The 520000-nt window shown below is 47.6% G+C and overlaps 21 protein-coding genes and 2 pseudogenes across 48 annotated transcripts in view; 10 read left to right on the top strand and 13 right to left on the bottom strand.

Annotated features, from left to right (window-relative positions):
• Positions 1-7680, top strand: part of DNAJA3 (DnaJ heat shock protein family (Hsp40) member A3) — a 19334-nt gene extending 11654 nt beyond the window's left edge. Inside the window, 4 exon segments of the mRNA XM_080942430.1 lie at positions 638-766; positions 1835-1950; positions 2961-3058; positions 7076-7680. Of these exon segments, the coding sequence (XP_080798556.1) occupies positions 638-766; positions 1835-1950; positions 2961-3058; positions 7076-7098 (366 nt within the window). The 3' untranslated portion in view covers positions 7099-7680.
• Positions 7681-11578: 3898 nt separating this feature from the next.
• Positions 11579-19299, bottom strand: NMRAL1 (NmrA like redox sensor 1; the record flags this gene model as incomplete). Its single annotated transcript, XM_080942434.1, has 5 exons — positions 19191-19299; positions 15898-16136; positions 14052-14301; positions 13303-13493; positions 11579-11758 (listed from the first exon to the last, which is right to left on the bottom strand). The coding sequence occupies exons 1-5, from the start codon at positions 19228-19230 to the stop codon at positions 11579-11581; spliced, it is 900 nt and encodes a 299-aa protein (XP_080798560.1). The 5' UTR covers positions 19231-19299.
• Positions 19300-25154: 5855 nt separating this feature from the next.
• Positions 25155-58623, top strand: HMOX2 (heme oxygenase 2). Its single transcript, XM_080942433.1, has 6 exons — positions 25155-25244; positions 54520-54641; positions 55580-55697; positions 56382-56873; positions 57565-57691; positions 57781-58623. The coding sequence occupies exons 2-6, from the start codon at positions 54556-54558 to the stop codon at positions 57906-57908; spliced, it is 951 nt and encodes a 316-aa protein (XP_080798559.1). The 5' UTR covers positions 25155-25244; positions 54520-54555; the 3' UTR covers positions 57909-58623.
• LOC308440379 (cyclin-dependent kinases regulatory subunit 1-like) lies at positions 32884-33130 on the bottom strand (annotated as a pseudogene). The gene has a single exon. The product of its transcript is annotated as a cyclin-dependent kinases regulatory subunit 1-like (transcript).
• Positions 58624-58735: 112 nt separating the features above from the next.
• Positions 58736-81240, bottom strand: CDIP1 (cell death inducing p53 target 1). 3 transcript variants are annotated; one of them, XM_080942448.1, is made up of 6 exons: positions 80097-81240; positions 62483-62549; positions 61885-61992; positions 61483-61638; positions 60621-60894; positions 58736-60525 (listed from the first exon to the last, which is right to left on the bottom strand). In XM_080942448.1, the coding sequence occupies exons 3-6, from the start codon at positions 61967-61969 to the stop codon at positions 60414-60416; spliced, it is 627 nt and encodes a 208-aa protein (XP_080798574.1). In that variant the 5' UTR covers positions 61970-61992; positions 62483-62549; positions 80097-81240; the 3' UTR covers positions 58736-60413. The 3 variants fall into 3 exon arrangements, with proteins under 3 accessions (XP_080798574.1, XP_080798572.1, XP_080798573.1); XM_080942446.1 differs by lacking the exon at positions 80097-81240 and adding an exon at positions 79779-79950; XM_080942447.1 differs by lacking the exon at positions 80097-81240 and adding an exon at positions 79337-79543.
• A 19834-nt stretch (positions 81241-101074) lies between these two features.
• Positions 101075-132805, top strand: LOC308440308 (uncharacterized protein C16orf96 homolog; the record flags this gene model as incomplete). Its single annotated transcript, XM_080942322.1, has 17 exons — positions 101075-101494; positions 115160-115264; positions 116633-116713; positions 116892-116978; positions 117076-117330; positions 117562-118492; positions 119039-119124; positions 119429-119539; positions 121352-121426; positions 122185-122349; positions 124769-124887; positions 125889-125951; positions 128090-128182; positions 129213-129384; positions 129567-129660; positions 131851-131931; positions 132630-132805. 17 exons carry the CDS (start codon positions 101075-101077, stop codon positions 132803-132805), a joined length of 3114 nt encoding a protein of 1037 aa, XP_080798448.1.
• A 5771-nt stretch (positions 132806-138576) lies between these two features.
• On the bottom strand, positions 138577-143765 carry UBALD1 (UBA like domain containing 1). Its single transcript, XM_080942449.1, has 3 exons — positions 143089-143765; positions 140143-140202; positions 138577-139657 (listed from the first exon to the last, which is right to left on the bottom strand). The coding sequence occupies exons 1-3, from the start codon at positions 143206-143208 to the stop codon at positions 139307-139309; spliced, it is 531 nt and encodes a 176-aa protein (XP_080798575.1). The 5' UTR covers positions 143209-143765; the 3' UTR covers positions 138577-139306.
• A 5088-nt stretch (positions 143766-148853) lies between these two features.
• On the top strand, positions 148854-192488 carry MGRN1 (mahogunin ring finger 1). Of its 8 annotated transcripts, none has more exons than XM_080942422.1 (18): positions 148854-149078; positions 163602-163723; positions 167233-167321; positions 167819-167965; positions 170190-170307; positions 172664-172730; positions 172977-173026; positions 174579-174626; positions 176261-176329; positions 177954-178113; positions 179788-179897; positions 181506-181571; positions 182911-183137; positions 185409-185532; positions 185855-185897; positions 186934-187032; positions 188869-188913; positions 191161-192488. In XM_080942422.1, exons 1-17 carry the CDS (start codon positions 148991-148993, stop codon positions 188907-188909), a joined length of 1668 nt encoding a protein of 555 aa, XP_080798548.1. In that variant the 5' UTR covers positions 148854-148990; the 3' UTR covers positions 188910-188913; positions 191161-192488. The 8 variants fall into 8 exon arrangements, with proteins under 8 accessions (XP_080798548.1, XP_080798549.1, XP_080798544.1 ...); XM_080942423.1 differs by having other exon boundaries at positions 163605-163723; XM_080942418.1 differs by lacking the exon at positions 188869-188913.
• A 138-nt stretch (positions 192489-192626) lies between these two features.
• NUDT16L1 (nudix hydrolase 16 like 1) lies at positions 192627-195131 on the top strand. 2 transcript variants are annotated; one of them, XM_080942444.1, is made up of 3 exons: positions 192627-193406; positions 193488-193748; positions 194311-195131. In XM_080942444.1, the coding sequence occupies exons 1-3, from the start codon at positions 193218-193220 to the stop codon at positions 194530-194532; spliced, it is 672 nt and encodes a 223-aa protein (XP_080798570.1). In that variant the 5' UTR covers positions 192627-193217; the 3' UTR covers positions 194533-195131. The 2 variants fall into 2 exon arrangements, with proteins under 2 accessions (XP_080798570.1, XP_080798571.1); XM_080942445.1 differs by lacking the exon at positions 193488-193748.
• Positions 195132-195630: 499 nt separating this feature from the next.
• Positions 195631-215037, bottom strand: ANKS3 (ankyrin repeat and sterile alpha motif domain containing 3). Of its 5 annotated transcripts, XM_080942413.1 has the most exons (17): positions 214960-215037; positions 211597-211768; positions 209236-209434; positions 208928-209049; positions 207340-207421; positions 205326-205461; positions 202799-202954; positions 201449-201586; positions 200907-201016; positions 200525-200692; positions 199540-199664; positions 197567-197708; positions 197094-197266; positions 196716-196801; positions 196253-196336; positions 195941-196029; positions 195631-195838 (listed from the first exon to the last, which is right to left on the bottom strand). In XM_080942413.1, the coding sequence occupies exons 2-16, from the start codon at positions 211764-211766 to the stop codon at positions 195953-195955; spliced, it is 1968 nt and encodes a 655-aa protein (XP_080798539.1). In that variant the 5' UTR covers positions 211767-211768; positions 214960-215037; the 3' UTR covers positions 195631-195838; positions 195941-195952. The 5 variants fall into 5 exon arrangements, with proteins under 5 accessions (XP_080798539.1, XP_080798540.1, XP_080798541.1 ...); XM_080942414.1 differs by lacking the exon at positions 195941-196029; XM_080942415.1 differs by lacking the exons at positions 195941-196029; positions 196253-196336.
• Positions 215038-216634: 1597 nt separating this feature from the next.
• DNAAF8 (dynein axonemal assembly factor 8) lies at positions 216635-228252 on the top strand (the record flags this gene model as incomplete). The annotated part of the gene is made up of 8 exons (XM_080942442.1): positions 216635-216758; positions 217774-217920; positions 219357-219839; positions 222728-222845; positions 224732-224861; positions 226545-226673; positions 226917-227000; positions 228012-228252. Exons 1-8 carry the CDS (start codon positions 216651-216653, stop codon positions 228250-228252), a joined length of 1440 nt encoding a protein of 479 aa, XP_080798568.1. The 5' UTR covers positions 216635-216650.
• An 11276-nt stretch (positions 228253-239528) lies between these two features.
• On the bottom strand, positions 239529-248037 carry SEPTIN12 (septin 12; the record flags this gene model as incomplete). Its single annotated transcript, XM_080942443.1, has 7 exons — positions 239529-239675; positions 242999-243094; positions 243183-243300; positions 243436-243573; positions 245102-245183; positions 245252-245377; positions 247878-248037. 7 exons carry the CDS (start codon positions 248035-248037, stop codon positions 239529-239531), a joined length of 867 nt encoding a protein of 288 aa, XP_080798569.1.
• A 7640-nt stretch (positions 248038-255677) lies between these two features.
• On the top strand, positions 255678-256831 carry SMIM22 (small integral membrane protein 22). Of its 2 annotated transcripts, none has more exons than XM_080942454.1 (4): positions 255678-255715; positions 256013-256145; positions 256230-256327; positions 256499-256831. In XM_080942454.1, exons 2-4 carry the CDS (start codon positions 256022-256024, stop codon positions 256538-256540), a joined length of 264 nt encoding a protein of 87 aa, XP_080798580.1. In that variant the 5' UTR covers positions 255678-255715; positions 256013-256021; the 3' UTR covers positions 256541-256831. The 2 variants fall into 2 exon arrangements, with proteins under 2 accessions (XP_080798580.1, XP_080798581.1); XM_080942455.1 differs by having other exon boundaries at positions 256230-256312.
• Positions 256832-256907: 76 nt separating this feature from the next.
• Positions 256908-261436, bottom strand: ROGDI (rogdi atypical leucine zipper). The gene is made up of 11 exons (XM_080942435.1): positions 261353-261436; positions 261194-261265; positions 260353-260435; positions 260180-260234; positions 259590-259670; positions 258838-258933; positions 258478-258576; positions 258072-258185; positions 257925-257974; positions 257700-257826; positions 256908-257443 (listed from the first exon to the last, which is right to left on the bottom strand). Exons 1-11 carry the CDS (start codon positions 261395-261397, stop codon positions 257402-257404), a joined length of 864 nt encoding a protein of 287 aa, XP_080798561.1. The 5' UTR covers positions 261398-261436; the 3' UTR covers positions 256908-257401.
• A 378-nt stretch (positions 261437-261814) lies between these two features.
• GLYR1 (glyoxylate reductase 1 homolog) lies at positions 261815-293736 on the bottom strand. Of its 2 annotated transcripts, none has more exons than XM_080942427.1 (16): positions 293661-293736; positions 292689-292725; positions 291696-291775; positions 284043-284181; positions 283375-283614; positions 279526-279612; positions 278242-278298; positions 277564-277614; positions 277400-277473; positions 274449-274548; positions 268421-268531; positions 267391-267492; positions 266550-266712; positions 266104-266283; positions 265708-265832; positions 261815-263543 (listed from the first exon to the last, which is right to left on the bottom strand). In XM_080942427.1, the coding sequence occupies exons 1-16, from the start codon at positions 293696-293698 to the stop codon at positions 263469-263471; spliced, it is 1659 nt and encodes a 552-aa protein (XP_080798553.1). In that variant the 5' UTR covers positions 293699-293736; the 3' UTR covers positions 261815-263468. The 2 variants fall into 2 exon arrangements, with proteins under 2 accessions (XP_080798553.1, XP_080798554.1); XM_080942428.1 differs by having other exon boundaries at positions 268421-268513; positions 293661-293712.
• A 173-nt stretch (positions 293737-293909) lies between these two features.
• Positions 293910-329448, top strand: UBN1 (ubinuclein 1). Of its 2 annotated transcripts, XM_080942407.1 has the most exons (18): positions 293910-294641; positions 298299-298586; positions 305280-305366; positions 305852-305947; positions 306262-306396; positions 307471-307574; positions 308238-308676; positions 314560-314630; positions 315881-316010; positions 316136-316254; positions 316615-316743; positions 316928-317074; positions 317883-317933; positions 318031-318073; positions 320349-321572; positions 324586-324829; positions 325062-325151; positions 327282-329448. In XM_080942407.1, the coding sequence occupies exons 2-18, from the start codon at positions 298338-298340 to the stop codon at positions 327329-327331; spliced, it is 3408 nt and encodes a 1135-aa protein (XP_080798533.1). In that variant the 5' UTR covers positions 293910-294641; positions 298299-298337; the 3' UTR covers positions 327332-329448. The 2 variants fall into 2 exon arrangements, with proteins under 2 accessions (XP_080798533.1, XP_080798534.1); XM_080942408.1 differs by lacking the exon at positions 325062-325151.
• A 176-nt stretch (positions 329449-329624) lies between these two features.
• Positions 329625-376667, bottom strand: PPL (periplakin). Its single transcript, XM_080942206.1, has 22 exons — positions 376536-376667; positions 356266-356365; positions 350326-350480; positions 349185-349305; positions 348615-348734; positions 348484-348525; positions 347420-347581; positions 347228-347335; positions 347007-347102; positions 344593-344715; positions 344301-344447; positions 343194-343345; positions 342005-342102; positions 341664-341821; positions 339990-340168; positions 339761-339899; positions 338899-339092; positions 337051-337201; positions 335671-335754; positions 334919-335035; positions 334436-334528; positions 329625-333126 (listed from the first exon to the last, which is right to left on the bottom strand). Exons 1-22 carry the CDS (start codon positions 376595-376597, stop codon positions 330463-330465), a joined length of 5265 nt encoding a protein of 1754 aa, XP_080798332.1. The 5' UTR covers positions 376598-376667; the 3' UTR covers positions 329625-330462.
• A 13766-nt stretch (positions 376668-390433) lies between these two features.
• Positions 390434-427760, top strand: SEC14L5 (SEC14 like lipid binding 5). Of its 3 annotated transcripts, none has more exons than XM_080942169.1 (16): positions 390434-390577; positions 391141-391244; positions 406290-406439; positions 407093-407224; positions 407843-407971; positions 408578-408770; positions 410800-410912; positions 412018-412207; positions 415111-415199; positions 415290-415360; positions 415737-415908; positions 417943-418077; positions 419576-419710; positions 420030-420257; positions 422421-422599; positions 424012-427760. In XM_080942169.1, the coding sequence occupies exons 2-16, from the start codon at positions 391182-391184 to the stop codon at positions 424124-424126; spliced, it is 2094 nt and encodes a 697-aa protein (XP_080798295.1). In that variant the 5' UTR covers positions 390434-390577; positions 391141-391181; the 3' UTR covers positions 424127-427760. The 3 variants fall into 3 exon arrangements, with proteins under 3 accessions (XP_080798295.1, XP_080798296.1, XP_080798297.1); XM_080942170.1 differs by having other exon boundaries at positions 422463-422599; XM_080942171.1 differs by lacking the exon at positions 417943-418077.
• A 6188-nt stretch (positions 427761-433948) lies between these two features.
• On the bottom strand, positions 433949-442551 carry NAGPA (N-acetylglucosamine-1-phosphodiester alpha-N-acetylglucosaminidase). The gene is made up of 10 exons (XM_080942131.1): positions 442449-442551; positions 441893-442351; positions 439924-440063; positions 438508-438616; positions 438174-438302; positions 437213-437418; positions 437058-437105; positions 436229-436330; positions 436069-436132; positions 433949-434625 (listed from the first exon to the last, which is right to left on the bottom strand). The coding sequence occupies exons 1-10, from the start codon at positions 442532-442534 to the stop codon at positions 434415-434417; spliced, it is 1554 nt and encodes a 517-aa protein (XP_080798257.1). The 5' UTR covers positions 442535-442551; the 3' UTR covers positions 433949-434414.
• Positions 442552-451692: 9141 nt separating this feature from the next.
• LOC308440134 (UPF0764 protein C16orf89 homolog) lies at positions 451693-463183 on the bottom strand (the record flags this gene model as incomplete). Of its 4 annotated transcripts, XM_080942091.1 has the most annotated exons (8): positions 451693-452479; positions 452830-452910; positions 454704-454808; positions 456007-456142; positions 456736-456853; positions 457773-457923; positions 461251-461400; positions 462991-463183. In XM_080942091.1, the coding sequence occupies 8 exons, from the start codon at positions 463181-463183 to the stop codon at positions 452292-452294; spliced, it is 1122 nt and encodes a 373-aa protein (XP_080798217.1). In that variant the 3' UTR covers positions 451693-452291. The 4 variants fall into 4 exon arrangements, with proteins under 4 accessions (XP_080798217.1, XP_080798218.1, XP_080798219.1 ...); XM_080942092.1 differs by lacking the exon at positions 461251-461400; XM_080942093.1 differs by lacking the exon at positions 454704-454808.
• Positions 463184-466534: 3351 nt separating this feature from the next.
• Positions 466535-467796, bottom strand: LOC308440309 (heterogeneous nuclear ribonucleoprotein A3-like; annotated as a pseudogene). Its single transcript has 2 exons — positions 467065-467796; positions 466535-466915 (listed from the first exon to the last, which is right to left on the bottom strand). The product of its transcript is annotated as a heterogeneous nuclear ribonucleoprotein A3-like (transcript).
• Positions 467797-469836: 2040 nt separating this feature from the next.
• ALG1 (ALG1 chitobiosyldiphosphodolichol beta-mannosyltransferase) lies at positions 469837-479952 on the top strand (the record flags this gene model as incomplete). 2 transcript variants are annotated; one of them, XM_080942549.1, is made up of 13 exons in its annotated part: positions 469837-470044; positions 471177-471254; positions 471383-471486; positions 472496-472644; positions 474618-474707; positions 475000-475110; positions 475784-475905; positions 476028-476066; positions 476303-476362; positions 477128-477238; positions 478343-478457; positions 479054-479129; positions 479806-479952. In XM_080942549.1, 13 exons carry the CDS (start codon positions 469837-469839, stop codon positions 479935-479937), a joined length of 1395 nt encoding a protein of 464 aa, XP_080798675.1. In that variant the 3' UTR covers positions 479938-479952. The 2 variants fall into 2 exon arrangements, 1 of the variants encoding a protein (XP_080798675.1); XR_013975659.1 differs by lacking the exon at positions 479806-479952 and having other exon boundaries at positions 478343-478556; positions 479054-479118.
• A 486-nt stretch (positions 479953-480438) lies between these two features.
• On the bottom strand, positions 480439-489689 carry EEF2KMT (eukaryotic elongation factor 2 lysine methyltransferase). 3 transcript variants are annotated; one of them, XM_080942552.1, is made up of 8 exons: positions 489588-489689; positions 486874-486936; positions 484812-484892; positions 483924-484025; positions 483500-483633; positions 483153-483418; positions 482007-482153; positions 480439-480574 (listed from the first exon to the last, which is right to left on the bottom strand). In XM_080942552.1, the coding sequence occupies exons 1-8, from the start codon at positions 489681-489683 to the stop codon at positions 480456-480458; spliced, it is 1008 nt and encodes a 335-aa protein (XP_080798678.1). In that variant the 5' UTR covers positions 489684-489689; the 3' UTR covers positions 480439-480455. The 3 variants fall into 3 exon arrangements, with proteins under 3 accessions (XP_080798678.1, XP_080798677.1, XP_080798679.1); XM_080942551.1 differs by having other exon boundaries at positions 483924-484040; XM_080942553.1 differs by lacking the exon at positions 484812-484892.
• Between the last annotated feature and the right edge of the window lie 30311 nt (positions 489690-520000).

Consider the following 520000-nt stretch of genomic DNA (forward strand, 5'->3'; position numbering starts at 1 on the left):
TCAGAGGTTCACCTACACGCACATGCACACGCACACACACACACACACACACACACACACTGCAGTGAGCTCAGAGGTTCACCTACACACACACACACACACACACACACACACACTGCAGTGAGCTCAGAGGTTCACCTACACACACACACACACTGCAGTGAGCTCAGAGGTTCACCTACACGAGCACACACACACACACACACACACACACACACACTGCAGTGAGCTCAGAGGTTCACCTACACACACACACACACACACACACACACACACACACACACGCACAGCAGTTCACTTCCATGCTCAGTTTTTACATGAGTGTTGTGGATGCTCATTCTTGTGTGGCAGGCACTTCCATATCTCCCGTAAATCACTTATATCTTTGTAGATTTGGGGAAAACATTTAGAAGCCAAATTGCATTCTTTCTTTTGTACTTGAAAATAGTAACAGGGGCAGAAATCCAGACATTGTTCTGCTGTGCGGTGTGTGTGTGGATTGTGTCCTCCAGGGCCTTGGGGTGCTGTCTTGCTGTGCTACTTGAATACAAAGGGGTTAAAGTGTGTCCGGTCTGACAAGTCACATGCCTCAGGCAGCACTTCCACCTTGCTTACACTTGTTTTTGTCTGGCATTAGGTGCAGAAAAGCCCTGTGTTCCGGAGAGATGGTGCAGACATCCACTCCGACCTCTTTATTTCAATAGCTCAAGCTATTCTTGGGGGCACAGCCAAAGCCCAGGGCCTGTATGAGACAATCAATGTGACGGTAAGAGGGCATGGGGACAGCTGTCTCTGCTACCCTGTGGCTTGATGATCTTTTTCCTCCCTCCCTCCCTCCCTCCCTTCCCTTTTCTTTCTTTCTTTTTATTTTTTTTGAGACTGATGGTTATTATGTCCCTCAGTTGATCCTGAACTTGTAACCCAGTTGCCTCAGCTTCCCTGCGTTAGGGTTGCATGCATGTGCTACTGCGCCCAATTTTTTAAAAATGGGAAATAGCTGAGGTGGTCTAAACCTGAGTGTCCAGCCTGTCAGGAACTCGGAGAGTAGAGGTGGCACTGGAGCCTGTGACACTAGGAGCTTCAGACTGCTCCTTGAGGGGGTCTGTGCCTCCTCTTTAGCTGGTCAGGGTCCCACAGCCCTGTAACAGGTGCTTTGTTCATGTTCCCGCCCAGGGATGTCTAGGAGAGCAGGTGCTCTGGGGACTACGTCTTACTCTGTTGACCACATCTAGTTTTGGGAGTTGGTGTGTGTTTGTTTTTTTGTTCTGGGTTTTTTTGTCATTTTTGAGACAGGGTTTTTTTCTGTGTAGACCAGGCTGGACTAGAACTCAAAGATTGGTCTGCCTCTGCCTCCTGAGTGCTAAGATTAACAGTGTGAGCTTCTGGCAACCCTCTCTAGTTTTAATTAGAGCTGTAGTGGACAGCTTCCCGTACCCACTCTTACACCCCTGTGTTTGTCTCAGAGCTTTCTCCAGCCTCTGGGTGTAAAGACTTTGGGCGTCCCTTAGGCTATAGCAGTGGTCACTGGGGGCGTGTGGACCCACCTCCACCTGAGATCACCTGGAATCTCTGCTTCTCCAGGGCCTTTGCATCGGGCCTTGAGAGTAATGGAGAAGCTTAGTCCCTCACCTACTCTCAACGTTGTGCTCCTGAGTCCTTTGCTTCCCCTCTCACATCTGTTTCCAGGGCACAGAACAAACTTCGTGGCTACTTTGTTCTGCACACCTGGTGGAAGTTTTTTCGAAGACACCTCTCAGGATTATTCTGTATATTCAGATGTTTTATTTTCAGATAGTGGGGAGCAGGGAACATCAACACTTTTCTTTCTCAACAGATTCCTGCTGGAATTCAGACAGACCAGAAAATTCGCTTGTCTGGGAAAGGAATCCCCCGGATTAATAGCTATGGCTATGGTGACCACTACATTCACATCAAGATCAGAGTTCCAAAGTAAGTGTTCACTAAGACTGTGACCAAAACCGTTCCAGCAAACAGGTATCTTTTGAGCCTTTCGATGCCAGGCCAGTACCCAGCGGTTGAGCTGCCCTTTGAACTCTTGGCTTGGGCAGTTTTTTCTTCCTTGGAATCAGTTTTGTCTGACCTAATTCCCATCTGAGCATTGGATCTAGTAGGTTGGCCTCATTGAGTTGTGGAAATATAAAATGAATGACACAGGAGATGCTGAACTCCTCGTGTTCTGGGCAGAATGCTGTGGTACCCAGCTTGTGTTGTGCCCTGCTCCTCCTCTCAGAAGCCAGTTTCAACTCTTGTCCCTTTTGTGAGATTAGTTTCTCACCTGTTGCCTCATAAACATACCATATGCACCCCAACCCTGTAAGAAACTGGCTTAGCAGTAATGACAATTTAAACAACTCAGAGTTTCAGAGAGAAGCTAACAGGGCCAATATTAGCACAAGACACCCCAAGACTAGGGTCTTAGCATAAAGGACATTTATTTGCCCCAGAGAGACAGAAGGCAGGGAATAAAAGGCAAAGGAGATAGAGGACTAGAGAGGGGGGAAGGGAACAAGGGTAAGGATCGTGGATAGAGGCAGACATGACCATAGGCAAATGGCTTTCTATAAAGATAAAAGGGGAACCCCTGTATTAGGATGAGGTGTTTAATTTTGACTGAGCATTTTAATTAGGGAGCCAAAAGGGGAGTTTTGATAGCTGAACCTTGGTGATTAGTGTCAGGAGGAGGAAGTGGCCTAATAAGGGAATAGACCTTGGTGGCTAGCTTAGGAGGAATGTGACCTAACGGTTTTGCAAGGAAGAGAGAATCGGGGAAGGGCAAGGCCTGCCAGAGCCACATTTGCAATGCGTAGGCTGGCTAGAGCCCCTTCTGAAACTCCCTCATCACTGGCTCAGTGTCTGCGTGGTTCAGACACTTATGGTCATTATATGCTTTCACAAGCTGCCTGGAGGAAGCTTGGCCTCTGACTGTTGTTGGTCCACAGGAGGCTAAGCAGTAGGCAGCAGAACCTGATCCTGAGCTATGCCGAGGATGAGACTGATGTAGAGGGGACGGTGAACGGAGTCACCCACACAAGCACTGGTAAGAGGCTGCGAGTGACATGGCACTTTGAGGGACTTCTGAGTCTCTGAACTTGAGTTTTCATAGGCCCCCAAAGTCACTGGAAGAGGGGACTCATGGGTATGTAGCCATATCCCAGCGATGCTTCCCCCTTTCACTGCATGCATGTGAAAGCACAAGATCACTTGCTGCCCAGCAGCTCTGTCTCTCAGAGCTATTTCCTGAGTTCTAGCCTTGGTTCTGCCACTTGCCCTGTGATTTTGGGCAATTCCCTACAAGAATTCTTTGTAACAATTTAAGGGGGAGATGAGTTAGCCTTCCTGACTCCAGTCACTTTACTAGTATTCCGAAGGAAACAACGGTAACAACAGTGTGAAAATTCCATCTCCCACTTGAGTAAACAGACTTGTTACCTAGGCTCAGATGTCATGCTCTGTGACACGCGGACACAAGTGGTTGATGCCTGGACTGGAACTTTCCTGTACCCCTGAGGCTGTATCTCAGGTGAGGCTTCTGTTGATAGGGACAGGTCAGGACAGGTCAGGATAGGACAGAACAGGCTGTGCCCAGCTGCATGTGTTTCTACCTCATTGCATCATTTTGTTTGTGTGGGATGGAGTTCTCAGATCTGGGGTGGCCTTAGATTAGTGTATTGTGATTCGTGACCAGTATTCAGAGCTAGGGCAACTTTTCCAGCTGAGTGGAGGGAGGACTTGGAGTTCCTGGAAGGAAGAGACAGTAGTGGAAGTGGAAATCCCAGCAGCCTTTCCTGGAAGTTTTGTTGAGCTCCTGTTAAGAACAAGAGCCCTGTCTATTGCTTGACCAAACACCAAGTGACTTTTATTTTAATGTTGGTATGCGTGATACATATACTTTTCTCTTTGTTTTTCTTCACTCATGCTTGTTTGTTTGAGATGGACTTGGGTAGCCTGTAACTTGAGATCCAACTGCTTCTGAGAGCTGGGATAAGGCCGTCCCACCATACCAGTTCTTTTGTTCTCTTTCAATCTAAATAGGAAGTGGCAAGTTATTCCTTAGAACTCCTATTGTGAGCCGATCACTTCTTCATGACAGGTCCTCAAGGTCTCCTAATAGGGGAGATTTGTCCTGTACACAACAGTTTCCTCTTCTACCAGGGACCTCGCGTTCTGCAGGACTGGGCTCAGGTGGGGACAGGAGCATTTTACCATCTTAGACTGTCTATACTATTAACCTGTATTGTCATTGTTTTCAAAATTGTATTTTTTTGGGGGACTTTTGACTCCCAAATTTGATTTTGTAAAACAACTCAGTTACTAAAGTGCTAGCCTAGAATCCCCAAGGTCTCAAAAACAAAAACCAATGGGCTTTTTGAAAATCTTGCAAAGATGGGTTGTGGAGAGGGTCATGAGGCCCTCACCTTTCCTCCCTCCAGCACCTCCTGCTAGCTGTATGTAATTCTGCTCCAGAGCCTGTGTTCTCTGGAAGGTTAACAGAAAGGGGACTCCATAATGCAGTCTCCATTAGGTTGTCATCCATGCACAGGACTTTTCTGCAGTGAGACTATTTGGGTGTCACCAATGTTCTTGTGAGTAACCCCTCATCAATAAACACATTGGTTTCCTCAAACTAGACATAGTTGGAACTGCTTTCCTCTGCTGTTGGCTCCCTATCTGGGATGAGTAGACGTTGTTCACTTCCATCTCCCTGGGAAAGTTCATAGAGTACATAGATTCAGGATAAACAGCAGGACCACAGCTCACTGAGTGGGCGTGCTCATGGAGCTGAGGTGTGTGCCCTTAGAAAAGAAATGTTCCAAGCAAAATGCTGAGCAAGATCAGTGCTATCAGGAGCTGCAGAAGTGGCTCAGGGAAATTGCTGCTCTTGCAGAGGACTTGGGCTTGATTTCCAGCACCCACTTGGAGGCGTAGAACCCTTTCTAACTCCAGTTCCAGGGAATTCAGTGACATTATGGTCTCTCCATGGGTACCAGGCAAGCACATGGTACACATATATGCATGCAGACAAAATAGTTACACACATGAAAGATAATAATCGTTAAGAAAAAAGAAACTGTAGCTGGGCGGTGGTGGTGCACACTTTAAATCCCAGCTCTTAGGAGGCAGAGGCTGGTGGATGTGTGAGTCTAAGGCTAGCCTGGTCTACAGTGCTAGTTCCTGGATAGCCAAGGCTACACAAGAAACAAAAAACAAACAAAAAAACCCAAACAAAGAGAATGAAAAATGAATGCTTTTTAAAAATCCGGGTGATCAACAAAGCTTCTGGGAACACACCCAAGCTCTAGGCTTCACGCAGAGTCCAGAGCTAGGCCCTTGCTCAACACTCTGCCTTGAAGTCCACAGGCCTCAACTGGCTCAGCTCTAAGCATTTCTTTCTGTAATATGTGAAGGTTTAAGTAACGTAAAGGACTCTTAACACGTCTATAAACCATGGGCTCCCTATCCCTCCCGAGTCTTCTAAGATAGAATACGCTTCATTTCGTTAGTAAATGATAACAATGTGTTGACACTGTAAGTCACCACTGGTGGCTCTACTAATCCATTCCAGGTACCATGCCACACTTGGCTTTACCACTTGATCTCACCGAATTGCATAGAGGCCCAATGTATTTTGGGTATTTTTTTTCGAGACAGGGTCTTCTGTAGCCTGAAATTCACTATGTAGTGGAGGATAACCTTAAAGTGTTGATTCTCCTACTTCTCTCGGAAGACGCCTGTGTACAGTACACCTCAGTGGCATTGTGAGCGACAAGATGAGGCACACAGCCAAGGACCCTGTGTGAGAGCAGCTCACTGTAGGTTATCTCGGACATGTGTGAAATGAGGCAGTGGGTTTAGAAATTGGATCTTTTTTTGAGGTTCATTGCTTATGTTGTAGCCAATAGTCTGGTGGTTAAGAGTTCGGGCTGGGGTTAAGCTAGGTTCTACCTCTTTCTAGTGGCTCTGGGACTCTAGGTGGAGCTGTGATGTGAACTTGTGGAGTACGCTAAGATGAGCTACAGCATAGGCTTGTGGCTTAGCCAGGAGGACTCTGGGATTTAGTGTTGCTGTTGTCATTGTTCAGATGACAGAGAGTCCCTCTCCTTCCCTTTTTTCTTGTTTGCCTTCTATGGGTTTGTGACTCCAAGAAGAGTTGTGATGTCCTGAGGCTCTGAGTGTCACATTTTCTTCACCCAAGGTACCCTGTGCCAGCCTGAGAGTGGCTCCAATGTTTCTGGAGTGGCCCTTGGCTGCTCTTTGAGCGCCAGCCCTTGGGCAGCTAGGTGGGTAGGTGGGGCTGGCATTGCTGCATGGAGATGAGTGTTCTTGACCTCAGTTCTTTCTGTTGTTTGTGCCCAGGTGGCAGAACCATGGATAGCTCCGCAGGAAGCCAGGATAGGCGAGAGGCTGGGGAGGACAATGAGGGATTCCTTTCCAAACTTAAGAAAATATTTACTTCCTGATACCCCTAATGAGGTAGGAAAACATGTCAGCTTTCTTCCTTGTTAACCTCTGAACTAATCTCTCTTTTGGTCATTTTAACCAACATCCGATCCTACCTTACCCTATCCCAGGAGTTGGGAGAGATGCCAACCAAAGATGTAGGGCATCCTTTCAGTCCTTGGGGCAGAGCATGTGGTACTTAGCCAGCACAGGGTTGAGCAGGCTACAGTGGCCAGCCTCTTTATTTGAATTTAATTTGGATTCATTCCTAGAGAGGTTAGATTTGGGGCTGCCACACAGCCCTCATTGTCATTTCTCAAGGGCTCTGTCCCTCTGTGGTAGGACCATCTTGCCCACAGTTCAGAGTTTGTGGCGGAGCCAAGCCTAGAACTCAGATCTCTTCCACCTCCCACCTGCTTTTCAGCAGACTGTTCTGCCCAGGCAACATGAGTGATGTGTGTTTTCTGTGCCTGCAGACATAGTGTTGTTTATACTCACCTTAGGTCCTGGGGCTCTTGACCCTCAAAGCACAGCTATTCTCCAGGGATTAACAGAGCCTCTTTTACAGGGATGTGTTCTGAAACGTGAAATGTAACTGTTTGTCTCCTTGCCTCAGGAAAACGGTCTACTGGAAACTAGACGGAGCAGCAGCCCCTCTCTGGCCAGGGCGTCCGATATGGGAGGATCCCAGAACAGCAGCACTGGGCCCCTGCTTACAGATCCCTCTGAACCGCCTAGCAACAGCAAACATGTGACAACACTTCTCTGCATAAAAGGTTATGGTGTCCTAGGCAGTGACGTGTGGCCTCAGGCTGGACACCGAGACAGGCAGAACTAGCCTGTCCACTGGTAGGTGACTCAATTCTTCTGGTTCAGGCAGGGAAAACACTTGGACTCTTCTTGCACTAAAAATAATCTGGAATCGCATGTAGTAGAGAGCTGAAAGAATTAAAGACCCATGCTTACAGCTTAAATGAAGCTTTAAGCTGCACAGTGTTGTGAAGTGATTAATTTCCCTCATGGAAGTTCTGGAATATGTCCGTCCTGCCAGAGGTCTTCTCTAGGACCAGGGCAGCACATCCCAGCAGCGCCATCTTCCTGTACAGAGTGAGGTGTCTGTCACTCCCCTTGGAGCTTTTTCTTTTTTCTTTTTTTTTTTTTTTTTTTTGCACCAAGCAGCTAAAGAGTGCGATCTGGGGCCCTGGGAGTACACTTGTGGGACACCTAGCAAAAGCAAGTTTCACTTCACTTCAGGTGGCAGCTTACCTGACAGTGCACCTAGAGTATTCTAGTCTGGTGTGTGTAGGTGTTTCCTGCCCTGTTGGACCAAAGTTACCATGGTCATGTGGGACAGCCTTCAGCCTCTGGAGACCCAGAGCCTCGCCAGCCAGGGTTTGGTTCTCCATTTCCACTGCTGACGTTTGATTTCCAGTGTATTTAAATTACTCAGTGGTAAGGTCCATAGTCTTTTCCTGTGTAAATGTTAAATGACAGTATCATCAGTGAGGCCCCCACAGTGCACAGAGCAGCTTCATTTCCAGCCTCTGCTGGTAGCACACTGCAGTTTCTGTGTTACAAGTTCTCTGGAGCTAGTGTAAGACAGGCTAATGAAGAACACTTTCTCTGTAGTCTCTTTCTATTCATTTATAGTTTACTAGTAAAGCATTTATTAGTGTCTGATTTAAGAATGTAAAGTGATTCTGTATCAATGTAAATAAGATGATCTACTACAAAAGATATTTAAAACCAAAATTGTGGTCATTTCTTCTTTGAGAGTTCAAATTAGCTTCTGTAGGCTGCGGGGGCAACAGGAGAGTCAACTGGCAGCATCGGCCAGTGCAGACCCCTACTCTCATTTCCAGAGCAGGCTCTTTCCCTGAGACAGTGAGCGTTCCTGTGTGAACTTGAACCCAGCTGGTCAGCCAGCCCTGCGGAGACGTGAACAGTGCTCCCCCTTGTTGATTGGTCTGTTTCCTCTCATGGTTTTTCAGTCTTTGTTTTGCTATGTTCCCAGGCTGTCCCTTCACCCCCTCCCCCTTACCCAAGTACTAGGAACAGAGACATAACCCTCTATGTCTCTAAACATATTCTTTGTAAGTTTTTATAAAGGTAGTAGCTGGAAATGAACCCAAGATCTCAGGCATACTGGGCACTGAGCTGTGTTCCCTCAGCTGCATTTCTTATATTACATTTAAAAGACAATATGTATAGGTGTTTTGTCTACACACGTCTGTGCACCATTTGCATGTTGTGCCCATAGAGACCAGAGGAGTTGTCTGGAACTGAACCTGTGAAGGTTTGTGAGCTGCCATGTGGGTGTTAGCGACCACGCCAAGTCCTCTGCAAGAGCAGCAAATGTAACTGCCGAGTCATCTCACCAGTAACAGTTTTGAGCTGGGAGGTTTTAGTGTACACCATTAATCCCAGCACTTGAGAGGCGAGACAGGCAGACCTCTGTAAGTTCAAGGCCAGTCTGTTGTAGAGTATCTTTCTGGACAGCTAGGGATACACAGAGAAACCCTATCTTGAAAAACAAAACAAAGAAACCCCCAAAATTGGACCTGGTAGAATGGCTCGGTGGGTAGCAGTGTTTCCGAACAAGCCTGGTGAGCTAGGACCCAAATGTGGGAGGAGTGACCCAATTCTTGCGGGTTTATTTTTGCCTATTGTTATCTGGGTATGGTGGTGCATGCCTTTAATCCTAGTACTTGAAGGCAGGATAAGGCAGCTCTGTGAGCTTGAGGCTAACTAGGTCTACATAGCAATTTCAGACTAGCCAGGGCTATATACCAAAACTCCACCTTAACCAGGTTTTAACTGGCCCAGGTTAATGACTTGAGAGGAGCAGAGAGGTATAGCAGGGTTCGGTGGGCTGGGCGGGAGAGTGGGGGAGAGCCATGAGCAACAAACATTCTGTTACCTCAAATACTTGCCAACATTTCTTTTCAATAAAATGTATTTCTGTCTGCAGAATGGACCAGGCAGTACACTAGACACTAGGTTACAACAGCAGTGGGGTTAGATACTCTGCTCGGGAAGACATAAGTCTCAGAAGCTGGGAGGAGGCTTGGGAAGGGAAGGTAGGTGTTGACTAGGACATATGTATTACCACGCTGAGGCCTTTCAGTCAGGTGGATGGAGGGTGGCCAGGCGGATCTAGAGAAGGAAGGCTCACCTCCAGATCTAGTTTGTGTTCATTTCTACACGTAGCTCCTGAGGTATTTGTTCTCAGATTTCTTTGTGGCATCTGAGCTGGAATTGGGGTACAAGGTACTTAAATGATCGAGCAGCCAGGGTGGTGGTGCATGCCTTTCTTTAATCCTAGCCTTCGGACAGCAGGGCTACATGTGTTGGTATCAGGAACAGCTTTCACCTCCAGCAGTGATGTCACCTGTAGGTGACAGGGACCTGCACGTCTGTTGTCATGGCAATGACCATTTAGTTCAGCTCCCACCTTCATGTAGGAGCAATTATGTCAGTTTAAACGAAAGGCAGACCCTCCTGCTCCCCTCCCCTTTTTTCTACCCCCCCCCCACCCCCACCCCAACCGTATTGGCCTGGTGTGCTCTGTCCAAGAGAAATCCACGTGCTGGTGAGGAGTTGGCCGCTGGTGGGCGTCCACTCTGGACCTTGATTTTGGCAGGTTTTTTCCAGGTTTAGGTGATGCTGGCATTGAGACAACCTGTTGTCTTCCTGACCCAGTGGGTTCAGAAGTCCTCACTTGAGTCCCAGCACTGTGGAGCAGAGGCAGGCAGATCTCTTAAGTTCAAGGCCATCCTGGTCTACAGAGCAAGTTCCAGGGCAGCCATGGCTACACTGTGAAAAAGGAAAAGAAAAAGTTTTCTCAAGGCAGACAGCACAGTCAAAAGTCCACGGTAGATGGACCTGATGGGAACACCGTTCCTTTTCCTGCTGAAGGAGTGTCTGGAATGGACAGCAAAATGATTGTGTGGGGGTGGTTAGAAAAACCCAGGCACAGGTGGAAATTCCGTTTGTTCTTTCTGAATGAGTGTGTTGTATGTTTGTGTACATGTGTGCAGGTGGACATGTATGGCCACAAATTGATGTTGGAATTCTTTCTCTATTTACTCTTCACCTCATTTTTTGAGACCGATCTCAGAACCTGCAGCTCACGGGTTCAGGCGAGACTAGCTGGCCAGTGAACTCCAGAGAGCCTCCTGTTTTCACTTGTTCATCTCTGGGCTTACATGTTCACATCTGCCTTTTTAAAGTGCACCAGGGATCTGAACTCACAGCCTTGCGCTCGCCCAGTAAGCACTTCACTTAGTCATCTCTCTCACCCCATTCTTGTTCAGAGTTCTGGTGAAGAAAGGGAAAAGGACATGAATCCTGGTCTCTTAACATTATTAGTTGTAGTATGAATATTTTAATAAATCCCTTTCCATCTTTGACCATTTGTGTTCCTGAAAGACACACACAGTTTTTCTTGACCGAACTGAGCAGCCCTCTGGGCTACATTCTCTTGTCCCTTTTACATGGTGGCTCTGATTCTCCCTCCTCCACGCCCTCCTAAGGCATGGCTCTTCTCTCCTTGCTAGCTTTAAACCCGCCTCTCTCTTCTCCCCATCTATTGGCTGCTGGCATCATTATTTACCACCAGTCAGTATTAACTGGAGGCAGGCTCCCAGAAGCTCCTTGCTGACTCCATATCTTGGAGGCCAGCATTTAGCATTAGAATACAGCATTAGGCCAACCTACTACAGTTAGTCTTCTGGCTTCAATTCGAAATGAATGCTCAGGTGGCCTCAGTGCCTTTGGCTCCACCCACCTGCCTGGGAGTATTGAGGGGTGTCAAAGGCACTGCTGCTGGTCACTGCCTGATTCCCTGTGCATACACACTGCTCAGGGTTGAGGTGGAGTAAGTACTTCATTACTTTAAACACACCAAATAAACCTGTGTCTCCCACTCGGGTCCCACACTCTCAGGGCCCATTCCCATGCAGCTACCACTTCAGCTCACTTCCCACAGACGGAGGCCTTTTCTTTTGGGAAACCATTTGTGAGAACAATAGTTTTATTTGGGGATAAAAAAAACAAACACAGAACTGTACACAAGAAAAGTGTTACGATTGTTGTTTCTCACGTGAGTGCTTCAAGATCACAGCTGTGCAAAGTCCCCTTTGTGCTGCTGAAGCCACTGGTCCAGTGTCTGGGCTTTGGGGTTGAGTCGCAGGGTCAGATCAATGTTCCGGTCAGGTTTCAGGGCATAGAAACGGAACATGTTGGCCAAGTCTTGAGCCCCCTGGAAACCAAGCTTCTCATAATCCTCGGGAGTTGTCTGGAAACAGAGAATCCACCATGTCTGTTTCCTCTGCAGCCTTGGTGATGGCCAGGTAAGATTGACTTCCTCCAGAGTCCCAGAAAGCCAGGGTGGGCTAGGTATCACTCAACGCTGTTAGCCCTGAAGCCATTAACTCAGGTTCTCACTGTAAGGCTACACGACCACTTCCAACTAGAAACCCACAAGCACGAAACTGGAGCTCCTTCCTCACTGCTGCCTGACACCCGTCAGTTGAAAGGCCTCTCTCAAGGTTGTGAGATGAAAGACATCGTCCCTTTCAGAGCAGAAACCAACGGCAAGCCAAAGCTATTCCCATTTTTCTCCCAAACCATCTGAACTCTTGTGCTGAGCTTAGCCCCACTTCTTTTTAAGGCTACAAGGCCACCACTTAGTGCACTTTATCCAGTCATTTGCCCCCCACCCCAGATGGCTATCCTGGAACTTACTCTGTAGACCAGATCTAATCTGTGGGTAGCTTAGATGTCTTGACTCAATTTCCCAGAATGATTTTAATGAACAGGCTTTAGATTTATAACAACAAGGAGAAACATTAGAATACAATGTACCCTGGACAGGAATGGTGAGGGTCAGCAGAAAGGGGACAGGAGGTACAGTAAGGGCCAGACTTGTCCTTCTCATTGTTCCTTCAATACCCATCCTGCAGAGGGACCTGGCAGACCCTGTGATCTCAGCCTTCCTTTACTTGACTCCTGCTGATCCTTCCTGAAAACTCAGTCCCCTTGGTCAAAACTAAGCCAGAACTTTCATCCTGACATGTAAGTGCCCAGAAACAGTAGGCATTAGTTGTCCATGTGCTTAGATTTAAACCTTGCTCTGAAGGGTAGGAAGCTCTGGATGAGTGAGTGTTTCTCAGCCCACCTAATGTGCATCTTTAATTCATGTTATGGTGACCCCCCCCCCCCCGCAACTACTATAAAATACTTTTCCTTGCTACTTCATAACAGTAACTTTGTGGTTATGAATTGTAATGTATATATCTGATATGTAGGATATCTATAGCAACTCCTATAAAAATGTCTTTCCACCCTTCCCCAAGAGGTCAGGGGCCGCAGGGTTAACAATCATTGCTTTAGATAGTCCTTTCACAGAAGACCCCTTTGGGGGGCCAGTGAGATGGTTCAGTAAAAGCACCTACTGCCAAGTCTCATGACCAAGGTTTGGTCCCCAGGACCCAGCAGAGAGATGGCTGCCATTAGCTGTCCTCTGCAGAAATAATGAGGCACATACATGTATACACAAACATTTGCACATAAGATAATTGGGGGAAAAAAACAAGCCAGGAGTAATGGCATACATCTTTAATTCAGAACTCAGGAGACAGAGGCAGGTAGATAGGTCTCTGTGAGTTCAAGGCCAGCCTGGTCTATATAGTGAGCTCCAGGACATGCAGTGTTACATAGTAAGATCCTGTCTAGAAAATAAAAACCCAAGGACCAAACCAAACCAAAAAAGCCTTTGGGGAGTTCAGGGGCATCCTGCAAGGGCGGAGGCATCACAGCTCTGGGGAGGGATAAACCTACCTTGGCATGATGTACAGTCTTGCCGGTGTGCTTGCTGAGCAAAGCGGCATATTCCTCTGCGGTGTGCCTGCAGGTACTGAGCCCGATGTTCTGTCCTACGTACTCTTCTGGCTTCTTCATCAAGCTGAGCACTACAGGGCCCAGGTCGCTCACAGCCATTCCATCCATGGGGACATCACCCATGGGCAAGTCTGTGAGAACAGAGAGGGTTTCCCAGCAGCTAGTTCCCTGGGCATCCACACATATCAGTGTTGGTTTCTGCTGTGCCAGTGGCCTGTCATTCCCTGGGTGGGCAGGACTCCTGAACTCTGTGCCAACTCCTGCACCCTCGGAGAAGGTGATATTCAGAGAGGGCAGTGGCCAGAAGCCACCAGCCCTTCCAGCTTTGGCCTCTAGTATGTCCTGCTCTATCTAATCCACCGACCAACTAGCAGGACACAAGCTGGATGAGGTTCCTTTCCAGCTGGGCATCCAGTTCATTTACAAACTGGCCAGCGAGCATCATCCCCATCCATTGCTTCCCCTTCTGAGAACAGTAATAACCCTGGCTGGTTTTCTCATTACTCCAAGGGACCAGTGTTAAACCATTTCACAGAATGTGAGATTAAGGCCTAACTAGATGACATGCCTAGTCTCAAGCCTAATGTTAGGGAGCCCTTAGAGTCAGTGATCTGATAACAATCCCACCCTAGACTACAGCTGAAACTACATGTGCTGAGAACTGCTTCACTGTGGGGTCAGGCACTCACCCAGCAAGAAGCTCTTCCCATCCGCAGCTTTCTGGGGCAGGAAATAGGAAAGGAGATTCTCGAAATAGCAAGGTAGCCGCACACTGGTCATGGGAACACCGATGTCTCTGAAGTATTCCTCCACCTCCCCTTTGCCATCAAAGTGTCCTGCGGCCAGCCTCCCAGCTGTCAGCTTCCTGATGTTCTCCAGGCCACTGTACACTACATAGTGGAGGCCCAAGCGTTTGGCTAGATCAGCTAGAAGCTTGCCCTAGTAAGCAGAAAAGGAAAGACCACAAGGGTAAGAGGAAGGGCATGAGTCCCGGGTCCTCCTTCTCTACCCCAAGGAAGCCCTCTGCTCTGGAATAACGCTTGTGTACAACACTACACTAAACTTGCAAACTCTAGGGTCACCTTTAAGCTCATGGGTTTTCTTCAACTATAGTTCAGTTGAAGTCAGCCTAAAGGTGAAGCCAGGATGATCAGGAGTTCAAGGCTAACCTCAGCTACATGAGACCACGTCTTAAAAAAAATGGAAAGATTTAAGACCAAGCAGGTCTGCCTTGGGAAGGGCACAGAAGCCTTTTTGATGTGCATATCATACCTTTGTGACCATGGAGCTCAGCTGACACCACTGGAGAGCTCAGAGCCATCTTTGGAGAAGACAGCTTTATGGTTGAACACATGGGCCACTCAGGTTCATCTGGGCTGAGATGAAGGAACTTCTGTGTGACCCAGGACAAGTGGTCTAACCATTGTGAGTCTGCTGCTTAATAAACAATGATCTATGCCATTGAAGTTGGGGGTATATCAATCACCACAGCCCCTCAAAAGATCTGTCCATACCTGACCCCTGCAAAATTGTAAATGTGACTTGATTTGGGGACAGGGTCTTTATAGGTAGCATTAAGAGTTGAGATCTGATCATCCTAGATTAATCACATGACTCCTAAATAAGGGTTCTGAGAGGAGTGAGCCAAGGGTCTGTAGTGGAGGCTCATCAGTTAGAAGGCCTGGCTATTCTTCCAGACGACCCAGATCCATTCTTCAGCACCCACACAGCAGCCCACAACAGTTCCAGGGGATCCGATGCCCTTTTCCGGCCTCCGTGGATGCTGTACGGAAGAGTCACACAGACACAAGTGCAGGCAACACACCTGTGGTGGTTTGAATGAGAACGGCCCCCATAGGCTCATATAATTGAATACTTGGTCCCACTGGTGGGACTGTTTGAGAAGAATTAGGAGTTGAAGTTGAATTATCATGATCATCTTCATGATACCAGGTGTGGTGGCATATGCCTATAATCCTAGCATTCAAGATCACAAGTTCTAGGCCCACTTGGGCTATATTGCATGACACAGCTTTACCCCTCCCTACCAGAATAAAACACAAGCAGCCATGAGAATATGGAAACCGACATTGGTGCGACACAGCCATATGCTTAGTCACAACTAGAGCCACAGAAGCTAGAAACACCAAAGAACCGTTCCTCCCCGAGCTCTAGAAAGGACCGTCATCTTGCCAGTACCTTAACTCGGATCTCCAGCCTTTCAAACTGTGAGAGGATTTCTGTGGTTTTGAACTACCTAGAGTATCTTCATCATGGCCCCAAGGAGCTTACAAGGGTTTCCCAGGATAAAGGAGACAAATCTGTTTCAACCAGGTCTTTGTCCCAAGTGCTGTGGTTTATCCCTGCAAGGGTTCATGAGCTAGGTAGAAGGTGTGTCCTCCATCAAAGTTTGCAGAACAGGAAGAAGGAAAAGAGCAGGGCCTGCAGTGCTCCGCCCTTCCCGGCAAATGAGAGCTGCCTTCTGGACCAACTGGGGTCCAGAGGCCTTGTCTAAAACTAAGCCAAGCCTGGTACCTGCCGCACTTCTCGGTCCTGGCTGCACGTCTCCCAGTAGTTGGTCACAATGAAGGTGGCATGAGCCCCAGTCAGGGCCAGCTCCATGCTAGCTGCATCATCCTGGTCTCCTCGCACTACCTCAGCACCCTGCAGCTCCAGCTCTCTGGCTGCTCTCTGCGCAGGGTTCCTCGTTACCACTCGAACCCTGAATGTCCCATCTTCCAGCAATGTACGTGCCACCGAGCCACCTTGAGCACCTGTGAAGAGTCAAAACATCTCTCAGCCTCCAGAGTCAGAGTCTAGAGGGATTAATTACTCCACCAAAGCAAACCTGCCCAAGAAACACGGTGTCTCCTCAAACCGTCTTTTAGGTTTTCTATATCTTGGGGGAGGTTGGTTGGTTTTGCTTTAAGACAGAAGCTCCCTGTGTGCCCTGGCTAATCTGAAACTCAGTGTAGCCCAGGCTGGCCCTGAACTCACTAGATGTTCTGTTTAGAAACTTTGAACTCTTTTTCCTTTGGACTTATTCTCTAGAACATTGGAAATACAGGGATACACCACACCACAACATGCCTTTTACATTTTTTTTTCTTGGAAAGATTTCTTCCTATTTTATGTGTATAAGTGTTTGCCTATATGTATGTATATGTAACATATGTATGCCTGGTGTCTGTGGAAGCCAGAGGAGGGCATAGATTCCATCACAGATGGTTGTGAGCCACCATGTGGTTGCTAGGAATTGAATTTGGGACCTCTGGAAGAGCAGCCAGTGCTCCTAACCACTGAGCCATCGCTCCAGCCCCTGGCTTACAGCTCTTAAAACTAGAGTCAGAGTCTACTCATATAAATAAAAATTAAAAAATAAATCTGTTTTTTAAATGTATTAATTCAAAGGCTAATGGTATGTAAGGAATAAAATGTATAATAAATGCTTTTAATACAATCACTAAATTGTTGAGGCATTTTTATATAGTTCTGTCAGCTTGTGTCCCCACCTGCAAAGAAGCCTCATCTCCATTAAGAGTCATTCTCTAAGGGACCTAGCACTTGAGGAGCAGAGGCAGGTGGTTCTCTGTGAGTTTGAGGCCAGCCTGGTCTACAGAGCCAGTTCCTAGAATTGAGGGCTACATAGGAAAACCCTGTTTCAAAAGAAAGAAAGAAAGAGAGAGAGAGAGAGAGAAAGAAAGAGAAAGAAAATGAAAAAATAATAGTGTTAGGTAAAACTTAAAAATTCTAAAGGACAAAGGTACACATGTGCTAGAAATGTAGATCAGAGCTGATGAGATGGCTCAGCAGGCAAGAGTGCTTGCAGCCAAGTGTAACCACCTGGATCTTCACGTGTGCAGTCAGAGTGCAAATACGTTAAAATAAAAATTAATCTTGAACTGACAGAGCTCATCACCAAAGGCCACAGATGTGATTCCATTTGCGTGAAAGTCAACAGGGTAAATTAATGGCTAACAGGTTAATGGAAGGGAAACTGGCGAATGATCTTGTTTTTGTTTCTTGCTCATTTGAGGCAGGGATTCTCTGTGTATCCCTGGCTGTGCCTGGAACTCACAGATATCTACCTGCCTCTGCCTCCTGAGTGCTGGGATTGAAGGCGTGTGTCACCACTACCCAGCAGTTTTATTATGTATCAGTGATTTGCTAGCATACATCTCCCCGTGTGTGCCATGCCTGAGGAGGCCAGAAGGTGTTGGATCCCCTGGAATTGGAATTACAGATAGTTGTAGGCAACCAGGTGGGGTTGTAGGGAAGCAAACCCAGGTTCTCTACAAGAGTAACAGGTCTCCTTCCGAGCCAGCTCTCCAGCATTTTCTAACCAGGCAGTGGCCAGCATGTCTGCCGTGTCAGCTACTCCAGAGGCTGATGGGGGAGGGCAGTTTGGACCTCAGGAGTTTAAAGCCAGCCTGCTTGGATGACACAATCCAGGAAAGGAAAATTGAGCCAGGCATGGGGACCCAAGCCTCTAATCCCAGCACTCAGGAAGCAGAAGTAGGTGGATCTCTGCATGCTCAAAGCCAGTTTGGGCCACATGGTGAGTTCTGGACTAGCCAGAGCCACAGAGTCAGACTGCGCCTCAAAACACCAAAAGCAGAAGCAAAACTGCTGTTTTCTACAACTGTACTATGGGGGTTGGGTTGGGCACTGGTCAGTGGGAGAGTGCCTGAAATGTGAGGCCTTGGGTTCCATCTCCAGCACCATACACATTTAAAGCCCCAGCAGTGAACCACAGCCAACTTGAGAAATCAAGGTCAGAAGCTGCAGGCTATGAACCATGGGGTGGCTGTGGGTAAAGGCCCAAGCTTAACACTCGAGTGAGTGCCATCTCTGAAAGGAGAGAACCAATTTTTTTTCACACTTTCACTTCTACAAGTGCTCAGTGGTAATGTGCACACCCAAAACATAAATAAAATTTAATAACACATTGTAATAAGTCCCAGGCTATCTGGGCTACCCTAATGAGGTTCTGCCCTGAATAATAATAATATTATAATAATATATCCTTCTCAAAATAAAAATAAATAATGTGGCTGGAAAGATGGCTTTGCAGTTCAGGCTGCTCTTAGAGGACCAAGGTTTGTTCCCTGTACTCATCCGTCGGCTGACTATCATAACTCTAATTCCAGGGGTTCCAATATGCTCTTCTAGCCTGCTCAGGCACCGCACATACGTGCTGCATAGTCATACATGCTCGCAAAACACCCACACACAAAACAAGGAATAACCTCACTACCGCCTCAGTTCAGAAGTTCAGCATGTAATTCAGAGGTACAGCCCTTGCCCCAGTATTCAGGAAACCCTAGGTGTAATCATCAGCCCCTGGAAAAGTAAACAAAGCGAAAACCCTTATCTTTTGGAAAGGAAATTTGGTAGAGTAGGTGCGGAGGTGGGTGGGAGCAAAGTCACACAGCTGATTGAAAACGTGGCCTATGTTTACTTTTTTTTCTGGTACGAAATCAAGGAAACGGAGTCATCTAGGGGAGGAGAGGGAGAAAATCTAATTTCGGTATTCTGTGCAAAACGATGGACACACATGCGTGTACACACATATGGAAGTCTGTGGACCATCTGGCCTTGAACTTTCAGAAAGCTTCCTGCCTTTGCTTTCAGAGTTCTCGGATCAAAGGTGTGCGACTCCACGCTTGACATATAGATTTAGTTGAGAATATATATGTATATAACCAATCTGCTCTTAGGTTTTGCCAAACCCAGCCACCCACGTGTGAGAACCACAGCCGTTCTTCCTACAAACAAGAGTCTGGAGGCCTCTGCTCTGCAGACCTTCCCAGGCCTGGCTAGCTCACCTGTGGCTCCAAAAACCACCACCAGTTTCTTATCAGCCATGGGGTCCAGAGCCCAAAAAGCTTGATCCCAAGAGGTCTGGGGTGGCAGAATTGGCGAGGAGCAGGATCTCCACCGCGAGATGTCCAGTCCCTGAACGCGTTCTGAGATCCTGTTTGGCAATACCCAGTGCCAAGTCCCCACCCAGATCACAACTCCGGTGACAAAAGCTAGGACAAGGGTCCGAGAATGGGATTTGGCGGGATCACAGGCCTACAGCAGAGTCCACTAAAAAGGGGGGGGGTGCAGTTTTGTACCACTCGCCATCTCCTACTGAAGCCTCCTCTACCCTAACAGAGCCCCTTCTAGCCGCGCCGTGGGTGTGGCCAGACACTTGCCAGGTTTCCACAGGGGCGACTGCGGTTCAGGTCCTGACCCTGCTCTTGCTCACGAAACCTGTTCTCCCCCGCTCCCGGTGGCCCGATGGTTCCTCCCTTCACGTTCCGGCTGCTTCTGAGTTTAAGCGCAGCGGTGAGCGCACAGGCCTAAGAGTGCAAGTCTGTTTTTTTTTTTTTTTTTGTCCAAGTGCACGTGGCATGTGTCTGGTGTGAGGGCGGGAGGTGCGGTTTCTGCTAGACTGAATACCTGTCCCCGCCTTCCGAGTGCTGGGATTAGAGGTATAAATTACCATGCTTGGCTGATCATATCCACATTATGTAAGACATTGACCTATACTTATAACTATAACATGCTTTTGGTATTATTATTATTATTAGCATCATCATTATTGATGTTTCACAGTGTAGTCACCTGGCCTGGAAGTTGATATGTATGTAGACCAGTGGTGGTACCACACCTGGCTTGATTACTATTCTAATAGACACATCTCTCTTCATTATCACATACTGGCTGTCACTTAATGGTTCTTAACCCTCTGAAGGTATCTGTATGTCTAATTTTGTAGGAACTGTTTTTGTTTGGTTTGAGACAGGGCTTGTTTGTGTATCCCTGGCTGACCTGGAACTCACTCTGTAGAACCAGGCTAGCCTCAAACAGAGATCCACCTGCCTCTGCCTCCCAAGTGCTGGGATTAAAGGCATGAGCCTGCTCTTTTTTAAGACAACTGAGATTTATGTCCAACTCATACTTGGATGTGCCTTATCAGTTCTCTGAAAAAAAAAAAAAAGAAAGAAAAAGAGGTCCTGAGTTAAATTCCCAGCAACCACATGGTGGCTCACAACCATCTGCAATGGGATCCGATGCCCTCTTCTGATGTGTCTGAGGACAGCTACAATGTACTCATATAGAATAAATAAATATATTAAAAAATAAATATTTTACCGTATTTCTAACTTTGTGAATATGTGTGTGCGTATGTGCATGTGACTACAGGTGTCTGTGGAGGTCAGAAGAGGGTGTTTGATCCCCTGAACAAGAGTTACATTTGGCTTATTCCATAATAATTTTATTAGGTTGATTACAGGAGCTTGGGTTAAGGGGCGAGGTCATGTATAGGAATGTGGGCATCTATTTATGAATTTGTCTTGTGTGTATCTCTTATGATCTTATGCTTCTGTGTTCATGAGGGAAACAAAGTATCCACATCTTTCTTACTGGGCTACTGGGCAGATGTTGAGCAACTGTAAACATTTGTTAAAAATCATAACTCAATGTTAATGGTAAGGTCTTCAGGCTCCTATTGTAAACACTCCTTCAGTTTCATTTTTTTGCAGATAAGCGGAACCTCTGGGGAATTGGGGCACTCTAATTCCCTAATTAGCTACTGTTGGACTTTGTCTTGCTGCCCTAAGTAAAAGAACTGTCAGTCAAACAGCCAGCGGGACTGTATTACGCCAGCTTCAGCCACTTGGACTAAACGAATGATTGTAAAGATTGCTTTAGCTGCTGAAGGTACAAGTTCGGTAAAGGCTGTTTGAAAAATCTGTCATACCAACTTATTGCTTATCAAGAGTTCAGTGAGCTCTAAACAGCCCTGCTGTTGGGATTCTGTAAACCCCACCCCTCAATTACCTGGCAGTAGCCAGGTATGCTCCGCCCCAGTGACCTGACACTATAAAAGGGGCTGCTTGCCCCCTCCTCTCTCTCTCTCTTGCCTCTCTTAGGCCTCCTGGCTCTCTTGCAGCCTCCCTCTCTACCCCTCCTCTTCCCCTTCCCTTCCCCCTCCCTCATGGCCGGCCTATACTCCACTATTTCTCTCCCTCCCTCCCTCCCTCTCTCTCTCTCTCTCTCTCTCTCTCTCTCTCTCTCTCTCTGCCTCTACCACCCTCTTAACTCTCCCATGACCTGAATAAACTCTATTCTGTACTATACCATCGTGTGGCTGGTCCCTCAGGGGTGGTTTTTTGGTTTTGTATTCTGTTCTTCCCTCTTTTCAGTTGAGTTGAGTGGCCGAGTTGAGCCGTAGGAAGCAGCAGCGACAGCAGCTAAGCTTGTGGGCTGTTGGAGAACCTGCTCTTAAGGTCACTGTCCACCATATCCGTCTAGCTGTCTGAGCTCCATGCAAAATGGAGGACTTCCTTTCTCAGAGGGGCTTCCCTTTTTCTGCCTAACCTTACTTGGAGAGTGTCTCTGGGCACAGATGCCTGACTTTATCTGGGGCATAACTCTGAGCAGAGCTCTCTGCAAACTCCAGATGTTTCAGTGCACATGTTCTGCTCTAGCTTCCCACCTGAATGGTTATTAGTACTGTGTTATGACTAATCAGCCATTCCTGCCCATATAATTAGGTACTGTGTTTAGGACCAATCAGCCCGTTCCGCCCATACCCCTAAGAGCCCTTATATACCCTACTCTTGGAGCAATAAAATAGAACTGTCTCCGGAAGTCCTTCTGTCATCCTCAGATGTCTGCTCTTGCTCCCTCTGCCCTCCTGGGCTGGTGGCCAACAACCCTTGAGGAGAAGAGAAACCCACAGTGGGTGACTCAAGAGGCAGCCGAGTGGTTGGTAGGTCCACAGGTAAATGAGTCGAGGCAGCCAACTATTTGACATCAGAAAAAGAAGCTGAACAGCTGGAGAACAGCCATCATAGGCAGGACAGTGGATGCAGAGACAAGAAAGAGCTGAGGCAGAAGGAAACCAGAGAAGGAAGACTGCAAGTCCCTAAACACAGAACTGCCAAGTCTTCAGGGTCTGAGACTCAGCCAACACCATAATCAACCTTGCCTCTTAGCACTGATTTCCATCTTTCTGCTAGGCCCCAAGGAAAAGTGCTCCTCTTTTAGTATAAGTGGACATTGTCATATGGTCGTCTCGAGGTCACTGAGACTCGTGAAATCCAAAGGCCCAGTACAAACTGTTTGAGTCAACCTTAGATGATGCTGTGCCTTCAGGAACCCATGATCATAGGTGAGTAGGGTGTTCCAGATGTCTGGTACTGTCATAAGGGCAGCCATTTGGCTGATAGTCCTTTGCCTCAAGGCAGCTAGACAGCAAGAGTCTAAGGCAGCAGCCAAATGGGGAGTCACACTGAACCACTCTGAACATCTTTGCTTACTTTCAGAACCACAAGCATCAGGAGTACTTGCCTTTAGCTAAGTGTCAGTGTTAAATCAAATGATTTTTAACAAATGTTGGCTTCATCAGAGCCCAACACCTGTCTAATACCCCATGAATAGATGGGTCTCTTTAATCTGTATTGCTTCCAACTGGCGGCCATCAAGTGCCCTACCTTCTTCAAAAGCCCTACTGAGCTGGGCAGTGGTCCATGTCTTTAATCCCAGCAGTTGGCAGAGGCAGGTGGATCTTTAAGGCCACCCTGGTCTACAGACTGAGTTTCAGGACAGCCATAGCTACATATTGAGACCCTGTCTGGAAAAACAAAACAAAGCAAAGCTGTGGGTACTGAAGGACCTTAAATTCATGATAACAGGGTACCCATTGGTGCCAGGACAGATCCAGCAATGAATAAACTCGGGGGAAAAAAGAGGTGGTGCCCTGGTTTTTGCAAACTTTCACCATGAAAAGCTCTGATAATCCACCACATCGGTAGAGCTCTTGTCTAGCACGCTGGAGATCCTGGATTTAATCCCTAGGAGTGCATCCTATCCCTGAAATAATAATAAATAAAGGACAGAAAAGAAGGCTCTGAGGAGAGCTTGCTTACACCACTCTCTCACAACCCTGTCCCAATAAAATCAACACCCTGGTCCTGCTCAGGGAGAAACTGCCTTCCTAATTTGGTCGTCAATTAGATTATCTAGGCTGCTTCCCAGAACATCTTAGTTATTTGTGAATAGTATTGAGTAGGGAAAGATCCTACGAATTTGGTTAACACTTCTAGTGTGGAAAATTTCCTAGCTTGTGAGTACATTGTACACCTGAATAATAGAGAGGTAGAAAGAAACATCTGTGGGGCTGGGGAGAGATAACTCTGCAAACGTGCGGGGCTTTTCTATGCCCTCCTTGCTATAAATAATGACACGAAGACCTTTATATTTATTGTAAAGGTGAGGCACTAAGCTGGTCAGATTCTGAGCTGTTCTAACCAAGTATGCTGGCTTATTTCCCAGCCATGTGGCCCTTTCCTGCCATCTCAGGCTCACTCTGGCTCCTTCATTCCTGTCCTGATTCAACTCCCTCATTCCCCCCTGAGACGCTCTCCCTCTCTCTGGGCTCAGAGGTTCTGCCTTATCTTCTCCTGCCCAGCCACAGGCTGTTCAGCTCTTTATTTAACCAATCAGGAGGTGATAGAGAATAACGTTTTACAAAATACGGAGTCACACCAAAATCCAGACTACAACTGGATCTCTGGGTACAGGAATCAGACTAAGAAACACAGTGCATAAAAACATTCCCAACATAACTCAGTGAGAGAGTTCGTTCAAAATCTAAAATTCCATCTCTAGCACAAAACCAAACTAAAACTTTAATAGTTTAAAAAAAAAAGCAAGTAAATTTCTCCAAAATTTTATGATGATTGGCAAGCAGTGTTTTATCAAACTCCATCTCCCCCAAATCGTTACTATGAAAATCTACAAACATACAGAAAGGCTTAAGAACTGTATAGTAACCACCCATATGTGTCAGCTGATGTGGCCAATGTGAAGCAGCCCCATATTCCACACCTGGGATTAATACAAAAACATATTTACAGGCTGGAGAGATGGTTCAGGGGTTAAGAGCACTGGCTGCTCTTCCAGAGGTCCTGAGTTCAATTCCCAGCACCCAGATAGTTGGCAGATGACAACCTTCTATAAGGGGATTTAATGCCTTGAGGTTGGAGTTACGGGGCCGTTGCTAGACAACCAATGTGGGTGCTGGGAATGGAATTGGCTCCTCATCAATAGCATTATTTACTTTGAACTACATCTCTAGTCCCCACAAACAAGGCCCACAAAGGAGACAGATTCGGGACTATTGGCAGAGGTTGACAGAGACCTGGAGTCAAGATGAGCGTTTGCACTGGAACTGCCTAGGGTTGGCTCGCATATTAAGTACCAAGTGGTCAAGGAGCTCGTGTGTTCAGTACCAAATGGTCAACTTGGCTCCTACATACATGCGCAGATTTATGAGGATTAAGCAAAAAAAAAAAAAAAAAAAAAAAAAAGATGAGGTTCTTCGTTCTTGCTTGCTTCCTTCCTTCCTTTCTCTCTCTTTTGCAGTGTTAAGAATCTAATAATTCTTTCCCGACAAGTTACATTCTCAATCCTGTTGTGTTTTTGTTTGAGCATTGATAAATGCTCTCACACCGTATCCCAGGCTGCTCTTGAATTCTCCTGCCTCAGCTACACCCCTGTCCCCGGCCAAGTGCTAGGATTCCAGGCTCTCTGGATTGAGCCCCCTCTCTGAATCAACAAGCAGTTGGCTTTTGCTGACTCCGCTTCCTTCCTTCCTCTCCGGGTTTATAGTACCACTGCCGAAGCTGTCTTGGAAAGCAGTGTCAGCAGAGCCAAGAGCCTCCCGCTGGCTGCCGCTCGTCTGAGGGCGTGGCCTGATGGCCCCGCCCCTCGCTGCGTGCGCACGTCCTGCCGTCCTCGCGCTCGCCCGCTCGGCTGCGACGGTGCAGAGGGAGCCGCTGAAGCTGAGCTCGGCTGACCGACCTGCGGAGCGGCTGAGGGTGAGTGGCCCGCTCCGTCCCCAGGCCTCCCCTCCCGGGTCCTTCCCTGACGGAGGCCTTCTAAGAATGCTCTGCTTCGTTGTCCCTCCGCGACTCTCCCCCAACCTGAGGGGACATCGGGCGGGGGGTGGCCGGAAGCGGACTGAGGCGGGCGAGCGGGAGACTTGGGGTCGGAGAGGGGACATTGAGCGGGCCTTGAGCGTCAGGTGAGCCCGAAACCGCGGGCAGAGTGCTCTAGAAGGCGCTTGAGCTCCATCCTCAAGAGTCCTCTGGTGTTCTCGTGGGGCACAGCCCCTCCCAGCGTCACGAATGCTCTTGAGGAGGTGACTCCGGGGTCGAAGTTAGTGCAGCAGCCCAGTCTACCTGAGGTGCCGGACGAGCCTGGAGCGTGGCGACCTTCTGGGTCCGGCCTTCAGAGGTACCCCTCCGTGGCAAGATCCCTTAGAATCCCTTTCGGGACCTGTGGTGCAGAGTGCAAGACTGGAGTGCAGCCCGTAGATGTAGCTGGTTGGTCTGGACTAGGAGGTCACTTGTCACCGCCAAAGCACAGGGCTCCAGGTGACTTAATTGCCCTGTAAAAACTTCCAGGACCGCCTTGCACCACTGTTGGCACAAGGGCTGCCTGTGCCATGCCATTTAAATTGGTACTGAAGGACCAGTTGTCGTGGCCTGTGGCTCTTCATCCTTACTGTGTTCCATTGCTGGCTCCATAAACTCAACAAGACGGAGTGTTAAACACCGAAAGTCATCAACACCATATAATGTCCAGTTGAGGGAGAGCGCTTGCTCTTCAATCCTTTCTAAATCCTTGAGTGTTTTACCACCTATAAAATGAGATTTATCGAGAGACCCGTGAAGTAAATCCACTGACATCCCACAGGCAAGATAACGGCGCGGATGATAGTTCTGCTTGGACAGCCTGTGATTTTTTTTCAGAAGTGGATTCGAGATTAGAAATGGTTATGTTGTTTAAATGATCATACTGGCCTTAAACAGTCCAGTCATGTAGAAGGTGGTGTGCTTTCCTGTTTCTGGTACGGTGCTAATGTTTATAATAGTTATGATAGGCATCATATAATACATAACAATTGTTATTAATAAAGTTTTTTTGGTGGTGGAGTTTGAACATGATGAGCATTTTACTAGTGAACCCTCAACACTACCCAGTGTTTTCTGTTTCTACATAGCAAGGAAATCTTGCTATGTAGTCTGCACTGACTGACTCCTCCCTCAGTCTCCCGACTGCTAGGATTATGAGCTTGCACCATAGTGCCCAGCCTAAGTCTTTTCTTTTTCCTCTTTGAGTCAGGATCTTTCGAAATTACTTAGTCCTGTCTATTGACAGGCCTCAACTCACAGAGATCCTGCTGCCTCTGCCTCCTCAGTGTTGGGATTAAGGCCTATACATCATGCTGGGAGGTAACTTGTATGTTTTGGTTACAGCAGTTTATCAATGTTTTTAATTTCTTTGAAAAGTACAAAGTAATTTATTCAGCTCCCCCACCCCTACCCCCAGAAATATCACAAGACATAATCTGTTTGCTAGGAGTTCCCAGCACAGTAGGATATTTATAAATTCACTTGATAAAATTGGTAAACATTTTTCTGATAAAGTGCCTCAGCCAGAAGGCTGATTAGGGCTGTGGATCCTTGAGCCTTGGAAAGTCACGCTCACAGAATGACCTGATCCTACTGGGGACTGGAAGAGGAAGTCCTGTGAATCCTCTGGTTTGACTTGAGTTCCTTTTTTTTTCTTTGCTTAGGGCAGTTAGTTGAGATGCTGAGTCACTAGAGATGGGAATATGGGAGTCACTAGAAACTTGCTCTATGACTGATAAAGCTGCTGAGCTGTAGAGGTCAGATTTAATTGTCTTTAACTTAGTTGTGTTGAAATTTGCAGACTCAAATAGTTGGGCCTACCTTGATTTTTAGAAATGTCCTTAAGTAGCTGACCCTAGAGGACAGCTGCACTTTGCATCAGGATTGCACCAAAAACTGGAATATCACCCTTCCAGAAGGCAGATCCTTTAGAAACCGGAATTGCATATTTCAGAGTAAAATTTCTAATTCAGCTTGTCACTCCTTGGAGAAACAAATCAAATTTGTTTCTCCAAAACAAATCAAAGTTAAACGTATTCCGTTTTTTGAGGCTTGGAGAGGAACCAGTGGGATTTTTGAAGCTGGTACAAGACATGGTAATCTGCTGCGGTAATTCCATCATTTGGAATTGTTCAAGGACATCCGTGGCTACTTATGGGCATTGGTGTTTTTCCTGTGTTTGTGTCTGTGTGAGAGTGTCTGATACCCTGGAACTGCAGTTTTAGACAGTTAAGAGCTTCCATGTGGATGTTGGGAATTGAAACTCTGGAAGAGCAGTCAGTGCTCTTAACCACTGAGCCATCTCTCCAGTCCATTTTCAGACTTTTTGTAGCATCTGAGCTGGAGTTGGGATGCAAGATAATCTACTTGAAAATTCAGGAGCAGCCAGATAGACAGTGGTGGCACATGCCTTTAATTCCATCACTTGGGGGCAGAGGCATCTGAGTTCAAGGTTAGCCTGGTGTACAGAAAGAGTTCCAGGACATCTAAGGCTGCACATAAGAACCTTCTCTTGAAACAATAACAACAAAATTATGTGTGCATGATGTTATGTATGCTCACTGGGGAGGTCAGCACGCCTAAGGATCTCCTTGTGGAAGTTCTCCTTCCACAGTGAGTCCTGGGCATCAAGCCCACATGGTTAAGTTTGCAGTTACCTGAGGATCCATCTTGCTGCCCAAGACAGACTTTAGTTGGTTGTTTTGTTTGTTTAAATTTTAAAAATTGAGATTGATGTTGAGGTCAGAAGACACCATGCAGGAGTTGGATCTCTCTCTATAACCATTTGGGTCCCAGAGATCAAACTCAGGTTGTCATGTTTGGTGGCAAATGCCTCCAACCGGCCTTGTTCTGCTTTCTTTTGAGGCAAGGCTTTGACTTTGTAACCTGGGGTGGACTTGAACTGGAGATTCTTCTGCTTCAGCTCTTTGAGTGCTGGCATTGCAAGTGTTTGCCGTTATACACAGTTCAAAATTTTATTCTTAAAACATATTTTAGATTATTTTTACTTATGAGTGTTTTGCCTGCGTGTTGTGTACCAAGTACCTGAAGGTCCCTTGGATCTAGAATTACGAATGGCTGTAAGCTGGCTTACTGAGCCTGAACCTGGGTCTTCTTCAGAAGCAGCACGTGTTCTTAATCGGAGCTGTCTCTCCATCTGCTATTCTTTTTAAAGACGTCTCACCTGGCTGTCCTGAAACTCTCTATGTAAGCCAGGCTGCCTCAAAATCCGAGAACTGCCTGCCTCTGCCCTCAAGTACTGGGATTAAAAAGCATGTAATACTAGCGCCCAGCTAGAACTTGAGTCTTGATTAGTCCTCTGGAATAAAGCCCAGGCTGAGCAGAGAAGGGAACTGGAAGATATACATGTTAATGGGCTACATGGCCAAAATAACTGCAGAAGGGGACAACAGGGTAACTCAGGTACTGTGAGCTGTGTTCTCAGTTTGTGTGCAAGAGGCCAACCAAGCAGATGTTCTCCTTTCTGCCTGGGGGAAAATTAAGTTTTGTCACAGGGATGGCTTTTGTTTCTTTCCCAGGAGTATTATGAACCTAATTATTGACATAGTTCTCGGTAACTTTAAAGGACTGTAGGGAAGAATAGCATAATGAGACTACTGTCTCCTCCCTAGCTTGCCTGAATACTCCTAGCTTTTGCTTTTTTTTTCCTGAGATTTTCTTAGTTTTAGGAGACACTGGTTGTACTGTAGTTTGTATTCACTCCCACATTTACCTGAGAGTCCCAACGGTGTCTTCCTTCCTTCCTTCCTTCCTTTTTTTTGGGGGGGGCAGGTACTCACTTTGTATTCATGTTGACCCTCCTGATCATTTTGTATGTGGGGGTTACAGGCATGTGTCCAGTTCATGGCTTATTAGTACTTTTTAATCTATTAAAAGTACTATATTGTTTTTTAAACCACGCGATGTTAGTTAATCTAATTGTCTGACTTGTCTCTAAAGTAGTTATAACTATTTTTCTGCCAAACATGATGACCCATAATCTAAGCACACAGAGGCCTGAAGGAATTGATGGGCAGTGTATTTAAAACCAGAGCTGTTTTGTCAAACCTAGAATCTCCATGGCACTGCTCTGTGCCGTGCAGCTAGCATATGTGAGTGTCGCACCCTGTTGTGTTATATTTTTACTTTTTCTGTCACCCTTATTTGAAATCGAAAACAACTCCTTAGCCCTCTTTGCTTTTTTTTAAAAAAAAAATTATGTGCATTAGTGTCTTCTGTGTGTGTGTGTGTGTGTGTGTGTGTGTGAGAGAGAGAGAGAGAGAGAGAGAGAGAGAGAGGGAGCTCTGGAACTAGAGTTGCTGATAGTTGTGAGCTGCCATGTGGGTGTGGGACCATCAGCTGGTACTCTTAACCACTGAGCCATTTCTCCAGTCCTCCACCCCTCCATTTTCTAGCTGTAGAGCATATTTGCTGATAGCATGTAGCAGCACTTGCTCAAATAGCATAATCCCCCTTAGATCCTTGATTTGCTGGTTTGTGCAGTAAGACTGCTGTGTATTGCAAGCTGTCACTATAGGCCCTTTAAAACAAATTTAAATTTTTTTAATTAATTAATTTCTTCTAGTTGTACATGGACTGGAGGTGGTCTTTGGCCCCCAGAATGCACGTAGAAAGCTGGTGAAGGGTGGAGACATGGCTCAGAAGAGAACTTGCTTCTCATGGAGAGGACTGGGATTATGTTCTCAGCATGGATGGTTCACTATTCCTTGTAGCTCAAATTCCACAGATACAGTGCCTTTTTTTTTTGGCCTTCACAGATATCTGCATGCTTGTACACATAGACACAGACACACAGACACACATATCTTAGAAAGAAAGAAAGAAAGTGATCAAGTTCATGTAGCAGCACACATCTGTATTCCAGTGCTGAAGAGGTGGATACAGGCAGATTGCTGGAGTTTTCTGGCCAGCTAGTCTGACCAAATCTGTGAAATTCAGGCTGTGTGAGAGATCCTGTCTTCTTTTTTAAGGTAAAGATGCAATTGAGGAAGACAGATGAAATCAACCTTTGGCTTCCACAGACACTTACACATATGCTTACATACATACACTTACACACATATACTTACATTCATACACTTACACACATATACTTACACACAGACACTTACAGACACTCACATGCAAGCACACGCCGACAATTACATAAACGATGTGGGTGAACAAGTAGATGGATGAGATGCATAGCATGTAGATGTTGGCTTTGAGTATCTTTCTGAAATTTTAATTTATTCTTTCTAGTAGCCAATCTGCCCTGGCTCTTTGAGTTTTTCTGTATACATGATTGGTTATATCATTAACCATTGTCATAGTACTTCAACTTTTGCTTCTTCCCTTTCCAGAAGAGGTCTGGGATTAGAACTGAAAATGTCTGCTTTAATAGTGGTATTTTCACTAGAAAGTTCTGAAACTATCCAAGAGCACAGGCAGAGACACTGCATTAGAATAACAGACTCTTTTCCCATCTGGGAAACCCAAAGGAATTTAGGAGCTCTTTGACGAACTGTGGTTGAAAACCAAGTATCAGGGTGGGTTTTTGTTTTGTTTTTGAAGCAAGGTTTCTATGTACAGCTACCTCGAACTCACAGAGATCCACCTGCCTCTGCCCCCCAAGTGTTGAGATCAACCACTATGTCCAGCCAGAAGTAAGGAGTCTTATCATGTCATTCTCTGTAAGGACTACGGGAGCTATGTATCTCTTAAAAATCTCAGTATCACACCAGCATATGCTTCCAAATTTTAAAGGAGTTGACATGTTAAGTGCGTATGCCTAGTGGTATGAGGCTAGCGGAGCAGAAATGTGAGCCCATTTAGGAGGTGTGTATTCAATCTCTAAGCTGTGCTAAGTAAAGTTGTACTAAAGACAGCAAATCCTGGCATTATTCTTACTAGGACCTGTCACTCATCTTAGGAAAACCATAACAGTACAATTGCTGTAAGATTTATTATTATCCTTCCGATGCTCAGTGGTTTAAGGAGTTAGGAAAGTTAAAGAGCTGAGAAACCGAAAACTTGGAGAACTAGAACCAAACCCACAGTAGGTGAGGTAAAAGGAAGGAGGAGGAGAAAGCGGTGGACAAGCACCCGAGCTGTAGGGCAAGTCTCATGCTTGCAGACAGAGTGTCACTCATAAACTCCTTAACCTGAAATTTTAGATCTATAGGTTAACTTTATGGAGAACTTACGCTTGCTTACAGGTGGAACAGGAAACTTCTTTTTCTGTATAAAATAATCGATTTGACCTGGAGCCTTTCTGATTCTCAGCACATTAAAAAATGACAAAGGATAATTTTTGGCAAACGGCCTTCCTTCTCATATTCAGTAATGGATAACTGTTTCTGCCTGTTCGTCAAGCACTCGACCAACTGAACCACACCCAGACTCAGACTTTGTCTTTGCTTTTCAGCATGTGACGGACATTGGTTTTTTTTTTTTCTCGATGATACCTAGGGCCTCCAAGTAGTGTTTTGAACTATGAATACACATAGTATATGAATTTGTTGTGTACTTGTATTGACTTTACCTTGTAGTGGTTAGCTCCTTTCTTGAAAGAACAAATGAGAAAAGACGCTGCTGCAAAGTGCAGACTCTCAGGACAGCTGAGAAGACACAAAAATTCCTTTTCTTAAACTGATCTACACAGGGGTTTCTGGTGGAGACTGAGAAGCATTTGTTGCCATGATTGTAAAATTGCTCCTTCTTCCAGAGGTCCTGAGTTCAATTCCTATCAACCACATGGTGGCTCACAACCATCTGTAATGGAATCCAGTGCCCTCTTCTGGTGTGTCTGAAGACAGCAACAGTGTACTCATATAAGTAAAATGAATAAATCTTAGAAAGAAAGAAAGAAAGAAAGAAAGAAAGAAAGAAAGAAAGAAAGAAAGAAAGAAAGAAAAGCTCTTGCAGAGGACTCAGGTTCAATCCTCAGTACCCACATGGTGGTTCACAACCATTTATAACTCTAGTTCCAGAGGATCTAACACCCTCTTCTGACCTCTGAGGTCACCAGGCATATATATATAGTGCATATAATCACTAAGAGTTGAAACATACATATATTATGTTGTAACAAAAATTAATCTTAAATTTTATATCAACATACAAAGTTTTTTTAAGGTTATAAAAAGAAAACTTCCTTTAATCAAGGCTTATAACATGGAAGAGATTTGTCAGATAAAATGGAAAGTTTCCAGTACATTGAAACATACATCCATAAGTCATCATAAATACAATACCCAGTAGTAAAAACCACAACAGCAAATTCACACCATCCACATGCTTCTCACAGATGGCAGATATGGCCTGCTGGATATTGAGCACACTACAACTTTGAGGTCACATTCATCTGACGGGTGTGGCATTGGTGGCTCAACTCCAGAAACAAAGCAGGTACCAGCACATTCAAACAGTGTATCCTTTACATGTCAAAGTGAGAAACAAGAAAGCAACATGGTCATGCTATCAGAAAGATGGTAGGGAGTAAGGACAGTTGTGTAAAGCTCAAGGCAGTTTGCTGGCTTCATTTCTTTGGCTTCTTGGGCAGTGGCTGCTGGAACAGTAAGATTTGAGGTTCTGGTTCATGGATCATATAGTGGACCCATCCCTGACTCTGCTGAATGCCGAGATTTTCCGTTCAGACTCAGATATCAAATGGGTTTTAGGGAGCTTGACTATGTCCTTGGGTAACATGACGTACTTGGATGAAGTCCCTAAGCTAACTCCTCCCTGTTGTATTTGTCTGAATAGTAGATTTGTTTGTGAGACATGACTGCTCTGGCTGAGGGCCCTGAGCCACGCGCTGCTGGCCTCCAGACAGCTTCCAGCAGTCCATATACAAAGATTTTAACCAATTAAAACCTTAAATTTGTACTAATATACAAAATTCTTTACCAGTGTAACAAAAGATAACCTTGGTACTGCATCAAAATATAAAGATCTCTATCTGTGTTAGATTATGGCTATAAAATATTTTTGGTTTAAGAGTAGATTTAGTAATCTATCCCTATTTGTCTAATTTCTATATTTTCCTTTTTCTTCTCAACCCCTCTTCCCTTACTCTGGTGGTTTGAATATGGTTGGCCCAGGGAGTGGCACTGTTTGGAGGTGTGGCCTTGTTGGAGGAAGTGTGTTACTGTGAGTGGGCTTTGAGAGCTTCCCTCTTACTGCCTGAGGATACCAGTTTTCTCTTGTTTCCAGCCTTCGGAACAAAATATAGAACTCTCAGCTCCTATGCTATGCCTGCCTGGGCACTGCCATGCTCCCACCTTGATGATAACAAACTGAACCTATGAACCTGTGAGCCAGCCCCAGTTAAATGTTCTTTGTCAGAGTTGCCTAGGTCATTATGTGTGTTCACAGTAGTAAAACCCTAAGACACTTACTTACCTAAGAAAAAATAGAGAAGAGGAAAGGAAAGATAGAAATCTCTGATTCTAAGCTTCCTATTTTGTTTTCTCCTTGTCAATTACCATATTATTATTTACAGTCATCCCCTAAATGACAACATATCTATAACTCATAAAATGACCAAAACCATCCACCTAACTTAAGGGACTGGGACTATGACCTTCTTTATTTATTTATTTATTTTTTTATAATATTTATTTATTTATTTGTGTATTTATTTAATGTATACACTGTTGCTATCCCCAGAAACACCAGAAGAGGGCATTGAATCCCACTACAGATGGTTGTGAGCCACCATGTGGTTGCTGGGAGTTGAACTCAGGACCTCTGGAAGAGCAGTCAGTGCTCTTAGCCGCTGAGCCATCTCTCCAGCCCCTATGACCTTCTTATAATTGCTTCCTGCTGAATGGGGTGAAGAATTCCTGTTTAGGTTCCCAAAAGGAAACTGGAAAAATGGTTAAGTCAAAAGAAAGCTAGCTAGCATCATTTGTTGTCTAGTCTTTATACGCTGAGAAAGTTCAGAGCTTAACTGAAGTCCCTTCTAGAACATTCTGAAAGGCTGGATGAACCAAGGTCATCAGCAATCCTTTGTGAAGATGTTCTAGAAGCAAGTCTCTAGAAACATCATCAGTTTGAGGCAGGATCAATCAGGGAGCTGAAACAGTGGTTTCAGCATCTTAGCAACACTGAGTGAATCCTGTCAGGGCTGCCCTCTTTGGTCTTCCATTCTGTAATCTATAAATCTTACAAACAATATACATTTCTATAAAACATCTGTATGGAACGTGCAGGGTGCACAAATCAGTTAAGAATGATTTTCTGCTCTTTGAACAAATGAAAGACAACGTTTTTTGTTTGTTTGTTTGTTTTTAAGAGGCTAGTTTGATTATATAATCAAACTTCAGTATAAATCTCCATGCTGTCTGAAAGGATGACACAATGAATACTGAAGACTGTAACCAATAAGATCCATTGGTTGTGTATAGCTGAAGTTCTGGATAGAGACATTTTTATGCCTCAGCCACTTTCAGGGCTGTTCCCATGTAGAGGGATCAGCAAATCATGTTACCTATCCTGTTTGGTCTTGATTTGTTTTTTCTTCCTGTCTGCTGCCAAGACCCCTATCAAATCTGATTCTTATTTTGGAAGGAGTCCAAAGCCTTTCTTCTTCCCTGTTAACACAAACTTAGAGCCTGTCTCCTTTGTCTGGCAGAATGAAGTCATTCAGAGTATAGATAGATCCAACTTAGCAGACCCTTTTCTATCTTGGCCTGCTTTATTCTGACCTCTGTCAAAGAGGATTTGTAATATCATCACAACTAGAGGATTTATAACCACCGTAATTTAAAACAGTTGTTTTATTGAGAAAGCTTTTCTCTGTGTAACTTGTGCTGACTTGGATTTGCTCTGTAGATTAGGCTGACCTAGAAACTCACAAAGAACCTGTGTTCCTGCCTTTGTCTTCTAAGTATTGAGATCAGAGGCCTGGATTTATTTATTATCTATGTATCCTTATCAACTCCTATTTCTTTCTCCCTTCTTTGGAGATTAATATCTATGTGAATAAATACACCTATATTCTCTTTTCTCTTTATATAAATTCAAGATTGATGTGTATTTTTTAAATTATAAAGGATATTTATACTTACACTTAAACAAAAACCTACATACTATCTTTAATGAAAATGTGTCATTCTGAATTTTAGATTGTCGTTTGCAATTAGCTGAACCTATTAGTATAGAGTCTGTCTTCGTTAGGGTTTTATTGCTGTGAACAGACACCATGACTAAGGCAAGTCTTATAAATGACATTTAATTGAGGCTGGCTTATGGGTTCAGAGGTTCAGTCCATTATCATCAAGACAAGAGCCTGGCAGCATCCAGGCAGGCATGGTGCAGGAGCTGAGAGTTCTACATCTCCATCCAAAGGAAGCTAGGAACGGACTAAGCATCCTCAGGCAGCTAGGAGGAGTGTCTCCAAGCTCACCCCAGAGTGACACACTTCCTCCAACAAGGCCACACCTTCTAATAGTGCCACTCCCTAGGCCAAGCATATGCAAATCATCACAGTCTCACTCTGACTTTATTGTGCAGACCAGAAAAAAAAGCCTTTTATTGGACTAAAAAGGGGAATTGTAGAGAGAACATCTTGTGTATTGTTTGATACATCACCTGTTCATTGAAAAGATTATGGTCTATGACTTAGGCAAGAAATAGAAGGTGGGATATCAAAGGAGAAAGAATTATAGCAGAGAAGGAGGCAGGAGATTGGCTGGGAAGATGTGAGGAGACGGGGATGCATGCTACCTGAGCACAGGTAACCAGCCTTATGGCAGAATGTGGGATAGAAAACATGCTATTTTAAGTTATATCTACTTGGAGAATAGCCTAGCTATATTGCCAAGGTATATATACATAGATAGATTTTGAGTCTGAGTCTTATTTCTGGAAGCATGGGGCTGGGAGGAAGAACCAGGAACAAACTTCAATTTGCCTCTATCTTTGCCTGTTTTGTTTTTTTGTTTTTTTTTTTAAACTCCCCTGGAACCTTTTTTTTTTTTTTTTTTTTTTTTTAAATTATTTATGTAGTGGTACACACGCCTTTAACCCCAGCACTTGGGAAGCCATCTCTTTGAGTTCAAGGCTAGCATGTTTTATACACTGAGTTCCAGGACAGTGAGACCCTGTCTTTCTTTTTTCTTTTTCTGTATATGCCTGTATGTTATATATGTGTGAGTATGTTTTCCTGTGTTTGTATGACTATGTGGAGGCCAGAGGTCAACTTCAGGTAGCTTCTTTTATTTAATTTTTAAACATTTTAAATTGTTTTAGTTATTTACATTGAAAATGTTGCCCCCTCCCAGTCTCCCTGCACAGAGTTTGAAGCAACCCTCGGCTACAGGCTACATATGGTGGTGGAGGGGTGTGTGTGTGTGAGGGGTGGAGGGGAGTTGGGGGGGGGTTGGGCCAGCTCATGTATGCTCTTTGTTTAGTGGCTTAGTCTCTGGGAGTTCCCAGAGCTCCATGTTGGTTGAAACTGTTGGTCTTCCTATGTTGACATCCTTTTCTGCTCCTTCAATCCTTCCCCTAACTCTCCCACAGGGGTCCCAACCTCAGTCCAATGGTTGGCTGTAAGTATCTGCATCTGTCTCAGCCAACTGCTGGTAGAGCCTCTAAGAGGACAGCCATGACAGTCTTCTGTCTGCAAGCACAACATAGTATCAGTAGTAGTGTCAGGGTTTGGTGCTTGCCCATGGGATGGATCCCAAGTTGGGTCAGCCATTCCTTCAGTCACTACTTCATTTTGTCCCTGCATTTATTTTAGATGGGAACAATTCTGGGTCAAAATTTTTGAAGGTGGGTTGGTGTCCCTGTCTAACTACTGGAGGTGGTCGCCTCAGGCTCCATCTCCTCACTGTTGGGTATTTCGGCTGAGGTTACCCCCAGTGAGTCCTGGGAGCCTCTCACATCCCAGGTCTGGGAATTTCTAGAGGTTTCCCGCACTCCCAACTCCCACCCCAGCAGCCACCTGCTTCCATTCATTTTCCTGCCTCTCCTGCTTTCCCCTCATATCTGATTCTGCTCCTCTTTCCCTCTCCCTCCCTTCAGGTAGCCTCCTTAGGTTACTTTCCACTTTCATTTTGAGACAGGCAGGGCCTCACTAAACCCAGGGCTTGCAGTTTGGACTAGATTGTTTTGTCACTGAGTCTAGAATCTTCCTACCGTTACATCTCTCCTCCCCCAGCACTAGGGTTGCAGGTGTATGTCACCACACCCAAGTTTTTATGTGTGTTCTGGGAAATTGTAAGTCTTCATGCTTGCACAGCAAGAACTTTACCCACTGAACCATCTCTCTTAACTCTGCTAGGCAAGCATTCTACTATTGGATTGTATTCTCAGCCATTTTTTATATTTATTTATCTTTAAAAGGTGAGGTGGAGGTTTAACTTGCTGGCAGAATGCTTGTCTGTTATGTCTTGAGGCTCTTGGTTTGGTCCCTAGTACTGCTGAAAAAGAAAAAGACAAACAAACAAAAACCAAAAAATACAGAGGTCACTCTGGGTTCTCAGACTTACCAAGACCTTACAGAATTCAAAGGTTGAAGGTTGCACTGTACTCTTTGGAAAGTGAGGGAGCCTATTTATAAACAATGTAACTCAGTATTTTTCCTTTAGATAGTGAACAGAAAGCACCACATGCTTGACGCTCCCTTAAGGCCAATCTTACCCCTTCTAGAAGTTTCTGCTATAAAAATACTACTTAAAAAGTATTATTAAAAAAAACCCAAAATTTTGAAAATGCTTATTTTCATAGGATGTGGTAGTATATACCTATATACTCATAATCTCAGTTGGGTGGCTGAAGAGGGAAATTAGCATGTTCTAGGACGGTCTGGATTACATAGTAATATTCTGTCATAAACCACCAGGCTACTCCCTGGCTTGGTATTTTCTTTATTTCTGTAATTAGATTTTATTTATTTGTATGAATGTCTGTGTATACATATGTGATATCTGTGCAGATGTTCACAGAGGCCAGAGGAGTGTTAGATTTACCAGAGCTGGAGTTATAGGCAGGCCTTACTTGAGTGCTAGGAAACTCCTGAAGAGCAACAAGTGCTCTTAACTGCTGAGCCACATCTCTCCAGTCCCCCAGGATTCATCTTGTTATTCATGCATTGTCCTCTCTTTGAGCATGCCTCTGTTTCTCTTTCCTTTTTTTGAAAAATGTTTCATTAGTTTTTAGAGACAGGGTTCTAAATGTGAACAACAGAGATCTGCCAGCTTCTGCCTCCTGAGTGCAGGGATTAAAGGGATGTATCACCACACCCTGCTTAAGGATACCTCAGTCCTGGAATCATTTATTCATCCAAAAAATTCTTGATTCTGTTTATGCATCATAAAATAATGATGCAGGAGAAACTTGAGTAGTAAAATTGATGTTATAAAGAATTTACTAATAAACTTGCTTATGAGCCAGGAGCATGTTTTTAATCTCAGCCTGATCTACACAGTGAGTTCCAGGACGGTTAGGATTGTTACATAGAGAGACCCTATCTAAAAAACAAAAACAATTGTTTATGAAATCTTAAATTAATTACTTCCAGGCTTATTAGAAACAGTTAGAAAATTGTGTTCCATAATTGAAGGTTTCTGACTTAAAACCAGCCATTAGGCCCATCCTCATTTCAAAGAACATGGCCCCCTAGTTGAGAGGGCCAGCTCAGGGTCTCAGCCATGATCGAGTCCTGATCTGCCCTGAGTTTCTCAAGCTTTTATTAGGAAAAGTATAATTTGGCCAAGTGGGCAAGATAGACCTGGTAGTGATTCCAAAAAGAACAGTACTGGTTTAGTTAGGTTTCCTTTCTTCATCCCTCCCTCCCTCCTTCCCTCCCTCCTTTCCTTCCAGTGGTGTACTTAAGAAATAAATCTGGGGCCTGGTGAGATGGCTTAGCAGTTAAGAGCACTGACTGCTCTTCCAGAGGTCCTGAGTTCAATTCCCAGCAACTACATGATGGCTCACAACCATCTGTAATGGGATCTGATGCCCTCTTCTGGTGTGTCTGAAGACAGCTACAGCATACTCCTATATATAAAATAAATAAATAATTCTTTAAAAAAAAGAAATCTGGGAGCTAGAGAAATGTCTTGGTTAAGACATATTACAAGAGATGTCTTGGTGATAATTAAAAAAAATATATAACTGGCAATATCAAGATACAATTCTGGTGATATCTTTGCTGTGCAAATATCTGTCCCAAGTAGTCAAACTTGCCTTCCTGTTTTAAATTTGTTTAAATTGTTTCCGTTTAATTTGTTTAAATTGTTCAAAGTGTAACGTGGGGCTGAGATTGAAAGAGATTTAAGGATAACAATGTATGTGGAGTGTATAAGCCTTCTCTTTGGGTTCTTGCTGTTACAGGGTTTTCTCTGTGCATTCCGGGCTGTCCTGGAATTTTCTCTATAGACCAGGCTGGTCTCACACTCACAGAGGTCCCAAGTGCTGGCATTGGTAGTTATGTACCACCACCACTTGGCTGTATTCCTCCATTTTTTGTTTGATGTTCCTGAGATAGGGTCTTACTATGTGGCCCTGTCTGGCCTAGAACACACTATGTAAACCAGGCTGGCACCAAACATTTGTGACAATTCTCTTGCTTCAGCTTTCTGACTGCTGTGATTACACCTGTGCACTACCACATCCAGCATGCTATTGTGAGACAGAATCTCTCCAGCTGGCCTCAGCGTGTCTTTATGTTTCAGCATTCTGAGTTTTGGGATTACAGGTGTATGTATGTAATCATCCTGTGCAGTTTGATAGTTTTAGATTCCTTTAATTTCTCATAACTACCTTGCAGAATTGTTAATACAGAGAGTAGAAATGTGGAGAAATTAAATTAAGTAGATGTTTCTGTCTTATGTTGTCACATAAGCTTGTATATGACAGACGAGGGTTTGCTCATGATTGTGAGCATTGAAAGTTTGCACTTTAACTACAGCCACATCCATGTGATGCCTCTTGTCCTGTGTAGCCAGCAGGCTTCTCTGTTGACTGATTTTAGTTAGCTTTTATTGAGTGCTTGTTGTTGAGGCTCTAGAGCTCATCACTCAGGCCTCTTGTGGGTTGTGATAGCACACGTGGTGGACTGCTGTGCAGGAAGATGTCTGGGGATATATCTGCTGTTAGGTTTGTTGAACTCATTTTCTAGAAACTGAGATGGAGAGATTTCCTCTTCAGGTCACAGGATAATGTATGATACAAATACTGAAATGTGTATCTAAATTAATAGTCATATACTACATTCATGTAAATGGCAGTTGGTTGGAAAGACTGTGTTCTGGGAATCTACTAGTTAGGAAAATAACACAACTCAGAAATTTTTGGCGTAGATCAAGTAAATGCATGGCAACTGTCTGTTTCTTCCTCTCAATCCTAGGACGTATCATTGAGGAGCTGAAGAGTCTAGGAATTTTTTCTAGAAATCTACTGTAAAGTTCTGCTAAGTAATCACTGTGTCCCTATTTTTTGCCTTTTAAATATAATTATGGGGTATATTACAAGAAATTTTTTGCTAACAGTGAATACTTATGAATTTATTTTAAATTGATTGAGGATATATAGATAATTTGATAGGATGCTTGTCTTATATACATAAGGTTCTGATTTTAATCCTCAGCAAAGATAAAGTTTGATTGGATTAAATTACATTTCTGTTTATTGACACCCCCTACCCCCCAATACACAGGGTTTCTCTGTGTAGCCCTGGCTGTCCTGGAACTCACTCTGTAGTCCAGGATGACCTCAACCTCAGATTTACCTACTTCTGCTTCCCAGGTGCTGGGATTAAAGGCTCACACCACCACTGCCCAGCATTTTATTTTTAATCATATGTATATATATATGTGTGTGTATACATGTGTGTGGTGCCTGCAGAAGCCAGAAAAGAGCATCAAATTCCCAGGAGCTAGAGTTACTGATAGTTGTGAATCACCCAACACAGTGTTTGAATTCAGGTTCTCATCAAGAACAATATGTGCTCTTAATTGCTGAACCATCTCTCCAGTCTCAGAGGCTTTTAATCATAGAAAAAACTTGATGAGTTTATACTCTGTTCCTCTGGGGCATAGTTGTCTATATGTAAATTAACCCTTATTTGATGAGAGAACACAGTTGAAGACCCCCACTCCTAGAGACTCTGGCCCACAGAGGCTGTTCTAAGAAATTCAACCATTTTATTCTTTATCCGTCAGCTCTACTACCATAGGTAGAAAGCTGTATAAAACACAACCAGCCATTGGAGTTCCTTGATCTTGTTTAGGAATGTCACTGTTAAGAAGTCTTGGAATACCCCCATACTCTGTAGGCCCCTAGGAAGCATGTACTAGTGCCTTGCAGAAACTAGATGAAATATAGAAGGTACCAGTTGATGGAAGTCTTATCCTGTGGAGTTGCTGAACTTACAGAACCTTTCCCTCACCCCTCTTATCCTATCATTTCCAAACAACATACATTTTCTTAAAATTTTTTAAAATTAGATTTATTTTTTTCTTTTTCAGTTTGTGTGTTTTGCATGTATATATATATGTATGTGTACCATTTACATTCCTGGCCCCCACAGGGGTTCAGAATAGGGCACTGGGTACTCTGGAACTGGAGTTAAAAATGGTTGTGAGCCACCATGTGTACACTGAGAAATGAACCCAGGTCCTCTAGGAGAGCAAGCGCTCTTAACCACTCTCCAGCCTCATCTGTATACATTTTCAGAAGCAGATAGGACTGCTTAGATTTTTAACTTATCACTACAGTTGACACAGAGATGGGTTCCCTCCATCCCTCCCTCAAACTCACAGAGCTCTGCCTGCCTGTCTCCCAACTTCTGGGATTTAAAGCTTTCACTACCACCTAGTGTACACACTGAGATCCCTGGAGCTCACTGAGAGTTCTTACTCAGAATCACCACTCCTGGCTGATTCTTGTAACTAGACCTTCTGTTTCTCTCAATTGCTATGGCAACTAGTGCTGTAGAGATACGGAGACCCTATTGTGACCTCTTTAGTGTAGGAATGCCTTTAGAGCCTCTGATTTTATTATTCACCAAGGCCTGATAGGTCTGGCTGTTTCTCTCCAGGCACAGAGTGTTGGGGTGTGCCACCTCCCCCTTTGGGACCACCTTGGGTTGCCCTCTTAACAAAGTTTGCCTTACCAAGGAGCAGTCATCTTGGGTTGTATCCTTTGAATGAGCCAAGGTAGGTATTTGAGAGACAGGAAGTAGCACCTCTCCATTTTGTGTGTGTGTGTGTGTGTGTGTGTAGGCTGGCCGGTCAGTGAGCTTCAGGGATCTGCCTTTCTCCTCACCCTCAGAACTGAGGCTATAGATGTGCCACTGTTTCTATGAGGGTCATGCAAATCCGAACGCAGGTCCTTGTTGCTTTTACCCACTAAGCTGTGTCCTCAGCTCCCAGCTTTTAAAATCAAAGCTTAAGTACTTATATCTCAGAAATCATAGGGTCATGTTTTTCATCCAGAAACAGACTATAGTTTATTACCTTCCTGTAGGAATAAATGCAGTGTATGTAGTGCAGGCACCTGTACCTCCGATTCTGTGTAGCCTGGAGTGTGTGGTAATACCACACTGTCACATGTGTGAACCAGTGAAAACTCGTTGGGGACACAGTAAGAATCTGTTGCATTCTGAATGACTCAGGTTTAGTTCCAACTTGACTGTTTACAGTGTTTCATGTAGCCAAAGCTGGCCTCACATTTATTGTTTGGCCAAGAATGATCTTGATGTTTTGGTCTTCCTGCCTCTACCTCCTTAGTGCTAGGATTACAGGGCTGCACCAACATGCTCAGTTGATGCAGTGCTGGGGATTTAACCCAGGGCTTTGTCCGTGCTAGACACACACTACAACTGAGCTGTAGACCCAGCCAAATTTTAGTTTCCCTCTCCTTCTCCTTCTCCCCCTCCCCTCCCCCTTCTCATCCCCCACCCCCACCCCGTGAGTTGCCAGGTGGGTCCTGGGAATTGAACTTGGGTCATCTGGAAGGGCATCCAGTGTTCTTACCCTGTTAGTGAGTTTCTTTATAATCAGTGGAACACTGCCCAACACTGATGGAGTACCCAGATATGTCATGTTTATGGCTATGGTCCTCTGTGTTTGACCCTACAGGAGAATAGTTTCTAAGGCTTTTTAGTGTTACTAGAAAGGAAAATATCTGGGTGCTGGGTTTGCATTTTGGAGCCATCTTAATTGTTGACTCTTTTTCTTCAACCTGAAATGTGATTCTTACAGGGACCACTATCAGCTCAGGACCACATTCTCAGCACAGAGATTTATTTGTCCTAGAGGGACAAGAGGGCAAGGAATAAGAGACAAAGACGGGAGATAGAGGATAAGGGAGATGGGGAAGGGATATTTGTCTAGGGGAACAAAAGCCTGCCTCTGGATAGAGAGGACACAGATGTAGCCCATAGGCAAACGGTATTAGGACGAAATGTTTAATTTTAACTGGGCATGTTAATTAAGTGAGCCAAAGGGGAGTTTTGATTGCTGGACTTCAATATTTTGATAGCTGGAACTTGGTAGTCAGCCTCAGGAGGAGGAAGTGGCCAAATGTGGGAGTAGACCTTGGTTGCTAGCTAATTTAGCAAGGCAGAGGGAATGAAGGAGAAGGTCAAGGCCTGCCAGAGCCATGTTTGCCACACTCCAGTGGGCTATAGTTCAATTCTTACTTTCTAAAAAATGTATACATGTATTACAGTGTATTTTGATCCTATACTTTGCAGTTCTTGTTTTTATAGAAGCTGTAGCTACTGATGATAGCCCTTGTGCCCGAGTGAAAGAAAATTAGTGACAACTTATGTACATGATGGTCTTAAGCTTGTTCAAAAGTATCAGAGCTTTTCCTTTTCTCTGCTTTTACTCCACCCCTGCACCCCATGGTTTCTTTTTGTAGATTGACCACACTTCCCTACACTGTGTGTGTGTGTGTGTGTGTGTGTGTGTGTGTGTGTGTTGTGTTGTGTTGTGTTAGAATTCAGTCAAAGCTCTATCTGCACCTTTCATTTTTTTTCTTAGGATACTAGAGTTGTTGCTTCCTTGGTGTGGAGATTTACCTCATACAATGTTAGATGGTAGCCAGGGAGCAGGAAGAGTATGCTGTTGATTTCATTTATTGTAGGAATGCCTTCCCTCCTGGTCTGGGACTATGAGAAGTAAGCTTGTGTCTCACATGTGCTGGGCAAATAGGAAAGCTGTTTAACCAGTGAAAGAAAGAAAAAAAAGAAATAAGGGAAGAAATGGAAACATGATTGGTCCTGAGTTTCAGCACCAAATGATTGAGGGGGAACAAAAGGAAAAAGGAAAGGAATATGAGTGCTCTTAGTATGGCGGAAGGGAAAGTTTATTATAGACCTGTGGGAGAGTGTAGTTAGAGGCAGGGACACCTGGGAGATCCACAGTGGACCTGACCTGACTGAGCGGGGCCATGTGAGAAAGGGGGAGGAGAAGATAGAGGGGAACCAGGTGCAGCAGCTAGGAGACCAAAAGTATCAAAAGCATGAGTCTGTAACCAGAGTGGTTGGTTTATATAGGGGAGAGGAGCCCAGTCCCCTGAGCTGGAGAGTTCAGGGTAGGCCAGCCAGGAGGACCCTGTAGCAAGATGGAGCAAAGGGATTGTTGAGAGGACCTGGGGGCAAGGTCTGCTTTGATGTATTAAATAGATGCCTCACTCTTTTGTTGCAGGTTTGAAACCTAGCAACCAGAACTCTTGATTTACTTGAGCAGTCAGCTCCAGGTCCTTCCCCGTGTGTGTTTACCATTGCATCCCTGGAGTTTTGACTGCTCCTGCAGTTGTATTTGGACATGCTAGAGATGAGGGTACCCATCTTCCTCAACTAAAAAAATGTTTCTGGAATAAGCTTTAGACATCCTGAGTTGATGTCACTTACTGAGGTTTATAAAGGGCTGCTGCTTTTAGATCAAGTTTTTGTTACTGTTTTTTGAGATTAGGTTTTACTATGTAGCTTAGGCTGGCCTTAGAACTGCCTCACTCCCCCTTCCTGTAGTTTTCAGATGACAAGGATGCACCACTACACCCTGATTTTTCTCCCCAGTGCTGGGGTAGAATATAGGACCTCAAGAATACTAGAAAATGTTCTGCCAAGGACTAACCTAGCCTGTGCATTTAGCTTTCTTGCTTCTTAGCCATATTTGCAAAGGTGTGCCTCATAAATTAGACTGAAGTTTTTGTCACTGCATCTTTACTTTTCCAGGTCTTGTTCTTTATCAAGAAGTTAATAGTCACCTGTTCAGTGAACTGTGAGATTGGATTTAAACAAATCAAACGAAGAAAGTGAAATTTATGTTAAAAGAGTGAAACTTTTTATTTTATATTAGATTTAGTACTAGATTTTCTGGAGGATGACAGTGCCAGAGTTCAGAGACCTTGAGCCATTTATTATAGAAACTCAGAAACTGTTTACCGAGATAATGTGGTCTCCATAGGGTGTTGAGAGGCCCCTGTTATCAAATGTCTTGTTGGGTTAGAACTGATTTAGCTGTCGTTCCCAGCATCCAACACAGCTAACAACTGAGCTGTACCAGCCTAGAGAATGCCATTGAGCATGGGTGTTCTTTCCTGCCTTGGTCACATGTTTGATGGTGAAAAGAACAAGGCATTAATTACCATTTCCTTACACCCCACAGGAGGGCTGAGTTATCTGGTGTGACATGTCCAGAATCATGAATTAGCTGTATTTCTCATACTTTCTTCCTCACTGTTTCAGTTGTCTAGTTGCTGTCTTAGTTTTTGTGTTGTTTGGGAAAGGGTCTCATGTATCCCAGGCTGGCCTTGAGCTCTTATGTTTCCAAAGGTTACCTTGAACTTCTGATTCTCCTACTGTGGCCAGGTTACCAAACCGAGTTGGGGTGAAACCCAGGGCTTTCCCAGTTGTTAATTCTTATCAACACTTTCTCAATAAGAGATCAGCATTTGAGGCAGCATTCCATTTATTCTATGTAAGGTATCTCATTTTAGTCCTCAGAGCATATTCGAGAAGGTAAAGCAGTGTTTCTTGGCCTGTTTTATGGGTGAGGAAACTCAGCTTTCAGGAAATTATGACTCACACAGTGCCAAAGAGCTACTGAATATGAATACTTAATCTCTCAGACCTAAATATTTTTATTCCTATGGACCAGGCCCTTTATGCAGGGTCAAGCTGCACCTTTCACTCTTGAAGATAAGCTGGGTTTCTAGATATCTTTAGCCATAAGTAGGAGTCCAGAGGTAGCTGCAGCATACTGGCAGGTCCACATAGCTTGTCCCTCCAAAGCCAGGTGGAGTGGCAGATAACCTTGAAAACAGCTCCCATCTTATCTGTGCATTCTGCAAAACTGGCCCCTTAGCATTTAGTTAACTCTTTGGCGTTTGTTTTTTGTTTCTTTGCTTTATGGGGGTTGTTTTTGTTTTGTGTTGGTGTGAGGGGGTGTTGTTGTTTCCTGAGAGGTTTTTTTGTTGCGGTAAAGTATTAAAAAGTAAGAACCCTTTGTCCCACCCTAGGGCTGGCTCCTGTGGGGCCGTATGGCACTGCGGGGATCTCTGTCTCAGAGACTCCAGGCCATTTCTATGAACTTAGGCGAGGCTTCCTCCATCCGCCCATGCTGCTTCTGTCCCAGGTGGATATGACTGCCCTGACATGTTGTTCTCACACAATTGTCCATGGCATGTTGTTGCCAGGCCTTACACACACATACACACCCCAACTCTGTGGCAGGTTTTATGTGTTCCACCAGTACACCTTTTGAACTCAAGTCAGCACATCAAAGAACACACCAAAACACTCTGATCCAATTGGTAAAATATAATTTGCCCACCTAGATAAATCAAATGATCTTGTACAATTCAATCCCTTATAAAACATTCCTAACAACCTTATTTATGAAGAGATGCACCAAGAGAAACATAAACACCTCCATCTCCTCCAGCAATCTTCTCCTCCCTTCCCCTCTTCCGTTTTCTAGCCTTCTCCCTGCCTACCTGTCCACTGTCCAATTATGTATCACCTTAACATCAACCCACTGTTTTCTCTTTGTAACTCTGACTGTCCTGGAACTAACTCCTTCTGTAGATCCGGCTGGTCTTAGATCCACCCACCTGCCTCTGCCTCCTGAGTGCTGGGATTAAGACATGTGCCACTACTGCCTGGCTTAGTTAATTTTTTAAAAAATTACTAGGGGAGGAAATTGGTGTGCTTTGTGTAGGTGAATGTACGCTTGTTTGGGAATTGGTTCACTCACCATTGTGCGTTCTAAGAATTGAACTTAGATTTTCAGGCTCATGATCAAAGCAATTTTACCATTTATGTACAATTCTTACAAATTTTACTCTTCACCATCCCTCTTAGCTGTTTTGTATTGTTTTCAAATAGAGTCTTGCTATATAGCTCCAACTGGCTTTGGCGTATCCGGCAATCCTCCTGTTTCCAATGCCCAAGTGCTGTGATGACAGGCATACACAAATGCTAGATTTTAAATGATGCTAAAGAGACCAAGTTATTCTCCATGCAGCCTTCAGGAACTGGGTTCATTACATTGATTATTTCCTGGTTGTTCTGGAATGGTCTGAAAAGCTCACCTAGGTATGCCTAATACTATTTCCTAAGGTTGATAGTATATCATTCCATAATATATGCATGTTTAAAAACATCACATTGTGTACAATAAGTATATATAATTATGTGTCAACTGAAACTTTGAAAGTAAAGAAAACAAAGAACCAGATCTGATGTTAAAAATCAAATCTTATACTGGCCAAATTAGTCATGGCACCCAAGTACACACCCAACACATAATTTTCATTTAGTTTGTATTTCCAGTGCATTCTGTGTGCACATTGTAACAGTTTTAATGCAGATTGAAGGCTCTGTGGTGTGCCGATAAACTGAGTCTGAGGGAAATCTTCATCTGCAGGCTGGAAAATTCTTGTTTAACTGGGGGTGTTCACATATAGGACAAGATAGTGGCAGTTCTCTATAAGAGTGGAATCTTAAACTGTAGACAGCCTTAAACTGTAGGAAGCAGGCAGGGACTCACAGTGATGAAGTCTGAGACAGAGCAGGAATCCATTCAGAGGGAATGTGATCAAGTCTTGGTAAGGAATGCTTAGAGCAGCCACGTAGCCTCCCTTCCCATATCGAGAACAGTGACTCACCGTGGACATAAACTCACTGTTGCTGAGTCACTATTCAGTGAGTCAGGTTTACAGCATTGCCCCATTCCAGGGAGCAGGTCACCCTGCCATTCCTTTTCTGTTGTCTGAGCTCAGCAACCTGCTCCTTTCCTTCAGTATCGAAGGAATACAAGAAGTCTTTATTATTCTTTAGGTCAGCAGATGGGAAATGAACCATGATATGGCCTTAGGTTACATTCCTGCCTGGCAGCAGTACTCTGAATTTCCTGGCCTTGTGAAATTTTTAGAGCTAGTCTCCATGAAGGAGAGTTTCTTTAAATAACACGTTATTTCAGAAAGTCATGGTGCCTTTGCGGTGATTTACCAGGAGCAGCATTGAGGTGGATATTCTAGATCTGCTGGGTGGCTCTGTAGGAACCTCTTCCTGGAAGTCTCTGTGATAGGAACTTGCTGCTTCACTCAAGCCAGGTATCAGCATGCAAACAGCAGCTGACTGGGAAAACTGCTGTTAGTGTGAGAATATGGTGTAGCAGGCAGTTTTTTTAAAGGGGGGAGGGTGCTCAGAAGTGACCTTTCTGGAACTGTGTTAGCAGAAGGGCCAATTTGTTGTTGACTAGTTCAGGACATAACTAGTTTGCTTATACCATCCAATTCCTATCTCTGGTTTCCTTTTTACCCTTTGCTTCCTTGCATGTGACTCCTTCCCTTTTTTCTTTTTAATAGGATCATGCTACATAAAAGAAGCAGCCAGCTGGCTAAATTGTCAAGCCATGACTAAAGAGTTTTCCAGATTTCCTATCAGTATTAATGTATTTATATACTGAGTAATTCTTGCCGGGCAAGAACTGTACCCCTGAGCCATACCCCAGCCCCATAGTGTGCTGTTACATAGTTGTAGTTAGTGGTTTGCCTTTTTTATGTGTCTGCATGATCACAGCTTAATCATCTTGTCACAGATGTGCTAACGTTCTAGTGTTTACTGTCCTTTGAGTAGTTTAGTGTCCTTGGATGTTAGGCTGTGTGATTTATTTTCTTACTTTATAGTATGACTGTATATTATTATTGTACAGATTGCATTGAGCAACTTTAAAAGAGTGCATCTTAAAGTGAACAGGTCAGCAGAAGGTTTGGAAATGTAGCTTTTCAGAGACTGAAGACAGTTGATTCTACTGGGGCAAGGTAGCCTCTTAGTGGTCACTCACTTGAGGAATGGTGATTAGGTGACAAGAATGGACACGGGTTGTCTTCCTTAGCCTATGTTGGTTAAAACTGATACAGAGCCTTCCCAGGAAGGGAGCTTTCAGACACCATAAGGACTCATTATTCTTCAAAGGGAAATAAGTAAACTGTATTTGGAGTTTAGACAACTTAAAATGATAGACAGCAGGTTATTAGTATTGTTTTAAAAATACGTATTGTAAACTAGATGTGGTGATACATGCCTGTGATCCAGAAGGCTGAAGTGAGTTTGGAGGATTGAGATTGAAAATAATCTGGGCATAGTGGTGCTCACCTTGAAAGCAGAAGCAAGTCTGTCTCTGAGAGAAAGAGAGAGGGAAAGGGAGAGGGGGGGAAGAGAGGGAGAGGGAAAGGGAAAGGGAGGAGAGAGAACATACTGTTGGTATATTTAATTCCTTTCCTCCACTCCTACTCTTTTATAGGCCTTGAACTTTATTTAGCCAAGGGTAATCTCGAACTCCTGTCTCTACTTCCAAAGGTGCCATTATTCCTCCTCCTTCCTTCCTTCTTACCTAACTACCTACCTGGTTTAGAGAGTGTTTTTTGTTTTGTTTAGCATCAACAAATATTTATAGAAAACTCAGTGTTCATGTCCTGGAGCTAAAAAGTTGAAAAGACAGCTGTAGCCCTTTCTTAGAGCCAGACTTCAGTATTTGTCCAGCTGTAAAGACTGAAGCAGGGCTTGGTAAGATTGAGAAGGATGGTTAGTGAGGATGGCTCTGGGTAGGAGCTGGCACACACAAATTAAGTGCTCAGAATATGAAAATGATAAATGGAAACCAATAAAAACCAACTGTTCTTTTTCCTTTTGTATTTTTAAAAGATGGAAAAGATCTTGTTGCTCAAGAAGACTACACTTGGCCTGGAGAGATGGCTCAGTGGTTAAGAGCACTGGCTGCTCTTCCAGAGGTCCTGAGTTCAATTCCCAGCAACCACATGGTGGCTCACAACCATCTGTAATGGAATCTGATGCCCTCTTCTGGTGTGTCTGAAGACAGCTACAGTGTACTTATATATAAAGTAAATAAATCTTAAAAACAAAAATGAAAGAAGGAAAGAAAGAAAGAAAACTATACTCCAGGGATGAGCATTTAGACAAAACAGTGATTATAGTCACTGCTATTCATTGTAATAACTGGGGTGCAAGTGTCATTTGCAGAAATATTGAAGTAGTATTTTACTGTTTTATCTACCTCACTGCATGGTAACCTCTGACTGTGCTTGTCCCTGGCATTGCTGTGCTGTACTTTAACAAGCAGTGAGTCTGCAATTCTAAGATGCTCAGCTCTGTCTTCACATCATGCTGCAACTTAGAAGCTCTGGGACACTTTACTGCACTGTCTACCCTTCTTCTTTTTTTTTTTTTAAAGGAGAAAATGTTTATTTTGGTTTACTCTACCCTTCTCTTTTTTTTTTTTTTTTTTTTTAAAGGAGAAAATGTTTATTTCTGGCCAGGATGAAATCCATCTTGGCCAGAAATCCAGGGGCAGTAACTTGAACTAGCTGGTTACATAATAGTGCAAAACAGGAAGAAGAATCATGAATACAGACCCTTAGCACATTGTCTCCATTGATTTAATCGAGGATGCCCAACCAGTGAATGGTGCCGCTCCCAGAGGGTATTTGTACCTCAGTTAACCTGTCAAGACAATCCCCACTACCCTTCTCTTTTATGAGTAGCCAAGGGCTCAAATATTGGTACTGTCTTTGCCTTGTTGCTATCTGTCACTGAGAGACCAGAAGCATTTCTTGTCTGTTAGGGTCCCTAGAGGTGTGAGGCATAGCCTCCCTCAACTTTCACTGTCCCCCCAATCCTATCTCCTTTCCTGTCTGCCCCCTGCATTTGTTCTTTTTGTTTATTTTTGTGGTCTTAATGAGAGGCCAAACCTACTCCATCTTGGAACCAGTCTCCATCTTAAAAGGAAAAAAGAGAGAGAGAGCGAGAGAGAGCCTGAGAACTTGACCTGCAGCAGAACCCACGCTGCACCCAAGCACCAGGAAGGACCTTTGTTCATATCCCAGGGTTACTTCCGTGCTATCAGGGTTGGGTTGGAGGAGAGCCCAAGTCTCAGCTTGTAATAAAGAGACCCTAATGTGATTGTATTGGAAATGGCCACTTGGTGGTCTTTTGGGGTTCACAAACACTTCTGGCATAACCTTAGTAGGTAGCCATGATGGGCTGGAACTCAAATTATAGACTTGGCCTTAGAGAGCTCGCCTTGAAGTTTCATGATCCTTTTGCTTCTGTAAATCCACATTACTTCTTTGCAAATCCTTAGAAGGCCCATGTAGGAGTCGCCCTACAGTTGACAAAGCTTGCCTCAACCTCATGAGGATGGCACAGCAGCCTGTACCACTATCTCTATCATGTTGTTTCTTTAATATGCGGCACCGCATTCCCAACTCTGAACCCTTACGTTGTTGAGGGCTTTCCTGGGAGCCTCTCCACATTCCATTTTTGATGGCTGTCTGCCTTCACATTCTGATGGACAATTCTGTGTACCATAGTTCTGAATGTTTGCAGTCAAGCGAATGTTGTTTTGTACTTTGCGATTTTTAAATTTCATTCTTATATTTCATTAAGCCTCAATCAGAATTTAAGAAGAAGACCCAGCTTGTTGGCACATGTCTAATCCAGTACTCAGGAGGCTAAGGAATTAGGATTATCACAAATTTAGTTTGGGCTAAAGATCTACTTAAAAAAGACTTAGGAGGTACAGGATGTGTTTAAAAAAACTGAAGGCACTGGAGAGATGGCTCAGCAGTTAAGAATACTTAGTGTTCTTATATCTTATAAAGAGGACTGGGGTTCAGTTCTCAACACCCACACAGTGGCTCGCAACCACCTGTAACTCCAGTCCCATGGGATTCTCAGTACCCTCTTCTGACTTCTCTGGGCACCAGGTGTGCACATGACACACATAAAGACGTGCAGGTAAAACATCTATATATATATATATATATATATATATATATTAGGTTAAAAAAATCTGCCTAATTTTTTTTTAATTGACCTAATTTTTTTTAATTGAGGACTGCTGAGTGAACCACACATGTGCCCTAAAAACCCAAAAGATGGCAGATAGATCCCTAGAAGAAGTGATATGTACTAATATGATCCTGCAGGGGGAGATGTGTTTTGTAATATGTTTTGTAATATATATTTTGTTTTCTTTTTCCCCCTTTTTCTCCCCCCCCCCCCCCCTTTTGAGACCAGGTTTCTTTGTATAGTCTTTACTGTCCTGGAACTTGCTCTGTAGACCAGGCTTGCCTCAAAATCAGATCCATCTGCTTCTGCCTCCCAAGTGCTGGGATTAAAAGCAGGTGCCATCACTGCCTGGCTTCTAAGGGAATTTTCTACAGTGCTAGACATCTGAACCAAAGGTCTCACACATGTTGGCAAGCACTTTACCCTGAGCTGCATACGCTCACTTCCACTCTATGAGTTGTTCTTACACCTAATTGACCCCTTGTGGAAATGTTCAGTAAATAAGTGTTGATTGGGGTAGACATAGTTTCTTTTTCTTGGCCCAGTTTGGCCACATGTGGCTCCAGAGTTGGGATTTTTGTCTTTATGAGTGACTTTCTTAGTCAGTGCTGTTGTGCCGAACTGCTCATCTAGAAAGTTCCAAAAGTGGGCACCCCATTTATGTAACACTAGAGTCAAAGTCTCCAAGGATGGAGGATGATGTTATCCTGTTAGAAGATTGTCCTTCCCTTGCTGATAACAGCTCAGCCTTGAAGTAGCATGGGAATTAATCAGCTAGCTTATTATCCATGCACCCAGCAGAGCACAGACAAGGCTGGGGACAGTTTGCTAGGAGACTTACTTGAAGTTATCTCAGGTTTGTTGAGTTGTTCTGTTCTACAGTGGAGCTGTTAGACACAGCCTGGCCTAACCAAATTCTTGTCAATACTTCGTTCTCTTTCCTTTCGCCTGGCAGTTCATACAGGCAGAACTGTGTGGTAAAAATGGAAGCTTTGCATTGCTTACTAAGAGCTCCTGAAGCTTTTATCTCTCTCTCTCTCTCTCTTTAAAATGTAGCTTTCTTTTATGTCTTTGGAGCTTTATATTTATGTATAATTTCAAACATGCAGAAAAAAGGTAAGCCTAGTACAAGGAACTTTTGTATCCCCTTTAGCCAGACTGTCAACACTTTTGCCTTCTTGCTTCACATCTACTGCACTGACTGGTTTTGTGTCAACGTGACAGAGCTGGAGTTATCACAGAGAAAGGAGCCTCAGTGGAGGAAATGCCTCCATGAGATCCAGCTGTAAGGCATTTTCTCAACTAGTGATCAAGGGGGGAGGGCCCAGCCTATTGTGGGTGGTGCCTTTCCTGGGCTGGTAGACCTGGGTTCTATAAGAAAGCAGGCTGAGCAAGCCAGGGGAAGCAAGCCAGTAAGTGACATCCCTCCATGGCCTCTGCATCAGCTCCTGCTTCCTGACCTTCTTGAGTTCCAGTCCTGACTTCCTTTGGTGATGAACAGCATGTGGAAGTGTAAGCTGAATAAACCCTTTCCTCTCCAACTTGCTTCTCGGTCAAGATGTTTGTGCAGGAATAGAAACCCTGACTGAGACACACCTACATACATCATAAGTGCTGACAGTGGTTGCCGACTGCATCCCATTTACTTCTGAATGCCAGTGTGTATTGCCTAAGAATAAGCAAAGCATTTAACCTACTCTCCTTCTCAGATCTCTCCATATTCTGAAATCCTCCCAGTAATGGCAGAGCTTTGAGGTGCAGTGTGTTTCCTGTTATGCTGGATTAAATCAGAAAAGGTTACTCAGTCATCAATTCCTTGTGTTTCTACAGGACCAGAGTAAGGGCAGCACAAACTACTCAGCGACAATGTCTTCAGAGGTGGAGACCTCGGAGGGGGTAGATGAGTCAGAGAAGAAGAACTCTATGGCACCAGAAAAAGAAAACCATACCAAGTGAGTGACAGCAACTGGCTGCTTAGCGGGAGGCCTCCCACCTGTCAGCGTGTCTAATTCAGTCTGTGGATGGTACTAGGGAATGGTCATCAGCACTGAGCTGTATAGATGTTTGGTTCCTGGGCCCTGCTGCACAAAGATCCTTAGCTTCTCGTTAGAGTCCTGTCATTGGCTAAGTTTTTCTTATGTATTACTATATTTGCTAATAAACCAGTTTTTAGGATGTGGGTGATGCAAAATAATCTAAAAAAAATAAAATACTGCAGAGAGTAGACCACAAGAAAACCAAATTTTTCTCATTCTGTGTGGATACAGGAGCTCTTCTTCGGTTCCATTTTCCTTATGATGATACTTTTCTTCCTTATCGTTACTTATGTAGCTTTATCCTGTGTAATTCTGCTAATTATAAAATTGGGAGGCAGACACAGATGGATCTCTGAGTTCAAGGCCATCCTGGTCTATAGAGTGAGTTCCAGGACAGCCTGAGCAACATAGAAACCCTATTTCAAAGACCAAGAAAAGAAAGAAAAGAAAAAAACCAACCAAGAACTTGGTCTCTGTCTCTGAACTACCAATCTCATCTTCCCACACCTAGACCCATCCACATAACATCCGAAGAAGGCGGCAGCTCTTCGTGGGATAGATTAAGTTTTGATTCTTCAGCTGCTAGGTGGCTACAGAAGCAAAGCATCATTCATTTGGGTGCTTACTAACAGATACAGTCCAGGCACTTTTGAGGAGACCATAGTAAACTTGATGTCCACTGAGTGTTTGTGTCAGATTGACACACCTTGCCCTGTGCTCACTGACAAGGCTCAGTGACTCATGCTTGACTGCAATAGTGTCTCTATCTTGGGCCTAAACTGTCTTTTTGCCTTTTAGTCCTTTCTGGAGAACTGGAAAGGGCTACTGCCTCACACAAAATTTATCCCCCACAGAATGGCAGACCTTTCTGAGCTACTGAAGGAAGGGACCAAGGAAGCACATGACCGGGCAGAAAATACCCAGTTTGTCAAAGACTTCTTGAAAGGAAACATTAAGAAGGAACTATTTAAGGTTTGTGCCCCCCAGTCAGATGGGGTTGCGTTCTAATCCTTAATAAGGGGTGGGAGGTGGGGTGGCTTTAGTCAGCTGAGGAAATTGCCCTGCAACCACTCTAAGGAAGAAACGGCTGGGTGTTTTCTACTTTTTGAGACAGTCTGGCTACATAGTCCATATAGGCCCTAACCTTGGATCTTCCATCCTTACCTTCCTGGGTACTGGGGATGAAAGGTACGTGCTAGCATGCCCAGCCATACATTTTTTTTCCTGGTATTAAGTCATGGCTATCCTAGCCTAAATGGAGTAACAAAGATATATTTTCAAGTATTCACTAGAAGCTTCCTAGGTATATTAAGTAGTTAAATATATTTTTAAAAAGGGTCAAAGTTAGGTCTTTGGAAACTGAACAAGTGGTTTTTGTCTTGAGCCACTCTTAAAAGGTGGTGGTGGTGGGCAGGGGAGACTGGAGAGACGGCTCAGCAGTTAAGAGCACTGGCTGCTCTTCCAGAGGTCCTGAGTTCAGTTCCCAGCACCCACATGGTGGCTCATGACCATCTGTAATGGGATTCAGTGCTCTCTTCTGGTGTACAGATAAGCACTATATATAATAATCTTTAGAACAAAGTAAAAACACGCTAGGTTCTAGAGCTGCTGGCTTGGCTCATAGCTCTCTCCCACAATTTCCCATCACACTCACAGCTGGCCACCACTGCACTTTACTTCACATACTCAGCCCTTGAGGAGGAAATGGATCGCAACAAGGACCACCCAGCCTTCGCCCCCCTATATTTTCCCACGGAGCTACACCGGAAGGAAGCACTGATCAAGGACATGGAGTATTTCTTTGGTGAAAACTGGGAGGAGCAGGTGAAGTGCTCCGAGGCTGCTCAGAAGTATGTGGACCGGATTCACTATATAGGGCAGAATGAGCCAGAGCTGCTGGTGGCCCATGCTTATACTCGTTACATGGGGGACCTTTCAGGAGGCCAGGTGCTGAAGAAGGTGGCCCAGCGGGCACTAAAACTCCCCAGCACTGGGGAAGGGACCCAGTTCTACCTGTTTGAGCATGTGGACAATGCCCAGCAATTCAAGCAGTTCTACCGAGCCAGGATGAATGCCTTGGACCTGAATTTGAAGACCAAAGAGAGGATTGTGGAGGAGGCCAACAAAGCCTTTGAATATAATATGCAGGTATTACTGGGCACTCACCATGGAACCTGATCCATTCGGTTATAGCCGTAGACGCATGAGTTTGATCCTTTTAGCAGTGGGGTCAAAGCCAGAGATTTCTTGAGAGGCTATTGGTATTGTGACAAATGAGCTCCTACATGCCCCTGAAAAGGGGAGGGAACCAGTTCGACATCAGGGAGCATGGAATGGTATATGGCTCCCAGGAGGCCTGGCAGAGGCCCATGACACTAGTGCTGGAAAAGGCAAAGCCACAGCATTTGAAAGGTTTGAAAGACTTGTTTCCCTCTATCTCACCATAGGATGTTAGAATCAAGGAGTAGTTTCCTTGTTTTGTAGCAAATATTGATATTAAAAGATACCGCTTAGTACGGAGCCAGATTCATTGGGAAGTAGAATAAGTAGGTTTTACAAGTCTCATGTAGGGCTGATCTTACAGAAGCCATTTCTGTCCCTAGTACCTCAGTGTTGGGAGAGAATAGCTGTGGGCACTCGAGTAGAGTTGTTGGCAGCAGTCACCTGAGCTCCCACTAAGGGCAGGATAGTGTTCACTTTTCTGGCTTGATGTTCAGCTGGTTTGCAGTCCTGATCAGGTGTATGTGGGCTCTAATTCTCCATGGATGATCTATAGGGTGTACATTCTGAGTCTTCCTAGTTTAGGGATGGCCCCTGATGATTTATTTTTGTTCCTCAGATATTCAGTGAACTGGACCAGGCAGGCTCCATGCTAGCAAGAGAAGTCCTGGAGGATGGTCTCCCAATGCATGATGGGAAGGGAGATGTACGTAAATGCCCTTTTTATGCTGCTCAGCCAGACAAAGGTAGGTTGTAGGTCCTGAACTAACATTTCTGGGACAAGTATATCATTGCCTTCCACTGATGCCACTGTCTTCTGTTGTGCTGCATGCAGGTACCCTGGGAGGCAGCAACTGCCCCTTCCGGACAGCCGTGGCTGTGCTGAGGAAGCCTAGCCTGCAGCTTATTCTAGCTGCCAGTGTGGCCTTGGTAGCTGGACTCTTGGCCTGGTACTACATGTGAAGGACCTGTCATGTTTGCTTCCTATACCAAGTGACCTGTTCCATTCCCATCTCCACCTCTGCCTAAAACTACACCTCAGGTGACTTTTTTAATGCTGGGTTTGAGAAAACAAGCAACCAATAAAAGCCAGACACTAGAGCCTCTCTGCCTAACAGCATCTTCTCTGCCAGCCAGGTGCACAGCAGACAAAGGCTGTCTGTCACACTATTAACAGCCAATGCTCTACTGCAGGTCAGTCCTGGACTTCTGATCTAGCAGTGCTCCAGGACTTTTGCCATTTAGGAGGCCTGGGTACACTGTCTTCTTAGCAGTACTTGGAATAGTCATTGCCATGCTGGGCGTGAGCTGCCCACACCCAGGCCATGTGGGAAAGGGTCATGCCAGCTGATAATGGCTCAGTTTTCTAGGCCTTTGACAGTCTTTGGGAGTGGAAACTGCATTCCTGCCTCCAAAGCCTAGAGAGCTTATTCTGTATAACCAGGATCTCCCTAAGAAGTCTACTAGCCCGTCCTGTCTCTACTGACTGGCATACCTGCCACAGCACTCTAAAAACAAACGCCACACACTCCCCTCCTTCCTGAGATAGGATAGCGTTCCTCAAAAATAGTGCTATGTTGTATACAAATGGACATCCTCTTTGATGACACTCCTTTCCAGTTTCCTAGTACCTTCTATTTCCATGTATTTATGCTGAACACCATAAAAAATCCTTAATATCTGCTTGGACCTGTGATTTTTTTTTTTCCTTCTAACTAAAATTCTTTGAGGTTTCTTATCTCAAAAGCACATACTTACATTTAAACAATTCATGGTCTATAATAGAAATGTGAAGTTAAATATTTTTATTAGTAGGAATCTATTCCTATAAAAGTCCTTGTGTGAAAAAATGGTAGAACAGCAGGGGAACTCAAAAAGACTTGAGCCCACCACCTTCACACTTCAGAAGATTGATTTTTACCAAGAACTGAGTGCCGAGACTTCGGAGTGTCATCTTCAGACTATAACATCTTAGTCCAGTAGTGTTGTCTTGTTTAAGGAGAAAAGAGCAATAGCTATCGGTTAGGAGGTCACTCAGCTAGGACAGGGCTCCAGTTCTCAGGTTCTGCAGCCTGGACATCTAATTATGCACACGGTAGAAACCAGTACCCTGGCCCAGAACAGCTGGGCTCCCCCAGGACCGGTCTATATAGAATTCTGGTTTGGTGTAATTGGGTTCTTTAAATGTGTTGTTTCCCAGGCCCAGGCTCCTGCCACTAGACTACCTGTCGTCCCACCCTGTCTTTCAGAAAAGAAGGAAGCCAGGCAAGACAGCAGAGGCCCAGGGCAGGGAAGTGAAAGGGCCAATTTAATGAAACTACAAACTGGGACCAGGCCACAGTTCACAGTGATAGGAGGCCATGCAGTGTGTGAGACCAGGAGAGGGACAGCAGCAGGATCACAGCGTCCATATGGGCATATCCACAGACTATTCAAGAGATGGACAGGTTTGGGTTTACACCCTGGGCACGACTCATGTCCCTAGGATACTCCCACCACTTGTGACTTCTTCCTGGTTCCCAGTTCCACAGCTGTTCCTAGTGAGAAGCTCCAATATGGAAGCAAGTCAACTATGGCAAAAAAGGCTGGCACTTATTCCAGAGACCAATGAACTTACAAGGAGGTGCTTCTGATCCGCCATGGCGACAAGCCACTAGGCACACGTTGCACCTACACACAGCACAGACACACAAGTAGACAACAGGCTCATGGGTTTTCATTCCTTCCAGCCCCAGAAAATATAGGGGTTCACAGAGATGTGGCCAGAAAGGAGATCTGCACACTGACTCAGGAAGCTAGGTGAGAACAGGGGCAAGTTCTTGGTCACCAGAGCTTACATAGCCCAGCATCCTCTTTGCATTAGACCAGGCAGCTCTTGGATGTATCCATACCTGAGAGTTCTGAGGTCCATGGTTAGCAGTCATTATTTCTTTCCCTATCTTGGTACCCCAGACAACAAGCCCCACTTAAACCCAGGCCTTAAGACCCTGTTTTGCTTGGGTCCACTTAACTTTAGATGACACCCTGACTTCATTCCAGGTCAGGAACTGTGTTTCCAGGCACAACCCTCACTGTAGGCCCTAGTCTGGGGACCTCTTGATGCCTCTGGGCGCTTTTTGGTCCCAGGAAGAGTAAGGACCAGCCTGGACCTATACTTATACAGAAAAGGAGAAATGAGGACCCCAGTAAGAGAGCCTCTCTAGCTTGTCTTCTGAATTGCAAATGTCCAAGCAACACACAAGATCAATGCCACCCCATGCCACCCACTGGCCCTTGGCCTTAAATCCAACAGAATTTTTGCTGGAAGAGTCGGATGCTCAGGGAAGGGCAAGGTGAGGACAGGATTTCCAGGGTGCAGTGGCAAAACTTCCAACCCTAAGTGGGGGTTGGGGGATAGTGACCACTGAGCATGGGGAGCAAAGCACATGGGGCCAGACTCATAGGTGGGGAAGTCCAAGTCTGGCTCCGTTAGCACAAGCGCTTGTATGTGCAGATGTAGGCTTTGCAGCTGGGACATGTGTGCGTCACATCCTTGAAGTCATTGATGAGGCAGGGGATCAAGCAGCAGCCCAGGTCACACCTGAATTGAAGACAGAGACAGGCTGAGGCCTGAGCAGGCTCAGGCAGCAAGTAGAGCCCCAGCAGCACCACCACCTACCAGTGCCCCACACCTACCCCATGAAGCAGCAGAAGAATCCCAGCACAAAGTTCATCAGGCCTATCTCGTAGGAGATCTTGGTGGTGATAGCCTGCTGGCAGTGAGGACACACTGTCTGCACTGGTGCACCTTCAAAGATCTCTCCCTGCAGTACTGTCACCGTGGTGGCTGCCCCTGATGGGACCAATACTGTGGCCGTGTGGCCCCCAGGGCCAGGGTAGGCCCCTGGTGGGTAGGGTCCTGGTGGATAATAGCCCATAGGTGGGTGAGGGCCTGGAGGAGGGTAGAAGCCTGGAACAACACACAGAGAGGTCACTGGCTGGCTGGGAACACAGAGCATATGATCCCAACACTCAAAGCACAATTTACAGCTTCTCACTGTCTTCCCCAAGAGGGCCAGTGTGTCAACAAGAAAAGGCCTTATTGCTGAGGCCTTGGCTCAAGGTGCCATTTATAATGACCCATTTGATCCCTACCACATCAGAGTCCAAGATAGACGTGGCAGAGAGCTAGAAGCATAGCTCAATTCCACTTCCTTGCCCCAGGCTGTTCTGCCTGCAAGGAAAATATTGTTCCTCTCATGCATACAAAGCTTCTTTTGCAAGTCAATGTTTGAAGCACTAAAGACCAACCAAACTCCAGATACTGCAGGAACCACACACTTTGGGCCTGAGTGTAGGGCCAGTGAGCTGGTAAACAAAGGTCCAGGCCTCCACTGGGGACTTATTCCTTAAAAGGGAAAAGCTCCCACCTACCATGTTCTTAGAATAAACCACTAGAACTTTTCCTTGGTAGATGGCAAGTTCCTCCTAGCCACCATTTTCATTTTATATGGAAAGATTGATGACTTTCCATAGTGAATTTGGGGTCTCAACTCACCTGCAGGCATGTAGGTGCCATCTGCATTCATGTGGGGGGGCACAAAGCCAGGCTGGGGCACTGGATGGCCAGGCGGCTCATAGGGTGGGGGAGCAATGTCAGCAGAGGGCAGTGGCATGCCTGGTGGTGGCTGCATCACAGCTGGAGATGTGCGGCCTGGATAGAAATGGACAGAAAGAAGATGGCTCAGCTGATCTCTACACACAAGCAGGACACAGGGTGACTCTGAAGCAGGATTTGAAAAGCCTCAACTATACTTGGAATTGAGAGCTGTGACAGGGACCCCAGAAGGCAGAGATCAAGAAAGACCCTTACACAAGAGCCAATGACAGGGTACTGGTCCAGCAGTCCCGTTTGTGGACCTTACCCAGACCTCTACCAGTGACAATTTAACATCCTTACCTGGGGTAGGTGGGGCTCCACTTTTTTCCTCCAGTAGTGGGGCTGTAGGACCTCCTGGATAAGGAGGGGGTGGTTCATTTGACATTTTTGCTGCTGATACTCCTAGATCTGGAGGAGAAACAAATTTAGCTCTTTGCTTCCATGCAAGGCCATGTGACAATCTTCAGAACCCATCAACCTGAGCACACAAGTATTTTCTCTGGCTCCTCAGGGATTTCCTGGCTCAAACTCAGAGCTGTTCCACCCTTTCGTTTCCTCAAAAGTATGAGGATCAGGGTTGGTGGCTAGATCCAGCAGTACCCTTGGGAGTATCAGCAACCACTGAGCTCCCTCTGACACTTGGGATATTCTACCTCTGCCAAGGACAACCCACCAGAGCTACCATCCTTTATCCTGCTCATGGTCACCCACATTTCTTTGGAAGCTGGAGGGTAAGGACAGAACTCTGACAAGGCCCAGCAATCCTGCCTGGGAACCTAACCCCAGCTACCCTACCCAAGTTAGCCTGGCACCCAAGAGTCTCCCAACTCTTAACACGGAAGGGCAGACTTCTACCACAGACTGCTCCAACATGGATTGGAAAGGGGTGATTTCTTACCTCAGATTTCTGGTGCACACAGAACAGAAGCAGGTGAGACTAATTCAGCTGAAACAGATCTAGGAAGCTATTTCAGGGAAAGAGAAAGCAACACCTTTAACCCCGGGCTTCTGGGCAAGCTATTTCCCCATGCCTACTCACAGCTTAACCACTTCACTCCCCTCCCCCAGTGGCACAGCTGCTGGGTCCTCTGTGCCCACCATTCTCCACCCACAGACCCCATTCCCATGCTTGACAGTATGAGGACTCAGCTGTGGGCTGGTGTCTGGCACTGGCTTCTCTCCTGTTTTGCTTGGAAAGTATGAAAAGGAAAGAGTCAGTCGAGGGAAACAATTCGTTTTATTCCTTTCATCAAATGTCCGAAGTGCCTGCTGTAAGGTGTTGGTGGAGAGACAGATACACTCAGGTCTGGCCTTCACTCTATTTAACAGAAGACTAGTCACTGGGGACTGCCTTTTGTTAACTGAAAAGTAGTAACAAATAAGAAAACTCCAGTACTATGGTATGTTCAGTAAAAATGACATTTCTAGCAAAGCCTAGAGCCCTTACAGTAAGTCCAAACAAAGAAGTACCAAGCCACTTTGATTTTTTCCCCCCTTTGAAATAGAATCCCACTGTATAGTCCAGTCTGGCCTCCCACTCTTTATCCTCCTGCCTAGCTAAGATTATAGGCACACACCAGGACAACTTGCTTCCTAAGTTTAACAAATTGGGCAGGGGCAGAGGGATCAGATCCAAGCTTTGGGGTCAATTTTGTGATGATTTAAATAGGAATGGCCCCATAGATTCGTGTTTGAATGTCCGTAAAGGGTAGAATCATAGGTGAGGCAGCCTTGCTAGAGAAGTGTCACTGTGGAGGCAGGCTTTGAGATCCCACATGTGCTCAAGCCATATCCAGTGGTACAGTCCAGTTTCCTGCTGCTTTTGGATCAAGGTGTAGAACTTCCAGCTTCTTCTCCAGCACCATATCTGTCTGCATATAGTCATGGTTTCTGCCATAACAATAATGGGCTAAACCTCTGAAACTGTAAGCCAGCCCCAATGAAATGTTTTCCTTTGTAAGAGCTGTGGTCATGGCGTCTCTTCACAGCAGTAAGATCCTAACTATGACAAATTGATCAATATGGCCTAACACCCTCATGCCCTTCTGCTGGAAGTTATTACTTGGCCTGCACCCAACTGCAGCTTCAGACCAGCTTTCCTTATGCAGGCCCACTACTTCAGATTATAGGACTAGTACTATAAAAAGCTACCCCCACATTTCACAGCCCCAACCTACAGACAATGCCTGAGTCTGAAATGCCATGAGCATTTCATTTGGCTGCTCTGGTTACTGCTTGTTCCAAGTGACAGTCATAGAATGGAAACTTGCTGGGTGCCCCCGCTGAACAACCCTGCCTGGCTTCCCTCACTCTGTATGAAGCTCTACCAGGGACTGGCACACTCTACCTTTGCTTGGCCACACCCACCCACCAGACTGAGCTATTTCTCTGAGGAACTCCAGATGGGGGTTTTCACAGGAACAAGGATGGAGCTGACATTCTGAGATGTCTACCAAAACTCAGGGAACACTACAGAGCTATGAATTCAAGCAAAACTGCTTTATTCCCCAACCCTTAACCCAGACCATGTAGAATATGACTCAGCTCCAAGGGGGCACAAACAACAAAAACCCCCCACAATCTTGTAACATGGGGTCAGCAAAGCACCAGAACTCCATTTCCTTTCCTGCTTCCTCAGAGAAGAAAAGAGCTTCCTTGTAGCCAGTAAACAGAATGGACAGCAAAGAGATCTGGCCTCCAGTCCAGGGCCGGAGCATGTCAGAGTCCTTACCTTCCTGTATGAGAAACCTCCTTCCCCAGGCCTAGTCAGAACCCAATCTCTAGTACATCTGGGGGGTGTGGGGCGTGTGTGTGTGGGGGGGTCCTGCGGAGGGGCATTCTGCAGTTATATCATGGTGATAGATATAATGCTCTAGTAACATATTAAAAGCACCAAATGTAATTAACAGTGGGAAATCATTCCTACAAATAAACTGCTAGGCAGTTCACTGTAGTATAAACGCCACAGATTATAGAAACACTTAAGGGATCCTGTTGTATATACAACCCAAGCTTCACAAACACTATGTAGCACGTGGCTGCACTCTGAAAAGAACAGGATTCCACAGCAGGACCCTGCCTGAAGGCAGTGTTGCCTTGTTTGATGGCTCATCTTGTCAGCCTGGCACCTGGGAAACAAGACCCTCAACTGAAGAACTGCCTCTAACTGATGTGGGCGTGGCCGAAATAACCTTGGGCAGTAATAACCCCCATTTAGCAGCAGACCAGTGGGTAGTGCTTTTTGATTTTGTTTGTTTTTAAGGTTTCCCCTTCAACTCCTGTCCTGGCTTCCCTCGGTGTAAACTAAAATAAACTCTGTCCTCTCCAAGTTGCTTTTAATTATGGTGTTTTATCACTAAAACAAATTGCTGTTGTGGTCAAAACAAACAAAACCAAAACCCACTTGAGATGGAAAGTGAGAAAGAAATGGGGTCTGGACTCTTGGTTTGCCAGGTTCAGTGACTTTCTTCTGTGTCTCTTCCCAGCAAAGCTTCAAGTACGACCTCAGGGGCCTGAGAACTGCCTCGGGCTTTCTGCTTGGCTCTCAGCTTCCTGTGCAGTGCAGTAGATCCTAAGCCCAGGCAGAGCCCAGCAGCAGTCTGCTGATACAGGGCACCTTGAGCGGGTGACAGCAGAGTGTGTGGCTCCTGGCCAGCACAGCTGTGGCTTCTGGAGGCAAGCTTAACTCCCTGTTTGAAGCCGTCTTACATACTGCAGCAGAGGCAACCATAGTCTTTGTTTCCCAGAGTGCCAGTGAGAAGGCTCTACCAAGTTCAGGAGAGGAAAGCAGCATTTTGAATCTTGAGACCTACTGGGGCAGTCGGCCTGGTCAGCTCTGGGCACAAGTTCCCACGGGACTGAAGACAAGAACTGAGGGGACGAGGCCAAAGGTGACAGAGAGGACAAGGCTCAGAGGGACTTGCTGACATGACTTTTTCCAGGTCTACAAGACCAATGGTTCTCCAAACATTTGTTCTGTGGATTTCTTTACACCAGATTATCGAGGACTTCAAACAGATTATCTCTCAATATGGTATTAAAAAATATCTCTTAAGTACTTGATAAGGAATTTTTAAAAAGTAGTTTGGCCATGCAGTAGTGGTGCAAGCCTTTAATCCCAGCACTCAGTAGGCAGAGGCAGAAGATCTCTGTGAGTTGAAGGACATCCTGGTCTACAGAGCTAGTTCCAGGACAGCCAGGGCTACACAAAACCCTGTCTCCAAAAGAAAAAATAAATAAAACAAAAAAAAAAACAAAACATATTTAAAAATTAGGGGTGTAGCTCAGGGAGAGCAATTTCCTTACAGATGCAAGGTCCTAGGGTTCAATCACCACCACTAAAAATAAATAAATAAATAAATATTGAGTTCACAATGGCAGATTTCCAAAATCCAATTAATACTTACCAATAGAACAAAATTTAACAGTGGTGACTCAGCATTTGGGAGGTTGTGGCAGAAGACTGCTATAAACTTGAAGTAAACTGAGCTACAGAGTAAGACAAGGCCTCAAAAACAATCCAAACCACAGGTCAAAGAGATGGCTCAGCAGTTAGGAGCCCTAGTTAAGTTCTCAGCATCCACATAGTAGCTCACAACCCTCCAGTTCTAGAGAATCCAACCTAGGTCATCCACAGGCCCCATGCACATATGTAATAAACCCTGCCCAACTCTCATACACATTTCTTTTTTAAATCTAAACCGGTGGTCCATGAAGATGGATCAGTAAGTGAAAGTATGTGTTATGTGAGTCTAGGATCCTAGGATTCATCCTTGGAACCCATAAAAAGTGAAGAACCGACTCAGAGCTATCTGTTTACCTCCATTCAAGTACTGTGGTGCACACAAACCCTCACACAGAAGATAAATACAAAGAAGTTACTAGCAGCAACACACCAAGAAACAAAAATTGTTCCCCTGTAATATGGAATTACTTTGTATTCAACACTATCTCTGAATGCCTAGTCACCAGTTTGTTTGTACTGGTAATTCTTTGGGGGAGGTGCAGAGCACAGAAGAGGGAACTGAGGACCTTAAATGCTTTACATGCACTTTGCCACTAACACCTCCAGCAACAGCATTCCAAACAAAAGGTGTGCTTGTGTCTCTGTTTGCTAATGGGTGGTTTTGGAGCCCAGAAGAAAGTGTCAGTCTTTTGAGCTGTGGTTATAAGCATTCGTGAGCCACCTGATGGGTGCTGGGATCTGAACTATGGTCTTGATGACTGCAGCAAGTGCTCTTAACTGCTGAGCTATGTCTCCAGCCCTCTGACAGTTGTTTTTCTGGGCATGAGCAGGGAAAACAACTAGTGTGAACTGTAACTTGAATAACTACAACTGTGTACATGCTTTACTCCCAGACTGCCATCAGCCTTGATGTGGCTATCAATCTTGAGGTTTTCTTGCAGGCCTTACATATTTTACCATACAGTGTTCAAACGCTATGTACACACACACTAAGAATTAATAAAGTTGTGCTTGCTTTGGCAGCACATATACTAAAATTCAATAGAACCCCACTGCACAGGATGACTGGTAAATGCAAAAGACTTCAGCTGTTTTTTTTTTTTTTTTTTTTTTTTTTTTTTTTTTTTTTTTTAAGTTGTGTTTAGTTTAATAACCTTTTTTTGTGTAACGGTTTTTATGAATACTCATAGAAAGTTTTTTCACCATACTCATTTTGGTAAGCTCTTGTAGCTATGAACTTTTAAAAACTTTATTGTTTGTGTTCATATGCCATGGCATGTGGATAGAGGTCCAAGGACAACTCTCTAGAGTCAGCTGTCTCAATCCACCTTTCTGTGAGCTCTGGAGGAGAACTCAGTCATCAGGTTTGCATGTTAAGCATCTTTACCCACAGAGCCATCTTACTGGCTAGCCATTAACTTTTGACTAATAAAAACATATCTTTAGCTAGGTGCTGCTGGTGGTGAATAGCTTTGATCCTGGGGGTGGGGGGGTGGGGAGAGAAGAAGGTGGTTCTCTGAGTTCGAGGTCAGCCCAGTCTAAAGAAAATGTTCTAGGACAGCCAGAGATAGACAGAGAAGCTGTCGTCTTGAAAAACCAAAACCAATCAAACAAGCAAAAAAAAAAAAAAAAAAAAATCAAATCTAATTTTAAACATAAAAGAGAATAAAGTTAATTTTTACTACCTTTATGTGTGTGCTGCTTTGTGTAGTGGGAAAGACTGGTGTAGGTCGGTGCCCCTGCCTTGATCCACCTCAGCTCCAGTGCGTTCCTTCAGCCTGATTCTGAGGCATCCCTGCAAATACCAGTACGATGCGAAGTCGAGGTCTTTGCTCCACTATAAGTTAGACTGACTTCCTGCCCTCAGGCTGCAAAAGACACCACTGTACTGGAGAGACCCCACTAGACTGAACGCAGGGTCAATTCTCCACTGCCAAAGAGACCTAGAGTCTTAGGTTTCCCCAGGGAAATCGGAGTCTGTTGTTGTTCTGCCTGAACTGCACCCCAGGGAGGCACCTGCTGCTGTGCAAGCTTTTCAAATTAAACAAGCAGTTGTGACAAGGACTCCTGCAGCAACCTTACTAAATCCAGCTCCTACACAGAGCCTTAGTTAATTCATTTGCCTTCCTCTCAGAATGGGAGGAAGGTTACCAGAGGGTAGATAAATGTCCTCTGCTGGACGGCAGGGGTTGGCCCACAAGAACATTGACTAAAAAGAACCTGTTACATGAGCCCCAGGTGGTGGTGTACACGTAGGCAGAGGCAGGTGGATCTCTGAGTTCCAGGTCAGCCCAGACTGTAGAGCAAGTTCCTAAACAGCTGGGGCTCTGCAGAGAAACCCTGTAAACTGTGTCTCTCTTTCTCAAAAAAAACAAAAACAAAAACAAAAACAAAAAACACATGCCTCTATCCTGGAGTTAGTTATCTGATCCCTGATCATGGTGCCTGTGGTCACCTGCAATGACCTCAGAGACATTCAGATAGTTAGACCCTAGTCTGAAAGCTCACCCCTGTGACATCCATTTCCAAAATAGCACAGGTCATCGCCTTTGTGAGAAATCCTCTAGATCTCTCCTGTTGGACTGCCCTCTTAAGACATGTGCTCTTATTGCTTAGAGCTCCCCAAGTCAGCAACACCCCTGGGAAGGCATTCTACCCTGGATCCAGTGGCATGGAAGTGGGGTGCATAACTGCAGAGCTGCATTCCCAGGATCATTTCACTACCACTGCCACTTCAGAGAACTGCCGCCCCATCCACCGTGGCCACTGGCAGGACATTCTGCCTTCACCCATAGCCTCCCATTTGTTGAGCAGGGCAGGAGACCATGCAATGTGATGGGTCATTACAACCAGTGGGCACTACCACCCTTAGTGTATCATTGGATCAGACTGGCCCTGGGTAACATCGCATAGCTGTCCTATACTGATTTCCCAAATACCCTCACAGTATGTTTTAACATAGGCTTATGTGGTGGCCATCTGAAGGAAGGCCATGTGGGGTGAGATCCAGATGGCTGGTACTGCTCTTGGAACAAACAACTAGCCACCAGGGTTAGTATCACAGCTGAGTCAGCACACACTCCAACAACTACTCAGTGGTTCCATTAAAAACAAAACCAGAAGAATCAGTGTTTTGGGGTCTAGACCCAGCCCTGTTCAAAGCCCAGAAGGCAACAGGAAGAAAGAGGAAACAGTGACAAAGTGGCTGTGCTGGCTGCATAGGACAGCAGCCTAGAGGCTTGCAGGAGGAACCAGCTAGAGGGACAACTGCTAAGCTTCAAACCTCAGATCTCAAGATACAGCAGGTCAGGGAAGACTGGCTCAGACCTTCTGAGCCCCAGGCTTCTGAAATCTCAGTGGCAGATCATTTGCTTAGCATTTGTTAAAGTTTGCATATGCTTGGCCAGGGAGTAGCACTATTTGGAGGTGTAGCATGGTTGAAGCAGGTATGTCCCTGTGGGTGTGGGCTTTAAGACTTAGCTGCCTGGAAACCAGTATTCTGTTAGCAGTCTTCAGATGAAGATGTAGAACTCTCAGCTCTGCCTGCACCATGTCTGTCTGGATGCCTCCACGTTTTTGCCTTGATGATAATGGACTAAACATCTGAACCTGTAAATCAGCCCCAATTAAATGTTGTCCTTATAAGAGTTGCCTTGGTCATGGTATCTGCTCACAGCAGTAAAACCCTAAGACAGCATGCATGAAGCAATAGGTTCAATTTCTTGTAATGAAAAGTAAAAACTCAGGAAACCAGGAGCTACATCGTAAGATCCTGTCTTCTGGTACTCTAGCATCAGGATAATGGTTGAAACCCTATCCTTAGTCTCTGACTTGTTTTGGAAAATGATGTTCTTATGAGGCAGAACTAAACTCCACATACTGGGTAGAACAGGCTTTATGCAGGTAACAAGTAGTGGTTATTTCAGACGATGCTTTTAATTGAACTACTAATACAAAGAAACATCCACTCCTAATGAAATCAAGGCTATGGTATGTCACATTGAAAATAGTAGTGACAGATTGTAAAGTATGACAGCCTCATGGAGTAGGTGGCTCAGACAGCTCCCTGTACCCAAAGCCATCCTTCCTGTGTTTTTCCTTCTGTTATGAAATCAGTGGATTAACTAATTCACTCCAGCCCTAATTGCAGTTCCCATGACTATCTGACTAAGCTCTGGTCAATGCTGGCCTTAGTGCCTGGCCATGGAGGCACTGACAGAAGCTCAGTCTAGACCACAGACCCTTTTTTCCTTCCTGCTGCTGCTGAGCTATAGGACATGGTTACAGTAATGTGGCAACCATGGAGAAATGTACCACACATGAAGGATGGCCACGGAGACTCCAAACACCTCTAACTGTTCCACTGGTAGAAATAAACCTGCTTTAGTCAATGATTGGTAAACAACTTCCAATTATTAGAAAAGAACTAGCATTAAGGCGGTAGGAGAGGTGGCTCACCATTAAGAACACTGACTGCTCTTCCAGAGGTCCTGAGTTCAATTCCCAGCAACCACATGGTGGCTCACAACCATCTGTAATGGGTTCTGATGCCCTCTTCTGGCGTGTCTGAGGACAGCTACAGTGTACTCATATAAGTAAAATAAGTGAATCTTAAAAAAACAAAAAACATCTAGCATTAAAAACTAGTGTTACTTGGGCCTAAAAGCATACATCTGTCTAGGAAATGAACTATCTATTAACTTTCCAATTAAATGGAAACACTTCTATTAACTTTCCAATTAAATGGCTTTCTCCAGGTGACAAATTAGGGTAAATGTTTTTGTTGTTTAAAAACAGACCCTAGCCATCTCTCCTGACTATGGAAGAATCGTTTGTGCTGGATGCAAACTTTCCAGTATGGCTGCTTTTTAAGGTTACTATGCACCAAGCTCTGTAAATAAGCCTAATAAATTCAGTAGTTACCCAGAATAAACTTTGGTAGAATCTCACCATAGCTTGTTGTTGGGACCACATGAGTGGGTAGACATTATTTATTTATGTCTCCCCAAGAAAAGGAATTTTATCAACAGAAGCTATTGTGGGACTCTACACTGAAATCCTCTCAAAAAAATTAAGGGCACCAAAAAAAGGGAAGGGGTGTCGTTCAGTGCAGAATACTTGTCTAATATGAGCGGGGTCCTTCCTGGGTTCAATCTCCAGCAGTATATACAAAGTGGGGGGGACAGAGACAGAGAGAGACAGAGACAGACAGACAGATAGAAAGAGGCCCTGGACTGAGGCCACACAATCCCAGCCCTCCCTTCAGTGTGGACACATGACTGCAGAGGCTGCTGTATGGAATACTGATGGAGCACTTACCACGCTGACACAGATGCCCACCATGGGGACAGAAAGGAAAGGTTCAAAGTGAATTCAGGGCCACCAATGTCTCAGGCCCACACCACCTTCCTCTCCACCAAGCTCCACTAAGTCAAATCAAAATAAGACCAGGCCAAGATGAGGACAATAACTGTGCACTGACATGCTAATGATTTGTCACCAGTGCTCTCAGCAAACTCCTTTCACTTCCTGTGACATCAAAGAAAAGGCCACGAGGGAGCCAGTTAATTCTACTTTTCTGGAGGAAAGTTGTGCTTCTAGGTGTATTCCACTTTGAGGGCAGCAATTCCCACAGGCAAAGGTATCTGTGTGCACTGTCTTGATGTTCAGCCAAAAGGATGGCTAACTCCAAAGCAGCTACAGAGTAACTACATGCAAACCTGAAAGGACACCTGCTCTTAGCAAATATGGAAAACAGTACAGACTAGGATCTGAATACAAACAGTAAAGAACAGAGAGACCCTCCTTCAGCGGTGTTCTCTGGATAGGGAGATCTTGAGAGGTTTGTCTGTATAAACTACAAATGCAGAAGCCTTTTACTTATGTATAGATTCTAGTTTTTCTATGAGCACAAGCTCCTTCTTCCAAATGCTCAAAACTGTTAAATATTATTATTTTTCAAACCAGAAAGGTAGCTCAGACTATGAGTGAGTTCTGGTGAAAAGGGCTTCTAAGAACTCTCCCTCTCAGATGTCATAAGCATCTTTTACTGCATTTTCCTGGGTTTTGTAGAGTAACTCCCACCTCTCTTCTGGATCACAGCCCAGGGCTTTTGGCAAACTGTCAAGTTGGCTAGGTCTTGCATGGAGAGCCAGCAAATCACTTGATGGAGGAGGGCAGGCAAGCATATCCCCAAGGGACACATGATACTCTACGGTGATGAGGTTACTGGGCCTGAGGCAGGTGATGGTTGGTCCTGTGCCCTTGCCCTGCTCTCTGAGCTGTTTCTGTGCTCAGGAGCTTGCTTCTATCTATTCTGCTGCTGGCACAGAACCCGATGGAAGTCCACAGAAGAGGAAATGAAGAGCAAAGAATGGAGAAGGAGCTACAGCTGCAGGCACAAGTAGAGATAAACAAGTCGTCAGCACCTGTTCCAAGTCAGGCCATGGTGACTGAAAGGTAATTTTAGAAACACCACAAGCTTAAAGACCCATCTCTTAAGCCACCAAAATGGAACCTTAGGGGGGAAAAGTCCTGACATCTGCCTGCAGTGAACCGACACAAAATAAGCCTCTGGATTATTTTAACCAGGTTCTAAGTGAGATTAAAACTGTTATTCTGACCAAGGAGAACACACAAGACCCCGGTGTGCCGTCAAACCACGTATTCACAACTAACCATGTAGTCATAGCCACCAGGTGCAAGTTTCTTGCTTTTAAGATTTCTATGTTTTATGTGTATGTACTTGTGTGTCAGTTCATGCCATATGTGTTCTGGTGCTTGCAGAGGCCAGAGGTGGGCATCACATCTCCTGAAAGGAATTACAGTTAGCTTCGGTCCACCAGGAACTAAACAACTCTGGGCTCCCTTCTTTCCCATAGCCCAGTAAGTGCTCACTCTCCAACCATTCTCTCACAAGAATGAGGTGACATCATCTTTCAGATACTGATCGCTCATGCAAGAGATCATTTCCTCTACATTTCCTCTACTATTCGAGAGAAAGTTCTGCTTGGGGGAAGATAAGCTGCAGAGATGTGTCACTGCTAATACTGGATACTTTTAGAAGTCACAGCGATTGCTAAAAGAAAATACCACAGAACAGCAGACCTGAGTCAGACCTCAACAACTCTTTAAGTTGCTGTCAACTGCCTTTTCAACTGTTTTTTAAAAAACAGAACCTTGTATGTTAGCATACACTTTTAAGAATGATATTAAATTCTGTATGTTCAGGGACAGCTTGGTCTACTTTTTCATACCAGCCAGACTACACAGTAAGACACAAGGTGTGACACAAAAACCTGAGAGAAATGTGCCTAGTCCAGGGTCACAGTGGGATCTTATCAACAGCCTGCCCTGTGGACCCTGGCACAGATGTCCGCAAAGGTGACCAGGGAACAAAACACGGAATCACAGTGCAATAGGAGTGGAAGGCAACAGCATTTCACATGCATTCTGTAACTCGGCAGAAGCTGAGCTCAATTCCTAGTGCTTGAAGTAGACATGGGATCCTGGAAATTTTTACTCACATCAGTTGTCACGATAGCTCTGGATTTGGGAAATGGGAATGTGGTCACATCTGGAATTGTCACCGGCATGTGTACATTTCTCTCTGACGCAGATATCTCCACCTTTCTGGCTAGAAAAGCATCAGAGGTAACTGACTCTGAAGTCTCAGCTAACATTCATTCAGGTGCCAAGCAGGAGCCACGTGAACTCCTGGAGACTACAGCAGAGCTCAGAGGCAGCAGGGCGGGGAGTGGGCTCAGTGATGGAGCTTTTCTGGCTGCTGGGGCAGAGCAGGACCCAGCCGTCCTGACAAACTCCTAACACACCCGCCCCAGCCCTCTAGCTCCCTTGTCACTCTCTCCAAAGTGGTCAAAGTACACAGTTGCCCAGTATGATGGTCCAAGTGTAAGTATCTGGAAGGTAGAGGCAGGAGGATCACAGCTAGTCTCAACTACATAGAATGTCTGAGGATGTCCTCCTGGGCTGTATAAGACCCTGTCTCAAAAACAATGACTCGACACCAAACATGGGTGGGGTCTTATTCCCCCAACGAAGTGTTTCACCAGTGAAATTACATCCTCTGCCCTTAAGTTTACCTGGATTTCACCACGCCACGAACCAAAAGGGTGAAGTCTCGCTGCCTAGCTGTTTTTCTTATGAAAGCAGGGCTGGAAAGAAAATAGGACACAAAACGAAAAGTCTCCTTGGGCTGCAGTCTCTCCACATTTCTCAGAGCTCACAGGCCATTCAAGGACTTTAAAGGGCAGTATGACTTCATGAACTCTTTGCTCTACTAGCTGACTTCAGAACTAATCCAATGACTGTACACCTGAGGATTCAACTCCATTCCAAACTGTATTTCGAGAGAGAAGAATGTGTACACCCCATGGGTTTGTGCCTTCAGCACTGATAAGCTCAACAGGAAACCTGTTTTTATTTAAGGGCAGTACCTGATTTTATTCAGCCAAAAAACACTGTCTGCTAGGTGTCAGACACGTTCCTAAGCAACTGGGTAGGAAACATTTCCCAACAGACCGGGGAGAGGGAACTATAAAGAGAGACACAGTGACAGAGGAATAAGGATTAGGGAAGGAGAGAGACCTACAGAGCTTAATTCAACACAGCAAAGGCTTCACTGAACATAGAATATTTCAGCACAGGCAAAGGTGAACTACATATTGTGGGAAGAAGGTCCAGGCAAAAAGTTATATGCAAAGGTCCCCAGAGCAGACTGGAGAAAGGGGATCCTAGGAGGCATCCCACACCGAGGGCTGGGAGGCAGTCAGGACACAGCTGGGGTAATTAGGAAATGGGAGAGGGTTAGGTTGTCCCAGTCTCCCTTTGCACTGTGTGCTGTGTCATCATCAAATAGGTGACTGTCAGAGGGGAGAACCTACAGTATTTGGGTACCTCTGGCAGTGCTGGGTACAGTTCCTTTTTGGCCAGGTTGAAGCCACAGAGAAACAGGTCATAGTGTAGGTAATCTGGAGGCCAAACAGGTAAGCCATGCATATACGGAATCGGAGCTTGCCTACACCAAGGGCCAAAACTAAGGCTGGAACCTTAAGGGACACAGGACGCCTGGGAAATCTGAGAGCTCAGAAGTGATCATTTGAGTTCTTCCCTGAACAGGGCAGGGTTCTTCAGGTCTGAACATGGGCCAGTTCTATCAGTGAAACCAACATTAGCCAAGCTTTCTTTTCTAAGTGACTCCTTAATCAGACAATTCACTGCACCTGAGAGTAATCACTCAGTTCACAGTCCCAATACTCACATAACTATAGTCCCACCTGGGGACCTGGAGTAGAATTTACAGAACAGGTAAAGCCAGCAGGAGGCTCACAAACCTCTCCTGGTGGTCTAACGTCAGCTGCCTTTTTTTTTTTTTTTTTTTTTTAATGTGTATGGGATTTTGCTTGCAGGTATGTCTGTGCACTGCATCCGTTCAGTGCCTGAAGAGGCAAGAAGAGGTGTAGGATGCCATGGAACTGGAGTTACCATAGGTGCTGGAAAAGCAGCCAGTGCTTTTAACTATAGAGCCCTTTCTCCAACTCTGACAATTTAAAATTTTCTTTTAAACCTTGACCAGTACTTCTAATTCTGTGGTTAACAAAACAAAACACAAACAAAACCTAACTCATCTGATGGCCAAGGTTTGAGAGAAAAGGTAGGTTCAGCCCTATGTCCCAAACTTCATGTCCCAAACTTCCTTCAGTCTACCCCAGCCCCACCCACTGCACCTTGCATGTCTCTGGACCATTTATCTATACATACCTGCTGAATAGATGAGTCCATGAGATTTGGAATTTACCTCCCTGGATGCCCTATGCTACTCCTAACCCAAATGGCCATTACCCTCAGCTCCAGAGGCAGAGCACGGCAACACCTGAGGTAGATGTCACTGTCTTCTTTCTGAAGGTTATTTATGGCCAATATTCAAAACAAAAAAGAATGCCACTCCTTGAATTGCAGTCAGCGCCAAGGAGGGATAACCACAGTGAGGCCAGGAGAGCTCCCACTTCTGCGGGCTTCCTTCCCTTTAACCCCTGCTACTTTAGGGTGTGAGGCCTGCTTTGTTCTTATTTAGAAACTCTTGCTACTTTTTCTGCTTGAAGGGCTATACCTAGGTTACCTCCTAGAGCAGTGGTTCCCAACCTTCTTAATGCTGTGACCTTCTCACGTAGTGCCTCATGTGTGGTGACCCCCCCAAACCATTAAATTATTTTCATTGCTACTTTATAACTAATATTTTCATTGCTACTGTTATAAATCAAAATGTAAATATCTGTGTTTTCCAATGGTCATCCATGATCCCTGTGAAAGGATCGTTTGATACCCAGAGGGTTGCAACCCATAGAATCAGAACCATTATCTTAGGCAGATGCAGATGTCAAGTGAGAATTAGCCAAGAAGCAACAATAAATACACAAAGGACACTGTGTCCTTTGCCATTCCCCCAACTCTTAGCATCTCTGAACCATAACAACTACTCACCAAGCAGTATAGACTCTTCTCAAATACCACCCAACAACCCTGCCACCTTACTACCTACGTCCACTGTGTTTCCTCTACATCCCAGGCACAGCACACAGTGGATCTGAGTTTAGACTAAATTAACATTTATTGATTATGTGGCTTCTCAGGCACATTCAGGAGTTGAACTGGACACCTTGTAGTTAAGAGCCGACAAGCAGCTGACAGTGGCGTCGGTGCTTGTCTTCAGTAGCAGCACTCAGGAGGCAGAGGCAGGTGGGTCTCGGAGTTGGAGGCCAGCTTGGTCCATAGAGCAAGTTCCAGGACAGCCGGGGATACACAGAGAATCTCAAAAAACTTGGGAGGAGAAGGAGGAAGAAGAGGAAGGGGAAGAGGAAGAAAGGAAGGAAGGGAGGGAGGAAGAGAGAGAGAGAGAGAGAGAGAGAGAGAGAGAGAGAGAGAGAGAGAGAGAGAACTGACAAGCTAGACCACCCAGTGGACAGACCTGTAAGGGATTCTCAGCACACACACATTAGGAGCATGGTGACAAGAAATATTTTCTGGGCTGGAGAGATAGAGCACTGACTGCTCTTCCAGAGGTCCTGAGTTCAATTTCCAGCAACCACATGGTGGCTCAATACCATCTGTAATGAGATCTGATGCCCTCTTCGGCTGTGTCTAAAGACAGCTACCGTGTACTCATATAAATAAATAAATCTTAAAAAAAAATTATTTTCTATAAATAAAATGCACTACAACTGCTTTCAAGGGGAGAATAACTGTTTTTGGAAACCAACACCCCCCCCCCCCCGCCCATCTTCTGGGTTCAAGCAACCAATCCTCCCACCTCACCGGTCAAAGGTCAGAGTAGCTGAGAATGCAAGGATGCACTGCCAGGCTGGTTTTTAAAGACCTCTTTGTGTTAGGTAGTTTCATGTTCTTTCTTTTGTCAGTCATGAAGGAACTGGAATCTTTTTGGCACTTAGAGCAGACACAGGTCTTCATCTGGTCTGGGTGCTGCTCTCTGCATAAATGTAGCACAAGAGCTTTTGGGAAGGGAAATGGCTTGTCACAAAGCTCCAGAGTTACAAAGAGGAACCTTCAGTGTAGTCTGCCATTTCCAAATCTAGGAATACTTGTCCCAGGATCCTATTATCACTTGAGTTGTCTGATGACTCAAGAGGCAGCAGGTAGGCCCAAGGGGCCAAAGGCTCAGAACTGTGTGGTGGCAGTTCTGGGAGGGGGAGGAGCTGTAAGGCAGGCATAAAGCTGTGACCTCTGCAGTGGGATGCCACACTGCAGTCTCTCCTACAAGACACAGTGCCTCACAGAAATGGGTCCTTTTCTATGTTGTTCAGTCTACTTCCAAGTTCTCGTAGGACAAGAAACCTCCCATCCACACTTCCATCTCCCACCAGGAAAAACCAAGAACTCTGGAGAACTCCACACATGCTGACTTCTCACTAGAACATCTTTCACTTACAAGACAGACAGACACCTTAACATAAATGACAAAACTTTTACTGCCTCATCTCCCAAAGTGCACGCTCTTTACTTTTTCCCCCCCTCTGAGTAGAGTTTCTGAAAGCAGAGAATTTCACAGAGCCTGTCTCTTCTTCTCCCTTTCGAATGAAGAAAGTGTGTGTGACAGTCTGGTGTTCACAGCCACAGAGCCAAGTACAGAGAGGCCTGTGGGACTCAAAGCTGTAACTGTGAGGTCACCAACTGTGCACTTCAGCCCTGTTCTAAGGCTTAGAAAACATTCTCGGCACCAGCAGGTTCAAACTGGGCAAGCTTGGGACATACAAAAGAGCCAAGAGAACAAGGCCAAGGGCTGAACAAGCAGACAACTCACTTTAATTATTGCCAGCATAATCTGCTGGGACAACCAGGCCTCTGGGACACATTCCATTTTCTCTCTCTCAAAACAGTTTTGTTCCCTGAAATATTCTTTACACATTCCCTCTTTCTTCTGGTCAGCTAACTTAATTAAGTCTTCTCAACATCCATGTAAAGGTCTTTCCTGGTTCTCAAAACACATCCTACAGAAACCCTCCAAAACCCTTTGGATCTTCAGGGTTAGGAGGCGGACTGACTTTCAAATAGCCAAGGGTTAAAAAAAAAAAAAAAAAAAAAAATCAATGAGCAACAAGATTTCTAGGTCTAGTTAATAATATGCAAGCTTTACTAGGAATGGAAATATACTGTTATCTGCAGTGTACTTTGGCATGCGTGAGAATAAAAGACCGATGGACAGGCACACCGTAAAGGGCGATTTACACGTACATTCTAGGCGGTAGGACATGGCTGTACACGGTGAAATTCAACGGTTTTTGTATACTTTGAATTCTTCCTAATTAAATGTCAGGGTAGAGGAGGTCCTCGAGACAGTAAATGACTGAAAATATCTTTCTTATTATGAGTAGAGAGCAAGAAGAGCAGACTCTTCTTGGCTCGCCTCTTTCTTCCCACCCAACTCTGGTCAGCAGCGACGAGAAGCTAAGCACCAGACCGAGCAGGCCTATTTGCCAAGACCATGCCCAGTTTTTTACACTACAAAACTGATGTAAAAACTACCGAATGCCCTCTCCCCAGAGGCCCTGATCCCTACTCCTTACACAGGCGCTCAGTGCCAGGTGTGCAAGAGAATTTCTGAAGAGCTTGCTAAATGCAGATTTCCGGGCCTTACCCCATAAATAATCAGACCCTGGGGGGATGGGGAAAGTCCAGGTTCTTTCTGATGCAGAGGATCCTACCCTGTTTACTCCATCTTCCTTGACACCTGTTGAGAGGCCCCTGGAGACCCACCTCCTCCAAGGTCCTGGATGGCTTGGGGCTTCGCCAGCCCATCACCTTCCTAACGTCCTGCCGGAGCGCCAAGTAGAGCCTGCAAACCGGCGGGGGAAGGAGGGCGAGACGGCCTCCTTCAAGACAGCCAAGGTCACCCGTGGGTCTCTAAGGCTTGCCTCAGGGATCCTCCGGGACCTACCGCCGTTCCTCTACCCTCTATACCCCGAGGAGAAATGGCACACACAGCCTTCCCTTACAGAAATGTATTGAGGCGTGATAATCACCCGAGTGGGCTGGCCCTTCTGTGGCTGATATCCTGTCTGCAGGCCCCGTGGCTCGGGGCCCTGAAATGCTATCCCTCTCAGCCCCGCAGCTGCAGCCACATCGAAATCAACTGCCCTGATTCTGCGTAGCGTTTCAGAGGGAATGGACTCCACCGCGCCAACCCAGCTCCGTTTACCTCGGAATCCAGGAGCCTGAGGCCAGAGGGACAGAAATCGGCAAGGATCCGGCCGGTGCTCCGAGGAGCCCCTCTACCAGAGGGCTCGCAGCACACACCGCCCCCGCACGGAGAGGACCCTGGAATTTGTAGTCCTTCGGCGTACCCGCAGCATTCCCTGAGGCAGGGGCCTACAGCTCCCGGCACCCACCGCGAGGGGGTGAAGGCGGAGCTCCGCGGCTGGGTCACGCGGGCCGAAGGTTTCGACGCCCAGCTCCCGCCTCGGAGTGTGTGAGGGGTCCCACCGGAAGCCGCCTGGAAGCCTCAGAGGTGACTCACCATAGGTTCGGCCGCTCACCGGCCGAGCGCTGCTGCTGGAACAGCTGCCTCAGCCCCTAGCTGTCTAGAGGAAACGGGAAGGCTTTGGAGAAAGGCCCAAGCTCCTGGCCTCGCGGCTTAGGGCGGGGCTTCGCGCCTCACGTAACGAGCTTGGGTGACGTCAGTGGAGGCCCGTTGCGGGTGTGAGACGAGCAAGTGGTGTACCCCAGACTTTTCAGCTTGGGGAAAGGCTGGAGGGGAGGAGCACGGCGGTGCTTGCGCTCCCTCAGGCCAGCGAGGCGTGCTGAGCACGGGTTACCACCGTTGCCCTAGGCTGCCCGGGCATGCATGGAGCTGGGACCCACACCAGCTCTTCCTGCGTTCACACAGCTTCCACTCTGACAACCGACGTACAGATAAGCGACAAAATGCCCGGTAAAGCAACAAGAGCGCCCAACAGAATTATAGTGTTTGCCTCTGGGCAGTGAGGATAGGAAAGGCGATGGTGGAGTAAAGAAAGAGACTGGTGTAGATGAACTGAAAGGCACTTCGGCCAGCAAGGTGAAGAAGACTTTTGAAAGACAGGCTAGATCCAAGTCACCAAGGTCATCAATGAAGTTTGGATTTATTACACGTGGAAACGGAAGCTCTCTCTGTTTTGTATTTGTGTGTGTGTTGGGCACTCGTGGAGGTCAAAGGGCAACTTTCAGGAGTCAGGTCTTCCAGCTTGTAGGTTTTTGGCTCTCAAACTCAGGTCTTCGGGGTTGACAGACAAACACCTATAAGCCAAATCATGGACCCTTCTTTTGTATGTTTAGACGGGGTCTCCCTCTGAACCCAGGAGGGCCTTACATTCAGACCCATGACCACTCTCCTACCTCAGCCTGCCAAGTGCTGGGATTACAAGAAGGGAGACATGACATTTTTGAGGAGTTTTAAGGATTAGAATTACAATTGAGTTTCATTGGCCACAGGTTTTTGCATTGGAAATTGGACCTGGTCAGTATTTCTTTTCCAAAATCAATACTTGTATTTTGTCATTTATTCATGGACATATGGATCCTGTGCATTGTTAGCTGAGATGAATTAAGAGCAACCTATTACAAAATGTTTTGTTGCATGCATAGTGTTAGTGGTTTTGTGGTTTAAAAGGGTCCTAAGGGTAGAGTTGAAGTGCCATCCAGTGTTCTAAGTAAAACTAGATTTGATGTCCTTTGTGTGAACTATACCCATTAGTGATTAACTTGGAATCACCAGTAATCATCAGTGTCACATTAAAAAAGGAAATAAAAGCACTTCCCCCTTTGAGTCCTTTAATTGAAAACACGCTTTGTTTGTTTTTTCATGTTCGAGTGGTCTATCTGCATGTAGACCTGTGTGCCATAAGAAGGCATTAGATCCCATTACAGATGATTGTGAGGCACCATGTGGTTTCTGGGAATTGAACTCAGGACCTCTGGGAGAGTAGTCAGTGCTCTTAACCGCTGAGCCATCTCTCCAGCCCCATAAGTTCAGGTTTTAATTCTGCACTTCATGCTTCTTATGTTTTCCGTCCTTTGTTGTCTGAATCTGTGGCTGCTCAAAGGCTGTCTTATGAAAGTTTGTTTGTGTGTGTGTGTGTGTGTGTTTCTGTGTCTGTGTCTGCTGTATAAGCTGTGTTTGTCTGTACCTAACAAAGGGTACTTCGTCTTTATTGAATAGCACAGAAGACATCACATGAGGTAAAGTTACAGAAAACTTAGTTTTACAAGGAGTCAAGTCTCTGGTTCCTACTGATCCCAACCAACCCATATAACAAACACCATTGTTCATCAACCAGTATTTTGGATGCTTTCAAACTTTGTTGGAGGTTTTAAGAAATTTCTTTCAACCTCTATATTTGCTGCTTTCAGCAAATGATACATTATCTGGGTAGGAGGCATGGAAGTATGCATAATCTAAGATCATAGCTATGAATTAGGTTGTAATGTTGATGATTTGGGAAACCCAAGGCAAGTTAAGGAATATTACATTGTCTTCTTAAAGACAGTTTAAACAATCAGTGTGAGCTCACAGTAGGATAGCAGTCTTAAGTGCTAAGTTTTTAATTAAGGTATTAACTTTGGCTATGAGGTCCAGCAAAAGTTCCAAACTCTGGAGTATAAGAGATATTTTCAGATTATTGCATTGCCACAGTGCCTGAGAAAATGTATCAGATGAGTTTTGTGTAGGCTTGGCTTTTAGTTAAATTAAGCAGAACTAGAATATATGTTAAATGAAGTGTCTTTAAACATATACCCCCACACACACACCAAAAAAAAAAAAAAATACAACAAAACAAGATTGTATACACCCCACACACACACATCAAAAAACCACAACAAAACAAGGTTGTGTACTGATTAGTAGACAGAAAAAAAAAAAAAAGATATTGTAGCCAGAGGCTACAAATACTACTAATTATTTGTAGTAAAATGATAGAATATAGCTACCTCAAATCCTGACTATTTATGATTTGACTGATACTTCATGGGCTTATTCTGACTAATGTGTAAAGACTGATTCAGACTAAGACTAGCATTTAGGAAGATGCAATGCATGCACATAAGCAATTTAAAATTTTCTAGTAACCATGTTTTACTAACTCTAGCATTACAGGGAATAGAAGATAGTATGGCAGTTTAAGAACATATAGTGCTCTTATAGAGGAACCAAGTTCAATTCTAAGTCCAGGTGGCCTACAATTAACTGCTTGTAACTCCAGCTCCAGGAGATCAACACCTCTGGCCTCCACAGGTCCCTGTACTCACATGCACGTTCCCTGCATACAACTAAAAATAATAAAAATAGCAGCTTAATGAGATGGGTTACTGGGTAAAAGTACTTGCTCCCAGTCCTGACAGGCTGAGTTCAATCCTCAGGACCCTCATGGTGTAGAGAGAGAAATGACTACCCACTTGTTGTCTGGCCTCTACATAGCTCTATGCTATGTCACTCCTGCCTCCGCACACAGTAAATAAATAATTTAAAACTTTAAAAGATACCTTTTTTTTTTCTTCAATTTGCCAAGCATTAAAAAGCTGGGTGTAGCTGGGCAGTGGTGGTACACTCAGGAGGCAGAGGCAGCCAAGTCTTTGAGTTCAGGGTTAACCTGGTTTACAGAGAGAGTTCCAGGACAGCCAGGGCTACACAGAGAAACTCTGTCTTGGGACCAAAAAAAAACAAAAAACAAAAACAAAAAAAACCTGGTGCTTCAGCTGGGCCTGGTGGCAAAAGCCTTTCATTCCAGTACTCTAGAGGCAGAGGCAGGTGGATTTCTGGGTTCAAGGCCAGCCTAGTCTACAGAGGGAGTAAGACAGCCTAGACTACATAGCCATACTGGGTCCCCAGAAAACTAGGTCTAGGAATGGATCTCAGTATCCCTAGTATTATACACACACATTTTAATAAGAAGAATTAGGAGCATAAAAAGATAAATTTAATAGTATGCTATTATATATATACATATATAGTTAAATTATTGTTGCAATACTTAATCAACAATATCAATGAAACATTTACTTTTTTTCTTCATGGTGTCACTGAAATCTACACTATTTTATTCTTACAACATATCTAAATTTAGATCTGCTACATTTCCAGAGCTACCACACGTGGTTTGCGGCTGCTCTGTTGGATAGCACTGATCTCGACCGCTTATTCATTTACTCATTCAACCAAGCAAGGTCTGGTGGCCCAGGAAATACACAAAATGGAGTAAGGCCAAGCTCCGTTCTCAAAGTACACACTGTCCAGCTGGGAAGCCCGTGTGCTCACATACACACCCCATCAACTGAAGTAGAAACTTAAGCGTTCTTTAGAAAGTCAGATGGTGTTTGGCTGGGGCAAACACATAAAGGAATGTTTTGCTAAAATAGAAACAGGAGAGAGGATATTCTGTTAAAGCAAGCACAGGAACAGGCATGTGATAAAAGATCTTTCTAACAACACACATGTATTGGTCTGCCTTACATTGCATAGCTGAGCTACATTTGTTGCCATAAACACCATAGCGAGAAACACACCCAAAAACCTTTGGTGGTGTGCCTCAGTTTGTTGCTGCTTTCAAGGACTCAGACTGATTAGATGCACATGCTGAGGCTAGACCTGTGCTGAGGCAAGACACTGAGGCAAGGCACGTGGAGGACACGTGATATTTAGAAGGTATAAATCCAACTCCATGAAATGATGGAGACAGAGCGCTGTGGGTCTCGAGTCTTCGATGATCTTCACTTCCGTGAGTAAGGCAAAGCTGAAAACTTCTCCTGGTGTTCTGTTGGTCCCTCCTGCTGACTCAAGCCCAGGCTGAAGTGGAAACTTAAGGGTTCTTTGGGAAGTCTGTTGGGTGGTGTTTTGCTGGTGCAAACTCGTGAAAGAACGTTTAGCTGAGGCAGACGGGGGAGAGGATGTTCTGCTAAAGCAAGCACATGAAAGGATCATGCTTTGCGAGTGGATCGAGCTGCCACTGTCTGCTAACCTGTGAACTGAACTGCTGATTTCCAGACAACACAAAGGGGAGCTGTTCCAAGGAGTCTTTCTAAACAGGTTCATTCCCCTGCCTGCCCCCTGTATCCTTTCTTTCCCACTACCTCTGGTGTATGGTGGGTTACAAGGAAGGTTAAAGCGTTTAAGACCCATCATTAAAAATAAGAATAGGGCTGGAGAGATGGCTTAGTGGTTAAGAGCACTGACTGTTCTTCCAGAGGTGGCTCACAAGCATCTGTAATGAGATCTGATGTCCTCTTCTGGTGTGTCAGAAGACAGCTACAGTGTACTTATAATAAACAAATAAATAAGTAAATCTTTTTTAAAAAATTTAAAAAATTAAAGTTATAATCAACAAAAGTGCTGTGAGAGTTTAGGAGTACAAGACAAGGAAGCCTTTAGAAAGGAGGTGAGCAGCAAGCACTGGATGTGTGGTTTCTTTCTTTGGTTTGTTGTTTGTTTTTGAGAAAAGGTTTCTCCATTCAGCTCTGACTGTTCTAGAACTAGCTGTGTAGACCAGGCTGGCCTCAAACTCACAGAGACCTACCTGCCTCCACTCAGATTAAGACGTGGGCTGCCATGCCCTGGATAAGTGGAACTGTGACCCAAGAAAATCCCTGGGGATGGAAGGGACCAAGAGGGAGAGCAGATTGATTATGTTGTGAGGCATTTGCCTCCGAAGTATAAAAAGAAGTAAACTGTTGCCAGGGACGGAGACTTTCACCAGCCAAATTTCAGAAAGAAATGGAAGCTGCCGCAAGTTCACAGACCCTGCATCCTCTAAGTCCCCTTCATGGTGCTCATGAGTTTTCCCCCACTCCTTATTCATACTCCTGTTAGTAACCCCAGAAAAACTCACGGGGCCCTGGAGAGAACGACTGTGGTTAAGAGTACTTGTTCCTTGTAGAGGTTTTCTCTATTGTAATGCTAAGTGCGGGCCCCAAAACCTGGGACTGCGTGTAGCCCCTATGACCCTGCCCCAAGTTATTTCTGACTGGTAAATAAAGATGCCAGCAGCTAATGGCTGGGCAGAAGGGACATTGGGTTTCCTGGGCTTGGGGTCAGAGAAGGAGAAGCCACTGTGGGTTAGCTGAGCCATAAAAACGTGGCCCTAAGGGCTGGCCAATTGGAGTTAAGAGGAGCCCCGATGAAACATAGTAAACAGTAAGTAATAATTTGGGTTTATCAATCAGAAAGTAGATTCTAATAGCATGGAGGCTAAGTATCTGCCCAGCTCTTGTGCTGATTAAAGCTTATAAAATTCTAAGCACGTGTGGGTGCATGTGTGCGTGCATGCATGTGTGTGTGTGTGTGTGTGTGTGTGTGTTTAATCTGAGAACTCAATGATCAAGACAGGATAGAAGGCAGGGTTAGGATTAAACCATTTCTACAAGAGTTCCTCTCGAAGAGGGCCCAGGTTCAATTTTCAGCACCTACACAGAGGCCCAAAACCATGTTACTCAGTTCCAGAGGATCCTATACCTCTTCTGACTTATGGTATTTTATATATATGGGCAAAACATTTATATGCCTAAAAGAAAATTAATAAATCTGAAAAAGAAAACAACAAAAACCATCATTGGCTCAAAAAATTGGACATGGGTATAGTTTTTAGTCTGTCATGGGCTCACTTTCACAAAAAAATTATCACACAACAAGGCCAAAGGGTATTAAAAGGGGCCCATGCAGTAGAGGCCACATAAAGCAGTTTCTATACAGTTGCCTATGAAAATTTCCTAAGCTTCTGGAGTCTGGTGTGGACTAAAGATTAAAAAACAAAGCCAGATAAATCTGCAACACACTTGCAATTGCATGATTAAAAAGGTGGATGGAAGAATTATAAACTAGGCTGGGTTACAATGTAGTAAGGCAAAGTGGGGTTCAAGTTTGTGGTGGTTTGAATAAGTTTGGTCCAGGGAATGACACTATTTGTAGGTCTGGACTTGTTGGAGTAGGTTTGACCTTCATTGATTAAGATGTAGACATTCAGCTCCTCCAGCCCCACATCTGCCTGGACGCTGCCATGTTCCTGCCTTGATGATAATGAATTGAACCTCTAAACCTGTAAGCCAGCCCCACTTAAATGTTTTTCTTTATAAGAGTTGTCTTGGTCATGGTATCTGTTCACAGCAGTAAAACCCTAAGCCGAGCTCTTAGATCATTAGACCATCATGTTGCCTTGTTCACATAACACTAACTTCTCAGGGCTGTGGTAAGCATGGACTGGTTTAATTGGGCTAATAATTTAGGTGCACAATACAGGGTCAACACTTTATACAGCATTAGCTGTTACTTCTTAGATAATGAGGGTAGTTTTCTCAGTAACAAAATGGACTTACGTCCTACATGCTGTCAATAAGAATGATAGACTATCTGGAAGGTGGTGGTGCACGTCTTTAATCCCAGTACATGGGAGGCAAAGGCAGGTGAATCTTCAAGTTAGAGACCAGACTAATTTATAGAATGAGTTCCATGATAGCCAGGGCTATACAGAGAAACCCTGAAAACACACGCGCGCGCGCACGCGCGCGCGCACACACACACACACACACACACACACACACACTCAGAGAGAGAGAGAGAGAGAAAGAGAGAGAGAGAATAAATAAGACTTTTGAAGTGCCTGTGCAAATGAAAAGGCAGATGCACACTCACTAGACAGGGGCAGAGCCATTTCTATGAGTTGGTCATATATGCACAGCACATTCTAGGCCAGCTAGCATTACCCAGTGAGATTCTGACTCCAACAAACAAAAAGATTAATCATAAACTCAAGAGCTCTGCACTTTCACTCATGGGAATATTCCACAAGACTATGAGGAAAGAAATTCATAAAAGCCATGTGCACAGCATCCACAGAATGAAAGTTCCCATATAACAAGTCAACCCACAGACTGTTTAACCAAAACATGGTCGGTCTTCCCCTATCAGTTAACCTCCATCCTCAGTGTCTGACTTGAACCCTCATCCTCCAAGCTGATCTTAGGTCACCCTGCCTGCCTTAAGCAAGAATCTTACTAGGTTTACCCTAGAGTTAACCCTGCCCTCTCTAGAATGTTCCATCAATTACCTGCCACCACCACCATCAACAACTGCCCCCCCACACTAGATATAAATCCCTGCTTTTCCTTGTTGTAATCAGAACTGAACCTATTTCAATGTTCCTGAATAAAGTCTGTTTCATAAGCAACTGTTGCTAGCTGTATTTTCTTTGACACAACATGAGTGATAAATGTTTAACCAAAACATTTGCTAGCTACACTATGGATTATTATTTGTTCGTAAAAATAAATGAAATCTGAAGCCTGATCTAGGCTACAACATAGACAAAGTTCGAATAGGCTATGCATAGTGAAAGAAATCTTTTACATAAAATGTCCATGTTATGGCTCACAGCCCACGTGGTCTGTTTGGCTGGTTGTTTTCAAATTAGCTTTAATAGTTGTGCATGATAGTGTACCCCTTTAATCTTAGTTCTCGGGAGGCAGAGGCAGGTGGATCTCTGTGAATTTGATATCAGTTTAGTCCGTGGGCTCCAGAACAGCCAGGGCTACACAGATAAACCCCATCTCAAAGAACAAACTAAAACACCAAAAAATGATTTGTTTTTATGTGTATGGTGAAGTGGAAACTTCTATGGGCTTTTTTTTAAAAGTTAGTTAGGTCAAATGATGTTTTTGCTGTGAAAGGATGTTTTGCTAAAGCAGACATTGAACGTCTGTTTTCCTGAGGCAGACGTGTGAAAGAACCCACGATGTAGGAGTAGAACTATGACCCCACAGACAGTGGATGAGCACTGAGCACTGGTTTGGTTTGCTCCGCCTCTCTTTTCTTCACTAACGGCACAGATGTATTGGTTTGCCTTACATGGTGTTGTTGAGCTCAGCTTGTGGTAATGCAGCCACTGAGGAAAAACTTGTCCAAGAACTGTTCGTGTGGTCCTTGTAGTTTCTTCAGGACTGAACTCCAACAGCCTGGTGTCTACTTGCTGAAAGGACTGGACTGTAGCTGCTGGTTCGTGCCTGGTGTCTGCCTGCCTAGAGGACTGATCTGCAGCTGCCGAGTCATATTTGGTGTCTGCTAAGGGACTGACTGTACTGCTGCCAAAGGAGATCAAGCTTTTCCCCAGAGAACTATTGCTGAGCAGGTCTGCTTCTCCCATATCCTAATAACCTTTTCTCTTCCACTGCCTCTGCTGGGTGGTAGGCTAGAGGACAGACTGAGCCCTTATTCAAAGTAGGTTGCAAGAAATGTATGGCCACAGAATGGTGGTTTTGCCTGCAGGTACATTTGCACCACATGCAATGCAGTGGATGGAAGTTAGTGATTGGATCCTCTGGAGCTGGAGTGACAGAAACCTGTTAGCCACCACGTGGGTTCTGGGAACCAAACCCATATCCTCTGCAAGAGCAGTGGCCATGTTGTTTTGGAGGAGCACTGTGGAAAGATGTTGGAACTTTAATCTAGAAAGAGAACTCCGAGGGCTGAGGGCTATACAGATGAGGGACACATGTCAAGTTTCAATGGGAGGCAAATACTCTATTGGGCCATTTGATACTTTGAATTAAGAGCCTGTGGTTTTAATTAGGGATGAAGAAGAGTCAGGGATAACTAGCAAGAGGCCAGCACCACTGAAGTGAACCCTCTGCTTTCCTGGGGCAAATGATGCTGGTCAGCTGGAACTGAGCATTCAGCAGTGGATAAGAAGAAACCATCATCACTGAGGTGAAATCTGGGATGTTTCCTCGGGGTCAGTACACAGAAGCTGTGTTCCACAGGCCGCTTAGGCTAAACTCGTGCTGGCCGACAAACTTGGCCTTCTCTTAAGTGTCTCTCAGGTAGTACTTGATTTTAAGGGCATAAAGGGGTCCAGAAGAACAGCTGAGGTTTGGTGCTGTGAGAGGCCCAGGGATGCCACTGGTGAAGCAACTGAAGCCCCAGAACTGAAGGGGTCATGGAGAGAAGTTGAGGCTGCCACTGTGAGAGAGCCCAGGAGAGGCTGCTGGTGAAAGTGCACCCCAGTTGCAGCAGGAGACCCCAGCATTTTGGAGATGTCGGTACTATGAGGTGACTGCCAAGGACAGCAGCCTAAGCCTATGAGACAAGCAAGCTATGTACAGCAGGGGAGGAGCCAGAGAAGTGACCCAAGCCCTTGGGAGGAGCCCAGAAGATTGTGAGTAAAGCCTAGACTTTGAACACTGAGCTGTTTATTACACTGTTGGGGTTGTTTTTGCTTTGTTCAGACTTGTACTGTGCCCTGGGTTCTTCCCTGTTTGGAATAAAAAAGTATTTATTTTGATTTTATATGAGTCCACAGTCAAGAGACTTTGAACTTTGTAAAGAGATTTCAAAGACTGGAATTTTAGAAAGTCTTAAGATTTTAAGAGACTGGACATTTTAAAGAGACCGAAATATCTTATTTCAAATGTAAATATTTAAATTTATTTAAGTAAATGTTTTAAAGTGTTTGAGGCTGGGCAGTGGTGGTATATTCCTTTAATCCTAGCTCTCAAGAGACAGAGGCAGGCAAATCTGTTAGAAGCTAGTCTAGTCTACAGAGCTCCTGTACTGCCAGAACTATACAGAGAGACCCTTGATTCTTAGGAAGACACAGCAAGTCCAAGCACAGACAGTAAGATAGCTGAGCAGGACCCTATCCTAGAATTACCATTCTGACCATGCCTGGACCTAAATTTTCTCTGTCCTAGGCTGACCTTGAACCCAAGAATCTGCCTGCCTTTGTATCTGCCTGCTTTTGTATCTTTCTGACAGGCTGGCTCACGGTGTAGCTGCGCCTGTTGCTTTAGATCTGTGAGTCATTTGAGTCCTACTTATACCCTATCTAAACATGAGTGTCCTCTCATGCCTCAGCAGAGCATCACGTGACTCTGCATCACATGACACAACCAGAAATTTCCACTTCGTATCTCCTTTTCTGCTTAAGAATTGTCTTTTCCTCTAACATCAACAATCTACAGACAATAAAAATAATTGTAAGAACCACAAAACTAAAACGACATATTTTAAATAAATAGCTATGTACAAAACTGTAACAAAACAACCTTAAATTTCTATTAATATACAATAATTCAAACAAAACAACCTTAAAACTTTTTTTTGATAACCCAGTATCTCCCAGTTGCTGTTTTAGTTTTTTCACCAACATTAAGAAAATTTAGAGTCAAGCTGGAGAGATAGCTCAGTGGTTAAGAGCACTGACTGCTCTTCCAGAGGTCCTGAGTTCAATTCCCAGCAACCACATGGTGGCTCACAACCATCTGTAATGGGATCCAATGCCCTCTTCCGGTGTGTCTGAAGAAAGTGACAGTGTACTCACATACATAAAATAAATAAATCTTTTTTTAAAAAAGAAAAAAAAATTAGAGTTAACAAGGCATTATTTAGTTTGTCCCTGGGAGTTTTCATTCTCCCTTTTCGCTTAATTTGCATCTCTTTTGAGGTATGATTGGCTCTTTCTGTAACTGCTTGTCCTGTGGGACTGTGTGGTATGTCAGTAATGTGCGATTGGATACGTATGAAGGAGCATTGTCAGTTTTAATTGGTGCTGGTATCTACACAATTACCATTATTTCCAGTAAATGTATAATTATGCAATCAGCCTTTCAGAACTTGAAGCAGTTGCTCATTGAAATCCTGGTGTGTATCAATGGTGTGGTGTATATGCCTTTGTTTTCCAAATTTTGAAAAATGGAAAACATCCATCAGCCAGATGTCATTTGTTTTGGTACCCCTAGGGCACTACCAGGAGGTAACAGAGTCTGGTTATGTAGAGAATACACAGGACATTTTTTTTTTTTTTAATTATCTCTTTGGTTTGTTGCTAAGTGATGGAGATTTTTATCTTTAAACCTTTCCCATTAACATGATGTTTTGCATGAAATGTTGAGGCTTCTAACATACTTACTATTAGTAATTGGTCAATTTCATCATTTCCTTGAGCTAATGGACCAGACAAATCTGTATGAGATCGGATGTGAGTAATGGATAATGGATAACTTTCTACTTCTGCTGACCTGTTGTAATTGTATAAAATAGCAAAGTTAATTCTGAGTTGTCAGGTACAAATTCAGCAGCCTCAATGTGCAAAACAACTCCTTCGGCATATAAAGAATCACTAATTATATTAAGAGGTTCAGGATAATCTAATAATATCATAAGGATCGCATACAATTCTGATTTTTGAACCGATGTATATCAACTTTTGAGCACCTGCTTATTTTATCTGACTATGACCTGCCCTCCCCGTCTTGTTTGCACCAGTATAGAATGTTGGTGCCTCTGGGATCAGTGTTCTCCTTACTATATGTGGAAGAATCCAATTAGTTCTTTTAATAAGCTGTATACATTTGCTTTTCAGATATTTGTTACTAATTTCTCCCAAGTAATTACAAGCTCTTCGTCAATCCTCATTAACCACCCACAATGACATAATCTCAGTGTTTGTAAGAGCCACTACAATTTCAACCAGATCTGTTCCTGATAATGGAATATTATTCTGCTTTAATAATTCTCAGAAATGTTTTCGATGTATCCGTTTTTTACTTTGTTGCACAATGTGCCCTCCTCCGTGACCTTTGCACCATCTCCTGCCTCCAGACTCCTCCTCTGAGTTCCTGCCCTGATTAGCAGTGATGTGGAAGTGTGATTGACATAAACCTTTTCTCCCCACGTTGGTTTTGGTCATAGTGTTTCACTATAACAGCAGCACCCTGACTACGATAAGCCAGAACTATTAGACGCTGAACCGTGGCTCCAGTCCCCAGAGGACATATGTTAGGGGTTGGTTATCAGCCGAGGGCACTGTTAGGAGGCCATAAAAACTCTAGTAGGCAAGGCCTAGTGAGGAATTAGGTTGTTTGAGGGTGTCCTGGAAGGATGTGTCTTGTTCCTGTCCCCCTTGTTGGTCTCGGTTCCTGGCTACCATGAGGTGAGCCACTTTCTTCTGCTATTCCCTCCACACCATGATGTTCTGCCCTGCCCACAAGCCCACAGTAAGGAAGCTGTGACCATGGACTGAAATGTCGGCAGCTGATCCACAGTAAACATTTTCTCCTAGCTTACCAATTCGATTAGACCAGCACACTACAGTAATTATATGTGTGTGTATGTGTGTGTGAGTGTGTATGTGTGAGTGTGTGTGAATGTGTGTGTGAGAGTGTGTGTGAGTGTGTTTGTGTGAGTGTGTGAATGTGTGTGTGTTTGAGTGTGTGTAAGTGTGTGTGTGAGTGTGTGTATGTATGTGAGTGTGTGTGGATATGTGTGTGAGAGTGTGTCTGAGTGTGTGTGTGTGTGACTGTGTGAATGTGTGTGTGAGAGTGTGTGTGTGAGTATGTATGTGTTTGAGTGTGTGTGAATGTATGTGTGTGTGAGTGTGTTTGTGTGAGTGTGTGTGAGTATGTGTTAATGTGAGTGTGTGGAAGTGTATGTGTGAGTGTGTGTGTATGTATGGTAATCATAATATATATTACTATGCATTATATATAACATATTATCATATGATAATATTATTATATACTATATATTATCATTTAAAAAAAATTTTTTTTTAGTTTATATGAGTACACTATAGTTGTCTTCAGACACACCAGAAGAGGGCCTCAGATCCCATTACAGATGGCTGTGAGCCACCATGTGGTTGCTGGGAACTGAACTCAGGGCCTTTGGACAAGCAGTCAGTGTTCTTAAATGCTGAGTCATCTCTCCAGCCCCCATAATATATTCTGAGTCAGGGTTTCTCTGTGTACCCCTGACTGTCCTGGAGCTCACACTATAGTCCAGGCTGGCCTCAAACTCAGAGATCCACTTGCCTGTGCCATCACACTGGGTCCTATTCTGTCTCTTACCTCTTACCTCTCTGGTGCTACCACACCCAGCTACTAACTATTTTTCCCCAAGGATTTTTATCACAGCAACAGAAATGCAAATAAAATAATTCAGAAAAGGCAAAATTACAGACTGAATGATTCGTGGTTTTCTCAGATTAGACAACTTCAAAGGAGATGGGGGAGGGGTATTACATGCTAGCAGATGTACGTTTTCCATGTAGTCCAGGCTGGCCTGGAACATCTCATTTTACCCTGGGTTGTCTCTAATGTGCCATTGTTGTGACATGCAGAAATGACAGGCACAAGATAAGGCAAGGCCTGTGATTGGACAATATGTGTGTGTGTGTGTGTGTGTGTGTGTGTGTGTGTGTGAATAGAGTTTTGGAAAGAGGTGAGAAGAGGAGAAAAAGGCAAGATGGAGGAGGATGAAGATGACCCATTTCCACTTCGCTCTGAATAGCCACAGGTAGTTATGAATATCTTAGAAGGGATGGATTTGTATAGGACGATTTGTCTTGTCTAGGTGGAATTGGGTCTGAGTTTATTGTATGGAAGTTTTGTGGCGTGTACATGTACTGAGATAAATTACTGAGATAAATCTGATTGTTAAATTACAAGTTTTCAGAGTTTTTATTTTGTCACACTGGTGGGAGTTGTGACGGTGACCACAGGGGACGGCGGCAGGGGATGTGAGCAGAGTTTGTGGCAGAGAGTCACAAGAGGGTGGCCACTACTGAGGTGAATATGCCCACTGATGCCATATGGCTCGATGATGCCGGTAATAGCAAGGGTTGGTGGATTTTTAAAAAATTATTTACCGCTACATGCAGAGGCCTATGTTGACTAAAGGGTGTTTCCAATGCAGCTGTATTCCTGGAGCAGATGGAACAGTCAGGAGGTACTTTCCCCTCCTGCATTCTCTGCTTTCTCTTGCCACCCAAGAATGAGTTTATACATCCTTGGCTTGAAAACCTCCAACAAAATCGTGTGGTGGTTTTGAGAAACACAACTAATATCACGGGACACTCTGCGCTGGGTGCCAAGCCAAGGACTTTGCAAATACACCTGCGTTCATTTCAGCAGAGAGTCTAGAAATGTTTACCTCTATCTCTCTAGCATACTTGGAGAAGGGACAGTTGGTGACCGGGGCGTGGTGGGGTAAAGAATATGTCCAGGACCAGGGCACTGCAGCATCCGAGTCTTAGGATTCTAGTCCGAGACAGACCCCACTAGTGCAGGGCTACATGTGAACAAACACACACACTAGAGGAGGTGTTGGACTCAGGCCAGTTCTTTGCAAAAATCTGTTTACGTCCTTTACAGGTCAGAAGGGTCTCCTGGGTTGAACCAGCAACTGTGGAACCCACTGTAACATCAGTCATTTTGTGCTTATAAGTACCCAGATGTTTTCTTTGTTTTTGTGTTGCCAATAATCCAACTGAGGGCCTTGCATGTGTTAGACAAACACCTTGCCACTGAACTTTACTTCGCTAGCTAGTCATTAGTGTTTTGAGAAATTCTGAACACATAGCTCAGGCTGATCTTGAATATACTTTGAATGAATCTATCCTCTAACTTGCAACATTTCTGTCTCTGATGTTCAAGTCCTGAGATCCTAAGTGGGTGATACTGTCCTCAGCTATTCTAAGACCTTTGCTATAGAACAGGGCTTCCATCAAAAACATACAGTGTCTTAGTTACGGATTTGCTGCTGTGAACAGACACCATGACCAAGGCAAGTCTTAGAAAGGACAACATGTAATTGGGGCTGGCTCACAGGTTCAGAGGTTCAGTTCATTATCATCAAGGTGGGAGTATGACATCGTGCAGACAGACATGGTACAGGCAGAGGTGAGAGCTCTAGATCTTCATCTGAAGGTGGCTAGTGGAAGACTGACTTCCAGACAGCTAGCACTAGGGTATTAAAGCCCACACCCACAGTGCCATACCTACTCCAACAAGGCATATACTCCCTGGCCCAAGCATACAAAACCATCACACATACACCTTGTAAATATCCCAGACTGACTCCACAAATTTCTTCTCCAGAATCTCTACTGTGCAGCCCTGGCTGTCCTGGAACTCACTATATAGATCATGCTGGCCTCGAACTCAGAGAGATGCACCTGCTTCTACCTCCCAGTACTGGTGTTAAGGAAGTGTCCCATCACACACAGCTCATGTCTGTATGTTTTATAGCCATTGGCCATTGACTCAAGCAGTATGAACTTGACTAAATATGGCTTCTTCTGCCTGTTCTTATAGCTGTGAAAGTTGCCCATTGTTGTGGCACAGTTATGAACCTCCCCTCTCTGCTGTGTCCGTCGGGTAACTATGCCACAGGTTTTCTGTTTTAAAATTGTTTTATTTGGGCTGGAGAGATGGCTCAGTGGTAAAGAGCGCTGACTGCTCTTCCAGAGGTCCTGAGTTTAATTCCCAGCAACCACATGGTGGCTCACAACCATCTGATGCCCTCTTCTGGTGTCTGAAGACAGCTACAGTGTACTCATACATAAAAAAATAAATAAGTTTAAAATAGTTTATTATGTTACTGAACGGGCAGGGGCACATGTGGAGGTCAGAGGATAACTTATAAAACTCTGCTCTCTCCCTCTACCGTGTGAATCCAGAGACTGAACCCCAGTTGCCAGGCTTGGCAGTGGGCAATTAATTACCCCTTGAGTTATTTGACCGGCCCAGTTTATTTGTTTTGCTCTCCTGGGTATTTGTGGGGATTTTTGACTCTGGTGTCTATGGTGTCACAGATGCCTTTCTACATTATATGTGAATATTCCTGGTGGGCATCCGTCTAAGGGTGCTGAGAAAAGTAAACCGCCTTCAGGTTGGACAACATGTTTATAATCACTATACAGAGAGGAGGAGAATTCATTTCCAAGAAACAATGAGTGAAAGCTAGTTAAAACCCCACCCCCTTTCTTTTCAGACGAGACTACGTGCATCCTAGGCTAGCCTCCTATTTGCTGTGTGACAAGGATACCCTTGAACCCCTGACCCTCTCAAGCATCTCAGTGAAGATCGATCACGGTGCTTTGTGTTTCTCAGGTTCTCCTGTTACTTCAGCAGAAGCTGATCATGTCTCTGGCATTTGCCCCTCCTCGAGATTCCTTCTGTCCAGTTGCCTTGTCCGACTCTGATTCAATCAATGGATTTTGCTGTATCTTACTGGGTTTTATTTTGCTATGTTTGTGTGTTATCTCTTAGAAGCCTGTTCTTTTCTAACGAGAGACAGAAAGAGGACATGGAGCTGGGGGAGGAGAGGGAAGGGAAACTGTAATCAGAATATACTGTTTGAGAAAAGAGTATTTTCAAAAGAACAGTATTCAGGAAGGGCTTTGGGTTGGTTTTGGCTCACATTGGAGGGTGCAGCCCATGATGGTGGGAAGTTGGAACCCTCTTGAGAGAGCTTGTACAGGTAAAAGAAGAAACAAAAGCCGGAAGGAAGAAGCAAGCTTTAAGGGGAATGGGGACAAATTTAAGAAGGCAGCGTTTGGTGCTAAGCCCCCTCTGTAAACCGCTGGGACAGGTGGAAACTGGAGCTAGGCGGTTATATGTTAGTCCTTTGACCGCATTTTGAGATAAGTAAAACCCAGACAGAGGGGTTGAATGTCAGTATGTGAAAGAGATTTTGGGAAAACTCAGAATGGTGACTAGGACAATGGTGGAGGGCCATTGCTGCCTCAAGGCTTCTTGGGCCGTGGTTAGGAGGCGTGCCCTTGGTTTCTAGGGAATGGGGAGGTGAATTTGGCTACTTTGAAAAATCTATTTTAAAATATGAGAAGGATTACGGGGTGGCTGCACAGCCTTGGAACCTGAGCATGCTGCCATTTTTGTTTTCAGTTTAACTGCTTTCATACTACATTTAGGAAGAAGGAAACATCCAGCGCGCAGGGATGTGCGCAGGCTCAGGCAGCTGCGTGGGCCTCAAGCGCGATCCGCCCCTAACTGCAGCCTTTGTCGGCTTGCTTAGCGGCCAGGATGGGGGTTGGCAAGCGCACATAGGGGACAGCCGCTCCAGTAGCTGCAGCGCCCTCGGCAGGGCGAGAAGGCGCACACTGAATAGTCAGATGAAGGGGAAATGCTGTCTTTTATTCGTATGCCTGACTGTAAGCCGGCCAAGGGAGAAACCTACTGGGCACATGCTTTTTCATTCAGTAGCTTGGTGACATTCCTCCACACCTATTTATACTAATGAGTCCTTCTGTTTGGGGGTGTGGGGAGACTACTGCTCTAACCATCGGGAGTCCCAGTTATCTGTGTTTAACTATTCAGGGTGCTACAGCCCTGCAATTTTGACAGGATAACTGGGAATTGACTGGGATCTGTCTATCTCCTGGGCGGCTCCAGCTGCGATCTCATGGGTCTGGTCAATTACGTGGGCACATCTTGGAAAGGCAAGAAGTTTGTGATCAGATCGTTTCTTCTGCCGATATTGTGAGAAGGCTCCTTAAGCTGTCAAGTTTCAAGGCTCCAGTTCCTTAAACCTGTTAAAACTCATTTTGTTTGATGGGCATAGCAGCTGCTATGATCCACCTCAGCCTTGTGGTCTGGTGTTAAGCATCCAACTAACCCCTGGATGAAGCATGAAGACCCATCCTGAACAACTGAGAGATAAGAAAGGGGGAGATGTGGAGAGAAGTTCCGAGTAAGTGCTGTGAATACAGACACAGCCATACCAAGACTTAGAGGGAAATGACAAAGCCTTAATCCCAACAATGAGGCTCAGAGAAATGCTAAAGCTTTCTCTTCTGGTCCATGTGTGCAGAAAATAGACATGATAGCTTTCTCTCCCAGGGCATTTGTGGCCAAAGACTGCCCCCTATCCTCATTCACTTTTCTGTTCAGATCTCTATAACACACACCCTGAGCTTCCAGAGCTGAGGCCCCTCCATCTGAGAGCCCAGACCTTTTGACTGCAGCATTTCCATGTCTGTGTCTGTCTTTTTTCTTTTCTTTTCTTTTCTTTTTTTTTTAATTATTCCTTGGCTGCCTCTGTTTCAAATCCATCCCTGGGGCTGTGTAAGGTCGTAGCACACCAACACTCTTAAAAATTAAGATATCACAGGGGCTAGAGAGATGTTCAGAAGTCAAGCGCACCAACTGCTCTTCTAGTTCAAATCCCAGCAACCACATGGTGGCTCACAACCATCTGTAGTGGGATCTGATGCCCTCTTCTGGTGTGTCTGAAGACAGCTACAGCTACATACTCACGTATGTAAAATAAATCTTAAAAAAAATAAAGCCATCACCAGACACAGAAATGGTTCAGATACTGAGAATGAGAGAGAGAGAGAGAGAGAGAGAGAGAGAGAGAGAGTGAGAGTTATGATGCCTGTGTAGCCACCAGCTTGGCTCTGAATGACCAAGCTGTGTTTGTATGACCCCAGGCATAACCTATCCCACTACATTACAATCTCCTTTGTCCAGTTGGAGAATGTGCCCTTCAATATCTACTGTAACACATGGTGTAGGCCGTAGAAATAGTCCTAAGTAAATAAGCTCAGTTCTCTCCTCCAGGATCACCTATAGCTGCAAAATTTGGGGTAGGTTCTCATTGCATCAAGGCAGAACGCAGCCTGTGAATTTTTGGCCGTCCTTCATAATGCAAGATGGCCAAAAATCCAATACTGATGACACTGGATGTGTATGACTGACAGAGCTCATTAGTCACATATACTCGTAGACCATGCGAGGACATACAGATGTACTTGGTTGCGAAGGGAACCAGCAGGCATGTGGGAAGCAGGCTTTGTGGTGACTAGGGCATAATGTACTTTCAGCTTCCCACGGAAAGATGGGGTGGGTGGGCTGTTTACATATTTCCCAAGAGCTGGTAGGAAGAGAACAGTAGATACGAGGTAGGCAAGTTCGAGCATAGCTGGTCTGACTGATGGAGGAAGGAGCCAAACAGAAGCCTTTCCCATTGAGTGAGCCATTTCTGTCAAGAGACGTCAAGGGCCCTGTGTAACTCAAATATAAAGGAAGCACTTAAAGTTTTACATCTCACAGTGTAGTGGGGTCCTGAAAGGTATTCATTAAAGGGATGGTGAGATTGGGAAACTGTTCAGTGGGCAAAAGTGCTCACCGTACAAGACGTGGATCTGAGTTCGGATCCCGGCATTCATGTAGAGGGGCTCCAGTGTGCAGAGTTTGTCATGGGGCTTCAGTCTTCATAACCACAAAAGACAATGCTCATAAGCTCCTCACAAGCCTCCCTTCCTTCCTTTTTTGTTTTTCAAAATAGAGTTTTTCTGTGTAGCCTGGCCTCTCCTGGAACTCACTCTGTAGACCAGACATGTTGGCATATGTTTATCTCCAGGCCCAGGGGGCAGAGACAGGCAGACTCCAAGGGCTTTGCTGGCCAGCCAGATTGCCAAGATCAGTAACCAGAATGTAAGTCAACTCCTGGACACACACGCCAAAAATTAAAATAAAATAAAATAAAAATAAAGAGAAAGGACAAATTGTTCATTTGTGTCCAGGATTTGGGCACTCTTCCCCTGCTTCTGGACTTCAAGATTTATACCTACGCTTTCCTATCCAGTTTCTCGGGAGACCTTTGACCTTGGACTTAGTCTAAGGAACCATGGGCTTCCTTAGTTATGAAGTCTTTGGGACTTGGCCCAAGTCACACTGCCAGCATCCAAGGGTCTCCAGTTTGCAGACAGTTTGTCATGGGACTTCAGTCTCCATAATCGCAAAACACAAACAGAACAAACCAAAAATGCTCATAAACTTCTTAGAAGGATATACGAAGGATATACCCTAACCCTAACCCTTAGAAGGATATACAAAGCCCACAGGTTTTTCTCTCCCTTCCTTTCCTTCCTTTGTTTTGTTTTTGTTTTTTTCGAAACAGTTTTTTTCTGTGTAGCCCTGGCTGTCCTGGAAGTCACTCTGTAAACCAGGCTGGCCTCAAACTCAGAGATCTGCCTGCCTCTGCCTCCTGAGTGCTGGGATTAAAGGTGTGCGCTACACCACTCCCCACCCCCGGAAAGCAATAAAGCCCAACACTCAAGGGGCTTTATCACCTGGGTTTCTGGGACATCCAACACTTGAAGCCTAGAACATACCTTGCCTTCTCCCTCTTCAGGAGTAATTGCCTGGGTGGCTGGGGGGAGGGGCAGGAGTACAGGTACTCTTGTCCATATCCAGAAACCAACTTAGTTCTTTAGGCTCTTTTCTCATCCTCTTTTCTTAAAACCGTGAACTTCCTGACTCTAAGAAAACCGTATCCTGTCCTGAGTCCAGAGACTTCCAGGAAGTGAGTTTTCTTTCCCTCACCTCTCTGTGTTACTTAGAGGCCTTATGTAATCAGAGGGCTTGAGTGAAAGGCTACCCTTCACTTCTGAAGCGTTTGTCAAAGATTAATTGACCACCTCCTCTGAGCAAGCTTACCTATGAACACCTACCCCACCCTGGGTTCTCGGAACCATGTTCTTTGGCATCCTAGCAACCAGAAGCCCTGGTCTGAGCTCTCATAAGGACAGAGGCCATTCCTTGCTGACCACTGTGACCTGCCACCCCAAGCCTCTCAGGACCTGTTGGTGTATCAGTTCAGATAATTGAAAGCCGGTACTGGTCCCCAAGGACACTCAGAAGCCCTGCCACATCAGCCCATCCCCTGGCAGGATGAGCTTCTCCATCACGTTCACTGAGCTGGTCAATCTGGCGATACCACAGTGTGGGGTAGTGAACTTCAAGGCCTTGCACCTAGTGCTCCAGGGCATCCTGGAGCACATCCAAATCTCAGAGCTCAAGAAAGTCCTGTCAGGGGAAGAGGACTTCCTTCAAACGTCACAGGTGATGTCTATGCCCAGGGAAGGAGATGCTCAGCCCATCATCAACCCAATGAAGAGGCTTGACAACATCTTCGATCGTGTGGTAGACCGCATTGAGAAGCTAGAGACCAAACTGGCTGAGATACAGGATATACCCTCGACTTCACAGCTGATAGAGAATAGCTATGGGAACAAGCGGCCTGCTGAGGATTTATTGAATAATATCAAGATACAGAAGAGGCTTGAGGGCAATGAGAAAGCCACAGAAAAGGTAACACCTCCCCCCCTTCTGGAGAAGCACTCTAGACCCCACCTCTCCTCCTAGGCACCATGTCTTCTCTTCTCCCTTGTGACGGGATATATCTGCTTATGGAGAGTAGGTGAGGCTTTGTCAGACAGAATTCAGGTTCCTTAATTGTATAATGAGGAAAGAAGCCAGATTCAACAGACAACATAATTTAAGATCCTGTTGTTGCAAAATACCCTGACTAGGCAAATATTCATATCCAGAAGGCAAACTGGAAGTTTCCAGCTGTCTTACTCAGGGTTTTTATTCCTGCACAAACATCATGACCAAAGAAGCAAGTTGTTCATCACCAGAGGAAGTCAGGACTGGCACTCAAGAAGGTCAGGAAGCAGGAGCTGATGCAGAGACCATGGAGGGATGTTACTTACTGGCTTGCTTCCCCTGGCTTGCTCAGCCTGCTTTTTTTTATAGAACCTGGGTCTACCAGCCCAGGGATGGCTCCACCCACAATGGGCTGGACCAGGGATGGCTCCACCCACAATGGGCTGGGTCAGGGATGGCTCCACCCACAATGGGCTGGGCCTTTCCCCCTTGATCACTAGTTGAGAAAATGCCTTACAGCTGGATCTCATGGAGGCATTTCCTCAACTGAGGCTCCTTTCTCTGTGATAACTCCAGCTTGTGTCACGTTGACACAAAACCAACCAGTGCACCAGCAAACAAGAGCAGGGGCCCAGGGCATGGATATGGGGCTTCTTTCTTTCTTTCTTTCTTTCTTTCTTTAAAGATTTATTTATTATATATAAGTACACTGTCGCTGTCTTCAGACACACCAGAAGAGGGCATCAGATCTCATTACAGATGGTTGTGAGCCACCATGTGGTTGCTGGGATTTGAACTCAGGACCTCTGGAAGAGTGGTTGGTGCTCTTAACCACTGAGCCATCTCTCCAGCCCAGGGGCTTCTTTCTGGAGTGAAGAAGATGTTTGAAACTCCATCAAAGGGATGGATATAGATGTTGAACTTCTATGGTGTGAGTACTACTGAATTATTTATTTATATTGTATTTATTTATATTGACTATTTTGGACTGGAGAGATGGTAAAGTGTTTGCTATAGAAACGTGATTATGAATTCAGATTCCCTTTTGTCCCAGAACTTAGAAGGTAGAGGCAGGTGTGTGCCACCACTGCCCAGCCTCATGCAGATGTTTAAATGGCTATTTTGGCTGAGGAAGCAACTCAGTAGAATGCTTGCCTACAAGTGTGAAGCCCTGGGTTGAATACTTAGCCCCAAATAAAAGCAGAAATGTTGCGCATGCTTGCAAGCCTAATGTTGGGAGATAGATGCTGGAGGGTCGGAAGTTCAAGGGAAATTCCACACCAACCTAGGTACATAGGACCCCTGGTCAAATGATAATAACAAAAAATGTCATGTAACTCTTCAATTTAAAAAAAAATGAGGTTGCATGATTGTGGAGTGCATCTTTAATCCCAGTACTTGGGAGGCAGAGGCAGGTGAATCTCTGTGAGTTCAAGTCCAGCCTGGTTTACAGAGTGAGTTTCAGTACAACCATGGCTTCACACAGAGAAACCTTATCTTAAAAATCAATCAATATGAGGGAGACTCTATAGTCACCATGACAATAGGAGCTTCAACTTGGCAAGAGACATGGATAAAATGAATGAATACAAACCCCAAAGAAGTAGCCATGTGATTATTATCCCCAGTCTGTAGGTGAGGAGTATCTATAGTTGACACTCAGAAAAGCTCTACAATTTGCTGGAGGCTCCACAGCCAGTAATACTGAAGCCAGGAACTGAGTCTAGTGCTTGACTCAAATCCCTACCTTGGAATGTCATACCCCAATCCTTCCTACTCTAGGATGTAGTTATATCGATGTGACCAGTTCGGAAGGAATAAGAAAAGAAAACCATGGGCTGGAGAGATAAATCAGCAGTTAAGAACACGTGTTGCTCCAGTCTTTGGAGGTGGACACTTTTAATCCCAGCATTCAGGAAACAGATGGACCTATCTCTGAGTTTGAAGCCAAGCTGGTCTACAGAGAGATTTGCAAGACAGCCAGGATACACAGATAAGCCCTGTCTCAAAAAAGAAAAAAAAAGAAAAAAGAAAAAAGAAAAGAAAGAAAAAGAAAGGAAGAAAGAAATAAAAGATCAAAAATAAAACAAAAGAAAAAACCATTTGCTGTTTTTACAGAGGACCTGGGTTCAAATCCCAGTTCCCAGGTTCATAACCATCCGGGATCTCTGTTCTGATGCTCTCGTCTAACCTTCAAGGACACCAGGCATAAATATGGTGTGCACACAAACATGCAGGAAAAAACCTGTACGCATAAAATAAAATTTAAAAAATCTTTAAAGTTTTTAAATGAAAAGGAAGAGAAATAAAGCCTTTAAGACGGCCCCGAAGGCAAAGGCGGTTGCTTGCTGGCGAGCCTGACAACCCGAGCTGAACTCCTGGAACCCACATGGTGGAGAGAGAGAACTGACTCCACAGGCTATCCTCTGATTTCCATGAATTCCCTGAATCTGCACGTACATGCACACGCAGAGCATGATAATGATGAGTATAATTAATTAAAGGGGGGTTATCCAGACATATTTTCCAACACTTGGGAAGACGAGGCAATGGATGCTCAGATTCAAGGCGAGCCTGAACCGTCTCTGCCCTAGCAAGCATAGGGCCCTAGGCTGCTTCATCTCCAGTGAAGAAGGATTATTAACCGGAGAGCTGGACTCTCACCCACTGCTTCAAGGAATAGAGGAAGGCGCAACTCCTCTGGAACGCAGCTCATAGGTCTCGAAAGGTGAAAGAGTCACCACGTGGCTGTGACAGCAGCGCCACTCTGGGGTATGAAATCAAAAGAACTGAAAACAGATTCAACCAAATGCCCGCACGCTGGCGTGCCTAAGAGAAGCCACCCAAATGTCTCTGAGCTGAGGGCACTTCTGCGCTGGCCCCACATCAGTTTTGAGCCACGGGCCTTGAGCAGTTCGCCTTCCACCAGCGTCCCACTAGTCTGTGAGATGGAGATCAGAGTCATACCTCCTTCTTTAGCTTCTTCTGTGTAGAGGAAGGGTCCTTGACACCCAGCTAGGACTAAGTAAATCCTAGGCCTTGCGGGGTGGAGGGGGCGGGGAGATATAGTTTGGACTAAGAAGAAAAATGACATTTTGAGAGCCAGGAGCAAGGCTGCAGGTCCAGAGTGAAGCACTAGGGTCAGGAATTCTTCTCTTCCACTCTCCACAAGTCTACGTATGAGCCCTGATGGTTAGAAGAGCCCTAGACTGGAGAGAAGTAGAGAATTATCACCAGCTGAGCCATACGAAGGGCTCTTCTCACCCCCCAATGTGTGGCAGAGTCATTAGAGTTACACCAGTCACTCAACAAGCCTCAGAGGAGGGTCTAAACCGGTCACCAGCCACAGAGAGGCTGCTGGGACTGACCCAGGGGCCTGCAGGTGTTGTGACTTTCCTGGGCTGTATGCCTGTCCCGTTTCCTTCCTCCCTTCCCCTTTGCTCTCTACCCAGACATACAGTGCACCGTGTACCATGTGAGCAACACACTGCCCCAGTTAGCACCTGTAAGCTCTGTAGTAAGTCTACAGGGCGGGAGCTTATTACTCCGTTTTCAGATGCTGAAGTGGAGGTACAGGTTAACTGAGCCAGATGAGGTCATCACGCTGGGAGACAGAAAAGCCATCAAAGCCTAGCAGGGTGGGCAGGTGGAATAATCCCAGCCCTCTCTGCTAGTAGGAAAGAGTGGGGCTTGATGACTATCAATGGATGTTTCCTTATCCCAGGACTGTAGTTGGAATTCACCTGAACTGGGGCCAGAGACAGCTCAGCTGGTGGAATGCCGGCCCAGCGTGCATGAAGTCCTGGGTTCTACCCCAGCAACACATAAGCCAGGCATGGAGGCAGCATCCCAGTCTGTGAGTGATACAGAAAGGTACATTCAAGGTGTCCTGCCTGTGGCTTCTCTCATCATCACTCAGGGATTTAACCTGAGCAGGAAAACAGAGTTACAATCTCAGTGAGTCCTGAGGCCCTGGCCCCCGTGGGAACAGAGGTTCTGAGGTTGTGGAGTCCTGGTGGGCGCAGGAACCCTATCTGGTCAACACAGTCAGGTCTGACACCAGGCAAAAGAGCCAAGCAACACAAGAAGGAGTGTCTGTCATTCTGCTGAGGGAAAGAGGCTGGAAGGAACACACACTCTGGGAGTCCATTTATGTAAAGCATCCAGAAGAGGCAAATCTGAAGAGCTGGAGAAGGGATAAGTGGTTTCTAGGAAGAAATGGCATGAGGAATGACTGCTAATGAAGACAGATTTTTTTTTTCAGGTAAATAAAATGTCTTGAAATCATGGGTTCAGGAGCAGAACAGAGCAGGTATGCCCGGGCCAGCATCAGCCTTGTTAGGCTTCAAGACAACACTGCTGGAGACAAGGCTGCTCCTGATGGCTTAGGGCCTTATGGCAGGATAGATGGATCAGATGTTGGAAGTGGTCGCCACAGCCTGCCTCCAGGGTCTTTGGCCTTGAGAAAAGAACTCTCACGTGCCCTGAGAAGTTGAGGGAGATCCCCTGCTCTGCTCAGGAGAGGCCTTGTGGACAGGAGCAGACCTGGCACTGTAGTCCTTAGAGGACGGTCTTACTGATAAGGAATGTTCCGGCCACTTGGAGCATGCTCCAAGTGAGCCACTGGATGAAGTTGCCATGGTACCTGGTGTAAGAACAATAGGAGCTGCTTAGGTAAGTGCCTGCCTGAGCTGGACAGTGACGATGGCAGGCCAGATGTCACAGAGATGCTGGGATCGCCTCCGCTGTGCCCTTCCACGACCTTTCTCTGGGATGCTTGGGATATTGTATCCGAATACCCTCCTTAAAGGGCACAAGAAAAGACTGTTGTTCTCAGTACCCACTCCAGAGAAGGCAGGGGTGCCTAGAAAACCAACAGAAACACAGAAGCCTCCTGCCCCCTCCTTCCCCCAAGGTAGGCCCAAGGCCCATACACACTGGCCCCACAACAACTCCTTATTAGCAGGGTCAGGTTTCTCTGTCCCAATACTCGTGACATAGAGGAAGGCTCACTCTCTGTGGCTTGGCACTGTCCTGTGCATTGGACGGTGCCACGTAACACCCATAGACGCTGGACATGCCTCCTTCTTTTTTTTTTTTTTTTTTTTTTTTTTTCTTTTTTTGGCAGTCTGAAGCCTTTATTCAGTGGGTCTCCGTGTCTAAATGAAGGTGTTGGGCCTCTGGGTGGTGAAGCAACACGCGGTGGGGCGATGGGAATTTAATCTTGGCGTCGTGGAACTGCTTGACAGCGGGCCGGCGGCACTTGCCAGCTGCAATCTCTTCCACCTTCAAGATCTGGATGGAGTGTGCGCGGGCACGGTGACGGGCACCCATGTCCCGGTAGTACTGCGTGACTGTGCCAGTGGTGGTCAGGTCCCGGTACTCTCGGTACATGTTGTGCGTGCCACTGCGGGAGTCATAGCGCAGCCAGATGCCAAAGTTCTTCACACGCAGGGGCGACTTCTCGAACACCTGCCCACAGTACACAATCTCCCCGGATGACTTCTTCATCTTCTTTAGCTGCGACACAAAGTACCAGAAGCGGGACTTGGCCACCACATAGTTAGGTGCAAAGATCCGCATTCGGTACAGTGGCCGTGTGTGGCATTTTGGGGTGGGCAAGCAGCGCCCCATCACCTTGTACTCCCGAAGCGTGCCCGACGCCTTCATGGCACTGCGTGCTCATTCACGGCCACTCACAAAAGCGACATGCCTCCTTCTTACAGCCACTGAAACACCTGTTTTCAAACACTGCCAGGCGCCCATCAACCCAGGGGAGGATGCTGGATTAGGAAACCTGGCTTGGGCTGGGGATGGGTGGGAGACACACACCTCTTACCCCGGGACGGGGGGGGGGGGCAGAAGAAGGATTACCTTAACTTCATGGTCAGGTTGGTCTGTATATCAGGTCAGCTGTACCTAGATAGCCAGACCCCTGTCCTAGGAAGAGAGAGAGGATGGGAAGGAGAGAGGAAGGGAAAGGGAGGGAGGGAAGGAGAGAGAGAGAGAGAGAGAGAAAGGAAAAAGAAAGAAGAAAACTGCCAGGTGGTGGGTGGCACACACTTTTAAAGATGGGCAGATCTCTGTGAGTTCAAGTCCAGCCTGGTCTACAAAGCAAGTTCCAGGACAGCCAAAGCTACACAGAGAAACCTTGGGTGGGAGGAGAAGGAGAAGGAGGAGGAGAAAGAAAAGAGGCAAATTAAGCTTCTACAAGGGTCTGCCACCTTTTTCAGACTGTAACCCGGTCTGTCACCCCCAGCAGTTCCCACACCAGCTCCCTCTAGCAGGTTTCTCCCAAAGGGCAGGCCCCTTTGAGCCCCCAGATCCCTCATCCCCCTGGAAAGCTGCCTTTGTTGGACCCTGTTTTTCTCAAAGAATGACTCTGGCACCCAACTTCGAAGGAGAAAAGAATGACATTAGCCCTTTGCTTTTAAGGTTGTTCCAAACTCCCTCCCTCCCCTTCTCTCCCACAACCAAAGTGTGACTGTTGTCCATTGTAAACATTACAGTGACTTCACCATCAGTTTGGATTTGGGGGTTGTACGATGTTGCTTAAAAGGTGCTGGCTGCAGAGACTCGGGGTTGAAGCTGTTGTCGGGAGAGCAATGAGCGCTTTGGACTGGGTTGTTGCCCTTCCCAGAGCGTTCTGAGGCACTCCTGCTGTTCCCAGCCTCCTTGCCCATCTGTCACTGCTCTGGATGTGGCATGTCAACCTAGGTGGCTGATTGCTTTGGGGTCCTGTAGTATACCCCTTAAGGCCTGAGAACTCTCTAGAGGGAGCGGTCACAAGCAAGGTCACGCCTGACTTCTAGTGCCTAAGCCAGGCCGGTTAGCTTCTGGGTTTGAGTCCCCTGTAAACTCAGCTCCATCCAAGTCTGGTCTGTGGACTCAGTACCTGGCCAGAGGGAAAACTTTCCCATAAGGCCCTAGTAGCCGAACTTGTCCAGACTTGTGGCAGACTGCTGGTTGATCCTGTTAGGGTCCAAGAATCGCTAAAAAATGATAACCCAGACTCAAATAGTATGCAAAAGCAAAGAACGTTTGTTCAGCTGAATTTCCTGCATGCAGGGGTCTCCCTCTCCCCATTTGGGAATGGAGAGAGACCTCTGGTAGACGCGTAGGCCCAGTTTGTATTGTTAGGGGAATTCCTGGGTTGGTTAGCTCTATCTCTAGGGGTCTCTCTGATTCTATGATTAGTTAGGTTCTCAGACTTCCCAGTAGGTTGCTTACTCATTCTAGCTATTTTTACTTGAGGCCAGATGACAAGGCGTCCTTGGATTGGCTTGCCCGAGGCTGTGGTTGGCTCACCACAGGTTCCCGGATCCTGATTCTCATTTCTAGGAAACAGAAACTTAGTCTCCCAAACTGTCAGTTCATAGGCTGTCATGGAGTCAGCCTGGCTCTGGCTAACCTGGTCCTCTGAGTCACAGGGCATAGAGAGGCATGAGAGGCAGCAGGCGGGGTTGCTGGCCTTGGGAAACCTGCCAATGCAGTGACATAGAACAGACCCTCAGACTGGAATGGACCCCGGCTTCTATTTTGAGCCTTCACTCATTGGGCAGCCCAAAGATTCTGCCTTCTCTTCTGTCGTTTGTGTTGGAGGGGTTGTTGGTTACTTTTTAGGCAGGGCCTCATACAGCCGAGGCTGGCTTCAGACTTGCTCTACAGCAGAGAATGACCTTGGCCTCCCGATCGTCCTGCCTGAGATTTCAGGTGTGGCCCTACCAGTGTGGCACTTAGCCATGTTTGTCGGGAAAGGTTATTCCTGCCTGAGGAGTTTGGGCCTCGAGTGGCTCTGAAGGAGACAGGAGAGAGGAAGCAGAAATAGACTTTTGGGTCTGCATATAGCACATAGTCTGCATATAGTCTGAAGAATAGTTTCTAATCACACGTATATGGGGCCTTAAAAACCCATCTCGACCTGGCAATGGTGGCACACACGTTTAATCCCAGGACTCAGGGGGCAGAGGCAGGTTTGTCTATGTGAGTTCAAGTCCAACCTGATGTATAGAGTGAGTTTTAGGGCAGCAGATCTACAAAGGGAGGCCCTGTCATCACCATCATCACCACCACCACCATCATCATCACCACCACCACCATCATCATCACCACCACCACCATCATCACCATCACCACCACCACCACCATCATCATCACCACCACCATCACCATAATCACCACCACCACCATCATCATTACCATCACCATCATCATCACCACCACCATCATCATCCCCACCATCACCATCATCACCACCACCACCATCATCATCACCACCACCACCATCATCACCATCACCACCACCATCATCACCACCACCACCATCACCATCATCATCATCACCATCATCACCATCACCACCATCACCATCATTCACCATCACCACCACCACCACCTTCACCACCATCACCACCATCACCACCATCATCATCACCAATGTTGTTGTCATCATCATTGTCATCGTCATCATGGTATTTTACTACTTTGTTAAAATATCCTACATAAGCAGAAAGTCCATGTATTGGAAATGTATTGAGGAATGGAGAGATGGCTCAGCGGTTAGAGCACTGACTGCTCTTCCTGAGTTTAATTCCCAGCAACCACATGGTGGCTCACATCCATCTGTAATGGAATCTGATGTCCTCTTCTGGTGTGTCTGAAGACAGTGACAGTGTACTCACATAAAAAAAATCAATAAATCTTTTTAAAAGTGTGTAGAACTCAGTTATGGCCAGGGATGGGGGTGGATAAGACATTTACCAGAGCCTTGTTGTTTTGTTGCTCAGTGATACTGTGTCCCTATGCCTACGCTACGTTTGATTTCTCAGCTAATGGACACTTGTGTCCTTGTCATTTGGGGCTCTTATGGCTAGTGCTGTTATGAACATGGATGCACAAGTTTCTGTGGGCCCTTTAAGAAGATTTAGCCAAGGTGTGGTGGTGCACACCTTTATTCTGAATACTCCGAGGCAGAGGCAGGCCTCCATGTGTCTGAGACCAGCCTGGTCTATATACCGAGTTTCAGGACAGCCTGGGTCACAAACCTCTAAAAACCTTACTTTTCTTTTTGTTTATAATTACGTTGTATGTCTGTGTAGGAGTGTGTGCACTGTGCATTTCCTTTTGGAGGCCAGAAGAGGGTGCTAGAGCCGCTGGTGCTTGAGTTACATGGGTGCTGGGAATTGAGTAACTCTGGTCCTTTAAAAAGTACAAAGTACCCCTAACTGTTGAGCCATCTCTCTAGCACACACCCCACTTCCACCTTTTTTTTTTTTTTTTTTTTTTTTTTTGGACCAGATCTTAACCTGGCCTCAAGGCTCCTAGGCTCAAGTGATCCTTGTACCTCAGTTTCCCAAGTAGCTGGGACTACAGACGCTAGCACCATACCAGACAACTTCTATATGGGACTATCTAATTATCCAGGCACCATTTGTTAAAACCAACGATTCTTTCTCTCACTGGATCATCTTGGTGCTTTGGTTAAAATTCAGTCAAGGGCTCAACCATTAAGAGCACTGGCTGCTACCCCAGAGGAGCCAGGTATAGCAGACACAGGGTGACCGCGGCCATGTGTACCTCCAGGCCCTGGGAACCCGATTTTCTCTTCTGGCCTCTGCGGGGGCATCACGTGCACATGGGGAACACAGACATAAATGCAGATAAAAGACTCTTACACCTAAAATAAATAAAATGTTACAAATTAGTAAAATGTGAACCTGTCCATCTGTCTCCAGGATGTCATCTTTATTCTGCTGATCTGTCTGTCTGTCTTCAGGACAGCACCCCCTGTCTTTTCTTTTGCTATATCAGAGGCAGAAGCCAGGGCTTAGTGCACACTGGACTAAGGCTCTGACCCTCACCTCCAGTCCCAGCTCCGCCACACTGTGCTGATGGCTTTTGTCTTACCATCAAGATGACTCCTGATCTTTGACATCCGAGAGTTCAGGTCTCCTATGTTGCTCTTTAAAATGACTTGGCTGTTCTGGAGCAGTGAGGCCCCGTGAGAGCTGCAAGGTTATCAGCTTTCGTGAACTTACCCAATGGGGATTGGAGTAGATTAGAATAGGTTGGTAGGCAAGTTTGGAGAGTGTGGCTATCTTAACAGTACAGCCTGGGGCTTGGGGATTAAGAGCACTGAGGACCAGGGACCATTTCCAGCACCCATGAAGTAGCTTACAACTATATAACTCCAGACCCTGGGGACCAAAATGTAAGGTACCAGGAAGTCACGTGATCACAGATAAACCTGCAGGCAAAACACACATATGTATAAAAATAGGTTAAAATGCAAACATTTTTACTGCATATGCATTGTGTACATGTATGAAAGTGTTAAAGGATAAATAAAGTTCTTTTAAGACAGAAACACGGGGAGAGGTCATTTTCTAATTATTTAGAGAAATCTTTTTTGACCTAACTAACCAGGGCACGGATGGAACCCAAGTGTCTGGTGAAAGGAAACGCATCGGCTCAGGACCTTCAAGACCAAGTTCTCAGCTCAGAGGAGATTCTTTTGTTCCAGAGGGACAATGAATAAAGCAGGGAATAAGAGATAGAGACAGGAGATAGAGGGTGAGGGAGAAGGGAACAAGGGAGAGGGAAAGGGAGGGGTTTTTGTCCTGGAAGACAAAACACTGACTCCAGATAGAGAGGAAACAGATATGACCCACAGTCAAATAGATGGTGGTTTATAAGGGGGTAAGTGAAAACCCTGTGTTAAGATGAAGTGATTAATTTTAATTTTAACTGGGCATGTTAATTAGGGCAGCTAAAAGGGGACTTTTTAAAAAATAATTATTTATTTTATGTTATAAATACACTGTAGCTGTCTTCAGACACATCAGAAAAGGGCATCAGATCCCATTTCAGATGGTTGTGAGTCACCCTGTGGTTGCTGGGATTTGAACTGAGGACCTCTGGAAGAGCAGCCAGTGCTCTTAACCACTGAGCCATCTCTCCAGCTCCTAAAGGGGGCTTTTGATTGCTGGACTTCAATACTTTGATAGTTGGACCTTGGCAGACAGGCTCAGGATGAGGAAGTGTCCAAAGGGAATAGACCTTGGTGGGGAGCTTTAGGAATGGAAGCAGAGGGAACCAGGCAAGGCGGAGGAAGCAGGGGAGAAGGGCAAGGCCTGCCAGAGTCGGGCTTGCCGGGCTGGGCTACCCAGAGGCTCTCATTTAGGCCAAGGAGCTGCTCTTGTTTTGTTGTTCTGTTCGAGGCTAGCCCTGAACTAGCTATAGCATCAGATAACCTTGGACTTTCAGTGTGAGTGTCTCTGCTCCTCAGGTGCGGAGGTGAGGTTGCAGGTGTGTCCCCTGTTCAGGTTTCCGGGCCTGCACTTGTTTTATGGAGTTTACCCCTCAGAACTGTCGCCTTCATGACCGATGTGAAGGGAGAGCATTTTCTTCACTTTGGGAGGCCTGGGAATACAACTGCTCTTTGCAAAATGATATTGTACCTTGTCTACACACCTGCTGAGTTAAATGATTAGTTCTAATCACTGATTTCTCAGTGCTTTCTTTTTCAATTTTTTAGATTCATTTTATCTTTTCTGCGTATGAGTATTTTTGCCTGCATGCATGCATGTGTACCACTTGTGTGCTGTCAGAAGAGAGCACCAGATCCCATTACAGATGGTTGTGAGCCACCATGTGGTTGCTGGGATTTGAACTGAGGACCTCTGGAAGAGCAGCCAGTGCCCTTAACCACTGAGCCATCTCTCCAGCCCCGATCAGATTTTTGTTTTAAACTGGTATTATATTTAGTGACCTTTAGATAAAGAATTGATTGAACCACCGAGGTTAATCCAACTTGAGCATGACACAACAGTTCTCATGCGTTGCTTGGTTTAGTTTAGTGACAATTTCGTTGGGGATTGTTTGTTTGTTGAGACAGGGACCCTTCATGTCCCCCCACATCACCGTGACTGGCAGCTTTGAGATAGTCTTGTGTAGCCCAGGCTGGCCTCAAACTTGTTATATAACTGAGGATAACCTTAGACTCCTGTTCCTTTTGCCTCTACCACCTGAGTTTACGGGTTATGGTCAGGGACCATCACTACCAGCTGTTCTAGGGTCTTAAGATGGAGAATTAAGCATTGATTGAGATATTTGTTGAGTGACTGGTCGCTGGTAGCTATAATAATGCCTCTGTGTATATACTGCTCCTGCATCCCATAAGCGCTGAGACACCGTTTTTGTTTTGTATCGGTGCAGCCCCTCCAGATTTCTTTAGGCCATTGCTCTCAGAGACTCTTTTTCTTTTATTTTCAACTTCTTTATGACTTTGAGTTGGAAATGTGTCTCATGCCTGGAATTTTAGCATTGCTGATGCTGAGGCAAAGGAGTTTCAGGCCAGCCTGGGATGCATAACAGATAAATAAACGTGTCTCAAATCAATAGAAATAGCTACGGTGCTTGCTCTTGGGCAGATGAGACGCCCCAGTTGGTAATGTGTTTGTCATACAAGCACAAGGATCTAAGTTCTACCCCCACCAACCATGTTAAAAGCCATGCATGTGGTTTCTGCCTGGAATCCCAGTGCTGGAGTTGCAGAACCCAGAGGAAACGTGGGACTGGTGGCCATTCGCCCCCCCACTAATCAATGATCTACAGATCCCACTGAAAGGCCCTGGTTCAAAAAACTGAGGTGGATGGTGACTGAGAACAACAGCCAGGGTGACCTCTGGGACACACGCACAGAGATACACCGACACACACGCACATGCACACTCATACTCACTGAAAGTGCCTTTTACGTAGCATGTAGCTGGAGTTTTGTTTTTGTTTTCTGAGACAGAGTTCTGTGTCACCCTGGCTGTCCTGGAACTTGCTCTGTAGACCAGGCTGGCCTCGAACATCTGCCTGCCACTGCCTCCCACGTGCTGGGATTAAAGGCCTGCGCTCACAGGCTTGGCATAACTCTATCTCATTGTTACCCATTCTCCTGCTCTTCGTCTTTTCCAGGAAGTTCCATCCTTAAAATGTGTATAAATTATAACGTATATAAATCATGCATTTGCTCTTAGTATAATTGTAGAGAAGTACTGGCTTGTGCCATTTTGTTATGTGTGAAACGGTTCGTCACACTTCGGGGTATTTACACACAGGACCATCTTCCACTCCCCCGCTCACTTTATAGCTGAAGAATCAAAACCTAGAAAGTCACAGAAAGTCACCAGTCTCTGTGAGCTGAGCTATGACCCCAGCATTGCAGACATGAGCTTCTGCCCCGGAGGTTACCTGCAGCCCCTTCGACTTCCCCTCTCACCAGCCAGAGCCAGTCTCTGCACGTAATCAGAGGGATCTTTGAAAAATATGAATCCCCGGGACGTGGGCAGCAGAGGCAGGAGAAATCCGTCAGTGTAGACTGCATAGTAAGTTCCCGGCCAGCCTGGGCTACTCAGTGACACTCTGCCTCGAAAAGCCAGTCAATCCGTAATTTTAAGTTTCCTGGCCTCTGGGTACATTTGCCTCAGGACTTTCAAGAACCAAGAAGATCCCTTAGGTGGCTGTCACCAAAAGCTTCTGACGTGACATTCTTTCTGCACCGAATTTCATGGCTTCCTCTCTTTTCTCCCCGTTCAGTTTACAAGGACTCTGCAGGATCTGCTCAGTGACGTGCACATACTCAAGAACACTGTGGAGACTGTTCAGAAGGATGTGGACACCATTAAGTTTGTATTTGAAAAGGTAGTCATCCCGCCCCCTTTTACTCCACCAGAAAGGGAGGAGAACAGTTTAAGCCACGCTAGCCGTTTGCCCTGTCCCTCTGAACGTTCTGTGACCCCGCTACACAGTCCTCCCTCTGTAAAAAGCATCAGGTGTCAGTAACAGAAACCTACTTCATCCTGACTTAGGCAAAATAATAGGAACTATTGTTTTACTTTCTAAAGTGCTTAAAATGTGTGTGTGTGTGTGTGTGTGTGGTGTGTGTGTGTTTTAATGTTTTGTGTATGAGCGTTTTGCCCACCTGATTGTTTGTGTGCCTTGTGTGTGTGTGTGTGTGTGTGTGTGTGTGTGTGTGTGTGGTGCATACAGAGGCCAGAAGGTGTCAGATCCCCTAGAACTGGACTTAGAGATGTTTGGGCGCCGTTGTGTAGATGTTAGGAGGTTCAGGGTTGCCAAGTGTGGGGCAACTGCAGAATTCAGGCTCACCAGCTTTCCTTTCACTGGAAGCACTACCCGCTCTAAAAGGCAGGCTAAACCTAGCCCAGGGGGACTCTACTCCACGTCATCAGCCTGAACACGTCCCAGCCTACCGTGGAGAGATGCAGAATCCCTCAAGCAAGAGGCAGCAGCCTCCAGACCACAGCGGGGTGAAGTCGAGCTGGAGCCAGGTCTTCACCTGCAAGTCAAAGTGTTGCTGTTAGACCATTTGCCTCAAAGAGAGTGAATTAATGTAACATTTGAGCCTTGGGCTGTTCTGGGACTAGGTCAGGACCACTAAAGGCTACAAAGGACACCTTGGGGGAAGTATGTCTGAGAAATAGTTCCTTCTGCGCGCATGTCTTGCAGATTCATTGTCCTCAGTGTTTACCTGCTCTGTAACGGGGCAGACTGGCTTAGATCTGATTCTCCAGCCCCACATCACAGCAAGCTTCGCCACTCCTGGTTGTCTGCAACACGGGATCAGTCTGAGGTTTTCAGATGTGCTCCCCAAGCACGTCACCAACTCAGTCACATCTCCTCCGGAAGAGTCTTTTCCCCCCACAACAGAACATTTTTATTGTTTCTCTGCCAACTTCATGTCACGTGCCCCACGCATGCGTTTCCGGGCCCTTCCATGCCTGCTCTGCTACCCTTGTGGCCTTGCCCCGCTTGAAGATTCTTAATGATCTACCCATTCAGCATCCTGAAGAGGTCAAAGATTGTTAAATACTTTGTAGCCACATATTTCCCAGACTCCCCCCCCCCTTTTTTAAAAAAACTATGGAACCCCTTTTCCTTCCTGGGAAATTCCATCCTTCAGTTCCGAACTCAGTTAGCTACTATGGTGAGAAGCAGCCAGACTGGGACCAGAACCTGTACCCCAGCCTCAGATTCAGTTTCCTTGGACAGGTAAACCCACAAAAAATGGAACTTATCGGCGAGGACTTGAAGATACAGAGCCGGAAGTTGAGTGCCCTGCAGCGGGAAGTGGTAAGATCTTTGGATTCCGGTCGCTTGCCTTGTGCACTAGGGGCTACAATAAGTCTGGAGAGCAGCACGTTCTAGAACGGGCTCCAGTGAGCAGGTGTGGCAGCCACACACACACAATCCCATCTCCTAACCCTGCCCTCTCCCGGCACCCACCCCCTCTCTTCATCACACTACACAGGTTACCCTCCAGAACAAGGTTCGTTCTGTCCCCCAGCCTGAGGAGTTGGTGCTCTGGAGTGGCCTCCATGAGGCTATGTTCAGTCCAGTGAGTGGAAAAGGGAAGACTGGGTTAAGGGGTGGGGGTGGGGGGGATGATAGCAGACCAACCAGCTCAGCTCCTCCCCCCTCCCCCCTCCCTGCAGGAACAGCATAAACTGGAAGTGGAGCAGTCCAGCGTGTGGCAGAGCATGACTTCCTTTCCAGAGTCTTCCTTGGAGCAGCAGCCCGAGGTTGCTGGTCACGTTCACATCCCCACCCAAAGCGCCACCCCTGTCCACGCCATGGTGCACTTTGAAACCACAGAAGTCCTCAGGGATGAAGCACTCACTCGGACTCATGAGATTGCTGACTCCGCTGGGATAGAGCAGGCTCAAGCCTCTGTGTCTCCGATACACAGTGTGAGACAGGCTGCCCCTGTCCCTGTCCCTGCCCCTAGATTTGTGCCTGGACTTGGTTTCATGCCTGGATCTGGTTTCATGCCTGAATCTGGTTTTATGACTGGAGCTAGAATGTTTCCCCCAGGTGCTTGGGCCTTACCACCAAGTGGCTGGGCTAGGGGTAACATTTGGCCTACGTGGGATATGAGTGCCTACCAGCCTGACCCAGGTTCATTTCCCCCTATGGGCCAGATGCCCGGGGCTCATTTCCCAGGCATGGAACCTGGAATGCCCTGGACTCAACCACTGCCACCAGAGACCCAGCGGCTTCCAGATCTTGAAGAAAAAAAGGATGAATATGAGGATGACCACCCGGAAGGTGTTCGGGAAGGGGCACCTATGGATGAGGCTCCCCAGGAAGAGTCCTCGGTGTATGAGGCTCCTGAGGAAGAGGAGATTCCTGAGGAAGAGACGCCCCAGGAAAAAGCTACTAGGGAGGTTTCCAAAGGAAAGGCCCCCAAGCACAGAGACTCCAAGAAGAGGGCTTTCCATCACAAAGTCCCTAAGGATGTGGCCCCCCAAGAAACAGTCACCCAAGAGGAGGCTCCTGAAGTCAAAGCCCTGAAAAAGGTGGTATACAAAGACAGACCCCGGAAGGACAAGGGTCGTAAGGGCCCTCCGTCCACCTTAAAGAAGCTGAGGTCTGCTATTGCCGTAGCTGCAGCAGCTGCCGCCGCCTACGCAGCTGCTGCCAACACAGCTGCCCAGGTAGCCAAAGATGCTGTCAAGGCGGTCCAGGATGTTCCTGCAAACCAACTGGCTGCCAGAGCCGCCCATATTGTATCATCGGGGCTTTTGGGGACTTCTGCAGAGCTCCTGGGTACAGGATTTGGCCGTGTGGCCGCCACCACCACCTCCGCTGCCGAAGTCAACATGTCCTTCAGTGAGGATGAGTTGGAAGAGTTTTTGGAAGAATTTGCAGCACCCTATAACCCCTTCACACACAAACCACTCCTGTCCCAGGCCATGATAAATGCTATGCAGGCTACAACTCCTGAAGAAAAGAAAAGGGCTGTGCAGTACTCCATGAGCCACATTGCCCAGATGCCTAGCAGACATGACTCCCTGAAAGAAGAGTTTGCCAATCTGTCAACCAACTTAAATCAGCGCTTAAATTACCTAGGTAGGGCTGGCCAACCTGGGGAGGGCAGCAGAGGCTCTGGTCCTCGTGAGCCTGCCTCCTTAGGCTTCCTCGACAAACTCTGCTTTCAAACATTAGACACTCATTCATTTGGTGGTTTAAGTACTAGTCTCTCTCTCTCTCTCTCTCTCTCTCTCTCTCTCTCTCTCTCACTCTCTCTCTCCCTCTCCTCCCTTCCTCTTTTCCCTTCCCTCCCTCCCTCCCTATCCCTCCCCCAAACAGTGTTTCTCTGGTAGCCCTGGCTGTCCTAGAACTCACTCTGTAGACCAGGATAGCCTTAAAGTCAGAAATCTGCCTGCTTTTTCCTCTGAGTGCTGGGACTAAAAGCATGTGCAACCATGTTTGGTTCACAAAAGAACGTCTCTTATGAGTTTCTTAAATACTGTAATAGGAAACCTATCCTACTCTTCAAGGGCTCCCAGACTTAACATGTCTTCCTTTAGGACATGGCACAACCATGGGCGTTCTCTCCAGTCAGGTTCCTCCATCCATCCTTTTTAACATCTTTTCCCTCTGTTTTCCTTCCAGCGAACATGGGAAGCTCTGGCATGCTTGGTAACACAGTAAATGTGCTGGAGGAAAAGATTGTTAGCCTCCAGAAGGCCAAGCTTCAGGTCAGTGTCCTGATCACAGAAGGGCTTTTGAGAAGACGGTGGCTCAGCTTGAGCTAGGATCCAGCCTCCTGACCGTCACCCTCCCAGTAAAGCTCTGAAGAAGTGCATGGGGTGGCACAGCAGCTGCACCCATGCAGAGTTAATCTGGGGGCTCTGTTGTCTCTGTCATTAAGTATTTCATGTACTGTCAGATGACAGACTGGTTGGTGTACACAAGGTGGCATCTCTTCTTGGTCTCAGGACCCTTCGGCTTGTAGCTATATTGGAAACAGAAGCCTTGGCTGTCACTTTCTCTCCCGTTTAGGAAGAAGAGGTGGAGAGAGTTTGGGGCCACCAGATAGACATGATGAAGAGTCAGTACATGCTGCTGGACAGGGCTGTGGAAAGGCTCCAGATTCGCATGGATGACTTGAAGGTGCGGAGGTCTGAAGACCAGGAGGGGCACAGGAGAATTCCTCCTTAGGACTATGAGACCATCCCCTAAGGGTCCACAGAATACAAGGGAACTAGACAACATTTTATTCTATAATTTATTCTAAGCATAAATTATACTTCAATTGAAAATAATCTCCAGGGGCTGGAGAGAGTTAAGACCACGCTGGCTTTTGCAGAGCACCTGGGTTTCATTCCCAGCATCCACATGGCCCCTTGAAACCATAAGTCCAAAGCTGGGTGGTGGTGGCACAGGCCTTTAATCCCAGCACTCAGGAGGCAGAGGCAGGTGAATCTGTGTGAGTCTGAGGGCAGGCTGGTCTATAGATGGAGTTCCAGGACAGCTGGAGCTACACAAAGAAACCCTATCCAAATACAACACAAAACAAAAAGCAAAAACCACACAAACACCTGTAACTCCAGGTGGTTCAGTGCCCTCTTCTGGATCCCAGGAGCGACATGCGTGTCCGAGGTATCTATATATCCATGCAGGTAAAACATTTATATACAGAAATCTTTTTTTTAAAAGAATCAACCATACATAGAGGGCCTGGACAGTGTCCATTCTTGAGAGTCTTTGTGTCACCAACCTGAGGGTGGGACAGATTTAAGGCTTAGTGACCTTTGCCAAAGGGATCAATGAGTGAATAAAGGGCTTTCTTGCACAAACAGATATGCCCATAACATTCTCCCTGAACCAGTTCTTCCTCCTCAAGGTTGAGACTAGAACCCAGGGCCTCATGCATGCCAGGCGAGCAGAGTAGCGTTGGCCCAGAGAAAGCAACTAAAGGAGAGTTCAAACTGGGGACCTCCAACCCCCGCCCCTCGCACCTCCCTCTGTTGTTGATGACCTCAGAAAACCATCTGGGGACAAGATGGCTGTGGTAATGACTTGGCATTAGTTACAGTTGAGCTTAACTTCAAATAACGTAAGAATCCCCAAGTAACCGACTTACGGTATAAACGCATTTATCTTTCACATTAAAACACTCAAGCGATTGGTCTAGAGCTGGTAGGGTGCTTGTCGGTGTTGCAGACACGAGCTCCATTTTCTAGTTCTTTGTGAATACCGTCCACAATGTCCCCTCTTGGGGCATCGTGGCTGGTCTTGTTCTGATGATTTACTCTTATGTTCAAGCCTGTGGCAAAGAGGACAAGGGATGGACTGTGGGTGAGGGCGGTAAGTACTTGCCTAGTATCCACAGAGCCCTGAGCTCCATCTGTAGCACGACTTGGATACAGGGAGTGTGGGCGAAGAAGGCTAGCCATACCCACTGACCTCTAGTTACACCCCAGTGGGAATAAATGCAAAGCAAGCTCTAGACCGCAGTCCTGATCTGAGTAGCTAAGTTGGAAGTTTCCCCTATGGGTGAGGGAGACCAGAGGTGAAGAGAGAAGAAGCCAGTGTGTGGCCTGAGAGAAAAGGTGACTCTAGGCTCTGGGGACAAGGGAGGCTCTTCCCAAGCAAGTAAGCTGCTGCTCCTGTCATGGGGGAAATAGGTGAGTAGGGGACAGGCTGGCACTAAAAGAGGATTTCATTAAATTATGTGACAGGAAGTGAGGGCTTTTAGCAGAGCACATTGGGACCCCGTTGTAGATCAGATGAGCTCCTTTTGCATTGACGCCATCTTCAAAGATTAGCTCACCCCTGCTCCTGTTCTTGCTGCCTATGAGCATGCGCCCTCTAACAATCCCACCCACTTCTTGTCCACATGGTAATGTTGAAGGCACAAAGTAGACGCTATCCTCAAGGTCACGACAACGGTCACGACAAAGAACCATGTTCTGTTCTTAGATCCTCAAGGCAGAAATCGAGAGGCTCGATCTGGTGAAGGCGGATAAGAAAGTGATGGACACGGAACTGAACGAGGTGAACAAGACCTCGCCCCGGCCCCGCCCCCGATTTCCTCTCCCTGAGCCTCTGATTGGCCAGCCAGGGGGACACAGCAAGAGCATTGGCTCTAACTTTATTAATTCGGGAAACTGCACTCCTCTCAAAAGTTGCCCATCCACTCTTTTCCATCACTGGAGGTGGGTGACACTATTCTTTCAAAAACCAGGCATCAGGTCAGCTGTGGTGGCACTTGCCACTCGGGAGGCAGAGGCAGGTAGATTCTGTGCGTTTAAGGCCAGCCTAGTCTACAAAGTGAGTTCCAGGCGGCCAGGGCTACGTAACAAGACACCATCTCAAAAAAGCAAAACAAGATTTTAAAAAAGAATCAGGCATTAGTCTGGGGATGTAGCTCAAGTGGTCCAGTGCCTTCCTAGCATGCATGAAGTCCTGGGTTTGATCCCCAGAACCATATACACTGTGCATAGTGACAGGTACCCATAATTCTACCACAGAAAGCAGAAGAATCAGAAATTCAAGGTCATCCTGGACTATGGGCTACAAGGCCAACCTGGTATACATGAGACTCTGTCTTTAAAAAAAAATGAAAACATAAAAATAAAAACCACATGTGAACTTTCCTGTTTGGCTCAGCTCCCACAGCTGTGTTTGAGCCAGTGTAGACACCAACACTGAACTTAAGCCAAAGCTACACATTCATGACTTTCAACTAGAGAAACTGGCCACAGGGACAAGAGGTCTCACCTCCCGGTCTTGCTGCCCTGGACTCTCCCTAGAAAGCCGACAAGGACACCCTGGCAAGCAAGGCAAACCGGGTGGACCTGGAGACGGTAGCGATGGAGCTGAATGAGATGTTCCACAGCATGCTCTTGAAGATCACAAACTACGAGTCTGACTGGAAGAAGGCTCTGAAACATATCAGGAAGGACCTGAACACGAAGGTGAGCCTGCATCAGTTAGCACTTGCTGCGTAACAAAATGTCCCAGAGCTTGGCGGCCTCGAAGAGCAAATACTGATAGTTTTGAAGAGAAGGGATTTGGAGGCACCTTACCTGGCTGGTTCGGGGACCCGTGACTCACAAGGTCAGATGAACATTCCCGGCTGTATCATATGAATGAGCGGCACAAAAACACTTTCAAGACTGTATCCTCATGTGACTGTTGGAAATATGTTTCAGTTTCTCATCTAATGCTCTTTCTTAGGGCCAATTAAGGGTCCTTATAATATGGCAGCCAACTTTCCCTGACACACACACACACACACACACACACACACACACACACACACACACGCACGCACACGCACACACATGCACATGCACACATCCATGACCCAAGACAGTAAGAAAAATGTGCAATGTCTTTTGCCACACAGCTATGGAAGTCCCTCCCGTTATTCTGCTTTGGCCTGTGGTTATACAAGCTGATCCTATTCAATGCTGAGAGAGGCTGACTCCAGTGTATGAGTCCCAGCCACACCTGAAGCCATGGGGGCTCACTTCCAGAATGCTTGGGGTGGTGCAAGAAAACCTGTAGGTTGGGGTTGAAGGAGACTTTCCCCAGAAATGCCTGCTGTTTGTTCATCTGTCACTCAGTAACTACCTTGGGTGTGCCTCAGGAACGTAGACCGGGAGTCCCAACCCCCGTGCTCTTTGCTGGGTAAGCAGTGAGCCAAACAGATGGGGACACTGTCTTTGTGGAGACGTGTTCACCAAAGAACCTGAATGAATGTACCAGCCATAACTCCATGGCATGCACAAAACAGCCGACCGTGTTTCTCTTGCTGAAGTGGAACTGGTTCTAAAGCTAGACTGGCCATGTGACCCAAGCAGTTGTCCTCAGGATGTGGGTGGAGTGGGGCACACCTGTAATCCCAGCACTCGGTAGAATCACAAGTTCAAGTCCAGTCTGGGCTACAGAGTCTGGAGGTTAGCCAAGGTAATATAGATCTTGCCTTAAGAGGAAAAAGAAATGGGGTCCAGAATAGACAAATCCTGAAGACAGAATGTAGGCGACTTGATTGCCAGGGGCTGAGGATTTGGGAAGAAGTAGGGGTGACTGGCAATGGGGTGTCTTTGGAGAACAATGCTAGCTATGGAGGTATAAGGCTGATTTCAGCCCTTCTGATGCTAAGGCAGGAAGATTGTGGGTTCCAGGCCAGACTCAGCTACACAATGAAGCAGCGCCTCTAAAGAAATAATACCGTACTCCCAGCTGGCCCCACCCTCAACTGCCTTGCTGTGGCAGGGGCATGGGAGTGCTGGCCTGGCCTCTTGCAAGGGGCATTGGGTGAGCTAGCCCGGGTAGAGCTAGAGAGCTTGCCCTGGGGGTGTGGGTGCAGGAGAGCAGGTACGCTGACAGGGTCAGGTTGAACCCCCTCAACATTTGCCCCATCTACAAACTGTAGAGCATGTGAAGGGGCTGGCCCTACAGATTCACAGCTGCAGGATCTCCATGACACAGGACAAGCGCAGACTATCCCAGAGGAGCCCCATGTGGATTCAGTATTAATAGTGTAGCAGAAGCCAGAGGCCTTGAAACAGACCAGTGAGTCACTGCAATAAACATTTCCAAGAAAGACGTGTGGACAAAAGGGTATCTATCCTGTGGGACACACTGCAGCTCCCACAATGAGATTTTTTTTTTCGGGGAGGGGGTTGGTTTCGTTTCTTGTTTATTAATTTGTAAATTTTCTTTTGGGGGAGGGGGATCGCAGGGGTGGAGGGCAGATATGAAGGCACGGGGAGATGAACGGGACTGAGCACATGATGTGAAATCCATTTAAAAACTCAACAAAAAGCTCTTTTAAAAAAGAGAAATGATAAATTTGCCAGACGTGGTGGTGCATGCCTTTAATCCCTTTAATCTTTTAATGTCTTTAATCCCACTTGAGAGAGAGAGAGGCAAATGGGTCTGTGAAAAACAGCCAGTGCTCTCCAGAGAGCGACCCCTGTCTCCACAGCAGTGTAGTAGTTACATTTGACTGTGATGTGTGCATACTTTGTGAGTATTTTAAAGGAACTGTCTGCTTTACATGCAAACCTTCCATAAATATTTGCCACACGGGAGAAAGTCGGCATGGGGTTCACTGGAGAAATAGTTTTCCAGCCTCCAGCCCTGCAGTTGAGCAGAACAGTAGGTTTGGAGGCAGGAACTGGTGCTATTTCTTGCAATAGCCAAAGGAATCTCACCTTACAACTCCCGTGTGTCAAGACACCTGCAAAGCCATGAGCTTATGGTTTCCGCGACCCCCCACGCCCGCCCGAGTCCCTTGATGTCTTTATCTTATTCTTTATGTGACTCTGCAGGTGGTTCCGGTGAGGTGACTGACTGAACTTCTTTCTTCCCTGTGATTGGCAGCTAGTCCAGAGCGATCTGAACAGCCTGAAGAAGGATGTAGAAGAGGTCTGGAAGATAGTCCGGAAGCTTCTGATAGAAGGCCTCCGATTCGACCCCGACAGCGCTGCAGGCTTTAAGAAGTGGGTTCACTGGGGCTGATGCCTCTGCCAATAGAGGAGAGCCTAGAATTCCAGACCTCAGCCATGGGGGGGGGGGCAGGAAGGGAAACCAGGACAAGCCTACACAAATTGTCAGACCTATCTGGACACTGAATCGGGCCCAGTAATTCCTGTCCCCCGGCAAACAGGTTTGCCATCAGGTTCATACACCTCCCCCCTTCAAGGGCGTCTTTTTACTGATGTGATGTGCCAGCCATGAGCCTTCAATGGGTGGGAAACCACAGCACTTTGTGTAAGGAAAAGATGACGGGGCACCAATGAAAGGAAAAGTCACTGAAAGGAAAAGTCACAGGGCACCAATGTTGTGAAAAGATGACGATCCGAGTCACGGCACCAATGTTAGGGGAAGGATGAAGAGAGTGGGGGGCATATGGCCCATGGGGGTGCGGCGAGGCCTGAGGGCAAGGGAGATGCCTCAGAGGGGCCCATGTTGGGAATCCCTTCCCTGAGGGACCAGCCACACAACAGTATAGTACGGAATAGAGTTTATTCAGGTCATGAGAGAGTTAAGAGGGTGGTAGAGGCAGAGAGAGAGAGAGAGAGAGAGAGAGAGAGAGAGAGAGAGAGAGAGAGAGAGAGAGAGAGAGAGAGAGAAGAGGAGTAGAGGCCGGCCATGAGCACGTGGGACAGAGGGGGGAAGGGAAAGGGAAGAGGGAGTAGGGGTGGGAGAGCAAGGCTGCAAGAGCACAAGAGCAAGAGAGGCCAAGAGAGATAGGAGGGGGCAAGCAGCCCCTTTTATAGTGTCAGGTCACTGGGGCGGAGCATACCTGGCTACTGCCAGGTAATTGAGGGGTGGGGTATACCTGGCTGTTGCTAGGTAACTGAGGGGTGGGGTTTACAGAATCCCAACACTTTGTCCCAGGGCCGCAGGCACAGACAAATGGGACCGGGGGACCTTACACTCACCCACCCCCTGTCCTGGGCCCTGTTAACTCCTGGCCACTGACCTCCTTGTCTTCCAGGAAGCTGTTCGAGAGGGTAAAGTGCATCTCCTGCGACCGGCCTGTAGAGATGATGACTGGCCCGTGAGTATCGCCGCCAGAGGGCGCCCTCCGGGTTTGCGGGGTCCAGTGTACAGCGCTGTGCGCTTTTCTGTCATCCTGACACCGCTCTGCAGATCTCCAGCACAAACGGCTGTTCCATGTGCAAATGCACACACCACCTATGTATATACCCATTCTATAGAAACCATCGTCTGTCCCACCTCTGTGGTTCCCTAGATGGGGGAGTAGATCCGTCCTCTTATATACCAGACACTGAGGGAAAGCAGGAATTTGTTGTTTCTGAGTTCATTCATCTTTCCCGAGAGTCTTACTGTGAGGTCCAGGCTGGCCTCAGAACTTGCTGTTGTCCTGTGTCACTGTTCCCAGCATTGGGATTTCAGGTGCACGTATTTAGTTCCAAGTCCTTGTCCTTACTTTGAGACCACTGTAAAGGCCTCCAACGCTGCAACTTTTGTCTCTAGTCAGCTCCGGTCCCCTTTAGTCCCCCGAAGACATCCCCAGCATTACTACTGATCACTCCTCATTGCCACCCCCTTTAGCCCAAGAAGCCACTGGCTTTCCTTTCCCACATATCTCCTGTAAATGGGACGGTACAATATGTGACCTTTGGTGTCTGTCTTCTTTACTGAGCTTACTGGCACTGCGATCTCTCCATGTGGTAGCAGAAGTCGACATTTTACTGCTTTTGTTACAGCTGAGTAATAATACCCCATCGTGTGGGCAGGAAACCTTTCCTGTGTGTGCGCATGCATTCATCACTTTGAACGGCGCTTGGGATGTGTCTGTCTTTTAGCTGTTGTGACTAGTCTTGTGCTGCTGTGAATGTTGGTGTGTATTTATTTGGGTACCAGTTTTCCATTTTGGGGGAGACAAACAGACCTAGTAGGGAAAGTCATCCGGGGGCTCTGTAAGCGGTCAGACGGTCATCGGCCTTGGAATGCTGGCTTTCTGCAGAGCTGTTCTGCTTTGAGACCCACAGGGCTGCCACAGCCCCAACCTGAGCAAAGAGCTGGAGGGCTGCCACCGAGGTTTTCGTTTCAAACACAGGATGGCACTGCGCTTTTATTGATGGTAGTAAAAAGACGGAAACACCAGGGGGGCTGAGGCACGTTCACAGCAGATAGTGTGGAGGCTGTAGTATGCTGATCCAATAGGACATCCCTGGTGAGCAGCCAGACACTGCAAACAGAGTAGCTCTGGGTGGAAGTCTTTGTACATGTTAACAACCAAGAATCTGGTTGGTAAATTTTCTTTGGCTTTTGCTAATTAGTCCCTTGTAACTATACTGGATACCGTGAAAGTAGAAAAATATCAATAGCTTGGAAAATTATAAGTGAGATCAAACCATATGTGTTATTTTTCCATCTCCTTTAAAGAAATTACATAAACATGGAGAAATATTGGAAGGATATAAATGTCAGTCTATCCCTGGTCATGGTGCTTGTTTCTTTGTGCCTTTCTGTGTTTTATATAATGGTAAACAATGTCTCGCTGAGCATGCACCATCGTATGTAAAGGACACTTGTGCATGTGTAACCACACAGCTCAGGTGGAGAGGTGGGCCATTCCCTGGGAGGCTGTTCTGGATTTCCTTACTTTTGTTTCCTTTGGATGCAAAATACACAGGATACAACCATAGCCATTTGAAGGAAGTGGCCAGTTAGTTGTGTGTCCGTGACGTATGCCCTCTATGTTCTCACATGTCTGAGCCCTTCACTACGCCCCTTCCAAGCAGTCTCCCTCCGTATACCCATAGCTCCTGGCGGATACCTACCTGCAATATGCCTCTAGGATCCCCTTCCTTTGGTTTTCAACTACTATTTATTTATTCACTTAGAAGAGATAGCCTTACCCTTGAACTCTTAGTACAGGCTGACTTTGAACTTGCTACTTTCCTGCCTCAGTCTCCCAAGTGTCGGGACTGTAGGGGTGCACCACCACCCCTGGCTTGGTTTTCACTTTATACCCAGAATGTTGTTTGTATCTTCCCCCAGTTGTCAAGTCCTGCAGGCTTTGTGAGTGGGCTTTTGGGCTGTGAGCGGCAGACAGAGTTTGGGAGGGTGAAGAGTACGACCTTTCCTCTCTCCAGGCCTGGGAGCCTGGAGCCCCCTGCTGGCTATGTGTACCTCTCACAGCCCCGGTTCCCTCTGCCTCCACAGACAGCTCATCACCATCCGCAACACCCATGGGCTGTCACAAATAAGGCCAGCCAGTGCCAACAGCTATGAGTATCTGCAGCGACAGCTGATAAGGTGAGGGTTATGCCTACCCCAACCCTGGGAGAGAACCAAGACCCCTGCCCTGCGGAAACTTCCCTTCAATGCAAGCGCCAAAGAGGGCCCAGGATGCCTGTCTGGGAGGTTGTGGTGTGGCTGATAAGCACACAGGGGACAGTGGAGGAGAGGAACCATTTGCATTGGCATCTACTGTGACCTGAGGCTCAGCTGGGCCCTGTGGCAGAGGCACAATGTGCCTTTTGTGCCAGCTACTCAGGAGACTGAGGCAAAAGTGTCATAAGGGCCTCACAGGCTCCAGAGTAAAACTTTGCTTCAAAGTAAAAAGAACAAAAGGGCTGGGGTCATTGCTCAGTGACAGTGTCTGTGTGGCATGCACAAAGCCTCGGAGGAATCCTCAGCACTGCTGAACAAATGGGCATTTGTAAATAGGAGGGCTTCTGGGATCCGGCGCTACCGTGCTTGTTTCCTGTGGGTAAGCAATTGGAGGACCCTCTGGGAGCCTTTGCTGAAACTTTGTTGGGTCCTATGGCTTCCTTGGGAAGTTCTTTCACTTCACCGTTGAAGTGACTGAGACTCAGACTATGGGACTTGCCCAAGACCACGGCTAGTGAGTCGCTAGGGAGCCTTACCTGCTGTCGTTTTTCTCACTCAGCCTAGCCAGCTACCGTTTCCTTCATCCTTGGGTGCCCAGGGGTCCTTCCAGGGCCCAGCCTATGTGAGCTTCCGGCCAGGAGTGGGGCTGGGGCAGTGGGATGAACAACTGAAGGGGTAGTCAGCGCCAGGGGAAGACTGAAACCACCCATACTGTGCCTGCCATCTGGAGCCTGGGAACAAAGTGCTGTAGGTGTGGCTGGTTCAGGGAAGATGGATTATTTCTCTCCCAGAGCTGTCCGTATCTGTGTTGGCCCATCACGTTCCAGGCCTGCCTGCCTTTCTGCCCACCTTCCTTGATACTGTCCAAAGCCCTGGGGCATGTGCAGGGACCCTCTGTGACTGTGTGTGGGGGGGTGTCTCCATGTGGCTGCTGACTTTCTGCCCTGTCCAGGGAACAACAGCAGCACCTGCATTTCCAGAACTTTGGAGTCCATGAGGAAGGCCTGAGCTTCCAGAAGGACTGGGGCGATGGGCCCCGAAATGAGAGCATCTTGAAGCACAAGTCACACGACCTGTCAACAGTCTATCCTTATGGGGACCCTGAGATGATGGATTATGACAGTGTGAGTTTGGCTGTCCCCTCCCACAGAGGCTGGACACCAGCGTGCCCAGCCCCAGGTGTGAGACGAAGGCTCTGAGCTGTGGGCACCTTGAGGAAGCTGTGCTCTGGCTCTGGGCATCTGTGTGCATCAAGGGAAAGGGGTGGCAACTGAGACCCTGACTTGGGACCCGGGCCATCTCACAGGCCGAGGTGGACATCCTGGGGGTGAACGGGGTTCTGTACAAAGGCCGAATGAGCAGCCAGACTGGGAGTCGGACTGGGGAGAGGGACATGGCCGGTAAGCATTGGCGTTTCCTGGGATTCCCGCCGTGGGATCTGACTCTACTGCTCAGAACGAGGGGGTGCAGGTGGACTCAGGGCTGCTCTTGCCCTTGGCTGAGGAGCCCTCATAGTCACTTGCAGGAATAGAATCCTGATTATGTGGTACCTCGCCAGGCACAAGGAATGAGTGAGTAGCAAAAGTGATGTGTCCCCTGTGGACTGCTGGGTGGGGACAGCCTGTAAGCACACATCAGAGGGCAGGAGTCCATGGTGACAGACACAAAGCAACTAACCTGAGTTAGTTAGTCACACGGTGACCAGCTTTTTGTTGTGGTTTTGTTTTTTCAAGACAGGGTTTCTCTCTGTGTAGCTCTGACTGTCCTGAAACCCCTCTACAGACCAGGGTGGCTTAGAACTCACGGACAGCCACCTGCCTGTACTGAGCGATGGGATTCAAGGTGTGAGCCACCACTGAACAGCAGTGGCACACACCCTTAATCCCAGGAGAGGCAGGTGGGTCTCTGAATTCAAGGTCAGCGTGCTCTGCAGAGTGAGTTCTAGGACAGCCAGAGCTACACAAACAAAGTGAACAAGCGAAGAAATTCAACTGACCCAAGGGACTAAGAATGCAGCTCAATGTTCACAAATGCAAGGCCCTGGGTTCTTTCCCCAGTACTGGAGAAATGCCTGTCTGAGCTGAAGGCCCCGGAAGCTCCCTGTAAGGCAGCTGCTGGACACTGGCAAAGGCTGGCAGAGGGAGGGATGCTGGGCTGGGAATGAGAGCTGTGCCAGGCAAAGCTGGTCCATGGGGATCAACTGGACGGCTCCTTGAACACCTTCAAAAAAGGAACAGGAGTCAGTTGGTGAAAGGGAGGAGACAGAGGAGTGTGGTCCAGGTTGGGGGAATAGTACGTTCAAAGGCCCTGTGGTAGGACAGGTAGGGAAAGATCAGTCTACTTGGAACAGAAAATCTAGGGTAAGGGTAAAGAACTGCCAGACCCAGGAGACCAAGGGTCACAGCAGCAAGAGACCCCAACCCTTTTGTATTTTGAATTGGTTGCTATGGTTACCCTAAAGATTAAGACCTAGAAATTACTGATTTCACCACTGGGTGTGTAATAAAGTAATAACAAAAGACAAAGTTTCTCTACATACCCTGGAGATGTTTTCCTCTGGGAAGGGGATGTCTTAAGCAGCTTTTACATCAGGGATGACATCGGATCCCCAGGGCATCTAATCCACAGTAATCCCATGGGCTGCCCATGGACCAGAGCACTGAGTCCGGACATGCAAAGCAGGTAAGCTCGCCGCTGCCAGAGCTAACCACCACGGCCCGGGGCAGGGCCCCATAGCAGTTTTCTCAGATCTGAAGGCTGGAAGTCCTAAGTCACAGTCAGGCAGAGCTGTGCTCTCCTCAGAGCTGCCCAGTCTCTCCTTGTCCCAGCCAGCTCCTGTGGCTGCTGAGGCCTCTTGGCAGGGACCAGGTCACTCCAGCAGCCACTGCTGCCGATACCTCTTCTTTTCTCTCTTCTGACTTTCATGAGGACACTTGTCACTGGACTTCAGACTTAGTGTAACCTAGGGCAATCCTATTTCAAGATCTGAAATGATACCTGCAAAGATCTTTTGCTTCAATATGGTCACTTCTGTAAGTTCCACAGAACATACCTTTTAGGAGCCCGCTAGGTAACTCACTCACCGGCTCTACTCTATTTGCAGGATGTAGAACAGAATCTCCCAGGCGGGCCCTTTGCCCAGGTTACTGACTGCTTGCTCAGCAACCACACAGCAGATCTGAGGGGCGGGGACTCGGCTGGTCTTCAGGGATAATGACAGCAGTATAGCTAATGTTTGATGAACCCCATCTCTGTGCCAGCCCCTCTAGAATCCTTTGCCCATAGCAAGCAGGGGAGGCATTTCACAAACGAACAAGGAAGTCTGCTTGGGTGAGGCAGACTCAGGGGAGAATGGTCCAGCGGGGAGACACTTACTCCCATCCCCATCACTGAAGACCTTTTTCAGGGACCGAGGGAGGGGCTTTTCTTTCAGCGGGTGGTATATAAGAAACAGATGACATAGCACAACTTGGACTGGGATAAGCTCATGGCCCCACCTTGCTCGGATACCCCCAGAGTGAAAAGTCTGGCCTGATGTAGGAGCCAGAACTCTGGATGGGTCCTCAGCTATTCAGATCTTTCCTCCTCAGCTGTGAAGGTTTCCTGTCACACCATTCAAAACCTGAGTGACCGTGTGCGCCCAGGATCCTTACTTGCCCCTGGTTACCCGCGTGAGTACCTGGCTCACCTGGGTCCTGGCAGATCTCCATTTCTCCTGGTCCTTCCCCATCCCTCCCACCTCCATCCCAGCCCTCACTCCACTCGTCGTCCCCCCCCCCCCCCGCCCATGCCTGCTTCACCCACAGTCTGGCGGCCACCTTCTCTCTGGCTGGGTGGAGGGAGTGCTGAAGGGGGCAGAGGGGAGGCTATGGGGCCTCCAGTTGTTCTGGGCTTCTGAGAGTTTCTTGGCCAGTGCCTGTCCCCAAAGGTCATCCTGGCTGCAGAGGTGGGACAAATGAGGTCACATACAGTTCTAAGCTTCTTGGCCAGGGCTGCCAGGAACCAGTATGAGAAGCACCTTAATGTTCACAGAGCAACACTTCCTACTGCCTGCCTCTTCAAGTTCTTATCCTGGTTCAGCAGGGTGGTGCTGTTTTTCTTGTCAAAGGCAGAGTAGTTGAGGCTTAGCCCAGAGGCCTGTGCCCAAACCCCGAGCCCCTCCCCAAGGTGCACCTCTGTACTGTAGCTCCCTTGAGGAAGTATTTAGGAGTGGGGCCAGAGGAGGTGCGGTGGCCAGTCCTGCCATAGCTTACAGTGAACCCCCAGTCTCCAGCTTCTGTTCCCTGGGATGGGGGCAGGGGAGAACTCCAGGCTGCCTGTGTCCAGAGATGTAGGCTCACAGCATGAGTCTCTACTGCTTTATCTCCAGCCTTGGGCTCCCGCTCCAACATCGGCTCCACCACGACTCTACACTCTGCTACCACCACGATGGCATGGCCACCATCCCTGCCACCAGTGCCACAGCTGCCACCACTGACCCCAGTCTCAAGGGATTCCCAAGAGGCCCCCGGATCTGCCAAGCGCTTGAAATCTCCACGGCTGTAACATACCAACCTGTGAGACCTAAGCCTGTGATCCAACTGCCATGGGGGTCCCCTTTACTCAAAGAAAGAGACCCAGAGCCCTGGAACAGATCCAGGAAAGGGTGCGGGGATCCTGGATATAAGGGAAGGAAGGGTCTACATAGGGGACCCATGTTGACTCAGTGTTTAACTGTGCATCTAAAATACAAGCCACACAGTCATTCCTAGCCAGCTTTTTCATGGATAACAGAGTTTTTACAGAGCCAACCAAATTTAAGCAATTTCCCCAACAGCACAAAGCAGTTCTAAAACAGTCCCCTCTGGGTTGGCAGAGGGCTTGCCTAGCGTCACAGCCCTGAGGCCGACCCTCCAGCACCACAGAGGCTGGTATGGTGCATACACTAGTAATATAAGCACTTCTGTGTTAATGGGAGGACCGGTCAAGATCACCCTCAGTCACACAGAGTTCATGGCCAGTCTGGGATGCATGAGATCCTGTGTCAAACAACAAAAACAGAAGTCCCTTTGCTTGGCATTTTGCTTTTAGGCATCTTTAGGACTAGCTTCTTCCTTGAATCTTCCTTAGTGGAAGCAAATTTTACCATGCATTATTTTTATTTCCTGTGATCACTTCCACCAGTGACCATTATTAAGAGTTGAACTGTTTGTGTGAGAGAGAGGGTGTGCTATAGTGTAAGCTCATGTGTGTATGTGGGGTATCCTTGTGCATGTAGAGGCCACAGAAAGACAGCGAGTGTCCTGCTCTATCACTATCATCCCCTCCTGTCTGGCCTCTACTCTCCAGAACTGGGGTTACAGGTGTACAAGACCACACCCAAGCCCGGCAGGTTCACTGCGCATGTATTTGGAAGGCCAGCACACCCTGAGGTCCCAGTTCTCTATGGCAGTTAGAGTACCCTTGGGACATGGAGGTACAACCGCAGCCACTTCCCTGGACGCCCAAGCTGGCCTTGTTCCTCTGACTTTTACTCCCTCACATTCCTCCTTTGTTTCCTCTCCTCCCCCTTTTCTGCTGCTGAGAGTTCCGCTCCACTTCACACACATACCTGTCCTGAGCACAGGTTCCAGGCATGGCTCCTGCCCCACTTCAGACAGTTCTGGCTGAGTGGAGAGCTGAGGTGGTGGTGGAGGGGATGGTACCTCCTAAGAGAGCTGGGGGAGGGGATCTTGGTGTGAAAAGAAACCCTTGGCTCGGGAGGCCACCGGTGTGTTGGGGTGCTATGTGCTTGTCTGTTCCCAAAGCTCCCTATGACCTCTTGACAATACCAGCTTGTTGCCTGAGGCCACCTCCAGCCAACTCACTTTTTCTTTTTGCAAAGGTGTCCATATCGGGCTGGGCCAGTCCCAACACCAGCGACTCACTTATCTTTGCCTGGAGACCCCACCCCCATACCTATTTTTGGCATTTTCTGGCCAGAGGAAAATCTTACTCCTTTTGGACTTCAGATGAGGGGCTTGGCAGGGGTGGGTCTTGGGAGTCCTCCTCTGGCCACTAACAGAGATGCTCAGACTCCCAGTGCCCGTCTAGATCTTGAGACATCTGCAGACTCGGAAGCTGTTCACCATCCACCACCACGGCAGCCACATCCTCTGAGCTCTTTCAGCCCTGTAGACAGAGCCTGGGGACCCTCAACCTCCAAGCCTTTCCTTCCACACGAGGCTCATAATACCTGGATTAGGAGTAGCTACAAGATCAGACTGGACGAATGGGCAGTCTTGATTTGTCAATTGGCATAGGGCATCTCAGGATGCCAGCATCTGTGTTTTAAGATTAAGGTGGTGGCCAGGGATGGTTGGTTGTACATACCTGTGATGTTCATACTTAGGAAGTGGAGGCTGGAGTATTAGAAGGTAAAGGTCATCCTCAGCTACAAAGAGTTCAAGGTCAGCCTGGGCTACATAAGACCTGGTTGCAAAAACAACAAATGGGGGACTGGAGACGTGCCTCAATGGTTAAAAGTACGGGCTGTTCCAGAGGACCCAGGGTCAATTCCCAGCATTCACACCGTGGCTCACAACCATCTGTAACTCCAGTTCCAGGAAAACAAACCCTCTCTGGTCTCTAGGCATGCTCATGGTGCACACCTATACATGCAGGCAAAACCACATTAAAAAAAAATGAACCAAGACTGAGATGAGGGGTGGGGTGGGGTGTTGAACTGCAAAGGGGGCCAGGCAGCACTAAAAGGGTCGTCTTCTGCAGAGGACAGGGCCCACTGGGTGTGCTGCTGAAGCAGGGCACATGTTGCTCAGTGACCACACTGCCATAAATGAATTGTCACCAACTTTCTCCATGTCTAAGACCACAAATTCGCTAACCTGAGGTGTTAACTACCGACAAAGTTGATGTCTACATTGGGAAGAGCTGCTGCCAGTGCTCCATGCTCAGGCCGTATGTGGAGGCTCCAGTGCTGGAAGGAAGAGCCTTTCCAACAGCAGACTCCATGGATGCTCACCCCACCACACCCTGTTGACTGGCTCTAGGCAGTGCCTCCCAATTCACACTACCAGAGGAGTTTCCCTCGTCCCACCAACCTCGCTTTATCCGGATCTGTAGAGTGACTACAGCTGAGGTTACTGAGCGCCCCAGGTGTGCAGAGCAGGGCGTCTGTTAGTCCTCCAGCACCTCATGTGCGGTCAGACTTGGCTCTGCCATCTCGGGTCAGCCCAATCCTTGTCCATCTCAAGAGGACTCGGCACCTCCCACCAAAAACCAGAACCCCACCCCCCAAAAAAACCAAAACAGTTTTTAAGGCTCATTTGAGGTACTGATTTCCCTAAACACAGGTGTTGGAAATGGTATTCCACCAAAGGATCTTCATTTTAGTCAACCCAGGAGACCTCTCTAAACCAGGAGACCCCAGTCAAAGGATCCCTCTGTCCTCTGCTGGGCAGGAACTGCTGTGAAAAGTCCCTTAGAGACAGTTAGGACCATGCCCAGCATTGGGGACAGTGTGGTTCTCTGGGCTGGTCATGATGTATGCTCAGAGAACTCTGGCTGGGGAGTCTTGGGTGTGGCTGCACATCTAAGATTCTCAAAGAACAAGTCTTTCACTCTTCAAGGTTGGTTGAAGGAGTCCTGTCAACTACAGAAAGGAGCCGAGACTTGTGTTCATGGGCTGGTGCCCTCCGCCCATCTGGGGTAGGCTTTTACTCTGCAGTGGCTCTGAGTGAAAAGCAAGGTCCCTGTCAGAGGCTGGCTGATCTCAGGACAGCAGCTGGAAATATATTTCACCGCTACCTATTTAGCCAATGAAGTGGAGGGGCCCAACCTGGCAGAAGTGGGCCAGGCCGTGTCCCTGGTGTGACGGCCAGCTCCTGCCACTTGTGGGTTTTCCAAGGTTAAGTCAGAAGTGAGGCTTTTTACATCAAATCTATTGATTTTAAAATGCTGACACAGTTAGCAAACCAGACAACAGTGTGAGCACGTGACAAGTTCGTAAGCCCCTTGAGACAATGGTCTTCCTCCAGTCATAGAGAGGGTACAGCCACCAATTGTCAAAGCCATGTTTTACCTTATTTCTATGTGTCACAATGTCCTTTAGGAATCAGACACAAGCTTGAAGCACTTTAAAGCAAGAGTGGAACTGTGAAGTCACTTCGACACCAGTCATCTGGGCACTCAGGACATATCAACTCTTAACAGGCCGGTTTTGCCTGTTATTTTGAGACAGGGTCTCCCTGAGACAAGGTCTCCTGTATCTCAGGCTGCATATGACCCTGAACTCCGGACCCTCCTGCCTCCACTTTCTAGAGTTGAGAAACTGAAGCCGTATGCTCTCACATCTGATGGGTTTATGCAGTGCCAGGGGTCTCAGCCAGGGCCTTCTGCATGCTACCATTCATACTGTTAAGCCCCATCCTAGGCCCATGAGCTGGCTTTCCTTTGTAGCTCAGGCTGCTCTGAGGAAGTATTTGAAAAGCATCGCTAAGGTTCCTTCTAGAGCCTCATTCCTTTGTCTCAGCCAACCTTCTCTGAACACAGGTCATTGTCTCTTTCTGCTTCTCAGCTTCCTGATGGGGGTTAAGTTATGAGGGTCCAGGGTTTGTATTACTGTCGCCAGCCACATCTGACTCGCCCAAGTTAGTCCTGATACTCTTAGTTGTTAAGAACAGCACTCCAGCCATGTGTCCTACCAGCAGGGCTCTGGCATCCTACAAACTCAAGTATCTAGGACCCTCATCCCAGGCAGGTCTTATAAGGCTGTAATCCAGGATGTTTTTGGCAAGCATTTAAAAACGGTTAAAATGGCTCTCACACCTGTGATCCCAGCCTTTAGGAGGGGAGCTCAAGACTAGCCTGAACCACATAGTAAGACCCTTCTTCCAAAAACCACCCACAGCACTCCAAATACTCTTAGGCTTTCACAAGCTTGGAGGTGAGGAGATGGGTGGCCGTGTGCTTAGCTGCTGCATCAGCCGTAGTGGGAGCTGTGTATTTTTAATGACAGCTCTGAAGAACTGATACACCAGAAAGCTCACCTTTTCCAAGTGTGATGAATGGCTTACTGTAGGTAGAGAGTCACTTGTCTACCTCCTACTTTTCCCAGCACGGATGTAGACGGGTGTGGAAGCCTGGGGTCTGTCAGGCTGGGCAGCTAGGTATGTGAACCATGTGACTAGCAATGGCCATCTCCAAAGGAGAGGACGTCAGTGGTGTCTACAGTGGGGTTTGGTGACCAGTGGGGATGGGTGCTACCTGGTCTGTTGGGCAGGCTTCAGAACACTGGGCCTTGCACTGCATATAGGACAGCCCTCACTGTAAGGACACCATATACTCAAATGTTCACGGTACTGAGGATAAAAGGTCCCTTTTGCCTTCATGTGCAACCCCTTGAGGTCCCCAGGCCCACCTCTCAAGAGCCTCTTCAAACCAGCTTGATATTGGCCTCAGCTCCAGCATGTTAGATATCTCTATAAAGATTTTTCTCTAATAAACTCCAGTTTCAGCCAGGTGGTGGTACACACCTTTAATCTCAGCACTTGGGAGGCAGAACCAAGTGGGTCTCTAGGTTTGAGGTCAACCTGGCCTCCAGTGAGTTCTGGATGGTCAGGGCCACAGAGAGAAACCTTGTTGGGGAGGAGGGGCAGTGGCAAAAGGCTTCACTGTATTTCTGCTTTTGTACTTTAGATTCTGACTTGGGGTGTGGGCTGCACACTGAGATTTCATGTACGAACCAAGCTCTAGGGTGATGTTTTCCACTTTGCCATGATACACCATTTTAAGCAGGGCCAGTATGGTCTACCACAGGCCAGCCAGGGGCTGCTGGGCATTTAAAAACTGACATTAGGCTATGCACTACATCACACATAGCACACGGGGCCACCCTGCATGGCAGATGACCCTAGGATCAGATCCTTAGGGACAGTTTCCTGCCATCCTTCAGAGGGGCCAAACACACCTACCTTCCTCCCATCTCACTCTCTCCCTCCGGACAGGCATCCAGGTTGGTAAAGGAGCTCCACCAGGCCCTACAGTTGGTGGCTAGGCTAAAGGCCCAAGTAGATCCACGTGAAGCCCAGGCAGACAGGACGAAGACCCCTCCATTTCATCAGGAAAGATGTAAGAGGTGAGATTCTGGGAACAAAAGCTCGAAGACGTAGCAGAGATAGGCTCTGGTAGACAAGATGGTTTCAGACCACGTAGACAGGACAGTCAGACAGGAGAGAGTGGAGCTGGGAGAGAATGGGGTGGCTTATTCAGTATAGCACCCCTTCCAGAGCCAGCCAGCAACGCTCAGGATACATGAGGCAAGACTACAGAGCCTGGTGGTGGTTTGGAATTCTTTTCTCTTTTGTTAAAAGAGGGGCAGGAAATGGGGACCAGGTACCCCTGGGCTCTGGGGAAGAGGCATGCAGGGAACCTTTGCAGGCATGGGTTGGGTAGAAGAGTCCTGGAGTTTCCCATAATCCTTTGCAGGAAACAGCAATGCTGGCAGACAAGGAGGTGGAGTGAGGCAGGGCCCTTCGGACAACAGGGTGGTGAGCCAAGGAGCTTGGGGCTCGCTCTAACATGCAAAGTCCAGCTGCCCCATAAACTAGGTTGCTTTTGAAGAGCGACATACGTATAAATACATGACACAGCTACACGCACACATGCGGAGAAGGCTTTGCATTCCCAAGGGTAGGGACCTAGGCCTACTGGCCCCGAGACAGGAGTCAGCCATGTGTCTACCACCAAATGATTCTCTGAAACACTTCAGGTGGTGGGGCCAGGCAGGTAAGTCTTCGTTGGGATGGCTGCTTGGTCTCCAAGGTGCTGCCCACTAGGCACCCAAGCCACTTTGAGTCACATCCATGTGAGCTGGGGGTGCCTGTGCTGTGACCTCGGTGCGTGCAGCTGTGTGTGCTGGCACAAGACTGCCTGGCTAGAGTCCAGTCTTTCCCCTCCAGGGCTCTGGGGGACAGGGGTGCAGACAGAGGAGGGGTGAAAGGGCCCACGGAGACATCCTCTCCCCCACCCCACGGGGTTCTGGCCTCCGGGAGGGGGGAGGGGCCTCCCTTATCTCTCAGCCTCCATGGCAGGGTGGGCCCTTGGTTCTGAGGTGGCCTGTTGGGGAGCCAGGGGAGGCCAGTCTGAAGTTGGGGAAGGGGGTGCCGGAGTCCACAGGGGCGGCTGCGGCTGGTGGTGCTGTGGGCCTCCTGGGGGTGAGGCTGCAGTTGGCCAGCTGGGTGTTGCAAAGCTGCCAGTGGCATGGGGGAAGTGCGGTGGGGGTGATGTGGCCGACGTGGCCATCGGGCTGCCGCTGCCGCCACCACCGTGGAAGCTTTCAGAGGCCTTGAGACGGGAGAACATGGTGAGGGCATCAGGGAAGTTGGGGGGCGTGGCAGGGGTGTTGGCGGGAGTGCACATCTGTGGGGGAGAAAGCACAGACGGAGGATTGAGCACCCTGTCCTGGTGGGGTCTTTGCTGTCTCTAAAAAGGAGACATGCCTAGAAGTTACTGGAGTCACTGGGCTGCATATGGCCCCCGCTGGCCCCCCACCCAGGAAACAGTTCACAGGAAGTCATCTAGAAAGACGGGTTAGTTGGGCTTCATGGGGACCACACCACCTGGCACAATGCCTGCTGCCTTGGTTCTGAGGCTTTTCAGCCCGTGGTCAGTATGGCAGCCCTGGCAGACTGCCTGGCGGGAGCCGAGCTCCAAGAGCCAGTGTTCTGCAGGGTCTGCAGGGTCCAGGTTACCCACACTCCTACCTCATGCGAAGAATTCCTTCATTCCAGTGCCTGCCCTCCTCCACCTGAGGTTTCATTAGGTATAGCCAGTACTTCAGCCTCCCCCTACCCGGACTGGTAGCCACCAGTGGTGCTGCTTTAGGGTCTCCAGGGGACACTTACCATCTGGTGGTGATGGCTGTAGGGTATGTTGGTCTCCTGGAAAAAGGCGCTGAGGGCTGTCTGCAGGGAGAAAGGCTGTGCTTACCCTCTAAGAACCTGTCCAATCATCCCAGTGGGACAGGGTCAACTGAGGTCCAGCATGTGTCTGTGACCACCACATGAGCTCTCACGGAACTCCCAGCAGGATGATCAGGCAGTGAAGACACAACATTGCTTCTCTCTAGTCAGGTAGCTGTGGCCTAACATTGTTACTGTAGCTCTTCTGGACTTGTGTGTCCTGGGTCTGTCACCTCAGTGGGGGAAGGGGCCACAAACCCTCACCCTTCTCTGAACCTCTGTATCATATATGGACCAGGGGACTCTTAAAAAGTGAATCTCAGTGGAGAGGGTAGAAACTTCTTAGCATAACTTTTATCTCTGGAAGGATGTCCCTAACATGGTGGACAGCTAAGAATGACCCAGAAACTGAATCCCCCACAAAACTGCTCCCAGGACAGCTTATGGGACAACTCCCTAGCCACCTGTGGTTCCAAGCTGCAGCCTCTCCAAACAGAGCTCTATCGAAATAGGGACACACCATCAAACCTAGAGCCTAGAGTTGGTGTCCTCCATTTTACAGACGGTAAAACTGAGGATGAAGTGACTTAAGACCCTTGGTTAGCACAAGGTGGGAATAGGACCAGAACCCTGGACTGGGACTCTAGCCAAAGAGTGTGGTGAAAGAGGACTCAGGGTGAAAGCATGAACCACTGGGGAAGAGAGCACCGAGGTGGCCTCAGGGAACCCAAAGGACGGTGTGTCTTCACCATGTCCTGCCTTGGCCTGCTTCAGGAAAAGAGGAAACAGATGCTGTTGTGAAAGTGCTGGGTGAGGGTCCTCGGGAGCCTGCTAAGCTCCAGCCTCACAGGAGCACCACCCCTCTAACCCAGCCAAGAGCCAGCAGGAGTCCAGGGCAGCCAGCAGGAGTTCGAGCCCCTTGCCTCTGAGGTCACACCAGACACCCAGTCTGACTACTGGGCTTGCTCTTTTTTCCTTCGAGTATATTCAAATTAATTATTCTGGGAATACCCTACTGGAGACGCCCTTCACCAGTGTTCCCAAACAGTGGAGTGGGACTGACCTGGTATCACTTGAGACCTGTTCCTCTAGCCCAGACCCCAACATGACACACCTGGTACTGTCCCCAAAGGGCACTGTGAGTCCTCCATGGAGAAGCTGCTGGCCAACCACACACAGGTGCCCCCACCCCCAGCCTCTGCCCCCATTAGCACCTGAATCTGAGGATGTGACCCAGAAACACTGCCTAGAGTATGCTACCAACCAGGGAGGTGGGGGAGGGCAGCCATGAAGAACCCCATGCCTCAGGTCAAGGGGAGCTCACACTCGCTCTTCATTTTGTACACGGTGACATGGAGACTGCAAACCCGAAGCACAGAGAACCCATCCATGTCAGCCAGCCTCTGTTTCCAGGCTGCAGGAAGTCCCTGCTCCTCCTGGGAACAGTTTTCCCTAATCTTGGTGACCATGTATCTCAGTCCCTTCCCTCCAGCCTGTCCCACACTGATAGATGGGCCTTCCACACAGCCCATTTCCCATGAGACACCTGCCTGCCCAGCCTCCGGCAAGGACCTGCAAGCACAGCCACTGGGCTCCGGCAACTGCCATGAATGTGGTTTTACAAGTTTTACCACATCCAACCCCAGAGACAACAGGGCAGATTAAGACTGTTGCTGAGCTGAGGAGCAAGGCACTTCCCTGGGGTGGGGCTGTAGGGGGAGGGGACAGAGGGCAGAGTCTTAGAGGTTGACAAACACTGCTACCTCCAGGGGTAAGGAAACTGAAGCTATAGAAAGAAGTCTCCCCTCTTCTGTGTAGGGACACTGGCCTGGAAGTCTAGCAGGGGCTAGGCAAACAGAGCAAAGGTTTACAAAGCTGAAGGGCTACTATCTTCCCAGGATGGGGAGGTTCTGATCCTGCACCAGGAAGTTAAGCCTTGGTCTCCACTTCCTGGCTCTTCCTAGAGAAAAAGAGTCGGCTCCCAGTGGGAAACCAGGCTCTGGGGTCTCCAACTGGGCACAGACTCCTAGAGTGGCTCTGGCTGTGACTCACACCTGTAAGGGACACAGCTCCAAGCCCTCTGGCCTTATCTCAAGATGCCCACAAGGTGTGAATGTAGGCTTTTGAGTTTGAGGAAAAGAGGCATCCCAGTAACACAAAAGACGGATCAAGAGAAACCTGGGAGTAGGTAAGAGACAGACTGACATCCTCATCTTCTATCTAAAATGCCCTAAAATTAGTGAACCGTATATATACCATCCCAAGGTACAAGTTCCTTTGTCAGACCCGAGGATACCCAGGCCTTCATAAGGAACCCGCCCCAGTGACACCTTTGGAGTGGGCTACACATATATAGATTCTCATAATTTACTCTGAGGATCCTGCACACCAACCAAACACCCCATGCCGTGTGTGTACACACACCGCACCATACCCAGCATGGCCACCATCAGCAAACCACCACCTATGTATACGCTGCACACTAACATGACACAAGGGTATCCTACAACAGACACGCACTCGAGCCAGGCTTCGAGTCCGCACAAGCGCCCATGTGCCCACAACCTTCGATGTGCCCTGCTGACGCCCAAGCGCGTGCGTAAATACAAATCCACATGTACGTGTGCGCACATGCCGCAAGCCGCCCACCGGGCACACCGACCCTAGGATCGCTCACTCGGAGCAACTCCGCCTCCGGCTCGGCCCTGGGCGTCTTACAGGCAGGCGGCCGCCTGTTTCGTCCTCGGCCGTTACCGGGATTGGGGGGGGGGGTGTCCCGTCCTGATCGCTGGGTTTCCGGAGCTCGGGCCTGGCGATCAGTGAAGCCCGCAGCCCGCACCCCGGCACGTGTCCACGCCGCCCGCGCCCGTCCCCGGTTCCCCTACGCACCTCGAACTGCCAGTGGGCCGCTTGCAGTAGCTGCTTCGCCTGGTCGGCCGCACAGCCCGCCGTCAGCACGAACTGGTTGATCATGACCTGGTGTTTGAGCTCGTCCATGTTCACGGACATGGCGCCGCCGCGCAGCCCGCTCCGGCCTCCCTGCGCGCTAGCCTCACGCGTTCACCATTAGCGAGCCGGCCCCGGCTAATACAAATATTTACTGTGCGCTCTGACTCACCGCGCCTCGCAGCCCGGCGCCCGGCGAAGCATGCTGGGATGTGTAGTCCGCGACGCCCCCGCCGAACGGACCGGGGAGGAGCGTGGACGCCCTCTCCCTAGCGGATCTCAGTGGGGCGCGCAGCCCCTACCCCAGGCTGAGATGCGAAGTCGGGGACCAGGGAACACAGCACAAGCTTGCCGCATCACTGGGCCCAGGAGGTCTTGTCTCCTGCTGTGCTTAGCATCACAGTATGGATACACTTTTAGGGGACTCGGTGAAAGCTTTGGCCCTACTCCACTGCCCTAGGCTGCAAGGCTCCTAAAGTCCTGAGACATAGAAGACGCTCGGAAGAGCAGAGCATCTGCCTTTCAAGGCGCTGCTAGAAATTACCACCTCCTGGAAGCCTTCCAGAGCACGCAAGGCATCCTTGCCTGACTCTTGGCCTGTCGTGCAGAAAGAGCGTCTAAAAACCAAAAAAAAAAAAAAGAGAAAAAAACCCCAGCCCCTGCTCTAGAGCCTTGGAGTCCCCTTCCTTTCGACTCCCACTTTCCCACGCAAAAAAAAAAAAAAAAAAAAAAAAAAAACTTCCAGCAGCCTGCTGGCGACAGGACAGCACTGAGCACATACGGAAGTGGCCACGACTGCCATTCCCACAATGCCCTGGTTTATTTGCATCTTTCTGCCCCGGTGACGTCACCTGAGTGAGGCTCCGACTGTACCAATGGGCCGCCACGGGGTGTTTGGACCTGGCCATATAAGGTAAACAAAGCTGGCGGCCCAATGAGGCGGCGGCGGGGGCGGGCGCGTCACGTGGCGTGGGGGCGGGGTCGGGAGCAGGGTGTGGGGTGTGCAGGCCGTGTTTACAGCCCCGCACATGCCGCTTCCGGTTGACGTTGCGGGTGGGAGAGTGGCGGGTCGGAAGCGGAAGAGTCGCCCAGAAGCTGGGGAGGAGGGTTGGCGTTGTTCCCTCGACTGAGTGACGTCGCCTGGGTTTTTTTTTTTTTCCTCTCTCTGGCTAAGGCGTGCACTTCTCTCTGGCCAAGCCGGGATGGGGGCGTTAGGTCAGAAAACGCGTGAGCCAATGGGGCATAGACACTGACTGCCCCAAGAAAGTAGCAGTCCCTGGAAGCGGAATGTGGGCTACTGAGACGTTTTAAAACACCTGGTCCCTTATTCTCTGCTAGGACAGCTGAGGCCGGGGAGTTCTACCTAGCTTCTCACTCCGATCGGGTGGCTGCAGGAAGTTGGGAAGCAGGGCTGGCAGGGGTTGAGATTCGGTCCCTGGGTAGGATTGTAGAGAAGGAAGGGGGTGGGGAGGCTGGGAGGATTCTGAGTTAGAGGTCCAAGTTTAGTTTATGGGGAGCAGCAGGACAAGTGAATGAATGCTTTTCTTAGGGATCTTTCCCATCTGTCCACAGAAAGTAAAATTTTAGCCTTTGTTACCTTTTGGGGGAATCACTCAATATTTGCAAAGCAATAGTACCAAAATATTTTTTTTGCTTTTGCTGAGAACATGCCTTTATCTCTAGGAAGCGTCATGCATGTGCATTATTGTAAGCAAAGCCAGCACACCAGGAAATCACAGTACGAGGCAGCTCTGATTCCACTGTTGCCATGGTGACTAACAGCCTGAAGGAAGGTGGGTAGGTTGGTAGCCAGACAGACCTGGATGGCATTTTTTGACTGCTGTTTCTTTAAGTTCCTCTCTTGTGTGGGAACTCTCCTCACTGTGCAGTGAGGGACGGATGAGTATGAAGGACCTAGCAAAAGGCCTGGTACTCTGTGTACAAGACCTGGCATGCATCTCTTCGAATCCTGCATTGGCCACTCTAGGGAGTGTCATTCCCATTTTTATAATTAATTGAGCTTACGGTGGATTTCAGCCTTACACTTAGTGATGTTTGGAGCTAAAAGAAAAGAGCAGGCATCCAGTGAACTAGCTGTGTCTTTCTGGCAAAGGAAGCTGAGCATTGGATTGAGGGATCTTTTTGTTCATGGATGTGGGAAAACAGACAGACCACACACACACACACACACACACACATCTTGTCACCTCAGTGACTTGTTCAGCCCAGATAGAGCTCACAGAAGGGAAGGTCACCCAGCTCCCAAGTTACCCCAGTTAGCTTGTTTTTCCCAGGGGTGGCAGGGAAGGAAAATAACATTGTTTTCAGCTCCCATTTGCTTGGCTGCAGGGTGGACTTTGGATTTTTTTAGTAGTCCAGGATGTGACCTGGGAGCTGGGCCAGAAGAGTGTGTGTGTATGTGTGTGAGAGAGAGAGAGAGAGAGAGAGAGAGAGAAGGGCATTTCCAGCCTTCTCTTACCTGAGGGTCAGGTAAGCTGAGAAATGTCCCAGTTCACAGAGCTAGTCAGTGGAGGTGTGCAGCTTCCTCTAGTCCACTGGCTTTTTTTCTTCTGTCAGCTGATCTCTGCTGCCTGACTCATCCATCACCTGGCACTTAGTAGCTGCGCAAGTTGCTTGTTGACTAAAATTAATCAATTCAAATGTTCATAGTGGAGCTTATTTTCCACAGGGTGTGGACAATTGCTGGAGGGGCCTTGGAACACCTGAATTCAAACTAAGACATCTTCAGTGAGACATCTTGTTGGCAGAGCACTGCTGTGCCCAGGTTCTCCATTTCCTCGAGACAATCAGAGCCCTCAGGACTTTTCCTCTCCAAGATCTGGGAAGGCATTAAACGGAATTCAGGGTGAGAGTTCGTGTGTGAAAAAAACATTCACGTAGCATGTATACCATGAAATATGCGTAAGAGTGTTAGGATTTCACAAGAAGGAACTTTTCTTTTTTTGCTTTTTAAAGAAGACTCTACCAGGTTTGAGTGTCTTGAGCTCACTGATCAAAGAGTTCAACATATTGAAAGCAGACAAAGTGTATCCCACCTCACAGTTGCAGGGGATGGTCTGTTGTGGCAGAGTAGTTAAGGTGGTGGGAGCGAGAGCAGCTCCCAAATCAGGAAGACGGGAACAATGCTCACTTCACCTCCAATTTATTTGGTATTTATTTATTGTGTGTTTATGTGGGTGTGTGAATGCTATGGTATGAATGTGGAGTGCAAAGCAAAACTTGCTGGAGTCAGTTACCTTCTACTATGGGTTCTAGGGATCAAACGCAGGCTCAGCGGCAGGCACCTTCACCTGCGGTGCTCTCAGTGACCTAGCCTCTGTTTTATGCAGTCCGGGGTCCCCTGTTTAAGAAATACTGCCACTCTGGGCTGGAGAGATGGCTCAGAGGTTAAGAGCACTGACTGCTCTTCCAGAGATCCTGAGTTCAATTCCCGGCAACCACATGGTGGCTCACCTCTCTGAAGACAGCAACAGTGAATTCATATACATAAAATAAATAAATCCTTTTAAAAAATGCTGCCACTCAGCACAGTTAAGATGTGTCTTCCGACGTCAATGGACATCCTAAGAAGCTAGATGAAAAGCCATGTTTCCTGGTTGGAAACTCTTTCCTCTTACACTGGAAACAAAGATCCACAGTCTAAACAAATCTGTCTATTGGACTTCCTTTGTCCCTGAAGGGTCAATGTTTTGGTTATCCTTTGGCTACTGCTACTCTAGAGTAATAGTGTAAGAGATTTCCGAATTTCTTCAAACTCAAAACTACACCAGCAAATTAGCACTATGGACCAGTTGAGACCAAAAGCCATAATCTCTTTGTAAACATATTTAGAATCACAAGGCTTAAGACACACTAATGACTATTATGGAGACATGCCTGGACTAATGGGAGCAAGGCCCTGATTATGGAATTGCATCAAGGATACAATTTCAATACATCTAGCTCACAAGTTGTGCCTGAGGGGGAGACATCTTGAACTCTGCACTGAAGACAGTCACTGGAAACTATTAAGCTCCTCAGCATTCCACCACCCTCTCTGACCATCTGACCACAACATGTACTGCAACCAACTCAAGCTGCAGACAAACCATGACTGCCTGGCTCAAGTGTGTCAGCACCACAAAGTTGCATAGCAACATAATCTTGACAGGTAACCCGAATGAAGCACGGGAGAAGTGAATCAATCCACAGACAACTTGGGTCACTGAGCTTGCTTGTACCAGGATATTTCAATCAGACTTTCAATTTCACCAAGAATCTGGAAAGGTGAAATGACCCATATGTCACTAGGAAGAGTCCAGTTGTTTGGTGTAACCTAAGCGTACCTATCCTATAAGATCCACATTGGCTAAACACCATGACCCCTTCCCCATAAAGCCTGTTTGTAGCCCAGGCTGGCCTCCAACTAATAATTCAAAGTGCTGAGTGTAAGCAGGCAAAACCACAACCCAACCTCAGCTTCTCATATGTTGTCATCTTGCCTGAGGAATCTATGCATATTCCTTAGTTGAACTTTGGACGACCTCTGGTGTCCTGGAGATTCTCTACTACCTCAACAAGTCTTGAGGGATGTCTTGTCTCTGATGAATGAGCATGCCCTCCAATTGGATAGCCACTTTCTCCATTTGCATTGGTCGCAAGGCTAGCCCTTTATGGTTTGAATATTATTATATTCAATTATGCATGCTATTCCATCATTCAGCCATTATGATCACCTCACACAGCTCTCAGCCTATCAGTTCTCGATATTTTCTCTCTGCCTTCTTCCTCACCGGAGGGTCTTCATTCATTAGGCCTATGTACTTCACAAGTTTATCTATAAGGGATAGTGAGTGAATCCTAGAGGACTTTGCATTCAGGTGCAGTATAGTTTAATATGTACTATGGTGAATTCAACACCGGATACTTCACTATTTGCTGGTCTCCCTAGCTGCTCTCCTGGTACAGCAGGTTCAAGTTGGGTGACACTTCTAAGAAACTCAATTCATCTGAGAATCGTAAAAACATGCCTTTGGCATCCTCAAAGCAGTGCGTGCGTGCGAAAAGCCAGGGCATAGCTTGTAAATTGTAATGTTGCAATTGGTATCCTGATTTTTCTGAACTTGCTTTTAGCATATCACTTGCACTCCGCACTGCTTTGTGCCTCAGTTTCCCTATGTGTAAAATGGGGAGGAAATCTGTCTTCTGAAAATTGTGTGTCCATTGTAAATGTCTTAACTTTTTGGCCAAGGCTCAACCAAGTTCTGCCTTAATCTGAAGCTCGATGCCTACCCAGTTCCAGTCAGGTTAAAGGTGTCCGGTCCCTTTGAGGCTGGAGACGGGAGAAGAACCTTGGGAAGTGGGGGACAGTCACCGTAGAAATGTAGAGATTTTCACACGGGTTCACCTGGGAGACGCTCGAACTTCTGAGAGTGTCTAAATCTGGACAGAAGATGAAGGGACTGAGGCACTCCGGTGTCAATACCCAGCCGGGCCGCAGAAGTTAGCGTCGTCTGAAGGAAGTAACTCCCGCAGCCAGGCCTCTTGGTTCGTCCCACCGTGACCACTCACGTGAGGAGGGGGAAGCAATCCTGGGAAGCGTAGTGCGCAGGCGCACCGTCGGCGGGGCTCCGGACTCCATTTCCCCTGGAGCCGAGGGGCGGGGCCTGGCGGGGGCGGGGCGGGGCTGGGCGCCGGGGCGGCCGGGGGCGGGGGCTGTGGAGAGGAGCCGCGGCGGCGGCGGTGGGTGCGCGTCCCTGCGGCCTCGTCTGGGCCATGTCCGTGTGAGGACGCCGCGGCCGTCACCCCCCCTCCTCTCCCCGGCTGGCCCGCAGAAACGCGCACCATGGGCTCCATCCTAAGTCGCCGCATCGCGGGTGTAGAGGACATCGACATTCAGGCCAACTCGGCCTATCGCTACCCTCCGAAGTCCGGTGAGCTTCCAAGGGCGCGGACCGCGGAAGGGGGCCTGGTACGGGGACTGGGGACACAGGGAGGCCCGGGGACCAGACGCGCGAGCGCCCTGCCCTGCCGCGGACTCTCCTTCTCTGTCCCTTCCCGGTACCTGTGGAGTTTGAGGCGTGGCTGCGGCCCTGGCTAGCCCTGCTGGCCGCAGTCGCACCTTGCACGGCCCCTTTTTAACTGGTGACCTTGGGCCACTCACTTTGCACAGCCTCTGTATACACCCGTGCTTGGCATCTCTGGGATAAGATGCATTGTAGTGAGGGCTGCCTCACCCCTGAGGGTCGCCAGCTTTGGAGGCATGAAGACCGGTCCCGGGTTGTGACAACTCATTAGGATTTGGACCCAGGCTTTCCTCTTCCTGTGCGAGTGAGGGACACTGGTGTTTGACTTAGGGAGACGATCGATAGGAAGGTACTGGGTTCTATTGGAGGACAGGATTATGGTTGGAATGGTTAGAGGACTCCTGACCTTACCCTCTCGTTCAGGGCAGAGACGCACTGGTAGATTATGGATGGGGGCAGAGTTGGAACTAGCATCAGATGTGGGATCCCAGAGGAACCTTGCTCCTATTTTCATTTTCATTCTCTCTGTCGTGTCTCCCCACCCCCACCCCCCACCGTGTGTGTGTGTGTGTTTAAAATAAGGGCAGGATGTCATGTAGTCATGTAGCCCAGGATGACTCAAACTCCTCAGGAGGGTGACATCAAGCAAACCTTGGTCCTCCTGCCTCTACCCTCCCAGTGCTGGGATTTGAGATGTGTACCACTTTGTCCAGTTTTATGAGGTGCTGGAGACTTGAACTCAGGGCACTGTGCATGCTAGTCAAGCGTTATACTAACTTAGTCACATTCCTAGACCAGACCTTTTTCTGAGACAAAAACCATGTTATATAGTTCTGGCTGGCCTGGTACTCAGATCTCCAGTCTTAGGCTTCTGGTGCTGAGATTATAGGTGTGTCCTGCTACACGAAGCAAGACCTGGTGCCCTGTCAGCTACATTTACTTCTACACAATTTCCTGGCGGAGCAGAACACTGGGCCTTTAGATCCAGTCTTCTGAGTGTTTAGTGTGATGTTTGGTCTTCAGGTGTTTTCAGACCAACCCGGCCAGATTTCCTGTGTGGTTCAGAAGAATCTGCTCCCATTAGTTGGGCAGCTTTTAAACATTTCAGGCTGTGCTTCAAGACTTGCTTTGGCCTAGGGACCTGCATTTTAAGCTCATTTTATTTGGTATGTTTGATGCCCACTCAAGTTTGAGAAAATATTCTGCTAGTGTGAAGATCTGGAACTCTCAGGATGAAAGAACAGGAAACTGGCTCTATTTAGTGACACTCTTCAGTGAAGGGGATGGAATCACATGTCCAGTGTAGAGAGACCTCCTTGCCTGTGTGCATCTCTAGAACAGCCTGCAGAAGTTCTGGTGAAGACTTCAAGGACATCTAAAATGCACATCTAAGACAACAGTTGCTACCCCTCCACTGAGATTCTCCTTGTCTGTCTCCTGCAGAGTGACCTTGGTTAAGTTTGGCTTTTTTTTTTTTTTTTTTTTGTATCTCAGTTGCCTCTTCCCTGAAGAGGGTGGCTAATTTGTAGTGCTTAGAACTCTGCCACATACATAAGGATTCTTCTGCAAATGTTAGCTACTATAACTAACTGCTTCAAAGGTAACTAGGTGGCTGGCCCAAACCCTACCTGTATTTGGCAGTGGTGTGACAGATACTGAAAAGCTAGCTTACTGTGACATGTCCCCTCACCTGGCACCTGAGCACTACTAATGTCCCTTCACTTAGGCAATTGGATAAAACAACACTGCGTGGCCTGTGCATACACTACAGGGCCACAGAAATGAGCATTTCCGATTGCTCAGACATTCCTTCAACCTGGATGGGGTTTTAGAATCCATCCCAGAACATTCTAGCCAGCACTGTGAGACAGTACTGGCACAGCAGGTGAGGTCCCTGGGCCACCTGGGCTTGACTGGCTCATTCATCCATTGCTGAGTTCTGGGCCTGCCCAGTCCAAAGATTTCTGTTTGTTCTATGCTGGCTTTTCCAGTGGCACCTCAAGAGTGCCCCTCTGTTTCATACCCTCCTGGATAACAATGTTAACAATGTGTCTTTTATAGTTCTCTCCTAGTCTTTCACTTACCCTGGGGGTCCACAAGATCTCCGGTACACACTAGGGATGACAGAAATGTCCCATGAACTGTTCAACTGAACAAAATTGTGTTTTCAGCATTCTGGTCTCCTTCATTTGAATTTCAAGGAAAAGCATGCTAATTTTTGTTGTTTTCTTTAAAACTACATTTATTTAGGTGGTGGACACCTTTAGTTCTAGCTCTTGGGAGGCAGAGATAGGAGGATCTCTGTGAGTTCTAGGCTAGCCTGGTCTACAGGGCTGCATAGTAAGAGATCTATGAAAAAGAAAAGTATGGTTTTTATTTTATGCTGTATCCACATGTCCTGTGCATGCAGTCCTTGTGGAAGGGCATAGGATTCTTTGGGCAGACAGTTGTTTGCTGTCAGTACTGGGAACTGAACTTGGGTCCATTACAAGAGCAAAGTACTCAACTGTTGAGCCATTGTTAAGAGCCCAAGCAATTTTTTAAAACAAATTTTTATTAGATGTATTCATTTTATATTTTGTATGTGAATGTTATGTCTGTCTGTAAGCGTGTGCTCCATATGAATGCTTAGTGCCCATATAGGCTAGACAAAGAGTGTCTGATCTCTTGAAAGTGTAAGGAACCACCATATGGTGCTAGGAATTGAACCTGGGTCCTCTGGAAAAGCAAATGTCTTTAACCACTATCTCTCCAGCTCCCCGTGTAATGTTTAGCATTTCATGCTGTCCAGTTTTCCTCCTTAGGAGTTTTCTCGTGTGCTGTCAACAGTGGGAACTTGAATTCAGTATTATCTGCTTTGCTTTCATCCCATTTGTTTTACTCTTAACAGCTTTGTTGATGTATAGTTTGTGCACCATGTAACTGACCCATTGTAAACATGAGTAAAATTTTCCTTAAATAGGTAGAATTGTGCAACCACATTTGTGACCCTTCTCTCCCTGAAGTTACTTTGTGCCAGTTTGTAGTCAGTGTTGAGCTTTCTGTCTTTGCAATTTCTCTTTTCTGGATATTTCACATAAATGGAATCATACAATCTAGAGCTGTTGTATGTGTGGCTGGCTTCTTTCACTTAATGCTTTTGGAATTTGCCATGTAGCCCATGCTGACTAGAACTCAGGATCTAGCGTCTTAGTCTCTCAAGTTCTGGGATCCCTTCCCTTGAAGTGGGGACATTCAAGGCAGTGTTAAAGTGCTTAGCATTCCAGGTTCTCTAGTGCATATCTGTGAGCACAAAGGTGTTCATGTCACCTACAGCGATGTCCCTTTCTCTGGCCTTGAAACTCACCGAGACCTGCCTGCCTTTGCCTCCTAGGTACTGGAATTAATTTCATTTTATGTTTATGGGTGTTTACATGCATGTCTGTGTACCACATGCCTGTCTGGTGCCTGTGGAGGCCAGGAGAGGGTGGTAGACTCCCCTGGAAGTCTTTTAGAAGAGCAGCCAGCTCTTAAGTACTTAAAAGTACTTACTCTTATGTGAGTAAGTGTTTTGCTTACATGTATGTGTAAACCACGAGTGCCCTAGTGCCCTTTGAAGTCAGAAGGCACGTAACCTTTTGAAACTGGAGTTAGAGATTGTCTGTCGTGAGCCACTGTGTGGTCCTCTGTAAGAGCAGTGCTATCAACTACTGGGCTATCTCTCGAGCTCTTTGGTTTGGAATTTTGTTTTTGATTTCCAACAGAGTTTTATTCTGGAGGCCATCTGGCTTGCAACTTAATGCGTTGTCCTCAAGGCCTCTCTCTCTCTACTATGAACATCCTCTTGCTTCAGCTTTTCTAGTGCTGGGATTACAGATAGGACCCACCACATCTAGCTCAGTTTAACAGTTTTAATGTGAATAATGTTTTTGGAGTAATAATTAAGAAATCTTTGCCTAGCCTAAAATCACAGATTCTTTTGGGGGTTGGTGGTAGGTTTGTGCATGTCACTATGCATGCTTATAAATTTGTGTAGGTTTCCACCCTTGCCTTCCTTGTTTGCTCTCTGCCTTGTATATTGGTTGAGGGAGGAGCTCTCACTTGAACCCAGAGCTGACCAGATTTGGCTGTTCTATATATTCAGTTTGCTCTGACACATCTTAAACCTTTTGAGGTTGGTGTTACAGGTGGGCCACTGTGCTTACCCAGCATTTTTGTGGATGCTGGGATGGAGACTCTGGTCTTCTTCACATGTGCCACACAAACGCTTGATTTTCTCAATCTTCTCCTATTTTTTTTCCCTAGTTTAAGTGTGACATCAGAGAATGTCAAGAACAACATGCTGCAGTTGGTTCTTTACTTACACTGTGTAGGTTCTGGGGATCGAACTCAGGTCATCAAACATGGTGGCAAGTTGAGCCATGTTGCCATCCCTTCATTTTAGATAAAGCCCACCCTCTTTGTAGTGCCTCTGTATCTTTGTCAAAATTCAGCCAACCATCAATGTGAAAGGTTTGTTTTTAGATGGCATTCTCCACCTTTGCTTTGTAACTCTTTTCTAGTTTCTCAACTGAGACAATGTTGTCTGTCTTTCCACCCCCCCCCCCCCCATGCCCCTACTCTTTCTTGGGCTTGTATTTGTCAGTGCCTAGAGATTGTTTGTTACAGCTCAGAGCGTGTGTTATTGATATCTATTGGACACAGTCACAGGGCACCCCCCAGAACAGAATTTGGAGGGTCCAAAGAGCCCCATATGTTAAGTCTGGGAAAGCCTGGTCTATCTAATACTACCAGCAGCACATGGCTGATAAATATAGTCTGGATAGGAGCATAGGTGCTCTATTGTGGTTCTTTCTTAAAATTACTTGGGATTCTTTATATATCTATTACAGGATATTTGATCACACTGTGAACCCCAAGACTGTGTTATGTACAGAAAAACAAAAACAAACAAACAAACAAACAAACCCTTCCTAGTTCTTTCTGAGCTCTGGCAGGTTCAACTCAGCTCTTCTGGTTCAAACGCCTCTCCATGCAAACTGACTCAGTCTGGCTTCTCTCGGCTTCTCCTGAATTGCTAAAATTGACCTCAAACTAACTTTGGCACTATGTTCTCATTTCCTTGTTCCTTTTCATTCTCTGGCCTGTTCTTTCTTTACCTGTGTCTATCTTGTTTGCTTTCTGAAACCTGTCTCTGTACAACTATCCTGGTAAAACTGCCTCTCTGCACTGCTCTCTTAAATAGCTTTCCTTTCTCTCTCTCTTCTTGTGAGAGTTGGGCAGATCCTATTCTGTCAAATCTTTCTTTGATTCATCACTTTGCCTGCCAATCAATTAGACACCACTTTCAAACATGGGCACTTTCTTTTACAAACTAACTTTACCTTCATTCCTTGGGATTAAAGATGTCTACTAAGGTATGTCTGTATACCAGCCAGAGGAATTAAAGGTGTCTGAGACACACCACAACTAGAAATAGATTTTTTCTGTTACTTGGGGATGTTGGTTGTTAATCTTTATACCCTTGATGTATCCTACTCACCATTGTATAGAACAGTGTAGAATTACTCTGTTTGCCAGCTACTCCAGCATCTGCCTTGCACTGAACCACCTTCAGTGCCCAGCCGTTGGGGTCATTCTGCATGTGTTGGAAACCTTTTCCAGAAAAGAGCTATCTAGGCCAAGCTTGTGGAGACACAGGAGCTAGAATCTTTCTTAATCACTCCTGTGCTTATTAGCTTGATTTACCATTGTTTTTCCTCCTCCATGCTGGGAGTGGGGAGCTACAGGCAGTCCATCAAGCACACAGAGAGGCCAGGAAACATTACCACCAATGTTTTCACTTGCCAGTCCTCGGGGTGCCCTGAGTGAGGCAAGGTGCTGGCTAGGCCTGTTATCTCTAGTCTGTAGATGAGCCAAGATTTCAGCTAGGGGTGACTTCCCTTGTCACATCAGCCCAGTAAGTACCCCTTCCTGTGGCAGGTTACATAAGAGTTTGAGCCCTAGAAACTGGGAAGCTCCATGTGGAGCAGAGAGAAGTGCTGGTCTCTGCACACTTATAGACACAGTTCAGGGTTTAGAGAACAGATGACTAGGGCAAGTGGACCTATCTTGGACCACGGGCAAACGGTGGGGCAGCTGCCCTCAGTGCCTCCCACTTGGCAGCAAGTCAGGGCCTGGGGAGCTTTCCTGAGAGCAGCATTCTTTTAGGACCTTTGATGTTCTGATCTTGCAGGTTGCCCCAGTTGCATTATTGAGCTGGGTTTAGGGGCAGTGTGTCAGCACTTTGTGAACTGGCAACACCTGTCTTGTGACAGGTCAAGAAAAAATTTCCTTAGGTACAGTCTGTACTTTTTCATGCATGGCAATTCCCTTCTTTCTGCCATTCTTGCTCCTTCTTTAGAGTGGGGTAATGATGGAAACTACCCTGCAAGCTTACATTCTCTCATTGTTCCTGAGGAGCTACTGTTTCTTAGGGTATGTATACTAGGTGGCTTTGTCACTGCATTTTGCTTGGTGTGGTTGAAGGACAAAGGGACCGGGAAGGGCATTTAATTGGCTGTAAGGCCTGAGTTTAAGACCCCCCTGTGTGCTCTGTTTCTTTTGTAATCAAACATTGGACACAACATCTTCTGCCTTTCCTCATTTGGTGTGTGCTGGCCTTTAATGCATAGGCCATCGTTCTGTGATTCATCTAGGGAGGGGTTGACAGTAAGCGACCTCTAGGTGGTTGAGGTTGACCTCACTTGAGAGTCCAAAGCAGGCATAGTCCATTGGCAGGAGGAGAGCAAAGTAAATGGGTGGGGGCGGTACATAGAGCCAGGTACAGTGATATTTGTTGTGCTAGGGGTGCCTGGAATATAAGGAAAAGGAAATTGAACTGGCTGGAACCTTTGAATTAGGAGCCTGCATTCTTGTAGGTCTAGAGGAAATGAAGGTGAGAGCATCCCACACCCAGATGCAGGGCCTCTATCCTCATGTTCAGGAGAGAATATAGGATGTTGAGAGTGCTGGGGAAGGCCTTTCTGAGCAAGTGACCTTAAGCCCAGGTTTGATCAAGGGTGTATTGGTTTTGTTACAAATGCTTAAGGGTTTAGACCAGCAGTTCTCAACCTGTGGGTCATAATCCCTTGGTGAGTTGAATGATCCTTTTACAGAGGTCTGAATATCTGATATCCTGCAGATTAAATATTTACATTACAGTTATGAAGTAGCCACAAAAATAATTTTATGTTTGTGGTCACCATAACATGGGGAGCTATATTAAAACGCTGCAAGGTTAGGAACCATGGGTCTAGACCAAGAACCTCTTACCTAATCCCAGACTCTCTCTGATAAATTAGATTAAAACAGCAACAAGAACCTGAATGAGTGGGAATTAGCAGTACTGTTGGCTTCTGTCTCACACCTCCATGCTCCTTTGACTTCCTCTGAGCTTTGTCAACAGGATTCCTGTGGATCCTTCCAGATCTTTGTCCTTGGTTCCCTGTAGAGTGGCCCTTCTTCTCCTTCCTTGTCTCTGAGTAGATGTTGTTCAATCTGTCCTAACCTCCTCCTGGGACACCAGGCTTTGCCCCTCATTCCCATTCTTGTTCTTTTAAAAAAATTTTAAGGTACCCTCCCACCCCCAGATAGGGTCTCTCTGTGTGGTTATCCTGGAACCTCGCACTGTAGAGCAGGCTGGCCTCAAACTTACAGAGATCGTCCTGAGATCCTTCTACCTCTTTCTCCTGAGTGCTGAGATTTTAAGTGTGTTGTGGTATTGGGCACCTTATTTTTCTTCATTACATTTTATTTGTCCATTTGTGTATGTGAGTGTGTGCACATTTAGGGATAACAGGCAAAGGACTCCTACCACGTAAGACCTAAAAGTAGACTCCAGTCATCAGGCTGGGTGGCAAGTGGCTTTAGCCATCTAACTCGTGTCAGGTCTAAAGGAAACTCCCATTTCCCTGAATTCCAAGAGGCAGAAGGGACAAGTGGCTATCTGTGGGGCCAGTGAGCATACCAAAGTGCAGCTGGCTCCAGGTCCCCCAGTGTCACAGTGCCTGTTCCTAGCTCTTCTCATCTCCATTGCAGCTGGTCTTTGCTTCTTTGTGGGTTCTTCTTCCCACCGTTTATCAGCTCCCCAGTTTCTCCCCTGTCCCGAAACAGGGAGAGAATGATAGAGGGAGGTGGGTATCCCTAAATCTATTTTTTTTTCCTTTTCTTTGCACACAGCTACTAATTAACTGCAGCCAAGCTCCATGAGCAACCAGCAGCCACCACACGTATGGGGCTGTAGCATTTATGTACCCTCTGAAAAGTTCCCAGAATTCCAGACATCACACAATCGCAGAAACTATCTGCAGTGAACAAAAAGGCAAACCATAGTCCACTGCCTCGAAGCAGCCCCCCATCCCCCACACCTGGGATTAAAATGAAAACACTTTCTTGTAATATTTCTATGTTTTTAAAGAATCAAAATTTTTTGGGGGGCTGGAGAGATAGCTCAGTGGTTAAGAGCACTGACTGCTCTTACAGAGGTCCTCAGTTCAAATCCCAGCAACCACATGGTGGCTCACAACCATCCGTGATGGGATCTGATGCCCTCTTTGGTGTATCTGAAGACAGTTACAGTGTACTTATATATAAAAAATAAATAAATCTTTTACAAAAGAAGCAAAAATCACAGAATCCTCACTACATTCATTGCCTTCTATTTTAAGCCATTAATTGTGCTGTGTCTATCAGGAAACTAAACAGATGCATTTTCAGTGAAATAAGCACTTTTTGGTCAGTGACCAAGGTTTTCAGGAGACCTCTTCTGCTCAGTTCTGATTTTTATCTATTTTGACAATATCCACAACTTTTCATTTTATGTGGAAATAAAGCAAATCTGTATCTCCCAATGCAAAATTTCGGTTGCCTTCTATTCGGATGTTAATGCATCCATATAGAATATAGGCTGATTTAATTCCAGTTTTTTCTGTGACCCAGTCGGTGTCTCAGTGCTGCTATTTATCCTTTCTCATTAACCTTTAGAGAATTTAAAGTTAGCAGAGCACTAAAATTCTGTCCCTGGTTGGGGGGGTCTTCATTTTTCCCTTTTGTTCAAGGTGTGATTACATCTTTCTGTAACTGCTTGTTATTTCTTAGCCAGCAAGAGCCAGTTGGTTTGTACTTTTTGTTATGGGGCCTTGAGCTCCCCTGCACCCCAATTTTTGTAATGGCAAAAAAAAATTCTTTTGAATATCTCTTTAGGATCTGTACCCCTGTGCCCAGTGGTGGCATTTACCATATCACATGCATACCCCTGGAAGCCAAGGCATTCTTTCTGTTTGAAATTTAGGGAAACCATTGCTTCTAGAAGTGGGTTGTTCACTTTTGTGGCCCAAAGGATGGTATTTCTTACAGTTATGGCGCTAGGTATTTTGAGATCTGAGACCTTGAGCAGCTTGGTCATAGTCTATTTGCAAATGACTGTATTTCCTGCAGCTGAAGCACCAGGCCTTTTGATATTGGATACCCCTAGCTGTAACTATTGTATTAACAGGGTACACATTAGAACCAATATTGGTCATATTCCTTATCCATTCATACATAGGCACTGCCTGTGCCTTTATATAATTTAATATACACTATAGTAACATTTTTACATTCATTATTCAAATTTTCAAACGCCAGGGTCTCTATCAGATTCTGATACAGCTTTGTTCACAGCTAAGATTAATCTTTGTTTAATATATATATATATATATATATATATATATATATATCATGTATATATATATATATGTATATTATATATCAGTGACAACTTCTCTAGAGCCCTGTATAGTCTTTGTAAACAAGGTAGACTTTTTCCAGAGCTCCTCAAGTTTGTCCCAAGCTCTCAAAGGAACTAAGTGACATTGTTCTGTAGTAACATCATCAAATAGGATCAGTTCTTATGTCAGAGTACCTCCTTCCCTAGCAACTGGTCTTTGACTGTATTCATTCCCCTCACTCTGTTTCACTGCTCAGTATTCATGGCTTCTTCCCTCCCCCGTACTAACCATGGCAGTGACTTCAGACCAGCCTCTAGTACAGCTGTTACCAATCCCTTCCAGACTCAGGGAGTAAATCTGTGTTGAATATAAAGTGATGCATCCCATATGAAATGACAGCCTCAAAAGGCTTAGATCTGTCATTTCTGTAGACTCCATCCTGGCTCGTCATAACCTTGTTCTCCACCAGTAGCAGGCATGTGCTGTAGACTATGGGAAAGCTGGTGGTGATCTGTAACCTGCTGCCCCTCCTCCATGCTGGCAGCACAGTTGGTTCTAGATTAACCTTTCTGTCCATAAGAGCAGCTTTGTCAGATTGTCCTCCCGCCTTTTCAGATTTTTCTCTGACCCGGCCACTCTCTGGCACACATTCCCACTCTTCTGCTCACCCACTGGAGCTTTTTGCTCTCTTCTCTTGTGCTCCTCACTTTCCAGGAAGTTCCACCTCCACCTGCAGCCTCTCCAGCTGCACCACAGACTCGGCGACCTTTTCAGAAATGAGAGCAGAGTGACCCTTTTGTTTTCCCACTTCCGCCGTGTTTTGTTTCTCAGGTCCCTCCATTTCCACCTGCAGTTTTTCCCACTGCTCAGCCAGCCTTTCAAAAATTTGAAGCAAAATATAGGAAGAAAAAGAAAGAAAAAAAAAAAAACCAGGAAATCTCTCCTGGAAGCAAATCAGGGGATATCCCAGTGGTAGCAGCCTCAATAAATTTTTTGCTGGCCTCTTGAAAAAAAAAAAAATTAATTCCTTTGTCCCCTGCTGTTTTCTCTTTGGCATTTGAAATCAAAAGTTTCCATTTCCCCCCCCTTTATCACATGTTGGGTGCTACAATCTGCTACTTTGTGGGGTTTTTTTTCCCTCATTCTTTATCACCCTCACCCCCACCCCGTTTCACCCCCTATCACTAGTTAGGAGAGGAAGAAGGATAGAGGGGAAGGAGAGAGACATCCTTGAATCTTGCTGAACGTCCGACAAACACCCACCATGCCTATCAGGGCTGTATCATTTATAGACCCTCTGAAAGGTCCCCAGAATTACATTTGTCACACAATTGCAGAAACTATCTGCAGCTGGCAAAACCACTCCTCTGCTAGAGTGCCAGGCAAATCATAGTCACCTGCTGTGCAGCAGCCATAGATCTCCACACTTGAGATTGAAACAAAAACACTTTCTTAGAATATTTCTGTTTTTAACAAAACCAAATTCCAGAATTCTCACTACACACTACAAACTTCCCTCCCCTTAGCTACTTGTTCTCCTTATAGCCCTGCTGTTTTGACTGTGCACACTCTTACTTGTTTTTGTTTCCTCTTTTTTGTCTTTTTCTCTCTTACTCTCCCTCTTCATCCTGTGTTCCTTTGTCTCTGTCCACTTCTGTTTCTCTCTCTGCTCTGGATTCTTCCAGATGCCTCTGGCTGTTTTCTCTCTCTCATATGTACAATAAAAGCCTTCCCTCAGCAGTACTGTGGAGCAGTGATATCCTCAGTTTAGGAGTTTGTGTGTGTGTGTGTGTGTGTGTGTGTGTGTGTGTGTGTGTGTGTGTGTGTTGGTGGAGGACACAAGGAGATAAAACCCCCCTACCCTAGCATGCTAGGCAAATAGATTCCTGCTGAGCTACCTCTGCAGCCCAACAGATCTAATTGCTAGTTACTTGTCTTTTTAGTAGGCTTTTTTTCTCTCAAGACGGCGTTTCTCTGTGTATCCCTGGATGTCCTGACACTCATTTTGTAGACCAGCACAGCTTCTAATCCACCTGTTTGTGCTGCCTGGGTTCTGGGATCAAAGGTGTGCACCACCACCGCCCAACTTTTCTATTCTTATGAGTTTTATTGGAACATTACCCATGTACAATGATGTCAGTTCCAAATACGGTTGCTGGTTCCTAGTATATTCAGTTGTGTGGCCATCATGAATATCTCATTCTAGATAGAACTTGGGTTATCCTGAGATATTATACTCACTGCTGTGAAAGACATGTTTTTTCATATTTTACACCTTGGGAAAATTTTGTTTTACAGGTGATATGTTATTAATGGAATAGTGACAGTATAAATAATGAAGCTGTTTACCTCATTACTCATATTTATTTACTCTCTGACGTTAATGAAGCCTAAAACTACCCATCCTAAGTCTTTGGAGCCTCCAGTACAGGATCACTACTGGACTGAGGAAGTTGTGGAAGGAAATATAGCGAGGGAGCAGGGTGTGCTCACCAAGCAGGTTGGTGATGGAGGCTGTAGTTTGAAGCGTGTGGTCAGAAGAGGCCTTGCCCAGAAGTAACAGGTGGACGATCAAGGCAGAGCTCATGGGGAAGAGCCCGTAAGCCAAGGGAACAGCAAGTGCAAAGGTCCTGAGGCAGGCAGCAGGCTATACATGATACAGACAAGAGGATGGAACTTGTCCTGTTATGATGGATAAAACCATTCGAAGTGCCAGGATGTGAGAAAGATTTGGTGAGTTAAGGGTGGTGTCTTAGTCAGGTTTTCTATTCCTGCACAAACATCATGGACCAAGAAGCAAATTGGGGAGGAAAGGGTTTATTCAGCTTATACTTCCACATTGCTGTTCATTACCAAAGGAAGTCAGGACTGGAACTCAAAGAGGAGCTGATGTAGAGGCCATCGAGGGATGTTACTTACTGACTTGTTTCCCCTGGCTTGCTCAGCTTAGTGGTTAAGAGCATGTATCAATTCCAGGCAGTGGTGGCACATGCCTTTAATCCCAGTTCCCCAGCACTCGAGAGGCAGGGGCAGGTGGATCTCTGTAAGGTTGAGGCTAGCCTGGTCTACAGAGTTCCAGGACAGCCAGGGCTACACAGAGAAGCCTTGTTTTGAAGAACCTATGCCTGGCAACCTCAAGGATTCTTAAAACTGTTAAGCACATTTGTTGAAGGCAAGCCTGGTCTACAGAGCAAGTTCTAGGACAGCGGGGGGGGGGGGGCGGTTATGTCTTTTCAATTTAGGTCCTGGTAAAAAGAATTTACCAGCATACAAGATTGCTCAGGAGTCTAGGAACCATCTGGAGATCTTGCAAGCTGCCTGAGGACTGGCTTGCATGTGTCCTACAGGTTAATATGGTTTCCCTGCTCCTCACCATGGGCTTTCCACGGGCTGGCTGCTTGAATGTGCTCAAGTGTAGCATCTGCGTTGTCCAGAGTCTTGGAACTCACACTCCACCATTTCCACAAGAACTCCTGATATGTGCTCAGCCCTTTCTGTTACCTCTAGGGATCTGTTAGAGGTGAGAGTCCTTGAGACTATCTTGGAGTCTGACTCCTACACCATGTGATTGTGTCTTAAAGGATGTCTGGGTGTCCCAGCCAGGCCCCTGTGTCTTGCCTGGGGCTCTGAGGCAGCCAGCTTCTGTGCTCACTGTTCCTTCTCTCAAGCCTTCCCTCCAGACCAAGGCTCCTCTGTAGTGGAGTGCCCAATGGACAGGTACTCTAAGGGGACACAGGGTCATGTGTGCTGTCAGGAGGCTTTCTTGCATCCTGTGCCTCCAGCCTCTCTTGCTGCCCAGCCAGTGCAGTGGCAGCCAGTCAGGGGAATCTTAGCACAGGTGAGTATCCTACCAGCTACTCATTTGGTGTACTGTGTATGTGAGGGCAGGCAAGACTTTGCAGCTGCTGGTCAAAGTCCCTCTGCTGCTCCGTTCTTAACCATTGAGCTCTGTCTCCTACTCTGCAAGTTTAGGGTTTTAAGTGCTCTGGGATTGACGTGGAAACCACTTACAGTTTCAGTATTTGTGAGGAAGAATCCAGACCAACATCAAATTTTAAACCTTGATCATTGCTGGTATTAAAAGGTTTCTGGGGCTCAGATTTGAGAGGCAGGGTACAGACAATGTGGGGCCAAACATTGTGAAGGGAGGAGTATGGAGAAGCCATGAAAACTAACCTTTAGCCTTCAGCTGCTGAGTGGTCTGTATGCCAGGAGTCATGGAGAATCCTGTTTTGCACTTTTCTTAGCTCTGGAGGCTCCAGTCCTGGGCACACCTGATTTGGTAGCTGCTTCCCTCCAGTCTGTGCCTGTATCTTCACCATTTTCTTCCCTCTGGGTGCATCTATATCTAGACCCCCTTCTCTGATACGTGTGTCATCACTGGATTTAGGGTGATGAACTTGGGTTCATTGTGATTAATCACACCAACAAATTGGGGGTACAGGGTAGAACTTGAACACAACTTTGGTGGCTAGGAACATGGTTTACCTGACTCCTGAGGGCAATGACGTTCAAACCCAGAACTCATCTGTGACCGGGAAGAGGCAGGCTATACAGGCTAGTTAGTGGTGTGCAGAAGACTGGCTCAGGACAGAACCAGAACATAGCCACTTAGGATAAAGCCTTTGGGGACTTCTTCGCTGTTCCCACAGAGCTATGCTAAGCACCATGTTCTAGGAACAAACATGTTTCCTTTTTTAAGCAGGAAACTACTTTGCTTCGCACTTTTTCATGGGAGGAGAGAAATTTGACACTCCCCATCCTGAAGGTTACCTCTTTGGAGAGAACATGGACCTGAACTTCCTGGGCAGTCGTCCAGTCCAGGTGGGTCTTGGTCGGGCTGGCAGTTGTGGCTGGGGTGAGTAGTGGGAGGACTGTCTTGGTTGCCTCTGTCCTGCTGTGGGGCTGAGCAGGCATCAAGTTACTCCAGATGGGTGCAGAGTATGTGACAGCTGAGCAGAGCTGAACATGGACATGTGACTTGGAGTGTGTCCTGGTGCTGCCTCTGAGAGACCAGAGGGTCAGCATTGGGTCACTGAGGGACAGAACAGCCATTATTGAGCTGATGCCTCTAGGGTACACAAGTTAGAGATTTCATTCTAGGCCTTTTGTGTGAGCAGAAAGAGCAGCCATATTCTGTGGAACGGTGGAAAGGAGCCATGATCCCACAGGGAATGTGAGTGCCTAGAGGACTTCAATCGTTGTAAATATACACACATTTAAGCATATTTGTCCATTCCTTCAGTATACACTTGGCAACTGGTGTATGTCTAGGGTTCTCAGGTAGGGGCTGAAGATGGAAGTCAGACCTTTACCCATTTTTGAGATGGTAAGAATCATAAAGAAGAAAATATAGGATGAACAGTTAGAAGAAAAAAAGAAAAAGAGAAAGGAACAGAAGAACAATCAAAAGAGTGACAGGGAAAGGTCACACAGAGTCCATGGCTGAGCTGAGCTGTGCAGGATGGGGGGAGGTGAGAAGGGTGTATTCATCAGGGTGTGTGTGTGTGTGTGTGTGTGTGTGTGTGTGTGTGTGTGTGTGTGTGTGTGTGTGTAAGAGAGAGGGAGAGGGGGTGGAGGGAGGGAGGGAGAGTGTGTTATTAGAATGACTTACAGGCTGCAGTCTAGCTAATCCAACAATGGCTAGCTATGAAGGGAAAGTCCAAAAATCCTGCTGTTGCTCAGTCCACTAGGCTGGTTGTCTCGTCTGGTCTTAAGTATATCCTGCTGTGATGAAACACCATGATCAAAAGCAGTTTGGGGAGGAAAGGATGTATTTGACTTACATATCCTGAATCATATAGTCCATGGCAGAAAACCACGGCAGGAACTCAAACAGGGCAGGAATCTGGAGGCAGGAGCTGATGCAGAGGCCATGGAGGAGTGAGTGCTGTGTATTAGCTTGCTCCTAGTGGCTTGCTCAACCTTTTGTTGTTGTTTTTGTTTTAACTTTAGACTTGAATTTTTCTTTTGTTTTCACTTTTTTAAAAAAAAAAGATTTTATTTATTTAATGTATATGAGTATACTGTAGCAGTCTTCAGATACACCAGAATTCATCACAGATGACTGTGAGCCACCGTGTGGTTGCTGGGATTTGAACTCAGGACCTCAGGAAGAGCAGTCGGTGCTCTTAACCACTGAGCCATCTCTCCAGCCCCTTGTTTTCATTTTTCTATTGTCTCATATATTATTACACCCTGACTGCAGTTCTCTTTCTTCCTCCCCTCCTAGCTCTTCCCCTATCTCTCCCCCCCCCCCCATGCCTGCCCCCTTTCCCTTCAGAAAAGGTCAGGCCTCCCAAGCATATCAATGAAACATGGCGTATCAGTTTGCAATACGACTAGGCACCTTTCTTCATATTAAGGCTAGAAGAAGTAGCTCAGTAGGAGGAAACAGGTCTCAAAAACATCAGCCTGCTTTCTTAGAGAATCTAGCCCACAATGGACTGGGAACTCCCACATGATTACTAATTATGAAAATGCCCCACAGGCTTGCCTACAGTCTAATTTCATGGAGGCATTTTCTCAGTTGAAGCTCCCTTGTCTCTGATGACTATAGCTTGTGCTAAATTGACATAAAACTGGACAACACACACATCCTGTGAGTTAGAATCCAGACGGTCAAATGGACTTTTCAGTAAGCCCTCAGGAGGTAAGGGAGCCTAGGCAAGAAAGACTCTCTATTGGGATGGGTTGTGTAATGTCTTAGGATGGACCAGGTCATATAGGATGAAAAGGAGCAGCAGAGGTTTCCTGTGAGTATTGAAGAAAGCACAGGAGCACCAGGAAGCAGAGGATTCACATTGATGGGCAGGGCCTGTGAGACTAGGCCTGGGTGTGATGCCGGGGAAGAAGATCCTAGGAGAGAGAGACAAAGGTCGGAGAGGAAATCCCTGAGCAGAGTTTAAATGATAGGCAAGACAGGAACCTTTTCTAAGGAACGCTGAGTTTCCGTCCTCAGCATGTAACCTGGCTGCACCCTGAGCATCCCTCAGGCACAGTGAGTGGGCCTCAGACCAGGAGGTGTTGTTAGTCCAGAGCAGGTAGCCAACAGAATCGTGATCTGTAGTCTGTGATGCAGACCAGGGGCAGGGTGTGTGCTGTCCTCTTCTGCCTGCAGGCCAGGGGCTGGGGTACATGCTGTCCTCTTCTACCTGCAGGCCAGGGGCTGGGGTACATGCTGTCCTTTTCTACCTGCAGGCCAGGGGCTGGGGTACATGCTGTCCTCTTCTGCCTGCAGGCCAGGGGCTGGGGTACATGCTGTCCTCTTCTGCCTGCAGACCAGGGGCTGGGGTACATGCTGTCCTCTTCTGCCTGCAGGCCAGGGGCAGGGTATGTGCTGTCCTCTTCTACCTGCAGGCCAGGGGCAGGGGTACATGCTGTCCTCTTCTGCCTGCAGGCCAGGGAAGGTGCTTTCCTCCCCTGCCTGGGAGCTGGTGTGGGATCTTTCCCTTTTCACATTTGTTGTCTTAACTCCTACAAGTCTTCTGTGAAGTTTTTAAGTTTTAAAAAGAATTATTGATGTGTGTGTGTGTGTGTGTGTGTATGTATATGTGTGTGTGTGTGTGTGTATGTGTGTGTGTGTGTGTGTGTATATGTGTGTGTGTGTGTGTGTGTGTGTGTGTGTGTATGAGGCATGTGCATGCGGTACCCATGAACAGCAGAAGGCATCATATCCCTGGACCTGGCGATACATGTGGCTGTGATATGGGTGCTGAGGATAGGAGGCAGCCCTTTTGGAAGAGCTGTTGAGCCATCTCTCTAGCCTCCAGATCTTTCATTTTTATTTCATGCCGAGACAGGTGGGGATCCACCTGGGTTATGATCGAGAGCATGTCTGATCCATTTGCTTTACCAGCTTAATCCCTTCAGGGGCAATTTCCTTTCTAGCTTCAGTACCATGTTCCTGGCAGAAGACATGGACACATATGCTCATAGTCTCATATCACCACATGTATGTATTTCTAGGATAGGGGTATAATTATATGCATGTACACATGTATGTGCGTTGTCTTTCCAAAGACTTGCTGGTGTGTTTTGCAACCTGGTTATCTTTGTTGGCAGCAGTAAGCTGTAACTTATCATAGGAGAACGCACTAAGAACCATGCCATTTCTGAGCATCCTGCATAGAACCGAGGACTGTGGCTAAATGATCAAGTCACTGTGTGGGCCAGAGCCAGCTCACATCCTGGCCACGTTTTAGTAAGTGAGCAGTATGTGCATTATCAGTTCAGCCCGTCGCATGGGGCAAGAGCTCTTAACTCCTGCCTCCTGTTCTCTGCTGCATCTCAGAGCGTCATCGGCTTGTGTTCACTTGTATTTTCTCTTCTAGTTTCCCTATGTCACCCCTGCCCCCCATGAGCCAGTGAAGACACTGAGGAGCCTGGTAAACATCCGCAAAGACTCTCTGCGGCTTGTGAGGTAACTCCCTTAGTGCTGCCCTCCTGGGGACCCTGTGTGGGGCAAGGCTCTGGTTTGTCCTAAGATGGTCCAGACTCTGTTGTCATATGCATTCAGACTCTGTAGCTGGACCCTGAGCCATTAAATGAGGGTCTCCCACCCCCAGCAGTCATGTCTCAGAGTTACTAGCCTCGGACTGGAAAACACTGCCGGCCAGGGAAGAATCTCAACTTCACTGCTATGCATGGGCTGGCTACTACCTGTTGTTAATAGCAACCAAAACTGCATTAAACCCAAGACATCCACACCAAGAGCATGCACCCCTTGTTTCTGGGGGCAGGAAGAAAGGGGAACAGACGATGGGTTATAGGCCTTATGCCACAGGGAATAGGCCTCCTTACTTTGCTCGCAAAGCAGACATGTCTAAGCAGCCAACTTTATGCCCACAGCTGTGTAGGCAGGCTAGTTCTTGGCTCTGGCTCCTTCCTTACCTGCCATATTCTGCTCACATTTGGTAGGTACAAAGATGACGCGGACAGTCCAACAGAGGACGGTGAGAAGCCCCGAGTGCTCTATAGTCTGGAATTCACCTTTGATGCCGACGCCCGTGTGGCTATCACCATTTATTGCCAGGCAGTGGAGGAGTTCGTAAACGGCATGGCAGTGTGAGTTCCTAGGCAGCACCTTGGGCTTTCTGCAGACTTTGCAGTGTCTTCAGGTCAGCTCACTCCCCAGCCTTCCCCCTTGCTGCAGGCACTAGACTGAAAGGTCCCCGCTGCAGATGGTGGCTTGGTCTTTCTGGTGACAGCCCCCTCCAGAAACCTCCATAGACCCACATCCTTTATGTATAAACACCTAGCACATGGGAAACTTCAAGACACTGGGAGTTCTATGCCAGGAACTTGGGGCAAAGACCAAATATATGTATTTTATTATATCACAATTATGATTTTGAACTTTTGGAGATTTTCTTTAAAATGAGTATTGACACTCTTAGGAGTCTGTGCCCTGCAACCACAGCATGACTGCAGCAGGGCTGCCTCAGCAGCAAAGTCAACCCTGCCCTGAGCAGCTTCACAGATGGGGGAGCCCTTCCCACATTGGGGGAGACCTTAGAGAAGCTCAGATCTGGAATTGGGAGTGAGGAGGACTTTGTTTTTTAGCTCTGTGCCTTCTTACGTGATGTAAATTCTTATACTGAAGTTTCTTCAGCTGGGAGTGAGGTTGGGGAGTTCAGCTCTTATGGGTGCTGTTCTTGAACAGCTCCCCATACATAATGGGGCATGGTAGCTGCTCGCAGCTAGCTGCTGGTTGTGAAAACTCAAGGCTTTCCTCTGGGACTCAGGACTGGCCTTGGGGCATCAGCAGACCCCCTGAGTGGTGGCGCACAAGTAGGGAGAGAATGACCTTCCCACACTTGGTTCTTTGAGGTTCCACTGTGGCCTACGCAGTGGGCTGCTAAGCTGCATATCAGTACTCCAGTGTGTGATGACTGTCAGTAGGGATGGGCTAACCTGTCTGTATCGCCAGTATGATGACAGCTGAGAAGAAGAGTTGTCCTTGGGAGGGTAGCTACCATAGCAGATGAGCCCTGGATTCAGGTGCTTGGGAACTACTCCAGAGGAGGTGAGGACCACAGTGCAACGGGCTCCCACCCCAGCCCATCTGGGTCAGCAGATCTCTGTTGTGTCTCGTGAGACACGTAAGAGCAGCTCCTGCTACCAACAGATGGGCTAGATAGATGGCCAGCTAAATATGGCTGCCCAGAGATCCGGTCCTGGTAGACCTTTTCTGAGACCTGCATGAGGCCTGTTTGCCTCCCAGTTAGCTGGCTTAAATGATACTAGCACCAAATTGCCAAGACAGAGGAAGAGGATCCAGGCCTTAGAGGCTGTACTTCAGACTCTAAACCCAGCCAGCAGGAATTCTCTGTCCTGAGTTGCAGGACAGACAGTCCTCCTGTTCCTTTCCTGGCCTCCTTAACTTTCTGTCAAGAAATTTGAAGCAGGGTAGTTCTGGGTCCCATAGCATCGAAGGCCAGAGTACTGAGATTCCTGTCCTGGGCTGGTCTTTTCACTACATCCAGTCTGGACCTCCCTGGGGGGCTCCCTCCCACACTGGCACTGACAGTCGGGACAGCAGGGACGTCACCCAGCTTCCCAGGCTGAGTATGGCCTTTGTCCTAGAGTCCCAGAGAAGCCCTGGGACAGTAAGCATGAGTCGGGGGTGGGAACAGCGAAGGTCATGGCTTGTATTCATGAATGGGGACACTGGCTCAGCTCTGTCATTTTCTAATGGTCGCCTTGGGGTATGAGAATGCCCTTCTGCATAAGGAAAAGGGTGATCCTTGAAGCATTGTTGGGACTAGCAAGATAGGAAGCTAGTCTTTGAGTCACTAGAGCAAAGCTTCAGTGCACCAGCATGGTGGTTCAGGGAGCATTACCCTTTCAGAACATGACTCACATTGACTCGAAGAACTCGTGCTTCATGGGAATGCCTGAGAAGCAGGCAGCTAGGAGCAAGGATTGGGACAGGGAGTGTTGCACTATGATCTTCAGAAAAAGCAGATGCACCCAACGCCTAGATAGAGGGCATGTTCTTTTCGTCCAGAAGGCAACAGAGATATCAGGCTGGTGTGGCTCTGGAAGAAACAGCCACCTGGTATGACTGGGCAGCCTTGTGGTAATCAGAGCTGGCAGTGGGACGCTCTTGTACAAGCAAGGGCCACTTGGCCAAGCCGGCTGCTTCCCGTTTCTGTCTGGGATGGCTGAAGCTCTCAATCCCTGTAGAACAAATGGCTGCTGGTTTAGAGGAGTTAACAGAGGAGGTGGGAGTTTGGGTGGGGGCCCATGGCTCCACAGGAGTCAATGGCTGCCTTGTCGCCCTTAGGTACAGCTGTAAGAATCCGTCTCTGCAGTCTGAGACCGTCCACTACAAGAGAGGTGTTAGCCAGCAGTTCTCCCTGCCTTCTTTCAAGATTGACTTCTCTGAGTGGAAGGATGATGAGGTAACCCTGGGGAACTCATATGGTGCACAGACATTTGTGCAGGTCAAACACCCATGCACATAAAAAGTGAACATTCAAAACAAAACAAGCAGAGTCCTCTGGCTCCCTCTGGTGGTGGGCGTTTGTCCTCTTCCACTGTCACTTGTCCTGGGCTACTCAGATAGGGGTGGGGATGGGGGGGTTAGGAGGATAGGGGTGAGAATGCCACTGAAAGAGGAGAGGACAGGATCACAGTCACTGCACACCTTCCCCAGCCACTGGTTCTGTGCTGAGTTTCTCTAGAAGCTGGCTCCCTGCAGGGTGCGGAGTGCAGCTGAGAAGAGCATGCGTGCTTGGAGGCTACTCGGACCACAGGAGACCCCAGTGTTCTCAGGCTCGCCCTCTGTCAGCCTCTGCTCTTGTAGCTAGCTTACCTGACTAACACCTGAACAAGCAGTTCCTGTACGAAAGGCCCTTCGTGGTCTCAGTTTATGACCTCATAAGGGCAGCATGCTGCCAGCATCCGCATCAGCACTATGGAACAGCTCCTCTGAAGTGGCACAGCTTACCGGACACCGCATTCCAGAGCAAGGCAGTAACCCAGGAAGGTCGTTTGCTTTCTTACATCCCAGTTTGTGGGAAATGCTGTTCTAGGTGATGTACCCATCCTGTGGTTCCGAAGTGTCCCTGCCCAGCCTGATGCTGTGACTGCCCACATGCTAACCCTCTCCACTGCCTGTATCCTCCTTCCAAACACAGAAGGGATTGTGTTGAGCTAAGCATGTTGTCCCAGCATTGTGCTCAGCCTTGCACTTAGACTGACTTCTGTTCCTCTAGAGATGAGAAACGGGCTGGGTTGGAGTTTGTTCAGTGATTGAGTACAGTGCTGAATTGGAGGCCAGCGTTCTGAGTGTGGCTTCATTCCTGCATTGTGATGACATGCCATAAACAAGGCAACCCTTAAAGGATGCCTTTAATTGGGGGCTTACTTACAGTTTCAGGTTAGTCCATGACCATCATGGTGGGAGCACGGCGCAGGCACTGGACACTGGAGTAGTAGCTGAGAGCTTACATCTTAGAAAAGCTGCGGACAGAAAGAGTTGGGGGAGGGTATGGGCTTTTGTTTGTTTTTGTTTTGTTTAGGGGAGGGTTGGCTTTTTGAGACAGGGTTTCTTTTTGTAATGGCCCTGGCTGTTCCTGGAACTCACTTTGCAGACCAGGCTGGTCTTGAACTCACAGACATCCACCTATCTCTGCCTTCCAAATGCTGGGATTAAAGGCCTATGTCATACTGCCTGGCTTCTTTTTGTTTTTCAGGTAGAGTGAGTGAGTGAGTGTGTGTGTGTGTGTGTGTGTGTGTGTGTGTGAGAGAGAGAGAGAGAGAGAGAGAGAGAGAGAGAGAGAGAGACACACAGAGAGAGGGGTGTGTGTGTGTGGAGAGACTGACCAGGTTAACATTGAACTCAGAGATTGGCTGCCTGGGATTAGTGGTGTGCACTACTGTTGTTTGAGACCAAACTTCACTGGTGAGCTCTCCACCCTGCTGCCTCCACTTCCTGAGGAACTGGAGTCAGGTGTGCACTACTCTGTCTGGCCCACTGACCCCCCAGTAACTCTTTAGAGATACTAAGAGGTTTCTAGAGACTGGGTAGGCTGAATTTTGTCCTCTACACCTTTGTGACAGGAACAAACAGGAGTTGAGAGTGTTTCCTGTGAGTGGCCCTCAGGTGTGGACCAGGCGAATCCCCGGGCACTGCTCTGCTCCGGTGCAGGGTGAGGGGTTCCAGGAGAGATTCCACCCCAGGCTGCTGTCATGGGGTTGGTGAAGATGGAACCATGTCTGGGAGGAAGGCAGCTGCTGGTCTAGAAAGGGAAGCATGGACCAAGTGGTTTCTTTAACTCATTGTTGCTTCCATTCCATCTCTGATGGGGCTTAAGCCCGACACTTTTCATCAGGCAATTACATAATAAAATTTCACCCAAAAGAGGAGACTGGGTGATAACACTGTTCAGTGTTCACAATGTCAAAACTACCCATGGATTAACAATTTATGAATAGACAAATACAGTGTGGTTTACTCTGTAACATAAAAAAGGAATGGATTTGTGACTGGAAAACATGCTCAATGAAAAGGCTAGGCATAAAAAGATAGACACTAAGTGGTTCATTGTAGGAACTGTCCAGAGCTGGCACACCCGCAGCTATGGAAGGCAATGAGCAGTTGTCAAGGACCGAGGAGGTGGAATTTCTGTTTGGAGAGCCAGTCAGGAGCTCTAAGGTCTGCGTGGTTTAGTGGCACTGAATGTCCCCGATTCTGTCTGCTCTAGCTCAGGCTGACCAACTCACGACCCGATGTCTGTTGCTTCCTTTCCTCAGCTGAACTTTGACCTGGACCGGGGTGTGTTTCCAGTAGTCATCCAGGCTGTGGTGGATGAAGGAGATGGTGAGCATTGTTGGTCTTTCCTCATCTTCATTTTCAAGTGCGTAGGACCTACGGGGAGGAAGTGGCTTCCTTATCCCTGAGTCATCGAAGGACCTCCTCCTCTGGAAACAGGGTGTCTGTCATGGCCCACACACAAGCTCATGGCTGCGGGACAGCTTGGGCAGTGGAGGCTGGGATGAGGGAAGGGACAGGAGTAGACGCAGCCATAACCTCACGCTGGCCTCCCCTCTCTTCTCACTCCTTCAGTTGTGGAAGTGACTGGCCATGCTCATGTGCTCTTGGCGGCCTTTGAGAAGGTAAGTGCCATCCTGACCACCACCCTGTAACCTGGGAACTGGGGCAGGTAGTGGTGAGGCAGAATGTTCTAGACAAAGGCTAGCCCTATAGGACCTTCAAGAACCTGCCAGCACAGGCTACGGTGCCTGCAGGAAGACCTCTACCCAGACCAACTTTCCCTCCTCCAGCCACCATTCTTTCCCTCAAGTGCCACGAGGCATTGGTCACAACCTTGCCTGTATGTATGTCTACCTCACTTAGGATATGTTTATCTCCCCTTCTGCTGGCTGCAGCTTGTAGTCCAGATAGGGCTAGACAGATTTCCATCCCCACAGGAGACCTTTCCTGGCTCCTCTGAACAATTGTCAACGTCATCATCTGTGTCAGGGCAGAAGTGACCTTTGACTTGTCATCTCGGAGCAGACGTGACACCAATTTGTAATACAGATGCTCAGTGAATTATGGTGGCTGAGTAAGGGTCTGCCCCCGGCTCCAACAGCCTTAGGCCTTATACATACATATTTGTCCTCATTTGTCAGAGGTTTGGGTGTGTTAATACCCCCAGAAACTTCACCCTCCCCTAGGCTCTTTGCCATTCGTTAGCACTGCAGCTAAAAACCATGCACCAGGCTGGAGCCCAGGTTACAAGGATCCCAACAAGAATGAGCTGGGATTACTTGGGAGATCCCCACATCTCATTCTCTGCTGACTGATCTTGAGTCCTGCTGACTCGGGGTTCTTCACCAAGGTATGCTTTTAGTGCAGAGCCCGTTTCTACTGTGACCCAGGTCTCTGGTCCACTCTGGGATCTGCACAGCTTTGCCAGTCTGCTCTGTAGTAAGCCTTGGAATGCTCTTTGGGGCCAGAAGTGCAGTTGGCATGAGTGAGCTGGCCCCCACCTCTTGAGCAGCCCATGTTTGGGAGAAGGGCTCATAACAGGATCTGGTGAGACAAATGGGCTGTTCTTCATAGGTGTTTCATTCAGTGCTTGCAGTGTAGAGCTAAGTAAAAAACTTTGTTTTTGTAGTATGGTGTTCTAGAGATTTCCATAAGTATCCGCAAACTTTACTAGACAATCCTGAGTGTTGGTCTTGGATGGCTCAGGGTGTAGTTGGTATCATTACAAACCCTCAGCTCTAAACCCTGATAGTCCTCTAAACCCTTCCCAACTCTGAGCAGTTTGCTTCCCCAGATATCACTCAACACATTTGTTTTATTCTATTTTTCTTATATTTTTAGCTCTCTGAGTGTTTTGTGTCGTTTTCCTGACTAAGCCATGCCCAAGAACTCTTGCTTCTGGGTGCCAGGAAGTGTCTTACCAAGATCAGAATGTGGCTGAGTGGCTTCAGTTTGTGCATGTTGAGAACCACTCAGGATAGCTGGGTTCCATAGGAATGTTTGAAGGTGCTCTGGGTACTGTAGAAGGCAGGCATGAGGTCACAGATGATGACATTGTGGCCTGGTTCCCGTCTTCAACCTTATTTTCAGCCATGAATGTAGGTTGGCCTTCATCTGGCTGGGCAAGAGTGTTGGGAGGGGCAGTTTGAGATTAACTGTGTCTCTCTCCTGCAGCATGTGGATGGCAGCTTCTCCGTGAAGCCGTTAAAACAGAAGCAAATTGTAAGTGCCAGACATCATGAGCCTTTGGGTTGCAAAACATACAAAATGCAGCTGTGAACACATGCCCTGATTCCACGGGCCGTTCTTTCTGGACATGAAGGAGCTGCTTGCCTGAGTCTGCTCTGTTGTGCTCTGGGATATTGGGGTCTGTGCTTTGTGTGTGCTACAGCAACTTGTGTAGGTTTCTGAGTCCTGCCTAGTTTGAACCATGGTGCGTGGATTGCAGTTGGCTCGTGGTGAGTGTTTGCTAAGTGAGTGGGTGGAGGGACTAAGGAATAATGGGAAGCAGAAATATGGCAGCTGCCGCTTGGTTAAAAATTACTGGGCAAAGACTTGAATGGACTGTGTCAGCACCTGACAGGGGAGGAACCCCGGGTTACAGGGGAGATTTGGGATAGCTTTTCATGTTTTGTGACCCTACATAGGCAGTTGCTCCATTTGAGAACTTTATCATGAGACTGATTGACAGGCAGAAGAGTCTGTGTTTCAAAGCTGTGTGAGCAGTTGTCCTGTGTGTAGCTACCCAGATACCAACGACCTGTTTAAAGTTACAGGATGGGATAGAGTTTATTAGCTTTTAAAGGAGAGACAGTGAATCCTGCCTGGTAGGTTCAGATCCTAATGATACTAGGTAGGCAGAAGACGTACTCATGGTTGGGGCACTTGTCTCCTGAAAGCCAGCTAGTAGGATCCTGGCTTTCTGGAGGGATGTTGTGGCTCAAGGAACTTGGGAACCAGTGAGTGAGTTCACTTTGGTACAGGTCAGCTGAAGCCTTTAAGTGAAAAATGACTAGTTTTGTGTCTAAAACTAGACATGACTTTCATGTCTTGTGGAAACATCAGTTATATGGCTTGCTTTCTGCTGCCTGCAGACAGCAGCTATAGCCCTCTTGTGAATGACAGAATGGGTCCAAAGTATTTGCTCTCTGGTAATCAGGATGATTGTGGGCAGCTTGGAGCTGGGCCTTCTGGGATGAATACATTGGTGGATGGATGGATGGATGGATGGATGGATGGATGGATGGATGGATGGATGGAAGGGTGGATAGATGGATGGATGGATGGATGGATAGATGGAAGGGTGGATGGATGGATGGAAGGGTGGGTGGGTGGGTGGATGGATGGATGGATGGATGGATGGATGGATGGAAGGGTGGATAGATGGATGGATGGATGGATGGATAGATGGAAGGGTGGATGGATGGATGGAAGGGTGGGTGGGTGGGTGGGTGGATGGATGGATGGATGGATGGATGGATGGATGGAAGGGTGGGTGGGTGGGGTGGATGGATGGATGGATGGGTAGGTGGATGGAAGGGTGGATAGATGGATGGATGGGTGGGTGGATGGATGGATAGATGGGTAGATGGATGGGTAGAAGCATGCATGGATGGATGCATGATGGGAACACTGACCCCATTTTCTACTCCGTGTTGATAGCTGAGCTCAGCATAGGGCAGGGTTTCCTGCCTCTCGTTTCTGGCATCTGCCCTTCCTCAGGAGGAGGAGTTCAACTAGTCTCACAGACTTTCTAGCCACAATTTTCCTGGGACATGTGGCTCTGGAGGCGATCTAGGTACAGAGAACCCCACTAGTGGAGACTGACCAAACCCCAGGACATCTTTCTGCTTTAGGTGGACCGGGTCAGCTACCTGCTGCAGGAGATCTATGGCATCGAAAACAAGAACAACCAGGAGACTAAGGTGCGTTCTTGTGGGCAACTACCTGGACCCCAGGCTGGCCACATGCTCAGGTTTCCATCTGCCTTTCAGAAGCCTACTCACTAGGTAACTTGCTAGGTTCCTAGGCCCAGAGCCCACAAGGTCTGATGGGAAAGAGGCCTTTCCATAGAGGTTTATGACCCCGACTCCATCATTTTCCTTAGTTCCCTTCTAACACTTAAGCCAGTCAGAGTTTTGTGTCTTTGTGACTGACTACTTGAAAACAGCAACTGAAGCAACAGTTCACTCACAGATTTACAAGTCCAGCCCTACCACACAGACACAAGCTCCCTCCTCTACAGAGGACCTGCTTCCCAGAGTTCCCAGAACCTCCCCTGATAGCTGGGTTTCAAAGCCTCCAATACACAAGCCTCTTGGAGAGACACTTCACACCCCCAATAACAGCAGAAGACAGCAGGGCTTTTGTTGTTGTTTTTAATGTTTTGTCCTTTCCCAGCATGTTTACATCTCTGAATTGTCCTGGCAGCTTGGGTCCTGGGATCTTCTGTCTCTTCTTCCTATCTAGACAGGACCTTTGGGCTTTGTCCTCAGTGGCTGAACCGTCCACATCTCCTTTCCCACCTCCTCACAGACAGTGAGCGCTCTAGACTGGTAGACAGACAGACAGACATCCCAGACAGTTCTAGAAGCTGTGGTAGCTGATGTTGGAGGTTCAGCAGGGTCCAGGAAGTGCAGCAGAATGAATGGGAATCTGGTGGCTTCTTGCTTGATTATTTTAAAGATAAAATGATATGTAAAGATATAAACTGATTTGTTGACTATTTTGTGTGGGCTAGAACAATTTTTTGTACGTGTGCACTCTTGAATGTGTGTGTGTGTAAGTCAGAGGACAATTTGTGGGAGACAGTTCTCTGTTCCACAGTGTGAGTCCTGGTGGATTGAACTCAGGTTTTCAGACTTAGTAGCAAGCGTCTTTACTTACTAAGCTGTCTTAGTGGTCCAGCAAGATCTCCCAGTTTCAACACCTTTGAAAGTCAGCCTGGCATGGAAATGCATGCCTGTAATCTCAGCATGCAAAAGGCAGAGGCAGGATTCTAGAAAGCTGCAAGTTTGAGACTAACCACTGTACATAGTGAATCCCGGGTTATCCAGAGCCAATAACAAACAGGATTAGAAGTCAGCACCAACCTTGATGTGGTATCACGAGAGCTGGAAATAGCCAGAGCTGGGAAAGCAGGGCCAAGATGTCACTCACTCGTATTGACACCAGAGCCTCAGGAGCCATCTGCGGTTTATTTGTTTGTTTTTAAAGATTTTTTTATTTTATGTGAGTACACTAGCTGTCTTCAGACAGACCAGATGGGGCATGAGATCTCATTACAAATGGTTGTGAGCCACCATGTCTTTGCTGGGAGTTGGACTCAGGACCTCTGGCAGAGCACTCAGTGCTCTTAAGCACCGAGCCACCTCTCCAGCCCGTTTGTGCTTTAAGGTAGAATCTCCCTGTGTAGTTCTTGCTGTCCTAGAGCTCACTATGTAAACCATGCTGGCCACAAGTTTAAACAGATCCACCTGTCTGTGCTTCAGCATCAGGCCCACAGCAGGCTCTTGTGCAGCCACTGACATCAGACATTTGTCCCCACAGCCTTCTGATGACGAGAACAGTGACAACAGCAGTGAGTGTGTGGTGTGCCTGTCAGACCTGCGGGACACGCTGATCCTGCCCTGCCGCCACCTGTGCCTCTGCACGTCCTGTGCTGACACACTGCGGTACCAGGCCAACAACTGCCCCATCTGCCGGCTGCGTGAGCATACCCGGGGTTCTGACTGTGGGGGTGCAGGAGATGTTTGGGGACTGCCGTTCTCTACTGCATGAAAAATGGAAACACCGTGTGTTTTTCATGCAAGGCACAGTGTTGATCGTTCAGAGAAAGATTAGAAAGAAGATTCTGAAGTGTTCCAAGGCAGAAATATGCTGACACTTGAACCAAGCAGTTCAAGCTCTGAACAAAATCTATTGTCAAGGTTGCATAGGAGCTATTTTTGAAAACCTGAAAGTGAGTCAAAAGCAGAACATTGTGGTGGATAGAAAGTTGGCAGGTGATGGTCGGTTTGTTGCCAACATTGTAGACTCTAAGGAAACCCACCCGGGCTCATGGCTAGTAAAGTGTCAGAAATGGCTTCTTGGTGGAGTTCTGGCTTCTGCTCTTGACCTCACTGTCTGAAAGCAGTGTGTCACAGTGGTTGTCCCTGAAAGTCAAGTGTGTGTTTATATAATGTGGGAGTTGGCACCGTGGCAGCTCCTTTGGGTCATAAGATAGGCAGCATGTACAGAAAGGGGAAATACAGTGCCTGGTCGGGGGCTCCCAGTGACTCGGCTGAGGTAAGACGGAGCCACAGTTGCACTGGCTTGGGTGGTTCACCTTTTTGCAAGGGAAGCAGACTGTTCCAGCCTGAGGTACATGTGTAGGCCTTGGCACCCACATGTGACAAACGAGAGGTTTCCATTGAGCCTGGTGGCCAGCACTTGCCATCTTTCTGCAGCAGTCCTCAGCACTGTCCCACTGTGAACCGGCTATCCCGAGTCTGCACAGCTGCTTAGGGCCTCAGCCTGTGAGAGGGGACTGAGGTCAGCAGGGCTGGAGCAAGTGTGTGTGCTGGGCTGATCTGCAAGTATGGAGCTATGAGTTCTATCCACAGTGCGCGTCCTTCCTTTCCTGGTCGCTATATATCCAAGTACAAGTGGTTGTGGCTAAGTGAGGCTTTTGTAGGAACCTAGATGCACAGGCCTTGTCTAGGGGACACAGCCATTGCAGTGATGGAGTGTGGTCAGGAAGGCAGCTGTGTGGTCAGCTGAGGTTGGAAGGATAGTAGAAAGGGTCCTGGTGTGGGATTTGGAACTTACTGCAGATGTGAATAGAAGACCCAGTGTCTTGTGGCCTGCTCTGATCCACAGCACCAGGGTACAGGCTGACGGCATACCTCACTGTGTCTTTGGATTGTCACTGTTTCCTGCTAGACCACATTTGTGGACAGAGCTGGCATTGTCCTAATTTGTCCCTTCTGCTCCATAACTAGTATCCCTCCTGATTTTCTTTGGTAGACATCACATGTCCTTGCTCCTGTCCTGCCCTCTGAAGAGCTCAGGGACAGAAGACTGTAGTCTGGAGACCTCCTTGTTCCCCACTGTTTGAGCCTGCTGCTATGAATTGCAGCCACAGCGGCTGTTATGTGCAGAGGGACCTTAGACCGCTTTGGTCTCTGTGCAGAGGGACCTTAGACCGCTTTGGTCTCTTAGCTGCCCTTAGAAATTGGCCAGTTCTCTATCTGCTGAAGATCCCCTCTGCTTCTGACTTGGAAGCGTGTTGTTTCTTGGCTCTGAGAATGGCAAAGTGTGATTGGTGCCCACAGTCTCTAGTGTCTTCCCACGCCCCCGAAGCTGTGTCCTTCACGTGCTTTTCTTACTTTTTCTGCCACAGCATTCCGAGCTCTCCTGCAGATTCGGGCTGTGCGGAAGAAGCCAGGGGCCCTGTCTCCCATCTCCTTCAGCCCTGTCTTGGCCCAAAGTGTGGATCATGATGAGCACTCTGTAAGTGCCTTTCCTCTTCCTCCTTCTTGTCTGCAAGGTAGGCATGGCCCCGCAGCAGCCTGTGAGGTACTAATGAAGGAGCGAGCGGTGCGCTGACAGGGGAAGGGTGGACCTCCAGTGTGTGCCATCCTTTCCACCATTGCCCTAGGCCGCACCCTTTGAGAGGGCCCTGTATGTTACTGTCTGTGGGCTAGCCTCAGCCTCAGCCTGGAGGCGCCCTCTGTAGGTCGCCTAGGCAGCCTTGCTTCAGGCAGATCAGGAAGGCCTTGTCAGTTAAAAGACTTAGAGAGTGAGGCATAAGTAAAGAGGTGAGACTCACTCAGAAGTGCTCAGAGGCAGGAAAGCACCCCAGCAGTGGGTGGGAGGGAGAGCTCAACCTGGAGCAAGGCCTTGTCTTTGGCTCCCATGCGCATCTGCCACGGGACCAGTAGCTTTTGAAAGGCTTTGCCTCCACTTTAAGAGGAAAGAACAGTAAGCTCTGTGACATGGACATCCGGGGACAGAGCCTGTGCTTCAGTTATTTACAGCCAGCAAGCTCACCTCAGCAGGTGTGCTATACACTCGCTCCCACAGTAGACTTCTGAAAACTGGGCCAACGGTTTCATTCTGTCTTTGTTTTTTGAGACAGGTTCTCTCTGTGTATCCCTGGCTGCTCTGGAACTCTTTGTAGGCTAGGCTGGCCTCAGACTCAGATCCACCTGCTCCTGCCCCGAGCCACACCGGGCCTGTGCCATCATTTAAAAGCCTAGCGGTATTCCATGGAATGTAGGGTTTTTTTTTTTTTTTTTTTTTTTTTTTTGTCTCTCAAAACCTGAGGCTTCATTTGTGCCCCCAGACGAGAGGTATAGCATTCCTGCTGCAAGGGGTCACCCCTGTCACACACACGATGGCCCCTGCAATGGCTCTGATGTCTAGCATACGGTGTAGGGTTTTGGTTGAAGACACGCTCAGCATGTGCTTGCTGGTTGTAGGAGAAATGGCTCTGAGGTGGGGCTGCCCAGTGAAGGAGGGGTCTGAATGTTGCAGAAGGTCCATTGGTGCTGGGCAGTGCTGGGTGAAGGGCAGACGGACCCCTTGCTGTTTGTCCTCTTATTCTCAGTGAGCCTATTGGAGAAGAGCTGCAGCCTTGACCTGTAGTTAGCAGAAGCTCTAAGCTGCTCAGGGAACCACCCGCCTTTTGCAGGATTCTGAGAACCTAAGTGGGTGCTTGTTCTCTGCCTCCTGCCCCGTCGAGGCCATTTTTGTGAAGTTCCCAAATGAGTTCTCCAGAGTCATTAGATAGAATGAGGCCGACTGCCCAGCCACTTAGTCACCTTGGCTAAGACCTCTTCTTCTGGGGACACCCAGACCATGAGTATGTTAGGTTGAGGATGCGGGTAGATCCCATACCCTTCCTCTCAGTGTGGGACCCACTGCACAGCTCCCAGGAACTGATTATATGTGCGGGTAGCCTATGCAGAGCCCTGATGCAGAGTCTTTGTTGTGTTGAGTGTGGTTGGAATTCCTGGGTGTGCTTGGGGGGCAGTAAACCAGAGACCTGTCTCACCCATTGGTCCCCATGCCATGTGGAGGTAGAAGTTGTAAAATGTGTGATTTTTATTTTAACAGTTTTCCTTTAAAAAATCAAAGTCGCACCCTGCCTCCCTGGCCAGCAAGAAACCTAAAAGGGAAACAGTAAGTGTGTTTGGTCATATAGCTTCGTTTTTGCCTCAGCCCTTAATTTCAAACCAACAAGTGTGGGAGGTCATTTTTAACCCCAAGCTAATATGTTTAACACACTTTGTCAAATCTGCTCTCCCCAGTCCCAGCATCCCTGCCCAGGAAGGGAGTTTTATGGCACAAGCAAAGCTGAAGGTCTGTTGTTCGGTGTCGGTGCCCGGTGGTAGCCAGCCCCGGCCCAGCCCTCCTTTCCAGCTTTGCTCGCTGTAGCTCCTGACTGCCCTGTTTCCCTTTTGTTTCTTGCTGGCAGCGGAATGGATGTTGGTGGAACTGATAATGCTGCTCCTTTTGGCACATGGCATTCCCCGCATGCTTGTACGTCTTGCGTCCTGGCTGGCTGTCTCTTGAAGTTTGGCTCTTTGGGCCGAGGACTCTGGTTTTCTGATCTTTTCCCTGCACCCCAGGCATCAGACAGAGAGAGCAAAAGTCAGGTAGTGGCCAGAGCCATTTGAAAGCCAGTGGAACTGAGGGAAGAAGCTTAGAAACGATGAGTTTGTCCTTTATGGAGGGTGTGGGGCAGGAGGTAGTTCTTCATCTTTAAGTTGAAGGCAGTGGGAACAGGTGAGAGTTAGCCAGAGGACCAGTACCAACCTGGTGCATATCACATTTTCCAGGGGCACTGCCCCATCCTGTTATTCACAGGGTAGGCATTTCCTGTGTGAGCAGTCATGAGTTCTACCCCTCTGTCTGGTTTGTGTGAGCCTGTGGGAGCAGCACAGTTGTCTACAGAACTCCAGGGCCTGGCCGCTGTTCCCTGGAATCTGGGCATGGTCCTTTTCCCTTACCCCTGCCAATCCACCCACTCCTAATGAGAGGCTGCAGTAGCTAGCACCCACCCACACCCCACTGTCATCCTGCTTGGGGTCCTTGGAGGCCATACTTCCCCTGGCTTAGGGCAGCACTGGTTCTCCTGCCTCTGCCTCTGCTCTGCCTGGTCCTGAGTTCTGCTGTTTTTACTAACCCCTCACACTTTTCACTTGCGCAAGGTGGGAACAGCAAGCTATGTAGGGCCTTGGTAATGATGGGGCAGTGACTTTTGCAGACCCTGAGGATCATTCTGGACATCTGGGTGTTGGGATGTGTGCTGGAGCTGGTGGCTGAGGGAATCCCGAGCAGAATGGCCTCCATTCTGCAAGGTAGCTTTTGATAAAGAGATGGGTCTTAAGTCCCTGAAAGGTGGCGTGATCAAGACACAGCCAAGCAGGTCTAAGGAGGAGAATGTCCCATTCTGGGGTTTCCTGGCTGTGGGCAAGGAACCTGTCTGGTCCCTCCTCACTTGACTTTGTTCCCACAGAATTCTGACAGTGTCCCACCTGGCTATGAGCCCATCTCCTTACTCGAGGCACTCAATGGTCTGCGAGCCGTCTCCCCGGCTATCCCATCAGCTCCCCTCTATGAGGAAGTCACCTACTCAGGCATCTCGGACGGTCTTTCCCAGGCCAGTTGTCCCCTTGCCGGACTCGATCGAATCATAGAAAGTGGCCTACAGAAGGGCAAGACACAGAGCAAGTCTCCAGACAGGTGAGGGGAGTGTCCAGTGTCCCTTGGTGAGGTGTGTCAGCACACTGAGTAAGAGTGGGGTATGTAAGAGGGGGATCTGCTGTGTGTGATGTCAGACGGGCAAGGTTTCTCTGGATCTTCAGAACTTCATGGTATATTTTGTTCCTTCATAATTGGGACCCAAAAGCCCAGCAGCAAGTTAGACTTTGCCATAGTTGGTCATAGCCAGCACTGAGCAGAGGTTCCTACTGCTTACAAGGCCTCATGACACACCAATTGCTCACTGTCAGTAAACTTACAGGCCTGTGCCATGTTCCTGCCCAGGGAACTGATTTGAATCTTGGCATTTTTGGCAGCTGGTCACTTAAGCATATCTCACCAAAGAAGTAGCAGTAGCAGCTGAGATGGGGACGCTGTGGTATGAAGCAGGCACACACTGTGACTTAGTCAGGGATTCTCTTGCTGTGAGAAAACACCATGACCAAAAGCAAGTTGGGGAGGAAGGGGTTCACTTGACTTACACTTCTACATCTTATAGTGTGAACTCAAAACAGGACAGGAACCTAGAGGGAAGAGCTGATGCAGCAGCCACGGAGGAGCTACTTACTAGCTTGCTCTTTATGGCTTGTTCAGCCTGCTTTCTTTCTTTGTTTAAAAACATCATTTTATTTATTTATTCATTCATTTATTTATTTGTTTATTATTTTAAGCATGTGAGTACACTGTAGCTGTCTTCAGACACACCAGAAGAGGGCATCAGATCCATTACAGATGGTTGTGAGCCACCATGTGGGTGCTGGGAATTGAGCTCAGGACCTCTGGAAGAGCAGCAGCCAGTGCTCTTAACCGCTGAGCCATCTCTCCAGCTCTTAACCTGCTTTCTTATAGACCCTAGGAGCACCAGCCCAGGGATGGCCCCACTGCAGTGGGCTGGGCCCTCCCCCACGAATCATTCAATAACTAAGAAAACTGCTGGGACAGGCTTAAGCTCGACTCAGCTGACTTGAGTTTGTATCGGGTTGACAGTACCAGGCAGCACACCTTCTGCTACTGTTACCTGTGTCGGCTGAGCCAGATGTACGCTCCCTTTCCAGGCTTCGAACAGCGACTCTTCCCACTGTCTAACTGTACTGGGTGACACACGGCTCTCAGCAAGTTGTACCGATTGCTTTATAGTAGCACGAGAATGTAAATGGGTATTTTTGCTAGGTTGTCCTTTTTTTCTGTTAATCTTATTTTTAGTTAGCATACAAAACAGTGGTGATCTCACACTTTCACTCACTGTGGCATTTCACACATCTGTAGCATTACTGTGCCCGAACATGTCCCACATACCCCATACTGACTCCTCTCCCTAGTCTCATTTTTACACACCTTCATCACCTATATGGTCGCTGCCTCCTTTGGCCACTTCTCACTACACAGTCTTATTCCGCTTTCGTGCCCTACATGTTAATATACTTATTAAATTTATACTTTTTAAAATCTGGATTCTGTAGCATATGAGGGCATCATAGTCTGGCTTTTTTTTTAAAACATAATCTCTAGTTCCATCAATTTTCCAGCAAATGACATCAACTAATTTATTTGATTTGGTTCTTCCGTAAACTGCCTTGAATTCATTTATTGATTGGATGACTTGCTGTCTGGAGTACTTTTTTTTTTGAGGTTCTATGTGTCCTCAATATTAATTAATCTCCTATCAGAGATGGGTTTTGTATATCTGTGTGTTTCCGGAGGGTCATGTACATGGCAGGCCAGGGCGCTACCACGGAGTTCCAGCTCTATCCTCAGCATCACAAGAGGCTGCCCAAGAGTCAGTCTTGCTCCGTTGGAGAATAGCATGGGGTGGCTGGCCATCCTCACTATGCTGATATCTGCAAGGAGAAAAGGATAAGAAAAGTCTGTCTTCTGCAAGTTTCCCAGGCCCCTGTGTGCGTGGCAGAACAACTCCAGAGACACAGTCCCCTCTGATGTTTGCCTGGGGCTCAGTATGTCTCTTCTTGTAGTATCAGGCTGTCAGGCCTGTGCTGGTGACCTTGTAGGGCAGCAGATTGTTGGGCAGGCCCTGCTTTCTAGTTGTCAGGTCTGTGCTAAAGTACACCTCTCCCTAGGCAGCGTCTGTCAAGCAGGTTCACTTTTTGAATCTTTGCAGAGATGTCACCTTTCCCCCAGAGGCCTCTTTTACCTGCCTCCAGGTGTGCATACAAAGGCTGCTGGCCCCTGTGGCTTTTTGTAGGATTGCATTCCCCATACAGCTGGCCTACAGCCCTGCTTCTTTCCTCTCCCCAGCACCCTGCGGTCTCCATCATCCCCAATTCATGAGGAGGATGAGGAGAAGCTCTCGGAAGACTCGGATGCTCCTCTCCCACCAAGCGGTGTGGATCTAGTTCTGCGGGAGAGCAGCTCCCCTGAGGTAAGGCTTGCTTCTCTCGAGGCCATGGCCAGCCTTCCCCAGGCTTCCCTCACTAATCCTGACCTCTCCCCAGCCCTCTAGGCAGTGCCACACCAATCAACAGCAGACAAGTCAGTGTCCCTGACAGGGTGACAGGGTGGGGTGCCTTGTGGTGGAGTCACTTTGAAGCTTATAGGCAAGCCCACATGTGAAGCCCACCTTCCAGTGACATCTTTGCGTCCCTTCGGCATCTGCTGCCCACTGCCCTCAGTTTAGTCTCAGGGATTCGGCCCCTTTGACCTGAGGATGTTTGCACCAGAGGCCTTTCCTTTTTGTCTTCTAGAGTTTCGGAACAGAGGAGGTGGATGAACCATCCCTAAAGCAAGGTGAGCCACTTCTCCCAGGTCTATCCCTGAGCTCTTAGCAAGCTTTGGGTCCTAGCTATTTACATCCCTCACCCCTACCCTGCTCTTGCTTTCAGGAACCTAGACAGTCAGCGTGCAGAGATGGTAAGGGCATTGTGACACTGGCCAGCACAGCATGTGTGTCCTGGAAGGTCTGCTCATGTGTGGGACTCATTTGTAGTAATGTTTTTGGGATTTCCTGGCTATGTCTTCCTGATGAATTGAGGACAGCTGATAGCTCCTTACCTCCCTATGCGGGAGGGCTTGATGGGTATCCTAGGAGGCTTGGGTTTCCAATCCTTGCATCCTTGCTGGGTGATAAGGAGCCCCCTCAAGCTTGCCTCTGCTTAGTCCTTGCCATGTTACTACTGGACAGAAAAGATTCAGGGCTGGCATCCAGGACAGGCTCAAGGCCACGTGACATGGTTCTAACTAGCAGTGGGGCCCATGGAATGATGATATGCCCCACAACCCCCATGAAGCTGTAGCTTCTCTGTTGTATCCTACATCCTACTGAGAGGTCGGTCCCCTCATATGATGCCCACCTGCAGGAGGCTGAGGCCATGGGTGTGAGATGGCACCCTCTAAGAGCAATGTGGTCACTTCAGCCTTTCTAGCCTGGCCTTGTATTTCTGTCCTCTGCCTCAGGCAGGGCCTCAGCTTCCCACCTAGGGTCTGAGCTCCTCCCAGTATGCGGGCTCTTTACCTAGGCAGAAAAGTCTATAGGGATTAGGAATGCAGGTTCAAGTTAAGGACTTGTGTGAGGCAGAACTAGGGATGGTCCTCAGGGCTGCTCACTTCTCGTTGGGGTAATGGTGCCATTTCTGACTGTTTGGCTGCAAGGAAAAGCAAAAGACAGCTCCCACCTGGCACCAACCAAGACTGGTTTTGAAACAAACAAAACTTCTCACCTTATGCATATGCCTACCATTGTGATCTCTGGAGTGTATGGAGTCAGAGGACCACAAGAACCTCTCCCTACTTGTGTGTCCTGATTTCACTCCTCTACATGCTGCAGGGAGCCGAGTGCCCTCTATTGATGATGTCCTGCAGGATGGCAGTCCCCAGCATCATGGTTGCAGCCAGCCAGTCCCTCCTGCTGACATCTACTTACCAGGTAACAGCACCAGGTCTTGTGTCTCTGAGGGGACAGGAGGAAAGGGGGAATCTCAGAGACCTGTTGGCCCTTTCAGAGCTCCGGTCCTCAGTGGCTCTGCTCTGCTAATCCCCACAGCAGGGCTCAGGCCCTGCCTGTCTGCCTGCTGGCTTCCTGCTAGCCCTAGGGTTCTGTTCTGTCCTAAGTGAACTTTTCCTGAGGAAGGCAGGACAAGCTGTTTGCAAAGGACAGAGTCTGTTTTCTGGCTGCTCCCTCCAGGGGCCCAGGAAGCCAGTCTGGTTCTGCTGAGATTGCATTCTTTCTCTATGGCTCATGCCAGAGAGATGTTTGCCTGGGGCTGACATCTCTCTAGGTACAGCAGCACCTTTCCAGTCAGGCCAGAGGGCTAAGTGTAGGGTGCACCGGTTGGGCCACTGGCAGTGAGCCAGGAGCTTGCCATCTTTTCCGAAGGTTATGGCACAGGCTGTTGCTTAGTTCCTTCTCTGTTCTGCTGGGATGAAGTCCTCAGCTTCACACTAGGGGCTCCAAATCTGGGGTAGAAGTAGACCTCTCAGACTTAACAGCTCTGGTATTTGGGAATTTGGATAAACAGCCATTACAACTTGTAAGTAGCGACACCTTCCTAAACGTAGCTACATAAGGAGCTGGGCTGCTCCCACATAGCAAGGAAACTCCTTTGCCTCTGCTTGGCCCAGAAGCCCGTCTTGCTCACTTTTTCAGGGCTGCTTGATATTGGTGGATTGTGACATCCTTTGGCAGAAAGGACCTCCATGTGCCCCTGTCTTCTGGATGTGAAGTGACCCATAGAGACTGTCCAGGACACAGGTCATCAGGTCACCAAGTGTGGGAGAGCAGCTATGGTTGTTTTAGAGATTACCATGGCCTATCCAAAACAAACCTATGGGTGAAGTGTGTTTGGAACCAGCACATTCTAGAAGAACACAATTCTAGTATGTTCTTGGGAACACCTCAGCTATCTATTGTTATTGTTAATTTGGCTAAGCAGGGAGTCAGGAGAGGTCCCTGTGCCTCTTGAGTCCCCAGTATGAGCTTTGTTCCTGCAGATGGCCCCGAGGCACCTTCACTGTCCAGCATAGAGTATTTAATGTGCTGTAGCCTACAGTACCTTAGGATTAGCCACAGAAACGGCTGTACATAAGGCTGTTAGGCCTTGTTAAGGTCCACTAAGAAAGTGGGAGGTACTCAGCTGTAAAAGCTATAGGAGAGGCAGGGTCTGCGTGCACAGTTGCAGAAGAGCTAGCCTTGGCCAGCTCTGCACAGGAACTGCTTCTATATCTGAGCTCCACTCTGAGAACCATTCATTATAGAGGCTTAATCCATGACCTCTGCACATCCTGTTGGAGCACCTCTGGGTGGGGGAGGGTATGGGGCAGTTGTACGTGCATGTGTTTCTCACTCACACAGTGGCACTCTATCTTCTGCTGCTTTTCTATATCTTTTATCTTTGTAAGGAACACACATGTAGCTGGTGTCTTTACTTTCTGACTGTTGCACTATCATCCTCTGGATGCAGCTAAGTTCACTGAATCCAGGTCCCCTGCAGATGGAAAGAACAAGGCTGGAGGAATCCATGAAACAGAGAGGGCTCTGCTGGGTCCTCTCCATGGTTCAGTAGCCTCAGGAGGAGCTGTGCCTGTCACCACACATACCCATGTCTCTCTTACTTAGAAAGTTGTTTCAGGTCTATCCTGGTGGTTCTTGTTGCATCAGGTGACATATGGATAGTCTGTTTCTAGATAGTTCCCACCCCTGACCCTAAGGTTCATGCCTTTCTGCTAACTGAGCTCCGTCTATCTCTCCCTCCTCTCTGCACAGCCCTGGGTCCTGAGTCGTGCTCTGTTGGTATAGAGGAGTAAGCTGGTACGTGACCTTTCCTGCACACTTCTGGTGGCTTGGCTGGGTGTATCTGCAGAGAAGAGCTTAACCCCTGAGTCCAGAGCCACTGACGGTTGCTGCACCTTTGTGTCTAAAAGGTGGCCTCCTGGGGTTCCTGACTTCGGAGCCAGAGTGTGTCCTACCTGGACAGTTGTCCATCCAGGCTCTTCTGAAGTGATAATGTAGGGTCCTTTGAGCAGTGACTTAACTCAGGCTCTGGAGTTACCGTCCCTGGTAGGAGGAAGGAGTTGAAGAGTCAGGAAGCCCGTGGAACATGTGTAACAACATCCTACTACACAGTAATCTTTATGGTTTTAAAAAAACAAAATTTAGCACTGGGGTTTGAACCTAGGTAGGCACTCTACCATTGAACTATAGCCCCGTCTCTCTTAACTTTTTGAGACAGGGTCTTATTTTACTAAGTCCCCTAGGCTGGCCTTGAACTTGCTCTGTAGCCCAAGCAGACTTTTAATATACATTCCTCCTGCCCTAGCTGTGGTTGTGGCTTTAAGCAGTAGTTCAGGTCTGCACCAGTCATGGGAGGCTCTAGATCACCTGCTCCCATCAATGTTCCAGTGTGTGGGACACATATGTCCTTCCAGGTCTCTTGTGTCCCAGGAGGCTGGAGAGAGGGTCAGTGGTTAAGAGCACTGGCTTCTCCCCAGAAGACCCTGCTTTGATTCCCAGCACCCACATGGCAGCTGACAACGCTCTGTAACTTCAGTTCCAAAGGATTGAACGCCCTCTTCTGGCCTTTGTGGGCACCTGACATGCAACTTCTGCACAGAGATACATGCAGGCAAACCAGTCATACTTAAAATGAAAATAAAACATTAAAAAAATATATAATGCCAGGCATGGTGGCAAATGCCTTTAGTCCCAGCACTCAGGAGACAGAAGCAGAGATCTCTTGAATTCTAGGACATTAGGGTCTAAAGAGAGAGAGTGGATAGCCAGGGCTACACAGAGGAACCCTGTCTCTGGTTTTAAAGGAGGAGAAAAAAAGCAAAAAAGCAAAGCCTCTCAATTCCTGGGCAAAGGGCCTTCTTCATGCCTCCTTCACTTGTTGCTGTGGTCTCTGTCCCCTTTCCTGGTACGCAGCTCTCCTGTGGACTGCTTAGCTTTTCTGTCTTGAGACCATCATTGCCACTGGGAACCTGTCCATCCTGTCTCTGAAACCTTCTGCCACACTACACACAGACGATCTTAGGGACCAGTGGGATTGGTGCCCTGTTGCAGAGATGCGTGGCCACAGGATAGCCCAGATTGCTAGTTACAGAAGCACCGTGAAAACTAGGCTGACAAGCAGGGCCTTTTCTTTCTTAAGGTTCTTACAGAGGGGATTGCAGCCTTTCCTGTCAGGGTTCCCCAGAAGCATGGCACCTTTGTAACCAGGTTCACACAGCCTGTCTAGGAAGTGCCTAGTTGGTGAGCCCTCTAGGCGGCAGCCCTCCCCCATGAGCTAGGGACCCAGGCCTGGTGCAGCTTCTTTGGTTTTGGTAAGGTTCACGGTTTCTCAGAGCTGGCCTGTCCCCTTGAGTTGTGCTCCTGAGACAGCAACACTGCTCTCTGTAGCTTCTGTAGGAGGAAAGGGCAGCTGTGTTGCGTTAGGTCGGAACATAGGTCACAGATGGGGGATGCATCATAGGTCACCTCTCCTGAAGCCATAGCCCCTAAAGCAGAGGGTAGACCTGGGGTTGTCTGTGTCTCCGAGACTCTGCCCTGGGATGACACCACGCAGCATCATAGCTGGCATCTGGGACCGAGCAGAGACCGGCTCAGGCCTGCTTCTCCAGTGGAGCTTCTTGACCAAGCCACCCAAGTACCAGCTCCTTTGTTCCCACTTGGTCCCTATTTGTGCAGGAGTTGGCTGAACTCCAGCTAACTCAGTGGTAAAGCTTTTGGCTTGTATTGCTGAGGTCTAGGAAGTGTAGTCAAGGGTAGGAGACCCAGTGGTCAGCAGCCCACAAACCCTGTGCATGCAGCTCTACTGCCTAGTACCAAGGAGCGGTCTGTCCCAGGTATGGAGGACAGATGTAACTCATTGTCTAGGACTCAAGGTTCCCTAGCTTTCTATGAGGTCACATCTACTATTCCTGCCAGCTTGTATGTACCTGGTTTATGGGGTAGAAGATGTTAGGTGGTCCTGCCCCCCTTGAGACTCTGGGTAGATGAACAGATACAAGACTGCCAGCCTATCATGACCCCTCCTTCCTCTGCTCACACCTACAGGATGGTCCACTTCCATGGAGACGCCACACAGCCTTGGCACCACCAGCTCCCCTTGGCCTCTGCTGAGTGGCTCTAGTCCTGAGCCTGGAGCTACTGAGCTGACCCCTCTCTGAGAGTATGGCTCAGTGGGCAGCATAGAGCCCTCAGCATCCCAAACGTTGCCAGGAGGCTTCCCTGGACCCCAGTGAGACCCTGGCCTCTCCTGTCTGCACGCCTCATGTGGCCACTGGGATTTGAGGGGCTACAGTGAACCTTGATCAAATTGCACAGTGGGTTGTTCCTCCACACACCCTCCTTTTTTATGGTCAATATATTTGTAAATGGTACAAGATGAAGGACAGCAGCTGCCTCCATGGGCCATGAGCCCTAGAGGGACTCTCCCCAACTGTCAAAGCTAATGCTTTGAGCACTTAGCAAACCAGCAGAAGAGAATCTACCCATGGAGTGAAGTGTCACCTTCACAAATGTTCTAGAAGGTGGGCAACCTGGTTACGGTTGATGAAGGAAACAATGCCTGTCTGCCTGTCTCATGTGACCCCAAGGCAGACAGGCTGTCACTGCTGCTTTCACCTTACAGATGTTCTGACCATGGGTGACCCTCCCCGGAGTCTCCAGGTTCCCTCCAGCTCTGCTCTGCTACCTACTAGTGACCTCTGGTAGCTGTGGACACGGCCAGGGTAGTCAGACTGTGTTAACACCACAGTTGTTTGCAGTGGTCAGTGTCCAGTAACCCTCACAGGTCCTGCTTCACCCGCATCCTCACACACCTCCAAGATGAAGATGTTTGTGTTTGCAGGGCAGCAGCTCAGACCCATTGCCAGTTACCTGTCCCTCTACTTTCTTACTGTCAGAGCCCACCTAGGAGCCGGATCCCGGCGATACTTTCTTTCTAAGGCAGAAGTAGCCCACGAGTGGCCCCAGGGCAGAGCTGCCCTGCCACTCACCCAGGTGACAGCCTGTAGCAATGCATGGAGACCCCTTTAGGCTCAGGGCTGCTTGAGCTCTGGCTCTCCCCCTGCTCCTTCCTAGCAGTGGCCGGCCTGGTCTCTGGTAAGCCTGTAAGCACAGCTGTCTGCGTACCCGTTTCTCTCTTGCTGAATGCACATATGTGCACATATGTCAGCACGTGCATGCCCACCCCTCACTTCTCACCTGCCCACACCCTGGCCGCTGGCCATGGTACTGGTGCCAGTACTTTGAAAGATGGGATGCAGACTGCACACTTACCTTTCTCAGATTCACATGTACTATCATTTGATGTACTCTGATTGGCTAGTTTTGGGTTCATTTTTACTGTATATTTATAGTAATAAAATCATGCAGCAATATTCTATGTGTGCCTTTGTTCTGGCACAACACCGTAGGCAGCACTGTGGCTCTTGGTGTAGTGACAGACACTAGAGTGGTTTCTGGCAGAACTGACAGATTTGGTGCTGCCTTCGTTTTATTTATTTGGTTTATTGCTATTGTTTTGTTGCTTGCTCTGTCTGAAGCTGGACTTGGAATTTGACTCACTTCCACTGAATGATTGATCTCAGCCTCCAGGGAGACAGGTGGTCCTAGTTCTTATACCCTCCCAGCTCTTGTGATGTTTACTGAGCACTAATCAATGTGCTGGAGGAGGGCAAAGCCTATGATGAGGCTTAGGTCACTTGAGCTGGAGTCACTTAGATGTTTAAGTCTTTAAAGGCATGGTCTCACAGGGCAGTGAGCCTCGGGGGAAATATCTGCTCCCTCACGAATGAGGTGAATATTGAAACTCCAGCTACCTTCTCAGGGATGTTCAGGACTAGAAACTGACACATCTTGATCAGTGTACCTCCCTTGGACAACCTGGCCTCTGTGCTGTGTGTCTTGGGAGTTGTAGTTTCTGGTGGTGGTGGGATCTCCTGGACAACTTGGAGAGTGGCGAACTACATAACCCCACCCCTACCCCGCCTCCACCAAGGGCTCCAATCTTTGCTGGGATCAACCCCAGACTCTCTTGACTGGTGGGGGCGGGCTTATGCACGTGGAAGCACGTGGATTGGGCCTGTGTGTCGTGGGCGGGGTCGCGCATGCTCGTTTGGCCAGTGGGCCTGAAGCACATCAAGATGTCGACCACGGCGGTTCCGGAGCTGAAGCAGATCAGTCGAGAGGAAGCAATGCGCTTGGGGCCCGGCTGGAGCCATTCATGCCATGCCATGCTGTACGCCGCCAACCCCGGGCAGCTTTTCGGCCGTATCCCCATGCGTTTCTCAGTGCTGGTGAGCTGGGCGGGCAAGCAGGGCGGATATAGGCTTGGGACGCCCAGTGGACCCCGCGTCCTGACCAGGCTTACCTTGCAGATGCAGATGCGCTTCGATGGGCTGCTGGGCTTTCCCGGGGGTTTCGTGGACAGGCGCTTCTGGTCGCTGGAGGATGGCTTGAACCGGGTGCTGGGCCTGGGCCTGGGAGGCCTACGCCTTACCGAAGCTGATTACCTGAGTTCACACTTGACTGAGGGTCCGCACCGTGTGGTAGCACACCTGTACGCACGGCAGCTGACACTGGAACAGCTGCATGCCGTGGAGATCAGCGCTGTGCACTCACGGGACCATGGTCTGGAGGTGGGACTACTGCCCAGGGCCCGCCCCCATTCCCACTCCTGAGGTTTGGCTCTGGCACCACAGAAGGCACGGATGGGTAACAAGTGCCCCTCAGGGACCTCCTCCTGGCTATGTTGGATGGAAAGAGGGACTTGGGGTCTGGGTCACGGGCTGTTTACATTTGCCTTGTTGGCCTGCCATTGTCAATCCTGGGAGTAGGGTTTGGGGTCACTGGAAGGGATGATCAGAGCCAGCCTGGGAAATTGAGAACAGACCAAAAACAAAAAACAAAAAACAAAAAAAAAAAAAAAAAAAAAAAAAAAAAAACTGGGGTTGTAGCATTTGGGATTATCTCTGGTTTAAGGGGCATGGAGTGAGACCAGCAATCATAGGGGTTGCTGCCACAGGGTGGGGAGTCCATAGGATTGGATTGGCCTTGAAACCTGGGCGAGAAAGGGTTGTACTGCCACCATCCTTGCCTGGCCAAACCCTGCCTGGGTCTCCCTGTGTCTTTGGCAAACTGGTGGCTGACAGGCATCTCAGGAGAGCCCAGCCCCACCCATGCACTCACTCTGTCCCACAGGTCCTGGGCCTTGTACGAGTCCCACTGTACACACAGAAGGATCGAGTAGGAGGCTTTCCTAACTTTCTGAGCAACGCCTTCGTCAGCACTGCCAAATATCAGCTCCTATTTGCCCTTAAGGTACTCAACATGATGCCCTCGGAAAAGCTGGCTGAGGCCTTGGCCTCAGCCACGGAGAAGCAGAAGAAGGCACTAGAAAAGCTGCTCCCGGCCTCATCCTGAGGTGGTTCCTGTGCAGGTCCCTGCCCTCCCTTGGCTATCTCTGACCACAGGCCCTGGAATTCCCAAGAAGCGTGCCTTCTAGTGTGTTTAATTTTGCATCCCTTCTGACTGCAAGGGACAAGCAGGCAGCTGTTCGTCATTACTGTCCCAAGCAGTACCGTGGACCTAACTACCCTCTCAGGTTGGTCAGTGGGCTGGGCCTGAGCCTAGCTTTTCAAACTGAGGATGTTCTCACCCATCCCAGGGCTCAGACTGTCCTATGTGAGTCTGTTCATGACTGGTGGAGTCCCAGCTAGAGCCCATTCTTCCAAGGCAACCACTTGGTACACAGATCTGGACTGCTCATGGGTTTTGTTCAGTAGAGATGACCCATGTTTGATCAGTCTTTCCTTCCCTTAGCCCAAAACCTGATCCAGCTGGGGGTAAGATGCTCATTTGGATGGTTGTTTGATTTCTCAGTTAGGTTTTTTTCTTGGTGTATGAACTGTGGGTTGGTTTCAGAATGGCTGTGCCCTACATGGCTTTGTTTTCCCCATGAGGACTTTGGCTCAGCTCTGTGAAACTGAGGGAAAAAAGAAGACAATAAAGCCATTCCTGTGATGCTCATGTCTGCTTCTGAGTGGCATGGCCGCATCGTTCTCTGAGGTGTGTGGAGGTTGGGTCCAGGACCACGACCAGCCTGGCCCTGAGGGCAACCGATCCGGGTGGCAGCTTGAATTGAGCTCCTGTAGTGGTGACGGTGGAGCTGAAAGCACAGACCTAGTAAGCCGAGGATGACAGCAGTGCCACCATGGAGCAGGGCTGGCACTCCTGGCAGTCCTACATCCTGGTGCAGAAACACTGGAAAGGCTAGAGAATTCCCACAGCTCAAAACCGGCTGGGTAAGGGAGGGAGTGTGTCAGCTCCACTTTAGGGCTGAGGAACAATCCAGGAGCAGGGGAGAGCCGCTGGAGCAAGGGTGACGCTCACAGCTCAGGATGGAGGTCAGAAGTGACTGATGGGTTTACTAGGGTCTTTTGGTGGCAGGCAGGAATACATGTCGTGTGATCAGACATCTGATTTTATTTTCAAAGAGTACACTTTGTAGGCACCCTCAGTGAGGCCCCGGCACGTGCAGGACACACCCTCTCCACACAGCCTGCCTGGTCTGCAGCACGGGCTTCTCCACCAGGACCTGGGTGCTAGGCCCTTCATCCTGTCTCAGGGCTGGCCCAAGCTGCTCCCTGGGCTGCCGCAGCCATCTGCTCACTGCCCTGTCTTGCGTGGCACATAACTTCAGGGTGGATTCATCACCCAACGTCAGAATCTGAATAAATTTGTTTAAGAGAGAGGAGAGAGCACCTGGTAAGAAGGGACAGGAAGGTCAAGTGGTCCAAGGCACCCATGAGCATGTAGTAGATACTCTCACCATCCCTCCTGGCTACGATTCTCGCCAATTCTTCCCATTCAGCATCTGTAGTTTCTCCAGGCTCTGTGTTACAGAGCATAATGCCTGCCCTAAGGATAGGGCCAATTAGTGAGTGTTCTGTGAGCAAATCTTAGCAGCAGTGTGGAAGGGAAACTCGGGGCCCTATGAATAGGTGACCCTGGGGTAAGACTACTCAGGGCTCTGAGCTGTCTGGGTATGGCCAGCTTTGGGTTCAGGTCTCAGCCTCAGTCCATGGAAGAGGATCTAGGGAAGAGTGAGGCTAATGCCTTGGTTACCCTCCTGGAGACTTACCCATCTCATGGACACGGTCTTCCAGGGCTCCTGACAACTCAGGGAGGCTCAAGGCCTGCAGGGGAACAGGCCAGCCTTTGGGATCTGTAGTGTACAGAATGGTGGGTTGGCCACAGGTATGTCCTCACTGCTGATGCATGAGTGACCACCCAAGGCTGAGGATGCCTCTCAAGCTTGTACCCAGCTACAAGTTTAATAGCTGCCACTTGAGGCTCAGGCTTAAGTAGAGCTGAGCCCTGGGAGCTACAGCCAGCCCACTTTCTAGAGGCCTTAAAGACAGGTGTAGTAAGCCATGAGACTATGGCCACCTATGCACTAAGTGTAATAGCACATCTCATCACAAGTGGATTTGTTCTGGGGACGAGATTGCCACTGTGACAACTATGCAGAGCTCACTGGTTGGAACTCAGCTTACAGCTTCCTGCCCACCTTGTCCTAGTCCAGAGCCAGGCTAGTAACTTACCTGCTGGGAGAAAGGGTGGGGTTTGGGTAGCTTCACTGAGGGAGTCGTGCTGCCTCACTCGAGCGGACAACTCAGCTTGACAGGCCCTGCAGGACATATGACCAAGTGTAATACAGAGGAGGCCCTGCTGCCACCCCAAACCCAAAAGAAAACCAATTCAGCCCTGTAGCCAGCCCGAGAAGCCCCACACTAGTCAGCTGGAAAGACATGCAGATTCCCAGTCTGCTTTTTTAGTCAAGCCTGGGTCTGTTCTGTGGGAGACAGAGCCCCAGGAAAAGGCACTGTGGTTCTCCCCACCTCCCACCTGCTTAGAGGATTAGGAAGGGACAATGCCTGACCAGTGTGTGGGTGTCTACCTGAGTATGTGAGCCTACTCACCGCAGCTGGTCCAGGACAAGAGCAGCATCCTGGGCCAGGGTTTGGGCCTCCTGCAGCTGAGCATGGATGTCCTTTCGGGCACTGTCCTGCTCCAGGAGGCAGCTCTCTACTACAGCCCGTAATTCCTGTTCCTGGGATACCTGGCCACGCAGAGCCTCTGCCTCCTCACAGCACTGCATGCAAATACCAGGATAGAAGACCCAAGCTAGGAAGCCCAGGCCCACGCTTGCTTACTCCTCGCCCCCCAGTCTGTCGGGTGCCTGTCTGCCTCTCCCAGCCTGTTCTAGGATTTACTCATTTGGCTCCGTCCTGAAGCTTCCAGGTTCTGTGTGAGCCACTTTCTCTTCCTCCTAAATTCATCTGGCTTTTGGCTCTTCCATCTACCTTCAAGTCTCCTGTCTCTCTACTCCAAAGGTGACTCTAGATGTTCTCTGCCTCCTAGGTCCACAGCCCACCAGGACTTCCCCACTTACTTTATGCAGCTGGATGGCAAGCTCCTGCATCTCAGCCTCCAGCCGGTCAGCATAGGCCAGCTCAAGGGCATCACCAGGTGGGCGGGCACTGCTGTGCCAGCGGGCAATGGCAGAGGTCATTTTCCTTTTGGGCCCAAACAACCTGAATGGGTAAATCAGGGTGCATATCAACTTCTGTCATGTGCACGGCCCAACCTGCCACCAAGACCAGTCTCTAGGGAACGCCTAACTCTGAAGAAGGGAGGTAGAAGATCCTGGGGCAGAGAACCAAAACAAGAGTGTCCAAAAAGCCTCCACCATCACTGGCTTCTGGCTTGGACAACTGTCTGTGTTCTCAAGGGAGGCCTCCAGAAATCTCTTTCCTCCAGACAAGTGCCCTGGGAGTCACTGCAGGCTTTCATAGTGAGTGCAGCCAGCTTAAGCTAAGCTCTGCTCTGCATAGCAGCAGACCCAATATGCAGGAGGCAGGGCAGGCAAGGCAGACCCTATCCTACGTAAGTTCTGGTTACTGAGGGCCACTGCTATAAGCCGCTCACTCTCTCTCTGCCTGAAGAGGGGGAGGTCTAAGGGGCAATGCCTCTTATTTTTTCATTTTCCCTGTGTAAGGAACCTACAGTAAAGACTAGGACACTGAAAGTACCTGTATGCTCAGAACACTGGTGCACTTGGAAGGAGAAGTTCTGGAACACCCTTGACTACATTTAAATGGCTTGTCTCAAAGCAACTACAGAAGGGTAGAAAGTCATCACATGTACCTAGGAAAAGGTGCAGGCTCTGAGGGGACCTTCAGGTTTCACCCTCCAGCTAGTCCAGTGCTCAGAGGCAGCCAACAACAATAAGTAAAAAAACAAAAACAAATCCTGCAGATGGGGGGGGGGGGGGAGGTCCTGAGTTAAGTATCTATTTCAACAACAAAATTAAAAGACAAGAAGTAGAGTATGGTTCATTTACAGGAGATCAAACCACAGAAGTTCCAAGAAAGCGCTGCAGCAGGTCTGTTAGACAAAGGCCTTGAAACAACCATCTTAAAGACAATCTGAACTAAGAGAAACAATACAAAATAGAGAAACAATGGAGAGGAATGTAAAACACAAGCAAAGAAGAATGAAATGGTAACTGAGGTAAGACCTAAAATAGGCAGAGGCAGCCTTATGTAAGCAGACAAAGGACAGAACGACTAAACTGGAACAGCAAACTGGAATACATGGAATTCAGTCTGAGGAGTAAGAGAATCAAAACCCCAAGTAGAGCTTGTGAAAACCACATGGGACCAGGCCTCTCCCTCAGTGACCCGAGGGCAGAGGGTCTGAAGAGCTAGCAGCTGGAAACTTCGACCCACCATCAAAAACATGAAATCTGTGATACCAAATGAACTACACAGATGATGACTACCAGGACACACAGCTAAGCTACAGACTTACAGAACCCTGGAGCAACAAAAGAAAAAGCAGCTTGTCCCACGCAGGCAGCCTCAGTGCCAAAACAAACAGCTGTCACCAACAATTCTCTACCTGGGAAAACTGTCCTTCCACAGTGTGGGAGAGAATCAGACATTTCTAGATAGTCAAACACTGAGAAAACCCTGCAGAAAGCAGGACACCTGCTGCACCAGAGCCACCTAGGGGAGAGCACTTCCAGTGTGAGAGCCACCCCTGGAGTTACAGCCAAGTCACGAACTGCAATTGTATATATGGAATGTGTTGAGACAAAAGGCATATTACATGGTTTGGATTTTATATACAAGCTTTTGAGAAACAAGAAACCTGTGCTATAAAATACTAACTCCAGAACTATGACAGTTATCAGGAAAAAAATATTTTAAAATCACAAAAGAGCAAACTGAAAAAAATCCAAGTCCAAAGGTCCAGCATACAGCAGCAAAGGCTATCTTGAAGCCATGTAGACAGGCTGCTCATCCCACCTGTTGGAGTACAGGCTAGAAGAAGGCTGAGGGGAGGCACTAGGGGACTCACGTGATTCCAATTTCCTTCAGGTCACTTTCAGTGAGGGTCAGAAAGATACGCAGGTCTACGTCCTGCTCCTCAAACACTTGCAGGTACTTCAGACACCCAATCTGTTCCAGCAGTGTGGCAAGGTCCTGGGGTAGAGGAGACAACTGGGAGGCCTGGGGGCCAGGTCTGGAGAATTAGATTCCCCGTACTGCCCTTGCAACCTTAGTGCCTCAGGAAGAGAAGGAATGCTGACCGCTAAAGGAAAAGAATCTAGGAGGCGGCTCAGGTTAAAGTCCATGTTCCGGGACACTTGATTCCCCCCCAGGCTCCGCCCAGCCCTTGTCCTGCGAAACTAGGTGCCTCTGTTTGAATCCATGTCTGTGTGCCCATCCTTGTGCTTATCCCAACTCCACCTGGAGTTAGTACCACTGCTTCGAGAACTCCATGTGAGGGGTGCCTGGTGATGGCACAAGCTTCTCAGATGGCTACTGCCAGCCCTGCAAGTCAGCTACTGCAGAGCTCAACTGTTAACCCCAGTAGCTTCCAATACTGCAATTTCCAGTTTCCATTTCTGCCCCTGCTTGGTTGCTTAGGATGGAGACAGAATGTTCCAAGGTTGCTCCTCTACCACTTTCCTCAAAGAAGCAGCCTTGAGATCTCAGCACACCTAGTAACACGCTTGTAGAACTGAGAGATGCACTATGTTGCAAGCCTAGGCCTGGAAGAGGCTGCAGGCAGTTGGCCCAGTTTATAGGCTGTTGGGGAGCAGCATAGCTAGGACTTAGGGCATATGTACATCACACCCTGAGCTGCTGACCCCAGCTCATGAGCATCCTGTTATTATCTCCCTAAGCCTGGGGAGCAGGACAGCCAGGCCTTGTGGGAGAACCCAGTAAGTACCCCCTCTCCTGTCATGTATACACATAAATGAACCCCAAATCCCCATCCCAGTCACACAAGTAACACTTCTCTAAGCATGCACTACCAGGTTCTCAAATGGTCTCACCTGGGGTCCTGAGTAAGGGGACTTCTCAGCTTGGGGTTCAGACCCCAGAGTGCAAGCAGTCCCTGTGCTAGAAGGCCAGTGACCATCACTGTTGCTGTGACGACTCTTACTCTTCAAGTAACTCCTGGTTTGTTTGCGAACTGAGCTTTTTCGGGCATGATCAGAATCCTGCAGTGAAAGGGGTGTGTTGGGAACAGCCCTTGTTTGGTCCTAAACTTCTGGCCTTCTTCACCCATTGCAAGGATGAGTTGTAAAATCTATCACGACTTACCTGCAGCTTTGGCCCCCACACTCAAGGTTCTGAGTCCTCCAGGCATGGTGTAGACACATATTAAACATTCACCCATTTCCTACAACACCGAAGGAGGAAGAGGACCTTTACCTCATTGCTTTCTATGGAGGCTTCGCTGCTGAGAGCCTGGGCTCTTGCTAGGCCATCACTGCTGCTGCTCCTCCACACAGGCCCAAGACTGGCACAGAAAGTGGGTTCCTCTGGTAATGGAAAACACCTGATGACAGGTCTCACCAGTGAGGCTGTCTGGGTTGTTAGCTCACTCTCAACTGCCTCTTACACAGCTAGCTCAGCACTGCTTGTCTGGCCTGGTTCCCTGTCTCAACCCCACACTATAGGATAGAGCTTGTTTTGTTTGTTTTTATTTGCTACTGTATGCTCATAAATTCCATGCACCTACAACGGAGCTTGCCATGAGACAGGAACCTGGTAAAGCTCTGCCAGGTCATAGCATGCGCCTCCTCTGGGAAGATTGTCAGGAAGCCCTTGAGTGTGGTGTGCCTCCTTGGCCTGTGGGGATTTGGAACTGGAATGCTTGCCCTCAGCTACTCATGGCCAACTCTGCTTCACCTCACAAGGACTGGGGCTCTCTATCTCCTCCTCTGGGAACCCAGAAGGACTGGGGTGCATACCCCGGCTGCTGCTGCTACTGCTCTCCACATCCCGTTCATTGATGGGAGAAGTGACATCTCGGTAGCAGAGGCCCTCGCCTTCCAAGGTGTTCTCATCACTGCTGGTGAAGGTCACATAGCCCCGTGGAGGAACTGGCTCTGTGTACAGAATGGGCGTGTGAACACTCACGACATGGATAAAGGTACCACCCCTCTTAGGAGTTTGGGGGTGAAGCAGCTCCACAGATGCTGCATCATCTTGCACAGTAACTTGCCGTGCTCCAAGAGAGATTAGTTTGCACATCACAGGAAATGAGCTTGGTGGAGGCAGAGCTAGCACCCTCACCACCCACTACTGTTTTCTTAGGGGCAGAGTGGGCAGTAGCAGGCTGGATCTATAGACTCTCAACTGAAAGGCTGTCTAGGCAAGTTTAGTATAAACTCCAAACATGCACATCCCCATCCACCAGGTATCTAAGTAACTAGAGAGATTTGCTTTTTTTTTTTTTTTTTTGACAGCGTTAGGGATAGAACCTGAGGCCTTACATGGTAGGCAAGTACTGTACCAGAGCTCCAACCCCAGGAAGAAAAAAACTGGGCTGGAGCGATGGCTCAGGGGTTAAAAACACTGACTACTTTTCCAGAGGTCCTCAGTTTAATTCCCAGCAACCACATGGTGGCTCACAACCATCTGTAATGGGATCTGATGCCCTCTTCTGGTGTGTCCAAGACAGTGTACTCATATACATAAGATAAATAAATAATATTTCAAAAAAGACTGACCTAGAAATGGACAATGCAGAACAAGTTCGTAGTCATTGACATAAGCCCACAGAAAGAAAAAACATGGGATGTGGCTCCATGGTACAGTGCTTCCCAAGCATTCAGTCTTGGGCTTCCATTCCAGCACTGCAAACAAACTCCAAATCCTCCGTGCATGATGACACACACCAGTAATCCCAGAATTCAGGAGGCAGAGACAGGAGGACTGTGAGTCCAAGAGCAGCTTGGGCTTATGGGGTGAAAGCCAGAAGGGAAAATAAAGAAGAGGAAGTAGAAACAAAGAAATGTATCATATTTGTAGTCTCAGCTACTCAGGACCAGATGTGCGCAGAGCCAGAAGGAGGGACTAATATCCTTACATATCACAGTTGGAGTTCTATTTGAATGAAATATCCAATGAAAAGAAAAGTCCACAGAATGAAAACCAAGTGTCTTGAGTTATCAGGGACGCCTGGAGCCTGTCACTAGGTCAATTCTGAGCCTCAATCCTGAACACCCAATCCTACTGTAGTCCTGTGCACAGGGCAGTCCTATGCATATCCAGTCTTGGCATGAGATACCAAAGAGCTTTGGAACCGTGACTCTCACCATAGCTGCTAGGAGTCTTGCCTCCAAGTCCAATAGCTGTGATCCTGGCCAGGGCACGTGGCCCCTCGTGGATACTGAGGCCCTTCTTTCGACAAGGCCTCTGGCGCTGAGGAATAGGCCAGGACTCATCTGAAGAGCTCAGATCTTCATATTTTTCTATAGGTTAAACATGAAAATTAAGACAGTTGGTTTAATAATGACCTCACTTGCCAACACTAAGCTCTAATGTCATGTGTATGTGTTTTGAAAAAAATGACTGGCTACATAGGCTTAGGCTGGTCTTGAACTTACAGCAATTCTCCTGCCTTTCTATCCCTAATGCTGGAGTTATATGTATATACCATCATACTCAGTTTAATATGTTCTTGAAATTTTATCTTTAGTTACAAGTGTGTGGGTGTAAAAATGCAGGTGCCATGGAGCTAGAAAGAAGGCACTCAGACGCCTTGGAGCTGGAATCGCAGGCATTTGTGCACTGCCGTGGTGGCGGGGGTGAGCTGAACTTAGGTCCTCTGCAAAAGCTGCACAGATTCCCTGGGAGAGCAATAGGTAATTCTTACGTGCTACTGAGCCATCTCTCCAGCCAAACCACCTTAACAGTACTGAATTAGAAAAAAGTGTGCTGGGCTGGTGTATGGTGGTTCACACCATACCCTTAATCCCAGCACGTGGGAGGTAGAACCTGTCTCAAAAAAAGGTTACCAAGACTGGACTTGAAACATCACAACTGGCAGGCCACTGCTCTGAAACCTTCATTAATTCATTTTTTTTTTTTAAGACAGAGTTTCTCTGTTTAACCCTGACTGTCCTGTAGACTCACTCTGTAGATCAGGTTGGTCTCAAGCCTATTAGAGACTCACCTGCCTCTGCCTCCCAGAGTGCTAGAATTTAAGGTGTGAGCCACCACACCTGGCTTACTTTCTTAACATGGTGAAAAGTACACAGACTTTCCCACAGCTAACCCCAGGCCGGGTTACAGTGTGAAGGAAGGATGTGGACAATGGTCAACACCATTCTAGAAACACTGGCAACTGGATCAAATCAGACACAGAAGCATGCCAGGCAAAGGGTGAGCTCAGTCTACAGACTGGCAGCTTGGCAGCACACCTGGAAAGTGGTGAAGAAACTAACTCGATCAAAAAACATCAGTGTACAAGTCCAGGGTCTTCTACATGGAAAAACCAAGATGGAGCAAAACCCTCATCAGAAGTTAAAGAAGATAACTGTAATAAGCCCATCTACAAGAGCAATCAGGATGATAAATGCTTCAGAATAAACTTAGTTACAGACAAAATATATATTAGGAAAAATTTAACCCTTCTTGAAAGTCCAAAAAGTATAGTGAATTCAAACATGCCCTTTGTTCTTAGATGGACAGGTGACACCATTGAAACAGTAAATTTACACATTTCCTGTAGTCCCCATTGTTTTTTTGGTTTTTGGGTTTTTTGTTGTTGTTGTTGTTTTTTTTTTTTTTTTGAGACTGAGTCTGTATTCCTAACTGGTTTTGAATTTGCATCCTCCTACTTTGTCTCTCAATCCAAAATTCTGGGATTGCAGCTGTACACCATCACATACACCCCTTTTTACCATTTTAATTAAAACATTAACACTTTTTAAGGAGCAAAACAATTTGACACTCAAGTTCATACAGAACAGTAAACAATTACTGAGGAAACTGACAAGTCCTAAACAGTAAACACACTTTAGAGCCTCTGGTCACGAGGCAGTGGAAGGCATCTCTGTGAGTTCAAGGCCAGCCTATCTAAAGAGTGAGTTCCAGAGAAGAATGAGAAGGGAAGGGAGAGGACAGAAGGGGAGAAAGAAGCTATGATGGAGCAGAACCAGGTGGCCAGGAGAACACAAGTAGCAAAGGGTCTTATAGCTGAGGAATAAGTTAGTACAGTGTTAGATCTGCCCAAACTAGGCAACAGGCTTAGATTCATAGTAACTGGGTTGTGTTTTTTTAATACAGGCTTATTGGAGTTAGAAATTCCAGCAACACTGTATGAACATTTGGAAAAGAAAACTTGTTCCAGACTTCATACCATACAAGAGAAACAACTATCATTAGATCAGACATGTACGTGTAAAAGATGAAAACATACAGATGCTAGAAGGATCATGGCCATCAGGGCCCTAAGAAAAACTGGGTAGGACTGAACATTCAGAGGCAATAAAGGACACCTCACATAAAAGTAAAGTTACATAGCATACGACTGTCTAAGCCAAGAACTAAAAGTCAGAGGAGGAGCCTCTCTGTAAGTGAGGCATATCTCCTTCCCTTCTTCCTTAGGCTCCACACTGTGCTGTACATGCTATCAGTTGACAGACACTGTACTCTGTGGTAAGGTTTGCATCTCTCTGGCCCTAGGCCTTGGACCTGGTAAGAGAAGGCCTCAGAGTAGGGCTGGTAGAGCCCAGCCTGAGCAAAGGGCAGATCAGGGAGAGGCTCTCCTTGTCTCCTGGTTTCCCTACTGCTCAGGGCTGCCTCAGCTTCATCAGGACACAGAGGCAGATCAGGTACCTGGGCTACGGTAGAGGCTCTTGGGCAGTGCAGGTGAGTGAGTTTCTATCAAGGCCACAATCTTCATGTGGCCATACTGCTTGGCTAGCATCCGGGCTGTGGCTCCACTGTGGTCTCTTGTGTCCACTTTGACTCCCTAAAAAAGTTCACAAAAGATGAGTCAAAAATTCCTCCAGGTGAGTGGACTGCTGGTCCAGAGGGATGAGAAAGTACATTTCTGATCATCCCCCTCCTGATGTGAGATACCACTGGGGTGGAGGGGTAGGGTTGAGAAGGTCTGGTGACATTTTCTGTCTCCTTTACAACAGGGAAGAGGGCTAGCAAGCCCATTCATTACCAAGAGCAGTCACCAAGTCATCATGCAGCTGCAGCCACTCTCCCCTCCTGAGCATTGCCTGCCATATGGCAAGGAGACAGAAAGAACCAGGGACCTACAGCAGAGGCCCGCCTTCACCCTATATACCTATTATGTCTGTCTCTTGATAGAGAACCAGTCATTCAGCCCATCCTCAGAAAGAAGGCTCCATTTTCCCAAACCGAACTTGACGTCTCTTGTCCCTGATTTTATGAGACAGGATGTTAGGACGACCCTAACTTCCTGATCCTCCTGCCTCTACCTCCAACTTTTGGTGTTCCAGGTGTGTACCACCACACCTATTTGGTTGAAACAGGGTCTCACTGTGAGTCTAGGCAAGCCTTGAACTCACAATCCTCCTGCTAGAACAGCCTAGTAGAGATTACAGTTTAGGTTTACTGAGGTGGGAAGATCCTTATTCTGAACCTAGCACAATAAATGTTCTCCTTTGAAAGTGTTCACAATACAGTCTAAGATCATGGTGACAGGCTACAGTAAGGCTCTGGAGGACAAATCACAGGGAATTGAGAAAATAAAAGGTGGCCCCGAGGTTCTTCCAGGAATTTAACTTGAGAGACAATTAAAGACGGACAGCATAACTCCAGCAACACTCTGTGACCCAGAGGAACTTGTAGTAGGGGTCAGTGGGAGGAAATAAGATGCCTTTCACCACTCCCCAGGGATGAGTGGATGCAGTGCAGGGAGGGAGAGACACCCAAAGCCCATGGAGAGAAGAAAAGCACGCAAGGGTGGTGGCTCATGACTATAATCCTAGCACTTAGAGTAGAAGCAGGAATAGCAGGAAGTCGAGGCCATTTACCATCTAGATAGGTAGTTATGAGGCCTGGCTGGGCTGCATCAGATGTAAATTCCAGAAACCAAACAACAAAAGTAAATTACAAAGCATGCATGCTGTTTCCCCTTTGGGGCACTTAGGAGACTCCTGCTGTGGACACTATACAACTTCTGTGTGGACTCAGTTCTACTGAGAGAAGAGCTGATGTGTGCCACAGTAATGCTAGCCCTGCCTAGAGTTACCACTGTCCTGACAAGTGGTGACACTTGGAAATCTGCTGAGGTTCATGTTGGACACTGTCACTAACACTCTATCCTCCCTTCCTGACATTCTAGTCACACTGCCTGGCTGTCACAGCCCACAGACCTTATAACTCAGCTACTAAAAAAGCTGAAGCAGAAGGATCAAAAGTTTACAGTCCTCCTGGGCTACACAAGTTCAAAGCCAGTTTGGACAACTATGACCTGTCACACAATAAAACATGTTAAAAGGGCTGAAGCTATCTCTCAGTGATAAAGAGCTTGCATAGCACATGCAGAGACCTGTGTTTAATTTCCAGCACCAGGAATAAAGTAAAAATGTGGTTTCCAAATCATTATAAATACATAAACATGGGTATCTATTTTTACTCAGCACTGTACATGTGTCTGTGAAAATGTACTGCCTACAGGATAGCAAGATAGCTCGGTAGGTAAAGGCACCTGCCATCAAGCCTACGGTCTGAGTTCAGTTCCCAGAACAGACTCCTACAGTCCTCTGTTCCACATGTATACATGTGTACACATACAGTATGCTAACTATTAGGATTCTACAGAAAAGAAACCCTGTTGTGACTATGTATAAGGTAGTAAATAGTCACTTACATGATTCAGAAAATACTGCACGATTATCTCATGGCCAGAAGCAGCTGCTTCCATCAAAGGAGTGAATCCATACACAGGCTCCCTGCAAGATGGGATCAGAGAGACGGTTAGCAGAGAGGCAGTAGGCAATGAACAAGCAAGGCCAGGACCCCTGCATGCAGAGCAGGGGTGCAGGCTCCGGCCCAGGCTCCCATGCTGTTAGAGCTGCTGGGGTGTTGTTCTTTGCCTCTCTACCTTGCTGGAGTCACGGTTTCTTGGTTGCTGGGTATCCCAGGCTAGCTGGCCTGCTAGCTTCTGGGGTCTCAGTCTTTGCCCTTCCACTTCCTGCTGTGTGTTTGGATTACAAACACTTGCATAACTGTATCCTACACTTACAGTTGTGAGGCTTGCACAAGCACTTCTGCTCACTAAGCCACCTCCCCAGTCTCCATTATGACTTTCATAAGATATAGTTACTGTGGTCTGATACATGTTATGTAATGATCCCCTTCACAGCAAGTACCAACTGAGCCCCCACCTGATGTTGGCATGGCAAATTCTGGCTCTTGGTACTCATGCTGGGAGACATAATTCTGAATAACTCTAAAAAAGAAAAAAAAATGCTACTAATTAAAACTCAACTTGTCTAATGATTTTAAGCTATATTCTAACTTGAGAGGTGTTGAGATGTGGAGACTGTTTCTTACAATGGTTGAGAGGCAGGTTTAGAATGAATTCTGGCTTCTATTCCAGCAGGGAATGAAGAACAGTGAAGGGGCTGTTTGAGAACGCAGATGGGCTTATCAGAAACAGTTCATGGGCTGCTGAACCCAAAAGGTGAGACTTAGGCAGGTGGGAAGAGACATCATCATCTGTGAGAAATGAAGAACAGTAGCTGCTTTTAATATTGGCTCGTTCAGTTAGTATGTTTTTTGAGACAGGGTCTCTTCGGGTAGCATTGGCTGTCCTGGAATTCACTGTGCAAGCCAGGCTGACCTTTGCCGTCTAGGTGTTGGGATTAAGGGTGTGCTCCACCATGCTTGGCAGAAGCTGCTTTTGAGCATGGGTGAAGTGGGGATTTAGAATGGGGTGGAAATGGCTTTGAGGGAGGGAAGATGGACTGTTAATGAACCAGAGGAGTTAGTAAAACTCATGCAGCCTTGTTGACTGTTCCCACTTTACCTCTTTAGTGTCCTTGTGTGTGGTTCAGGTGAGTGTTGGTTGGGTAGGTGTGTGTACATGATGCAGAAGCTGGAAGTGGTAGTATTTCTTAGGAATCATCAACCTTTTGTTTTATTTTTTTAATTGAGATGCTCTTACTAGGACTTAGGGTTCACTGATTAGATTAGGTGACTAGGCTGGCTACCAGCCCTATGGTTACAAGCATACACAACCACAGCAACCTTACCAACTAAACTGTCCCCCAACCCCCAATCTCAACACCCCAGCGGCTCTAACAGCATGGGAGCCTGGGCCGGAGCCTGCACACCCGCTCTGCATGCAGGGGTCCTGGCCTTGCTTGTTCATTGCCCTAACGCCTCTCTGCTAACCATCTCTCTGATCTCAGAAATCCAGCCCACTCCTATGACCACGTGGCTGTAACAATCACCTCACGTTGGCATTGGCTCCACTCTCTAGAAGAAACTTGACCATCTGCTGGTGGCCGGCACTGGTACAGTGGAAGAGTGCAGTCCAGCCCTGGATGTCTTTCATCTCAAGCTCTGCACCTTGCTTCAAGAGATAGAGTATGGGTTATGCCCCACGTCTCCAGAGAATGTAATCAGGGTGGGTGTCTGGGAGGCATCCACTGGGCCTTCAGCTGAAAGAATCTTAAGTTATTACATACACACATATGCACACTGTGGCCCACAGCATCTCATATCCTGTCAGGGCACCCAGGGAACACTCATAGCTCACCTGGAGCAGAAAGTAGGCGATGCTCTCATTGCCACAGCTGGAGGCCAGCATCAGTGGAGTCTGTCCTTCTGGGGTTGGCACATTCACACTCACGCCTGCCTCAAGCAGCAAGTGAACAATGGTATCGTGTCCAATGTAGGAGGCATACATCAGCGGGGTCCAGCCACCACCATTCTTCTTATTCAAATCTAACTCTCTCCTAAACAAATGCAAGTTATGCTAGGTATACTCAGCATCTCCATGTGGCTTCATCAGAGCCAGGTGCCAGGCCTGGTAGGACAAGCTGCCCTTCCAGAAGGCAGGAGTCACTTGCCTTGAGCCATCCCCAGGTGTTTCCACCCTGTCTCAGACTCTTGTGATGGTTGATCATGACTGTCAACTTGACAGGGTCTAGAATCAACTAGAAGACATACCTTTGCACAGGTCTGAGGAATTTTCTAGACTGGGTTAATTGATGTAGGGTGAAGAGCCACCCTCAATACAAGAAGCATTCCATGGGCTGTGTTTACAAACTAATAAATAAATTTTAAAAAAGAAAACAACAACAAACAGAAAGAAAAGGGGAAAAAAGTAGAAGTGACTAATATGACCCCTCTATTTTAATGCTCTCATCTGCCTGGTCCCTCTTAGACAAGGCCAATAATCTCTTTTTGTACCTCCAGCAATATCCACCATGATAAAGGGAGTTAGGTAAGGTCTTGCCATTTCTCCCCAGTTACAGCATCTAGGAAGTAGCTAGCTGTTGGCACATAGTAGATTAGGTTTAGGTAGCTGGTTAAACTCCCTACAGCACAAAATACCCACCACAAAGACTAGCTGGCCTAGTTTATTAGTAGAAATGAGGCCAAGACACCTTAGTTCCAAATTAATACCTTATTTTCCTTCAGAGCTATGCAGAGTGGCCAAGGAAAAAGAAAGGAACTGAGGACATTATGACCACTGACGTTTCCTTTGTCACCTCACCTTATAGAAAAACCTGTCACCAGAGTATCCTATTTTCTAAGTGCTTTAGTTATAATTCTGGAAAAGCAGAGAGGGGCTCTCAGACTTCAAGGCTCAGGGATGACAGTCCTATTCTAGAATGACACCCACTGCCTACTCCAAAGAAAGTATGTTTACGGCCAGGCCTTCCCGTCACAGCTCTTATCCCCACTTATCCCCAGTATATATGATCACTGCCTCTTGTGGGACCCACACTAAGCTGACCCAGGCAGCTACTTCCTACGCACTAGAACTCAAGCTGACTCTGGACTCTGGAGTCACTGGAATGATCTGACGCCCACCACTGCACAGCTTCACGAGTGGCAGTTCTACAAGGTGAACAGTAGCAAGTGCCTCAGCAACACTAACTAACACCTACCTTTCAGCTCATTCCTGAGACCTCCGATATCCCTTGGCCCCAGCCTGGGCTTCTGTGAGCAAATCTGCTTCTCAACTGGGCCAACTCCAGTGAGAGAGCAGATCTGCTCCATCTTCCCGTCTTTGGGATGCTCTGAGACCATGTTCTTTTTAACAGAACACTCAACATGCAAGAATTTGAGACTCCAAAGAATTACAGCAGGAGTCTTGGGATCCTGTGAGGACATGTGCTGAGTACACACCTCACTGCACATCTCTGAGGCCACAAGGTAAATGAGTCTTACAGACTGCTCTAGACTGAGCACTCATTCGCTACTGGCCAAGGACGATAGATGGCTCTGATTTGCAACCAGAGACCTAAGTTTTATAAGGCTAAAAAAAAAAAAAAAGTTTTATAAGGCTTTCCTCTGTCTCATCAGGAGTTGAGAAGGCAGAGACTGGGAGACATCATCTTACCAAGATACTAAATGAACACTGGCAAACTTAAGTATAGAGTGGGGTGGAATTCAAGAAAGTGAAGAGACCCTCCAACAGAACCTTCAGACCACAAGGAATATAGACAAGTGTGGAACTAAATACACACATGCAGATTGATAAAGCTGGCAGGTGGGTGGGCAGTGAGGAGAGGGACACCCTCTCACCTCTGTGCTTAAAAACCACAGTGAGCCTGTAGTCACAGGGCCAGAGCACTGGCTGTCCATCCTATTGTTTTCTCTGGGTTTTTCTACAGTCAAAAGAACCCCCCAAATGATTCTGGTTCAAATAAACTACAAATTAGTATTTATAATATGTTTTAAGCATCTTTCTTCTCCTCAGAATCAAAGGTACCTTTTTTCTAGGAGTTGAACATGAGCCATCAAGGGCACCTGCAACAAGCAGGTGAGCCTACATGATGTGTACTAAAGACCTTGAGCTCTGCAACACTGCAGCCTGTTGGGAACTGAAGCCACTGAGATGCTAATTAGAATGTGAGGTGACGGGATGTGCCCCAAGACCTCTTACCGCTGCACACACTCCTTCACCACCTCATATTGGCCAATAGAGGCAGCTGTGTGAAGATCCAAGGGGACATCCAGCTCCTCTCGGCTGACCTGTGCACCAAGTCCATGCCACATGGACAAGCTGCGGTTCAGGAGCTCCGGCTCGCTGGCTTCATCGCTGAGCTCAGACATGGCTGCAGAGGGAGGCCCAGGGGTTAGTTCTTCTTCCCCGGCTATTCCAAAGACGAAACGCTCCTATGAACAGTAGCCTATCATCTCAGATTCCTAAGGAACTGAAGCTAAGGCTGACCTAGCTTCCTCCTAACATCACACAGTTGCTAGCAGCTTGAGGCCAGACAGAAGATGGGAACATCCATGGAGCCATTAACTGTTGCTGCACCGCTTCAGACCACAGGCTCTACATCGGATTCTCTAGGAGTCTGGTGACCTTCCCACTGCTAGTAAAACAATGCAAGTTAGGTTATTTAGCACTATTTGCTGAATTTGGGTGTGTGGCGAAATTGAGCTCTGTGTCTAGCTTCTCCAGTCCTTACTTCCTCACTAATGGACATGTATGTCTAAAAGGATTGCTGCTACAAATGCACAGAAGAAGCAGGGTGTGGTGGCATACCTCTGTAATCCCAGCACCAGGAAGGTGGAAAATCATGAATTTAAGGACAGCCTGGATGACATAACAAGTTTAGGCCAACCCACCTACACAGAGATCCTCTCTGAATAAAAGCAAGGGTGAGACGCAGAAAGATGGGTCAGGGGTAAAGAGTTCATACTGCTCTTAAAGGGGACCCACGTTCAGTTCCTCGCACCTATGTCCAGCAGTTTACAACCTCCTGTAACTACAGCTCCAGAGGACCCAACACCCCCCTCTGGCTTCCTTGAGGAACTGCATTCATGTGTGCATATACTACCCCCCACCCCAGATACATGCATCCACACAATTTTAAGTCTTCTAAAACAAACCAGGGCAGGAGAGATGGCTTAGCAGTTAAGAGCATGTACTGCTCTTACAGAGGACCTGAGTTCAATTCCCAGCATCCATATGAGGCAACTCACAGCTGCCTCCAGGGGATACATACATACATACACATGCACATACATATACATACATACATACATACATACATAATTTAAAACAAAAATTTAAAGCTTGGAAAAAACATAAAGGCCAAGAATGCAGTGCATTTGCATCTCCATAAACCACATGGAAGGCTATGTGTGCTGACGCCCAACTTAATTATGGCACTTGGAGAATGGAGACAGGACTGTGAGTTCGAGACCAGCCTGGTCTAGAGTGAATTCCAGGACAATCAGGACTACAATAGTAAAACCCTTAGAAAGGAAAAACAAAACAAACAAAAACAAAAAACAAAAACAAAAACCCAGCTTGGGCACAAGGACCTTATCTCAAAAAAGAAGGGAAAAAAGGGAAAAGGAGGGAAAAGACAAATAGGACAGAGGAAAAGGAACCCCTAGGAGACTGCAGAAGGCAATCCCTGATGTTCAGCAAAGGTTACCTGAGTAGGAAGCCACCTAGGCAACCCTTTTAAGTAGGAAAGATAACAAGGATGACAAGTGTATGGTTAGTTCTTTATTCTGGGTAACCCTACTCAAAGCAGAGCTTAACCATTTACTCTCTAGCAGCCTCTTAAGTCTGGGAGCAACAGGAAGCTAGAACAGTAAGAGTTCTGGGAGAGGTCGGGTGCCCCACTGCATGCGGCCTTGAGTCCTGAGTTCAAGCCCTAGCAAGGCAGTGTTGTGGGGGGGAGGGTGACAGAAGAAGAGATAATGGCAGTTTGCACTGAGTAGGGCCTTAGTTTCACATGTGCAATGGCCACTGTTTTGTTTTGAGACAAGGTCCCACTGTGTAGCCCTGGATGGCTTAGATGTGTTCTCACAGATACACTTGCCTTTGCTGAGATTAAAGGCATGTGCCACTCTACCCAGATAAATGGTCACTGGTACTAAGTATCCATGGGGGCTACCTCAGTGACCCCAAATACCTTAAATGGCTGAATCCCTCCAGGACCATATCATAGTGCTGTGGCAAGGTTATTACTCTGAGGTTGGAACTGACCCTAAACTGACCCAACAGAGCCAAGAGCAGAAAAGAACAGCAGGTTGGAAAGACCCAGGCTTTGGCACTGAGCACACCTGGGTCCCAGGAGAGGGTCAAGACCACTGCAGGAGTGGCCTCAAGGGTACAGAGCAGCGCATACTCAAACAGTTCTGGTGAACCCAGAAGGAAGCCTGAAGGAAGTGTACACAGAAGGTACTAATTCCCTGCTTTTAAACACTCTAGCATTATTCTGTTAGTGAGTACAAAAAAAAAAAGCTGGGCCTGACAGCAACTTCCAGACAGAGGCAGGAGAGTTTGTGAGATCGAAATATTTAAAAAGTAAAAAAGATGATTAAGGATCTATCTTAGTGATAAGCAGCATATAGGCACAGCTTGCAAAGACGTAAGTTTAATTCTAAAAATTAAGCTATAAAAAGGACAAATACAAACCACGAATCTGGGGAACAGTTTGCAAGCTTCATGATGTGTGTAGGCTGGTGAGGTGAAAATCAAGGCCTGCATTCTGGAAGCACAAGCTTCTCAGGCTGTAAAGCCTGAACTCAAATAGTACCTAACCTCACTGGTGAGACTTGAGTCTGAACCAACAGAGTGGACACATGCTCCCCCAAACGGGGCAAACTTTAGCAGATTAGCAGAACCCTGGAAGGGCTCACACCAGTAATTCCAGCTCTTGGGTGGCTGAGACAAGAGGACCACCTTTGAGTAGAAAGACAACCTGGGATACATGAGGTGCTTACTCAAAAAACATCCACCCACCATCAGGCCTTTAATCTCAGCACTTGGGAGGCAGATCTCAGTGAGTTAGAGCACCCTGTTCTAAACAGTGGGACACGCCCACAATCTCAAAAACCCCGTACCCCCAAAATCGATTCGAACAAAATCGAAAAAAGGTTTGTATGTCTTCTGCACCTCGCTTCCAGAATTTCAATAACACCTCTGATGTGTTACTCTTAAATTTTTTCAAATCTTCGTTTAAAAAAGAAAAAATTCTATTCTGGAGGCAACTGTCACTCCTTCAAGAGATCCGTGGAGGCCTCGAGGGAACCCCCTGTAGCCCAAATGTGAGACGCGGTTCCGGCCCTAGCGGTCACGGCGACGGTGCACGACCGCAGGCTCCCGTGTAGCTGGACAGTCTGGCAGGTACCTCGCGTGACCCCTCAGTTTAGCACCACGGAGCCGGGCCCGCGTCCCCAAACCCCGCGTCAGGCAAGCGCCAGAGCTGACCGTAGGAGCGGACACAGGGCGCCTCGGGCCCGGCCTCTCAGAGGGCCCCGCCACGGCCCAGCCTACCTGCAAGGCCTGAGGTTCCCGCGCCACCCGCCACCAGCAGCCGCACGGTCCCTCACGGGCCAACAGCCTTGTGCCCGGCCCGGCCCACCCCGGAAGTAATTGTCGGGCGGCGCAGAGCACCCCGGGAAGGTGACGGACGTCCTGTTATTGACACCCCACAGCAGCCAATAAGATGGCAGACACCGCCCACTGCTCAGGAGCCAATCCTGAGGCAGAGAGGTAGGCGGTGCCGGGCGAGGAAGAGGCAAGGAGGCGGGTCTCCAGGTAGCGCTGGGTGGCTGTGCTTATCCCGGGGACAGGGAAAGTGAACGCGAGCGGAACGGCCGAGGCGAGTAGGAGACCAGGAGACCGCGGCAACCCATGCGACCACGATTGGTCCCGGCTGCGGGTGGCACAGAGTGCGACCCTCCCCTCTGCTCTAGCAAGGGCCGGTTTGTCCGCTGCCGTCCAGTCCCCTTGACAACGACGCCTGGCTCGGGGCGGGGCGGGGCGGGACCAACTGGCTTTGAGGAGAAACACTGAGCCTCTCAGTTTTCTCAGCCCCTCCACGCTCTTTCCTCTGCGAGTCAAACCTTCCCTTGCACACCTAAAGGACGATCAGTCTTGGGCGGCCCTCTTCACTTTGGTGATTCTGTGCCCTACCGCCAAAGTCCCTCTTACCAAAAGCGTCTCCACCTGTGGTTCCCAATGTAGGACCACCAAGCAACATCCTTGTTTACAACCATTCATTCAGACGCTTTAAGCCCTCACTCACTCCCCTGATGCTGCTCTGGTTCAGCCCCGTTAGCTGATCTGCCTGGTCCGCTAGGCCTTCACCCTACAATCCTACGGTTCCTCTGTCCCCTGAGGGCTGAGCATCTTTTTTTTTAGGATGAGATACAAAGAGTGGAGCTGAGCTAGCGACTGGATTATAGGGACTCATTTGAGTGATTACAAAATCTCTTGGATAATGGGTCTAACTTCTAAGCATCATTTTAAATTATATATTAATTTATTAGTTTTTACTTTAATTATATGTATGTGTGTGAAGGTGAGTGTGTGTATATGTGTACTCCAGCGCAGGTACCAGTGGACACCAGAGACATAGGGTCTCCCCGAGGTTGAAGTTACAAGTAATTGTGGTTTAGGGAACTGTATTCTGATCCTCTACGAGGGGGGTAGAGTACACTCGTAACTGCTGGGCCATCTCATTCCTTTTCTCAGTGCTGTGGATTGGACTCTTACACATGCTAGACAGATGGGGTTCATCACTTCTATTAACTTTAATTCAATCTCTCTAAACTTATAAAATGGTGATATTAGTGTTTATGTTCTTAAAACACATATATAAAATCTCCAAGTCATAAGTATTGTATATCCATACATACACCATTTGTATCAGTATATGCACCTCGATTTCCATATACACTTGACATTAAGCACATCACACACACACATGCAGACACCATGGTCTTGTGCACTCATTACTGAGCACACACACATGTACAGTAACATAGGTTTGCAAAACCTGAAGGAAATAGGTAGAAAGTGGAATTCTGCGGGTGTGTTTTCATCTACAGCTGATCAAGACTTGGGGAAGGCTATCAATGCTAATTTCTCCTGCGACACCTAGACACTGCCACCTCACCCTGTGCTCCACAGGGCTCCTTATGATGACACACACAGAGAGCATCCTTTGAGCCCTGGCCCCCATGGCATCCAAAGACAAAGCTGTGGTATCCTTGCCAGTTTCACCCTGGGATGCCATCCTTAAGGCTGCCAAAGACCAGCTGCCATCTCTGGATTCAGACTCCTCCCTGGTGAGCAAGAGCTTTCTCCTGGATATTAACTGTCCAGCCTGGGCAAGGACAGCCTCGGGCACAGGGACAGCCTCGGGCACTTCTCTCTACAGACCTCACTTTGGTCTATGGGCTTTGTTTCCACTTGTGAGTGTCTGCGATTACTTCCGGGTATCCATTTCCTTCAGGCTTCTCTCTGGGTTTGCCAGAACTCTTGAGTGTGGACATTAGTGCCCTGTATCTCCAAGGCCACTCCTTTTGTGGTCCTGACCCCCTCGGGTGGGCTCCGTGCCAAAGCCCAGGTCTTCCCACCCTGCCGCTGTGCCGCTCTCAACTCTGTTGGGTCAGGTCGGAGCCAGCTCCGCTTGAGGTGACTTGGGGGTCACTGACTATGTCAGTGGCCATTTACACAGGTGAGAGGGATGCATGGTGACCCACCAGTCAGAGGCTCGGCACACAGGTTGGCACAGGACATTTCAAGTGAAGAGCAAGAGTTCTAGAAGCAAGATGGCTGGATTGTCCCGTACCCGGGCATTTGCAAAGATGGAGCTCAGGCATCATGCAAGTTCATAGTGAATGAGGCAGAAGAGGTAGACAATGACAGTGCCACATTGCCCTAGAGCCGCCATTACATTGTGAAGTCCCTGTGAGGTGGCAGGTCAGTGTCGGCTCAGCCTCTCTCCATTAGAGACGGGTAACCAAAGCTCCTGTGTTAAGTGACTAGTTGGTGTGAAAGTGAGCTGGCCTCTGGTCTCGGCTGCCTCTTCACTACCATTGTTCAGCATCTTCACAGCATCCTTAATGCTGACATTAACACAGTATCCGTTGTGTGCAAGACGTGCATATATAGCCTGTGAAAAACCAAGTCCACATCTCACCCACAGGAGGTATGCTGCTAAGCCTGTTTTCAAAATGGCCGCAGAAAGCAGCACAGGGCAAGGCCCTTTGTAGAGAACTGATCTTCTCAGACCTGCTCCTGGGCAGGGTGGGCAGAGGATGACCGCCTTCTCTCTAAAGTGCCCTGGTCTATCTGCAGTCTGATGGTGGGGAAGAAGAGACCTTCATCTTTCAGCGGAACCAGCCCGTCCTGATTCCAGACCTGACTGAGGAGCTGGCTGAAGATGCTGTTGGTGTCGATGAGTCTGGGACCTGGGTTACTGCAGGGAGGAGTCCTTCACCTGAGGTCTGTGGGACACAGGCCTTGGGGCTCCTGGAGGGGAAGGGAGGGAGGTCATTGAAAGTCTCACAAGGATTCTACCAGCACTGTAGATCTAAGTGGTTAAAAACATTAGTCTTGCCTCTCTTTCTCCCACAAGGAAGCCTGGTAGTCGGGTGTTCAGCACGTAATCATGGCATCCCCCAGAACTATGAACACATTTGATTTACTCTCTGATCTACCCTGATCTCTGTGTCTACCAAGACATTTTGTACTGTCTGGTCATTGTCATAGCACTAAGGAGGCAGAGGCAGGCCAGCGTGGTCTACAGAGTGAGTTCCAGGACAGCTAGGGCTAGCTGAAACAGAGAAAAACTGTCTCAGAAAAACAAATCGATACAAGACACCACTGGCTTGATGATGAAAATGAATTGTCACCTTAATAGGTCTCACCCGAGACTTTTATCCTTGTCAATCCCAGCCTGTCAGACCTGTTAACACTTGAAGTTGTTGTGGTTAAACATACTTCCCAATGAAAACAGTATAGAAACCAAAACCCATCTTAAAGGTCAGGGTGGGCTCTAGGAGCCACTCAGCTCTGGGTAAACTCCCTCTGCTCAGCTAATCCTAGCATCATTGAAGCAAACTGGATATGTAAGGGCTAAGGAGGAAATCCTGACCATATATATACATTGCCTGAAGGCCAGCCCTCAGAGGAATATCACCCCTTCCCCTCTGCAGGAGAATCTGAGAGGCAACTGGAGCTCTGGTCACTTTAGGTCACTCTTTTGGTCTGTTTGGTTTGGTTTTTAGAGATGGGGTTTCTCAGTCCTGGCTGTCCTACTCACTTTGTAGACCAGGCTGGCTTTGAACTCACCTGCCTCTGCCTCCCAAGTGCTGGGATTAAAGGCATGAGCTACTACCACCCAACAACATGATTTTAAGGAGATGTTTTCTTCGTTTCTGTAAGAATTACCAACTTCTGGGAAAGAGGTGATGGGGGTGGAACAGTTTGGGAAACAGAGGCAGTGACTGCATGACTTGACAGGTGGCTGAGCTCAGAAGGGTCACAGTGAGACCTAGTGGTGGTGGTATACGAGTTTAATACAACACTCAGGAAACAGGCAGGCAGATCTCTGTGAGTTCAAGGCTAGCCTGGTCTACAGAGCTAGTTACAGCATCTTGAGTTATATAGTAAGATTTATGTTTTGAAAAAAAAAGGGGGGGAGGGGAGGTCAAAATGGGGCCCCTGAGATGGCTTGGTGGGAAAAGGTGCTTACTGCTCAGCCTAACATCCTGAGTTCCACCCCTGGGACCCACAGAGAAAGAGAGAACCAACTCTCAAAGTTATCCTCTGACCTTCACTTGATCGTGCATATACACACACTCTCTCTAAAGTATGTCTGCAAATGTTCTTAGAGGATGTCTTTTTTTTTTTTTTTTTTTTTTTTTTTTTTCCTCTAGCCACTTCTGGTTCCTGGGAGATTAGCCATAGAAGCCAGAAGTGAACGGATGGTAAGATCAAAGGACTTGGCCCATCAGGAAAGAAGAGGCCCTGGCTGGTCTTGCCAGAGCTGTGTCAAGAGCAGCACAATCTTTGTGGATGCTGAGGAGGCACCCGCCTGGCTAGAAGGCAGCCTTAGAAGCCTGTCTTACCCCAGAGGGTCCCAGAGTCCTCTAATGTGTTCCCAGGGAGAAGAAGCCACCTTTCCTTTGGAAGGAGAGTTGAAGACAGAGCCCTCAGATACTGATTTTAGAAACTCTGCAAAGCGAAGAGCCCTCCGCAGGGAGAGGAGGAAGATGATAGAGAGAGATATCCTTCAAAAAGTGACCCAGGCTGCACAGAACCCAGCCTGTGGTGACCAAGGCCAGGCTGCAGAGTTAGGACCCCAGCCAGAAGCAACATCGGAGCAGTCTCAGGAAGGACGGCCAGTCCTCTCACTAAAGGTAGGTGTCTGCACTGTCCAGCCTGCCCTCAGGTCAGTTCCCACTGCCTGGGCACATTCTTGAACACTGTTGAGGCTGGAAGCAGCTCCTTGGAACCTAAGGCCCAGATCCCAAGTCCACTTGCTGCTCCTGTGACAGTGTGGGATAGACTGTCATGGGGCTCACCCTCAGGGAGAATTGGTGGCAATAGCAAGCAAGAGAAGCCAACTCCAGTCTTTAGAGAACACAGAAATGACCCACGTGTGAATGCTGACTGTCAGACATGCTAAGACAAGCAGGGCTGCAGAAGGGAGGTCCTCAGTGGGCAGACGTCATATGCCAGGAACAGCTGTCTAGTCACACTGAGTACAGTAGTGTGCACTGGCAGGGAGACAGGCTGGGAGTAGGAGAGGCAATCCTGTTGAGATACTGCAGCAGAGGAAGGAGTGTGAGGACCACTGGGGAAGCAGATCCGTAAGCCACAGTAGTGGCTCTCTGTGTCCCTCCATGGTGGAACTATTCCCCATTATGGTGGTGGGAAGCCTGTGGAGAGCACAGCTGAGATCTATGAGCTTACCCTGCCCACTGGACAAGAAAGAAACTCATTATCCTAGCCCAGTTTTCAAAGAGAAGATGGTCAGCTCTGTAAGTAGACATGATGGAACGTGGTCCAGCCCAAGTAGACATGATGGAAGGTGGTCCAGCGCAGGTAGACACTTTGGAAGGTGGTCCAGCCCAGGTAGACACTTTGGAAGGTGGTCCAGCCCAAGTACATATGATGGAAGGTGGTCCAGCCCAGGTAAACACTTTAGAAGGTGGTCCAATCCAAGTAGACACTTTGGAAGGTGGTCTAGCCCAAGTAGACATGGAAGGTGGTCCAACCCAGGTAGACACGATGGAAGGTGGTCCAGCCCAGGTAGACACGATGGAAGGTGGTCCAGCCCAGGTAGACACGATGGAAGGTGGTCCAGCCCAGGTAGACACGATGGAAGGTGGTCCAGCCCAGGTAGACACGATGGAAGGTGGTCCAGCCCAGGTAGACACGATGGAAGGTGGTCCAGCCCAGGTAGACACGATGGAAGGTGGTCCAACCCAGGTAGACACGATGGAAGGTGGTCCAGCCCAGGTAGACACGATGGAAGGTGGTCCAGCCCAGGTAGACACGATGGAAGGTGGTCCAGCCCAGGTAGACACGATGGAAGGTGGTCCAGCCCAGGTAGACACGATGGAAGGTGGTCCAGCCCAGGTAGACACGATGGAAGGTGGTCCAGCCTGGCATGGGAAGACCGCACACCTCACCCTGCATCACTTAGACACTGTACAGTGCCAGCACTCGGATGACAGAGAATTCTTCATTGCTTTTACATAAACCAACAGTTTTCTTCTGTTCACCCTCACAACTTTAATTCTCCTCACCTATAAGGCTACAGGAATCTGGAAGGTCTCATATAAGCATCCAGTCTCTCTCTGTCATGCCAACTAAGCCAACAAAGTCTCCAGTTTAAGCACCTGCTTGAACCACCAGGTTCTTAAAGCTGCAAAACTTTTCAAACATTTTAAATTGATATGAACCTAGACGGTTTAAAAATTACATGGTGATCTGGGCGTAGGGAGGCAGAGACAGGCAGATCTCTGACTTTGAGGCCAGCCTGGTGTATGGAGCAAGTTCCACAACAGCCAAGGCTACACAGATAAAGCCTGTCTCAGGATGTGTGTCCGTGGTAGAGTGCTTTGCCTTGCTTGTACAAAATGGCTGTACACTGTAATTCCAGAGCTTGGGGTGAAGGTTGGAGGATCAGACATTCAATGTCATCATTGGTTACGTTGTTCAAGACCAGCCTGAGCTATAATGAGATCATGTCTGAAAAAAATGGGGCTTACTCCAGGTTAGCCATCTTTGTGCCCCAAAATATTGATCCCCCTCAAAAGCTGCTTAAGGAAGGAGATGTCAAGGAATGTGGGTCTCTTGTTGAAAAGATTGGCTCAGTGTGTAATCATTCACAACAAACAGGACCTTTGTTTGCTAGATGTACCCAAACTCCAAACACCACTCTGTTGTTATGGAAGTTGGAATCTGGGCTGGGTGCTTCCAGGTTGTTGGCCCTTTATCCAAAGAACTGAAAACAAAGCCTCACACAAATCCCACAGATGTACAAAGTTATCTTTTGAAGCAAGATAACTTTATTGGAGTTTGGCGACAACAGATAACACACTGTCAAGTTTGACAGGGCTTCGTTTTTATAAGGTCTAAAGGAAATGGGGCTGGCCACTAAGGGCATAAATTGTACGGTTCTTTATTTTGATTGTTTTTTTCCTACTGCACATATTCATTTCCCACAATGCATCAGATTTTAATCACCTCAATGCCTACTTATGCACAGGTACAAGATTACAGTAAATAGGTTCTCCCTAAAAGATTGTGTGACACAGTTTTTTTCCTTACTGCCTTTACATTCAAAATCAGTTCAAGCAAGATACACTCCATACCTAGATAAACTGGGCACATGCTTGAATAGAAACCATCTAAGTTTGATTGTTAGGAAGTTGAGGGGGAAAGATTTATACCATAATCCAGAGAGATGGGATACCTGTAGCTTGACGCAGGTCAGCGGGATACCTGTAGCTTGACGCAGGTCAGCGATGTCAAGGGACTTCTGAGATGAGTAGGTGCAGTGTTTAAGAAGGGTTTGTCTGTGTAGATGAAGGAGCTACACTGCTGAATGCATTATTACAATGTGGATGTGGACAGTCTGAAACCAATTGGGGGCGTGTCCCAATCTAAACTATTTCCTGTTTGCCCCCCCCCCACTGCAATGGATGATCGTAACTCCCTCCACTGGTGCAGCTGATGTGAGAGTGGGGGCTCCTGCAGGACTTCTGCAGCCTTGTAACCAGTGTTACCATTTCAGCAACTTGAAGGCTGGGACTTGGATTACATCCTTCAGAGTCTGCCAGAGAGACAAGACAGCCAGGGCGACAGTGCGTCCAGAAGTGCATGGTGGTTAGCTGACTGCTGCCAAGACCAAGGTCTGACTCTCAAGCCCGAATCCCAAGCCAGTCCCTGCCTCCTTCCAAGCCTCAGTGGCAAGCCTATGGGACGGGCAGGGTCTGTCTGCCCCTTATTACCCTCAGCACACATTTCAGTGGGCCTTACAAAGACTTCATTCATTCATCATACATGTGGCTGCCTGATCTTCCAGGCATGTTCAGGCCTTCAAAACTGACCTGCCCTGTGGCTCACCCTTTTTCTTCCTCCAGCTTCCTTCTTTTTCCCCTTTCCTGAGGGAAAGCAGAACCTGCCTCTTTTTTCCCCTTCAGGCAGCTTCCACACTCCTGCATCCCTTGTTTTATCTGAAGATGAAGGCAGAGGATGTCTCTCTCCCATTGTTCTCATGGCCTTACTGTGGGCAGCTCTGTAAAAGGGGGAAGCTCCTCACTTTCTTCCTCCCCCCCACCCCCCCACCCCACAGCTGGTGCAAGCACATCCGAGCTGAGGAGCAAGGTTAGAGGCTTAGTCCAGACTAAAGACTCCACTAGACCAACAGCCTCTGGGCTGTTTGAAAGAAGACATTTTTTAAAATTTTTGTTTATCTTTCTTGTATGTATGTATGTATATGAATGGTATATATGTATGTCTGTGCATGCACCAGAAGAGGGCAGCTGATCTCCTGGAACTGGAGTTTCTCACAGTTGCTAGCTACCTTGCGAGTGCTTAGAACTGAGGCCAGGTACTCAGCAAGAACAGCAAGTGCTCTCCTTAATCAGTGAGCCATCTCTTCAGCCCCAGCGCTGTTTTGTGTTTGAGACAAGGCCTCACTGTTTAGGCCAGGCAGACCTGGAACTCACAAAGATCTGCTTCTGCCTCCTGAGTGCTGGTAAGAAAGGTATACACCACCACCTGTATCGGAGACAGGGTCTTACACTAGCCTGGGCTGTCCTGGAGCTCTTGACAGTTCTCCTGCTGCAGACCTCAAAGGTTTATTTCTGCCACTAATGAGTATGTGACAGCAAGTCCTGTGTCAGCAGAAGTTCAGGATGTGGCAAAGCAGTCCTCTGCAAGAGCACACTCTATGGAATGTGTTAAGGCAGGAACTGGGCTTTTTTTTTTTTTTTTTTTTTTTTTTTTGTTCATGGCTTTTTGATCAAGCTGTTCCTTTTTGTTTTGTTTTATTTTGTTGAAACATGAAATGCAGGCTGACTCGGACTCATATACCTGAAGCTGGGCTTTGAACTCCTGATCTTGCTTCTACCTCCCAAGTGCTACTTCCACCAGCCAAGCTATTCCATTTAGGAAATCTCTTGTAAACACATACCCAAGGATGCTACTTTAAAACTCTGAACACGTAGAAACATCATATTCAATAGGGGTGTAGGTAAATCAAGCTCGTCAGAGAGTGCCCTCAGTAGCAAACCCTATTCACAGAAAGATGTTAAGAACAGGGTGGTGTGCTCAGGTAGTGCACAGAAGCAGGCTTATCTCTGTGAGTTCAAGGGCAGCCTCCTCTACAAATCTCAGTTCCAGGACAGCCAGGGCTACACTGTCTCAAAAAAAAAAAAAAAAAAGTAAGAAAGAGGGTGGATGTAGCCTAGTGACAGAGCACTTCGTAGCACACACAGACCTTAGGTTCATTCCCAACTGTATACACATATGCGCACGCACACACACACACACACACACACACACACACAAATTGATCTATATAAGCCTGTTTGCTACATTTTGAAAGCTACAAATATCTGTTCACTATGATCACCTCTGACCCTATGTCATAAGGCTCAAATGTAGCAGCCCCTGTTGAAGACATGATTGATTACCCCTGACTTTGCCAAGTGGAGCTAGAAGCCTCAGGACAAGCTGGGGTGGGACACGTTGGAGCCTGAAACTCAGCAGCCCCTCTCCTGGCAATCCCCAGGGCACGGCGCTGGACCCTCCCAGGACATACTCCTGGAACAGCTAGCCCTCCTGTGTGACACTCAGTCCAGAGTCCAACACCCTGCCTGGAAGGTATCTGCTGACAAAGAAGAGCAGGTATCCAGAATCAGGTGAGATGTCCCACCAGCCACAGCCACTTCCTTAGAACCAACCTGCCTCTGGGCAGTGCTAATTGGGCCTTTTGGTGGGGCACTGGACATGTACTTTTTCTTTGACTAAAGAACCTAATTAGGCAAATGCTGCATTTTCTGTTTTTCCTGATGGGAAAACCGAGGTTCAGATTGTAGTGCCTGTCCCAATTCATCAATGGCAGAGCTGTGTCTTGTTCCCTAATGCTAAAGACACTTTGTCTTCACTGTCTACATGACCACTGGGAACAGGATGGCATGGGAGGATGGAAGGGCTGTGGGCAACAACCTGTCCTAGACATGGAGAGAAGCAAGGAGGGACAGAGTGAAGCTGGCGGTGGCAGAGGTGGAGGTGGGGTCCCTTGAGGCCTGCCTTTCCCACATGCTTCTTCCACTGCTGTCAGGAGTCTTGGGAGCCTTTTCTGGGAAGTAGTTGTAGGTTCTGCCTGGCTAGCAGAAGGAGCAGACATGGCTAGGTCTCTGCTTTCCAGCATGAAACCCACCAGCTCCACAGGACTACTAAGTGCTGGCAATGCATCCACTGGGACAAGGACTATTTTATTCTGTGGGTCTACTGGAAATGACTAGCTGGAATCTTTAAACAGCCACCTGTGTTAAGTGGCTTTCTCCAACTGAATAAAACAGGTGAAGGTTTGTTTCTGCTATGAGCAGTAAGCCCAGGGCCTGCTCACACATGCTTGTGCTTGGCTTTACCACTGTGCCGCATCACAAGTCTTCTTTTGACTCTCTTGTTGTTGTTGGGTTGGTTTGTTCTGTTTGTTTTTGTTTTTCTTTTTTTTTAATTAATTTATTTATCGTTTATAAGTACACTATAGTTGTTTTCAGACACACCAGAAGAGGGCATCAGATCTTATTACAGATAGTTGTGAGCCACCATGTGGTTGCTGGGATTTGAACTCAGGACCTCTGGAAGAGCAGTCAGTGCTCTGAACTGATGAGTTATCTCTCTAGCCTCTTTTTACTTCTTATAGTCTTTCTCAGAGGTCAGAGAGATTGCCCAGTAGTTAGAGGTACTGATTGTTCTTCTGGAGTACACAGGTTTGATTCCCAGCAACCACATAGTGACTCACAACTGTCTGCAACTCCAGTTTCAGGGGATCTAGTGCCCTCTCTGGCCTCCATGAGTATTATCAGGCATATGAATAGTGTATAGATTATATATGTAAGCAAACACACACACATTTAAAAAACACAATATAAACTGGGCGGCGGTGGTGGGCACCTTTTATCCCAGCACTTGACAGACAGATGCAGGTGGATCTCTATGACTCCGGCCAGCCTGGTCTATAGAGCAAGTTCCAGAATAACCAGGGCTACACAGAGAAACTATGTCTTGAAAAACAAACAAATACATGTATAAAGTCTTAATACTTTGCCTAGGCCATGAACGTTCCATCCTCCTGCCTCAGTTTCCCAGGCACTTGGGATGACAGACCTACCTATCAGCCTAGCTGATGTGCAGCGTGGTCAGACTTGCCCAGTTCTATAGGTTAGTGCCTGTCCTGATACTGGCCGAGAGAACACACAGGTTCCAAGTGCCCACCAGCATACAACACTGTCAGTAGCTGCCATGAGCACTGTGATTGGACCCAGCCCATTGGTGGCAAGGAATCACATAGAAGGGCCACCCCACTCCCATTGCAGAAGTGCTTCAGCAGAGCCTAGCTTTCAAACTGCGGAGAGGAGGAGGCTGAAGACAGAGCCTCCCACCGTCTTCATGGACCTGCGGCAGACAGAACCGTCAGAACCACAAGGACACCAGTCCCAGGACAGGTACAAAGCAGTGCTAGGAACTGTGCCTGCGGGCGGGAAAGAGGGACAGAAGGCAAAGCTCATCTGGGCTGAGCACATTGTACCTTGCTGTCAGCACATGGCAGGGAGCCCAGTGGCTCCTTAGCTTCGACTGCATACTACCCCTCTTGAACTCTCAGGGAGGACCCTGGGTGAGAGGGTGAGAGGCAGGCCTGGCAAGGAAGCTGGAGAACATCCTAAGAATCCATTTCTCTTTACTCCCAGCTCTGAACATAGCTCCTCTGACAGTGAGGAGGAAGAAGTGGAGTCAGCAGGCTCAGAACAGGCAGCATCTTCCTGGGAACAAAGGTAACTTTAGAGTCTCTTCCTCTGCCTGGGGACACTTCCTTGATGTACCCTGGACCCCCTACACTTGTAAGCCAGCATCTGGTGTGGCAGGAATGGATAGCACTATGTTTTATAATGTGTCATAGGGGAAGCCTGTGTGGCCAGGCCTGCTGTACCCAGCTCTCCACCCATGGCAGCTTACTCCAGCCTCTGAAAACAGCCCCCTAGTTTGATTGCCCCTGCTGCTGGTCACAGCAGAAGGTAAAATGTAGGGCCAGAGGTTAGCCAAATGTGAAAAGTTCTGGTTAGTGAAAGAGCAGCATCCAGTCAGGGACATGCCTGGAAGCCCAGACCACAGTGAATGAGAAATATGGGTCCCATCGGCCCATAGCACTGGAAATGTTAGAGCCCAGGCTATAGATGATGTACAGAGCTTAGATGTAGAATGTGGACATCCCAGGAAAACAGGGTGAGAGGTATTGGCAGAAGCAGGCAGAGCCTGTGAATTATAGGCTAGCCTGGTCTACAGAGAGAATCTTGTCTTGAAAACAAAAACAAAAAGCAGTGAGGGTTGGATCTCAGGCAGGAACTGCTGCAGAGGCCTTAGAAGGAGCTGCTTGTTAGCGTACTTCCCAGGATGGTGTGTGTGTGTGTGTGTGTGTGTGTGTGTGTGTGTGTGTGTGTGTGTGTGATTAGCACCATCCACACAATGGGCTGGTCCCTCCCCATCAATCACTAAGAAAATGCCTTACAGCTGGATTTTATGGACTTTCTTAGTTAAGGTTCCCCTCCTTTTGGATGACTCTAGCTTGTAGCAAGTTGACATAAAACTAGCCAGGACAATGCCCATTGCAAAGAGAAAAGGTCATAAGGAGTGTCATCCCACATGCTTCCCAATCAACCTGCAGTGTTGTTCAAACACTTCCCTTGCTTTGGAAGGGAACTGAAACTACATAAGACCTTCCTCCGTTTCCGAGTTGGGAGCTCTGGCCATCAGCTGACAGGGCTTAGGTTGCTTATTTTGTGTCACAGGCACTGTACCGGAAAGAGTCAACTTCTTCAGCAGCTGAGGGCATTTCAGAAGGGGGCTGTTCCACCCCAGCTGTCTGCCAGGGACAGTCCTGGAGACCAAAAGGCTCAGGCCTCAGAAGATACAGCTGGATCACAAACTCGCAGAAAGAAGCACATAAAACTCTGGGCTGAGAAGCAGAATGCCCTAGATCTAGGGGACCCTCATGGGACACAGCTGTTCCCTGGTATGGGCCAGCTCTAGGCAACTCAGGTAAAAGACCTGAGAAGAAGGTAGGGTGGCAGACTCTCTACCCACACAGTGAATGGCTGGTCTCTACAGTCTGCCTGTTTCTAACAGCGTGGGCCTCGGGCTGGGACCCTCGGTCTAGACCCCATGCAGCCAGTTTAAGCATAGTTAAACTTTTGTTGCTGTGGTGTTGGGAACTGCACCCAGGGCTTCTCCTGTTCCCACATTTAAACATATTTATAGTTTCCTATAGAAAATTTCCCTAGATTCCTGATTTCCTGGGTACACACCCATACAGATCTGATGGGAGAGGTGCAAAACTGAAATCTGCTTTCTCTCTGTTTTTAACTGACATGAAAGCACACATAGGTTTTAGGTTCCCCCCCCCCTCACCCCCAAATAAAGGTGGCACAATCTTTGCTAGTTTGAATGGAACACTGTAATTCCTGGGAGTTCTAACACGGTGGGAAACGAAATGTACTGTCTCCCTGCCTGCCCAACCAATAGCAGCCGTGCGACCAGCCAAGACCTGGTCCTCACGGGACACCTGAGCTTCCTCCACCTGGTTACTTTGCAAGACTTGCCCTCACCACCACCCTGCAGACTCCATCTTTAGGACCTTTTTGTACCTGCTTTCTCAGCCCCTTTGGTCTCCTGCCGCCTCACCTCTCAAGAGTCTGCCCCTGACTGCTTCATGAAAGAGCAGAGGAACCACTATGAGTCAGGGCTTGGGTGGCATTTCAGGGTTTGGGAGGCATGGCAGGATACTTGGCATCTAACAGGTTTTAGTATTCAGGAGTGGGTTCTACTCCCTGTAAGTGGGAGCCAGGCTGCCCTGCCCAGGTGCCGAGGTCCCTTGCTTGAACTCCAGGACAGCATGACTCCACTCTCTGCCTAGCAGCTTTTTCTTCAAACACCTAACTGTCAAGAGCAGAGGTTCCCACTGTTCCTAAACCCACGTTCTCCACTTAGTGTTAGGAAGCTTGTTGAGAATGACTCACAGTGATAGAAAATAGACTCTGCTGCAGTTTCAGCTGTGCCCGGGGCTCGCTGGCTTTCAGGGAAGCTTCAGGGTGGTAATGGGCAAAGCCACCTGTGCAGCGTCCGGCACCCGTCAGAAGACCGTGTGATCAAAGGGGCTGAGGAAGCAAGTACAAAAGACTAAAGGTGTGGTCTTGGGGTTATAAAATTGAGGGCCACTTCATAGAGCTAGGTGCAGTGCCATCATGGTACAGCCCTGGCATCCTAAACTCTCAGGTTGTCTCATTAAGGACGACAAGACCATGAGGTAAAGACAGGATTCCAGACAGGAAGAAGGAAGTGAGGAGGGAAGACGGGCTCCACACGAGAAACCAAGAAATGGCCAATGCCCATCAGTCTGCTCCCCGTGGCACCAGCAGGGACATGAACCTAGAGCTGAGTTGCATGGGCAGAGAGGGTCTGTGTGTCTCTGCTGTTTCCAATGTGCACTCCAAGAGCCCTAGAGCTGGTCCCTGTGGTAAGAATCACACCACATGGGGATATGACAAGGGCTGGCATTTTTTACGAGAGTGAAGGAAAACCAAACAATCAGCCTGGGTCATGTGTGATGGTGAAAAAGCAACGGAACACAGTGAAACTTCAGAACAACACCCTGGGGCTGGGAGGGTACTTGGAGACAACCAACAAGTCATCCTCTGGCCTCCACATATACATGGTGGCCCATACCTCCTGCAAACACATACACATGACATGTCACGAGTAACAGGCATATTACCTGGAGCAAGCATCCCAGAACTCCATAGTTTCAAAAGCTGTATCATGATTTCAAACATGGTGTCTACATGAGCGCTCAGCCATTCCCCCGAGCATGGTTGAAGACTGACCACAGTAGTTCACAGTGAGTTCACAGTAGTTCACAGTACTACAGGCCAGTGAGGCTTAGAGAACAGGACAAGGCATCCTGGGTTCTCCAGCTCAGCAATGGGTGCTCGACCCCTAGTTTCCTCAGGAGCATGAGATCCACAGAGCTGCTCTGAATCTGCAAAGGGGACCCCAAACACCCAATTCTTCAAAGACTCCTGAACAAACCCCACATTTTTTTTTTAGAGTGGCTGGAGGGGAGGTGCTGGCTGTGCAGAAGTCATGGGACTCAACTCAAGGGACGTGAGCAGCCACCTGCAGCTGGAAATGGGGATGGGCTCTTTACAGGGTCCTGTGGAGGCAGCCATCTTTTACAAACATGACCAAACTCTTAGAGGTTTCCATGAGAGATGCCACCATGCTATGGGCCTATAATGCAGGAGATATGCGCTCCCTCCTTCCTGCTCTGTGCCCTGGGTACAGTGAAGATATGTCCTGCAATGTCCTCATGGTGGCCACAAAGAGGTGGTCCAAAGATACTAAGGTCAGGGTTGCTGCATTGACTGGCAGCATCAGAAGTGTTGGGCCTGGTGGCTTCTGAAGAAGTTTGCTGCAGAATTGGAGAGGTGCAGTGGCTGGCATGGGTCTGAGCTTCCTTGTGCAACCTGTCAGGTATGAGAAAGAGGCCATGGTACCACCTTCAGCAGCTGACTCAGCCAACAGCAAGAGGACTGACTACCTTGTCCAAAATGCATGTCCAGGGACCTCAGTCCTAGGCCTGACAGCCACTCAGCCCACTGCCTACAACACATTGCTGCGCGAGACCTGGTGGGCGATACCATGTCCTGCATGGTGGGTAATGTAGCCTTTTGTTTTACAGGCTGATGCACAGCATAGTTCAGTTGCTAAGTCACTCACCCAATCTCCACTTCATCCATTCCTGAGCTGGCTAGAACACGTGTGATGGAAGAAACCTTGAAAGTTACTATTTACTCATTTGAGACAAAGTCCTTCTATGTAGCCATGGATGTTTTGGAACTTAGTATGTAGAACAGGGAGAACTCACCAAGGTCCTTCTGCCTCTGCCTCCTAAGTACTGGGATTAACAGCATACACGTCAGTCCCCCACCCCAAAAGACAGTCTATGTAACTCACCCAGGCCTCAAACTTGCTGTGTTGTCAAGGATAGCCTTGAAGTTCTAATCCTTCAGCCTTGACCTCACATGTGCTAACAAGCTCTTTCATACCTTTTCTGGAGGGTTCTGGGTATCAAACCTAGAGGTCTGTGCCTGCCAGCCAGGTATCCTGCCATCCGAGTTACATCTCCAGCCCCATTTCTTATATTTTTTGGTTGTAAGCCTGGCCTTCAATGGCTGAGCCACCTTCTAGCCCTCTAGCCCCATTTCTTTAGTGAGTCCCTATTCTTTTGGACATCCATTTCTAGGTCTTGTGGGAAGTACACACTGGTACACTTGTAACATGTATCTACATGTACAAAGGAGCGGGTGCACATGAGCATATAAAATGATTCTGTTGAGGAAAGCACCGGGAATAAATACACAGCAAAGTGGGGGAAGGAAAAGATCCTGTTAGGAAGAGAGGAAACATTAAAGAGAAGGACCCCTAGATAATTTTAACTATTTTCAGAAGGGAAGCTTTAATTCTTTCAAGTCTTTCTTAGAACAGATGGGTCTGAATGAAGAGAAAAGAAACAATTGTTTGGCTTCCCAAGGGAATCTTGCTAGGGACCATTTTGCAAAGGCGATGAGGTTATGTATTCCTGAGGATGGAATTACACGGGGCAAGTGGGTTTTCCCTATTTCCAGCAGGTATGTAGACTGTTCTCAAGAAGTAAAAAATGGGGCTAGAGAGATGGCTCAGTGGTTAAGAACACTGACTGCTCTTCCAGAGGTCCTGAGTTCAATTCCCAGCAGCCACATGGTAGTTCACAACCACCTGTAATGGGATCCAGTACCTTCTTCTGGTGTGTCTGAAGACAGCTACAGTGTACTCACAAAAAATAAATAAAAGAAGTAGAACATGCCCCTTGAGAGTCTATTAACCCCTGAGCTTAAATCTGTTTAAAAACAATTTATTTTGAGACAGGGTCCCACTTGGCATGCCTGGAGCTTTATGTGTAAACCAGGCTGTCATTAAACTCAAAGATCCACCTGTGTGCTGCGTCCTGCACCACTATGCCTGGATATAAAGCCAATTCTTAATAAACTCTAATTCTGTTTCATAATGATTCATTTGCTAAAGTGATCACAGTGTGTCTTAGGGTTTCATTGCTCTGAAGATACACCATGACCATGGTAACTCTTATAAAGGCAAACATTGAACTGGGGTTGGCTTACAGGTTCAGTCCATTGTCATCATGGTAGGAAGTATTTCAGCATCCAGGCAGACCTGGTGCTGGAGAGCTTGATCCAAAACGCAACCAGGGTCTCTTCCACAGTGAATGGAGTTTGAGCATAGGATCTCCAAGCCCACACCACAGTGACACACTTCCTTTAACAAGGTCACACCTCCTAATAGTGCCACTTCCCATGGGCCAAGCATATTCAAACCAAACCATGAAAGCATAAAAACCTGAGTTTGATTCCCAGATCCATGTTAAAAAAGAAAAGCCAGTCATATAGTTTTATGTAAAAATTATTTTAAAATCCGTACATTTATCTCTGTCTTTTTTAAAAAATAAATTTGTTTAATAAATAAAAAAAGAAAAGCCAGGTGTGGTGGCCTATACTTGCAATCCCAAGACTTAGGTAGATGCCCGGGGTTCTATGTCCAGCATTCCTAGCCTACTGGACAAGTCCCAGGCCAAAGCACAAACAAAGGCCACCCCTTCACACCCACACCCACCTAATTCAAGGGTTTGGAGCCAGCCTGGAATACATAAACCTGTTTCAAAAGAAAGCCCATTCCCCTAATTAAGTAAAACTGGTTATCTGTACAGGTGAGGAGCAGCTACAACTCTTGAGTTTTAGGCTCTGAAGTGGGGAAGGCACGCAAGAAACCCAGCGACGGAATGAGAACTTAAACGTTTGCACTTCGGTCTCAGGTTAGTTTAGTTCCCAGAACTAATCCAGGCATCCTAAGGCCTGGTCCTATCTCTGTCACCCTACCTCAGAGTCACCAGCAAGTTAATCACAATAGACAGAATTCCCAGGACTTGACCTCAGGGAACAGAAGGTCTGCCCAGGCTGTACTGCTCTCCTGTTCTAGTACTTTTTAGCCGAGATCCTCTCTAGCTGTCTGGTGTCCTGCTTGGGGCTCCCTAAGCGGAAGTGGCGGGTTTAGGCTGACCCAACAACCGAACTACATTTCCCAGACTACTCAGCGCCCGTTGCCTGCCAGCGGAAGCTTCCTTCGGGAGCTCCTTTGGTTGAGCAGAGCTGCTTTGAACTTTTTCTAAGAGATCCTTTCTTCTGGCTGCTGTGTCCCTATGTGCCTTTTGTGCATTCTGAGCCCCAGTATCCGTAATGATGAGCGGGAACGTTCACTCGCAATCATCTATCGACCTGTATGTTAAATTTCACACAGCCAGTGGTGGTAGCACAGGCTTCCTAGCACTTGAGAGGGCGAGGCAGGGTGATCACTGAGAGTTCGAGGCTAGCCTGGTCTGCAGAGTTCCAGGATACCCAGGGCTACATGGAGAAACACTATCTCGAAAACCAAATAAGTAAGTAAGTAAATAAATAAGTAAAATAAAATAAAATAAAATAAGAACTGTACATTGGCCAGGCGGTGGTGGCAGAGGCCTGTAGGCAGATCAAGAGTTCAAGGCCAGGTTGATCTATAGAGGGAGTTTCCAGGACAGCCAGGGCTACACAGAGTGATCCTGTCTTGAAAAACTTAAAGAGAGAGAGAGAGAGAGAGAGAGAGAGAGAGAGAGAGAGAGAGAGAGAGAGAGAGAGAGAGAGAGAGAGAGAGCTGCACCCTAGGGGAGCCGAGTTGCCAACATGCCACTCACATTGGGAGGTTTTCTGCAATTTCAAAGCCACTTTGGGTTACATTGTGAGGCTCTGTCTCAAAACCCCAAAACAGCACAAATAAAAGCTGCAGGCTGAATGCCTCCTTCTTCTAGGTTCAGCTGAAACATTTGTTTTGGCCCAGTGACTATTGTGTTATTTTTGCTGACAAACAAAATATTTTTGCTCCAGTTTGTTCCCATTTGTCAGAGAACCCTAGGGTTGCCAATCCACATAGCATAGCCTGTCCTTTGTTACACTGGATAATCTTGGAGGATAGTCTTTACACATGTGGCTTGCTCTAGGGAACATGTGGCAATGTCCTTGTTAATATATTCAGTTGTCAAAACAGGGAAGTCAGTACTAATATCCAGGAGGTGCTCAACAGCCTGCCCCCTCCTACCACCAAGACCGATGGAGTAGTGCTGACTTTGTGACCAGCCACGTCCTGTGTAATACCCATTCCTGGAAATGCAATCGCTGAGCCAAAGGGTGTGTGCTTTTGAAATGCAGTGGGCTTTGCCAAGTTGCCCGGAGCTCATCTGAAGCTTTAGAACCTATTGTTTCCTGAGTCAGCGTCTGTACCTCTCTCTTTAGCAACAGTCCACCTGTGAGACGGTGGTTATGAGCAATGTGTGTCCACTTGAGCCCTGGGGATAGGAGCTCCCTAAGCTTGGGGTCAGCCAGGGGCAGGGGCAGAAAGGCAGGTTTGTGAGTTCACTGAGCCAACAGCTAGATAGGCAGCAATATAAGGGCCATTGCTCGCTGAGCACCTGCCCTGTGCTAGACACAGTGATGAAGTTGAGCGATCTCTGTCCTCCCACAGCTCCCCAGTACGGGAGACTGAGGAGAAAAACCAACCACAGGACATGCACATAGCAAGGCCTGAGGACCTTAAGGAGGGATCCTGGAAATGCACAAATTAAGGAGGGTATCTTAGTTAAGATTTCTGTTGTTCTGATGAAACACCATGATCAGAAGTGACTTGGGAGGGGGGAAGGATTGATACCATTGGGGCTTTCTACATCCACCCCAGTTCTCGAATAATGACATGGAGGCTTATTTATAACTATGAATGCTTATGACCTTAAACTAGGCTTGCTCCCGACTCACTCTTAACTTATATTAACACATGTCTGCCATATGACTAGTTACCTCTCAGTTTCATAGACGTCCTCTGAGTCCCGTTCGGTCTCTAGTGCCCTCTCCTTCCTCCCTCTCCTTTTTCCTCTTCTTCTCCCCCTCCCCTTCCTCTCCCTCTTCCCCTCCCCCCCTCTTCTTCTTCCCCTCCCCCCTCTCCTTCTCCCCCTCCCCTCCCTCTTCTTCTCCCCCTCCCCCCCTCTCCTTCTCCCCCTCCCCTCCCTCTCCTTCTCCCCCTCCCCTCCCTCTTCTTCTCCCCCTCCCCTCCCTCTCCTTCTCCCCCTCCCCTCCCTCTTCTTCTCCCCCTCCCTCCCTCTTCTCCCCTCCCCCTCCTTCTTTTCCCCCTCTCCTCCCTCTCCCTCTTGTTCCCCTCCCCTCCTTCTCCTTCTCCCCTCCCTCTCCCTCTTTTTCTCCTCCTCCCCTCCCCTCCTTCTCCTTCTCCCCTCCCTCTCCCTCTTTTTCTCCTCCTCCCCTCCCCTCCTTCTCCTTCTCCCCTCCCTCTCCCTCTTTTTCTCCTCCTCCTCTCCCCTCCTTCTCCTTCTCCCCTCCCTCTCCCTCTTTTTCTCCTCCTCCCCTCCCCTCCTTCTCCTTCTCCCCTCCCTCTCCCTCTTTTTCTCCTCCTCCCCTCCCTCTCCCTCTCCTTCTCCCCCTCCCTCTCCTTTTCCCTATCCCCCTGTGCCTCCCACTTCCCCTCCCCTACCCCCTCTTTCTGTCTGATGTCCTGCCCATTCTCTCCTGCTTTGCTATTGGCCACTCAGCTCTTGACCCGTGAATGCTTTTCCACAGCACACAAGAGATTATCCCTACAAGGTTCATTTGGCTTACATATCCTGAGTTGTAGTCCATTGAGGAAGCCAAGGCAGAAACTCAAGCAGGCTAGAAACCTGGAGGCAGGAGCTGATGCAGAGGCCATGGAGGGATGCTGCTTTCTTGCTTGTCCTTCTGGTGTCCTTGACCACCAGCATAGGAATGACCCCGCCCACAAAGGACTGTGCCCTCTCCCATCAAATCACCAATTGAGAAAATTCCCTACAGGCACTGGGGTGACCCATGACTTTAATCATAGCACTCTGAAGGCAGGTGATTCGAGGTCAGCCTGGTCTATAGGGTCCTACAAACCTTCCTGCCATCAGTCTTATGAAGACATTTTCTAAATTAATGTTCCCTCTGCTTATAGAACTTTGATTTGTGTCAAGTTAACATAAAACAGTGCAGAGGGTTTTGTGGAAGGTGTTGCCTTTTAAAGGTTCATTTTTATTTTATGTATATGAACGTTTTCCTTCCCATGTGTATGTGCACATATGTACTGGGCCCTGAGAAGCCAGAAGAGGGCATCAGGTTCTCTGGAACTGGAGTTATACCCAGTTATTAGCCGATAAGTGGGTGCTGGGAAACAAACCAGGGTTCTCTACAAGAATAACAAGTGCTTGGGAGGTGTGGCTTTTGTAGCTGGGATACTACTACCACTGACTACCGCCACTGAGCAACCCCTCTTCTCAGGTTCTTGGGGTTGTAGGAGCAGCCCTACCCTGGGGGGTCTGTGTACCTCAGCACATTTCTGTCTCTGTCTTCCTGCATTCAGTGCTTCTAATCAAACTCGTGGCTTTGTGCATGTTAGACAAGTGCTCCACCAGGAGTGCAGGCAGAGTTCTGACACGCATCTATTTTGTACATGTTTGCCACGTGCATGTGTGTGTGAGTGTGCACATGTGTGTGTGCACACTCGAACATGTGTGTGTGTGTGTGTGTGTGGAGGTCAGATGTAGATGTCAGGTGTCTTCCTTAGTCACTGTCCTCCTTCTTTTTAAAGACAGGGTCTCACTGAACCTAGAGTTCACTGATTAGGCTACAGTGTCTGCCAGTGAGCTCCATGGGCCACTGTCCCAACACTGGGGTGGCAGATGCTTTTTACATGGGTGCTGGAAATCCAAACTCAAATCCTCGTGCTGGTTCAACAAATATCTGACCTACTGAGACCCCTCCCCAGCCCAGTCCATCCATTTCTTAGAGTTCCAGAGAGTTCTGTAAGACTGTAGGCTCTGCCACAGGCCCTCAGCCCCCACACGCCCTCCGACTGTGTGGCTTTTGTTTTCACTCCACTTCTCCAGACTGTGGCAGACACGTTCTAGGGCTCACTTTGTTTTGTCTGTACAAATGTTACAAGGTTGGCACGGCCCTCACTGCCGTGCAAGCATTGGAAACGGAAGCACAGGAGGAGAAAGTGTCCTGTCCCCTGGGGATCTCCCACCAACTGTGGTGGTGCATCAGATTCAGGGGAGACAAAGGTGCAGTTTGAGCAGGGCAGCGGTAAGTTTTCCTGGCTTACCCTGGGCCAGGAGTTAGAGGTCTTGGTAGCAGAGAGAGCCTGACTGGAACTTGGGTTCCAGTTTGAGGGGCTGGGGGAGGAGAGGAGGTGCAGGATGTAGGGACGACTCTTCTTCCTACCTTGGATCCCTGGTCTCTTACTGTTCAAAGAGAAGCAGGTGCAGTGGCATGGGCCTGAAATCTCAGCAGCCGAGAAACAGGCAGGAGGACCAGTTTGTTATTCAAGGAAATGCTGGGCACGGTGGTAAACACCTTTAATCCCAGCACTCAGGAGGCAGAAGCAGGTGAATCGCTGTGAGTTTCAGGCCAGCCTGGTCTACAAAGTTCCAGAGAAGTCTGAGCGACACAGAGAAACTATCATGGAAAAAAAAGATATATAATTACATATATATATGTGTGTGTGTGCGTGTGTGTGTGTGTGTGTGTGTATGTATATGTATATATACTTAAATATTTTAATTAAATATAATTAAATTTATAAAATTTAATTTTAATTAAAATTTAAATATATAAAATGTAAATATATTTAAATGTATGTAGGAGGACATATGTCTGTAGCATAATAAATATATGAAAAATGTATATATATTTACCATATTCTAAGGTAAGTGCTGGTCTACTGAACTACATCCTCAGCCCAAGAATACACACACACACACACACACACACACACCCTCGGAGTACAGCAAACTCTGTACTACAGTCCAGGATGGCCTCAGAGTGGCTATGCAGTTGGGGGAAACCTTGAATTCTTACCCTCCTGTTCTTTGCTCCTGAGTGCTTAGATTACAGATGTGCATTCTCTACTTGGCCTCACGTGGTGATGGAGCTCAAACTCGGGGCTTTGGGCACGTTATGCAAAGCCATCTACCAACTGAGCCAGATCCCCAGCCCCAAGAACCATATTCTTCTATCAGACTGGCTTAGAGGACTCGTTCTCAAACCCTTTAGTTGTCAAAGCACAGCTTTTTGTACAAAGCAACTCCACGTTCACATAGATGCTCTAGGGTGTGCATTGGTGGCTGGCTGCTGAGGAGGGGAAGACCCTAGCAGGTCATGCCCCTCAGCACTAATTGTCCTTGGAGTCCTTGTTCACTCGCTTTCGGGCCTTTCCTGGTCCAGGGGTCGTCAGCTGTCCGGGGGAGGCTGGAGCCAGGTTCACCCAGCCTGGCCCCTGGGGCAGCAGGTGGCTCTCATTGAGTCTGAGGACCCGGTAGTTCTCGTAGTGGACATTGTGGGTGATGTCCTTCAGGTCCTGGAGATGGGAGCTGAACGAGGGGAGGCAGGTCAGTCTGGGCCACAGTGGTCTCAGGCCCCCTTTTCTGCCACCCGGTCACAGGCGGACCCACATCTCACCGGATGAGCAGATCTCTCAGGAGAAGAAACTCACAGTGCGCTATGTTCTCCACTGCAAGACATGTGTACTCTCAAAGTACACGGCTGCTGCGTGTTATGCTACCTTCTGGGACCCACCACTGCCATGGCTCTCCTGTCTTTTCCCACCTCCTCCTCCTTGGTTCACTCATTCATCATTCATTGACTCACTCATTCATTCATTTGTATCCCTGGGGCTTGGTTCCTACAACTAGTTGCTAAACTGGTGAGCCTGTCCTTCATTACAGATAAGACTGTGACCACTACACCAAAGACAAAATTCACAATTCTTCCTTTTTTTGAACCCAGGTTGACCTCAATCTTGTTATGTAGCCAAGGACGACCTTGGACTTCTGATTCTCCTGCCTCCACCTCTCCTATGCTAAGATAATGAATGTGCTTCCGTGCTTGGCTCCATATGTTTTTAATAATGGTAATAATAAAACAGAGAGTTGGCTGAGGTGGTCCAGGCCTGTAAACTCGGCCCTTGAGAGGCTGAGGTAGGAGGAAATCCTGTTTCCAGGCACATGGTGGGGCTACAAGTTTTGGCAAGTCATGGTTGCTTTCCAGGTTTGGGTAAATGCCGGGGGGGGGGGGAGAGGCATGTGTAGGATGCCATAGATGTAGGGTATGTCCTTATTTCCAGCCCCCTACCCACAGCATGCCCTCTGTGTTCCCAAACTTACCCTCGATGATGCCCCATTTGGTCTTCCTGCCCAGGACACATCTCCCGTTCACCATGTGTTCTCGGTCAGCGCCGACCACAGCAAAAGGAATCTGCTCCTAAAAGAGACGAGAAGGGAATCTGAGGCAGGAGATGGGCACAGAAAACTAGGAAGTCCCAGGGATGGAGAGATGGCTCAATGGTCAAGACTACTGTCTGATCTTTTAGGGTACCTGAGTTCAATTCCCAGCACCTACATGGCAGCTTACAACGGTCTGAAATTCCAGTTCCAGGGGACCTGACAGCTTCACATGGAAATAGATGAAGGCAATATGCATAATAAAAACAAATAAGTAATATTTAAAAACCCTAGGAAGTCCCAAGACACCAACTGGAGCTCATGGTACCCTCACTTCCTCTAATAAACAGGTACACAAATGGTGCTGTTCAGCTGATGTTTCGAAGTGCCCAGCAGAGTTAAGTGTTAGCAGACTAGCCCAAGCAAATGGTGGTATTGGCAACTCCCACATGGATAGTACAGTTTTGGAGCAAGGTAGCTCTTAATTACAGCACTGAGGAGGCAGAGGCAGACAGATCTCTGTGAGTTCAAGGCCAGTCTGGTCTACATTGTGAGTTCCAGGACAGCCAGGGCTATGAACATAGATCATGGCTCAAAAACCAACCAACCACATAACAACAAACTTTCATGATAAGTAGGGCTTTACTTATAATACACTTATTCATTTGTGTGTATGTGTGCATGCACATGTGTGTGTGTGTGTGTATATATGTGTGTGTGTATGTGTGTGTGTGTATGTGTGTGTGTGTGTGTGTGTGTGTATGTGTGTACAGTTTGAGAGAGTTGGTTATCTCCTGAGGGTGGAACTCAGGTCATTAAGCTTGGTGGCAAATACTTTTATCCACTGAGCTATCTCACCAGCTATGTTATAAACCTAAAAAATATAGATCTTTTAAATGTATTATTTTAATTAAAAATATTTGTTTGAGACAGGGTCTTGCTGGGTAACCCTGGCTGTTCTTTAACTTGCTATATACACCAGGACTTGAACCTACAGAGATCTTCCACTGCCTTCCAAGAGCTGGGATTAAAGTTTCCTGCCACCATGACTGGCTTTGGTGTTTTGTTTTGTTTTGTCTTGAAATTACATTTATGTATTGATTTTTCAAGATTTAAAAACAGTGGTTGCCTCCATAACTCCCATGGACGAAAACACCAACCACTGAGCACACATTGAGAGACCCATGGCTCCAGGTGCATATGTAGCTGAAGGTAGCAGCGTCTGGCATCAATGTGAGAAGAGGCCTTTGGTCCAGGGAGGGCACGTTTTCCCAGTGTAGGCACTGGGGTGGAGAGAGTGATTAGGAGCGAGTGCACCTTCCTGAAGACAAGTGGAGGGTGGGCGAAATGAATAATAATATTCAAATATAAATTCAGAGAGTATCAAAAACACAAAAAAATTTAAAAACGGGTTGGAGAAGTGGCTCAGTGGTTTAAGAGTACAGGCTGTTCTTACAGAGGCCCCAAGTTCCATTTCTAGCACGTATCCAGCACACAAACATCTCCCTGGAACTTCAGTTTCAGGGAGCCAGCCTCTCTCACCTCTTTGGGTACATACACAGACAGATATACACATAAATACATGATAAATAAAAAAATAAAGAAACAAAAGTATTATTTTAAATTATGAATATGTGCGCATTTGTATGTGTATGTGAGTCATGTGAGGGATATTGAAGCTCCTGAGCGGAGGAGTTACAGGTTATAGTTCACAGGTCATAGTTCACTGCTTGAGTCTTCTGGGAGAGCATCCATCCAGTCTCCTAACCTTTGAGACATTTCTCCAGCCTGTCTGTCTGTCTGCCTGTCTGTCTGCCTGCCATTTGTTCTTTTCTTCTACCATGTGAGTTCCAGGAATAGAATTAAAATCACCCAACCTGACCAAACTAACCATTTAGTATTCTTACCACCCCCTATTCTTTGGACTTTAAAAATCTATTTTCTGCTAGATGTGATGGGGCATACCTTTAATCCCAGAACTCAGAAGCAGGCTGATTCAAAGCAGATGAGTTTGAGGCCAGCCTGATCTACAGAGCGATTCCAGAACAGCCAGGGCCACACAGAGCAATCCTGTCTCAAAACAAACCAACCAACCAACAAAACAATAAAAACCAAAAGAAAACAACATTTCTTTTTTGAGACAGGATCTCATGTATCCTACATTGGCCTTGAACTCATGTTGCTAAGGATGAGCTTGGACTTCTGATCCTCCTGTTTCCACTTCCCAAGTACTGGGGTCATAGGGTTACAGGTATGCACCGCCATGTCCTTCATCAACTTAGACAAATATTTCATTTTGTTATTTTTGTTTTGAATGCTGGAGGTTCGAATCCCAGCCTCATTTCCAGCAGGCACTTGTGTCTCTGTGCAACTCCCAAGGACCCTGGATGTTTCTTTTCTGTGCTGATAGGGACGAAGCCCAGGGCTGCCACAGGCTCTGCAAATATGTCATTTAATCGGCACAGGAGGAAGCCCATTTGTTTTCTCTCCTCTGCGGCTGCAGTGAGGACACACCTGCAGGGTTGAGTAATTGCACCAGAGACTGTCTGGCCCACAGAGTCTAAAATATCACTGTCTGGACAGCCACACACACGTTTGCCAGGTCCTACGTTTGTTTACTCGCTCGTGGTTGAAAGCAGAGATTCAGCTCCCCAGTCCTTGGTCTGGTTTTTTTGAGATAAGGGATTGCTACATAGCCCTACCTGATGTAATGTGTAATGCAGGCTGGCCTTGCATTCACAATCCCCCTGCCTCAGCCTCCTGGGTGCTGGGATTACAGATTTATACCACCAGGAACTAAGAGTTACATTTGTTTTTTTCTTCAGAGACAGGTAGCCCTGACTATCCTGGAACTTGCTCTGAAGACCAGGCTGGTCTTGAACTCAGAGATCCACCTGCCTCTGCCTCCTGAGTGCTGGGATTAAAGACGCGTGTCACCACCACTGTCTGGCACATTTGTATTTTTTACTCATTTATTTACGTGTGAGTCTGTGTTTCTGTGTGTGCATGCATGAACACATGTCAGAGGTATATGTATTGCATCATGTCTGGCTTCCTTGTTCATTTTACATTTTGCTTGTCTTTTATTGTTGAGTAGTAAGAATTCTTTATATGTAAGGATGTACATAGGATGTATGTAAGAATGGCTCTCCAGGTTGAGCCATGTTGACAGTTTTTCTATGGGTTGTCTGATGAGAGCCATTTGTGGCTCATCTTGAATTTGTGGGCAGATGAGGAAGCTTTGCATATATGCACACATTTCCTGGGATTGCAGAGAGGGGCCATTTTTCAGATGGAAAGGATTAGTGGAAAGGTCAAATGCCGTCGGTGTCACCGGCCTCTGGACCTTCTACAGCATCTTACCCGGATCTTACTGTTGAGTAGCCTGTCGTTGACGTCCTCATCAAAACACTTCTGTGGGTACACATCGATGCTGTGAGTTTGCAGGTTTTGCTGGATCTGGAGAACCAAGGATAAATGACCTCAGCCCACCAACCATTCTGCTCCCTGCCCACTGACCCAGCTCTGCCTCGGGCACCCAGATCACCCTGCTCCTGAAGGCATCTCGTTCTTCAATGGTCAGGCTGTCAGCCCGGGCTATCACAGGCACCACATTCACAGTCCGGCACAGCCGCCGCAAGAACTCAATGTCCAGGGGCCGTAGGCTACAAGACGGTAACAGTGGGGCTTGGGGTGGATGAGTGAGGGAAGAAAGCCAGCCCAAAGCTGCTATCATGGATCCTTCTCACCATCCCTACCCCATCCAAGTGGCCCTCCCCGCAGCCAATGGGTCACCTCACCAGTGGCCAGTGGGTGGCACAAAGTACACACAGCAGTGCACACGGGTGTCGGGGATGTGGCGCTGGCGGGTGATGAGAAGCTCCTCCTGTAGATACTGCTCATACTGTTGGTTGATGTAGCTCAGGATAGGGTCCCAGCTGGGGCAAAGATGTCCCCTCAGTGCCACCCCCCAGGACTCACCATCTCCTGGCCTCTGGGTGGTCTATCTACATGAGCAGAGACACACAGAGACCTCTGCCTCTCTTCACTGAGGCCTAAGCTTTCCTGTTCATAAAGCGAGCATATTAATAACATTTATTGGCTGGGCCTGGTGCAATAGGCCTGCCATCCTCAGCTCTTCAAGAAACTGAGGCAGGAGGATTGTAAATTCCAGGCTCACCTGGATAATTTAGGGAAGCTGAGTCTCAGAACAAAAAAGCAAAAACTGGAGCTGGGGTGTCATTTGATGTTTGCTAACACATACCTGTTGACTCTCCAGCACTAACGCCTGCGTATATTATCCATACCATGTCATATGTATATAAAATTTGCTTGCGCATTAAATAACAATCGGTCACCTGCATGGTTCAAGACACTGTTTTTCACATGGTGACCTGGTGGCTGCCAGAGTCATCATGTATGTGTGTATTCATTCACCTGTATGCACATGTATGTACATGTGTTTGGAGGCCAGAGGTCAATCTTGACTCTCTTCCTTAGTTGTTCTCCACGAGCTTTCTGTGTAGCTCTGCCTGACTTGGAACTCTCTATGTAAATGAGGCTGTCCTTGAGCTCAGAGAGACCCACCTACCTGCCTTTGACTCTTGGGCAAGTGATGGAATTAAAGGCAGGTGCCAGCCGGGCACGGTGGTGCATGTTTTAATTCCAGCACCAGGAGGCAGAGGCAGGTGGATCTCTGTGGGTTTGAAACCAGCCTGGTCTACACAGTAAATTCTGAGACAGCCAGAACTACATAGTGAGACCAAGTCTCAAAAAGAACTAACAACAGGCAGGTCCTACCTCACCTGACTTTACCTTTTATTTTGAGCTAGACTGATTAGCCAGAAGCACCCTGGTACCCTCCTATCTGTCTCCCTAACAATGGGATCCCAGGAATGCATGGCTGTGCCTGGCTTCTTGCTCCCCACCCCTTCTTAATCTGGGGATTGAGCTCAGATCATCAGGTTTTCAAGACAAGCACTTTACTGAAGAAACTGTCTCTACAGTCACCCAAGAGTCTCCTGACTCCTCTGCTGGGTCCTTCCTACTCTGGGCTCTTGTCAGGACAACACTCCAACAGGACCCCGTGACAGCCTGACTCTGCTGTTGAAGATGGAGCTCAGAGTCTCACATATGCTGTGGGGGCCTCTGACACCAACTGTAACTCAACGCTATATGTTCGGCCCATCTCTCACGTTTCCTTTTGAGATGACAGTCTTGTGGCTCTGGCTGGCCTTGAACTCATGAACCTTCTGCTTCAGTTGGCAGAGCCCAGGGGTTACAGGAGTATGGATTTCTGGTGCTTTTGTCTCGCACCAACTCTGTACTAGACAGCTGGCTGAGACCTGTGCATACTCAACACACTTTGACTTTGGAGGAGTATACTCGCTGTATACATAGACAGACAGAGCAGGGTGGTTGTTCACAGACCTTGCAGGGACAGGGGCTGCCCACCCCAGGACCCACCACTTGTCATTGTTGATCTGATCTCCAAATCCAGGTGTATCTGTCACTGTCAGCTTCAGCTTCAGCCCCTTCTCCTCGATGACTGTAGAGGGAGAGACGTGAGAGACTATGGCCCTGGCTGGGCCCCTGAGGGGAGGCAGGGTCACTCACCGTGGGTCACAGAGTGCAGCTCCAATGTTTGTGGCATGGGTGCATCCAGGTTGGGTTCAGTTGATTGCCATACTTTGGACTTGAACAGTGTGTTCACCATGGTAGACTTGCCTAGCCCGCTCTGCCCTAAGATGCAGAACACAGTGGCTACGGTATGCTTGTTAGGACATATATCTCAAACTATTTGTGTGTGTGTGTTTGTGTATGTGTGTTTGTATGTGTGTGTATGTGCACTCGATCTCAAGCACATGCACCTGTGTGTGATAGTTTGAATGAGAGTGGCCTCCATAGGTTCATATTTGAGTATTTGGTTTCCAGTTGGAAGGATTAGGAGGTGTGGCCTTGTTGGAGGAGGTGTGTCACTGGGGGCGTGGCTTTTTTGAGGTTTAAAAAGCCCAAGCTCAGTTAATTACTCCCTCTCTGCCCATGTAAGTCTTCAGATCAGATGTGAGCTCCATTGCCCTCCAATGCATGCTTGCCTGCTGCTATTGCTTCCTGCAATGATGACCAGAAACTGCTCCTCTTAAACAGTAAGCAAGCCCTAAGGAACTGATTGCTTTTATAAGTTGTCTTTAGCTAGGCATCGTGGCACATGCCTTTAATCCCAGCACTTGGAAGGCAGAGGCAGGTGGATCATTGGGAGTTTGAGCCCAGCCTGGTCTACATAGTAAGTCCCAGGACTGCTAGAGCTATATAATGAAACTCTGTCTTGAAAACAAACATGCTGTAGTGCGTTGGCCTGATGCTGCTTGTAGTCTAACGCTAATATTGGCTCCTCAAGACAGTTCTGCTCCTGACTGCGCCCCCATTCCACTTCAAAGAAGATGATGAACATTAGTAACCTCCATGTAGAGTTGCTTCGACTGTGGCAAGCTAGCCACTGGGGGGTGGGGAGTGGGGGATGCCCTAACTTTATTGCAAACAAATTGTTGCTCAAAAAGGACAAATGGATGCAGGATAGTTGATTGAAAACTGTCAGGGGAACCTAATTCTTCATAATTCCTGTTTCGTTTAAGATCTCTCAGATGGTTAGAAGGCTCAAGAGAGATGCTGCAATGTTACAAGGAATATTGGGGACTGTCTAGGTGATATGGGCTATCTCTGTCATTTCTTGATTTTTGGAAGCCGCAACCCTACACTTCATACATACTCAAATAATATTTATTCCTTCTCAAATCTCTGACGGGGTTGAAAACTAGATATAATCTCACAATTAAACTTAAGTTGTTTAGTGTTAAAGAAGGTGTTCTGGATTTTAAAAAATGTTTTTAGGATGGTAATACAAATTAAAATCAAAGTTGATTTAGGCACAAAAATGTAAACTCATTAAAGTAGGATAGATGGTAAAGTATCTGCCTCATTTGAATTACAAAATACAAACAGACTGGGCGTTTGAATGTAATTCATACTTAATAATCCTCATAATTGTCTGTTACTTAAGAAAAAGAGCCTTTTTAATTGGACAAAAAGGGGGAAATGTAGTGGGTTGGCCTGATGCTGCTTGTATTTTAATGCTAATATGGGTTCCTCAAGACCTGGTTGCCCCAGAGAAGAGTCTGCAGTAGACCCAAGTGACACTAGGTGACCTTGCCCCCAAGTTATTTCTGACCGGTGAATAAAGATGCCTACAGCTGATAGCTGGGCAGAAGGGACATAAGTGAGGTTTAGGATTCCTGGGCTTGGGGTCAGAGGAGAACGGTGGGGGGGGGGTGTTAGGGGGAGGAGGAAGGGGAGGGGAGATGACGGAGACAGAGAGAGAGGGAAACGGAGAGGGAATGGAGGAGAAGCTGACATAGGGTAGGTGAGTCATGAAAAGGTGGCCCTGAGGACTGGCTATTTGGAATTAAGAGCAGCCCAGGTGAAACATAGTAAGTCCTATTACTCCCTCTCCTTCTTGTCTCTTGACCATGATGCTGGGAATAGAACCCACTGCTTACAGATGCTAGCAAGATCTATATAGCCTCTGGTTGTTTTTTCCTCTAAAGATATGTTTATCTTTATTTTACACTTGAGTGCTTTGGATGCATGCACATCTGTGTATCACATCCGTGGAGTGCCCTCAGATGCCAAAAGAGGACATTGGAGCTCCTAGAATTGGAACAAGAGACAGTTGTGAGCTGCCATGTGGGGGTTAGAAAGTGTCCTCTGGAAGAGCAGCCAGTGATCTCAATCATTGAACCATTTCTCTAGGCTCCTCTTTCCCCCCACCCCCCAGACAGTGTGCCATGTAGCCTAGGATGGCTTCAAACTGGCTAGGTTACTCAGGAAGACTTGACCCCTACCTGACTCCATTTTCTAAGTGCCGGGATTATAGGCGCGCACCACCATGCCCAGTTTCTGTAGGGCAAGTGACTGAACCCAGGGCTTCAGGCACCCTTGACAATCTGCCAGCTGGGTTACACCCAGTTTACTCTCAAAGTCTCTCTCCCTCTCTCCCTCCCTCCCTCCGTCCCCCCCCCCCCGGGTTTTTCTGAGACAGGGTTTCTCTGTATAGCCCTAACTATAGACCAGGTTGGCCGGAGTGCTGGGATTGAGGGTGTGTGCCACCACTGCCCAGCTCCCTCTTAAAACAGATATCTCCATTCATCCTCCCTCTGTGATGATGAGTCATCTGCCCCTAACTCACCTACTACCATGATATTGAACTCAAACCCAGTCTTCATAGCCTTGATCCTCAGCTGGTCTAGCACAGCCTCAATGCCCACAGAACCAAACGTCTCGCAGGGTGGGGTCCTGGGACTGGAGGGCCTCGAAGAGCAGGGAGAGGGTGATCGCCTCTCATCCATGGGGCCAAGGGTACAATGGTGCCTGTTGCTGGGAGAGTTTTGGAGAGAAGTGTTGGGTTGCTGTGATTGGGCTCAGAGGGGCTACTCTGAGTAGACATTTAAGAAAAGGTCTTAGGCGGTGATGGTGCATGTCTTTAATCCCAGAACTCTGGGAAAAGGCAGGTGGATTTCTATGAGTTTGAGACCAGCCTGACCTAGAGAGTGAGTTCCAGGACAGCCAGGGTTACACAGGGAAAACCTGTCTCAAAACAAACAAAATAATAATAATAATAATTTTTAAAAAAAGGAAAGGCCTTCTGTAGCTCAGGCTGACCCATCCACTCTGCAGCTGAGGATAACCTTAAACTAACCCTCCTGTCTCCACCCCCAAAGTGCAGGGACTACAGACGTGTACCATCACCCTCGGTTTTGTATTATGCTGGGGAATTGAACCCAGGGCTTCACGCACACAGGAAAAGCATTCTATCCGTTAAGCTACATCCTGCCCCAAAGACTGTTTGTTATACTGTAGTTTAAGCCAATCTGGAACTCCCTATGTAGCTTAGACTTGGATAGCCTTGAGTTTGTGGCAATCCTCCTGCCTCAGTTTCCGAAGTGCTGGGATTATAACTGTCTGGGATTTCTCACTTCCAAACCCTGACTGAGGGTATTGTTCCTGGCTATGTATGATATCCCCTGGTAAGACTGAGTCTCAGTGATCCCAGGTGGAGGGTTGGGGTTGAGTCCCCATCCTTAGATATGCTGGTCTCAGAAGTTTATCCTTGTTTCATCCTTACAATAGGATGCCAATGACCTTCCCGCCCAGACCCTAGTATTTATGTCCAGACTAAAGTCCTTAAAGGGTCACAGTTAAAGGGAAAGTGCTATTCCTATCCCAACAGGGAACTTGGGAAAGGGGCTTAAAACTAGATCTTTCATTTTCCCCAGGGACAAAGAACAGTGTTGGAAGAGATGAAGAGACAGAGACAGAAACAGATCTCAAATGAAGGAAACACACACACACACTCATTCACTCACACACAGGACAGAGAGGTAGTAGGTTACAATGGGCAGAGAAAACAGCCTAGGAGGGAGAAGGGCAGAAGGGCAGGGTCCAGGGGCAAGCAGCAGAGGACACAGAGGAGAAGTTGGCTCATGTAGCACCTGGTGGATGAGTCCCTTGGGGGAGCTGGGAGTAGCTGGCAAGGCTGCACTGAGGCGGAGGGGAGGGCTGGCAGTTAGCCACAGAACCCTAGCTTCCTTCCTCCTTCCTGTGACCTCCCCCCTCCCCCTCAGGCAGGAGGTGCTTAGGCCAGGGACTTACCTGTTCCTGCTCCCTATGCCCTTGACCCCAATACCTGGCAATGACCTTGACCTAATGACATAAGACTCCCAGATAGAGAGGTATCCCAGGTACCCAGTCAGCTCCCTCATCAAGATTCCAGGTTGCTAAAACCCGGTTTCTACTTCCTAGTTCATGAGCCTTATCTTTCTAGCGACTGTCTAGAAGCTGGCACTCCTGTGGGTTAACTAGAACTACCTACCGAGGAGCCCTGGGATGCTGAGTAATCTGTACCCAGTGACATTATGTTTACACTTCATGCTAAGAGATGTTTACGGTCACATGAGGAGGAAATGGCAGAGCTGGAGAATTTCCTTCTGTTTCCTGCTTATAGAAAAACGTTCTATACCAGTATACTTCACATGAGAAGACATGGTGGAATACACCTGAAATTTCAGCATTGGAGAGGCTGAGGCAGGATGATTGTGAACTTGAAGCCATCTTCAGCTATACAGTTAGACCATGTCTTAAAAAAAAAAAAAACAAAAAAAACCCAAAAAAACAAAAAAGAAAGAAAGAAAAAGAAAAGGAAAGAAAAAAGAAAGAAAAGAGAAAAGAAAGAAAAGAAAAAAGAAAGGTATAAGGTGAGGCTGCAGAGATGACTCAGAGTTAGACTGGCTGCTCTTGCAGATCCAAGTTAAATTCCTAGCACCTATACATGATGGCTCATAACTATGTAAAACCGCAGTCCTGGGGGATCTGACAGCCTCTTTGGCCTTCTAGGTTATCACATACATATGGTGTACAGACATGCATACAGGCAAAATATCCATGTACATAGAATTAATAATAATACAAAATTATTATTATTATTATTATTATTATTATTATTATTATTATTATTATTATTATTATAGAGCACCTGTTGCTTTTGCAGAGGATGAAGTTTGGTTCCCAACACCCATGACAAACCATTTACAGCCTGTTGGGATTCATCTAGGAAAAGCTAAAAACTAGCAGGTAATATTCTTAAGATGGTGGTTCTTCCATGGACTGTAAATCTATGACAAATTTGCTTCTTTAAGCAAGGCCAAGGAGATTGCATATAAGGAAAGATTCCTGCTATCAATATGCTTTTCCTGCTATTATTAGATATATATATAACAATCACTAGGTATTGCCCACCCTTTTAAGCAGAAATCTGCAGAACAAGGAAATCTGCCTTGTAGTGATGATATATAAATAAATAGATGATTTCTTAATTCTAAATGATGATCAAATAAGAATTCCTAAAATTATATTAGTAATTATTATGATCTTTTATAATAAGACTGCTATTGGGGCTGGAGAGATGGCTCAGTGGTTAAGAGCACTGACTGCTCTTCCAGAGGTCCTGAGTTCAAATCCCAGCAACCACATGGTGAATCACAACCTTCTGTAATGGGATCTGATGCCTTCTTCTGGTGTGTCTGAGGAAAGCTACAATGTACTGATATACATAAATTAATAATAATAATAATAATAATAATAATAATAATAATAATAATAATAATAATAATAATAAAGACTGCTATTAAGCCTTTTCTTATGCCAAAACTATAAGAACTCTGCCAATCATCAAGTGTCATCAGTTAATTGCTTCTGAGATAGCAAGTGGGCACCTGCAACTTAGAGCACATTCCAAGAGGTTGTAAAACAATTAACCCAAAGTCACAAAAAGGGAACCAAGGATTTATTATAGGTGCAAGGACAGAAGATAACATATTGACTGGGTTTATCTATACAAAAGTTCAATGATACCTGAGTCATAAAAACTATGGTTTTTAACTTTCAATGAACCTGTTGAGCTTGTGACAGATAATGTTTAGCCAGATAATTACTCTTAATGAATATGCATGTAAACATTCTCTGCTGTATATTTATCCAATTTATGACTTGAACTTACATTTGAACTTCTAGTAAACTTAAAAAAAAAGGATGCTTAGAAATCATGTAATCTATTTTCCTAAAAAGGGTACAAAAGATCAGGAAAGATTGTATTGCATAGCTTTAGGAATAAAATGATTGGCAGCAAAGCAACTGAGCATAAGAACATTGGGAGCAAGGGCGTTGTTACATCAGAGCAGGAGGAGATAGCAAGATTAGAGGGAGAATGCAGAGTGGAATAGCTTACAAATTATAAGGCAACAAAAATTTAAGAGAGCAATATTTAGAATGTAGAGGTGGGCGGGGGAGAGGGAAAGAAAAAGAAGCTGCAGAGAGGGAGGGCAGAAGGAACAGGTAGGCTTCTCCTTACCGTGGGGCAGAACAGGTCTTTTCTCTAAAGATTTATTTATTATGTATGATCACACTGTAGCTGTCTTCAGACACACCAGAAGAGGGCATCAGGTCCCATTACAGATGGTTGTGAGCCAACATGTGTTTTCTGGGAATTGAACTGAGAACCTCTGGAAGAGCAGCCAGTGCTTTCAACCTCTGTTAACACACACACGCGCATGCACACACACACACACACACACACACACACACACGCACACACACACAAATAAATAAAAAAAATAAAAACAAACCTTTAAGAAGGGGTGGGGAGAGGACTTGAGGAGATGGCTCAGTTTGTAAGGTGTATGAGGATTTGGGTTGAGATTCCCCACATCCATCTTAAAAGGTCTATGTAATATGTGCCTGTTACCCCCAACTCTGTCTCTGGTAAGCAGAGACAGGCATTTTCTTGGGGGCTCACTAGCCATTTGGCCTAACCAGTGAGCTCCAGGTTTACTGAGACCCTTTCCCCCCCAAAACACTGGGGGATGACTGGAGAGATCTAGATATAAACCTGTCCTCCACACACAGATGTGCAGATACATACAAACAATATACACACTGACAATAAATGAAATAAGCCCCTCTTGAATGGGCCAGATACCCCCTTAACGTGTTACTTTTAAGACAGTGTGTCATATGCCCAGGCTGTTCCATATGTTTCCAAAGATGATCTTGAATTTTGGTCTTCTTGTCTGTATCAAGTGCTAGGATTACAGGTGTATACCTCTGCACTAAGCTTTTCTCCCTTAACTCTTACCAAAACTGTAGGCAGTGGTGAGCTTTCTGTAATGCAAGCTTTGGTTGGGCTGATTTAAATGTTAGTCACATAGATGACCAGATCCTTAGACAAGTTGGGCTTTGGGAGAGGAATGCCTGTATAAGACCTGTTGGCTTTTGGATTGCTGGGGGTTACCAAGCAATGAAGTTTACACATATAAAGGTACTTGACTATTGGATCTTAACCCAAGACTTCTAGGCTGGTGAGGTGGTTCAGCAGGTTAAGGTGTGTCATGCGATGAAACACTTGATAAAAAACAAGCTGAGGAGGAAAGGGTTTATTTGGCTTAAGCTTCCACATCACTGTTCATTATCAAAGGGAGTCAGGGCAGGAACTTAAGCAGGGCAGGAACCTGGAGGCAGGAGCTGATGCAGAGGCCATGGAGGAATGCTGCCTACTGGCTTGCTTCTCATGGGTTTCTCAGCCTGAGTTCTTATAGGACCCAGAACCACCAGCCCAGGAGTGGCACCACCCACAATAGGCTGGGCCCTTCTCTGCCAACCACTAATTAAGAAAATGCCCCACAAGCTTATCTATAGCCCTTTTATCTATCTATCTATCTATCTATCTATCTATCTATCTATCTATCTATCTACCTTCCTTCCTTTCCATTTATCATCTATCTATCTACCTACCTACCTATCTATCATTTATCTATTTTGGTTTTTTGAGACAGGGCTTCTTTGTTCCTGGAACTTGCTCTGTAGACCAGGATGGCCTTGAATTTACAGAGATTCCCTTGCCTCTGCCTTCCAAATACTGAGATTAAAGCCATGCAGCCCCACCATCCTGTGTAGAAACACCCTGTGTTTTCAGTTAATGGTCCCTTTTTTTCTGTTGACTCTAGCCATGTCAGGTTGACAGAAAACTAGCCAGCACAAGGTGCTTGTTGCCAAGCCTGATGATGAATTCCATCTCCCAAATCTATGTAAAGATGGAAGGAGAAAACCCACTCCTGTGAGTTGTTAACTGACCTCCACACTGTAACATGCACTGCATCCAACAACAATGTGCATGCGCACAATAAACACATTCATAAACAAATAAATACACGCAAAAAGTTATTTCCAACCATTTTTTTTTTTTTTTTTTTTTTTTTTTTTTGCAATGAAATTGAAGCTATTTGGGGCTGGAGAGATCACTCAATGGCTGTGAGCATTGGCTGCTTTTCCAGAGGACTTGGGCTTGATCCCCAAAGCCCACATGGTGGACAGACATGGACGGCAGTGTGCTAGTACAGCTGTGGACCACAGACACGTGCAACAATTCTTGGTGATGCCTCTGTTAGATTGGGCTTCAGGCAGACCGGTAGGACATTTCTGCCCTTTTTTCTAGACAGGCTTAGCCCAGGCTATCCTGGAACTCACTCAGTAGACCAGGCTGGCCTTGAACTCAAGAGATCCACCTGCCTATTTTGGATTCCTCCAAAGTGCTGGAATTAAAGGCATGAACCACAATTGCCTGCCAGGCATTTTCTTAACTAGTGATTGACTGGAGGGCCCTGACCACTGTGGGTGGTGCTATCCTTGGGCTGTGCAATAAGAAAGCTTAGCCCAAGAAGAACAAGCCAGTAGTAGCCCTCCTTCATGGCTTCTGTGTTGGCTCCTGCTTCCTGCCTCGTTTGAGTTTCTGATGTAGCTTCCCTCAGTGGACTGGGTCAGGATATGTAAGTCAAAGCAGCCCTATCCTTCCCACGTTGCTTTTACTAATGGCGTTTCACCATAGCAATATTAACACTAGGACAGACACTGGTTCCAGGGACTAAAACCACGATCTAGAGTTAACCTTGCTTTTCTCAGCCACTTGGTCACAATGAAATACGAGCCACTAACATAGCATCCCATTGTTCTGAGAACATTTTAGAGGATCGTGGAATTCCCACATCCCAAGGCTGGGTGTGGTTGCACACACCTTTAATTCCAGAGGTGGATTGCTATGAATTCAATAACAGCCTCGTCTACATAGTGAGTTCTAGGACTGCCAGGGCTATGTCGAGAGACTTCTCCAAAATACTTTAAAACAAAACAAGTCTGCCTAAGCTTACACATTGCCAGGGTCTTGCAGGCTAGAAAATCAAGAGACATCTATTCCCTACACAGCCCAGCAGTCTCCACTGGAGTCTGGCCTGTGTACCTCTAAGAGAACCGGATGCTCTCTACGGAGTTGCTGAGCTTGAGGTATGTTCCAGTCACAACAGACAGGAAGTCCATTAAGTGTATGCATGACAGTCCCAGCCTGTCTTCTTTCTTTGTTCCTTTCCTTCGCTCTCTCTCTTTCTCCTTGTTTCTTTCTCTTTCTTCCTTTCTCCCTCCCTCTCTTCTTCTGTGCATGCTTACACATCAACACGTGTGGTATGCTGTGCACGTGGAGGTGAATGGACAACTCGACAGGCCTCTCCATCCCTGTTGTCCAGCTCGTTGGCAGGCACCATTACCTGTTGAGCCATCTCGCCTGCCTCCCCAGTCCTTTTTAAATAGTCTCATGAAGTTCAGCCTGGCTTTAGATTATGTAGTTGAGGATAGCCTTGAACTTCTGGTCTTTTTTGTACCTCTAAGTAACCGGATTACAAATGAAGTTCACGTGGTGCTGGGCATCGAATCCAAGGCCTTGAGCACTGCAGGCAAGCTAACCAACTCGGCTACGTTCCCAGCCCCCAGTTTGCACATGTGGAAAAAAAAAAAAAAGGGAATAGTGAGTTTATTTCTTTGTAATCACTCTGTGAATAAGCCAGGGAAGGTGCGTGCTGTGTCAGGGGGCGCCTAACATTGGATACTCCTCCTCCCCAAAACATGAAGAGCCACACAGATAAGAAATTGTTGACATATGGCCATGTGTGTAGGCTGAGCACAGCATCTAGACTCTCAGGTGCCAAGAACAGTGAGATGTGCTTTCACTGGGGAAGGTCCTGGTTCCAAGGGCAAGGACCTCAGGCCCTTAGGGACTCTAACCCTCTAGAATGTGAGTCCCCATTAAATGCTTTTTAAAAAATAAGCTATCTCAGTCATGGTGTTTGGTCACGGTAACAGAAAAGTAACTAGGACATCTGGGATACTAAGAACAGTCGGGGGAGAAAAAATTTCAGGGTGTGGAACAAGTGCCAGTGCCCTGGCTTTCCTCCCTGGGCCCCTACTGGGCTCTGGCCTTTGCCTGGCAGCAGGCCCTGGAGAGGAGGGCGGGGCTGGTTACTAAGGTTTCAGGTGGTGCGGATCCGGAAGCAGGAAGCAGTGTGAGTTCCCAAGACCTACCTGGCTTGGGGGAGAGGGTGCCACTAGAAGCAGGTAGGGGCACTAGAAGCAGCCTTCCTAAGGAGAGAGGAGGTAAGGAGATGGTGGGGACTGCCCAGGTCAGGGTCAGTGTGGGTGGGGGCTAAAGGTCTAGGAAAGGGAGAGGAGACAAGCAGGTCTGGGGAGGAGATGGTGGAGAAAGGAACGGGGAAGGGAGAGGTTACTAGGTCTGGAGTAGAGGGTATGGGGACAGGAAGCTGGGGGCGGGGCTTATGGTGCAGAAGGCTGAGGAAAACAAGAGGGGTCAGGGGTCATCTCAGGGTAGGGTCAGACTGTGTATGGCCCAAGAGAGGCCTGGACTGAGGTGGTCCTTTTGGGGTGCTGGGGCAGGGAGCTGAGATGGGACTTTCTGCTGATGAGCTGGAGGCCACCGCAGAGGAAGTACTGGGGCGGCTGAAGAGCCAGCAGCTGTTCCAGTCTGAATGGGACATCGCTGCCTTTGTGGTCTTTCTCACATTTGTGGGTGAGTGCGGCTCCTCATCCAAGGCCCTACCTACCCTGGCGTTAGGGTGGTTGCCACATCTGGATACCTCTGTCTGGTCTCCAGGCACTGTGGTGTTGTTGCTGTTGCTGGTTGTTGTCCACTGCTGCTGCTGCTGCTGCTGCTGCGCCTCCCCCAGACTCCGGAAGGTGAGCCCTGGGAAGGTGAGCCTGGGAAGATGAACCTGGGAGTGGGTGCCCCTCAGAGAAGTTTCCAGAGGTGCCTCCCTCACACCTGCACTGGGACAAGCAGGGTAGGGTCTTCTGGAGAGGGTTGGGCAGAGCTTCAGAGTGTTATCTAGTGTCATCTGCGTGGCTCTTTTGTTTCTCTTGCAGGAAAAGTCCGAGGGCGTGCATAACTTGGCCCTGGAACCTTAATGCTAGCTTGCCCTTGGCATGGGTCCTGCTGGATGACGGTAACAGAGCCAGTGTTTGCCAAAGTCTGAGTCTGGACTGTGTTCTAACTCTGCCAGGGCCAGTGTGGTGGCTCGCCATGACGCACCCGTGTTTCCCCTTGTACACTGAACTTCCACTACCCCACGGGCCACTGGGCACAGGCTGTGATGCCAGCATTCAAGAGGCTGAGGCAGGAGGATTATGAACTCAAAGGCTGTGACATGGTGCTAGAGTAGGGAAGATCAGGCCATAGGAACACGGGAGACCACAGAGCACCAGGGACCTTCGACTTAGTCTCTACTAGGTAGGGAGACAGACACAGGTCTCCAGTCAAAATCTGATTTTTATTTCGTAGAGGTGGGTTGGGGGTCACAGAATAAATGGTTCCAATGCTGCATCTTATTTACAGGGGGGCTTCTTCCCCTACCACCCCCAGCCTAGGTCCCTCCCCACCCCTCCACCTCACAGAGTTCTAACCTATCCCTCGCTCTCTAATGGGAGCCGGGAGGGTGGGAGAGAGGAGAGGCCTGGGCTTGGTCCCACCCTCAGTCCAAAGGTTCCCAGAGTGTCCAGGAAGGCAGGTTCCGGAGCATGGCCACACCTCAGCTCACCTTCTTGACCGCTCCCCCTGCCCCCATTAAAAAAACAAACAAACCCAAGCCAGCACCCTTTTCTCCAAGCAGCTCATATTCACTTCCATCAGTACCACAGGGTAGTGAGGAGGGAGAAAAACAACTTGGGGGGTGTCTGATGGGGACAGGCACTGCAGGGGGTATGTGTTGGAGGGAGGGACTACAAGTCAGGGCTGCCCTCCAGGGAGGAGGATTCAGGCAGGCGGCTTGCTCAGAAGGGCCGGGAACTCCAGTAGCTGGAAAACACAGAGATCTGCAGAAGGTGGGGACGCGGTCAACAACAGGTTTGGTAGGGTGTCCACTGGCATCAGGGGGTGCGGCCAAGGGGGTGCTATACCCACTAGAACCCAAGTGAATGTTAAGGTTACAGGAAGGGACTGTGTGCGAGAACTGTTCTCTGATGATTGGTATGCATGCTATAATGGGCTTAAACTTGGGGGCACTTAGGAAGTGTGTGTGAGGAGTCCCCTGAATGGCCCTGCCCCCCTGCCCCACATGCCCCGACACACCTTATCCTTGAGCTGCTGGCAGAGCTGCAGGGAGACGGTGAAGTATACCAGGGCATCGTTGAGCCAAGGGACCACGCATTCTACCTTGTGTACGTGGCTCACCTCGAGGCGCTGGGAGCCCCACTCACTGGGGAAGGGTAAGAAGTAGGTCCCTGAGGGTGGGCCTGGACCCAGACCCCAAGAGCAGAGGGAACGGGAAGGAAGGGCCCGGTCCTGTGTACTTACAACATGGCCCCAGGGCTGTGGAGCACTGCTCCTCCGGCTGGGCGGAAGTTCTAGGCAGAAGCAGCAGAGAGTCCGTGAGGTCGAGCTGGAGGGTCCTCCGCAGTGCTGGGGAGGGGGGGCACACTGGGAGGTGGGGGAGAACTTTACCTTGGTGGAGGTGGGCTGCAGAGCGTGCAGCTGGTACACGGTGAGGCACAGCTTGTTGAGGTTGATGTAGACATTGACCAGCAGGTCAGAGGGTAGGGTAGGTGCAAACATCCTCTGGAGGAGGCAGGAGGGATGAGGCTCTCTCCAACTTTAGGATGTACTGCTACAGGGTATGGGATTGTGGGGGAGGGGGGTGGCCCGGCTCTATCCCCAGGTACTTCTCCATAAGCTGCGACACCAGAGGCTCCCTATCATCTCTATGTGCTGGCTGCTAGGTTGGAAGCCACTGGTTAATAGTAAATTGGGTTAACATATCCCAGAAAACTGTCCAGGCACAGAAGTCCCCCTGGCCGGACCTCTGAGCAGAGACTTCTTTCTTGGGGTAGGGACTGTCTGAGGTACTGACCGTGAGGCCACTGGCAGCAATCTCCGGCAGGGTGAGGGTGGCCGGGGTGGTGAGTCGGTTTCTGGCTCTAGTCAGTTGAAGCATAACGGCATCCATGAGCTGGGAAGGGGCAGGTGGACGCTGCTACTTGTGTAGTTAGCAGCCGGGGTCCCCCATGTCCCAGCCCCTAGCATCAGGAAGCAATATCTGTAGCTTCGGTTTTTGCCAGGTGCCATGGTTCGTGGCAGACGCTGGAATCCAGGTCATAACCTGATACGTGTGGGCAGACCTGGGAGTAACGACTAGGGAAGGAGCAGCTTCCAGAGAAGCCTGGGGACACAGGGGCACTGTCCAGGGTATGGTCTGAGACAGGAAGAGCACCTTGAGGACCTCGGCTCCTGTCTTGAACTGGTAGCTCTCATCCCGGTTTGCCAGGAGATCAATAGCTCGGCTCACGTGGTTCCTGGCATCCTGAATCTGGAAACAGCCCCCACCACCCACATAACCGAAGTCTGTCAGTTTCAGGGAAGCCACATTTCTGGGTCTTCAGCTGGATCCCAGAACATGGGGCCCCACTTAAGAGGCTAACCTCCCAGGAGAAGGTGTTACCGACTGTGGTCTTGATAACCTCCAGAGCTGGAGCATTTGAACCCGGATGGCCAGGTTCTGGACAAGCATGGCAGCCAAGGCATGCTGGCGCTTGGCCTTATGCAGTCACTGCTCAAAAGACAAGCCCTAGTACACTCACAAGGTAGTAAGTGTGCAGGGCTCAAGGGAAGAAGCAAGGAGAGGAGGCCTGTGCATCAGCTTCAGATCAGCCTGTGTGTGTTTACCCCCACGTGTGTCACATGGCCTGTGGGTAGGCAGGCGGTCTGTGCATGATTGAAGGTACATGGGGAACCCCTGTAGAGTGACATTCAAAGGGACCTTCGGCTGTCCTCACATGGCCAAAATCACAAAGGTAGGGCTGGTTTCACATCCCTAAAGTGGAGCAGGCTCCGGCGTCCCAAGGCACCACCTCCCCAATTCTGCTGTTTGCTGTGGTCACAAAGTCCCGCTGCCAGACTTCCCCAAGGAGGCCTTAGCTCAGGCTTGCCCTGGGGCCTTAGCCCAGGTTGGGAGGCGGAGCTCACCTGCTGCAGCTTCCATTGCTTGTCCTCCCGGAAGGCGAAGTGCAGCAACTGGTTGTTCCGCGGCATCTTCAAGTTCACATCCTGTGAGTTGATGCAGGGGATGGGTGTCTGAGGCCCCAGGCGCCTCAGCCAGCCAGTCGGGAGATAAACAGGACTGTCAAGAAATAGGAAACCCAGACCCAGGAAGAACCACAAGGGGTGAGAGGGGAAAGAAGCCGAGAAAGGGTGGAGAGGAGGGAGTGGTGTAGACTGAACAATGGAGAGGGGCTCCCCCACCTCCTCCCCGCCTTGAGGCTCAGAGGGTGGCTGGTTCAACTTGGGTGTGAGGTCAGCCTGCCTAGGCTCAGGGTCCAGATGCCAGGTTGAACTAAGTATAAAGCCACCCGCCTCTTGTCCTTTCTTGAATCTATAAGCATATCCCATGGGGTAGTGTGAAGGCTGCCTGTCACATTACAGACGTACAAGGAAACAGGTCAGAGAAGACAAGGGTCAGACCCAGGGTCACACAGCTAGCTGGTGGCAGAACTGAGATAAACGTCACTACTCATCACCAGCAGGGCTATTGGGGGATAGGATCTTGGGGGACTCACCGCCTGGCTGAGGGCATCCCCTTGCAGAGTCAGCACCCCCTTCACCTGGTCTGTGCTATAATACACAGGAGTCAGAGGGGTGACTGCTACTGCTCCCTCCCTTGACAGTACCACGGGCATTTCCTCCCTCAGGTGTAGACCCCTTCCAAAGGCTCCTGCCCAATCCAGCTTACCCACAGCTGCCCAGGATGAAGTTCTCCTGCTTGGCAGGACCCTCAGTGCTGGGGCCTGGGAGAGTGAAGCGGAGAGAGGCCTCCTGTGGAAGACAGGGCAGTCCCAACACTTCATCTCAGTCTGGCCAGTATTCCTTCCAAGGCCTAGGTACTCTGCCAGACAAGGTGGGCAGGCCTTACCTGGTTCCTGAGTTTGCTTAACCAAGCCTCCAAGACTCTGAGCTCAGACCTGTTCGTTCCAGTTCTGAGTATATCATGAGCAGGCAGGTGGGAATACAGAACAGACTCAGTACCTAGCTAACTGGAGTGTTGTGTTGTACTGAGAGTCACAGAACCACGCAATTAGTAGTCACAGTAACATGCTGTCCTAGGCATTTTGTGAGACAAGTTTATTTAATCTTCATAACAGCTTTGTGAGCCTGGTTAGGGCAAGGGAACAGGCTCAGAAATCCGGGTAATTTGGCTGAGATCACTTCAGAGCTCGGATTATCAGTTTTTGTTTTGAGACTGTTTTGAGACAGTTGTTGCATTATGGAGCCTAAGTCTGGCTTCTAACCGCGAACCTCTAGCCTCCCTCTTTGGAGTGCTGAAATCACAAGCTTTCACCACCACCCTGCTTGCTCACAGATGAAACGTCAGCTTCAAAGATCGTCCACACTCAAGACCTTGCTGCGCGCACACACTGCTTGTGTAATTACACGCCACCATGCCTGCGTCTGGACTGTACTCAGAAGTGGTTATCTGAACCGGCCACGCTCAGCAGCCACCTTAGCGCGACTCGCCGGACCCGGTGGATAGCTAGGGAGGATGGCAGGCCGGGAGGGACCGGCGGGTGCGTTACCTTGAGGATGTCCTGCAGCTGTCTCAGCACGGCGTGCACCTCAGCGTGCAGCAACCAGCGAAACTCCTCCTCCTGCGGACAGAGCGGCGTCAAACCCATCCCGTCCCTGCGACCCCCTGCTCGCCGCCCGCCACCCCCTGCTCGCCGCCTCCGCCCCACCAGTACTGCCCGCTCCGCGGCGCTCGTAGCCATCGCGGTCGCCATCGTCCTGGCCGCGCGCCGTCTGAGGTCGTTGTCAGGAGCTCGGCGCGCAGCGCCCGCCCCTTTTTGACCGATGGCAAATCAGGCACAAGCTCCGCCTCCAAGCAGGCTACGCCTCAAGCCACTGGCAACAGCTTCCAGTTCGGGCTGGCGGGTGAGTAGGCCGACAGGCCACGCCTCGCCATCGATCCGCCCGCTCCAACCCCTGTTCTTTAGCAGGGGCGGGCGTTTTGACCACCAACCCAGATCCACTGCTCACTGATTGGCCGGCGGGGACGCCCATTACCAAGTTGTTCCTGTACTTTATCGCTAGGCGGCCCCCGCCCAGCAGGGTTGCAAGGGGAAATGCTCAGCTGGGTTGGCTCCTACCTAGGTCCTTAAAGCATTTGAGCACAAGTGGCACAGTTATGGTACCAAGAATGTTTTATTTTTTTCTTGCAGTAGCTTTGTTAATTGCACAAAATCATGTTTTGTTTTTGCCATTTAAACATTATCACACAATCCTATTCTGAAAGACAAATGTTCATTAAAAACAAAGTGAAAATAAAAATTCACAACCTTAATTATCTAGATTTGTCATTTAAAGGAAAAGAGGGAGTAGGGGCTTTCTTACAAGCATTTTCACAATGTCACATTTTCTCCATAAAAGGAAAGGATTTCAAAATGAAAGGTGAAATAGCTTAAACAGAAATAGTCATAAAAAGAAACTTTACAGAATTGTCAACAATATTAAGACAACATTGACTAACCGGTTTCCTTATAGCATCTTCCCCACCCCCAACCCCAGGACCAAGACAGGCTGTGTCCAGACAGAAACTGTTCAGCATCCCAGTGAATGAGCAATTGTGCTGAACTTCACAAGCACTCCCTGCTCCATGCCCATGTCCTGAGATCCTTATCCCAGGTGGAAAAGTCAAATCGTGGCTTCAGAAATCCAAACTCATGAGGAAGGCTTCCTCAGGTGAGTCTTCTCTAGTGACATTCTAAGCCTCTCTGGTTCCCTCTCCAAGGAGAAATGCTAGGGCCTGGCAGAGGACTGGATCCACCTCTGAGGGGTAAGTTAGGTTAGAACAAGGCCCTAATTCAAGACTGTCCCAGACACGGGCAGAAGTGAGGTTCCTCATCAACAGCCCAGCCTATGAAATTCTCATTATTGGTGTGGGTCAGGCTGGGACAGAAATGTTCTCTCCATGGAAGGAAAAGGGGAAGAGAGGCATGCAGGGGACCTGTGCAGAGCAGGCTGAACATGTAGCCCATCAAGAGACTGCCATAACGGAAACAGGAAGGAGCTACCCCCACACTCTACTGCTCCCAATGCCCTTAAGATCCATTCCCATGGGCTGGAATGCAAATCCAAATAAAACCTCCTGGGAGGAACGGGCTCCAGGCACACAGACAACAGCCAGGGAGCTGAAGCCTATAATGGACTCTGCTCCCCATGAAGAGGTGTCTCTGTGGCTACGCTGGTCTCTCTTCAGTTCACAGACATTCTGGGAGCTGCTGTGCAATGGTAGTGTCTACAAAAAAATGCTCAGCTGGAGGTCCACAGAGCCTCCTCAGGGGATCTGCTGGTTCGGATGGCTGAGGGGCCTCTCTCCTTTCAGGGGTCCAGTGGGGGTCTCTGTCCTGGGGAAGTTGAGAGAAGGCTTCCTGTGCTCCCTGCCAATTCTAGTCCCTTAGTCTCTTGAGTAGAAGGGGCTGAGAAAGACAAGCTTGCAAGAACAGCCAGGCAGCAGTTTCTAGGCAGCTTCTATCCTGGGTGTGTGTCTGTGTGTGTGACAGAGACAGAACACAAGAGAAACAGAGAGACAATACATAGCCTACTGTTCCAGGGCTAATCAGTGCCCAGCTCAAGAGCTTCTTCACAGCCACCTGTAGAGATAGATCCTCTTATCCCTGGCCAGGGCCTCAGGGAGGGAGGGTGCTGCTGTGTACTGTGCTGATGCAAGTCTCAAAGTCTGTATAAAAGGAAATGGAGACAGGTGACTGGTCCAGAGCTAAGTCCCAGAACCCTGACCCCACACTGGGAATGGAGGTCAGAGGGAAGATGAGAGGGTATATGGGCAGGCAAGGCTTAGTGTATGTAGGCTCGGTACACGGCAGACATATCATTGTCAGACTGGTCCAGTGCCTTGGCTCTTTTGTATACCTGAAAAAAAAAAGAGGTAGAGGTTGGTCTCCAGCTACAGAGCTACTATGTGGAAAGAGTCCTGATTCCCAGAGGCATTTCCAGATGGTTCTAGCCTGATGCTTAGCAGGCAGGACCTGGAGCTTGGGGTATGTGGGTATGAATGCTGGCTTGATATGGGGCAAATGCCCCCTAGCCTGTGGGCTTCTGCCACAGTCCAATCTGAAGAAGAAACAGACACAACCCTCATGGCTTTATTGAGAGGACTACATTTACTCAGACACGCGAAGTGCTCAGGGCTGATAGGAGTCACGGTGGCAGCCCTTAATGCAGCTTTCTGAGGATTCTTTATTATCCCCAGGATCACTGTGCCCTACTTTCTTAAAAATGGCTGACATCTCCCAACCAGCCTCCCAAAGGCTCCCTTGAGCTTAACAACACAGCAGCTGTGCCCTCTGATGTACCAGTTCCCTGTTTTATTACCTTAGATCCTACATACACTACTGTATTTATTACCTTTGGTTTTATTCAATTTTGAATTTTATTTTATTATTTCATGTGTCTGTTTGCCTGCATGTATGTCTATGCACCATCTGTGTGCCTGGTGTTCTCAGAGGTCAAAAGAGGGGTTTGGATTTCCTGGAACTAGAGTTACAGATGGATGTGATCTGCCATAGAACCTGGGCCTTCTGGAAAGGTAGCTGGTTCTCTTAAGTCCTGAACCATCAGCTCCAATGTCTGGGGTTTGTGTTGAGACAGGCTTTCTTTATAGTCCACACTGATCTCATGTGTGTTTGCTTTTCCTTTTATCTTCTCACCATGTAGCCCCAGCTCTCCTGGAACTCGGTACATTATGCCTGGCTTATTTATTATTGTTTTAAAGAAAGAAAGGGCCTTACTTTGTAGCCCTGGCTGGTTCATTATGTACACTAGGCTAGCCTCTAACTCACACCGATCAGACTGCACTTCCTCCTGAGTGTTGGGATTAAAGGTGCTGTTGATTTTTATGTGTACAGGTGTTTTGCCTGTCTGTGCACACTCTTTAACTACTGAGCTTTTTTTTTCCAGCTCAGTCTCCCCCAAACTGTATTTATATACTCTTTACAGTCTTGTTTAAAAGCTTTAAGCTTATTTTGTGTTTCTTTCCATTAAAATGTGAGTGTGGTGAAGATGGGAGGAGCTGCTTGTATATGTTGCAAGCATATATGGAACCACATGTTCCAGAACCTAGAGCAGTGTCTAGCAGCAGAAAGTCATCCAAGACTCTAGTCACTGCATGAAAGCTTGAAAAGAATCAAAGCACCAGTGTGAAAGGTAATGGCACCTAGTTTTGCTGAGGCAATATGCAGCTGAACAGTGTAGGCAGAGCCACTATAAAGGAGAACACACAGCTCTGCCAGACCTGTTGACACATATGAAGGCTGAAGCCTGTATGAGAAGGGCAGAATTAGAGGAGAGTAACAGAGATTCTAGTCACAGTAGGAATCACATGATGTGGATCATCAACCACTTTGTTCATTAACTAAACAACACCAATCAGCACAAACTCACATTTCATTTTCAATTTTCCTTTCTTGTGGCACTAGGGATTGAACGCAGGGTCTTACACATGCCAGGCAAGTACTCTACCAAGATATTCTATCTCCAGTCCCTCCTTTTTAATCTCTGTTTTGAGACATACTCTCACAAAGTTGTGTAGGCTGGCTTTGAACCGGTTACTTCAGCCTTAGTTAGCGAGGGCCACAGGTATGTATGACCATACTTGGCTAGAAAAACTTTTTAGTAATCCACAGATTAAAGAAGAAATGACAAAGAAAATAATAATAAAGAATTACTGTGTTGAGAAGGAAATGAGCTCTCATGCTAAGGTCATAGATAGGTCTAGAACCCGTGCGTGTAGGGCTCCTCTACCAGGAGAGAAAAAGAATTCAGATCCTAACTTATAGATAGAACTAGTGCAATTCTATACGACGTTCCTTCCTTTTTTGGCTCAATGTAGTGAGAATAAAAGATGAAAATGAAAGAATTAGGTGTGGGGTCCCACCCTTGTAACCCCAGTGCCCAGGAGGTTGATCAGAAGGCCCTGTTCTCAATAAGGTGGGAAGAAAAGAAAAGCTAAGCTGAGAGAGCACGATGGAAATAACTAACTGCAAGGATCTCTCGGGGCCACTTGCTATCAAGTTACCTCATTGGCTGCAGCTGCCATGGGAGTGGGGTGGTTGACTGCATCACCCAATGCAATGGCCAGGCGGAGATCCTTCTGAATGTATTTCAGGTAGAAGTCAGGTTTAAAGTTTCCTTGTAGGATATCTGAAAAGGGAAAATCATTCACCACACATTTCAAGGTCTACATAAAAACTGCCTGCAGAGCATCAGGCTCACCTCCCCATATCCAAACGACTGAGGTCCCACTCTGGGGCCTCAAATACCATTTTTACTGTGTCTCTGGGCCTCCTCTGACTAGAAAGGGGCTCTTTAAATACAATGAACCATGAAAGGTCTCTCTTTCCTAGATGGTCTGACACAGTGCTCAGCTCTAATAAAAATAAAATTGCAAGAAGAGAGGTCAAAGGTGACTTACTTTGGCACTTCTGGTCCAGAAAGATGCTGGCCAATTGTCCCTGATTAAGGATGTCTAAGAGTGTCTGCTGTGACTGGCCTGTTACTTGGGCCAGTGTCAGCCCCTCAGCAATGGTGGCCATGAAGCTTCCTTGGACCATGTTCACAATCAGCATCATCTTGGCTGCATTGCCAACTTCACCTGCTCAGGAAAAAGATCATGTCCCAAGAATTCTATAGACAGGTCATCCCTACCTGAATTCGCCCACGCACTTTAAACCCTCTTTCATCTGTCCTAGACAGGACCAGTTCTTTTTCCTTCAGGTACTAACTGTGCCTGGCAGAAGAAGCCTTCTTTTAGGAAGCCTGGTGAGAAGGCCATCTGGGACAGACACTGCCACCAATGTAACTATTCTATTTCCAAGCCTTCAGAACCAACGTGGCCAGATAGGTGGGTAGGTATATTACCTAAAAAGAAGGAGGTCTTCCCCATTGCCTGGAAGCAGCTGCTGCAGTCCTCATACAAGCCCCTGTCTCCGGCTGCTAAGATCACCAACATCCCATCATTGGACAGTTGCTGATTCCCTGAGACTGGGGCTTCCAGAAAGCGTCCCCCTCTGGATACAATCACCTGTAAGGAAAACCATAGCTTCTGATTGGTCTCACTTCTCCAAGTATGGAGGAAGGAACATCTTTGAGGGTCATGGTGTCTCATAGAATATGTTAGCATGTTGCTATCAAAAGTCTCAAAGCCAGCAATGTACCAAAGCCTACTATTGCAGTGGGTCAGACAGGCTATCCTTATACAGAAGTTGAGTCACAAAAAGTAAGGGAGGTGGTGTCTCTATCTTCTTTCCCAATATTTTGATTCTCAGAGATCACAGGGCATATACGACCGTAGAGATGCCTGGGTTCAACTGCTGCCCTCTGGGTCCTGCCCATCCCTGAATTCAGCCACCCTCAGTATACAAGTGGGCCCATGAGATTGGGAAGAGGACACTATACTAGACTCAACTGTAGACAGCTGTTTAAGCCAAAAAGGCCACACTGGCAGTCTGGAGGCGTCTCACTGTAGGAGGGCTGACAGCATGGGACCTCCTGTCTACTAGCCTGCAGTGACCTTCCATGGCCGTTCCAACCAGCTGAGGTTCTGAAGGGGGACAGTCAAGAGACTAGTCCCAAGGCTCCCGACGTCCGCTCTGGCTTTGGCTCTAGTGTAACCAAACTGCCCGTACTTGGGTGTGGTCAGCCTGGGTCTTGGGCTCCCACTGAAAAGATGATCCAGAGCCAGCCTACACAAGGCTGCTACCTGGGCCAGCTCGGTGACTGTGTCCGCATCCACCGTTGACATGTCCACATAGCACTTCCCGGGGCGGATTCCTTGCAGCACACCGCTGGGGCCCAGCACCAGCTGTGGGGACACAAGGAAGAAGCAATAGCCCAGGTTTGTAGTTAAGTGCTCAGAAGTCCCTGAAGAACACAACCTGTTGGTTTTTTGGAGTTCAGTTCCTGATTAGAAGTTAACTATTAAAAATGAAAAGGAACGAGCAACTAAATATGTATGGGAGAGAAAAGTAATTTCAGGCAGAGGGATCTCTGTGAGTTCCTGGCTAGTCTGGTTTACTTACATAGAAGTTCCAGGCCAATGAGGGCTACATAAGAGATCTTATATGAAAAAAGAAGACAAAGCTAGGCTGTGGTGGCAAATGCCCTTAAGCATGGCACTCAAGAGTCAGGTGGATCCCTGAGTTTGAGGCCAGCCTGGTCTATAGACTAAGTTCTAGGGCAGCCAGGACTACACACAGAAACCCTGTAGTCAAAAGCCAAAAACCAACCAACCAACCAACCAACCAACCAACCCCAAAACAAAAAAAATCATCCCAGAATGTTCCCTTTTATCTTTGTGTCCTCTTCCACGGTTCAAAAGACAGAACTTCACTACTTATTTTGGGGGCTTCTTTGGACTAGATCACTCACAGTTTAATAGGCTCACTACTATACTTAAATTTGTATGTAACACATGCAAATTCAGCAACAGCTAAAACAGCAGCTGGCTCTTGGACAAAAGAAAGGCACACTCAGCTACAAACAGTCCAGCTCAGTAGAATACCTGGAGCCAGTTCAGAAAAATGTTTAAGCAGACTTCAAGAACCCTAGTTCTTTCTTTAAATTAAAGAAAGTCTGTATTCAACTTTGGCATGTTTCCCAAAAGGAGATGGCCCACAGATGGGATATCCCCCCACATGCAGACACTCACTCAGTGTGCAGGGGAGAAGGGGAGGAGGCCAGCCAGCTCTCTTGGCTACGACCTGAGATGCAGAGGGAAGGGGGATCCTTACGTCCTTGGCTGCCTTTGGATCCGACACACAGGCAAAAGTGATGTCACAAGTTGAAACGACTTCAGCGGGGGTTCTTCCTAGGCGGGCCCCCTCCTGGATGAACAAATCACACTGCAAAAGTCACAGATCCTAACGTGAGCTGCATGCAATGCACAACAAACATGCCGGACAGGCCAGAGATGTGTAGGGCCCTGGCTGGCCTCCCAAGGCAGGAGGCTGAGGCTGAAGGCCTGGGATACTAGAGCTGGAGGACCAACCCCTTGGACATTAAAGGACAGAGACTTTTATAGACTGTCCTGTTTCTACAGATGTACAGGGTATTTCACACAAGGTCAGTATCTGATGAAGGATAAGAACAGTGGCTATGTCCAGCTCCTCTGTGCTAGTAAAACTGGCAAAACCAGTCCAGTGACCTGAGCCACTAGCAGTAGGGAGAAGAGTGGGGCTGTATGGTCCCTTTCTTTTGACCACCATTCTCTCTTGGGAGGGCTGGTTCTAAATCCTATAGCCAGGTTAAGACTTATACAGGGTCTCAAAGTCCTAACTTGTTTTTTTCCTAAAATTAAAACCATCCAGAATAGCCTATAAAACAGATCATTTGTACTTTAGTGTATTCCTTCCCTCTCAGAAGATATTGAAAGGGAGAATCAGAATAACTTGAAAATCAGAATAATTTGAGTACACTGATTTTTAAAAAAACTTTTTGGTAATGGTAGTGGATCACGTTAATCCCAGAACCTGGGGGGGCAGAGACATGTAAATTACAACTTGATCAGTTTCCAGGACAGCCAGGGCTACACAGAGAAACCCTGTATTTAACAACAAAAAATGATATTTATCTTTTTCACTTTTTATGAGTATTTTCCCTGCATATGTGTATATATGTACCACATATGTGCCTGGTGCCCTTGATGCTCAGAATGTGTTGGATTCCCTGGAACAGGAGGTAAAGATGTTTGTAAGCCACCATGTAGGTTCTGGAACTGAAACTGGATCCTCTGCAAGACCAAAATGCCCTTAACCGCTGAGCCATCTCCCCAGAACCCCTAAAAATGTTTGTTTTTTTCAAATTTCATTAACTTTATTGTGTGCATGAGTGTACACATGTGAAACACACAAATAACGCTGGAGAACCTTCTATGTAGGTTCTGAGATCGGCGGACACTCAATATTTCCCAATTTTTGTTTTGGGAGAGTTATTATCCAGTAACTATGGATCTAGAACTGTAAAGATGGCTCACTGGTTAAGAGCACTTGTTTTTCCAAAAGACTTGGGTTTTATTCTCAGCACCACATGGCACCTCACAAGCTCTGGACCTCTAGTACCAGAGGATCCAACACCTTCTGACCTCCATGGGCATCAACCATATGTACAGTATACAGATACACATTTGAGCAAGACATTCAGGCACATAAAATATGAAATAAAAATAAGACCTTAAGGCCAACTGTAGTAGTGCATACCTTTAATCCTACCTAACACTTAGGAGGCAAAAAATGAATCTCTGTGAGTTCAAAGACAGCTTAGTCTACAGTGTGAGCTCTAGGCAAAGCCAGTGCTATCTAGTGAAACCCTGTTTCAAAAACAAAACATTTTTAAAAAGTTACTTATTCATCTTATTTTATGGATATGAGTCAGCTGTCATCGTGCACACCAGAAGAGGGAATTACAGATGTTGTGAGCCACCACATGGGTGCTGGGAATCGAACTCAGGACTTCTGGAGGAGCACCTAGTGTTCTTAACCAATGAACCATCTCTCCAGCCCCCATATTTACCTTTTTTCTTTAGCGAATTTTAATTGCTTATAGATGATCTTGACAAATTCCCTGAAGATAATTCTCTAATCAATCTCTGCTATTCCTCCCTAGCTTATAAATAGCCATCTTTGTTGGAGTAGTCTAGTCAGCTTCTGGGGCTTAGAGTTCTATGGCAGCCATCTTTTTTTTTTTTTTTTTTTTTGAGTTTAGTAATTACTTTAATTACAAAGATTTAACAATGATTATCAGTTATATTATTCTGGGTAGACAGGTATATAATAGTAGTATCTTATATATAAATACATGGAAACTTGAAGGAATGTGCAAACTGCATAGTAGCTTACAATTCACATTTACAGTATAGGAGTTTGTAAACACATAGGCTTGAAGTTTGTTTCTATTACCATTCAGCTGTAAGACCTGGGACGAGTCACTCTAATTTCTTATATTTCAATTATCTGTCACATGACTGCTCTACTAATGAAGAGTCAATTGGCTGCATGCAAACCTATCTTGACAAATACCATGCACTTATAAGTAGGAAGTGTTGAGAGGTGACTTACTGATTACTGGCCTTCTTGGAGTAACACTACTGTTTCATTAAAAGTCATTATTGTTTTTATAAACAGGTTCTTTTAAAGGTGCCCTAAAAAGCCAGAGTTTTGACTTTTAGGATAGGATATTATACAAAGATAGGTAACAGTTTAAACAGTTCAATTAATAACTCAAAAACAAAATAACTTAATTCTCAGCACAGTAACTCAACATCAAAAGGTAATGATGTCAAGATTCTGTAAATGTACAAACCAAGGATGGAGCAAACAACTCCACAATGGCTTAAGTGATTTAAAATACAAGTGCTAACTATGATAACATGGCAACCAACTTCATGTAAATAAAGCTTTAAAAAAAAGATGATTACTAAGAATACAATGTCTTGTAAGTTCTTAAAAAAAACCCAAATATGAATTTGAAACTTTATTTCTGAAGAATAGCTTTAAAATATTTATCACAAAGGATATTATTTAAAATTTATGGCATAGCCAGACACTTAGGTCTTTCGGCCAAAACTTTTAAAGTCTTATTGCTTTAATAAAAGCAAAATGACTATTGCTAAGGCCTGGAAATCTGAGGGACAACCTAGACAGTATGTCAATGGCAGACAGATGACTTGCAGGCAGATGATAGGGCGTGATGATTAGTATCTGGCAGCTGTCTCCATTTGTCTAGCTGTAGGGCAAATTAACATGATTTCTGGAACCTGGAGGCTGAGAAACAATCTGCACTTGTGTCCTGTTGACTCAAGCACTGTTATGCACAGTCTTATGTTCACGTATGGCAGCCATCTTAGAATGAAGTTTTAGGTTTTGTTTCTCACTGTGTCTGATTTTTTGTTTTTTTTTAATTAAAGATTTAAAAAATTATTTGTGTTTATTCATGTTTATAGGTATACATATGTGTGGACTCTGGTGTACATGATGTGGAGGCCAGAGATAAACATTTACTGTCTTCCTAAACTGGCCTCCATTTTAATTAAAAAGTGATTGTAAATGCCCAGCTTTTAAGTGGATATCAGGGGATTTGAACTTAGAACCTCAGTGCATAGCAAGTTAGTAAGATTGGCCACATTCCAAACCCTGAGTCTATTTTAGGGAGAAACAGCTCTCCTTACTACATCTGCTACAGAGGACAGTGCGCATGACAACAGAAGAACCATTGCTTCCCCCTTTAAAGATTTATGTATTTCATAGATATGTTTGTCTAAATATAGGCATGTATACCACATCTGTACCTGGAACCCTCGAAGGCCAGAAGAATGTCAGATCCCTTGAACTAGATAACAGCTATGAGCCTCCATCAGAGCGCTGAGGAACCGAACTCTGGTTGTCTGTAAGCACTATTAACCCAGAGTGGCTCTGACTCATGGTGATCCTTCTGCCTAACGCATGAGCCATCAAAATTCCATTTTACTCTCTTTCCCGAGAGTTCAATCCATGCTTTTTAATACTTCAGAAGCATCAGCAGAGCATTCTATTTTGTTTGTCATTTTGATAGCATGTCACTGTATCTATCATATAGTCAGAATGGCCTCAAGAGACCTCTTATCTCAGTCCCCTGAGCAGCTGGAACTACAGGCATATGCCACTGTACCTGGCTGGAGGACTATTCAAAGACTTTTTCTTGCTTTTGCAATTATTTACTGAGTGAGTGATGTGTGTATGTGAATATGTGGGTCAGAGGTTAGAGAACAAACTGCAGAGGGGAAGTTGTCCCTCCTTCCACAATATGGGTCCTGGTAATCAAACTCAGGAGTCAGGTGGCTAGATTTGGTGGCAAATACCATCTCCCTGGTCTAGAAGATCCTTTTTATTTATTTTTAAAGTGTGTAGTGTGTGTGACAGACAGACAGCACCTCATTAGCCCTGGTTGGCCTATAATAACTTGCTGTGTAGACCAGTATGGCCTCCACTGAACTCAGACATCTCCTTGCCTCTGCCTCCCTAGTGCTGGAACTGAAAGCAAGTATTATTGTGCTCAGCCAAAAAAGCATTTTTATCAACAGCCTTAAAAGAAACTCTAAGGGGATTACCAGAGAACTAAATAGCCTTTTCACAGAAGTCTCTAGCTAGGCTTGGTGCCAGGTACTTTAGAGCTGAGTACTACTGGTTTTTGGCCTCTATGAAGTAGGGATCTCGTTTGCTACTTACACAGGGCAGACAAGCAGAGTGACTTGTCAAGGAAGGTAAACAGCACATCTGTGATTTGAATTTGGGCCTACCTGCCTGCCGTCTTGTCCATGTTTTCTCATAAAAAAAAAAGGGTAGTCAAAGGCATGTCTACCAAAGGGAAATGTTCACACATGCCCAGAAACCCTGCCTTCCTTCATCTGCTCCATCCAGACTGCAGTCCTGAGGAGAACGTTGGAACCATCCAGACTGCAGGGCATCTACAGCGCTCAATACTGTACCTAACAAGAGAGCACGGCCTTTGAACCCACTGCTGAAGGCTCCCGACAAAACTCCAATTATTTTTGTTTATGAAAAGCACCCGATTCAGCAAAAACCAAATTTTGGAGTAGAGTTTACTGAGGAAAAGAATCGGGCCTTGGTCTAGCACTGAGCTATTCTCCAGACCCTAAAATATTTTGTTCTGTGTTGTTTTGGGACAGGGTCTTACTAAGGAACCCTAACTAGCCTGGAACTTGGTCCTGTATGTAGGCAGAGATTTTCTTCCCTTTTTTTGGCCTCTGCTGGGATCAAAGGCATGTACCACTGCACCCAGCACCTACGATATTTCTGTTAATGTTTTGGCGTCATTTACTCCAATGTCTCGTTAGTGATCAGCTCTAACTGCAGTCCCTCAGCTGTCACTCACAGGCTCAAGCACACGGCATGTCTCAAGAGGGAGTACTTTTCTAGTCTCTCTCTGGTCCTTTACTAAAGCAAGAACAATATTCTCATTTCCTGTAGCAGTTTACAACTGCATGAAGCCTTGCTGCTCACCCTGCTCAGCATGGGCCACATTACAGATTTAGCACGGTAGATACAAGGATGAAGCTGAGTCTGCCTACGACTTCCATGTAATGGGACACCTTCATTTTATAGTAATGGGTATTTCTGTTGCTACTTTTGTTTCTATTTTTTTAAAAAAAGACTTTATATTTTTTATGTCTGTGTATATTTATGTATGGACACATGAGCATAGGTACCTAGAAGCCAAAAGAGGAAACTGGATCTGCTGGAGTTGTAGGTGGTTATGAGCCACCTGACGTATATGCTGGAAACTGAACTCTAACCTCTGGAAAGCAGTATACACTCTTTAATTGCCGAATCATTTAATTGCGGTTTTTGTTGTTTTTAAATAAAACAAGGTCTTTCTACATAGTCCTGGCTGTCGTTTAGCTTGTTCTGTATACCAAGCTGGCCTCAAACTCATAGAGATCCACCTGCCTCTGTCTGCCAAGTACTGGGATTAAAGATGTGCACGTGCTTGTATTTCTGAGAAAAGGTCTCACTGTGGCCCAGACTTCCTACATAACCTAGGCTGGCCTCGAATGCACAGCACTCCTCCTGCGTCAGCCTCCTAAGTGTTGGAATTATAGACACGTGTCATCATGTCTGGCTACACAACCTCCTACATATCTTTCTGACTGGGCAAAGCTCAGTTCTTGTTTTACTGGGTGCAGATTGTCGGGTAGAAATACAGATATCTACTACCCTCAGTTATTCCACTTTCCAAGGCCTGACAAACCTCACCCTTGATACTTACTTTCTCTGCAGTCCGGTTCCAGACAGTTACTGTGTGACCCATTTTTAGCAAGTTGGAGACGATGCCACTTCCCATTAAGCCAAGGCCCAAAAATCCTATCCTGAAAGAGACAGAGGTTGATTGGTCCAGGCAAAGGCAAGTTATCCTGCAGCACAAGCAACATTTTTATTTTTATATTTAATGGTGTTGGCATCAAACCCAGTGGTATTTCATGTTAGGCCGATGGTTAACCACTGAGATATACTCCTTGGCCCAACACTGTACCAATTCCTTTCCTGAACAGTCAGTAAGGGTCCCTGAGTGCATATGGCCAAATCTACATCTTCAACCACCTGAGACCAAAGCATGACTTTCATGGCTCATGGCTAGCCTTCCAATTGTGGGCCCCACTTGTTGCTCTGACAAAGCATCCGAGCTTCTAATTCCACTCCAGTGACAAAGCACTGAGCTACAGCTCTTGAATGGTTTCTTGATTAGCAACCTTGTGCACTAGGCTTTCAGACCACAACTCATGCTAAAATGCACGAGACACAGAGACAAAGAGTGGGAGAAGGTGGTTGGGAGAGGGAGCACCTTCATGGAGGCAACGGGAGGGGGGATGAGATCGGGGGGGGGGGGGAGGGGATAACATCTGAAATGTAAATACAGAGAATATCCAAGGGGGTCAGGGGAGAGTTGAGAGCCAGGCAACCTCCACAATGCAGGTGCTAGGACTCCTATGTTCCACCCTTCCCCGACATCTGTTCTCCCAGGTCTCACACTCTGCCTACCTATCTACATCCTCCAAAGCATCATTCCCAATGCCTTCCTCTCTCTAGGACTAACGCACACACAGCAAATTTTGCCTACTTTTAACTTTCTGCAACTGGAGAACTCGTGGAGCTGCTTACTATTCCTGTTATCTTTATGTATTCGTACAGAGATACACATCTTCTCTAAAAGTCTTTTCTAGTTCTTGTACGTAGGTCAGAAGATAACGTTGAATGTCACTCCTCGTACATTACCACCTTTCTTTGGATATAAGGTTCTCATTGGCCTGAAGCTTGCTAAGCAGGTGAAGCTGGTTAGCCAGTGAGTCCCAGTGATCTTCCTGTCTATATGGTATATATTAGAGATATGTACCACCATGCATGACTTTTTCATGTGAGTACTGGGAATTGAATTTAGGTCCTCAATTATGGGTCACCAACTGGGCCAATCTCCCTGGACCTTGTTTTAAAAACTGAGATACAGTCTCACTTTGCAGCTGCGTCTGACTAGCTATATAGCTCAGTAACTTCAACTTGGAACAGCAATGTTCCTATGTCATGCTTAAGTGTGAGGATCTAGAGTGAGGCATTACACCCAATTGGTTCTTTGTATCTTTATCTCTTCTTACATAGCAAAATAATTAAATAATACCTTTTTCCTATCAGAAAGTCCACTAGTTTTTTGTTTTCTATTTGGGTTTTCTCTCAGCTTTTTGCAGAATTCCCATGAAGACTCTGTGCAGCCTCTCCTTCCCTTTGTTGTTTTGGAATTCCACCTGCAGGCACCCTTGGAAAATTACTCCGGTACTTGGAGGTTTACACTTACAGGAATATCCATACTCAACACTCTCTGTCCTAGCACAAACAGCATCTGAATCAAAGTCACCACTTTCCTCAACAGAATAGGGCTCTCTGACCACTAGGGTTTGTGCTTAGACTTCTGCCATTTGTAGCTTTCCTGTGTAGTACAATCTCCCCTAGGAATGCCTATCAAGACAGGGAAATTTCCTTTCCTTTTGTGTTTTGGAAAACCCAATAGATCTATGAATGAAGTGTCTAGACTTCCACCACGACAAGTGACAGTCCAATAGTCTCTGTGTCAATGTGAATTAATGTGGATCAGCTGCTTTGTGGCTGACTTCAAACTCATGTTAAGAAAGAGTCAGTTGCCTTGAGAGGCAGTCAAGATCTTGGGTAAGAATATGAAGACTCAAATTTTTAGCCCTGTGCTGGTCTTTGTTTTTAAAACAAATACAGTCTTTAAGGGATACCTAACTTTCATGCCTGGCCCCCACCTTTTTGTTTTGAGACATTGTTATGCTAAATAGCCCAGAGAACTTCTCATCCTTCTCTGTCCCAGTGCCCCAAGTCCTAGGGTCACAGATGTGCACTACCATTTCTGGGCTCTACCCCCCTTGGATTAGCTCCTATCTTCTGCATACTGTAGAGGGAGTTCAAGAAGAACCTGTCTAACTAGGGATTTCAACAGTTTAAACTGTCAAAGACAGACTGAGTTTAGTCTGTGAGAAAGCTGTATGGAAGGTACAAACTAGCGTTCACACTTGCTATGTGGTGCACAAGACAGTCTCTTAGTAAAGACACCCTTTTCACCATATGACTGCAGACTCAACAGGCTCACAATGAAACAGCAAAGGCAAGTTAGTGTCTGGAAGATTTGGGCCCATAGTCTAGGCAAAATGGGAAGTAGCTGGCAGGTACATGGGAAAGATTGGGAGGTGACAACAGAGAGAGACAGGTAAGGCAAGACCTTGTCTCTCTCCATGGCTAATCTTAGAGTTCCCATCATGAGTCTCCTGAGTCACGTTTCCAAGAATTGTTCTAGACTAGCAGTAACGGGCAAGGACAATTCTGCTACTTGCAAGGATGTAAATTCTAAGGCTACACCTTCTATCAACTGAAAAGGACTATCTCAGGTTTGTGGTAGTGCTTAATAAGACATCTTTCAAAGGGCTCAGAGAGCTTCTGAAGGAGTTGCTCAGACTTACTGACAATTATGGAGCCAAGCCCATAGCTCAAAGGAGGACCCTGCGGGGAGATGGCAACTTCCACCTCTTAGATGTCAAACTGTTCTTAAATTAGTATCGGTGGCTTGGACACCGTCCTTCAGGGCTTTCTTGGTGCTACCTCCCCAGCTCTAATAGAATCCAGAGCCTCTAGGAGGCCTCTCATCCAAGGTCTTACTTTTTGTCTGTGGGTGTAATACTGCCATTCACGGCTGTGCTGTCTGCTGCCTGGATGGAGGTGGAACCAGTTTCCTAAGGATAGGGAACACAAATAACCGTTCAGCCATCTGCCCACAGAGACCACAGGAGAAATAAAAACTTGAAGGCAGGGAGCCCACATACCTCTTCACATATTTTCAACTTCTTTGTGATTGCCTGGTAACAGACAGCTGGCTAATAAAGAGGGAGGGAAAAAAACACCATTTATTAAGTATAACAGTTCTACATTCTAATTCCCCAAAGTGCTTAGGCCTAAAGTGAGGTGGTGACAGAGAGTATTTCTTTGTTGTCTAATTGTATCACACTCAGAGTAAACACTTATTACCAATGCGCCGTAGTTCTTCCAAGATCTCTGATTCTGAGCACCAGAGGTGTCAACTTATGTGTCTCGTTTTGGAGTTGGTCAGAAGAGCTGGGCTGGAAATGAAATCTGCCCACTTCCAAAGCCACCCACTGCTGTAGGATCTTTGTAAAGTCTGGCCCAACCCCTGGCCCCACAGACATTAGCAAAGCTTCCTGCTGCAACACAGGGCTGGGAGGCCACCCTGACCACAGAGACACAGGATGTGGCACCAGGAACATGGACAACCTCATGGAGATGGACAGCCTGTGTGTCTAGTTCTGCCTGCCTTGGACTCTGAAGGCAAGTGATGATACCTTAGCAGCACAAGTGGCTGACTAGTGAAGTTTTCTTTGTTCATTCTTAATTTCATTGGTACCTGACTTCCTCACGGGCCCACACTGTCACTTAGCTTGTCGCTGTGGCATTCATAAACAAGTTTGCCCCAAGTGAGCACTCACCTTCTCTGTTTGGCTCAGCAGAAAATGATGGAAATGAGGATCTGCATCCTTGACTGGCTGAAATTGGAAGACAAACAAATCAAATGACCTGCCCTCTATCAGTCACTTCCTCTTGCCTACAAGAGGGACTCCCTCTTGCTGCATGGCTTCTCCAACCAAGACTCTTTAAATGCTGTGCCTCTTCTTCCATCTTTTTTTCTTTTTTTCCGTTACTTCCTGAACTAGGGACAGCATCCCCCCACCCCCCATGCTTTCACTTCCTAGCTCTGGTTGGCCTTGAACACAGAGTTACCTACCCACCCACCTTTGCTTCTTTTTTACTTTTTATTTTGAGACAGTATCTAAGTTACTCAGCTGGCCTTCAACTTACTTGACTCAGGCAGGCCATGAACCCGTGATCTTCCTAACTAGATCTCCTTTGCTAGGCCTACATGCCTGTAACAGCAGCTTAGTTCTGGTCTTTCATAAACTGACATTCTAGCTAAGGAAAAAATGGGCTCAAATACAGAAAGACAGATGTTTCTGCAGGTTGAAATCCATCATTCTAGTAACTCTGTGGGGTAATATTATGAAGTTTATTTTATTTTAGTACTAAGCATTCATCAGGCATATAGTTGGCCTGGCTATATAAACCACAGCAATTCCAGGGCTCTTCTACCCTCAGAATGCTGTTTTCCTTGGGTCTGAGGTAAAAGTCTTGTACGTCTTGGCTTCCTGGTTCAATTCTGATGATAGTCACTATGACCATAGATCTCCACGGCTGTTCATAATTATGCCTAGCACCAGGTGCAGGCACAGTGAAGCCAGTGTGATGCCTTCTCCCATCCCCAAGCTACTAAACATCAAGATCTGCACTGATGGCTACATGTCTGTAATCCCAGCACCTGGGTATCTGAAGCAAAAGGATCTTCAGTCTGAGGCCAGCTCAAAGACAAAATAACCTCTCCCTTAACCTTCCCCAGAAAAAAATATTGCTTCTTCCCTGGGGTAGGGAGAGCAACAAAAAAGTGTATTTATGGAAGACAGGGTATTTACAATGGGAATGATAGTGGGTCTATAACCCCACATATGATGCCAAACAGGAACCTCAGACCTAAACACCAAGTACCCTGAGGACAGAAGCTTTCATTTTTTTACCCCCCAGACTTCTGTAGCGCTTTCCAACAAAACAAAACCAAAAAACCAGAAAAAGAAGAAAAGAGAAAGAGGATCACACAGCATAGCCAGAAAATCTTGCTTGTTCTGACACTGTGGCCAGTCCAACTAGCAGGAAAAGATCTTTACCTCGCTTGCGGTTGGCTGCCATTTAAATGCAGCCATTGGTCCAGCCATCATCCCCTTTACAGTGCTAGACTCAGGGATGGTGAGGTCCTAAAGGAGAAAGGCAGACAGAGCATCAGCATATTTTGCTTCCCCTTTGGCCCCCACACTCAGCCCTAAACTAAGTTCCCGGCAATGCCATGGTCTAAGTGTAAATTCAAGCCAATCCCCTGGGCAACACTCTAAGTGGGAGAAAAAGGGCAACTGCTTCCTGCAGTTTTATAATCATAAAACCTGCTAATGAACTCATGTCACAAGGAGGAAGGTTAGTAAGAAAGCTGCCAGCAACTCACAGGCAAATTCTTTATGGGACTAATAATCACTAACAGTGGGTTGAAGGAAATCTACCTTGTCTTAAAGATACAAACAAAAACAACTACATGGCACTGCTGAGGAGACCTGCTCAGACTTAAGTTATGATGCATGTCAGAGGACCCCTGGGGTCTTCTCAAATGAGCAACTCTTTACTGTATGGCTTGTGCCCTATTCCCTTGCACAAAGCTGCCCCCCCCCCACACAACTGAGATAATATTTCATAGTTCACCCACATTGGTGGGATACCATGGTGAATGCTCACGTGCCCATAGACATTACATCATTCCTCTGATGAAGTTCCACCTCCCTGGTTCCAGGCTGCCTCCTCTACCTCTTTGCCACTATAAAGCCACTTCCCCCTTGTCCCTTGTAACAAGCTGGCCAACACACCATCATCACTGTTAGCAAGCAAAGCAGATGCAAAACTGAATCTCCAGCCCCCTCTTTGGGCCTATGGAGTCTAATCTCTGCAAACCAGCCCAAGTCAGACCTTATCATATCTTCCCAAAGCCAACCCCCACTTCTCACAGTGAAGCTAAAGTCTGTTATGGAGCCTTCAGAGAGGGCTTTATGTCAGACACTTTGCTCTACTTGCATCTCTGCCTGAGTCCTAATTCTGTTCCCTTCCCATTATCTGTGCTCCATTCCCCTAGTTTAAACACCCCAAACATGAACCTGCCTCAGGACCTCTGTATTACAGGGGATGGTCTTCCGGCATGTCTACTTGGCACACAGGCTCACTTTAGGGCACTATGGAAAGGTCTCATCAAAGAAGCTTTATTTGATTTCTCTGTACCTTTCCCCATTTGAAGGTGATGATGATTATAGTGACAGCAAAAGTTTCAAGAGTCACCTCAGTACTAATTTACATATATGGTCTCATATCACACCTATTACTCACAATGAAGAACAAACATATTGTCTTCCTTTTACAGGGAAGCAAACTGAGGTGTAGAGAGCTCAAATAGCATTGGCCAATTGTGAGACAGATTAAAAATTCAAAGTCCTGGTGTTGGCTTGTGCCTTTAATCTGCACACTCAGGAGGCAGAGGCAGGAAGACCTCTGTTTGAGGCCAGCTTAGTCTACAGAGCAAATTCTAGGACAGCCAGGGCTACATAGAGAAACCCTGTCTTAAAAAACAAAACAGAACAAAACGAAACAAAACAACAACAACAAACTCAAACTCCCAGGAATGGCGGCACACACTTTTTATCCTAGTCTCTAGAAAGATAGACATAGGCATATCTTTGAGTTTGAGGCTCGCCTGGTCTACATAGTTCTAAGCCAGCCAAGGCTACAAAGTGAGACTCAAAATATACACAAAACCAAACCAAACCAAACCAAACGCTAACCAACCAAAAGAAAGAAAAAAAAAAAAAAGAAATTACCTGAGACAACTCAAATCCCAGCAATTTAGACCCAGGGTTGGTGCTATTACAAGTGTGTCCTCCCTGCCTTGCCTGTGCTTTGTCCACTCAGCTCCACAGAGGGAATCATGGTGGTATGCAGATGGAGCTCAGTAAGTATTAGAGAAGTAGGTATCTTTTCCTGAGAGGGGCCTCGTCTGTCTCTTAGGCTTTATCTCTAGATGTGGCCTGCAGTAAAGCTGCCAAATAAGCACCTGTTATTCTTGGGCAGGATCTAGGGAGGGCTATAATGAAGACCTTTCACTTCAGTTCTCACTGCACACTCAGCTCCTATCCTGGAAACAGCCCAAACAGGGTTTGGATCTGATGCTCACTATTCTCCAAGTCTCCAAGTAAACCTATGAGGGCTGCAGGATCAGACCAGGAAAATGAGGGAAAGGAATTTGGCCATAGTCAATCAGTTGCAGGAAACCACAGGTTATCGCACAAATGCAGGGCCTTTGTCCTACCCTCTCCAGTGCATTTCCCTTCCAAAGGACGTTGCTTCTGTCCGGTTGTCTGTGAGAAGAAGCTTGCCTCAAGACAACACTAATTTGGAAGGCAATATAATACCTGATGGCTCCAACTTCTTTTCTATTGAAAACTGTGTCTCTGGGGCTCATCATACCACATCCCTTGCAAAGTCCCCGCTCATTGAGGCTGGCAGTTCTCTGAAGCTCCCTCCTTCCTGAGCATAGTCAGAGACTTCTCCTTAGCCTTACGACAGAGTCAAACCAGGCTGTGCCTAGCCAAAAATAGTCATAAGGGACCCTAAAGTGTTTTAACAATGTGAATCAGATTCAAACATTTAAACGTAGGGTACTTCACATACAATTCTGTATTTCTAGCCTCTCTCAAGGAAAATCAGACAATCTGGCCAGGCACCCCATATACGGAGTAAAACTGGGCCAGCCCCAAGATGCAGTGAGCTCTTCTGCTCTTTCTGCAAATTCAAGGCATCTTGAGTTGTCCAGGGCCCTGTCCCACTGGTGTTTAAACCTGCCATCTTGCTCTGCTGTCTAGTATCAAGGTTTTATCACCCCCTGTTCCATCAGCCATCTGGCTTCTGTAGCTTTTATCGAGGCTGCATATCTCCCAGTGTGCTCTCTCTCACTATTCACAGGCCATCTGAAATTCAAGACTTGTTAGGCAGACAGTAAGATTTATTTCCTCCTGGTTTTAACTGGCCACACTTCCAACTTCATTAGCCCTGACCACATATTCTCTTTGCAGTGCAGCCTTTGATCGTGAGCACCCTTCACATATTTCTAAGACAAGCTCATCTAGTCTCATGGATTAGACTGTTTTTTTTCCTCCAAGATGGCTTCCCAAGTCTTTAACTCTAGTACTTTCTAGGCTGTGCTTCAAACGTCTCACACTGAAGAAGATCCAAAATCTAGTTTAATGGTAGAGTACTTGCCTATGATGCATGAGGCTGTAGGTTCTACCCTTAGTGCCATAAACAAAGACAATAGCAAACCCCAAATCCCTCCAAAAGCCACAGAACCACTTCTCTCTTCTTTGATCATGTAAGAAGTAACACTATCTTCTAGGAGTGAAGCTTGAAGCTTCCCTACCCTTTCATCTTCACCTTTCCAGAAAACCAGCTTCCAAATCACAGGAAGGCTGCCTCTGACATGCCACCCCGCCCCGCCCCCTTTCACCTCTCATGGGTACAGCTGTGACTTTGGCTTTCTATTTGGCTTAGGCCCCTTTCTCTGTCTTGCAATTACTAAGACCCAGCTTGCCACACTGCCATTCACTACTTTGAATTTCTTCTGCAACCCAGTGCCGATCTGTATCCTTCTACCTGCACAGAGATACTCATGCCAGAAGCATGCCTCACGTGGAGTGCAAGCTCACCTCTACAGTGTTTCCCTTCCTTCTTGTTAGCCTTGCCCCTGGCCTGAGCAACTCAGGAGACTGTTTTCCTGCCTTCTGCTCTTGTCTGTGCATCTTGCTCTCACTTTGTCTATATAACATGGGGAGGACTCCACACCCACTAGATGAGCAAGATCATACTTAAGAACAATGGCTCTACTTTACACAAAAAAAGACACTAGTCCCGGAAGCTACAGCGGTAAGACAAACCTTCTCATCCTTTGGGGGCCGACCCCGCTTCCGGGGACTTTGCTCTTGGGCTCTTTTAAGGCATTTGGAGCCTCTGTCTGCAGAGCCTGAAGTCACCCTCTTCTTTCCTTCTCCCATGTTCTTCTTCACCTTCCCTTCAGACAGGCTAAGCTTGCGTTTCTCATCACCTGAGTTTGGCCTACTTCTCTCCTCACTGGAATTACGCCGATTCTTGTCATCAGCAGAAGTGTGGGATGATGTCTGAAAGTTCAACAATAATAATGATAACCACTACAACAGCCACTGCTACCACTGCCACCAACATGGACCACATGGTTCTCTAGCAGTTCTGTGAACTGTCTTCATAGCCACCCTGAGAAACAGGGTCCTTGCTCACCTCTGCGCTGGGACGACAGCTTAGAAGAAGATCACATCACTTGTCTACAGCCCCAAAGGTGGAGGCGGCTGTGTCCCTAAGCTCTTTGCCTGTGCTGGGAAGCTGAGCTACTCCTCCCAAAAACAACATAAAGCCAGCCTCAGGAAAGTGAGCAATGGGCAGAGTTCTGGACACAGTTGTTCTCTTACTAGGTATCTCATGGGAAAGAAGAGTGTCTGACACAAATCATCTGCTAGAAACCATATAAAATTATTGGCCTGATGTTGGAGGGAACTAATGCAGTCTCTCTCACCTGGTCTTTCCCTTTGGCTCTCCTGAGAAACTCTTCAACAGCATCCACAGCTTGCTGGAACCGTTTGCCCTTGTTGATCTTTATCATCTCCTCCTTGTGAGCATGGTAAGGCTTTAGCTGTTCCACTTTGATCCAGGCACTAGTAGAAAACAAACACAGAAAGAGTCTCATCGATACTGCCTATGCCAACATACATACTCCTGACATCTCCCTATGGAAGGATTTTAACACCATTTGTTTTAGCTGAAAATTAAGAGACATAAACCTTACCAACCATCCATCTCTAGCTCTTGAGCCTCAAGTCCATTTTCTTGAAACAAATAGAACCACAGTGAATCACCATATCATACACTGTATTTTCATCCTCACTCACCAGCCTTCTGTACCCAAGCACACCGGCAACTTGCTCAGTGTAGGCAAAGCCTGTAGATTGTCTGCATGAAGGCCACGCAGGTCTGCAAGCATCATAAACCATGGCAACTTTCACATACGGAGACAGCTGCTGCTGATTCCCCTCATTCTCTTAATTCATTCCCCTCCCCTCTCTTCAATACACTGCTCTGGCCAGGCACTCACCATGTAGACCAGGCACTCTTCCTATCTCTGTGTTTTGAGTGCTGGAATTATAGGTGTGTGAACCACATTTGACCTAGTCAACTATTTGAATCAGATTACAAGATCTGTCTATCAACCTAGGGTCAGGAATGTAACCAGACTAATGAAATATAATTTTGTTTTTCAAAACATGGTTTCTCTGTGTAGCCCTGGCTATCCTGGAAATTACTCTGTGGACCAGCCTGGCCTCAAACTCAGAGTTTCACAGATCAGTCTTAAAGGGAGAAAAAAAAAAAGGGCAAGGACTCATGTATCATTTCTTTTTTTTCCTTCGAGATAGGGTCTCACTATCATAACAATCAGGCTGGCCTCCAACTAATGGAGATTTGCCTGATTCCACTACTTAATGTAATTAAAGGTATATGTGTCTTAATACTTTGCAAAGACTCAGTGTATAGTAAACTGGCTAAACTTTATGTAGCTGACGATGACCCTGAACTCCTGATTCTACCTATCAACTGAGCAGTCTATGCCAAATGCAGTATTTAAATAAGTCTGTTGTTCTTATAGACATTTGCAGCCACTGAGTTTACATTTGTTCTTAAATGATGGTATCCATGGCTACTAAACCATACACGCGTTTTGGAACGACGGCAGCAGTCACAAAAAGAGGCTTTAAATGACACTCTTTTTTTGAAAGTCAAAACAAACTCCCCTTATTAATTTTAACTGCCAGCGTGTAACACTTTAAAGTTAAATAAAGCAGTCAGATGCTAGTTCTGAAGTATCCGACCTTCATGAATCCTGAGTAAGTCTGCTGCAGTAAGCTTTCTGTGGCTTTCCTAAATGATGCTCTGGAATCCAAGTGCAAATGAGAACATATTACAGGCTTGGCACAGTATCAGTTAATTTATATATGTATTTACCTGTAATCCTCATTAGGTCTCACAGCACAACCTTCAGAAAAAAATGGGCCAGGCTAAGGGTATAGAAACTGGGTTACATCAATAACTGCAAAGCTTCTTTCCTTAGAGAAAGCTAGAGAATATTCACCAATAATGGTCAAAGTGTTTTTTATCCACCTCCAGCTTTTCACTCCGAGTATTGTGGGAACAATTGTGAAGACGGGTCAAGAACAAATGTGGTAGCTCTGGACACAGTTCCTGACAGCACACCAGGGCAGACATGATATTATAGTTAAGGCAAACAACACACAGGGACAGACAGTAGTCTCTGGCACACAGTGCCAACCATATCTATCAGTGGAGATAAGTTTTCTGGTGGCCAGCTCAACTAGAGTTTGCAACCTGACATGAGAGCCATGAATCCAATCCACAGGGAAGAAACATGAAATAAGATACTGACCCCCTAAATGTTGGCCAGTATGTTCCTAGGGACCTGCCCACTGCTCTTCACTCTATTTACAGAATCCTAAGGACAGAGGTGAAGGAGTAGAGCTGCAGTGCTAACCGGTGGCCCAGTTCCAAGACCATACCAGTCAGTGATAAAGCTCAAAGACGGTTCTCAAGATGCACACTGTCCATCCTCCAAAACTAGGTTAGATGCTCCGCTGGCAATAATCCCATTCACACCGTTTAAGCACTGTCATGCATGCCTCCTCCTACCAACCTCTGACTGACAGAAAAATCAAAGGTGAGGACTTCTGTGGAAAAAAATACCAGTAAGTCAGCCCCCAGTATTTTTGGGAAATGTGTTTTAAAGAGATTTCTGCAAGAAGGAAGAACACACAAAGTTCTACTCACCTTCCAGATAAGACTTTGAGAAACTATACTGAAATCTTCCTCAATACAATGATCTTTGAAATGCTCAAATGAACTGACTGACAATAGAAATATGACTTTGAAAAGATAAAGCAAGAAATGTTAATCTACTAAAAAAAAAAAGCTGACCAAGTGACCTACGTAGCCAGAAATACCGCCAATAAAATGCCAGCTCACCATAGCACAGAAGGATTACCTCTAGAAAGCAAACCACATTTGAATCACTTCAGCCATCAGAACAAAATGTGTTCTGTAGTGGTCACATCGCAAAGCCCTGCCTGCTTAATGCCTTGGTGCCTCTTAGCTGGAACGTCAGTAACACCTTTAATCCTGGAAGAACAGCAGTGTAGGCTGACACGAAACTGGTGCTCCCTAGTTACCGTTAAGTGATGCCATCACCTTACAGCCATTTTTAGGGGTAGAAGGACTGCCTGACAGTGGGGGAAAAGATGATAAAAGTGTTCAGCTGGAGACTATTTTACCTTATTTTAGTTCATATGTATGTTTTGTCTTTATGCTTATCAGTATATCATTTGTGTGCCAGATTCCCTAGAACTGGAATTACAGAAGGTTGCGAGCGGCACTAGGAATCCAACTCAGGTCCTCTGGAAGAGCAGTCAGCAGACTCAACCACTGACCATATCTCTAGTCCCAAGGGAGTAACTCTTTAACATTTTTTTAAAAAGAAAACTGTTATTAATAAATATAAACTAATGGTGGGGGAGGAAGGGCTAGCTTGAAATCCACTATGTAGACTAGGATAGCTTCAAATGCATAGAGAGCTGCCTGCCTGTCTCGAGAATGCTGTAATTAAAGGTGTGCACACTATTATAGCTGGCCTTAATTTAAAAAAAAAGTGCTGGGATTAAACATGTGTATTGCCACACTAATTTTAATTTTTGGAAGCATGGGTCTCATGTAACTCAGGCTGGCTTCAAATTCCATATGTAATCAAGGATGACTATAACTCTTTTTTTTTTTTAAAGATTTATTTATTTGCTTTATGTATGTGAATACATTGTAGCTGTCCTCAGACACACTACAAGAAGGCATTGATCTCATTACAGATGGTTGTTAGCCACCACATGGTTGCTGGGAATTGAACTCAGAACCTCTGGAAGAGCAGTCAGCGCTCTTAACCACTGAGCCATCTCTCCAGCCTGACCATAAATCTTTGATCCTTTTATTTTCACATCTTAAGTGCTAGGATTATGATCATATGTGTGTATATCACACCTGATTGATATAATGATGGGAATCAAAACCAGCACATTGTGTATGGTAAGCAGCTCTACCAACTGAGTTATATCCCTACCTCTTGTAATGGCATCTTAAAGACTTTTTAGGGGTGTGCTAGGATGAACTCTGTGTTTGTATATGCTAGCCCTGTGCCCTACCAATAAGCTGAAGACTCAGCCTCACACAGCTATTCTGTTTCTTTACTTGTAATGAGCTGTAACCTATGATTTGCCTCACAGCTTGTTCCTAGGACCCAGAAGAAGCCATCTTTCTAATGTCTGATCAAAATTTTAAACTCTGAACCTCATCTCCTTAGTGAGCTGCAACCAAGGACAGACTTGTCCAAGGTGGACTCCTACACACTGATTCTTCATATTTAACCTTGTTCCTATGGTAGAGTTAACAAAGTCATGCTGAAGTTATTTTCCCTCCCATGGATTTTAAAATAAGTGTGGGAAGTTGTGTCTTGGAGAGCTGACTCCATCTCAGTAAGTCCTGTCCTCAAGACAGAGGCCTGATGAGGTAGGTTTGGCCCTCTATTCCTAACTGTGGCATGCCAACATAATTTGTTAGGTATTTTGTAAAAAAGAAAAGGAAAAGCTAGATGTCTAAAACTTTAGGATCTACCTATTTATTTATTTATTTTATCTACATACATGAGTGTGTGCCATGTGAGGTAATTTGTAGCATGTGGCATCCTTGGAAACCAGAGGATTACCTGAATGAGTGGTGAGAACCAAATCCAGGTCCACTGCAAGAGCAAATGGTAAGTGTTCTTACTGGCTGAACCATCTATCCAGAACCATTATATATTAATATCTTACTCAATGGCTATGTATTACTCTGTAATAAAGGTCCTTGCTAATATATAAAACAATTACATGTATTTTTTTCCCATTAATTCATGAGTCAATCTCTAGCCTCCCACTTGCTATATATATAGACCAGGCTGGACTCAAACTTGTAAGAGATCTGCCTGTCTCTTTCTCCCCATGCTAGGATTAAAGGTGTGTGGTTATCAATTTTGAAACCAAGTATATCTTACTCAACCTTATGTTTCTTAGGAATATAAGAATGCCATGGACTGAGCCCCTTCCACTGGACCAGGGTCCAATCATCGATGAAGTCTTCAACACAGGATGAGCCAGGATCACATTTACCCTCATCCCTAAAGTCAGTCTTACAGGACCCATCATGGCCACAGATATATTTGCCTATTAGAAACCAGTTCTTATCTCTAAAAAAAATTTAGTTATGATTTGTCTATGCCACCTCCAAAGCGACCACTTCACATAGGAGCCATTGTGTTTCTCTTGAACAGTGATACAACATTCTAATTGAAGCGTCCCTTGCAGAATTCTTGAAGGCTACTATCCAGTTCCTAATTCCTGACCATGCTTTTATAGTCTTTGTTTTCCTTTCCCACAGTAATGAGTCCCTACTCTTCTGTCTGACACATCCTTTCTCTGGATCTTGACTTGCTCTATCTGGTCTTTGTGGAAACATAATTAAGCTGAACAGTGTACTCTAGTACAAAGGCAGAAAAACGTATCCTTTCGTGTTAGAAGTAATGCTGCTTTTCCTCACAAAGCATTCCTACAAGAAGATGGCAGCTTAGGAGAGTGAACTGGCTTGGTTAGCTCAGAGAGCAGGTAGAACCAGTTATCTGATACATGTCAGGCAGACAACAACACATCCAAAGCTATTTCCCCAAGTATTCTGCTACCACTAGCTAATGTGGAGATCTTATCTCTAAAGACTGCATGCTGACCCTAAATGAACCAGCCTTGACACTGAACACCCAAGAAGCAGTCCTCCACAGCAGCAGTGCTGCAAGCTCTGATCATCTGCTCACTGCCCACCTGAAGCAACACCAACCAACCAACGAACCGAGTCCCACAGTGGGTCTCATCTGGGAAGTACGGGACACTGAACCCAGGGCCTGATGAATGCTCAACATTCACTATACCACTAAGCTTCACCATGAGCCCTTTAAAAATGTTTTTATGTGGAACTCCATCAAAGGGGTTAAGACACTTAAAGCCATTTATAGCTTCAAGCTGCCTTGTAGCCACTTGCTGTGTACTCAAGAGAGCTTGTTTTCCAGAAATCACACTATTACTACCAACAGCAAATAATTATGCATGTGTTCAGCACATGCCCTGTATCACTAGATGCTGAGTTTATGCAATTCAAATTTCCTGTGTCTTATTTCTAGCATTTAGTGTACAGAGAGAAACTACTTTATCCTTCTATCATTTTAGCATTAAAAAAAAAATCAAATAATGGCTTTCAGACCACAAATGAGTTCCCATGGTTCTTTCAGACATGTCTTAATTCTTCATTTAGCCACCCTTAGAGTATAGTACAGTCAATTATATTGCCCATTACTACCTACTATGCCAGGCAAGGAGTCCCTTTTTTAACCCATGTCATCAAGCCTAACAGGATCCACATTACCATTTTTGTTTTCAACCATTCAAACTCTGTTCATGCTTTGGAACTGGATTTCCATCTTGTCTTTCATCAGCTTTCCTAGACCTGTTCTTCCCCATTGACCTCACCCTCTTTTGCACACCATCTCAGCTCAACTATCAAATCTTGTTCCCTTACTGAGATTCCAGAAGTTGAGGACTACAATATTCATTGTCCTAGGAATCCCTTCAGCATCTAGCACTGAGGAATGCTGACACATATGCAATATAACCAACACCTGTTTTTCTTATCAGGCCAGTCTTCTTTAAGTAGTCTATAGCAACAACGGGTGAGTTGGGGGTAGTGGGGTAATGAGGATTGAACCCAATGCTTTACACATGCTAGACAAATGCTCTGCCACTGAGATATAGTCCAGTCTCAATCCATAACATTGAACATTCCCTCTTCACAGGCTCTGCTCTCACAACCCAAGGTGGTCTTTCTCGAAATACTGCCGCCACAAAGATGGTAAGCTGGCTTATGAAAACAAAATGGGGGCAGTGTGTATCTGCATTGTGAAGGTCTACATACTATGTAAACTGAAATCCGGAAGAGTACTCTGATGCATAAACTCCTGAATGTGTGAAATAATTTGAAAGGGACTTTTTAGAAGAAAAAAAAAATCACTTTTTTTAAACTTAAAGTAACATTTTTCTTTAAACAGTAGTAAGTACAGAAAAAAACTGTTTAAAGAAACCAAGTTACCTAACCAGAATCAGGAAGTCATCTTGTATTAAGGAGAAAGCTAAACAAATCACTGTAAATTCAATTCAATACACAGTCTTTCTTCAGTATAACTTTTTAGACTGCTTTTTGTAAAGTCAAACTATCCAAGTAATGGTCCTAGATTCTTCCAGTTCAGCACATACTGGGAAATAAAGCTGTAAAACTGCAATGACACAGTAAGTTACTTTGTTTCAAAAATGAGAACAGGATAAAACAAGTACTTTTTATCAAGTAACACCTTAGCTTTCTTCACTTCTTTTTTTTTTTTTTTTTTAAATTTCTATTTATTTATATGAGTCTACTATAGCTGTCTTCAGACACCAGAAGAGGGCATAAGATCTCATTACAGGTGGTTGTGAGTGACCATGTGGTTGCTCAAATTTGAACTGAGGCCCTTTGGAAGAGCAGTCAGTGCTCTTAACCACTGAGACATCTCTCCAGCCCAACACCTTAGCTTTCAATGTACCTCAGACTACACTACATGGTTATTAAATCAAAATCAGGTGGGCATGTAGCTCAGGGGTCACTGGCTTGTCTACAATGGGCCAGGCTCTGAGTTCTATCCCCAAAGTCATAGAACATTTTTAAAAATTGATGAGAGGGAGTAGGAGGGGGAGAGATAGATAAAAACAGTGTGCCTACGATATGTAGAAAGTTATGAACTCTGGTTCTTACCTGAAGGAAATTATCACTGACCTCAGAATAATCTTTGCTAGGTAAGAATATCACCTTTTATTAAGCATAAAGCTAGAATGAGGTACCATTTTTCACACACTGCAGTAAGCCTAAACTAAGGAGCCTTAGAATACCCATAAAGCAGCTTAGACTCTGGGGAACACCCAAAAACAACATGGAACTCCAAGGGACTAGTACTCACTGATCTTCTGTCCCAAAAAACTTCACAAAGAAGCATTTCTTTCCACGTGGTTTCTTTAAGTCCTTGGGTGGATTAACAATCTGAAGGAGAGAAAGAAAAGTTGTGAGAAGAACACAGCAGTTTATTGGGAAAGTAACTAACTAGCCATTGCTCTAACGAGGCTAGAAAGCCAAAAAGATCTGCGAAGGAACAATGTCCAAAAACAAACATATATGGGACTTTGCTATTGTGATATGAAGAAATGTGCAAATATTCTGTAATTTCTCCATAGCCAACAAGAAGTATACTGTTCAATATACAGTTTTTATTGCAATTCTCATGGTACAGAAAGAGTTAAAACTAACCGTAACATCACTTCTCCCTCTATGCGATGTAGTCAATGAAGAAATAGAAATTATTCTTTGAAATACATTTGGCATGGGTAGCAAGAGTTAAGACAGGAAATAGTGAAAACAAAGGACCACCGAGGCACAGGAAACACCACACTGCAAAGAGTCTTCAGACATTTCCTGGATTCCTAGCAAGACTAAAAAACAGAACATTTGGAAGCTGTGATGGACCACCTCTTGAAAAATCTGGAACGCCATCTTCTGCAGAGATGCACTGGAGCACCACATATGGTAACAGGGGAAGAAGATTTAAACTTAGTTGGGACAAAAATACTTTAGCTTTTCACTAACCTACATTTAGACTTCCCTCTTCCTGGAGAATCTGTTTCTTTCTCCTTAGATTTTAGCATGCTACATTTTGATTACAATTGATTTTCAAAATAAAAAGCAATGAAGTTCACAATCCAACTGAATGAAGTTATCACCCCATATTAAATACTCTGGTTTATGATACAACTTTCAAAACCGACTAATAACTAGGGGCAAAACACTAAGCTTTATCTGAATAAGCCCGTTTTAAGTCAGTATTAGAGAATGAAGGAAACTCAATACATTATCCCACTCCCTTAACTTCAGCTGTCTTTTATACTAGCAATGCACTCACCTTTCCCGGCCAGGGAGGATATCGGCCCAGTTTCCCCCTAGAGAAAATAATACAAACAGTCAGAACGTGCCCTGGAAAAGCCAGTCCATCTCCTCCAGACCACTCAACAAGCAATTTATGCTAACTCTAGGCTGGCACTCGCAAGGGCCATAACAAAAGCAGGCAGACCAGAGTTCTTAATGGGCCTTCCACAGCAGGGCTCATTAATAAAGAACTGTATATATGTGTGTGTGCCTGAGATCTGTGCACTCTTCCCCTGGTACCTCCCAGTGACAGTGTTGGAAACTTCTCTGTAAACACAGACTTTCCCCAAGACTGGTTTAATTCACCCCAAGATCGGCTTTCCTTTGACAAATGATCATGGAAACCTTCCTCTAGGTTGGGAAACTACGTAGTTCCAAAGAGACAATGGTCACTGGCTCTGGCTGTTGTCGGGGACACAAGGAACAGAACGAGAGGCACTGGTCACCGCCTAGCCATCATTTGCAAAGGAGAAGTCCCCCTTCCCTCGGTTTCTTCATAGCGCAGCGCCGGGCTGTCGGATTTCGCCACCTGGAACTAAGCCTCGAGCCCACGTCTGTCCCAACCGAACGCGGGTATGGACGACTCTATTTCTCGCAAGGTAATCCTCTCCTGCTTTGAGAGCAGCTACAAAAAGACCCTGGGACTCCACGCCATGCCAGAGTTCTCTGCAATGGCAACCGGAGCCCGGGTTCTAAATCCGTAACCCTCCCCTGGGATGGCCTCGGGGTTCAGAGAAGAAACCGCCGCGGCCCCTCTCGGCCTCGGTCTCCCGGGGACCGGACAGCCTCTTCCGCTCAAGCGTCGTTCACCGCGGCGGCACCTCCTCTTCCCCACTCTCCGCCGGTCCGGAGCGCATAATAAAACAACTCCTGGGCTAGCTGCCAACCCCGCGACCAGGAAAAGCAGCTTCGCGCCGTCTTTCGTTCAGCGCTGGTCGCCAGAACTCACCACACCAAGTCGCCGAGCCGCAGACTCACAGCCGCCATCTTACCACCCAACCACCGCCGCCGCACGGGCAGCCGGGAACTTCAGGTCGCCGCGGCACCGCCCATTGGAGTTGGCCTGACCACGTGACCGGTGCCTGCTGTCATCCGCCAAGCGGATGCGCTGACGTCACCGCGCCGCGGTCCTTCATTGGGCTGATTGGAGGCACGTGACACGAGCGCCGCGCTCTCAGCGCGTCGAAGCCCAGAGACTCCAAGCTCCTGCCGCCTCCCCCCTCCCCTCCGGCTCGTGACAACGAAGCATCCGCGGTCCAAAGCAGCGGCGGCGGAGGCGGCGCGACCGGACTAGCGCGAAAGGGAGCCGGCTGTGCTGCCCGCTCGCTTCCGGGACGCTAGGCTCATCTCCAGTCTTTCTTGTTGGTTCCGTTACGGCCGTTAGGCAGGCGCGGGCCCCGGGCCGTTCCCGAGCCTGCGGAGCCGTGCGGATGGGTGTTGGAGTCCGGGTGCTGCCCTGACTGACCCTAGCGCGGCCTGGAAGTCAGTCTCGGTCCAAGCCGGGGGGCCGAAGAGGCCCTGGTTGCCCGCGAGCCCGCGCTCGGGGCGGGAACTCCAGACTGCTGAGGAGCGCCCAGCTCGACCGTCGGCTTCCGGAGCGGCGTCCCCGCCAAGCGTTCTCGGCGTCGCCCGACTTGTTTTCTTGGACGTGGACTTGGCACATCTCGGCTCCCCCCGCTGGCTGACGAGAGAAAGCGGCAGTTTGCCGAGAGGCTTCCTTTCCCGCGGGCTGGGGACCCGGCCATGGGCCGTGGCGCGGGCCCTCCGCGCGCCCGCCTGCAGCGCTCGGGAGCGGGCCGCTGAGCCGCGCCGCAGCCCGGGGGTCTCGGGCCGGCATGAGGACCGCCGCGGGGGGACGTCTGCGGCCCGCGTCGGCTCTGGGGACAACGGTGTGCGCCGCGGTCTGGTCCAGCCTCCCGCGTTAGCCTTCGTGAGTAGTGTGACACTTTGCAAGAAGTTTTGACAGCTGGGAGACAGATGACAGCGTAGTGGGAACTGGTACCTGCCGAGGGGCCAGGGCGGCTGTCCTAACTTCCGCAGAACGCTTGACTTCGCGCAAGAAAGTTTTGCTCCCAGAAAGGACAGCAGGGAGTCCGAGTCAAGGGTGGACTTAACTTACCGCTGTACTTTCTTAAGTCCGTGCTTGCTCGGAAGGTGACGGGTTCACGCTCCTTTCCCCAAAGCAATGCCCCTGTAGAGAGGCTTTTTGTAAATTGTTCTAGGAGATGGTGGGGTAGAGAAACTGGGTGGTTGCCTTGGATTGACCCCAGCCCGACTTTTCTTTGGAAGAAGAACTACAGATTAGTTGCAAGGACTGTTATTTACACTGTGTTTGTTAATTTAAACACAAAGTGACCATTTTTGAAATTTCATAAAATTTAACAAGTGTTCTTAATTTAGAAATTAGGATTTTTGAGGAATTAAAGACTATTGTAACGACTTGTCTTTGATTGTGAATCATTACAACTAGATTTAGCAGTAATCCCATTAAAGTCAGGAATAGAACAAAGGATACATCGTTTAATGTCCTGGAAATACTAGTTATTGAAATAAAACAGGAAACAAAAATAAATGTAAAATAAAAATTGTCATTTCTGTAGATAATAAAACTTTGCACTATACAATAAAAAGAGAAAAGCCAATAAATAGGAAAAGAAATTAATGAAAAAATTAGCATACAGGTTTTTCTGTTTTATTGGTAGTCAGTTCAAAAGTAAAATGGTTTAAAGGAATGTATTTATGATAACAAAGCCATAATACAGTCCCTGGTGATACCTGGAAACAGGCTTTCGAATAATGTTTTTTTTTAATTGCTTTATTTGGTTTTGTCTTTCAAGACAGAAATTCTCTATAGCTCTGGCTGTCTTGGAGTTCTTTGTGGATCAGGCTAGCTTCTGTCTGAGTGCTGGGATTAAAGATCTGTCCACCACCACTGACCCATAATCCCATCTGACCCATAATCCTATAATCTCCTTTTTAAAGAAAAGAATTTTTCCTGTGTGTCATACTAATATTCAACTCATTGTGAGTATTTAAAACCTATTCTATGAGGTTTTTTCTTTTTTGTATTTTATTTGGAGACAGAGTCTATTGCAATCCCAGCTGACCTTCAACGTCTTGTATGGCTAAGAGTGATTTTAAATTTATGATTCTCCTGTTTCTACCTCCACAGTGCTTATGTTACAGGTACATACACCATTCCCTTTTTAATTTAATTTCAATGGGGATTGAACCCAGGGTCTCCAGTGTGCAAGGAAAGCACTTTGCTGAGCTACATCCCCAACCCATTCTTAACGATTTTTAAGACTTGTAAATTTTCATTAGTGTTTTATTTACAAACTTAAGAATTTATATGGCAAAAAATTATGTGAGGGTCTGTAAGATGGCTCAGAAGGGTGTTTGCCTCCATGCCTGAAGACCTGTGTTCAATCTCTAAAACCCACATGATGAAATGAAAGAATCAACTCCTGTAAGTTTTTACACACACACATGAATGCATGTGAAAATAAAAATTACTTAAACTTGAACAAAGCTTAAAGACAGCACCAGGTTAACTAGGTTAAAATTTTCTTAAACAATCAACTCTTTTAGACCAAGTTAATTAAATTCTCTGACATGTTTTAAACTGCATTTTTCTTAATTCTCAGATACTTCTTTCTTAGCTTGTTTCATATTTTGTTTGTTTGTTTATTCTGAGTAAGGGGTGTTTTTCTGTATATCCCTGGCTGTTTTGGAACTCCGTATAAACCAGGCTAGCCTCGAACTCAGGGAGCTCCACCTGCCTCTGTCTCCCAAGTGCTACGTGCTGTACCATCTCCCAACTAACTCCTTTATAGTTCTAAAAAGGTAAACTTGTAAACCTTGTAGAAAGCTCTTTCCAAGATCATAAACAACTCATAGATTTAATTGTATAAGTATAGTTTACATTCTTTTTTAAAAATTTTATTAATTTATTATATGTAAGCACACTATAGCTGTCTTCAGACACACTGGAAGAGAGCATCAAGATGGTTGTGAGCCACCATGTGGTTGCTGGGATTTGAACTCAGGGCCTCTGGAAGAGCAGTCAGTGCTCTCAACCACTGAGCCATCTCTCCAGGTCACAGTTTACATTTTTTTATGGACTTTACAACTTACATTTTCTTAAGCATTTGGCATTAAATGTGTGAGTTTAACATGGCCTTTAAGATATTTTAATGTTTTAAATGCCTTAGTCCATGGACATTATCATAAAACTTGACCAAAATCTGACCTCTAAGAGTTAATAGGCAGACTTACTTTATCTTCTTGTCCTATCTCCCTGTTGGTGAAGGCTTATATAGACTTTTGTAGCTGACAGGAACATTGTTACTGGCTTTGTGGATTGGAGTTGTGTTCTCTGAAAACATGGACTGAAATGAAGCTACATTTAAAAAAATTTGCCTAGACAGAAAGACACTTGGACCTGGTTGCCACATCCTTCCTCCAATTGAGTGACTTAAGACTTACGATCAATTTTTTTGCAGTAAGATTGTGCTTTCTCTTTCAGTGGGGAGCCTGTAAGCTTTTATTTTCAATTCAGCTTTATTTTCACAGCCAGGTGAATTTCCTGCAAGACCTGAGGCTCTTGAAGTTTCTTTTAGGGCACTTTGTAGAGTATCCTAGTACATGTCTTTGTTGTTTGATTTAAATGACTTTTTTTCCCCCAAGACAGGGTTTCTCTATGTAGTCCTGACTACAGGACACCTGCCTCTACCCTCCGAGTGCTGGGATTAAAAGTGTGTAGCACCACCACTTGGCTAGAACAAGGCTTCCTTAAAACTCATTTGCATATTTTTAACTCCCTTATATGGTCTTGCATCACATTTTTATGACAATAACAAAATGAGTGGCTATTGAATATATGCTGGTATATCTACATATATGTGGAAATTGACAAATCATCCTGAATTTATATTTGTGATTCGTTTTTTGCAAAGTACAGTCACATTTTTGGAGAGGACTTACAAAAACAATTCTAAAATTGATCTGAAATAGGCTAAAATCCAATTCTTATTTTTAAAAAGATACTAAAGACAAACTTTTAATTCAAGATACTAAGAGTTTTCAAGACAGTTTAGTACTCGATAAACAATTTCTCAAGTACTTGATTAATGTAACATAGCTTTTAGACGGGAACCATAAATATGAGGTCGGCTTTGTAATTGCTACTAGGAAAAACCAAGTTAGAGCCTGTTCTCACAGCATAGAGCCCAGTAAGTTTACCACGGGTTAGTTAAAAGTGAAAACTCTTTAGTAGACTGACTGGGTGATTTCTTCCATGAGATCTGTTTATAAAGGACTTATAAGTCACATGCAACAAAACCTAAGTTTTGATATAGGCTTTTGACTTGAATTATGTGGTATGAGATAATTTCTAAAACAGGAAAAATTTATACTTAAAACTATTTGCTTAAACGAGTTAAAGCAATTATTATTTATCTATGGCTTCTTTTTGACAATGAAATTAAAAAAAAAACTGAATAACTGACAAAGAAATGCCTATTTTTGTTATTTTGAAAATGTCTTTGTTATTTTGGTTTGACCTAGTCCTTTTCAATGTTTACAGAAACCATGCAGTGACACCTGTTAAGACTTGTTGGTAGCCATGTCGGAGCCCCACAGGGTCCAGTTCACCTCTCTCCCAGGTCCTTTGAATCCTGCGTTTTTAAAGAAGTCCAGGAAAGAGGAGGTCGGAGGAACAGAACAGCATCAAGACTGTGAGCCAGCTGCAGCAGCTGTTCGGATTACACTCACTCTCTTTGAACCAGATCACAAACGCTGTCCAGAGTTCTTCTACCCAGAGCTGGTAAAGAACATCCGAGGGAAGGTGAAAGGCCTTCATCCTGGAGACAAGGTATAGTCTTGTTGCTCTGCACACTTAACATGAAGCTACCAATATGTTCACATGAATCCTTATATCAGAGAAATGAGGTTAGCGAGGCCTGAACTGCCCCAAGTTCATTTCACTCACCTAGAGCAAGCACTGGGTGGGAAGAGAGAAAACTATTCTAGGACTCCTCCTGACTTATGCTAGAGAAAAATATATGGCATAGCCAAGGCTAGTTTAAATTGACTGACTATATGAATTTATAAAGCAGCACGTTTTTTTGGTGCTAATATTTTTATATGACTCACATGAGATCATTATTTTGATGGTTGCAGTGTTACATGCTTTCCTATGCCCACTCTGGTAGAAGGACAGACAGGAAGATACCACACTGCTCATCATTTCTGAGCAGCAGTGTCTTGAGTAGTTTCTGGTTTTGGATGTGTAAAAATCTGCTTCTGCTTGTGCCAAAATTGGCTTCAAGCTGTTTGAAAATCAGTTTGGTTTCTTCAAATGATTTTTAACTGATGTTTTCTTTTTCTTTCCCTTTTTTAATTTTTAAAATATTGATTTATTTATTATGGAGAGAGAGAGAGAGAGAGAGAGAGAGAGAGAGAGAGAGAGAGAGAGAGAGAGAATGGGCTTGCAGTCTGTGGGAGTCAGAGCTCTCCTTTCATCATGTAGGTCCTGGGAATGGAACTCAGGTATCAGGCTTTGTTGCAGTAAATATTAAAAAATAGACTGGGGGGGCTGGAGAGATGGCTCTGCTCTTGCAGAGGTCCTGAGTTTAATCCCCAGCAACCACATAATGGCTCACAATCACCAGTAATGGAATCCGATGCCCTCTTCTGGTTTATCTGAAAGACAGCTACAGTGTATTCATATACATTAAATAAATAAGTAAATCTTAAAAAAAAAAAAGAAGAAGAAGAAGAAGAAGACCGGGTTTAACTCTTTACTGTCCCTGAGGTCTCACTCAGGCCCAGTTTTATTTCGGAGTCACGTGCTCCTCTGGCACCCAGTCCGAGCTGCGAACACGGCCCAACTTGTCCCCGCAACTCCCTTCCCTTGGCAGTTTTTTACTGCTTGTTTTCCGCCTCTGTCCCGGGGTATTTCCGTACCCCAAAATTCCACACAAACACAACTCTATAGCCCAATAGCTTTTCATACAGATTTATGTGATCAACTCTCAATCCACAAACCCTTTACACAACAAGATTACATTAAATAGACAAAGATACAAACTGCCCTTCATATAAGATGCTAGACCTATGAAATCCTTAATGTTCATAGCATTTTAACACCAATAGGCTCATAGCAAGTGCCAAGAATCTCATGATGCCCAGACTGACCTCTCACCAACCTGATGCATTTCTTTTCTTGGCATATTTGTTTTACTTTTCTAATATGGAACTTTCAAGCATGCATACTTTCAAATATGAATAGATTACCAAGAGTGGGTAATTCTATTACCCATCTTCAGCTGTTACAGCATTGGTCAGTCATTAACTTTTTAAAGAAGCATGTGTGTCTTTCTCTGTTTGATTTCTATTGCTGTGATAAACGTTGAAATTAAAAGCAAGTTGGGGAGGAAGAAAGGGCTATTTTAGCTTACAGCCTACAGTCTTATCATGAAGTGAAATTAAGGCAGGGGCTATGAAAAAGTGTTGCTTATTGGCTTGCTTAGTTACCTTCTTGTACAACCCAGGGCCACGTGCTCAGGGGTCTCACCACCCATTCCCAAATCAGTCATACCAAGAAAATGTTCCCACAGACTTGCCTACAGGCTCTCTGAAGGTTGCATTTGTTTCTGTTGAGGTACCTCTTCTAAGATGACCCTAGCTATGTCAAGCTGGAAAAACAAACGAACAAATAACAAACAAAAAAAACCAAGTAGCACACAGCCTTACTATGTAGCCCAGGCGTCAGCTTGAACTTAAATCTACAATCTTCCTGTGGCAGACTCCTAATGCTGGGTTTACATATTTACACCACTATATCCAAATAAAAATCCAAATAAAATTTTTAGTTGTATTAAACATTTAATTTTTAAATGTACATAATGATAAAATTTGTAGATTTTTCATAAACTCAGTGTACATGCAACTGAACTGGCATATGGTTCATAAAACACATATTTACCAGGATACTAGGTAGAAACATTTCTACTTGCCTCAAACACTGTCCCTTCCTCACAGGGAACTGCTGTCAATCAAGACCAGTTTTGTATTTCTTTGTGCTTTTATGTATATAGCATCATACATTGTGAGTAGGAGCTAGATGAAGAGCATTTGAAGCATTTACTGTGTATTATACATTGAAAGGCTTCAAAGAGAAAATAAGTAGGGCCACACTTGTGGCATTTTGGTTTCTAGTGGCTTTGAGTAGAACAGGAATGAGGGCAGCACCTGGCTCAAAAAGGATTGAATGAGGTAATATCGGTCAGTCTCTAGCATAGTATCTTGGTGCCAAGTACTCACTTAGCCTGATTGTTTTTGGGAATGTATGGAGGAAGCATGTCTAGTGAGGAGTCCTCACTTTTCTTGAATAGTGTAGGGTTATGTTTGTTATATTTGAGGCAGGGTCTCATGTAGCCTAGACTGGCCTCTTAATTATAGTATAGCAATATGCTCTTGAATCCTGATCCTCCTGCCTCTCCCCCCCCCCCCAGTGCTGAGATTAAGGTATATGTCACCATTTAACTAAAAATGTGTTTTGTTTATCTTTTAAATTTTATTCTATAAGTGTTTTTTCTACATGTATGTATATTCACTGCATATGTACCTGGTACTTGTAGAAACTTAGGTGTCAGATCCCCTGGAACTGGAGTTACAGATGATTGTGAACCATCAGGTGGGTGCTAGGAATTGAATTTAGGATTCCTCCAAGAGCAGCCAACATTTTCTACTGAGCCATCTGTCCTGCTCCATTATTTGCTTTTCTGTGTATTAGTGTTTTTTTCTGCATGTGTCTCTTCCGTATGTGTTACCTGTAGAAGCCAGAAGAGGGAGTCAGATCCTCTGGAGTTACAGAGGGTTTGAGCTGCAGGTCCTCTCCAAATGCTTGTAACTGCTGAGCTGTCTCTCCAGTCCAAACTGTGTTTTGTTGTCTTGATTGATAATCTTACAGGCAGAATGGAATCAATGCATCTATACCAAGGGTCATTATGTTGTATAAGGGCCAGTAAATAGGATGAGAAAAATAATTTAAAATCACTTCACAATTTCTATTACAGACAGTGTCCTCATTCTTTTTTAAAAAAAGATTTATACACACACACACACACACACACACACACACACACACACACACACACACTGTAGCTGTATTCAGCAACACCAGAAGAGGGAATCAGATCCTATTACAGATGGTTGTGAGCCACCCTGTGGTTGCTGGGATTTGAACTCAGGCCCTCTGGAAGAGCAGTCAATGCTCTTAACCACTGAGCCATCTCTCCAGCCAGTGTCCTTATCCTTAATAAAAAGAGACATTGGTAGGAGTTGGTTAATGTGTTTATTTACGGGCTCTCAAACTAAATGGACAGAACAACTGAAATTGGAATGTCAATGTTCTCACTTTCCTTGTTTTTGGGGAAGAGAAGTTCCACATTACTTTCAATATTACAGGAAATGTATGGAATGTATACAGAGAAATGTGGATCAAGTTTCAAGAGAATCATTTCTCTTCGGTTTCACAAATTCTTAGTAGATCTGCCTTGTGTGAAGAGTACTGTCATGCATGAAATGCTAGGCACCTACTCCCAGTATAATGTGATACATTCATGCATTGATTCATTTAACACATATCCTTTACAGTGTGAAGTGCTCCTGCATAGGGAGGTCCATATAAAAGTGGGAAAGACTGTCCCTGCCTCATAGGAATTTACAATCTTACAGGTATTTTAAAAACAATTCCAGGAACACAGATAGCAGAGGTTACAATATATTGAGGTTTAAGCCCCAGAGAGCCGTGGCTAAGATCAATAATGGCCAGCATGCTGTGTTTGGACAGAACTGAGGCCTCAGTTCTGGGTAGTAATTGAAAAATTGCATTGGCTTAACTTTGAGGAGTTCATGTTAAATTTGGTAGTTTCCCAAAATGACTGTTTTGTTTTGTTTTTTGAGGGTGGGGGGTTTGAGTTAGGGTTTTCTGTGTAACAGTAGTGCACCAGACTGGCTTTGAACTTAGAGACCTATCCAAACATTAGGATTAAAGGTGTAACCACCATCAATCTGAAAATAGAATTTCTACAAGTTATTTTAGCCTTTGAGTTATATGTGATCACTGTAGAAATAGAAGATACAAATAAGCAGCACATGTTTCTGAAAAGCCCACACAGGTTTGGAGACATGACTAATAGTTCAGAGCACTGCTCTTCTATAGGGCCCAGGTTCCATTTTCAGTGCCCATACTGTGGCTCACATCCATTTGTAACTCTAGTTCCAGGGCATCTGATTTCCTCTTCTGACCTCTTGGGCACCATACATGCACATACTGCACATAAACATGCAGGCAAAAACAATAACAACAACAAAACCCCACACATTTATCATCATAAATATTTGTATTTTGTATGCACCATAGTATTCCAGTATGTATGCACACTATAAATCATGTAAATCTTTTTGAATCGGTGGATTTTATTAGACTGGAAAGTAAAATAAAGGAAAAAAAATTTTTTATTTGTTTGAGGTTGGAAAGTGAGCAATACTAAGTATAGTCTGGGTTGGCTTTTGACTCTTTTTTTCTTTTTGCATTGGGTTTATTTATTTTTTTTCTTTTTGTATATCTATAACTTGCAGTGATAGACAATTGGGAACTGCCATGTGGGTGCCAGGAATTGAACCCCGATTCTTCTGTTTTCCAAGTGCTGAGATTATAGGAATGTACCTTCATGCTTGGCCTAGAGACATTTGTTTTGAAGCAAGCCAACTATTTTTCAGTATTTTATGTGTACTCTGAAGTCTTAGCACATGTAGTATATCCACTATTAATATTAAAATTCCTTGCCCAAGAACATGGAAAATTTATTTGATTAAAAAATGTAGAAGTTGGGGGCTGGAGAGATGACTCAGTGGGTTAGAGCACTGACTACTCTTCAGAGGTCCTGAGTTCAATTCCCAGCAACCACGTGGTGGCTCATCTAATGCCATCTTCTGGTGTGTCTGAGGACAGCTACAGTGTACTCATATAAATAAAATGCATGAGTAAATTTATGGAATAAAAGCAGACTTTAGAAGGCTTCATGAAAGTATTTGCAATGATTATTGAGGTTGGCAGACAAAAGAGTCATGATAGTGGACCCTTGAAGGTATGTTTCCAAGGGTAAGGATTCTGTGAATCAGTGTTTGACTTGAGAAGTACTATTAAATTATATTATTATTGTTACTACTGTTACTATGTTATTTTATTATTTTGTTTTTTGGTTTCTTTCCTTTTCATCAATGCCTTTGCTTGTAGGTAAGCATTTCTACCAGTGGGCTAAGTTCTTGAACCCCTCATACCATTTTTCTAAAGCCAGAATGGCTGTCAATAACTTGTGCTACATTTTTGGAGTTTTAAACTTCTTTTCTTTAAATATGTATCACTTTATGAATTTGCATGTCATCTTTGCAACAGGGCCTTGCTGGTCTTCTCTCAAGTTTTAATAGATATGCTGCCAAAGAAAGTACAGCTCATCATTTAAAATTTTGTTTATTTACTTATGTAATGTGTATTTGGCCTGCGTGTGTCTGTGTACACATGCATGCAGTATTATGAGGCCAGAAGAAGGTCTCAGATTTCCTGAGACTGGAGCTGAATATGGCTATGAGCTGCATGTGGATGCTAAGACTTGAATCCAAGTCTTTAGAGAGAAGCTGGTGTTAACCCCTGAGCTATCATTTTTAACCTTTTGAACCTTGACTATTCTAGAAGTTTCTTGGAGCTTATGGGCCTCTTTTAAAATGTTTTCAAGTGCCTACGATAAGTATTACAGAAAGAATCAACTGTATTGAACACTGTTCTGTGGACATTGAGTATCTTTAGTAAGGGCCCTTTGTTCTGTTTGAAACCCTAGTGTCAGGCCGTTGTAGACAATTGATCAAGTTTTCTTGAATTGTATTCTTCCTCTGCTTTCTCTCTTTAATACATGGTTTTGGGGTTGAGCATGAAAGGACTATAACACTATATAAACTAGGCCCTTAGTCCTCTTTTCTTTCTGTTTTTTTTTTTTTTTTAAGAGCAAATTTTTACTTTTTCTTTTAAAGATTTATGTATGAATGCTTTGCCTACATGTACGTCTGATGCCAGAAGAGTGTGTCAGATCTCAGTGTAGGTGGTTGCTGGGAATTGAACTTAGGACCTCTAGAAAAGTCAGAGCCATCTAGAAAAGTCAGAGCCCCCTCTCTAGCACCCACCCCCCCCTTTTTTTTCTTTTTAAAACAAGTTCTTGATACATTGTCTAGGCTAGCTTTGACCTCACTCTGTAGTCAGGGTTGGCTCTGAAATTGAGATCATTGTGCCTCAGACTTTCTAGTAGCTGGGATTACAATAAAGTGATGCATTTGGTGAAATTCTGTTTTTTAAACAGTAAAACATGGTATTCTATCTCGCTATTTCAGAGTAATACATAGTTTTTATTACATAGTTTATATGTGTTCAGTAGTCATTGAAGGTTCTTTAACCAGGACTATGGTTTTGTATGTGTGTTTTATTTTTTGTGGAATGATCTCTTTCCAGAAAAAAGATGTCTTGGATCCTTTCAATGATGAAGAAAAAGAACGGCATAAGGTGGAGGCCCTTGCACGGAAATTTGAAGAAAAATATGTAAGAGTTCTGTGTTGGGCAAGACAACTTTATTAGTGAGAACAGTCTCCAGGCATTTTCATATTCATTTAGTGGATAGTCAGAAGTGATCTGGAAATAGATGTAGTATTCAGAGGAAACAGAATACAGCTATTAAACCAATATATTAAGATACAGAACTCTTATGTGGCAGGAGCCATGTGTGAGTTAAATGGGTAAGTAAATAAGCCCTTAGAGGATCTGTTCTATTGTAGAGCAGAAGAATCTATTTATTTTGTTGTTCTTTCTTAGGCCATTTATGCAGATTAAATCTGCCCTATTTTCAAAGGTTTTTAGGGGAAGGGTTGGAGTATATATGTGTGTGTGTCTGTGTAAGAGAGAGAGAGAGACAGAGACAGGTGCTGGGGTAGTCTTTATTTTCATTGCTTTACAACTTAATCACTAGTCAAGGCAACATTTAATTGTATTTACCAAAAAGCATGTGATACCTTGCTTTTAAATTTCAGGGTGGAAAGAAACGCAGGAAAGACCGAATACAGGATTTGATTGATATGGGTTATGGCTATGATGAATCGGATTCTTTCATCGATAACTCTGAAGCGGTGAGCACTTAGTGATAAGATACTGACGGTGAGGAAGTGGTGTTGTGGTATTTCAGTGTGTCCTCTTTGCACAAGCAACACTGAACTTAAGAGGAAGAGACCTCCTGAATGCAGAACTTGTTTTTTTATTTGAAAATCATGACCTCTTCTTTCCAAAGCATCTAGTAGCTTGCACACTAGTGCTTGAAGAGAGGATGGATGTCTTAGCATGGTGTCTGAAGAGTGACAAACCGTAGTTGCATCTGTTAAGATGTGTTTTGAACCTTGAACCATAGAATCAGAAGTGGGAGCTGATGGTATGTTTTCCCCTTTAGTATGATGAACTTGTTCCTGCTTCTTTGACTACAAAGTATGGAGGATTTTACATCAATTCAGGAACCTTGCAGTTTAGACAAGCTTCAGAATCTGAGGACGACTTCATCAAAGAAAAGAAGAAAAAATCTCCAAAGGTTAGGATATTCTTCCTTTTGGACTTCAGAAATAATTTTTGATGTGACTCTGAAATTAGTAGGTTACTCTAGAATATGTAGTGTCTTAGGATAGCTCAGGAGACTGGTGGACAGGTAAATATGTGAACATGGGAATGCTGGTCAGACCTGCGTCATTTCATCCATAGTCATTTTATCCATGTCTCAAGATGGTCCAGCACGGTCATGTTTCCAGATAAGTTTCAGGGAGGGCTATTAACCCCATTCTTCCTGCTTTTGCCACTGTGGACTTGGAGAGGACTTCAGTTCTAGGGCTGTCACCCACTGAAAACTGGTCAGCTTTAGTCTGAGTTTATGTCAGGGCCTGTCTACCACTGCCCATTACTTTAAGTGAGAGAGTTCACTTACAACCACTTCTAGACCAGTCACCATGGCCTTCACTTCTAGAACAGTCACCATGGCCTTCACTTCTAGAACAGTCACCATGGCCTTCACTTCTAGAACAGTCACCATGGCCTTCACTTCTAGAACAGTCACCAAGGCCTTCACTTCTAGAACAGTCACCATGGCCTTCACTTCTAGAACAGTCACCATGGCCTTCACTTCTAGAACAGTCACCATGGCCTTCACTTCTAGAACAGTCACCATGGCCTTCACTTCTAGAACAGTCACCATGGCCTTCACTTCTAGAACAGTCACCATGGCCTTCACTTCTAGAACAGTCACCATGGCCTTCACTTCTAGAACAGTCACCATGGCCTTCACTTCTAGACCAGTCACCATGGCCTTCACTTCTAGAACAGTCACCATGGCCTTCACTTCTAGAACAGTCACCATGGCCTTCACTTCTAGAACAGTCACCATGGCCTTCACTTCTAGAACAGTCACCATGGCCTTCACTTGGATGTTTGCAGGAAACCCTGTGGTTGGAATGCTGTGGGTTCTTGGCCCTGGGAGTGCTTTGAGAGAGATTTTTGTTCATGAAGGAGATGAGATGGGTCTGAAGATATACCTCACACAGAGCAAGGCCAGTGCAGTCTAGTGTACTTGCTCTCCAACACGGGATTGTGTAACTGCTTTGTCTTTAATTCTCAGAAGCGGAAGTTGAAGGAAGGTGGTGAAAAGATAAAAAAGAAGAAAAAAGATGACACTTATGACAAGGAGAAGAAATCGAAAAAGTCCAAGTTTTCCAAAGCCGGGTGAGAGGCAGCAGCTTTCACTAAGAAAAATTCTGGCCCATGAGGGCACGCGAGGGCCCTGGGATACCTGGGAGCTGACTTTTCCTCCCTCTCCTCTCCCCTCTCTTTTGACAGGGCTGTTCTGGGCAAGTCAGCCATCGTCATCTCTGTGTGTTGGATAGCTTGTGTGCCTGTGTTTCTTTGTCAGTGTCAGCAGCTATTTCTGTCACCATGATTGCTGATGCTCCTTCCCTTGGCAGTCCTCTCTGTCCCTGTTCTTCTGTCTTTTCTTTCATCTTCTATGGTTGTGATTCCTCCTTACCTGGTCAGCCCAGCTGCCTTCAAGTTGCTGCTATTCTCTGCTTCTCATACGTTCTTTCTTGAAATGGTTTTCCTGCCCCTCCCATTTTTTGCAAAATTTGATTTCAGCCTGGTAATGGTTCTTAAAATCCCATTGGACATTTAGCATTATATCACACCGTATTGCTAATCTGTATTCATGCTCACGCTTTGGTGCAACAAAAACAAGTTCTTTATGCCAAAAGGATGGAGGCATGATAACGGAGTGGACTGACAGAACAAAGACTTTCATGGAGACCCTTGCCTGGGAACAGGGATGAAGGCTGCTGAATTTCTCATGGAGAGTCCTACAGTCTGAGTAACCAGTTTCCCTCTTGCTTGCAGCTTCACAGCCCTCAATGCCAGTAAAGAGAAGAAGAAGAAGAAGTACTCTGGGTCACTAAGTGTTAGAGAAATGCTCAAGAAATTTCAGAAGGAGAAAGAGGCTCAGAAGAAGAGGGAGGAGGAACATAAGCCTGTAGCTGCGTCATCAATAGAGGCTCAGGGCCTGAGGGAACTAGAGGGCCCTTCTGACCCATTGCTCTCACTCTTTGGCTCTACCTCTGAAAATGACTTGCTCCAAGCTGCCACTGCCATGGACTCCCTGACAGATTTGGACTTGGAGCAGCTGCTCAGTGAGTCTCCAGAAGGAAGCCCTTTCCAAGATATGGATGATGGAAGTGATTCCCTCGGGGTGGGATTGGATCAGGAATTCAGGCAGCCCTCTTCCTTCCCCGAAGGCCTGCCAACACCCCTGGAGAAACGTGTTAAGGAGCTGGCTCAGGTATGGTGACATAATATGTCTGGGCTTTCCTGGAAGCCATTTCAGTAGATTGGCATTAGCTCTGTACCTCGGCAAGCTTGATGCCTAAGAAATTCTTAGTGAAAATGTAAGCCTTTCCCAAGTTCTCATTTCATCCCAAGGAGAAAACAGTGTGAGCATTGCCTACCAGGATTCAGTTTTTCACCTTTTTTGATTCCTCTACTTCTGGAAATTTTCCTTTGGGGAAAATTTTCTCTTATTCTGTTTTCTGCCAATTTCTTTCTCACAACTCCCCTTTGCAGCTGAGGTAAAATGTCATCTTCGAATTCTTCCAAAGATCTTGAAAATTCACTGGTTTGTAAACACATGTAGAGCAAGCACATGCTTAGCTGTTACTGGGTTTTACTTGCTCCCTTGTGGTATCATCATTAGTACTCAGGTATATCTGTTTGGTGACTTTGAGCAACTCCTGTCTCAGAAAACAGCGAGCAGTCTTCAGCATGGAGTAGCCATGCTTCTGTCTTCCTCCAGTGTTTGGAGATGATCCCTGAGTCCTAAGAACTGTCAATTCAGTGATTTACTACTAACTGTATTCCAACTGTGGATCATGAGTTTTGATACCATTGCCTTGGTAAAAATAACATTTCCCTGTAGACACTGTGATTTGGACTGTAGCTCCAGGAGTGTTTGTGCTCAGTAGCTGTACATTTTGAACTAGTGATTCTTACAGCATTTTCAGAATCACTATTGTGACTATTTCATGTTTTAGGACAGTGTAAAACATCAGCTTTGGTATAAATGTTTTGTTTTCTCATCTAGAGAAGATACTTAAACACGATATATAACACAAACAGAATACTTGATTTATAGCTATAGTTTCTCCTTGTTAGCCTATGTGTGGTATATCTAAGTGTTTTTTAATGTAATGCTTTAATGAGTTGTGTTTTGTCAGGGACTCAGTTTTCTGAATATGACATTGAAGAGAGAGGAGTTGAATCTGCACTTGGCATGTTTGAACATACAATCTTATTTCTCAGAATTTATGTTGAAACAAATTTCTACTTGTTCTTTTTCCAATGCTTTGATTTGTAAGCGCATTGTTTTGTAGTCTCTTAAAGGATTGTTAACTAAGTTAAATGAGAACAAGTTATAGTAGGCCATTGTTTATTTTAACAGAAAAGTCAAAATAAAACTCTTGGTTCTCACTTCCATAGTAGATTGTGATCAGAGTAGTAACCTATTATTTTACCTCTTTTGGGAAAAGATATAGTGGGGATGAAGTGCCACAGCCTAAACAGTATTGGACTGTGGTACAACAAAGCCTCTCTGGGTAGATATGCTATTTGGTAAGTTGTCTCTCCTGAATAATGGCTCCTTTACAGCTTACATTACAGATTTTGCTGGACCTGGAGCCCTTCACACAAGTGCACAGGTGCCTGGGCGCCTGGTCCTTTTTGGTAATTTGCTAGGAAAGGTAGTCTTTCCAGAGAAGAATATCTTCATACCTAGAACATTACATAGAATCTCAAAAGCCACACATGGTTATTTGTATCCTTAATAAAGAATTTTGTGCTAGATCTTGAAATGAACACAGCATTTTAAAAATTAAATTTGAGGGGACTGGAGAGACGGCTCAGCAGTTAAGAGCACTGACTGCTCTTCCAGAGGTCCTGAGTTCAATTCCCAGCAACCATAGGGTGGCTCACAACCTTCTGTAATGGGATCTGATGCCCTCTTCTGGTGTGTCTGAGGACAGCGATGGTGTACTCATGTACATTAAAATTGAAAAATAGATTTGATAGCTGGGCATGGTGGCACTCATTTATAATCCCAATCTGTGGGAGGTGGTAGAGGGGAATGTTGTTCAGGATCATCCTTGGCAACAAAGGAAGTTCAAGATTAGCTGGCCAACCTCAGAATCAGAATTAAACTTGATGTGCATTGTTGTTGGTAGCAGTTTAAGTATTTCTCCCTGTATTTTTTACTTCCCTAAATTTATTATCTTTTCTTATCCTTTTTAAAAACAAGATTAGATAGATTGTAAATCTTGACTTTAGATGAGATACATGCCCATTTCTTTTGCTTACATTTGAAAACGAATGCTAAAACTTGGGCTTAGCTATATATTATTCCTGACTATGCTGGTTAAGTGGCTCTTTTCTGATCTTGCCTGAGCTCACACTTGTGACTGCACATTAGCCATATGCTGGCTAGAGCGCTCCATCAGGGTTCCTGCAAATCCTGGTGACCTCACTAGTTATTCAGACTTACCTCAGACCTGAGATCCTGCTTCAGTCTCCAGAGAACTGGGATTATGGGTGTGTGCCAAATGTAGCACCTAAGTAACTCACTATAAAGCCAGATCCTCCAAGATGCAGTTTAAAAGGCTTCAGAATTTTTTTTAAAGGTTATACAGGCAGAAAGCTTTTAAAGAACTGGAGAAATAAATGGCTTAATAAATAAAATCTAAAAATAAAATCTGTAGCCTAGAATGGTAGTACATGTCCCTGTAACTTAGCTCTTCAGGACTAGAGGCTGGAGAATCGAGTTAAAGTATAGGAGTGAGAAGGTTGATCAGTGGCTAAGAATGCTGGTTGTACAGCCATTGAGGACCTGAGGTTTGGATTGTAGCACCTATATAACAAGGTGAGTGAGGTCTAGCATGTGCCTGTAACCTTAATGCTCTCAGGGTAGAGTGGAACAGGCTTCGTGGCTAAAAGCCTAGCCCAAAATACTGAATTCCAGGTTCAGGGAGAGACCTTACTTCAAAGGAATAAGGCAGAATGATTGAGAAGGACAATTGGTGTGCTCCTTTGGTGTCTTGTGTGCGTACACAAGTACCTACATACACAAAAGTACATATAAACACAGTTCAAGTTTATCCTTGGATTAATAAAACCCTGTCTCAGAAAAGGAGTATTTATTTACAGACTTAAACTGTTGACGGGCCTAATGAACAATGTGGTATTTGAATATCTGTTTAAGGGATGAGATTGAATTAACTAAGGATACTTCTGGGTCTTAGCACTAGTAGTATAAATTTAAACCAAACAATAACTTGTCTGTGGAGATAGTGAAGTGTTTGCCACACAAGCATGAGGATACAAGTTTTGATTCCCCAGAATCCTTGGATAGTAAGCCATGGCTTCTAAGAAACAACAGCTGAGGTGGTCTGCTAGTCTATGTTTGTACTAGTTCAAATACATGCAGCCACACCAATGGAAACACACACACACAACACACCACCCAGGATTTAGTTTTATTTTCTTTCTGTATTAGCTGAGGCTGTAGCTCAGTGGTGCGGGCTTAAATAGCATATGTGAGGCCCTATATTCTATCTCCAGCAATGCAAGGGTGAGGGGAACAAACTAACCCAAACACAGAAACAAAAACTCCAAATAGCAAGTAATAGAATCCCACTGCTCTAGAAAAGCACCAAGATAGAATTCTGAATGCTTTTTAAAAGTGTAAGAAATTGCACATGCCCTTTAGCCATGCACAGTAGCTTATGCCTATAGTCCTTGCACCCAGAAGTCATGATTGCAAGTTTGTGGACAGTCCAGGATATATTGTTAAGTTCAAGGCTGGGTGAAATAAGTTAATTTAAAAATAAAGTGCACATTGGGTTGTGGTGGTGCATGTCTTTAATCCTAGCACTAGGAAGGCAGACACAGGTAAATCTCTTGAGTTTAAGGCCAACCTGGTCTACAGAATTAGTTCCAGGATAGCTAGGGCTACACAGAAAAACTGTCTCAATAAAAGAAAATAATAAATAGACAGCACATGTCTTCCACTCTCCAGTGTTTATGTCATCCCTTTCATCCATTTCCTCTGAGCTATCTTTTAGCCAAGGTATCCTTAGAAGTTTGAATTTTCTATAGTTTCTCCACATTCATTTCTGATTAGTCAATATTTAATTTTTCCATCTAGTTTGCCTTCTTAAAATCATGTCTGTTCATATGTTTTCTTTCTTTCACTCACTCAGTGGACCTGCTACTTGATAGCTGTAATGAATATAATGGCATAGATTCAAATTTTTGTCCTCCATGATCTTGTCATGTAAACAGACAATAGGGAGGTATACAGCAGGCTGAAGTGCGGAACAGAATGAAATACCTTCTGTCTTGTTAGACAGCCAGACTGAATGGAGGTCAAAGAGTAGCTCTGTGCTACCTAGGACTCAGACTAGAGACTGCAGTGTTGGTTAGACTAGTATTCAGGGCAAGAAGTCCTTGTCATAAAGTAGGGCAGAGCTGAGTATGTGAACGGCTAGACAGTGGGGTCCTCAGAGTTGATGGTGGGAGATGAAAGTTGAAGTGGATGGCTAGTGGCAGATGGTGGAAAACCATGTGTCATGTTTGGGTTTGAGTCTCCGCTTGAAAAGAACCCTTATAGGGGTCTAAGGATGTTTTAAGAAGGCAAAGGTGCAGGTATGGGTAGGAATCTAGGAGGTCAAGCAATAAGTTTTAATAAGTTGTTTATCTACAGTTAGTACCCCTTCACAGAAGTAATTAGAAATTACTTAGAGGTAATTGGAAGTTCTAGTCCAGAGTTCAGAAGAGAGGATTCAGGAGTTAGAGGCTTAGATTTGAAGAATCTTCTGGAATTTGGAAACCTGAGGATCAGGGGTTAAAGGTCAGTCTCAGCTATTGAACTCAGTTTCTGGTGGGCAGGGTACAAAGGACCTAGTAGAATAGTCAGGTGGAGTGGTCAGAGGAGCCAGGGGGACCCAGAGACTGCAATTACAAGAAGGCAGAAGAGTAAAGATTTATGTATCTTTTTCAGAGAGTCAACTTGTTGTCCCCACTTTATATAAAGTTTGATTTCAGAAACTATATTTTGCCTTAATTTTCAGGTCGGCATCTTTTTGTTTAGGCCAGTGATTTCCAGACTTCTTTGCTCATTAGAATCACCATGCGGTATGTTGAGAGAGATCTGGTATTTGGGCCACTTGTCAAGAGCATACATTCTTCAGTTCCAACTCCCAGGACTGTGTTTTGATTAGCCTGGGGTAGGGAAAGCTACTTAGGTAACTTCCATGTATAGCTAAGAGTGAGAACTACTAGGTTTAGTCTTTGCTGTGGTCACTTCAGGGATTTCTAGACTTGTTCCCCAAGATGTCATCTTCAGTATTACATATTATTTCAGGAGTCTGGGTGTGGAATACCGTACAGATTTTTCAAAGGATGTCCTTTAAGTGCTGAAGCTACTTTTTTTTCTAATAGGAGACTTTTTTCCGGGTACTGGGTATGACTGGAGTATTTTTATTACTTTTCATTAATTTTTGATACATAAAAGCCTTTAAATCAACAGATATTAACCTGTGGGTTGCAACCCCTTTGGGGTTCGAATGACCCTTTCATAAAGTCACCTAAAACCATAGAAAAACATAGATATTTACATTATGATTCATAGCAGTAGTAAAGTTACAGTTACAAAGTAGCAACAAAAATAGTAGTTGGGGGTCACCACAACATGAGGAATTGTGTTAAGGGGTTGCAGCATTAGAAAGGTTGAGAACCGCTGCTTTAAATCTTGTAGTTGTGCTGAAAGTCTTAGTTGTTTTTCTACCATTGACAGTATAGAAATCCCAATTTACAGTGTAGTTGGTAAGAATCTGGACACAGAAGCTAGACTGCTGGTTGAGTTGGTCTTTAGCCAGATGTCCACTTCTTTCTGTTCCATGATTAATATTGTAGTAGGTCCCAAGAAACTCAACCCACACACAGATGCTGCAACAGCTTTGGGGTGACCTTAATCTGTGGCTGGGGAATAGTTAGGAAGATGGCAGAGAGTGTTTTGTTGGCAGGTGCTCTTTGGGAACAGTGACTCTGTGCTGCTGATGAGTGTGAGGGATGCGTGGGGAAAGGGCACTAATGTCTGTTACTGTCTCCTGTGAATCAGGCTGCCAGAGCTGCTGAGGGAGAGAGCAAACAGAAGTTCTTCACTCAAGATATTAATGGCATCCTGCTAGAGTGAGTATCATCTGTTTGTGTGTCTCCGCTCTCCTATTTAATATGAAACAGGGACACTGCATCTGTCTCCATAAATGATAGACCTTACTAATCTTCAGCCACAGACATTATTAAAATGCTGTAATACATGTGTTGTCATAGTTGGAAGAGAATTTCTTGGCAAGTATGAGATGAAAAATGAGAATCCAGAAGAACGAGTGACAACCTGGTGACCTCAGGTCTGCTGGGTGTCAGGTGCCTCTCAGTTCCTCCTCATGCTCACTGTGCTACCATACACTTCATCCCATCATGCTTTGCCCAGAGCCCCAAATACTAAAGAGGACAACAGCAAGCATACAGAGCTGGTTGTACTAGGTAGTGGGAGAAGCCTGTTGCTCAACAACAGGATTTTGCTTATGTAAGAACGATTGTCAAGACTTGAATGGTCTCTGCTGAGTAGGATGTGGATGGACCTTCTGGCTCAGTCTGGGGCCTCAGAGTACCTTGAGGGTCAGGTGAGAGTTTTGTGTCAACAAAGAGCCTGCTTGACTGTGCCACACAGAGAAAGTTTAGTCTTTCTCTGTTTGTGTGGCTGGAGAAACTAGAGAAGTGAGGATTTTCCTGATCTCATGATCATGGGTAGAATTAGTAACTGAACATGAAAGCGTAGTGGAGAGGGTTGGGAAGATGCTCTAGTGCCTACAAGAACTTGCCATTGCTCTCACAAAGGACTCACAAAGTGGCTCACAACTGTCTTAACCTGGCTTCTTAACTTTAGGTCCAGGGGTACGCAGTGCCCTCTTATGGCTTCCATGGGCACCAGGCATGTGCATGGGACAGACACACACATATAGGCAAAACACTTTGCATAAAAGAAAAATATATCTTCAAAATATTGTTGGAAAATATTTTCTGCCAACTCCAAGCAATTTGTTACTTTCACTTTTAAAGCTTTCGTATTTTCTTTATGAAATTTAATACTCTTATCCTTTTGTCTTTGGTTTTGTTCTCTTCACTACCTCTGACTTGGTCTTACCCTTGACCTAAGAGACTTGACTCTTCCTAGCCAAGTTCATCAAGCTAGAGAGTTTTTCTTGTTTGTTGCTGCTGGGGATTTTGTTGCTGTGGCCACATAGTTGGTCACATTGTGTGACCATCAAGATAAGATTCAGCTACTTTTGGTACCTAGCTTTCTTCTCTAGTCTGCAACCTAAGGAAGAGGAAACTTACAGTGAGCTGCAGGCCATTGATGACTGTGTTGTGTTCTTCAGCATAGAGGTGCAAACCCGGGAGCTGACTAGCCAAATCCGTTCTGGGGTGTTTGCCTATCTGGCTTCATTCCTGCCCTGCAGCAAGGATGCTCTGGTCAAGCGAGCTCGGAAACTTCACCTTTATGAACAGGTGGGTGGTAGAGTCTGCCACTGAGGATCCCATCTGCTGTACTGTCTCCTTTTGGTAGCTCATTATGGGTCCTCTGTGTAAAACTAGTGTGTGAGCCAAGCCTGTACTGTGTCCTTTTATTGTAGGGTGGGCGCCTGAAAGAGCCACTTCAAAAGCTCAAGGATGCCATTGGTAGGGCCATGCCTGAGCAGGTGGCCAAGTACCAGGATGAATGCCAAGCACACACACAAGCAAAGGTTGCTAAGTAAGTGTGTTTTATCTCTCTTGAGTGTCATCTTCCTATATCTCCTACTTCATCTTAAAATCACTTGCATATATGTGAGTCTATCTGTGGGAATGTGCATGAACTTGTAGAATGAAGTTGTAGTTGCAGGTGATTTGTGAGCTGGGGTGCTGGAAATGGAATTTGGATCCTCTGCAAGAGCAGCATATGCTTTCAAAAACACTGCGCTATCTCTCCATGTTCCTGTCTCTTCTTTTTATGCTTCTCCAATACAGTTCTAGGCAATTTAGTACTTTCTGATCTTAAGAAGAGCATTGTAGAAGGGAGGAGTGGGAAGCTGGTGGACAGGAGGATCTCAGAGTTGCTTCTATTCCTCTGTAGGTTGCTGGAGGAAGAGAAAGACAAGGAGCAGAGAGAACGGATTTGTTCTGATGAAGAAGAAGATGAAGAAAAGGGGGGCCGGAGAATAATGGGACCCCGGAAGAAATTTCAGTGGAATGATGAAATCAGGTGTGCACAAACTGGGACCTTGCGTCATTGGAGGGTTTGTGAGACCAGTGTCTGAGCCTGTCCCCATATTGCTAATGAAGGTTAGGATTAATTACTTTCATGGGTTGCTGAAAGCACACAGTGGCAACTGTGAAACAGCACTTGGGGTGGTGGGAGGTTTCTGATCTCTCTCTCTGCTCTTCAGGGAGCTTCTGTGCCAGGTGGTGAAGATCAAGCTGGAGAGCCGTGATCTGGAGAGGAACAGCAAGGCCCAGGCCTGGGAAGACTGTGTGAAAGCTTTTCTGGATGCTGAGGTCAAGCCTCTCTGGCCCAAAGGTTGGATGCAGGCCAGGTGAGGCCCTTGTGCTGAGGCTGGGAAGTATGTGCTGACAGTGGTCCCTGCCTCAGAGGTCACTGACTGATTCAATTCTGATGTCGCTTAGGGAATCCTGGAATCTATAAAGGAGTCTTCTAATTCTATAAGAGGGATCTTATTTGTGGAGTTCAGTCCTTTTTAGTCCTTATCCCACTTTAGTTGGAGAATTGGCTACATTCTCTTTTCCTCACAGTATGGACTTTGTTATTTAGATGCAATGGCTGTACCAGAAGCTGAGAAATGGAAGTCATCTTAGGGACTTCCTCAGGGTTCCAAAATGTCTCATTCACAAGGAGCAGTGCTGATTCCATGCTGGAGCTGAGTGTTGAGCTTCTATGCATCCATGTAGGGAACACTTCTGCTTTGTGCGGGGCATGGGTGGTTAGATAAAGGCAGTGTTAGGTGTTGGCTTGACTCATTGGCGCTTTAGACAGATGAAACAACCTCAGGAATTATTATCTTTCCTTATAGGTTAGGTTATATGAAGATAGTTTTTGTTGGGTTTCCCTGGAAAAAAGACATGCTATATGTGCTACTTGACGTTTTTCCCTTGGGAGGATTTAAAGCAGCAAGAAAAGCACCACTGCCTTAGGGAACTTGTGGCCGTGATAGGCTGTTGATCTTGGTAAAACCTAGAGTTCTGGCTGTAGGTAAGTTGGTGAGGCCATATTAGGCCCCTCAGCTGGATTAAGTGCCACGGAGTACCAGAGCCTTCAGGAACAATCTAGAAGCAGAGTTGTGGAATAGTGGGGCAGATATGATACCCCAGCCCTTTTTCTTTCAGGACTCTATTTAAGGAGAGCCGACGAGGACATGGGCACCTAACATCACTTCTGTAAGTACCTCAGACTTCAATTTCTTGGGGCACTGCTATTTTAATCTTTTCTTGTGGGTGTCTTCTGAACCATTTCTGTGTTCCTTTCTTTGAACAGAACCAAGAAGAAAGTAATAGCTTCCTCAAAAATCAAGATGAAGGTGAGTCCGCCTGTTTAGGCCATACCAGCTGTCCTGAAGCTCAGGACCCCTCCTGAGTAACCGTGGGGTTCACTGATAATGATTATTGAGATGACACTCTTGAACGAGGCCGACTTCTGAGCTGGGCCACATAACTTTCTCTAGCCTCAGTTCTTACAGTTGTGGGGCTCGAATCTAAAGCAGCCTCAAAGGAGTGCAGTGTGAGGCCATTGTAAGTGTAAACGGTTACGTGTGTGGTCTTCTTCTTGGGGAGGAAGAAGTATGCTCGTGCAGTGGAACAGCTAAGTTTGTAGCAGTGGCAGGAAAGAGAAGTGGCTGTTAATTATGTGGGAGGACCACAGGGAAGTACAGTAGATGGAGCATAGAGATATGATAGCCATCCGACAGTCACAGAAACCTCTCAGTACAGACCTTTGGTACTTCCAAACTTTTACCAATTGAGGCTTGGAATTCGATTAGCCCTGCTCAAAGAGATTGTGAGATGAGATGTTTAGATTGTTTATTCCTAAGTAACTGGAAGGTTCCTAAAATCTATGAATGCATACTGTGTTAATTGCTGGGGAGATGGGCATTGGGATAGATAGATCCTATTTTGTTCCTATTAGAATGGCTGGGAGACAGGGATTGTGAAAAATCAGAGGAAAAAGAAGTTAATTGAAAGCAATTTTTCATCAGTCTAATTTCAGCCAGGAACATTCAAAAATAGTGTAAATGCAAGCGGGCTGTCTTCTATGGCTGTGACCAAGGCAGCAGTGGTAGCACATGCCTTTTAATCACAGCACTTGGGATGCAAAAGGCATGCCATCTCTGAGAGTTCCAGGACAGCCAGGGTTACACAGAAACAAATGTCTCAGAAAGGGGGAAAATTACTAACAGCAACTTGGAGAAGAATTTTGTCTTACAGCTTATAGTCCATCATCCAGGGAGGTTAGGGCAGAAACTCAAGCAGGGCAAGAGCCTGGAGACAAGAACTGGTACAGAGGCCATAGAGGAGTGCTGCTTGTTCCTTATGGCATATTCAGCCTGCTTTCTTTTTTAATTAATTGGTTAAATTTCACATCTTGACTGCAGTTTCCTCTCCCTCCTCTCCTCCCAGTCTTCCCCCAACCCCAAACCCACTTTTCCTTTGTTTTTCTTCAGGAAAGGAGAGGCCTCCCATGGATGTCAAGCAGCCTTGGCATATCAAGCTGCAGTAAGACTAGGCATATTCTCTTTTACTGAGGCTAGACGGGGCAGCCAGGTAGGAGGAAAGGGTCCCAAAGACAGACAACAGTCAGAGACAGCTCCTGCTCCCGCTGAGGTCAAGCTACACAGTTGTAACTTATATGCAGAGGGTCTAGGTCAGTTCCATGCAGCTCGCTGGTTGGCAGTTTAATCTTTGTGAGTTTCTGTGGACCCAGGTTAGTTGATTCTATGGGTCTTCTTATGGTACCCTTGACCCCCCTGGCTTCTACTTCCCTTCTGCAGGATTTCCCTAGCTCTGCCTAATATTTGACTGTGGGTCTCTTCTGTTTGCATCAGTTGCTGGGAAAAGCCTCTCTGATGATGATTATGCTAGGCTTCTATTTGCAAATATAACAGAATATCTTTAACAGTATCAGGCTTGGGCTTTCTTTCATTGCATGGGTCTCAAGCTTGACCTGTGATTGGTTGGTTACTCCCTCAGTTTCTGCTCTATCTTACCCCAGCACATCTTGGAGACAGAACAGATTGTAAGCTGAAGGTTTTGTGGTTGGATTGGTGTCCCAGTCCCTCCATTGGAAGTTTTGTCTGTTTACAGGAGATGGCCAGTTTATCAGCCTGCTTTCCTATGGTACTCAAGTCCACTAGCCCAGGAGTGGCACTGTCCATAGTGAACTGGGCCTTCATACATCAGCCCTTAATCAAGAAAATGCGCCACGGCTTGTCCATAGGCTAATCTTGTGTGAGCGTTTTCTTAATTAAGATTACCTCTTTCAAATGACTCCAGCTTGTATTAGGCAGTTGATATACAACCATCAAGTACAGTGAGTACTTACAGTATTTCAGAAGCTAAAAGAAGAAAAGTTTTGCTGTGAGCATGTATATACTCAGCAACAAAGATTGCTGGCCTAAAACCAGTCTCTACCAGCTAGACACATATGACCAGATAGTACTACAAGTCAAAGTAGGCATGATACCTACACTCATCCATCACCTGTCTTGTAAGCTTGAATTCACTTGTTGACATCCTCATATAGGCCACTATTGGCATCTTTTAGTACGTCTAACTATGAGCATTTCTATTTTCCTTTAGGAATCATCTGGTAAGCCTGACAAAAAAGTTTCTATCCCATCAGGACAGCATGGTGGTCCCACTACTTTGCTCTCAGACCATCAGGGCGGAGGCCTGAACGTGGGGGCAAACAGCAGGGAGCATCCATCCCAGGCAACTTGTGGCCTCACTGACCCTGTTCCTGTCACCCTGGAGGACTCACTGGATGAAGACTTGGTCCGGAATCCAGCCTCCACTGTGGATGCTGTGTCTAAGGAGCTGGCTGTATTGAACAGCAGAGCAGCCAACAGTTCCGAATTCACACTGCCTGCACCCTCCAAAGCACCAACAGAAAAAGTTGCTGGTGTTTTGTGTACGGAAGAGAAACGGAACTTTGCAAAGCCCAGCTCTTCTGCACCACCCCCTACGAATGCTCTGCAGTCACCTCTCAATTTTCTGGCTGAACAGGCTCTAGCACTGGGGCAGTCCTCTCAGGAGAAAAAGCCAGAGGGTTCTGGCTACAAAGAGCTATCCTGTCAGGCTCCCCTTAGCAAGGGTATGCCTGAATTGCACCAGTCCAAAGCAAAGCACCATAGTTTGCCACGGACGTCTCATGGACCCCAGGCAGCAGCTCCTGTGCCTGGTCCCCAAGTCAAAGTCTTTCATGCAGGCACTCAGCAGCAAAAAAGCTTCACACCCCCATCCCCATTTGTCAACAAGCTGCAAGGCCCAAAGGCCACTTCTCCACAGTGTCATCGTTCCCTCCTGCAGCTGGTAAAGACAGCAGCCAAAGGCCAGGCCTTCCATGCCACAATGCCAGCCTCCTCTGGGAGTTCACCAGCCTCCAGCAGCAGCTCCCATAAGACGACAGCCTCAAACTCTACCACCATCAGCCACCCAGCAAAGCTGCATCCAGCTAGCTCTGTGGGACCATCTTATAAGAATAACCCTTTTGCCGGTTCAGTCTCTAAACATGGAGCTTCTTCCAGCAGCTCATTACCCAGTGGAGGAGCCCAAGTGCAGAGCTCTGTTTCTGGGTCCTTGCTCCCTGGTGTGCAGCCTCCCTCAGCAGGTCAGCCTGCTAATCGAGCTGCCCCAAGTTCTGCTGTGAAAAAAACTCCTGTTACTCAGAAGCTGACCCTTGTGGCTCCGCCTGGAGGACCAAATGGAGATTCTGGTGGTGGGACCCAGGGAGTGGCAAAGTTACTGACCTCCTCCCTGAAGCCTGCTGCAGTTAGTAGTGTGACATCGTCTACCTCCTTGCCAGTGAGTATCCCAACATTGCAACCTTCCCCAGCTGCAAGATTTTGGGGATAGGACTGCTTGTCCTTCTCAGGTCTGTAAAAGTGGTCTGAAACAGAAAATCAAGTGGTGACAGTGAGATCAGATACTAGAGGGAGTAATGGGTTTTCTGTTTAGTCTCACTTTTGCTAGTAGTTAGAGGACTGGTATGCCTGAATGTCTTAGCAAGGGAACTGGGAGGGGAAAAGAAAGGGAATATCTTTTGGTATTGGGTCCCTGCAGAGATTGAGCCTTTGAGGAGTAGAGTGAGGCCCTAGAACCTGCCTCTGCACTGAGACTCAAAGATGGAAGTACCTTCAGCTATTAGGTGGCAGTCAGAATGTGTTTATGCCTTAGTACAAAATGGCAGTACCTTTTGGTTGTAATTCTCTGATTAACTTGAAGGAACTCTGTAGGTCAAAGGTGACTTGACAGAGCCTAGCAGGAAAGATGTAGGGTGTACGTGTTTATAAAATTAGAAGTCTGGCCAAGGGTGGTGTTGCACATCTATAATCCCATAGATAGAAGCAAAGTTAGGAGTTAAAAACAAGACTTGGCCACATATCTGCTTTGAGGACAACCAGGATACGTGAGACCCTGTCTTAAATTGAAAAGAGGTCTGGAAAGATAGCTTAGCAGTTAAAAGGAAAAGAAAAGCACGTACACCAGGACACCAGGCTATGGTGGTGGTACACACCTTTATTCCCAGTACGTGGGAGGCAGAGAATCTCTGAGTTCCAGGACCACCAGGGCAACACAGAGAAACCTTGTATGGGGCTGGGGGTGGGGTGCACATTACCTGAGTTTGGTACCCACTACCCATATCAGGTAGCTCATAGGTGCCTGTAACTCCAGTCTGAGGGTGATCTGAAGCCTCTGGTCTTCTTTGGCACACATACACATACAAACATAAATACATACACATATACATATATGTTCCTTTTCATGCACAGAATTTAAAATAATAATTAAAAAGTAAAAAGGAAAGCTTGAACACAGATTGGGGACTTGGAAGCTTTTTTCTTTTTCTATATATATAGAAAATTGTAGATAGGTTGGTCTAGCAAGGTCTTGATTTTTTTCTCCCTACCATCCCATATAGTGACTGTGCACGTTAGTTTACAGGGCGGGGGGGAAGGTATACACACACACATGTTTGTTTGAGTGGTGGCATGTGTGTGTTGTGATGTATATGTGGTGTTCAATCTTTACCTTTTGTCTTGTTTGAGACAGAATTTCTTTGTTCACTGTTGCATACACCAGGCTAGCTGGCCCTTGAGCTTACAGGTCTTCTCATCTTTAGGTGTACTGGCTATAGGCTCATGCTAACATACTCAGTTTTATATGGGTTTTGAAGATTCAAACTCAGGCCTCAGGGCTGAGGCTCTCGCTCAATGATAGAGCACTTATCTAGCACACACAAGGCACTACATTCAGTCTCCACTATTGCTAGAACAAAAAAGGAAAGTGGAATTATTGAGTTAATGTTGCTTTGACTGTATATTATATAGGCCGGTGATATAGATCAGTTGGTAGAATGCATGGCTAGCTTGCATGAAGCCGTGATTTGATCCCCAGCACCATGCAAATTGGGCCTAATGGTGCATACTTGCAACCCCAGCACTGGGAGACAGTCAGCTGGATCAGATGTTTAAGGTCATCCTCAGCTACATAATAGTTCACTGGGGGCCTACTATGAGACCCTGTCTTAAAAATAGAACAAGGAGTTCTCTATGAGTCCTTGGATTGAACTTTGCAGCCACGTGAAGAATTTTATCATGCTAGGTAGGCTTCTTATGCTTTTTGTGACAATCTGTGGCCTTCCTGGGATTTATATACCCAGTTATAGTGAAACAAGGACCTATAGTGAATAACCTGCAACTTAGCCTAATGAACCATTCTCCCCCCTGATCTCCCCCATACTACCTGCCTTTGATTCCTGGCTATTGTAATTAAAGGTGTGTGCAACCATGCTCAGCTAAACAGGACTTTCTTTAGTTCATGTATGTTGTAACTTACTGTGTCATCTAGGTTCGTGAATACATACTAACTAGTGTTATTGAAAGTATGATCTTGCGTGGTTAGATTTTACTAGCCACATTCTACTGTACTGCTACAACGAAGCTTTAAAAATCCAACGATGGGTAGCAGTGTTCACTTTCATGTGAATCTGGATATGTGGGGAGCCAGTTATGAGTAATACTTAGGGATACCTCATTCTGGTTGGACTATAAAAGTCTTTTTGTTCAGTGTACAAATTAAGTCTTAAATTTTGGATGGTAAAATTTAACCTCATCACTTTCATATTTAATCTTATATTTATTACATATTATACTTATTTATATATAAATATAATACATTTATATATTTAGGTAGATCTTTTAAAATGAGAATGTATATTTATAAATAAATATATATTTATTGTGTATTATATCCATTTAAACATACACTTACATAAATATATAACACACACACATGTATAAGGTCATTTAACTACAAGCTTGTGCTTAACCGTATAGCGCACAGCATGTGGGTGGACGTCACTGTCATGAGAGAGGGACTGCCTGTGGCCATCATCTCATCATCTTGTACCATTTTCAGTTGTTTCCTTTTTCTTGTTGCTTTGTCTTAGGGTTTTGGGGGTTTTGGTCAGTTTTGTTTGGAGGCAGGGCTCTCTTTATAGACCAGGCCTTGAACTCATGGAAATCTACCTGCCTCTGCCTCCTGAGTGCTAGGATTAAAGGCCTGTGTCACCACTGCCCGGCTTTAGTTGGACTTTTTTAAATGAGAAACTTGCCACACTGTTTATATTTATGAAGACTTTGGGTGGGACCAAGGGTTTCTCTAGAATTAAGATTTGTCATGGAGATAACTTTATTATTTCTGTACCCTGGAATCCCCTAGATGCTGGCTCATAGAGACTTCCTAATTTCTCTTTTGGGTGTTGAGTAGTAGGTAATTTCACAAGGTAGATTCTGACTGTGTGTTTCCTCCCCAGAAAGGGACTGGCGGGGCAGTGCTGCTGTCCAACAACCCTTCCTTAAGCCTGCTGTCTTCATCCTATAAGAACAACAGCCCCAAGCTTCCAGGGGCTATGAACTCAAACTCACTGGGAATCATAACCCAATTTCCACTTCATGTACTCTCCTTCAGTGCAGACTCCTCAGCCAAAGCAGGAGTCTCTAAGGATGCCATTGTCACAGGTCCAGCCCCTGGGACCTTCCACCATGGCCTCAGCCACAGTAAGTTCTTGTTTCCTGCCTCTGTTCCTATGTTGTATGCCATGTTGGGTCCTGTATGCGTTTGGTGTGACTATGGGAATGTCCCCCGCCTCTGGAAGCTGCTTAGTGCCCGGGATAGCTGTTTTGTTCCAGACTTGTCCACAGGTTGCCTGGGGCTCTAGATCTCCCAAGCTGCTTTTCTGTTCTGTCTTCAATGTGTGTGTTTTGTTCTCTCCCCTCCTGTTTCTCTCAGGTCTTCTGGCTGGCTTGCACTCCAGCCCACCCCACACAGCGCCTCTCCCACATGCTGCTGTGTCTACCCATGTCCCACAGAGTCTGCCAGGTAAATGCTAGATGGGCAGTCAGTGTGCCATACCCCTCCACCCATAGGTGCTTTGCTGCTGGCACTGTTAGCCATCTCTGCCTCATCATTACTGTTTGATATTTTGCTTTGACTTTTGAGGCAATGGCTTTTTGGGTTCCAGAATAATATAAGCTTATATACTACCAGAGGTTTTTCCTGGTTTTCTTACTGGAATAGCCACTGGGTCAGGCTTAGCCTGTGTGGTACTGTGTGGTGGAGCCTGAGCATGAAACAGGTGTTCCAGCCCTTCATATGCATTTAAAGCAAAGGAAGGTAATGGTGTTTCTTGTACAGAGTTTAACCAAGCACTTTAGGGCCTTTACCCTAATGCTGCACACCTGTCAGGCATTGTCAGGTGATAGAGACGCTTTGTAAGAGTGCAAATATCCATAGAGCAATGAGAGACCATAGTACATGATTATGAGGGAAGAACCTCTTTATCTCTGAAGTCAGCACAGATCCAAAACAGAAGCAGCTTTCAGTCCTCCTTGGTGTAAATTTTCCTTGAAACAGATTTGGAAGCATACCTGGAATGAGGCCAGTTTCTCCTGACAGAATGGTGCTTTTAGAAGTAGGCAGCTCTAAGAGCCCTGGTACATTCCCATCATGAGGAAGGGGAATAGTTATCACAGACAGGCATCTTGTAGTAAGTGGACTGGCCTCATCTTACCCTGATTTCTGGATTCTTGCATATAGATAGTTCATGAAATTTTGGCTTAAGGACCTGATGAGAGGGCTGGAGAGATGGCTCAGTGGTTTAAAAGCACTGATAGCTCTTCCATAAGTCCTGAGTTCAATTCCTAGGAACCACATGATGGCTCACAGCTATGTGTAATGAGATCTGATACCCTCTTCTTTTCTGTCTGAAGACAGCTATAGTGTCCTTATATATAATAAATTAATTTAAAAAAAAAGAAAATTGGAAAGTGGGACTTGACGTTTAAAGAAAAAGAGAACCCAGTAAGAACCTGATTTTGACTTAGTATTTTTAGCACTTTAGACCTGTTCCAACCAATTCCCTGAGCTGTCAGGAGAGAAGGGCTGAACTTAGGCAACATGGTGTTTTTATAGGGCAGGAGTCAGACGCAGGCTCTAGGGATATGTGTCTTTGACCTGTTGATGGACGTGTGGGTCCACAACTCATTGTCTGCTTCAGAATCTGTTTGTGAACCCTGTAGTAAATGTCAGAGGCCTTGTTAGGATGAGGGTGAGTTTGCATTTCCACAGAAGGAAACCTTTGGCCTTCTTTGAAGAAACAGTCATATCTGAGGACTTCCTTTACATGGGTGGGTGGCTGCCACTTGAGTGAGGTACAGTGTGGGTGCCTCCTCAGCTATTGAGAGCCTGAGTGCTGTGAGAATGAGACGGTGCCACCTCCACTTGCTTTGGAAGTGGCCCTTTCTGAAAGAAACAAAGTAATTGAAGAGGGACTGGAAACAGACTCTGGGTCTGTAGAATTTTCAGCAACAAAGGGGAGAGGGAGGCTGATAAAAAGGGAAAGAAAAAAAAAACATTTCTTGAACCATTTTTATGTCCCCCTCCCAGGTCTTCCAAAGCTATCAGAAGGGTTAAGGATGTGTAGTTTAGTGGTTGAGTACTTGCCTAGCATATGTAAAACCCTGTGTCCATTACCAGTATCTCAAGGAGGAAAGAAAAAACATTGGGAGCAATCAGTAGAGCAGCCATGGGTTAGCAGAGTGAGCTTCATTTCAAGCTATGCTACAGATGTGGCAGAGAATACCCTGTATCTAGCAGTAAGCTGAGACTTGGTTCTGTTCTGCTTTCCCCTTCATGTGGATTGGATGCTGTTACCTTTGCCTTTGGAACTCTGGTACCTGAGTACATTTTGATGACAAGAGAATGAACATTGTCTGGATTCTGTGTGGTCATCAGGCCTTGCAGTGGCCCCTGTCATGTTGCCGAGTGCCTGTTCTGTAGATGTGCTCAATTGCCCGCTGCCTGAAAAGTGCTAGTGCTCTGCATGATTCAGGATGCTGCAAGTAGCAGCGAACACAGCTGCTGCTTATGTTCCCTGTGAAGTTTGTTTATGCTGTCTTAAAAGAACTGAAGCACTTAAAGAATGATCTGATTTTGCTTATTCTTTTACAGATACTTCACAGCTTCATGGGAAAGGGCCTGTTGTACCTAGGAAATTGTGACCACTTTGGAGGATGGAATTGAATGACAGGTCTAGAAGGAAGCCCAACACATATGTCTCTGATAACAGACATTTGCTGTGCTCTTCTTATACTGCTTTTCTTCTGGAGCAGGCGCGAGTCTGAAATGGAGCACTTCTTAGTACGTCAGATGGGCCTCCAACCAAGGGCAGCTTCTGCTGCTCACAAAGCACTTACTGACTTGGTGCTCTAGACCCTGCAGGTTTGCCGATGGACGACATCAGGGGGCAGCTCTGTGCTGGGAAGTGTGCCTAGACTGTGTTGGGAAGCATAGTGTACATGAGCACCTGTGGCAGATCTGCCTAACTCCTGGCATTTGGTGTATCTCAGAGCTCCCTCCTGGTCAGGAACTCCTCCTGGCCCCAGTAGAATCCCTGGATGGTTGTGATTCCATCCCATGCTCAGGCTATCTGCTCAAGAGGACAAGACTCAGGCCAGAGCCACATGTTGGGGACCTTGCAAAATACTAAGAACACATAATGTGTGCTCCTTGTAGGGGCCAGTTTCTCCTCAGAACATGACAATGAAGCTCTTATAGAGAAAAAAAGATCTTTATAGATTCAACAATTGTGGTAGGATTTTTAAAGACACCTATCTTGGGCTGTTTGCGTCATTACCATTGAATGCGTTGGATAAAATGGGACTGCTCTTCACACATCACATTATAGGAAGACTTAATTCCAGTGCCTTTTTGGTGGAGCAGACTTTGACAACTCACACCTATCCATTCAGCCCACTGAATGGATCTGAGATGAAGATCTTTTTTTAAAGCTAGTCTGTATTTAAGACAGTTTTCTTTAATTGGGTTTTTAATGACTGCACACCATAACCTGTGCCGTCCTGACTTGAAAGTCATCTGAGCCCCAATCCCAGGTTCCTGTGCAGCTACAGCTCTTTTGTTTTTGTTGTTGATGCAGGTGGACTACAGGGGAGCCTTTAGCCCTCTGTGTCTGAGAGCCCAGGGGTTCCAAGTCACAGGTGGACATTCCACTTTGTCTTACTCTTAGAAATCTCTCTCTGGCAGAGCCGAAGGACAGGCCTCTCTGAAGCATTTGCCACAGAGAACAGGTCTGGGGTGCTGGTGCTCTCTAGACAGCGAGCTTCTTGTGGACTTAGGAGGGATGTCCAGAGGGTCTGGAGAGTAGACGGGACAGAGATAGTTGACTACAGAGCTTCCATCATCAGGCTATCCCACTTACCCAGTAGCTATTTCATATGGACTTGGAGGGCTCCTGCCTATTCTGCAAATCTGCCTCACAGTGGGTCTGGCCAACTGCCTAGCCAGACAGCATTTGGAGAGGTGATCACTCTCAGTATGCACCCTAGGGTGGGTCAAGTGTGCTTTTGGTTCCTGCCTCAAGGGTATGGAGCTCAGTAGCTCTCTATTCCTGTGGAGGTGGCCACCTTTTCACCTTACTGGGAGCAAGACCTTTTTGTCAGCTCTTTGGTCTGGACTCTGCTCTGACTCCTTTTCTATGGAAGAACCAACTGTTTTCACATTGGCCATGTGGATTCCTTATCCTTTTATTACATATATTTTTTGCAATTTGGATTTCCAGTTTGTTTACAGAATAGTCTTAGGTAGTAGCAAAAAGAGCCAAAGAAGAGATTTGTATAGCTGAGCTCTAAGCCTAGCTGAGGCCGCCAGCAAAGCTGAGCAGTGGGAACTCTCCAGGCTCCTCTGCCCGTCAATCAACGGGCCCTAGCACCCCACCCCTTTGGTGCTCCCTCCTCCCCATGTGCCACTGCTTGTGCAGCTAGAGCAGGATGCCCTCATCTTTAGGAATCTAGCAATGCCTCTTGCCTCAGGGAAACGTTTCTTTGATGGGGAGTTTATGAGATTTCTTTTCCTTGTTTATGCTTTATTTGTGGTAATGAACGAATGAATGACTTAAACAGCCATGGCCAGGGAGACCTGCGGCCCGGCTACAGCAGAGGGTGGAGGTAGAGTAAGCTCAGTGGGATGCAAGGGTGTCTCTGGTGGGTGCAAGGTTCTGAGACTTAACCAGGCGTGGCCGTTTCTTAGGTGTGAGAGGGGCTTTTGTGCTGCAACTATGTTGGTGTTAGGGGGTGGTGTGGAAATTGTTAATCTTGTATAAAGCAACTCAATAAATTGTTTTGAGGTTTCCAAAAATGTCTTTCTTCACTTTTTTCATTACTATTGTATTTGCAAATGATTCTTCAGTGCATAGGAGCTCCGGTTTATATGGAATGCTCATTGTGGCTTAGAGCCAAGGATCAGCCTCATATGTAAAGGATTCATACTTGCTCAGTGTTAGAATCAAGCCACCAGATTTTTATTTTCATGCCATAAATAAAGTTCCCTATCACTTCCCATTTTCTTACATAATACATGAAATACAGAGAAGCAGAAATTCATTTGGTGAACAATCAACTTTTGAGTATTTAAATGCCAACGAAATAATGAGGAAGACTTGTTTGTTAGGCACTGAAAGTAAGGCTAGGACAGCATCCATTACTAAGATCTTTTCATTTCAGTACTAGCAAACAGTTGTTGGTGCCTGTCTTTCTGGCACATCCTGACTTGTTTATTCTAGCACCAAGAGCCAGGCATTGTGGATTCTGGACACATGTTCTAGTGTAGAGCCCAGTGTGTTTAGTGAGAAGAATCACTACTGAGCAGGCACTGCTGATAATTTGACCCCAGTCAGAAAAACGGAATGGCAAGAAGGAAGGTCAGCAGCCCCAGTGGACCAGTCTTGATGAGTCAAAAGAGGCAGAAAGGAGACCCTTGAGTGTCACCGTGTGGTAACACTAAAGCCCATGCTGTCTTGTTGAGTGTATTTTCTCCTGCTGTGGTTTCCAGCTGTTGCACTGGTGGGAGCATGTAGGAAAGGGAGAGAAGATACCAAGGTTTATTAAGTCATCAGAGGTGGGAGCCGGTCACTCAGACTCATGAGGCTGAGCTGAGAGATGCTACCCAGCTGGTATCTGCTGGTATTACAACTGCCCTGTAAGCAGCCTGATACAGTGAGGACAAAGCACTTAGCTAGGAAGTCTATATGAGGGCTAGGGAGCAGAAGACACCCAAGAAGTTACTGAGAACGAGTTAGCAAACCATCTCCAAGAAAAGCCAGGCAGAAGGGCTGGGCCTACTTCTGCCCAGACACCAAGACTGCCAGCTCCTGAATGGACATATCCTTGTTGACATAGCGGTCATACTGAGCAGGGGTTAGCCTGCCACTCTGCAGAGCGTCCTCAATGGAGAACTTCTTGCCAGACTTCCTGTCGTGGATTACTGATGACTCCCCGTTAGGCCCTTTCACTGATATCTCCTCCCAGTCGCATTCCTGGCTTCTGAGCTTCACGAACATTTTCCAGTCGATGAGCCCAGCGTGGTGGGCCTCCTCTGGGGACAGCTCACGACCAGTGTCAGGGTCAATGACAACTATGGAGCGCCTCAGATGGTTCTCCCTCTGCTCTCTCTTGACGGCCACAGAGCCCAGGCGCCTCTGCAGTTCATCGATCTCCAGATCCTTGTCCTTGGACATCTTCTTGAGGTCATCCAGTTCCTTCTCTAGAGACCACAGCCTAGAGTTTAGGTGGGTTCCAGAGTCCACCGTCGTCACGTTCTTCAGATCGCGGGTTTCTGTTGCCGCCATCTCAATCTCTGACTGGAGTCTCCGGGTCTCTAGCTGCAGGTTTTGCCGCTCTAGCTGTAGCTTGTGGTTTTCTTCTCTCAGGAAATCCAGTTCCTTAGATGACTTGGAATTGTAGAATTCTAGCTCGGATAACTTGGCTTCCAGCCGGGTCACCTCTGAATCCAGCTCCCTCTTGCTCCGGCTCTCCTCTTCCAGGTTCTTCTTGAGCCGCTGGATCTCTTGCTCCGTGTCACCCTTTTCTACCTGGACACTCTCCGAGAAGACCACCTTTTCTTTGATCTCTGTCCTCTCCAGGGCAGCCAACTTTCTACGCAGGGGCTCAAGCTCACCCTCCAGGAGCTGCCTCCGGTGCCGCTCTTCCTCCAGCTGGGCTCGGAGCAGGGCATGCTCCCTGGTCTGCTGTGGGTCCTGCTGCAGCACCACCTTTTGTGTGTGGGTCACCTTCTCACCTGTCTTGGCCTCCTCCTGCTCCAGTGCAGCCAGCCGCTGTTGCAGCTTCTGTACCTCCAGCTCGGCTGCCCTGCGCGCCTGCCTCTCACGCTCCAGCTCCTCCAGCTGCCTCTCCAGCTCTGCTCGGCGATGCTGTAACCGCCGTAGCTCCACACACAGTTTATCAATCTGCCTCAGCTCGGCGTCGATGCTGTCTGTGAAGGCAGTCACCTCAGCTCGCAACTCTGGCTCCTCTTCGTACTGTACCACCTCCTGGCGCACCACCCTTTCCTTACCCTGTGCCAGCTCTTCCTCCTTGCGTTTGATCTTCTCTTCCTGGGATGCCTGCTTGCCATCCAGGTCCACCAGTTTCTTCTTTTCTTCTGACAGCTGTGTACGCAGAGACTCTACCTCCTTCTTGGTCTGGGGGTCTTCCTGGAACTGCAGGATCTCCTGGACCACCTCCCTAGTCTGCACCTGCGGCTTGGTGTCCTTCAGGGCCTGGATCTCCTGCTTCAGCTGGTAAATCTCCAGGTCACACCTTTCTATTAACCTGGTCTTGTCCATGATCTCCTCCCGGAGCCGCTGGAGCTCCTGCTCCGTGTCTGGGTCAGTTGTGTATTTAATGACCTCTTTGGTCACCTCTTTGACTTCTACCTGTGGCCCACGGTTCCGTAGGGCCTCCAGCTCACTCTGGTAGCTCTTCAGTTGCTCCTCAGCAACCCGGAATTTGCGCTCCTGCTCCACCAGCTCCAGGCGGAGGTTGGCCACTTCACTCTCTGCCTTGGGATCTGGCCGCACGATCTCTCGGACCTTCTCCTGTACCACCACCTTGGCATTTTCCTCCTCCAGGGCCCATATCTTCCGGAGAAGCTCTGTCTTCTCCCGCTGGCCGGTGCGAGCCTTAGCAGCCTCGTCCTCATACTGGCGGCTGAGGTCACTGACCTCCCTCTCTGCAGCTGCGTCTTTCTCTACCTTGAGCACCTCTTTGACCGTGATCTTGCCTTCTGCCATGGCTCGTTCTTTCTCCAGTCTCCTGAGCTTGGCCTGTAGGAAACTCAGCTCCTCTTCCTGCTTCTCCCTGAGTGTGCCCTCCCGTTGGTGCTCCTCCTGTAGCCTCCGGTATTCTGCCTCCAGCTGAGGGTCATTCTGTAGCTTTACCACCTCTCTCTCGGTGACCTTTTCCTGCACCCTGCTCTTCTCAGCAGCCAGGGCTGCTACGCGCTGCTGTAAGAGTAGCACCTCAGCCTCTCGGGCACCTTTCTGGCGCCGCAGTACCTCCAGCTCCTCCCGAAGCTGCAAGACCTCATCCTCCTGGGCTCTGTCTGGCTCAATGCGTAAGACCTCCTTGACCACATACTCCTGCCCCCCATCCCTGGTTTCCTGCTCTAGGGCCTGCAGCCGGAGCTGCAATGCTGCCAGCTCCTCCTGCAATAGCTGGTTTTTGTGCTGCTCCTCAGCCAGCGTCTGCTGCAGCTGCTGGAAGCTCTCCTCCAGGGCAGGGTCTGGCACCTTCTTCACCACCTCCTTCCTCACCAGTGACTCCTGCGGCCCCTGATCCTTCAGGGTCTGGATTTCCTCCTGGGCACTCTTGACCTCATTTTCCAGCTGTTGCCTTCGCTCCATCTCCTCCTCTAGTTGCTTCTTAATCTTCCATGTTTCCTCCATGCTGGAGCCTAGCTTTCCCCCTTGCAGGGTCTCCTGGGTCACTCCTGCCTCTGGTTGCTGTGGCAGAAAAGACAACAAATGTGTGGTTAGGGACAGACAGGTCTCTTCACCCCGTTCAGGTTAGGCTAGCTGTCCTATGATCCTCTGGGAACTCCACTAATGCTCTAGGGTTACTTTTTAAAGTCTTTCAAAATTGAATGAGGCAAAATGTTTTGCAAGCACAGAGGAGTCTGAAGTGACACCAGTTTTCAGTCTCTGCCCTGTTCCTAGGGGATATCTGTTTTCTTTGGAGACATTACATATATATATATATTTAGTGAGCACCACATGTTTACTTTTTGTATGCAAACAGTCATCTGTTTTACATTTTATGACTGGAGGGCAGAGAAACACCTTGGTTCATTGAGTAATAGTGTGTCCTCCGGAGGAATATCAGTTCCTTCTAGTTCTTTTATATGTCAGATAACACTGTCATAAATTTCAAGTCCTAAAATAACTTTTGGGGCTGGGAGAACCCTTGCAAGCATATGGACTTGAGTCCTGACCCCAGCACTGGTGTGAGAATGCTGGTTTTTGGTGCTCTGGTACAGGTACACTGGTAATCCCAGTGTCAGGGAGGTGGAAACTGGAAGCTTCCTGGGCCTTGCTGGCCAGCTAGCCTAGCCTAATTGGTAAACTCCAGGCCAATAGGAAACCTTGTCTTAAAGGGGGTAGATGGCATTCCTCAGGATGACTCTTTGGTTGTCCTTTGCCCTGCACACATGAGCATGCACGTGTATTTGCACATAAGTGAATCCACATGCAGAAGCACAAACATGCCATTAAAAAATTACTTTGAAGCTGGGTGGTTGTGGAGTACGCCTTTAATCCCAGCAGAGGGAGTTCCAGGACTACACAGAGAAACCCAGTCTTGAAAAAAACAAAACCAAAATAAATAAAAACAAAATAACTCCAGGGGTGGAGAGGTGGCTCAGCAATTAAGAGCACTGTTTTTACAGAGGACCTAGCACCCACATGGTGGCTCACAACCATCTATCTGAAACTCCAGTTCTAGGGGATGCATTGTCTTTTTCTTCTGACCTTGGGCACCAGACATATGTGTAATGCACATACATACATGCAGGCAAAACACTCATTAAAAAAAAAACAACCAAAAGCCTTTGACAAATGCTCAGCAGACATTTGTTGAATTGGTATGGAAGTTAGCCCATGCTAGTGAAGAAGGCTGACCCAACTCGGCATTAGCATTAGTTCTCAGAAGGCTCAGCACGCCTTTCATTCACAGGCTGCGTCTCTAAGGCAAAGGAGATTGATTTCTCATATTGTAGGGCAGTTTGAAGTAGCATTTCTAACTAAGATGGGTTACCTGTCTCAAGAGATTCAGTGCAAACTCCAAATTCTGTAGCCTCTGTCTGTTGATGGCATTAACTTCCGTGAATTTGGCAGCAAGAGCAGCTTCCTACAGAGACATTTTAGGACAGCAGTTAGCAGACAAGCCAGAAGGCTGGGAGAAAAACAGAACACTTGAGAACAGTCTGGGAAGGGCCTGGCAGGTGGGGAAAAGGGTACTTCTTGCCCATTCCTACCCATAGCTCCATCCATTACTGGAAAGCTAGACTAAAATGACCCAGGTTGAGTCTTGGTCCATGACCATTGAGCAAGTCTTTCTAAGTATTCTTTTCAAAGCACAGGGGAGCAAGGTGGGAGCATCCCATGTGTCTGGCACTGGACCAGAACCCCTCCAAGCCTGCCTCTTAGGCACATTGATATCTCTGCCCCAAAGCCTCCTCTTCCAAGCGTATCGCAGAGGACTGCATCCGGCGAGCCCTTGTCAGTCCTCACAGCTCACCTCGTCCTTCACTTTGGCAGCAGGAGACTGCAGCCTGGCTCTCTTGTTCGCATGGCTGTTCCGTCCATTCTCCAGGTCCAGCAGGGACCTTAGCTTTTCTGCTTCAAGCTCGTAGTCCTGGGTAACACAAAGAAAGTACAGTAGTCAGTAGGGACAACCAAGAAGAAGCAACGGCCATTCATGCTCCCTCTAAGGACTTGAAGCTGCTACTAAGGGTCCTCAGAGCTACTAAGACAGTGATGTAAGTTGCGACATCCATAGGAGAAAATGTGCCTGCAATTCCCACCTACTGCAGAGACACAAACCAAGTTGACTCTTCAGGCCTCCCATCAAGGCCCAGAGGCCAGATGTTGTTTTCTTAGTCAACACTGCATCCTAAGCCTTTCTCCCTTTCTCCACCAGAGACCTTGACATTACCCATCAAGTAGATGTTTGATCATCCACACAGATATTCCTGCATAAGGCTTTGCTATTTTTTTGCTGTTTTCCTGTTACACCTAGAGCTATTACATACTTTTGTCTGGTGCACATCATTTTCCACTTTGTTTTGTTTTTTCCTTTAGGGTAAATAACTCCAAAGAGTTAACTGTTTCTGAGAATATAATTCCTGGATGATATTGGGTGTCTGGTGTCATATTTTGTCAAAGGCTACATATGGCTACCGTCCCTTCCCCCAGCAACCTAACTAGATTCCTCTACAACTCTTAATGCAAAAGCCCCTCCTGCGTGCTCTGACAGGGCTCATGGCTCACCTTCACCGCTTGCTGGTACTGCTGGGAATCTGCATAGACCTTTTGCACTTCTTGTTCCCTGCTTGCTATCTCATCAAGCAAGTTCTGTAAAACAAGAGAGACTAGAAACCAAACTGAACCACACACACACACACACACACACACACACACACACACACACACACTCCCCAGAAGTCTGAGTCCGTAGAGCCTAAAGCTAACATCCTATAGTTCAAAGTATAATGGGTGGCTTTCTTGTATACGTTTGTTTGCTACAAAGGACAATGCCAAGGCCTGGCTCGAGGGCCATGAAGATGGTTGTCTGTGCCAGGAGACAGGTGTTTATTGTGTGCTCTAAACTCCCAGGATCTGCTCTGATAGAGCATGTAATCCTTTAGTGAGCTCGTGAGCCAAGTCTGAGGAACTTGTTTGAGAACGAGAAAACAAGTACAGGAAAGGACAGCGCCTTGAATATCAGGCACTGCATTTCTGTTTCACCCTGTCTGTCTGCCTGTCTGTCTATCCGTCTGTCTGCCTCGGTGTACGCACATACAGAGGCTTACAGTCTACATCCCGTCTTTCCTCTACTGTGCTCCACTTACTTTTTGAGACAGGATCGCTCACTGAACCCAGAAACCAATCAATTTGCCTATGCTTGCTGGCCAGTGAATTTCATGGATCCATTTGTCCTTGCTCAGTGCTAGCATTACAGATGTTCATAGCCATGCCTGACTTCTTAGGTGGCTCCGAGTGATTAAATTCAGCTCTTCATGTTTGCACGGCAAGCCCTGTTCTGACAAAGGCACTTCCTTAGCCCCAGCCACTGGATTTCTGAGGTCCTTGTGGCACTGAGAAAGCTGGAAGCCCAACTTTGATAATGGGATCTTCCCCACAGGGTTCACCATGATTTTTGGTCACGAGACACGGTGTAGCCAAACTACATGAGTATCTGTTGGGTCAGGGCATGTGAAGGGCCTGAGAGGAAGGGCGTGAGCAAGACATGCAGTGCTTGTGAGAGGCCACCGATAGCTGTAGCCCCTTTCTTTGTCTTGCCCCATTACCCTTGAGGACTTTCTTCTCCTCCTGTTCCTCCTCCCCTCTTCTTTCTCTCTTCCTCCTGTTCCTTCTCCTTCTCCCCTTTCTCCTTCTATTAATTCTCTTTCCCTCCTCCCCTTCTTCTTCCTCTTCCTCCCCACCCCCTTCTTCTAATATATGTGAGAACACTGTAGTTCTCTTCTGACACACCAGAAGAGGGCATCAGATCCCATTACAGATGGTTGTGAGCCACCATGTCTGGAAGAGCAGTCAGTGCTCTTAAGCACTGAGCCATCTCTCCAGCCAGGCCTTGAGGACTTCTGATTTTCCCAAACATACATTACAAAGTAGAAGCAGCCATCTTACCTTCTGGTTCTTCAGTTTGGTCTCCATCTGGCTGAGGCTGTCCGTCTCCTGGGGCTCGTAGCTGGGAGTCTTGGCCAAGAACTGGAGCACGTGGTCATAACCTCTGCAGTACTCATTGTAGGCAGCCCTGGCATTCTGCAGGCTCTGAGCCCTGAGGGGACAAAGCCAGTCAGGTCTCTTTGGACAGCAGGAAGAAACCTCACTGATCCTTCAGTTTTTGGAGGTGCTCTTTCAGTTTGTGTGAGGGGGAGAGTTAGGAGGCCAGATTGACTGGCCAGTAAGCGCCACAGGAGCCACCTATTTCTGCCTCCCCAGATCTAGAATTATAAATCTGTGCCACCATGCCCTCTTACATGTGCACTGGGGATAAAACTTGAGTCTTCAAACTTGTGTGACAAGGGGTATGCTGACTGAAGCCATCTTTCTAGCCACATGGAGTTTTGAAAGACGGTAGAAAAGCCAAATGAAACTGAACTGGACAAGTTCCTAACGTTCAAGAGAAAGAAAGTGGCTAAGCATGGATCATTTAACAAGACAGTTAGGAACCGCATCCTGACAGAGAGGCTCACTGGGTATTACTTGAGCAAAGGAAGGACTCATGAGGGTTTGGGAAATCCTATTTCCTCGAGAAGAAAATGTTGGCATTGCTGGGGCAGGGCAGAAGCAGTACTTGCAGTGTTAAATGTTTGCCAGAGGAGAGGGAAACCACCCTAAAATAACAATCTAAGCTGCCATGGTAAGAAAAGAAAGGAGATACACATTAAACCTAATGTAATCCACATAAAGAAAGTTAAGGAAAAGGAACACTGGGGAGAAAGCTCTAGAACACAAAGCTGTTCTTTGAAATGATCATAAACCCGTCAACCTCAGACTTACTGGAAATATGCAGCCTAGGACACAAGCAGAAGCGGGAGTGAAGAAGACGACACAGAGCCCAGGAAGGGAGACAAGCAACAGCCTGGCACTGATGCTGCCACAGCCACCTGCCCATGGTGTGGCTGTGCGGGAAGGGGGGTGGAGCTAGGCAGGTAGGGCGAGGCTGGGGAGGAGGTGCATTATAAAGCATTTGCTCTACCAGCCTGATTTCTCCAGACCCTGTATAAAAGCCAGGCACAGCTGTCTGTAGTTTCAGTGTTCCTACAGGGAGATGGGAGGACATGGGGGAAGACCAGGAAGCCCCCATCCAGCTAGCCTGACTCAGCAATGGTGAACTGACACCCCGTAAAAAAGGTAAAAAGTGAGAACATTCTGGCCTCCGTACATTTCCATGGAATATATACATGGATCACGCCCCCCCCCCCTCTCTCTCTCTCTCTCACACACACACACACACACACACACACACACACACACAGAGGGCTGATGACTTACCTGGGAACAGGTGGCTGATCATTGCACAGAGTGTCTTTGTATGTATCACTTTATTAATTAATTAATTTTAATTAATTAATTTAAAAAGACGCTTGGGCTGGGGAGATGGCTCAGAAGTTAAGAGCTAAACACCATGCATGCACCAAAGGACTAGAGTTTGGATCCTTAGAACCCATGTAAATTCTGCATGGGCATGTGGCCAAATGAATTGTAAGTTCAACCCTTGGAAGTAGATACTGGGGATCCCCAGTGTAAGGAAGCTGAGTTAACATGGGCTTGACTGAGCAATCCTACCTCAGTGAATAAAGCAGAGGAATAATCAAAGATGATTGTTGACACCAACTTGGGACCTTCACCTGAGCAAGTACTCCCCAACACATACAAACATGCACATGAACATGTAATCCGCACAACACACTCGCGCGCGCACACACACACACACATACTCCCGGCCCACCTGCCTGTGGCACCGCTCACCTGCGTTCCACCTGCTGGCTGAGGTTGTTGAAACGTTGGTTGAGCTTGTGCACCTCGGCCTCCTGGCGCTCCAGGTCAGGGCAGTGCTCTTGGAAGCGGCTGGCCAGTGAGTTGGAGCACTGCTTGACCACCTGCAGGGTCTGTTCCACCTCAGCCAGGAGGGACTTCTGAGCCTGCAGCTCAGAAGCCATGGCCTGCCGGACAGGTAAAGAGACAACAGTGTTGTGGCCAGAGCTCCAGAGCCTGGGGGCATCTCTAGGGTACTGGACCCTCCTGCTTTGAGGGTTGGTTCAGGCCTAAGAGCAGGAAAGAAGCCTTGGCCTCCACACTTGTCAAATCTGGTCCACTTTTGCAATGTACCTGTTCACTACAGCGAACACGGCTCTGAAAAGTCACCTTTGGTAAACTGTTAAAGGGGTGACGTGTGTGGCCCGCCATCCTCCAGCCACGAGGCCCTCCCAGAGCCTGCTTTCTTTGCTCCAGGGCTGCTCATGAAACGGAGACAGAGAAGGATTGCTGCAGGCCGTTATCAGAGTACCTGTGCTCAGACATGCAAGCCTGCATCCCGGGACACTGGTGACAGTGGCTAGGCACCTACCCAGGAGCTATAGGCCCAAGTTGGTGGATGTGCTCACTGGGACCTTCAGAAACCTTTGTTTTCTGTAGACCCTCTGGTGCAAAATAGTGTCTTTAAAACCTCCCAGGCTGCACGGACTGGAACAGCCAAGGAAGATCCCACTGTCTTTGTTTATACCCACTGGGAACTCCAAACCTTCCGAGCCTTCACATCCTCATCTGGGGATGCAGAAAGACATCCCGAGCCCAGAGAAAGGACCCCATGGTCCCCAGTCTCTAGGTTTACCTCCAGCTCCTGCATCTTGCTGTCCAACATGGGGCCACTTTCAGGCATGGTGTCATCCTGAATCAGCCTGTTCTCGTGCGAGGCCAGCAGCTCCCTGCCCCTCTGCAGACTGTTCTCCAGGCGGCTGGCCACGTCCATCCTAAGAACAAGGGCAACATCATATGTGTAGGGGTCAGGTGGCCCCGTGACCCCACCATGACCATCCTCCGACTGTCTACCTGCCACCTACTTCTCCTGGACGGCCTCTAGCAGGTGTACCAGCCGCTCATATTTCTGGTTGGTGTCTTCCACCCGGGTCTTCAGCAAGGGTGTGGTGCCACTGCCGGGGAGGGCCTGCACGAAGGCCTCACACTCGGCTGTGTGCTGCGTCTTCTCCGGCTCAATCTGAAGCAGCTCACTGGTAATGTTCTACGGAGATCAAGACCGCCCAGGTCAACCACAGCCAAGCAGCTCTCTCCCCTCAAGGATGCGCCCTGGGACAGTGAGAACGGCTGAGAGCCTCGCCTCCCTGGGGTGTCCATGGGGGGACGGGGCCCAGTCCCCAGCCTGGCAAGTCTGTGGGTTTGTTTTTGTGTGTGGATGTGCACATACATAGGTGTGTAAATGTATGAGGTCACCTCAGGTAGTCCTTGGGAGCTATCTATTTTATTCTGAAGGAGGAGAGGAAGCAGAGGTGGGGTGGAGTGGGCTGGTGTGAGTGTAAGTATGTAGACCAGAGGCCAGAGTCACTTCTCTCTAGATCACTCTCTTGTCTTCTAAGACAGGGTCTCTCACTGAGAACAGCGCTTACTGATTGGCTAGGCTTACTGGCTAGCGGGCTTCACCCAAAGTCAGATTTACGGACCGGTGCAATCAGGCTGGGTTGTTGGTTTTTTTTTTTTTTTTTTTTAAATCTGAACTCAGCCTTCATGGTTGTGTGCGGGCACTTTATAAACTGAGCTTCTCTTGAGCCTACCTTGTTTGTGTGATTTCGAGGCGGGGGGGGGGGGGGTCTCTTAGTAGAAACTGAAGCTTGTCAATTAGGCTGGCCAGCTGGCAAACCTCATTGATCCTCGAGATCCTGCCCCCTTCACTGGGCAAGGTAGATACTGTGTTATGCCCATCCCATGACTCCACAGAGCTTGGAGTCTTGTGATCCTGTGGGCCTGTGCCCCTGGGCCTCTGCCTCTGTGCCGGGCACCAGATACCACTGAGTTTTCCCAACTCTTAATTCTCTCTAAAACAGGGGCGGCAGACACTAGCAAAAAGAGTCGTCAGGATGTGAGACTGGGTGTTGGTGAACGGAGACATGGGCAACTTGCCTGGTGCAGCTCAAATGACGGCTTTAGAAAAGCCTGAACTGGGCAGTGGTGGTACTCGCCTTTAATATCAGCACTCGGGAGGCAGAGGCAGGCGGATCTCTGAGTTTGAGGCCAGCCTGGTCTACAGAGTGAGCTCCAGGACAGCCAGGGTCACACAGAGAAGTCATGTTTCAAAAAAAAGGAGGAGGGGGGAGAAGAGGGAGGGCGGGAGGGAGGGAGAGAGAGAGAGAGAGAGAGAGAGCCCCCGAGCAGAAGTGAACTGGATCTGGCGGAGTGGACCGTGACGCCTGGGTCAAAAGAAGCCGGTGTCTGTGAGTTCTTAGAGGCAGCGTGGAGCTGCTAAAATACAGATGCCCCGCAGTGCCATGTGGTCCCACGGGAGCTGGCACTAGCATAGGATGAAAGGTTATCATACTTAATATTCACCACAACACAGAAGCTGAACCAGATCACATTTGGGGATATGCCTGTGTACCAGGACAGAGCATCAATTTGGAGCCTGATCCGTGGGACAGCCCTCCACTGCCTCTCTAATTATCCATCACCTGCTTTGGATGTCCCGAGAGCTAGAGCCTTGGGCCGGAGCCCCAGCCTGACAATACCTTGAGGCCCCTGGCCCGCTCAGCACTATCCTCTATTGCCCGGCCCTGTTCGAGTGGTGGCCGTAGGATCCCTGTGATAGCCTTTTCCTGCCGGTCCAGGTCACTGGCCACTTTGTCCAAGCCAGCCAGCAGCTGTCGTCCCTGGAGGTCAGAGGCATCTGTCACAGGGAGAGCAAATCAGAGATGACAGTGAAGAAGCGCGAGGCCCTGAAAGCCAGCCAGGGCCTTGGGCCTAGCCTGGCCTCCCTCTCTCAGCCCTCTAGCAGATACCTGTCACCCATGCACAGCACAGTGGAGTTCAGCCCCTCTTCCATGTCCCTGACCCCGTACAGGACACCCACCTCCAGGGTTTTCTGTCCTTAGCACCTCATGCCGCTGCTGAAGCTTGCGTTTGCTCCCGGCCGCCTTCTGCCGCACACTCCGGTACTGGCTGCCCAGGCTGTGAGAGCAAGAATGTGGGGGCCCTGGCCTCATACCACTATCCTAGGAGGTCCCCAGCCCTGCCAACAGCCCTTGGGAGCCAAGCAGCTCCTTGGTGGGTTTTGAAAAGTCAAAAATACTATTTGGGGGTGACAAAGTGGCTCAGTGGGTAAGGGTGCTTGCCACCAAGCCGATGGCCTGAACTCGATCCCCGGAACCTGCACGGTAGAAGAGAACCAACTCTAGCAAGTTGTCCTCTGACCTTCACACGTGTGCTGTCTCCACACATGTGCTGTCACACGCACATGCGTCCCCTCCTCCCTAATAAGTATTGAAATAAAAGTACGGTGTGAGCTACAGCAACAAGGTTTGGGGAGAATCTCATCTGCCTCGGTCCTTCCCCCTCTCCTTCGCCTTCCGTTGCAAGCCCTGCTACCTAAAACCATCTGTTACTAGTACGGACGGTGCACAGTGGGTGTTTGATACATGTTAATGGCTCAGCAGTTAAGAGCACTGCCTGCTCTTCCCGAGGTCCCGAGTTCAAGTCCCAGCAACCACATGGTGGCTCACAACCATCTGTAACGAGAGCAGAGGCCCTCTTCTGGTGTGGCTGAAGACAGTGACAGTGTACTTATATATACTAAATAAATAAATCTTTTTAAAAAGGAGATGAGTAGGTACAGGCATCCCTTTGAGTCCACTCATTGAGCAAAGGCTCCTCACATGACTGAACGTCTTGCCACCTGAAAATGTTATCAAGGGGTCAGGGCCCAGCAAGGCCAACACAGACCTCAGCAAAACGAAGTGCTCAGAGATCCTGAAAACAGAGAGGGAGGGTGAGTGGAGACCTACTGAGTGCAAAATGAGGGCCAGACTCAGTGAAGCAGGACACAGGCGCCGCAGGTGGGGTGGTTAAGACTTGCAAAGGCCCAGAGGCCCTAAGAGAACACATTCGCCGTACTGGAGCCTAGCCAGACATCCAGTTTTTCCTGGGGCCTTTAAAGGGGGCAGGAATAAGAGGTATGTGCCGCAGCCTACCCGCTACTGAAAGGATTTAAATGGGAGAAGCTGTGGGTCCACCCTCCCTCTCTTCCTCCTCTGTGCCCGTACCTGTCAGCAAGAGCCAAGGCCTCGGGGTCAGTGGGGGGAATGATGAAGCAGACAGCCGGGGCAGTCAGCTTCTTCCCAGTGCTGTCGGTCAGCTCCCAGCTCTCCCCGTTGTTCTTCTGCAGCGTGTAGCTATAGCCCCGAGAGATCAGGACCTAGCGGGAACAGACCCAACACTGCAGATCCAATCACAGGCCCCAGGCTTCTGTCTGCTCCGTGCCCCCCCCCTTTTTTTTTAAGATTTATTTTATGTATGTGAATACACCATCACTGTCTTCAGATACACCAGAAGAGGGCCTCAGATCCCATTACAGATGGTTGTGAGCCACCATGTGGTTGCTGGGATTTGAACTCAGGACCTTGGGAAGAGCAGTCAGTGCCCTTAACCGCTGAGCCATCTCTCCAGCCCCAGACCTCTTAACTCGTAGACACACAGAGTCTTAGCCTTCCTCTTATGCAGGCCGCAGAGCTAGATGGAGCCAGCGCAAAGGGAGCCCTCTCCACCACCAGCTCAGCTCTAATCTCTATTCAGACCTCGTTTTTGTTTTTGTGATAAGCTCTCACATGACCCTGGCTAGCTTCGCTGTGTGGTGGAGGATGCCTTGAACTTCAGGTGAGTTTACAGGCTTGTGCCATCATCCATGCCTGGTTTGTGCACTGCAGGGCCTTGTGCATGCTGAACAATGCTGTACTAACGGAGCTTCCTTTCCAGCCTCTCAGCTTCACCTTGGGGAACCATCCCCGCCCATCCCTAGTCTAAGTGGCACACCTCCGCTTGGACATCTCCGGATGAACAGACAACCGAAGCCTGGCCAATGAGAACCAGACATTTTCAGCCACAGAAACTGGTTCGAGGTGGCTATAAACATAAAATGGGCCAGCGAGAGGCTTCCCCGGGACTCTAACTAGAATGGCTAGGGTGGTTGAGCTGGTAAGAAAGATGGAGGCAGGGCAGTGTGTGGGAGGGGAAGGGTATGGGGTGCATATCTACCCCCAGGAGAAAGGGTGACACCCATGAAAGACTTCTTGTGGCCACAGCTCTACCCGTGCCACCCCTAAGACTTCTGTGCCGTAGGTCCAGGCTGACTCGGGATCCAGGCAGTGACTGACCTGGTCACCCTCAAAGTCACAGAGGGCCTCCACAGGGATGGGCTTGAGTGGTGTCTCACGGCGGTACTTGAGCGGTACCACTTGCTGCCCTCGCCTCTGCAGCCCCCGCACGACATCCTCGTACTTGTCCAGAGCCTTCTCCTGGTCCTGTGAGAGCAACGCAGCGCTAGGTAAGGGCAGCTTCTATGACCGGGCACGAGGCAGGCACCGGACGTGGTCTGCCCAGGTCCAGAGGGGGAGGTGTGGAGATCTGTCCCCAGACTGGCAGGGGACCTCACATGCTGACACTCACATCCAGCTCCCGAAGCAACAGCTCTATCTGGTACCGGTCTTTGAAGTCAGGGCTGTATTTCTGGTTCAGGTCTGAGTCCACTTTGCGCAGCAGCTCCTGAGCATCCTTCATGTCTCTGTGAAACTGAGGGAAACAAGAGGGCGCCATCACAGATGGTAAAGCTACCACAAGCATCCCAAAGGCTGGCCACAGCTGCTTGCTTCTCCCTTAGGTGGGCCTGAGCCTCCCTCTCATCCTAAGCCTATAATATGACCTGTTTGAGCCTGTTAGACTCCCTCTCCAGCCTGGGTCCTCAGAGGAAAAAGCTGGCTCCCCAAAACTCCACCTCTATATATCTTTAGATGACAGTAAGTTCAGCCTTCCTCTTTCTGTGCCAGGAACCCCCTAACAAGACAGTTATATGGGAACCTTTGGCTGAGGACTCTCCACATGGCAGGTACTTTACACACACCTCACCCCATGAAACCACCCGGTGTAAGTGTACTTCCTGGGTTTGCACAAAAACAAAATCACCCATCAGTGCATTTCTCAGAAGCTGTGTGTCCTGTTTAGCAGCACCTAACCACGCTTTGGTTCTAAGCCTTGCTAACTACTTCCTCTTCTTGTTCTGGAAAGTTCCCTGGCCCAGTTTTCAGTTCATCAACTCCTGACTCATTTATTTCCAGTTGTCCCCTCTGCTGAACGCTCAGACTGCTGCTCTGAGGAGGACTTTTGGACCTTTGTGAAATTCTGCGCTACTCGGATACTCCAGCAGGAGCCATGAGGTACCCCCTGAGTGCAAGTTTAAGTCTTAAGACCCAGAGATCAAGCAGGTGTGTGCGCACTGAGGCAGGAGGATCACAAGTTCAAGTTTGCCACTTAGTAAAATGATCTTCCAACAAAAGGTAAAGGGATGCTGGGAATACAGCTTAGAGGTGGGGCCTGGCCTGGCCCATGTGGGCTTTCTTGCTAGAACCCGGAAAGGATGAGGAAGACCTTGCATCATGACAATCACCTGCAGTTCTTGTTTCCCGTGAAAACACGCAGTGTCTATAAATAGATGGCCATGTAAATAGGTGCCCACCTGGACAAGGGTATTCGCTTGGCCATAAGAGTAAAAAGTACAGACATGCTACACTGTGCTTAGTGAGAAAAGACAGACACACAACGGCAAGAGGCACGTGTGATGGTTTGCATATGCTTGGCCCAGGGAGGGGCACTATTAGAAGGTGTGACCTTGTTGGAGGAAGTGTGTCACTGTGGGGGTGGGCTTGGAGACCCTCTTCCTAGCTACCTGAGGATGCCCAGTCTGTCCCTGGCTTCTTTTGGAATGAAGATGTAGAACTCTCAGCTCCTCCTGCACCATGCCTGCCTGGATGCTGCCATGCTTCCTTCCACCTTGATAACAATGGACTGAACCTCTGAACCTGTAAGCCAGCCCCAATCAAATGTTCTCATTTATAAGACTTGTTTTAGGGGCTGGAGAGATGGCTCGGCGGTTAAGAGCTCTTCCAAAGATCCTGAGTTCAATTCCCAGAAACCTCATAGTGGCTCACAACCATTTGTAATGAGATCTGATACCCTTTCCTGGTGTGTCTGAAGACAGCTACAGTGTACTCACATAAATAAAATAAAATCTTAAAAAAAAAAAAAAAAAAAAAGACTTGCTTTGGTCATGGTGTCTATTCACAGCAGTAAAACCCTAACTAAGACAGTATGGTTCTGTATTGCTTATGCTTACTCTAGCTAATTCCAGGCAAATCCAGAAACAGGATCATCAGGCTGGTGTGTGTGTGTGTGTGTGTGTGTGTGTGTGTGTGTGTGTGTGTGTGTGTATGTGTGCTGGGGGTGGGCATTCTATTTGTCTGATGAGAAAGTTCAGGAAACAGAGGGGGAAGTTGTCCTATATTGTTAACGTAACCTGGTACAGTGGTAAAAATGAGCTGGGCGTGGTGGTGCTCCTCCAGAGGCTGAGGCAGGAGAATGGCTGAGACTTTGAATGTACGGACAGTTTGGACTATATATTGAGGACTTGTCCCAAAAAGGGGGATGGGGGTAAAGATGTTAGTTTTCTTGAAAGGGGAGCTATAGCAAGGTTTATGTTTTGTATAACTCAGCAAAATTACACCCAACAGATGGAGTGGAGGCAGGAGGTTTGGGAGTCAAGTTTACCCTCTATTACACAGAGAGTGGTTAGCCTGGGCTACATGAGATCCTGTGTCAGAAAACCAAAACCTAGGGCTAGTGAAATCACTCAGCAGATACAAGTGCTCATGGCATTAGCACATTGACCCGAGTTGAGTCCCCTGACACCATGACGGAACTACTCACTCATGGGAAGTTGTCCTCTGACCTCTACATGTGTGTGAGGGGTTCTGTGTGCACCCAGGGACTCACGAACCCTACCGCGTGCCTGGACCCAGGCAGGTACCTACTTGGTGGTAGTCTTCCATGTATTTCAGATGGCTCTCCTCACAGATGAGTAGGTTCAGGTACTCCTTCCATTCCGCGTGCACCGCCTCCATGTGTGCCTGCCCGGAAAAGGAGGGACCCATCACTGCAGCCCAGGTGCCTGGGCTGTCAGGAGAGGGACTGATAGGAAACCAGGCGGGGTGGGAAAAGAAAGGGGTGCCTTGCCTATAAGGGGAACCCGCACCTCAATGGAGTTCTTCCCTGGGTGCTCAGCCGTCAACAGCTGGTCGCCTTCAGTGTGCAGTTTGTTGATCCTCTCTTCTTTGGCTTCCAGGTTCCGGTTGATGAAGTTCTGTCGGGAAGCAGATGGGGTCGGCACCTAGTGTGGCGGCAGCCCTGTGTCCCGTTCCGGACCTGCACCCGGCCCTGTGCTCACCTCGTACTGGCGCCGGCGGCTGGGGTAGTCGAGGTTGCGGTCACTCCAGTCGTACTGCATGCGGCCCTTGGCTTGCTGGTCCAGCCAGTACAGTTCATTGGTGCAGCGCTGCATGTAGTCCTGCAGCGAGCTCAGGTGCTGCTGCCGTGCCTGAGATGCTGCCTGTGGGATGAGAGCGAGCTGGCGCGGCTTCCCTGCCTGCCTCCCACACCCCTCGGCTGCATCCGGGACAGGCCCCGCCCCCGGATAAATCACCTGATCTGAAACATTCACTTGCAGGTGTTTATTGAACACCAAGTAGATGTGTGGCACTGAGGACACGCCAGGAACAAAGAAGGAAGATCCCGGTGGGACTGCCGTCTCCCTGAAGCTTCAGTTAGCTATGTTGGCACATAGCTGGCTCTCAGTAAGCAACAGCTATGTCTTCTACCTTTGCTCTTTTATCATTATTAACTTATTTATTCACTTGAGGCAGGGTCTCATGTAGCTCAGGATGGCCTCAAACTTTTTATGTAACCGAGGATGACCCTAAACTCCTGACCCTCTAGCCTCTTCTCTCCAGTGCTAGGACGACAGGTGTGTACCCCCCCATGCCTAGGCTTTATTTGGCACTATGGACAGAACCCGGGTTACATGCCTACTAGGGCAAGCACTTTCCAAACCAATCTACACCTCAGCCCCTTATGTGTGTCCATAGGAGCATCTGGAGGCGCGGAGAGCTAGGGTTAGAGAAGACTAGGAGGCTTGCAATTTGTTTGATAGAAGAAGATTGATAAGCAGGCATGTCACACATCCAGATACTTGTACAAACGCATGCCTGGACCATGCTCAAAGCGCGTGGTATCCGCTCGGCACGCAGCGATGCCCAGATAAAGAACTGAGCAGGGCCCGGTGTAACTCAGATGGCGGAGTACTGACCTAGATAGAATGCACAAGGCCCTGGGTTCCATCCCTGACGTCTCACAAGCCACCATGGTGACACTAGAGCCTGCTGTCACCGTTAGAGGGGTATGTTTCTAGCCCATAAGCCTCCCGTCCTATCCCATCCCCCCAGGGCTTCTCACCAGCAACTTCTGATACTTGGCTTGGAGTTCGCTGTTCTGCTCCTGTGGGCAGGGCCGAGGGCTGAGGTTAGACCAAGAATGCCCCCTCTCTACCCCACACCTCCTCCACAAGGACTCCACCACACACATACCTTGTCCTTGGCCAGGTGGGGCCCGATGGCTTTGACTTCATTGTGGAAGATGTTGTGTTGTTCCACCTGGCTGTCCACCAGAGGAAGGTCGGTCCCAAAGCTCTGGCTGCTCAGCTTGTCCTGGTGGGTAGGTGGAGAGACACCAGGACAAAGATAGGGCTTGGGAGCAGACCCAGCCTAACTCCTGGACTGAGTGGCAGGAATCTCTCTGGACCACAGCTAACGCTCCTGCATTACACATGTCATTCCTTACTCTCCTAGTGACCTGTGGGCCCCTGCTCACTTCCCTTCCCCAGGGTCACACTGCTAACAGCTGCTGAGACAGGCCACAGGACACCCAGCTTCATGCCACAAGCTCTTCCTTGTGGGGGGCGACAAGCTTCTCTAGCTTCCCCAAGGACACCAGCATGAGGGGGTTTGGCATATCTGGTGGCTGTGTGACTCCAGGCTGGCTACTGTCCTTCTCTGAGCCCCACTGTTCTCTGTTATACGATTTCAGAAGACTTCACAATGGTGTCCCCTACTTAGCAGGGCCGAGGTGCTGTGAGGTGACCCTGCTCCAGGCCATACCAGCTTCTCATCCACCAGTGCGTCCCAATTGACCTTCGGGTCGGCCTCTTTCACTGCCAGGCTGTACATCTGCTTGTGTTTCCCCCGCAGGTTGGCCACACGCTCTTTCAGCTGCCGGATGCTGTGTGTGGGATAAGCTACCATGTTAGTGGTCATCATGCGAGCCTCAGCTTGGGCTTCAGGCCAGTGTCTTGGAGGACGGGATACAGTGGCCAAGGCAGCAGACTAACTCTGAATCCTGTTGTCCTTCCCACACGTCCCAGCCTTCCTTCTCTACTGTTCTCTGAAGGGCTGCTATAGAAGGTTTTGGAGGAAATGGGCAAGAGCAGGCACAGGCAGGGCTGTGTCACATAATGACAAGCGTGGGGGACACGGAGCAGGGAGAGAACCCTGACCCATGGGGTGCTGGTTCACCGTGTTGAGCTGCAGCGTGACCATAAGCTCAGGAGACACGATGCCCGTGGCGTCTTGAAGCAGTGGGACCGTCAACTCCCAAAGCCTCAGTCCCCAGCTATGGCCTGGCCATTAAGTATAACTTAAGGCCTGTGGCGTGCATCTTTGGTGTCCACCTGCCCTGTGTAAACCTGTAGCTTGCTGTCTGTTAGCAGGTGAAAGACAAGGCTAGAGCCTGTGATTGGACGGTAGAAAAGGTGGGCGGGCTGAGAGGTTTTGAGAGGTGGGAGAGAAAAGAGAGAGGAGTAGGAAAGAAGATGGAGGAAGAGAAGGACGACCCGGATCTGTGTGGCTTTAAATAGCCACAGGGATGGATTATTACAGGAGCATTTGTCTTATCTAGGTGGGTGGTTTATATCAATATCAACTGGCTCGGAGTTTATCGTGTGGACGTTTTGTGGGGTGAGAATTTATTGATATAAATCTAATTGATAAATTACAAGCCTCGAGAGTTTTGGTTTTACAGGGCTCCTGGGAATTGTGACTGAGCGGAGTCTGCAGCAAGAGAGCCGCAAGACATGGGGCTAGCCCTGGAGGCAGCGAGATTGTGCTAGCGTGGCGTGGTAACAGCTCTTACTTTTATTATTTAATGTAACATACAGGAAACAGGGGTCCTGAGGGCTCTCCAGCCCTCCTGCCTAGACCCCAGCCTAACACCCTCACCGGGGACCACACGGAAAGGACTTACTCCTCGGCGATCATGTCCCCCTGTGGGTGCTTCATGTGCTTCGCAATGGCAGAATCCGCCTCCAGCACGTACAGTAGCTTTTCCGAGTCAGACACATTCTGCAGGGCCGCGTCCCGGTGCTCAGGGAGCTGCCCTTCTTGCATCCGGGCCAAGTCCTGAGAAGGAAGAGAAAGGGTGACTCCAAATCCGTAGTGATACCACAGAGCCTGAGGGGCAGGGCCAGCTGCGGGCTCCTCTGGCTTTGTTCAGACTGGCTCTCACCAAACAGCGGGGCACCGAGACACTGGGGTAAACAGTCCCACTGGTGCCTAGGCATGGCTCTGCGGGTCTGGTGTTCATAACCCACACTAGGAGAATGCATGCAGGCAAACTGACAGACACCTCACAGGCACCAGAGAGGGGAACAAGGGGACCCACATTTGCTCCAGAGCTCAGGGAGGCACTTCTGAGGTGCTGACAGAAAGTAGGATGAAGGACAGAAGGGAAGTGTGTTCTAGGCAGGGGGAACAGCGCGTGCAAAGGCCCCAAGGAAAGGCAGAGCAAGCCACATGGGTGGGTAGGTTGTGTGTGTGTGTGTGTGTGTGTGTGTGTGTGTGTGTGTGTGTGTGTGGCCACTAGAGGGCGTCAGATCCCCTGGAGCTAGATTTACAGGCAGTTATAAACTCCTCCTGGGTACTAGGAACCAAACCCTGGTCCCCTGAATAAGCAGCTGGTGCTATTAAATCCTGGGCTGGAGAGATGGCTCAGCAGTTAAGAGCACTGACCGCTCTCCCAGAGGACAGAGTTCAGTTCCCGGCAACCACATGGTGGCTCACAACCATCTGTAATGGGATTCAATGCCCTCTTCAGTGTCTGAAGACAGCAACAGAGTGCTCACATACATAACATACATAAATCTTCAGGGAAAAAAAAGAGAACAGTATAGAGTTAAAAAGAAAAGAAATCCTTGCGTCATCCCTTCAGCCCCAGGACGGTGCTTCTAGACACAGTCTGTCTACTCCAGCAGCCATGAAGCTTGGCTGTGGTTTTAGTATCAAACTGGTGTCCAGGGATGAATCCCTAATGGTCTCAAGGTTCATCAGGGGGAATGGAGGATGTCAGTGAGTTAGGCTGAAGACAGGATAAGCAACACTGGGGTGCCCACAGCACTAAGGCCTCTTGCAGGCTGGCTGGCTTTGGGGTTCCCATCTCTACCTGCCTTTGGATGAGGAAAGTTGAGGCTGGGAAGCAGTTCAGCATGCAGGTGCTTGCCTAACAGGTGCAAGGACCCCAGAAACCAGAAGAGAGAAACTGGGTTGGGGATGCCTCTCGGCGGCAGAAGTAATTCCACCAGGAAAATAAGACTGGAGAGAAACACGCACAGTGATGAGGGTGGTGCTGAGGTGGGTGGTGGGGGTGTGGAAACACAGTGACCGTGGGCATGGGATTCCATTAAGGTGAAAAGTTCCAACAGGTAGACCCAAGGGCGAGAGGCAGAAAGGCAGCCGCTAGGCATGGGGCTAGGGAAGGTCATGAGTAGAAATGGCAGAGAAAGCCCACTGAGAGCATCACAAAGCTCTACCGAGGTCCTAAAAATACTGGGTGGCACTGGACCACACAGACCTTGTAAGGTGTGAAGCAGGCATCACTTTTGATGTGGGAGGAAAGGTTGTGGCAGTGCATGAAGGTGGTCTTGGCACTGGAGGGGCTGAGGGACAAGAGTCAAATTCAAGGTCTGACGTCGGTATATAACAAGACCTTATTTCAAAATCCAAAGGAAACCGGGGCTGGAGAGATGGCCCAGTAGTTAAGGCCACTGACCGCTGCTCTCCCAGAGGATCTGGGTACAGTTCCCAGCATCCACTCAATCACTCACAGGACCCCTCAATACCTATGGATCCAAAGACCTCTTCAGGCCTCTACGGATTCAAGGTTTGCATGTGGTACACCAACATAGATTCAGGCAAAGCATCCAGACATCCACGACAGAAACACATAAATCTTCAAAAGTAAGGAACAGAACTCAGGAAGGTTCCTGATAGGGATGCTCAGTGGATAGGGCATCTGCCACCAGGCCTGATGAACCGAGTTCAATCCTAAGACCTACAGGGTAGACAGAGAGAACCAACCCCTACAAATTGCCTTTGCTCTTCATATATGTGCCATGCTATGAACACACAACAAGCACGCAAACAAACAAATTTTAAAAACAAACAAAGGGAGGAAGGATCAGGAAAAAAGGACCAGACTTAGTTACATTGTCAGTTCAAAGCCAGAGTGGGCTTCATGGGACCGTCTGAAAGGAGGAGGAGAAAGAGGACATGAAGGTACCACGCAGTGGTAGTGTGTGTGCATAGCAGGTGAGACCTTAGGTTCTATCCTGAGGACTGAAAAAGTAAGAATAAAAACAGAAATGCCTAAAGGAAAAAAGGAGGGATGGGTAGAGAGATGGCCCAGTGTCAGGTGACAAGGACTCAGCTCCTGTGGATGAGGAGATGGATCCAGGCTTTCCATCCATGGTTACCTGGGGAGCCAGAGCAGGACGGGAGCCTGGCTCTCCAGTAGCCTAGAGCTGAGGCTGTGGAGTGGAAGGCCGGTGGGCCAGGCATGGCTGACCTGGGGCAGGCAGCAGAGCATGCTTCCTGGCTTGGGTGGAGTATGATCTTCTCAGTCACTGGCTGAACCAAGGCCACCCTGGGCCCCACGGTGTCAAAGATTAATAATGTTTCAGAAGCAACGTCTGTTAATCATTACTGAATCCTACAGGTGAGTCTGGGGTAGGAACATCTGACAGAGATGAGGAGATCTGTAAGGGACACTGGGTGGGTGATTAAGGGCTCAAGTCAGTCAAACCAATGGACAGTGAGAAGAGGAGCTAGGGAAGGGGTCACCTCTAGGGGGTGGGCACCAAAGGCTTTCTAGAAAATTCCTAACCAGGTATTCAATCCTGTCCAGGTGACTATCTACCAAAGCCCAGATTCACAGGGGTGAACTCATAGATGGAGGTCACTTCAGGGCTCTTTCTGTGAATCACACCCTGAGAAAATGGTCCTTCGGAGCAGAGGAAGCAATAGGGCCTGTGCATGACAGGTTCACTGACGGACAGGTAGGAGAGCTCAGTGGTCCAGTGTGGGCACGGGGCAATGTTGGTGGAGGAGCTGCAAAAGAACACTGCTCCATCCATCCTTCAGGTATCTGTGCACAGCACACACCACTGTGAAGCTCTGTGCACAGGGGTGTGCAGGTCACAGAACACAGACACAGAGTAGGGGAGCAGCTATGGGGAAGAGAGAGCAGGGGCGTTGCCTAGGGGTGAGGGGGCTCCCTGGGAATGGGAATGATGCCAACATGGTACTTGTGGCCCTTTAAGCAGTTCAGCTTATGTTACTCCCGTATCTCCCACCAATTAAAAGCATGGACAGTTCAGGAAAACATTTGGGAAATATAACAATACCTTCTACAAACGAGAAAAAGAAAGGAAGGGGAAAAGGAGGGGGAAGGGGAGGGAGAAGAAAGGACAAAGGAAGGAGATGATTTGGCCCATGCACTCTTCAAAAAGTGACTGCTGTGTTTTTTAAACTTTGTTCTGTTGAAATTAAGAAGCAGCTCAGAACCGGGCGGTGGTGGTGCACGCCTTTGATCCCAGCACTCTGGAGGCAGAGGCAGGCTGATCTCTGTGAGTTTGGGGCCAGCCTGGTCTACAGATTGAGTTCTAGGACAGCCAGGCCTACACAGAGAAACTCTGTCTTCACAAAACAAAACAAAGAAAAGAAAAAAATAGAGCAGCTTAGGGATGGGGTGTTGCTCAGTGGTATAGCACCTGCCTAAGGTACACACAGTCCGGGGCTCTGTACCCAGCACTGCATACATGTCCATGTTCCCGTGCACATGAACACACGTGCACGAGCACAGGCAGGCTGTTACTGTTCCAGTCATTCCCCGGCAGACAGAAAAGCAAGCCTGAGCCTGCATATTCTCTCTCTCTCTCTCTCTCTCTCTCTCTCTCTCTCTCTCCCTCCTTCCCTCCCTCCGTCCCTCCCTCCCTCCCTCCTCCCTCTCTCTCTCCCTCCCTCTCCCTCCCCCTCTCTCTTTTTTCTCTCTCTCTCTCCCCTCTCTCCCTCCGTCCCTCCGTCCCACCCTCCCTCCCTCTCTCTCTCTCTCCCTCTCTCCCTCTCTCCCTCCGTCCCTCCCTCCCTATCTCCCTCCGTCCCTCTCTCTCTCCCTCCCTCCCTCTCTCTCCCTCCCTCCTTCTCTCTCCCTCTCTCTCTCCCCCCTCTTTCTCTCTCTCCCTCTCTCTCTCCCTCCATCCCTCTCTCTCTCTCTCCCTCTCTCTCCCCCCTCTTTCTCTCTCTCCCTCTCTCTCTCTCTCTCCCTCCCTCCCTCTCTCCCTCCCTCCCTCTCCCTCCCTCCCTCCCTCCCCCCCTCTCTCTCACACACACACACACACACACGTACATGCACACACATGTGCCAGTGCACACACAACAGAAGGCTGAGCCTAGCCCTGAAGGCTTAGGGCTAGTGGAAGTCTCTGAAGATGGATTCTAGTTTCCCGTAACACATTGTTTAAAAATGTTAGTAATGAGCACACACTATTCTGGTTGTAAGAAGAAACAGACACATCCCAACAAAATGATTTTCATTAAGGAAAGAAAACAAACAAAACACCATTGCTGGGTACCTGGAGAGGGGATAGTAGGAAAAAAAATCCCAGAGGCATGTTGGGAGGGGACAGGTACTCTGAGAGGTGAGGGATGTAGTCTGGGGATCAGCGCTCAAGGGTCCCAGGTAGGAGACTCCTCAGTCCCTGCAGGGCCATCCTGGGCCAGGACCTCCCTGGCTTCCTGACCTCAGTAACCTTACTTGCCACCTACCGCCCCACCCTATCCTCTGAGTACTCTGGGCTATCTATAGACTGGCCCTGGGGTTGTCCACCTGGTCTCCCAGAGAAGGCTGTGGAGGCAGAAGCAGCCACAGCAGAGGCTAGAGACAACAGCGGAGCTTGGTGAACCGTGACTTCCCAACCCTCCGTCCCACACTGCTCGGTGCTGGCTCTTGGTTGTCTGGTGACTAAGGTACCAGATGAAGCATAGCTCCTGGCTACACTTTAGTTCCAGACAAACAACAACCCACACGAGAGCTTAAGTCGACGGAATCAGTACCAGGGCCCACTGACACTCAGGCGCACAGCGCTCTGAGAGTCAAATGTAGCCGGGCTTTCCTGTTTACTTTCTTGGCCCAGTTCAGCGGTTGTACTTGCAGCCACTCCTGGGGCTAGCTGTCCCTGACTAGTCCCCAATTCTTTTAGCACCTCATCCAGAGGCCAGAAGAGGACTTGCCTAGCATGCCCCATGCTGATGTCCTGGGTTTCACCCCCAGCAATGGGATTCCGGCGGGACGGGAGAGAGAATGGGGAAGAGATATGCATTCCCCAGCAGAGAAGGAATTGTCCAGGTATTGGAGGTATGCTGGGAGAATGCCCTGGTGTCTGAGTGGAACTTGCTAGGTTTCCTGGAACCTGAGACACTATAACTAGGTGAGTGCTTCTACCCTCTGAGAGGGAGTCGTACAGTGGAGAGATAACTCAGTGAGTTCAAGTGCAGATCCTAGCCTAAGTTAGACCCCTAAGAGTTCACCTCCACAAGTAGAAGCTCCGCCCAGGGGAAGCTCCGCCCAGGTGAAGCTCCGCCCAGGTGAAGCTCCGTCCAGGAGAAGCTTTTCATCTTCCTTGAGGACAGTGTAAGCCAAGGAACTGTTACTAGGTTACCAAGTCACCACCATCAGTTTTTCTCCCAGTGCAGGAACTCAGCATCCTTGAGGCACTGGGCTGGTGGGGTCTTTTCCTCAGCCAAGAGCTGTGCTTGTAGCAACCACAAAGTCGGGATGTGGGTGAGTCTGGGACCACATTCCTGGGTGAAGACCAAGATGGAGAAGGCCCCGGTAGGGAAAGCTGGTACTCACACTCTGCATCTTGGCCTCGGTGTCCACAATGTTCCTTTCCACCTGGTCCGCATTCTTCTGTAGCTGCTCAATCAGATCTGAGAGTTGCTTGTTGGAGATGCTGCGGATGGAAGGAACACGGAGGTAGGACTCAGTGCCAGCCCAGCCTCCAGCCTCCCAGGCTGGCCCCTCCCTAGGCTCCAGACAGGACTTGCCAACCCAGCCAGACTTCCAGGAGTTAGCCTGTCCCCACAGGATGAAGCCACTAACACACGAAGAATGTACAGGGCAGGGGGATCAGCCTCTACTCTGTCCATTGGATTTAAAGGTCCTGTTCTGCCGTGTTGTCACAACACGAGACTTTTATTTTTTCCACTGGGGTTGGCCTCTCTGTGTTGGCTGGCGTCCACCACTGACTCAAGCCACCCATGTTGGAACTGAGATAGATGGGGGGGGGGGGGGGGGGGACTCAGCTCTTCCTGTGGCACTTGGCAAGATGAAGCATTTAACACTTAAAGCACCGTCGACAGCCCTATGGGTTCTTATCGCAGGCACTGCCAATGCACATGATCCAGGAAATATGCAAAGATGTTGAGCATGGCCCGTCTGTGCTGCCCTGGCTGCCTCATGCAAAAAGACGGTCAGACAGACAGCAGGGCTGCCTTTATGCTAGCTCTGTCCCCTGCACCCCACAGACACCGTGAATAAACCGCATGACAACCACAGCTGGTTGTCATGGCGCCGGAGCGCAGCTGCTGTCAGACCTGTTTGAAACAGTTATGCATTAGACTTTTGGATGTCACAAACCTCAGTGAACTCAAGATGACCCTAGAACTATTCCTAGCCAAGCCAGAGGAGGGGGCACTTTTCCTGATAGTCTATCCAGACTGCTGTGATTGGTGCAAACGGGAAGCTTCATTTGCATGCAGGGTGTACCGTGATGGGTTCAGATACCCTGGACCCCAGACGTCCTGACATAGAAGACATTAAGCCACAGAACAGTGATCAACAATGACAAAAGAAACAAAGGCAGCTGTAATGTTAGGCCACAGAGTCCTGTAGTACTAGGCTGTCAGGAGCTGAGGAATTCTGTTTTCTTTTCTTTCTTTAAAAATTGATTTTTATTTCTATGAATACACTGTAATTGTCTTCAGACACACCAGAAGAGGGCACCGGATCTCATTACAGATGGTTGTGAGTCACCATGTGGTTACTGGAAACTGAACTTAGGACCTCTGGAAGTGCAATCAGTGCTCTTAACCATTTCTCCACTGAGCCATTTCTCCAGCCCCTGGGATTCTGTTTTCCTAGGCCTGCCTGAGTTGGAATATGGCTGAGCCTGGTGGTATAGGCTTGCCATTCCATCTACTTGGGAGGCTGAGGTAGGAGGATCACACATTCAAAGCCTGACAGGGTTACACAGTAAGTTCAAGGCTTGTTTGGGCAACTTAGTGAGACCCCGCCTCAAAATCAGAAGCAAAAAGTGGGCAGAAGATCAGGCGGTGATACCCTAGCATTAACACGGCTCTAGGTTCTACACCGGAATCGTGAAAACCAAAACCGAAAAAAGATCCGTAACACTTGAAGGGCTAAAGGTCCTCAACTGGAGGTCTGCCCAAGGCTGGGGACTTGGGCTGGCACTTTGCTGCTGTTCCTGAGACCACAGCCATCTGCTGTCAGTCATTTAGGGATTGGAGCCTTGTCAACGCTAAAGCCCTACCCTTGTATAGCTCCTCCCCCACCCACAATTTCAATAGAGCGGAAGACCTGGCGGGCTGGCTGATAACAATGTAACAGGTGCAGGTCACAGTGCCAAATTCAGTATAGGTTTGGAGACTGATTCACGCTCCATTAGTTCCGCCCACTGAAAATATACACACGGTAGGCGGGTTTCAGTATAGACTATGGCCACCATTGCCACTGTCTGACTGAAGAATGTTTGCCATCCCCAAACTCTCATGCTCCTTAGCATCTGCTTCCAACCTCTCCATCCCCTCTCCTTCTTGCAACCACCACTCTACCTGTGTGCGTCTTATGCTTGGCTTTTTATCTGCAGCCCTTCATGGCCGGCTTCTCCTTGTGTCTGGGAGACCCATCCCTGTCCCAGTCTCTGTGACAACTCTGCTCCTTCCCCAGATGAATAATATTCCATTGTGTATGTAAGTGGGTTTTGAGAACTGTGGATGAGTTTGGGGTCTTGGCCAGAACGTTCAGTAAAGAGAAGCTACAAAGAAACGTAGTCCTGGGTACATTCTTTGGATTAGACAGGGGTAGAAGGCAGGGATACTGAGGATTCTGTGCATTGCTGTAAACCTTGGAGTCCAGGTCGCCAGGGCTTAGGACACTGCGTTCTATCGCTGTGTGTTTCTCAGGTTCTCCTAGGGACCTGGATACCCACCAGTGGTCGGGACCAGCATGGCAGGTACTGACGAGGTGAGCAAAGCCGGGGGCAGAAATGATAGTAGCAAAGGCGATTATGAGTGTGCCCGCCCACCTCCTCCGCTTGCCCAAGGGCCTGCCCTGTGACAGGCCAGGGCAGTGGGCTGACGGCTCACACTGAACAAGATCCAGGCTACCTTTTCTGCTGAGTCAACCAAGAAAGCAGCACTTTCCCAAAGAGAGGCCCAGGACCCCTCATTCTGTAAGTCACTCATGAACTGACCTCTGTCAGTTTAGGTGGCTGGGACACACACACACACACACACACACACACACACACACACCCTGCCGCCAGATGAAGTCACAAGCCTATACATATGTGGCTCTGAGAAACTCTATCCCTGTCTGAGAGGTGAACCAAGAGGGATCAGAATGGGGGCAATTCATGCAGAAGCCAGGTCAGGAGGGATAAGCTGAGCTTCTAGAGAGGCCGGGTCAGGATCCACTCAGCTTCCCTGATCCTCAGCTGGGCAGACTAGGAGATCGAGGTCCCTGCTCTCTGCTCTCCTGCCTCCTGTGGGCCGAATCTGGAGACAGAGAGGCTCTCCCCAACTTCCTCCTGCCTGTTATTTGCCTTCCACCTTGCCTCAGAAAAACTGTCCCATATGCTCAGTCAGCCTGTCACAGGTTGGTCACTTGCTGGACTCCATCACTGTCCCAACAGAGTTTAGCATGCAGGGTTTGACTCAGAGCTTGGAACAACCAAGAGGGGCCAGCTGGGGCTCGGACAGCTGCAGGCAGGAATGCTGCCTTCGTCCCCGGGAGCCTCAGTTTCTCTACCTGTTGGGTGAGGATGATGAGAACAAGGGCATCCTGCTTGTCTGGCCAGACATCTGTACCAACTTCACACCAAGACTCAGGGAGGCGTGTGTGGAAAGTTGTGGGTGAGATAAACAAGGCTCAGAGATGTCAAAACACTCCCCCAGAGTCACACAGCCTGTGAACAGAGAGCAGCCGTTCTCCCCCTAACGCCGACTGCTACCCAGATGGATGCTCTAAAAGCCACATGACCCAACACAGGGCAACAACACGCATTATGCTAACAGTAGGCGCTGACACCGACATTCTGCATGCCAGGTTTCGACTCCCTTCTGACCTTATCTTCTTAGAACCCTGCAATTAGCATGATGGGGAATCATATTATTATCCCAACATCATAGATGTGGAAAATGAGGAACAGAGAGGTTAGGTAACCTTTCCCAAGTCACACAGTAATTACCTGACAGAGCCAGGATTCCAACTGAGACAGTCCCCAGAGTCCACCCCTGGACATCTTTATTTGACAGTCTTATGGGCCTTGTAGCACACAGCACATAGTTAATGGATTGGTTTAAGATGTCATGTGCTCAAAACTGCCACACCTGTATCTACTTCAAAATTAGTTGCTACAAGGACATGGAGAGATCACCCCGCCTCATGAGCCGCTGGCAAGAATGTGAAATGGTCCACAGATGTGGAAAAGGGTGAACCCATAAATAAACCAGGTGTTCCCCTTGCTGCAATCCCAGCCCTCGGGACGCAGGACTGCAGCGTCAGGAGTTTAAGGCTACACAATTTTGGGGCTAGCCTGGGCTATCTGAGGCCCTGTCTTCAAAGAGAGAAGGGCTAGATTAGAGAGATGGCTCGGTTAGGATCTGAATTCAGACCTCAGTCCCTGTGTAAAAGCTGGAGTGGTATCACACACCTACGTAACCCCAGCACTGAGGAAGGTGCCGGCCTATCTGAGAGACAGAGACAAACAGAGACAAAAGGAGATGGAAAGAGAGACATTCAGGTTCATTAAGAGACCCTGTCTCAATGAAACAAGGCAGAGAGTGATAGAGGACTCAAGGTGGACTCTTGTGACTACACACACACACACACACACACACACACACACCACCACCACCATCACCACCACCAGTAATCCCAACACTCAGGAGGAAGATCCGGAGGTCAAGGTCATCCTCCAATATGTAGCAAATAGGAGGCCAGCCTGTGCTACATAAGATCCTCTCTTTCTCTCTCTCTCTCTCTCTCTCTCTCTCTCTCTCTCTCTCTCTCTCTTTCTTTCACACACACACACACACACACACACACACACACACACACACACACACACACACACAAGATGTGGTGGCCCATGCCTTTAATCCCAGCACTTAGAAGGCAGAAGCCAGTAGATTTCTGTGAGTTCAAGGCCAGCCTGGTCTCCATAGTGAGTTCCAGACCTACAGTGAGATCTTGTCTCAAACAAATAAATAAAACGACGGCTGAATGTAGACTTGCCATTCAGCCCAACGAGTCCTCCCTCCTGGGTCTAAACCCAAGAGAGAGTTAATGTGGCTTCTGTCTGCCCGACATCATTCATAACATATGAGAAGTTGAAACAACCTGAACAACAAGTAGATAAGATGTCACCCATCTCTGTGGCTCAGCCAGAATACAGGGGAAGCTCGGACACCTGCTTCAGCAAGGATGAGCCTTGCTAACAAGACGCTCAGGGAAAGATGCCAGAGACAGAGGATCGGAGAATCGCTGGACACAAGGATGTACAATGCCAGGTGGAGGAACTCCCCGGGGTAAAAAAACTAAGTAGATGAGGCTGGGGACTGGCCCAGGAGATGGTTCAGGAATGGTGTGTGCTGGGAGGGGTGCACTGGGGATTGGGTGTGATATACTGTTCTAGAATTACATGTGCCACTGACTGTACGTGGCTATGAACACACTAAACCCCAGGAGTCGGATCCACGGAGTGAGTTTCGGACTCAGCTCATTTTGTTTCATGAAAGAAAGCTCTTCCTAAAAAGATTGGCTAGACTGGCACAGCTTCATACATCTGTTCTCGGAGGCTGAGGCAGGGGGATTATTTTAAGTTCAAGGACAGTCTGGATCAGAATTCTAGTGTGAGGCTGTCTCAGGGGGAAAAAAAAGTCAGCAAACAGAAAAATAATAACAAGAATCGTTACGTGAGTCTGGGGTTCGGCTCGCTAATTGGCAGCTGCTGGACTCTGGCTTGCTGCCCCGTCTGTCTTGAGCAGAAGTGCTGTCAGTCAAATAGCCAGAGGGATTGCCCTCATACCAGGACCAGCTGACTAGTACAGTCTGTAGACACTTTTAGAGATACACACATCGATCAAAGCCCTAACACCCCAGCCCTGAAGTTTGCATGACATCTTTTGCTATCTCAAGCTTCAGTGAATTGGAGCTCACCTGTAACCTTGTCTACCCAGGTAGAGGGAAGCACTTCCTAGATGGCTGAGCAGAGGGATTGCTGTGATTGTTGTGGACACCACCTCATTAGAGTGTGAGGCTGTGATTGGTGCAGACACTCCCCCTCTGGCTACACTTGCAGGCTCCTTCAGGCATTCTTGGGTCGGGGTGGGGGCGACAGACACAAGGCCCTAAGGGGTCAAGAGGCAAGGCCAGGCTGAGCAGCAGAAGCCAGAAGCTGAAAGGAGCCATCGGTGGACCTGCCAACCCTAAGAAGCCAAACCGCCAGCCACGTGGCTGGTGCTCCCACAGCCGGGAGGTGGCTATAGTGTGCTGAGCTATGGCCCGTCACCATGTTTGGTGATATACATGAACTCTCAGACTTTGGTTTGTTCTCAGGGTCAGGCAACCCCAGGTACCTGGAAGATGCCAGAGAATGCTTCCAGAGCATTCTGTCACCAGCCCACTGCTGAGAGCAAAGGAATCCTACTGCCCTCTAAAGTAAGTGGCATTACTTATGTTAATTTGCTTTTGAAATTTATTTACTTATTTTAGGTGTACGTGTGTTTTGATTGCATGTTGTCTGTGCTCCGCAGATGTACAACACCCACAGAGGCCAGAAGAGGGTGTTGTATCCTCTGGACCCAGAGTTACAGACCGTTGTGAGCCGGTGTGGTGTTCTAGGAATCCAACTGAGGTCCTCTGGGAGAACAGTCAGAGCTCCCAGCTGCCGAGCTACCTCCCCAGCACGGCAGCATTTACCCTGCTTCACAGAAAAGTCTGGAACGTCCTGTGCTCTTCCTCTTTGGGCTTGGGGTCTGAGTAAGAGAAAGATGGCCGCGTGTCCCTGTGAGGGCTGCAGTGTTCCAGGCCAGCAGCTCAGGAATGTGGGGTGGAGCAGAGAGCACCGGGAGGGGCCTGGGAACAGGCCTGGCAGGTTGGGCTTTTCATCTCACTGAAGAACCAACCACACGGGGCATCCCGCTCTTGGTGGCCTTGATGGAGGCTGAGATACAGTCCTTTCCAGTCCTGTCCCACCCACAGTTGGCAACCACCGGATTGGTCTAGAGACACCAAAGCACTCCCAGCCACCCACCCCAGAACCCCACAGAGAGCGCATGCCCAGCCTTCACTTCTGTGCCCAGAAGTTAGTAGGGGTGTGAGCAGTCGGGTAGACATTGTCATTTGAAGGTGTCTCGGATGCCATCAACCCTATCTGCCCATTTCCCCGGTCACTTCAGAATTAGAGGCACCACCCAGGGTCACATGGGGGACAGCTGTGGAGGGGAAAGATCTGTGTCTGGAACCCGATAGGCTCAGAGTCTAGCTGCATCAGCGATTGTACTGAGGATTGAAGCCGGGGCTTTAAACCTCCCGGGCAAATACTGTGATCTGTGCTACAGCCCCAGCCTTCCTTTTAGTTACTCAGAGACAGAGTCAAAGTTGACAGGCTAGCCTTGACTCACTCTGCAGTCAGGCTAGCCTTTACTCACTCCGCAATCAGGCCAGGATTGAACTTCGAATCCCCCTGCCTCAGTTTCCCCACTAGCTCTGGCGACAGACCTGTACCACTACGCCCAGTGAGTTGTTCAACTAATAGCCCTCAGTTGCATCATCCCTTCAATGGGATCAATACATCCTGCTGCTCAATTAAAGGTTGCATCTGACATCTGAACTGAGATTTGTTTATGGGGCTGAAGGATTGAGGTGGGGGTTCAGAGCAGCATCCAACAGCAGATCTGTGGTCATTTGTGTTCCTCGGTTGGGGCACTACTGTCTGCTTGGCCACACAGAGGGCACTCGGCATGCTCCTGGTGGCTTGTGGGTGTCTTGGCACCTCAGTAAGGCTCAGTAGTAACCACGGTCCTGGGGTCACTGTTTCTCTGCGCTGTCCCTCCCCCCTAAAGTTGTCATTAGAAATGGAATTAAGGCTGACACTGGTGCCCATAGAAGCCACACACATGCCCAGGTGGAGACCTCGATTGGCTGACAGAAGGGCACTGAGGACCCCGGGACCACAGTGACATCAAACAAGGAAGCTGGAGAACTTCGAGCAAAGCCGCACTGCACTTGAAGGGACAGGTCCCTTCTATATTTCTGTGCTTCCTGAAGACTGAGAGGGGCTGAGTGAAGGCCACCAGATACCCATTTGTGGCAGCCAGGAAGGAGGCACTGCTGAGGCCTAAGAAATGCCACCTCACAGTCTTGGCTCGGATTCCTCCATAGTATGTAAGGGAACAGAGTCTAGAATGGGGTCCAGGACTTCAAAGGCCCCAGAAATGGCCCTTTCAGCCCAGGTCTGGCTGTGGGTTGGGACTGCCTACCAAGGGGGTCTTGCAAGCCCAGTGGGGTCTTCTTATGTCCCTAGGGTGGGGAAAGTGGGGGCAGGCTGGCTGGGAGGGTGCCGGGTGCCTCCTGGAGCCTGGGCTGGCTAGTTAAATCATCTGAGAGGAGGAAACCTCAATTTAAAAGATGTCTCGATAATCAGGCAAGCCTGGAAGGCATTTTTCTTAATTAGTAATTGATGGGGGGAGGGCCCTGCCCATAGTGGGTGGAGCCATCCCTAGGCAGATGGTCCTGGGTCCTATAAGCAGGCTGAGTAAGCCATGGGGAACAAGCCAGTCAGTAGCACCCCTTCGTGGCCTCTGCACCAGCTCCTGCCTCCAGCTTCCTGTACGGTATGAGTTCCTGTCCTGATTTCCTTCATGAAGGAGTATGATGCAGAAGTGTGAGCCAAATGAGCCCCTTCCTCCCCAAGTTGTTTGCTCACGGTGTTTCACCACAGTAATAGTAACCCTAACTAAGGCAGAGCTCCAGGGCTGTGTCTGGGAACACGAGGGCCTGATAAAAGCTTCCTGGGGACAGGAGCAGGAACAGGTATCTCTTTGTGTGTCTAGGAAGTATCTGGAGCAGAGCAACCTAGGGGGCAGGGCAGGGAGACACCAACTGCTAGAAGTTCAGTAGCTCCAGCCCTGCCTGCTTTATGCTGGGGACTCTCGGTGGCTCTGACAGGACTTGAAAAGTGGGAGATTGGAATTAAAAGCCCAGTGCTGTGTGATTTCACAGCACGGCCAGGACAGCCCATAATTTTGTCAGTACACGTGAAAACGACATCCATCTGGGGAGACAGGAACGGGAACATTCACTGGGTGTACACAAACACTCTGCTTGGGTAAGGAGGAACATGGGTATCTTGAGAGAACATACCTGTCCTGCTGAGCCCCTGAACAACTGTAACTTTATGCAGCGGTCACTAGTCCCTTTTTTGAAGCTGGGGGTGGGGGTGGGGGGAGAAGGGGAGCAGAGCTGTTCGTTATGCACACAGGCCAGTCAAACGCCTGGGTCCTTCCTCTCTTGCTGCATTGCCAGAGACATGGTTTCTTTGAGGGTTAGTTGTCCTATCCGTCGTGTGGTGACAGTTAGGATAGAGCACCTGCACCACCGGGGGGCCCTCACACTCTTTCACACGAAGTCTTCTGAGGCTGACATGGAAGTTGCATGGCCTGGACAGTGGGGGTGGGGGTAGGTGTGGAGGAGGACTCCAGGAGGTTCCGGGGCCTCTGAGTAGTGCTGGGATGAAGATGAGCATCTCTCTGCCTCACTCAGGATCTGGCACCTATGGATACTTAATAAGGGTTTGTTTCTCCCTGGACTCTCCTCCACCCCAACACACGCGCACTCACGCACTTGCTCGAGCGCACACACACACATACATACACACACATGCATGCACACACACACATACACACACACACATACACACACATGCATGCACACACACACATACACACACATGCATGCACATACACACACACACACACACACACACGCATACATGCACACTTTTGATGCTATGTCCTTGACAACCTGTCTCCCAAATGATCCAGCCTTGCCAAGCCTAAGTTGGAGTGTAGAAGGTCAGACGGTGCATTAAGAGGTATCCAGACATCCCAGGACACATAGCGGCAGTGGGGACTTGGCTTGTCCCCAGGCTGGGAGAACAGCATTTTCTGAAGACCAGATGCTCTGAGAGCCAGTTGCTGCCCAGTAGCCCTGGAGAGGCCTTCTCTCCACTGGTGGTGTCCCTGGCTGCTTAGCATGTCACCCTGCCTCTCCTTGTGTGGAGGTGGGACCTGGGAGGCGTGGAGGGGTTAGCACTCCATTCTTGCCACAGCCCTAGGCCCTCGTCAGTCTCCATGTACCAGCCCTTGGTCCTGCCTCAGTTCCTCCCTTTTGATGTTAATTGGGTCTTGGTGAGTGTGTGTGCTGGGTGTGCAGATGGGGAAACCTGACGAGGAATGGCTGGAATATGGGAGTGCAGACCCCTTCCTGGAACCATCCACCTTCTCAGAGCCTTCTGCTGTCTAGCTCTCAAAGTCTCACAACTCGGTGTCCCACCTGCCTCTGGAGTCAGAGGTGAGCTCATTGGCTCTGAGGGGCATCAGGACTTGGGTGTGGCAGAGCCTCCAACCTGGTCTCCTCTAAATAGTGACTTGGAGCGTGCCTGGGCTGTCAGGAATTAGGGAGCACGCACTGGGTGCCCACTGCCTACTCAGCCCTTTCATGTGCCATTCATTAGAACTGAAGGACCTGGGGCAGGTGGCAGAGGAGGGTTACTGGGGCTGAACTCTTTTTCTTTCCCTTTTACTACATTTTATTTATTCTATGTGTATGAACGCATGCGTGTTTGGAGATTAGAGGACATTCTGAAGTAATTGGTTCTCCTTCCATCATGTAGGTCCTAAGGAACAAACTTAGGTCATCAAACTTGGTGGCAAGCGTCTCTACTCACCAGGCCATATACCCAGCCCCTACTTGTGCACATTGTATTTTATTGCGAATGCATGTGTGTACGTGTGTGTGTGTGTGTCTGTGTGTATGTGTGTGTATGTGTGTGTATGTATGTGTGTGTATTTGTGTGTGTATGTGTGTGTGTATGTGTGTATTTGTGTGTGTATGTGTGTGTGTATGTGTGTATTTGTGTGTGTGTGTGTGTGTGTGTGTGTAAGAGCATATGAGTATCCCCATATGTCCATGGTTGTCTCTGCTGTCATTCTTAGCTGCCTCCCACCTATTGTTACTTGAAACAAGGCCACTGGTAACCTGGGACGTGACTAAGTAATCCAGGCTAGCCCGCCAGAATGCTTCCAGGAGGCCATTGTTTTCATTTTATACTTCTCATTATCCTCAGGACTACGGGAGGGACGAAAGATACTACACCCAGCTTTTGATCCGTGCTACGGGGATTGGACTCAGGTCCTCACACTTGTGAGACAAATGCTTTACTGACAGACATGCCTCCTCAACCCTCTTCTGAGTTTGGTTTTATTGAGAAGGGGATGGGTTTTGTTGTTGGTGGTTGGTTTTGCTTGTTTGTTTGTTTTTTGAGACAGGGTTTGGTTTTATTATGTAGCTCAGGTTGGCCTTGAGCTGATGATCCTCCTGCCTCAGCCTCTCTATTGCTGAAATTTGGGGCTCCATCAGCAGGCACTGAACTGAGAAGATACTTCATAGGACATCAGCAACTTCCACATCTCTTTGCAGATGAAGTTATCTGAGGCACAGCAGATTCAAGAAACCTGGCCATGTCACACAGTTGAGAAATTATAGTTTCAGGATTTGAATCTAAGCAGCCAGGCTCCGAAGTAAGCTCCCCAGTCCAAGGGGGACATCAATACTAACCCTAACCCACCCCACCCCAGACAAAGAGACAAGAGACACTCGGGACAGATGGGTGAGGTAGTCACCTCCAGGAGTGTCAGGGTAATTGACATCTTGTTGGTACCCTACTCAGTACATTAATCCCAGGTAACAGGCAAGGTGACAATCAGTGATGGTAAACCAAGCTGAGTCACTCTTTTAGATGTGACCACAAGGGACTCCGCACCTGTCCCTTTGAACAAGACTTTCAAGTGCAAAAAACCAGCAACACAGGAACCTGGGTCACACACCCCACCCAGTGATGACACAGGCTCCCTCTCTGACCCTCAGGCCACCTGACAAGATGGATGTTATTGGCTCACACTGGGGTGGAATGCTGTGCTTCAGAGCAGGCTGCGGTGGTGGGGGTCTCAAATTCTCTTATCACGTCTGCATGTCTTTGTGATAGAATATTGCAGCTTTTGCATTTTTTGCTTTTTAATGCAGTTATTATTATTAGGAACCATTTTGAGAAGGAGTTAACCTGTGCACAACCTAGACTGGTCAGTAAATGTCCACACTAATAACTGTAGCAGCCCAGCAGGTACTCCCTAGACATTCGATAACAGCTCAATACATTTCATTTCTAACTCCTTGCCATCTCCCTCTTCCTGTCACAGACCCTGGGGACAGGACTTTGACCATAAGCCCCTGGAGACATGAACTGTAGACAGACCATAAAATGCCTGGTCTAATTAATGCCTATATCCTGAGCCCCAAACTTATGCAAGCTCTAGAATTAAGGGTTACAGAAGGGCCCACCCTAAAGATGAGTAAATCTTTATTGTCCTAAACTTTATAGGTTATTAGGGAGTGTTAAGAAAACACCCCAATGATTATAATTAGGAAGATTACCTAGACCAGGGTATTTTCAGCCTCATTAGTCCTATTCAGGCCTCCTAATCCAACTTGTTGTTTGTTTGTTTGTTTGTTTGGAGAAACATTCTTACTATTGTAGACCAGGCTGATCTTCAATTTGTAAACTTCTGCTTTCAGCCTTTTGAGTGCTAGGATTACAGGTGCTCTTCTGATCTAAACTTAGTTGTGGAAAATATAACTCAGTCCAATAAAAGAACGAGTAAAGAACAGAGAAATGAAAAAAGGGAAACACTATAAATGGCAAAGCAGCAGAGTGGGTCCACACACATTGGTCACTACAATAAACATAACTGAGTTAAACTCTCTAATTAAGGGACTGGGGATCTAGTTCAAGTTGGTGGAATGCTTGACTAGCATGCATAAAGCCTGGTGGTTTCAGTTGTCAGCCCTTATAACTTGGGCATGATGTTGTAATCTCAGAATTTGGGAGATGGAGTAAGGAGGATCAGGAGTACAAGGTAATCTTTATATCAAAAGTTCAAGGCCAGCCTGGGCTACATGAGATCCTATCTGTCTAAAGATAGATTTCCCTCCTTGGAACTCACAAAAATCCACTAGTGTTTGCCTTTCAGGTACTGAGATTAAAGGTGTGCACCACAAGCCTGGCTTGCACAACATATTAAGATATACCTATAACTATGTGACACAGGCAAGATGAAAATAAAAGAACAGAAGGTAACATTCCAGGAAGCTGCCACTGAATAGGGATGTAGATTATAAATTATGTGTATAATCTACACATTCCTAAAAACAGGACAGAGCATGACATCAATATCGACTGTGAATACTCCTGACTGCACAGCCCAGGGACAGAGGCAATTGCCTCTAAAGGTTCTGATTTAATTTGTCTGAGATAAGATATATCCTGGTAGACCTCCTCAGGGTATTCTGAAATACAGCCAGGGCTGAGAACAAGGAAACACAGCAACTATTAAAGCTGCTCAACACGGATGCATGGAAAAAAATCCCAAGTCTCCACCAGAAGGAAGTCTTAAGAGAAAGCCACATACAGGCGATGTTCAATAAATACCAGATTGATTAGCCAATTGACCGATACTTTCCCTACTAAAAACTTCTGTGGTAATCAGTCAGTTCCCCCACACCCAGTTATTAATCCTGGGGAAGTCAACCCTACACGGTGTGGGTTGTTGGGGCAGTAATTCCTGCTCTATTTTTAAGGCCTGAACTGCCTCTGCCCAGGGAAGGCCACCCACCTCCTGGCTTCCAGGCCTCCACTTCTCATTACAGACACACAAAGGTCAAGTCATGAATATAGTCTTGAAGTTTCCTATAGTATTTACAGGGCTCAAGCTAACTATGGTGCCTCTGGCCATTAGAATGTCATTCTGAGTTAGAGTTATGTCATCATGACCCAGTTGTGTAGGATGATGTCATTATATAACAGGGAGGGCCCAGCTTATCATTGGAAGAGAAGGAAAGGTAGGCGGGGAAAAGTCTTGGAAGGAGGAGGCAGGAGGATTTGGGAGGAGGCAACATGGAAACAGACATGGATGTTTCTCTTAGCACATCTCTAGATGGATAAGGTTGTTATGATTATTCCTAAGGGTTTCTATGGGTCATTTTATCTTATCTAAGTGGACAGTTTATATCTTTGTCAACTGGTTGTAGGCTTATTGTGTAGAGGGACTGTGGATTGAGAATTTAACATATAAACCTGTTTGATAAGTTAATGATTGTGGAGACATGTTTTTCCAGGTGGTGGAGGACAGTGTGTGAAAGCAAAATTCTGGAGCAGTCATGGACCATCCAGGACAGAAGGTGTGGAATGGACCGCACCTGAGTACTTAGAGGCGACATGGAGCCGCTAAGATAAAGTGCCATGTGGCCCTACATGAGCTGGCACTAGTGCAGGATAAAAAGTGGCCCCCAACATAGGGCTTGGGCTAGCAGAATGGTACCAAAAAGAAGTAGTCACCCTTATATCTGCCACCAGGACTTAGTGGGTACCCTTTCATGGCCATATTCACTGCAGATTCTCTTTAAAAAAAAAAAAAAAGGTCATTTATATCAATTGTCTTGCAGTACCCCTCTAAGGAATATATAATTTTATTTAGTTTGACATTTTATTATTTTTATGTGTGTGGATGTTTTGCCTGCATGTACTTCTATACACCACAAGTTTGCCTGATACTTAAGGAGGTCAGGAAAGAGTGTTGCACCCCCAGGAACTGTAGTTGCATTAGGCTGTGAACCACCATGTGGTACTAAGAACTAAACCAGGGTCTTCTGTAATAGCATCACATGTTCTTAACTGCTGACCATCTCCCTAGCCCACCATTCATATTTTTAATACATCTGTTTGTCTACATCCAAATGTAAGAAATAAAATTGCTTTTTGTTTTTTTTTGTTTTCATTGTTGCTGTTAGTTGCTTTTGTTTTGAGATCAGGTCTCATTATGGAGCTTAGATTGTCCCTGAGCTCACGGTCTTTCTGCCTTGGCCTCTCCAGTGCTGGGACTGCAGGTCCACCTCACCACACCTGGCTGCTGTTTTTTTAAACCTACTAACATTGTCTCTTACCTTTCATCCACTTGCTTTGCCTGCTCAGCAAAATGTATCCCGGTGAGAATACAATGTGTCTCTTAAAATAGCAGTTTGAAAGGATCTTTATCAGTCCGTCTCCTGACAGCCCCCAGGCTCTGCTTAGATGCTCCCATCTCCCCTCCTTCTTATATTTCAGTACCTAGTCCCCTTCACTGTTACCCTGCCATTTATTCTGCCCCCTCCCTAGTGCAGATCAGAGACTGGATGGGGGTAGGGCACACTGCTCAGTCTTCTCAGTGAGTTCTGGAGGCAGCAGTGGGGACCCATTTAAGGGAGGACAAGGCAACAGGAGGCCTCTCAGGCTTGGAAGGCTGTGAGTGAAAAAGCAGAAAGAACAAAGCCCTGAGGCAAGTTCTCTCTTCAGCTGCCTAGACAGGCTGAGGCAGGCAGGAGGGCACAGATGGTGCCAGGGAGGTCCCACACGCCTACAGGGGGTTGCTGTACCCTGGTGGGGGGGTTGATTCCTATCCCCTCAGCTTTGGGTAGTAACTAACACTGAGTTGGCTGAGCTATGCGTCCCCCTCTCTCCCGAGGCTGATCCTTGTCAGCGCCTGAATCCTTAGCAGTGCTTCCCACAGGCTGAGCCCAGCTCTGTCCTAGATCTCTTCATCTGCCAAAATGGTTTGCACAGAGATCTGGAGAGACTCAGATATGGTGGCTCCTAAAGGCACGTGGGAAACTTAGGCAGAAGAACTGTCAGGAGTTCAAAGCTGATATGGGCTATGTAGTTAATTGGGGGTCAGCCTGGGCTACAGAATGAGTTTGAAACCAGCCTGGGATATATGGTGAGTTCAAGGACACCGTAAGCCACATAGTAGCTTAAGACCCTGACTAAACACTCTTCCCTCCAACCCTACAAATCAATTAATTAAGTAAGTAATTTAAAAATGGAACTGGGTAGTAGCAGAGTCTGAAGCCCTAGAGTCAACATTTGGCCACCCGGATGGAGAGTCTCTGGACTGCACTGCCACCATCCTCAGGCACGGGGGTGGGGTTTCCCCTCCAGAACCCTTGGGCTCCCGCAGAGTCCTCTTGTGAGCCCAGGGTGGTGCCTTTACATTCAGCTTCAGTGTTTGCCTCTGGGAAGTGAGACCCAGCCCATCTGGTGGGTATGAGGTCAGACCGACACCTTACCATATTCCAGCCACGTTGCCCTTCTTCGGCAGGTGCAGGGAAGTGGTGGGTTCTTAGGGGGTGGTATGTTTTGCTGACAGACCCTCCCCCTCCCCTAAATCATTCTCCCTCCAGCTGTTATGTGTCAGTGGGTTTCTGCATAGCCTACCTGAGTCTGCTGCCTGGCAGGCTTCTCCACTTAGGACCATGTCCCTCCTAACAGTGTGTGGTGGCTACCTCCTCTGAGAATGAGCCAGGGCTGGACCTATCACACAGTCATTTTGCTGATCCACCCAGTAGTTGCTCCGACTGGGGGTTGTAACACTGATCCTACTACTCAAATGATGAAATTGAGGTTCAGAGACACGGGAGTGATCTCCTCAAGGTCACAAAGCTCAGGGGAGGCACATGGGGCTTGAACTCATGCCCAGTGGACATCAAACACTGCTCTTAGATAACAAGATGGTCAGTGAGCCCCAAGACATTCTTCTTGCTCGTCCCCTCCTTACACACAGGCTCCTCCCACTGGGGCGGGACCATTTGTGATGGTTACTCTTGATTATAAAATTGATAAGACCTAGCATCATTTTGAAGATAAACTTTTGGGCATACGTGGCAAGGAGTTTCTAGATTGGGTTAGCTGAAGTGGAAAGACCTATCCTAAGTATAATCAGCACCATCCCACGGGGTGGGGTCCCAGACTGAATTAAAAGGAAAGAGGGAGCTGAGCGCCAGCATCCATCCATCTCTGCTCCCTCAGGTGTCTAGACAAGGTGTCTAGCTGCCTCATGCTCCGGCCACCATTGCCTCCCCGCAGGCGGTTCCCTTAGAACTGTGAGGTAAACCCTTCCTCCCTTAAGTAGCATCTGTCAGGCCTTTGGTCACACAGTGAGTAACTAAGACAGCCTTCTTGCAAGCAGACTGGACGGGGCTGGGAGAGGCTGTGATGGACAGGCTGAGGTGGGCAGTACTGGAGGTGGGCAGTACTGGAGGTGGGCATGTGAGATCAGTTCTGTTTTTAGATGGGATACTTCTCTGATGTAGACCTGGCTGGTCTGGGACTCATGGAGACCATCCATCAAGGCCAAGCGTTTTGTCTTCGGATTCAAGTCTGACCCCAAAGCCAGGTCTTAATTACTTTGCTCGGACACAGACACCTTCCCAGGAAGACTTCCCTGAGGCACTCTGACCTGACAGCCTCATGCTCTTCACTATTCCAGAACACAGAGTGGGTGAGCTGGAGACCCGTTCTGACCTATCAGTCACATGGTCATACCTGTGTTTAATAAGCTTAACCTCATCTAATCTCCCCTTCGTGACGCCAGCAACTGAGAGCCAGGAGTTGTCCAGGTCTCCTCCCTCAGCTTTGCTCCACCCACAGGAATGTCATGGTTTGTTCATGGGATTAGAGTAGGCGCATCCTCTGCATTCATGTGTGTTCACACAGGGTCTCATGCTGCGTAGGCTGGCTTCTATTCTTCTGTGTCAACAGGAATGGTGGTGAACTTCTGACCCTCCTGCCTCCACATCCCAAGTGCCAGGGTGACAGGCATGTGCCACCAAGCCTGCTTTTACATCATTCTGGGAATCAAACCTAGGGCTTCATAGATGCCAGGCCAAGTATTCTATCAACCGGTCTACACTCCCAGCCACACACCCCTGCATTTGTTTATTTATCAACATTACCACCACCCTCGTGTGTTGATGGTTCCTCTGGTTCTCACCCCTTTCTCTGTGTTACTTCATTTTCTGTTATCCCCATTCCAGGGGAGAAAGTGGCTCAGAGAGATCAAGAACCCCCCTCACTAAAGTTGCACAGCCAACAGGGTGCAAGCATGTACTGTACAGTACCTTCCTGTTAGTCTAGATGCTATCCTCAGTGACCTGTACCAGCAAGCTTGACCCTGTCATTAGTCAGGTGTGAACACCAACTTCCACACCTGTCATTAGGAACCAGGGTGACAGGAGCAGCGGGGTTCACACCCTGCCCAGAACCCCTCAACCCATGTCATCTGCTAAAAGGCAAACAAACAGGTAGGGGGCATCTCTGTTCTCTGACAGGGATTTGGCTGCCTGGGCATAAAGGTCCTGACTCAAGGCTGCTGGGTCCCCTGAGCTTGGGAAGGCACGAATAACTTGGGTACTTCTGGTATGCTGGGACTTTGCTTCTCGAGCCCTTCACTCCACTGAAATACTTAGCAGACAGGGAAACTGAGGTTCAGAGTTTTGCCCTGGTGTAGCAAAACCAGGATGAGCAGCAAGGCTTCCCTGGACCTGAGTTCCTACCCATCTTCCCCTACCGCCTCCTTCCTCCAGGATTGCGCCGTCCCTCAGACAACAACAGAGGAGCCATGGAGAACTCAGAATGCAGCGATAACTATGGGAGTACTCCCTATGGCCAGCAACCACACACACACACACACACACACACACACACACACACACACACAAGGCTGGCTGGGCGTGAGCCAGTGCTGCAGAGTTTCTTGTAATCTCCAGCTCTGGGGAGGATCAGGCAGGAAGATGGAGTTCAAGGCTAGGCTGAGTTACACAGTGGTTTTAAGGCAAACCCGAGCTACATAACAAAAGCCTGTCTCAAAAAAAAAAAAAAAAAAAAAGATGAGACAGACAGACAGACAGACAGACAGACAAAATAGGCATTAGGCTGCCCTACCCCACAGTTTGATCAGGAGCTAGTCCTCCAGCAAGGGGTTGGGGACAGTGGCACCCTGGGCTAGGAAACCATGAAGTGTCTGGTCTCTACTCAGGGCTGGGTGACCCCAGAGACCTCTAAGTTGAGGTGCATGGCCAAAGCTGCCTGCCAAAGACTAAGTGGGGCTGCCTAGACCAGGAGGAAGGCAGTGCTCTGGTACTTAACCACCAGGTTCTCAGAGCATCGAGCTCCTGTGACTGGAAAGGATGGAGAACCTTCTTCCCTTCTCTGCTCTCTTGCCTTTGCTGTTAGGTCCAAGCCCAGGCCTTCCAGTCTAGAGGGCTGGGAGTGTGAGGGTGGGGCCTGGCCCAGCTCCTGATGTGTGACTCTCCTCCTGCTGAGGACCACAGGGGCCTGACCCCTTGTGGGACTGGCACGGAGTGTCGGATTGTGCAATACTCAAGAGAGCCGCCCATGGACTGGATGGGACCCCAACTGGTTCTGACAGCCAGCTGGATCAGCCACAGAGGAACAGTATGAAGAGCCCTGCCCAGCCTTTGGGGTTGTGAAAGGCTGAAAGACATGGTTGATGAGGAGAAGGCAGAAGAGGGGAGGGGACGGCAGAACAAGGGAAGAAATTACTCTGAGCCTCAAGCAGCCCCTCAGTGGAACTACAGGAAAGCAGAATTTCTGAAAACGTATGAATATGCAAGCCATAGGCCAGGGCACCTGTCTCAGTAGGCGGGTCTGGGCTGAAAGGCAGAAACAGTCAGTGGGAAAGCTCTGGGCCACAATCTCCTGTCTTGCCTCCATCTCGAGTCTGGGGAGCGGGGACGATCTGTTCATGGCCAGGGGGAGGAGCGCAGCCAGGTGTTGAGCCTCTCTACCAGGTCACTTCTCATCTGCCTCAAGTTGTTCGGAGGGACCCTCCCCACTTCCCCTAGAGGGGTGCCAAGACAGAGGATCGAATTTCACTCCTCCCTCAATCTCAGAAGCTTCACCAGTCTCCCCCAAACCGGTTATTAAGCGAATGAATACATTAGGCTTATCAAAACCGACGTGGGCTGTCTCTCCATCCAGACACATCAAGACTTGTCATTCGCTTCTCGGGCGGTCCTGAGAACCCAGGGATCGCAGACGCGGCCAGTTTCGGGGATGGGGGGGGGGTAGGGAAGCGCCAGGAGCCACACCCCTGAGAAATCACGCAGTGAGAAATTGGCCTGTCCCCACCCAGCCGGGCCGAGCGGGAATCTAGAGAGCCCGAGAATGCCTTAGCATTGGCCCCGGGGCCCCAGGGCCCACCGCGACCTCCGAGTGCTCTAGCGCAGGCAGGCGGGGACAGGTGGCTCACCCTTGGAGCCACCACATCTCGCAGCCCAACGCCATCAGCAGCACCTGCGCGGTCTACAATTTCCTCAGGGGACCATCCTACACACAGCTTATTTTCCGAGTCCCAGGGTGGAAACAACGTTTCACGACCGAGATTCCAAGTTCAGGACAAACCCACAGCTTCGTGTGCAGTCAGTACCTTGTACTTCAAACTCAAGTCTCCACCATCCAGGCCCCCAAAGTAGCGCATCATGGGGGCTATAGGAGTCCCTCCCGTCACTCTTGTTGCCTTCTCACCGGTCCTATCCCAGCAGAGCAGAACTTTCCAGTTACAGAGGAACCTTCGCACAGCGTCCCCACGCATCCCCACTCCTGGCTCCGCTCTAGGTCTCCCCCATCCTAGCCCAGGACGCCCCCTCACCTCCGCGTCTGCACTGTTGGGCTGTATTTGCCTTTGTTTCTCTTCCTGAAGAGCGAGTGCATGGTGGCGCTTGGGACGGAGGGACCTGGAACGCGACGACGGGCCCGGCGCGCACCGAAAGCGGACGGTGGGCTCAGGGGAAAGGCAGCGGTGGAGGCGGCAGCGGCGCGCGGAGCCCCGTGTGCAGAGGGCCGCGGCTCTGGGTCACTACAGGAACAAGGCGGGGCGACCGCCGGCCACTTGCTTGCCTGCCGCACCCCGGGAAGGTGGCGCTTACCTTGCAGGCGGGGCTTCGGACACGATCCCTGGGTCCCTGCGGGACACCGCCCGCCCGGGTTGCCCAGCACTGCAGAGGCTGCGCAACCTGTCGCCAGAACCTGGACGACCAGGCCACCTGCGCCAGCCTCGAGGCCACGCCCATCGTGCGCATAGAGCCTGGCGCGCCCCCTGGCTGAAGGGTTTACCTGGGCAATCCCAAGACACCAGGACACTCATCTTGTGATGATCCACAGTGGGACCTCAGACAGGTGTGGAAGACCCGGGGTGGTTGGTAGTGGGGTCTCTGCTTCCTGCGAGGTCAACAAATCACACTCAAGGTGGGGGGGCACCGGGACTGGCGGTGGCCTCAGCCACGCATGGGAAAGAATTCGATTCTTGTGGCCACCTATGGTCTGTTAGGACTTCTCTGAGAGTTGATTGCCCTTTGCCTCAGTTTCCTAATTGGCCAAGGGAAGAAAATGACGACCCGCATCCAGACGGTCTATAGGAGATTCCTGTATCTAATTCACCAGTGAGCTTGGCACACTGTGGCAACTCAAACAAGAAGGGAGCAACTGGGGAGGAAATACATACCCCTTGAGATGTTCATAACCCCAGGCCTTGGTATGATAGCGACTTCATGGTAGATCGTAAAAGCTGTTTAGTTCTGGCCGAGAGGAGCAACGTTGTGTAATCCTGCCTGAATGCCCTGGAGTGAGGCTGAGCTGGGGGTAGAAGATTGATGGAGACATGGGAGTTTTATCCCATTCAGATCTGTGCCCGCATCTCACAAGCTCAGGAGACACAGGAAGGGACACATCTCTGGTTTTGTTGGCTAATGGAAAACTGAGCCTGTGTAGAAGTTATAGTGGAGAAGGACAGCTGAAAGGACTCAGTGCCACCCTGGGGTGGGGTGGGGGATGGGAGTTCAACTGGGAAGAGGCACGCTGGAGAGATTCTAGAGACAGCCAAAGGGCTCACAGTTCAAGTATGGATACGAGATCTTGAGAGTGGACAGGGACAGACAGCTGTGGGACTTATACCATCAAGAGCCTCGGATCCAAGTTCAGCTGTCTGACTCCAGTCTCTGTTCCATGGGTTTAAAATAAAGGAGGTTGGTGTTTAGGGCTGGGGGTCTCAGTAGCTCAGAGAACACACCGCTCTTGAGAGGACCCTGTTAGTTCCCGGAACTTGTTAGGCGGCTCCGGCACCAGGGCATCTGATGCCTTCCTCTGGACTCCGAAGGCACCTGCTCTCGTGTGTGTGTGTGTGTGTGTGTGTGTGTGTGTGTGTGTGTGTTTTATATTAAAATATAACTGTGGAGGTTAAGACAGGAAGTTCAGCACCTGAGAGCTAGTACCTGTACAATATGTTTTTGTATATATAGAAGGCTTCTGGAAGGATCTATGAGAAACTGTTAGCCTTGACTTCCCTGAGGAAGAATGAGACTTCACTGGGGAAGGAGGGGAGGTAGCCAGGACAGACTGTGTTTGGATCTTTCTTTACTCGGTCTCTTTTCAGCTGTGGGGAACAGTGAGTGAGTCCTATTACCTCTTTGGCCTCAGTTTTTCCCATCTGTAAAATGGATATAAAGGCAGATTCACCACCATGGGATGAGACCCTTCATAGTGAGCCTCTAGCACAGTCAGATTGTAATTAGACTGAGCTCTGCAGAAACAGGGATGTGTCCTTTGTCATAGGCTGTCACCTCACTGCATGTCAGGGACAGCTCTGAATAAAACTGCAAACACTCAAATCCTTTTGCTCAACAACTCCTGGGCGGTATGAAGCGGTGTTGGGGAAGTGGTATGGGTCAGGAGCTGCAGACCAATCAGCTTGGAGCACAGCAAAATAGCAACACTAATATTGTCCTAGGGTCTCACCTCTGATGATCTGTTCTGAGCATTCCCTGTGAGGTGAAGCTCTTAGACTCCCTACCTAAGAGGAACTTAATATCGTGGCCTTTTCTCTGGCAAGGGAGCCATGTTCTGAAAGCCACAGTGCCCGGCTGGTCTATGGCCACCAGCTGCGAAGCACCCAAACTCTGGACAGCCCTATCTCTAGCCACCATAGCTTTTACTCCCCGGCTCAGGGCAACAGGCTTGGTGTCCACTGACTCAGCTGGGCCCGGCCCAGGAGTGTTGGAGCGAATTAACAGATTAGGGGTGGAATTCCATTTGGCCCTCACTCCATGTTTTAAAACAGTCAGACGAGGGCTGGCGCAGCTGTGTGTGCACACGCACGTTTGTGTGCACTTGTGTATGCGAATGAGTTCCACACACAGCTGTAGGCAGGCAGGATGGGGTGGGGTATCTGCCCTCACTCGCACATCCTCTGGGGGCCAGATGGGGTTAGTTCAGCACTGCCAAGCTGTCTTCTGCCAAGTGACTCATCCCCTCTGTAGGGGGCGGGGAGACCAGCAGGAGAGGATTGCGTAGGGACTTGTTCCAGGATTGTCAAACCTCACTGAGGAGGTACCTGCAGTGCCCAGCAACCAGTGACCCTTGGCCTCCCATACCCGTCTCTTTCCAAAGCGGGAAGGAGGGCTCTCTTTCATTGTCGCAAGGGTCACCCACACCCTCTTGGTGTTCAGCAGTTCCCCAGAAGTTGGAGAGGAATGTACACTCCAGGCTCACTCACTTTGAACCAGTTTGGAACAGGAAGAACAACATTCTCTCAGCCCGGAGCAGAGGGCCCTGCTTGTAGGACCAGGATGGAACCCTCTCCTCCCAGGGTGGAGGCCCAGCTCCATCCTCTTGTGGATAGACCCTCTCTCATCTCCAATATGGCTCCACTGTCACCCGAAGAATCTTACTTACATATAGATTCTTGCCAGCCATGGTGGCATAGACCTGTCACTTCAGCTGAGGCTTAGGAAGGAGGACTGAAACCTCAAAAGCCTGCCTCAGCTCCAGAGTAAGTTCAAGGCTAGCCCAAGTAACTTATCAAGGCTAGCCCAAGCCACTTAATAAGTCCCTGTCACCAAAGAAAAATGGAAAGAGCTGGAGGCAGAGCTCGGTGGTGTGTTGACTTACGCGGCACCTGCAAGGCCCTGCATTCAAGTTCATTTTTCCCCCTCTGGGATTGTGGCTTAATTTTATCAGCACCGTACTCTACCCACTGAGATAACCAGCCAGATGGAAATGCTTTTCAATGAGTAGCCACCCTCTGGAGCACTGAAGCAAGAGGCTTGGGGTGATGTGGAAGACACAGGTCAAAGCCAGTCTGGGATTGAGTCCTGACTGTGCGATCTCTCAGATGACTTAACCACTCTGACTGTCTCACCTAATACCTGGGGGGCAGCCAGTGCCAAGGGATGTGTTCAGAGCTCTGTATAGAGCCTCCCCTCCCCCACAGGACAGGAGGGGGCTGGCCCAGCTTCTCCCTCTATTGTGTAACGTATGTTTACTTTCCTTTTGGGACAATTCTTGGGATGGAAAGTCAAGCTGGCCCTCCAGCTCACATGAGCTGACTCATACGTACCCCTGAGCTGGGCCCCCGGAGCTCCCCATCCTTGGCAAGAGGGGAAGCTGAGCTCTGGAAACAGGCACAGAAGAGGGTCCAAGGTGACTCACTGAGTCCTCCTGCTCCTGAGTCACCTCTAGAGTATTCACTTCAGGCCCTCACCCACTGAGGCCCCTGGCAGCCTCCCCCTGTCTGATGGGTACCCCACCCTGTGGTCACTCCAGGAAGACAGGCTCCCATGACTCCCTGGTACCCTCCCTAGACTCAGGTATACACCTGTGCAGTTGTGTGTGTTGCCAAATATGGAGACAACGCCCACTATGGTTGGATGGTGATTTCTCTGATCCCCAGGGTCCTGGCCCTTTCTCCATATGGCCAAGCCACAGAAGGGTGACCCTGAAGCTCAGACACCCCACGGTAGGGCTAGCCCTGGGGCTCTCACACTCACTGTTAGGGCTTCTCTGCAAGGAAGCCACCCCATCAGGGCAGAGTGGTTCTAGGTGGGGCTAAACAGGCTCTGCCAGGCACAGCATCTCTGCAGGGCAGCCTGCCCAGCCTCCTGTCCACGCCCAGCTGCTTCTTCCTGCCTGCTGCCCGCTCCTCCCCTTTTGGGCCTTGCCAGGCTCATGCAGAGCAGAGCAGTACAGCTGCATTCTTGGGCAAGTGTCTAGGGTGTGCATGATCCTGGGGCTGGTCAGGTCAGAAGGTTAGGGCCTTGTTCCCTCCAGTGTCCAAGTGATAGATGAGTCAGACCACAAGGGGCAGAACAAGAAAGCAAACCAGGTATTAGCTTGAAGCCCTTCTGGGTTCAAAAGGCAGCTTAGCCATACTCCCAGTTGTGTGACTTTGGGGAGGTGGTTGGCCCTCTCTGGTAAATGAGAACTTGGGAGCTGAGACGCTCAGTCCGAGCTCTTTCATTTCCTTGTGGCGTGACCCTGAGCAAGTATCTCCAACTCTCCAAACCCCAGTTTTCACATCTGCAAAATGTAAGCACCCTGATACAGTCTCCACAGACTCAACCATTCAAAGACAGATAATACAGAGCGTATCCTCACAGCACACGCTCTGACGAGCCTGGACTAGAGAACCCAGCTGCCTAATCCTAAGGGAATGATGGATGGGCCACTATTCTAGGCTTTTCAGCTACAGCTGTATGATCATGGCACGCTTCTCAAGTCCAGCCCCTCGTTCCGAGTGCATTAACCTCTTGCTGGACAAAGACTGTGTAATCGGTATTGTGTATGGTCCCAGGGAAGTTCTTCAGAGTACCAGTTGGTAGTCCTAAGTCAGAATTATGGTAGAAGAGAAGTAGTTTCTTTTCCATCTATCTGTTTGTCCGTCTACCCACCCACCCACCCATCTGTCCACTCACCTATCCACCCACCCACCCATCTGTCTGTCTGTCCGTGCATCCGTCTGTTCAATCTTGACCTGTTTATTTATAGCCAGGATCTCATGCAGCCCTTTTGGCCTCAAGCTCCCTTTGTCAGCCAGACTAACCTAAACTGAAGATGACCTTGAATTTCCAATCCCCCTGCCTCTACCTTCTAAGTATTGGGATTATGAGCATGGCTGGTTTGTGTGGTGCATGGGATAGCACCTGGGAGTTGCTCGTGTTAGATTAGCACTGGATCAGCAGCGCCATATCCCCAGCTCATCACATCATCCAATACTTATCGAGCAGGTATTTGACCAATGAAGTCCTAGCTCCTCAGGACATGACATCAGGGTGGAGCCCTCAGAGGGCTTGCTGTGGAGGAGCAGGGTGAGGATAGGGATGAAGTAAGTTCAAGGACACACACACACACACACACACACACACATGTGGGGGTGGGGAGGGGCAGGGCTGGAACACTGGGGTAGATGGGAAGGAAGAACCTCAGTTATAGGTACCCCAAGGCCCCTCCTGTCCTGCATCACTGGCATTTCTATGGCAACCAGGCTTTCCCCACCTGTTGCTGGGTAAGGGAAGTGTACCCAGAAGCCCTAGCGCTTCCTTCATGTGCAATGGTCCACAGAGGTAGCACCTGCTGTATGTCCAGCCCAGGACTTGCAACAGTGAGCGAGCGAGGCACATCCCTCACAGGAGATGACGGGACGGCAGCCACACTGTTTTCCTCTGTGTTTATGCACTTACACATTCTGGTGTGTTTGGGTGCATATGTATGCACGGGTGCACATGCACACGTGTGTGTGCATGCGAAGGCAACCTTGGGTGTTCCTCAGGCACTGTCTACCTTGGTTCAGTTAGTTATTGTTTCTTTGTATTTTGGTTTTCCAGACAGGGTTTATTTGTGTAGCCTCGGCTGTCCAGGAATTCACTCTGTAGATCAGGCTGGCCTCAAACTCAGAGATCTCCCTGCCTCTACTTTCTGAGCTTTTTGGTTTTGTTTGTCATTTTGGGGTTGTTGTTTTGTTTTTTGTTTTTTTGTTTTTTTGTTTTTTTTGTTTTTTTGTTTTTTTTTGGGGGGGTAGGGTCTCTCACTCTGACCTGGTTAGAGCAATTCCATTAGATGATCTAGCCAGAAAGCTCCCGAGGATCTGTCTTTGCCTCCCAGCACCGGAACTACCAGTGCGCCCCACCAGCCCCATTTAAAAACGTGCTGAACTTTTAGTTTATGTGAACAAGTGTTGGGCTGAGTGTGCTTACATGTGCCACATGTGTGCCTGGCCCAAAAGAGGGCTCCCGATCTCTGGAACAGGGTCTCGATCAGTTTCGAGCTGCCCCATTGGTACTGGGAAATAAACCTGGGTCCTATGCAAGAGCAGCAAATTGCTCTTAACTGCTAGGCCATCTCCAGTCCCAGCCCCAAATTTTAAACCAGGTCTTCATGCTTGCATGGCCGCCACTTTTAAAAAGAAAGAGAGAGAAGAGGGAAGAGAGACGAGCTCAAGTGCCGACCAGTCAAGGGGTGTTAATAAGCCAGTAGGTGAGCAGCCTCCACAGCTGGAGCGTGCGCAGGCGGAGAATGTGGGGGGTATGACGTCACAAGGAAGGAAGCCTGCGACGTAGCGAGATCAGATGCGATTAAAACATGCCAGCCAATCTGCCATGATCTGCCCATTAGGTCTTCCCTGACCTTTGTCCCCTCTCTGCTGAGTTCAAACATTCCAGCCTGGGACCCAGTGGCCAAGCTTCCATCCGCTGTTCTCACAGCCTTTCTCGGATCACAGAATCAAACTTAATCCCAGGTTTGGGCTGAGGGCCCAGACTGCGGCCTCCCCCAACCCTCCCTCGCCCTCTCCCCCGCGGGTCTGGGCAAGCTCCCTCCTTCCAGCCCTAAGTCTCCGCCCCATCCTTTCCTGTGGGCACGCCCCTGCTACTATGGGACGTGCCCTATCCAGGAGCTTCCCCACTGGAGATGCTGGGGTGACCCTGGAACTGCTCACATTCTCTGCTGGGATTTTTTTTTTCTTTCCAATTCTGAAGATTGAGCACAGGACTGCATGAATGCAAGCGTCCTTCTGAGCTCCATCCCCAGCCTTTTAAAAATATTTACTTATTTATAGCCAGGCATAGTGGCACATAGCTTTAATTCTAGTACTAGGAAGATAGAGGCAGGAGGATCTCTGTGAGTTCATGGCCAGCCTACACAGTGAGTTCCGGGACCACCAGAACCGTATTGTGAGACCCTGTCTCAAAATAACTAAGTAAATATATTAAAATAAAAAATACATTACAATTCAAAAATATATGTATTTACTTATATATATTTTTTAATATTTTGAGACAAGCTTTTGCTAAGCTCCCAGGACTGGATTTGAACTCACTTCTAGCCCTTGAAGTTTTGTCTTCCTGCTTCAGTCTCAAGTGTGGCTATGTGGCTATTGGCCTGTGTCACCAGACCAAATTAGGAAGTCTGGTCATTTATATTGCTTATGTGGAAGTGTCAAAGGTTTCTATTGTGTAAACTTGCCCAGATATGTATTGGGCGTTGTCAAATTGAGAGGCTCCAGAGAGTCAGCTGGTTGGTGGGGCTGAGGACCAAGGACCCTGGAGTCTGCTCTGTGGACATGAGAGACTTGAACGAATTCTTCCACCAGTGGCACTCCATGGTCTGCCCAAGCCTGTGGACAGAAAAGCACAGGGAGGGTGAGCATCCAGCTGACCTCTGCCCGCCATTGTCACCTGCTCCTTATCGGCCCTTTGGGGGTGACCCTGTAGGAATGGGATTCTCCTTCTTCTAGCTGGGGTTCTTCTCAGTTTCCCCTTTATGCACAAAAGTTATCCATGTGGCATTTACCTGAGCGTCAGATCCAAGGCCTCATCCCTCAGCTACCCTTCATTTCCAGCTTGCTGCAGGAAACCCTGCATGGTTCTAAGCTCCTCCTCCTTTTCCTAGTTTCCTCTTCTTCTCTCCCTCCTCCCATTTCTGAGCCCCACCTTCTCTTCTCTCCCTCCTCCCAGGCTCCTCCTCCTCCCTTCCTCCTCCCAGCACCCTCCTCCTTTCTTCTTGTGCTAGGCTCTTCCTCTTCTTCACTGTTCTCAGACCTTTCCTAGTTTTTCATCTTCCCCGTTCTCAGGTCCCTCCTCCCTCCTCCACCTTCCCTCCTCCCTCCGTGCTCCTTTCTGTTTTTTTTCCTCCTCCTCTCCTCACTTGTTCACTAGTCTGTCCTAAGCACAACGAGGCAGAGGCTGGACAGACAACCCCTAAGGTCTGTGCTCTCACACTTAGCCTCTGAACACTCCATTCTTCTCCACTGCTTCTCCCTCACCCCCCCCCCCCCGTACCTCCTCCCACTGATGGTCTCCCACTGAGACTGTTCCTACCCCAGGGCCTTTGCACCTCCTCAGTCTCTGCTGGCTCACAGCACTCAGGTCTACTCTCGTTCTGCTTTTTACTGCCCCTATCAAGTTCTCAGTGCAGTCTGATGTGCCACAGAACCGGCTCCTTGTGTCTCTCTGAACCTAGGGCCCAGATGTGCTATTCATATCCTGGCACCCTGCTAACGCCCAGCACCCACCTGGCCTCCCTCAGCACTTAATGAAAATCTTTGCCAGGGACGCTGAGGTGAAAGGCAGCGCCCAGACCTCTCCCCTTGCCACAGATCTTGAGAGGCAGGGAGTGGAGAGCTCAGGGTGTGGCCAGGAGGAACAGAACCCCCTCCCCTCCCCTCCCCATGTTCCCTCTTTAAGCTCCATGGTCCGACCTAGGATCGTAGAGGGAGGGGACCCCAGGACAAGCTGAGTCTTGTTCCTGTTTTGGGGTGCAGTAGCACACACCCAGCCTTCCCTTTGCCTCAGCAAGGCCACACTATGTACGCCCTATTTGTTAGCTCTCTCTCCACATGAAACCTCTCCATGCAGATGGTCTGGAGCCCTGCTGAGGCCAGGAACCAGCTCCCTTCAGACACTGCAGAAGGGTGGCTTAGCTGGCACCAGTGGGGCCCCTTTCAGCTTCCAGGCCTCTTGGGTTGTGAGATGGGAATTCATGTTATGTTTCAAGCTATAAGTTTGCTACCTGTGACAGGGGTGCCTGCCTCAGTCTGCAGGGACCCTGTGTCTGAGCAGGAGTGCTGGGGGCAGGCAGGGAGAAGGTAACGTTAGGGAGTAAGGAAGGTCTCCTTTCTGCATCCTGTCTCTCACTACAGATACCCCCCAGTATAGTCACCCAGAGGGTAGGCAGGTAACCAGGACCCTTAGGGGACACTGTGAGAGGAGAGACGTTTCCACAGGCTGCTTCTGTCCCTTTTGAGGCGTTCTCAAAACTGAGCATGGTGGTGCACACCTCTTGCTGGAAACTCAGGACGCCGAGGCAGAGGAGTGTGAAAAGGAGACAGGCTCTCCCTCGTGGTTCAAGCGTGCGACTCCTCCCTGGCAGGCTGTCTGTCTGGATCATCTGAACATTATTCACATGCTTTTTATCCACCTGTAAAAGCCACAGGGCAAGCTCAGATGCTTGTCCGCAGGGGAATGGAATGTGACCCGTTCTCAGAGGAGCATGACTCAGTGCCAGAAAGGAAGGAAGGGTGGTTGGGAACACTACACAAAAACCGAAACGAAATTCTTGACCAAAAGCTGTGGTAGCTCACACCTCGAATCTCAGCTCTCAGGAGGCTGAGGTGAGAGGGTGTTTGGCTGATAGACCCAGGGCTAGCCTTGACCATATAGCAAGACTGTCTAAAGGGGGGAAAGATGTGGGCAGTTTAGGGATGGCTCCGCATTTAAGAAGGTGTGCTGCTCTCAAGAAGACCCTGAGTTCAATTCCTGGGGCACCTCTAGCTACAGTTCCTGGGATCCAGTGTTTCCAGCTCTCCCAGCATTTGTGTTCACGTGTGCACATAATTAAAAAAAAAAAAAAAAAAAAAAAAAAGGACGTTAAGGCGAAATACAATGAAAGAGGAGACAATATGGCCACACATCTGTGAACAGAGAAGCAGAATTCACCAGGAGAGGAGGATCTGTGACAGCACCCACGCTGCCTACAGAGCTACCCAGCCCTGTGCACCCTCCCCCTGGTCCCATACCGAGGCTCTCCCACTATTTAAAGTCTTCTCATTGTTTTTAAGTGAGCTTTGGCTCACAGGGGACTCTGGGTGGAGTCCAGAAGCCTTAGGGAGGGCTAGGGATCAGAGTGGGCAGGGCCCGGATTGGCTCCGCTAGACCCTGCACCTGCCTAATCAAGGCTTCGAAGTGACCGGAAATGCTGCAATGCTGCGTGATGCTGTGCAGGTTACAACCAGCGCAACTGCGCACAGGGGCCCGTGTGGGCCTGGATGGCCCTGGAGGGTCCCCAACAAGGAGGCCCTGAGCTGTGAGCTGAGAATTGGAGAAAGCACAGGTGGAGGACTTCAGGGACAGATGTGATATCTGTCAGAAACAGTGGGGCAGGCTGAGGGGAGAGACGTCCTCCTCCTCCTGGGGATGAGAACGGAGTGTTGTGAGGACAGACTGCCCCTCTGGTTACTCGGTTTTTTGCATGCGCTGAGAGCTACCGTATTGCACAGTGAGATGGTTGTAGTAGTCACTCTCACGTTAGATGTGTTTTATTTTACACTCTCTCTCTCTCTCTCTCTCTCTCTCTCTCTCTCTCTCTCTCTCTGTGTGTGTGTGTGTGTGTGTGTGTGTGTGAGGATGCAGATTCCCGAGTGTCCAAATACTTATGGAGGCCAGATGTTGATTCAACATAAGCCAAAGTCATCTGAGAGGAGGGAGCCTTAATGAAGAAAGTGCCTCTGTTAGATCAGGCAGTAGGCAAGCCTATAAGGCATTTTCTTGGTTAGTGATTGATGGGGGAGGGTCCAGCCTGTGCTGGGGGATGCCACCTGGGCTGGTGGTCCTGGATTTTATAAGAAGGGAAGCTGAGCAAACCATGAGGAGCAAGCCGGTAAGCAACATCCCTCCGCGGCCTCTGCATCAGCTCCTGCCTCCAGGTTCCTGCCCTGTTTGAGTTCCTGTCCTGACTTGCTTTGATGGGGGACAGTGATGTGGAAATATAAGTCAAAGAAATCCTTTCCTCTCCAACTTGCTTTAGGTCATGGTGTTTCACCATAGCAATAGTGACCTTAACTAAGACACAAGGTTTTTCTGTGTAGCCCTGGCTGTCTTGGAACTCACTCTGTAGACAAGGCTGGCCTCAGACTCAGAGATCAGCCTGGCTTTGCCTCCTTAATGTTGGAAATTAAAGGCCGGCACTGCCACGCCCAGATAGGTGTCTTTATCAACACTCTCCTCTTTACATTTTGAGGTAGGGTCTCTCACTTGAATCCTAAACTCACCAGCTGTTCAACTGAGCTTGCTTTAGGGATCCCTGTCATCTGCACACGTGGCTGCCACACCTGCCCGACATTCACTTGCACACTAAAGAGCTCCACCTCAGGAATCAGTTGCCTGGCAATTGTTGCCACCCACTGAGCCATCTTCCCAGACCCTCTTTACTGATTTACTATTTGTACCTATTTATTTATGTTTTATTTTATGTGCACTGGTGAATGGCCTGCCTGTATGTTTCTGTTGTTCTCTCCAGCCCCTCTGCTCATTTATTCTAAAGGGTTATTTTTTTTTTATTTACTTCCCCCTATTCGTGTGAGCCTATGCCATGTGTGTGGATACCCTTGGGAGTCAGGAAAAGCGCTGGATAGCCTGCCTGGTGCTGGAGTGAAAGGCAGGTGTGAACCACTCAGGGTAGCTGCTGGGAGTTGAACTTGGGTCTTCTGCAAGAGCAGTGAGCACTGGTAACCACTAACCCATCTCTCCAGCTCCTGTTTGCTTTTGAGGCAGAGTCTCATGTAGCCCATGCTGGTCTCAAACTTGCTGTTGTTCTCGAGGTTGACCTTGAACTTCTGGTTCTCCTGTTTCCATTTCTGAGCGCTGATATTCCAGCTGGGGTACCGGTGGCCCTGAGGATGAAGCCGGGCACGCACTCCCAACCCTCCAGTTACTGTTTTTGTTGAGGTGAAATTCAGAGAACATAACCAGCCGTCCTATTGTAGAGCATTTGGTGGCATTTAATGCGTTCACAGTGTTCTCTCCGGCACCAGCTCCCTCGAGTGTTTTGGGATTAAGTGCATTTATATCTGGAAGGCTTTAGCAGAGTGTATGGAATTCTGCATACAAATGAAGCGGCAGGCATCATTAGCAGAACCGTGCCAGGGTGTGTGTGCTCATAGAGTTGGTGATATCATTAATTGCTGTCCCTCGTGCTGGGGGAGGTCGGAGTTCTTTCCACGTGCAGTCAGCCCCCTTTCCCCAGACTTCCCTGTATCCAATATGTCACCCCCTCTTCTCAGTCACACCTTCCCTAAGGCTTGGAGCAGATGAGGTTGTGACTGAACTGTGGTGTTGGGAAAACACCAGATGGCGGACCACTAAAGTCCCCTCAAGAAATCAAGGAGATAAAACACCTGAGACCTGGGACCGAACAATAGGCTGTGACCACTTGGGTTATCCTTTGCTGCCACCTTGTGGTAATAGTGGGAATTTCGACTAATAGGTCTGTACTTCATAACTTGCTGTCTGCGAGGTCCTAATAAGATCCTACCTGGGATGCCATGACGAGTGGCTGGCAACAATGTCGGAGCCATTTCCTTTGCTCTTGCGGAGTGAAATGATAGGTTGAGAGAAGGGAGGACTAACGGGAGTGAAGCTGGTCCTTGGGTACCCTGGGAAGGCTGGCAGGGTTTGGATGCGGTTGAAGTTAGAAGAACCAGCAAAAGCCTAGGGTAACAACCCTTTTCCTGACTACCCCCCTCGGCACGTTCGCCGTATCTACATTACCAAATAATAAGCATTACCTTATTTATTTTTTAAATTTATTTTTATTATTTTAAATTAAGTATATGTTTATGTTGAACACTGGTACCTGCTGAGTCAGATAACTGGATCCCCCTGGAACTGGGGTTACAGGACACTGTGAGCCCTTTGACCTGGGTGCCAGGAATCGAACACAGCTCCTCTGAAAGACTAGTACCTGCTTCCATCGGCTAAGCTGTCTCTCCAGCCTGCCTAATTTATTTAACGTTGGAGGGCTCGACTTTTAGTGGATGCTCTGTAAAGGTGTGAAAAGTGGATAAATAATGCATTTAGAAGGGTTTTCAGCCTTCGTGGCGAGATCAGGTGGAGAGAGAGCTCAAAGCCAGGGGTCAGCTGGACATGGTGGCGCACATCTGTAATCCCGTAACTCCGGAGGTTGAGGTTGTACAGCCGTGACTGGTTTACACTATGAATTACTCCTTAAAACAAACCGAACCAAACAATAAAAAGTTCAGGTGCAGTAGGCTGAAGAAGAGGTTACTTAGAGCGAGGTAGCTGTGGATAGGGAAGTCGCGCTCTGTAACTCTGGGTTGGTTCAAATGAATGGGGTGCATGGGGGCGCGTCCTGGGAGCCTGGTCCTCATGGGGGCGGAGATTGAACTGGGGCGGAGCCTTTGTTGAGTCTGGGTGACTGTGGTCGGGGTCAACATGGGTGGGGCCTCCTCGAGATGTGGCCAATAGGGAGCAAGGCTGGGGCTGAAGGCGTGACCAAGCGAGGGATGAGTAAAAGTGAGGGGCAGGGCTTAAGACAGGGGGCAGAGTCTGGCCGGGGCGGGGTTGGGATCAGACCAATCAAGGAGCAAAATAATCTTGTAGGGGTGGTGCCAGGCCAGGCCAGGCTCTCCCGCTGTCCCGGGTCCTGGAGCTCTCCAGGCCGGGCACGTCTGTCACCGCTCTGATCCCTCTTGGCCGTCAGGCTAGATCGACCAGAGGCTGAGGCAAGACTGAGGCTATTGAGCTCCTGGTTCTGCGCTCCGGGCAAGGCGGTTTCTGGGGATCTGGCGAGCTCAGCACCCAGGTCAAGCAGGTGCCAGAGCACTGTGCTGTGTCTCCAGCAGTCCTGAGGGTGAGCGGAGCAGCGGGGCCTGCGCATGTACGCGTGTTTGAATAGCTTTGTGTGGGTGCGCACTTGTGTGCACCTGGGGGAATGGAGCGTACGTGTGTGGAGTTGCTGTAGGGAGCTGGATGCCTGCGCAAAGTTCTGTGCTGCGTGTACAAGGGCTGCCCTGTGTGGGAGTGGGGTGCAGGTGAAACGTACAGAAGGGTGCACGTGCCAGGGTATCACGGAGGAAAACGAAAGGGCAGGCACAAAAATACCGGGGGAGGGGGTGGGCTTAGGTCAGGATGTCCGCGGCAAGTCACGGGGAGAATGTGTGAGGACAGTCGTGGGAATGTAAGAATTGCAAATGCGTGTACCTGCTTGAGTAGGTGGCGTTGCGGGTGTCTCTCAAAGAGCGGGGATGGGGAGACCGCGTGAAGTGTTGCTTGCTCTCAGAGGGCTGAGTGTGGCTTGGGGTGCTGGGGCGTGGACAGGTGCCCGGTCTGGGTTAGCTGCCTGACACCTGGTAGGCAGTGCCCATACTTCGTGTGGAGGGAGCTGTCACCTCACCAGGAATTCTTTGTTTCCAGCTTCTTTGCTCGCTCTGTCCTGGTGGTTTCTGAGTTTGAACATGGTGCAAAAATACCAGTCTCCTGTCCGAGTATACAAGTATCCATTCGAGCTGGTCATGGCGGTGAGTGACCCCTGCTTCCTGGGCCCCTCTTGTGACTGGGGGTCAATGGTGGGAAAGAAAAGGGACATTTCGGGCTACGAAATGGGAAAAGGAATTACTGAACTTTTCAGCTGCCCTGACTTACTGACTTCTTTGCCTGGCCACCGCCTCCTACCGGTCATGACTCTTGGAACCCTGCCGAGCAGTTGAAATACCAGAGCTAGCGTGATGGTGTGTGCTGTAGTTCTTGCATTCAAAGGCAGAAGCAGGAGGAGATCAGGAGTTCAAAGCCATCCTGGGCTACATAGAAACAAAAATAGGAGACGGAGATGCGTTCTTCCGGTGTGTGTATATGAGTGTCTTGCACAGGGGCGGTGGTGTGCCTAGGCATGACCACAGATCCTTGGCCTTCTGGGTCAGGTCTTTGCACTGAGGCCAGAGCGAGAGCATGTTTGGATTCCTTCCCTGGGTTCCACGACTCTGCCTCCTGGAGCTTCAGTCTCTCCTCGGGGAAACTGGACAGTGCTATGGACGTGGGGTGGACAGTAATAGATGTGACTGGTGTCCCAGAAGCCACATGACCGATGCACAGTAGGTACCTGTAACATCTAGAGGTGGAGGGGAGGCACAGTGGTGAGTGCTTGCAGAGCATGCAGAAGGCTCTCTGAGTTCCATGTCTAACACACACACACACATACACACACATATGCACACACACATACACACACATACACACATACACTCACACACACATACACACATACACACACTCACACACACATATACACACACATACACACACATACACACACATACACACACTCACACACACACATACACTCACACACATACACACACACACACTAACACACACATACACACACACACACTAACACACACATACACACACATACACACACTCACATACACACACATACACACACACACTCACACATACACACACATACACACACATATACACACTCACACACATACACACATACACACATATACACTCACACACACACATACACACACACACACACATCATTGCCCAGGGCTGGTTCCCAGGATGGTGAGACTGACAAGCCAGGGAGCCTGGGAGCAGGTGACCCCACTGCTGACCTTCTGCTGGTATCTTTAAAATGGAGATCCCTGGCTTTCCCAGTCATGGTGCTGGGCTGTTGATTGAGTGGACTGGCGTCCGTGGCTCCTGCTGTGACTCTTGTGCAGACAGGCTGTAGGGTTTCCTTTTGTCGTGGGGCTGTGACTCCAGAGGGTGAGGCTGAAACTCGGCCACTTTGGTCAGGAGCATAGGGACCATACTACTTTTTACCACACTCTGGCATAGGTTGCCATGGTGAACTGTGCATGTGTGTGTGTGTGTGTGTGTGTGTGTGTATACAAAAGAGAGAGTGCACACGTTGGTTCCAGTACATAGTTCACCTCATACCAAGCAGATGAGAAATACTGGAAGGTTGTGCCTCAGTCTGTGGACTGCTCTCTTGGCATGAACAATGCCCTGGGCGCAGCCCTCAGCACCTCATCATTTCAGATGGTGTTGTTACACCATAATCCCAGGCTAGAAGTTCAGAGGTAGGAGGCTAGGTTACACTCAGTTTGTCATGAGTTCAAGGCTAGGCTGAGCTACTTGAGACCCCGTGTAAAAGAGAAAGGCTGGTGAGATGGCTCACTGGGTAAAGATGGCTGCCTTGGAGCCTGAGTAAAGATGGCTGCCTTCCAGCCTGAGTTCTATCTTTGGCACCCAAATGGTGAAAGAAAAGATTCCCACAAATTGTCCCCTGACCTCCACATGCACAGCCTCCCAGACAAAGAAGTAAATAAATGAATGAAAAATAAAGGTAGTTTAAACACTTAAAAAAAATCTTAGGGAGGGGAGGGAAATGGAGGTAACTTCAAGTCCTCTAGTGGCCCTGGCTACTTATGTTTTCTACGCTTCTGAGCCCATTCATTCATTGAATAGAAGAGAGAGCATGTCTTTTCCTTCTGGGGTTGTTTCAAAAACCCTTTCAGCCACCAAGTCAAGACACAGGTCTATAGAGCGGAAGGTGACCTGCCATGTAGGCTTAATAAATGCAAAATTCACTGGGCAATGGTGGCACATCCTTTATTTCCAGAACTCAGAAAGCAGAGGCAGGTGGATTTCTGAGTTTGAGGCCAGCCTAGTCTATCCAGTGAGCTCCAGAAAGATCAGGGCTACACAGAGAAGCCCTGCCTCGAGAAACAAACAAAAAGTGTAGACTTAATTTATCACGTATAGGTTATAAAAATATTCGCAGTCAGGTGTGGTGGCACATGCCCAGGATCTCAGCAGTTGATGGGAAGATGGCAGACGGGAGAGAAATGGGAAATCAAAGTCATTATGAGCTACAAGGCTAGCCAGAGCTATGGGGCTAGCCAGAGTTATGGGGCTAGCCAGAGCTATGGGGCTAGCCAGAGCTATGACACTGTCTCACGCCTTCATCCTCCAAACTCCATTAAAAAAAGCAGAGGAAGGAGAAGGAGGATGGAGGAGGAGGGAGGAGGAGAAGAAGAAAAAAAAGAGGTTTATCTCTGTGAGTTGGAGGCCAGCCTGGTCTCCACAGAAAGACCCTGTCTCAAAAACCAAACCAACCAAACAAACAAATTAAATAGTAAATTTCGTTAAGTCATCTTCAAAGTGTTCTCTAGAGGGCAGGTCACAACCACCTCCTCTCTTCTGTCCTGTTCTCCGCGGTGTCCAGACCCTGCAGCTTCACCACAGACAAAGACTCTTTGCTGACTGTTGACAGAACACTATTGTCCCTCAAATAGTCACATAACTACACAGAACTTGTGGCATTGGGGCACAAAGGGGTTGTTAAGCCCTTAATGCTCCTCTTTGTTCCTCAGCTGAAGTTGCCCTCAGCGTGGGTTTCAGGCTGGACCACTGGGGATGAACTCAGCTGCCTCCAGGCATCCGAGCGGTTGGCCTTCGGGTTTGTGTTTCACAGAGGTGTCTGGAGAATCGGATCACCAATCACGCTTCAAAAGCCCAGTAGCAGAAACCGAAAGGCTTCCGAGATTCACTGATTGACTTCTAGAACCCTTTAAAAGGTTCATTTGTTTTCTTCCTATTTATGTGTCTGTAGGTATGATTGCATGAGTTTACGTGAGTGTAGACCTCCCCACTGAGGCCAGATCATCTCAGAACTGGAGTCACTCAGGTGGTTGTGAGCCATCTGATGTGTGTTCTGGGAACCAAACCCTGGTCCTCTCTGGGAGAATAGTCAGTGATCTTCACCACTGAGCCATCTCTCCAGCCCTGAGTTTAAATTTTTTTTAAGCTGGGCATGGTGACTCATGTACTTGGCAGTCTGAAGCCAGAAAATTGCAAATTTCAAGTCCAGCCTTGGCTACATAGTGTCCTGAAATGAAAAAAAAAAAAAAAAAAAAAAAAGGAGTTTGGTGTGTGTGTGTGTGTGTGAAGGTCAGATTGATGTCAGGTGTTTCCTCAGTCATTTGATACCTTCATTTCATTAAAAACCCTTTCAGTGCTTTTATTGTAGGGGTTAGGAACAAGGTCTTATTACGTAGACTTGGCTTGGTCCAGAGCTTGCTGTGTAAGCCAGCTTAACGTTAGATTCAGAGAACTGCCTGCCTCGGCCTTACAGGTACTGTGATTAGAAGTGTGCACCATCATATCCAGCAATCTCTCTCTCTCTCTCTCTCTCTCTCTCTCTCTCTCTCTCTCTCTCTCTCACACACACACACACGTCATTATATATATTTAATTTTCATTTATGTGTATGCGTTTCTGGGTATGTGCAGGAGTCTGTGGAGTTCGGAGACATCCACCTCCCTGGATCAGGAGGAACAGGTGGTCCTAACTCATGACACGGCTGTTGTGATCAGCCGTCTAGGAGAGCAGCCACTCTTTCAACAACATTCTTTCAACCACTGAACTATCTCTCTGCCCCTTACAGTTTTTAAACCACATTTTATTTTCTAAAGGGCAATGTAGTTTATACAGCAGATAATGCTCTAATAGAAAGATCTGATGTCGTGTTATGTGTATGGGTATTTTGCCTGCATTCACAGATATGTGTGCCACACTTGTGCCTGGATCCCCTGGAACCGGAGTTACAGACAGTTGTGAGCTGCCATGTGGGTGCTGGGAATTGAACTCAGGTCCTCTGGAAGAGTGGCAAGTGCTCTTAGCCACTGAACCATCTCTCCAGCCCGTAATAGCCCTGATGCCATTTTAAACAGTTGAAAAAGAGGGGAATTTTGAGGCATCCTAGCTCCTGTTCCAAGTGAGTAGGCAGAGAAGGATAGAAGGAAACACCATCCTTTATTGGAGACAGTCTCTCACTGAAACGGAAGCTCGTTGTTTTAAAATGTGGTGCTGGGGATGAAACCCAAGGCCTTGTGCTCAGTACCCAAACCATGACCGAGCCACATCCGTAGCCACACTCTGTGGCTCTGAACATTCTCACTTGAAATGTCTTTAGCAAGACAAAACTCTTTTGGAATGAGACTTTGGCTTTGTCAGCTGCACTGAAGTTTTTTGACCCGGACCCCAGGGAATGAGCATCAGACCCCAGGGACCCTACGGGGACTGGTCTATAACCTCACTTGGGAAGTTTATGTACAACAAAGACACACACTCTATTCCCTATGCCCTTCCCTGCCCCTGCAGGGAATAAGATAGCCCACAGGCTTGCTGTGAATGGCCCCACCCTCAAAAGGTACAGGCAGAGCCTCCCTCGCCTGCCCTGTTAACCTCCAATGCTCCTTCTAGTAAATTTCTTGTTCTTCAGGAATCTGTCTGTGTCCTTCTGTCCGTCTGTGTCCTTCTGAGCCCCCTCCCAGCCCCCATACAAATCCAACACTATGTTTCTTTAAACTTTCGCTGCCATGTTGCTCTGTGTCAGTACCAGCCAGCACACAGCGGAACTTAGACTGGAATTTAGAAACGCCCACTCCCTACAATGAGTTTACATCATGACACTTGGTAAAACCCCTGGGACAAGGCCTTGATGATGAGGCCTCAGAAATGCCCTCCATCCTTTCTCGCGTGGCTCCTTTCCCAGGGTGTCTTGGACTTCAAATCTCCTTTGAGCCCACAAATGTAAGAGGAAAGAGAGCCCGGGGCGGAATTCTTTTTTATTTTTTTAAGGAGTAGGCTTTCCACTGGTAGCAGAGGCAGCTGCCATTCCTCCTACAACCCAGTGTTAAAATATTTAAAGCCTTGGCCATGCTGTATTGATACGCAGCGTGTAATAGAGCAAACAGATTGTTAATAAGGAGCCGGATACTCTTGCAACCCCGGGGCCAAGAGCAGTTCCCATGGAATGGTTACCGTGGACATCCTTTTAATAAAGCAGCTGGGGCCTTATTTAAGTGAGATTAAATGAGCTCCCTGGGGTATCATTTGATCTGGTTGCTGACTGAGGAAGGGAGGCCGTTCTGCCTTGGTGACGAGCTCTGATTTGGGGTGTCCCTATCCACTGCACAGCAAAGAGCCTCCCCGCGCATGAGGCCTTGTAGTGGATGGGAGGAGGTCCTCAGCCACCATTCCAGTCTGAGAGTATTAGCTCAGGCAGGCACTAGATCACAGACTGTGTTTGTGACGACAGAGTGTGTCATCTTTCTGTTGACTGGTGGACTTGCTTTTCAGGGTCTTGTTCATTAAGGAAGGTTCTGGAAGCTGGCACTGTGTCTTGTTTGGCGAACAGGTTCTCTCTCCTCTTTTGTCTGTATGGATGTGGTTCTAGTGTTCTTGGCCTTATTCCCTTGAGACAGGGTCTCTCGCTGAATTGAGAGCTAGTGACTGTCCTTGAGAGCCCCAGTGACTCTTCCTTCTCTCAGCAACAGTGCTGTGTGTTGGGGATTCCGGCTCAGCTTCTCATGCGTGTACATCCTGACCCACTGAGCTGTTTACCCCACACTTATTTATTAGTCTTTATTGATTGATTCTTTGTTTGTTTCAGACAGGGTTTCTCTACGCAGCCCTAGCTGGCCTGGAATGCTCTGTAGCTCTTGTCTGGCCTGAAACCCCCCAAAGAATACCATGATACCAGGATGGCCTTGAACTTGTGTCTATTCTATCGATGAGATCACAGTCCTGTGCTGCCATGTCTGGCGTTAAAAAAAGAACCATTTTATGTCTATGAGTGTTGTAACTGCATAGATACATGCATGTGCACCACATGCATGCCTGGTGCCCACAGAGGTCAGAAGAGGGTGTTAGGTCTCCAGGAACTGGAGTTACAGATGGGTGTGGGCTGCCATGTGGGAGCTGGGAACCGAACCTTGGTCCTCTGGAAGAGCAGTAAGTGCTCGTCAACCAAACCATCTTTCTAGGTCCCCGTCTGACACATTTAAGGTATTTTTTTGTGTCCCTCCACCGTACCAGCCAGGTCTCACGCAGCAGAGGCTCAAATGCTGTGGCTAAGACTGGCCTCGAATTTCTGGTCCACCTCTTCAATGGTCTGTGGGCCACCAGCCTGCTTGGGTACTTGTGGTGACCAACACAGACAGAGACCTTGGTGCAGAATCCAAAACAAACACATTCAAGAAGGTGTTCCACGTGTGGAGACATGCTGTCAAGAGCGTGGCTTGTCTCTCATAGTGAACACACAGAACTCAGAGTCTACTGCCTCATGCGGGGCTGCAACTCCATGCGAGCACACAGGAGGCTCTCCGGTCCAACTTCAGCTCCATAAGAAAAACAATAGCAACAAAAAGCCCAAACAAAGCCCCACCCTGGCAACTACTTTAAGTCTCCTGACAGTGACATTAGGGACAGATGCATTGCTGGGTAACTGGTACCCCCAGAGACCTCTCACCGCCCAACTGAGAGAACCCGCAAAACACCTCTTGCTCCACCACTGCCCTGGGCCCTGGAGACCCTCCTTGTTGCTTTGCCAACAGAGACATCCTAGGTATCGAAGGGAAAAATATCATACTGTGTGTGTGTGTGTGTGTGTGTGTGTGTGTGTGTGTGTGGCTCTCATGCCATGATGCAGATGTGAACTCTTTTACCTTGTGGTTACTGGGGACAAGTCTCAGGTCACTGGGCTCAGCAGAAAGCACCTTTACTCCCGGAACCTGCACTCCATTTTTTAAAAAAAATGACCGAGTGATAGACCATTATCTAGACAATCCACACTATTAACAGATTTGCCTCTATTTTGGTTACTGGCAACATTTCTGCTCTGAACATCCAAATACTTATCAAATCCCAGTGGAGCTGTGGTGTGAATATTTATTCATCTAGATTTTTTTTTTTTTTTTTTTTTTGAAGACAGGATCTCTCTATATAGCCTGGCTGTCCTGGAACTTGCTATGTAAACCAGGCTGGCCTTGAACTCACAGAGATCTGCTTGTCTATGCTTCCCAAATGCTGGGGTCAAAGTCATACACAACCATACATTTATCACACTCACACACACACACACACACACACACACACACACACACACACACATCTGTGGGTGCCCATGGGGTCAGAGGCATTGGATCCCTCAGAACTGGAGTTCAGGTAGGTGTAAGCCAGCCAACCTGAGTGTTGGAAGCTGACTTAAGTTCTCTGGGAGAGAGAGGAGGCTGTCTCTGCGGCTCAGGTATCACATTCATGACTTATAGTTTCTCAGTCGTCTGTCAAGTAAAACTCATTCAGCGTGGGTCCTTTGTGGAAGGGGAGGAGTCAGGCCACAGTTAGGGGAACATAGTGTCTGAACTCTGCTGCCCAGAGACAAGTATAGCCGGGAATGCTGGGCTGCCAGACTCTAAGCTGCCTTCTCTGCCCGCCAAAGATGTCCTTCAGCAAAATAGGAACCCTGCAAGATGTGGCCTTGCAGGGACTGGCTCTGGGGACCTCATAAGATGTAGCTTCTCAGTGAAAGGCTCACAGCCTTGGACATGCTCTCTTTCTGAGAAGGCAAGCCTGGTTGTCCACCCCCACCCCACCCCACCCCCTTGCTACCTGGCAAAGGGACTGTAACTGGATTCTCCTGTGGCCCTGTGACTCCAGAAATCACATACCTATTCGGTCTGGACAGACTCTGGCTTTCTTAGTGGGTGGCCAGGCCAAAGATGGGGACAGGCAGGTCCTGTGAGCCACTTCTTGCTAAGCCATCCTGCTAAGCAAAGGGCCCTTCAGCCCCAGAATCTAGGCTGGTGTCTCTTCCAGTGCAGGGCAGCAGTGCCCAAAAGCTTTTCGAGGCTCACTCATGCCTGGAAGGGGAAAGACAATTAATATAATACGATTAATATATAATGATCCCAGAACAAAAAACAAACTCTGCAGTTTAACAAACGAACGTCTGCCCAGGGAGAGCTCAGTTGCTGGAGTGCTGGCCTCACGCACTCAGAGTCCTGGGTTCAGTCTCCGGCACTGCACAGATCAGAAGCAGCGCTGCCCACCTGTGATCCCAGGACGTGGGAAGTGGAGACAGGAAGATCAGAAGTCCAAGGCCATCCTCAGCTACAGACAGAGTTTGAGCCCAGCCTGTGCCGCACAAGCCCTTGTCTTAAAACAACCAAAAGATACAGAATATGTCCAAAGAAAAAAGAAAGGAAAGCACCAGAAACAACAAAGAACTAAACAAAAAGAAAGAAAAGAAACATCATTTGAAAGGTGTCCCCAAGTGCCACCTCCTTCAGACTCTCCTTGGCACTACCAACCTGATACATTACAAGAGTTTACTTTGTGGGGGGTATTGCCCGTGTACAGCCATGGTAATGTGTATAACCTGAGTACACTGAGTATGTTGTGGGCGCCAGGGAAGACCTGACCTCAACATGGTCTGAAAATGTGAGCTGGACTCCCCACCCCACCGCTGTGTGTGTGACTATGTAACCATGAGGGGGTAACATGACAAGAACCAAGAACCCATACTCTGGCTGCTGGAGGGTCAATTGACATCTTTTCTCCTCGCAAGCTGTGTGACTATGGGCAAGTGGCTCAGCCTCTCTGAACTTTGGTTCCTCCATCGTCACATGCCGACTTCCTACTTTGTTGAATTGTTGGAAGGGGCAGTGTGAAATGCCTGGAATGTCCCCTGTTGACCCACTGACTGACCCTTAGTGCTCACTGTTCTTGCCCAGACGGTGACAGGAAGGCTGACTTGGGACTCACCACTTCAGGAGTTCAAGCAAGCTTTCCTGGACAGCGACCACATTCTAGAACATTCTCTTGTAAGAAGCCAAGGGCCCTTTGGTTCTTGTTCGAGTGTGGGAAGGAACAGCTCATCTTTCTGCAGTGGGAGTAGGCGGCCCATGTTCCTGGCTTTAGGACCTGGAACTATGAGAGGCAGGAGAGTGGCTCAGATGTGCCGTCCTCTCCACTAGGCAAGTCCCCTGCCTCTGTCTGCCTTTCCTGGCCTCCACCAGCACATCTGTAAAGGGGGACATCAGGAAGATGTGATGGGGACACTCAGGCTCCATACCACCATCCCTTGTGGCCAGAGCTCTGTAAAAGGACCGGCAGTGTCCAGTGTGTCCTGGTGGCTGCCGTCCTCTACCCTGCAAGTATCTTTGGGTCATCTACATTCCCCACTGTACCGGAGCTCTGAGGCCTCTGGGTGAAGTGAAGTCCTCTCTTTCACAGTTATAGAAAGCCACATGCTTCCAGCCAGCATCCCCCAAGCCTGTTATCTGGGGTCTCCTGTTATCTGATGGAATTCTCTCAGTGGTAAACAAGTCATGTTAAGACCCGCCCCTCATATGTCTATCATCGGGAGCGGTAGACCCACCCCCTACATGTCAATCATTGGGAGTGTTAGACCCGCCCCCCACATGTCTATCACTGAGAGTGTTAGACCCACCCCCTACACGTCTATCATTGGGAGTGTTAGACCCGCCCCCCACATGTCTATCATTGGGAGTGTTGATTAGAGCTGTCAAGGAAATGAATGGTTAAAAGGGATGGAGAGGAGGCAGCTGTGCAGGGGAGGTGCCTGGGATGAATCCCTGGAAGAAGGGTAGCTCCTTCCAGAGAGTCCCAGTGACTCATACCTCCTGCTCGTCTCAGTCTTCAAATAGATAAGCTTTTCCAGCATGAGACAGCAGGTGCAAGGCCCCATGACAGGTCAAGCTGGATGTGTTCCAGAGCTAGCAAGGCTAGGGCGGCTGGAACAGGGTAGGGGATCAGTGTGGGAGGCGGGTTGGTGGAGTTGGGGGCCAAAGTAAGGGGTGTGAAGTTTGGATGCTGTGTGTGTGTGTGTGAATGAACGTGATAGAGAGATACAAACGCACACACACACACACACACACACACAGAGTCTTTGCATGTGTGTAGTTACATATGTAGAGGTCAACCTCAGGCCGTTCTTCAGGTGATGTTCACTTGATGTTTGAGGCAGCGTCTCTCACTGGCCTGGAACTTACTAGAACGATTGTCCTGTGAGCTCCAGGGATCCACCTGTCCTCACCTCCCATCGTTTTTTTTTTTTTTTACTGGGATTACGAGCATGCGCCATCTTGCCCAGCTTCTTGTGTGTGGGTTCTTAGGAATTAAAGTCAATCTTTGTGCTTACAAGGCGAGTTCTTTACTCACTGGGCGCCCCCCCCCCCAGGGCTTGCCCCTTTGTGGTAGTGGGGACTTGACAGTAGGCCGAGGGAGAGGGTGGTGTTGTCTTGGCAGGAATTGGAAGGCTTAGGGCAGAAAAGGGAAAGACGCTGGACAGGCCCTGGGCACAATGCCTGGCTCTGTTTCTGCACCTCCTACAGGAACAAATGCTGAGCAAGGAGTTCCTGGTGGAGATCTGGGGCTGAGTCCACTGGATTCAAATTCAAATGTATCATCTCATTCTGTGTGACTTGCTTGAAGCAAGGAGCTCCAGCTTCCTAACAGTCAAAAGAGGACACCGTCCCAAGGATGTTATACACAACCCAGACTGGCCATGGTGACAGTGTTGCTTGGTTCTTCATCACTGACATCTTTGCCAGTCTCTGGTGGTACAGGGACTTAACCACCACATTCTAGAGATGCGCATGGAGGCTCCGAGGGGGCTGATCCAAAGTCCTCTAGTTAGGGAGCTGCAGAAACCAGGTCATGGCTTTTCTTTTCATTAATAGTTTATGCATACATACACCTTTATGCATATTATTCCTGATTATATAAATACAACTGTTCAGTCTGTGTAATGTTACTTGTATGTTTTCAGGGCTGACCACTTGGTACTGGATAACCAATCGCTGTGCTCGTTCATCTTGTCCTCAGCTGGTCATTCTTTGTATAAGGCTCAGGCTTCATGGCCTTTCCCCTTCAAGTGTCTTTAAAATGTCTTCGCTTCTGCCAGGGTGAATATACAGTAATTCCAGAAGCCAAGAGTCCCAGGATGTGTTGCCCAGGGAGATAAGACCTCACATTATTAACGCTGGGACATCGTGTTTGCCTGAAGTCCAGCAGGACCATGCCTGCCCTCCTCAATCCTGTGGAGGAATGGCCTCCTTGGCTTCTAGCACCTCTCTGTGGTCCCTCTCCTTCAGAACCAGGGCAATGTCTCCTCCCTGAAGCTGAAAAAATAGAGAGGATGTCACTGTCCTCAGATGTTGACACTGGTTTTGTAGTTTGTCTGGTCCCAGGTCTGAGGCATGTAGGTTGTGCCAGGCTAAGAGCCGGCTCTGATAGGTGCATCTAGACTGGTACACAGTTGCCATCTCTGAACATTTGATCATTACCTTGGGGGTCCTTTCCAGCTACCTTCATCTGATACCCCAGGGAGGACCTCTGTACTCAGAAAGAAGTACCCCCAGTCCAGGACTTGAAGTAGCTTTAGAAACGGCAGCCTCAGGGACACTCTTTATTGTGGGGGCTGATGACATTGATAAACCAAGATGAAGGGATTCCAACTGCTCTTCCCTAGCACCATTTCCGCAGGGGGCACAGAGAGGCTAAGTCCCTTACTGAAGTCACACAGCTCATACATGGTAGAATTAGCACCCAGGTAGGGAGAGACTCACATCATGACTCACACAATCATGCCATGGGATGGACACACACACACACTGAAAACATACCATATGAGCTAGGTGGTACATACCTATCATCCTAGCAGCTAGATCAGAAGTTCAAAGTCATCCTCTGTACACAGTGAGCTCAAAGCCAGTCTGGGCCACATGAGATTCTTCTTAAAAAAAAAAAAAAGGAAAAGGAAAAACAGTAAAATCCCAGAGAGCAAGGCTGACAGTTTGCTTTGCATGCACGAAGCAATGGGTTACATCTCTCCAAACCATCCCTATGTATATACTATGATAAATAGATTCATGTGTAAAATGAGCACCTTATTTACACTACTTACATGTCTGTATGTGGAACATCCTATGTATCTGTACACACACTTACACAGTTAGAAATGCATATCAAATACACACAAACTCTACATAGACTGTAAATGCTCGCTGGCAAAATTTATAATAATTGATTTTCTATGTCTACGTTCACATCCCTTTTGCATCAGATATATTTTTTGTCCACAGTTAGTTAATTAATTAATTAACTTCTGAAACTGGGTCTCACGTATCTCAGGCTAGCCTTGGACTTGCTAGGGAGGTCATCATCCCTCTTCTTCCTAAGTGCTAGTTCCTAATCATGAGCATGTACTTTAAGGGTTTTTTTTTTCCTTTTATTTTTTATGTATTTCTATTTTATGGGTATTTGTGTTTTGCCTGTATGTCTGTGTGAAGTTGTCCTATCCTGGAGTTACAGACAGTTGTGAGCCACCATGTGGTTGCTGGGAATTGAACTCAGGACCTCTGGAAGAACAGCTAGTGCTCTTAACCAATGAGCCATCTCTCCGGCCCCTTGTATTTCTTTCTTTCTTTCTTTTTTCTCTTTCTGAGACAAAATGTTATTTGTAGCCTGGAACTCACAATGGAAAACAGGCAGGCCTCCGAGGTGATTGGTATGATTTTCAGAGAATTATTTTGATTTCCCCAGAGAATTTTATTGCTTCCCAGAGAGTCAATAAAAATGCTATGTGGAAAAAGAAAGAGAGAAAAAGAGAAGAAAGTGGAAAGGGTTGGCAGAATAAATATCTCAGTGGGTAAAGGGGCTGTAGCCAAACTTGGTGACCTAAGTTTGACCACTGGGATCTGTATGGTGGGAAGAGAGACCCAACATCCTGCAGGCTGTCTTCTGACTTCCACATACATGCTGTGGTGCACACTCCTCTCCTCAGGCAAATCGGTAAATGTACAAACGAGAAGGAAATGAACTGGCAGGCTTCGGGCTTTTGTTGCTTCTCCTGCCACTTCCTACCGAGTGCTGGGATTATAGGTGTGTGTGAGACCTTGCCTGGCTCGTTCTAACCGTGTTCGGTTTTTTTTTTTCTTTCTCTTCTTTCGCTATTGATTCAAACTTGCTCCATTAGTTGTGTGTAGGCGTGTGGTGTGTATGTGCACACTGATTCTCTCCTCTGTCTAGGCTTTGGGGTCAGTCTCAGGTCATCAGGCCTGTTGGGAAATGCCTTTAACTTCTGGTCACACTTTCTTCCTTCCTAAAAGAATACTTCAATATGTTTGCTTGTGTGTGTGTGTGTGTGTGTGTGTGTGTGTGTGTGTGTGATATTTCAATATATTTGCTTGTGTGTGTGATATTTCAATATATTTGCTTGTGTGTGTGATATTTCAATATATTTGCTTGTTGTGTGTGATATTTCAATATATTTGCTTGTATGTGTGATATTTCAATATATTTGCTTGTGTGTGTATGTGTGTGTGTGATATTTCAATATATTTGCTTGTGTGTGTGATATTTCAATATATTTGCTTGTTGTGTGTGATATTTCAATATATTTGCTGTGTGTGTGATATTTCAATATATTTGCTTGTTGTGTGTGATATTTCAATATATTTGCTTGTTGTGTGTGATATTTCAATATATTTGCTTGTATGTGTGATATTTCAATATATTTGCTTGTGTGTGTGTGTGTGTGTGTGTGTGTGTGTGTGAGAGAGAGAGAGAGAGAGAGAGAGAGAGAGAGAGGACGAGAAGGGGGGAGGGGAAGGAATTTCAGGGATTCTTTATATAAGGCCATGCAGTCTGTAAATAGAAACAGTTTCTCTTCCTTTCAGTCTAGATGCCTAGCTTGAACCTGAACTGTAGTTTAAAATAGAAGCAAGGAGAACACACACCGGAGTCTTGTTTCTGACTTGAGGGGCAAAGCATTCAGTCTCTCACCCCTGAGTGTGAGGTGACCCATGGGTATTTCCTATGTGGCTTGCAGTTTATTGGCAATTTTTTAAAATCAGGAGGTGGGTATTGCCAGGGTTTCCCTGTCTGTCTCTGTCTGTGTCTCTGTCTCTCTCAGACCTTCAGGGCAGTTGTGCGAGTTCATTTGATGCTCAGAAGTTAGCTCTGATGGCAGGCTTTTGTGCGTGGTAATGGAAACAGAGCTTGTTTGGAGAACCCACACACTTACTATATTTCCTAGACAAATATACATGCATGAAACATGAACCATTCCTTCTTAATGTGCACGCCTGTGGTCCCATGTCCTTAATGCGGATTTCCAGATTGCTCTGATCGCCTGACCATCACACTTCTTGAAGCCACCTCATGAATACCCACATCAGTGTTAGTGGTGTATTCCCAGTAACACCTTGTGGAGGACAGAATAGCCTTTATTTTTGTGGAAACCCTTCTTTGTGGGACCCATTCCACTTGACCCAGGTTGCTAAAAAGGCTAAGATGCTTTTCATGTACATACATACACACAAACATATGCATATATATATATATATATATAGTGTCGAGGCTGGGAACTGGGCTGCAAGGTGGCTTTGGACTGCAGAATGAGTTTAAGGACAAATTGGTCAGTTTAGTCAGACCCTGTCTCAAAATCAAAAGTCTGAGGATGTAGCTCAGTGTTAGAGTGCTTGCCTGGTTGGGTTCAACTTCCCAATACCACCAAAATAAATAAATGAAAAACATGTAAAATGTCCCGTTGGGGTCTTGAATCACTGTTCTGAGATGGGGTCAAGATGTGTGTGCTGCATCGTGGCTGGGTGCTTCTGTCTAGGGCCAGTCTCTCTCAGGAAGGAACCCCCTCTTCACCATCTCTTTGTTCACAGGCCTATGAGAAGCGCTTCCCCACCTGCCCGCTTATCCCAGTCTTTCTGGGTAGTGAGGTTCTGGGTGAATGGCGAAGCGCAGATGGGGCGGTGCACACCGTGGAGCGGAGCTGCAGGCTGCAAGTGGATGCCCCGCGGCTGCTGCGGAAGGTGGGCACAGAAATGGGGACCCGATGTGCAGGGGTGTGAACGGGTCCACTGGGGGTGGAATGGGGACGCCAGAACCTGGAGATCTGGTAAGGCTAGCAGCCAGGGAGACCAGGCTCAGGGTCTGGGAACCAGAGCTAGATGTGATTCCGGGAATATGGGGTGAGGTGAGCGTCTATGGGTTTGGGCCACGGCTGGGTGGCAGAGGTCGCTGGGCGGTGGAAGTGACTGGGGGGCAGTGTTGCATTGGGACTGGGAAGAGGGTCAGGGCAGAATGTCTGGTGGCAGGACAAATGACACCCGGTGGCTTCAAGTGGGTGTGTGGGTGTGTGGGTAGGTGGGTGGGAGCATTCTTGGCTTGACGGTGGTGGCATTACAAAGCATCGAGGGTCTTCAGGGTGTCCATCCAAGGGATCTGGATTCTCTGCCAGTGTGGAAGGTGGTGGGAGTGGGGGTTGTCCCACTCAAGCAGGGCGTCTCTTGTTAAGGCTGAGGGGCAGAGGGAGCGGGTTGTCTGCTTCTAAATTGGGGAATGACACAGGCCAGTCTAGGGGGCAATGGAACTTGAAGTACCAGCTAAGGGATGACCCAGGCTGTGTGGGAGCAGGAGCGGGAACCAGGGGTCTGGATGACTTGCGGTATTTCCTCCTCCTCAGATCGCCGGTGTGGAGCACGTGGTCTTCATTCAGAGAAACGTCCTGAACTGGAGAGAGAGAACGCTGCTGATAGATGCTCACAATGAGACGTTTGCGAGCCGAGTGACGGTGAAGGAGAACTGCCGTTACACAGTGAGCCCGCCTGACCTCCCTGTGGTTCTGATGCTGACCCTCCCGGCCCTGTGTGCCCCTCCCGTCTTCCCTCCCCGTGTTCTCGCCCCTCACCAGTGGGTTTTATTCCCCCTCCGTTCTTTTAGACCTAGTGTCACTATATAGCCCAGGCTGGCCTGAAAACTTTCTCTCCTCCTACCTCAGCCTCCTGAGGGCTGGGATTATATATAGGTATGTGCCACCATACCCTGCTAAGATTTCTTTTCATTGCTGACATATATAAATATATTTACAGAAATATAAGGATATATAATGATGCAGTATTTTTATATTCATATATAACACAACTATTGAAGCCCATCTAAATACATATTGATATTTTTATTATATAAATGATCTGCATATTATGTGTATAATTTTCCTCTCTTTATGTATGTGGGTTTTTTTTTTTTGTGAGATTTGTGTTGGAATTATAGGTGCACACCAGTTTGAGAAAGGCCTCTTTGCTCCCCGCAGTTAGACTCTGTGTCATTGTCTGGGTGCAGAATGCTCTCTGTGGGAGCCAGAAGAACCCTTGGAGAAGGCACAGCATCACCCGTACTGAGGCCCCCCCCCCCATAGCCTCTTCCCATCTTGCAGGTCCATCCCGAGAATGAAGACTGGACTTGCTTCGAACAGTCCGCCTCCCTGGATGTCCGCTCTTTCTTTGGCTTTGAAAGCACCCTGGAGAAGATTGCCATGAAGCAGTACACTGCCAATGTCAAGAGGGTAAGGGAGACTGGGCTAGCCACAGCAGGAAGGTGCACAGGCCCGATACGCTGTCAGCTCCTGTGACACGAGGGCCACAGCCCCGACTTTCCTGGGCCTCAGTTCTCTTGTTTTTAACAATGAACTCTGATGACCGATTCAGTGAGGCCCTGGCTTCAATCCTCACAACCAAAACTGATTGTGTCACTGAGGCCAGGGCCAGGATTCTAGTGAGGTGTCGCTGGATGGTACAGCACCTGCCTAGCATATGGGAGACCTTAGGTTCCACCCCCAGTACCACAGTCACTGATTGGTTCAGTGGCCTTAGGCTCCATGTCAGAGTGGCCTGTTCACCAGATGAATAGTCTGTTATACTTGGTGATATACTTTATCAGATGCATCACCAATATACATCTGAGCTCGCGGATTTGCTCTGTGTTTAGCCTTGTTCCTCTCTGCTCCTCCTGGCCATGTTTTAGTTGCGCAATAGCCATATGTCAGGGCTGGGATCTGAGCATGCGTAGTCCCCCGGGGCTGGGATCTGAGCATGCCTGGTTCCCCAGGGCTGGTGTGGTGACCTTGCAGCGCTGCTTGTTTGGTGACATCTTTTGGGTCTGTTGCTTCCAGGGGAAGGAGGTGATTGAACACTATCTGAATGAGCTCATTTCCCAGGGAACATATCATATTCCCCACTGGACACCAGCCCCAGTCCAGGAGGAGGACGTCCGCGGCCAGCTTGTGCCGCGGTGCCCTAGCTCCCTGGAGACAGATGGCCCCAGCGATGTCCCAGGCCCTGCTTCTGAGATGGCCACGGCTGATGGTAGGTGGCTGCAGGGAGTTGGTATCCACACCGCCAAGCTCCCTGAGACGGGGGGAGAGGTGCTGCACGTTCCCAATGCTGGGCACAGTCTGGCGCCCACTCAGCCTCCTCCCCCTGCTTCTCAGAGCTGATCTATTTCTAGCCCAGGAACTGACCTCTGGTGGTTTTCAGATATTTTTAATTGCACAAAGTAATGCAAGATCATGGTAGGGAAGCGTCTGAACGAAGATGAGAACTGGGCAGTAGAGGCCGGAGAGGGGGCTCAGTCAATAAAGGGCTTTCCTTGCAGACATGATTGGTGTCTCCCAGAGCCCACTCAAGAAGCCAGGAGACGTGGTGCCACTCTCATATCATCTTGGCACCAGAGCGTTGACAGCTGAGTGTGATTCTAACGGGAGAGCCCTAGGCCAGTGAGAGATTCTGCTCCACACCAAACCAGGTAGATGACACCTGAAGCCAATACACACATGCACACACTCGAGAAAAGGATGAAGATCCCCTCCTCTCCCTAGAGCCTCCAGTCGTTTTATGTTTCATGAAGGGGCATGCACCAGAGGGCATACACTCGCACACGTGCACATGCATACTCACACTTGGAGAATGCGGAGCAGATGGGAGCGTGCCCTGCGTCCCTGTGCGCTACCATTTCTCACTAACATTGCAAGAATACCATGCACATCCTTGCCCGTCATGGTACCATGTCAGTGCTTGACGCCTTTACTTCCTAAGGTTGGCTTATTTATCATTACTGTTTGAGACAGAGGATGACCTTGACCTTCAAGCCTTCCGATTCCCCACCCCCAACATGCTGGAATTGCAGGCATGTGCCACCACGATGCTGGCAGTTTTTGCCTCTTTCAAAATGTCATACAAATCACATAGTATGTAAAATCATATATGTGCGTGCATCTTGTAGCTCAGTGTAGAAGCCGGAGGAACTGTTGTTTGGCATAAGGTCTCTCTATGTTAGCTCAGACTAGCCTTGAATTTGAAGTCCTCCTGAGTTTTGGGATTACTAAACACTTCCATGCCTGGGTACTTTGCATATAATCTTTACATTTTTTTCTAAAATAAAATTTTATTTATGTGTGTGTGTGTGTGTGTGTGTGTGTGTGTGTGTGTGTGTATTTTAATTACAAATAACTTGGTGAGTCTTTTCACTTAAGGATTAAAAAAATCATCTCCTCACTTGAGGCCTGGAGGGAAGCCTCCTGCAGTGGAAATGTCCAGGCTTTCCCACCATACGTTTTCAGAACCATTTGGAACGATCCATTTGGAGCTTTTGTGGCTGTTGCCAAATTCTGACTAGGAACTGCATTCCAGAGCTCTGACAGTTGGCAGCTACAGAAGGCCACACAGAGTGTAGGCTATGTGGTAAGGACCTAGGTTACCAGTCGTGGTGGCTAGTTCTATGTCACCTTGACTCAAGCTACAGTTATCTGAAAGGAGGGAACCTCAACTGAGAAAATGCCTCCTTCGTAGGATCTGGATGTTGGTCATTCTCTCAATTAGAGATGGATGGGGATGGCCCAGCCTATTGTGGGTGGTGCCATCCTGGTGGTCCGGGGCTCTATAAGAAAGCAAGCTGAGCAAGCCATGGGGTGTAAGCCAGTAAGCAGTACGGCCTCTGCATCAGCCTTTGCCTCCAAGTTCCTGTCTTGTCTGAGTTCCTGTTCTGACTTTCTTCAATGAGAAATAGTGATATGGAAGTGTAAGCCATAGAAACCCTTTCCTCCCCAGGTTGCCTTGGTGACGGTGTTTCATCACAGCAATAGTAACCCGAGCTAAGGTAGCAGATGTGGTAACACATGCCTGTGACATAGCACTCAGGAGGTGTAGGCAGGAAGATCAAGGATCGCCTCTGCTTTATGGTGTATTTGAATCTAGCCTGGGGTTCATGAGACCCTGTCCCCAAACAAAATAAAGCACACGAACAAACAACAAAGAGCAAAACAAAGGAAAACAGTGGGTGACAAAGGATGGCCCCCTTGTTTCCTCTACCCTGAAATCCCGATTTTTCTTCCTCCAGGGGACAAACTGGATGCAGACTATATTGAGAGGTGCCTGGGCCATCTCAGCCCCATGCAGGAGAGTTGCCTGGTCCAGCTTAGGCACTGGTTACAGGAGACCCACAAAGGCAAGGTGGGTGTGGGCCTCTCACTTGAATGACAGGAGTCAGCCTAGGGCAGCGGGGAGGAAAGATAACAAGTTTGTGCTATCAGTAATGCTAAGAACTCAGGGTTTGCCCCATTTGTATTACATCTGTCCTGTCTGTCTTTTACGCATACCGAGGCCACCATCCTCCTGCTAGTGATGTCTGGGGCCGGCCGGGAAGTTCTTTGTAGTAGTGTTTAGTCTGTTTATTGTAAGATGCTGGAAACATCCCTAGTCTCCAGTTGGGAGATGCCAGTACCTTGCCCAGTCCTGGTATGACAGCTCGAAATAGCCCTTAGCATGTACGTATATGTCCTGTGTGCGTGCATGCGTGTGTCTCTCTCTCTTTGTGTGTGTGTGTGTAGTCATGTGCAGCTGAGAATCATAGCTATCTATATATTGCCATGCTCATTTGACCACGGAAAGAGACGCATGACTTAGGAAGGGTGATTGTTGATTGTCTGCGGATTTTGCCTTTACGGTGTAGCCCCGGTAACTTGGATGTGCACCACATGCCCCAGCCCCAAGCAGAAGTCGGCTGTCAGTTCTACGGGGTCAGAACCTCTTGCTTAGGCATGGGTTGTGTTCATTTGCCTCCCAGGCTCTGGGGCCAGAAAAGAGAGTCGCTGAGTGTTGGCCTAGAGCGTAACTGTTCGCTTCTATCTCTGTAAATGTAAAAAAAAAAAAAAAAAAAAAAAATAGTGTGGGCCACAAACACTGAGCCACAGCAAATGCTTAGGGTGGAATTCGATGCAAAGAAAGAACCTCAGGAAAGACAGCTCTGCAATAGGACTGGTTTTGCACCAGTGATATATTAGGAAAGGAGGAGGAGAAAGCAGAGAGGGGAGGGGTAGGGGAGAGACGAGAGGGGGAGGAGGTGTTACCCCAAGGAAAGATACTATTTTTGGGACAAACAGGGAGGGATGCTAAGCAGCCACACTGCACAGCTGTGCAGCACAGCCCTCCCCTTGGCCTCTCTGCTTTGGGCTACTTTGCCCAGCTGTTTTGCAGATGAGGTAAGAGGCTCATTTCTGTTGCTTTATCTCGGGTTGGAAGTACCATTCTGTGGTCTTCTCTTTCCTCCGTCTCTCAGATCCCCAAAGATGAGCACATCCTGCGCTTCCTGAGGGCTCGGGACTTCCACCTGGACAAGGCCCGGGACATGTTGTGCCAGTCCCTGAGCTGGAGGAAACAGCACCAGGTGGATCTCCTTCTGCAGACCTGGAGGCCCCCCGCGCCCCTGCAGGAGTTCTATGCTGGAGGCTGGCACTACCAGGATATAGGTGTGTCCCCCACCTGAGCCACGTGTGAAAGCCAAGGGCACTCTCTAAATGATGCGGCCCAGGCTGACACCTCAGACTTCCTTTTTAGTTCTCTGGGGCATCTGGAGATAAAAATGATGTGTCACCCAACTCTGAAGAAGGTGGAATAGGCATAGAGGTTTGGTTTGGGGAGGATGTTTCCACTCCCGGCATCAGCACACATACTGTCATTAGTATGGTACTGATTTGCTTAGGCAGCCATAGCAACCTAGGTTGGAAGTGTGAGATTCAGCAGGCAGCAGGACTTGGGGTGTGGCTCAGATGATAGAGTGTTGCCTAGCTCGCACAAAGCCTGATCTTCAGCACTTCATAGACCTAGCTTTGGGGGTAGGGTTTTATTGTTTATGAAGAGACACCATAACCAAGTCAACTTTTATAAAGGAAAATATTTAATTGGGACTGGCTTACAGTTTTAGAGGCTCAGTCCATCATGGTCATGGTGGGAAGTCTTGCAGCCTGCAGGCTGACATGGTGCTGGAGAAGGAGCTGAGAGTTCTACATCTTACTGTACAGGCAGCAGCAGCAGCAGGAGACCATGTGCCACACTGGCTGTAGCTTGAGCATAGGAGACCTCATAGCCCCCCCCCCCCCAATAGGGACACACTTCTTCTAACAAGGCCACACCTACTCTAAAAAAAAACCATGCCTCCTAATAGTGCCACTCCCTATGGCTAAGCATTCAAAAACATGAATCAATGGGGACCATTCCTATTCAAGCCACCACCACACCCGAAATCCCAATACTCAGGAGGTGGAGGCAGGAGGATCAAAAGCTTAAGGTTAATCTCAGCTATAAAGTGGATTCAAAGCCAGCCTGGGCTAGTCATTCATAAAGCAGACAAAGGGAGTCTGGAAGCTCTAGGAGAATCCTACACCACCTCTCCCATCTTTTGACGGCCGAGTTTGTTTCACTCTCAGTTTCTGCCCCTACTAGGCATGCGTGGCCTTCCCTGTGGGAATCTGTATCCTTCGCCACCTCTCAGGAGCTCTGAGTCATTCAGAACCCCTCCCCCCTCCTGATGTCATTTGGGAGATCCATAATTGACAGGTGCAGCTCCAGTAACAAGGTTCTGGGAGACATACAATTTTGGGGGACAGTATTCTTTCCACTGTAGGCTTCTTTTCCGGATCTAAAGAGTAAGGACCCATGAAGTCAAATCCTGGCTCTGTTCTTTAATGTCTATCATGGGAAATGGTGTCCCCTGAAGGAGCAGTGTGCTGGCTTCACCACTTGAGCCAACTCTCTAGCTCCTTGTTTTTGAGTTTTCGTTGATTATTTTGCTGTTTAAGAATGGCTACTCGGTGTGGTGTCTAAGAGCTCAGGCCTGACATCCCAACTCCTTGAGAGGCTGAGGCAGGAGGACTGCAAGTTTAATGCCGATGCTGGCTACGTAGTGAATTCGAGGCTGGCCCGGGAACTTATGAAACAAAGTGAAAAGAGAGTAGGAGACATGGCTTGGTGGTGGTGGTTCACCTGCCCGTGTGAGGCCCTGGGTTCCAAGTCATAGTGACTCAAGAGGGGCAGATAAGCAAGAAAGAATAGTTGGGTACATAGGGCTGAAGCATGGGTTCCTTTGTGCAGGGCCTTTCATAGAAGACATCTGAGCCCGGTAAGTTTTGTCCTCTGAGTTACCGTTGGCGAGTGACACGCATGGTTGGCGAGTCCGTGGTCTCTATGACACTGTCCTTGGGTAGGAATGTAGTAAGCAAGACCGTCTGGTGACAAGGACCCAAAAATGTGACCAGACACGCAACAGGACCAACTCCATGTACATAGAAGCTATGGCTGAGTGTTTACTAACTCAGGGTCCCAGTCCACAGAGCGCAGCAATCAGGAATAAAGAGAACCAGCCGTGTTGGCGGTCCTTAAAGATAACGGGCTGTGTTGACAGTCCTTTATGTTCCCCTAATGTTCCGCTTGGAGGGAAGCCAGGGGCCGAATGTGCACTCTCCGAATTTCTTCATGACCTGGCTCATATAATCATTAAAATTTTTTAATGAAAAGTGGTTTGAGTGCATGTGTGAGGGTGAGATAAGGTGACAGCCCTTCTTGTTTGATGTGTGTGTCTCACTGAACCTGGAGTTCATGGATTAGAGGAAACAAGGCTGAACGGACCTAGGGACCCTCCTGTCTCTGAGTCCCTGGCACTGGTATTATGACCGCACACCACCAGGCTGGCCTTGAACTTGAGCCCACCCGTCTCTGCTTCCCGCTGGAACTAAAGGTGTGCACATCGCTCACACACATGCACTGCCATTCATGACTTCAAAAAAACGTGGGCTCTGTGGCTGGAGAGGTGGCCCAGTGGTTAGAGCGCTGACTGCTCTTCCGGAGGTTCTGGGTTCAATTCCCAGCAACCGCACGGTGGCTCACAACCATCTGTAATGGGATCTGGTGCCCTGTTCTGGTGTGTCTGAGGACAGTGATGGTATACTCATACACATAAAATAAGTAAATCTTAAATTTAAAAATGGGATCTGGGGATAAGACCCAATTCTTCACACTTGCATAGCAAGTACTTTACGGACAGCAATCTCCCTAACCATTAGGAAAAAAAAAAGAAAAAAAAAATTAAGTGAACTATTGATTTCAGTTTTAGCTAGAAAAGATAGCAAGATGGTGAGGTGTCCCCGCGCCCCTACCCAGGCTCTCCTCTCTACTTTTGAATGTGTTTCTGTGTTCAGTTTTCATAAGGGGTGCTCTCAGAAGCAGGCAGTGCGTCCGTCCCTCCTCTGTGAACCCCCAGCATGGTCTCTGCTCCTAGGTGGGGAGCTAGGTTCTTATGCAGAGCTTTGACTAATTCCAGACACCCCTAAAAGATGTCTCTTCTCTTCTCTTTTCTGGGCTTTGCCCACCCACAAAGATGGCCGCCCCCTCTACATCTTGCGCCTGGGACAGATGGACACCAAAGGCCTGATGAAGGCAGTAGGAGAGGAAGCGTTGCTGAAGCACGTGAGTCAGGGGCGGAGTCTGGGCCGTTGACGTAGGCCTGTGGGCGGAGCAGCACAATCAGCTGTTGTCAGTACCATGCCTGCCTTCTAGGTTCTTTCTGTCAACGAGGAAGGACAGAAGAGATGCGAAGGAAACACGAGACAATTTGGCCGCCCCATCAGGCAAGAACCCGAGTTGGGGGCAAAACACCCAAAGAATGCTGATTAACGTTTACTGCTTACTTCGCCTGCGTGTGTCTAGGTGGCTGGGTGGGCGCTGTGGGACCGCGTTGTTCTTAGTTCTACAGTGATCCGGTGAGGGTAGGGCCCCTTTCCTGGTTTTTGCTGGTGGGGAAACTGCGACTCTGGCTGAGCTAATCTGATTCGTTTCCCCATTAGCGCCATCCCCAGCTACATAGGCTCCTCCCTTTTGCTTCCTCAAGCTAGCCTTCCTCCTCAGCTCCGAACCCCTGGCTCTGTCCCAGGTGTCTGGGAGGGTGCTGGCGTCCAAGGGACGTGGCAGAATCAGGTAGAGCCCGAGGTCTTGTGTCTGTCACAGCTCCTGGACCTGCTTGCTGGACCTGGAGGGCCTCAACATGCGGCATTTGTGGCGACCTGGGGTGAAAGCCCTGCTGCGAATGATCGAGGTGGTGGAGGACAACTACCCCGAGACTCTGGGCAGACTGCTCATCGTACGTGCTCCCCGCGTCTTCCCGGTACTATGGACGCTGGTGAGAGCGAAAGCCAGAACGGGGCCACATAAGGGGTGAATCTTTTCCCTGAATGATCCTGAACGCGCAGTTCGGTGGAGATGATGAGGACCCAGGGTTATCAGGATCTCCTTTGGGGGAGATGGAAATATACCTGGATTGTGATGGAGGTTTTATGACATGTTTGAATGGACCAAAGCCCATGAACCCTGCAGTTTTAAATTTAATGGCTTTGTACGTAGGTGTGTGTTCACTTGGGTGCACGTGTATGTCATGTACATGTGTACTTATGGGCATTTGGGTGGCAGTCAGAGGTCAAAGGTCAACCCTGAGTGTACTTCCTCAGGAACTCCCCGCCTTATTTTTTGAGACAGCATCTCTCACTGAACCTGGAGTTCACTCTGTAGACCTGGCTGGCCCAAAACTCAATATATAGATCTGACTGACCTAGAACTCCCAGAAATCGTCCTGCCTTAGCCTCCCGAGTGCTGGGATTAAAGGTATACACCACACCTGGTTGACCTGATGTTTTTAAAGTGCATGGTTCAGGTTGGCAACATTGCTCAGTCAGTAAAGTGCTTGGCAAGGAAGCATGAGGAACTTAATTTGGGATCCCCAGACCAAATATTCAAAACAAAAAGCTGGGTTTGGTGGCATCCATTTTGTAAACCCAGTGCTGGGGGCAGGGGCAACACAGTGAGATCCTGTCTTAAAATAAAAATCAAGTCAGGACTGGTGACAGCTCAGTGAGTAAGAGGGTCTGATGGTTGTGAGCCTAGATTAATATATTTCTCATCGGGATGTCTTTTTCATAGTACTTTTTAAAAAGAGTACTTTCTGACATAAAATAGCTATATTTTAAATTGATATGATGTTCAAGTTTTTTTTTTTTAAAAAAAGATTTATTTATTATATGTATATGAGTACACTGTTGCTGTTGTCAGACAGACCAGAAGAGGGCATCAGAACACATTACAGATGGTTGTAAGCCACCATGTAGTTGCTGGAAATTGAACTCAGGACCTTTGAAAGAGCAGCCAGTGCTCTTAACCACTAAGTCATTTCTCCAGCCCCGATGTCCAAATTTTCTATCTTGAACTCTAAAGAAGTTATATTAACACACACACACACACACACACACACACACACACACACACAAACTCAACTCTTGTGGTTTCGGTATATTTCTTCTCTCTCTTTCTTTACTTCCTTCTCTCTTTCTTTACCTCTCTTTCTTTCTCTCCCTCTCTCCCTTCCCTCCCCCTCTTCAGCATTTCATTTAACCCAAGCTAGCCTCAAATTCACTACTCACCCAATGGGTAATCTTAAACTTCTAATGTTTCTGCTTCTATCATCAAGAGTGTTGAGATTATGGGCATGCACACTGTGCCTAGTTTATGCAGTGCCTGGGATCCAGTCAGGGCTGCAGACAGAACTCAGCAGGTAGGAGGGCCTGTGGCCAAACCTGATGACCTCAGTTCAGACCCTAGGGCACACACATTGGGATTCATAGAGCAAAGAACCATGGGTAGAAGGAGAAAAAGAACTCTTAAAAGTTTTCCTCTGATTTCCACCCCAAAATAAATACATGTAAAAGAATTTTTTTAAAGACCAATTCTGGCCTGGTGGTGGTGGCAAATGTCTTTAATCCCAGCACCCAGGAAGCAGAGGCAGACAGATCTCTCTCTGAGTTTGAGGCCAGCCTGGTCTACAGAGAGTTCTAGGACAGTCAAGACTCCACACAAGAAACCTGATCTAGAAAAACAAAAACAGAACCAACAAAACAATGAGCTAGGTTTGCTGGTGCACACCTGTGGTCCCAGAACTCCGGAGGCTGAGGCAGGAAGAGCCTGAGTTTTATGATGGTCCACAGAGTGAACCCTTCTCAAAAACAAAGCAGAACAGCTCAAACCCAAAAATATCAATAAATATATCCAACCAAACCAGAAATCAAATAAAACAAAGCGAACCAACAAAGTGGCAGATTCTTTGCTCTATGAGTTCCATTGAGTAAACACAGACTCTGTCTTTCCTCCCCCCCCTTCCCTGCCCCAGGTCAGCCCCTTTATCAATGAGAACACCAGGCGGAAGTTCCTCATCTACAGTGGCAGCAATTACCAGGGCCCTGGTGGCCTAGTGGACTATCTGGACAAGGATGTGATCCCTGACTTCCTGGGAGGAGAGAGCGTGGTGAGGCTGGCTGCTGGTCTTGGGTCCCAGAAGGGAGTGAGGGCAGAACAGAAGCCTAGCAACCCAGACTCTGGGGGTCAGGAGCTGATGGACAGTGCCTTAGGTGACCCCCGCCTACTCTCACAGTGGGGATCCGCTGACTTTAAGTGGGGTCAGGGTTGGCTGTAAAAGCTTCCCCAGAGAGATGGCATCTCTTGAGGTGAGCCTTCCTTTGGTTCTTTCAAAGGCAGTGAGGGCTGGAAGTGGTACGGTTTTAAGGGTCCTTGCTGGGTCTGAAGTGATGTTTCTGCAGCTAAGGGCACTGGCTGGTTTGCTTTCCCTGAGGACCTGGGTTTGATTCCCAGCCCCTACGTGGTGGTTCACAACTAGCTGTAACTCCAGTCCCAGGGAGTCCAATGCCCTCTCCTGGCTTCCGCAGGTACTGCACGCACATGGTACATAAGCATACATGCAGGCAAAACACCCATCCACATAAGAGATGTTAAAAACTTTCAAAAACAAGTACTTGCCCTGTATACCCCTCAGTTCTCCAGCACAGACACAGGCAGCAGGCTCGTGCCATTTGTCAGTAAAATGGTTGTGATGCTTTCTATATGCTCGGCTCAGGGAGTGGCACTATTAGAAGGTGTGACCCTGTTCCAGTAGGCGTGGCCTTTTGGAGTGGGTGTGGCACTGTAGTTGTGGGATTTAAGACCCTTATTCTAGCTGCCCGGAAGTGATAGAATCTAGATAGACAGTATGAAAAGGTTCAGGGTACAAGGGTCTACACACACACACACACACACACACACACACACACAAATATGAACACATAAGTGAGCTCATACATGTACAAACATGCATACACAAGCAAGCACATGCACACACAAGCAAGCACATGCACACACATATGCATGAGCACACACATGTATGCACACATGCACACACATATACATGCACACACCGAACACATGCCATCTCACACACATACATATACACATACACGTACACACACACGCACACACACATCACAGCCTGCATACGGAGGTTGCAGAAAAGCCTGGAGGAGTCCGAGGATGGAATTCAGATCTTTAGACTTGGTGACAAGCGTCCTTACCCACTGAACTTTGTCACCAGATTCTGTTTCACTTTGGAGAAGGGTCTCACTGTTTAGCCTAGGCTGGCCTAGAACTTAGGATCCCCTGTCCTCAATCTCCTGAATGCTGGGATTATAGGCATGTACCATCACATTTGACTCATAGTTTTGTGCCCTGATCAGCCATGCTCACCTGTGTGACCTTGGAGAAGTAGCCTGACCTCTCTAAGCCTCCAATCGCTCTTTCGTTACATGAGAAGAGTTTATCTGACGCTGCTAGTGGTTCTGTGGGCTTCCGTGAGTGGTGTCACAGGAGCCAGTGTTCAGATCAATATGGGTCACAGGACAACTAATGAGAGGCCAGAGGGGCCTCGGCAACCCTGACCTGCCAACCTTTTTTTGTCTTTGAAACGTCTCCCCCAGTGTAATGTTCCAGAAGGAGGGATGGTCCCCAAGTCCCTCTATCTGACAGAGGAGGAGCAGGAGCAGGCTGACCAGCTACAGCAGTGGAGTGAGACCTACCATTCAGCCAGTGTGCTCCGAGGGACCCCCCATGAGGTACCACCTGGTGCCACCTGACCTGAGAGGACACGGGCAGGTGCTATCATGTTCATTCACATTGGGTATGGGGTGATTCCTGTCGCTTAGTTCAACTCTGGCCAAGAAGCTATGGGACATGGGATGGTTGCAGAGTCCCTGGGTGCCCTCACCTGCAGTTCCTCCCAGGTGACCAGGCCTTTCAGAAAGAGGCAGGGTTCCAGCGAAGGGGATAGAGGGAGAGTCTTAGCAGTTCATCCCGACCACAGGGAAACTGCTAGATGACCAGTGCTGAGCACCCTGACCCTGGGACTTTCCCACCTCTTCTCCCACGATGCAGGTTGCCATGGAGATACCAGAAGGGGAGTCAGTCATCACCTGGGACTTTGATATCCTCAGAGGGGATGTGGTGTTCAGTCTGTATCATGCAAAGCAGACACCCAAGCTCAGTCCCCAGGAGCCTGGGGTTAGAGCCAGCGGGCAGCTGATCGACAAGAGCTGGATCCTGGGGGTGGATTACAGCCGTGTGGAGGCACCCCTCGTCTGCCGGGAAGGGCAGAGCATTCAGGTGTGTAGTTGTGGGCTTTTCTTAACTAACCTAGCATGGGGGTATCAAGCCCCACCTCCCAGGCCTCTGCAGACAAAGTGGATATGCTTCCAGCCTCTGGAACCCTGCAGGGCAGCTGGGGAGAAACACAGGCAGTGTTTGTGTAGTAAGAGTCCCCCTACTGCAGAAGGCTCTACGGAGGGAGAGAGAGGCCTGGGGGAGCTCTTGGAGCCTCAGTTTCTCCATGGGGAAAAGAAATCATTAAAGGGTTTAAATAATCGAAATGTGACTGGGGCGGTAGCCCAGGCAGTGAACTGTTTGCCTTGCAAACGTAAAGACTTGGGTTTGATCCTCAGAACCCATGTGGAAAAGAGCCACGTGTGGACATGCATGCACGAACGCAGGCACTCACATGCTCACATATGCACGCACACGCATGCACGCATGTGCACGTGGGTGCCCCAAATGGTTACAATCGGCTCCATTTAAATCAAAGTTTCTCATCTCTAAATTCAGGTGGGGGGGCAAAGTTGAAGAGCCTGCTGGGGTACCATAAGAGTCCTTCTTGCCCTTTTGGTGGGTCTTTGCCTCATGGACACATAACTGCACTCCCTACCCTGACCTTATATGGCTCTGTCTGTTTTGTGCTTCAAGGTCCCCTCTCCTGTCTCCTATAAGGACAGCAGTAGTTGTGTTTAGGATTGACTGTGAATCTTTAGCTGAAAAATGGAAGAAATATCCAAATAAGATATCTCCTGAGGTTCTGGATGGATATGGATTTGCGGGACACTGTACAGCCCATGTCATCAGCCCGTGGTGGGTTGAGGCTCCCCCACCCTTCCACACATGAACTTATTACAGAAGGTGGTTTTGAGGGTGGCAGGGTTGGGAGAGGTGGAGGAGTTGATGTTCCAGGCAGAGGGGATGAGGAGAACTAGGCTGGAGAAGCAGGGCATGTCACGGGGCTGGGGGTGAGTTGTGGATCAGGAAGGCAGGTGGTGAGGCCCCAAAGGTCAGTAGCCAGATCCAGCACCCCAAGTGACCCTGGCCTCAGAACCAATCCCACTATGAAGTTCTGACTGTAGGCTGCAAATCCACATTTCCTGTCTCCCAGGACTCTGACATGTAGGTTTCCATAGGCAGCTAGAAACTATGGGTCTAAGAGCAGAATTGGGATGCATAACTTGGTTGTGCACTGCCTTTCTTACCTCTACCATCTCCCCATGAGGCCAGTGTTACCCCTGCACACATACATGTGCACTCTCAGGCATACAAACATACACATGCACATGTATACACATTTACACATAAACATATACACACACATAAATGCACACATGCACATATATGTACACACATCCACACACATATATACTCACACAGACACACTCTGACATGTACATATGTACACATACATACACACACACACACACACACACACACACACATACACACAGAGTGAGAGCCCTCTGGCTCCACAAGCATCATGAACTCTACTGAAGGTTCTTTGGAGGTCACAGCCGGTTCTGAACACCCTCTCTCAGTGTTTCCTCAGAGCTGCCCCACCTCTAACCTTCCCACTTCCCCCTTCCCCACACATCCACACATTCTCCCTAACACCTGCTTAGTGGCTCCTCTGAAGCCCCTGGATTGCAGAGCTCACCTCATCAGGGGACACACAGTGTCACTGCCCCGCATTAAGTGGGAAGTTCCAGTTCCCGGGATAAGGCAGTCACAGCAAAGGAGTCTTTAGAAGGCGCTTAGAAAGGCTTTCCTGGGATATCGGAAGGGTCCGAATAGAAAGAAACTTGTTTCCCAAGCCTGCTTACAGAAAATCCATGAAGGTTCACCCTCCCATCCCGTCTCCAGGAGAACTCAACTCCCTGTCTTGTTCTTTGGAGTCCCCTCAAACCATCTTTAGAAAGACCCAGCCCTCAATGTCATTCCCAGTAGGATCTAGCTCTCCACCCTGTCCCCAGGGGAACTCAATGTCCCATCTTGTTCCCAGGGGAACCCATCTCTCCATCCTTCCTCAGGAGGAGCTGGTCTTACTGTGCATCTGTGTTTCAGGGTTCCCATGTTACTCAGTGGCCTGGCATCTACCTGCTGCACCTGTCCCCAGGGGAACCCATCTCTCCATCCTTCCCCAGGAGGAGCTGGTCTTACTGTGCATCTGTGTTTCAGGGCTCCCATGTTACTCAGTGGCCTGGCATCTACCTTCTGCAGTGGCAGATTCACAGCCCCCCTGAGAGTGTGGCCTGCAGTCTCCCAGGTGTGGACGACGTCCTGACAGTTCTGCACAGCCCTGGCCCCAAGAGCAAGCTGCTGTACTACTGTGAGGTGCTGGCCTCTGAGGACTTCAGGTGGGCAAGGCCTCCCTCCAGCCCTGGCGGAGTGGCCACGTCCGTGATCATTGATGCTACAGTGGCGTGGGGGTCAGCTTCTCCTGGGATGGACACTAACAGCGCTCTGTAGGAATTCAGGAGTCCCTTCGCTCAAGCTGGGCTGGGGTCAGAGGCATGCCTTTAATCCCAGCACTCAAGAGACAGAGGCAGGAGGATCTCTGAGTTCAAAGCCACCCTGGCCTACAGAGATCATTCCAGGACAGCCAGGGCTAAACAGAGAAACTTCATATTGAAACAATCAAAACCAGACACACACACACACACACACACACACACACACACACACACACACACACACACAGACACACACAGACAGACAGAGAGACAGAGACAGAGAGACAGAGAGCAGCTCAAATGTTGACTCTTCACTGTGTAGCTGCAGAGCCTCCCTTGCTCCAAGGCTCTATATGCACTGGACCAGAGGGGAAGGACCCTTATCATCTGGACCATCCTTCAGCCCTAGAATTCCTGAGTTTGCAACGACTCTAACATATTCTAGAACAGCGCCTTACAGAGAACTGTCAGTTGATTGCTACTTTAAGAGGCCTTCCTCAGCTTCCCAGTTACGTTGTCTCTGAGGAAACAAATCAATCTGCCCCTCTGAGATTTACGAAGCCCAACTGTTAAGTGGGAACCAATAAGGATATGGTTCACTGGGCACACAGTAGGCCCCCAGAAGTGAAACAGGCGGTCCAGAGGTGGAGCAGACAAGGTCTTCAATTTCTTCCTCACTCTCGTAACTTTTCATTAGTTCTGAGTCAGGGTCTCGTGAAGTATAGGTTGGTCTCGAACTCATGATGTGGCTGTAGAAGATCTTGACCTCCTCCTCCCTCCACCTCCTTAGTGCTGGGATCACAAGTGTAAGCACTTTACCAATGGACCTGGACTCAGCCCCTCCATTTTACATGTAAAGATGAAGCAATACAAGGGGTAACACAGGCCTGTAATCCTAATACCCCAGAAGCTGAGACAGGAGGATTCCAAACTTGAGGCCAGTCGGGGCTAAATAATAAGCTATCCCAGAAAGACAAAAGAAACTAGAAAGTTCTCTCAGGCCAGCTCTGATCTGAAACCTGGAACGGGGTTAATCTGCAGAAGATGCCGCCTGGTAGCCCAGGCTAGCCTGGAACTCACAATCTCCCTGCTTCCATCTCTTGAGTGCTGCAGGCCCGGATGGGCCTTGGAGGACTGGGTGTAAGGAGTCGGTAGCTCAACTTCTCTCGCTATGACGTCACTGACTTTCCGCTCTGCGCTGGTTAGCCCCTGGTGGAGGTTAGCAGCCTTGAGGAAGGAGCCCTGGGGCCTCATTTGCAGTGTTAACAGCTTTTGCCGGGATGGTAACTTAAGGTGTACACGTGCTTTCTCCCCAGGGGCTCCATGTCCAGCCTGGAATCCTGTGCCAGCCGCTTCTCTCAACTCAGCGCCACCACCGCCTCCTCCTCCTCCTCTGGCCAGTCCCACAGTGGCTCGATGGTGTCCAGATAGCCGGCTGGGGACCCGCTAGCAGCCTGCGAGCTTCCGGCACCAGGCAGTGCGGAGAATGAGAACGGAGCCCATCTAGATACCTGGGACCCTGCTGGATGCAGATGGTGCGGTGCCACAGCTGCGGTGTGGTGACCCCACGGCAGGGACCCCAGCTTGCTACCTGTGTGCAGAGGGAGCCTCGCTTAATTAAGGTCCTTGGGGGGGGGGGGGCAAAGGCAGACAGATCCTTTACTTCCGACTTTCGTTTTCCTGGATGCTCTACCTCCTGTCCCCTGGAGTCTGGGATGAGCCCCCTCTCACCACGTGATGTGGCTCCCTGATCAGGGAGGCATGTTGGACCACGAGACCATCACTGTCTGGTGCCAGGAAAGTGTATAAGGGAATGTCTCTTCCCCAAGTCGCAGGCTACCCAGAAGCTCTCCTTAGCCTGCTGGTGCCCGGATCCATTCTGAACCAATCACAGCTGCAGGGAGCGTGAAGGAGCATGCGACTACCACCAGGGGCTTATGTCTAATCTGGACCAATCACTGTGATGTGGGTGCAGTGTAGTGATTGGCCAGCTTGGATTACAGGACGTTTCCGGGGCCAGTCATGTGGTCTGGAAAGGGCACCGTAGGCGGAGCGACTACTGGGGGGGGGGTGGGTGACTGGGTAAATGGTCACCTTAGAATTTATTATTTAGCTGTTTGTGACTGAGTAGTGTCTAGGGAGCTGTGATGGGGAGTCAGGGCTCTGCTTCCCGTAGGAAACAATCTACCTGTGGACTGTAATTCCGTTTTCTCAGCTGGAGAGCACTTAACCTTGACCACCCCTGACTTGAGGAACATTGGACATTGGGAAGCCCAGGGCTTCTGCCTAGTTCCAGGGGATGGGGTGACTCCAGTCATTCGTGTCTCCCTCCAGAGGTCTCGTCCTGAGGCGCTGCTCCCTTAAGCTTTTATTTTTATTTTTATTTTTTAACTAAAACCCCTTATCTCTGAGCGGCAGACCCTCCTGGTCGGTCGAGGAGAACTTGGTTCAGGTGTGACTGGATTCAGGGTCTCAACCTGATGCTGGGGATCCCCTGAGGGTGGACGTGGGGTTTCTATAGTGCCGGGATTCCCTTGGGGTGCCGGTGGTGTCTCTACTAGAGTTGATCTGACTCAGGGACTTTCTCCAAGACTGGCATGGCTTTCCTAAACGCGCCATGGGAGAGTCGTGGGCCTTCTTGGAGACCAAGGACTTAAATCTCTTTTCATTTTCTGAAACCACAGAAGGTGAGAGGTCAGTTTTTGGTGACTTTTGGCCAGTCTCAGCCTTCCTTTGGTGTTTTGCCTAAACGGTTGTTTAAAACTTGAGGCACAGCGTGTTGAAACCAGGATTTCTGGTTTTCCTTAGCCCACCAGCCAGCACCGACCCACACCGCGGCCCTGCGTTTCAGCCTGCCTGATGCTTTATCCACAGCTCCAGCCCGGCCCAGAAGTTCCTCATTGTTCTCTGTAGCCCGGCATAGAGCTGGGATCATTTCTACCGGTCACCGGGCTGAGAGGGGCGGTTTCTGGCTATGGGGTTCAGTGAGCAGGCATGGACTTCATGCTGGCAGCACCCCCAAATCCAGAGCAGTAGTGAAGGTCCCTTGAAGGGAGAACTTTCCAGCGATGGGAATTCTGGTCAGAATTCTGCCCAGTTCTGCTCCTCAGGAATAGCAATGGAGCACAGTGTGTGTGTGTGTGTGTGTGTGTGTGTGTGTGTGTGTGTGTGTGTGTGTGTATGTGTGTGTGTGTGTGTGTGTGTGTGTGTCTGTGTGTGTCTGTGTCCTCCAGAAAGACATTGAAAATCAGTTGTCTCCAAATCACCAAGAGCAACTGGTGACCTTCTCAGTGACCTTCGTTATTTAGATTGCTATTATTATCATCGTTAAGTATTTGCTGCTGTTGCACTTCGGAGGCTCAAACCCAGGCCTTGTTCACGCTAGGTCACCGCCACCACTGACCCACATGCGAGACTCATTTCTGTGGTGATTGTTTTTGTTTCATTTTGACATGCTTTCATGGATCCTGACCTTGAACCCTACGTAAGGCTAGGTTCCTGGTCCCTCTGCTCCTGCCTCTAAACTTTTGAGGTTGCTGCTGGGCTGGTGTGCCTGTTATACGCAGCGCTGGTTACGTTCGTGCTGGGTGAGCATTCCTTCCACCACGCCTCGTTCCCAGCCCATCCCAGTGACCTATAAATGCACTTCTAACCGACTCTCAGACCAAAGCTTGACTCTAGAAGTGCTTTGGGGACAAGCTGTCTGGTGGCCTCTGCACATTTGCCCTGCAGACACTGTGAAGAACAGAATGCAGCAGGGGCCCCCGAGGGTCTTTCCCTCTCTCTCTCTCTCCAACCCTAGCTAAACCATTTGATCAAGGGGAATGCCTTGGTCCTCTATTTGGGGTGGTAGAAAGGGGTCTTGCTGTAGGTATGACTGGCCCAGCAAGCAGGGTTCTCAGGTGCACTCGGGTCTCGTGACTCAACATCTCTTAGCACACTGGCCTCAGACCCTCTCCCGGCTGAGAGGCTGCTGACAGTAGCTTAAAAACTACTCATGGAGCCCCAGAGTCTAAGAGAAAGATACCCCTACCTACAGCCTCCGAAAGCATTCTGACTGGCCCTGCTCAGGTCACACACATGACACGTTCAGACCATCCAGGCCTGGGGAATACGGAGTCCTTCTGGAGGAGGTCTGGGTCGTTACAGGAACAGATGGCTGTGGTGGCATTCACTGAGCCCTCCTCCGTCGATGCTCGGGAAAGCCAGCAACTAAAAATAGCCCAAGGGTGCCGGGGAGATGACTCAGGTGGTGAAATGCCTGTGGTACAAGCTTGCAGCCCGAGTTTGGGTCCCCAGAAGCCGTGTAAAACACCAGATGCAGAGATGCACACCTGGAATCTCAGTGCTGGGTGGAGACAGGAGGATGCCTGCAGCCCACTGGCCAGTCTCGTGGAACTGGTGAACTCCAGGTTCAGTGAGAGACCCCCATCTCAGAAAAGTAAACTGGAGAGCAAATGAAGACACCTGACATTAATCTTTGGCTTTCACGCATGCACACACACATACCACACACACACACACACACACACACAGTATCCCACAGAAGGGCCTGCCAAGCTGTTCGTGGCCTTTCCTTTCCTCACACCCCAGGGCAGTGAAGCACTTGGCGTGGGTTTCTTTCTTCATTTTGTTCATTTGATCCCCGTGGCCAGATCAGAGCATCTTACAGCAATATGACTATAGTCTTGAAACCCTAGCCTTTCTTTTCTCTCACTAGCTGTGAAAACCTTGCGCAGGTGACTTGGCTTCTCCGTGCCTCAGTTTCCTCATCTGTAAAATGGGGACAGCAGTGCCCTACCAGGTGACTGTGGGACAAAGGAGAATGTGGCTGGAAAGGCCTCCACATACAGAAAGCATTAAGGGAGAGCACTGTTGGAAAATCGGGGAGTTCGAAGTGGTGAGCTTTTCTGCCCCAGGAGCCCGGGACATTTCCCTTAACTCTGAAAAACTAACCATTCATCAAGAACCACGTCTTTTTCTTTTTTTTTCCACTGAACTGGAGAAACAGGTGTGTTTGCTCGATCCTGAGATCTGAAAGAAGCAATAAACACTTTTCATTTGAGTATCTGTCTGCTGTCAACTTCCTAGAACCCAGGTGGCTGCCCTGGGCTCCTTTCGGAACTTCTCAGCTGTAGCCACGTGTGGTAGGGCACACCTGTAATCCCAGAACCTCAAAAGTCAGTTCAAGACACCCCAAGGCCAAGTTCTCCCCAGAACAGGGGGTAGGGATAGGACAGAGACAGGAGATAGAGAACAAGGGAAGGGAACAAGGGGAAGGGGTGTTTGTCCTGTGGGGACCAAGGACTGCCTCTGGAAGAGGCAGGTGTACCCATAGAAAATGGTGGTTTATAAAGGTAAGATGGGAAACCCCATGTAGGGATGAGGTGATTAATTTTAACTGGGCATGTTAATTAAGTGACCCAAAGGGGAGCTTTGATTGCTGGACTTCAGTACTTCATAGCTGGACCTTAGTGGTCAGCCTAGGGAGTGGGGAGTGGCCACATGAGGGAATGAACCCTGGTGGCTAGCTTAGGAATGGTAGGTGGTCAGCCACTAGAAACAAATGACTTAACCAAATTCTTAAGAAAATGGCTGCATCTAGAGAATATCATCCTGAGTGAGATAACCCAGTCACAAAAGAACAGACATAATATGCAGTCACTGATAGTGGGATTCTAACCCCAGAGGCTTGCACTCCCCCAGAAACAACTCAGAGAATGTATGAAGTCCAAGAAATAAAGAAAACAAAACAAAACAAAAAAATATTTACAAAACAAGAAAACTTTAACTATTTCCATGTTACATTTTGTTTTACATGTACTTTAGCTCATTGTAACTATTAAGTTTTCAAGGCATACAACCAAACCTTGAAAAAAATCAAGTACTGACTAAAAAATATATTCATATAGTTTTATATAAAAATTATGTTAAAATATAAAAAAGTACTGACAAAAATGTATAATTTTAAGCAAAAAATGTTTAAAATCTGTACACTTATCTTTGTTTTGTAAAATAAAGTTGTTTTAAAAAAAAAAGGAATGGTAGGTGGCTAACACTTTAGTAGGCAGAGGGAATAGGGGAGAAAGGCAAGGCCTGCCAGAGCTGGCCAGAGTCCCCTCACTGGGAGGTGGAGGCAGGAGGATGATCATGCATTTGAGGTCAGTCTGGTCTATGTAGTGAATTCCAGGCCAGCTTGGGATTGCAATGGGAGACCTTGTTACACACACACACACACACACACACACACACACACACACACACACGTTCTCTACAGCCAGTGAGAAAGGTATACCAGAGGAAATCCCAAGACGGCATAGGCTGGGTTCAGGGCTGAGCTGCTGGCCCCACTGACATCTTTCTCAGCCCTGTTCCAGTCCCCCTGAGTCCCCGAGCTGCTTCTGGAGCGCTACCTATGGGACATCAGGGAGCTGCCTTAGCAGAAGCAGCCACTGTGGGAGTTTGGGCAGGGTTTTGGTGGCAGGAACCACAGCTGCCAGGAGTTGAGGGTGGGTTGCCAGGGAGACAGGTGGCTGGGGCTCACTACTCTCCAGCTGTTCTAGAACATGCTGGACCTACTAAGATGTTTCCCAGGAAACACAGTGTGAAATCCTAGGGCTATTTTCTCAGATTTTTCTCAAGACATGAACTCCTTTGAGAATCTATATAAGCCACGGATACACTGAGTTTAATTCCATAGCATCTTTTTAGATATGGAAATTGGCCTTAGGCAGTGCCAATGTGACTGGTTGCCTTCCCTTTTGTCCTCTTCCAGCATTTTCTGGGGCCACTTCTTACACAAATCACTTGCCTAAGTCCTGCTGGGGTGGGCAAGCTACGCCCAGGACTGTGACAAAGAGAAACAGTCCTGAGCCAGGCATGGTGGTACACACCTGTAATCCTAGCACTTAGGAGGCTGAGGTAAGAGGATTGTGAGTTTGAAGCCATCCTGGGCTACATATCAGAACACTATATAAACAACAAATAAACAAAAAGTCAGGCACAGTGGTTCACCAAGAAGGAGAAACATCGAAAGTTCAAGGCCAACCTGGGCTACATTGCAATTTCTGTATCAGCTAGACCTTGTCCCCACAAAACAAATTTTAAAAGGTTGGGTAGACAAAGAGAGAACTCTTCAGCAAATTAAAAAGTACAAATATCAACCAACCAGACTCCCAAATCTTCCAGGGACTAAACCACAATCCAAAGAGTACACATGGAGGGACCCATGGCTCCAGCTGCATATGTAGCAGAGGATGGCCTTGTCCAGCATCAATGGGAGAAGCCCTTGGTCCTGTCAAGGCTGGATGCCCCAGTGTAGGGGAATGCCAGGGCGGGTGGTGGGAGGAGGCGGGTAGGTGGGTGGAGGAACACCCTCATAGAAGCAGGGGAGGGGGGATGGGATAGAGGGTTTCTGGAGGGGAGACTGGGAGAGAGAGAATACATTTTAAAAAGTATTCCACAGGGAGGTTCACATGGATTAGTTTAACCAAGTTATTTAACCATGGCTCTAAAGTATGCCACAACAGACCCTTTTCACACCCTCCTTTGTTCCTCTGGGTCGGCATCTACCTAGCTGGTAAGCAGTCCTGCCTCTTTCACTGGCCTATGGTAGTAGTAGCAAGCTTAGCTGCCAGGGCATGGTGTTGCGTGTAGCTTTCGGTACCCCACCTAAGCTCCGGGAACAGACAGCACTAACATCCCTGCCCAGAAAATATTGGACCGGAGGATGAAAAACACAGACACGCACGTTGCTCAATTTCAACTTGCCTATTGGCTCAACTGCTGGGCGCCCCAGTCTACCTCGGCTAGTGTGTGCTTCCTACTCCCAGACCAGCACCCTAGATCTGTACTTTCAGTTGACTATCCCCCCTCCAAAGCATGTCAAAAGCTCTCTCTCTCTCTCTCTCTCTCTCTCTCTCTCTCTCTCTCTCTCTCTCTCCCCACCCCCTCCTTCCAACTGCTTGGGGACCCGGAAATCCAGTTTATTTCTTCTGCCTGCAAATGGCTAACATGTGTCTAAAGTCACCAACCCTATCTCAGATTGACAAAGTGTACATGATGTTAGAGAGGGTAATTTGAAAGATAAAGAGTAATTGTTTGGGCTCGTAGAGTTGTTATTTTTTTGGTGTGGAGTATACCCAGTAATAGTATTTTATGACAACTTTATCCACATTGAAACATCTGCTCCCGAGGGAGGAAGGAGTGAATCAGACTCAGGGAATAAATCCAGGTGACAAGATAAATGGATATCGGTTCACATCTTCCCAGGAGGTCACACAGTGAAATCTGTAAACAACCAAGTTTGGAAAGTCCTGCTCCTCTCATAGATGCTAAGTGCACAGTATCGCATACTCATGGGAAAACCTTTTGGACCCTTTCTGAAGTCCCTTCCCGGGCCAGAAGTGATAAGTTTTGACAAACTCCAGGTGGGGCAGGTTACAGACTTGAGAAGCTGCCACTGGGCTGGGAGGTGGGAAAAGGCATCCAGACCAAAGGGAAGGGAAGAATGTCACTACTTGGCCACAGCAAATTGCTGCTCAAGTGACAGCAAGGTTCTGTGTGATCTCTTCAAAAGAGAAACCAAGAATTTTGAATGCTGACTTTAAATATGGACACCTGACTTAAATTGTGTGGATGTGGGTGTAGCTCGGGTGACAGAACGGGCCCACAAAACTCTGGGCTCAAGCCGTAGAACTACATAAAATGACTGTGGTGGTCTTGACTGCACTTCTGGGACTCAAAAGGCAGAGATAAAAGGATTAGGAGTTCAAGGTCATCCTTAGATATGTAGCAAGAATGAGGCCAGCCCAGGATTCATAAGATTCTGTTTTGACCAAACCAAACCACCACCATCCATGAGAAATGGCCCTCACTGGCTCATGTATTTTAATACCTGGTTCCCAGCTTATGGAACTGCTTGGGGAGGTTTATGGGGTGTGGCCTTACAGGAAGTGTGTCACTGGGATGATCTTTCAAGTTTCAACAAACTAGTGGAATTCCCAGTGTTCTCCCTCTCTTCTCCCTTTCTCTCTGCTTGGTGATTGTGAATCAAGATGTGATCTATCAACTGTTTCCTTTTGACTCTGACAGCATGGATTCTAACCCTCTAAAACCAAATTAAATACTCTCTCTTTATAATTGCCTGGGTCATGACGTTTTATTACAGCAATAAAAAAGTAACTAACACAAAAGTATTTACCAGGAAGTGGACCATTTCTGTGATAGGTCTGACCATCATTTTTGGAAGAACGTGGAAGACTCTGGGACTTTAGACTAGGAAAATAGTTGAATGCGATAAAAAGAATTTAATGGGCCATTCTAGTTGGAACTTAGAGGACAGCAAGGTTGAGAGCAATGCGGACTATGAAAGCCTAGTTCAAGAGTTTTCAGAAGAGAGTGATATTAGCTAGTGAGCTAGAGCCCACACTTGCAATATTTTGGCAAAGAATGTAGCTACCTTTTGCCTTTGTCCTAAGAAATTGCCTGGGGATGAATTGAAAAATAATGGAGTAATTTCTTTGGTGGAGGACATTCCCCACCTCTGCTCTGAAACAGGGGTTTGCTGTATAGCTCTGGCTGTCCTGGAACTCCCTCTGTAGACCAGACTGGTCTCAAACTCGAAGATTCATTGGCCCTGCCTCCAAGTGCTGGGATTAAAGGTGTGCACCACCACCACTTGGCTTTTTGGAGACTTCAATACAGCTCAATAGTGACCCGACGGAGTAGTGGTTATTGCCAATCACTCTTATGTAGGTCTAGAATGAAAACAAGCAAGTGGGGAAAAAAAAGCCAAATACAAAATGTAGAGTTTGAGGAGAAAAAGGGCACCAAGGAACTTAGTATTGGAGTCAAGGTTTGTTCTGAAGAAGGTAAGGAGGGGTGTGGTGTAAACCACAATACAGGGAGGGGCGCTCTTAGGGCAACACCAGCCCATAACTAGTCTCCTTTGCTTTTAACTTGTGAAAGGGGCTGAGGAATTTTCTGCTAAGCAACAACAACAAAGCAAAGTCTATGCAAATGAGCCTAAGGGGAAGAATATACAAGTAAAGGGGTTTAGGACACTCCCTCCTTGGCTAAGGAGTTCACTAAGGCCAGGCATGTGGAAGGGGAGTCCTTGTAGGGGAGGCTCTGAGAGGCCATTGCTCGAAGCTGTAAAAGTGAAGCCTGGACTGCAGCGGAGACCCCGAGATGTTAGAGATGCCAGGGCCATGAGGAATCTACCAAGGAGAGCTGCACACGGGGATGCATGCCAAAAAACAGAAGCATGTCACAGGCCGCAAAGCTGGAGGCAATAGGAGGTCTGAGGAGCTCTTGACAACAGACCCTGAGCTGCAGGGTTTGGATTCGGCCTTGCCAGGTCTCCGTCTTGCTTTGGCTCAGCAGTTCCTGGCAATGTCCCCATTCCTCACTTTTGGGATGGCAACATGCATACCGTGCCGTTGTATGTTGGGCCCATGTCGTTTGCCCTTGTAGTTTACAGGGGGCTACAATCTGAGTGCCTTGTGTCTCAGAAAAGACTTTGAAACAGTGTTGAGACCTCAAGAGAGTATGAAGAAAATTGGACTAAGAGTGTTTTGCACTGTGATATGGCCACAAGCCTATAGGGAGGAGGGATTGGAATGTGGTGGTTTCAGCGAGAATGGCTCCCATAGGCTTATTTGAATCCCCACTCAGTGGAACTGTTTGGGTAGGATTGGGAGGTGGGGCCCTGGAGGGAGGTGTATCACTGGGGTAAGTTTTGAGGTGCTCTCACTGGGGTGCTCTCTCTCATCTGGTTCTCTGCTCCACCATCATGGATTCTGATACTCTGAAACCAGAAGTCAAAATTAAACTGCTTTCTTTGATAAGTTGCTTGGATTGTGTTTTTATCACAGCTGTAGAAAAGTAACCAGGACAACCACCTATGGAAAATGATTAGGGCCAATCAAATCCCTGCCTTCAAGGGCACAGAACACGGCTGCAGTTACCTTTCTATTGCTGTGGTAAGACATGATCCAATCAATCATAAACATATCAGTCAAATCAGTCAAAGAAAGCATGGTCCCCAGGTGGCCTTGCACACAAAAGCTTGTGCAGCATTGGGGTAACAGAGGCATTAGGAGCTGTCTCAGGTCCCCGTGAGAGGCAGCAGCTCAGGACTCAGACCTCACACGCCCCCTGGTGGCTTATTTTAGTATCCCAATTTATTCAAGTGTTAGAAAACTCCTTTAGGGAGCAAGACAGCAAAAATAGGTCTGTAAACATGACGACTTCCTTCCCTCCCCATCCCTTCTTATGAAGATCTTCCTGTGACAGGACGCAGAGGTTGAGTAGGCAGTTCAGCAATGAGGCTGCATAAAAGGCAGCATGCCAAGGCTGAGCCTGGGGGGTAAGTCTTTCTGTTCCACCCCTGTACAGGCGGCCCAGGAGCGTGGCCACTCTTGTCATGACTGGGTTACAGAGTTCCACTTGCCAGTGGCTTTCTGGGAGTCTTTGGCAGTGGCGAGACCCCTGTGGGAGACAGGCCTCTGGGCAGCAGATATAGGCAGGTGCAGGCTTTCCAGAGCTCCATATGGCTGGCATGGCATGAGCCACAGCATGGGGGCAGGTGGGACACAGTCAGGCAAGGGGTGGGGCGCACAGCATCCGTGCCAGTGGCCTCACAACTTCCCCTGTAAAAGTTCAGAGCAGGGACAAGATTATCTGGAGCAAACCACTGGGACAGCCCAGGTCTCCGTCAGTCCTTGAAGGGGTTGCAAGTTTCCTCTGTTTGCTCCTTCTCTGCAGCCAGCACTTCCCCGTTCACCTCCTGCAGTGGGTGGTACACATAGTCCCCGTCAAGGTGCCGGTTCCTCTCTGCCCTGGAGCCCAGGAGCAAGGACACGTTGACCGCAGTGCTGATCAGTAGCAGGAAAATTAGGATGAGGGTTAGGGCCAGCCACGTGGTCCTGGAACAGACAAGAGAGACTTGAGGGAACAGCCAGAACCCACACTGGGAATGCTGAGCCCAGTGGGCACGGAGGGGAGTAGGTATACAGAAGACAAGCAGGGAATACCAGAGACAATCTCTAATGTTTAAAGGATGTTTAAACATATTTTTAGGATCCGGGGAAATAGTTCATGCTTGCCTTAGTAAATATGAAGACCCAATTTAAGTCCAGCAGAGCTGGGTGTGGTGGTGCACGCCTTTAATTCCAGCACTAGGGGGGCAGAAGCAGGAGGGTCTCTTTGAGTTTAAGGCCAGCTTGGTCTACACAGAGAAACCAAAACAAAAGCCAGGCACAGTGGTACACAGCTTGGAAGGTTGGAAGGTGGAGCTCACCGGCCAGTTAGTCTAACCTAACCTGTGAGTTTCAAGCCAACAAAAAACAAGGTAGAGAGCTACTGAGAATGACAACCAGGGTTGTGGTCTGGTACACACACGTACACACACACACACACACACACACACACACCCCTAATGTCAATGTTACTGCTTTCAGATGTTCCTAATATATTTTTTGCAGTACTGGGAATTGAACATGGGTCCTTGTGCGTGCTAGGCAATCACTCTACCAGTGAGCTACATCCTGCACGCCCCCCCTTACTTTTGATGTAACAGGATCTCACTAAGTTGCTCGGGTTGGTCTTGAACTCAATCTGTATAGCCTAAGCTGGCCTTTGGTTTGCTATCTTCATGCTTCAGCTTCCTGGAGTAGCTAGGATGATGCTCGAGAACCTTCTGTCTGTCTGCCTGCCTGCCTGTCCATCCGTCCGTCCGTCCGTCCATCCATCCATCCATCCATCCATCCATCCATCCATCCATCCATCCATCCATCATCTATTTATCTCTTGTTTTCCATATCCCAGGTAGGCCTTGGACTCCCTAACATCCTTAAACTCCTGGTCCTTCTTCTTCTACCTCCCAAGTGCTGGAATTATTGGCATGTGCCGCCATGCCTGGGTAATGAGATGCTGGGGATTGAACCCAGAGCTTTCTGCATGGTAGGCAATCAATCCGCCAGCTAGGCCACACTCCTTGCTTCACAATCCTCTCCTTGAGGATTGTGAGGACGGAGCCGGAGACCCAGGAAGCAGCAGAAAGGAAGCAACAGCCACACAAAGGCGGAACACACAGAGGAGTCCAGAAGTAAGGTGAGTCGTTCTGCTCCAGCGTCTAAATGGAGTCTCATCAGCCAGAGATAAAGCCCATGCCCTGCAACCTGTGACTTCCACTGGCCCAGGGTCTTTCTCACTCAAAATCCTGGATGCCAGTTTCAGTTTCAGCAGTGACTGTCCCTGAGCTTACAAAGTAGAACAACACCTGCAATCTCCTGGCCTGGCTGGTGCCTGGACAGATGCCATGCCTCGTGGATGGGACACAGGGGCTCGGCCTCCGCTCAAACACCTACCTGGTGAAAGAGGCCAGCTCTCCTGCCCTCGGTGTGGCATCAGTTGGCTGGAGACACTGCTTCACTGCAAGACACCAGAAAGAAGGGCTTGGGAGAGTCCACCTACCCCAGCCCTGCCCCAAAGCTTCCCAGCCTTCAAGAACCTTCAAGGCCTCCACACCTTGGTAGATGCTGCAGTTTCCAGTCTGGGGGTCACAGGGGCACTGGTGCTCACACTGGCAAGGCCTCTGGCAACCTGGCCCATACCAGCCTGCAGGACACTCTGTGGGGAGGAGAGAGTGACAGGTAGGTCTCACTTTGGGTGGCGCGGTCTCCTGTTATAAGACAACCTGGCCCCTGGATGTGTGCATGACCACGCTGAAGAAGATGCCCCTAGATCCCTGGGGCCCAACACCCCCAAGGTAACCCGGCTGCAAAAAGGGTTGTGGCTCAGTTTCTACAGTGCTTGCCCTACACATGGGGCCCTGGGTTTGACTCCTAGCACCCTATAAGCTGGTGCCATGCCTATGAGGCCATTCTTGGTTACACAGTAAGTATGAGAACAGCCCGGACTGCACAAGATCTTGTCTGAAATAGAAACCAAGTAAGTATACCGCCTAGATTTAAGGAGGGCTCTAGAGCTTATGACCATACAAAAATGAAGAAATCATGAACTGGAAGTTCACTGAGGCTGACACTGGCATGATCCCACCCACGTCTAGGATCACCGGAAGTTGCTTTCCAGGTGTTAAGGACTTTGGTGGATCTTCCTCAGCGGCCTGGCCTGGCTACACTTTTGTTTGCTATTGGTCCTAAGAGTTGAGCAGGCAGTACTGAACATCTGGCCTCCTACTTGGTGGGAATTTTTCAGCAGGGAAGACATGAGGTGATTCACATGCGAAGTAAGAAGAGGCTCTGAAGGCAACTCCCAAGCCAGAAGGAGGGACGAAGGCATCATGCAGCCAGGCCACCCTCTCCTGGAGCCTTTGCAGGACACTGGCAGCTCTCACCTTCACTGCAGTTGGATCCTGTCCAGCCAGCATCACAACGGCAGCCCGCTGCCAAAGCAAGACCATGGAGGCCAGGTAAGGACAAAGGCAGAAGTCTGGCATGGGAGAGCTGGGGTCCCGCCAGAGCACCGCCCTCCTGTGGGCTCCCCACTCACACTCTGTGCACAGCCCATGCTGGCTGCAGTTGGAGGGGCCGCAGTCCAGCTCGCTGCAGGCGTCACCCCGCCAGAAGCGGCTGGTGCATTCACAGCGGCCGTCCACACAGGTCCCATGGCCACTGCAGTTGGGTGGCTGGCAGCGGGGTTCATGCACACACACCACAGTGGAAACACGACGGGGACAGCGCCACATGTTGTCCTGGCTGTGGGAGATTCATTGCGAGAGGAGGTCTAGACCCTTGGTGTTGGTCCTTGTTACAGCCTATGAAGGCTGTTCCGGTTTGCCTCCATCTCCATTCTAATGCGTGTGTGTGTGTGTGTGTGTGTGTGTGTGTGTGTGTGTGTGTGCGCGCGCGCGCGCGCTCGTGCATGCGTCTGTCTATCTGTCTGTCTGTGTGTCTGTGTGCATATGGAGTCAGGACAACATTAGGTACCTGCCATTTAAAACTTTATTTTATTTATCTTTCTCTGGCCGGGACTCTGCCAAAAAGTGGGCTAGGCTGGCCGGCCAGCGTGTCGGGATTCACCTGTCTTTTCTTCAGCAAACGCTGGGATTGCAAGCATGTACCACTCACATCTGGCTTTTGGAGTTTGCTCTCAGGTCCTCTGCTTGCAAGGCAAGTAGTTTTCCTACTGAGCTACGGCTCCAGCCTCTCCCTGGGCCATTGATAGGATTTCCCCACTGCATACAGTTTGTTTTCTAGTGAAGGCTTCCTCAACCCAGGCCAGCTATTCCTTCAGCTCTTACTTCACTCTCCTTAAGGAGGCCTCTCCCGACCCGTCCCAGGTTTCCTGGTGTGGGCTGTGCGCCCTGAGGGAAGAGATCTTGGCTCTTGTGCTCACTTTGGGATACCCAGGGCCTGGTGTACAACAGGCTCTTAGTATTGACTGAATGTGACAGTGGGGGGGGGGCACAACATAGCTTCACTTCTCACACAGATGGTTCCGGTACTCTTACCAGTGATCTGAGGGGTAACTGGCCAGGGTCCCATTGAGCACAAAGGTGGCAGAACCGCCTCCATCCAGGTTGATAGCATTTACCACGTCTTGTCGCAGCAGGAACTCTGCCATGTCCCACAGGTTCAGGCTGTGCAGAGGGGGTGTGTAGCTAAGCCCTGTGGGCTCCGGCTTAACTGTCTTCCTTCATTAATAGGTAGATGCTATCACCCCCACTGAGGCAGGCGAAACTTCCAAAATGGCCTGAACGCTGTCCTGTCCCACCCATACCCCAGAAACTACCGGAAGGCAGGGGAAACTGAATCCAAACATTCCTGAGGCTTCCTCGGACTCACCCACGCTGTTCTGTCTGTCCGTCGGCATGGAAGAGTATAAGCTGCCCCTTGCGGTCATGACCCACGGCTGTCCTGGCTGATATCACGTTCACAAATTTGCTAAAAGAACCTAAAGAAGAAGGGCCATGGGTGGTTACCAAGCTCTCCAGGGACCCCTTAGGCTCCCTGCTTTCCCTCTTTTGATGGTACTGGGTTTCTTCCCTCGTAAATGTGAGGCAAGAGGCAAGTACTGGGTCACCGAGCCACATCCCAGCCCTGCCTCCACTAAGCTTCCGTGCCACAGCCAGAAAACGCTTCATGTGATCTCAGTCTCCAGAAAATCCACAGGCCTTGCACGAGGTCCCAGGCCACCCTTCTGTTGTTCTTGCTTACCCAGCAGCTACTTTCTTAGGGCTTTGTAGTTTGCACTCTGCCTGGGAACCATATGCCTCTGCCCTGAGCTCTTCTGACAGCTCGTTCCTTTGATCCAAAGACAACCTCTTTAGTCTCCCTCTCCACCTCCACTATACCCTGAAATAGTGATCTTTCCCACCCAAGTGTTTTCCACTCTGGAGGTGCACATGCCCATGGAGGTCAGAGGATAACCTTGGGTGCTGGTCCTCAGGTGCTCACTTTCTGTTTGAGACGGGGTTTTTTGTTAGCTTGGAACATCATCATGTGACCATGGATCCACCTATCTCTGCCTCCCACCTCACCATCCCTGGACTGCAAGCGTGCATCCTGGCACTTGGCTTTTTATGTTATTTTTTTTTCTGGGGCTCGAACTCAAGGTATATACTTTACTGACCAAGCCAACTCACCAGCCCATCCCCACGTGGCCCTTAACCTCGAATCACCAGGGGAGTGCCCTGCACACCCAAGTTGTTAGGATCTAACCAGTGGTTTCTAGATTGGAGGTGTAGGAAGGTGGACTCATGGTTCTACATTTATGACAAACTCCTAGGCCATATGGAGGCCACTGTGCAACCAATCTGTAGCACTTTTCTCATACCCGGGCTTCTGGTCCTCACAGGTTCCCTTTCTCCTGTTTCTTTCTTAGAATTTGTCTTTACCAGCTTATTGCCAAGGATTCTCCTTATACGTTCTACATAAGACTGAGTCCCTATGGCTCTCAACATGGTGTTAAGAACTAAATAGCTGCTCAGTAAATGTCTGGGCAAACTAAAGACAAGCCGACTCACATTGTTCCTGGGTCTGAAGGAAGCTGATTCTGGGGGTCAGGAATGTGGCTCAGTGGATAAAGTGATTCCCGTCACACTTGGCAGTCTGAGTTCAATACTCAGGATTCACATTGTGACCTTCCCACACACACACCATGGCATGTGTGCCACAATCCACCCCCCCATACACACAAAGTAAACAAATCAAAGCATATTACAAATAAAAAGAGCTCTATAGCTGCCTCTGCTTCCTGACCTGTCTCCTGCGTCTCATCACACTCGGTGGCCTGGCTCTCGTTGATGTAGATGCTCCCGTTGCGGATGAGCCACACAACTCCGCTCAGCAGCTGCACAAATGGATTCACAGTGTCCAGAACCTCCTCCTCAGATAGGTACCTGGAGGCAGGGATGCAGGAGGTTCACTCATTGCTAAGAACAGCTTCGGGTACCAGGGGGCTTCTTGACGTTCATTTTTCTGTTTTCCTAACTGATTCTATGATTAACAGCGGTTTGACTCTACTGCCCTGGCTGCTTTAGCAAAAGTCAAACAGCCAACCAAACACAGCATCTGTTAGCACCAGCTGTCTGGAACTCCGCAGACACTTCGGGACAGCCACACAAAGACTGCATCTGATCGCCTAGGTTCCTGAAGGCATAGCCTCAGCCAGGCTGTTTGAAATGGTTTGTGCCAGATGACTCTGAAACTCTTCCTACCTAGGCCAGAAGGTGAGCACGTCCCCTGATAGTCTAGCAGGACTTTGCTGTGATGCACGCTAAAGAGGCAAGGCTGTGATTGGTGCAAACTCAAACCTTCATCCACACTCAAGGTGTGCTGTGATTGGTCCAGACACTCCCTTCTCTGGATATACAAACAGGTGCTCAGTTCAGTTAGGGAGTGAGCTGGAAGATGCTCTCCCGTGTGCCTACATTAGACACAACGGAAGAACCTTCTTTGCTTGTAATCTTCAGTAACGTGCTGACCTCGTAATACAAAGAAGTAGCGGTGAGTCACACATGGACAGAACAGGCAGAGTTAACACGTGAGGATGGGCCAGTAAGTCAGCACAATGGGTAAAAGGCTTCCCACCCGAGCACGTGGACCTGCGTTCAGATTCCCAGCACCCATGTAAGGAGCTGGCTGAGACAGCACATACCTATAGCCTAGTGCTGGGATGGGGCAGACAGGGGGAAGCAGGAGGGTCCCTGGGGTTTGCTGGCCCAGCCAGGTTAACTGAACCAGTGAGCTCTAGATTCAGACTTTGTGTCGGAAAATAAGATGGGGGAAATAGAAGAACAGAAAACACTCAGAATCGATCCGGCCTCCATACCGGCACACACATTAAAAAAAAAAAAAGTAGGAGGTGAGCAGCCCATCTAACCATGTAGAAAGAGCAATAGGGGTACTGAGATAGTGGCCCTGACAAGTCCGGAGGGAGAGCCCAAGAGAGAAACAAGCAAGACAGCTGGAATGTAAAGGCTGAAGGACAGAGCCAGGGAAGAGAACCTGCAGGCGCTGGTTGGTCACTGGCAGGATTTTTTAGGATATGTGACAACCTAAGATCAACAGTAGTGACACTGGCTGCTGATGAAGGACGAAGAACCTACCTTCATGGATAGGCCCAGAAATTGCAACCAGGTGCTGGGGAAAGCCCACTTCCCAGCCTTGGCAAAAAAAAAAAAAAAAAAAAAAAAAAAAAAAAAAAAAAAAAAACGGAACCTTGGAAGAGAGCTGGAACACTAGATGGCGCTACCTCCTACTCCTGTCTGCCTGCTGTCAACTCTGCCTGCTGTCAATTTTCAAGAGATACAGAAACCGCTAAAGGAAGCTCTCAACAAGCTCCTAGCCTACCCCGGATTTCTATCCAAGTCAGCAAAAGGCCTCCAGCTAGTTGTCTGGGACTGCTCCATAACTCTACACTATTTCCAATTGGTCGTATGGCTTCGCTGAACACGAAATGTTTGTTTTCTCTAATACTAGGCAAAGTTCACTATGGCACAAACTGTGTTCAGGCTCACGGTCGCCCACACACGGCCTGATCACATAACGAGTGTTCAGCGGCTCATGAGTAAACTTAAAGGAAGGAAGGTGTCAGCGTCATTACTTTGAAGATGAATGACAGGAAGCTTGGTTAGGTAGGTGAGCTGGGCTCGGACGGAGGCATGGCTCTAAACGAACATCAGAGACCCTCTGCCCGAGACGGCCCTGGAGCTCCCCGCCTCCTCACCCGGTGACTAAGGTCCCGTCGCGTCGGATCCCGAACTGCGCGTTCTGCAGCCCCCCAGAGCTGCTCACCAGCCGCCCGTCGCTCACCACATTCCCCAAGCACTCGCCAGTGCCCATGCGGAAGAAGCCACCGTTCTGAGCGACGCGGCAACCGGCAGGGACGGCTGTGTCCTCCACAGTAGCTCGGCGCCTCTGCGCGCAGCCTCCGGGTCCTCCGGGCTCCAGCACCGAGAAAGTGCGGAGGGGCTCGGCGACCCGAGTCAGGTGGCCGGCCACCGCGCGTCCCTCGAAGTGCGACACAAAGGTGCGCACAGCCGCGCGGTGGCTGGCGCCGGGGTTCGTGGGTGGCGGAGGCCAGCTCTCCTGCTCTGGGCTGCCTGCGCGCACTCGGGCGCAGTCCCGCGAGGGACGTCTGCGCGCGAGTGGGTAAGGCAGCAGCAGGTCATCGTCGCGGGAAACCCTGCGGGGACGGGACGATCGTGAGGTCGGAGGGCTGTGCCTGAGAGCACTCACAAGAGGGGTACCCCAGGCAGGCTGGTCCCGGCGGCTGCACTCACCCGAAGCCTAGGCTGCACCACGCCACCCCAAGCAAGCCGAGCAGCGCGAGTCTGAATAACAGTCCCGGTCCCCTGGGCGCCGCCATATTGGGTTGATGCTCCGGTCACGTGGGTCCGCCCCACGTGATTCAGGTCAGAATGTTGGGTACTTTCAGCTACCAAGGACCTGAATCGCTTTCTGTTGATGAGATTACACATTGGCATTCCATCAGGGAGGGTAAGGCCGGAAGGGAGATAGATAGCCTTTTATTTTTATATTATGTCAAACTTACTGAAAATTGTAAGAACAGATGCTTGGGGAAGTGTAAGTCGGCACAGGACTTGCTTAGCATGCTTGAAGCCCTAGGTTTCTTCTGCGCTGCACAAACCAGAAGTGGTGGCCCACGCCACAAATCCAGCATTCAGGAGAGGCAGAAGAATCAGAAGTTAAAGGTGATCTTTGGCTACATAGCGAGTTTGAGATCAGTCTGGACTACTTGAGGCGTTATCTCAAAGAAGAGGAAGAGGAGGCTGGGTGGAGGAGAAGAAGGCACTTTCAAGAAAGAACCTTCAGCCCACCGGTGGTGGTGCACACCTTTAGTCTTAGAGCATTTGGAGGCAGAATCTCTGTGAGTTCAAGGCTAGCATGGTCTACAGAGCAAGTTCCAGGACAGCCAGGGTTGTTGGATTTCTTAGGCAGTGTAGAGACTAGAGCCGGATCTTTACAGATGGAGTGTTTATTCCAAAAAAGCAACAGAGACTCCTGCCGGAAAAGGGGTGCCTGTGTGGAAAAAGGTCAGAAAAGATTCTTAATAGGGATGGGGTAAGGGTTCTGTTTGCATCATAAGGAGCTAGAGCAGGTTTGAAGGCTCTTGTTCCCTAAGATTGGGATGCAGCTACAGGGTCCGGGGCTGTTCTGGGTACATAGTAGTTCAAGGCGATTGTCTGTTCTGCAACTTCAGGTGCCAGGGCAGCCCCACATTCTTTCCTTTCTCTCTGGTGACAGACTAGTTGAGCAAGGTCATTTGTAGGAGCTCTGCCTTGGAACCAAAGGCATCCTATCAAAGACACTAATGAGTTCCAGCATCCAAACTATAATGGGCTGCAGGTTTTGCCCATTACACCTATCAGGACCTTTGTCATCTCCATCTTCCTCCCATCTCTGGCTGCATTACAACCCAAGATCCAATTCACTTATTCTCTTTGGTCACCTTCAGAGCACTTTTCAGCCTTTATCTTTGACGACTTTGATGATTTTGATTTCAGGCATACTTTATATAGTCTGGCAGGGACCAGAATCAAAATGTGGGGACTCTTGCTAAAGTGGACAAGCAAGACATTCCAAACAGGTACCATCCAGAATGAGTTCTCCTCTCTTTTCTTTTTCTCTCTCCCTCTTTCTTTATTGTTTTATTTTTGGTTGTTTTCTTTCTTCTGCATAACTCAGGCTGTCCTAGAACTAGCTCTGTAGACCGGGCTGGCCTCAAAATAAGAGATCCACCTGCCTCTGCCTCCTGAGTGCTGGGATTAAAGGTGTGTGCCATCACCATCTGGCAGGTTCTTTTTCTTCACCAGTTTAAGAATTAAAAGACAAGAAACATTTGAAAGTCAAGAAAAGCCAAACTTTATCCAAAGAGGACAATTTTATTAGTATTTAAGAAGAAAAACTCCTAGGCAGGGGAGGTGTACCTCTCAGCAGCTGTCCAGAACAAGAGAAAGGAGAAGAAAAAAAAGTCCACAGCGTGGCTTGAGTTAGGTCTGCATGGAGGTCAGCTTCATGGCACGATGGCTTAGGAGGAGGAGGGGAATGTAAGGAATCCCAGAGAAAGCATACTTAGGTTCTGGCCTGGGTCTGAAAGAAAGGCAGAGCATCTGAGAGGGAAACACACACACACACACACACTCACTTCACACACACATATACACATATCACACATATACAAACATACACACATTTTGAATTTTTAAAATCAAAAGAGTAGAATTTTTCTAAACGCATTTTCAAAAGGTACATTAGCTCATTAAAGAGGAAAGCATTGTGTCTCCTTAGTGTGGCTTATGGTGGGCAGGCATTCCTAAAGGTTGTTTTGTGCTCCTGAGGAAGAATTCTTTTGCCAGACCTGTCTGACTGGATTAACTCTTGTGTTTTGGGTAGTGTGGCTTATCTTTGTTCTTGTTTAGCTTTGTTTTTGAGACAGGGTCTCTGATTCATAGACGGGCTGGCTTGAAATTCAGTAGGTAGACTGGTCAGGAGTCTCTTGCTTCTGCCTAATCCCCAAATGATGGGATTAAAGGCACAGGTCCCCAACCTGGCCCTATTTTGGGTATCTTAGAATGATAGGTCTCCACTCTTTATTCCTCTTGACTAGAAGAAACTAGTTTTCCTTTAGGATATAGGGATGGCTGGCGAGATGGCTTGGCACATAAATGAATTCTCGGTGTGACCTGAGATCGAGACCCCGAACCCACGCAAAGGAGGAAGAAGAGAATCAGCTCCAGGAAGTCTGGCCTACACGTGTTCACCATGGCCTATACGTTCACCCACATCACACACACAGACCGTAATAACCGACTAACTCAGAGTTTCCAGGTGACAAGTGTCATATCAAGTCCCAAGTCTGGGACCCTCCTGGCCAGGGTCACCTTGAAGCACAGCTTGTCCTGCAGTGCTACCTGTCAGAAGCTGCTCTTCTTGGGGCTTCCCCTGAGTCAGTGCCCAAGGTAAGGTCCAGGTCTGCCAATCTAGTCGGTGCCACAGGGAACTGAGTAGTTTTATCTGTGTACATTGAGCAGTGTGTGTGCTTGAATCTAGAGCTACACTTCTTGGGGCCTGCATGTGATCAGGCTCAGCCACCTGAACTGGGTCATGCCCTTCCCAAAATTCATGTTCCTTGCAACACCTCAGAGTGGGTTTCTTTGTATGTATGGGTTTCTTAGACACAATTCCTTCAGATGAGGTCATCTTAGAGCTGAGGTGATTGCAGATCTAGTCCGACTGCTGTACTGAGAAGTGACAGATACACACAGGGGAAAGCAAGGCTACGTGGAGACAATGCAGCCACTGGAGAGGGGCAGCCACAGGCCAAGTGATGTCTAAGATTCCTGTTGGCATCACAAACTGGCTTTACAGTCAGGAACCAGCACTGTGGTCACAAGTCATCTCCGAATCCAGCAGTGATGATGATGTCACCGATAGGTGACAGGGACCCACACATCCCTTGCCATGGTAATCACCCACCATACATTCCCGGAGGCCCAGAGTCCACCTGGCCCACTTCCCACCTTTACCTGCTAACGGTTACATCACAGCCTAAATAAAAGGCAGATCCTTCCTGACCTTCGACCCCTTTCCTCTCTTTTCTCCCTTCATCTCTGTTGACCCCTTTGCCCCCTCCCCCCACAATAAACCTCTCTCACGCGGAACTGTACCGGCCTGGTACGGTCTCGAGCCGCGATTCTAACACAACAATGCCCAGCAACCACAGCCACTCAGAGGCAGCCAGCAGACTGTGCTGTGGACTGAGCCCAGATTCTTCTGAGATCTCCGAGAGAGCCTGCGTGGCTGGTGTGCTAGTTCTTAGACGTTAATACAGTCAAGGCCAGCAAACAGCTCTTCATAAATGACTCTGAGGCCTGAAGTAACTATAGCTCCTGTGAATGCAGTTCAGAAAGGATGTTCTTCTTGGGGGAGAGGGATGTTAAATGATACGGTTTGACACCACCATGTTGATGTGGTGGGACCATGTCTCTGCTCTTTGCTAAAGGCATTCAGCCAGCAAGCCAGGTCTGCCAGCATCCTCCCTGACTACAAAAGTTCTTTCCTCTCAGGCTGCCAGGAGCAGGCCACTGATAAAGCAAGTTCTGACTCTGTTCTTACCTGTTTTAAAGTCTGATTCTCCCCGCAAAGGTGCTGTTGTGTTTGAGCAGGGCAGACAACTGAGCTGGAGGGTTGGTTGGATGTTTTTGTACACTGTAAAGTTTATCCCTGTGTTATTTCAAATGCTGATTCCTCCACCCCACGATCAGGTTTCAGTCAGCACATGGCTTTGTTATATTTACTCTTAGAGGCTGCTGTCTCAAGTTTGTATAAGCATTGCTCCTCATTCGTTCTCTGCCTTGCCAATAAGAGCCAACGGGCCAATAGAAAGCTTTAGAGAGAATAGGTGGGGCTTCCGATTCTAGGAGGGGTGGAGAAAGAGACGGGAAGGAGGGGAACCGTGAGGAGAGGCTGAGAAAGCATCAGAAGAGAGCTAGAACAGAGAGGAAAGATGCAAATAATGTGGGGAAATGTTTGGGAGGAAGACGGATGAGCTTGGAGGTTTAGAACGGAGTAATGATTACTCAGTATTTGGCTCAGGGCAATTTTAATAAATCTTAGTCTCTCTGAGACTGGGGACTAGCAAAGGCAAAGAAATACAGCTGCCAGATTAATTTACTATTTACTCTTATAATAAAAATGATTCATTTTACATAAAAGTTCATGTCTGTCTGTCTGGGCCTGAGGTTGATATCAGGAATCATAGTGATCGTTCTTCTACCTCATTCATTGGGAAAAGGCCTCTCAATCAATCCGCCATGATTAGTCTCACCGGCTAGCTTGCTCTGGGGGAATCCTGTATCTGCCTTCAGAAGCTAGAAGTGCAGGGCCGCTGCACCCGCCTTGCAGTCACGTGACTTCTAGAGATCTGAAATCTCCCTCTTATTCCAGCACTTTAACTGTCGAACTAGCTTCTGGTCCCCATGTCCAAGATCAGTTGTTTTGAGGGAGACAGACCTAAGGGCGGCACATGGCGAAGCCGAGCCTGATGTTGCTGGTGAAGGATAGAGGGCTCCATCAGCCCATTTAGACTGAGCCATGAAGAAGGAAGGGAGAGCCTCTGCTGCCAGCATCTGGATCTGTTGGAAGCAGGAAAAGGACATGAACAAAAAGGATGACAACAACAAACCAAGACCTAGTTGGGCTATGCTGCTGCACACTTTTAACCCCAGCGCTCGGAAGGCAGAGGCAGGTGGCTCTCCTTGAGTTCAAGGCCAGCCTTGTCTACAGAGCAAGTTCCAGGATGCCCAGGGTTACAGATAGAAACCCTGTCTTGAAAAACAAAAAAAAAAACAAAAAAAAAAAAAAAAAAAAAAGAACAGAACCATAACAAGGAAACAAGACCAAGCGATCTATTAGCAACAGCCCTGTCTCATCCTTTGTCAGATGTCTTCCTGCGTCCCTGAGGCACACGGGCCATAGAGGAGGCCGGGTGAGACTGACACTACATAAAGGAAAGAATCAGGTTCTTTGTTGTTTTGTTTTCTGGGGATTGAGTAAAATCTGGCACCTGCCTGTTACCATCAGGAACAGTTTCCCACATGCACGCACCTTCTGCCCTTCAGTTTTGCAGGCTGGTAGGCCATGGGCAAACTCAGGAACTGCAGAGCTCCTCCCGCTGCAGCCTTCATCTTCTTGTATAGCATCCTGGCCTTGAGGTTTGGTCTGGTCCTGTGGATATAGGTGGGGGATGATGGTTGATGTGTGAGCTGGGGAGACATTGAAGGAAGGGGTGGAAGAGAATTTACACGTTGCAGTGGGCAGGCCCACCTGTGTTACAGCTTTGAATAAAATGTTTCTTAGATGATCAGCATCTACATTTCCAGCCAAAGGCAGACAGTGTAGGGGATGTAGGGATATGAAGGCAGAGATGCCAGGACAATTATCTCATATTATCTCTCCCTCATTATTTGTGAGCTGCAGGAGAGTTAGTGTTACTAGCAGAGGCAACCTCGGGCTTCCGAAATTACCTGAGCAACTGTGGTGCCTCCACCACAGCCATCACTGAGGCAGACGGGATGTCCATCAAGTATGAACTCCAGAATTAACCTTTTAGGTTTCATGTAGCTCAGGCTGGTCTTGAACCTTGGTCCTCCCGCCTCCACTTATCAGGGGCTGTGATTGAAGACTTGTACCACCATGCCTGTTTTTGTGTGGTGCAGGGGCTAGAACTCAGGACCTCAAGCTGGTCCTTCCATTGCCAGACTGCTCTACTTTTATGGTGTGTGTGTTTATGTATATATGTGTGTGTGTGTGTGTGTGTGTGTGTGTGTGTGCTGATCTACATCTCCAGCCCTCCGTGTGGTTCTGCATTCCCCGAGGGGATGCCCTTATATAAAGCTGACCTGTCGGCACAAGCTCTCCTCCTTTCTTCCAGCCCTGGTTAGTAACTTAAGCCTTGGGACTGCATCATTGTTCAGCTCAGTCACTAACCCGGCTCAGATTCAGGAAGGATGGGGTGGGCAGAATTCTTCTGTAATCCGTTTGTGTTTGTGTTGATGAAGTGATGCTAAGGAAATCCTTAAAGCCAGTAGGTGTTAGGTTCAGGTTCCTGGTTCCCTAAGAAGACAGAAGCCTCAGAAGCATGGTCAAATTCACCTCTGGATGCCAGGCACAGCTCCTGGCTCTGATAACTTAAGAGGGGTTGTGGTAAGGTATCCTGGGCACAGTACGGGAAGATTAGGCAAAAGGAGAGATTTAAATGATCAGTTCCACACTTCTATCACTGGTTTCCAGCAGGGCACAAGAACAAGGAGTTGGTTACTTATTAAAAACCTTAATGACATATCTCTTCTTTAAACTTTTCTTCTGTAGCGTGTGTGTGTGTGTGTGTGTGTGTGTGTGTGTGTGTGTGTGTGAGAGCATGCACTCGTGCATGTGTGGAGGTCAAAGGTCAGCCTTTAGGAGTTGGGTCTAACTTCCTTCTTGTTGAGTCAGGCTCTTTCTTATTTCTGCTGCTGTGCTAGCTAGTCGGGTTGCCTGTTGGGCTTTGAGCGTTTCCCATCTCTGCCTCCCATCTCCAGGTAGGAGGGCTGGAATTATAGATATGAACCACCACATCCATCTTTTAAAAGTGATTTATTTGTACATAGGGGAGTGTGGGTTCTGTGCATGCCAAGATACAAGTGTGGAGGTCAGAAGACAGTTTGAGGGAAGTGGGTTCCCTCCTTTGAAGGTTTTGGGGCCAGGTTCAGATCATTAGGCAAGTGTCTTTACTCCATAAGTCATCTTGCCAGATCTGGCATCTCGTTGAGTTTGAGACAAGGGCTAGCTAATAGGAACTCATAAAGATCGGCCTGCCTCTGCCTCCCAAGTGCTGGGACTACAGGCGTGAGCTGTTTGCTCCACCCACACCTGGTTTGCATTGAAGGTTGAAAGTGGGTTGTCAGGTTTGCATGGCTAGTTCTCTTTCTTTGGCAGCTTGAGACACTGTCTCATGTAGTACAGGCTAGTCTTAGATTCAGTATGTAGCCAAGGTTGACCCAAGACTCCTGATACTCCTGCCTCTACCTCCCTCGTGCTGGGATCTCAGGTGTGTGTCATCAAGTCAGATGACTCCACAGGGCATGTTAATTCCCAGGCTCTGGCGTGGCTTGACTGTCACACAAGGGTATCAGCCGTCTTTCCACTTATGGCAAAGCACCTTCTGGATTTGGATTGAGTTGGGAGCTTGTGTTCTATTCTAAAGCCTGGCACAAGCAGTGTTCACAGTGTGCCATCGTCCCTAGAGATGGTACGGAACCCCTGAGAATGTTCTAGAAGATCTTTTCTGAAACGCTAAAGCATTTAGATAACATCCTAAGTCAGTGGGAAGAAGTGGGAGGGGGAAGACACTTCAGGGAGGGCCAGCTGCCCCTTCTGATGCTCTGGGACATCATTCTGTGACAATCTAATCTTCTAACTCCAGGTGACACTTGCTTGGCCCTAGGTGTGACAGGCACAGCCTTTGGCACTCTAAGGACATCATCTTCACACTGTGATTGTCATACTGAGATAGGTACTTTTCAGACTTTGTCCAGGGACACAGAGCACGGGAGGCTGTGGTCAAAGCACAGTGCTAACCCCTGGGCAGTCTGCATGGCCTTTGTACAGTGCGGGGTCTGCATACACCATGCCCTTAGGACCTTCAGACTTCTGTGCACAGGATGTGGAAATCAGCACGTGTCACCTCTCATGGCCACAGGGTGTTCCCAGACTCACTTCCTCCTCCAGCCACTACACTGCTTTAACGACCACTCTAGCACTATTAAGAAGTGGGACCTCAGGTCGGGCACGGTGGCACATACCTGTAATCCCAGTACTCAGGAGACTGAGGTGGAAAGGGTGAGCTTTGAGTCTGATGCTAACATGGGCCACGGTGCCAGACGCTGTTTTAGGAAAAGCAAATAAACAAACAAACAAAAACAAACAACAAAACCCCAAACAACAACAAAACCTGAAGCAAAATGACAAAAGATGGGGCGAGGCTGTAGACAACCTGGCTGTGGGTCCTCCTGGGAGGAGTCATGCTATTCGGTCAGGAGTGTGCTTGTGATCCTGGTGCACATCTGTCTTACTCTAGCCTCTCTCCCCATCTGTGTCTCACACATCCTTCCCTTCTGCCATGTTATGAAGCAGCGTACAGGTCCTCACCTGATGCCGGTACGACGGCCCTGCACTTTGCAGACTCCAGAATCGTAGGCTAAGTAAACCTTTGTGGTGGTTTGCGTAGGTATTGCCCCCATAGACTAGTGTATTTGAATACTTGGCCCATAGGGAGTGGCACTATCAAGAGGTGTGGCCTTGCTGGAAGAAGTGTGTCACTGTGGGGGCAGGCTTTGAGGTCTCTTATGCTCAAGGTCTGCCCAGTGTGATACACAGTCTCCTGCTGCTGCCTTTGATCAAGATGTAGGACCCTCAGCTCCTTACCGTGCACCATGTCTGCCTGCAGGCTGCCGTACTTCCTGCCATGATGATAATGGACTGAACCTCCGAAACCGCAAGCCACACCCAGTTAATAGTTGTCCTTTATAGGAGTTGCCTTGGTCATGGTGGCTCTTCAAAGCAATGAAACCCTAAGCAAGACATCTTCCCTTACATAGGAATCACCTAGACTCAGTTATTTTCTTACAGTTGCAGAGAACAGAGGAGGACATCGGTCCATTGAGGATTTGTATTGCTTGAAATGGGGGCTCGAAACAAAGATCCTGAAGTCATTAAAGATTGTCCTTATGCCTGAGAAAACAAGTTTTTTTTTAACTCCCACCAGGGTATGGTTGTTAGGGGAAGGATGAAGAGAGTGGGGGGCATATGGCCCATGGAGGTGCGGCGAGGCCTGAGGGCAAGGGAGATGCCTCTGAGGGGTCCATGTTGGGAATCCCTTCCCTGAGGGACCAGCCACACAACGGTATAGTACGGAATAGAGTTTATTCAGGTCATGGGAGAGTTAAGAGGGTGGTAGAGGCAGAGAGAGAGAGAGAAAAGTAGAGGAGTAGAGGCTGGCCTTGAGCACGTGGGAGAGAGGGGGAAGGGAAAGGGAAGTGGAGGGGTAGGAGTGGGAGAGCAAGGCTGCAAGAGCACAAGAGCAAGAGAGGCCAAAAGAGGGGGGGGGCAAGCAGCTCCTTTTATAGTGTCAGGTCACTGGGGCGGAACATACCTGGCTATTGCCAGGTAACTGAGGGGTGGGGTATACCTGGCTGTTGCTAGGTAACTGAGGGATGGGGTTTACAGAATCCCAACAATGGTGGCACACACTTGTGATTTTAGCACACAGGAAGTGGAGGCAAGAGTGTCTTGGGCACAATCTAGACTACACTTCAAGATCCGACACACACACAGATGGGCTTGCACTTTTAATCGTAGCAGTTGGAGGCGGAAGCAGGCAGGATGAGTTCCAGTCCAGCCAGGGATACACGGTGAGACCCTGTCTCAACCAATGTTCTAACACACGCACACCAAAGACAACAGACTCAGCTCCAATGGACTGTGCCTCACCCAGAAGTGGTGATGGGGTTAGCTGGTCACTTTCCTCAAATGCCCCCTCCGCAGGTGACCCCCAGCTCCAGGACTTAAGAAATGCTAAGGGGCCTGCCAACCCTCCGGACATCCGGGCTGGCAGCACCACCTTGGTAGTTGTCTGCTGGTGTCTGTGTGGATAGATATGGCTCTCCATTGTCCGGGTGGTATTCTGCCAGGATGTAGAGAAAGCCACCCAGGGCTGCGACGGCGGTGGCTGTGTTGTGGCACGAACAGCCATCTGTTGGGTTGAGAGAAGGGAGAGCTGCTGGGAGCAAACTTGTTTCTCTGGCCAATACAGTCCATCATAAATGCTATATGAGTCCTCCCCACCCCCCCCCAGCCAATCTTCTAGGCTCTAAGTGGGCATATTGATGTTTGCACAGAACTAAGATGCTGACTTTTGCTCTTGCCTCTATCAGTGGCTCAGGCCTCTTTCCACTGAGAGCAAACAGGTAGGAGTTGTCCAGTAGCAGAGCGCTCAGCAAGGAGACCCAAAGTCTTATCCCCCAGTACCAGGGGGTTGGGGGGCACAAGTGAAAGCCTTGAGTGTCTGGGGGATGGGTAAGTGAGCCTCTGGGTATTAGTTACCTGCGAACAGTTTTTCCCGCCTCCGCACTCTCCTCAGAACGCCCTGCTGATGTGGAACTTCGGAAGGTTCGCGCTCTGTGTCTGGAGAGAAGCCAAGGTGAGGTTCTCGGGGTAAACTTTAACACTCACTCAATAAGCCTCTTCCTCTCTGACCCTCAAGGGACTCTGGGTTTCTTCTGTGCCTATCTTCAGATCCCTAGCTCTTCAAGTTCCCCTCCATCAGAACCTCTAGAGGGGCTCCTAACAAGTGCAGGGTCTACCCTGCCTGATGGCTCTTTAAATGTTGGGACTGGAGCTCTGCATTCTACAAACCATTGTAATATTGTTTTGTTGCGACGTGGGTCTGTGTAGCCCTGGCTGCCCCGGAACTCATTCTGTAGACCAGTCAGGTCTTGAACTCATGGAGATCCTCCTGCCTTAGCCTCCCAAGTGCAGGGATTAAAGGCGTGCACTACCAGGCAGAGCTGTTGTGTTGAGGTAGGTTCTCAGCCTCCCAAGCACTGGTATCGAAATGGATGTGATAATCAATGTGAGTCTCTGTTTTTGAAATGTCTTTCACCTATTTTATTTATGATTTTGGTACGTGGGATAGAATCTTACACATGTGGGCCTGCATGCCACATTTTGCCCTTTGAAAAAAATTACTAGAGCCGGGGAGATGGCTCAGTGGTCAGGAGGATTCAGAGGATGCTCCGCTCTCCAAGAGGATCCAGGTTTGACTCCCAGCACCAACATGGCAGCTCACAAGCACTGTAACTGCAGTCTTAAGGGCACTGAGTCCCCTTCTGGCCTCTGTGGGCCCTGCATACACATGGTGCACAGACATAATATATGCAGGAAAAACCCTCACACACATAAAAATAAATTAAAAATAAAATTACTATTACATTTTAGTGTGTGTGCGTGTGTGTGTGTGTGTGTGTGTGTGTGTGCGTGCGCGCGCGCGTGTAGAGGTCAGAAGATAACTTGTGGGCATCAGTTTTCTTCTACCCCGTGAGTCCAGGTCATCAAATTTGGTGACAAGGGTCTTTATACCCTACACCTCCTTGAAGCCCCGCCCCCTTTAAAAAGTGACATTTTTGAGGCTCAGGCCAGCCTGAAGCGCACTCTAAGGCTATGCAGGCCTTGGACTTCTGATCTTCCGGCTTGGCTTCAGTCCCTTCAGTGGCTAGGATGACAGGGCTGGATCACCAGGCCTTAGTGTATCACATCACCATGTCTCTTCGTATTACCAAGCCATAACACATTACCATGTCTTAGCTTTCCCCTTATGTCAAAGGTAGTTGCTGCTTTAAGGATCCCAAGCTTCTCAACAGAATTATGGTATTTCCTGGGTATCTGTCCTGTGGCAGGCACAAGCCAGGGAAGGAAGGTTCAAAGAAGGTAAGTAAATGACGTATGGTCATGATTAGCCCAAAGTCAACCTGAGGTCACATGTCCCAAGGTTGGAAAGACTCATCCTGGGTTTCTTAACTGTATACCCTCATCCTGGTAGTCTTCCCTGATAGCTTCTGCCTAAGGAGCCTTCCCTAGTGTTCTGTGTTCTCTCGGCTCTTGGCAGAAGTTGGCATGTGCTGCGGGAGTTTCTACCCATCCCCCACAGCTCAGACTTTCTCTGGCACCGAGAAAAAGTCTCTCTGGCGCATTCACAGCTGCTCCGGGATTGCTGAAGGGATGAATTTGTTAAGGCAAGTGCAGCTTTCCCCAGGCTTCCCACTGGCTGAATTGGGCTCTCAGAACACCACTCCCTTACCTCCGTGGGTGCTTGCTTCAACCAGCACCTGTTCTCAGTTCCAGGTCATCCTTTCCTTGAGTGACCCAGAGGCTGGGGCACCAGCAAGCAGTGCTCCCAGCTGGGGCGGAAGGCAACTCACCAGGCTTCCCGAAGCAGCCCACGTGAGGGTTCTGCCAGCTCAAAATGGCCTCCAGCCAGCGCAGCTTGTAGAAGTCAGAGAAGCCGGCCAGACCACAGAACATAACTGCAAACACACCAAGGCACCTCTGAAGGCCTGCTTTCACCTCTTCTGTGACCCTGAGCCACCACACAAGGGCGGGAGGGACGGCGCTTAAAGGACTTGTCTGTCTCAGCCTCCTCTGCTCTAGGGTTATGGGGCCTGGGTTCTCTCAGCCACCAGAGGCTGTCAGGCCCTGGCCCTGCCTCTCCTGCGCTATCACAGAGTTGCAGGAGTTGGGCTGGGTGAGGGTGTTTGGATGTTCCAGCAAAACAGCAGCCACCCAGGGGATCCCTTTCTATTTTGTTTCTAGGAGCTTGGTGGAGGTGGTGGGGTGTCTGTGTGCCAGCTCACCAGTCTGTCCAACCAGTCTGTCCAGAACTCCCCCTGTAGAGACTTGGTGGACAAAGTCACCCATGACACGTAGACACACAATGGTCAGTTGCATTTAAGCCCCTCACAAGCAATGTGTGCAAGTATATACAGCAGCCAGAGGTTAACTACTGTCAGTCCTAAAGATTTGTCCACCTTATTTTTTATTGTAACGTTTATTTTCTTACTGTGTGTGTCATGGAGTGTGTGTAGAGATCATGGGACAGCTTGTGAAAGCTGCTTCTCTCCTTCCTCCGTGATCTCAGGGACAATTCATGTGCACAGGCTTAAAGGTGAGCATTTTTTTTTAAACCTCCCTGAACTATTTTGCCAGCTCCACCCCAGTTTTCAAGACAGGGTCTCTTGGGGGAACATTGGACTTACCCATTCACTTAAGCTGGCTGGCGACCATGTCCAGGGGACCCACCCGTCTCTGCCTCCCCAGTGCCCCCAAGATCCACCTGTCTCTGCCTCCCTAGTGCCCCCAGAATCCACCTGTCTCTGCCTCCCTAGTGCCCCCCAGAATCCACCCATCTCTGCCTCCCCAGTGCCCCCAGAATCCACCTGTCTCTGCCTCCCCAGTGCCCCCAGGATCCACCTGTCCCTATCTCTGTTTCTTGGCTCTAGGATTACAAGGCATATCATGTGTCACCATAGCTGGCCTTTTCACAGGAGTTCTGGGGATCACACTCATGTCCTCATGCTTGTGAAACAAGCCCTTTACCACCTAAGTTCTTCCCCAGCCCTGTGCCCTCTGTTTTTACTTGCTTAATCTAGCGACCCTGGGTGTGAGCACGCGGCTCCCTTCTCAAAACCTCTCTACTCTACCCGGAGAGCAGAAGGTGAGGCTCACTGTTTTCCATGAAGAGGTCTTGGGTGGGGTAGGTGTATCCAATGGCCTCAGCTTGCTGGTTCAGGGCCATCATATTGGCACAGAAGATGTCCATGTACCACTGGCTGTGGAAGAACAGTCCCTCCGTGCACCCTTGCTGGAGGATAGACAACAGGAGATGGGTAGGGGTGTGTGGGAGACAGATGCTCAGCCGGGAAGGCCTGCAGCTCTTAGCTGGGCTTGTCAGGGCTGTGTTGAAAGGAAGGTCCCTCCTCCTTCCCCACTTTGCAGGCCACTGGAGTCAGCTCACATTCAGGCTTGGTTAGTTAGGAGCCGAGTGACCTTGGCTCACTCGTTAGCCTTTCTGAGCTTCAAAGTCTTTTTCCAGAAAGGGAAGGCCATGCAAGTGTGTGCAACCTCTTGACACTCTGAGCTGCTGTCATCTTCACAGAGGAGAGTTACAAAAAGAATCTCGGAAAGCTTTATAATGTTTTAAGTAGGATTACAGTTTCCTGTTATGGTGCTTTCGTAGGTCGGACATTACTGGTAGGGCTTAGACTGGAGGGCATTCTTGTTTGGTGGGCGATGTGGCTAGGTAATGCCGATCATGAGAACAAACACTGTGCGGAACTCGGAAGGCAGCTCCAAGGGCTGCCAGGAAGTGTGGCTACACAGGGTCGCTACAGCAGGCTGCAGGCTGCGGGAGAAGGGGAGCTGAGAATCGGCTTTCTTTCCCTGCACAGCACTTACCATTCTGGCCCAGAGGAAGAAGAGCAGCTGATGGGAGAGGCTGTAGCCTGAGCAGCCGGCCTTGGTCATAAGGGTTCTGCAGGAGTTGGAGAGCCTGCAAGGCTGACTGCTGTCGGTCCTGGGAGGAGACAACCTCGCTGATGAGGATAACGTTCCCTCTCCATCCCACCCTGGGGCTGGCCATACTGTGTTTCCCTCAGTGATTGTTAGGGTGAGGGTTCTGGGCTGAGCAGAAGGGCTGCCAAATAAAATACAGATGTCGTGGGCCTTTGTCTTGAGACGAGGACTCATTCTGTAGCCTGGTCCTCCAGTCTCAACCTCCCTGAGTACTGGGACTTACAGACATGTGACACCACATGACACCATGACTGGCTGTGTCCTGGTCTTGATCTAGCTCAGAGGGGACGATGATGAACTGTCCTGGGCTTGGACAGCCACCAGTGTCTGATGTCCTCTTGTTCCATGAAGTCCCCAAATATCTTTCCCATCGGTCTCCTAAATAAAGGACCATTTAAACCCAGCAACTCAGGGGGTCTTAACACACTTGCTCATATCCTATATGACAGTATACATTAGCACCCAGAGCACAGCCTCTCTGTGGGTCACCTGTGGCTTAGCACCTTCTCTGAAGGAGGCTGAGAAGATAGTGACCTCACCATTCCTGTCCTGCCCCCTGCACTAAAGAGCCCTTGGCCTTCTTGCAAGCCTATCAGCTGCAGAAGGAAACAGGGAATAAGACTATGTTCATCATCGTCTTCCTGGACCCATGGAGTCTGTAAAGAGGCTCCAGAGGCTGAGTGGGAGGTGCATGGGGACCCGAAAGCAGGGATTGAGGTTTTGTCCTGTGTGCTGAGGGACTCAGAGAAAGGCACTTTGGGGAGGAGGTTAAATGCTATGGTTCAGGGAAAGTGAGACCTGGAGTCTGTGGAGCAGGGTGGGCAAGGGCTGCTGAGGGTCCGTGCACACTCATTTGCATTTGCCAAAGGCTCAAGGGGACACTATGAGGTTTTCAGGTACTGGGGAGGTAGGGGACCCACCCGGTTCCTAGCAGTTGTACCAGGCACGAATCGCTGCTTTCTTCTGAGAAAGAGTCCAGGGGCTCAAGCCAGGGGTAGACCAGGGAGGCATTGGTGCGTGTCCAGGCATGAGGCAACTTCCAAAACCCAGGCTGAATGCTTGGCTGGAACTCTGTAGAGAAGGAGAGGTAGCCAGTGTACTGAGTTCTCAAGGACCAAGAGCTACAACACAGCTGATTATTCCCAGCCCAGAAAGTGTGTGCTCCTCTTAGTTGGAGTTTCTACTGCTGTGAGAAAACACAACGGCTCAAAGCAACTTGGGGGATGAAAGGGCTTATGTCAGCTTAAAGCTCTCAGGCCACACACTCTGTCACCAAGGGAAGACAAGACAGGAACTCAAACACGGCAGGAAAGTGGAGGCAGGAGCTGATGCAGAGGCTGTGGAGGAGTGCTTGGTCAGCCTGCTTTCTTAGAGCACCCAGGATCACTTCCCCAGGAGTGGTGATATTTCCCACAGTGAGAAGGGTCCTCCCACAGCAATCAAGACTCTCTTATAGGCAAATCTCGTGGAGGCATTTCTCAGTGTTGAGTCCCTCCACCCAAATGACTTTAACTTTTGTTAAATTGACATAAAGCTTGCAGGACACCCTCCCTGAGACCTAAGCCCTCAACAGGCAGCGGCTAGCTCTGCCTGAGCTTTCCCTGGGTTGAGCAAAAAGTTTGAATCACTCCAGTTCCTTTTCCTGTCAGGTAGCCCAGGTTGGCCCCAAACTCACTATATAGGATGATCTTGAACTCCTTCTTTCCTCCACCTCAGCAAGTGCTGGGATTCTGGGTGTGGACTACTGAGGCTGATTTATATATTGCTAGGCAGGAACTTAGGACCTTGTATGTGTTAGGCAAGCACTTTACAAGTAAGCCACGTCTCTGGTCTTTGTTTTCTAAAACAAATTTCCACTAATCAACAGGGCAACAGGGTGTAGGATTTGCCTAAATACACAGTTCCCAGATACCAGGCATTTGTGTGGTACTCAACATGTGTGTGTTGTGTGTGTGTGTGTGTGTGTGTGTGTGTGTATGCAGGTAAAACACTCATATACATAATTTTAAAAAATATTTAAAGGGGGGCTATTATGACCCTGAAATACACAAAGTCTCTCACTTCCCAGGGAAGGGACATTTCCCTCATCAATAGCAAGGATTTATGACAGGCTTTGCCTCGATCCACAGCATACCCTGGAAGTCTGAGGTGTTGATAAAAGGCCCCAGACTTCCAGGGTGGGGGTGTACAGTGGAGTTCTTACAGTGCCCAGTCAGGGGGCTTCTGGGGAGGCTGGTACAGTGGCAAGGGTCAGGTCTCACCACCACACAGCTTCATCTGTGCAGGAAGGTCTGGAGGAGGTAGAAACCATCCCAGCAGCCTGAAAGAGTCTGTGACCTGCCAAGCCGATGACAAGTCATGCAATGAACTTGTTGGTTCCAAAGGGCCAGGAAGAAGACAGCTCTGGCAGACAGACAGGAAAAGAGGCCACAGATGGATATTCAAGGTGACAAACTCCAAGCTTCTGCCTTACCTTCCTGACCTGACACTAAGGCCTAGTGGCTTTTTTTCCTGCCTGTGAGGCCTCCTTTCTGGCTGGCTGGCCCGGGCTCCTCAGACATGCTCAAGACTGGACCAGGATATGTTTACCCAAAGCTGAAGTAAAAAAATTTTGGTTTCCTTGGAGACTCAGTTGTGTCATGTGATGTTTTCCAGGAAACTGTCTTCTGAGAGCATGTTTTGGCTGAAGCAGACACATGGGAGGATGTTTTGCTAAGAAGAGACATGTGGTGTTTTTCTGGAGGCAGCCTGCGAAAAGGGCATGGGATGCTTTGCTAAAGCAGATGCTTGAGAGAACATGTGATGTTTGGGAAGGGTATAAATATAACCCAAAGGACAGTGGATGGCACTGGATTGCTATGGGTACACCTTGCCATGCCTTATTGGTCAGCATTGGGCTATGGTGATGCTGACCTTTGCTGATGATGTCGGGTAGTATTGGTATGCTTTAACATTCTTTGTTGGTCATCGTTTGTTGTGACTTCATAGAAACACAACAACACAGAACTTCTGGTGGTGTTCTGGCGGTTCGTGGCTGCCTCAGACTTGGGCCGATGGGCAGAGCGTTGTGGTTTCCTCTGGATTGATCTGCCCTTGCTGATTCATGAGTGGTGTTTGCAAGTGGATAGAGCTGAAACTGCTGATTTGTGTGAACTGAGCTGCTGATATCCTGGCAACCCAGATTGATTTGCTCCAAAGAGCTATTTCTAAATAGGTCTGCATCCTCCTTTGCCCTGTTAACCTTTCCTTTCCACTACCTCTGGAGGGTGGTGGGCTAGAAGGGAGGTTAAAGCATTTAGGAGCCCTTATTAAAAGTAGGTTTTGAAAAATCTAAGCCTGTACAAAGCTATGGGACTCTCTCACTTTCCCTTTCTTCATCTAAATGGACCAATCCTAAATTAAAGGAAGGAGACTCATTCCAGCTCACCAAGGACCCTTAAAGCCCCCAGTTCTCCAGGAGAGCCCTCTACCTTGCAGGGGCAGGGGTGTGTCTCTGTGTACCTGCTGTGTGCACACCTATTCACACTTAGTTTGTTGGTTCTGCTGTCTGGGGGCATCTATGCTGTCACCTGTGTGCTCCAGAGCTCTCCTGCCTTTTAATTTGTTTATTAGTGGAGAAAATGAACATGATTCTGACCTATAGATGGCAAGGGTTCCAGCTTGTGAAAGTCATCATCTATACTGCACTGGTTTTCAGTGACATAGGTGTCACTGAGTCCTCCATACTCCCACGAGTAACCCCTTCTTCACGTCCTGTGGGTAACCCTGATAAACTTACTGGCTCAGCATCCCTAGTTTGGCCTGTCATCATTCCCCTATCTGGGGTAGATAGACATTCATGTCTGCCTAGGAATAGTGTCACATTATAGACACTGGAGTTACACATGTCCCCATCCCCACCAGGAACAGATGAGTCAGGTTTATAGGTTGGAAGGGAACAAGGTGATGGACTCTCTCTCTCTCTTTTTTTTTATACAGAGTGATAGGCATAAGGTTCTCTGTGCAATGTGATGAAGACCTTTTTAATACCACAACCATGGGCGCAGGCTACCTCTGACATGCTTACCTGGTCTAGGATGGGAAATCTGGATAGAAACCAGGAAGAGGGTCACCTGTGCCTTCCTGAAGACAGTGTGAGCCCTTCAGGAAGGGCTCAGACCTAGGCATTTCTGTGCGCACCCAGGATGCTGCTCTGGATGAGGTAGTCCCGTTCTGCACTTACCTCGTAGGTATGTAAGGGCTCAGACCTAGGCATTTCTGTGCGCACCCAGGATGCTGCTCTGGATGAGGTAGTCCCGTTCTGCACTTACCTCGTAGGTATGTAAGGGCTCAGACCTAGGCATTTCTGTGCGCACCCAGGATGCTGCTCTGGATGAGGTAGTCCCGTTCTGCACTTACCTCGTAGGTATGCAGGGTCACTCTGCTTGAGGTAGAAGATGGATTTTTGGAGGAGTGTAGACAACGTGTTGGCTAGCTGACTAGCGCGCAAGCCGAGCGGCTGCAGCAGTGGGTTGTGAGCCCATTTTTCCTGGACCCCTCGGAGTTGCACTGGAAGGGGAGGTTGGAAGTCATTCATTCCAACATCTGACCAAGCACACAAGGTTCTACTCATGGCCCAGAGTGGAAAGGAGGCTTCTCAAAAGCTCATCTGGGCTGTGGCTGTGGCTAAGAACTTGTGTTCTAGGGCTGGGCTTGGGTTCAAGTCTGGATTCTCTATTTTCTTTTCTTCTTTATCACCTGGCCTGAAAAAAGTCACTTAATCTCTCTTCCTCATCATCATTAAGTATTACTTCTTGGGTGGGAGAGCAATTTAGGATTAAATGAGCTAATGTATAGTATTTTCTATTGTACGGAGAGAGCACTGTATGAAGCCCAGCTTTTTGTACAAACTTGGCAGAGAGCAGTCTTTGAGGGAGAAGAAGGGAGGGATATATGGTGGCGTGAATATGTTCTTAGGGCCAATTTTTATTCATCTACCACTTAACATATCTTGCTGGGCAATGAGGGCTCACACCCTTAGTCACAGCACTTGGGAGGCAGAGGCAGGCAGATCTCGGAGTCTGAGGTCAGCCTGGTCTACAGAGTGAGTTCCAGGACAGCCAGGGTTAACACAGAGAAACCCTGTCTGAGAAAAACAAAAGCAAAACAAACAAACAAAGAACAAAACAAAATAAAACAAAAGATATCTTCATAGGTTCTTACAAATATGGGGTTGGGTTGGCACTGTACCTACTATGACAAACAGAAAAGCTAGCCTTAGGAAAACTACAATTCCTCCTCTTTCTCTCCCTTCTTTCTTTCTTTCTTTTTTTCTTTTCTTTTCTTTGTTTTTGCAACAGGGTCTCTCTCTGTAGTCCTGGCTGTCCTGGAACTCACCATGTATACTGGGCTGACCTTAAATTCACAATGATGCCCCTGCCTCTGCCACCTGAGCACTGGGAATACAAGCATACATCACCACAGCTAGCTTATCCTTCTCACGTTCCAGAGGACTCTGGCCCTGCTTTATCCCTCCCTGTTTCACTTAGCCCAGAGGGGATGCGAGTCTCCATGGAGATGCCCAGGCCACAAGTCCAGGTGGACATCAGGCACAGGATTTTTGTCACTTTGGACAGTGGGCTTCTTCTCATTGAAACTCCCATGTGTACGTGTGTGCGTGCACACCTTTGTGTCTCCAGCGTCTTGGCCAGTTTCCAGCCCACTCCTTACGGCTCTTATGCCTCCTAAAGCTAACAAACACTTGGCTGTTTTTCTCAGGATCTTTAGCTGCCTTTGACAGAAGGGGGAGGAAACCAGGTAGGGGCACTGTCTGGGGGAGGGTTCCTGTTTTGTCTGCAGCCACCCTTAGGAGAGTGACTTGTCCTTAAGGACCCACAGGGCAGTCTACCCACTGTGTTCTCAGCCTTCTCAGGAAGGGCTGTCAAAGGAATCTTTTTCTTCTGAGAATATAAATTCCAAATCTTTCTCATAATGCCTTTAAGGCCGTTCTCATTCTACAAAGTTTGGTAAGAGCTGGCTGAGAACCACATACCCAGGAAGAGCTCCGAGTCCTCATCTTCTCCAAGGGGAGGCAGTGGAGTCTCAGGTCCCGGGGGAACCAGTTTTCTTAGTGTCCACCTGGGAGCAAGGGTCACATACCTTCCAGCACTTGGAACCCCACCGCACCGTCCAGGTTGATTGTGGGCAGCCTGTCCTCCAGGAACAAGGTGGCTTTCTCTAACGCAGTCAGGATCAAGCCGGCCATGGCACCCTGTGCAGTGTCTGGCCATGGCAGTGGGGAGAGCCGCGGCAGGGACAGCAACAGGAGTAGAAACAGCCTGATCCTCGCCATGAGTGGGTTTCTGCTGACGGCTGGTCACACCCTCAAGTGCCAGAATTCTCCCAGATCCTTTAAATACTTTGTTCCCGCCTCTTCCTCCACTCCTCTGACCCAGGAAGACTTGGAGACAAGTTCCAGGGCGGGGCTGCAGGGGTCAGCCACAGGGTCATGGGCATGGTCAGGCCAGTTCTGGGTATGGGGTTTGCTGGTTGCCATCTGGATCGGGGAACTCACCCTTGTCTTTGTGTATGGGTGTATCTGGTGTGAGTTTGTGTGGGTGCGTGCACTTTTAGGGGTGTGTGTGTATGTGTGTGTGTGTGTGTGTGTGTGTGTATACACCACACCTCTGGTATCATTGTGTAAGAATCATTCACCTTGACTTTTTTAGATAGAGCCCCTCTGGCCTGGAATTTTTAAAGTAGTCAAGGCTGGCTGGCCGGTGAGCCCCAGGGATCCTCCCGTCTTGACCATTTCCCTAGTGCTGGCACTACAAGCCTATGTTACCACGCCTGGCTTTTTATGTAGGGCTGAGGGATTGAACTCGGGTCCTCTTGCTTGTTCAGCAAGCACTTAACTGACTGATCTGTCTCCTCAGCCTCCTATCTTTCTTGACCTAGTTTTCCACTACTGATCTAGCCATGGTGACTGAAGCTAGAAAAATCCAAAGTCTGCCTCCTCACCCAGGGTCTCACAATGTAGTCTTGGCTTTCCTGGAACTCATTTTTTTTTTTTTTTTTTTTAAAAAAGCTGGCCCAAAATGCAGCGATCTGCCTGTATCTCCCTCCCAGCTGCTGGGATTAAAGGCATGTGCCACTATGCCTCACACGTTTGTTTGTTTTAAATGAGTTTGGAAGTAGCTCATTCATAGGCATACTTGTCATCACAAGCTTTCTCAGAGTGGCACTTAACCGGCAGAAACAGAATTCAAGTTATGAAGGTATGGTGGTTTGAATAGGAATGACCCCCCCCGGGCTCCTGCGTTTGAATGCTTGGTCCATAGGGATTGGCACTATTAGGAGGTATGGCCTTGTTAGAGGAATGTGTCACCATGGAGGCCAGCTTTGAGGTTTTATATACCAGGCCTAGTGTGGTAGTTTCCTTCTGCTCCCTGAGATTCAAGATGTAGAACTCTCAGTGCCTCCAGTACCATGTCTGCCTGCACGCTGCCATGCTTCCCACCACGATAATAATAGACTGAACCTGTAAGCCAGCCCCAATGAAATGTTTTCCTTTGTAAGAGTTGCTGTGGTCATGGTACCTCTTTACAGCAGTAGAAACCCTGACTAAGATAGACCGTAAGGCACAGAGCTGGATGTGGTGGAGCATGCTTGACATCACAGTACTTAGGAGGGCGAGGAAGCAAGTTCCCATTGCAAAACTGAGACCAGCTTAGAATGTACTGTGAGTTCAAGGCTAGCCAGAGCAACTTAGTCATCCTGACTCAAAAGTTAATATATATATTTTTAAAAGTTCTGGATCAGTGGTAAAGAGTCTAAGAAATAAAAGTGGCTTAGGCTCAATTGTGGACAAACAGAAAGCACCGGACCCCTGCTGGCAGGCTGCTACCTACTGCCATTCAAAATTCTAGTTTAATGACTACCCCCAAAACTAGATATTTAGAATGGAAAATTACTACCAGCCGATGTTGCCTAATGATCCACACACATGATAAGATCATGTACTTGATAAGTCTTACCATAAAATGGATGTAAATAAAACATAGATGAACTCATACATTTTTGTTGGAGAAAATACAATAAGACGACAAATGTGTCAGAGGGAAAAACAAGACCAGATTGTATCAAACATCCAATAAAGAAAGGGAGCATCTTCTCATCACTGTTTTATTGCTGTGAAGAGACACACGGCATGGCAACTTTTATAAGAGAAAACATTTAACTGGGGCTTGATTTCAGACCAGAGGTTTAAATTCATTATCCTCTGACTCTGGCCTCTCAAACATTTTAGGGTCTTCAACACAATGCAGGCTTCAGCTTCGCCCAAAGGACTCTCTGGCTCTCTATTCAGGGACACTCTTGGTATATGCCTGGCATCAGTGACTTTTCTTGGCTGTGGAGAGAGATTCCATAATCTCCTTGTATTCTAAAGCCAGAACCCCATGGCCAAAGCTGCCAAGTTCTGCTGTTTGATGGGTCTGGAATTTTACCCCTTCTTCAATTACACTTGAGTCAGCTTTCTTTTGTGGATGGGTCCCTTCACTGCTTAAACCTTTTTTTTTTTTTTTTTTTTTTTTTTTAATTTCTTCTCATAATATGGAATTTGATTAACTTGGCTGGCCTTGCCCTGAGGATTTTATTTAGCACCAAGCTTTTCTGTATTTTTTAAAAAACTCTTTGAGCATATTTTGTAATTTTCTTTGCTTAGCTTACTCCTTTTCATCTATATCTACATAAAAGTGATTACTAATAGCCACATGACACAGTTGTTACTACGCTCTCTTGAAATCTCCTCTGACAATGCCACCAACCCAAAACTCTTTGATTTAACCTCAGGCAAACATTTTTGGACAAAAGAAGAAAGAAATCCCTTTCTACGCTAAAATAGCATAAGAATGGTCTCTTGGCCACCTATTAATATTCTTCTGCCTTGAAACATTTTGATCCAGACCTCCACAGTTCAAATCACCCTCCATCCTGCTGTCTTCCATGCTCACAGTAGCCTGGCCCATTTAGCCTCACTTAAAGCATTCAATTGCTTTCCTAATCCAACATACACATTCCGCCAACAATCGGTATGGTCAGGCTTGTCACATCAATACCCCACTCCTGATACCAGCTTTTGTCTTTTTCATTGTTCCGATGCTGGGAAGAGACACCATGACCACGGAAACTCTTATAAGGAAAACATTTAATTGAGGCTTGTTTACAGTTTCAGAGGCTTAGTCCAGGATCATCATGATGTCAGGGAATATGATTCCATGAAGGCAGACATGGTGCTGGAGTAACAGAGTTCTACATCTGAGTCTACAGGCTGCAAGAAGAGAAAGACATTGGGCCTGGTTTGGGCTTCTGAAACCTCAAAACCGACGTCCAGTGACATCCTCTTATTTTGAAAATTTAAAAATTTCTTAATATTTTATTCCTGGTACCATAATTTTTTATTCCTGGTACCACTACCACAATTTACAGGGCAATATACCTGATGTAATGAAAAGGAAAAGAAAAAAGACAAAGCTACAACAGATAAAAGGCCTTGGGAATGTACATCTAACTGACACTACATTGCATTAATCAATAGCTGCACGTTTTGCAAACGGTGGCTGTGTCTCAAAGTGACCTGCAGCTTTCCTCACAGCTCCTCGCTCTCTCTCCTGCTAAGGACTGTAGCCATTTCTGCTTTATTTTAACACCTTCTGCTACCATATCCACCACTTCCACCTCCAGACCCATAGCCACCGCCATAGGCACTGCCTGAGCTTCTGCCACCAAAACTGCCCCCTTCATGGGTCCATAATTTGATTGTTGCTGTCCACTATCATTTCCAAAGTCATTGTAGTTCCCACTACCACCGTAGTTTTCTCCACCAACATTTCCTCCTTCACTGTAACCTTCATTTCCTCCACCACCACCACCAGATCCACCATCTTGTTTTCCATATCCTGGTCCACCACCTCCATAACCTCCTCTACTACTGTAACCAGGACAACCACCATAGTTACCACCATCACCTCCAAACCCATTATACCACCATCACCACCTCCATAACTACCTCTGCTGCCACCACCTCACCACCACAGCCTCCTCTTCCACCAAAGTTCCTTCATGACCAAATTCTCTTCCACCACCACAGCCTCCTCTTTCACCAAAGTTTCTTCATGACCAAAGTCTCTTCCACCACCACAGCCTCCTCTTCCACCAAAGTTCCTTCATGACCAAAGTCTCTTCCACCACCACAGCCTCCTCTTCCACCAAAGTTCCTTCATGACCAAATTCTCTTCCACCACCTCCAAAGTTTCCTCCACAACCCATGAAGCTGCCAGATCCACCTCCACCACCTCTCTGTGATCCAGCAGACTGCATCTCTTGTTTAGAAAGGGCCTTTTTCACTTCACAATTATGCCCATTAATAGTGTGGTATTTCTGAACAACAATTTTATCAACTGTATCATGATCATCAAAAGTTACACAAGCAAATCCTCTCTCTTTCCCACTCTGCCTGTCTTCCATAACTTCTATGGTTTCAATTTGCCATACTTTTCAAAGTAGTCTCTTGGATTATATTTTTCCGTATCCTCTTTAATACCACCAACAAAAATTTTCTTCACTGTTAAATGGGCACCAGGCTTCACAGAATCCTCTCTAGAAACAGCTCTCTCTGGTTCCACCACACACCCATCGACCTTGTGTGGCCGAGCACACATTGCAGCATCCACCTCTTCAACACTAGAGCAGGTCACAAAACCAAAGCCTCTGGAACGTTTTGTTTGAGGATCTCTCATAACCACACAGTCTGTAAGTGTGCCCCATTTCTTATCACCACACAGTTTGTAAGTGTGACCCACTTCTCAAAATGTTCTTTTAAGCTGTCATCTGTGGTTTTGAAGCTCAGCCCACCAATGAACAGCTTCCTCAGCTGTTCTGGTTCCTTTGGTCATGGCCCTCCATTTTGAGACCAGACTCACCTCTTCCAACTTGAGTTCAATATGGGACCGAGAGCAACATACTTCCACTTAACAAGGTCACAGTTTCTAATTCTTCTCAAGTAATGCCACTCACTCCCTGATGCTCACCATTCAAATATACGAGTCTATGGGGGTCATTCTTACTCAGACCACCAGAGGAAGGAACAGGCTTGCATTAGGATTATAAAACCTTTTTTCGTTTTTCTCAGTCAGCATGCCACCATTCTTGGATGAGAATGTCCAGTTTTGCAAAGCCATACAACCATGCCTTTGCTAGTCTCAAGTTTCCAGTGCTCTTACTATGAAGTGAGAGTCTACAATTCTCACAGCAGTACTTTTCCAGCTGGCAAAGTCAGCAACTCTAGAGGACAGGCCACTGTCATTATCATATGCATCTCTTTCTTTCTCCCTTTCTTATTGCCCACACTTAAATCTATATTAAAAGTTTTTCTTTTATTCTTTCTTCCTTCCTTCCTTTCTTCCTTCCTTCCTTCCTTCCTTTCTTTCTTTCTTTCTTTCTTTCTTTTTCTTCCTTCTTTTCTTTCTTTCTTTGTCCTTTCCTTCTTTCTTTTCTCTTCTTCCTTCCTTCCTTTCTTTCTTTACAGCCTATTGCCCATTCTTTCTCTCCCTAAACTGTAGTCTCCTGTTTTCTCTTATAAGCTGGAAGCCACAAGCCTTAGTGAGCATTCCGTCTTTACCCCTCACAGATGAGATTATAGATTTTGAGGTGACATCCAGCTTGTTACAAGGGTGTTAGGATTTGAATTTATGTCCTTATGATTGCAAGCAAGAGCTCTTAATTACTGAGCTATTTCTCCAGCCCCTTATTTATTTATTTATTTATTCATTCATTCATTCATTCATTTATTTACTTATTTATGGAGTTTTAGTCTTAAACTGATCAGGCAGGTCTTGAACTCCCTGCAGAGTTGAGGATGACCTTGAACTCCTGATTTTTCTGCTTCTCCAAAGTGCTAGGATTACAGGCACATGCTATGCCTGGTTCCTCTCTTATGTTTGGAATGTTGTATTCAATGTGCATGCATCTTAACAAATAAAGAGATAAACATTCTGCTTAATGAATTTTCTCACTGCAAGGCACCTCTGTTAAAAAAAAAGTGTGACCAGTCAGAGGCCCTATGGTCTCTTGCCTTCTACCAACAAAGATCAGTTTCCATGTGTAGCCATGATCTTGTTTATATATTCACTCCTCAGGGAACGGCCTCTTTCCTCAACAAAACTAGGAAATCCATCCAAATTATTATTGATTGATTGATTGATTGATTGATTGTGTGTGCGCGCGCGCTCGTGCACATGTCACAACGTGAGTGTGGAGGTCAGAAGACATAGAGTTGATTCTCTCCTTCCATCATGTGGGGTCCTGAGATGGTACCCTATTTTGGCATCAAGCACCTTTACCCGAAGAAAACTTCTCATAAGCCTCTTATACAAAATTTTCTCTCTCTTGTTAGATTATTAAAGGCAGCTATGGAGATAAAAAGGTGTAGAGAGGCTGGGTCTTAGCTGAGACCATGTTCATGTATAGCGAGGGTGTATTTTTGTGTAGATGGTTAAGATGTCCACAGAAGATGGGATAGACCTCTTATAGGGGTGGAAATGACTTCACAGTCCGCAAGGGAAGCTGAAAAATGTACTTTATCAGAAGGAAATTACCATCATTGTAGTTTGAAATTTATCTTAGAACTCTGAAAAAGAAGTGCTTGGACTCCAGTCAGCTTTACTTTCACAGGGGAAAAAAACAGCTCAGGGAACTGGACTTGGCTGCGGTTTAAATTCTGGTTTGTGCTCCTTAATTAAGTCTTCAAAGGCTTCCTATCCTTTCCAGGCCCCGCCCCTTCGTCCAGAGCCCGCCCCCACCTTCCAAATCCCCTTTCCTTTTCTTCTAGACCCCGCCTTATCCCAGGTCCCGCCTCCTCGTACTTTTCACTGCAGGGGCTGGGTGTGCGCCTGCGCTCAGCGTGGCTTCCAGGTCCGGTCACGTGTTCGGCTCCGGCGGGCAAAGATGGCCGCGTCCTATGTGGCGCTGCTGGCTTTGGTGCTGCTGCTACCCGTGCTGTTGCTGGGTCTATGGAAGCGTGGGCAGCAAGCGGGCAGGGCCCGGCACGTGGTCGTCGTGGTGCTGGGCGACGTGGGCCGCAGCCCCCGCATGCAGTACCACGCGCTGTCATTGGCCCAGAGCGGCTTTTCGGTGACGCTGCTGGGCTTCTATAGTGAGTGGCGGGGACCTGGGAGGGAGGCTCAACCAGGAGCCTTGACTCTCCCTGTTCTGGGGCTGAGGCGGGAGCGGCTGTGCTCTTCTCCTGCCTGTTCTGGCCTGGACCGCAGCTTTCTGGTGTCTGAGAGCAGCGGGCGTCAGCCACCGTTTACCTTATGTGAAAATTACAAGTAGATCGGCTGCAAAGTGTCTGTCACTTGATTCGTTTAGGTAGTGCAGAGACGGGCTGGAATCCCCGGCGTGTGAGACCTCAGTGCTGGGCTCTACTTCCTCGTGCTGCCTTTGTCACTGAGTTGACAGGCCGAATGTTTCTTCACACCCCTCGTCCAGCTGCAGAGCTTTTCTAGCTGTGGATGGTTTCTTGTTCCCTAAGGTGTAGGCAGAGGTGTCACTTCCTCATCATGTTCCATGTGGATGATCCCTGCAGGGGTTCACTCTCACTATGCAGCTCCTAGCTGGTCTGGACCTCACTAGGTAGGCGGGAGTGTCCTTGAACTCACAGAGATCCAGTTGCTTCTGCCTCTAGAGTGTTGTGATTAAAGGCATGCACTACCAAGTTCCGCAGCTATCCAACTGTCTGACACAGCTATCTGAAATCCATCAGCATGTTGGGGGGCATTCATAACTATCCTGGAACACATTCTGGGCACCTCAAATTGGATCTGCAAATTTAGGGTGGCTGTGCTCCATCTAAGGGAAAGTGGGAATAGCTCTTACTGGTTCCTTTATGGAGTGCTGTCCCAGGGCTTGGGTGGAATGGGACTAACAGACAGCCATCCAGGAGTCTACTCTTCATCAGTTTAATTGGGTCCCTATTGTGTGCCAGCCACCAGGTTAAATTAAGTGGATATGATGAATGCCCTTTGAGGGTATCTAGTAGAAGACCACAAAGTGACTTTATTTCCATTCTGGCTATTGGAGACCAGAGAGGTTTTGATAGGTGTTGCTTTTCTCCCACCTTGTTTACTTGTTTAGATAGGGGCTTGCTTTTTAGCACATGCTGGCTTTGAACACCATATCCTGCTTTATCCTTCCAAGTATTAGGATACAGATAAGAAGGAGCACACCCATGGCTGTAACTTCGGAGGCTACTTCTACTATCTTAAAGGGCTCATTTGCATTTGCAGACTCCAAACCCCGAGATGAACTCTTGCAGAATGTTAGGATTCGGATTGTGAAGCTGATAGATCTCCGGGGTCTGGGAGGTAAGACCAGTCACTCCAGATTCTTGACTAGGGTAGGTGGGTTGGAGGGGTGGTTGTATATTGGGAAGATGAGGAGAGTCCCAGAATGACAAGAGCTCTTGTAGAGACAGATGTTTTCTGATTTGCAGCTGGGCCCCGAATTGTCCAGTATGGAGTCAAAGTTGTATTTCAGGCAGTGTACTTGCTATGGAAGATGATGTGCACGGACCCTGCAGCCTATATCTTCCTCCAGGTATGTGCCAGCTGCTGTCTCCTGTGAGAATCACTGCTAGCAGTTCACTTGCTGGTCTTTGAAACATGCACAAATCCGGCTGTGGGTGTGGTTCAGTGAGCGCTTGGATTTGGTTTCCAGTCCACATACAAAATGAACAAGTTATTAAATATGCTTGATACTTCTGTGTGCATAAACTATAAAAATACGGAGAGGGCTGTTGCACTCGTGAACTTGCAACTGTAGAAGACCAGCACAAGGTATAGCTTGCCAACATTCTAGCATGGATGGGGTGGGGTGGGGGGTGGATTCATAGGGGTACCATCCCTAGCTAAGGAGCTGTTGGCAGTCGGTGGAGGTCATTTTTCTTCCCCAGTGTATCCACTAATAAATTGCCCATTCTCCAGTAAACAACCCCTCACCTAGGTTAATACAAGCAACTCTAGTTAAACTTAGTCACTAAAGAAAAAAAAAAGATGAGAACAGGAGGGAGCAGTTGAAAAGAAAATGGTACAGAAGGATGATTGACAGGTGGGGAGGAAGCTGAGAGTGGGGGTGGGGGAGTGGTCTGAATACATTTCACATACAGTCATGAAACTGTCAGGTAATAAAATACTGTGAAAGAGAAATAAGCACGAGTGTGCAGGGTGCCAGAGCAGTGTCTCTGCTCACTGCTGATCTTATAGGACCCAAGTTTTTCTCCCACTGTCTACAATAGGAACTTACAGCTAACTCAGTTCCAGGGATCCAACACCTCATCCTTGGGTGGCAAATTCTTAACTACTGAGCCACCATCTTAACTCCAGTGCTCTTGATCATCGAGGATTATGGGATTTCCAGATTGGGCAGTTTGGTTTCTTCTTAACTCCTTGCTCCCTCCTCCCTTTTTTTGGTTGTTGTTGCTGTTTTATGGTAGAGAGGGTCTTCTTTCTGTCCATTGGCTGGTGAGAGCCTTGTAGATGACGGTTTCTTTGCTGTGCGGTCACTCATGGCCTATGATTCCTCCACTGCCTCTGACTCTCTTTCCTAGAACCCTCCAGGTCTGCCTGCTATTGCCGTCTGCTGGTTTGTGGGCTGCATTTGTGGGAGCAAACTGGTCATCGACTGGCACAACTATGGCTACTCCATCATGGCCTTGGTTCATGGCCCCCGTCACCCCATTGTGCTGCTGGCCAAATGGTGAGAGTTGATGGGAGAGAAGGGCCTGGGCGAGCAGGCTGGATCTGGTTCTGATCCTGGTTACCCGTCTGTGGGAGCCAGCTAGCTGTGTCCTTTCCCTACCCTGCTGGATTGATTGTTGACTGTGGGACCAGCAGACCAGGCAGCTCCTGCCTGTCACAGAACACCAGCCTCATGCCAGGTTCCAGGCCAGGTCCCGAGTCTCCCTCTGTCTTCATAACCCCTGTGAGGGTGCACTGTAAAAGTTAGGAGAATGGGCTGACAGTGATGCTGTCTCTCACTGCACAGGAAGTCAGGACTCAGCCCCAGGGATCTGGAGTTGCACTCCAGAGCCGACTCATAGCTGGAGGGGAAAAGGCTGCCTTCTTGTGGTAGCTAATGATCTTTCTCACTCCGGCACCCAGACTGGCTTTGAATTTATGTTGGTCATCTTGCCTCAGCTACCGACACTGTGGGATCACAGGCACAATAAACCACTATTTAGTAATCTTTTTTTTTTTTTTTTTCTTGCAACAGGGTTTCTTTGTGTAGCCCTGGCTGTCTTAGAACTCACTCTGAAGATCAGGCTGGCCTCAAACTCAGAGATCTGCTTGCCTCTGCTGTGGATTAAAGGTGTTGGCCACCACCAGTTAGCAATCCTACTATTATGTTTTTTTTTTTTTTTTTTGTAATTTTTCTGGTTCATTTTTATTCCTAAAAATTACTTTAGGGGCTGGAGAGATGGCTCAGTGGTTAAGATTCTGACTGCTCTTCCAGAGGTTCTGAGTTCAATTCCCAGCAACCACATGGTAGCTCACAACCATCTATAATGGGATCTGATGCCCTATTCTGGTGTGTCTGAAGACAGCTACAGTGTACTCCTATACATTAAATAAATTTTAAAAAATTACTTTATTTTCAAAACACAAAATAAAACAAAATCAACAAGACAGCTGGGTAGTGGTGACACATGGTTAATCCCAGTACTTGGGAGGCAGAGGTAGGTAAATCTGAGTTCAAGGGCAGCCTGGCTACACAGAGAGACACTGTGTCAACAAACAAAATTACTCTATTTTATATATGGATGTTATTTTATATATGGGTGTTTTGCTTGCATGTTTGTCTGTGTACCATGTGTTTGTCTTGTGCCTGCAGGGGACAGATCAGATCCCCTGGGATTGGATTTATAGATGGTTGTGCTGCCGTGTAGGTGTAGGGAATTAAATCCTGGCTCAGTGGAAAAGCAACCAGTGCTGAGGCATTTCTCTGGCCTCTAAACTTGGTTTTTGAGTCTCATTTATTGTAGGATGGTTTTGATCTACCTCTCAATGCTGGGATTACAGGTGTTCACTACCAACACTTATTTTATGATGTGATGGGGACTGAACCCAGGACTCTGATGTATTATGGGCAAGCACTCTACCAACTGAGCTACATCCCTACTCATTCATATGTATATGTATGTGTATATATATGTGTATGTATAGGATGACCGTGAACCTCCTGCCTGTCCTTCCTTTTTCAGCATTACGATGGACATGCACCATCATGCCTCATGTTTTAAGCACTAGAGGCAGAACCAGGGCCTTGAGCTTGCCAGGCTGTTTACCGGCTGTGCCACATTCCAGCCTGCAGCTTAGTAACCTTGATTTGCTCGAGCCCCCCCCCCCCCCTTCCTCATTCTCTTGGGATGAAGCCTCGCCATCACTAAACTCCTTTCATTGCCACAGTGAGGGGCAGCTGCAGCCCTGTGCAGGGTGGCCGAGACTTGGTTAAGCAGCCTCCTCTTTATTGCATGAGTCTGAAGTAATTGTGTAGGAAATTGAGCGGAAAGGGAGGTTGAGAGTAACTCAGAGGGAGCTCATGTGCATTCTGACAGGTTCAAGGGGCCCCAGCTCTGCAGCTTTCCACTACCTAAGGGTCTCAAGTCATGGAGGTTGGGTGGCATCTAGGCTCATCCCAGGGTTCCATGCTGATCCCAAGATACTTTGTAGGTATGAGAAGTTCTTTGGGCGCCTGTCCCACCTGAACCTGTGTGTGACCAATGCTATGCGGGAGGACTTGGCAGAGAACTGGTGTGTCAGGTATGCAGGACCTGGGATGCCATCAACCCATGTGTTTTCAAGAGCTACAGCGCAGTTCTGCAGTACTGTATTGAAGTACTCAGGGCCTGGGAGATGGTTATTGGTTTGGCCAAGCCGGGGGGGGGGGGGCAGTATGCTTTCTTCTCTCCCAGTCGTGTGTCTGAAGACATTTTGAGTATCTGCACCATTCTAAGGAATTCTCTTTTGGATTTCCCCAAACTCCCTTGCTTTTTGGGATCCTGTTGTGTCTTCTTGCTTAGATTTTTCTCTGCCCACTCCTGTCTCGTGTTAGGGCTGTGACTCTCTACGACAAGCCAGCGTCTTTCTTTAAGGAGACACCCCTGGACCTGCAGCACGAACTCTTCATGAAGCTGAGCCGCACGTACTCTGCTTTCCGGAGCTGGTATGCCTCCCTCTCTCCTCAGCCCTGGTCTCCTGCAGAGACAGCAAACTAAAGCTATGGCCTGCAGCCTATTGCTGTAAAAAGGTTTTATTGGAACATGGCCCACACATTTACCTGTGTTGTCGGTGGCTGTTGGAAGCCTGCTGTAGTGGTGAATGTCTGTAATCCCAGGACTTGGGAGGCTGAGGCAGGAGGGTTTTTGAGTTTGAGGCCAGCCCTTACTTTACCCTGACAACAGTGGTTGCTTCCAAGCTGCAGTGGTGGAACTGTGTTCACTGCAGTTGATTGGCCACACAGCCTGCAGGATCTGTCCTCTCTGCTGAGCCCTGTGTTGTCTTATCCTGCTGCCAGTGGGTTCTTGTTGTGCAAGGGACCCAAGTGTCCTCTGGGCATCCTACTGGGCAGAGAAGGTACCTGCCCATGTCTGTTGTGTGCTCCTAGGATCGCGCATGGCTGCTGGGAGGTGGGCAGAATATCCGTGCTGGGATGCTAAGCAGGTAGAGTGGGGAGGCTGTGGAGGCTGCACTGAGTGGTGGAGTGTGCGTCACTCACGTAACAGTGCCAGCAACCAGAATCTGTGAGGTCAGTGGGGTGCCAACATGGCTGTGGCCTGCGTCTGGCTGTTCTTGTGTCACAATGTCTAATAGCTTATATCTTTCCTTCGATTCTTCAGCTCAGAGCCCTCAGACTCTGACACGGAGAGGTCGGCCTTCACTGAGAGGGACGGTCAGAGCGGGGTTGTGAGGCGTCTGCATGGGCGGCCAGCGCTGCTCGTGAGCAGCACTAGCTGGACAGGTCAGGTCTGCCTCCCCTGGCACCTGGGTGTGGGCCCAGCTTGCTCTGGGATCCAGGGATGGGTATCTAAGTAGGGTGGGAGGTTGGGAGGCAACCATGACTCCTATTTTCTCTCCCTGTAGAGGACGAGGACTTCTCTATCCTGCTGCAAGCGTTAGAAAGTAGGTGTGTAGCTGCATCAGCAGCTCAGAACTTGCTGGGGGCTCCTGCTAGGTCCCTAGCTGGCCTTTTGTCAAAGACTGTCATGTGGTCTACCCTGGTGTCATGGGGAGGTCTGCTTGAGATAGAAGGGGAGGCATGGAAAACTTACGAGGTTGCGGAGACTCGGAGTCCCTGGGGAGCAGTGTTTGACTTTTACCGCTTATTTTCTCCTGGTTGTTGTGTCTTTTAAAAATAGAGTTTGAGCAACAAGCACTCAGTGGAGACAGCCTTCCTTCCCTCGTCTGTGTGATAACAGGTACTGATACCACGTCACGGTTTTAGAAGGGGGAGGGTGAAGAATGAGCGCATGGCCTTCACAGGTCACCTCTGTAGGACACTGTCTTGTTGATCACCTCAGTTCTGCAGCGCAGTTTCTCTCTTCCTCCTCAAGGTCTTGCCCATGTCAGGCAAGCACTGCACTACCCAGCTGTACCTCCAGCTGCCCTTTACCTCCCTGTCTGTAGAGACAGGGTCTTACAAGTTGTTCAGGTTGGCACTGAACCACCCTGGAATCAGGCAAGCCTTGATACACTAACCCCCTCCAGCCTCTTGGGTAGCTGGGATAAGCCTCTGTCAATAAACTCTTGGTGTTTCCACATCCATTTGATATATAGGGAACCTGATGATCAGAAAGAACTCAATACAGATTTGCATCTGGGACGGTACTGCTTAGGATTTCTAACCTGTAGCCTGGAAGCAGTGTCTTTTCTATTCAGTCACAGGGTTAGGTAGCTAATCCTCCTGGTCCCTCATAGTGGGGTTCCCATGGAACCCTGTGAGGATTAACGCATGCTAAGGATGGTCTGTGTCACTGGTATAGGTGGAGATGCTGTGTCCATCTTTCTGGCGTCCTAGTATTACCCTAACACCTTTGCAATCTATAGCCCTGTGCTAGCTGGCTGGGGTGTGTTTAGCATCCCAGCCTGGTCTGCCTGATTCAGCCTAGTGGGTATGGTCCTGGGACCTGCCTACTGGCAGAGATGGACAGTGGCCATGGTGGTGACTTTTCTACTCTGTGAAGGGAAGGGGCCGCTCAGAGAGCACTACCGACACCTCATCAGCCAGAAGCACCTTCAACACATCCAGTTCTGCACCCCATGGCTGGAAGCTGAGGACTACCCACTGCTTCTAGGTGAGCGGGCAGGCTCGAGGCGAAGACAGAGGCCACAAGAGCAGACAGAACATGTTTATCAACCTGTTTTGCTGTAATTTTTGAGACAGGATCTATGTAGCTGAGGCTAGCCTTGAGTTTGTAGCAAAGCCTCCTTCCTCAGTTCCCTGCATGCTGGGATTATAGGTGTGCACCACTGTATGTGGAGTTTTTGTTCATTTGCTTGCTTGCTTGTTTTTTCAAGTAAGACTTCATGCATAGTTGTGGTTGGCCTTGAACTTGTAAAGTTATCCTGTCAGCCGCCCCACTTCTGGGCTTACGTGAATGCTCCACTCCTCAGCTGATACCTGACTTTTGGGAGATTTGTTGTAGATTTGATTTATTTTTTCTTTTCAGTTTTGGTTAAGGTTTTATTTTTGAGACAGTGTCTCTGTAGACCAGGCTGACCTTGAGCTCAGAGAGATCCAGTTGCCTTTGCCCCCCAAGTGCTGGGATTTAAAGGCATGCGCCACCAGGCCCAGCTCTGCTCCACATTTTAAATCTTGAGAATTATTCTGGCAAAGTATATCTAAGGAGGCTTGCCAGTCTATCTAGTCATTATTTGTCGTGTTTGTGTTGTTGTGTAGGGGGATAACACACTTGGGTCATGGCAAATATATGGCGATCAGAGGAAAACTTAGAGGAGTTGGCTCTCTCTGTCCTCTATGAGATCCAGGGATGGGGCCAGGTTGTCAGGCTTGGCGAGCCCATTCATCTCTAAGGCAATCATTTTTAGGAGGTCAGTGGGTAGTGTTTTTGACCAAGCCAAGTGAACCAAAACCACGGGTTTGCTATCACAGTGACTGCCTGGGGGTTTTCTCTTTGAGGACGAATCTTGGCTAAGTAGGAACAATAATAAATCGGTACAAGTAGAATGAACAAAACCAAACTGACCATTTGGCAGTGTGAGGCAGGATCCAGTGGACAGCCATGTTTTTGCCTTTGGTTAGGCTGCCTGGTTTCTTGGTCAGCTTATGCCATTTGTGTTTGGGGATAATCTCAGGGGCAGCTCCTGGTTTCCTCATTGTCTGGGAGTCACTGCATGGGCCTGGGAGAATGTGTCCTAGTGTTTTTGTGTCTTTGCAGGCTCAGCAGATCTGGGTGTCTGTCTACACATGTCCTCCAGTGGTCTGGACCTGCCCATGAAGGTGGTGGACATGTTTGGGTGCTCCTTGCCTGTGTGTGCCGTGAACTTCAAGTGGTAGGAGCAGATACGGAGCCTTACTTGGGGCGTAGCTGGAGTTTCCTCATGGTTAGCTTGCCACTCAGTCACGCCGTGAGAAGGGAACAGTGGCCTGAGGTGCTTACTTGCCTTGCTTCACATCTCTGTTCTGTGGCCGAGCTGTCCTGAGTGGGTTGGATCACCACACCAATGCAGTTCTGAGAGCGCTTTCCCTGGCCGGGGCGCTTGTGAGCAGAGGCTGCAGTTTGGTCGTTAGGAACCAGCCTCTGGATGGGAAGTTCAGGATGTGAAACTGTGTGTGAGCCAAGGTCAGGGATTGTCAGGACCAAGTCTCCCAGTGGCTCTGAAAAGCTACCTTAATGTGTGGACCAAATACACATTGCTGGAACCCCACCTCTCAGGCTGGAGTGAAGAAGAGACACAGAAACCATCTTGGCACAGAAAGGCCACGTTCCCGTCTCCAATCAGCCTGGCATTTTGACATGTGCCCTTGTAGGCTTTTCTGTCCAAATACTTGAGCTCAGAATAGAGGCCATCTTCACCTGAGGGGGTAGTGGTGGCCCAGTTTGGTTCCTTTTTCCAGCTGCCTCTCAAGTCTTTTGTTCTCTCTGCAGTTTGCATGAGCTTGTAAGACACGGAGAGAATGGCCTGGTCTTCAGTGATGCTGAGGAACTGGCAGCTCAGCTGCAGGTAGTCGGCCTCTTCCCTGTGGGGCTTGGCGGTTTGAAGCCTGGCATCGAGCCAGCTCCACACAGAGAGCTGTGGTGCAACTCTGGGGTGTAGAGGAAGGGAGCAGAGGGCTCCAAGGTGGCTTCTCAGCCTGGGCTTCACATTGCCAGGGGATGGAAGAGCCAGGCACAAACATACATACCCCTGCCATTTGTGTTCAAAGACAGGAGCTTGCTGCTCTTTTGGGGGGGGGGGGGAGGCAGCGGAGCATCTGCCGAGGGTCTATCCTTATAAAACTAATGTCCTCTCATTTCTGCCCTTAAGTCAGTGTAAGAACTCTGCGATACCATTCTGGTGTGGATGGGAATACAGCTGAGGACATGTGCATTCAGTCTGAGTTCCAATAAAAGTTTATTTACAAAGCCAGGTGGGCAGGACTCAGCCTGAAGGCTGCAGTTTGCTGGTCCCTGATGGACACATTAAAGGCTTCCATCTTAACTGCATCCACAGGGGTGCTGAGGATGGGAGGGAAGGGAAGAGGACAGCAGGTGGAGGCTGGCCATTCTCCAGGGTAGGGCTGTGGGGTGAGAAGATGGATCCATCAAGTGTCTAGTGAGGGGAGGGGCACTGCTGGACATGAGCAAGAAGAACCTGGCCGGGCGCAGGGAGCTAAGTTCCAGTTTGCCTTTTCCTCTAGATGCTTTTTTCAAAGTTTCCCGACCCTGCTGGAAAGCTAAGCCAGTTCCGGAAGAAACTCCAGGAGTCAGAGCAGCTACGATGGGATGAGAGCTGGCAGCAGACTGTGCTCCCTTTGGTCTCTCACAAATGACCTCCAGGCCCATCCATCACCCTTCCTGCCAGGGCTTTTGAGTGCCCCCTAGTGGTCACAGGCCTGAGGACAGCAGTGGGCAACAGTAGAAGGATGATCTGGCAGCTACTTCATCGAGCGTCTGAGCAGCTCTTCTCTCCTGAACTGAGCACTTTTGTTACTTCTGGTGACCCTGCCAACGAACTTCTCAGTCCTTGGGTTTCTGTTTCTGGACTCTCCACATTCCTTGTGTTCTGGTTTTGCTGGGCTGCTGTGAGGATATCCTGTGTTCACTGGGCTAAGCTGGGCAAGGCTGAGCTATCTGCAGGAGAGTCGTACTTAATAAATTTATATATTTATTTGTACAGTGGAAATGTCTGCTCTGAGCCTGTGTCCAGTCCACATGAGCTGCCGAGGACAGGCACCAGCACTCAAAGCCTGTGCTAACTGGACATTTGTGGTTTGTTGTTTAACATTCCTGCTCAACAGAAGCTTTTTTTAGCTTTCCCATGACAGTGATCTCACTTTTCAAATCACCTTTAAACACCATGGCGACCGGTCAGCATGAGCTTCAGGATCACAATGGCGGAATGCTCTTCATAAGGGAACAGTTTGCCAGTATGAGGGGGCACCTCTTCCCAGTAGATCCCAGCACGGTCTAGGTAAGAGGACAGAAATCGAAGGAGGGCAGTTAACACAGGTGTGCATTCAAGCTGATTTGCTTGGGCCACAGGTTTCCAGGCTCAGGTAGATGCCCTAAGGACGTGTGTATGCGTGGGCATGCTTGGTCTAAAGAAGGATGGCAGAGGTTCTGCCCTCCCATTTTCTGCTTAATACCCTTAAGCCCCAGCAATCCTATCACTGCCCCTGACAGCACTAGAAGTAGGTACTTACAGCCACAACCCAACTTTTTACCTGGTGCTGAGGATTCAAACCTGGGTCTTGTTTGTATAGTAAGCACTACTGCTTAGCAACCTCTCTCAAGCCTGAACAGCATTGGCACCTCTGTGGCTGCCTCTCCTACTAAGCCTATTGGGTTCCCTGAATCTCTGCACCTGCCTTACCCTGTCAGTTGGCACAAGCAGGGAACAATTATAATCTTATTGCAGCTGCCTGGCTTTCTGGGGTTGGCAAGTGCTGTGAGCCAAGATGGTTTCTTAATTAGACTTGTGTTATAAATAAAGCTAGTAGTTTAAAGAACAGAGAAGCACAGGCAAAAAAAGTATGTGAGGCTCTAGAATCCCACAACCTGAGTAGAAGTTGGCATACATTCTGTAAATTCCTCAGTTCTTCCTAGCTTTAATTTTTAAGTATTATGGATGGGATCCAGCTGTGCACACAGCAGACAAGTATTCTACCACCCAGGTAAGTGCTGTAGTTGCCAGAAAGAGTTACTGAAATCAGGCACAAGCTGGCTGCTCTGTGGTTCTCTGGGAAGATATGTTGCAGGCTGTGTGTGTGTGTGTGTGTCCCATCAGTGGGTTCAGGTGGTGTTCACCTGCTTGTTTGTGCTGACTGGAGGGCGTCTGTGTGTCAGCCTGTCCATACATGCTGTGGCAGGTGAGTGGTTAGCTGCTGGAGAGGCTTTGGTAAGGGAGCCGGACCAGGATAACATCACAGTGTACTGGGTATGTGTGGAGGGCCTTGGTTGGTGTGCAGGGGCTGTGGAGATGGTTTTGAGTGGGTGGGGTGTAGCCTGGACCCAGCCTGGGTGACTTGGCCCACAGGAGCCTGGGCCACTCAATCTGAATCTGGGCTTTAGTGTCTGCATAGCTGAGGTGGGATGATTAGACACACCCCAGGAGCTGGTGAGTGTCACACTGGACAACAGACAAGATTCACAGCAGTGTCATTTAGGGCTCTATGGACGGTGGGACCCTTATCCCTTTTCTAAAATCACCCTTAGCTTCTTTTCTAGTTGTAAAGTGCCAAAAACAACGGCAGCCAGCTGCCTCTGCCTATGCAGGCCAGGCCGTGCCTGGGTGAATGTCACCACAGAAAGGTAAGGATGCAGAGAAGCAAGACCAATGTCAGCCCAGATTTTAAGCCCTCCTCGAGACAGAATGGTGGCCCACAGGTAGGGAACTGACCCAGCTCTGTGACGAACAGCTTGCCTGTGTCCTGGCTACGGATGGTATAGGCCACATAGACGTCAAGAGCGTTCTTCCTCTGGCAGTTGGCGAGCATCTTCAGGACCCTGACCAGTGACAGCGTCACCTCCCGGCAGTATAGCACATCTGCAATGAAAAGGCTGTTACTGAAAGGGCCTCCCGTCAGGCGCACAACCAGAGTGAGGCTGTGGGGCTGGCCTCACTCTGGGGTGAGGGCTTGGGAGCAGGGGTGGTATTAAGATGTGTGCTGTTCCCTAAGATGCCCTAGGAGAAAGGGAGGTTCTGGGAAGAAAGGCATCGAAAGACCCGTGGCAAAGTCAGTTCTGTGCCCCTTGCTCACTTGGTAGTGAAGCAGATCCTAGCCTGGCTCTGGGCCTTTAGAGGGTACTGCGGTGTGGTGTGTGCTGTCTTCAGTGACGTCCGTCATGCTAGGGGAGGAAGAATCTGGCCCAGGCAAACACTGCTTTATTTCAAAGACTCCATCCTGTATCCTAAGATACTGGGACTCTTTTGCCATCTTTGAAGGACACAGGACAGGGACTTAGGACCCAAATGGTAGACAGCCAAGGCCACACGGCACAATGACAGGGAACCCTTGGCATATCTGCATGGAGTCAGCCCCCTCAGCTCCTGTCCTCTGAACTGGTCCCTGCCATCTCATTTAGACACTACCCAGGATGGTGCTAAAAACAGGTGGAGAAGTTGGATGTGGCCCTAGGAGGACCACAGGCTGCCTGGCCAGTCTACCCCACCTAAAGATTCCGGGTGGCTGTTTGCCACCAGCAATGGAGGGCACTGTCTTAGTGGTGGGGTGGGACTGCTCCAGTGTTCATTATAGAGCAGGGAGGGAAATGCGTGGCCTCAGGGTAGCTGTGGCAGCTACTCCAGGCCAGGCTAGTGTGTACCCTGGCACCCGTCCTGCTCATCTTAAGTCTTCTGGAGACAGCTTTGTGGACAGAGCCACAGCAGTGAGAGTAGCTGTTTCCACAGAGAGACCTCAGGCTCTGGAGTATGGGCTGTGACATCACTGGGAGCCCACGGTGTCTCTTTGGGGCCCTGCTGATCCCTGCCTGCAGCACCCTCAGCTTCTTCCAGCTGGAATGAGTGTTGCTGCGAGGCCATTACCTGCTGCAATGACAATGTCTGCCTGGAAGGCAGAGAGCTGAGAGGCTGTCACCTCGTCCCAGTCCAGCTGGGCCACTGTCACCTTCGGGCTGCCTGAGTCAACGGGAGTGCACAACTCTGAGGAGAAGCCGTTGAGGAGAACGTTTCCGTGGAGCTGCTCAAGCACTCGGGCATGACAGTCACTGAAGATGTAAGACCTGGGGTAGCATGCCTTGCAAATGGCGAGGCCTGTGAGGCCAGCTCCGCTGCCTAGCTCCAGGACAGTCCTGAGTGGGAGATGGGGACCTGTGTTCAGAAATGCACCAGCGCCAGCCACCTTAGTGCCCTGCCCTATGCCCCAAGATCACCTGTCAGTGAAGGCTGCTGGGTTCTCGATGGCCCATTCTGCCAGGTAGAGAGCAGCGTCCCATGTAACCAAGCCTGTGGTGCCATGGGACACGATGGCTGTGCTCTCAGAGAGCGTGACTGAGTCTCCTGAAGGCTGCAGACAAGACGGAGAACGAAGGAAACCATCAGAGGATGACTGGTGGGCTGTAAACCATAGAAGTGCGTAGCTGAGCAGAATGTGATACAGGTATGCTGTGGCATGTACTCAACAACGGAAAGCAACACCCTCCTATACCCAGCCAAGTGGGTGATCTCAAGGGTATTGTGCTGAGTGAAAGGATTCATGCTGTGTGATCCCCTTCATCTAACACCTTTAGAATGGCCCAGTGGAAGCTAGTATGTGGTAGTGGGGGGTTAGCACAACACAACATGCATGACTCATACCAGCAAATAGCTCCGGTGGCACTGGGTGGACTCTTTGGCCATCAGAACTTCTGCCAGCGCCTCGTACAGTGCATCCAAAGGTTCCGTGGGTACAGCCTCATGCTGGGAACAGACAGACTTAATTAAGGGGTCACACTGACCCTTGTAAATAACCATTCTGTCCCTTGCTTCTGTCTGCTTTGTCAACAGGACTGGGTAGCTTTCACAGTGTTCATGGTGCTGGAGATAGAAGCCAAGACCATGTACATGCTGGACCGGCACTGTACTTGCTGGGCCACGCTGCAGCCTCATTTTACCACATTTACAGGGGAAATTTTGGATTTAGAGAGAAATTTTGGAGTGGGAGGTATGCCAGCATTTGAACAACTTAGAATTAAAATGAACAAAATTAAAAGTGCAGTGGTGGGATGCCTCAAGGAGAGGTGTGGAGAGAGGGCAGGCACAGTCCAGGAGCGCTACATTGCCTCAGAGAGGTGCTGCTGTTCATGTGAGCCCTCGGCTCACAAGAGGCTTCAAGTGGCCTCTGAGGTGTGGCTTTACCAGGTCTCACAGCCCTGTTTCTCCTGGTGCTGAGGCCTGGGGCCAGATGGGTCCAGAAGCAAGGATCACCCCTGTGCTGAGCCTGGGGAGCAGCTGCCAGTTTCAGGGGCTGACTCAAGCTGGCCTGCTCCTGTTCTCCATGACTGTCTAGGGTGGTATGGAACAGGTCTGGCTCTGTCCTCCAAAGGTGTCTTGTAGAGGTTGGAGGATTCTGGCCAGCAGCCCAGTTGGGAGAAAAACAAGGAACTAGCTGGGAAGGGACTGTGTGGCTGCTGGTGCCTGGCAGAACTCTGGAGCTCTGTGTCCCCCCACGTGGCCTGTCCCCGGCAGCCATTGCCCATCACTGACCTTTTTAATAAGCTTCGAGAGAAAGCAGCGGGCATACTTCACAGAGGGCCCATGCTGCACACACACTGGGTGCTTCACAGTCTAGACAACAAAAGACAAGGTGGTTGCTGCAGAGACCTGTCCTCGTGTCCTTGAAGCTTCACACGATTGGAGGGGACTGATATTCCAGCAAAGAGATGCAGGGACACCCTGAGGATGTGCCCTGAGCATCTGCAACATAGTCTTTTCTTAAGATGGTTTTGTTAAGGAGCCCAGACTGGCCTCAAACTTGCAATCCTCCTTAGGATTATAGGTATGTGCTGCCATTCCCAATTTAAGAATAAAGTTTTAAGATTTTTCTTTAAGACATTACCACGTAATAGCACAGCTCTGGGTCGGAACTTGAGTTCACAGGCCCTTTCCTGCCCACCCAGAGTGGCAGGCGGGAATGATACTAGTTTGTTGTGAGGATGAAAGTGGGTCTCTGGCTTCACAGAGGAGGTGAGGGCCCAGAGGCAGGAACCAGACCCAAGAAATGCCTGTCATCCTGGCTATGAGGCCTAGGTGGTGAGGAGGGTTGGAGACAGGGTTGAACAGGCAAATATGGAAGAGCGAAAGCTTTGCCTAGAGGAACCAGTGCCTCGGTGGAAAGCCTCCAAAAGCTAGGTGCAGGGTCTCTGGCCAGGGAGAGCAGTGTGGGGTAGCTTCCAGGCGGCTATGGCCTGGCAGTTTTATAAGGAAGTCAGAGGACCAGCAGAAAGCCGGATGGAAATGGGGCTGAAAGGAGGTGTAGCTGCTGCCTTGGGAGGACCACAGGATCTCAAGGACGTGCTTCACAGCCTTCCTAATGCTGCGACCCCTTAATATAGCTCCTGGCATCCTGACTGCCAACCATTACACAATGTTGCTACTTCATAACTAATTTTGCTACTGTAGGAACTGTGATGTAAATATCTGTATTTTCTGACAGTTTTAGATGTCCCAGACGGGTCACAACCCAGAGGTTGAGAACTATTGTTCTAGTCCCTATCTGGGTTCTTTAACAGGGCTCTAATCATGACCCACAGGTCATTGAGAACTGTTCCCTTAAGGCCTTCAAGGGCTTCCTACTGAGGGCTCATCAGTGGATAACCCATTGGATCTTAAAGGAGTGTGTTCTAATTTTGTTTGGGTCACTTATGGAAGGCTAGAAGATAAAGCCTGCCTGCCTCCCCTTCATCTTTCTGATACAGTATAGCTTAGGCTGTCTTTGCATTGGTTCAGCACATTATTTCTGGTCTGGGCTCCTAGAATGGGCTCGGTGGCTAGGGGAAAATGCCTTCCCTGAATTTGTATGCAAACATGCTCTTCTAGTGATTCCTTCTGGGGAGGAAGCCTACCGTTTTCTCCCACCGGAAGGTCAGGACCCTTAAGGTCAAGGCACAAGACACGGTGGTGTGATCTGTCCTTGATTTAGGTCATGGGCACATGCATTTCTGAGACCACAGCCCACTACTGCTTCCGACACTGGGCAAGTTGTGATTTATTATTTTTAACTTAAATGCAAAGAACATTTCAAAGTAGCTAATAGATGCTGGAAGCAGTCTGCCATCTTTCCTCTCAGTGGTTCAAGACTTCCCATGGGCCGTGGAGTGGAGAGATGGCTCAGTGGTTCAGGGCACTGGCATATCTTCCAGGGAACCCAGGTTTGATTTCCAGCACCCAGGTGTTCGCTCACAACTGTCTATAATTCCAGTCCCAGGGGATCTGACACTCCTTTCTGGATTCCAAGGACAGTGTATGCATGTATTTCTCCTGCCCCCATCTTATACACACATACACACAAAAGTTAAAGCCATCTTGGAAAAAAATGGCATAGTAGTACTCTATAGAGATAAAGTCTTTAAAAAAGGGGGGGGGGGGAAGACATCCCTAGCTTATTTGCATTTCTTCTTCATCCTCTAAAACCAAACATCTGTCTGTGGTGCTGACGAGTATGGGTAATGCCAACACCAGTCAGTGCTGTAGTTTTGTTCTCCGGACAGTGTTTGGAAAGATACAGGCAAGGCTTGGGTCCTCTGGCTGGGGATGCTCCGGCTCTTACCTTCTGCAGAATTGCCAGCAACAGCTCAGAACCTGAGGGCTCCCTTAGTTTTTCTTCTAGGCTCTGTTCCAGGGAGAGAGAGAGAAAGAGAGACATCTCAGGGGCATTTTATCAGCAACATCACATACCTGTGGAATATTCTCCTAAAGAGTATCAGTGATCTCTGCCCAGGGACTTGGAGCTAATCTTAAGTGGAAGCCACCAGAGGTGAACCTGGTCTAATGTCATGGGCCATGTATGGCCACGCATGAGAAGAAGACAAAATCACATCAGATATGGCTGCCCAGCAGTCACCGGGTCATGGCAACTTTGGGGCTGAGCTGGTAAGTTAAGAATCAGTTACAGCATGAGGGCTTGAGACCTGCTCCCTAAGCTAGCATGGGGACTCAGATGTGTGGTGCCAAGCCTGGGCATGTAATCATTGTCACAGGAACTATAGCTACAACTCCAATCAGGGTAGTTATGTGACAAACAGCAAGCCACTTTATGTCTTCAGAGCACCTTGTTCTGTCCCATCTGGTCCTCCACGACCTGTCTTGGCCCTTTTCTCACCTCAGCTACACACTGTCTCATCCCTACTCACTCCACTATGGCCACACCAGCTGGCTTGCTGTTCTTAATCATGGCAGCCATGTTTCTATCACAAGACCTTTGTTTCCCGTTCTCCAAGATCATCCTATAGCTGACTGCTTTGGGTCTTGGGTAGCAGTTCAAATGTCTCTACTTTATTTGCCATTTCCTTGCTTATTTTTTTTTATCCGTCTGAGACAGGGTCTCACCTTGTGGCTGGAGCTGGCCTCCAATTCAGAGAGTCCCTTGCCTTAGTACCCCAAGCTGTGATTATAGGCATGAGCTCTCTCACATGGCTCTGCCTTAATGACCCAGCAACTGCCAGGCAGCCCTTGGTGCACTTCCACAGCCAGGTGGAAGTCAGGGTTTGTATTTAAGTACTCCCATAAAGTGAGATACAGAAGGGGCTGCCTCTTGAGGAGCAACAGTAAGAAGGTGTTTAAATCCACAATTAGTGTTCATGAGAAAGTCTTTAGGTTCGTGGTAGAAGCACTCTTATGTTCACTGTCCTATAAATAAGCAATGGTTTGGGGGATGGGGCAAGGTGACTTCCTAATTTGGAGCTGTGGGACTCTTTCTTTCTACCTTGGCTGCCTTCAGCAAAAGCTGTCAGTCTCACAGCTTATACCAGCCTTGGCTGCCTGAACACTCCACAAACACCTTTAGACAACCAGAGCGGATTGTCACGGCTGCTGAAGGTGCAGCCTCAGCCAGGGTTGTTTGAAACACTTTGCACCAGAACTCTTGGCTGTCACAAACCTGGGTGCACAGTGGATTACTCTGCACTCATTTTCTTGTGGGACAGAGGGGGAGCCCCCCTCAATCCCCCGCCCGCCCAAGGTTTAGCTGAAGGATGGCTGGGATGGAACAAGAGGGAAGGCTGTGATTGACTGGTTCAAATACCTACATAGCCTGCTGCTTTGTCTCAGTGAGGGGAGTGTACTTCAAGGAACCCTCCCGTGCTACCTCCTGGGAATGGTCTCTTGCCTACTTTCGTAGGGCTGAGGGGGCAACACAGAGAAAGCAGAGAGAGACGGCAGAGAAGTGGTGGCTGTGGCTGAGGCTCAACAGTGGATGGCAGAATTGTAAAAGCAGACAGGCAGCTGGCTACAGCCAAGAGTTTAGGAATCCCTACTTCCAAGGCCTGCACAAGAGCTGAGGAAATCCAATACCTATGCCTGAGGGGAAGCTGGTAGCCAAAATGTCCCAAGAACTCCTGGAGGACCAGGGGCCCCATATGCAGAAACCTGCAATTGCTACTCGTGCCTGCTTACTGCTGGCACAGTAAGAAAAACACAGCCTGTCTATAATTTTTAGCTGGACAAAGGAAAAGAAATCCGGCTGTTTAGTAGCAAGAGGCTGGTATCATTGTATCCTTTACTATACTAATTAGAAATGATGGCACCGAGATGTAGCCACTTGTGTAAAGTCCCACAGCACATAAGGCTAGAACTATAAGCAGGAAGCTGGTCTCCCTGGCTAGAGCTCTGGCTCTGATTCTTTCCTTTTTAAACTCCTGGTCAAATGGAATGTCAACAGACCCCAGTGCTATGCACTGTGGGTGACCCTAAGCAAGAACTTAGCACAGGACGTGAACTATTATTACATTTGACACCGATTGAGGACTTATATGCTACTCGGGTTTCCCTTTGTGTTAAGACCAGAAATGTTTTATGTCGATGAAATAAACTATCTAAACCACCCAATGAACCGGGCAGACTCTGAGGTATACTCATAAGTCTACAGTGAGTGACTCATGCCGGTGAGCTCACCGCCCAAGAGTTAACAGCAAGGCAGGCTCTAAAGGAGCCTCGTGTCTGAGCTGCAGGTCCGTAGGCCACAGGGAAGTTTCCTTTACAGTCCGAACTCCCTCCGAGACTGTTCTGCCTGCAGCCTGCCCTTCGAATGGGGACCTGGCCTAAGACCTTTAATTTTTCAAAGTTGTTTTGCAGTTGCCAAGATGACCGATTGCTGGCTTAAAAGTTGCTAAAATAATCCAGCCCGGTTCGCGACCCTGCCAGCTCTCCCAGAGAAGGGCCCCGCCAGCCTCCCAGGGTCCTACGATGAGCAAAGAACGCCGGAGCCTCCCTGCCCCGCCGCCCGCGGTGCTCGACCCGAATACCCGCCGCGCGCTCGCCGCCCACCTGCCAGGGAAAGGAAGGCAGCGCACGAGCCGCCAGGAAGCGGCGCTCGAAACTCTGCAGCAGAGACGTGGCCCCCTCGTGGTCCTCAGGCGCCATCGCGGGGCGGGGCCAGGGTTGCCTGGAAACGGGCGGAAGCGAGGCCTGAGACGGAGGAGGTGGGGCAAATAGGAGGCAAGATGTGGGCGTGGCTAGTCTACGCTGCGGCCTAGGGGGCGGGGCAAGGTGGTGTTCGGGTGGCGGGAAGTACTGGTGGGGTAGAGGTAGAGGTAGAGGCGGGCTGTAAACTGTTGTGTCAGGTGGGCGGCTAATGCCTGGCTGGTGGGGCGCGTTTTTTGCAGAGCTGATGCCGGCAATTTGGAGGCGGGGCCTAGACTGGCCTGGGGGCGGGGCTCAGAGGGCGGTCCTTGGCTGGAACTGGTGTTGGAGTCTAGGGGTTGGAAGGTGGACCCGACCGGGTATGGGGGCGGGGCCGAGATTGGGGTGTAGCGGCGCTTAGGGTGCGGCCTTTGGATGGTCTGGGGCGGGCTCAGATCAGACGGGGGCGGGACTAGGGTGGGTCTGCATACGTAGTAGCCTAGGTAGATTTTGGAGGGGTCTAACCTTCCCTGGGTGTTAAGAAGCGATACCTGGGATCCTTTAGCCTAGCTGCTGGCCAGCCTGTCGTCAGAGTTGTGGCCTGGTGCGTGGCGGAGTCGGGTGGTCCAAGATGCGGCCTTAAACGTTGCACCCGGAGCGGATCTCTTGCCAGGGTTTTGGTCTAGGAGGCAAGGCAGGGTTCGTGCCAATCTAGGCCAGGCGGTCTTGGTCCACTGGTGTTTGCAGTCGGGGTGGGTGATCTTATCAACATCCTTTCTGTCAACACCGCCCTCAGGCACCCAGGAAGGGCACTCTCAGTGTACTCCAGTCTTTGGGTCTGCAACCCAACATCATCTAATTCTTATTAAACACCTCCTGTATGGTTGGCACTGACAAGACCAGGGGCTGCAACAATGGGATAAAGCCAGCGTGGTCTCTGCTCTTCAGGGTCTGGGCTTCCAAGGGTAACTGGGCATTGAAATAATCACACACACACACACACACACACACACACACACACACACACACACACATACGCCGCGAAGCCGGGCCAGCCCAGGGGACCACTGACTGCTCTTCCAGAGGGCCTGAGTTCAATTCCCCAGCTCACAAACAACTGGATCGGGATCCGATGCACTCTTCTGGTGCGTGTCTGAAGACAGCTGCGGTGTACTCATATAAACAAACAAACAAACAAACAAATCTTTAAAAAAGAAAGGGGTTGGTCTTATATTCCCTGAGCTGGGTTGATTTAAATAAAATGAGCTGTGATTGTTTCTGTGGGGTTTTGTCTTTTTCTTTACGTTGATTATTTGTGTATATGTGTACATAAACATATATATGTACATATATTATATAACAGTAGCAGTATCTGCTCTGAAAATTGGTGCACAGAATTGCAGAGGCTTCCAGCAGGAGTTTCCTTTGATCCTGCAAGGAAAAGAATATGAACTAAGAGTGGGAGTTAGCAGCAGTGTACTCTGTTCAAAGTTAACATGCCTCCCTAGAGTTGAAAGGCAAGATGCTGGCAAGCCACCCCTGCTGTCCAAGTGCACATTGTCATTCAGAGTGTAACAGTTCAGTTTAGCAAATGTCTCCAAAACTCCATTGGAAGCTTCCAGAGCTAGCTTGTTAAATATACTTGCAGAATATAGATGAGGGGGACGGATTACATCCCATTAGATGAGAAATCCTGAGCTCTGTTTTGGAGACCAGCAGAGGGGAATTGATTGCAGCCAGGTTTGCGACCCTCCAAGAAGTCAGGCCTGCATAGGGGACCAATGAGCTTGGTTTGAGCTGGGTTGATTTAAATAAAATGAAGTGTGATTGTTTCTGTGGTGTTTTGTCTTTTAATTTTTTACATTGATCATTAGTCTCTCTCTCTCTCTCTCTCTCTCTCTCTCTCTCTCTCTCTCTCTCTCTCTCTTCTCTCTCTCTCTCTCTCTGTGTGTGTGTGTGTGTCTGATGTGGGTTGAACTTGAGTCATTTGGCAAGTGCTTCTACCCACTGAGTTATTAAAGTAGCTTATTGGTTTGTTTTATAGAGGCTTGCTATGTAGACCTGGCTAGGTTGGTATTCTCTTTGTAGCCCATCAACCCTGCACTGATGTTCCTGCCTCAGCCTCCAAAGCTTCCAGGCTTCTAGGTGTGTGCCACCATGCCGGACTATTACTGTGAGTTCATACTGCACTCTCCTCATGTTGGATGGGTCCTGGTGACTGAGGAAGGCTGGCCTCAGAGGTGGCCTTAGGGGCACTGGCTTGCTTGTGCCATTTTGTTCAGCCCTCTGCCTGCAATTGGTGATGCAAGAAATGGGAATCAGAGACACAAACTTGTACATCACTCATATTAGGGATGAAAAGCATCTGTTTGCTACAGAACGAAAGGGCAACAGTCAGCACCACAGTAAGACTACAAGATGCACCCTAAGGTATTAGTAAATGTAGGCTGATCTAGACTTTTGATACCACAGACAGGAACAGATTGAGAAAAGACCCTACGTGGGTAACAGAGCCATCATACTTGGAGTGTGACAAAAACCACAAATCTTAATTATATCTGAATATAGGATTGTGTGTGTGTGTGTGTATGTGTGTGTACAGTGTATCTCCACCACTGTTCCTGTTTGTCTTGTTTTTTTTTTTTTTTTTGTTTTGAGACAGGGCCTTGCATTGTCCTGGAGCTCACTGCTAGTCTAGCTGCTCAGTGAACTCTAGGGATCTACCTGCTCCCCACAAATTAACACTGGTGTTACAGGTGTGGATGAGACTGGGGCATTAAATTCTAATTCTCAAACTGGCAAGGTAAGCCATTTACCAATTTAACTATTATCCCAGTTCACCTAAGGACTTTTGAAAATCCAGGAGCCACACAGAGGTGATGTGTTCAGGTGTAAGAAAAGGCTAAGACCCCCTCCTTTGTCGTGCAGAGTGCTGATTCCAGATGTTGATGTCAGATCTGAGTGCTGATTCCAGATGTTGATGTCAGATCTGAGTGCTTCTGCACCTTCCTTGTGAGAGGCAGTAGGTGCTGAGCTATATTAAAGGTTCCCTATAATCTAATAATAGCCTTATTCATTTTAGCTATATGAAGCCATTGCCTTTTAGAAATTATGCTTTGGGTTTGGGAGTTCAATCAGCATGAGGAAGTTTTTTCTCTATCTCTCCTCTGGCTAATGGTTTTTGTAAGAAAAAGGGCCAATTGATTTCTTTCTAGAATGTTGCTTCAGGGTGCGGTGACCTTTTATAGGTCATGTTTCAACTTATAGAAAAATTTTATAGTTCAAATATAAATTGCACCAAAGGCAGACTCTGGAATGGAATTTAAGGTTAAATAAAGTTTCAACCTTCCTCAGGCTGTTTCCAGCATCCAAGAAGCCCCGCAGCTTCGGAGACAGGTGCTATGTTAAAGCCTCGGCAGGGTCAGATGAAAGGCATATAAGAAGCCTAGTGCAGTAATCTAACTACTGGGACACAGAGAGAAACACCGGGGTCATATGATGACTTTTTTGTTTTTGTTCTGTTTGTTTTTGTCTCATGCAGCCCTGGCTGCCTTCCAATTTGCTACGCAGCTGAGGATAACCTGTCCCCAGGTCCCAAAGTGCCCCCAAAGCACAGGTCATCTTACCCTTTTGAAGCAGTGCTGGAAACCGAACTCAAGACTTCAGGCATGGCAGGTAAGCCCTCTACCTATTAAGCTACACTGTCAGCTCCAGACAGTAGAATATTTGGGTTCCTGATGGGACCAGTATCAAGGGTTGAATTGTCTCCTCTGCAGAGGTAGGCTGGAATTCCTAACCCCCGGCTCCTTCCTGGGAGTGTGGATAGTTTTTGGAAGTGGAGTGGAGTGGACACAGATGTCATCAACGTAAGAGGAAAACAGGCCAGAGTAGAGGGTACCAGTGGGTACCAGTGGCTCTCCTCATAGGAAAGGAAGATGCCATATAAATGTAAAAACACAGAAGAAAATGGCCACATTGCTTTAGAGCTCAGAGTGATGATGCAGCTACATGCCAAGCACCACAGAGGACCGCTGTAGCATCAAATGCTAGAGGATCCAAAGATGGGGGGAGGGGCCAGGACTGCCAACATCTTCATTTTGGGTTCCTGCCCTCCAGGTTTGTAAGACACCAGGCATCTCTTGCTTTGAGCCACTCAGTGTGGCGCTTGGCTACTGAAGCCCTAGAGATGAAAACAACTGGCCACATTATTGTAGCGACTTCTTTGTAAAATAAGAACATAGGGGATTTGATAAACAATCAAGAGCTTCAGATGGTTCTGTGGATGGTGGTATGCACCTGTAACTCCAGGACTCAGGAAGCTGAGGCAGAAGGATATAAAAGTTCAAGGCCAGCCTGGGATACATAGCAAGAGCCTATCTTAAACACAATGTCGGCTAGGGATGTAGCTTACTCGGGAGAGTGGTGGCACATACCTGTCATCCCAGCACTTGGGAGGGGGAAACGGGATCAGGAGTCCGAGGCCACATTTGGTTACATTGGGAATTGGAGGCCAGTCTTGACTGTGTGAGATCCTGTGTCAAGATAAAATGACGTGAGCACTGTCCTGAGCACCTTGTGTTGGGAGGACAGGTAGCTGGCCCTGGATCCTGGGGTCTTACATGATTGGACTCCAGTGGCGTGCAGAATGTGGTTGCAGTGGTCTTAGTGACATGGTCACTGACTGCCCCAAACCCAAAGACCACTCATTTCTTTTTCCAATGTGAGGCTTCATGTGTCATACTTACATCAAACAGAACCAGGAGATCTTTTTCACAATACCAAGCTTGATAGCTGTGCTGTGTTGTAGGAAGCCTTGCGAACCCCTGGTTTTTCTTTCTTTCTTTCTTTCTTTCTTTCTTTCTTTCTTTCTTTCTTTCTTTCTTTTAGAACATTTTTAATAGTCTGATTATTAGAAGTCTGCTTCTGGGCCCCTGGGAAGTTTCCCATACATGCTCCACTGAATATTAATTATGGAAATCAAATGGACATTTAGCCCAAGAAAACGCTCGCTGTAGTGAACTTTCAGAGGGCAAGTCATTGAAAGCTGATTCACTCAATGACCTCGGCTAAATGACGAATTTGCCTAATGACCGTTCTGCATAAGGACTCATTTGCTGAAAGCCAATTTTCTGAAAAATCATCTTGAGGGATGTGCTGCTTATCAGAGATTGAACAATATCCCTACAATCAGTCACTGGGGTGGCCACACCTGTAATCCCAGCACTCACGGGGTTTCGAAGAATTTGAAGTTCAAGACTAGCCTGCCCTACAAAGCCAAGTCCTGCTTCAAAACAAGAAAAGCACCTTAGATGATAAATAGCTGCATTTCACTGAGCACGTCTCTGCCAACACTGAGCACTAACCACCCCTGCGTTTTCTTCCCCTTGTTAAATCCTGACATGGTGACAAGCCCAGAGAAAGTGGTTGTCCAAGGGGCGACTGTATAAGGTTTCTGCTCACAACACATGTTCTTTATATTATACTGGGGGCTACATCTGTCACAGGGTTACTTCTGAGGTCATCTAGATTTTCTTGTTGCTGAGAATTATCAACTGGTAGCAGCAAAATGCAAACCACTTTGATTTTGTCTCATATTTAGCTTCAGTTTTAGCATTTTCCTTTGAGAGACTGTTATCACTTTGTTTATAAAATTAAAACAATTATGTTATGTGTTTGTATACGTGTAGGGTATGTGTATGTATGACACATGTATGGAATTGCTTTTCTCCTTCTATTATATGAGACCCTAGGATTGAACTCAGGTTGTCAGGTTTAGGGGCAAGCGCCCTTACTACTGAGCTATCTTTCTAGGCTTATAACTTATTTTTTATTACAGTGTGCATGTGTGTGTGCATGTGTGTGTTCCTATGTGTGCATGTGTGTGCATGGAGGTTAGAGAACAACTCCCAGGAGTCTGATCTCTCCTCCCATTGTGTGTTTCATGGAATAAAATTTTATCAGGCTTGTAGGCTAAGACTTTTACTCCCCCAGCCATCTCGTTGGCTCAACTGAACTTTTCCTTATTTTGTCTCATGGAATTTAGGAACACTATTCTGGTCTATAGGCTGAGCTCCTGGTGGATAAGGCTAGCACCACAAGTTCTGTTGAGAAGCCAAAATATGCCACAGTGCTATTTTCAACAAATATTTCAGAGAAGTAATCTGAACACTTATTTTAAGACATTTATCTTTATTATTTTAATTACATATGTGTGTATGGAATGTATGTATGTATGTATGTATGTATGTATGCATATATGTATTAGTTAGGATTTTCTAGAGTAACAGAATCTAGAGTAAACGAATCCTCCCCCACTCTCTGTTTTCTCTGTTGCTGCAGACAACCTCACTTCAGTTTCAGTGTACTTTCATACATGAATGTAACAAAAAGAGCAATGATCTATCCGTCCATCCATCCATTTCTCTCTCTCTCCCTCTCTCTCTCTCTCTCTCTCTCTCTCTCTCTCTCTCTCTCTCTCTCTCTATCTATCTGAATTTATTGGAATAACTTACAGACTGCAGTCTAGATGACTGTGAACTGGAATTCCAAGAATCTAGTAATTTCTTAATCCACAAGGCTGGGCATCTCAGCTGGCCTTCAGCATCTGCTGCAATTTCAAAGTCATAAGCTCCAATGCCAGTGAAGGAATGCATGTACTAGCAGGGCAAAGGCATGTGTTGCAATACTGTCGAAAAAATGGACCATGATAAGCACTGCCTTGGGATATGGGAAAGAGAGAGGGTCCAGGAAACATGGCAGAGGAACTTCTACCTCGGCTGCATTTTGTTCCCTGGATTGTTTGGGATATGATTTTGTGCCTCTTGTGACAAACATTTACATTAAAAATGTAAGATATACTTGTTCTTGTTGGATGTCAGAATATAAGTATGGAACCCATTCTGGTCAGTGCACCCTGAATCTGGAAATGACCTTTGCCTTGCTTTTATGCTTTCCCAATATAATCTATAGCATGTGCTGCACAGTTGTGTTTAAATTGCTCTGTTCTGAGAAAGTTCTGGGAAAGAGCTGCTCTGTTAATATTTACTATGTGTTTACTGGCGGTTATCTGCGTGTTTTTCTGAACTCAAACAACCTTCTTAATTGCTCTCTTTGTTACATTCCTGTATAAAAGTACGCTGAAACTGAAGGATGGTTGTCTACAGCATCAGACTGTAGTCTGCCCCAGTCCTTCAGGTCCTCAAATCCCAGGACTAGCAGACAAGATCTGCACAGGTTGGCTGAGAACTCCACAGGCAAGCAAGCAAAGAGCAAAAGCTTATTTCCATATCCGTATATAGTCTTCCAGCAGGAGATATGGACCAGACTAAAGGCATGTATCTTCCTGTCTCAAGATTCAAATTAAAAGCATGTAGATTTCTGCCTCAAGATCCAAATAAAAGATGCGTGTCTTCCTACCTCAAAGATTCGGACTAGAAGCGGACCGATTTCACCCACTTCAAACCAAGGGGGAAAATCTCTTACAGCTGTGCCCTCCATTTCTGGACTGTAGTTCACTTCAGACAGAATTGAGTTGACAACCAGTAATAGCCATCAGAGTGTATCATTGTGTAGCTCTGTACATGTGAGTGCAGGTGCCCACAGAGGCCACAGTCATCTGGAGTTACAGGCTGTTGTGTGTTGCCCAGTGTGGGTCCTGGGGACTGGACTCAGGTCCGTAGCAAAAGCAGCAGCTGCTCTAATTGGTGAGCTATCTCTCCACTCCCCTGTTTTAAAAATGATTCTTAATGAAGTGTTTTTGCTTGTGTGTCTATGTGGGGCTGTGTGCACATGAGTACAGCTGCCTGCAGAAGCCAGAAGAGGGAACCAAATCCCTTGGAGAGGGAGTCAGCAGGCAGTTGTGGACCACTCAGTGTGGATGCTGGGAGTTAAACTAGCTAAGGTCCTCTGCTATACACACACACACACACACACACACACACACACACACACACATGGTATATATGTATAATATATATGGTATATGTGTATGATATACATATGGTGTCTATGTATGATATGTATATGATGTATATGTATGATATGTATGGTCTATAAGTAGGATATATATCCACACATATGGTATATATGTATGATATGTATATGATGCATATGCATGATATATATATGATGTATATATATGATATATATGGTCTATACACACATATGTGGGGTATCTGTATGATATATAAATGGTGTATATGTATGATATATATGTATATATATGATATGTATATATCAATCTCATAGAAATTCTGCATCTGTATCCCAACTTTGAGATTAAACGTGTGCACCACCACCACCCAGCTAGAGCAGTATATATTCTTAACTGCTGAGCTGTGTCTCCAGCCCCTCCAAATTATTTAAAAATTTTTTATTAGTGCATCTGTATGTGTCACTGTTAACAGTTTTCAGAAGTAAGTTCTCTCCTTCTACCATGTGAGCATCTGTAGAAGTCAGAATTGGATCTCAGGTGCCTTCCTGGATCACTTCTCCACTCTAAGTTTTGAGACGCTGTCTCTCATTGAACCTGGAGCTTGTTATTTTGGCTTGTCTGGCTTGCCGGCCAGTGAGGCCTTAAGGTTTTCCCATGCCTCCCACTGGGTGCTGGAGTTGTGGGAGTTCCCCAGCATGTCTGCCTTCTCACACGAATGTTAGGGATCCAAACTCACATCCACATTTGCACAGCTAGCGTTTTACACAAGGAGCCGCCTCCCAAGGCTCTGTCTTTATTACCTCGAATGCTTTGTTTCTGGTAAATTATAGCTGATGGTTTGTGTTGCCATAACCCCTTCCCCACTTCTCTTTACCCACATTGTCACAATCTTGCAGAACACCTTTGTGCTTGACAGGAAACTCTGATTAGGACAAATGCTGGTCACCATAGTTTGGGAAACGCAATAACAACAACCTTCAGATACTTACAGTGGCTCAGGGAAGCCAGAGAGATGTGCCCAGAGTCAATTACTAATCTGTGGGGACTGAGGATAGTTTATTCGAGTTCACAGGACTGCACACTCCATTTGCTAACAAGCTAGATGAATGTCAAGGTCAGATAGTGACAAGAAGCCGTAACATTGAGGTCTTTGGAGTTCTTCTCATTAAAACCTTGAGCTTGCCCATGGTCACCCTGATGAACTTTTCAGATGCCCACAGGTGTCCTGAGGGGACTTCAGAGGAGGAAGTACCCAACCAAGAAGGCAATGTTCTCCACGGTGAAGCTCAACTCTGTGAGGTGATGTTGCCTCAGCATCTGTCAACCTCATCCTCTAGAAGGGATGCTGACTACTTGTTGCTTGCCAGCAGGATACAGAAAGGACCTTGTGTTACTTGGTAGCCTGGCTGCATTAGGCTACCACACTGCATAATGGACCACTTTGGGATTAACGGGCTTTTCTCTCTCCAGATCCACTTCTTTTAAATGCAAACTTAAGGTTAGCATGTAGTGTTCTGGGCTTTCTTGTGACCTTTCACACACAGGCGTTAGTACAGTGTGTGGTCATTCATTCCTCTCCCAATGTGTCTGTTCTCTTCTCACTCATTTTACAAGTATTTGAATGCATATGGTAGATGTATCTGTACATGGTTGGGTGTGCAAATAAAACGGGGTACAGTCATTTTCTTCTTGGAGTTTGTGTTTCATGGTGAGGGAATAGTTTGATGAGAGAGAGAGAGAGAGAGAGAGAGAGAGAGAGAGAGAGAGAGAGAGAGGGAGAGGGAGAGAGACAGCAACAGAGACACAGAAACAGAGACAAAGAAAAGAGAGACAGAGACAGAGAGACAGAGTAAAAGAGAGAGACAGTATGAAATTGGATGAGTAAGAAGGTAGAGAAAATCTAGGAGGGGTTGGAGAAGAAAAACAAACAAAATATATTGAATAAAAAATTTTAATTAAAAAGACTTTAAAAAGGGCTATATCAAAATATGGAGTATAGAGGTAGGGGAATAGGCTCAGTGATTAAGAGCACTTGCTGCTCTTGCAGAGGGCCTGAGTTTGGCTCCCAGCACCCATGCTGGGCAGCTCACATCTGTCTATAACCCCAGCTCCAGGGATCTGACATCCTCTTCTGGCCTCCACAGGCACTGCGCCACCCCCCCCCCCCCACGTGTAAAGACAAATCTGTATGGGTTGACATTTTGGGAAGGCAAGAGACCCCTGAAAACCTGGATGCTTTTCCATTCACACAGGCCTGCAGCTTTCGGTTCTCTTCTGTAAATCCATTTCTTAGCATTCCTGGGCAAAATGGGCCCATCTGTGGGATCCACCTCAAGGCTTGCATGGCCAGCACTTACTCAGCGGATGGCGACAAGCCTCATTAACCTCCTCTCATTCTCCGGAGATTGTATAGGGAGGGGCCCGTGGTGCAGATAAAGCATACACGATATTCTTGAGTACGTCAGAGCAGGGTTATAAGTTTTGCTGAGCAAGCAGCCCCACTTGCTGGTACGGCTGACTGGTGTGTGCGTGTGTGGCTTCGGGGATGGTCGGGTGTCTGTGTGGTTGGTGTGCTGACTAAGAATCCTCTGAGTAAAGAAGGGGTATATCTGGTTCTGGTGGTTCTTGTATTTTTAGTTTCTTAAGGAACTTTCATGCTGATTTCCACAATGGCCGTGCTAGCTTGCTTTGCTGCCAGATCTACATAAAGGCTCACGTTTCCTACATCCACACCGGCATTTATCTGTTTTTTTTGTGCAACAGCCAGGATGCCCGGAGTGAGCCGGAACCTCAGTGCAGTTTTGACTTAATTCCTCTGATGTCTCTCAGCCTCTGAAGTGTACCATGGTGGCTTCTGTGGGCTCGGCAGTGTGAAGTGCATCATGGGTTGGAACCGATGAGCTTACACCCCATCTTCTCTACATCTCTCTCTGCTCCTCATGGGGAGGGGTATTCATGGAGCCTTGATGTACATTTATGACACAGGAGAGAAGGGGAGGACCCAGTCTCAGGAGTGACTGGCCCATTGTTGAGCTAGTGCACAGGTGAGGCGAATGTGAGCACAAGCCTGTAGACGGTTGCCTGAGGACAGTGTGACCGAGTGGCCAAGTGCACGCCATACCAGACAGAACTCCTTAGAGGGTGTCTCATGCCCCATCCCATCACCCATGCCCTGGAACCTAGCACCATGTGTCTTTCTGAGCTGCTCTGACAGGAGGCTGCTAGGGTGTCTGTGTAGACAGGTCTCATTCAGAATATAATTTTGACTTAAATTGTTTGATTTATTTTTATTTTATGTATTGGTATTTTGCCTGCATAAATGCCTGTGTGCCATGTGCATGTAGATTTGGTAGAGGTCAGGGGACGGCATTAGATCCCCTTGGAACTGGAGTTACAGACAATTGTGAGCCACCGTGTGGTTGCTGGGAATTGAACTCAGGACCTCTCGAAGAGCAGCCAGTACTCTTAACCACTGATCCATCTCTCCAGCCTCCAGATTTATTTTCACTATTTATTTACTTAGGCAAGGCCTTCCTTTGTGTCACCCTCCATGGGACTAGGAGAAATAGGTTCTGTGGGTCTCTGGTCATGCCAGATACAATAAAACCAATAAAAAAGAATGGGTAATCAGTCTTTAAAATTTCTTTCTAGTTTGTGGTGAGGACGGGAGGAGTGCAGCTGGCCGGCTCTGATGATTGACAAGCCACTCAACTCCGATGGGACCAGCTGCTTGGCCACTGTTTTTCCCAGTCTATTGGAGACCTGGCAGATCTTATAGGAAGAGTGCCACTTGGGAGGCCACAAGGGAGGGAATAATAATGTCTGAAGCATAATAAGTGTGTGTGTCTGTGTGTTTGTGTGTGCATGAGAGTGCATGTGAGAGTATGCAGGATAATTGTTTCTGGCTGTGTCTTCTACAAGCTCACAGGCAGGTGGAACTTGTCCACTGCATGTCTTGTTTACGCTTCCCTTTATTTTACTGTGGTTTGTCTTTTTGTTGTTGTTGTTGTTGGGTTTTCCAGACAGGGTTTCTCTGTGTAGCCTTGGTCATTCTGGAACTCACTCTGTAGACCAGGCTAGTCTCAAACTCAAAGATCCACTAGCCTCTGCCTCCCAAGTGCTGGAATTAAAGGTGCACATCACCACTGCCCTGCGTCTTTTTTTTTTAAAAACTTTATTTTATTTTACCAGAGATGGGACCCTGGAATGCTATGAATGTGATCAGCCATTGACTAGATATCTAGCCCTGTTTCCTAAAAAAAATGAGGTAAAAGGTTTATATAGTAAAGAATATTCTTAAATATGAATATATATTTTTTTCTGGTTCTGGGTGGAACTGAGGGCTTCATTCATGCTAGCAAGTGCTCTCTCTACTGCTGAGCTACAACCTTATTTGATCTCTCTCTGTCTCTGTCTCTCTCTGTCTCTGCCTGTCTGTCTCTCTCTCTTGCACACACACACACACACACACACACATGAATGGACTGGAAAGATGGTTAAGAGTGCTTACTGCTCTTGCAAAAAACCCAAATTTACTTCCCAGCTGCTTGTTACTCCAACTCTAGGGAATTTGTCACATAATTAAAAATAAGCCAAATAAGAGGAACACACACTAATACACACACACACACACACACACACACACACACACACACACACACAATGTTGGGGAGGTAGTTCACTTGCTAAAATACTTGCCTTGAAACCCAAGGGCCAGAGTTCTATTACCAAAACTGAGGTGAAAGTGATAGGTGTCCTCTCTGTCACCCCAACACATCCAATCCCTCAGGCTCATCCCTAGCGTGGGGAATTGAACACCAACTGCAGTCTTCTTCTCCCTCCTCCATGCCTCTTGTGGATCCCAAAGACCACCCTCTCTTGTCACCCCAGAAATCAGCATCTAGATCTATCACCCCAAACCCAGATGCCCAGAGATGCCAGAATAAAAGCATAATTAATAACAGCCAGGGCAATATGTCTCCATTAGAGCCCAGCTAACTGAAGTACAAGAAAAAGACCTTAAACCACCCATATAAAGATGATAAAGGTCATTGAGAAAGAAATGAATAAATCCCATAAAGAAACCCAGGAAAATGCAAACAAACAAATGCAAAAATTGAAAAATCCATCAAAGAAAGCAAAAAAAAAAAAAAAAAAAAAAAAAAAAAACTAAAGCAAAAACAGAAACAAAAACAAAAACAAAGGAAACAAACAATTGAAGGGAATAAATAAAACTGTTCAAGACCTGGAAACGAAAATAGAAACAATAACAAAAAACACAAACCTAGGGAATTTGGAAAAAGAAAAATTTAAAGACTCAAACAGGAATTACAGAGGTGAACTTCACAAACAGAATACAAGACATGAAAGGGAATCTCAGGTATTGAAGATACAATAAATGAAATGGATGCATTAGTCAAAGAAAAAGTAAATTCTGAAAAAAAAAATTCAGACACAATACATTCGGGAAACATAGGACACTATGAAAAGACCAGACCCAAAACTAAAAGGAATAGAGAGAGGAGAAGAATCTCAGCTCAAAGGCCCAGAAAATAGTTTCAATAAAACCACAGAAGAAAAATTTCCTAACCTAAAAAACATGCCTATGAAGGCACAAGAAGCACACAGAACACCAAATAGATTGTACCAGACAAGAAAGTCCTCTCATCACATAACAATCAAAACATTAAACATATGAACAAACAGAAGATTAAGAGCAGCAGGGGGAAAAGACCAAGTAACATATAAAGGCAGACCTATTAGAATTACTAACTTCTCAATGGTGACTCTAAAAGTCAAAAGGGCCTGGACACTAAGAGACCACAGATGCCCAGGCTATTATACCCAGAAAAACTTTGAATCCCCATAGATGGATAGAATAAGATATTCCATGAGAAAGTCAAATTTAAACAACATCTATCTACAAATCCAGGCCTACAGGAGGTGCTAGAGGGAAAACTCCAACTTAAGAAGGTTAACTATGTTTCCACGAAAACATAGGAAATAATTTCACAGCAGTAAAATCAAAAGAAGGGACACACACACACACACACACACACACACACACACACACACTGGGGAAAGAGAGAGAGAAAGTGAGTGAGTGAGAGTGTGTGTGTGAGAGAGAGAGGGAGGGAGAGAGGGAGGGAAGGAGGGAGGGAGGGAGGGAGGGAGAGAGAGAGAGAGAGAGAGAGAGAGAGAGAGAGAGAGAGAGAGAAGGAGAACCACTATCATCACTACCACCAGCATAATAGAAGCTAACAAGCATTAGTCATTGGTATCTCTCAATATCAATGGCCTCAATTCCCCAATAAAAAGATGCAGACTAACAGAATGATGCAAAAAAGGACCCAGCCTTCTGCTACATCTAAGAGACACACTTCAACATCAGGAATGAACATTACCTCGGGGTAAAAGGTTGGAAAAAGATATCCAAGCAAGTGGACCTAAGAAGCAAGCTTAGGTAGTGTAGGCATTTAAATATCCAACAAAATAGAGTTCAAACCAAAACTAATGAAAAGAGACAGGGAAGGACACTACATGCTTATCAAAGGAAAAACCCACCAAAATGGCATTTCAATTTTTAACGTCTAGGCCCCAAACACAAGTACACCCACTTTTGTACATGAAATACAGCTGTAGGTTATTGATCCCCATACAGTGATAGTGTGAGACTTCAGTACAACACTCTTACCAATGGACAGGTCATACAGACAAAAACCAAACAGAAATAATGGTGTTAACAGATGATATACACCCAATGGACCCAACAGGAATTTACAGAACATCTCACCCAACCTCAGAAGAATATACCTTCTTCTCAGCACCTTATGGAACGTTATCCAAAATTCACCACATCTTTGGACACAAAGCAGGTTTCAACAGATAAAAGAAAATTGAAACAATTCCCTGCATCCTATCAGACCACCACAGATTAAATCTGGATATCAACAACAACAGAAACAAAACAAGACTTATAAACTTATGGAAACTGATCGACTCTCTACTGAATAAAAAAATGAGACAAGCCAGAAATAAATTAAAGACTTTCTAGAATTCAATGAAAATGAATATATAACATACTCAAACTTACAGGACACAATAAAAGTGTTGTTAAGAAAGTTCATAGCACCTACATAAGAAATTGTAGAGATATCATACTAGCAAATTAACAGCACGCCTGAAAGCTCTGGAACAAAATGAAGCAAGCATACCCAAGAGGAGTAGACAGAAAGAAATAAACTGAGGGCTGAAGTCAATAAAATAGAAACAAGTAGAACAAGAAAAAGGATCAGTGAAACAAGAGTTGGTTCTTTGAGAAAAATCAACACACGCAGAGAATATCCAATTTAACATCAGAAATAAAGGGGGGGGGGCAAAACAATAGATACTGAGGAAATCCAGAGAATCATAAGGATATAGTTTAGAAACGTGCACTCCATCAAATTGGAAAATATAAAATAAATGGATAGTTTTCTTGATAGGTACCACTTTTCAAAGTTAAATCAAGATCAGATAGATGGTTTAAATAGACCTATGGCCCTTAGTAAAATAGGAACAGTAGTTAAAAATCTCCCAACTCTCATGTCCCCAAAATATAAAACTCTACCAGACTTTTGAAGAGGAGTTAACAACAATACTCCTCAAATTATTTCTGAAAATAGGAACAGAAGGAACATTATGAAGGGTTCTTTAAGAGGTCAGAATGTGGCAAACATAGCAATAACAGGTTTTTGTCCTTTATCCTTCTCTTCTCTTCCTTGTTAAAACCCATTGGATTACATTCCTAAAGCTAGCCCTTCAGGTTCATTGCCTTATTTGACCACTGCCTCATTCCTGAGACAAAATACTGAAGTCCAACAATCAAGATTTATTATTTAGCTAGCATGTCCAACCAGGACTTACCACATTACCCTAGCACAGACTACCCCATTTTCCTTAAAAACCCACTCATAAAGACCAAAACAAGACAAAACAAAACAAACAAAACCCTCCTGCTGCTTGCTGTCTGCCTTGGCCTGATCCAGAGGCAGCACTCCTCTCCTCTAATTGCCTCTCCAGGGTGCTACATCTCCTTTGTGCAAGAATTTGGTGTCTAAGTGTGTCCTGTACCAGTCTGAGGGGGGGTCATGATTCAGATCATGATTCAAATCAGCCTACAGGACCTCCAACCCAGTTCTCACAGTTCCTGGATCAGCTGATGACTGTTCATTTCATCTAACAGCAGCTAACTGGTGAGTTTTCCCTTATTAGCCATCCTAAACATCCTGTAAGACACTGGGTGATGCCTGTCGAGTATCTGTTTTTTTGGGGGTGGGGAGAGTGCACCCGACTATGACCTTTAACAGCCACAGTGGGTTTCCTTGGACAGCCAATAGCCACACTCCATTCAGCTCAGTTTGATTGTCAGTTTTCTGTAGGAGGAGTTTTCCTAATTATTTCCCCCATTGTTGATTGGCTAAATAAAGATGGCAGAAACTAATCGTTGGGCGAAGGAAAAGGCAGGATTTCCAGGAAGGACAGGAAAAAAGGGAAGAAGAGGACTGGGAGTAGGACAAGGAGCTGCAGACATGTGGGTTTCTCAAGTCACTGATAGTTCGTGGCCTCTACAGGCAATTGCAGAGGTCAAGGAGAATGGGGCAGGATATTCTTCATCCAGCCTTTGAGTTATCTGGCCAGTTTTAAAATATAAAAGTCTCTAGTGTTTTTCTTTCATGGGGCTTATGGGAGCTAGGTGAGACTGGGGTGGCCACTGTGGCACTGGGCAAGCAGCAAGCAGAGGCTGAGTGAGCTGAGTGAGACCTGAGCAGTAGTTGGCCATCGACAGACCAGCCACGGGGGTGAATGGTCTGTGGAACTTCAACGCTCCAGGCTTTCTCAGGAGGAATAGATGGGATGAAAGTAGAGCCAGTAGGGCGTGGTAAGGAGACCAGGCAAATGGAATTGTGCTTCCTAAAATTACATGCAACAGGTTTCTTTTCTCTTTTGGTGGCCTTCTGCTGGAAGTTAGTGTCCATTCTTAAACATTTAAAAGTCCCCCTGACAGGTCCCAGATTTCTCCTCGGACCCATTGTATCCCTTGCATGATGATAGATAGAGCCCCTTTCTTCCAAGGATATTTCTATTGGCCACTTAGGAGCCCTGGCTCTAGCCCACCACTAGACTTCACCAGAGGGAATCTAGTCTCTCTATTCTGACTGAAAACTCCAAATCATACCAACTTTACTGATGCATCATAATACTCGAGAAATAGTTCTTACTATCATCTTAAAATCATTCCCTAGAAAATGAAACAAAGTGACAACCTTTACACTTTTATGAACATAAGGAGCGAAAGAAGAATATTGATTTTAGTTGATATATAGGCTATTTGGATTATACCTCTATATTAGTTGACATTCTCCAGAGTCACAAAACTTATGGGATGTCTTTATATATTAAATTTATTGTGATGACTTACTGCCTGTAGTTCAACTAACCCAACAATGGGCAGCTGTGAATGGAAAAAGTCTAAGAATCTCGTAGTATCTCAGTCCCACAAGGCTAGTGTTCAGCTGGCCTTCTCTATAAGCTGGAATCCTGAAGAAGTAGGTTCTGACAGATGCGCTAGCAAGTGAGTGCAAGCAGGCAAAGAGTGAGCCTTCTTTCATTGTCTTTAAGTAGGCCTCCAGCAGAAGGTGTGGGCAGATTAAAGGTGTGAATCACACACACCTGGATCTGGAACTTGCTTTATCCTAAGCTGACCTCGAACTCAAAGATCTGCTTTCCTCAGTCTCCTGGGATGAAAGGCATGTACTATCTTACTGGGCCTAAGATTTTCATGGCTACTATCCATCAAAATCTCCATGTCAAGAATCGAGTCAGAAGCCTGTGTCTTCCAGCCTCAAGATCTGGATCACAGGTGTGCTCCCCATTTCTGGATTGTAGTTCATTCCAGATGTAGTCAGGTTGAAAGCCAGCAATAACAATCACACCCTCCCTTTATAATTTATCCTTCTGAGATCTCTGGTGATATTGACCTGCTTGTCCAAACCCACACCAAACACTCTACAGGAGCCTAGGCTCTTACTTTCTGTGTCAGCTGGCCTCATCACATTTCTTGCTCATTCCACTTACCTCTCTCCCTCACCCATAGTCAGAGTACATCACCAGTCCTCCAGACCCCTCAAAATTCTACTCTTAACCTGCCCTTTCAAATTCTTTTTCTTTTCCTACTCCTTTCTCCTCAGACCCTCATATTCTATCCCTTACTGAAAAAATATAGTCTTTCCAAAATAGACATGAATTTTGCCTTCTACCCTGAGAACAGCTCCCAAGACACCCATACATCCCTCTTCTTCCTTCTCTCAGCTCTTACTTGTACACTCTCCTACTCTTAAGCATTTCAAACTCTGATTACACTAACCCCCCCTTGCCTACATCCCCAGACTTCAACATATATTTTCTTAGAGGCCTCAAACCCAACATTCAATCCCTTTATCCACACAGTTTCTATGACCCACCTCTTTACCCTACTATACCCCCATATTGTCCATCAGAAACCTAACTGAACCTTCCACCACAACCTTTGCTCCATTAACACTGTCATTGTCCTTTTCCACCCTATGGTCCCCTTCCAAAGGGTTCCTTTTCAGGCCATATGGACCTAGTATGTCTGTTTCAGTATGTAGATGACCTCCTTTTTAATCCTTCCCTCTCTGATAGCCAATCTGACCCTGTCTCACTCCTCAATTTTCTTGGTTCCAAAGGATTACAGATCTCACATTCTGAAGTTAAACTGTCATCTTCAGAAGTCATCTATGCTAGATTCTCTTTCATTGCAATTCATAGACACCTCATATTAGATTGCCTTACCCATTTCTGGTTCTTATCTCCACTCTCAACAGAATCCAAAGAGCTTTCATTTTTGGGAATGGCCAATTATTTCCACTCATGGGTCCCTGGTTACTCACTTTTGGTATATTCTCTTTACCAAACTGCTTCTAGATATCCCCATGAACTTTTTCCTCCCATTAAGAAATTCTTCAAACTCCAAAGCACATCTGGGCAGTAGTGGTGCATACCTTTAATCTAAGCTCTCAGGAGGTGGAAGCAAGCATATCTAAGAGTTTAAGGCCACCCTCATTGACAGAGATTTTCAGGGCATGCAAGGCTGAACAATGTCTTGAAAAACCAAAACCAAAACCAACCAACCAACCAATCAACCAACCAACCAACCAACCAACCAGGCAAAGCTTCAAAATGCTCTCCTTTCATCCCTGGCCTCCACATCTCAGATCTCTGCAGACATTTTCATCTTTACACTTTCAAAATACAAGGGTATGCCCTTGAGATCTTAAAACGCTTCTTAGAACTGATCTTTTCCCTTTCTCTTATCTCTCTAAAACTCAGCATCCTTGGCTAGCCTCCCTGTCTTCATGGTCTTGTTGCAACCTCTATGCTCATCTGTAAATTTAACAACTTACCTTCGGGATTTCCCTCTTCCCCACCTGTCTTTTCTACAATCTCTCCCCAAACTCCCGAACTGCAAAGGACTCCAAACCCTTCCACTATCTTGGATTTTATCCCCTCAAACTTCTCTTAGGAGAAATTCATCACTCACTTTCTCTACCTGTCCTCCCATCAGTCCCCCCACACTTAATCCCTTTACCCCAACATCCCTTAGACCCCCTTCACTCCTGTTCAAAGACTTTTGAGGATCTCCTCTCCCAATCCTCACACATACACAGACTGCTTCTGTTTACATTCTTTTCAAATTATATTTTAGTTTATCTTTTGTGAATTTTATACATGTATGCAATGCATCTTTATCATAGACACATTCTATTTCCCTTCCCAATATTATCCAAGAACCCCTCTATAAAATTCCTTTCCAAACTTCATGTCAATCTATTTTTTGTTTCTTTATACTAATTATTTACATCATGAGTGCAGCTTCTCTTCTCTTCTCTCTTCCTAGTTCTCCACTCTCCTCTCCCCTCCTTCCATCCATTCTGCCTCCCTTTCTCCTCAAAAAGGGGGAGGCCTCCCATGGACATCAACCAGCCTCATCCTGTAACCAAGTTGCAGCAGGACTAGATACATCTTCTTCTGTTCTGCCTACACTCTTCACACAGATGGCAGCTCCTTCCTGGCAGATGGCTATCACGCTACAAGATGTGCAGTGGTCTCGGATGATGCCATTGTTGAGGTTACCTCCATACCCCCACACACTACCAATTAACAAAATTAATAACTCTCACCAGTGCCTTCTAAATCACCGTGTAAAGACTTCAAATAAACTTTCCATATCTTGCTAACACACTTAGCCATCTGGAAGGAATGAGAATTTCTAACACAAAAGATAACTCAATTATGAACTCTTCATATATCTATAATCTCACAGCCTCTCCTTTTTGGGGAGGAGTATTTCTTTCTTTTTAAATAACTTTCTATTGATTCTATGTGATTTTCATATCATGCACTCCAGTTTTGCTCATCTCCATGATGAGATGAGAACCCCTTTTATATCCTCTCTTTGCCCTTGTAACCCACCTCCAAATAACACACACACACACACACACACACACACACACACACACACACACACACACACACACCAATAAAACCAAAGCATAGGAAACATCTCATCATGGAAGCTGTAGTATGTTGCAGTATGTTTAGTACGTCCCTTTGTCTACACATCTTCACTGGTAAATGTTCATTGCAATGAGTCATTGGTCTGGTTCAAGGTCTCTGGCTTCTGTGACACCATCAACATTGGTTCCTCATTGAGACTCCTCCCAGTTATCCTGTTGTTGCCCTGTGTCATGAAAATCTTGTAGCTTTGGAAAAGCAGGACTAATGTGTTCACAGATAAAATAGATGTTGGGTGGGCCAATTCAGAGCCCTGGATCTGGGCTTGGGTGGTGTCACCTCACACCAGGTGAGTGGTAAGGCCATCTCTCCCAAGTGCTGAAGCTGGTGAGGATTAGGAACATCTCTCCTGAGTTCAGCGTCCCATGGGCAGCTCTCCCACCCTCTGGAGATCGTGAGGGGCTGGGGAAGGGGTGGTGGTGGTGGCATCACCTCTACCTTCATGTTGCCCATGTCAGATGAATGGCGGGGTCAGCTCTCCCATACTCATATCCTTGGGGCTGGCTCACCTACCCCTGCCACAAGGGATAGCTCTCTTGAGTGCTGTCCATGGTTAAACTTGGGGCCATTTCTTCAGAGTACCATATCTGTGAGGGGAAGTCTAGTTATACATAGCCCCTGGGTATTCACACGGTCCCTAGTGGCTGCCCAGACCAGGGATATCCCCAAGTTCTCTTATGGTAATATGAGCTACATAACAAACCCCCGCCAATGTGTAGCCACAGACTCAGACATGGGCCCCAGTGGCAGCTCTGGCTTGGACCTTATTATCATGGCCCCAGGTGGCAGGGGTGACCACTTATGAAGCCTACACCCTCCACCATTGAATCTCCAGTTCTATCTCTTCATCATAACACTCAAATTGCTTCTCTCTCTCTCTCTCTCTCTCTCTCTCTCTCTTTCCCCCCCATCTGACCACCATATCCTCACACAATGTAGTGGCTCCTGCTGTATACTGGCCATGTGGCTGGTGGGTCCCTTGGTGACATCCTCCATCTGCTCTGTGTAGCACGGTGACAAGTGGTGCCTGTGGTCCTCCTGTGCTGTGTGCTGGAGGGCAGGTCTGTGGGTGGCATGGCAGTCTGCAGGTCTCTGTCTGTCTCCCTGTTCCTGTGCTGCTCTGCCTAGACTTGATTTGCTTTGATTTGATTTTTATGTGTATTAGGCACAAAACAGCTTTGGCTACCAAGCCAGCCATCAAGCTAGGATGAACAAAAGGCTGCCAACTGCTCTGCCCCATGAATTACATAAGAATACCACCAACTAGGTGTCTCTTTGTCCATTGCCAGGGAGGTCAAGGCCTCTCTTTTACCCCCTCAAATTGGCTTGGTTCATTGGAAGGCACATCAGATTGACCCCTCCATCATTAGTAGAGGCAATAACCCTGCCCACTTGGCAGCCCTTTAAGATGCCTTTTCATTCCTTACAGCTCACCCCACCTTCTCTTTATGACCTACCACTCTTCCCACTCACCAAGTTATATAGGTCTGAAGTTATGACAGTCTAAGAAAGTGTGTTAAGGTAAGTAAATACAAGTTATGAGGGTCTGAGCATGTGAAAGCTTAGTTGTAAAAGTCTGTAAATGCAAGTTATAAGAAAGTGCTTTGAGGTCTGAAGATAATGAAAGCTTATGGGAGTAGTGAGGATGTGAGATGGTGGTGTGAGGGGTGAGTCTGAGAAAGTGATTTAAAGTATGTGAAATGTTTCAAATTTCTTTCTCTCCATGCTATGGTTACACTAAAACTTCAAAAGTTCATAATTTTAACATTAATCAATAGCATTCTGATAAGCTATTAATCTAACCCCAATAAAGTACTGCTATTATCATAGTCACAAACTTAAGACTTTAAATTTCCTTTGCTTATCTTTAAAAAATAGACTTAAAAATGCTTCAGTGTGCTACAAACATTCTGCCCAATCTATATATCTAGCCCTATGGGAAAATAGTTAATGCTTTTTAACCCAAAGCCATTTTTAGATTCCCAAACTTTTACTGTGATGCAAAGACATAAAATCTACTGCCCTTTCTACAATATGATTTTCAGTACAGATTACAAACAATGGTAATGCTTATACATCTAAAACTTTTATTTCTTTTAGAAACTTAGAAAATTCTTGTAAGCTTTAGGAAGTTGACTTGAATCCACCTCTCACAGGTCAAATGAACTCCAGATAAGTATACCTGTCAACCAACAGCCTAAATATCCCCACCTGTCTATTCCCGGGGGTGGAATCTTTTCCATTTTTCCTGGTCTTGGGACTCTCCTTCCCCAATTACAAAGAACATGAGTCTAAAAGTTTCAAATGTACACTCAAGATAATTTTTTCCTCTAAACTCCTACCTTTACCTTCTGCCTCTGGTCTGTCTGTCCTTCCATATTTCAAATCGACTATAAACTCTTCCAGCAACATGCCAGCCCCAGGTGTCCCCTTGGAATCTGCATCCTAGACAACTCCAAAGCAACTAGCTTCAGATGGCCTCACAGATTGCTCCAACACTACCTAAGCTTCCCCAGCCAGAAAGGCCTAGTAGATCCTGGACATTGAATGAAACAGTGTATACATTCAGACTTTGACACACATTCTAGTTTCATTGGGTCCCTAACAATGGTGCCCCAATATCAGCAAAAGACAGCTGGAGACAATGACCCACTTGTCCAGCACCCAGTGACCCAATAATAAAGTAAAAAGATGGGACTGGGGGGCTCTGAGGTAGGTCCAAGAACATCAAGCATGGCAACAATGGGTTTGCCCTTTAACCTTCTCTTTTCTTCCCTTGCTAAAAGCCATTAGCTAACATAGAGCTAGCCCACAAGGTCAGTTCTCATATTTGACCACTGACATATTCCTGAGGCAAAACATCAAAGTCCAACAATCAAAATTCATTATTTGGCTAGCATGTCCAATCAGGACTTACCAACCCACTCTGGCACAGACTTCCCCCTTAAAAATCCCTTTCTACAAAAACATCTGCTGCTGCTTTATGACTACCTTTGCCCAATCCAGAGGCAGCACCCCCTGCTTGCCCCTCTAGGGTAATAAATGTCTTTTGTGCTGAGAATTTGTTGTCTGGACATGCTCTGTACTGACTTGGAGAAGGCCAACCCTTTACACATTGCCTAATTCATTTTGTAAGGCACGGTTGCCCTGATGCATAAACCACATAGAAACTCAACAAAGAGAATTATAGACCAACTTCTCTCATGAACATATTTGTAAATCAATCTCAAGAACACATCAAAGATCATGAACCATAATCAGGCAGGCTTCAACCCAGAGATGCAGGAGAGTTTCTATATGTGAAAATCAATATATCTAATCTTCCATATTAACAAACTGAAAGAAAAAAAACATTTCATTTTCTCGTTAGATGCTGAAAAGGCCTTTGACAAAATCCAACACCCCTTCATGATAAAAGTCCCAGAGAGATTAGGGATACAAGGGATATACTTAAATATAATAAAGGCAATTTATGGAAAGTCTATAGCCTATGTCAAATTAAATGGAGAGAAGCTCAAAGCAATTCCACTAAAATCAGAAGCAAAACAAGTTGTCCACCCTCTCTATATCTATCCAATATAGCACTTATAGTTCTATATAGAGCAAGAAGATAACTAATGGAGATCAAGGGGATACAATTGAAAGGAAGAAGTCAAAGTATCTCTATTTGCAGATGACATGATAGTATACATAAGTGACCCTAAAAATTCTACCAGGGAATTTGTACTACTGATAAAATGTACCTTTAATGAAGTGGCTGGATACAAGATTGACTATAAAAAATCAGTAGACTTCCTATATACTAGTGACAAAGAACTGAGAAAGAAAACAGGGAACCAACACCCTTCACAATAGCCACAAATTATATAAATCTTGTGGTAACTCTAACCAAGCAAGTGAAAGACTTTTATGACAAAAACTTGAAGTCTTTGAAGAAAGAAATTGAAGAAGATAGCAGAAGATGGAAAGGTCTCCCATGCTCATGGATCAGTAGGATCAACATAGTAAAAATGGCCATCCTATCAAAAGCAATCCATAGATTCAGTGCAATCCCCATCCAAATCCCAACATAATTCTTCACAGACCTTAAAAGAACACTTTTCAACTTCATATGGTTAAAATAAAAAACTCAGGATAGCTAAAATAATCCCAAACAATAATAGAACTGCTGGAGATACCATCATCTGTGACTTAGAGTTGTGCCAGAGAACTATGGTAACAAATTCCACATGGCATAAAAACATATATGTTGATAAATGAAACTGAAAACCAAGACATAAATCCATACACCCATGGATAGCTGAGTTTTGACAAAGAAGCCAGAATTATACAATGAAAAACAAAACAAAACAAAACCTAGCATCTTTAACAAATGGTGCTGGTCAAACTGTATGCCTACAGGTAGAGGAATTCAATTTGATCTATATTAATCACCCTGCATGAAACTCAAGTCCAAGTGGCTCAAAGGCCTCAACATAAAATCAGATACACTGACCCCAATAGAAAAAAAAGTAGAAAAGAGCCTTGAATGCATTGGCACAGGAGACAACTTCCTGAACAGAACCCCCAAGGCACAGGCACTAAGATCAATAATTGATAAACTGGACCTTATGAGACTGAGAAGTTTCTGTAAGGTAAAGGACACTGTCAGTAGGGTAAAGTGACAGCTTACAAAGTGGGCAAATATTCTTTACCAACTCCATATCTGATAGATGATTAATATACAAAATATATAAAGAACTCAGGAAACTAGCTATAAAAACGACTCCATACAATCCAATTAAATGGGTACTGATCTAAGGACTTTCAACAGAAGAATTTCAAATGGCTGAGAAACAAATGTTCAACAACCTTAACCATCAAGGGAATGCCAATCAAAACTAAGATTGTCTCTTACACCTGTGAGGGTGACTAAGATCAACAACACAGACTCATTGTGGTGAGGATGTAGAGCACAGAGAACAACCCTCCATTGCTGGCGGGGCACAAACTTGTACAGCCACAGTGCAAATCAATATGGTTGTTCCTCAGAAAATTGGCAATTGTTTTATTTCAAAGCTCAGCTATACCACTGTTGGGCACTATTCCTTTGAATTCTTATTCATAATAGTAAAAAAAAAAAAAAAAAAAAAAAAAAAAAACTGGAAACAACCTAGATGTTTCTCAACTGAAGTATGGGTAAAGAAAATGTGGTATTTTCACAATGAAAGTATTACTCAACTATATATAAAAAAAAAGGGACATCATGAAACTTGTGGGCAAATGGGTAAAATTTATAAAAATCACCCCGAGTGACATACCCCAGATCCAGAAAGGCAAATGTGGTATGTATTTACTTATAAGTAGATATTAGTTGTTAAGTAAATGATGTCAAGCTACAGTCTGTAGACCCAGAGAGGTCAGGTAACAATAAGGGCCCTAGGAGGGATGGGTGGATCTCCTGGGGAAGGGGAAATAAAGTAGGTTTTGAAGGTGGACCTGGGGCAGGTGGCTGCAGGATGGATTAGGTGTGTATGGGGGGCATAGAATGGATAGAGAGGGTGAGGAAAGAGAATTGGGGGCTCTCTTGCTCCTCTCTTGCTTTTACCTTTCTGTCCCCACTCTCTCCCCATTCCCTCCCCCCACGTGCTCATGGCTGACCTCTCCTCCTGTTCTCTTCCCCCCCCCGCCTCTAGTAACCTCTTAACTCCCCTCCTCATGCCCTGAATAAACTCTATTCTATACTAAAAAAAAAAAAAAAAAGAATTGGGGAGCACTTGGAGGGCACTGGGGAAACCTAGTGCAGTGGAAACTTTCTGGAATCTATGAGAGTGACCCTATGGAGGAGTCTTAATAAGGAGGAATATGGAGTCTGAACTGGCTCTCTGTTGTAGCCAGGCAAGACTCGCAGTGGGAGGACTGGGTTGCACCAGTTGACTTGCTGAGGGAGTCCCGTGGAGATGTCCAAACAACACAGGATGATGCTAGGACAGAGGGTTGCTCTCGGCAAACTAAGGACAACATCTACCTCTCAGCTCCTTCTCCAGCACCATGTCTGCCTGCATGCTGTCATGTTCCCACCATGATGATGATGGACTGAACCTCTGAGACTGTCCCTCAGCCCCAGTTAAATGTTGGCCTTTATAACAGTTTCTGTGGTCATAGTGTTTCTTTACAGCAAGGAAACCCTAACGAAGACATGTATAGAAGATTTGTGCCTTTCTGAATCAGGGCCTAAAATCCCCCCTCCTCCCCCATGTCCTCCCCACCCCCGATGTTTTTCTTCAGTGTCGCCATTTGCTTTCTGGAGTACCAGCCTACCACAACTACTCCCGTCCGTTGCCAGCATCACTTTCAAAGGTCCCGTTTGTGATGGTGATTGTAATCCAGGGTAGACTGCATCATGGAGGCAAAGGCTGAGAGAACAGTTGAATGCGTTGTAGAAGAGACCTTGGCAGCAATCATGAGAGACTCACAGCCGGATGGAGACTGGGGTGTTTTGTGTGTGTTTGCATGGATATGTGTTCTCTCTCTCTCTCTCTCTCTCTCTCTCTCTCTCTCTCTCTCTCTCTCTCTCTCTCTGAGTGTGTGTGTGTGTGTGTGTGTGTGTGTGTGTGTGTGTGTGATGGATGTATTTCTTTGTCACTCACCACTTTATTTTTTGAGACAGGGTCTCTGAGTGAACGTGGAGCTCAGCAATTAGGCTTAACTGGCAGCTAGCAAGCTCCAGAAAGCCATTTCCACCCAGCTTTACGTAGGAGCTTGGGGGATCCAAATTTAGATCTCCTCATCTCCCTAGCCGTACCCTGAAGTTGTATCCCTAGTCACCTGTGAATCCCCTGACCATCTGGGGTGTTCCATCACATTCTGCAGCTTTAGCTGTTTACAGGCTGACAGACTGGAGCAGGAAGAGCTAACCTCAGTGACTGTGACGAACAATCCTAGAAAGGCAGTGCTCTGAGTGTACCATCATGGTACCATGCCTCGGAGTCCATAAACAGAGAATGAATCCCGCGTCAAGATGGAGAAACCCTCCCCTCCGAGGCAGCTGGTCTCCTTCAGGCGCTTTAAAAAAAAATCATTCTCAGCAAGGTGGTGTGAAAATTTGATAAGACAAAATATAAAAGTTCTGGTGGGTTGCTGAGGAGCTGGCTTACTGATAATGTGTAGATACAGCAGGTTCAAAAGTACTTTGTTTTATTGCTTTGGGGCTCATGCTTCAAAGCGGCTGAGTCAGCTCATCGCTAGCCACCCAACCTTCCAGAACATCATTTGCACAGTTCTGCAGTGCAATGCGTGATTCGTATTTCTGGGTGATCCTTTGGGGGGAGAGAAAAGATGTCTGGGGTGGTAGGGTTCAGTGAATTGTGTGTGTGTGTGGGTGTGTGTAGGGCAGAGGTTGATTTCCACCTTTTTTTGACATAGGATCTGCTACTGAACCTGGAGCTCCCTGCGTTATCTAGACTTCCTGGCTCTTTCTGTCTTCCCAGAGCTATAATTCCAGGTGCTATAACCAGTATGTGTGAATGTGTGTGTGTGTGTGTGTGTGTGTGTGTGTGTGTGTGTGTGTGAGTGTGTGATTGAACTCAGGTCCTCATACTTGTAAGACAAGCCTTTACTAGTTGAGTCATTTGTTTCCCTAGCTCCATAGTCACTCTTAGTGGTGGCAGACAGAAGATACTCAGTCTTCAGGTGGAGAGAAACATTATCTAAGTAACATCCAAACACACGTGCACACAAACATATACATATAAATACACATGCACACACATGTATACATAAAACACATGTACACCTATAGAAACACACATGCTCACATACATACCCACATGTACATATATAAAGGTATGAAAGCATACATATATGATATGTACACCCTATGCACACATATCCCTCCACACAAGAGCACACACACACATACACACACACACACACACACACACACACACACACACACACACTGAGCATCAGGAACCCTACACTAATGTTATGAAGCCTGCCCAACTGCATCCTGGCTATCCGGGCATTTGTGTGCTATTGAGGGCTTGGGAGATCTCTCATAGGTTTCTCTAAAGGCAATGTTAAGCCATCAAAGAGCTCGGCCATTTTGTCTTCCTTTTCTAATTTTGTCACATGATGGTTGGGAAGTGTGGTTTGTACAGCATGTAATACTGTAGATTTGGGGGAAACTCAAATACTTCATTTGGTATTCCACTGGGTTCCTGTGTGGTCAGTTCTTTTGCTTAGGAGGCGTGCAACAAATCCATTTGAGTTTTAGTATTTGTCATCCAGCTTAGCAGTTGTTGAGACTTTTCCTGAGGAACATGAGCAGACACCTGCTGACTCTGGGTTGGACACTGACAACCACAGTTGAAGGACTGATTCTATCACAGTAGGGCTTGTGGAAACAGAGAAGTTCCTGGGGTTATTCACAGAGTAAGGAGAACTCGAAGCAGCTGTAGCACCAAAGACACCACATCCTGGTGGAACCCCAAAAAATATGCACACTCTCAGGCAGCTCCCTGGGTTAGAAAGTCTCCTCTCCTCAGCAGTTTCTCCCGCCTGTCTAAACTCTGGGGAAGGGCGGGTGTTTTGTAAACCTTATAAGTTTCAGGGACTTCCTGAAGTGTGCGGAGAAGCCTTCCTCCAGGAGGAAGCATACAGGGTTGTTTAACTGGAGCCTAACTTCTTCTCCTGCATACTGAGCCTCGTGAAACCCTGTAGTGTAGCAGGAGGCAGTACTGCTATGGCTGTAATACAGTTCCTCAGGTCTCAGTGGTTTAATGCCATACCTCAGAAGTGTCGCGATCTCAGACATTTCTATCTTGTGGTTCTCCCATCTAAGGTTCTTGTCATTAGGCATCTAGATGAGAAGGGAAGAGGCAACGGAAAACTCTATTTGCCAGAAGAGAAGTGATTTCTTAACCTTGCTGTTGTACAATGAAGTGTAGTCATCGTCCCATCCTAGCCAAAAAGAGTCTGGGAATTATATTTTTCCTACATGTCCAGGCAGCTGAATACTGTGGTGGACAGCATTACCGCTGGTGCACTGAGAGCAGGTAAACATTTTTTATTCTTTTAAATGAAAAAAAAAATACCCCAACAAACTGTGTGTGAGCATATGCATGTATATGCTCATAGTGGTGTGTAGTTTCCTTGGAGGCCAGATATGTCAAAGTCTTTCTAGATTGTTCCTCATGGTATATTTTTAAGGCAGAACTCATCAATTAGGCTAGACTGCCTAACCATTGAGCTTCAGGGGTCCTTCTGTCTGACTCCCCTGCCCCACTCAGACTACAGACACGTGCTTCTGTGCCTGGCTTTTACATTGGTATTTGGGATCCAAACTCAGGGCCTCACACACGCTTGGCAGGCACAGACTGAGGAGGCCAGCCATCTTCTCTCCCCAGGCCCTTGTTGAAGAGTTTTTATTCCCGCTCTGGCTCTTTCTTAGGTCTTGCTCCCCTAGCTTTAGGTGATCACAGTTTCTGAATTCAGCCTTGATGTTTAGCTTTTTCCCTCCCAACCTAGTCAAGATTCCTGTCCATCGTGATAAATGTTTCGCAGTGGGGCTAGGGAAGGGGAATACTTTAGAGGGCCTGAAGATCCCTTTTACTTTTTGAGACAGAGTCTCACACTGAGACCCAGTGTGGCCTTGAACTCATGTCAATCCTGCCTCAGTTTCTAAAGGTAGGAATGCAGATGTGAGGATCATGCCCAGAATCTCCTCCTCCTCTTCTTTTGTCGATGTGTACACACAGGAATATGTGTGCATATGTGTGAATGAGTA

This window comes from Micromys minutus (assembly GCF_963924665.1).
Source record: "Micromys minutus genome assembly, chromosome: 31".
NCBI classification, from domain to species: domain Eukaryota; kingdom Metazoa; phylum Chordata; class Mammalia; order Rodentia; family Muridae; genus Micromys; species Micromys minutus.

What these genes read in the sequence shown, in the direction of transcription:
- HMOX2 (XM_080942433.1), top strand. Translation starts at nt 54,556, where the DNA reads ATGTCTTCAGAGGTGGAGACCTCGGAGGGGGTAGATGAGTCAGAGAAG. An exon ending in GAAAAAGAAAACCATACCAA is followed by an intron (nt 54,642 to 55,579) that starts GTGAGTGACAGC and finishes TATCCCCCACAG; the next exon opens with AATGGCAGACCTTTCTGAGC. An exon ending in CCTTTGAATATAATATGCAG is followed by an intron (nt 56,874 to 57,564) that starts GTATTACTGGGC and finishes TTTGTTCCTCAG; the next exon opens with ATATTCAGTGAACTGGACCA.
- CDIP1 (XM_080942448.1), bottom strand. Translation starts at nt 61,969, where the DNA reads ATGTCAAATGAACCACCCCCTCCTTATCCAGGAGGTCCTACAGCCCCA. An exon ending in TGGCACCTACATGCCTGCAG is followed by an intron (nt 60,895 to 61,482) that starts GTGAGTTGAGAC and finishes GTGTTGTTCCAG; the next exon opens with GCTTCTACCCTCCTCCAGGC. An exon ending in TTCTTCTGCTGCTTCATGGG is followed by an intron (nt 60,526 to 60,620) that starts GTAGGTGTGGGG and finishes TCTTCAATTCAG; the next exon opens with GTGTGACCTGGGCTGCTGCT.
- UBALD1 (XM_080942449.1), bottom strand. Translation starts at nt 143,208, where the DNA reads ATGTCCGTGAACATGGACGAGCTCAAACACCAGGTCATGATCAACCAG. An exon ending in CGGCCCACTGGCAGTTCGAG is followed by an intron (nt 140,203 to 143,088) that starts GTGCGTAGGGGA and finishes TTCTCCCTGCAG; the next exon opens with ACAGCCCTCAGCGCCTTTTT. An exon ending in ACAGCCATCACCACCAGATG is followed by an intron (nt 139,658 to 140,142) that starts GTAAGTGTCCCC and finishes TCTCCCCCACAG; the next exon opens with ATGTGCACTCCCGCCAACAC.
- MGRN1 (XM_080942418.1), top strand. Translation starts at nt 148,991, where the DNA reads ATGGGCTCCATCCTAAGTCGCCGCATCGCGGGTGTAGAGGACATCGAC. An exon ending in TCTTGGCGGCCTTTGAGAAG is followed by an intron (nt 173,027 to 174,578) that starts GTAAGTGCCATC and finishes TCTCTCCTGCAG; the next exon opens with CATGTGGATGGCAGCTTCTC. An exon ending in AGAAACCTAAAAGGGAAACA is followed by an intron (nt 181,572 to 182,910) that starts GTAAGTGTGTTT and finishes TTGTTCCCACAG; the next exon opens with AATTCTGACAGTGTCCCACC.
- NUDT16L1 (XM_080942444.1), top strand. Translation starts at nt 193,218, where the DNA reads ATGCTCGTTTGGCCAGTGGGCCTGAAGCACATCAAGATGTCGACCACG. An exon ending in CCATGCGTTTCTCAGTGCTG is followed by an intron (nt 193,407 to 193,487) that starts GTGAGCTGGGCG and finishes CTTACCTTGCAG; the next exon opens with ATGCAGATGCGCTTCGATGG. An exon ending in CACGGGACCATGGTCTGGAG is followed by an intron (nt 193,749 to 194,310) that starts GTGGGACTACTG and finishes TCTGTCCCACAG; the next exon opens with GTCCTGGGCCTTGTACGAGT.
- ANKS3 (XM_080942413.1), bottom strand. Translation starts at nt 211,766, where the DNA reads ATGTCTGAGCTCAGCGATGAAGCCAGCGAGCCGGAGCTCCTGAACCGC. An exon ending in CAGTAGCAGCAGCAGCCGGG is followed by an intron (nt 201,017 to 201,448) that starts GTATGCACCCCA and finishes TTCCATTACCAG; the next exon opens with AGGAACCCACTTTCTGTGCC. An exon ending in TTGCCATCCAGCTGCATAAA is followed by an intron (nt 197,267 to 197,566) that starts GTAAGTGGGGAA and finishes ATTTGCATGCAG; the next exon opens with TGCTGTGAGGAGGCAGAGGC.
- SMIM22 (XM_080942454.1), top strand. Translation starts at nt 256,022, where the DNA reads ATGGGACTTTCTGCTGATGAGCTGGAGGCCACCGCAGAGGAAGTACTG. An exon ending in GGTCTTTCTCACATTTGTGG is followed by an intron (nt 256,146 to 256,229) that starts GTGAGTGCGGCT and finishes TCTGGTCTCCAG; the next exon opens with GCACTGTGGTGTTGTTGCTG. An exon ending in GGAAGGTGAGCCCTGGGAAG is followed by an intron (nt 256,328 to 256,498) that starts GTGAGCCTGGGA and finishes TTTCTCTTGCAG; the next exon opens with GAAAAGTCCGAGGGCGTGCA.
- ROGDI (XM_080942435.1), bottom strand. Translation starts at nt 261,397, where the DNA reads ATGGCGACCGCGATGGCTACGAGCGCCGCGGAGCGGGCAGTACTG. An exon ending in CAGGAGCCGAGGTCCTCAAG is followed by an intron (nt 258,577 to 258,837) that starts GTGCTCTTCCTG and finishes GCCCCTTCCCAG; the next exon opens with CTCATGGATGCCGTTATGCT. An exon ending in CACAGCCCTGGGGCCATGTT is followed by an intron (nt 257,827 to 257,924) that starts GTAAGTACACAG and finishes ACCCTTCCCCAG; the next exon opens with TGAGTGGGGCTCCCAGCGCC.
- GLYR1 (XM_080942427.1), bottom strand. Translation starts at nt 293,698, where the DNA reads ATGGCGGCTGTGAGTCTGCGGCTCGGCGACTTGGTGTG. An exon ending in ATCCTCCCTGGCCGGGAAAG is followed by an intron (nt 291,776 to 292,688) that starts GTGAGTGCATTG and finishes TCTCTCCTTCAG; the next exon opens with ATTGTTAATCCACCCAAGGA. An exon ending in TGCTGAGCCAAACAGAGAAG is followed by an intron (nt 277,615 to 278,241) that starts GTGAGTGCTCAC and finishes CCTCTTTATTAG; the next exon opens with CCAGCTGTCTGTTACCAGGC.
- UBN1 (XM_080942407.1), top strand. Translation starts at nt 298,338, where the DNA reads ATGTCGGAGCCCCACAGGGTCCAGTTCACCTCTCTCCCAGGTCCTTTG. An exon ending in GGAAATTTGAAGAAAAATAT is followed by an intron (nt 305,367 to 305,851) that starts GTAAGAGTTCTG and finishes TTTAAATTTCAG; the next exon opens with GGTGGAAAGAAACGCAGGAA. An exon ending in TGTCCCACAGAGTCTGCCAG is followed by an intron (nt 325,152 to 327,281) that starts GTAAATGCTAGA and finishes ATTCTTTTACAG; the next exon opens with ATACTTCACAGCTTCATGGG.
- PPL (XM_080942206.1), bottom strand. Translation starts at nt 376,597, where the DNA reads ATGCACTCGCTCTTCAGGAAGAGAAACAAAGGCAAATACAGCCCAACA. An exon ending in CCAAGTATCAGAAGTTGCTG is followed by an intron (nt 347,582 to 348,483) that starts GTGAGAAGCCCT and finishes CTCATCCCACAG; the next exon opens with GCAGCATCTCAGGCACGGCA. An exon ending in TGTTGCTTCGGGAGCTGGAT is followed by an intron (nt 344,448 to 344,592) that starts GTGAGTGTCAGC and finishes TTGCTCTCACAG; the next exon opens with GACCAGGAGAAGGCTCTGGA.
- SEC14L5 (XM_080942169.1), top strand. Translation starts at nt 391,182, where the DNA reads ATGGTGCAAAAATACCAGTCTCCTGTCCGAGTATACAAGTATCCATTC. An exon ending in CCCCGCGGCTGCTGCGGAAG is followed by an intron (nt 406,440 to 407,092) that starts GTGGGCACAGAA and finishes CCTCCTCCTCAG; the next exon opens with ATCGCCGGTGTGGAGCACGT. An exon ending in TCCCGGTACTATGGACGCTG is followed by an intron (nt 415,909 to 417,942) that starts GTGAGAGCGAAA and finishes TCCCTGCCCCAG; the next exon opens with GTCAGCCCCTTTATCAATGA.
- NAGPA (XM_080942131.1), bottom strand. Translation starts at nt 442,534, where the DNA reads ATGGCGGCGCCCAGGGGACCGGGACTGTTATTCAGACTCGCGCTGCTC. An exon ending in TGGTGCAGCCTAGGCTTCGG is followed by an intron (nt 442,352 to 442,448) that starts GTGAGTGCAGCC and finishes CCGTCCCCGCAG; the next exon opens with GGTTTCCCGCGACGATGACC. An exon ending in GACGGGACCTTAGTCACCGG is followed by an intron (nt 440,064 to 441,892) that starts GTGAGGAGGCGG and finishes CCCTGCCTCCAG; the next exon opens with GTACCTATCTGAGGAGGAGG.
- EEF2KMT (XM_080942551.1), bottom strand. Translation starts at nt 489,683, where the DNA reads ATGGCGCCTGAGGACCACGAGGGGGCCACGTCTCTGCTGCAGAGTTTC. An exon ending in TGCTGGCAATTCTGCAGAAG is followed by an intron (nt 484,893 to 486,873) that starts GTAAGAGCCGGA and finishes TTTGTTGTCTAG; the next exon opens with ACTGTGAAGCACCCAGTGTG. An exon ending in AGACATTGTCATTGCAGCAG is followed by an intron (nt 482,154 to 483,152) that starts GTAATGGCCTCG and finishes TTTTCATTGCAG; the next exon opens with ATGTGCTATACTGCCGGGAG.